At 39.2% G+C, this 576,716-nt stretch overlaps 3 protein-coding genes and 1 long non-coding RNA gene across 17 annotated transcripts; 2 read left to right on the top strand and 2 right to left on the bottom strand.

Moving 5' to 3' along the window:
* Positions 1–4,927: 4,927 nt before the first annotated feature.
* SRBD1 (S1 RNA binding domain 1) lies at positions 4,928–133,321 on the bottom strand. Of its 4 annotated transcripts, none has more exons than XM_055816359.1 (23): positions 133,219–133,321; positions 131,817–131,955; positions 127,383–127,576; positions 125,985–126,067; positions 125,389–125,554; positions 124,063–124,422; positions 122,415–122,581; positions 120,959–121,076; positions 120,682–120,820; positions 117,754–117,850; positions 116,211–116,346; positions 111,977–112,080; positions 107,036–107,143; positions 101,186–101,343; positions 99,947–100,037; positions 98,778–98,885; positions 70,631–70,722; positions 56,539–56,621; positions 24,778–24,884; positions 22,031–22,207; positions 19,209–19,361; positions 7,352–7,536; positions 4,928–5,914 (listed from the first exon to the last, which is right to left on the bottom strand). In XM_055816359.1, exons 4-23 carry the CDS (start codon positions 126,065–126,067, stop codon positions 5,625–5,627), a joined length of 2,922 nt encoding a protein of 973 aa, XP_055672334.1. In that variant the 5' UTR covers positions 127,383–127,576; positions 131,817–131,955; positions 133,219–133,321; the 3' UTR covers positions 4,928–5,624. The 4 variants fall into 4 exon arrangements, with proteins under 4 accessions (XP_055672334.1, XP_055672336.1, XP_055672335.1 ...); XM_055816361.1 differs by having other exon boundaries at positions 120,682–120,730; XM_055816360.1 differs by having other exon boundaries at positions 133,172–133,311.
* Positions 133,322–153,948: 20,627 nt separating this feature from the next.
* Positions 153,949–447,691, top strand: PRKCE (protein kinase C epsilon). 3 transcript variants are annotated; one of them, XM_005238684.3, is made up of 15 exons: positions 153,949–155,121; positions 257,273–257,336; positions 335,650–335,809; positions 336,948–336,982; positions 338,392–338,477; positions 340,618–340,750; positions 343,428–343,570; positions 344,740–344,836; positions 346,483–346,697; positions 347,949–348,122; positions 393,436–393,590; positions 417,327–417,465; positions 419,850–420,038; positions 425,068–425,214; positions 444,435–447,691. In XM_005238684.3, exons 1-15 carry the CDS (start codon positions 154,774–154,776, stop codon positions 444,579–444,581), a joined length of 2,232 nt encoding a protein of 743 aa, XP_005238741.1. In that variant the 5' UTR covers positions 153,949–154,773; the 3' UTR covers positions 444,582–447,691. The 3 variants fall into 3 exon arrangements, with proteins under 3 accessions (XP_005238741.1, XP_027644419.1, XP_027644418.1); XM_027788618.2 differs by lacking the exons at positions 153,949–155,121; positions 257,273–257,336 and adding an exon at positions 285,228–285,303; XM_027788617.2 differs by lacking the exons at positions 153,949–155,121; positions 257,273–257,336 and adding an exon at positions 302,836–303,061.
* A 12,688-nt stretch (positions 447,692–460,379) lies between these two features.
* On the top strand, positions 460,380–576,382 carry EPAS1 (endothelial PAS domain protein 1). Of its 9 annotated transcripts, none has more exons than XM_027788490.2 (18): positions 460,380–460,533; positions 540,447–540,637; positions 547,640–547,736; positions 551,111–551,262; positions 551,868–551,952; positions 552,272–552,334; positions 552,441–552,559; positions 552,667–552,869; positions 561,698–561,804; positions 566,578–566,725; positions 567,490–567,698; positions 568,021–568,208; positions 569,082–569,192; positions 570,761–571,245; positions 572,369–572,492; positions 572,582–572,699; positions 573,205–573,378; positions 574,082–576,382. In XM_027788490.2, the coding sequence occupies exons 1-18, from the start codon at positions 460,395–460,397 to the stop codon at positions 574,231–574,233; spliced, it is 2,865 nt and encodes a 954-aa protein (XP_027644291.2). In that variant the 5' UTR covers positions 460,380–460,394; the 3' UTR covers positions 574,234–576,382. The 9 variants fall into 9 exon arrangements, with proteins under 9 accessions (XP_027644291.2, XP_027644292.2, XP_027644294.1 ...); XM_055816682.1 differs by lacking the exon at positions 460,380–460,533 and adding an exon at positions 497,274–497,565; XM_055816683.1 differs by lacking the exon at positions 460,380–460,533 and adding an exon at positions 515,299–515,950.
* On the bottom strand, positions 469,933–479,737 carry LOC114012531 (uncharacterized). Its single transcript, XR_003555036.2, has 3 exons — positions 479,580–479,737; positions 475,339–475,417; positions 469,933–470,196 (listed from the first exon to the last, which is right to left on the bottom strand). It is a non-coding gene; the product is annotated as an uncharacterized LOC114012531 (long non-coding RNA).
* Positions 576,383–576,716: the final 334 nt, after the last annotated feature.

Raw genomic sequence — 576,716 nt, 5'->3', positions numbered from 1 at the left:
TAGCAAATTTTTACACTTTTTTTTACCTTCATGTGAGGCGCAGGGAGTCAGAGATAACTAGGCTCAGATTCCATTACCACTACATTACTACCATTTGCATTTCATCATCTTAACTTCATTCCCACAAGACCATTTACATGTCCAGGATGTTCTTCCCCAAATCCCTCCATTTCCTTCCATTGCCCCCTTCCTGCCCCACCCTCTCCTCATCACCCAAAAAAAAGCAGTCACAGTGCCAACAAACAGCCTCTGGTATGTAGCAGTTTCTGCTCTCTGCCAAGCTATTCCACACATTTAATTCTGAGGTGAAAATACTTTCCTAAGATTTCAGTTCTATTCAGTCTTTGTAAATGACCCAAGCATAATAGTGCTTCCCATGACATTATTTCCACATACCTCACTGTGAGTCACACACAAAAAAATTCACTGCTTGACCACAAATAAGGGCATAGTCTTTACTAGGAACATGACTGATGAAGAGATAGAAGAATGCAAAACTCCAGCTTAGCTGATTGCATACTGAGAACACTTCTCATTTAGCAACATACAAGGGTGGTAGGAAAAATAGATCTGTAAGATAAGGAGAAAATAATACTTTGATTAACTTTTCTATGGTGGTGGTCTCTTGATTACTTGTTGAAGACAAACAACCTCTCCACAAGTAAAAGCCTGAACTCAACCAGATTTAATAAACCTAAAGAAATCATGTGGCTCCTCAGTTTACTAAGTGTTCCTGTTACATTGCTCCTTGTGGGGAAGAACAAGGGAGGGAGACAAACCAAACAGAAGTTTCTAATAATATTAATTGGACTGCTGTGTTGAGCATGCCTTATTCCTCTTCTGTTCTAGAAGCCACCGAATAAGGTAAAAGCTCTAACCAGTGAAACATGGAGTAAGCAGGCCAATTTCAAAAGCTTGTTAGTTGCTACTCAGGGACAGAGAACATGTGAGATGAGATTTGAGTTCTTTAGCCTGAGCTTTTGGGGAGGTCTAACATTCTCAGTGGCATGAGGGTCATCCTCCTCTGGGCATGGCTACCAGTCCTTTTGCACTTCCAAAGAGCGGAGAATCTTTTAGGATTTTTGATGCAGCTAGAACATGCCCAGGGGAGACCTAACAGCTATAGGAACAGCACGAAAACCAGCAGACTGATTAACAGCAGCAAGCCCTGTTGTACAAGCTCACATAGAAGCAATACTCCAGAATTGGTCCCTCCCAGACTGAAGAATTTTGACTTGATCTCCAAGTTGCAGAAGCTGTATTAAAATCTGTGATGCAATATATGATTTGCTATTCAATTCTAGGTCTCTACAAATTGCCAAAAAGCTTTGAGAGAACAGGTTGATCTGTCACTCATGTCCATCTGGAAAAATAGCCAACCAAAGTTCCAACATGGATTAGATGGAAGCAACCGGTTGGCTCCTAGAGACACCTCTGAATAAGCAGCACTCTTCAATAGCCTCCTGGCAGGAGGTACCCGTAGCCAGCATACAGTTGTAATATCCACTGATGGGACCATTTTAGAGGTTCAACTGATGTCCTGGTCACAGGCCACAGTTCTCCAAAAACTAGTCACTGAGGTTTGCTGTAAGAAATGCAGACATATCAGTTACTTCTGAAGATTTATGGAATACCGATTCACAAGCATTTCTCAAGATGAAACACTTCTAAACACTTCCAGCTTCTACAAACCTGTGAGGAAGGTGAAGAACAGTTGGGACCAGTAAACCACAGTGCTCTCAAACCTTTAGAAGGTCTCTAATGGGCAGGCAGGGAATTACTGACTTGCCTAGCTTTTACGTATGCCCAGAGACACCAACTCCTTCACAGCTCCTTAGGAAACCTTGAACAACAGGGACAGAGTAACACGGACCAGCATAACCAGCTGACTTCCCCCACTTTCTAAAAGTATTGATAGTCTTGAATTTGGATGTCCTTAAGCAAAGCCAAGTAGCTACATAAATCACCCTCAGGAAGGCTAGAAAAGCAAAGGTGCTATCCAGGCTGAACCAAGAACTCGGCACTCACTTCAGAGCAGGTGAGGCTCCTTATGTAAAGCTCTGAAATCAGGCAAATATGATTCATGTTTGGTTTGTAGCTTCCAGGCATAGAGTTTCTAAGTGTATTTGTTGTTAAATAAATACAGACACCAAGTTCAAGAGGAACTACCACAAAGCTGTTAGATTATTTGTTCTCCTGAATTATGCATTACCTCTGCTCGGTATGCAATTTTTTCTAACACAAGTACCCCACAAAGCCCCAAATTCCAGCATGTCTATATGCCATATGGACAAGCTTCTCCAACCGTCTGCTCCTCATGGAAATTCTATTTGTTTTCCTATTGATTTTATTATGTTTAACAGCATACTAAATCATTCCTGAGGTTGACAAGTTTCTGGAAAATTGATATATGCTGTCTAGAGCTGCCTGAGGCAGGAATAAACCCAAAACAAATGGTTTCTTTTAAACTCTTGATTTGCATTACTACAGCCAGGCATACAAGTGCCATCTTGTTTGGTAGAAGAATTCTTCTCCTTTGTGTAACACCTAAAGCACAGGAAATCTTTAGAAGCTCTTCTTATGGGTCTGCATATTGGAGGAAGGCGATTGCAAAATACCAGACTATTTGAATGAGGGTGGGACTAAAAAAGCAGATTGTCAACCAAGATCAATGGGCTGGATTCTCTTGTGGGGAGGTGGAATGATGAGTAGATGCCTTGGAATCTACAGCTTAAGGCAAAAGTAAAATTTTCAGTGAGACTTAAAGACTTGTATTTAATTCTTCCCCTGAGAAACTGTACTTTGAAGCATTTAAGTAAGATCAGGATGAAGCAGGGTTTTCTTGTTTTGTTTGTTTATTTCAAATCTTGGAAGCATCACCATTAAGCACTAGAGAATTTGTTCCAAAGATTAGACTGCATCGTGAAGAGCATCTCAAATGGGAAAAAGCACCCAGCCAGTAATTGTTTCTTGGTTCAGAAACTAAATGGGCAGATGAATTAGAGAAAACTGTCTTGATGTTTTGAAGTAGAAATCTGAAAGCCGCAAGAGTTCAAAAGGAAAACTGATTAAGAAGAAAATATTTTAAAATCTCCAAAGATCTGACAAAAACTGAGAAGCTCATACCAACACATATTTTGCCTTGTTAGACTCTCATCAGGTTGTTATAATGGCTGTGTTCTGGCAAAGAAAAAACCCCCCAAAAACCCCAAGAACTTTCAAAGTAAAAATATTTTTGTGGGAAGTAGTTAAGACACTGAATTAGCTGACAAATAATGCAATTATATTTGCAGAGCTGCAGACATTTAAGACATTAATAGTTGTAAACTTGCCATTTTGGTGTGATTAAAAAAATCCAGAGGCAGAGATGACATTTCCCAATAGTCCCTGTGATGCCACAGAATAAGCTTCTGAGTTTCGCTAAGGAGAAACCAAACTAGCTCATAAGTACTAGGTCAGTCCACTGAGTAAGCAAGAAACCGCCTGTGAATTAACAGTGAGAAAAACAGTCTCAAAGAGATGTGTTTCATTTAGAGACTTTTATGATCATCCAAGGGATATACACAAATATGCAGAAGATGCTACAGCCCTCATGATCTTAAAGATTAAAAAAAAAGGAATTTCCATAACAAAACAGTACAAAAAGAGAAAATACTCATCTTAGCCATTGTAATGAGCTTCAGCAGAAGATCAAGTTTACCTCCTTAGAGAAAGCCAAGAAAATTCAGTTCATTTGCTAAGTGCTTATATACTGTAGAGATCACCTATAAAGCTCAGCAGAACTTAGATAATTATATTTATCAAGACAGTAGAAAATACATCAGCATTATCAATGAATGCATCACAAAAGAAAAAAAAAATCTCAGCTTGTTTGCTTTGCATTGTGTGTTTTCAAAGACAGTAGCATGATATCACAGTTTCTATTTTCATACCAACAAAACCTACAAAATCTACTGCAGAAATATTACAGGAAAATTTCAAAAGGCCTGAGAAACATGATTGTATGCTGTGCTGACCTTCACACCATAGCAAATGGTCTTTTTTTCTCCAGTATACAAATGCAGTGAAGCTAGTAAGATCTGTCTCCTTTTTTCCATCCATTGAATTATTCCATAGTCTCCAAAATACACTGTCTACAGCTGGCTTTTAATTTTTATAATTAAAGCACAGAGCTGGGAGATTAAATGATGCCAGCCTTTTCCTAACTAATATATAGTCCCTGTGTCAACAGTTATTTGGACATTTGTAGTTAGAAACCTTGTCAAAGATGTTTGACTTTTGCTATAGGTGCTGTCTGTGCTCATCTGTTAAAAGACTGGAGTTTCTGCCAAGTTTTCAGGCAAGTTTGATGATTTCAAAGGAATAAATGTCTAATACACCAAAAATTCCCTGGAAAGGCCACATACACCTGCTGTGGCTGAAGGCTCTTCTGCCACTATACCATTGCCTTTGCAAACTTGACCAAATTGGTAAACCCTTTGAAACACCAGAAAAAACACCACCGAAACAATGAGCATTCTTATTAAAACAGAAGTCTAGAAAACTTCTGCAAGCATCTACGAACAGCAAAATTTTTATGGAGAATCATGCCTTCACAAGCACAGTGAGTGAAGACAAGTGTGGTATAATTGTTCTCCACTCAAAATAGGTAGAAAAATATATTATATCAAAGATGGAAAAAAAAAAAATTAATGTCAAGTTAAAGGAGTCCAAGACAGACTAGAATTATTTTATTAAATCAGGAACAACATCAGGCCGTGGGCTGTAGTTCAGTATTAAAGCCCAGGAAAGCGCATACCATCCAGAAGGTCAGACAAGTGCATCCTCACAAGCTGCATCCTTAAGGTGAAGTGTTACTCATGGAACACGCGTTGGAAAGAAAGAGAGCTAGGACTGTTAAATCAACTGTAGAACCAGTACACTGAGAAAAGATGGCCAGAAATGTTTTTATTTTGCACAGGTATAGAACAACATAAATGTCTTTTGACACCCTTGAGAAAAGTTCCTTAAACCCCAAGGTACATTCAGGTGTGTTAGTTGATAACTGAACAAGCCATAATAAGACAGGTAAGCAGATCTAATAATGTTCCTCAAATAAACTAAAGGCGAACATTTCCAGACCATCAATAGTATTAGCAGATGCTCTTTTTCAGTCTACTTTCAAAGCAACGTGAGCATTGACTAACTTAGCAATCACTTTTTTTCTACAACTACATACCCTCTTTTAGACTTCCAAGCATAAAACAGGCAAACTGAATGGCTGTTTTTTGAAGGGGACCAGTAGATATATCTGCTTGTGCAGTACTGACTAAAGATTGAGACAGCAAGTCTTGCCCAGACAGAACAGATAAGAGATCTGTCTGAAAGTCCACTGGAATTTCATTTGCTCTGCAGACAAAACAAGGTTGCTTGGAGGTAATCCAATAAGTTGTTTCAACCATTATTAACAGAAAGGATTCAAGAAATGTGGCAAAACTGTTAGATTAAAAAAAAAAAAAAAAGAAGCAAGGCTGAAGGTTTCAAGATTTGTTCATTTTCAGCACTCATTAAATGCCTGAATCTCCAGAACCTTGCTGACATTACTTAACCTTTAAAACAAAGGCTCAATCATAAAAAAAACATTCTCATAAAACACGAATAAGATCCAATGTTATCCTCAGTCGAGGAATATCAACATTAAGCACTTTAACTTCCACTCTTTCTCCAGGACCTAACCCCAGGCTTCTTCTCTGCTTCACTTTAGAAAGTTTTGCTTCTGTTATGTTTCGCACTGGAATCAAACCTGCTTTTCCCACACCAATATCAACAAAAACTCCAAACGGTGTTGCGTTTTCAACTTTTCCAGTCAGAACAGCACCAACACATAAGTCTTCAAAGCAGACTATGCTTCTCTTGAAGTCAGGTTTATCAAAATCTGTAACAAGAAACAAGAAACAAAAATAAGACACTGGAGAGAAACCTTGTATTTTTTTCTAAGGGCTGTTTCCAGCTGATTGTTTCTAATTAAGAAGTCATCCCAAGGTAGCTGTAAGGTCCCAAATACTGCTTCATTACATTTTTTGAATAAAGACCCGTCTGTGATAAACAACTGATTTCTTGTATTTTATGAATCACTTTAAAAGACTATGATTAATGGAGTATTAAGTGTAGTGAACTCTGAAACTATCACAGGGGATCAGAGGTGTGTAGTATATTAGCTAGTGACTGAAAGATTCCTTAATTTTTCTTGGAGCTAGAGAGAAGGGACTTGAGGTGACTGACTTGAGCTAACCAAATTATACCTAAAACTTTATTCTGGTAGCAATTTATATACAAGAAGGTGAATACTCAGTCTCATCGCATTCTAAAGAGAAAAGTCAACAATGCACTGTTCTTAGGCTTGCTTGTTCATCTGCACTATGACATCACACAATCAACTGCTTCCTATGACATCGTATGATCAACAACTGCTTTGCATTGACAACTTAAAAATCACAAAGGCATGATTATAAGCAGGCAATACTGTCTTTCCACTGAAGATTCTCTTTTGCTTTTATATCTTCATATGTTAATAGCCCATCCTAGTGTAATTTAGATGTGAAACCACCAAAACAAATGGAGATCTAGAAAATACACATTTTCAAGATCATTAGTGGGAAATACTTATAAAATCTGCAAGGAAACCACTAATGAATCCAAAAAAGGGGGACAGAAAAGTTACTTTATTTTAAAGCATAAGTGTATTATTTGTTATTACAAGCCTACATCCTTGCTGCCTACCTTTATCTCTTGCTGTTGTAAGAGTATCCAGCTGTAAGTTTCATTAAACAGCAGCATCTCCAGATGTTTTACTCCACTGCTTACCTCTTCTTTCTTCCCCTCCACCTCAAACTGTTCAGCACTACTGCAAAGTTTTAACCAAAGTAGCACATGAGCCATGTGCTCCAGTTACACTTGTCTCCAGGAACTGGTGCAATAACAGAACAGAACTACGCACTACTGCACTATTGTTCCACAGACATTTATTACTACTGTTTCAGCTTGGTCTCAGCATTTCCCTCCATGGTGGAGGGCCAGCACAGATTTAATCAGTACAGAGTCAACATATTGAAACTATTTCATTTGTTAACAGCCATACAACTCCCCTTCCTATGGCTGAACATGCCATGACTTAAGACAGGATTCACACTCCTTACCTACTGAGCTGGAAAGAAACATCTGACAATGATATAGCTTTTACCTTTCCTGAGAAAAGAAATGGAGTTCCATGTCCATGAAATCCTGCTACTGACTTTAGAAGAGAATGCGCTCCTTCAGAACTGCTATGTAGAACAACCAAACTGAGATTACAGCCTTCAAAACAAAGGTTTACCTGTTCGGATGTCAAAGCCTTCAGGCTGAGTCAGACCATCAATGATCAGCTGCAGTGTGTGCACCGTTGTATTTAGCCTCTTGGCTGTACCTTCCAGCCCTTCCTTTTGAATGACTGCATTTACTTTTTGCTGCATATCTGCTTTTCCTATCTCATTTGTGTTTCCACCAATGAAAGATAAAAACCTGGGAAGTTCAAACAAAGGTAGATTTGTAACACCCTTTAGCGGGAACTGAGCGTTTGACATATTTATGATTTTTAATTACTTTTGCATTGATGAGTGAACAAAACTTCTGATAAAAAAAATCAACAGCTAACAGTTTCTCAAGTGAGTACCTTCTCAACTCGTCACCAATCAGACACATACACATAAACCTAGAGTCTATCTGTATAAATGCATCTCCCGGAACAGACTGCAAAACTAGAAGGAAAATTTCAAAATGTAAATTACTTCTCAGACCGATGATCTCATCTCATGCTCAAATCCAATCTGACTATGAATGAAAGATGTTTTTTACCATGAAAGTTCCCTAGAAATAAGTGAGAGTGCTGTAATACTGCCATTTTTATTGCCATTTTCATTCAAATTAAAATGAATGGCACTTTAGTAAAACAACAATGAGCATTTTAAATACTAGATCAATATGAATATTCTTTAATCAAATCTAAAATAAACTTTACATACTCTTGTCTATGAACTTCATGATTAAGAATAATTAGTTTTTTCCAGAAATTAGGAAATTATCAAGTCCAAGTAGTTACACAACACAAACACCCTTATCCTTCCCTTTCATCACATACACACACACACATTGCAGATTGAGACACATTTGGCCTGGCATTTAAAAAGGCTGAAAAATACTTTAAAATAAATACATCTTGATCTGTAATGTCTTTTCTTAAAATAAAACAACAAAACCACATTTACTGAGGTTTTTAGTTAAACAGTGTTGGGACATACACTGAGAAGCGCAGAGAAGAGATGACAAAAATTCACGTGCAGACCCTACTCTTTACTATCGGTAGTGATGCCTTACACGATGGTCTTTGAACACTGAATAAGCGCCCTTATTTTTACTGAAAGACTTAAAAATGCAAAGCAAGTCTTTAATGGATATAAACCAAGGAAATGATGATGTAGCTCATAGAAGCTGAGTCACATTGTACTAAGTAATTTGTCCTTTTCTCAGTAGATACTTCAGTTTTCTGTCCTGCTGCTCTGCTCCACACCTCACCATGAATAAGACTCTTCTACCCTGCTTTATCAGCTCCCTTCTTGCTGGAGGGAGGCAGATTGTTTTTTTGTGTGCTCTCCACCACAGCAGACAGATAGAATTATTGTCTCTGTCTTCCAGAGTCCAAATAAACGTTCATTCCAAATTCCCAAGAGATATCCCTCCCTCCTGTCCTTATCCTACTGCACAACAGGTGTGAACTACAAGCCACAGAAGAAGTGTGGACCAGCAGGTTTATGCCCTAGGTGGGGGGAGACATTCCACTCAGTAAGAAAGCTAAAGCCCCTGGTACTCAACCTCATTTCCCCCATCAAAAAGACATGCTGTGCTTTTATCAAAACCTAAGGCTAGTATTATTTTTGGAAGGCGACACAGTGGTGGTGTGGTTTTCTTGTTTTGTTGCTTGTTTGTTTGTTTGTTGGTTTTTCTGTTTGTTTGTTTGTTTTTTTACCTGAGGAAACTAACTGGCATGATTTCAGTTGGCGAGGGATAAAAAGCTATGCCCTGAAATACAAATTTAGATTTATTTTTGAGAAAGTCTAAATTGAAGGAACATAATTAAAGCAATAGCCAACTTTCAGTAAATCACAGATTCATCTTTGAGTGCAAGGGCAAAGCTTCAGTCCAAAATGACCACTAATTTCACCAAAAGGACATCCGTTAGAACTTGCCGTCAGAACTTCCACTTTTTTACTGAATTCGAGTGCAAGCATGGTGATATAAGTGTACTCTTAGTTCAAACACATAGATTTGCACTTAATAGTAATAGATACAGTTTTCACATTACTTTTCTTAGTGCATACAGATCTTTCATGTGGCAACATATGAAGAAAATAATTAAAAATTAGCAAGGATTTAGTGGATGATGATGTTCTCAGGATTTACTGAATTTTGCTTTGATTGACTGCATTTCAACTTTTAACATCACTTTTTGAAGTAGTTTAAGGTGGTCTGAAACAAAGTAAATACCAGAACAGACACAAAATTGTCTATAATATTAAATATAAATTTTTCTTTTCCAGAAACGAACAAAACACTACTCCTCCTCAAATATTTTGTCTAATAAGAGCCTATATTAAAAAAAATACCAGACCTTCTATGAAACCATCTTCTGTTGGTCTCAAAAAAAAGCACCAAAAGTGGTTGCGATGATAATACTGAAAATGCGCATACACCCAGGTAAAGCGCTCTTCATAAAACTCCTGGGGGCTGCTGGCTGCTGCCGCTGAGGGATGGACAATGTCCCACCAGAGCTCTAGTGACAGGCGGCAGCTGCCCCAGCTTTGACTGACATGCCAGATGTAACACAACAAACCCGACCCGACCAGCCTCATGACTCAACCTTCTAAATAATGTATGCTTTACCGCCCGCCTCTATAAACAAGTTTGCTGACATTCACGTACTTGACTTCATTTCACTTCACATGGAAATTCAGCTCTAGTACCTCCAAGTAACATTTTCTCACCATTAGGATTTTGCAGAAGAGCATTCACTTTGTAAATTGATAACGGGGTGGGTTTTGCTGCTAATAAGTGCAACCACATGGAGCAGCCATTGATGTATAGGAAAACCCCCTCTTCCATATAAAACTATCAAATGTGTGGATAATGCAATCAGAATGCACAGGACTATGTGTAGGCTGCTGGAAAGAAAACCAGCCCAAAAGAGAACACAACCTAGGTGCCTGAGCCCTCAATTACTATTCATAAAAGTTATGTGCCCCGCCCCCCCCTCTGGAAATCCCAAGGAAAGTACTTATCTAATATTAAAATAGATTCCTCATCTAGGAGAGGGTGATAGGCTTGGGCCCTATGTTATCAATTACAGTTAAATAACTTAAGACAGTTACTGTTCAGAATAAAATTTTGGCTCCACCTGAAGATCATGCTTAAACAAACACTCTGGTTTAAGTATATGAGAAGTCCACTGACCTCAGCAGAATTATTAACATTCTAGAAATCAGGCAATTGGTTAAGAATATTTCAGAATTAGGAAGTATATTATAAGCAGAACAGAGCACTGTAAAAAGGCCCAGCATGCAAATAAACACAAAAGAAAGAATCTTAACAGAAACAATATATTTATATTTTGGAAATTCTCACCTTTTTAGGTTAGGTTTTGGTAAAACCTATGTATTAAAATATTTCCAAGAACCAGTTTCTTAGTGATTACAGATGTAGTTTTTAAAAATACTGTTGAATCTATTTATATATGACTAACTAACTATATATATAGTTAACGTATCATTTTCACTCAAATGAACATAGCCTGAGGGCACTAAGAATAAAAAAAAATAAAAATCAATATAAAGCACAAATCTCTAACTGAACAGTGATGCATAATATTGATCATTTCTACTTCTAAACGTCATTGCTAACAACAAAGTTAAATCTTTCCTTATTAAAAAAGCAACCCAACAACTTCTTTTGAGAGCTATTTCAAGATCAGAAAAAAAGGACATAGTCAGTAGTAAGACTGGGATATGGCTACGGAAGGGGAAAAGGAGATTTCCCTTAATTTACATATTTTTATCTTCATAATGTTAAACTATCTCACTATGATCTTTGAAATATCTCACCCAATTTGTAAATGACAGTTCCAGCTGCACAACATGAGAACACAAATGATCTGCGCAAAAAATGAAAGCCCTTCAAGTATTTTCCTGGCTACATATAACATGCTATATAACACGTTGCAGTAGTTCAAGTGTTATGTTTATCTACTAGAATGATAAAACCTAAAGAGAAGTTAACAGAAATGGAAATGGGAAAGATGTTTTTTCTGAAGTGAGGTCATTCTCAGAAGATATACTATCCTTACTTTCTCCAACGCTGAGTGACTGACAAACCTTCTGTTCAAGGCACAACAACTCAGATAAAAGCTGCCAGAGTCTTCGGAGAGTCAGAACAGAGTGAAATTTAGCTGGTTTAGAGACTTTCAGTTTTACGGTTTTGAGATTTAGAGGCTGCTCAGAAACCTCAGCAACCACTTCAGTTCTAAAAGCAATCTTTGCAGTCTTACAGGACCTGCAGAGAATGGTCATGGCTAAATCACTGATGTTTTTATTTAATACATAATTTCATCCATCTTACTCAGATAAAGAAAGAAAAGTAGCATAAATGTAACAAATAAGCACATCATGTTCACTTAACATACACATCTGCACAAAATTATAGCACAGCCCTTGCAATGTTTAAGAGATAATGCAAATTTCAGTGGAATGCAAAAAAACATTAAGAAAAGAGTAAATATATTACCAAAGGAAGCCTTCAGTAAATTTTTAAGAAGTTACATTAAACCTCCCAAAAAGCTTCTTATAACGTGCAGGAGTTCTAAAGATTTGCAAGGGTTTTAGTCACAGTCATTTCTGTTTTATGTAATCATTTCCAGCAACACGACTTAAGAGCTGGGAGTACTGGATTCATTGCATTAAAGCAACATGATACGCCATTACATCTTGTCACAGTGCACACATGAATTAATGGTAATGCAACATAATCACTCTGAAAACAAAACAACTTCGCATTAGCACGCGCTTTGTTAGGTAAAATGTAAATTCATGACAGTAGCAAACTTAAATTATGTAGACATTTATATTTTAGTAATGTTTTGAAAATGCAAAAGCATTATTTGTATAATGCAGGTTTTGACTGTTCTTGTTCCCACCAGTGATAGAGATCCTCAATTTTCAACTGCTGATGCAGATTACACAGCAAACATTTGTGCATTACTCTCTGTAATTAGTTGCTGGAGACAGAAAGTTAAAGTTTCAAATATATTTAAAACTACTTACGTGGTTTAGCCAGATAAGGATATTTTCCCAGTATGTTTTTCCTCTAATGGATAAATTATTAATATTATAGATTATGTGACTACATGCAGAAGACCAGAAAGCACTCAGATAGGTTTATATGTTCAAAATGTCATAAACTAAGAATCAATGAGTTTCTAAATGCAAAAAGAAATTCAGACATGGTTACACTGCATCATAGCCACTTTGCTACCATACCATTAGGCATGCTGTTGTTAGCTGTTCTCTTGACTACTGATATATCACATAACTGAAGCGTAACCCAAGATACAAAATAGTGAAACATGATTAATTATCCACAATGAATCAGTACTACAGTTAAAGGAGATCATTCTATAAAGAAAGTTCATTTTTTTAAATTCCTTTTTTTTTTTTTTAAATGCAACCAGTAGGAAGTTATGTAAGTTTCAAAAATTTCAACAAATTAAACAATACCACTTGAACTACGGGTCTAGTATTTCTAGTGTAACTGGAGGATAATTCTTTGTTATTTCTAAGTTCTTCTAATCATTCATGTTAATATATATTTTGCCTCACATAAAAGTTTAAAAATGTCTTTATTGGATAGCAATTAGCAGTGAAAGCCTTTCCTGCTCTTCTACTTAGTGACAAGATAACTTTCAAAAACGTGTCCTTGAAAATCCAGCTACTAATAGTCAGACCTGTGAAAGAACCATTCTTCTAAAGCGATGAATATAAACTATTAAGTATTAGGCTTAACAACCCTGATTCTGCAAGTGTTCTCCTTAATTAGGGCTACCCATTGCCTATGGAAATTATCATAAAGATTCATTAATTTACTGAGATGCACTGGTTTTAGGCTTTTTAAAAAGAAATGGAAGAATTTAGTAAGTAGTCTTACTTTGCCCAATAAATAGCTTGAACACATATACACACACACGTGTGTGTGCATGCGAGCACAGTCTTACTGAAGTGGACAAGAGATGCCTCTGATGATTTTGTAGTGAATTTAAGGAAGGGTATCCTACCACAATAAGAACTGTCCTCTGTAAAACACTCACATGTAGACTGCATTATTAAATAGAACAACAATCTTTTAATGGTTCAAACACCGTATCAAGTAACCATTTCCTTCCTGATTACTATTCCCCTTAAGCATTGCCTCAGTTGCTCAGTGACAACTAAAAGACCTGAACAGAAGCAAGGCAGCCCAGCAGAGAGCTGGAAAGGCTATCAAAGGACAAGCATGAAATTGCATAAAGGGCAGGAGAGAAAGACCACTTGCTTTCGGCGGCGTCTCCCTAATTAACAGTTTTCCTTCTGCATTTTCTTATGTGTCAGTACTTGCCTTCAAAGCTAGCAAGTGCAGCTTTTCAGCATAGCAACTAAGATACTATGGATCAGCTGCTACATCCCCCCACGTACAGAGCAGCAGAAACACCAGAGATATTTGAAAAATGATTGACCCAGCTATGATGGAATATAAAATGTTATCAACATAAATGCTTTGCTGAAATGTGCATCAAATCTAAATGTTTTACTTTGGTGAAGACTAAGCGCATGAACAAATGCTTTGCTGATTCCTCTTGGGGTTTGGAAGTCTTCCTGGGCTTATCAAGCAGCGTTATCAATACACAGCAAAGGGCAAGAAATGGATCTTCACTGCAGGTCAGTCTGCTCGTACGTCAAAAACTTCTCTTAAAGGCCTAACCAACCGCAGTGAGTAGTACTATCCTCTACCAGGCAAGGTCATAAACCTGAGCAATTAGCCAAGGAAGATCGTCACCTGCCATTTGCTAAATCACAACTTAAGATCTGTTATAAATATCAGTAAAATATTTCTAAACCAGACCGAAATGCAACCTGTCTGCCAGATGCTACAATCTGTGAGCAGCAAACACACATTCTGAGTACCAACCTTTTGCAAAAAGCATTTTTATGATTTATTTAAATAAAAGTCAGTAAATGTTAAGATTCAGTCATACGAAACCAACTGCATCCAGCAGACTGATACAACAAAGCAAAAATATTGTTCTCTTTCCAGCATTTTGATTTATAAGCATAACCTGGTTTAACTTCTTGGGGCTTCCTAAATGTTTCCTTGGTTTTCTTACCAGTTCTTTTACATTATGTACCAAGAAACTGGATATGCTCTACATGTTGTATTAATTGTACGTAGAAGATTCTGCCACTATAAACTGGTTTTCACATATAGACTTTTCAGAAACTTAAAACACAGCTCTGCTTTGCAGTAAAATACACTGCCTACAAAGTTGTCTTTTTTTTTTTTTTTAAATTTATTTAACTTTTAGGAAATTCTGATTCATATATTCAGAGGTGTTCACAAGCTTGGTCACTGCACATGACAAAGCCAAGTTTTGACAGTATGGAAACCATGAACAGAAATGTTCTGGTCATCTGCAAAGTGTGTTAAATCACCAGTAGGATGTTTACCAATACTTTTACAGAAATCGTACAGATTTTAAGTTAAGATGTTTAAATGCCATAAATCAATCATAGCAGCACCACTTGTGCCACTGTAGTAAAGATTACATCAGTGTTTCCATTATAAAACCCCTATTTTTCAGGGGTTTCTAATTCAGCCATAAAAATTGGCTCCAGCCTAAAGCTTGGCAACCAAAGTCACCACTTGGGAGCAATTCTTTTAACCATTTTTTAAATTTTTTTAAAATGGATTGGCCTTTCAAGCTACAAAATAGTTCAGAAAATTAGTGGTTTCAAATTTTGGTGAACTTCTATCCCTCAAAAACATTGTTTTCAAAACTGATAATTTTGTATGTCATAAATCTGTAATGTGGACTGCTGCTTTGCGGTAATTTGGATAGAAGCAGTGGATGAAATTCACCAGCTTATTTTGTTTAAAAATAAATGTAATTTCCCATGAAAACTTTTAATCCAATAAAATTTTCAGAAATTACTTTCTCATGGCAAGATGTGGTAGACATTGCATGAGGAAGCCTTTATGACTCATTTATGCAGCATCTATTCCATTCATTTTAATTTCTGTGGTAAGAGGTATGTAATACAGTATTTTGATGCTTTGAATTAAATCTATCCATCTTCTTTAAGACAACAGTTTTGCCCTTTGGTAACACAGATCCACCCGTGTGCTTGACATGGTCCCTGACAAAGTTCTGTGTAAGCACAGAAAAAGAAGAAAGAAAAACTTTGATAGCAGCAAAGCAACAGAACTCCTTTAAAATGTGTTTTGTTTAAAAATCTATTATTAAATACTAATTCTAACCCACTTAGTCTCAATTTTTCTCATGCACATTATTTAAATTATAAGAACTATCAGTTAGGTTTTAAACCTAGCTTAGTTCTAACATATTAACAAGTCCTTTGGATGTTGGTTGATTTCAGTAAGACAGCTCAAATTAACAACATGAGCATGATTTGATCTTCAGGCTCTCACAAGCTTTCTCATGAACATAGGCTTAGCAAAAGAGAATGACAAGCCCAGTCCCCTGCCTGCCTATCAAAGTCAGCAAAAGTCTTCAACAGGCCTGATATACTTTGGACTGAATCCTTGACGCAGCCTGAATTCCGAGTAGAATTTTTTCTTGATTCATATTTAGGCAGCAAATTGGTTTGGAAAGCTGTTTCCATAAGTTCCAGGAAGCTTAACAGCTCATGCGCTTGTTTTTTGAAAAGTCATTTTAAATATATAATCATTGCTAAATTATAGCATTAGTTGCTTGAGGGGAAGATGTCTGGTTTATATTTAGCCCTTATGTCACCAGTGTCAATTTTTAACACTACACTTCTTGGCTTTTGTCAGTCTGCTGCAGACCTGTATTTTCTTTTCTTCAAACAGCTATTTACCATGAAAACACATGAGACTTATTTGCCCCCCCCCCCCCCCCCCTTCCCTGCACCATTTGGTGATATCAAGCTAGTGTATGTCAATACAATCTATATCATAAAAGTTATCACCTTTGTATTTAACAAGCTTTCAAGGAAACTATCTTTTGATTGCAAGAAAAAGAAAAATATTGTTGAACAAAGTACCTTCACAGAAAGCACAGAAAGCACTTTGAGACTTTTTTTTTCCCCTCCACATCAAACTATGTGTACAGTTACTCAAAAATATAAGAATACAACAGAGAAAAAGCCCAAAGAAAATAGAAAAGTGATTCAGTTAATTGCAGAGGCAGACTACACTTACTAGTTTTGGTGTTCCATTAGCAGATACTGCTGAATTTTTATATTTGTATTGATATAAACTGATATTCTTTTGCACAAAACCCCCTGTAAGGTACAGTACCTACAACACACACTTGGATCCAAATACTTCACCTGAAAATTCAATCTAGACAGGCAAAGTGGTGAGAAACAGAACAGACAATGCCACAGCTGAAAACTTAAAAGCAACTGCATTAGCTAAAGAGAAACGACATGATCGGTAGCACTGGCCTGCAGCCATGCCATACTTCTGCAAGGGCTTTGCAGCTCTGGAAGTCCAGCAAGTCTGACCCTGAGAACATTTTAAGAAACAGCAAGGTACCTTCCAAGCAGTACTGACTGTGCAATAGGTGGCACCCTCCTCTCTGAATCATGCATAAACCTGTAACTCAAATCACTATCTTTTGATTGTAATGTAAAACTTGTGCTCATTAATTATTTTTTTTTTTTAAAAAAGGGTTCCCAGCCAAATTCCAAATCACAATTCTATGATTTGTGATACCTACTAAAATTGTCTCCAGAACTTCAACTGTATGTGAATAGCTGAGCTACCCTATACAGTAATAATCCCACTCACAACTTCAGATACAAAAGTAATCTGCACTGCTCTGGGGAAAAAAAAAAAAAGAAAAAAAAAAAGACACAATTCTTTATTTTCTAACTAACCTGTGTGATGGTACTGTATGTAGATTAATTCCTGTAGTATTCCACTATTAACTGGCTACACTTTGCTCCCTGAAGCAACCTTTCCACGTCAGCCTTTAAGTGAAGCTGGTAACACTGTGAATACTTTTACTGATTATTTTTTAGTGTACAAGGGCTGGAAAGCTAAATGTACTATTAACCGAATCCTGAATACTTCATATTTAAATTGAATGAAATACAATATTGAAAAATCAACATAAATTTTAAATAACCAATTCTTATTTTTTTTTCTTTTACACTGACTCATTCTGAATAATCTCCAGTAGGGGTGACCAAGCTTCCTTACCCTCTAAGCCACCTACCTAAATAAGGTCATTAAGATCAGGACCTGATTTTTTTCCACAGCTGTGAGCAGGGCAAAGAACTAGAAACAAAGGAAGATGCATAAGGAAAAAAAGAGAAATAGTCATAGAAGATGAGAAACTGAAGTTACCCACACACTGCACGAAGAGCATGGGCTCTAGCAGGCAACTGCACAGTGGCCCTGGAATCAGACACACAGAAGAGCAAACTGTGGCAGGCAGGGAATGAGAACAAAAGTGCACTGCACACCTAGCAGAAGGAAAGCACACAGACCTACACACAGAAAGTTGTATATACAATTGTATCCACTGGAGACAGAATAGCACACACACTGTAGGGAAGGTGTCCTAAAAATGCAAGGTTCTGTAAGACTTTGTTAGATAAGAAACTCAAGCTTCATGAATGCAAGAAATTTAGCGTATCTATCTGAGGCTTAAAGATGGTTTTGTTTATAAAGCAGGAAGCACAACCCTGCTTCTCCAGGAGTAATATTCTCAGAGATCATAAGAATCCTAAAGCATGTAGCTACTACTGAAATTAGCTCTAGCACCTTTTAAGAAAAGAACCTGTTCACCGCAACTCATTTCCAAAAATAAATATGTGCTGGTTTATGGTGGGAGATAACGTTTTTTCAAGAGGACAAACAGAGCCCAATTTCAAACAGGGCTGATGATAGCAAAGATCACAGCTTATACTAGCATTTACCGGCTGCAGTATCCCTTAACCAGGGGCACACATGGATTCCTAATTACTTTTTTCTGACCTACACAAAACCCATTCTCTTCTTTTAGCCAGAGATCACTTGGTAAAACCACCATGGTGTTCGTGTATTTGGGAACTTTATATATACATCGTAATTAGATCTCATAATATCAGAATTTAATTTAAAGGCTCATAATAATGACATATGCTCACATATGCCCATGTACTTATGTGCACACTCAAACACACAAACAAATTATGGTGGTCAAAATTCACTAAGCAGAAAGTCTGTTTGGCACATGCTGAACGTAAGCAACAATGTAAAAGCAGTTCTTAATGATGCAGAGGTATTAAACAACCACTGACTGAAAATGTGCATGGCATTTCGATTATTTTATTAAAAACAACAAATAAAATCATGTTTTAGTTATGGCCTTTTACATAATATATGGGGGCAAGGTAGAAGAAAAAAATAAATCAGTTTTTAGACATTTTTAGAATGAGTTATTTGTCTCCATACTTTGTGATCCTAAAGTCCAAACTGAAAATGATGTGTGGCAAACAGAAGGAAATTGAGAAAAGGGACTTCAATGAGATGCAAAGTGGTGAAATGAAGATGACATTGTCATGAGAGGAAAGTCTGGCAAAGTTTTGAGAATTCACTGATTTCCTCACTGAAAAACAATGTGAAAACCAAACAAAGAATAAACTTAAAAACTTGCATGGAAATAAGAAGCAAAACACACCAATTGAAAACCTTCACTTGTAAAGAGCTTCTGAAGCACATCTTTTTCTTGAAGAAAGGGGAGAAAGCATCAAATTAATGTAAGTATTCCTGTCTCAAAAGGCTGAGCAGGCTGCTGTCTGAAAAATCAGTACTTTCATTTAAAAAATTTACAACATCAATTGTTCAAAAGCTTTTCCACCGCTTACCTCATTGCAATGCTGTAAGACTCTGGATGAATACAAGTTTGGTCCAAAGGATTGGGCTGATGGGACATACACGCTGTTGGTTTACTCTTCTTTTTACCCTGTGCACCTGCTTTAGTCAAAACTGTGTGACTTCCAGATTCAGTTTTCTTATTACTGTCAGAAATCAAAAATGGACATGTCATTCTTAACAAACAAAATCCTAGCCCAGTGCCCACATGTGAAAAATGCAATCAGACTCATATATAATGTTCATTCTTAAAAAAAAAAAAAAAAAGTACAAAACCCTTAAAAACCCATTCTGGGTGAATCTTAACCATACAATTACTGCACACATTGATATGTTATACTTTTATGCCATAATTTATTTAAAACAAACAAACATTGGGAAGGGATTCTGTGGTTCATAACAATTTCTTCACGATGACAAGATTATAAAGAAAACGCTACACAACCTGTTGTATTGTTTGCAATCTGGATAGCAACTTCTGTTTGTAAAATGGGGACAACCACACCTACTTGATAAAAATCTTGAGGATACTTTCACACTTAACTGTCAATTAATAGTCTGCATAATTTTAAATCTGAAAAATTTATAAACAAAATATCCTGTTCATACCATCTTTAGGTAAGCAAATGGCATCTCAACTATATGTATAAACCACGGAAAATATGTGAATGCTTAAACCTCAGAAACTCCTTAAACCACATGTATTGACTTCCTATACTTAAATTTCTGAAGAATTCTCCTCAAACATGGGCTAGGTAAAAATCTGAAAAATTTCAAATCAAAGTAACTCAGACCAAGACTTGCTTAGAACAGGAAAAAGCTAAAGGTTGGATATACCACCACAAATATTCAGAATTTATAAGAAACTTTTGCAAAAATTGTTTAATACAGCTTGCCTTAAAACTTACTGAATATATTACTGACTCCTAATCAGCTTCAGTTAGCATTTGGATTGGGCTCTGTTTTTGGTTTTGCTTTCTTTAATTGGCTGGATGATGAAAAGGCTGAAGTCTCAGAGACATCCATGGACATATTGCCCACATTGGTAGGAGGTCTTTACAGAAGACAGCAGAAAAAGAGATCCGTCCTCATGTGTGTAGCATATTTACAACTGGCACACTTCTTCCCTTAAAGTTTCCCTTAAGTAAAAAAGTATCCAGGATACAGTAAAGGCATCAAACGACTCCTACTGACAAAGGTTCCTTTAATGCCTCTTTTTGTTTGTTTTTGTTTCCTAAATCACAAAGTGTTCCTGCTTTTGCAGGACAAAAGAGACACATTGAAGGACCTGGACCTAGCACTCACACTTTGGGCTCTACTTATGCAGACCATCAGCAGAAATGCAGACATAACTTTCCATTATCAATTTTTAAAATAACCACTAGTTATTAACTTTCAAGAACGAAGCACAAAACCTAATTCACACAGCACTCTATAGCCATCAAGATGATTAGAGAGGACAAAAATGAAACCTTCTCAAAGTCTATTTCAAAAACGTTTGGTTTTGCCACCTGGGCCCACAAGAAATGTTGTGGAAGGCGATGGTGTTAGAGCTTTATTTTGGCCTCAAACTCCAAAGTTATAGCAGATTTCTCAGGTTCTACAGTGTTCTCAAGTTTTATAGAATCTGACTAACATCAGAAGCATGCTCCAGCAAGGAAAAAAAAAAAAAAAAGCTATGTTCTTAAACATTTCACCAGTGAACTTATTGCAGCATTCACTAGAACAGATCTGTACAATATAAGACCTATCGATCATCTACAGCCTTGAAAGCAGTATCTTTGGTCTTCTGGTGCTTACAGCGCACACCAGTTGGCCTGCAGCATGTGCCGCCCTGCCAGATGGGCAACCAAGCTGTATACCTTCCAGCCGGGCAGGACGCCAGTCCTAATGGGCCTGCCTCCTGCCTGGAAGTTACGCGTGTGCTGTTTGGCCAGCAGCAACTGGGAATACATTATTGCTTCTGAGCATCGGGTTGGCTAAAAAATTGCATGTGCTTCCCAGGAAAATATTTTTTGAGAAGAGTCAGTGGCAAAAGGGTGGGGATGGTGCTACCACTGTGCCCTTTCTCTGTTCTTTATGTTAGAAGGAGAAATGGGAAAGGCAGGAGAAGAGACACTGCCCTAGAAAGGGCACTTTCAGTTGTGGAGAGGAAGGATTTCAGGTCAAGAGGAGCACAATGAATAGCTGCAAGAGGAAAAGGTTTGGTAGAGAAAGAGGGAATGAGATGGCAGGGGAAAAGATGACGCACTGTTGACAAACTGGACTTTGGAATGGGATTCACATATCTGAGACAGAGGGCAGTCACATCACGCTTGCTCGGCACAGGAGTATAACACAGAGAGTTTGATCCAGGCAGCTATTCAGCTTTCTCTCTCTCCAGGTAATGGATTTGAAACTTTCTGAAAATTCACTCTAGTTTACTACTGTTATCACCTGCAGAGTAATCTTTACCACATTAAAATGAATTTTAAAATTGCTAAATAATACCTGAAACAAGACTAAGGTTTTAATATCTCAGATCATGACACTACCGCATGCCAACTTTCTTCTACCGATTCAGTGGCAGAATTTATAATTAAACTTACATACTTATCAAACCCCTGAGTTAAAGGATTAGGCTTACTAGCCAGTATTATTCAGAGAAAGATCTATCTTCAACCAATGACTTCAAGAAGTTTCTTAAGATGTTGTCTTTCAAAGCACAATGGCCTGGGACTCAAGTCTCAAGCCTGAATAACAAACAGAAGAGGAGAAAAATATCTTCTGACACTATTTTGGATAGCTTAATCAAGATAGCTAACATCTCTGTTACCTGCAGAAGGTCTTTATATATTCTTGATTGAACCTGATGAAGCCAGCACACTGTTGGAAGGATTTGGGACCCAGACCTTTAACTTCCTTCAGCTGTTCTCGGTTTATAAATGGTCCATTCTTCTCTCGCCATTCAATTATATTTTTAGCTCTGTTAGCATTCAGTCCTGCAATGTGTCTAAGAGAAAAGTTTATCGAATACATTACCATTGAAAAGTTATTAATACAAATGCTATCCATTATAAGGATACACATTATTGTAGAAAATCTGGTTTACAAAACTTAAAAACAGCTAAGAAATTTGCAAATAGACTCCCAGACCAAAGGCATCATCTGAAAAAGGATCCTTTCTCTTAGTTCTATGGAAGGAATCCACTCAAGTCAACACAACTTGGTAGAGCAATACAGTTCTGCACATACCTAACTAGTAAGCCAGGGACATTTAATTTATGATCTGTTCGCTCTTTCTGTAATGCCAATTCAATTTGTCATGTCTTATGGCTTGCCCCCAGCTGCCCTCTTCAGGAAATGATGTGGGAGAAGGGTTCGGGACAGATAAATTGTTCCTGTGAGAACAGCCGCCTTTCAGCTATTCTCTTCCAATGGTACTGCAACACCTTGCCCCAACATGAAGGGCTGACGTCTGCTATCCAGAAGGAGGGTGGCTGGGAGCAGCTTGCCTTCCTCACACAATCTGACAGATCCACAAAGCTTGTTCCTTTTCTTTCAGCTGCTCTTGACATAAAAGAGCAGCTGGGAACAGGCTGCATGACTTGTTCTGAGGGCAACTCAGATCTGGCAAAGAACTTACCTGTGAAGTGCAGCGGCAGTTAGCCAGGATCCTTCAGGAAGCAGCGGGTTTGCTGCACATTTTCTGTGTGTACATGAGTACAGCTTTCTGTGCATGGAGTATGTTAATCACAGAGGAAAAAGAGCTGTGGTGGGCAGTTACTCCTGGCACTAGAGAAGGAAATGTCACCCATCTGGCTCTATATATCAGATGCCATTACTTTAAGTCAATGGCAGCAGAGACCTGTTTGTGGAATGGCACAAACTGTTTCTAGAAAAACACCACCAGCAAACCTGGCAAGAATAGTCAAAAATCAGGGGGAAAACATATATTGAAAAAGTGTCTTTCCATTATTCTCATCCTCATGCAAAAGTTAAAAAAATAATCCAAAGTTGGTGAAACCTCAGACTTAAATTGGAGAGACACACCTTTAACCACAGACAAAATATTAATCATTAGGAATGGAATTTTCTCCAAAAATTTCTTAGAAACATTATGAAATCCAGCTTATTTACACTGACAGAGGAACATGACACAGAATTCACAGAATTTTCCACTGATGATCTCAAGTTTTTCAGGTGCAATACTCAGCAGTAATGCAACTACTGTAGCACTGTCACCACTTCCACTTGTAATACACGTCAAGAAGTATATTTGATGCATCAGAAAGCACAAGCAGAAAGCCCTGCTCATGGTATATTCCAGCTAGGCTGACAGTTTCATACACTGTACATCTGAGGGAAACTTAGACTGCATCTACACAGCAGAACTGAACTGCTGAGGATCAAGTCAGATCCAGAACTTGATGCAACACATGCATATGATCATAGGCCAGATTAATTAGACCAAAGTACTCAGCCAACATGGTTATCACCTGTAACCATGACAGGACAGTGTTACTCCATGTTCACAGTTTTGTGGCGGCACTGCAGCACCTCAGCTTGGTACCCCCTGCTGAACTGCACAATATAGTGTAACCTGCAGAAGGCTGATAGCATTCGCCCACTGCGCTTGCTCAAGTGGGCTTTTATTTGTGCAATGAAAACTGGTCAGCCTCATTTACCAACAGGTACTGCTTGCTTTCTTACTAATAGCTGATCTAAATCTGAAAGAAGGCAAGTAAATCAGGAGTCAGACCAAGGACTGGATACACAGAAAAGGAACATGGAAGAGAAAGTGGAAAACCAAAAAGAACTGAAAGAGAGCCTCTTCCAAAATATGGAAAAGCATTTTCAAGAATTATTATAAGGGGTTAAAAAAAATAAAGACAGAGCTACCAAGAACACATTTTTCCTTTGATATCTACTATAATTGTCACTATCAAGCTTATGGACATTCTTTTTCTTCTCCTCCCACTGCAGATGAGGACAGCAACACTTTTGCTCTTCTGAGAGGCTGTTCAGCTAAACTCTTCTAATTCTCTCAGGAAACAGAATGACCTTTTAATTTCTAACCAAGAGAAATAAAACCCAGAACATTTTCCAAGTAAATAATTACTTAAAAAAAAAAAATCAGTAAAAAGGGATAAATTTTTAAGCAGTTCCTTTTAAATCTTTCCTTTTCTCCTTTCCTCACCCAACTTTTACAACGTGTTCCACTTAGCAGTACCTATAAAAATACCTTCTAAGAGACAGAAAGTACATTTGAAAATCCCTTTCTCAGTGTAAAAATACAAATTAATTATATGAAGTCCTACTAAAATTGCAGTGTTGGCTCAAAATTTTTAAATATCTGGTTTTCTCCAAAGAATAGTTTTACCCTGGAGAATCACACATACCCTTAAAAACTGACTCTTAATGATCCAGTGAAATACTGTCTTAACATGTCATTTTCATGTAATTGGAAGTTTAACACAAGAGCCATTTGCTCCAGCTGAGCTTGAGTCAGATGGCAGACTAAACAGAGACTCTGTGATCCAGAGCCATGTAATTACTGGAATAGGAAAATGTTTGACTCACCTTAATAGTATTTCTGAGCAGATGTTAATATCAACTCCTACAAAGCTGACACACTCTTCAACCACACTGTCCAGAGTTGCTTTGAGCAAAGTCTGTGATACATCATGCTGAGAAACAAAAATGGAGATATCTAGTTACTGAAATATCAAAGCATAGATAAATAAGAACTTTAAACAACACTAACATTAATAAAATAGTTGCTGGAACTCATCAGTACCTTATGTGAGGGTACCAGTTAAAAAGATAAATTGTAGAATGTATTTTTGAAAGGTTTCCATTATCTCTTTGCAACATGTTTGTTATCATGTTCATCCCTAAAATAAGGCATTCTTCATGTGAATTTTTAATAACTATTTTTTTGCATCATGTAAGAACAAAACTATATTAAACACATAATGATTACTCAAAAGGAGTATGCTTGTGTTCATACACTATGTTTTGTCTGTAATCTGATGCTTATTTACCTCTCAGTTTATTAAAAAAAAGTCAATATTTAAAAAATAAGGTATTTAGAGGAAAGATCACAAATGCTGTATTTTTTGCACCTGCACACAAAATGTTTGCAAAATTGTCCTATTTATGAGCATCACGCTACAGTACAGTTATTATTTACTAAAAGAACAAGTCAGGTATTGTATGAGGGTGGGCAATACATAAGGTACATATCAGCCCTGCAGCAACAAAATGTTTCAGATTTTGAACAGATATTTCTGGGAAGATTGGCAGGTCCTTGACCAAAGCACCACTAATGGAAATTCTTCGATTTTTTCCATTATTGTTCATGGTGTTTCTCCTTTTTCCCTGCCCAAAAGAAAATCAGTCACACTTGTCAAAGATAAAAGTTCTGAAGCTCTAAGATTTCTTTTTTTCCACAATGTAGGCATACTTCAATCTGTAACTGCACGTTCCCCACAGAAGCCCATCAGTGCTTAGAAGTCTGACCTGGAGGGAGAAGCCTCTCTAAATGCAGGAGCTAATTCAATCACTATGTTGGCTTCGCTTCAGGGCTCTTATACGTCACTCATGTAAATCTGGGTTGATCTGTTGTGGTTTTGTGATGCATTCATTTAGGACATCAAGCTGGATCCAAGCCAAGACACCCAAACACTTCATCAACTACTTTGTTTTACCTTCTAAGCTATTCAGATCTTTTAAAGATTTAACAGTTAAAGTAAACATGCCAACAGCATCAATCCCAGCTTACTAATATTGGTAGTTCATCAAGCAGTGCTTAATAACTGAAACAATCTTAAAAATTATGGCAGTGTATTTTCATAGCCCTCTCATTTCGGGTAATGGTAATGTGATGTATTTTCATGATGCGATACAAAATGAAGTTACAAACAGAAAGCACAAATTTCACCAGTATTATTCCTCCTATAAAAAGTCTGTATGCAAAAAGCCATGTACATGCATAAGTATGGGCATTTGCACACAGCCTTGGCCTCACAACCACAAAGCTTACTTTACACTTAACAGATGAAATGACGGTTTCTACTTACTAACGTGTTGCTACTGCAACACAATGGCTTCTTTTCTGAATAAGGAGATGTAAATCATGCCCCCCCCCCCCCCCAAACCACCAAAACCACACCTTAAACCACACCTTAAAAAGAAGTCTTATGGTTTTGATTTTTCTGACTAACTTAAGATACAGTTTCTCTTAGTGAGGATGTTCTATATATTCCCTCCTCCTCCTGTTATCAGCCAGGTAATGTACTAGAGATAGAGGCTTCCAGCCCACAAGCACGCTCATGCAAGGATGCATTTATGTAACAGTACAAGAACCAGAATAAAACTGTTCAGAAACATCACTCACATTTATTTTCTCTTCTTCGCCAAGTACAGCTGCCAAATACTGGGCTAGATTTTCTATAACGAGCCACAAATTAAAAATTTAGTAAGATAAAGATACTAATTTAACAATTGTTCTCATTATGATGAAGGCAGGCAAAAGAAGAAAAGAAATATGCAGAGTATTCAAAATTTTCTTCCGCTTTTAGGAAAAGCTACTGACTCCAAGGTACTGGGAAGCTGTTTATTATATAGTTTCAGAAGTTATATTAACAAGTTCCATCAACTGTCGCAAGTTTTGGCCACCTCTAAAAAACTTTCTCTAAACCAACTACTTGGAATATAAAGTCTGTGGCAGAGAGTACGGGTAGACTGCTGTTTCCTTAGGTTTCAGTCTCATTCCTTAAGATGATGATCATTCTTCAGAAGGAATAACATGCAGTTACGTGATTTCGAATAGAGACATTAGCAATTATCTCCACAGTGTCTTATAGCATAGGGTGTAGCAAAGAAGGTAATCCATAGATCAGGCCTAATCTTTCTAAGCAGTTCGTTGGCAGCCACTTGATTCAGCAGAAGCTTTATTTCCAGTCTGCTGAAAGTGAACCTAGATAGCAATTCAGCCAGTTGTACTCTGCCCAAAACAAGGGAACGATATATCACAATCACAAGCTAAGCATCCTGAAATACTTCTGCTAGTGGAAGAAAGACCAGTGCTCTCAGATCCTCAGTTTCAAATACAAAATTGGCATTTATTTGAAGATTTAAGTTTGTGTAAAATTCATGTGACAGAATACACACAATCTGGAAAAACTGTAATACTCAACTGTGTATTTTTTTGCCAAGACAACAATAAGTTCTCAGGTCTCTCAAAGATTATTTGCATTTTTTAACTGCATTCCTGCTTGACTGTCATCATTTAAAAAAAAGCAAAAGAAGACATGGCCCAAGTTGTTCTTTATTACTGCAACACCTAACAGTCATACCACTTGGAATGGACATCACAGCATGAACATGAACACATAGATAAAGAAAAGGTGAATGGGCAGATGTGACAGAACAGGATAAGCATAAGACAGCATGGCTAAAACAATCCCCAACCTACCAATACCTCACAGAAGTAAGACACACTCAGTTAGTGAATGACGTTCAGTGGCAAACTTAAGGAAAACTTTCCAGACTGCAGATCTGCCTCCCAAGATGTAGCTACTGACCATTACAGCTTCCTTTTGCAGTAACAAAGGAATTTCCACATCCCTCTTTACATTGATACAAAGCACAGAGAAGGATTACGAATTTAGTTTCTAAAAGTAGTTTATTAAAAACCTTATTATCCCAATATCATTGTCTAGGCTTCCTACTGCTAACAGGTTACACTTCAGATAGGTTTAAAGTGAAGTGCCTTTTCCAGTCTTCCAGCAATTTCACTCATCTTCTCAAATATCAGAGGTTAGATGGTATTATATACTTCTATGTACTATTTATATGCACTGGGGTGGTATCAGATTATTCGCACTAGAAGCACCCATACTCCATGCTACTCACTCGCTACAACAGATCTGTAAAGACAGGAATCCCTCTTAACTGTTGCATTAAGCACATCAGAATAAACCCTGCACAAATAGTGCTCAAGTCCAATATGCAAGGCTACTTTCAAAGCGTGCTTATGCAGAATTCTATGCTGCACAGCCCCAGCCCCTAACGATCCCTCCACACGCCAACATGGCAGATTGCTGCGTCAGCTGATCCCCTGCAAATCCTGCGAAATAAAACATTTTCATATTAACATTAACTCTGAATATACACCCCTATGCATGAGTGTGTACCTGCTAAAACTGTTCAGTATTGTCTTCTCTGTTTAATCAGAGTAACTTATTTATTAACAGTCTTTATTCGTGGAACAAATACCACAACTGCCTCCACCACTCCCCTTACAAAACCAGGAGAAACTAGCTCCGTCAGCCAGCTGAACCATTTGAATCAGGAGCTTACTCGAAATCAAGCAGAATTGCCCCAACAGCTATGCTTAACAGATAGGAGCATGTCCTTTGGTTCAATTTTCAAACATGATCTTGAATTTACCACCCAAATAAATTACCAAGGTTTTATTACAAGGATACTCAGAAATGACTACCATTGAAATATTCTCTGCTGGAACAGTATATTTGGAGCAGAAGACTTCATTTTGTATTATGATCTCTGAGCAATAAAAAGGATCGATACCCCCAGCTTATGGAAACTGAGGCCAGCAGAGATAAGGGACAAACTGCAGGATGTCCAGTGCAAATCTGCAAAGTTTCTTTTATCATCACTCTACAGAAAACAAAGCCACCTTGCTTCACAGATAGCATTAGGAAGTACTTAGACATCTGTTTGGTTTGAGTTTTTCGTGGGGTGGACTAGAAAATTAACCTGCCTGTAGAAATAACAGGCACTGTAACTGTGTTTTAGTATTTGTTTTCTAAGGAATTCTCAAGTGAGCCAGGCAACAAGACACATAAAGTTAAGTTACTTTATTGAAACTGCTGTAGTAAATCATTGTAGTTGATCAGTAAATGAAATTCAACGATTACATTTTTCTAATATTTTTATAAAGAGTATCCCAAATGCAACTTACGTTCATGAACCTGGAGAAAAATCAGAGGCCGCTATATTTTGATTTCTGATCATGACTACCATTCAAATTAGACTGTGGCAATTTTGTTAAAATCACCAAAAAAAGATTATATTGCATATTTCAAAACCACCATTCTGCAAACCCATACTAAAAAGCCAAAATAACTTAAGTTCATATACTTGCATTAAACTCAGCATAGAATGTTTAACACTATAGTGTTTAAGAACACTTGTCTATTATGCACATTATAGTTTTGTCCTATTATTATATCCCAATACTTCAGATATTTTTTTTTTAATATGGTATGAAGCAGAGAGCAGGACTGCTGTGTCACCCAGTTTCAAGAGCTACAAACACTCACAGAAAATAATTAACATTACTAAGAATGTATTTGTTCCTTGAAAGGGTGCGACTACAACTGTAACAACTCCATTTTCCAGTTTCAAAAACCTGCTGATGTACACAAAAGGAAAGCAGTATTCTAAATAGCCTCTCTTATTATTTCTAGCAGTATACAAGTACAGACACTGTAAAAATAAATTTGTCATCAGCATGACTAATTTATCAAGTCAGAGAACCACTGTTCACATGAAGCCTGGAGGCTGTACTTAGTCTGTATGAGCATAGATGGTGGACCAGTACACTGACTTTGCCTGATCAAACACACTATACTAGTGCTAGACCCTAATTGGAAGCTTTTACACAGAAGTAAATTACAACTCTAAGCTCTTTACCTTCGACAGCTTGAAAAAAACCCCACACATACTAAAACAATACACATAACTATAATGCATTTGGTAACCTTTTCCTGGTCCCCTATAAAATCTTAATTTCAGAAAATACGGTATTATTGCATGCCTCTGAAAGAGAAATTCAGACAGCTTAAAATTCTACTGCAACACACAGCAATTTTTAAATACTATTTTACATTTACAAATAGTAGACATCGACCCAACTTGCCTGTGCATTGTTATTACTTCACCAAACCCAAGAGCCAAGCAAGGCACCTTTCAATGCAGTTGAACAAGAATTATTTGTACCCTGCAGAGCCTATGAACATGGTGCAGACATGACCTAATGATGCTGGTCACAACACAGTGGGGAGGGGAGAAGTTCTCAATTCTGGGCAGCAACGTGCAGGTTCTTGACCCAGGCTCAGCATTACGGTATTATAACAAGATCAATATTCATCCTAAATAAGACCTGAGCTGCACATCAGACAATCTATTTTGATTTTTGATCAAATTATACCTCACTTGTTCTTTGAATCCAAAATTCAACCTTCAATGAAGTAAAAGCAATTTATTTTTTTCTGTCTTTAAGTAAGTCCTGAGACACTTCTAACACCTCATAAACCATTATTTTGTTGGTACCTGCCATTAGCTTCTGTATCCATGAATTTTAATATTAGCATGTGAGACTAGAGAACATGCCTCCTGAAAAACTACTTTTCTTTAAACAGTGGTATAACTGTGCAAACTGAATGACATTTACTGAGTGAGAAATTAGGTGAGACAACACATCCCAAGCAAAGCTTTATTTTACACAGATTCAATCCATGGAAATGTCTTTTAAAATTTGAAAAAGGAAAAAACCTTCCTCTACTATTGCTGTGGCCTACATACAATGAGCTGCATTTCAAATGCTTATGAAACCACAAAAGAGAAATGCACTCAGGACGAGCCCTTAAGTATGGCAGGATTGATATAACACAAACAGTGTAACGAGAAGTACCTTTTCATGTGTAGAATTAGAAAAAAAATATAAAAAATGCACCTTACTTTTCAGGTGGAAAAGTTGGAAAGTTCAGGTGGGGGGGGTCAATCTCTAGTGTCCTCTGGAAAATCCCTTTCAGTTAGATTCTAAGAAAACAAGCTTATGCCTCTGATGTTTGATAAAAGGACCTAACTTCAAGAACTTCTTTTGAAGATTGTTTGTGGTTTCTCCAAATGTTATATTGTTATAGAATATATTGTTATCCTATGTACTTAGCTCTGACTCATTTCTTGTTTTCAAAATTCCAAATTCTGTTTATTTTAACAGCATACTACTATTACTGAAATAGCCCAAGAGAGGCAAATGGATTTATATTTTCCAAGAAAATGATAAAACAAAAACAAAGTCTGTCAGCTCTGACATTAAAAAAAAACCAAAACAAAAATGCATACTTTATCATGTAAAAGCTTCAAGCTACTTGCAAGTTGCTGGAATTCATGTTATATTTACTTGTTCTTGTGTCGTAACAGAAGGAATAGTACTGCTAAACTTGTTAAACAAATTCAATCCCATTACTAATATGTCTGATTTCTAAACCTAACTTCTTGGCGTGAGCAAGCTAGCAGCAAGTGACATATATCAAAAATCACCCTCCCCTTTCCAGAGCAGGTAGCAGCAATCTCCGAAACATATTGTTATGTGGCTAAGGGGGAACAATGTGAACTGCAATTATAAACAACCACATAATTCCTCGAGATTTCAGTGGGACATTTTCTTTTGCCAATAACTAGCAAAAGTGATTGTCCAAACTTCTATAGAAAGCCTTACATTTCAATTTCAGACCCAACCTGCATTCTGGGGCTGTTAAAGCTCCACAAATATAGGGGATACCCTGCAATACTACAGAAAGATAAAGAGGGGACCTTATCAGGAGTGGAGTTTCCTAAATCACATGGCTGAAAGGCAACAACTTCAGTTGGGGATTTTCCTGAAAAGTGCTAAAGGATAAGAGGGGGAAAAATAACAACAACAACAGATTACACTGACAGAGGGAGAAAGAATAGTACATCTTTTAGAGGGACAAGGCAGAAGTCACAAAGCCCAGGTGAGCCTGGTTATCTGTGGGAATTCTGTTTAGTCTGAAGTCAGTGACCATCTATCACCCTGCAGCTGATGGGTGAAGAACAGCAGCTCCTGGGTGTAGAGTTCCCACTGGCCTCACCTGGAGCAAAGGGAGCCCCCCAGAGATGTGAGTAGCTTGGTAAAAATCTATATAAATACATGCATGTCTTCCAGCTCCACTAAAGACATGTTGGAGTTCCTCTCACCCTAATAAAGAATGCGGTACTTGCAATATGATTAAAAACTACAACAAAAATGCAAATTCATTTAAGGGTATTTTCTAGAAAGGAAAAATGTATCAGTTGCTATGCATTTGATTGTATCCTAGATGTTTAATATAAGCAACTTCTCATGCTCCCTAGCTTTCTCAATTAGTATCCAAACACACTTAGCGACTGCTGTACCAGGTGACTCATGCTAGCTCTGCACTGAGAATGTATTTAATACAATGACACACCCATTCCCTCATTAGAAAAAAACATGTATGCCAAACAAGGACATTCAGCAGTTTTTTAATCCCACACCAACAAAATTAGACATGATACAATTAAGAAGGGAAAAAATATTAATGTAACACCACCTCTTGAAACATTTGCTGGGAAAAACTTTTAGGTAATTTGACTTACCTCAACCCCTCCATTCACACATTCCCCTCACCGCTCCCCCCCCCCCCCCCTTTTTTTTTTTAAATAGATAACTTCAAACTGAAGATGCTTAAAGAACACTTTCAAATCCTGCTGTTTCATTTTCTCCCTCTCTTCTGGCTCCTCCTTTGCTTTCAGGGGGCACTCCTTCCCACTTGATCCCCAAGCTCTTCCACTGCACAACTAAAGGCAAAAATAAGCTAGGAATGGAACAGAAAACAAGGCAGTGCCCTGCAGAAGACACAGCCAAAATCAAATAAAGGAAGCTTATTTTCTCTGCTTACTAAAAAGCATGCACTTCAGTTTGATTGACATATGACAACTCAAAAAGTTATCCAGGGTAGTGTTTATTGAATGACCCATGGAAGACTGCAAGCTAACAGAAAACCAGGGAACATTAAAAAACAGAATGTTCAGTATCAGCGTTTAGGGATTCAAGAGGCAGAGCACAGAAGCATCCATTGTGTCATTCACATCTTTGATAATTGAAACCATTTTCAGCACCACTCATTACATATAACAGCAAGTTATGTTTAAAGCAGAAGCATAAATAATTGACAAAAAAATCTCTATGATGCAGTAAGTTTGTGCCTTCTAAAAATCTGTTCTGCACTAAGCTTAACAAAATTTGGATTATAATGTATATTTAGTACTTCCCTTATTACATATATAGCACAAGCAAAATAGTTGCACATTGGAGTTTGAAAAATTGACAGGACCGAATAACAAATCAGCTGCACTAACTTGTCAGCACTAAAAAAATTAAGTTCTTCAATGACAATTTTTACAAGTGAAAGAGAACACCAACATTTCTTTCATTCTCAAAACCAAGGAACATTTCAGAACCACCATCACTATTGACAGCATATGACTTACTACTAAAGCGATTAGCATAATATAAAAAGTGAGAAATGAACTAGTAGAATGGCATAAACAAGTATAATGCATGCACTACCTTGTACATGGAAATAGCAATTGAGTACTCTTGCAATATACATATTTTTAAAAATAAATAAGATCTCAGCAGGTAGGAGGGGAAAAAGCACAAATCAAAGAGCACTTATTTCCCCGGTATCCCTGACACGACACTGTGATTTGTGGCCTCATAACATAACCCTTACTTTTAGTCAAGGTCTGGAAATTCCTTCAAAAGGCCTCTTCAAAACATTAGAAAAAAAATACAATGTTTAAATTATTTGTAAACTTATAAAATAATATAAAATTTTGTAGTGCAACAAAATAATAATAAATGCTTGGAACAAAGCTTTCTTAGGTATTCCCTAGTGGAAGACTTGTAAATAATCACTGCATCACTATTATCAACTCGCAAAGTTTACAAACTACTTACAAAGTCAGAGCTTCTAACGATTGCATATATGAATATATTAATTGCAAATGTGTAATCTGATTACAGATTATGGCATCATTCATTTTAAAGATTGACCTCTATTTCCCTTGCAAAATCTGATTTTTTTATAAAGGATCAAAAGCTTAACCAAAACAACTTTTAGGCAAGCTTGGGAAATCATAAAAAAAATAACATTAGAAAAAGTATTTGGAAATTCAGCATCCAATAGTTTAGAAACTCCTAAAGTATCTTTACGAATTCTGATTATAAAAGCATTTAGTCCAAAAAGCAACAGTACTGCCTCAGGTTTGGTTTTGCTAAAGTTTCTAAGGGAGGGGCAATAGAGTTCTGTATTTGTACAAACATTTACAGCTGCAAGCTGACATACCATCAAGCAAAAAGAGAATTAAAACCACCTCTGATTTTGCAGCACTTATGTCTGCCCGCCGCTGTTTGCAGAAGCATACCCTTACTTTCCAACCTGAAGAGCAACACGGAATCATCAAGGCCTGCTCCACTGAAATCCCTGGCTGATGTCCCACTATGGTAATTATGGACAGAAGTTCAATAGAAGTTTTATTTATGTTTGAGGTACTAGATGGATCAATCAAATGATTAGATAAGCCTATTCAATTTGTGCCTGCTTTGGAAAATTATTACTTATACTACGACCCCCCAGAATTATTAAATAAATAAAAAAAATTATTGGATGTTCCTTTCTATATAAATTTGTATTTTAAGAGCACCAAAAGACAATAGTTGTTCTAAATCACTTAGATTAAGGCATCAAGCATTCAACATTTCCTCACACAAGGCAGAAGTTGCTCTGATCAGAAATCAGACAACTGAGACACCTTAGATCAGCTATGGCCAAGCTTCACCTTCTGGAACACACAAAGCTTGGTAAGAAAGCTCAGGTACAAGTGTTGTAGAGGTCTACAGCACATGGCTGGCTAGGCTGATGCAAGGAGCAGAGGTAGTCCAAATAACAGTGAGATGAGGAAGACAGCTATGCCTGGCAAGTCATCATCACTAACTCTGTCCCAAGAAGGACAGATGTTCTACAGAAGAAGGACACATGGACAGGTAATGCCATTCCCAGCCTGCACCCTCATCTCAGTGAGATATAACTGAGGATGCAGGTCTCAGCCACACAGCGATTTGGTGTGTACCACCTGAGCTTCAGATAAAATTCCTACATCCAAAGGCAAGCCTGCAAATACACACTTCTAAGTTTATTCAGCTGGAGTAAAGACCTATCACAATTTACTGATTAGCCACTTCAATATCGAGCATATGCTCATCTCACCTAAAAAGAGAATCTAGTAGGAGATGGGAACTTTTCATTAACTACGGTAGATAGTTCAGTAGACTTCAAATCATAATTAGCTTGTCATATGATGATTGTAAAAACTAAGAAAAGTTCAAGGAAGACAACATGAAGCTCCATTAGAGGAAAAGTTTCAGAAAACCACTCTCTTTTTTACTCTTTACAAAACACAGGCAGTCAAGAATGTGAAGAGGAAAATGCAGCCTTAAAAAGTAATAGCATTGGTGATTCTGTGCTGCATGGAATGCTCTCCCATCACAAAGCCAGAACAATTTCCTCTTAAAATTGTTAGCTTAGCTTATTTAAAACAAAAACAAAAACCCTAAACTGCCCACATGATAAGCTTTTTTTTTTTTTTTCTTCCCTAAAAAGCTTGTGATGTGCAGGTTAAAGAAGTTATACAAAGATGTTTTAATTGCAACATTCTGCTCTGTCTTCAGGAACATTTCAGTGCCAGGCAGAAGACTCTTGCTTTCTGACTTACACAAAGATATAACACTTTCAACAGATCAGGACTAGCTGCAGTTCCAAAAGGGGGTTAGCAGCATGGCACAACAGTAAGAGATCAAAGTCTAGAAAATCCACACATTCCAGAAGTACATCCTCCAAAACTATGGAGTCTCTTAATAAAACATTAAAGTACTCTTAACTTCTTCCAAACTTTCAGAAACATATAGCTGGTAGTACAGAGATACACAGTGGTGACCCTTTGGTTTTGGTGTACTTAATCTGTATATGTTGACCTGTAGGTGACAGAACTTCTGGTAGGTACAGTAACAGTGCTGGTTTTGCTAGGACATTGTGAAGTGAGAATAGCAATGACCTCCCCTGCCACAACCATACATGCACAAACATTGCAGAACCTTTAAGCTTCATGCTACTGAGATACAGGTACCTGAAAACAGTCCCAGTTTTACAAATGACATATCAAAACCACAAGAACTTAGTAATTTCTCTTAAGCCAAAGCAGTAGTAAGTGAAAAAGAAAGGACCACAATTCTTCATTTCCTGCCTGCAACCTTAGCATCACTACTCAGAAGCAAAAAGCACACATTTTGCTTCTCCAGTATTTTATGATGTTTGTGCACTGATCACTATTCTCTGATTGCAAGGTCTAGGGTCAGCTTACAAATGTTTTTATATCTTTGTTTTGAGTTGTCCCATGCCTCAATGGCAAACAATTAAAACATATCTCTAAATGTCCTTCACTTTAGAAGCTAATAACCACTTCTCATTAAGCAATTGTCTTGATTATCACAGCTTGAGAAAAACCCACACATTAAGCTGCCCTCTTTTATAAATTATTTTCAAGTAGCAATCAAGATTTAAATGCAAGTAGGCTACCCCCTCAGACTAACAGATTTAAAGTCTGGACAAGAAGTTGGAAAATAAAACTATTTAATAGCACAGATGTCATCAAATCATAGCAGTGGGAAAAATGTCTGCAAAAGCTGATCCCAAGCTCTCCTGCTGCTACTTAACTGCAAGCAACATCAACTAGACCACTTTACATGCACAACCAAATAGGATGAATGGCTCAAATTGTTTCAGTAACTTTTAAGTACTTTCAGTCTTCTCCATCATTTGATTCTAGTGCCTCAGAAAAAGACATTGATACCTCAATGATTCAGATTTTTCAGGAGAGCTTAATTTCTTCCCCCTCTCTTCCCACCTGCACACACTGCACCACATCACACTAAAATATGCATGTCTCAATCTGAAATTCTGTCTGCAAGTCTTAGCTACTGAACGAGTTTCCTTGGAGAGCTGCAGCACTAGAACATTTCCAATAGCTACTAATGCAGAAGCAGCACAAATTCTGCGAACAGATTGCAATGCAATAATTACATTACACAACAGCTTGAAATTTTAGCATCAAAATTCCTTTGTCACATACAAGAGCATTCTAATACAGTCCAGTTCCAGCTTGCTGTCTCTTCAGGTATCAGGAATGTAAATACACACGAGCATTTTCAGAAGATGATTGCATTTGCCCAGAATTCACTCTCATTTCCATCAGATTCAAAGGTTTCATAAAGCATTCACATCTTTAAATCATTTATATATTAATCTATTTTCTGTTTGTCTTAGTTATGTACCTCTCATTTTGTGACTGGAAGGAAAAAAGGCACAAACCCTACCCACAGAAAAAAAGCCATTGTGAAAGGCATCTCTAAAATTTAGGATGCAGACACTCAAAGACACAGAAGCCTTAGCACGCTTGTTCCCAAAGCTCTGAAAAACAAATCCCCACAAAACATTTAAGATACTCCATTTAGTCCAGACACTGGCATTTCAGAAAAGATTATGGAAGAAGCATAGCAGCTTACTAAATAGAACTGGGAAATTATATGGCACCTAGTAACAGGAACATGTTCAGATCTCAGGATGTGATAAAACAGAAAGACAGTCTAATGATGTGTACACAGAAGGAGGGAATGCTATGAAAACAGAGCATGGACATACTATTTTGCACACTCTTCAGGACAAAATCTGTACCATAACCCTTCTTACCTACACTTACAAGTGTTTTCAGCAAAATAGCTGGGTTCTTTACAGTGCTACTCAGAGTGAAGTACTTCTAACAATGGCCCTCATATAAGTAAGGAAAAGCTATGGCAAAAACAAATTTACCCAAGATATCTCTAGCATTAATTCATCATAACATACATACATAACATTCAGCAACGTGGATTTACTACACCACCGTAGAGAGAAGCAGCTGCAGAGACAGAAGGACAGCAGGCAACCCTGCCAACTTGCGCCTTCTGAGAAGGCAAGATTGAGAGCACGTTCGGGAATGCTATTTTAGAATAGCCTTAATTAAGATTATAAGCAGTGTTTTGTTATAATTTAGGAATAAATGGGACCTATCACTGATATAAACCTCTTCCACTGAAGAGACAGAAATTTAGGAGGACATAAGGGAAACATTTCCTTAACTCCCCTCTTCCAGTTCATTAATATATAGTTACATCCATCAGCCAAATTAAAATAAAATGAAGGATGAGTACACAGCAGGAATGAAGGGTGGGGGAAAAACCACCAAAGGGATGGGGAAGGTTTTAGTATTTACAAAGAACATCCAGATTATCAGACCACTTACTCTTAAGTTTTGCGATGTCTAAATTTTTGCTAATCTTAAGGGAGCAAACAGGTAGGAGAATCTTTGTTCACAGCGGCATTTCTATACAAGTTGAAAAGTCACATTGAAATATGGTATCATAACTTAAAACTTAAAAGTGAATTGGGGGGGAGGGGCAGGCAGGAGGGAAGTGTTACAAGGCTGCTTAATTATTCTGCCCACATAAATGAGCAGAGAAAGTCCAGGCTCACCAAAGAATTTTCATTTTGCTCTGTAATAATAATATACAATACTTACACCATTGCAAATAAGCGTAACACTTGCTCTTGTAAAACCAGTGAGTTTGAAGACCCTAAAGGTACACTTACTTGGTTGAAATGAATATTTTTCTTTAAAGTTTTATCTTGCAATCCAAGATTTCTGTGATGGCAAATCATTATAGCGTTTCAGTCCCCAATTTATTGGTAAACATTGTCTTAACAGATCCTTAAAACAAAAAGACTATACCATATGACATGACCATATACATTATTGAAAATTTGCCACAGAATGCTAAAGAAAGAATAAAGTTACCATTAAATATGCAATAAAAGAAAAAGTTACCAATTTTAATGTTTAGTCCTATTTCTGGGACAATTAGAAGAAAAATCCAACCTATTTTACTTGGAATGGGGACAGTGTGAAGCTGCAGCACAATGGCAAGTCTCTCCTGCTCTCTGTATTCTGCTACCTACTTTTAAACGAGGAATGTTCATTTGCAATCAGTAACACATGAAAAGAATACTTTCCTATAGAAAATGACACGGAAGACAGCATTTCAAAACGGTAACCATGTTCCACTGCATCGGAGGACAGTAGCCATTTACCTGTAGCCCTCAGACTTCCAAGTGCAGTTTAAGGTCCCTGTACTGCCCTCTGCATTTTGCACAGTTTGGGTCAAACTTCACAACAGCTCAACTTTCCTTTGAAACACTGCTGTGTTTGGTCTGTTGAAGAATGAAATCTGCTTGCCCTTAGGGCTTGATAGAGCGAAAGGGCAAAATCCTGGCTCCATTTAAAGTCAGCGGGCAGTTTGCCATTTAATTCAATTGGTCTAGTATTTCACAGTGACCTTAAGGCTATACCAAAAAGCTTGTACCTGTGTATCCTGACCGCTTGGAGGAATAGTGGTGGCGTGTATTAGTTTTTAACAGTAGCATCTGGGTGGCAATTTTTACTTCGAAAGCTCACTTGAAGCTTGTAAGCGTTCATTCAAAATTACAGGACAGAAGTGTAAACTGGTTCATCAGCATAAAATTTATCTTCTGGTTGGTACTCAAAAATTCACGTTAAAATTTAGAAACTACAGAACAAGCATCTGACAAAACATTCACTTTCACTTAGTCTAGATAATTTTAAAGAAAAGGATCAAGGAAATCATATTTTCTTTCACAGCAAGAACACACATGGTTTTTAACACTAACCAAAAGAGGCTGTACCAGTGCCCTATCGCAAGTGACTTAGAAGACATTTCAGAGGCAGAATAAGCAGGACATATTTTACATTAACATCTCAGCACCCTAAACAAACTACAGTGGCATGGGGTTGGATGATTAAATCAATTTGTGTATCACCATGGGTAGGTGCAAACTACAGAGAAGGTTTTATAAAAGCAATTAGCTAGCTAAGAGAACAGTAGATCAGATACCCTATGTTATGCAGAAAATAAGGTTTTCTAATCTATCATCACCTCAATGTACAAAGACTTGACAACAACAGTATTATCCATTTCCTTATAAAACAACATTCAAACGCTCCCTCATACAAATCACATGAATTTACTCTTATGGGACTGTACAGTTAACTTGTGGAAAACCCCAGATATTTCTTGTGTTTTACTTCTCACACTCAAGTAAAACAACAGTAGACATCAGTGATGGATGCCAGGATGCTTGGATCTCTACTTTTTTCAGTTCCTTATGTAAACAGTAATCTGTTTCAAAGCTAAAAATACTCCCCTTCCTTCTCAACTAATGTATATGGGTACTTTTGTATCCTTATTTAGAAGCTTGGCAAGAAATACAGTGGGTAACTGATTTTGTATAATGTCTCTTTCCCACTTTCAACATTCCGGTGTAACACTAAAGACCAATTTGATAAAGACAAGGGCTGAAAAATGGTGTTATGCACTGCTTGCTTTTTTTAATAGAAATTAACCTGGTAATCATTGCTTAGAAAATTTGTTAAAATCATAAACTTGCCCTTAACGTCCATAACATCAAAAATAAATAGTAATAAAGGCAGATAATCACTTTTATCTGAACTTGTACAGTTATTAAAAAACATTTTCCACTTATTTTCATCATGTTAAATGAAAATATATTCCATCACTCAAATTATGGAAGTGCAACCTAGCACAACCTGCTAGCTAGGGGAGGGAGAAAAGAGGAGAATGTGAATTAACCCAATTACTGGCAGAGAAGATATCAGGATGAGTACCCACTAGGTCAGGTTTAAAAACACATCAGAAGCACCAGTGTTAAAAAAACAGAAAAGAAAAATTAAAAAAAAAGAAAAAAGCTTGCGCTCCCTGTGCTGAGTAGCACTATTAAATTCAGATGCAGGGTTGTGTTTAGGTTGGACAGGCCCCAACAGTAGAACAAAGTCAGTCTGTCTTAGTACCATAACCAAATTCTACAAGTTAACAGCTTTTCATGAAAAGCTGCCATTTCAAAATGTCAATCAAACCTGAATATAAGTGGGAACTCCTGCAGAAATAACCAGCTGCAGGTTTGAAAAACATTTTTCACTGGAAGTGGAAACACAAAAGATGTTTGAATGAGATCTCTTTTCATTCCTGTAACAGTAGACGGTCATTTTCACAACATCAAGGACAAAAACACAAGACAAAATTGCAAATAACGTCTTGAAAGAACCATTTGCAGGGGTGATGAATGATTCAAGTTACAAATGACAGAATTATTGGCAAATGGAAACTCATTAATATGAAAAAGCTTCTCTTATAAGATTGCAGTTTGTCTCCACTTTTTCTTATTGCATCTGAATGATTAGGTTGTACGTATTAATTTCAATCCATGTTTAATATTCGCTTTCTCACCTTCAAGCAGCAGCTTGCACCAAGATTATCTGACTTGCAATAAAAGTACTATGTCTTTATGGGGGTTTAGGTGTTTATTAAACAGAAGAAATAGTCTCAGTTAATCAAAAAACAGATTCTAACAAAACAAAGTTAAAATTTATAAACTGCTCACTGAAAGAACTCAAGTTTTCTCATTCAGTTCTGTACATCCAAACATATGTCACATTTACTCAATAAACCAAGGGAAAAATATTATTTCTGCAAGTGTAGACTATAATGGAAAAGCTTACCAATATCGCTTTGGCCACGTTTTCCTTTCTAAAGGATACAGCAGGAACAAAGCTATTTTTTCTATTCTTTGAAAAATGTGTACTATCTCTGAAAATGGGTTTGCTATTCAAATACCAGCTTCATCAACTTCTATTCAATAACTGGACTGATGTAGCAGTGATTTATTTCACAAATCTCTATATTCAGGGCTGTGAAACAAATCTAGCCAATACAGATGCTTACTGAAGAGTTATACCAGTACCGAAAAAATTGCTGCCCCAAAAGGTAACAACTGTACTGTAGCATCAACATTCACTATGCAGTTTTCTCATAATAAACAAGTAATAAAAAAAGAATAGATTGCATAGTAAATGAACACCTCAACATGTCTCTAAGTTTACAGTATTAATGTAGACATACTGCCTTATACTTATTTATCTCCTTTCCAGCATGACTATTGCTAAGATGATCGTGCGAATGGGATACCATTAACTCTTTTGAACGACACCATCTTTTTCTTGTTACACTTTTCACCAAAGTGAAAATATGTTTATGACTTACATAAAATTCATAAATTAGAATGAGATAAAATAGCAGAGTTATATTTAATATAACTGAACATATTCAAGACTTAAAAGTTTGAAGTTATCAAAATACAGATATGATTCTTCAGCAGCCTTCGTTGAAAACTAAGATGATACCCAACATAAAACTCAAACAACTCATCACTACAGCCTCACTGTAGTGAGATATCAGTTACATCATCCAGTTTCACACCATAGCGCTGTTTTCTATAGCATACATTTCTGACATCCAAAATCTTAATATTTTATCAAGCTGCATTTCTCTACCTGCAGGCTGCAGCACACTACCAAAGTTACCTGAGATTTTTTTTACATCTAAACTTCTCTTCAGCAGAATCACAGCACAAATTGATCACTAATGATTCCAACAAGAAGACAAAAATATAGTGAGATTTTTCATCACTAGTCCTTGTTCTTATAACTTTGTATCACCAACATTTGTTTTTAGTAAACTGGGATATATACAGCCTACTCTGAGGTTTTGGGGATGAATAATTAGCTGTATGAAGCAACAGTTGAAGTAAGATTAACTTAACCATAAAATGTTGCTACCAAACTATTTAAAAACTGAGACAGAAGACAGAAAAGAAGGAAAGAAACAAACCGTGCCAAACCTAGTGCCTTAGCAAAGTGTTTTCTGAACATTCTCAAAAGCATAAGGTTTCCTATTTACTTCAGGAAACAGCTTACAAGTCAAAATGTGCTGGAGATTTTTTCATTTTGTTTTGTTTCGAGCTGCCAATTGTTAGTCAAAATTACTATTCATTTTACAGGAGTGTTAAGAATGCAAATGGTTAACAGTAGTATAAACTATATAGTTGGTTTAAGTTTGAATGTCTAAAACTATTACACACTGCATTCATCTGCATTCCCTGTTTATGGGAATGAAATATGTAGTCATTTGAAGTCCACAATATGTATACTGTGTTTGTAATAACTGCAGATTTTACAAGCACATTATTCTTTCCATTAGGATTAAAACCTCACCGAATAGCAATTTGTGAAAGAATTCTAGCAGGGCCCTGAGCCCAGAACTCTGACCTCTGATGAGATGCTTGGCAGCAACAAACTCTAGGTCTAAGCATAACATCTGGTTTGAGTTAGACTTCCTGAAAAAATAGCCCCTGTACTGGGGAAACTGGTATTCACTCAGCTTTGTCTATACACTTTGACTGACTTCAACACTGTTGCAGGGGATAAAAAAAAAAAAAAAAAGAAAAAAAAGAAAAAAAGGAAAAAAAAAAAGAAAAAAAGAAAAAAAGCTTTGCCAGAATGCACGTCAATCACTGTAGACTTCTTGGTGGCCTCCAAAGAGCCAGGCACTTACATTAGGAGACACTGTACACATTCACTCATGCTTCTTGGGCTTTTTGCTATTGTACTTCATAGCTCAATGTTTTTTTTCAGAATTAGTGCCAACTCTGAATTATCTAATCCAAAACTACAGTGGAACACAAAAATATAAATTTTGCCTGAAGAAAGAATTTTTGTAGATTTTTTTTTTAAACAGTAATTATTTTAACTTCATTTTTCTTGCAAATTTAGACAGTGTCACTATAAAATAAATGGGAATATTCCCAAAAGAAACACAAACTCCCACTGCCAAGAAATCTGTATGAACAGCAACAGCTTTTGGTTGGCTCCCAAAATTTTTATACATTTACATACATTACATAGATAATAGTACCACAGAAGGTTAACTGTAAGGAGAATGCTGATACACTAGGGCAGGGTGTCCGGAGCCTGCTGCTTGTATGCATAATCGGCACAAGCTCCCCTAAGAAAGAATAACACAGGGATAGACCTGGTGCCTCCTCATTTTCCTGAGACAGAAGGTATGTTGTATCACAGAGTAGATGAAAATGAGGAAATTAACAACTTCTGCAGGCTCAGTACCAGTTGCACTTTGCCAAGTCTGACAGCCCAGGTAAGGAAGACAGGTGGTAGGTAGGCTGCACCTTCAGTAACGTACGTGGCTGCCAGGAAGTACGTGGCCAAACTCAGATCACCAGACTGATTTTCTTTGCAGAAGATTTTGTATTTTTAAATATCATGGTGAAGTCTTTTGAAAGTAATTGAGCCATAATAATGAAACAGCTAGCAACACCCAATGAGACCTGTTAACATTAACAGATACACACAGTGGCATTAAGCATCTTACACAGAATCAGGAAACTCAAAATATTTGAATTTGAAAGTAACAGATACAGAATTTAATGGAGATCTCTCAACACATTCACGGATGTTGCATATACATGCAGGTATCTGTAAGAGATTGTATAAGAGATATGTGATAATATTTATACACAATTTTGCTATGTACAGGTGAATTTTACCTTTGCTGGCACTATTAGTGGGACCTAATTCTGTTAGTAGAATACTCTTCTGCACCCTCTCTACTTGATAAAAATGTGTTGTGGTGAAAAAAGCATCTGAAAAAGTATTTTCTTACATCTGCTCTATTTTACACAAGTCTGCCATGTGACTGTATATTGTCAATGCACTCAGTTTATTTTCTTCCTGTGATTGCTAATGCAATAATATTTTTATGCCTGATCTAGCAGTAACTTTACACTGGAATTAAATGTCAATTTCTATTTTCCATCCCCAAAATTCTAAATTAAACGTCACTGATACCGACCCCCTGCATTCAGGCAAAAATGCAGCCACCAACCCACAAAGGGACATTTATAAAATAAGCCTTGCTTGTTTGAACTGCAACACTGCCATCACTGGCATTTCAGCTGGGAGACTTAAATAAATAAAAATAAACCAAAGTAATAAACACCATGTTTTATGGAGCTGCGCAGAGGGGAAAGAAAAAAAAAAAAAAAAAAAAGGGTCCTCCAGGCTTAACTTGAATGAAAGATTAGACTTAAAAGCTGCCTCTCTGCCTCCGGAAGGCTGAAGGCCCACACTGCTCATGCCATCTCCGAAGGACAGTCAGCTGTGGCCAGCAGGGCCACCCACACCAGGGTCCGCGCTGCCCCTCGGTGCTGCAACGCGCTGCCCTTCTGCACACAACAGTGCAGGAAACAAAACAATGCTCCAGATTAAGTCAACTTAGAAATTTCTGAGTGCAAAAGGAATAATGAATCACCTACCGGTGTCTCAAGCAACATAAGGTGTGTTGAAAAAAACTTGCCTCTATCCCAAGGCTTTGTAATATATAGTTCTGTTCTCCAAGGACTTTTCAACTACTGATGGTGTTCCAGTGGGCATGTTGTCCAAATGTCTGATGCGAAGATGTGAAACAATTTTTTATTTTTTTTTTTTAAAAGACATAAGTCACATCTGTCCATAGACTTTAGTTTTCTGGAAGACTGAATATAATTTTAGAACTATCATCGTCAGCTGGTTGACAGCAATAAAGACAACATTCACTTTAAATAACCCTAAATTATATACAGTTGAGTAAATTTGAATTTGTTTTGCTTTAAGGTCTTCCAAAGTTGAGGCCAACATGCTGAACAAAAATATTAAACTATCTATAACCCTGTGTCAACATATGATGCTACTGGGAATGGTAAGCGAATTAATTTTCCAAGGAAAATTAATTACTTATGACTTACAGTTGTAAAAGCAAACAACGTAACTCTGGATTAGGGCACATTTAATTTCTGTTTGGAGTAGCGATTAAATTAATTTCATATAATTCATGGTATGTAATGGAAAGCAGAACAAAGATGAAATCTTAGACAATGACTGACACAGAAAAAAGTGTATATTTATGTTCCTGATACAAAAATAAAGGTCACAGATATTAAGCACTGTCTAGTGAGACATGATTTTAGTTTCTAAAATGATTTTTTCAAAACTGTTTGTTAGGAAAAGTGTTATTAGCAAGATAAAAATCTAAAAAGCAACAAATTACAAAACATCAGAGAAATCTTGCATGTTATATTGTCTTTTAGTGAAAAGAGACTACAATTTTCAGTGATATCTATTAAATGACATAACTGCCACAGAAGTAGTATGAGGAACACCACCACTAACTTAAATTCATCCTATGTTAATTAAAGTTCATCTCACTTTAAGGAATACAGGAAAAATTTGAATACAGATCCAATATTTAAACAAATACGTGCACTAACAGTGCATCACAACTTTACCATAAAATGTCTGATTTTTATCAGTTACTTACACTTTATAGTAAACAGCTACTGAGAAAAATAAAATCATAGCTCAAGTGAACCTATGAATGAGTTCTTGGAGCATTCCATAATTTGATATTGGTTCAAAGTAAAAACAATTATTTTATGTATTTCAGTGTAAAACATACCAAAAGTTCTTATTTTTAGATAATATCTACCACTAGAACCATACCTACTAAGAAACCATTTATGGGTTTAAAATATCGTAAGAATTTAAATTGCCAGTTATGGTCTCCTACTGAAGGGGAATACAAATTTATTGCTGATTCCAGATTTTTGGGTATCAAGTCAACAGCTGCTGTGCTATGAACTCACATGGAATCACTCAAAAGTACGATAATACTAGTATTTTTCCTTATGAGTCAAATGAATATACTGTTAATTCATGAAACCAAAACAACAGATGCAACAGATGACTGCTGCACAGCAAGCAGTGACTACGGAATTCCACTAACTAATGTAAATAATGAATATTTACATTCATGATGTTTAAATTGACCCCACACACACATTCAAAGCAAGTGATTCACATCCCCACTGTCACTTTTACCTGACTTTGCACACTAAAAAGATGCTTTTACTATGGTCATAGTTTAATCAATTTTATCATTATAATGTTTACATTAAGATCTGACTAGAATTCATAACATAGCATCTTAAAGATTAAATTACCTCACATAAAAGATGAATGTTTGAGCCTGAAATGCAAGTTCTGTGAATACAAATATCACATCATGGATATAGGTAAAGCCAAGAGTAATCATCAGTGGTCTGGCTGTTGGTTTTTTTTTACTGTAGTATTTTTATGAATGTTTAAAAAAATGTAAAGAACTTAGGTTATGAAAATTTAATTGAAACCTCAATGAAAGGAACTGAATGTTTTTTTCAATGCTAAAATTATGTATTTTCCCTTCAGGTTATTAAACACCTGAAATGTAAACAGGAAACCCAACAGCATCTCACCCATTTCTGAAGCTGTTCAATCAAAATACTTTTGCAAAGACAGACTTTTATCATCCTCTTTTCTGTTCCACCTTTTAGTCAACCAAGTGTTTCCAAACCAATGCACCAAGAAGTCTCATCCAGCCTGTTTGCAGGATCTCAGCCTCTCACAACTCCTGTTTTGCTCCTCTTGCCACTTGGCTCCCACATCAGAACAGTCTCTCAAAAGAGTTTAAATCTGCCTGACTGGATCATAACTCAGCTTGCCCGTGTTTGAACTAGCTCTGCCCAAGTACGTTTACGGAACGAGGAAAAAATAAAACTGAAATATTAAACAGGCTACCCTGTACCTGGGCAGTTCTGCTCAGGGGTTCCTGTCTACCTTTTTTGCAGTAGTCTGGAAGTCAACAACCTTTATACCTATTTTTTGTGAACAATAACATGTGCAATTTTAATCCGATTAGAGCACAAATCACATGAGACTTTGCACCAAGGCTGTTGTCATATGGCAACAAAAAACTTCCCAACAAACTTCTGCCAAGACAGCTGGTAATTAAGCAATCAGAAACAAACTGAGAGGGAGGGCAAACCTGTCCAGCAGCTGTTTCCTATCAACACCTTCTTGATTATCCCACCTGAGTATACCAACATTTCTGATTCTTCCCTACTTTTGCTAAAACCTCAGCAGCTCTACGAAACCCCACATATGCAGATACAAACTCCCTAACAATTAACAGCTGCAATGCAAAAGGGGGATTATTAGCAGTAATATCTAAAATTTACGTGCAGTTCAGGTTGCTTACAAAGGCACACCTCTGACAAGTTTTCAAATGTTGCCTACAGTGCATTTTTGGTGACAGCAGTGAAAAGAGATGCAGTCCATGGGCAGCTCTGTGAGTGACATGTGCAGATGGGGTGACACCACTGTGTTCTTGCACTCTTTGTAAATACACACGCACATATTTTCCTTCATTTCCTTAAAGTGGCAGCATCTCACCTCGCTGAGCTGGCATGTTTTCTCGGAGATGCCAGTAAATATATACAGATTACTAGCTAAAATAATTAAGAACATAACTTTTCTTCTTTCTGTATCCCTTTGTTTTGTTATAACTGGGCATAATAGACTAGCAAGAGTTTATTGTGCTTTGCTGGTGGGACAGCAGATTTTTGTTTGCCAGCTAGGGAATACGTAGACACAATCGGAGAGACTGCCAAGTTACAGGATACCATCCCTGGCAGCCAGTAAAACTGCTGCTGAAGATTAAATTACACAAACTTGCCAGAGGTGTAACTTACTTGGAAAGGAATCTTAAGTTTTACACACCTTTTTCATTTTCATTGGGGTGGGGAAGCATCCAAAAACATTATGGGATGATCACCTCTCTCTGACAAAGCTGTCTGCAAAGATTTTACTCTCATGGACGTCAGATGGCTTGGTTCACAAGGCTTTACTTTTCAAAATGAAAAGCACATAATTTACCCTAAAAATGACGTTGGGCAAAAAACATACATGAATTTTGCTTGCTTTCCTCACAAAGCTAATCCTTCACCACTACTACAAGACAATTTAGGATTCTGTAAGTTGCTGAGTGTTTAAAATCCTGCATTAATCACAAACACATTCACCAGCCTACTCAGCTGCTTAAAAAAAAAAAAAAAAAGAAAAAATTCTCCCTACTGACAAGACATTGATTTTTTTTTGCCTGCCCTTCACAATATTTTATAGGTAAAGCCACCACACCCCATCCCTCAAAAAGTTTGTGTACACCTGAAAACTGAGTACTCCTCTCCTCCACAAATTTCAAAGCACGCAATCCCTTGCAGTATGCTGCAGAAACATTCTGTGACAATAGTGTATTTGCAGGAGACTACAGGTTCACAGGAGGGGTTGAAGTTTCCTTTATTGAGATACATTCCAGTCTTTCAAGTCCCAGTGAATTTGTTCAGAGACAAGATGCAATACAGAAGCAGCCCAGAATTTGTCCAGTTACTATTGTAAAATTTTATTTACAGTAATGGCAACATATCCTTTAGTCCATGTTGTTTAGGAATTTCTTTAGTATCAGAACAGCCAGCTTTCCCTCATGATATCCTAACAGTTTCACTCAGATTCTAGTCCACCAGCATATTTCCTACTAGATTTTTCAACTTAAGGTACACCCATAATTAACTAGCTGCCATATACTGCCCAAAAGGAGTGATATACATTCATTAATAAGTGGTCTGATTACTGTGAAATATATAGAACTGAGCATTGGTATCCTCAGACACCTAGTGTTTAAGCAAAGGTTCTCTTTATGCAATCATTTCAATTATAGTACAGAAAACCATAAGCAAACTCACAAACCTGCAATTTTATCACCGGAGGTTCACTTCTCTGTCTAACTGTATGCATAAACTCAGTGTAGCAATACAGAAGGAATGCTGAAGCATTTTGTAGACAGGCTGTTCAACTGGGTGCTGAAACCAGCAACCTACAATTCTGACCAGCAAACGTTCCGGCTGAACGGAGTTTCCACAGGAGCTATGTGAATCATGCAATATAAAGCACTGCTCACCTAATAAGACGTCCCATTTTCTTAATCAGAAAAATGTAAGTTGTAAACCCCCATACATTTGTTTTAATAAGCTTAATAAAGCAAGCTCAAGTTTGAGGTGGTTTTGACAATCACACCTCAGAGATTTAAAAGAAGACGCTCTTGCACATCGTATGTCATCATATTCTCACATCCTACATGAGCGATTCTCCTATGCTATCCAAGTAACACACCTAACTACTCATATACCCTATGGGTCAATTAAAAAAAAAAAAAAAAGTTCTTAAGTACTTGGTGAAAAATGCGTATTTTTGACTGAAAAGTCAGCCAGCTCCAGTACTTTGCTCCATGATATTAAACAACAGCATGCTTTGTGAAGGATATATAAGCAAAATCAGACACCAAGAAGGATAAAAAGTCTCCTATTTCACCATTAAAAAACTGTGTATCTACTTTAAGAAAAAATGAAGACAAAGACTTTCTTAAACCAGACACTGATTCTTTGTGATGGCAAATGGTCAGATTATGACAACTCTTGTTTGCAACAACTACTTCACAACTCTTTTCATTATAATCTTTCTATTTAAACACTAATGTTCAAGTTTCCACTATTAGAGAAATAATACAACGTTTAGTTTACCCAAAATATTGGTTCAGATAGTAAAGAAATGTATCTAAAGTTTATTAAGCCTCAGAACAGCTTAACAAATAAAGCTACCAAGTTATCTTTGCTAGGATTTTGTAAGAACAAGCTGACAAGCACCCACAGCGCAGAGGACAACCCAGCTTTTCTTGCAGGAAAGACAACAAGCAGAAATAATGCATAGGCTTGTTCAGCCCACACCGCTATCAAGCTGACCCAACGGTATCTGATCTGAGTCTTGTACTTAAAGATACCCTTCAGGTCCCTTTGATCCCTGTGTTTCTAAGATGTTGCTGTAGTTCACCTCCCAAGTATCTCCAAATTTAGTAACTATTAAGCATTAAATATACAGTCAGTTTCCTCAAGTAAATCATTTCCATGATGGGTGTCCAGAAGAGTAATAAAATCTTAAATGGTTTTACTGTCAAAAATTGGCTTAACGCCACTCCTTTCTAATACCAATCCTGTCACACAGGTACCTGCTGGAGGTATAGAAACGCTTGATGGGGTGTGATGCTACACACATCTTTTGAGAAAAAAGTGATTAAAGAATGCAACAAACTAAAAGGGCTACATGCACTTTCAGTCACGTGCAGGAGAGGCCAGGAACACTGTTCCACCATCGCCCACCAGATCTCCCCCGCATCAGCATGAGCATGGTGTGGCACTGAGGCAGGGAAGGACGGACCCACACGGGGATGGCCTGCAACAACAGAAAGCGTTCTACACAGCCCTCTGTGAGAAAGGGAAAAACCTCCTTCCTCCCCAACACGAACTGAGACACGACTTCAGTGAGATGCCTCGCTATTAACTAGCTGGCTGTAGATTTTAAAGTGGTTTATAGCTGCAATGCCATAATTATGACAGACCTGGTCCAATTAAGGAGGAAGCATATCTGATTAGAAGCATTCCCTAAAGTTGCATTGTCATTTAATAAAACATACCCAATCTTTTCAGGGAAAAAATCCTAGCCTAAAAGGCATATCAAATTGCAGCTGAAGTAATAAAACATCCTACAGGTAATAATCACATGCAAACCTGGTGCATTTCAATAACGAGAGGAAAATGAGGAGGAAAAAGGACAAGAGGGACATAAAATGCATTCCAAATTTAATTATTATTAGGCATGCTGATGAGGCTTTACAAAATGCTCCACTGACCAGGACCTTCCAGCATTATCTAGAAAATAAACTAAGAATTAGCTCAACCGTATTTTTTTTCCTGAAGGAATTGCTACTTAAGAATACTGTTTACAAATTTTATTTGGCACAAAATTTTCCAGCTACATCTGGGACCAAGTATCTTACCACTTCAGAGGCTACAAAACTACATATATTATCTCTTACATCCTTTGGGGATGTCAATTTTCGAATGTGTTAAACAGTGAAGATGGTACCATGTACAAAAATACATGATTAAGAGATTTTTGCACTCTAGAACTTATAAAAACCAAACAGGATATTGCTTTTTCAAGATCAGACATGGCGCATTTTTTCTAATATTATACATAACTTAGCAAAAATTCTGACCCTTCAACACACACCACATTTTATTCTTAGGCTACAAGTGAGTTTGTGCTTCAAGTAGCTCTCTCCCTAGAGGTTACTGGGGTTTTAGTATCCAGCAATTTTGCATATTAAATGAACAGTAAAAGACCAACCAAACTTAGCATAGTCCCTCAGCATTATTTCACCTTTCTGTGCCTTACAATACAAATTCAGATTTTGAATTTTTAAGAACTTTATTAATTTAATTCCCCCTTTACTTGAGGCTATTTGTCTTTGATGGGGACTGATAGACAAGGTTTACGCTAGTGCTGTTCTATTCTCCTATGAAAAATCGGGTTTCTATTCGAGAGGAAGGAATTTTTTTCTTCTTTAGGCATCTTTTTTTAAACTTTTTATTCATCTTCTTTGCTCTGGAATTCAATTCCCTAAACACAATCTTTGTGAAGCAGCTTTGTTCTCAACTCTTATCTACATCTTCCAAGATCATTACAACTGTTGTGGTAATTCATCAGCCAAAATTTAGTTTGCAGCGAAATAATGTCTTAAGCCACTAACTGCTTCTTCCCCGATAGGAATTTAGCTTTGAACTGGCAAGGAGAGGTGGCAAGGCAAGCGTATTCTGTATCAGGCAGAGTCTGGGCATCATCTTCATGTTCAACTACAGAAGAAATCATAGTAATATGGCCTGAAGGTGATAAATTAATTTTGGCTAGGTTCCTGTCTGGGAGGAAAGAACAATTTTCCTAATGAGATAAAGATGAAGGAAGACAAGGACCTTTAGGCAACTGGAATTTAGTCTGAGAGAGGCCCTAATAAATCAGGTTGTGCTTCTCTTTGTTTAAGGAAATACCTGTTAGGAGATCCAGGACCTGTTTATTTTTCTCTGACAAACTTGATTTTCTTGGTAGTGCACAAACTCAGAATCATAACTTGTAATGAGAAAAAAAGCAGGTAGTCAAGTACAAGTTTCAATTTTTTTTGTCATCTAAAATAAGTAAACACAAATCCCAGCTGATGGGACTCAATTTACAGAGATCTGCTACCTGGAAACTCCTATTTCCATACCCCAAGTATCTATATCCAAAAGAGCAGATTTGCCTGGGTAACTTGCACTAGAAGAACTAGAAAACAACAATACTCTCAGAAGCGTGCACGTGAAGTACCAAGAGACCAGGTGGGAGGGATCCAAAGTCCCTTGGAAGCAGTGACCGCAGAAGACGCAGCCCCTTCCGGCACAGACGCTGAGAAAGCTCGTGTTGTGAGCAGCAGATCTAACACATGGCCACTTCACTCTCCTGCAGCGCCACTGTCACTGCTGATAGCAGCACAGGGGTCACTCAGCTGAACATACAGCACTCCTGTGCCACAGTCCCGTTACAAAAGCTACAGCCTTCTTCAGGCAGGTTCTGCTTCACCAGCCTCTCACTTCAACCTCTGAGAAAATTTTCCCAGAAAAGGCAAAGAAATCAATGTCTCTGCCATTGCCTTTCAAGTAGAGTAGTCTGGGACCTCTGGCTATCTTAAACTGGTGTGTCCCAAGTCAGTCAGAACTCAGGGCTAGCCCCACTCCTCCCACAGGCTACGCATTGCTGCCCCATTATGCCAACCAGCACACCACACAGCCAGTACCAGCACCAGAAGAGGACTGGGGCGCTTGGGCAGGAATAGCAGAAAAGGCAGGAGCACGCCTTCGGGAGCCCGCACCTTGATCCACACACAGCCAGCATGGAACCATCCCTAGGGAAACCTCCACCCTCCCTGTGCTGCATGGCCTCTGTACGGCCCCCACCGCCCCCGGCAGCCTCCCGCAGCTCCAGCCTAAAGCAGCAGAGGCTGAGTGCAGTGCTAAGCGCTATGGCTGTCCTTCAGGACAAGAACGCCAAAACCTGGATTTGTCAGATTCTTAAATATCCCTTTCAGGGTGTTTAAGAAAGGAGAGGTCATATTTAAATGCTAGGTTTATAGTTACAGTGGGCTAAGGAAGTAACCACTTCTGTGAAAAGCCTGTTACATTTCTGATCGTTGTGTATTTCATCCTAGAAATAAATATAAAAGCTACAGCCAGATGTTAGATTATAAATTAAACATAGTCAAACCTTTAAAATTGTCTTGGACAATATAAAAGTAGGTGCCTGATATACTCTTTTATCTGAGGGATTATATCAGCTATTACTCTGGGACTCCCTGTACAGCACAACAGCTTTTTCCATGCCTGCCCTCTGAGGTGCCAACAAATGCCTGTTCTCTCTGAAGAAAGACCAGTTATAACAGCTTAATTCCCCTTCTCACCCTTTCCCTGCCACGAGAGAGCTCTCACGCCCAAAGGGCAGCAGAGCTTCTGACTTTCCTTTCAAAAGTGCAGGTTTGCTTACCATAGTGTCGCAAAGCTCTAGTACCTCAGTATTTTCTGTATCTTTGAATGAGCATCTTACAGCTTCTGTGGTGATACTTAGGAATTCTGACAGGAGGTGTATCTATCTCAGAGGATTTATTCAAACCATGATGAGACTTAAAAGTATAGACAGCTGGGAATGAACAATTTTTTGCCTACTTCTACCAGGCTTTTAGGAATTATTTCTCTGAAACTTTTCATGTAACCAGTTTGTACATGAAGAAATAACGTGGTTGGGCCTTTATTGTAACACACCTGTAGTGGACCAAGAAGCTTCTCTGAAAGGGCCAGGAACACAGTACTTACCCTGCTCTGTTTCAGCACAAAGTAAATGATGCTGGCTTCAGCCATTGAGGCAGTAGCAAACTGCTGCAATACCCTCATTGCAAAAGTAATCTGGTAATAGGTCATGCTCAAAAAAATCACACAACCACCACCAGCTCCATGCCTTTTCACTTTATATGTATGCTTGTACAATGTGCACATGAGACATAGTAAATAGTGTGCATCTATACCAATACCTTCTAGCCACAGCACTACAAATTCCTGATACTTACAGTATTCACAGTACACTTCAAATAGTAAAATACTCCATTTTGGAACTGATTTTTTAAAACTTTTCTTACCAAAAAATGACCAACTTCTTCTCAAAGTGCTGAAATACCTTTTTTTTTTTTAATACTTTTTTTCCTTGAAGCATGGACCAACAACAACAATGAAACTGTATCACTTTTCATTATTGTTGCTATTGTTATAGATAAAACCAGTGGGCCTCCACAAGCAAGAACACAAACTATGCTTCAGACTGAAGCTCCTCTTTTTGCTAGATGAGCACCTCCTGATGTATAGCTGCCATCATTAAAGCACATTTTAAGTGAAATCTCGATATATGTGTTACAGAAATCTACAGTATTTCAGCCATTCAATCTCATTTTCCTCCAAAACTGTGGTATAGTACATACTGAAAGATTAATCATATAAAGTTACCTTTTCCAATAAGCTTCGCAGTGAGCAAGCAACATGAGTAAATTTTATAGTCTGTGGCAATACAAGTAGGGCTTGCAAAAGCAGTACTGAGCAGCACCTTAACCAACAAAAATGTTGACCTCAGTTCTTTAAAAGCAAAACAGGATATATATTTCTTGGACATTTTTCACAGCACCTTTCTTTGTCATGCTACTTTTAGCAGTAGCACTAAAGCTGATTGCATTCTATCCCATTAACTGTCATGCACTAACCTGAAAGCACAGATCCAGACTGTTCTGTGCTTTCTGTTCTGAATTCTTTCCAGACTTTCAAATTTATTCACATGCTAAAGTTTCAAAAATAGAGAAAAGCACATGCTTAATTATCTTCTTTTTTTTTTTACCTCTCTATTTGGTGGGACTTAAGCACATGCATAAATGCTTTCCTTAATTGATGCCAATATGCTATAAAATGACAATAACTTATGTACCACTTCTCAATATCATTCACTTCGTTTTGAAGGTTAAACTTACTTCTCAGAAATAACCTACAAAACTGCATAAAAATAAGAATTGTCAAACATTTTCCAATTCAGCTTTAGTAAATGAAAAACTTCAAAACAAATACTTTTATTACAAACTTCTAAGAAGGAATGCACCTACGAGTACAAATTAATGGCTTCTAAATGGAGGATCAATATCTCATTGTATTTTACACAAAGAGCTAAAACCCCATTGCTGTAACAATACAAAAAAAGAGAAAGCTTTACAGATCAGGTTACCTGTCTAATTTGCTGTTTTTAATAGACTATACATCTGGCTACAGCCATTACAGAGTCTCAATCACAATCATTAAAAGTAGAGATTAGAAAAAGAGGTAGTTTATGACTTCTAAGCATTTACTACCATTCTATCAACCCTACAAATGTCTTTGAAAGGACATGTAAAGAGTTGACAATTAAAAACCTGCATTTCGGTGTTGCTCTATATCATGATAGATCACCTAGATTAAATGATGCGTATTATCTTACCTGATACATTCCAACTCCTATGTGCTTGGGCTCAATTTTCACTAGCTCAGCTAATGGGTCTTGGACACGTCTAGCTATGGAAACTGAAAAACAGAATTAGAGAATAACTATGGGTTTTATCTGAAAAAGCAGAATAATTTAATGGCTTTTTCTTTTTTTTTCCTAAAAATCTTCTACACATTAAATATACTTTTTTTAGCTGGAAATAATCAATAATATAGCAAAATCCTTTTTCGCTGTTAAGACACAGGAATGAAATGTACATGAATCAAACTCTTTAATTGAATAATTCAAGCAAAGACCTAAGGAGATTTTAAACTGTAATCATTACATTAAAAAAGCTTCTTCAGGCCACAGAATTAACAACAGAACTGTGTAAGCTAAATTTTCCCCTCATATCCATACTAAATGCATATGTAATATTTCAAATTAAACTCTGAAATAGCCTTTAAATTTACACCATAGATATGTAGAAACAAACAAACATTTTAAAAAAAATGGAGCAACACTTCACAGACTTATTTATCTAATATAGCATTTCCTAAGATATATATATTAGATACTCATGTATTATACATTTACATAATTCAACCATAAAATTCAGTGTTCGCTTCGAAAATGGTTCCTGGACTTCACTAATATAAACTGCATACCAAACCACATCAATTTGAAATCTGTCATCATTATAACCATGTTTAGAAAAAAACCCCAACAATTTCCAACATTTCTGGTGCCAGTAAGAGCATATGGGAAGTACCTTTGGTTTTCGAAATCCAAATGTTGAATCAAGACTGTGTTTTTGAAGCCTGTATTTATTAATAAATCCTTTACTTACTGAAATCTCAGAAAAAGCCTTATTTGCAAATGTCAGTTTTCAACTTTGGTCTAATTCTGCAGACACAGAGCTGCATCAAGTATTTGCAACTGTGCTCCCTTCCACATACACTGTACATTTACAAACCTTTTTTCTTCTGAGTAAAGACAAAACAGGTTAGTTAGTTTAGCAGCTCTTAGAACATACATTCTTCTTAGTGAAGTAAACACTGAGGAAGAACAGGAGTGTCTGAAGGTACTGCAAAAGTCTTTCCAAAAAAAAGACGAAATGTCATTCCAAAAAAAAAGCCAAACCAAAAAAACACCAAACCAACAAAACGCCAAAAAACCCACACCAAAATCCAAATCCACCCACCCACCAACAACAAAAACCACCCACAAAAACAAAATCTAAACCCAAAATACACCAAACAAATAGAAGCAACCCCCATCCCAAAACCAATGAAAACCAAGAAAACCTAAAAAACCAAGGCCAGGACTTATGGCTAAGGCTGCTTTTCCTACCACGTGCACTTGTGCAAAAATGAGGGAAATGGGGTGGGACAGAAGAAAGCTACGATCCTTTTATAAGTGTCTTCAGAATCACCCACACAGCTGGTATTAGTCATTTAAAAAGACATTTCCTAAGAATTACTTCACATTTAAATACATTTTGAAGCAAATCAAGAGAGTGTTAGAGGAAGAACAGACAGGAGTCAGGAGTAAATACGTATATGCATAGTGGCTTGGTCAACAATACGTACATGACTTTTAAATACGAAAACTGGAAGTATCTCTAGTGGTTAACAGCTGATTTTATACATACACACATATAAAATCATGAGCATGATTATCATACACATATGGTATATATAAAACTATATAAGCACCTTCACCGAATCACAGAATCGTTTAGTATGGGTACACTACCTCGTCTAACACCCCTGCTGAAACAGGGTCAGCTAGAGCAGGTTGCCCGGGATCACATCCAGTTAGGTTTTGAATACCTCCATGGATGGAGATTTCACAACCTGTCTGGGCAAGTCATCCCAGGGTTTGACCGCCCTGACAGTAAACAACTGTTTTCTTGCATTCAGATGAAGTTTGCCATGTTTCAGTCTGTGCCTATTGCCTCTTGCCCTGAGTGAGTACTACAGAGAAGAGTCTGCCCCTCCTCCCATTGGGTATTTGTACACATTTGTAAGATTCCTTGAGCCTCCTCTTCTCCAGGATGAACACTCCTAGTTCTCTCTGTTTCTCCTTGTACAAAAGGTGCGCCACTCCCTTAATCATCTCTGCAGCCTTAATTTAAATTGCAGCTACCATACTGAAGGGTGCTAAAGAGTTTCCAGCATTTCAGAAAAGGTCTTGACTAAACATTGACACTTGAAGCCAAAACAGTAAACAGACCTAACATTTAATGGCTATACAGGCTCTTCAAACCACAACTGCAAAGTTTATCGATTAAATGAAAGCACTGGAGATTTCACTTTTAAAGATTTGCACTACTAAATGCACAGTTAACATGAAGTTCACCACTTGGTCATGCAAGACTTTTCATATCCTTTATTACCCATTTGAACATACGCTGGCAATGGCAGCTCACTAGCCTGGCTCAGAAAGCACCGTGCTGGCGACACCTGATATGCCGATGTCTCTGATAGAGAAGTTCTGAATTCAAAGGCAATCACACACGCCTTCTTGTCAAGAAAAATTACAAAAGGTTAACCAGTGTAAGTACACTGGTTATCGTTTACACAAGTATAGTTTACTGCAGAAATGCTTTCCTGTAACAATAATTCATATTAATTACATTGAAATACTAGTGGTACCTATCAATCACCACCTAACAAACAAAAATGGAACAAAACACCAATTAAAGTAGTACTGACGCAAACCAGGAAACATTTAAAACTGTATTTCTTCTGAATGCATTTATGTCTATGTATAGGTACTAGTCTTTCAGCCAGCTTTCTTAAACTCAACTTGATTAATAGCTGTACAACGTTTCAGAGAATTTTCTTCTTGTTCCATGTAATGGTAAAGCACATCTCAAAAGTTACATTTTAGATAAGCCAAAAGCAAATATCTCTTGCTGTCCACATCCCCTTTCATTAGATCTTCTAAAAATAGACAGCTACATGGATAGGTTGATCCAGGCATTTTCCAACCATAACCTTCTCTTGCAAACCTTCAATTAAAAAGTAAAAATTAGACTCTTCTTGTCATAATAGCTAGGTTACAATGCCGCCATATCCCTAGGAGGCTTCCAGCGAAGGCGTAGGACCTGATCCAGGAAAACTCTTCAGCACAGATGCATGCTGGTGTTCCCACCGGAATCAGCAACACTATCCACCCACATAGCGTTACACAGGCATTTAAGTGCTTTCCTAGATCAGGCCTAATAGTTACAATATTGAAGCGCAAAGATCAACTTAGTTGTTTATACAATTTAAGGGATGCAGCTCCTACGACCGATACCAGCAAGATAGCTAACCTGCAGAATTCCCACTAAAGCTGCAATTTTACTCCAGAACTTTTCAAATTTAAAATAAAAGAGCACAATAGGGAAAAGGCAAGACTTGACCACATTCTCTCTAGGTGCAAATTCAGTCAAGATTAGCATCTCCTGTCTCTTGTACAGGCAAAGAACACTTTTTCTTTGTTATAGTACTAGCACATTGCAATAGAAAGATCTTTTTAGGGGGCAGTGAGGCTCCACTCAGCGATTTTATCCACAAGGCTGAACTCTCACAAGTCAAGCAGAGCATTACTGAAATCATGAGGGCTCTGCAGAAGTGCAAGGTCTGCGCCCATGAACCAGTCAGAGACAGTAAAACCTGATGGTTTCACATTTTTCCCTTAAAAATAAAATCGAGATATTTCAGAATTTGTTTATATTGAATTATTTTACACTAATACAGGTATTCCCAGAAACTGTTTATATGCTTAAAGTTTTAGGAATGGCTAGAAAACATGGATTTTTAGAAGACTAACAATGAAACAGGTAATGCATTGTTACTTCTACAGTTAAGTTATTCTTCACTTTTGCCCAAACAAATACAAAATAAATTATATGATGGCATGCAGGGCAAAACCCAGAAAATCAGATTTCTCAAAAGTAATCAGGTGCCAAACATAAAATGTTTGGGATGCCATTCTTAAAATATGCTAGTCTATGTGAAAAAAAACCTATTCAATATTAAGTAGGTTATTAAGATCAGCATGACATGTCCCTTTATTAGAAAATCGTCACAAGAATTGCACACCCAATAAATGAAAAGATTCAAGTTATCAATTCAAAAGAAAACATTACTGCAATACTTGCATTGGCAGTAACATTGTGATGCCATGCAGTAAATCCACGTAAAATATTAAAGCTTGGGAGGACAAGATGCCCTAGGTGGTCCTCTGAATTTAATGTAGATTAACTTCACTTCTAAATGCAATAAGAAATAAAGACGGTTACAGAAAGTATATTTACTGGAATCCCATCTTGTCATGAGGACATATTCTGTCATTTTGTAAGAAAGGCATTTCAGCTGTTTGGTGGTCTCTATTCACTCCATACTTTATTTAACAAGATAAACCCATCAGACAGCTAAGTACTTTTGCCTGTCAGCGATGACGTGCAATGACAGTGTGGTGGGCGAAAAGCCTCCGTAAGAGTTGCTTGCACAACTTGTGTCAGTCTCAGTGTCTGATCTTCATAGAAAATACAGAATTATGTAAAAATGTTTTGTTTCCTAATGACTAATGAACAGATGTGGCCTCATGAACTTGCAAACATACTTAATTATCTGGTTACTTCTGTCTTAAAAAAAGATCATATCTCTCTTAATTCCAAACTGACAAATTTAAAATTATTTCCCTCACACATACACATCACACAATTCTGTTTTTACTAGTACTTTCTACAGGAAGTGATATCATTTTTCACAGGGATTAAAAAGGAGTTTCCACTCCAGAATACTGGTAATAGTTGTGAGGCTAAATCTTTTAGACTAAAGATGGAAAAACCTGCCCAGTCTTAACAGTAAGGGGCAAAACCAATATAGCAGGTTTTCAACTATTTCACTAGATGGTATCTGTACAAGAGCCATGTCAGCTGCCAGCCTTAAAAAAACCCAGAAATAGTGCTAACTTCTTAATTAGGCTACCTGCCTCCCTTCAGTAATGGAACATATCTGGAGCAATCGTTATGGCCCAAGTCAGACATGCACACTATTTAGGGTGCAAGGGAAACTAGAAATTTTCTCAACTACATAACAAAATTTATTATAAATGGTTTCAAGTATTGTGGCTGCTTGGGGCACAGCCTGCCAACTTCTGTGTTCAGACAAATCACAGATTAAAATGTTCTCCTTTTGCATTGCTGTATGCAAAAGCCATACCATAAAGCAAAACCTTAACAGCTATAGATAGGGAAAGAGTAAAAATACAAAGTTCTGCCAAATGCAGTGTGATAGATTGCCAGGAATGATTATGGGTGGAAGAAGAAAAAAAAAATTTTTTTTTCAATTTATTTCAGTTACAGTGGTGCTCAAATGTTGCTTGCACTGCAAGCAGAAAAATATCTTTGGCCAGAATTCCAAGATTATGGCATTCCTTCCTTTAAACACACATGTCTTTATATAAGGACAAAAAGATGTCTCTGTCAACAGCAGTGACAGTTTCGCTACCTCACAAGAGTGGGAGCATTTGTTTGTGTTTTGAAACAATGTGAAGCTTCCAGCTGTGAAGGCAGTGGATGGTTTTACAAATGTTTTACAAGTATATGGCAAACACAAGCTATTAGGCTATGATTGATTCAACCTCAATTTTGTCATAAATGAGACCATTCTGTATTTTTATTATAAACCCTCAGTTTTTCGCTCTTGCTGAGACATGCTACTATAACATCCAAGTAACTCATCTCCCCTCCTATTCTAAAATCACCTTTGCACTTAAAAGTCTGGGTTGAAACTTCTATGTCAATGAAATAAAAAAATAATATATTAAGGTAACCAGAGACTAACTCACAAATGCGTATGTAATTACTATCAATATATCATACCAGGGTAGATATGGAAACATTACAACTTACTTAAATCCTTTTATAAAGCCTATTATTGTGTTCAAGATCAATTACTCTCCATAATATCTGCAATAATGTTTACTCAGTGATCGATTGTTCAGGTTTCCTGAGTCCTGGAAGCTTTCTATCCTGTTGACCTGAATTTCACCCTCCTTGCAAAGGATACAGTGAAACGTACAGTAGTCTTTTCATTAAGCATTCTTTCTCAGTAGGTCAGGATTTGTGACACAGTTTTGAATCCTCATATATCTTCTTGGTGGGTTTAAAGTATGCAATTTATTTTAAACAACTGCTCAACAGCTGCAGTTCATCCAAAATTCTTCTGTGGCAAGCGAGCAGGTTTTTGTTTTAAAAAGGTTACATTTTAGTTTACTTTTAACTCCATAAAACTGATAATCTGTTATTTGCCTAAGATTAATGAAATAATGAATGACAATGTTATATTTGTTTACTACAAAAATCTTTAAAAGAGATGGCTTGAATACAAAAAGGAAGTAAGAAACACATTTGAAGAGAAAGCCTTGACAAGTGAATATTACAATGCAGCTTTTTAAATTCAGTATTTTTACTTAGAAACACACTCTCAAAACCACTTTTCCCAAATATTAGTAATTTCTGTGTCACAGGATGGTAGCAGGTTTTTTTTATCTAAGGTGAGATGGGAGACATATAATCATTTAATTGAAGCCTGATGTGATTTTTTTTTCTGTTACAGAAATGAGTTAGTCTTACAGGATGGTATAAATTCAGAAAAAAAAAAAATCTTTCCCCATCTGTTCAGCTTAAAAGGTAGACATCGTCAGTATGCTTTTCACATTCTGACCACTGGTACTAATTTTAGCTGCATCACTGTGCCATTTAACTGCATCACCATGCCAGTTATTACTACAAGTGAAAAATTACTTGAAGTTCTGTACTTACAAGAGTTATTCATTTACATCAGCAACAAGAATTAACCTTTCATAAGCGACCAGAATGTTCTTTCCTATGCCTATAGTAAGAAAAGCAGATGTAGTGGGTAATGCATCATACTGCTATATTAAATGCAAACCAAAACTCCTCTAGTTGAAGAGCATCCTTGTACTCATTGTTCCTCTGGCTCCACGCTTCAAAGAAGCAACAAAGCCTTTTAAGGAAAATACACAGACACGCACGTGCACAGAGTTACATCCAGAGGGACAGAAGTAAATCATTTTCATAACTCTTATGTTAAGGGAAACTAGCTTTACCAGAGCCTGCAGTAGTGCTCTGCTTCTGGAGACTGCTGTTAAACAGAACTGTTGGGGTATTTTTAGTTCAGAAGCACAGAAAATGATGCTCTGTAAATAGAAGGCCAAGTCCATCTGCTGAACTCAGATTCATCTGGGATATAAGAAATAGGTAAATGAGAGGAAGGCAAGGTGAACATCACATCTTTCCACAAAGCATGCAAAGATCAAACATCAGCTGCAAACATTAACATGTGCACAGAAAATGATGCTCAGTTAACAGCTACACATACACACATCTTAGCATAGTGAAAATACCGATACAAAACAGGCAGACAGAAGAGCTTTTGCCTGGCTCAAAATAATACCCTGTTTTAATTCTGTAACAAAGCAGAATCCTAGGGGAACCTAAGCAGGTCTTGATGTTGCAGATTACAGAAGATCAAACTCCTCTACTGCAGCCCACTACTACGCTCTACAGCTTCAGGGGAAATAGAGTGCTGATGAGCAGCATGCCATGAAGTTTGCATGGATTGGAAAACATTAGATCCTTGTCTAGAACAAGAACTTAAAGACTACAAACACCTCTAACACCTGTGTAAGAGCCCATTCAGCACTGTGCCGCTGGTCTGGGGTCAATTCAAGCCCATTTTTCTCTCTCTCTCAAAATCCTGATGCAGGCCCATATGTCCATGCACAACTGCAAGAGGCCCAGTCATTTCCAGACTATCTGCAGTTAGGGACTATTTTCTAAAGTTATCCACAGATTCCTATAACTTCTGTTTAAACTGTAGAGCCTAGCTCACACCTTGAGGTGAGCTTTTGCTCATTAGTAGGAACTGGGTCCTAGGGGGAGAAAAAGAGCATGCCCCTCTTTACATATTACTGCTGTTTGCCACAGTATAATCAAACTCATTCTCAAATGCTACAGAATACGGCAGGTAAAAGATGGAATACAATTTTACTTTGTACAACTGTAATTGCACACCACCCAACTGAACGGGCTGGCAAAATGTTTTAATGCCCAAGAATTCAGTGCTTGCTTTGTCCTTTTTGAAGACTTGTGGAACTTGCACCAATCCTCTACAATTAGCTGTAGAAATAAGCTTCCACTCAGAAAGCAGTGCAAATGGTTTAACCATAAGACTTCTGTCCAATCAAGTTTTTGAAAAATGACCTTCTCTCCTGAGTAGCCAAGGGGGAATACTGCTCTTTTAAGAAGAAAAAGAAATTAGCTTGAGTAGACATCAAGGCACTATGTCCCACACATCTAATCATCAAATTGTTTTACTTTCCTTAAGATAAAGTCAAAAGAAATTACATTTTTTCCGATCTCTACCTTCTACTTGCTGGCTAGTATGACAGCTCTGAACTGTATGTCTCTATCTTTAACAGCACCCCAGGGAACAAAACCCTGTAGCATGACAGTCTCAAAGTCCTAACAAGTCCCCAAAGCCTACAAGGCTTTCTTTTGCATGGAAAAGTGCAAGTGGTGTGCTGAACTTTGAGTGTACAATAATCCAATGCGTTCTGCCCTGTGGAGAGGAGACAAGCAGATGGGATTTGACAATGCTAAGGCAAGTTGTGTGACCTTTTGCTCTCTTGGATTCTTCTTTATCCTCAGAAATCATCCTTTAGTAGCAACACAGTTTCTATACTGGATCATACCTGTGCATGCAGCACGACATACATGCTTGCCCTGTTAGTATTCCAAATCTGCAAAAAAGTAACTTCAAGGAATATTTTATCCATGTTCATCACCTTCCTAACCGGGTGACACAACTATGTGGTCTTGACAGAGGACCCCAGGCCCTTCATGTCTGAGAGGAAAACGAGCATTTCTTGGAGTTGCTGCATTAGACAAGCTCACATATGTTGCTCTTTTTTCAGCATCTGAACACAGAAGTGCAAATATAAAACCAAATATATATGATTGCACCAAGGTATGGAAACAAATTGGACAGGCTTAGCATGAGATCTCTAACAAGTGGTTACACAAACATAATATCTGAAAAGACATAATCCCCTTTCCCAGCTCATCCTGTGTTTAAAGAATTCTATGTATTCAGGTTTGTCTACATTTTTATAAATCAATGCAATGAAGCACATTAGATTTTATTTTGCTTTTTAAATAGTGAAAGAAGGAAGAGATTGCTTATTTGTCAGAGCAGTCATCCCAAAAGGAAAGGTAATTCATCAATTCAATGAAATGAAGGCATTTTTCATTTAATGTAACTGAGCATGTATCAAAAACAGGGTAAAATCCCAGTATGACTACGGCCTTGTATCAATTCTTCACCGTCAGGCCACTGTCTCATCAGAATTCAGCAGTTTCCTCTGGTTCTTAGAGTCATTAATAGACATTTATTTCATCATCGTATCCACTTCAAGAGGTGGAGAGGGAGCAAAAGAAAAAAATTTCTGATGTGAGCACATGCAAAACAACTGGTGCATCCTTTATCCTCCTTGGACTAAGGACAACAAAAAAGCCATCAGTAGCTGACCATACCTTAAAAAGTTTCCAGGCATCCAGGAGGTATATAAATTCCCTATTTCTGTGCATCAATCCTTCAACACAAGTCATACATGCTTACACGTTCTATATATACTTCACCCGTCCCTCCACAGTCTTCCCATTTTTTCTAGCCAAACTTGTTCAAGCCAACAGGCATTTGCAATGGAAATGCACTGAGAAATGGAGAAGCACTGAGAAAAACCAGAAAGTGTGGCAGTGTCTATGCACTGACATCTGCACAGACTTACTTTATTTCTCATCCCAGAAGCCTCATTTTTATTAGGAATACAGGTTTTGCACAACAAAATCAACTATTGGGCAAAACTCTATAGGACAGGATGGAGGTAGAACAAAGAAGATATCAACCTTTGGAAAACCATTTAATCCCAGAGGTCACAAGGCCAGTGATAGCAACTGAAAACAAGTCAGCACTGATTGTCACAGAGTCCATCCATTTGAAGGAGAAACGCTCGTCACCACTGAATTTTGCTTTTTTTTCTTTCACTCATGCAAAGAATATCACATCAAGACAGTCTTCTCAACCACTCAGATAACGGAAGACAACTAATGGCGAGTACTTTGCAAGGCTCAGTGAGCTGTTACTTACAACTGCTTCCAAGGGAAACGTGCATCCAGGCCTTTCATAAAAAAAAATATAAAAAATACAAGCAAATCTGAACCACAGAGACCTAGAGTAATCCAGAAGATCTTAAGATCTTATGGACAAGTTACACTGAAAAACTCCTACTTGAAGTTGCCATGAATAAAAGCTAACCAAAGGTTAAATATGAAGTGTTACACTGATGGTAGGTCAGGAGAAAAAAAAAAAAAAAAAAAGAAAAAACAACAAAAGAACAGCCAAGTAAACATGAATTTGACAGCTTTACGAAAATTCCACCAAATTATACATTTAACAGCTTCTCTAAGAGGGTGGCCAGAGGACAGATGCTGGGGCAGAAACAGAGCTGCAGCCAGCCAGCCAGCCTTGCAGCTCCCTCACTACCGTTCCGCTGACTCTAGAGCGGGCAGCCACAAAGCCTTGAGGCGACACACATTAATAAGCTTTATAAAGGTGATCAACATTTCCAGCTTGCTAAGTACTTTTTTTATGATGTCCATTCTCCCTTGCAAAAATCCCCATCCCAAATCTTCAGCTTGTCCTTGGGCACAGCTGTTGGGAAGGAGAATTCAGGGAAGCCTTACATTCTCCTCTCCGTCAGGCTGTAACCCTATTGCAAGTCCCCATTACTGAACTCCAGTAGCTTGTTCTCTAGGCAGAACCCTCCTAATCTGCTGCAGCTGAACTTCCTCAGCCTTCAAGTAGGAAATCCTTTTATTGCTCTGGTCTATAAGCCTCTTATCTCCTAATTCTGTGAGGCTGCGAAATAGCTGTTCTACTCATTAATCCCACAGTGACTGTCAGAAGGGGATATATACCTTCTCACTACTGAAACACAAGTAACTAGGTTTCATCAGGTTCTTTACTATCTACTTAGTTGAGTCTCACTCCACAAAATCTTAGAGGACTTGAAGTAGCAGTACAGCATACTTCTGCACTTCCGTGAAATATTCAGATTTGGTGCTATAAAAATTTTGAAAGAACCTGGTTCAATGTAAAAAGATGATATCAGGAGCTGATACTGCCTAGGACAGAAAGAAGGTAGACATCTCTGGAGGACAATTCTACAGTTGGAGAGACCCTATTCCATTCTCTGCAATGTAGATACTAGCAAGTTGTTTAAGAAGTGAGCGTTTACTTTCTTTTCAAGCAAGTGCCATTTTGGCTAAAAGTGCTGTATGGATGACTGTAAAGACTCTCCACTACAGTTTATACATACACCAGTAGTTTATAATGAGATCTTTCGCAATCATTTATTACAAACCCACATCATCTATGACCTTCAAAGACAGCTCAAACTGGAAAAAAACCAAAACCAGTTGAGTTCTTGGCTTAACTAATATATTTTACTAGCATCCCCAAGAAACGCTGAAGGTTTCTGGGTTTCCCTCCATAAACAACACTTGGCTAAGGAGAAAATAACGAGGTAATATTTGTATCAGGACTGATGTCTTCTATTTCTCTGTACGAAGTGAAAACCTACTACAAAGAGTTGTAAACAGTGCTTCAAATATGACAGAGATCATACAAGAAGATTGGAAACTAATATCTTATATAATATGCATTATTTAATATTTTATATTTATGCACCTGATGGACAAACATAGGCCTACCTGTGTATTTCAAAAAACCCCAAAACCCTTCAATAAGTTTGTGTTGAGAAAAATGTTAAAAGTGGCAAAATGTGTTAAGATCACAGATACCTCACGTCAGTTGTACCTTTTATTTTAACTATAAATGTCACACTTCATCATGCAGCTGTCAGCTTCCTTTAATGTACTAAATGCTATCATGTAAGCACAGATTCTGACATGATGTAACACAGCAATTAAAATAAAAAGCAAGTCAGCTTTGACACCAAGTCACTTTTCTGTTTGCTGCAAATTAAAGGAAAATCAAAAGTGCAAAAGTAAAAGCTAGTCAAGAAAAGTTTGCAAAAAAATCCAAACATCAATTAATGTTTCCCTCTAATGTCACATTTTTATGTTACGTTTTAAAAAAATGTCCACAGTTTTAATGCAGCTAATTACAAACTGACACCAAAAGAGACTAAGAAGAAAGTCTAAAACTTCTAGAAAGACTCTACTGTAATAAATATATTTCTACCTGTCAGTTCCACAACAGCCAACATCCATGGAACTATTTTTCACTTTCCATCCTACACTTATTCAATTTCTATCCATTCTGTGGCACTATACTGCAGCACATTAAAATCGCTGATGCTTTTCAAACCAGATGCAACAGCACTTAAGTTATGCCTGAAGCAATTCCTAGTAATAATGAAGAAATTATGAACTCTACATAATTAATACTGAAATTGGTCATGTATTACAAATCTGATTTTCACTTACTGTATTTGATGCACAAGACTAAATAAAAGTGTCTCAAATGTTCAAAAATTAATTTCTAAAAAAAAGAAAATCATATACATCTGGAAAAGTATATTGTTAATAATTAGATTTCCTCCTTTTCAGTGTTTTTCTGTTCATTTACATCAACTCTAAACCCACATTTAATATATCAGCAACATAAAAAACTTTGCCCCAAGGGAAAGTTAGTGGCATCTGTCACAAATACAGAAATGTCACATGCATAGTATTCACTCTGGCCATACCATGACACATTCAAAACTTCTGTGGCCCAGGGAAGAAATAATCACAATGGAGTCCATTTGCAGGAAGGGAGGAAAGAGTCAAGCAAAAAGAGGCTAAAGGCCTGTCCTGCAAATGGAAAGGCTGATATAGACATTTAAAGAATATTCCTGTAAAAACGCTCACTTGAAACATCAAGTTAACACAAATCTCTTTTCCCTCTTCGTGGAAATAGGGATGAAGGGAACATGGGGCATTCTAGACAGTTTTACCCCCAGATACCATATAAATTCAGAACTGGTTTTTGCTGATCGACTACTATAACTTCCCAAGGATTTCCAGACCAGTAACCTGCCAGAATAACTTTAAAATTAAGAACAGTAAAATTCTGGCTGAAAAAGATTTATACGCGAATGTTACTGCATTTTCAAATATGATATACTGAGTATGACAGTAAATAGCAGGAAAACCAAGAAAATAAAAAAATGAGGTAGATAAACCAAAAAGGCACACAAATAAAAATACACAAATGAAGTAATAAAAAATAATCTCAGACTGTACAGCTGTCTCCCAAGAAACACAGTCCATTATTAGAATTTGGACACCAAAGAACCTGCTAGGAATTTGATCTTTAAAAATTACTTTTAACCAAACACTGAAAATAGTAACAGTCGTGGCACTTTTACATTTTTAAGAACTTGGGATGTATTATACCCCAGTGACATTTATGCTGAAGACGACAATTTTTTAAAAACTAAACCTAAATATTTCTTGAGGACTACATTCAGCTCCATGAACACTTCAAAGGGATCACAATGAATGCACACCTTTAAATTATCTGTTCCATTCTTATACTTTTTCCTAGTCTTTGAAGCATTCAATTGTTAGAGATACTGTGTACATACAAGGGACAAGAGAAGAGAAGGAAGGTCTAGCTCTTGTGTCCATGGACATGTCCATCTGCGAAAGTTTATGCAATTCATTGGTTATGTTAATCCCCATAAATTCTCCTGTACCAGCCTATTGAAGGAATACATGCACAAGGACTTTTACATTACAGGCCTCAGTAGAAGATGATGTCATAATTTGTATACCTACAACTTCAAATGTGAAATGATAGAATAATTCAAGTTTAGAAACAAAACATCCAAAATGTTCACTTTTTATGCTTTTGGCTATTATTATACTTAATATTATAAACAATACAATCTGAGAACTGAGACTGGAGCTCCATGTTGAAATGGTGATAAAATGAAATCCACCTCATACCTGCGCTTCTCAGGTTTGGGTCTAGGTCTGGCATTTCCTTGGACGCTTCTGGACTGACACTGTAGATAGATGCTCCTGCTTCACTGACAATGCTGAAAAATAAAATGGCAAATAATCAAAACACCACACAGACAAACAACACAACTGAAAGACTTAGTAAGTGACTTAAATATTTGGATTTTTTTTCAAGCCTCATGTTTTAAAAATATTTTGAATCAACTTAATACTTTAAAAAGTAAAACAGTACAGACAAAGGAAAGGATCTCCATTTAAGCCAAAACACCCCTCCTTGACCTGCAACATCCACTCTTTCTCAATTCTGGCACTGTTACAAATAAACACTGTGTGTGATATGAGCCCATGTAATCTTACAATGGAGAAAATGAACATGAGAAACAAATGTTACCAGAAGTAAATAGGCAAAGCAGCTTCCATAAACAAAACAAAAACCTACCTGACAGTATCATTAAAAACACCTACATTCTAAAGTCTAATATCAGTTAAACTATTACATGAATCCAAGTCACGAGCGTGCAGACATTGTCCGAAGTTAGCTGCCTAAAATACTCGGAAAATCCCATCTTGATACAGACTGAGCCAGAGCTGCAGTTCGCTTCTCAGTGGCATTTAATACTGGCTTCTCCCTGCTCTCACTGCCATCCCCAAAGAAAAACACAGACTGCATGGCTTCAGTAAGTTAAGCTACAGTTCATCTACCACACACCTCAAACTTATTCAGTAATAATGATAAACTCACCAATTCAAATCACAACACATAATTAAAAAAAATCCTCGAGTGCACTAGTTCCACTCAAGAGAAAACGGCAATCAAGTGTTCACGGTGTAAGTTTATTTTCAGCTGTGAAATTTTGTCACCACTGAATCAACAGTGTATTTCTTCAAATAACTTCAACAGAACTTGAATTTCAGGTTGCTAATTAAGGCATCATAGAGCTACTGCACTGGAGAGAAATACTATCGGATTCAGAACTATTCTTACTTTTACTATTCCACTCTTAGAAGAAACTTATCTTTGCCATAAGGAGGGAAACCACAATCCTTAAGAACCAGACCTTTCAATAAAAATCATAACTTTGCTTTATATTGTTTTAAAATTAGACGATAAGTTTTCCTTTTAAGAACACTTAGTAGGTCAAATTTTTAAATAAAGAAACTGATACCTAGAAGCCCCTCCCTTTAGGAAAAGCTGGAGAATAGCTCAGAGATAAAACACATTCACTTTCAGCGGTCTAAGCATGTTAGCAGTAAATAATGTAAGATGCAGATATAAAAGGCAACAATTTCTTATTGTTGTTGTTAAGTTCCCTCCCCACCCCAGTCAAAACTGGAATTTGGCAGAGTGCTTACACACAAGTCAGATTTTAGCTACTCAGAAGTCAAAAGACCATTTCAATATTACAGATAGACTGGATCTTTCAATAAATACAGAGAAAAAAAATCCTGTCCTCTTTTGTATTAGCCTAACTCCAGAAGCATTCAAACAAGCAGTTTAACAGAGCAAAAAACTGCTCAGACCCACTGAACGGAGCAAGTGAAAATGAAACTATTTACATGATCTTTTAAAAAGTTTTAGTATTACGGCCATTCCTTCACTATAAATGACATTCAGAAAACAGTCCCATAACCGAGTTCAGAAATACAGTCATATCACAAAAACTTAACTGCTGAAAAAAAAAAAAAGATGTTGACAGAAGCCTCATCAAACTGATTTTTCTGATGAACGGGTAGTTTAAAGAACAATGCAGCAGAAAGTATTTCTTAACCTGTTCACACCTTATAAAGGCAGCATCTGGCAAGTGCTCCCTTTTTGGATATTGCTTCCAAAAAACCACACATGTTAGCACATACTTCTAACAGCTTTTCACTAATCACTCTTCAATCTTTGTGTTCAAACAGATCCCAAAGTTACTTCTCATGCTATTTCTAAATTTAATACATTGATATTACACTTAGATTAAAAAAAAAACAAACAACAAACCAACCAGTATTTTGCACACATTTTTACAGTGCTGTACTATAAACTGTATTACTGCACACAGCTTATTGCTTCATCCCTCCCAGTATTTTGTGCAGTGAAAAAACAATGTGACCTGGATGGCAAGTTTAACACACTTGACATTTTATTGATTCTCTTTAATGCTACACTGACAGTTTTCAGAAGTGAGAGGATTGCAATACTATTATTCTATGGTACTAAGAGAATTGTGCCAGATGTTAAGTACTACAAAACCTCCTTGCTAAAATAAGTACATAAAATTAAACTCAGGATGGGAGAAAGAAACATCTGAATAGATCACATTTCCTTTCCTCAAGTGCAAGAACATTTATACACCAGGGGGAGGGGGGTGTAAATAAAAAAAAATATCTCAAGCAAGAAAACAAGATATAAAAAGCACTTTCAGAAGCAGCATACACTGGCTATTTGACATCCACTCTGAGATGGTTTTGTACATGCATGCAGTTATGCTATGAAGTATTTGGTGTAGCAGACTTGGAAAAGGGGGGTGGGGTGGGGAGAGTTTCCGCTCACAGAGAACCCCATACTGCTGCACCTGAGACGGTAAAAGCTAGACGTTAAATAAATATGTTACCCAGAATAAAAGCATAGGGCTACAAACCCCAAAGAAACCATCCTCTGGTTCGTTCAACCATAGTCAACCAAACTTTTACAGACCTATTAGTGGCTTTCATGTGGTTTTATTTAGTTTGTTTTCAGCTATACTGAGGCAGTTACTAATGTGATACTGGCACATGCAACACTAAAACATTTAGCTTGATCACAACACTAAGATCATAAGCAAAATAGGTTTGGGAATATTTGTTTGCAGTTGTTCTGAATTTTGCTTTTTGACTAGACAGGAAACAGTCACTTTGGTTCACAGACATTTTGTTTGTTTCCAAATTCTAATAATTCTTTTTAAAAGGGGGGTGCTGTATAGGACAATTTAAGCTAATTTAATGTAAAATGCTGTACATCACGCTTTCAAAGGATACACACATTTTATGTCAGGGGACATCAAGTAAAGCCAAACCTGTTCAAATTGGTAGGTGGTAAAAATTTACTCCAAAACTACTGTGGTCCACACTGTTCTTTAACATCCCACCTCCCCTTTTTTAAAGGATAACATTTTCAAGACAGTCAAAAGAAAGCCCTCAGAGTTGGCAAAAAATGTTATCTAAAAATCTGTATATCTTCAGAACTACAATTCATTTCCACTTTGACTTTTTAAGCCACATAATGCATTAAACCAGAAAACTAGATTTCCCCACCCCCTCACAGAATGAGATCCTTATTTCGGTGCATTCCTTAAGAGGAAAGATTCTTGCACTGACAAAAGTCTTGACAGTTACAACATTACTAAAAAGTTATTTTGCTATTTAAAGCCAAAATGTAGTAGGTAAATAAGGAAGTGGTCATATGATATGCTTATAGTGCATGAATGGATAGGTTTCATAAACTGCTCTCTAAATTAACAAAAAAGCAGGTAAAGAATCTGGGACTATGCCTCCATACCGTCTGCTTCCCACATCAGCCATCCTACAGATAAGGATTTTTCCTCAGTATCTCTATCCTACTTTTAAAAAATTCGAAGTGCCCTAAACCACAAAGCCACTACACAATACTTCTATTAACTTCTTAATTGTACAAGCAGGCTTGCTGCACAGCAAGAAAGCTTTCGTGTGCTGCACCCTCTCATTCCCATTTGTTAAGACACATTTTAAGCACTGTTAACCCAACATTAAATCTATTCCACGAGCACCACCTGGTGGACCCTCAGCTTCATGCTAGAAACCATGCCAGCGGTATTTTTAAAGAGCCTTTTAACATTTACTAGAACAAGTTATTTTCTTATTCAGCTTACATAAGCATATTTTTGGTATGAAAAAATAATTTGAAGATCCGTTAAAAACATTCAGATCTTCAATGTCTTCATTTTTACATGAAAAAAACCCTTTCTTGTTATAAGTGAAGAGAATCTAAGAATACTTCCAACTTACAGTTGGTTTTTGGTTTTTTTTTTAATTCAAAGCTATTACATACCTACAGAAGTACATAATGGTAAAGATTACATGCTAAAGTAACAAACTGGAGTTACCAGCAGTTGTTTAACTATATTACAATTTCACGTACATGCATGTAATGGCACATTTTTTAGAACTTACAAGGTTCTTGGGTAGTAAGTTTTGACTGAAAACCTTTTCAAACCTATATGAAAAAATCTAACGTATGTATAACAAAAAAGATATATCGAGCTAGAGGGTTCTAGACTAAAAGCTGCATGCAGCTTCCTGACAACTATTTTTACATTGAAAAAATTTCCCCACAATCAAATGCAACAGTGGATTAATAATCTACAGAGAAAGAAAAAGTAACTTCATCCAACTTTACGTAACTTAGGGTTCCTACAATCTCCAAACCCCCGATTTACAGCTTGAAGCCTGTAAAACAACATTTTAAGAAACAATACCAGTACAAAGACGAGAACAGTGTTAATACTTGGAAGAAAACCATGGTCACTCTAAAAGCAAAGGGTATGTCAACCTCAAAATCAACCCAGATTTTCATATTTGGTCATAAAATGATGGTCTTCCAAAGTATAACTCCTTTCCCAATCAAAATACAGTAATTGTGGTTTACTCCTTGTCCTGGTTTCAGCTGCAATGAGTTAATTTTCTTCCTAGTAGCTAGTATAGTGTGGTGTTTTGGATTTAGGATGAGAATAATGTTGATAACACACTGGTATTTTTAGTTGTTGCTAAGTAGTGTTCACACTAAGTCAAAGACTTTTGAGCTTCTCAGTCTCTGCCAGCAAGGAGGCTGGAGGGGCACAAGAAGTTGGGAGGGGACACAGCCAGGACAGCTGACCCGAACTGGCCAAAGGGATATTCCATACCACAGAACATCGTGCCCGGCATATAAACCGGGGGAAGTTGGACAGCAGTGGGAAAAAAAAAAAAATCACTGCCCAGGGACTGGCTGGGCATCAGTCAGTAGGTGGTGAGCCATTGTATGGTGTGTTACTTGGGATTTTGGGGTTTTCCCCCCTTGAATTTAATTTCCTTTCTCTTTTTTTTTTTTCTTTCTTTCTCCCTTTTCATTACAATTATTATTATCATTGGTAGTAGTAGTATATTTTACTTAATTTAAATGATTAAACTTCCTTATATCAACCCTTTTTTCCCCAGTTCTCCTCACCATCCTACCAGGGGGCAGTGAGTAAGCAGCTGCATGGTACTTTGTTGCTGGCTGGGATTAAACCACGACACACCTCTAACCCAGCTTCTTACATATTAACTGATAAATATGTTCTTCATACTTCTGGCAACAAAAGCTAGAGGTTTCCACAAAGGACAGAAGTACAGAAGGATTTAAGGATTATTCAGTATAACTTAGTAAAATAATTGGTTTAAGAATTATCCAGGAAAATAAAATGACATAAAAATGACATAATATTTGCTATAAAAGAGCACTACATTTAGAAGCTCAATTGGAACACTAAAAGCTTTAGTTATGTTGATAGATTTGGTGATCAAAAAACAACTGAGGAGGGGTAGGGAACACTTGCTCAAGCACAGGCTCAAAAGATGACTGAGCTGTTTCACGAATGAGAAATCCATTGGGCCTTACTGAAAAGACAGAAGTCACAACTAGCCCCTGAGAGCCTTAAAAAAAACCAGAAAACAACAAATGGTTGAAAGCTACAGGAGTACTAGAGAAATAGGATGTCTGCATCTGTTCTTACCGGCCTCCCTACATACCGATTTCTGGCAGCTAATGAAAACCACCCAGGGGTGGTCAAAGAAGCTCTTCACAGGAAACAGCAGTAGTCCCTTTATTTGCATTTTGACTTGTGTCTCGCTCTTTCCTCTCCTGTCAGGCAGGACACTGCCCAGGGCAGAAGCAACTTTGACAGCCCGTCCAGCTCCTCCTCATTACCACAGGCAAGCTGCACGTTTATTGCTGTCACAGGCAGAGTTACCTGCCATTCCCAGGACCTCGCCTTTGGGTACGTGAGTGCTCCAGCTCCTGTGCACCATGCACAGCACCATTCCTTCTGCTGGGGAGGTGAATAAATGCAGCCGGTTGGCGACGGCAGCCCAGCGCAGGCTGAGCAGAACAGTGTGATTTATTCAGCCACATGCACTCGGCCACGGGAACAATGGGACACCAGGCGTGACAGACCCTGGCTCTGACACAGCTAAGCCATTACTTTTTTTCCTTATGAGGAACATATGTCATGGAAGCGCAAGATAAAAAGGTTCTGGTATATACTCAATGTAGTCAAAGAATAAAAAGCCTGAAAAGATTATTAAAAGCCAGTTCATTCTGACAGGTGAGATTAAATTAAAAATCTGCTCTTTCCCCTGCCTCCAATACGTTAACGGTACGGTAAAGAAAGATGTTAGGATCACGAAAAAAGATTTTACTAGAAAGCAATCATTAGTCAACAGAATCAAGCCAAAACCCATACAATTCACCTGTGGTTTTAAATAATTTAAAGATTTAGCTTTAAATTTTAACAATATATTGAACTCAGGAGATATTCCAGTATTAAGTATATTTTTACAATGGTAAAATATACTGTTAGATAGGAATTTCATCAAATTTCCATTGCTTCATTCAAAACTTTTAGTCACTATGTACCACGTGAGTTTTGCTTATACAGAAGTCAATATCAGCCATATTAGACAAGAGGTGTTATAGTCTTTTTCTGCAAAAAATACTACAGAACAGCTCATAGTGAAGCCATTCAATAAGATTGGGGAGGGGAGGGGGGAGCAGGCACAAGTACAGCTCCTGCTCAGGAGCTCCCAAGCATGCAAGAAGTTAAGCCCACAGAGTGTCTTAAGACAGCACATCAAATGACAAGCAATGATACAGATCCAGCGTTGTTGCTTAGCCATATTCCGTAAGTTTCCACAGAAAATATTAAGTGAAATTCTGCCTACAACTACTGTTTCGAATTCACAACAAGAAAGTCTGTAAAGGTTTCTACCCATGTATAAATGAGCATGCTTGATATTTCACAAAGTTTACCAGAAATTACACCATGCAAAGAAGAAAGTACTTTTGTCTTGACCAACTCAATCTACTTTTTAAAGTAAAAACTATTAAACTATTTCAAACCAGGAACTCAGTCACGCAGCAAATTACAACAGAGAACAACAGTAGGTCTTTCAGTCACAAACCCCTACTTTTAAAACAGCTTGCTGACCCTACATCAGAACAATAAATAAATACCTTAGAGCAGCTTCTGAAATGACAGAATTTCAAGGCAACCATCCTTGCATTAGAGATTATTTCTCTCCTAAACACAAGTGACATTTAGCACCAGTTAACGTGATGGCTTTCCTGGTAGACAGTGTAGATCTTTAGAACCTAGTGAAGGGAAAAGTATTAGGACTGTTTCTAACAGTGTTTATCAAGATAAGCTAATCACAGTTTGTATCATTGTTTCAAATCATTAAGTGCCTTATCTTAAAATAACATTGTCTTCAAATATATGATTTTCTGTTCTTCCAGTGTGTTTATGCAGAACTAAACTTCACTACAGAATTGAGTACACACTTTCAGATGAAGAACAATATGCAAAAGAAAAAAATAACTGTTTGAAAAACGAAATTATAGTTTTTCAACATCAGATAAAATGCAAGGATTCTTCAATGTCTGTTTTATAAGAAATTAAAAGGAAGAAGCCAAAGCTAGTTTAACTACAAAGACCTGCATCCAAATCTCAGCAGAAATGCATGACAAAGACCAAAAAAATAAGAATATTAAAAAATGCTATTATTGAAATAGCTGTCATCAAGTATTACCCACTTCCCTGCAAGCTGGGAAATATTAGAGCTAACACCACCCAACATTTTCGACTTTCACTGCTTGCGAGCATGAAAGAGGGCTGCATGGAGATTTTACATTCTAAGAGCATTTTGCCTGTAATCAAACATAATAAAATGATATTTCAAATGAGGAGAATTATGTTCAGGGACAAACAACCCGATTGCCTATTAGTACAAAACAGGTTTCAAGAATAGGGGGGAAGCAATTGTGGCACAGGATTTAAAAGCATCCCCTTTAAAAAAGTTACTGCTTTGGAAAATGCAGCCCAGTTCTACTAACTTCCAGATTTGGATGAATGCAGAAAACACATCCCATAAAGTATTTCACTGATTTCAGAAGAGTTCAACATTTTCTGATTTCAGCTCCTCAACTACCATCATTCCCCTGCCCAAAGAGAAGTGGTGTGAGAATTCCTGCCATTAAAACAAAAAGACAATTGCTACTTGCATTAGAGTGTCATGGGTTTGAGAGTTATTGCAAGATATAACAAGTTACCATGCTTTAATTTCTTCCGTATTAGATACAACTCTATGAACCCCTAAATAAAAAACTACTTAGCATACTAAACTAATAAAACAAACTGTATAGGTACAGCCTGGAATCCTTTATTCATCTGTGTATGAACCATGCCCTCAGCACATCCCTGCAAAGGGAAGAATGATCAGATATCTGTCTTCATCTTGTCTGAAAACGCTGACATTTTTCAGTAAGAAAAGGGTCCAAATGGCAGGTGTCAAAGAGCTTTAGCTTCACACGTGGTGCTAGGAGGCAGAAAAAACAACAGTAGCGTGTGGCCATGTCAGAGCTGCACAGAAGCTGCCGTACAAGTGCATATCTGAAAAGAGCAAACCTCATAGCCTGTTAAATCAATCTAGTGCCAGATGCTGTTATCAGAACAAAACCGGTGCTGTGGATTCATCCCCAGAAGAAATACACGTCCCATGTCTGCAGTGAAAAGTGAAAGACCAAGGGTGGCATGTTTCAAGACTGAAGGTGACAGTCACCTGTGACTGCCCCCACTGCTTTCACTGACAGTTTCAGAAAACAGGTCCTGTCATTGCTCATAAAGCAGCTAGAGTTGAAACTTCTTTCTGCTCTTGCAGAGAGCTTTAAAATATGAACTCCAGGTCCAAAAATCTACTTCCAATCTACCATCCAACTAAAAAGCAGTTAAGTAATTTATTTTTACTTTAAACACTGTAGTACAGTAGGAATTCCACAGACAAAATTTAGCTACTGCTCTTCTCCCTGTTGCAGCAATGCCATGAAGAGAAATGCAGCAATGTAGATTAACATAGAATATAATATTATCTAATGTAAGAGCACAAGTTTAAAAAGGAAAAAGCACATTTTATGTGATTACAATATGATAGCATTAAAGTAGTCCTAAGCAAAATTAATGACAATTAGATATATTCAAATACGTTAAAAAGTTACCTATCTATAACCAATTTACGTTAACAGTAGAAAAAAGGAAAGACAGTACAAAGAGGCTTCAGGATTGACAAAGAAGATGAAAACTCTAGAATTCACTTAAAAAATATAAGAGGCATGAAGATGGGTATGCTCCTTTATGAATACAGTTTATAATTTCAAGACCAATCCTGCCAGCACTCAGTTTTACACAACTAAATTATTCCAGTGACCTCAGGGGAACAAACCATATATACAACAGTAAAAAATATAGCCAAACACTGCCAAGATTTTACCTACCATCCTTTTGCTTACTGTGAGGGGGGCACAGGGAGACAAAGAAACACAACTGATTATGGGAGTCACACTTCAAAAAGAAGAGAAACACTAGGCAATGTTAAACCTCACATTCCATCTATTTATAGAGACCCTTGAGATGAAATTGCCTAGATGCATACATTAAAAACATGGCAGTCCAACAAGATGATGATGATGCTCCCCCAGAAGCCTAGCAAAACTGTTCCACACTGAAGAGCTCAAAGAGCAGCCTTAATTAGCCCCTGCCCCTCCCACTTCTCAAGAGCATGGTGAAGCCAACAAGCCAGCAGACCAAAGGAAGCTGCAAATTCCAGAGCACAAGCCTGTCACCAATGCTGTCCTGCCAGCAGCTCCTTCTCAGCTCAGCCAAGCAGAAACGCCTGCAGTGGTCAAACATGGGAAAAGCAGGTGTTTCATCCAGCCCATCTCCAGCCACACAGGATCTTGCAAGAGGTAAGACCCACCCTGGCTGCTTTTGGGAACAGCAGAAATGTGGTAAAACACTGGAACTTGGCAGTTCATGTTCATGCATCGTTGCATACTCACTCAAGTTGGAGCATTATAAAGTAGAAAGAACTAAGGTTCTGGGAACAAATAAGACTTTTTATAGGCAGGATTATTATTTTTTTTAAGACTTACCTAGATGTTGCTGTTACCTCCTACATTTGGCCTTGTCACCAACAGTTTATAATTCGTGAAACTGGTGTTTGTCTAATTTTCAAACCAAAACATTTCCCTGTTGCATGCACACACCACCCTTCTCCTGTGGGACACAGGACATTTAAGACACAGATGATCTATTTAAGGATCGTCCATCACATGCTCCACTGAATACAGGCTTCTCAACCAATTTATCTGTCAGTGAACTTCATAAAGCATTCAGATTTAGCCAAATAAAAATTGTATCAATAAGTGTCACATGCGAACAGGCAGTTTGAAATTACCTGGAAAGGCCACAAAACATGCTATTCAGTTGCTATTATTGCTCTCAGGAATCATTTTGGTCTGGTAGAACGCGCAACACAGATGCAGCAACTGTTGCAGCTAAAACACAGTTAGAAGGAGCTTAGAGTCACATTAACTCTCATGGAGACTTTGTCCCCAGAGTGGAATATAACTGGACCAGACCACAACATATGGAGCAAAACGCCTCTTGGAGAACGGCACCTCCAGCAACTGTCATTTTCTTTAATGCTCACTCTGGGCAGTTGGGAGGCAGCATGGCCAGTGCTGCCGTGCAGCCTCCACAGCCCTGATTCATGCAAAATTTTGACCTGTAACTTTGACTCCAGTCAGGCTTAATTAGGCTTTTCCCCTCACTTCCTACAATATCACTGATCTCCATACTCAGTCTCTCCTTAGCAAGCGACCCTCTCCCCAGCACAGGTCCACGAGGGAAGGCTGGAGTCAACTATATCCCTTCTACCAGGGCTAAGCAAGGCAATGCAGAGGCCCTCTGCATGGTCTGAGGGAATCACAGAACCCTCTGCTGCTGTTCCTCTGATCCCTCCCCATCCCTCTTAATACCTAGGCTGTATCTGAAAACATCATATTAAATATTATTAATGTACAGACACTTCTTGGCACAGTTTACTGAACTCTGAAGTACCCAGGTCTTCCACATAGAGAAACTCAAAATAAATTAAGAATTCTGGTATCAGAATGAATGTTGGCAGGAAAACTTCTTTGAGGTATCAAATACTAAGGAAAAGTGTGAGTTAGCTGTGTTTTTTCTTCTTAATTTACTTTGATTTGGAATTACTCTAAAAAACAAAAACAAAAAAAGGCTGTCTGCTTTAGTTCACAGAGGATACATTCACCTCCTGTGTTTGTTCTCCAGCTCAACATACTCAAGACAGACGTTACATCAATAAATGGTACTTCATGCAGACCTGATCAAAATTATATGCTGCTATCTCACAAAATAATTTCTGCCAACTTAATCATGACAGTGCTCTACATTTTTTAATTCCTCATTTTTGGGTTTGTTTTTTTTTTTGTGCTTCATTTTTGTAATACAGGAAAAACAGGTTGCTTTGACATTTTCTTATATTCTAGTTTATGACTATTTAAAGCTGATGCTAATAAAGAAGTGCTCCATTCTGTCCATCGGGAAAATATTTTTCTTCACTGGGAAAAAGGCTGTAGAACTGAGGTACTAGTTTAGTGCTTCCAGCAAAATCTATTAACCCTCTATGAAGGGGATGTAGCATTACAGTATAAAAAAAGATTATAGCAACAGACAGGAAAAAATCCAGGAAAGTTAAGAAAGAGTAGATTAATCATTCTTCAGGAAAAGGTAACATTTTTTCATGCAAAACTGAAAAAAAATAAAAACAAACAAAGCTTGCTTTACACCTTAACAAGCATATTTTAATAGCTCATTTACTTTTCTCAGGCACAGATTTAAAGGTAAGAAGACATACTCAAATGTCTGTAGACCAACATAAGTAGATGGAGTGCTTTGCTATTAAATGATACGTTTTTCTCTTTTTAGGCCTCTAGGGTTCTTTCATGTCTTCTGTGGTGTTCCTCATTGTCAGTTTTAAATATTATTTTACTGATATCATATGCTACTGCTGGGCATCTACAGTAAGAGATGCTAATCTGAATCAAATATGTCTCCAAATGAAAGTGAGCTAAACATTAGGTGTATTTATAATTAACCATTTAAAACAGTGGATACTGCCTCATTTTATATTACAAACAGAAGTGTGTATCAACCTAAGTGAAAAAACCAAGTAAAAATAGCCACCAAATCCCCATAAACTTGAAATTGATTTATGAATTGCGTGTTTTTACAGAAAACAAATTCCTTTAGTAAGACTGTAACCAAAAGGGGGGGAAAGCCTGACATAAATAAATATCTGGAGTTAGTGAAATAAAGATTTAGTTAGGTAGTGCTATATTTGTTTTCCCCCTTCTCTTAAAAGGGAATAATTTGTTCCCTCAGATTGTGACAGATCCACACTGGAGACTTCCCATGAGTAATATCACTAGAACTGGCATAAACATATGCTGAAAGACCACTTCATTTAAAATATGTTTTTCATCCAGTTACAAACACTTCAAAAGAGTTATTCTTCTGTACTGGAGAAACTAAAAAAAAAAAAACCCCAAAAACCCAAACCAAAAAACTTAACTATGAAATAGTCGTCTTTTTTTTTTAAGTTATCAAAATACAAAAGCACATAAGGGTAAGATGGCTTTCTAGTTTTTGAAGAGATATCCTTACATCTAAATCATAAAAACACAGCTAAACTATTTTAGGTCCTACTTTTTACACTGCAATTTTCAAAGTGATATTCCAGTCACAGGTGTGTTACACAATACTTAGATACTCAATCACCTGCAATTCTAACAATAAAATATCTTACAGTAAAGGTTGACACATTTATACATCTAGTTACTTGTGAGTCCAATGACAAATATTTTGCAGGAAAAAATATCTTGGAACATGCATCTTTTTAATCATGTTAGTCTTCTTGACTCCCCTTTTATAATGGGAAAGTCTCTTAAAAACATTTGAGGAGTTGCAGGTCACAGTTACGTGACTTCAAACAAAGGCACTGATGAAACTAACAAAACTGTTAGCTTATCCTTTTCAAATACAACTATGTAGCTTTCTCTAACAGATGGCAAAGTTTGCACCAGGAAGTTCATACTCAGTTTTTTCTTGGAAGGGAAAATAAATAAATAAATGAAAATCCACTAACAGCCCAACTTCCACCCAAAACCAAAGCCCTAGAATGAACTAGATTTCTTCCTTCCCCTATTCAAAGCTCTGTTCTCTCCTCAGTGCACACATTAATTCAAAATGAGAGCAAGTTATTTCAAAGCTTTCCTGCCGATTCATATTTGGGCAGCAAGAAAGGTAGACTGGAACTCAATTGAAGAGTCTTCTGGAAAGCATTGTAGAGAAAACACAAACGATCAGAAACTATGCTGAGTGCCTGCAGAGTCTGCAGTTGCCCCATCATGTGGGCCATGGGCATCTACCTCACACCTGCTTCTCTGGACCGGTCATTAGATCCTTACGTCTGGATCCTGCAAGACAAGCCCACAATGAAGAGTGAGGGTCTCGGAATGACATTTTCAGCTTTTGGAAACTGCTGAGTGACAGGGAATGACTGTGGTTGAAAGGCACCTGTGGAGATCAGCTGATCTAACACCCTCACTCAAAGCAGCATCAGCAAAGCAAGTTCCTCAGGGCAGTAACCAGTCAGGTATCAAATATTTCCATGAACGGAGACTCCAAAAACTACTACGTATTATCAGGAAAACTTGGATCCTCTGTAGCTGAGAACTGATGGTTTGATAATACTAAACCTCAGATATATATATTTTTTTTTAATGTCAGTTTAAAAACTTAGCACCATGTATACATTTCAGAAAAGTACATATCCACCCTGGAACTGTCTCAGGAACAAATGGAGATTTTTTAAAAGTTAATGCACTATTGTATTCAAAGAGTGCTGCACTGAAAAGTCCCTAAATCCTAGCTTCCTCAAACGCTGTAAGTGAAACAAAACCCTGAAATTGTTTGGGAAATGAAAAGAAAGGAAATGTGTCCTTCTGATTCCTGCAGTAACAGAGTAAGCCCACTTAGTTTTAACTATCTGATGTTAAACTGTTAAGACTGTTCTTCTGTTGATAACTAAGAGCTGTTACTTAAAAAAAAAAAAATAAAAATCACAAAAACACCAAAACCTCAATAATTTGGGGATCAGGGCTATAGAAGAAGACACAACACAACATTAAAACAATAATTGTCTGGATGAGAGCAGGAGTTTATCTGCTAGAGATGCCACGGCAGTGCAGCAGCGAAGGGCTCGGAGGCACACTGGCTGATGCAGACAACTCCTACAGGGGGTTATGGAGAACATATGCCAGGGTGGGATACACAGCACCCTTTAATACGGCAGAGCATCTCCTGCCCTCAGGCACCTGCTCAGCTCTGCTGGCTAGCGAGGAAGGTGGCGGAGCCAAGCCTCATCCTCAGCCTGCCCCTGGTAGACAGGCCAGTACTATTGCTGCCATCAGCATCTCTGCAGCCCTGAGCTAGAGCAGCACGAAGCTTACATTCACACACCAATGCTGTCACATGCAACAACACGACCGAGATCTGTACTGGACCATCCCGGGGCTTTTACTGGTCAGGCTGTTATGAGGCTGACAGCATTTCTTACATCTGCTGCAGAGATAGGGTAACAAGCTCCTTGCCCACCAAAAGAACAAGGCACAAACATTAAATATTTACCCCCAGAGAAGGGATAGGCTTCCAAGTGTAAGCATAAATAAAAGTTCAGCTAATTCAGATCCAAATTATATTAAGGAAGTATTGATGTAGATTTTAATATTAAGGGTCTAATTGCTACTTTCCTTCCCCCCACCAATTCATGAAATTGCATATAGAAGCATCTAATCATAAAAAAACATGTAAATCGTTCTAAAATGCATATTTGAAAATTATTTTCTGAAGTCAGCTAAAGACTGTTCAGAATTCTGTTCAAGATGTTGAAACATTTTCTTAGAAAATATAAATTAAAATTACTAAAAACACAGACTGGCATGCCCTAGATTTGGGTTTAATCAAACCCTGAGAACCAGAACAAACACATTTCACAGGCTCCAAGTTTTAACTTCCTCTGAAGTTCATAAAGGCTCACATCACCACCACCATCACATGCACCATGTGATTTATGTGATATAATTATATCAACTGTGGGACAGTAAAGAAGAAACCCCAAACTTATGTTTTGTCATTAAATCCAATGGAAATTAACTTACAAATGCTTTATAAACAAGGAGTAGACACGAACGTTCCTTTAAAATTTTTACATGAGACCTGTTTTAATCATTAAAAGCTTCAACTTGTACTGAGTACAAAAGCTGGTATTTTAGATGACCCAAAGATGATTTACATAAAGAAAGCATCTCCCCCGAAGTTCACTGTACCAATTACAAATTTCACTTTATCACAATCTAATATTAATCACAAATTAGTTGGGTTCATAATGTTGGTGAAGTTGACCAAAAAATAATGAACTTTGCATTTTGTGCATTGTATACTAAAATATACATACACATACACACACACACACACACCCCTATTTACACAAATCATTATTATCAACATTTACTCTGTATCTTCACTTATAAAAACCTGGAAGGAATTTCCTACAGACCATAAAACTGAAAACAATCTCCTCTGAATTAGATGTCACCATTTTTTCCTTCTCGCTTAGCACCAAACAACCCCTTTATTCAAAATCCTGTCTCAATCAGAAAACATCACTCCCGCAAAAAGCAGCCAGTGAAAGGAAAAATCATTTCCCCTAACTTGCTCTGCTAATAACGACCAGAAACACGGTCTTTCCAGTGAGTGGTCTTCTCCAGAAATGCCAAGAGGTCATTAGGCAGTTTCCCTAAGGAGAAAGCTACAACTGAGGAGGGACCAGGCGGCTGTGGACATGCAGGTAAAAGAGACAGCAGGACGTCAGCAGAGCCAGACAGGGACAACAGGAGCAGGGAAAAACAAGAGGAACAGAGGACAGCCTTAAGCATTCCTTTGAAGGGAATTAAACATTCCTCTAAAAGTCCTTTTTGGTTGTTATTAGCTAAAGAAACAGGATATATTAAAAGGATGCTATATCATGATTTCAAAATTATTTTATTTTAAAACATTCAAATTGACAATGTCTCTTTCTATTTACTCTTATAGCTGAAGATTAGAGTTAACATTTCCTTCAGCTGAAGGATAATCACTGAGAAGTAACACAAGAATATCCAGTTTGATTTACTTAAAAATGACAAACTAACTTCTAAAAAATAACTTTAATAAAAGAATGACAAAGTAACTTTGTGCTGTGATTTTATACTACCAGGAAAAATAAACCAGGAACAAGTAATAAATGCATCACTGATCTTACTGAAAGCCCTCTTCCAAAGTACAACATCGTAACACTGACAAGAGAATCACCCATGGAGGATGCATGTCTAAACTGTTTCCCTGAAATATTTATGTCAAATTCAAATGTCAAAATGTATTTTATCCAAATGTTAGTTCTAGTTCAACCCAATAAAAGAACTGAACAGGCAGTAGGCATGTTGCCTTAGCTGCCAAAGCTATTTAACAAAATATAAAAATTAATTAGGTTTGAGAGAGAGGTTTTACGTGGAAAGCCAATTTAACATTACCAATAACTGTAATTTCATATAGACGGACAACTTCCCCCTGCCCTCCACCTCCAGAATTTTTATTTAGAAAGCTCCAGACAACTGAGCTGTATGATATTACTGGCAGTTGCAAACAGGATGAAAGTGAAAACATTTCTCTGAGCAACAAATCTGTTTTCAGGAATGCTGGGTATTTGAAGAAAAGGAAAAAACACTAATGTACAGAACTCCTAGAAGGACATGATAACATCTACAACCATACTCTAAGCCAAAGCAACACAGATCTCCCAAAACTGAAAAGGAACAGGAAAACCAGTACCACCCTTCTCTGCCCTTTCGCTTCCATTTGCCTGCTCCCAGTTGCTGCTCAGAGGGCCTGGTACAGAGGAAGCTGCTTCATGTAGCTTGTTTTTTGATGTCTCCTTTCAGACATACTTTTTCTTGCCTCCATGTCACCCACCACGAGAAATGGAACATTTCTCCTTCCCTCCACTTACTCATCATTGACAAAACTGCTGGGATCCAGTTATAGAAAAGAATTACTCTCAATAAGCACCTTTAGTTACAACTGCCTGACACTGCAGACATCTAAATTAATCCCTTTTCAAGATGAAATAACCTACTCAAAGTCCCTTTGAATCACACAGCACATCTATGCTCTCTGTCTCTCATGCCCTGAAAACATCATGTTTGCTGCAGTATCTATCACTGCTGCGGCTCCTTTCAATGCATTCACAAAGCCTTCAAAACTGCCATATACTTTGTTGATAAGAAAAGTAAGCATAGCCTGCAGTTTCACACAAAATTACCCCAAGTGAAGGTGCAAGATGTGTACCACTCACCCCTACACTGCCAACAGCCTCTAAGAGTCAACAGCCTGAAATCAGAAAGAGGAATAACAATTTTATGTAACTGCAGAAGGAAAGAGTCCTTGCTTTACTGACAGATATGCTGTATTTGCTCTCCAGTCCTGAAGATTCTTAGGCTATCAGCCACGTATTTGTCATTAATGTTTAATTTTCAAGTCTCCCTAAAATCCAAGCCATTTTGGTTTTTTTCATAAAATTGAGGTTTGTAACAAGTTACTCTCCTGGTACTGGAGGAATCTGTTAGCAGCTGCACAGGTGGCAATTTCCTGAGGTTTACTTCTCAAAACAATCCTGAAAGTATTTTCAGAGGGATCCAAACTTTGGATTTGCCCACCAACTTTCATTTTTACTGATTCTCAACAGTACTGATAATTTGAAGAATAAAGAAACTTTTCCCCACTAATGACAGCATTTGTGCATATGCTTACTCCTTTATTTTCTTAAACATTTCTAATTATTATTTAGAAATACATGCAACCCACACACACTCTCTAACAGAGATCTAGATCGAAGAATTTCATTCCAAAGTATCTAACATAGTGTTAGACAGCCTAATGTAATCTAACCACCTAACCTAAGCTTCTGCTATCAGCATCAATAATAATAGCACAGTATATAAAAATAAATAAATAAATCTGTATATCACATCACACAACAATAAAGGAAGCCCAGTAAGAGCTGAAATGCAGAGCACCAAGTGTTTCACAAATGAATAGGTATGAAGTTTGGCAGAATCTCAACTTAAGTAAAAACATATTACTGGCAACCTCACACAAATGGAAAAATGCTTACTTCTCCGTTAGGTTCCTACAGCATGTCTATTTGAAGACAAAACACCACCCAAATATACAACCAGGTCAGACTGTGCAATAATACTCAGTCTTAGTACCTCACAAATCAGAGGATACATCTTGTATTTATATAATTTTAATCTGGATGCTCTCAGCATTAATCACGATATTTGGATGCTTCCATTTAAATTAACTCCTGACAGTATTCCGCAAGTAATTCCTGCTGGACCTTTTTTTACATAGTGAGGAGGCTAAATAAATGTTTCCTCTCTACTAGTGAAAATTTACCAATTGCCACAGCTATTTCATGTCAATGTCACTTAAAACACACAAACATATGTTTCTGATGTCTCTTAAGTATGAAGAGGAGACAGTAATATCCCAAACACCACAGGCATCACTTATTTTAGAAAGGCAATATTGACACAAATCACAAGTTAGCATTTTAATGGGTTTAATCTACATTCACTTCTCAGTATCAAAGATTTTGTTAGCATGGAGATACCATGCTACTGTGGAGCCATGCTGTATAATCTCAGGCAATGGGTAAACGCTAGCAGTGTAAAATGGACAGACAGGGGTAATAAGCATCACACTGCGCGTTTCTGTAATCAGAGTTCTGCAAATGCAAATGAGGGGAGGATTGCCTATGCACAATTTCATGTATTTTAAATATGAAGTTTCTGGGTCCTTAGTTCTTTCTGTAGTTCACAGGCTTCTTCCAATGGGTTCACAAAGGACATGGAAGAAACCAGCCCACTGTCAGAAGGTTTACGGTCTCTGGAATGAATTCTACACTGCCACTAGTGAATTTTTTGATGCTCTGCAAGTCAAAAGTACGTCAAAGATCCATTATGATTCAGCTTGGTCACCATCTAACCTCTTTTGGCTTCTGTTTGAGCAGGTAACATCCAAATCTGATTACATTCCATCTCTACTACAATGGAAATGGAGGTAATCACACATGCTGTTTAACTTTAAAGCAAAAAAAAAAAAAAAAAAAAAAAAAAGCCACCTAAAAATACAGAGACACTGAACCAAACATGCTAGTTTTGGAAGCACTTAAAACAGTGCTGCAGTGTAAGCTTTTCTGGTTTGTTTGAGATCAGGATCAATACCAAGCCTGGAACATTTAAGGCTCATATCATTAAACTTTCACATTCCTAGCTGTGTACAGAGTATGACTCATTTTCTTCACGTGATGTCTCACAGTAACTGACCAAACCCTAACTTTCTAAGCCTTATAAGGAATAGACAGCAATTTAAAACACTCTCTGGCGGAACACGGAACAAGCATACTTCAGCTCACTCCAGCTAGAGAAAAAAAATAATAAAACCCTGTAATATTGGGAAAAGTTTCATAGATGCAGTTGCTGAGAGTCTGGCTCCAACGCTTGTTGTGAGAAGCCATAACATGTCATTAGGTCACATTTTTCAGCTGAAGTCCAAACCTCAGTTTTAAGCTTGGGCTGTACACCATTCACACTCACAAACGATTAGGGGAGGGAACTGTTCTCTTGACGTAGCCTGCATTGAAACGACAAAGAGCTGAAAGCCGTGTGAAGTTCCCATAGACTGTACTTCAGTGCTTCTGCCTAGAGGAAGTACCTTGAAAGTGCCCTGCCTGTTATTCCCTGACTGCACCCTCATTCTTTCTGCACCGCTTCCTCCACCAGCTACCCAGTCTCTCAGGCTTCTTGCATTCCTTAAGCCACCCCGTGACCTTGGCCACCACTCAGACACCTCTGAACAAAAGGCTCCCCACCTTCTCCTGCCAAGTACAAGGCAGCACACGCAGTGCAGACCTGCACGTAACCTGTCAGACAGATGATGACTTGGAAGTTTTGTCCTTCAGTATCTCTACTAATACTCCAAACGTCATGTAAGTGATGCAACAGCCACCGTGAAAAAGGGTGGTTTGGGGACCCTTCAGCAAAAGAAGGTCAGACCGAATAAGAACACCAATTCTGGCCAAGTGGGCATGTTATAATATTGCCTTATGTTACGTTCATTCTGCTAAAGGTATTCCTGGAAATCTTTCCTTGAAATTAAACAGATAAGAACCTTGTGGTGTCAACCAAATGGCACAGAAAAACTTTCAAGGTTGTAACCACGTTAAACAGTGACCTGAATCCTTTCAGTCTGAAATAAAAAGCTTATTTTTAACCTGTACAGTACCCCATCCCCTCAAAAATATCAGACACTCACATGAACTACTTCTGTTTCACTGTAGCAATCTAGCAAATTTAATATCTGGTCATCTCTTTTTCTTTAAATCTATTAAATCCTTCCTTATTTCTGAGCTCTGAAAGTAGCCTTAACAAGGGACTTTAGGCCAGAATAATTTTCATTGTCATCATAGAAAGTTCTTAAGAAGGGAGATTGCATTTGAAAGACTGACCAGCACACAATGTTAAGTGATAAAAATAGTGTTTTAAAGACTTCTACTACTGAGCCAAACACAGCCCACAACTATAATTCCCTAACTGGAAGCATAGTAGTATAGCAGTTCTATGCTGAACATTAAAATCGCTGCTACAAATATTTGGTAAAAATCTGACTTTGTTTTAAGTGAGCTTTAGGAACAAAACACCCAGTTGTTGCTCTATGAATACACCCCATGAAATACACATTCCAAAACTGCTTCCAGGGGACCTGATGGGCACAGACTGTGCAGAAACAGTAGCACTTGCTCATTGCTCATCCTTTGTCTGTCTCCACCTTTTACCTATCCAACATGTCCTTCTTTTGTGTTTGTAAATATTTTTGGATGGCTCCCTTTCTTCACCTGACTTCTGTTGTACTGCAATACCACATCTCTTCTAGCTGATTATCTTAAATAAAAAAAAAAAAGTGGGCTTTTTTTTATCTGAAAATAACAAAGTTCTAAAAGAAAACAGCCTGTGTACAAATTACTGCTCAGCAGGGAACATAAAATACAACTGAAAATAGAGAAGTAATACTCAATCCTAAATATAAAAAAATTACTTTTCTGTTAAAAAACAAAAGGGAAATGGTACAGGAATTATTGTGATCAATTTCTCAAATTTATTATCTGATTGACGGAAGTGTATTTGAGATCAGTATATTTCCAATTGAAGAGCGTGCAAAGTTGCCCTTAAACAACTTACCACATGCTTAACGGCTTTGCATCCTAAACTCTTCCCTAATTATACAGAAGTGATTTTTTTTTTTTTTTTTTTTGCTTGTCTGTTTAGTATCCTTTAAAGGTCTGGAAAGATTTACATACTGAGAATACATAACTTTTAAAATCAGTGCTTGACATTACTGCTACTATGATTTTCTTTTAGAAAGAGAAAACATAGAAAGGAAGTTACATGAATAGCTTTCCTCTCTCCCCCAAGACTGTTTTCCCATAGATTGCTCTGGATGCAAGTCAAACTACATGTCCTAGTGTTCTGGAAAAATGAACTTTTTTCTCAAGATTCAGCTTTCTTTCGCTAGTTAAATTTACTTCCTGACCCCCTGACTTCATATTGCTGAAGTCTAGACTCCACATACATTTTACTTTTTCTGAACTTAAAGGAATTAATCTCTAACTACAGTGACATACTCAAATAGTTCCTGTTCTTATCTTAAAAACCTGTGAGTTATTTCTCTGAAATAGAATTCAAAGATGGCTCCATAATCATGTCAAGTGTATCGCTTATAAATTTTGTTTTAAAAAGTTTCAAATTCATGCTACACAAGTCAGAAATTATCACCTATTTCACTTGTCCCACTGTAACTTCACTTACCCATTTCTCCTCTTCTGCTCAGAAAAACACACCTAGAGATGATACCGGTGTCTACACTAAACTTTTAAAACAAGCAACAGTGCAGGGGCAGAGGGGAATCTTTACTTTCTTGGACTGCTTCAAAATCTAAGATTTTCTGAATCTTCTGAATTTCGTCTTTTGAATCAGCTCAATGTAGGATACCAGTCTGTGGATGCACAAGGAACAAACATTTGATGCCATTTTAAATGCGACACTTTTAACAGCCCATGTTGTGCTTATCAATAGACTATCTAAACTTAAGAATAATCAAGAATAGCAGGAAGAAGTCTCTATGCAGAGCGAGGTTCCAATTTACAGGACTGACTCCTGTAAATATAAATATACAGAAAGTGATTTTTCACTTGAAGTGTGCATGATCACGAGTTCTTACTCAGCTATGGCAAATAATCACAACAGAAAACAAATTCTAAGTGACAGAAGACATTTTGGCTGTAAATCACTACATAATTCAAAATGTTTTTAATTGACTATGACCTCTTCATGCACATTGTAAACCTGTTTGCTCCTCAGATTATTTCTTCATTGTTTAGGACTTCTCATGACTCCACTAGAGATTGAAAGAGATGAAAGCAGAACAAAGGTTCTTCAGTGCACATATTGGACGTGTGCATTGTTTCTGCCCTGTATGTATTCCTTTTTGCCAGAACTTTCCAAATTCCTTTATACCTTCTGTGTCAGACATCTAATGACCTAAGGTGTGTAGGTGTGCATACATAAATGTGTCGTCAATGGAGTTATATAGCTTAAACAGACAAAAATAACAGCTTAAAGAAAATATAATAAAAAAGAAATAGGAATAAAGTTTCCCATAACCCTACCCCCTTTGTACTCTCAAGAGACTTGAAACAACTGCATTAATGCAGCAAGCAATAGCTTGTAAAAGGATGCAAACCAGCTGAAACATTTGACAGACAGTGTTAAATACCAGAGGATTCATATCAACCACTTTATTTGAAAAGGTGCTTTGATGTTGGCTATCTTTCATGTACCTCTTTCATGGCACATTAATAAGGAAAACTGAGATGGGGTAAATTAAGTCCCAAGGTCATATCTAGAGTTACAGCACTGTGGGTACCTGATGAAATACGGATTAATGCTGCATGAGCACTGAATAAATAAAACCACTTCTGTTAACCACTCAAACAAGTTTTACAAGTAGTTCTGAACTTTATTCAGCAACTAGACTTCAGACATCTTAATCCCCCCACACTGCTTTGAAACCTAATTATCATAATGTGAACCCGAATGTTAGGTCCCTTTCAAACTGCGAGTGCTATGAAGCAGAAAAGTAATGGGAATTAAGCTAGTGTAACATTAGAAATGTAGAGGCATGGAACTTGAAAGTGGTATTTGTTAAAGCTGAGCGAGTATAATGTAGATATTCAACAACATAAAACACACATTTAAATTGAAAAGGATATTTAAAGCATGTGCAGACACCTATAAAATACAAGCGGACCTAAATTCCTGTAGAACAAATATTTCCAAATCAATTTCTTGCCACCAAGGTCCAACTTCAAAAGGTATTAAACAGTCCTATTCTACCTTAGCAGAACATTTCCAAGTATTCTAAAGCAGACAATTTAAACATTAAAAGAAAACTCAAAGAAAAATTTAAGACATTACGTTACAGACTTTCCCTATTTGTCACAGTACAGAAGTGCTTGAACTTAAGCAGCAGTAAATTATTAATTATGTTGCTTATAAAGTCTCAAGAGCAAGAAAAGGTTTTGCTGAAAGTGGCAGAAAAGGATTTTGTATCAAGTTTTTAAGCAAGTATAAGAGATATTAAACACCGAGACACCTAAAAAACAGCAACAAAAAAAATACGCTTGCCTGTCTGCATTCTTTACTGGTTGTTAAAAACAATTAACAATTCATGACACCTATTAAACTTTTTTTTAAATATGAGCTGGAATACTTTATTCTGAGTGTGCATTAATGTAACAATCAGACCAGTAAGAATGTCTGTATTGTGACAATGAAACCACTGAGGCTGAAAGAAAAATTAAAATTGTGACTTTATCTTTCCAAATATGAGGATTGAGCTGTCCTGCTCTAGCACAGTTCACCTGTCATTCAGATAGGTTTCATTTCCAAGATGCCTACAACTGACAGCAATCAAAGAAAAACAATTGCAGTGATCGAAATATGGAATGAGACTCCTGAAATATTTTTTCAAGGTTTTCATTTGATCCAAAAAGGCCAATGAAATCCTACAAGTTCATCTTCTGTCATGTTAATGTTGAACACACTGTTGTTTCATTTACATTTCTGGTCTTGTTAAAACAAATACACTTATCTAAAACAGAACATCTGTTTTGGTTATAATACAATGTATCTTTGGCAAGAACTCACAATGGAACTAACATAAATAATCAAGAATATTTATTGAACCTTGTAACAAAAACTGATTTGTAACAAAAAACCTGAAGACTAGATACGACTGTCTCTGGGCTCTAGTCCAGTCCTAATCTAAGTCAATAAACACGGCTCTAAAAGGGAAACTATATTCAAAAAGAGAGGAAAAGAAAAAAAAAAAAAAAAGTCAGTCCTGCAGTTATTTAGGTTGGATGTAGGTATCTGAAAGCACATTTGTTACAAAAACAGTGAAAAATATTTGCCTCAAACAAAAAACTGTCAAACTGAGCCCAGACACATTTCAAGCCACACGAAAAAATCATGCCACATGCCTCCTCTGCTACTACTGTCTTCACCGATATGTCTTATCTTTGGAAAACTTTAGTAAAACTGTATGTTGTTTGCACTTGCTATTGGTGAGGATTGTTCCTTTAATTGCTTGATTTTCATATATTTATCAGCATTGAAAAAGACAACGCAGTCATCAAAATATTGTAATGTTTTTGAGGGAAAATGAAATGAAGAAAATAAAGAATATTATTTTGGAAGTCTCTTTTCATACTGATTTTACTTATTTTAAAGTGAGAATCCGTTAATTTGATTCTTGCCACACAACTAAAAAAAAAAAAAAATGGTGAAATGGTGGTCCTATTTAAGTCTGTAGATCAGTGCTGTGTAGTCCAGTGCTGACTAGAGTCATATACTAAAGCCCAGGAATACCTTCATGCACAATTCTGAAATTATTGTACAGGACTTCAGTAACAGAGAGACTATTTCAGCACACTTCAGCATGTACTGCACATACATGCAACCAATTAAGTGTTCAGCTGGTTATTATAATTAACCTTCATTAGAGTGCATACCTGTCCAGATTATTTCTGCATGTATCAACCTTCTTTCCCAAAGTACAGACTATTAATGTCTCAATTCCCTGGAAATGCATGATCCAAGTTCCATATGATGAACCGGACAAGAAAGTATGAACAGATTTTTTTTTTTTTTATAAAGATTTCTGTTTCTGTTCTCCACTTTTAAGAAAAAAAAATAAGTAGTGTCATGTTACAAGCTTTATTTGCCAAGGAAGCTGAAGTCTGTAGTACTTCTCTATCAGCCACCTTGCTGAATGACCACTTAAGTTGATTGGGATTTTGGTTTTACAGCACTATAAAACAATCCATCCTCATCTGCCAAGCCACTTGACATTTGGACTCCTTTAAGGAAAAAGATTGTAAATGCAAATACTACTGGTGATTTTCTGAAACTTGCACACAGCAACGAACTGAGCACTGTTTTGCTGGGCAAGGTTTTCCACCTTCGTGCAGCTCAGTGCATCACTGCAAGAAGCTGAATGCTTAGAAAATGGTACCATGTTAGATGCAACTGACTCATTCTGTTACAGTTTAAGTACTGGAGAGTTTTTCTTTTGTTCTGAGTTTTTTTGTTTGGTTTGGGTTTTATTTGGGGGTTTTGTTTTGTTTTGTTTTTTCCCCCTGCATTTCAAACACTAGATTGATTTTTAAACCCATTTTTTATACAGTAAATCCATTAAATGCAACCTGCTGAAGCAAATCTTTAAAAATTAACTGTTCCAACATTACTTAAATTGTTTCTTAGATATTTCAACAGAAAATCTATTTAAAGATCACTTAATTCAAAAGCATACAGTGGGTTTCCACAGAACTGATTATAGATCTGTATTCAGTCTATATATAAACAAAGCTCTCATTTTCCTCTATCAAGAGAAAAGAACATAATCAAGGGAAGACTCTACATGGAAACAGAAGTTTTTTGTGATCTGAGAGCGCATGCTCTGGGGGATGTTTTTTTAATTAAAAAAATTTAAAACATAAAAAAGAGGATGAGCAGAGCACACGCTTCCAAATCACCTTTCATAGTTCCCCTCAAAAGGTATAGCAGTTCTCACAATGTATGCCTACTGTCACCTATTACTCAAACAGTAATTCTGTACTAATTGCTCCTCATTTACCATGTATCACTTACATTTTTGAACTCAGACTGACATAAATACCAGGCATCTCATTGGATTATCGGAAGTGAGGGGTGGATGACTGGACTCGTCATTCCCTTCTGTTACTAAGAAATACCAAGTAGATTAAGAAAAAAAGCTTTCTGGAGCTAGAAAGCAAACAGAATAGCTACCCTGCAGGATTTAGCAGCATAGCTGGGAAACCCCAGCACTGGATAATGCACTTAGGTGCACGTAAAACCAGTTTAGCAGAAAGAGCAACATGGGAACCCCAATCTTTAAGAAACTCTTGTTAGGACTGTCAAAATGTGAAGAGACACACAAGAACGGCAAGCCCAGCTTCATACATAAACGCACAAACATACAGCAGTCTACAAAGTTCACCACCATCAAATGTCACCTATAGCATGCAGTACAAAAAAATATCATTTTTATAATTTTTATTTTAATATGCAGTACCTCAGTATTCCGCATACCAATTCTGAAGTAGGGACTAGCTCTTTACCATATATGAGCACAGCACAATAAAAATATTAACAATTACATATACCGAAAGTAAAAATGCTTTTGATAATGTTAATTTTCACTTCCAGGAATTAATCTGGCAGGCTAGACAAATGCATTTATATATTCAACCTACAAATACCACAACAAGTTTCAGAAAAAGTGAAAGGTTAAAAAAATTATCTGTCACTGCTAGAAAAAACAACCAAGTTGATAAGCTGACTTCTGCCTTAGAGTATTTATAGTAAATCCTATTTCACAAGAGCTTTTGTCTGTTTCAAGAACTTGGTAGCTCTACTGGCCCCCAAAAAATCAATACTGATAATTATGTTGCAAATTCTATAATACTGAACTATAAATATGGAGAAAATATTAAAGCAAAAGAGGAAAATGCAGTGAGAAAACCATCCTGCACAGTATTATAGAAATACATTTTTCTGGGTAAACTAACCAGTTATTTACATTTTATAGCATATAATCAATAAATGAACTCACTATTACTCTTTCAGACAAAAGTGCTTATGTCAACATAACAGATTTTTAAACTATATGAAGTGAACGACAGTGAAATTAAACATTTGCCAAAAAACACAAAGAAGATAAATACCTTCACTAGTTCTGCTAGGTATTAACAAGATACTTATTTCCAGACCATTTAATACCCATAGGATAAGCAAGGATTCCATACTGTAGTTGGAAAACACAAGCTTTACCATTTGCATTTAAATCTCATTTATCAAGAAATAAACACACAACGTCAAACAGGTTCTTGGCTGTTTGAGCTGCTATTCTCGCATACTTGGTTACAATGATAATAGCAACAGATTGAACCTCAGGAAGAGAAAATAAAATGCATCAGTGAGCCTCTCTTACTGACTCAGGAGAGCTACTCTCATGCTCCAAAGAGCTACAGCCACTTTCCTTTGGCTAGAAGGATGGGTCAAGCTTGACTCAAAGACAAGGCAACAAAAAGAAATACTTCAAAAAATTACATTTAAAACTACCTGTTGAGTTAAAATATGATGAACCAATGAATATCCCAGCAAGCAAAGTGGTCTTACCAGTAAACAACATCCAGTGGTGCAAAATATTTCTTCATAATTAAGTCAGCAAAGTAAGCTTCTGTTTCCCTGCAGGCCGTGCCATTGCCAATCACAACAGTGCTACAGCTTCGCACAGGATAAAAAATAATGAACAATTATGCTCTTTTAGACTTTTTCATGTATTGCATTCAATCCACAACAACGATGAAATATATCTTATTTTACATAACACAAGGCTTGGATTTAAAGAGAACATACTCCTAGTAATATCACATTGTGTTTAACAGGTTTTCAATGTGACAGTTCAAGAGATGAGTCAACGTTTTCACTCATTTGTAATGGAACCGAACAGTGGTAATATCTGCAGAAAACCCAAAAATGATGCTTTGTAAAATAAATGTAATGTTATTTACAGTTCTCAAACCCTTTCATCTCCTATTTCCCTCATCTGTTATGGGTCATGAAAAAGGGCAGAAGCCCAAGCAATCAGAATCTTAATTCCTTAATGGGAACATCAGTTTGCAACAGCTTGCAAGGTCATTGCCTCTGACTGCCCCCACCACAGTCAGCCAGCCATCAAATCACCTTGTTTAAAGCCAGTCTAATGCTTGAAGACAAACTGGACTGTATGCTGTGGCAGTTCAGTGGCTGACTCAGTAGACCAGATGTCTGTCCACAGGGGATCCCAAAATAGTGGGGTACAATAACCTTTTAATCATGCTGCCCCTATTTGCGGGTCTGTCTGGAGATCTACCTGAGCAGGATTTCCTTTGCTTAATAGAACTCTTCCAAAAACTAAACGCGACTTTTGGAACAGGGAAAGATCGATGAGTGGTTTGGGGGTTGTGGCAGGGGGAGGTAGGAAGCGTAAGGCTAAACTTATTCCTTAGCTAAATGTTAATTTCTATTCCTAAAAATAAATGGATTGACAGAGCTTTATAGGGATACATTCATAGCATGCAGCCTTAGTCATAGCCATGGCTTGATTTCACATTTCTAACATACACATAGTGTAAAAGCATGAACATAAGACTAAAAGAAAAATAAGCTCCAAACTACATAAAAAAAGAATATTTTCAGTTAAATCAGTAGAATTCTTGTTCTACGCAAAAGAAAGTATTTGTATAGTGAAGATTTTCATTATGTTTGGTACAAAAGGGTAATAAATGGCAGTTTTTTTAGCATACTTGAACTGTAGCAGAAGCCTCTTTATCTTCTCAGCTTCACAAAATCCTTGACCAGAATGCAAGTAAACTACATCGGTATGGAGTATCTGACCTAGAATAATGAGAAGCAAACCCATCTGATAAAAAACACAAAGATCAGAAAACTATATCCCGCAAAATTACTAAAGTTAATTTTATGATTCACAAAGAAAGTTTCTTAATAAGACATATTTCCCTTTATCAAATTAGAAGAAATTTCTGGTGGGCAGAGGACAAAAATGCTTTGACTGCTGAAGTAAAATGTGTTGATATATTTTCTAATTTCCTGGGTACATATCTACAGGACAAATAATGAGCATCTAGTCATATTAGGCAAATAAACTCTATTACATTATGAAAAACAGCAATCCACTGCAAAAGATTTATTGCTCTAGTCTAGTAGATTTTACAGATCCAGTAAAGAGAGATGAAAATTAGGAATGCAGTCTCAGGACTTCCAGTCCAGGAGCAATAAAACTCCAATGCCATCATCTCATCTATGACATTTGGAAACCACTGTATTAACTGGCAGCGATAGCTCATGGTGCAATGCAAGCTAATAACCATTTACCTTACCTTTATTGCCATTTTAATATGCGTCAAGAACACACCTTTCCTTATGCCCACCCTGGGTGGACATATTCTCAGACAAAAGAGCAATAAAATAAAAGGAAAACAAACTATTGTTGCATGGGCCTAAACAGGTAGGTATCCCCAGATCAGACTAAGATGTTCTTTATCTAAAATCTTAATTTAAAAGTTCTGCAAATACAATGTTTCTGACTTCTCACATTAACACACACCATACTAAACCAAAAAAACTGATAGTGTCCAGAAGTTCAAGATATTACACATTAAAAAAAAAAAAAAAGCCAAGTTATTAAAAGTATTTCAATTCAAATTCTTTGTTAAACAATAAAAACACCAGGTGTTCTCTTTGGTGACTACTGAGAGGCACAATTATTTGAGCCTCTATTCAAGAAGGCAGAAGGGATTTTAAATTCTATTTTACAGAGGAGTAATAACACCAAAGGAGACAGTGGAATCCAGGTGCCAGAAACTTAACCTTAAGCCTGAAGAAAGGAATTTGCACGACAATGTGTGGAAAACACTAGAAGCTTAACAAAAGAAATCCATTTTATAAAAAAGCAGGTTTTGAAACTATCCTTTCCTCTAAATTTTTTATCAGTCCTTTCAAAAATATTTGGAATCGAAACTTACTGGTTGGTGAAATAATTGCCAACTTGCAGCCATGTTTGTAGCCAGGATCTACTCCCATCAAAGTACGGCCCCTCACAGGGCTGGTCAGAAGCAACTGCCGCAGATTTCTGCCAAACATCATCACAGACTCTTTCTCTGCATCAGATGTCAACTTTGATCTTAGAAGGATGAAAGCAAATAACATTTTCCCCTCAGTTTTCAAACGCACTTTTTAATTGTTCCAAAGTTGTACGGCTTTTTCCAGTCATGTTTTCATTATCTTTAATTAGTATTACACTCCCAATCATGTTTTTGACCCTTTTTAAAAAAGGATCATCTAAATGATCATCTCATTCTGGCTCTAAGAAAGTAAATCAACATAAAGAGTATAATAGAAACATCTACAAGAATGTACACATACTAACATACAAACATCATTATTTTGAGCAAAGAACACCTTCCCATCAAAGCAGATACTTAATTGCAAAGAAAAGTGGATTTGAAGAAGGCACGGACTGAATTCATCACAACTTCCCACTTATGAAGAATCACTGTCAGCTGGGAGGTACTTGAGAGAAACTGGAAGGGCCGATCCAATTCATTGCCAACACACCATGATTCATGAAGCATTTCATTTCATCTATGAATTACATTATTTAACAGTCGTCACTGTCAACTTGAGGTCTTTCTAGGAGGGTATTCTGCTTCCTTAGAACCAAACTAGTAAGCTGATGGGGCCATGACGTTCTCTACCTTTCTTTTCAATGTTCTTCAATAGAAAGAAGTGAGTTAGTGCAACAAGGATTGACTTCGATGACTTTAAGCAAGAACACTTACTGTAGAGTGTTATGAGAAACACATCGGCCTTGTAGAATGAAGGTGTACAAGACGCATGATGTCTTACTTGTCAGATGTAGCAAGACATCGACTGATAAGGACAAGTATTTTTGTCATGGTATGGCATCTTATATGAAAAACACAAAATTGAAAAGGTAACGGGGACACAAATATTCATCACCTACCTGATTTTTCTTTTGCAGGTACTCATTGCCATTTTCAGCTGCATTACATTGTCAATAATGATAATAATTAGGCTAGCAAAAGCAATCCAGTAAAGCCTTCATGTAACTTAAAGGTTATTCTCCTTTTCCTTTTACCCATCATGGAAAAAAGTAAGATCTGGATTTATTTTTACAGAAGAAAAAACCCCTGTATTCCAGTTAACTAACCCTATATAAGAACAGGGTGGGGGAAATTACTCCAGTTGTTTAGGTCAATCAGTGTGTGACACAAGCAGGCTACACACAGTTCAAGGACAACCCTCATGAGGGCTACTTGACATGACGAGATACGAAGCTGTTCTGAGCAATTTTCAGATGTGGAGGAACTTAAGAGTCTGATTTGAATTTGCCCAGGATCCAAACAAAACAACCAGTTCAGCCCTGTCTCATCCCAGCGTGGTACAGAAAGAGCTGTTAAGACCTCATAATCTCTCATTTGTAAAGCAACCTAGACAAGAGATCTAGATTCTCTTTCAAACGTCACTGATTTAACATTTTCTAAGGAAGTCTTCAATAGCAAAAGGCTCCCTTAATATCCCTGTGCTTTTTGATTGTGTATCACATGTGCCAAATTAACACAGACATAATTTAAAGTGAGATGGTGAAGGGTATATGTGCATTCCAAGACTCCTTAGCAATTCAAATGTGCCCTCACCGCCAAAGGGCAGCCACTGTGTATGGCCATCACTAAAAAGAATAACATGGGAATGGCTGCCCTAGTTCAGGTAAGTGGTCCCTTTATCCCAGTATCCTGTCTCCAAGGTGGCTATAAGCAGCTGATACAGCAGCACTAGTATACCTGTCCCATAATCATATCTTAGCCTCCAACTATTGCCAGCTCAGAGTATTTCCTGAGCTTGACAAGATTTGTCTCTTCGGTAGCCTGTAACAGATCTCTTGTCTACACTACCCAGCCTCCTACTGAACCCATGCACATTTCTTGTATCCACAGAGTCTGTTGGCAGCGAGTTCTGCAGGTCCATCACAAACTGTACAAAGTTGCCACCTTTTCATTGGAAGCTGAGTCTTTTTAATTGCTATGCTCCTCTAGGTCTTACACTGGAAGAGAGTAAAAATTTATCTCTAGAAACACTGTGCAACGCTTGATATGCCATTCACCTCTAAGCCCTCTCTTTTCCAAGCTGAAGAGTCATAGCATAGTCAATCCTTGTTCATGCAAATTATGTCATACCTTGTTCCCCTTCACTGGACCTTTTCCAGTTCTAATGAGCCCTTTTACTAACTCACTACCACCACGAGGTGAGGGGACCAAAATGGCCAATAATATTCCAAATATGGGCCAACTAAATCAATGATTCTGTTTTGTCTTTATTCCTTAAACAAACAATCTTATCTTTTGAGCACTTAACATTTATGTGGAGCTACCTTCTACTGTACCAAAGCATCTTTCTTGTGTCAGGATAGGTCAGAGCTCAAAATTTTCTTTATGAAAAGATAATTACTCCCCCTCGCAAGCATCATTTTATGCTCGTCTCCACTGAATTTCAGTTGCAATTTCATTTCCTGATCATCCTTCTGCCATTCGTAAGAAATTAAACAAAAATAGCCTAAACCACAGAATTAACTTCCAGGGAGAGTCCAGGGACAGAACAATTTGATGCCGCTTCTGAGAAAGTGGAGAAAACAAAGGATATACCTAAGCCTCACTGCCATATGAATCTTCTACATACACACACAACAGAGATTCAACCAATCATATGTGCATGCAAATGAAGTTCAGAAGTGGACTGTAAACAAAGGAAGATGAATTCTCTTAGACTGGAGGCTTTGCACAGATACAAGCCGAATCCCATCTTTCCTTCTACCCCAGAGATACGGGGTCCCTATTGCCCACAAATCCGAGAGTCCTCCCACACTGCAAATTCACATTGGTCCACCTGTGAAGGGAGACTTGCACAGAAATTAAAATTTCCCCTAAACACATGCTATTAGTTATGTGCACCTTATGGAAATCATGTTTAAAATTGGCATGGATATACAGAAACTTTTATAGTAACAGGAAATGTTACTGAAAGTGCCAGGTGCGTAGGGGGAACATAACGTATGTCCTTTCTATTACATAATATCCTGTATTTTTTAATTTCAAATATAGACCTCTCTTCTCTCTCTAACTGTCTCTCACTCAACACTTGTATCAATGACATGATCTACTGTCCCAAGTACTGGCCCTTAATTTCAAGTTTAGGATAGTAACACGATCCTTGAAAAAATATCATGCTACCTCAAACAATCCAGCATCTTTCTCTTTTTCAGTGCACTACTGGCTTCATCCAAATGGCAAGATGCCCAGCTTCATGTTTTTCCAATCTGTGACAATTCTCATTAATAAGGCAGAGATATAAGGCAGAGGCAGATAGCAGTCCTCCTCTCCGAACAAAAAGAATGGTTATTTTGTAAAAAAAACAAACCAACAACAATAAAAAAAGTTGCTACTTTATGAAAAAGTATCTGTTAATTCAGAATTTCAAGCCACTCCCCTTGAAGTATACGAAGCACTCAGACTGTGTATCACTAACAGGTATGTTGTGATAAAAGCAAATAACCTAACCATGACCTACAAACTTCTATATTCAATGTTGTAAGAGTCATTTTTTAAATTGAGATTTATAACTCCCCACTACCATACACAGTCTGAGAGGCAATCCTTTCTGTGGAAAAATATCTGCAAACTAACTTCAGGTGCGAAACAAGACATACAGAGGAATGTTTGTGTCCCTGAAGACAGAGGAGAGAAAGCACTCACTTCAAGAAAGCATGGAAAATTAGGAAAGGATTATCCATTAAAAAATATGTCCATGCCACATCACTTGCATCAAATCCTGATGGAATCATTCCATGAGTACTGCAACAAAATAAAATGTATTTCAAAGAGCCAAAACCAACACTGGACATTATTATACCAGATACAAGAAATGATGGTCCCTGACAGAGTGGAAGAAAGGAAATTAAACAATAAATAAGGTAACTGTCTTGCTGGCAAGTTTCATTCTTCTGATCACTAGGAGCACCAGATTTTTTAATACACTCTTGGAAACTTTCTGTTCCAACATTTAATGATAATAAAAAGAAAAGAAAAAAGAACAGTAGGGGCTGGGTTGGAAATATTAATACTAAAAGGAGGTATTGAATACTTTAGCAGCCCTTTGCAAGAGTCCTAAAATCAGCTTCTGGTGTGGGCAGAAAGAGAATAAAAGAAGGATAAGGGTTAAGTGGTCATGGATCAGGAATAACCCTGGCAGGTGCTTTGCATTCCGCTGTATAGGAGATGTTTCAGCTTTTCCTAACCAGACACCACCAAGCATGCAAAATTATCACAGAGTAAAGCATAAGAAAATAGCCACTCAGGAATAAGCAGCAAGCTTTGTTATCCTTTGTATTTATGACTCGTGAGCTACATCTAGGAAGTAGTAGGGAAGGAAGCTTTATTTTTTTGTAAATTAAGAGAACAGAAAACCTTCAGCAACCTACTGCTGCCACAGCCCTCAGTGTTATATACAACACACTGGCCACAATGGTCCTGGGGTAGGAGCCATGAAGCAAAAACACAATAAAAGAGCCTTGAAGGACCCTTACATCAGTTTTCTTTTTTATGATAAAACCAAACCCCACTCCAAAGTAAGTCTTTTTTCTTTATTTTAAAAGAGTTTGATTGTAGAGAAGGCTATGAATGACAACTGCTTTCACAATCACATAACAGAACCCAACAGTTGGACTCACCATCACAAGATGTTCATCATTTTGGCCAAACAGTAAACAGTACCTCCCCTAAAGTAGCTACATGTACTAGGGTCACAAAAAAAATAAGTGAACTCAGCAGTTTCAAAAATCGATGAAATTCACAGTAGCAAAAAACAGGCTTATAATCAAGAGAGGTGAAGCAACTCCATTTGGACTACCTCAAAACAGGTATTAAAATTTAGGTCACATATCAGAAAGCCTTGCCAGAATCAAACAAGTTATGCTTTGAGGAGCTTCTCTTGAATACAAGAGAAGAATCACACCATCAGTACTGTTAACCATTAGAAGATAACACTTTTAGAATTTTTAACTTACTAATTCATAGACTTTTTAACATATTAATTCATTTAAATTATGTGGTACACTCCCATGAAAATACTCCATTTAATTCATGTTAGTTTGACACTAAGTGTTAAGTTTCCTTCACATTTAGAACAATATTATAGATCTTACAAATGACACTTTGTCTGATGACATCAATACTACAGTATCACCAGAAATAAGTTCACTGACTTCTCTAGAGCCATCACAATACCCACAAAATGGTATCAGACTAATGCTATGACTGATCTGTTCACCACAAAGTACAGATGACAAACATGAGGGACTTCCAATCACAAGTCTTACTTTGCTAGTTTCTTTGAGACAGGTAGAAGAGAAGGAGTCAGAACAATGTCACTGACAGTACTATTCCTGTGACTTGAAGAGATGCTGGGAAAATTTAGTGAACTAGTGGCTTACGTTAATTCAAAGAAAAAGATACAATTGTTATGGTAATGTAGATCTAAACTTACTTTATTAGATAAATGTACAAGCAACAGATATGAAAACATGTAAAATGTGTTCACACAAAGGCCATTTTTCTACTGTAGCCTAAACTAGAGAGGGTCACAAATTAACCAAGACTACATAGTTCATTTCTTCTGTAACCACAAAGGATTAAAAACATGCTGATATTTTCAAATGGATAAAAGACATTCTAATAAAAAAAATGGGGAAGGAATTGTTAAGAAATTGGTAGTACGAAAATACACGTTCATTCTGGGCTTACCTGAATTCTCTACAGAGTAGAGGATATATAAGGCGTTTATATGCATCCTCTACCGAATTTCGTAGTATCCTCATCAATTCTGCTTTTAAAAATTGTTTTGGTCTCCATCTGCAAAAGAATAGAAAAATATTTTAACAACATACACCAAAACTCAGATAAAAAGGGAATTTTCAAAAAAAAGACTTCTACATTGAGTGTAGTGTCCTATAAATTGCAGAATTACTACAATAATGCGGCAATGAAATCATAGCCTCAAATACGAATGAAATGAGAAGTTGCTCATGGCTCTACTATCAGACAAGGCCTATCTTTTTTTTTTTTTTGTAGGTATTAGAATGCAATCATATCTTATGTTTTAAAGAAAATATATAAAAAAGTTACTCTTCATTTTGAGAAGTCAAAGCTTACCACAACTGAATGAAGAACTTGGCTCCATATTACCATTAGACTTACATTATTTGTTATTTCTCGACACACTACAAAAATGACTACATCCTCTATGAGTGTCACTGCAGAGCTACTGACGCAAGGCAACCGTGCCAAGAGCTAAACTAACATTAAACAAACCCAATTCAAATTTCATTTGGAATGCTTTGAGTATCTATATTCAAACTCAAAATGACACCATCAATTTTGCAGCAGTCCTTAAACAACAAAACCCAAACAGTTTGCAAACGATTTTTGTCTTTTACTTCTTGCTAATATATTTGAAGTATAAATAATATTCTGGGAAAAGGGAAAATTAAATAAACAATACCAAACACAAGACTATGTCCCAACTTTCTCCAAGGCAAACTCTTTGGAGCATTCTGTTTTTTTAAGGAGACTGCACAGTGGTCATAGCTGTAACAACGATTACTTAAATTCTGTCCTAAAATACACCTCAGTTTCAAAGCTCCCCAAAACAGAGATCCCAGATATTTATTCCATTGATCTTTTCGGTTTGGGCAACATTACTTGGGGGTGTGTGTGATGTACTTGAACAAGCACAACTGACTCACTGAGATTGTCCACCCAATGAGAAAGGAGAAAGACGGAGCAAACACAGCCAACTGTATCATAATCAAACAGAAGTAAAGACAGTGAACATTTTCTGTTACAGTCCACCTGTTTTTTATTTCTTTTAAAAATATTGATAACATTCAGATTCTTGTTAGTGTATTTTTTTTACATGCCTGACTCCCTAACTGCAAAGTGAGATATATACATATTTTTTAGTAAGTTTTATAAGTTTTTGTGGTTGCTTGGTTTTTTTTTTAATGCAACATGATAGAATTATGCCACTTGATAATGTGTCCAGGTGCAAGCCTAGGCCAAAAATAGGACTGAATTTTACTTTTGACTTTGTTTACTTGCACTCACTCAAATACTGGGAATCCTAAAGTGCTTGTACCCAGACAGCTTTTCAGTTGTTTCAGGGGATCTACAATTTCCTGAAACAGCTTTTCTAAGTGTCTGTGCATATAATAGTTGAGAAATGTGTGATCGAGTCAACATTGCATTAATACAGACAGACATGGAAGCAGAATTAAGCTTACCATTTAGTTTTACAACATTCAGAGTTGTGAGTCCTTAGCCACATGACCTCATCACTTTGCTAACAGTTTTTGCAAATAGTTCTATTATACTTATTTGTAACTAGAGACTCTTTCCATACCTATATAAAACTGGTAAAGGCTTTAAAGCCTCTTATTGCCATCCAGTTCTATAAACATGAAGTTTTTACAGGTGGCAAGTATGACTACACTCCCCCAGAGAGTATCCTCAGCATAAATATGAATGAATTTGGAAACCTGGCAGCTGTTTCTCCCTCTCTTTATCCATTCAAGCCAGTTCGCAAACCTTTCCCCTGTAAATAGGTTATCACAGCAGATGTTTTTATTACCTGCCTATATAAGTAAAAATTATTTAGACAACATTCTATTAGAAATTGCAACAAATGCAAAAATATCCAAACAATAAGTTCAATCATAGAAAATACTGCATTTTAATCATTCCAGTATTTCATGAGAAATGAGAAAAATCCACTTCGCTGCAAAAAACAAAGCAAAAGCATGTGTGTATATTTTTAAAGATCATTGCTGCCTAGTTAAACTTCCCTCTAAGAACAGATTTTTCTTGATTATTTAATCAAGAGCTGACTTTTGAAGCCCTTTAAATAAAGCCCTATTTAGAAAAGCCCTGTATAAATATTATCATCTTACTCTACTCTTCAGCTCTCCACGTGTGCATGCTCACAACCAGGACCATACCATAAGCATACGTGGCTTACACTAATGATACACCTTAGAGGGTGAAACTATACATCAACATAATTAACATAGCCCACGTTAAGAACCACTAGTAGTAATTAACAACTATTCCAGGAAAAGCACAGCTAGGCTTTGTTTTCCTTCAAGACATTATATGAAACGTACCAAATTGGTGACCACAGATAAAACATGCCTTTAAGGCCTGTACCATGGCCTTTATACAGAATCAGAGTATTTTGTCTGGAAAAATGGGAAGAAAAATTATCAAACACCAAACTTAATTTTCAAGGTTGCAATTCCACTTTGGAACAAACTCTTGCCCCTTCCCAAGGAGCAACTCTATGTTGTCTTTACACTCAAAGCCAGCTAAGCAGCCCCTCTCCGGTTGTTTCTCATTGATTCTTTTCCTGTGTCCCACTTCACAACCAAGTTTTTGGGACCAGTGCAGCTCTAGGGTTAATGGAGCTAGGTTCACTGTCAAACCACACAGATGCCATGTTCTGGGGGAAAATACAATACACAGGGTGAGGCAGAAGGGTTTTCCTTAGTTCTCAGCACAAACCCAAATTTGAAGAAAATATGGATGCTTCTACAGGATAATAGATATTCTGAACTCGCAAAGAAAATACAGTAAACTTATTCGAGAGCATCTATATAGAGCTCAATGCAAAAATGAAGAACTCTAGTCTTCCAAATCCACTTTGCTTCTCAGACACTTTTAATGCTAAAAGATTTGCCACAGCACACAAAGGTCAGCATATTCGCTACTAATTCAGTAGGCAGTAGATGATATTGTTTTGTTGCTAGAATACTGGGCAAACTCCGTAGCAAGGTGGCATTTTTGGTTCTGCAACTGATTTTAGGTGTGACCTTTAGCAGATTAGTTAATACCTTTGCAAAGCTTTGCAATCCTTGCCTCAAACAAAAGTTCTTAACCTTCTGCTCTCACCAGTAAATCAATACAGTGAAAATAATGCAACTCCCACCCTTGGACAGTGATTTTCAAGCTTGCAGGGCAGAATGCACATTTACTATTTATCAGTTTGGTCACACCGTTGTCAACCTAATGAGGAAGATCAGAATCTGTTCTAGATGTCAATGCACAAATATCCACTAAAATAATTCCTTTGGAAGTTTTCTGATGGTGCAGAAGTTGTCCTTAAACAGTAAAAAGCCATAATCACATATAGCTTCATGAATGCTAAGCATTAATAAGTAGTTCCATTTCCAAGGTCAATATTCTTATCAACTCAGGATGACTCAGAAAAGTGTAATCAACCAAAAATATCTCAATTTACATCCCACTTTCATTTGTGTAGCAGTGACAAGCTGTTCCATTATCTGTGGCTCACAGTGCTTCCAAGTTCTGTCATAGATGCAGTAAAAGCAAGACTGACAGATATGTTCTGCCTACAGAATATACATCTTGCAGGGAGTTCAGAAATTCCATTGCAGGTATTAAAAATAGAATGATACTTAGGTGTGTTTATGAATCCTGATACTTCCCCCCCCCCCAAAAAAAAAAAAAAAGTTACTATTAGTCCTAGATCATATTATGTTATGTTATCTGGCCAAGCAAGTATTTTAATTCTTTCAGAGGCTTCCATGTTGGAAGCAGAACTATTAGATTTCTACAGTGAAAAGGAACATTTTTACCAGATCCCTTTCTCGGACTTGATGTCAAAGAAAAATACAAGTTAAAGCAGTATCACAGTATACAACTTTGTACACTAAGAAAAGTGCATCTTTTCCTATCTTTTTTCCTCCTTTTGGTTATTCAATTTTAATGCAAAGGTAGGAGTTTCTAAGACATCTCAGCACAATGCACCATGTCTCAAACTACTGAGAAAGACAAACCTATCTTTAATACATACAAGGAAGAAGCACAGTTTGAATCACAGTATTCTCCAACACAGGACATCAAGATACAGTTTCCAAGAAAGACTGACAGAGATATTGCACAAAACATATATTTAACCTAAACCTTTGCAAAAAGACCCTCAAAATTATGCAACACTGAACATCTCACTACAGGCTTAAAGAAAGCAACTTGTAAGAGCCAATCAGTAAGAAATAAAAGAATCACCCAAAATTTAGAGCCCAGTTTTATAACTAACTTACTCAGAGATCAAAATCCAAGAGTCAAGATACACTATCACAGATTGAAGACAGCTACATTTAAATTTGTCTATTAAACCCAATACTTTTTAAAACATGCAGTTCCTTGCATTTGTGAAACCCAAAGTTACGTACTGCACTGATCTAAAATCTGAGGTAGTCCTCTTTAATTGTTGTAATCAGGCATGTGAAGTTATTTTTAGAAGTTAGAAGTATATTCTATTGGATTCTACAAATTCCTTTCAGTAAAGACTACTGGATGTGATGCATATTGCAATTTGAAAATGCATTCATACTTCATCAGCCATCACATTTAAAAAAAAAAATTGATTGCTTTAAAAATGATGCCAGAACTCCCCAAATACAGCCAAAGGCACAACCTTTTTAGCATAATACTACAACAATTGGAAATACAGAATAAGAATTATCCACTTGCTAATTCCATTTAATCTAATAAGTATTCATTTAAATTGTTCTCTTAATGCAACAAGACATGTGAGGTACATTTTGGTATGCAGCTGTCTATAGAAAAAAAAAAGATATTTCTGAAAGAATATGTATCCATGCAGACCTTTCATTGACACACCACCAACAGAATTCATTCTTCACCCCGTCAGGAATGTTGACCTTCACTGTCAGGATCTTCAGATTTTCCCCTCGGTTAATGGCCAGAATCTGAGTGCAAACATAAATGGCAGAGACAGATGACACACAGAATATCCAAAAGATAAACTTATCAACATTTGTGTACGCACTTGCTTGACATTCTGTAGAAAATCATGATGGTGGTACAGTAAATCAGTTCACAAAGTACTAGCACATACAGATAAAATCCACAATTTAAACACAGATTAAATCATGCCATGGCATAACAAATCATACATTTTTTCCTGGAGTCTGCAATCTGAAGATCCAGTTTATTTTAAACACACATAATACAAGTCAGCATAAAATTATTTGATGGAATAATCTTGTTTAATAACCCAAATTCAAACTCAAGAAATTAATTGAAAAGTGATTCCAAGCAGAATCAGAGATCAGAAAGGGAAAAAATTAGTCCTATGCTTTAGGCTTCATTTTTCTTCCCGAGATCAAGCCATATTTAAAATTAATTAGGAATCAGAACTTGTGACAAAAAGGTGATCAGTTAGTTTGAAAGAGAATGAATTTAGGGTTATTCATGCCTAACTCATAAATAGCTGAAAATATTGTATACACTCTTTACATTAATATTAACAATCCAGTCTTAAAACATATGCATATATTTCTGGCAAAGTCTTGTGTACACAACTGCATATTCACGATCTAAAGCTAAATCTGGCTGCACACATGCTATATGCGTACAGACTTCGATTTTCAATGGAAGTCTGCGGCTCTATATTCACAACCAGAATCACAGTGCAAGTGGTGGATTCTGGAGGATACCGGTGGGTATCTACTAGTCTAATCTCATTATGAAGATGTTGAATGCTCACCTGAAGTAGGCCTTAGAAGATTAGAGAAAACTCACTGGCCAATGGATTTTAGAAACAGAGTAACAGTTAGAAGCAGCTACAGATAAAAGCCATATTTTCAGATTTCATTTTCCCCTCCAAAATACTTCGAAGTAGAAAAAAAAAAAAAACCAAACCAAAAAAAACCTGCTAGAAGTTGACATTCCTGTATGACTACACATGTTGCTGTATGTAGCAGGCCCTGAGCACTGTCACAACAGAGCATTCTGTGTCAATCATGAACTTTAATTCAATCACTAGCTAACTCAGACATGTCACATATGTTAAATACAATGGTTTAAAATGACTCCAGGACATAGTACCAATTTATATTCCTCAGCCTTACTGCTCCTGTGACATACCAGGCCTGACATATCATTGAACAACAAAGCTAATAATAAAGATTGCATGTGAAATATTATAGTATCTGGTACCTTGACTGCCAAAGCAAATGTTTTCATGTAGAGATTAGAAAGACACATTTTAACAAATCAAGTGCTTTCACATTTATTCTGATATTATTTTTTTAAAAAAGAGAGAAAGTTAAAATGTCAAGCTAAAATGAAATCAAGATTATGCTCACGACAGAGAATGTATCTGATAGAATTATAATGTCATCATTCAGCATGCTGTTAGCGGGGTCAATATTTGCATCATGTTTTGTTTCCTGGCACTCTTGTCTGCAGTATGTGTCAGTCACCTGAACTTAAACCAGCTGTACTGCAGTCGCTAATATTATTTACATTTTTATTCTTAAACAATCTGCCTATTCTGAGTGACGTGCATTCAGAGAAGAATTATCATCCAAGAAATGCTGAATTAAGAAAGTAATTAGCCCATTTCTCCCTCTAAAATAATAAAGGTAATTTTTTTTGTTGGTTGGTTTTTGTATTTTGGGGTTTTTTTTGTTTGTTTGGGTATTTTAAAGTGACAGGTTAAAATCTGGCTGTTCTAGAGAAAGAAATCTTTCAGTTCTGGAAAAAACGCTCAACTGTTTCTATGTACAACTGGAACAGATCCAGGGGAAGCATTAATAAAAACAACATACATTTTTCAGAAAAAGCAAGAATAATTGATCTAGTCACAAGATTCATCAAACCTTAGTCTGTTTATCAGATAAATACAACATTCTTCATTTTGCACAACCCTCTTCTATGTTGCAGACAGACTCACAGAGTAAGTTCCATATATTTTGCCAAGGACTTTAATTTCCAGTTCCTTTTTAAGTATGAGATTCAAAATAGAGCACTTGCCTCAAACTTTATACTTTATTCATGGATTCTTTTCCTCCCACCAGTTTAGTCATCTCCAAATAGAGAAAAGCAACCCCAAGGAGTACACAAACACGGAACCATTTACAATTAGTCAAAAATTCAAATAAACTCTTGAAAGATTTTTTCCCTTGATTACAACAGTGCTGGTATAGCTACCCAACTACATCCTAAGAGAGTCCAGTCAGGTTCTCCTTGTTGCCAAAAGGAAGGAACTGTGTCTGAACCTCCCAACAGCAAAATGTTCCAGCTGGAAACACCCACAGGTATCTGACCGTGTCAAAACCTGGAGTCAGGCTTTTTAAACAAGGTTTCTTTCTCATTTCAGGTTCAGTATTTTAACTTTTTCAGTCATACAACCTGACTCCACGCCAGTCCCGATTATTTCATGGCATGTCTAAACACCCAAAGTAACAATGGCACAGAAAGTAAACCCCAGAACTACAGCATGTGCAACACCAGCTGCAGAACCAAGCTGCAGCTTAGTGCACACCATTTTAACTCATTGCAACACAGGCTGCAAGATATGCTCATAGCTACAAATGTTTTGGTCATAAAGATACAGTTTATTGTCTTACAGGTAACAGGGTAGTCTACTGCCCGTCCCCTTCACCTACATGTAATCTAGACCAGAGTTAGGGTTTTACACAGACCTTTAAGAATACTAGCACTTCCATAGTCAGACAATGACCCCTTTCAGTGCAGAATTTTAGGGAATCCTTTATTTGCAACTCTGCAGAGATTATTTAAAGCTGATCTCTATTTCTGCCTCTAGCTAAACACATTGAGAACACTTGTCTGTGTACAGTCACACAAGGAGTAGAGAAGGTGTTCAAAACAGTGAATTCTGCAAGTGTTCTTCAAACACAGCTATTTAACCTGCAGTCCTGAGGGATTAGTAAATGTTATAAACACCTCTGAGCTTCAGGCTTCCCTGTATCTTTTTTAGGTATAACCTGCTTCTAAAAATCCTGAGCCAAACCATAGAATTTCTTCACTTGAAGACACCCATACCTCTCCCAAAACACGTTCAAGAACACATTTTTAACCAGATTTTTGAATGCAGAAAATAAGTATTTCTCCAAAGTCTTAGGTGAAGGAGAAACTAAAGACTTTTAGGTATTAAAAAGGGTGGTTATAACCCAAGAAAACAAGAGAGAAAAAAATGGTAAATTGCATCAGTGGGCTAGTAAGGTCAGGTAATAAGGGAAATTAGAGGTTATGAGAAAGCCTTTTGGAAGTACAATACTAGGGTTTAAGCTTAAGAAAGAAATAGCAGGTAAAGAAAACTTTCTTTCCTTATTTAATCATCAAAACACAGAGGGGAGACAAAAATGCCATAGAGGTCTAGGCTTAGGATAACCAAAGACACTTCACAGCAGGTAATATTAATTACTTGCAAGACAACCCCCTTTTTGGGGTAGTGCATGGGATGTTCCCCTGAGCTGCTTTTGTAGGTCACCTTCAATTTCATTTTTCTGGATCCTTCCCTGATACTTCTCACCAGTTTCACCTGACAGGTTTGGTGTCAAATGGCTCAGTGCACTCTCAGTGCTGCAGCAAATATCCAAAAGAAACAAACAGTAAGTTTATCCAAGTTTGCTTCAAATACACTCCAACCAAATAGCTTCCACTAGTATGCAACCACTATCCCAGTCTCACCTCTAGAGACCATAAATTATCACTTAGCCTTTATCCCCCTCCCAGTAACACTTGCTATGCGCTTGTCACTAGGGGCAGGAAGGGAAGACATGACACATGCTGAAAATAAATCACACCAGTATTGAAATCTCAGATACATAAATCATATATATTTGTTTAATGAGAATTAAATAGACAATGGGCATACAAAATAAGCAGGCCTTTGCTCAGTTTCTTAATATGGAGATTAACAGTTTAGTCCTGCTTTTCAAGAATTTGAAAGCCTCTATTACCTTTAACTGAAAAGCAAAATCAAGTATCTTTAGAATCAGTTTTAAGCAACAAAATCCAAAAGCTATATTTAAAATCCTAAGAAAAAAATACAAATTTGTAGCTGTACCTGATGATGCTGAATGTTCTTTATATTACAAGAAAATTCATGGTACAGTTGGAATTTATCAATATCTTTTTCATTTCCACCTTTGGATGACATTTTTGCCAAGGCTGACTGGATACAAATGTACCTTTGCTGACATCTGGATAAAAGAAACAAATGTTAATAAGTATTTTAGCATAAAACTTCTACCAAGTCATTAGTGCTTTTATTAAATAAAAACGAAGTTTGGAGTCTGCTCAGTTACAACTTACACTAATTGCCTGCAAAACTGTATTACATATCTTAATGCTGAGACTGACATAACATATATTGATTGGAACATACCAAGAGAAGAAATTCAATCAGACCTCAGTAAAAGCTGCAGATGGCCCTTCTCCTGAAGGGAATGGATACTCAAAAGCCAGCATCTGCACTTGCTTGGTCAGTTATTTGTTCAACTTCACACAAAAAAAATTGGGAAGTTGCAAAAAAGTTATAGTAGTTATCCATTTTCAACAAATACAACATCTCTCTTGAATCTACCCAGCCTCAGAATTAATTTCTTGCTTTGCACACTTAACACCCATAAAAGTTTTCATTATTTTTAGGAGTCACAGGGTTCCCAAACAGAAAGCTTCCTGAACGCTCCTCATGATTATTATACATATAACATACCTTAGCACTGTGTATCCAATTAAGGAGCTTCTAGTGGTCAAAGGAATGAACGTGATAGTACATCCTTTACAAAACTACCCCTCCATTGAAATTATCACACCGCTGTGCTCTAGCCTTTTGATGAAGTTAGCCATTACTCATGATAAACAGCAAACAAGGGTCAATGAAACAGAACTGAGAAGATTCAAACTAACACCGCATGCTCCTAAGGCAGCACCTGTTCTTTGATAACCCTGTTCTCTGTCACAGATGGTACACAGCAGAGGAAAAAAACCCCCAAACTAACAAGCAACTATCACCCTGTCACACCAAGCCCCCAGACATGACAACCTTGAAGTCATGTAATATAAGAAAACTTAGATTCAGCTAATACAAAGGATCAGTAACTCCTTCTTTAAAAAGTCGTGTTTGTTTGCCTTATTGACTACCAATGCTAAAATTAACCATTACTGCACGCTAACGAATTCGACTGGTGTCGTCATAAATATTGGAGCAATAGCTTAAGCAGATGCACCTCTGAAAACTTATAGCTTGAAGGAAGTGCAAGGAGAGAAAGCTTTCCCTTACACGTCACTAACTGCAAGGGCGATCAAGTCTATATGGAGCAGAGCCCCAGCGAATTTTTCAGTCTTTGGGAGTCAGTGTCATGCCATGGTCACAGCAGATCTCTCCTCCACTGACAACCAGAAAGGCAGAAAGACTAATGAGTGTACCTCCAACACAAGTGAAGGAATGGACCTAAATCAATTTCACAGTAACACTATTTTCATATCACTAAAAAGACAAAAAAAAAAAAAAAAAAAAAAAAAAAAGGCAGTTACGTATCTGCACACTGGGAGACTGAATCTTACCATGCAACCAGGAAAGTTTAGGCAGTAAGAGTCAAACTTACAATTGCCTGATAAAATCCAGTGTAACTTTATCTTTAGCAAACATGTCAGCTAAAATATGCTGTACTCCGGCCTCTACTTCCTGGATAGTTGAAAGTCCTTAGAAGAAAAAACAGTTAATAATCGTAAAAAAACTAGCATGAAAAGTTACTTTACACACCTGCACATGCACTAAGAAAAGATATACAAGCTGAAAGAAAATTGATGTAAGATATCCAACTGATTTGTAGAAGTTTCAGTGAAGAACTCTAAATCATTCTAATTTTATTAACTAAGTTTCCTTTCTAAAACACCTGAAACAATTATATTTTTAATGAGCCTAAAGTGACCAAAGCAGTATTGTAAGTCAAAATGACATTAAAATAAGAGAAACAATTTTTTTTTTTTACTTTGATGCTAACAGATCCTGACATTTAGGATGCAAACAAACTATTTACAATTGTAAAACTGACTATTCAAATATCATTTTTTGAGGTTGTAATAAAATGAGTAATTGCAGCAGAAGTCTACACATTTTGCTACCAATATGGAAACTGCCTAAAATCTTTGCAGGCAATCCTCTTTTCTCTGTGTAACAGGTTTTGTATTTCCACTGGTTTGTATCAGGAGTTTGCACAGTGACACTTCTGAGATCACAGTACCTTCATTCTCTCCCACGAAACACTGTTCAAACAATGAAATTATAAAATGTCTCCATAGACAAAGTATTCTAGACATCTGGTAACAGAATCATCCAGCTTTACAACACACAGAACCATCCTCACTTCAAAAGACTGGAAGAAATGGCACAGCATTCTCCTTAGAACAGTGGTTGAATTGGACCAGAATCATGGTAATGAAATTAAACGGACATCATGTATTTTACATCAATATATCTAACCCTGTTTCTAGCAATGGTCAGTAACAAATGTTTCAGAGCACAAAGCAAGAATCCAAGAGTTGGCAGATGCAGCATTAACTGTGTCCTTCAACACAGATTATTTTTCACTCCGTTGTCTGATGAACTACCAACTCAAAAGAGCTTTATTAACACCATTTTAAAAGAAATGCATAGCCCTAATAATAATAATATTTGTAATGAATCCAGAATCCTGCTTCTGGTTGGGCTATAGAGTTACACATCATATAAAAAAAAAATAATAACTTAGCCCATTTTTAAGAAGGGGAAGCTAAACTTTCCTGCCAGAAAGAAAAACAATGTGACGATAAAAAAAGTGTTATTACATGCCTGAATTGATCAGAAATGGAATTTGGATCCTTACACCTATGAGTTTGTGTTTCTCGTGGTAAAAGTAATATTCATGCCAGAATACAAAGCTAAGGGACTTACAAGACATGTGTTATGCTGAATACGAATTAGGACACTCAAGTACCAGAAGTGTACATGGCAACACTATTTTAATTCTAGCAGAGAATTTCAATGAGACAAAATAGGCCAAAACCAGTCAGGATTAAAGAAATAATCCAACAGTTCCCATTCAATTAAGCATCACTCACATGGACATTTTACTGTGTCCATTACAAAAACACCATATGCTTGTTTAATTCGAGAATTATTTGACCATGCATACCTTCAAAAGGAAGAACAAAGTTTTATTTGCCTGCTTCCTTAACTTTGAAACATGAACTTCTGGTTTTATTTCAGTTCATTTTTAGTATAAGTTTAAAAACATTGAAAATTTAGAAGAATTGAATATTAAGATTTCATGAAAACATTCTGCACAGAAAATGCCTCATCCCTCTAAAAAAAATTCACTCTGATCTCAGGCTGTATATAGGTTGTCAAACGGGGTCCCAAGTTGATAAAAGTGACCCAGTTCATAATTTCTGATGAGCCTTTCAAATACAAACCATTATATAAACTTAAGCAACATTATTTTTAGCACAAAATTGAAAATAGGTGTACTGATTTTCAAAACCTATGTTTATGCTGCAACAAGCAGCACTTCCTTCTGAATGCACCCAAAATAGTTTATTTGAACTTTCACTGTGAAGATTTTCTTTTGGCTCTTTAGACTCTGCCAGAATAGTCAGATATGTGGTTGCAATATACTCCTGTATGAAGTAATGGCATATGCTAACACACAGTAATTAAACAATCAGAATAGTTTGTAACTGATTATCAATGCCAAGTTAGGATCAATTTATAAACAATATTTAAATGAAATAAAAGAACAACTGAAGTGGGAAGAGTAAGAGTGAGCCTCACTAAGGAGGTTTGATACCTTTATGTTAGAATTCAAAAAGTAAATGTTGGGGCAGGGAAGAATAAAAGTATGTCTCTATTTTAACATCATACAGAAGGTTGCAGCAATCTTCATATTTTATTGTCAGAGGTTGCCCCCTACAGATTCACCCATAACTGCACTCACTAAGAAACACAGTTCTGTAGTCTCTATGTGACAATCATATTGTTAAAGTTCTGCTCAAGTTTCAGAGATTACATCTCCAATCCCTACTGTCATTCAGCAAGAAAAACTCAGCCAATCGCCAAGGTCAGGTTTTAGCAAGATATGCTTTGATGGGTGACATATACTTGAGTACAGAGTATGAGCATAATGAGCCTCATTATCAAAAACCAGCACTGAATCTTCAATAAACAGTTTAAGGAAGAGTAGAACCATGGAGAGGTCTCAAGTGCGCTGAGCAGTTCCCTCTCTCTTACCAGCAAATCCAGATGTCAACTATAACGACTCCAGATTTCTGTCCCTTGTATACCAGAATTATTACTATTTACAATACAAAAAGACAGGAAAGGTTGGAGAACCATGGCATTAAATGTAAACTCTTAACACATGTTGCTAAAAGAACTGCTGAATTTAAAACAGTTGCATAACTTTCAGCAACATCAGAACAAATAAGAGTAATTCCCCTTTCAAAATATTTTCAGACATTTAGGACATTACTGCTCATAGAAGCAAAGCACTTACCTTTGGTATTGGGTCTAATGTAAGAAAAGAGATTGAGTTCCATTGGATTCTGCAAGAGGGAGAGAGCAGCAGGTTCTAATCCCAGCTGCTTGGCCCTCTGGGCTTTGGTGCCTTTACTCCCAGTTTTATAAGGTGCAGACTTAAAACAAACAAAAACACCATTATTAAAAGGCAAGGAAGTACTTCAGTCATGCTATGTACTTTCCATTATGCACCATTTAGTTACTCAAGATTATGTTTAAGCTAAGGATGAGCTGAAAAAGACTAATGAACTGACCACATGATCCAATTCTTCCAAAGTTCTGCAATTTAATAGTGCTGTTAAAAGGCATCCGGATAACTTCCCTTCTTTCTTCAGCTTCTGTATCATTGTATGTGTCTTCTTCGCAACAGTACTAAAATGCAAGAGATTGGTATTAACAGTCACATTTCACAGTAGATTAAAAAGGCTATTGATTTTGAACTTGTTTATTAGACTGCTGAAGCTCTCTGAAACACCTGAAGATTGTATCTCCTGCTAATCCCCAACAAACCAAGTCTGATAATCCAAAAGAGTTTCTAACTATTACTCTCTTTCTCCCATTAGTTCAAAACTGCATCAAAATATCCTGTGGTAGCTTCAACAAAAATCTTCAAATACTGATACTCATTACTGCTATATACATTTTTACATTTGACCTGGAAGCCAAATAAAAAGACCTTAAATTAAATCCATGCTTATGAGCACTTACAGCTGTAATTCTTATCAAGATAGTTCTGCAGCACCGGGTCTAGAGTACTAGATTTTAAACTCTTAAACCTACAATATGATACCTGGGCAATGCAAGCAGCAGAGGTGTTTTGTTATGATTTAAATTCCTTGTTCAGACAAGAACTCTCTCAGGCCACTTCCCCTCTTTGGAAAGAATCTCTTGCTAGGGTATAGTGGGGAGTACAAGGAGGAAGACACCTTGTTGACAGAACAGCTAGCAAGTCTGCTCCCTTGCCATCTCAAGAACACAGCCATCCAAAAGAGGGGAGGAATGAGAGCAGTCTCATCTACTGCTGCAGTAGGCTTTACTGATCATTTCTTTGCTGCAGTGGCCTGGGATAGTTTAGCCTGCCCTCCTGGTACATTACAGCCTCAGGTAGTGCTCTTCGCTAGAGACTTTGCTGCTCTCCAAGTAAGAAGCCAAGGGATTCTTAGTGATCTTTTTTCTAAGGGTACATCTTACATTTAACCAGGCTATGTACCTCCAGAACCTATAAACTACTCTTTTGGTAAGAGTTAGTTTCTCTGCAGTTTTAGTAAACTAAAAGATGGGTCATTGTCACAGAAGACTCCCTTCTGAAAGGAACAGAAGGGTCAATATGGAAATGGCCTCAAGCTGCACCAGAGGAGGTTTAGATTGGATATTAGGAAAGATTTCTTCACTTAAAGCATTGGAACAGGCTGCCCAGGGATGCGGTTGAGTCACCATTCCTAGAAGTATTTAAAAGATGTGTAGATGTGGTGCTTAGGGACATGGTTTAGTGGTGGACTCGGCAGTGCTAGATGAACGTTTGGACTCTATGACCTCTAAGGTCCCTTCCAACCTAAATGTTTCTATGACAATTACCTCAGTTTTAAACTTTTTTTCTTTTGAAGTTCCTTTATAATTGTAGTGTGTACAAAGTACCAAAATAAGGGACACAAAAGCAGCAGCCAGTTGTTACTTATCTCCCCAGACACCTCCCTGTATTAACTTACTTACCGCAGCTCTTCCAGTGTTTGCTGCACTTCTCGCAAGGCATCGGCCTCCAGATTATTGATGAGCTCCTTCCGATACCGAGCAATAAAAGGAATTGTATTTTCTTCTTGAAAAAGGCGAATTAAGTTTGCACATACCCATGGTTCAACATTTGTTATTTCTGACAAGACCTGTCAAAAGAAGAAACAAACAACAAAACTAAAGCAATAAAACCCACCATTTAAGACATTTAAGAAACATGATAGATTGCTTTAAACAGCCCCTCATTCAACATTCAAAACCACTCCTAGAATATTATGCTGGCCAGCAGGGACTACTGTCCTCCCTAAAACATGATGCCAGGTTTCCCATGCATCCAGCCACCACACTCAGTACTTCAGAAAGACATATAGCAACCAATGTTTCCAGAAACTTGAAACTACAGAAAAACAATGCAGAAAGAAGTGCCTCTTGGGAACAGAAAAAACAATAAAAAATATACCAGAAAGAAACAAAATACACAACAACTCAGAATTATTTTTTTTTTTAACAAACAGTGACATATCTCATGGTTAAACAAAACCAAAAAACACAAATCCAGAGGTGATCCAAATCCAACTCAACCAGTTTTTGGAAACTAGCATGATACTACTAAAGGTTTCAAGATGAACCAAGCCTCACAAAGTTAAACATGATTTTGTACAAATTGGGCTTTAGTTATAGTGTATCAATATGGAATGGAGAACAAACTACAAGTACCTTAGCTTAGTAACACTGCAACTATCACTGTTTGTTTGTACGTTGCTACAGTTACTTGCATAGATGGCTGATATAAAAGCCTTTCAAAAGTTTTATTCTGAAGCCTAAAAATATAACAACTCCTGCACAATCATATTCACTGCTTTTACAGCAGCAATATATAAAGATCAAATTCTCCATCCCCATTTCCAGGAATATTTTTGAAGACTCAAAAACAAAATATTACACCTTTCAATATAAGTACCAGGCAGTACTAAGGATAATGACTAGAATGTGTCCAATCTATTCTCATTCTGCTCATACTAGTCTTCCACAATCACACCCAGTCTCCAGAACAGGAGCTGTCCCAAAACTGTCTTCTTCACTGGAACAGCTTCAAAGTTAACATCCTACAACAACAAAGATGATACTTCCCTTGATGTCACTGTTATTCAATAAGCAATCTCCTCCTTGATAAAACTGTAAATTGATATACACTCTCAAATGAGTCTCTACAATGAAATGATCCACACTAACTATCTCTTAAATTCTGAAACTGTGCACAGGCATCCCAAATCTTTCAGCATCCCTTCCTGCAGAAGTTTCAGTTGAGCCTATCCACGGAAAAACCACGCGTGCTGGTAGAGGAGAAGTGTGTAAACTGTTACATGCAAGATTTATATACTAAGGACTATCAAAATCACAGATATTAGAATAATGTTCAAATTTTAAGTTTTAACAGTTACTAACCAATAATAATATTTATGCATGCATTATGACAATTTAAGCAGAGTTTAAATGACTACTAACAAGACAATGCCTTTGACACTCCAACTGATGCCAAGAGGACTGAAATTGTATGTTAAGATTCTAAGTGCTAATTATGCAGGAAATTGTTTTGTTGATACCTCAAGAAAAGGAAAAGGTCTCATACCTGTACAATATCCCAGTTCATTTCAAATTCTTCTTTTACTTTGTTGCCTCCTAGATTTTTAACTGGCCTTCCTTCAGGACATGTAGTTGACTTAATCTTTTTAAAAGGTGGTTCATCAAATGCCAAATCCTCAGATTTCTCGTGTTTCACTTGATTTCCCACTATAGGAACACTTGTTGAGGGTTTTTCATCACTTTCTAAACTCTTTACATTCTTCCCTTGGAATGAATTTATTTCTGTTTTTTTAGGCACTACTGGCTTTTGATGTAAAGTTTCTGGTTTAGTGCCTACATCTTCTTCCTTCGGTTTTAAAAGCTGTATTCTATTATCTTCTGCAGGAGCAACAGGCAAAGATACATCCTGCCAAAAAAGGCATTGAAAGAGTATTAAGCGTTGACTGTTACAAACTGGTTCAACATTTCAATTAACACCTAGGAAGACTTGATACCAGACATCATTTTCCCAAGTGACATCTCTGTCTGGCAGCAAAATGCCAAGCCAGACATTGAGTAATGTGAAGTGTATTTTGCATGGAAGAAAAGATACAAACATACGCAGCAGAACTGCTATTTAAAAGAGCAAATAAAATTAGCCTGGAAAGACTTTATTTGGGCTCTCCTTCAGAAGAGACTGACCTACAGCCCTTGCCTCCACTCATCTCAACAAATCGGGGAACAGCAGAGCAGGAAAGCACTCTTCTAATCAGGTGTTAGGTGCAGCACAGGAACTGGAACTGAGATTTGGTCTGCCAAGATCTAGTTTAATCTTGGACAAGCCACACCATCTTTCCTGAATTTCGCCAGAGAACATCATCTTCACAAGCCAGAAGGACTGGCTTCTGTCATGACCTGACCATCTTTGACAGAAGTGTGCCTGACAGAAGTGCATCTTATATCCATCATAATAAAACTACAATCCTTACTGAGTCAAACAGCCATGCAAGGAAACATAAGTGCAGGCCTTCTTTTTGTTGTGGTTCCCAGCTGGTGAAAAGGTAGAAGACATCAAAGGTACAACACAGAAACCAGAGATATTAGTGTTTAGTTTTCATTATACAAAGAAGAACAGATGTATTTATTTTCATTTTAAAAGAGATCTCCAGGGAAAACCATGTCCCATTATCATTGGTCAAAATTTTAAAGGAAGGCACTTAGATCTGGGACACTTAAATATATAAGAAAGCCACATTTATCAAACATACTGAATATTCACAGTAACAGTAGAATCATATGAGCTGATCAGACTCAGGCAACCAAGTGAACCGGAATTGGGAAAACTCTGCTCATGTTACTTGCCAACCACAGTCTCCTGCTTACAGGTACTCACCATTTCCTCTTTTATTGCTACCTTCTTGACTTTCTTCCTGGCTACAGCTGACCGTGGAGCAGCAGCTTTTTTAGGTTTTGCCTCATTTTTCTTTGGCAATCTAGGTCTCTTGGCAATTTTGCTTTTTGGCTCCCATGCCTCCTCTTCCTCCTCTGATTCAGAGCTCCTGAAAAACAAAGGAGAGAACAATATTGATTATGAGAATAATAATAAAAAAAAATACATAAGCAAGCCAGTCTGAGTGTTTTCTGACATGAAAGGAAGTGAACAGGAAAAATTAGCAGAAAGGTAGGCAGTCTCAAATACAGGTCTTTCACGCTATTGCAGAGTGAATGGCTGGAACAATTTACCAAGCCTTCCTGAACCTGGTCACGGGGATGTGTACACACCTGATTCTGTTTCAACACAAGGCAATTCAGTTTCACCCTATCTTCACTGTGATCATGAAACAGCACAAGTAATTTGTGTTTTATTTTGAAGTTTTGTGCATTTAAGCTTTTTAATCAACCTCTCAGAAACTGAGTGCTGCTCTTACGCAATCTCTCATGCTTATCATAAACCTTAAAAAAATCCTAAGGAAACAAAAAAAACCTTACGAATCAAGAAATGAAGGTAGTTCATTGTCTTCTGATGTAAGGACTTTGGCTTCAGATTTCACCCTCCTCGGCAGAGAAGACATCTGAAACAGAGGCAAGAAGAGAGAAATAGAACATTTGGTTGAAGTTGTATTCTTTTATTCAGCCCTTTAACTTACTGCCAAGTATGTCCTCAAAATGTCTTCACCCATCACAAAATCCTCCTCTAGAGCACGTTTGGATTTCTTAGTATCCAGAGAATTTAGGCCACAGCAGCACACATTCAACGATCTTTTCAACTGAGCAAACAGACCATCCAGCGCTACAGCCTCTGAAATTATTTTCCTCTTCAAATGGAGGTAATTATTTGGCCTGCATGTAAAGCTATCCTAGCAAAAGGAGTTCTGGTTCTCAGCCATATTATTGGGTGTCACTTATATACTATGCCAGTCTTTCCTCCATCTATCTAAGAAGCACAGAAAATAAAAATAAAATGTAGTAAAGTGAGCTCATATATGGTTTGATACAAACAGGACTCTAAGAAGATTGTCCATTTTGATCTGGAATTTCACCTTTAAAGACTCTCTGTTGTTCGTATGTGTAATAAATGATTTTGAAAGAGCTGCTCATTAGCATATAGAAAGTATATAAAACAATTACCAAGAGTAAAAAGGGAAGGCATAGACTTTCTCTTGACCCAAGATTCACACCTACAATAGCCGTATTTCAGTTAACCAAGTATAGACTTTTTGGTAATAGCTGAGCCCATGAATTTCAATAATCACATTTGACAGTTTTAGAGAATTTTCAGTACCCTCGAAATTCTACCTGCCAGAAAATTAAAATTAAAAAAAAACCAAAAAACCAAAAACACCATAAAGCATTTCTGTAACTATAATACTCTTAAACACATTTTACCTTTATCTGGTAGAATTTCATCATTCTTCACATTATATTCTCTAACTTTTTGCACTTTGACCTTTGACCCACGCTTACTACTGCAATGCAAGCCTTATAGTCCCATGTTTGCACATACAGACTGGATAAGCATTTTGCAGAGTCCTATTCAACTCAAGGGTGAAATACTCTTTAATCCAGCTTCATTCTGGCCTCTGTTCAGGCACTAGAAGCATAACTATTGTTATAAATGGCTTTCAGCAAGTTTTCCTTGTAAAGCAGCACCAGAATTTCAGCGACAATTTTCAGCACCGCAGCAGGAGGACTGTTGAGGCCCACATTACATAGCACTAGCTGTTAGCTAGCTTGCCAAACACCACCTTGTAGCGACCATCACAGTCAGTAACAGGTCAGCATTTCTGTGCTGTTCCACTAGCCGAAATCCCATTCTGTGACTGGTTAGAATACGCATCTACCACAGGAAAACAGAAATCTCCACACAAACAAAAAAAAATTACTCACCTTATTAGCTTCCCAGGTGACTTTTTACTGTCAGTTCTGAGACACCTGCAACTTCACCCAGCCACTCTGCTTCTCTGTTTTCCTTCGCTTTTTACACCTGAACAGTCATTATCGTAGTCCTGAATTAATTATTTATTTCTTCCTATTACCTCAGAGGCAGAAAATAATGTTTCCATTTTATATTGTGCTTCAACCTGTGAATGGGAGAAACAAGAAACATTATTAACGTTTCCAAAACCAAGAGTTCCAGAGCTGGGTAACATCTGAGCCAGATGGATCTCTGATCCCTTTTTTTCAGGCAATGGGACACTTTTCACATGGTTGGGTCCCACAGTTCTCTGTCTTCAAACAAGGTTTTCATCTCACAATATCATTATCTGCCACACTTCTCCAGCTAGTTCAGCTAGCTGAGTATTTTTCAGTATTCCAGGCAATTTTGGAAACCGATGATCAGTTTTTTAAACACTAACCAGCTTCTTCATAGTTACCCACTGAATCATAGCAAGGAAGAAGGAAAAAGCCAACATGCATGTTCTCTCACCAGAGGTCTGTATTGCCTCTATGTAACACCACCCTGTAAACTTCCCTGCCAGTTCTGAACACTCAGTATATCACCACAATAGTTTTGGGGCTTACTCAAAAGCCCAGGTAAAAAGAAAGCCTCACCTGGAAGGTCTTTTTTCTGCTAACTTTTCCCTCTCACCTCAAGCAGTCAAGGTCAGGGTCCCAAAATATCTCAACATTTGTATTGTTAGATTAAGTAAGATTACAGCAACAGTAAAGTTAATTGTACTTCCTGCCATCCAACATTGGTGGCTGATTTAACTCTTTATATCAGCATAAGAACAGGAAACGAGCTCCTTGGTTTATGACACCAGGCGTTTTCCATATTCTTCATGAACAGATTGGTTTTCGCTCCTACATCCTTAAATCGGAGTCTAGTTTTCTTCATACAGTGCACTGAGTGAAGCAGAACTACCATACCAGCAGAAGAAAGCAGCAAATAGACTAGTAAGTGACATGCTATAATACTAAGTCTTTCTGGGACACTTCAATGTTTGTTTGTTTTTTTCTTTTGATTGCTCGGATTTTCGACTTCAAAAAATCATTAGATCATCTTTTGAGTGTTTGTTGTCCTTCAGAAAGCTCAAAAAACATCAAACATGTTTGATCCAAAAGATCAAAGTAGTTAAGACCAGCACAGAATCTGTCCTTTGTCCCACTCATCAATATTGTGTCAGTTCTGACAAGCACATAGTAAGTCGGGACTGTCCTCAGATATATAAACTCCAGCTTTAATTATTTTATTAACCTAAATTTTCTTGAGAAGAGTGGTAACTTAGTTCCTAAAGGCTTTTGTACCTGCACTTAAATTTAATTTGAACTAAGATGAGATGTGAATTTAAAGCATAAAACTTATCTGAGAATAACTCTGCATGAACAGACAAGCCATGGTCAGAAGCCAAAATGGAGTTCTACAGCTCAAAATGAAAGCCCAATACCAAAAAGCATCTGTGAGACTGACATCAAACATGGGGTATTGCAAAGGGGAAAAAAAAAAAAAAAAAAAAAGTCATGATATTTGACTGTAAGGTGGGGCGAAGTTATAACCACCTCCCCTTCTAATAATGCATACAACAAACCGTATTTCATATTTGTAGAACAAGAACCTTACACTTGCCATGTATATTCTTTTTGTTTACAAGGAATCATTTTTTTATTTGAATTCACAAAAGTACTTCTGATTTGAATCCAAATTACTAGACAGCTGTCTGTGAAATTTTCCTCCTGAGCTGCCTGCGCTAGGGTGTGCTAACACCTACAGTTAATGACTAAGAAAAACAGTTCTGTGATTCACTGCAGAGGGGGAGGCAGGGAAGAGGAGGAAAAAGCAACAAGTCTAAATGCCACTGATGATGATGAATAACTATTACAGTTTTTTTAAAAAAAAAAATAAAAAATAAAAAAAAAAATCTTAGAGATAGTCCCCAAAGGCAGGCAGGAAGACCCAAGAAACAGGCTGTAGAAAAAGCCAACTACAAAGGTGAAAAATTAAGAGTAACCAGTTTATACCGGAGTCAGGTCAGAGCAAACATTTCTCCTTTCCTGCATCTGTATTCACTATTGCTGTATGTTATTGCAGGCATTCACACTGCTCAGCATCTCCTGTACTTAGCACCTGAAGGAAGTAAACGTGCAGTATCCAGTGACGTGCACAAGTTACCCAGGCACCCTGTGCAGGATTTCACTGGACTATCGACTGGCATACTGAACTCCTGCAAGCTCTGTTCTATCAGCTCTCCTCAAATCCAAGGCTAGCAAACTTCCATGTAACATATGCTAACACATTTTTTCCTTATTTTATGTACATTGCCGGAAATTTTGCCTTAATTTTTAAAAATGTTGTTCTTTGAGAAAAAGAATTCTTAACAATCGTCTCACCAACAGTATTTTACTTCCATGCCAGGCAACACTAGCTAGGCCCTGGAAACTTTGGCCTTGCCCACATACTTAAGCTCCCAACTCCTGTTTCATTTCAGATCTGTCCACATACGATCTTTTGCTCCTGTGTGAAAGGCTGAAACCTGAATACTGAATCTTCACACTAGACCCTTGATCTTCTATTCAAGGGAATCAAAACTCTTCTGCTTGTCCATCTCCCAAATGACAGCAGGCAGCATGAAACATCATTGCTTGGAACACCCAAATTCTCTTTGCTTCACACACTCAATAATCACTAAATTTGCTTCTCCACAAAACCCAAAACAGTTATAGCGTATTCTTCAAAAGTACTTCTCACTTAAAAATGAAGGAGGACTTTGCAGAGCTATTATACAGTCCAGTGAAGAAGAGCTGAAACCATTTAAATTACTGCTATTGCATAAAAATGTATCTCCCAGGTCTACTCTTCAAACAGTTTGGCATCAGTTTTGTTGCCAGTTCTTTTGTTCCCACCACTTCTATTCTCTGCATTCAGTGCAGAGCTCCGCAACACGCTAGACCTATCCTGATGGCTGTCTTCTCCCTGCCTCTCAGCAACTCATTAAAATAAGGCTACTGTAGTTTGGTGTTGGGCCACACCAAGAACAAAGAAGAGTGACAGGGTAGCTCTTGTTATACTTCACTGTACAGAATCCTGATATGGGTATGCATAAACCAGACATTGCTCTGGTCTCTCTCCCCAAATAGGAGTTCTAGGCTGCATGTAGAACAGAAGTAGGTTGAGGCTTTAAAGGCCTTATTACGTTAAGGAGCAATCCAAGTCTCATTTAGAGACTGAAACCATCTTCAACCTCCCTATTCGTGCAAAGGTACCACCCATTAAAGGTAAATTTTGTATGTGAATCCAGGTGGCATAAGCAACTGTTTGCAGAAATAAAAGTAACTAGATGAAAAAACACTATTCCCTCCCCTTTCTCCCAAAACATCAAAAAATCCCTGCACTAGCGCAAGACTATGTTTTGTAGCTCCATGATTTGAGCAACAATTTTCTAAGTCAGAAATTGCTCCAGTAATCTTAATAGACTTTGACATCTTCTACAGGGCACTTAAGAAAAAAATTGCATTGAACATTTGAAAGTTACAGAAAAGATCATACTTCCACAGTATAATCAAAGGAATATCATTATGGCAAATTTAAAACTCATAACCTTACTACACTAGGTCACATAAATCCCTCATGACTACAGAAATACAAAACTGAGTATCAACAAAGTCTACTGCACCTTACAACTCAATCAAATAGATTTCTTTTACCTGAAGGTACAGGATTTGAAAAAAACCCAAACATCAAAACACCACAACACAGAACCAATGAAACACACCACTACCACACATATACTTGGAAATTAATTTCATTTCAGTAACTGCAAAAAATCCCTTCCCAGCAGAAAAGGACACAGAAACTTCTAAAGCTCTTTTGCAATTGAAGTAATGTGTTCCTTCCAAGAAGGAAATTGTCTATCCAGGAAGATATTCAAACTTTGCTCTGCAGCCTTTGCTTCACTAGCATGAATAAAATAGCAAGGATAATAGAATTTTGCATTTTAGTTTCTTCTTAAATCAAATAGTACTAGCCAAACGACAGTTTGTAACACCATCAAGCATCTGGGGCATGACATAGAAAGCACTACGAATCCCACATGACAAGTAAATTTCAGACCATTATCAGTAGCAGCAGAATGGCCCACTTCAGTATTTACACATAGGCTCTAAACAGTTGATTTTGCTTGTCATTTTAAGACACCTCCATCGTATGCCAGAGTAACATCCTAAGAAGAAATCAAAGTGTGAGCGTATTGTCAACAGCAAAGGTGAAACAAAATGCCAGACAGATCAACGGTGGAGACTTGTATGGAAATTGTTCTATCACTCCAGAAGCTTTTTATCACCTATAACAACCAAGCTGTACTTCAAAATCTAAATCCAACTTACTGTAATCCTCTCGAGGTTAAAACCTTGTAGAACTCAGAGCAGCTGGTGCAGTAGATTCCCAAGGACTTTTCCTGCACAAAGCCAGTCAGGCCTGCCTGGACAAAGGAGTTGCAAACACAGCAGAAGACTCCAGTGCTAACTGGAAAATTACAGCCAGAAAGAAAGGGAGAGACACACAGGGTACACACATACAGCAAAACAGCCCCCAGTGTTAATTGAAAAGGTGTAAGTCTGGTAGGAGTACCACTTACTGCTACTACTTACAGAAGTACCACCAAAACTGCAAACCACAAAGCCTGTACCCTTACAAAGCACACTCTCCTCCAAGCCTGTTCCTGTAACTTATAGTGGTCCCACTGGGGAAAAGGAACAGCCTGCATTATGCAGCAGCCTGTTGCATATGAACCAGAATGAGGTTTGTGCAGGAAGGGGGATGGGACAAACACTTCCCATGCATTTTTTTTAATCCATTTACCTCAAACCACCTATGAAAATAGACAACTTTATCTGAAGTCAGAGGGATCTGCTTCACATTCAGTAACAGGCTGCTGCACCATGTGCAGCTACTCCAACCCACCAACCTAGTCATACAGTTAACACTCCCGTGCAGCTTAATTCAATGGGATATATTCGCCCCTGAAGGATGCGGAAGGTGCACATCTGTTCCACATGGCGACATGGGGGTTATCACACCTTTAACACACGTTTTGGAATCTTGCAGTCACAAGGGGAGTTGAGAGTAAAGTGCTGCTTGTGTTTCGGTGACTCACTACCCTCCAAATCGTTGCTTTTTGGCCCAGCAACGTGACTGAGCTTAAGATACACTTTACTATTCTCCCGCAGGCGACACCCTGCTCTCCTCAGACCCGCTGGCAGCGCTCGGGAGGAAGGACCAACAGGTAAATTTCACCCTCCTCGCCTGGAAGGGCGTCAGTTTCCAGGCAGAGCCACGGGGCAGGTCACCTCACCGCGCCCCGCTGCCCCCACGGCAGGCGGCGGGCAGGGAGCATCCCGGCGGAGGCCGGCAGCCCCGCACCCCCCGCCCCAGCGCCAGCCCCGGGGCCCCCCCCGGTCCCCACGGCGCTGCCGCCCGCGTCCCCGGTCCCGCTGACCCGCCCCCGCCGCTCCCGCACAGCGGGGCCCCGGGCACCGTGCCAGGGGAGACCCGAGCAACCCTTCGCCCCCGGGCCGGGGGCGGGCAGGGCGCAGACACGGTGGCCCGGGAACAAGATGGGTCGTTTCTACCCGAGCAACCGAGACAACAGGAGACCCCCTCGCTGCCGGCGCGGCGCGGCCCGGCACAGAGGACGCCGGGGCGAGCGCAGCCCCGCAGGTCGCTGCTCACCCTGCCTCACCCTCGGCCCGGGCCCGGCGAGGGGCGGGAGGCTCCCCCAGACGTTACCCCCTGCTGCCGGCTGCCGCGTTTGAAAGGGCCGCCAGGGCAACCATGGCGGAGTCGCCCTCCCGACGCGCCGCGGGGAGGAGCAGGAAGCGGCAGCCCCGCCGCGCCGCAGGAAGCGGGCACCGACAGGGGGCGGGGGCGGCCGCGCCCGCTCCCACGGACCCGGCCGGACCCGCCCCGTCCCCACCGCCCCGCGGCGCCCGCCAGAAGCGGAGGGGCTGCCGGGCGGCGGGGTCGGGGGGTTCCTGGGCTGGCCGTGCTTACCGTGCAGCCCCGCTGCCCTCCCGCTGCCGGCGGGATACGGCCGGGCGGCGCCGCCAGGTGGCGCTGGAGCGGCGGCCGCGGCGTGAGTGTGGCGCGGGCCCGGGCGCGGAGGGCCGCGGTGGCAGGGCCGGTGCCGGCGGCGGGCAGGGCGGGAGCCCAGAGCCCGTGCGGCTGTGGGAGTCTCTCGCCCCGCCAGAGCAGACCTGGGCCACGGGGCCGGGCCAGGCCGGATCCCCCCGCCTGCTCAGGCGGGCCTGGGCTGCAGGGCTCCCCGGGGAGGGCCGCACGCAGCCCGTGGTGACGGTCGGCTCCCTTCTGCCCCTCGTGTTGGTGCCCCCCCTCGCCGTGAGGGGTGAGGGGCCCGCGCCTGCCGCCCTGCGAGCCGTCAGCCGCCGTCACTTAAACCGGGGACAAAGAGTGGGGCTGCAGTGTCTAGGTTCAGTTCTGGGTTGGTGGGAGTTTGAAAGGTGTTGGAAACATTTCCAGTGCTTTTTTTCTAGCCAACCCCCCCCACACACACACACTGTAATGTGGGGCTCGTTATTTTTCACAGGGGGGCTGGGAAATGGAAATCACATTTGTGTAAAGCTGAGGTACCGGGCCAAGGCTGGCCACAGAAGACACAGAAATAAAAACGTGTCCTTTAAGCCCACTGGGTAGGTCAGAGTATGTACATCTACATACACATAGGATGTTTGTATTCCCCTACCCACACAGACTAGAACTTGCATTGTTTGTCCTTATAGCTATAAATATTTGTGCTCCAGTGCTGGAAATGATGTCCAAGTGTCAGCTGCCCATCTTAAGGCTTAACGTAAAGTTACATCTCCCTGCAATCTCCACGTGTTCCTTTTTCATCTCTATCCACCAAGTTAACATTCAGAAGGATGCTGTGAAGCCCATCTCATGCATGAAGTGTAATGGCTGCTGGTTTCTGGGGCCATCACTAGAAGAGTGAAACAAGTGGGCTGTAATGCTAAAGCTGCCTTTCGAGCTTCCATTACCCTAAAAGGTCTTCTGCTTTGTATCATAAATATTTGTAACTTGTGGTCATAACTACCAGCCAGCTCCTCCAGCCTTGGAACGGCAACGTCTTAAATGTAACTAAGGTGTAATAAACTTAAATAATTCATAATTTTTCATCTTGACTGTATAATAAATGCATGTTTAACGGTCTGGAATTACTTCAAACACAGTAATGTTCAATGCAGTCTCTCTCTTCCCGTGAAGTTTACCTGACCTCTGTAGCTTTCAGGGGCCCAGAGAGAGACTTATGCACATACTTGTCTTTATGCATGGGGTTGTATCTCTGGTGCCAAATCTTCAGCTGATATAAACTGTCATAGCTCTGTTGATTTAAATAGGCCTGTGATTTACACAAGTTGAGGATCTGACTCACAGACCTCAATAAGACTGTTCACGTCTTTAAAGGTAATCGAGTGTGTAAGTGTTTGCAGGCTCGGAGCTGGTTCACTTGGAATTTTGTCCTAGTAAGAGCTAAGCAAAGGGTAGTTTAGTCTAATACTAGGGAAATATCCATTGCTAAGGCTGAGCTGTTGCAATTTAACCAGCTAATGTCATACGTATGAAATCGTGTTAGAACGTCAGACAGTTTTTCAGCTAAACCCCTGTCATTTATAATAGGTAGGGTTCTGATTTTTTTGTATTTTGGACCAGATGCTGCTCTTATGCCAATGTGAAAACAAACTTTAAATATAGGAACTCAGTGGACTATATAACTAAGGACAAAAGGTTGTGACTATAAATAGCTTTAAAATCATATTTAAATACTTGGTCTGATTATATTTTGTAATACAGCGAAACTTTGTGCAGAATATAAAAATACTGCCTGTGTCATCTGATTCCTTTGATGCACTGCATTAAAATTCCTACGTCTAAGTACATATCATGGAGTCAACTTTATTTCTCTTCTATTAATAGTTTGAAATTAGGTCACTGTTCTTCTAAGGATGGGCTAAGCCTGTACAACTCATTTTAAGGAAATTAACTATATAAAATTGTTTGGAGATTTTTTTCATGCTCACCTACAGTGATACCATTCCTTATCTATAGTCAGTAATTTTACTGTCTGTTCTGATATATATGCATTCTATGCTAGCAGGGTTATTTTAGATTTGTTTATAGAGACCCCTGCTGCAAAAGATTAAGACTGACATGTCTCTAAACTTTTAAAAAGGCATTTACCCAATTATTTCAGAGTTCAGTTCAAAAGAACTAACCAGTTGTAAATCCAATTAGATATATAAAATGTGAAACTACCTAATTTGGATATTTTTCAATAAAGTTAGTCTAATCATACAAGGCTTTTTTCCTCTCTTACATGTGTAGGATTTACTTTCTAGTACAATGCAATGTAGTTACAAAATGAAATAGCTTTTCATTTCCCAAATGGAATTCTTGTTCTTTGTGCCACTGTTTTTTCAGAAGGGCTAGATTTGACACTAATAAATCATTTTCTGAACTGCTGCACATTAATGTTTTCAGAGCTCAGCTCAGGAAAGCACATGCTTACATTTATCTCTCTCCAGGATAGCGAAATAGTAAAAAAGGAGATTAAAGCATAGGACTAAGTTTAAACACAGATTACCCCTCTGGTTTCAGAAGGACTTAAGTCTCAGACTTATTCCAGTATTGCCCTGAATAGAATGCTTTCCCAAGCTTGGGCTTAAAAATTCCTCAGCACAAGGTATGTGCATGTGCTCTTTTACAAGCAAAAGGTCCACCTATGCTCTGTGCTGGCAAAAAAAGCTGTGTAGCCATAGCTAGTGCAGCATTAACCTGAACTAATGGGCCCTGCTAATGGAGAGCACATGAGCTCCAGCTTTATGCTGTTACAGCTTCCTAGCACTCTGCAGCCCGGACAAATGAGCATATACTTGCTTGCAAAAGATACGCCAGCTATAACTGTGGTAAAATCTCTCATCTGTGTATTAGTACAAGTGTTATCACACAAATACATATGCCTAATATGTTTTTTTAAAGCTGTGTTTAAAAGTATTATTTAGGCTGCAAAGCCAAGCAGAAAGCCATGCTTAGACGTCGTTGTGTAATTTTTGTACTGCCCTTTGTACAAATATTTACTGATGAATGGAAGCATCCCATGGATAATTGTGAGACTAGCACAGTGAAATAACCACAAGGAGGCAGAATGAAAATCTGACAAGCAACCTGAATTGTCCCTTTCCCCTGCACTGAGTCCCTCCATGTTGCATTCTCAGCAGCATACTCCTATGGCTGAGTGCAATTTCCTAAGTCTGATAGAAAGGTGAAAGCCAAACTGGTTGCAGCTGTCCCATATCCTATATTATCAGTGGGGATTGAAAACCATATCTTTTCTATGGTAGCCATAGTTCAATATAACACCAGTCAATTTTTTCATTTTAGTGTAAGGTTATGGGTCCTAACAGTGGTCAGTGGGAAGAAACTCAGCATAGCTGCATTTCTTTCTCTTTTTCTGGGAGCCAGAAAACTGATGCCACCTGAAATGTCAGGAAGTGAGGTGAGCCATTGGGGCAATCTGCTGGGTCTTCCTCTCTCCTCCTTGAGAGCTGGAGGAAATCCAGTCCCTCGCAGTGTTCCCAAAAATTTGCCATTGGAGGCAGATGTGGCATTACTTACGGTATGAGAGTGCAACCTGGTTCTTGGCCATGTTGCGGGAACATGCTGAGGGTCATATGGTCTGTACTCAGGCTTCATAAAGAATGTAATCCATACTCCTCTGTTTCCTACATCAGCAGTTTGGCAGCTTGGGAGTTAGCTTCTTCTGCAGCCATTACTGCTGTTTTGGTGATGGTGTGAGCTGAATCATGAGATGCTCATGTGTTTTGCTATCAGCTTGGCAGACTGACAAGAGTTTTCATGGGAGTACAACTGGGAGATTTTTAACAGTCCATTTCTCAGCAAAAGGTGACAACATGTAACGACATAAAGATATATGTACATAGAGGAGGCCAGAAAGACAGGAAAATTCTGCTGGTGCCCTTTGCTTGTCAGACACTGGAAGGCCCCAGTCCAGAAGTAAGATAACTGCATGAACCTAAGCTAGTGAGCACTACTGAGAGGCAGAATATGTTAATTTGGGCATGGTGCCACATTAACATGACTCTACATCTTCCAGATGGAGGCTAGCTTATGTCTGGGCAGCTCAGAGCATGAGCAGAGTTTGCTTGTATCTGTTCGCACCTGTCTGCGTGGCCCTGCAAAAGAAAAAGCAGTAATTTTCCAATTAATTAGCAAAGGCCTTTTGCAAACAAAGCAGACAAAAGAGCATCTGCAAAAAAAAAAAAAAAAATGCCCTGCTTTAAAACCTCAATTTATTTCTGTCTACAAGGCCTAGAAGAACATGGCCAGTGTTAAGTCTACTATCCATCTTGCCAATATATTCCTAAAGTGCTTTTATAATACCCATCTGGTTCTGTTTTCTTCTGTTTCTTCCTGCCTTGTATTTATATAGAAAGGTCTCTGAGAAAGAGACCATCTCACTGCCTGTGTTTGTACAAAAATACAGAGTGATGGCACCGTCCTCTGTGCCTCTGACTCCTAAACACTGCTGTGTGTCCAGCAGTGGTGTGGGTAATCTCTATTAAGTAACCATTTTATTTAGGCTGATAGAAACGTCAATCAGCAGAAGCAGAGATCTGTCAGGAAATAGTCTGCACTGTATTCATGTTTTCTACTTGTCAGCTGGACAAAACACTATTATTTTTATTTTGTTTGGTAGTGAGTACTTGTAAATGGAAGTTCCATGTCGCTGTTACTTTTGCCACTACTGCAAGCTTATTGCTTTGGTCAGATAGTTAGACCCTACTTTAGCTTAAGCCCTGCCTGTCCAGGGTACTAACGTGACCTCCACCGTCACAGACTTTGAGTGCCCCACAGTCTTCACAGTATTTATCATGATACCTCATAAAAATGAGGGTCCTCTATGCTCAGATCCAAAGTTTCACTTTGAAGAAGACACTGCAACCAACTTTCCTAGTTGAGCCAGCTACTGAGTCTACCGGCCATTGCTGTGTAATTGCTCAGTATGTGTTTACGGTAGCTCTTCTTTGGGTGTGGATGACACAGGGAGCATGGTCCATATAATGTAGAGTCCCTACGCACATATAGGATGAAACACCTATTGTCAGAATGTGTTCAAAGATCTTCTGAATTGCTCCAAGAAAGCACTGGTATTTGTCCCTGCAGCCTTGTTGTTTCCCTGTTGTGAAGGCCAAAAGCACAGACAAATTACGTGTCTTGTGCAAAGGCAGAGAACCATATTCTTTGATGTGTATCTTCAAAATCCATTGATATTCCATACATGTTCCGTTACCTGTACGGCTGCAGAGAGGAAGATAGTGTGGCTCGTCTCTCACTTAATCTAGCAACTGTTTTGCAGAATTACTCCTGAAGCTCCGTTACGTGCTAATATGCCTAATCTATATACATAGGGGAATGGAAAAAGAACTAAGTCTTGGAAGAAAGGTAAGGGATACCAAAGGATGTTTAGATGAAGTGTAGACCATTGCTCCTGGGTTACTGCATGCATCTATTTTAAAAGAGAAGGTCTCTTCAGAATCAGAAGCAAACAGAGGAGAATCAGAGCTGAAGAACTCCACACAGTTAGTCCATTGAACTAGCAAAACCTGTACTATTATCAATAAAAAAGTATTTATCCTCTTTATTTTACTGCATATATACATACATATATATACACATACATATATATATATATATGTATATATGTATATATGTATATATGTATACACACTTGCTTGTCAGTTCTCTGCATGTGGGATTAAGATGCCTCAAAGACAAGTAAGTCTCCGGTTTCCTCTGCTGGCTCTGCAGAAGCACCCAGGTCAGGACCTTCACAGACACGAGGCCACATGTCTTGTTACAGAGGGACCGAATCCATCACTTCTGAGAACAGGAGATGGTGTTGGCAAGTGGAGGGGCCTCAGAATGTGTCCATTACTTTGTTCTGTTCTAACAGCAGCTTGAGTGCTTACAAATTGATCAGATGCTTTCAGCAAGTTATGAGAAGAGCTTTGGTCTAGGGAGCATTAACCTGAATCTCAGGCTCAATTTTCTTCTCTGCTACAGATGTCCTGTGTGACCTTCAATGAGTGACTCTTTCTGTGCCTCAGTTCTTCATTGTTAAAATGGACTACTAATAACTTTTCCTAAAATGATGACTGAGAAATAAAGAAGTTATCTAAATGCTAATTTGTATCAGGATATCTAGTACTATGACTACATTTTAGCTACATACAAACTTTCTTTTTTCAAATTATCCAGATTGCTTGGTTAGAACTGTTAAAATATACCTGTATAAACTGTCATGCCAGTAACAGGCAGGGAACATGGCAAACATCAGATATTGTTGCTGTCCATGCAATGACTGGAACTGGTCAAAATTTTTCTGCAGGAATCTTCCTCTAAAATATAAGATTCTTATGCAGCCCCTTTATGTGCTAATACCTGATCATATCATAGTCATTATTTATCCTCACACACCATTTTGGATAAAATTCAAAAGAGGGTTTTTATGTGTGTGGCCAAATCCACACAACTGTAAAGGTGAAAATAAGTCATGTAAGGCCATTATCACCTGCCTGAAATTCCTAGCCTGATCCCAGATAAGATCCAAGAAAGACGAAGCTCTTGGCTACAGGGATGTGTTTTCCCTTTAGATCAACCCCTTCTGGAGCCAATGACTGCTGCCAACAGCTACTGCTGGAAGATCCTGATAGATGGTGCTGTGGCCATCCCCTGGTGAAGTCAAGGCTTGCTTTCTGGTTGTGGTTGTAATGTGTGTCAGTATTTTTACTAGCATGGCAGCCTGCAGTTTTGTTAAAAATACTTTGAAAATGGCTCTGTTAGCAGTCCTAGTGACCATTCTTTTAAGTAACTGCTATCAGCCTTGTGGACTCAGTCACAGTGTCTGTTCAGTTCAAAGTGTGCACAGCTTTCTGTAACCAGGCCAACATTTTAGAGTCACATAAACATACGCAATGCCTCATCTTTGCTAAATTTAAAGCAATGTTGTTAGGTTCAAGAAACAGTGATCCAGCAACCTTGGCTTTAATAGTAATAGCAGGCCGGCCACTTCGGTTGCTTGTATTTATTCTAGTTATCCTGCAGCATTGCAGGTCATTTGTTCTCTGACAAGAAGTTCCAAAAATTCCAGTGAATGGAGAATGTTGACACATAAAACTTTGTTGCTATTTCTGTAAAATAACTATTACAGTAACTAACTATATATAGCCAGAAGTAATTGCCTCTGTAAATAAAATACCAGTGAACACATTACAAGATTAAAAAGACTCTGAACTTCCATCACAGCTATTTGCTGACTGCCACCCATATACACACGATGACTTTGCAGTCATAGCTCTGCAATGCCACGAGACTTAATTTAGGATATGCATGGCATATTACACTTCCTCACATTCCTCAATGAAATGTTCTTCCACTAGCTGCTTAATTCTCATTTTAGCTGGTCATGTCACCTTTCATTGGTAAAGAACAGTCATTTCGTCAAATATACTGCAATGCAATTATTTATTAGTCTTACTTTACAGTCAGGATTTATAAATGCAAGCTAAATTCTTTAGGTGACCATGGGGATTTGGATGTATTAGTTAGACAATATTATTTTGAAACTCCCATGCTTTAAAAGTCTTTTTGAAATGTCAGTTATAGGTTGTAAGAGCGAGATACATTGCTGGAAGATCAGGTCAGAAGTAATAAACATGTGGTCAATCTTTAAGAAGGAAGGTGGTATTAAACAGCTTGATACCATGCTGCTATAGGAAAAGACACTGGTAAAATACCTTTGAAGGTCGGTTTACAGTCATCTCCACCATTCAGTGAAGGAGAAGAGTTATTGTGCATAAACTGTGGGGGGGTTCTTACTAATGCTGAAAAAACTACAAAACCTGCTCATCCTTTATACCTTTTGTTGGTAGGAATTTAACAAGTTCACAGGTGAGAAGTTTAAACGGCACCTACATGAGGGTTTTAAAGTCCCTTATTTTTTCTTTCCTAATCTGTCATTATTTAGATGAAGCTGGTTTTGCATGTGGACCTGTCAGAAAGTATAGAAGTCTATTCCTATAAAATATCTTTTGCTGATTTGGTCCTTATTGTTGTTTCTGTTGATATTGTAATAAGATCTGGGAGTTGCTGTGGTGGAGCAGAATCCTACCAAGCTGTAGGCAGAAGAAAAGCAGATCGGTATCGTGTGTATTTGTAGGCATCACAGTAAAGGAGAGTTTTGAGTCTGAAGCCCAATGGGCATATGGGCAGGTGTCTCCAGGGAACTCCTAGGCATAAGGGCAGCATAGGAAAAATACTTCTGTACTTGAATTAAAATGTAAGAAAGGAGTTTTGCCGGCTTCTAAGAGTCAGTGATCAGAGAAGGGTGTTGACACTTTATTAGGAAGGAGCCATTGTAGGCAGAGTGGGGATGGGCTGCATAGAAACCTGAAAGTGAAAATCAGCAGCATGAGTTTATGTGAAGAGGAATAAAGGAGAGCAACCAGTATGTTGTTTTAGGTAAAAATCTACACAAATCCTTACAATACTCTGAATGAACAGGAATGGTGCGGGAATACATCTGTCATAACCAAAAAAGCAGGCTGGTGCTCCATTGTATCTTGGACAAGCTATGATTGAAGATTACACTACCGAAAAAATCAGCAAGACAGACTCTGAAGATAATTCTGATTAGAAGATGACACCTATGTTATTAGACCTGACAGTAGTGTGACAAGAAAGCGGATAGCAAGAAAGATTCACTATTGGAAACAAAATCATATTAACTTATTTGTTTTGTCTCTTTGTGTTTGAATACATTTGCAGCAGTTCAATCAGCTCCCTCAAAAACGCAGGTATTTGTGTTCTCAATTTGTTGTCAAACAAAATGACAACAAGCCACAAGCCATACGTCAGCAGTGCTGCTTCTGTAGCAGTAATAAATGCTGTTGATGGGCAATAACCCAGTGTCACAACAGTACCCCAGTCATGAATACACACGATGCCAAAGAGTACTCCCATTACTCCCCCTTTGTGTACCTGGATAGACCTCTTCTTCCCGGTTTGAGAAACACTTCTCCATAAAGTGTCTTTCTGGAAAAAAGTGAACTGGAAGGTTGAAAGAGAAACAAAGAGGTGCAAGCCCCAGTGCCCAGCCCATTAAAGGAGGTACTGAGTGAGTTTCCTGTGGACTTTGGAAGGGCCCTCCATAGTATTAAATGAATTTTGGTTTGCCCTCCTAGGAAAGCTTTGGGAAGCTGTCTTGTAAAGCAGAAGAATGTGGGCAGGTAAGTTGAACAGCTGTTTGAAGGACAAATCTAGAAAACGTTCCTATCCAGGACAATTCCCAGGAACATGATTAATCATGCCGTGTAAATCAATCCTGTATTTCCCATCTATTGAGGATGGAGTGTTTGTGCCTTTCCATTGCACTAATTGCACCTTCCTGGTGCAATAACTCACTGCTTCTTAGTTTCCCCTATCTTCAGCTGAAGATCCCTGAACTTATGACAGAAGGAGAACCAGTTCAGAAAACCATATATGCACAGCATGGCCTTTTCTATTCTGAAGCACTTTGCTGAAGTTACAGATGCCTTTTTAACCTGAACATATGCTTCACTACATAGCTTCATGGCTTTAGAACATCTGTGATATGACTACAGGTTGTCTCCTGAGGTAAATAAGCACTCACCTGCTGAGCTGGGAAAAAAATCCCTATAAAGGGTCTTTCAGACAGCTTGCAATAAATACATTGTCAACCACTTCTTGCAATCCACTAATAATCAAGAAAGAGAAGAAAACCATCCACATCTTATATTCCACATGGTGATGCGCTCTCCTTGTGGGAAAAGGTGAGTGGTAACATGTCACAGCTTGCCAACTTCAAATACCTTTCTGAACACTGTCTCTCGTCAGTAGATTTGTATTCCCAAGGTAAGGAGTGTTGAGTTTCAGTGAAAGACTTGAAGGACAGTTCTATTAATGACCTAATGGATGAAGTAGGATTCAGTGGTTTTTACTCAATCCCAAACTTGAAAGGTTTGAACTCCCTCTCATATCTGCTTGTCTGTTTTCCTGATAGATATTCGTGTAGATCCAATCATCAGACAAATTTTTGAATCAACAGAAGAGATCTGAACTCTTTCCAAAAATACAAAATAAAGGTCGTTAAAATTAGGTATTTAAATCCATTATATCTCAGTACAGTGCCATATTTTTAAAAGGTGCCAAGTACAATGGGAGCTTTGCCTCACGATCTTGTCATCATCCCTGGACACCTGAACTTTCATATTTAGATATCTCAGTGTGTTTGAAATTGTTAGTTTCTGTCCTTTCAGAGTGAGAAGAAAAAGAAACCTTGACAATTTTCTTGAGGAAAATGTCTCACTTAAAACTCATAACTTTGAAACAAAATAATAAGAAAAACCCACCTCAAAACAAACTAGGTTTCTGTCCTCTGCCATTATTAAGGCATAAAATATGCTACCAAAACATAAGAAAAATGTTATATTATTAATCCAAAAATAATTATTTTATGAAGTTACGAATTTATCAGCACAGACTTGGAAAAATGTATTAGAATTATAGATTAAATTCTACTTTGATTATACTGGATAATAGCTGTTTCTGTGATAATAAGCACTTGCTAATAACAACACCATATTACAGTTTTTAACCTGATTGGTATCCCCCCTTTCCTTCCTCTCTCCCTTATGACTTCTTAGTACAGATCACAGCTTTCTGTATTTTGGAGCAAGTGTAAGCTACTTCCATATGTTGGAGGAAGAGATACATAAAGGAACTGCTCCTTTAATTTATAAATATGTGTCTATTGTATAAAAATCCAACATTTCTCACCAGGGCTATATCTAGTGTAAAAATTTCAAATACAAACTGGAGCATGGGAGCACAAACCAGAAATCTCATTATTTTGAAGGGGATACAAAGGTATGTTAATGTCAGCGTAAACAAGCAGATTAAAACAAATAAATAGGGGAAAGCAAAACTGAAGCAATGATGTGCTACAATATTTTAATGAATATATACTTCTGTTTATTTATTTTCTGAAAAATGAAGTGGTGTGGGGACTGAGATACCTACAATAATAGTACAGTAATTCAAAAGAAGAAACATTAATATTTTCTCCATGCTGCTTTTTTAAGCATCACATCTAGACCTCTAGATGCAGTGAATTTCCTCCACTTCCCCTAAGAATGGGTGAAGGATACTGGACTCCCCAGGCTCAGAATGTTAAAACTGATACTGAGAATCTCCTAAGGGACTTCTTCAGTTATATTAATATTAGAAATGGGAAACATTTTTCATGAATAGCACTTCAGAAAAATAACATGCACTTACACTTAGGAAATACATTTCCATCGAATTATTTTGACAGTTATGGTCAACACAAAAAAATAAATACACAATTGTTTTATTAGCTTTTTTCCCCCAAAACCCACTCTAACTAGTCTAATTTAAATATTTTAATTAACATGCAGATTACCTGGAAAAAATAATTCATATAACTTGCCCTATCTTGGATTTGTTAAGAGTCGGCAGCCCTACACTTGATTCTGTTGGATCAGTTACCTATTTGACTTTACAAAAGCAACGTTAGGGCAAGTGTACCCCTGGTAGTTCATTTCAATTCAGATAACAAGAAGTAACTGATGTAATTGTATGAGATTTAGATGAAGGCAGTCAACTCTAACACATTTCTTTTGGAGTGTCAGCTTTCCTTAAAAAAAAGGAAAGCAAAACCCAACAAACAAACAATCATTTTTTCATATGAAAACTTTAAATTCCATAATGGATTATTTGCAGTTGAGAGCTAGATTGGTTTCAGATACTAAACATTTGTTGTCTATGGTATTCTTTTTTGGTTTTTTGGCCCAAAATGCTTGGTATGTCCAAAAGTAGAAATATTTATGGTAGAGAGAAAAAGGATGTAATTTAGAAGTCATCTGCTAAACATAGATAAACTTAAGACTTATTTTTTGAATGTATTTAGATAAAATAAACAAAACAAAACAAACCCCCATTGGTTTTTTTGATTTTCGTACAGAAGAAAACCTGTTTTCTACTTAGAACAAATATAATTTTTCCTTGCCTTTATGGAATACCTATCATATCCTAAAATGAAAGTATGAAAGTCAAGAGGGTGCTGTAAGGATAAACATGTGAAAGTTTTGAAGATAGCAATGAGGTGACAGAGGTATATTTACTAATTAAGTAGCGCTAACTCGGACTTGTAGTGTTTTGCTTGGGCTCAGAAGTTCCCTGTTACCTGTATGTAATAGGAGTGGATCGCGCCCTGTCTTGCTGCAAGTGTTGTGCTTTGCAGGATCACATCTTTTGCTTACTGCCCCTCTTAGTGCTGTTAGAATAAACTGGGATTACACTGGAGGAAGACATTTTTTACATTATTGACAGCTTATACAATCCAGTACAAAAAAAGACTAAGAAAAAGAGGAGCAGCTTTTGTCTGGACAGATAGTGAGGTGGGTATGTTTTGGGTGTGTAAATGCAGAAGAAAAATGGGGTATGACAAACTTAAAACCACACCCACAAAAGTAAAAAGGAGAAAGAAAAGTATAATAAAATGTGGAGGAGTAATTGTGACATGCTAATCCTTTGTGTCTTTATCCTGTTTGTGAACTCAGGCCCATTAAGGCATCCGCATGTGGGAAAAGACGTCTCTGTCAGTCCATACCTCAAAGTTTTCTCCCAGCATTGACTCTCTCCCTTCCCTTAGGAGAAGTATGTTAGAGGAAAACCCATTGCTGGACTGTCTGTGTCTTGAAAAACTTGAAACTGCCACATATACTGGGAAATGAACCTTGGCTTTAGCGACTTCAATGACGTAAATATTATATACTTGTATAGCTAGGTACTACAGTTCTGTTCTCCAAAGACATGCAGAAATAAGTTTACTGAAGAGTCCTGAATCCTGACGTTTCAAATTGTATAGTGTTATGCACATGCATACTGGCCTTTTTAGGCTCCGACCATCATCATAACCAGTTAATGAAGCCAGGTAGAAAGCACAGCTCAGCATATCCTACATGTCCTGAGTGGCAATACTGCAAATACTGTAAATGATGACATCACTTCTTTGTTCTGCCTTAGGTTCTCAATTTTAAAACTTTTGAGTTCTTGATACTACAGTGGGAAAAGGCTGGAGGAAGGCTGTGGGAATCATGAGATACAGGTTTTATTAATGACTCTGTTCATGAGTTCATGTGATTTTAAGCAGGTGATTAGGACTAAATTCTCAAAATCGACCACTTGAGGTACCTAAAATATCTCTAGTCAAATGTTATACAATTAAAGCACTCAAAATTCAGAAGCACTTCCAAAATGTAGCCCTTTAATCATTTTCTTTCTCACTCCTCTGCTCTGTAAAGTGGTGATGATACCTACTTTGGAAAAGCCTGTTCTTTTTACATTTAATTGGTACTACTGAACTGATGCATAATTTAAAATCATCAAAAAAAATTATCACAAACTGGTAATGATAGTTACGCCTCAGGCACACTTATTACTCCGCTGCAACTTATCAGCTGTGAAATGAGTTTACTTTGGAGTGTCACACATAATAGCAACAGATGCTTCAAACCCTGTACAGGGTTCTGGGTGAGGTGGTAGGATGAATCCTAGCAATGCTTCAGTACAGCGCATACACCCTGCCGCTATTCTCAGGAGGCTTACTACATCCAGCAATACCTGGGCACACAAGTAGCAAGTTGCTCTGACTCAGAGCTTCCCTTATTTTTATTTTTTTTCCAATGTACCCACACTAAATAGTTCAGCAGGACAGTAGGCCATTCTAGCCTGTTCTTCTGGTATGCTGTACCCTGCCGTGTGCAGTATGGCTTGCACTCCTGGAGTGTATGAGGAAGTGGAGAATCATTTCCGTTGTCTGGAGGCAAACACACTCAGATTCCCTCAGAGAGTTTCTTTTGGGTAAGTCTACCTCAAATGAGGAACAGTTTCCAGCGTGTTTTTTCCACACTGTGGTACTCTATGGAGAGAAATAACAAGAGCAAAAGCCAACAGGAGTATGGGTAAATGATAACTGATCCCAAAATGCATTGGGTGTCCAGCCTCAGGGGGCTGTGGCAACCTGAGGACCAGTTTTCCTATGATGAATGGAATTGCATTTAGCACTAGACTGCATTTGCTCCTTGCCCAAAATTGCTTAGCTGGTAGAGAAGCAAGGAATGAAAAAGACCTGTCCTTTTCCCTACTTACTCTGCATGGTTGGTTTGCATTTGTTTGGTTGGGTTTGGGCGTTTCTTTTCATTCCATACAAAAACATTAATTCAAGAAGCATATATACTGGTTGGTTTTTTTTTTTGTTTTTGTTTTTGGTTTTGGAGTTTTTTTCGCAGTGTGCTGCTCATGAAAGCAACAGCTTGGAAAGGCAAGGCTGAAGTTCATGTTCCTGTCCTTTTCTGGTGCTGATGCAGAGTGAGCTGCACCTTTAGAAAACAACTTCTTCGAAGGCTCACCCCATGTACATGGAGAGGCTGGTGTAGGGCAGAGGGTTCTCTCTTGCAGCCTGATCCATTCCAGAATTCTTTCCTTGTCACTCTGTCCCAAAATTACTCGCAGAAAGGACAATATAATCATTGAGTCTGCATATCTGCAGACTCCTGTTATAGTCCTGAGAAATACCAGTTAACTGCAAGTTTCCCTGCCCAAGAAACCTGATGTAAATTCTCCATATGAGGGCTGATAAACCAAGAACAGGTCAGGTTTAGGTTTTACCCTTCACAAGTTTCTCCAGCAGCTCCATGTCTAGAACAGCAACAATCCCACAAATGTCAAACCCAGAGTGAATGTTGCCAGCAAGCAGAACTGCATATGTGAAGCCTGAGAGAATACGTGTACTAGACCAAGTGGAAGGCTGTTTATACATTTGGGGTACATTTCCAGTATAGAAATACCACTGTATTTGACCAGAGATGTACAGGGCTAAAGCTTTTTATATCAGTATAATAAGATCACCATTCACAAGCAAGAAAATAATAATAATAATAATGATAATAATAAAAAGCACACAATGGTGAGGGTCCCTGGCCCAGCTGTGTTTGTCTGGGATCATACTGCTCTACAGCCCTGCCTGAGCCAGACATTTCCAGCCTAGATGTGACCTAAGCATATGTTCTGCAAGTGGCGGTATGTTTTTGTAGCACATGCAGATATGCTTAAGTTGGCTGCAATCTATCTAGCTCAGATAAGAACTGCTCGGAGGGTATGACATCATGAGTTTCAGTCTTGGCTAGCAAACCAGGTGCATACCTGAAATCAGGCTGGCTGGTAGATGCTGCACTGAGGTCACCACATCACTGTGTCTGCCAGAACCAGGTACCTTAAAGCTGCAAATCCTGCAGTCCCACGTCAGTTGCAATGCAGATGTATTCTGAGAGATTTATTACCAATGAAAGCTACAAATCAGGTAGTGTTTAGTATGTTCTTTTAAAAGAGGTTGGGAAGAGTACCAAAAATATAATTACATTAGAGAGAGTTGGAAAGCTAATTCATCACACATTGACAAGATCTCTTTTTGCTGAGACATTTCACAGAGGACTTCAGGAGTGCCTTAAGTAACTTCCTCAGGTGCATGCTTTGCAAGTGAAGAATAAATCAGTAGGAAATGGGCTGGACACAAGGGAAACCCTGGAATGGAGTTGGAGGTTGGACCAAGCTTTTTCTTCATCTTTAGAAAAGATGAATTACCTGTTGGTACACCCTAAAGTTAGTTTGCAGCATGACAGGGGTGCAAATACTCTGGAGGATGCTTTCTTCATAACCATGTGTCCAAAATTAGATATCCAAATAATAATTTGACTTTCAAAGATAGCCCGCCTTAGCCAGTTGAAAATTTGATTTCTTGCCAGGGAGGGACTGATCCCACTAACACTCAACTATTGCCCTTGTATAAGTATATCCATTAAGTTCAAAGGAATTCAGTGAATGTATTCATACTAGCGAACATCTTCACATACATGATGCTTGAAATATCTTCATGTCCAGTGTGGATGCAGAGCCAAATTTCCTCGAATTTCACAAGGTTTACACCTTGGGTTCTGACTTTTATTTCATTTTTGACATGAAGATGTTTCTGAAAATCTCTCCTGCAAAATCAAGCCTGATTTTATTCCTTGTGTATCAGTTTAGTATAACTTCAGGAAATGATGGTCCTTTAAAAAATAAAACAACACAAGATATCCTCTTGTCCTTTCATATTGCTGTACTTGGAAAATCCTGAAAATTCCTGAAATTTCTTCAAGGTTTAAGCAGCTCTTCAGGAAAGCACTAGAAACTGATATAACTGATTAGTTTTGTAAAGACTCAGCCAGATGTATTCCCCTGCCACTGGGACTGTAAAAAAAACCAAACCCATAATCCAGTCAAACTACCAGCCTTGGGCAAGAACACCTCAAAAGCAGTTGCAATTGTGGCTGCAATAACTGAACGAAGCCCATTGCGAGTCCTGGAAGGACTTTACAAACTCTCTCCACCAGATAGTGCTGTTTCTCCACAGAGCTATTGGAAATCCCCGGGCCAGGGAAAGGTCAGGGGCTGACTCGAGGTAACAGGCTGCCTGCAGCTTGCTCATCCCTACCTGCCACTCTACCTGCCGCTGCCACTGCCACTCTGCGTGAAAATACGCGCAACTTAGGAGAGATTTGCAGGGGCAAACCCGCATTGTCTGCGCCTGCCTGCATGCTGATGTTGCCATCCATTACCAGTTCAATGTAGTCTCTTTTCTAAAGTAAGAATGCAAATAGAAGCTGAAGCAAACAGGCTGCACTTTTGTGATCTCTTGGGGGTCTTTTCCTTAGAGCTTTACAGGACACTCCAACCATGCAGCAGTCTGTTAAGTCATCGGCTGGACTGAGGCAACACTAATGAAAAAGCAAACCACAACCTGCAGGCCCTCCCGCAGGTGAGCAGCGCATGCCCGAAGCAGTCCTGGCACAAAGTCAGGCGCACTTTTGTCTCAGAGCGCTCAGCAGAGGGACCTCTACCAGCAAAAGTTACTTCTGGGGAATAGATAGGTCTCCTTAACCAGTCCTGAGTCTATAGGTATACTGTAGGCCCTCTGTGTCCTTTTAAAAAAAAGCACAGCTGGGAAGAATACCTAAAACATAAACTACAGGGCATGGCTTACTGCTGTGCTGTAGCCTTTGTAACAGAGTACAGAAATGCAGCTAGAGTGATTCTTGTTGCCTTTCTGCAGGAGAAATGTCGCGTGTGCTGCATCTTCCTCTGCTGACCTCCCAGTGAGAAACAGAAGGAATAGCATTTACCCTTCAACTCTTACAGAACCAAATCCTTCTGAATGCACAGCAAGAGAACAGAAAAAAAATAATTCAATAAACAAATATTAAAAAGCCTTTTAAGTGGAAAATGGTCTTACAGTTGGAATGTTCTTTGCAGTCTCTCTGCTCTTTGCTCTCTCTGTGACTCTCAAAACTCTTCGCTTAAAGTTTTTGAAACCATTGAGCCAGTTTTTCAGATGAACTTTTCAGGAAGCATTGTAACGTTGCTGAATGTACCCAAGTTGCTGGATTTTAAGAGTATTGTTCCAGGGTCATTTGGTAAGTTAATACCTGCTTAGTGTTAAAAGTTCAGTCTTGACATAAACATGCTTTCTTGAACTGCAAAAAAAACCAAAAAACCAACAAGAAAACCCAAACAACATGGAAGGTATGTGTATTTTCCTAAGCAGTGTAAGGCTGGAGCTCTCTGATCCTAAGTGAACTTGTAAATCCTTATTAATGCAGGCAGTCTTCTTAGAAAAAAATGAGTTGTGAAACCAAACCTTAGCTTGCTTCAGCACATGGAAAAGTCCAGATGGCTCAAATCTCAAATTAGATATCAGGGCTTACCTATGCATGCAGTAGATTGTATATGTAATTAGCCAAATATAAGGTTTAATCATATTATTTTGTATGCTGTGTTAGTATTTTCTGTATTTGTTCAGAGTTTCCTAACTCACGTTCACGATCTCACAGAGAAGTCAAGTCATGAAACTCACCAGGAGATTGTTTACTTAAGGGCATTCAGAAGATACATTGTTGCAGGTCTCGTTAAAACAAACAAAAACATTGAAACAGTGTATCAGTTTGGCTTTATGTTTTCCAATACCTAAAGAAACAGAGTACATTGTTTACATTGCTGTTATGAGAGACCACACAAACACATCCAGAGGACAGATTTAATTACAGCATTCTTTCTGACACAATAAATGTAAGACCATATAGCTTAATATATAGTACTATATATGCTAGGTTGTGAACGGGGGTGGAAGGAGCAGGTGGTTCTTGCATTTCTGGTGGGGCCCATGAGTACGGACCTTTGCAGAAGTACCACGGTAGATGTGTCACGGCTGCTGCGAGCCTGGGAGAGGCTGAATTGCGAAGGAAGACATGTCCCATAATTGGCTCCATCTCACAGCTTTGTATCAAACGATTCTGCTTGGGGACTGTCAAGATGATAATTGAACATGGAGATTTTACTGTACTTCTATTTTGACTAGTAGATTATGTGGCAACAGTCACCAAAAAGTCTTCCTTCCATTAACGTGAACGCTCTCGTGACCCTTAGGGTTCATTAGTACCATATCTTCTGTCTGGGAACTACTCGGGAAGCACAGATACTGGAGCTATTTCATCAGCTCCAAATATAACACCTGCCTCCTGAGCCATTACCTGTAGAAATCCATAATTATCTGTTCTGTGCCCTCCAGTCAGGAATATCAGGTCCAGATCAAGGACTGGGTGCTCATGCTTTATGCCCTTACTTGACTGGATGCAGGCAATGGAGTTTCTCCCCTTTACGCCGCCTGACTCCCCCAAGCAGCCCGGCTGCCCAGCGCTGTCCCTTGCAATATGACACGAATTCAAATCCCGCCACAGGGCAAAGTCCAGCCCTTTTCCAATGACTTTCTCACAGAAGACTGGCAAAACCAGTAACCAAAAATAAATAAGGTGGTAGTGATTTTCATCAAAAGATTTCATCTAGATCCTGAGTACGTTCATTCTGAGGAGGGGAAAGCCAGGCTGTGTGTAGTTTCCCGGTTATTTAATACTGTAGTTGGTGCCACGGTGATGGAAAGGACTGAAACCTTACATGATGTGTAGATAACGCTCAATTACGTATTAAGTACACCCTTTCAGAAGATTTTTTTTCCCCTCCTTGCGGGGCAGCGGCGACTGGCTCCCCGCGGTGCCCCCCCCAGCGCCAGCTCGGGGCCGAGGGCAGCGGGGAGGCGCCGGGGCTGAAGTGGGGCAGCCCCGGGCCGGCTTCGCCGGGCCAGGTGACCCGCAGGGAACAAAGGGGCTGGCGGTGACCCACCGCCACGGGGGGACAGGCGCCCGACACCCACCGCCACGGGGGGACAGGCGCCCGGGACGCGTTCTCTGCCCGCGCCGAGCCGCTACCCCTGGCAGCGCCTCCCGGCCGGGGGAAGGGCGGCCGCGGGCCGGGCCGGGCGGGGCGGGCCCCGGGAGGCCGCTTCCCCTGGCGGCGGCCGGCACTTCCCGGCGCTCGCACACCGCGGGGAAACTCTTCCTCCGGCCCGGCCCCCGCTGACGTAGCGGTGTCTCTGCCGCCGCGGCGGCGGCCGGCGGGCGGGGCCGCGGGGGGGCGGCTGTTGGCCGCGGCTGCTGGCGGCGCGGGCCGGGGCTCGGCGCTGTCAGGCGGCGGTGGCGGGGCAGGGAAGCGGCGGGACCCGCCGCCCGTCAGGCGTGGGCCGGGGCGCGGTAGGGCCGTCCCGGGGGCGGCGCCGTTGCGGGGCGCGGAGCGGAAAGCCCTGCGGGAAGGGGCGGCCGCCGGCCCCGCCGCGCCAGAAGCGCCCGGCGTGGTGGAAGCGGCCGCGGCGGTGGCGCCGCCCGGCGGCCAGGGGCAGCAGCGCCGCGACCGACCACGTTAATAAAAGCGGGGGGCGCTTCGCGGCCGGGGAGGGGGTGCCCGGGGGGCGTTTTCAGCGCGCTCCGTTCCCCGCTTTACCCTGGGAGGAGGTAGGCGGCGGGGAAGGGGGGTGCGAGGCCCAGGCCCCCGCGGCGAGGAGGGCCGCCCGGCGGGTGCGGAGGGGCAGCGACCCCCGGCGCCGTGTCCCGGCCGGCCGCGGCTCCGTGCTCCCCCCCCCCTCCCCCCCAGCCGGCACAAAACTTTCTGCGGGCGCGCGCGCGCTCGCCGGCTCACACGCGCCCAGAGGCGCGCAGGGGCGCGCGCAGCCGGGGCTGCCGCCGCACACTCGCCCCACACACACTCGCACACGCACGCACACACACACACTGACGTCTTTTGCGCATTTCCTGCGCTGGAGCGAGCGGCGGAGCGGCACCGGCAGGCGGGCTGGGCTGGGGCTGCGCGGCGCGGCGCGGCGCGGAGGGAGGCGGCCGGCGGGCGGGAGGCGGGCGGGGGGCGGCCGGCGGGAGGCGGGAGGCGGCGGCGGCTCTGCCCATCGCCAGGGCGGCGGCCGCCCAGCCGGAGCCCGCCGAGACCCGCGCGGCCCGCTCCGCTGCCGGCGCCCCCCATGCGCGGGGGTCGCGCCGCTGGGTCCTCGGCCTCGGCGGCGGAGCAGGAGGCGGCGGCGCAGGACGGGCGGCTGCGGGCGGCGGCGCGGATGGACGGCGCCCGGGTGGATGTTTGCTGAGCGCAGGCTGTGCGGTCGGCAGGGCCGGTGGGTCGGCCGGCGTTGCTGATCGGTGCCGCGGGCTGTGCGTGTGTGTGTACGCGTGTGCGCGTATTGTTGTGCGGCGCACGGGCGGGACTGGCGTGTGCGGGAGCCTGGGACCGCGGCTCTGCCGCCGCTGCCAAGCCTGATCCAGGATTATGGTCTGGGCGAAGGGAGAGGGCTCTTGCTCGCCCCGGGGGCTGGTTATGCTCGGGTGTTGATCGCATTCGGGGGTTTCTGCAGCCGCGGCCGCCTCCCCCTCCCCGGCGGCCCCCCTCCCTTGCTTTCCGTTAGAAACACGGGCAAGAAAATAAATGTATTCACTGGGTGTCGCAAGAGCAAAGGCTAAATAATCCAAGGTAACAGCAGCAGCAAGGCGAAGAGCCCCGCACCGTATCCTGCTCCCCCACTCCCAGACCTGCCCTCCTATTTATTGGCGAGACCTCCCTCCCTCCGGCCCTCCCTCCCTCCTTCCCTCCCTCCTTCCCTCCCTCTCGGTGCGAGTGCGACGGGCGAGTGTTTAATCCCGGGAAAAGTGCAGCCATCCAGCCATGGTGGTTTTCAATGGCTTGCTGAAAATCAAGATCTGCGAGGCAGTGAATCTGAAACCCACGGCGTGGTCTCTGAGGCATGCGGTGGGTCCCAGGCCGCAGACCTTTTTGCTGGACCCTTACATAGCCCTCAATGTGGACGACTCCAGGATTGGGCAGACCTCAACCAAGCAGAAGACCAACAGTCCTGCTTGGAATGATGAATTTGTCACCGACGTCTGTAACGGCAGGAAGATAGAGATGGCTGTTTTCCACGATGCCCCCATCGGGTACGACGATTTTGTAGCTAACTGCACTATACAGTTTGAGGACTTGCTGCAGAACGGGAGCCGCCACTTCGAGGACTGGGTGAGTGTTCGCGCTGTAGGTGCATACACGTAACATATGATTTTCCGTGGCATGGGTCCGGGTGCAACATCTGTCTTGCAGAGCTAGGTTGCCAAGGGCATGTAATGGCCCTGAAGGCTTTTCATTATTTCCACACTTTGTTACACTGAGATAGTCATGGTTACTCTACATGTAATGCATGTGGTCTACGGGCAAGGGAGGAAAGAAAAATATGCTGAATCTAAGTCAGAGATGTATAATTACCACTTCAGTTTCTGAAATTATGTTACATAAATACAAGTCTGGTTATCTTGCTGTGTTTGAAAACCCCCAACCAAATGCATCTGTACAGACCGTTACTGCAGAACTCGGATCTGGCACATAGACCGAATTTATCATTTCAGTGTGAACGCTCTTGGTCAGCCTGGCAATGACGAGCCTCAAAAATCCAGACCTGACCTCTGATAATGAGACGCTTCGGTGTCTTCGTGTCACTTGAAAGCTCACTGCATCAACACTGATGCTCCTCCTTCCTTCCCCCAGCTGATCTACACCTTTATGCATAGAGCTAACAAAATGCTTCTTCAGATGCTCGAAACTGATAAAAGGGTCCTGGTGGATTTTGGCCCTAACCAGACAAATTCTGTCACCCATATACACAACATGTCTAACAGCTTCTGCAGTGTCTTAAAGACCCAGAGGCTAATGTGCCTCAGTGGGAAAAAAAAACAAAAAACCAACAAAAAACCCTGGAAAAGCCTTGGTCTGACAACCTTGGGTACTATGATTTAACACAGTAACATCAAACAAACAAAAAAAAGCCCTGCAGGAAACGTGAATACGCACATTTTGCATTTCTGCAGTTAAGCAGTTAAATGGTATATCCTCTAAATAAGATGTATAATATGACAATAGTAGCTGTCTTCTGATTTTAAATGCGCCCTGCTCGACCACCCATTTGAAATGTGTATGCTCATCTTTTTGAGTATTTACCTGTTCTGGTCAAGGATACTAGTCAGGGCAATATTTCTTTGGCAAACAGACAAAGAAACCAGGACCAACGTAAAAATAGCAAGAGTTAATAGCTCTGAGTTTCATGTATTCTGTGGGGCTTCTTTACTTAATGCAGTGGTATAAAGACATGTCAGAATGATGGAGAGGTGTGAAAGAATTAGGCTCTATTTATGCTGATTAGGAGCTGAATAACTTTACTGTTAAAACTTTTATGTTTACAACTTTAAAATATTTTTCACTTCTGCTACATATGTCACATTGTGATAATTAGGATCTAGATTATTCTGATGCTCTATAAAAGCTGCACATCAGTAAGCTGGGATGGTAAAGCTGGGTGATAGGCAGAGGAAAAATAGCCAAATCTGGAAAAGACAAATGCAGCGGTATTGCAGATGTCTTTTACCTGGATTGAATGATAATCAAGTTGTGGCTCTCCCAATATCAAGGGGTGTGTGCATGTGTTTCATCTTTGAGACCGATGGGAGGAGGACATAATCACAAATATCTAGTGAAAGAATAATAATTTTGTATGTTCTTTTTGTGTGTGGTACGTATTGTGAGTTTGTCACCAAATCTGGAAGGTTGCAGATGCCAAGTTTGAATTTTGGTGGTGCTGGTTGTGCTGGGATACATCCTGGCTCTGATTTTTAAGGTGAACTCAAAACGTCTGGTCCCTAGGTAAATAGTGGAATTTAACAGATTGAGGCCTATTGTAAACAAGATCTGGGAGGATCTACATAACTGAATCAGATAAATGCTGTGTTTTATTGCACCAGGATTCATTGCTGTCCAGCATTCACTGGGTGGGAAGAGATGAGGGACTGATTACGCATGTTGTCTGTGGATGTGACAGAATTGGGGACATGGCAGCAGATCATAACTGGTCATCTCAATATAATGCAGCTTCTGAAGCATTGCTTACCTCGTTTTGTGCTGTTAAATACTCATAGTTTGGATTGTGTTTGTGCAGTGCATATAATACACAGTGAACACCACCCTCCCTGGGTTGCAGTTAGAATTGATGGGGAAGCAAGTATTTATAGGATTACGCTCTAACCTTTCCAAAATCTTCCCATTTACTGACCGTGTCACTGTAATTGTAAAATCGAGTGTCTTTATTGCATTGTTAATAGGTGGGAACCTTTGGAGAACTGGCTCCTAGAAAATTGCAGGTTTTTTGTCTGATTTCACCGAGTTAAAATAAGGCCTGTGGCCATGATATCTCTGTAGAGTCCATAGTGAAGTAAATAGATTTATTGGTATCTTCATCAGTGTCTGGAGTCTATATTAAAACCTGAAAAAGAGAAGTCATCTGTGAAATGAATGGGTTTCACAGTGCAAGGAAAATGCACGTGGCCTAAACCAGTGTTAGACTAAGATCTGCTGGTATGATACAGTCAGTTTCTTCTGTTTAATAAAAGGACTAACTCCTTCATTTCACTCTTGGCATTTAAAGCAGATAGTTTTGTAGTACTCCTTCCTAACTTTATAACAAGCAAATTAAAAGCAGCAATCACAGGAACCCATTTCTCCTTACTGCCTGAAATACCCAGTAAGTGCAACCTAAGAAACACTCCTGGAGACCATAAAGTCTTTTTTTGTGCCATTCTGAGGGTTTCTCTGTAGGCAGTCAAAAGTTTGAACTGGGTACCACATACTTGTTGAGTGTGTTCCGTGTAATTGTGCTGCTGCCCCTCTTCACCTCCAGGATGATGCAACAGTTCTTGCAGGACCGGACTGTCACTATTTAAATAGGTTTGAGAAAATGCTTGTGTGCTGAGAATGCCTCTTGTCAATATATTAATTACTTTAATGCTTTCCATCTCGTATAATTCTGCACATATTTTTATAAGGAAATTTCAATATTTGTTTTATAATTTCTGCACTAGGGTCAAGGTTACATTACTTATACTGTAATGTATTTCTAGGTTGTTGTCAGCAGTCCAAAATGCAAAAGAGACTTGCAAAGAAATAATGTTTTGGTTTTTTCCCCTAAAAAGAAAAGGTTTCTTTCTTTAGCCAGCTCACCTACTTTGATTGATTTTTGCCATTGTGCAAATCCTTCTATTTCTTCTAAGAGATGAGTTTTTAAGGAAAATATTGGGTATTTTTCTCACTGTTAAGCCTGTGCTATATACTGATGCCATGGTTACAGTGGAAACACTAATGATAAACAAGTACCAAGCTTGAAATCATGATAGCGTCTATTGTATTAGGACAAGTCAGACAAATATGCAAAATCCTGGTTCCTTTTATCTACAGAGTATTCAGCAATTGCAAAAATGATTTCTAACCTTATGATATGTGTAGTCCTTGAATATATATATTTAAAAAAAAATCAAAGTTGAGGCCTAAAACAGTGGTTCAGATTTTACTGAAGGAAGCTTTTAAATAAAACGTATACTTTTTTCTTTATTTTTGAAGATCAACAAAAAAATATTTGTTTGGGTTTCTAAAAAAGGTATAGTGACAATTAAAAAGATGGCTGCTTTTCCAGTGGTGCATCAATACAGACATAGCACAGTGAAAGTGTCAGTTTTGCAGATTCTTTTTAGTCATGGCTACACTGCAGTTTTAAAGAGAGCTTTGGATTTATGACATTAGAGGCTTTTCTGTAAGCACATAAAATGTTACACAGAACGGCACAGAGTATTCCTGAGGATGTTGGTGAACTTACACATTGAAAAATATGAAATACAGAACAATGAACAACCTGCGAGTTCTGAGTGAAAAATAAACTAATAATATGAAAGCTGTCGCTATATTTTTGAGTTAGGTAATTCAGGGAATAATGAAGTATGTCTTTAGCTTTCTGACATGTGGCGTACATAAATGTTGCACTTGAGCTGGTAATGCAGCTACATTTTAGAATAGAGTAGAATTGAGATCTGAAAGGAAAATTCCACTGATATTTAGCCTTGTGGTTTCACCCCTGTGAATTAGCACGATCAATGTTTATGTGTTTGGATGATTGGTAGTGTGGGTTCTGAGTTCAAGTCCACTTTCCAGAGTTGAGGAAAGATGAAATCAGTGTGATTGGACCTATGCCAAACCTTCCATCTGAGGGTCTTAGCCATTAGCCTGGCTGTATACGAGAAAACCTATTGAGTCGTCCTGAGAATCCTGCAGGCTGAGTAGTGGAACTCACTAAATCAGTCAGGACATCACAACGTTTAGCAAGGAAAGCCTCTATTTCCACTGAAAATATTTTACAGCTGTAATTAGGTTAATGAAACAAGTTTAATTTTCTGCTGTCTTGAAAAAGTCCCTAATGCTGTCAGGGAAAAAATAAAACGCAGATTTCAGTGAGCTTTTCTTTGTTGGTCCCAAATATCTTCTGTACCAATTTTTTTCTCTTCAGTGCTGCTTCTCCAGATCCAAATTTAAAACATTATACCTTTTTAAAAGCATCCTTTCATATTTCCATTTTATCAATATGAAATTAGTCATGCAACTGTGCCACCATTGCATGAAGCAGGTTTGTTACAAGTTAATGTAATATCTCAAGATCAAGTTGATGATGAGTTAGGGGAAATGGCGTGGGGAAGAAGTACACTCTTTTACATCCTTGTTAACTGCCGAGTTATGCATTTTTATGTCATGCTTATAATGTAATATTGAAGAATTTTTCCTATTGGAAAGACTAGGTCTTTGAGTTGCAGTCCATACAGTTAGACACATAGGTTAATGGAGCTCTGAATGTCACCCCAAAGGCAACAGCAGGGGAGGGATTACAACATTTTTGCGTCCTTGGTCCCATAAGCTGTCCATGGATGTGAGAAATAAAACTGTCTCCTTCCAGCACCTCTAGTCAGAATTAACTGGAAAGACTTCTTAGGTGCTTATCGGAGTTTTTCTGTTTTGGTTTGGTTTTTTGTTTGTTTGGTTGGTTTTTTTAAAGTGCCATTTCTGTTGCTGAAATGGGAACTCCTTTCAGTCAGCAGTTGATCTGTTGTAGCTGGTAGACAGTGGAATTGTCATCATTTTAGTGCAGGTCACTGCATGTTGACCTCTGCTTGTGCCATACACTGCAGAAGGTTGGCGTTAGGCTAGCAGAGTGTCACTGTGGGGTATTTCTATTTTTGCCTTCTGGCTGAACTTGTCAATGCTGATGGCATTGAAAGGCCTAGGATTTTGCTTGTGAAGGCTTTATGTCTCAACTAAACTGTAGTTCATGGGCTGCTGAAAAGCGTTATCAGAAGAATATTTGTTGAAATGAGAAGAAAGTTGCTGTCCTGTTTGACAGGTTTCTGCATGGCAAAGCTGTCACTGAGCAGCGCCTGTCGGGTTTGGGGGGCAGGGGTGAGGGAGCTACAGGGGATCAGCAGGGTTTCACAGGGACTAAGCCTGATTGTGAGGTTGAGCAGTTGTCAAGAGATCGCAGGTTTTGGAGAGTGATTTGTGCAGGTGGGGGTCTTCCTTGTCTTCTCCCCCAGCCTGTCTCCCTCCTGTGCCTTCTCTTTTTCCCTCTCTGCTGGGGATGTGGTGCAGTCACCACGCAGCTCACCCACTATCTCGTACCAATCCCTTTCTACAGCTGCGTAAATCTACTCCTACTCCCTGCTAGAAATGTTCTTTCCTAACAGCTCCTGCTTACCTGCAGTTCTACCCAGCCTGCTGAGAAGCAATAGAGGGGGGAAAAAGCTGCTTCTGTGGTTGCAGCTGCAGGGAGAGAGAAGGGGCAAAGTGGGGACAGGAAGAGATGAGGCATGGCGAGAATCCTGGAGGAGGGTAACGAATAGTTGCTGCTGCCCCACATGCTCCAGCTGCCCTTTTGGGAACAGCAGAAGGCTGCACATGTAGGAGATATGGATGAGCTGGCATAGGCAAATTGACTAGTTGAAGGCCGTATGTTGCTCACTGACCTGTTTTCCTTTGTTTGGTGTTTTTTGTGTTGTTTTTTTTTCCCTACTTTGCTTACTGTATAGCTTTTGAAGTCTCAGTTCAGATGTGAAAAAAAAAAATTGCTCAGGGCATGAAAAGCATGTAGTAGAGCAGGCATTTCACTTGGCACTGAATTATCATACACGTAGGTCAGGATTTGATCCCATGACTGATCAGAACCTGGTCCTGTTGTTGCTAATACCAATACTGATAAAAAGTTCCACATGGTGAAAGTAATTCTAATGAACTCTGTAGAAAGTTATTTGTTAGAACAAAGTTACCAGTTACAGACATCAGTTTATAGGTGTTAATTCAAAGCTGGACTTTAAGAAATGTCCAAGTGTGGTGAAAATGATTCCTACGTGTCCTTCTTGTGTTAGTTTTCAGGCAGTGCATATAATTATTCCAGCTCAGGTGGTTCCACAGACACTGCAGAACTTCACAGTTGTGAGTAAACCGCTGGGTTCACTGGATTTCACGCAGATGTGCTTCAATTCTTTCCTCAACAGAGTCCTGTGTTCCAGGTTTTCCAAGGGAAAACTGAGAATAAATAACATTTAAGAACATCCTTTACTTTTATTTTACTCTTACTGATTTATTATTCTTCTGCAAATCTTACACATGCAGACCTGCTTTCTACTGTCCTCAGCCATCAAAACTAAATCTGCCCTCCCCATCCAGAATTCTTTAAATACTGCCCAAATGAGGATTTGATTTAAGTTGGAATTGTAGGACTTGGCATCTAAGTGTGATTAGTTTTCACTCCCTAACTACACTTCTATTTAAATGAACATTTTGGGGGTTTGAAGGGAGGCTGTGAATGCAATTTGTAAAAAAAAAAAAAAAAATAGGGGTGAGAGCCTTTCTGCTTGGAATTGGCTGGTAGAATTCAGTTCTGCTTTACCCTGTATTGTCTTAATCTCCTTTCCCTCACCCCAGTTATCAGACTGTAAGAGGAAGGCATCTACAGTTCATGGTAAGAGAGGTTTTGGAAACAATAGGGTATGCAAGTAATGGGAAGTCTGTGGTCAGGGAGTAGTGAGAAGAGACTTTCCCTCCATCCACATGGAAAGGTAGGGCTGGAACTATCTGGATATGGAATAAGATCAGAAGTCCAAAGACAGCTTGGAAAACTGCCGGTTCTGGGGAGAGGAAAGCAAACAAACTCTTTTGTCAAGCTAGACAGGGCACGGTCTGAACGGGCATATTTTAAATGCCCTTTTGAGTCATTGACATTGTAGCAGTTATAGGCGTTGCTACCATTTGGGGGCAAAGTGGTCATTACAGAACGCTGACAGAGTTTTAATTTTGCATTTTTAAGCAACTGCTTTCCTATTTGGCAGGCAGTAATTAGAAGATTTAAAAAGTATATTCGGCAATATTAACATGAAACTGCAACTGTAAAGCTAATAAATAATTCTAGAGATTGGGTAACTTTCATGGCAGTTATGTACTTTGCCCTATATTTTAGTAAGGTGAAATGCAAATGAAGATGATGTAAGAACATCTGCAGAATTATTTTCTGCTCTGATCATTATTCACAGTCAGTAGCTTGAATTACTAGTAAAGTTGATTTCTGAGTGTCTTCTTGCTTACATTCCTCTTAAGAGTTAAAAAATCTTGAATTATCATTGCTGTGATTTAACAGAAGTTACAGAAGCCAAGATTTCATTTATTTCTGAATAGCACAGCTAAAAAACCTAGCGATATTGGCATGCACCCATTAAATATAACAGGAGTTTTAACATTTATTTTATTGGAAGCAGAGTTAGAGAAACACTACAAAGTTCTAAGAGATTTTCCCCCACTGAACTCTGTAGGGCTTGAGTTGTTCAAGAACAGAAGTAAAGACAGACCATTGCTTTTAGAATTAAAAAAGGTGAAGTTTGATTCCATTGGAGGCTTGCAGGCAGCCATGTCTGCCTTATATCAGCTAACTTAAGCTGATTTAATTGTTCCAGACGATAGAATCATTTTGGTTGCTTCTGGTGTCCCGCTGGGCAATTTCATCACAGACGGGAGCAAAAAAGCGTGAATAATGGCTAGATGTTACCAAATAAATTTCACGTCTGCGTTGTTTAAACAGCGAGCCCCCATTGTATCTCTGTATCTTAAATGAAGAGTAGGTAAACTTAATACTTAGGGTTTCCAACTTAGTATCTTTCAGTACTTTACAGTATAAATATGTAACAAGCCATTTATCGTGGGGGACCAGGGTCTCATGCATTTTAGAACTCTTCATTCTTCAGTAGGTTGGCTGTTTTAATGTAATTGAAAAATACATGGCTCTGTCAATGGTAATGTTTATAAGTATCTTTACATTGTGACGTGGTAGCAATGAAGCAGATGTAATGGTGGTGGAGACAAGAAGGGAAGGCTGATGTTTACTCTGCAGAGGTGATGAGGAGATGGTTGGAATTGCTTTGCTTTGTTTCACAGAGTAAGAGCCAGCAAGGCAGTAGTGTGTTCTCCTTCCTTGTTTTCTTTCACTTTCCTCTTTATCATCTGCTCTGTCTTCATGCTGCCAATTCTCAATCTTTCTTTATCTGTGCTGGCTTCAAGATGCTCAAGAAATGATAGGGTGACCTTTACAGGATTGCATAAGATTTTGATTTTGGCAATGCTAGCAGGCTACATGAATGAAATGCCCTGCAATAGGTCTCTGTACAGAGACCTATTGCAGGTACAAATTTCTTGCTGGGACCAGTTTACTCTTTGCATAAATAAGTCTTTGTGGTGTCTGTTAACTTCCCTTTATTTCAAGGTGAGATTGGTCCATGGTCTTTGAAAATGATGTCTGAGAATGCGTTGGAAAAGGAAGTGCTAAAGGTCACTTGTGCTGTGTCCGCTTTGTTCTCACGTGGTTCTAGTTGGATTTATTGAGAAATCTTTTTTTTTGTTTGTTTGAGTTTCCTTGCTTTTTCCTTCCTTGTAACACCATAGTTCCTTGGCACCTCTTGAACATCTGACCTCATCATGGCTCATTTCTCCTTAGTCCCACTGCTATCACCTTGTCCTTAAGTCCTGGCTCTGTGTTTTAACTTTCCCTTTATTGTTCTTGTTTTTACTTCCAATATATTCATATTGCTGTCATTCTCATCACTCCAGCTCCTTCCTTCTTCTTGTCACTGTGGTGGACCAGTGAGCTCCTTGTGTCAGTAGGACTCAGAAGCATCTTCGGTATCTGAAGCTGTATGGGATTTGCCCAGTCACTGTCATCCAGTCCGTGTCCCCACCGTGCTTCTCAGCAAGCAGCAGGGAGCTGACTGATCAGACAGGGGCAATTGACTGCAGTCAGAAGATGCACTGAGTTTGCAGTTAGTTGTGCTGTAGAAGTGGTTGAAGGAAGAGGTGTGATATGGTAGCTTTGAACTTCAAGCAAAATGCTCTGGTTTTAGCAGTCAGTGGGATGTTGAAGGAATGTGATCTGTCCCTGAAAACTGGACTCTCCCAAGCGATGTAAAATTTTAGTTTGTACTGACTGTTGGGATTTTCAGGGACTCCTAATCACAGAAAAGACCTAGTATTGTTTGGTATTTTTATTTTATATAAAGTGAAATTATGGTTATGGTCTTCAAAAATTACAGGCCAAGCACAAGTCAAAAAATGCAGATGAGGAAGCCAAAAGAAGTAGTAGGAAAATGCTTACCAGTGTGAAAGGTTGTAGCAGTAGCTTAGCAGCAGCCTATCAGTTCAGCTTTGCTTGGTGCCCCTAACTTGAAGTCTGAACGGAAGAGGCAATAGTGGAGATTTTGCTGGAGGTATTTGGAGATCCTGATGCTTTCCATGATGTGGTGTTCCTGTTCAAGGAATTGACAGGGTTAGAAGGATAGCCCTCTAGTCCATGGTTCCCAAATTTCTAGTTATTTCTAAGTATCCCATATAGCTTTAAGAATGTTTGGGATCACCCACTTTTAGGGAACTGTACAGGATTGTTCTGTATAATTTCATTAAAGCTGGCATTAACTGTATTGTTGCATTTGAGCTTTTTTCTTTATCATTAGCTGGGTTAGAGCACTACCAGTACAATAATCAGATGCAGACACAATATATAGGGTTAATCTTATGCCCTAATGTCATTGAGCTGAGATAAGCTTTGTTAAGTTTTATTCCACACCTTTACTCTTTGTGCCAGCAAGTTCTCAGAGCCATGTCTAGGCTCTGAGGGGAGCAAAGAAGGATTTTATTAACCTCTTGTACTGATTTTGTAAAAGTGTTACCCATTGTATCAGAAGCAGGTGAGAGTGCTTTTCACCTAAAGAGCAAAACCTTGTAGCTCTTTCTGATGACCTTTATGCAATACTTTCTTAATATATATTATATATATAATATATATATAGTGAAATCCATTACTTTAGAAATAATATTGGTTTAGTGGTCATATTTAGGAGGTAGCTTTGCATGTGCATTTTTATAAGGCCATGTAAAAGGTTTTAAAATACAAATTCAGCTAAACTGATTTGTAACAGTTCTGTGATGCATTAGCAGCCCAGCACTGTGACCTACACGGGTTCCTGTGTTCTCTTTAGGTGCTCTTGCTTTGCCATTTCACACGTGTTCTTTGTGTCCGCTTTGCCCATATGTTGCAAGATGCCTTGTGTAGGGGGTCTCACATTACCTTCTTGTATATATAATTTAATAGGACTGTGAGATCCTGATCCTTTTTCTGAAGGCATTTACTGTAGGACAGGAGTATGGTATAAAAAAATAGATCAGGCACAGTTTACCTCTGTTTGTCATAGCCCAGTGTAGTGCAAAAAGCAGAAACTTTTCTGTGTTGGTTTTGTTGTTAAGTAGATGTGTGAGTAAGCAAGACCCAATATACCCTAAACAAACAGGAAAGAAGTTTAACTCTGTAGCATGTGCTGTATGCTAATGACTGGAGAGCAGACAGGGCATAAATTGTCTCGCACACCAATTCAAAGCTGATGTTCCTATATTGATTTTAATGGGAAATTCTTTGAGTGGTGTTCTTTGTTGCTGAAACTGTTGAGAGTACATGTATCATGGAGTTGCATGCATAGTGATTCTCTGCTGCCGGCTGAGTTAGGGAGATGGATAGTGACATTGCCATCAGTTGAATTCCTTCTATGTTTAATATTGCACTTTATCTATTTCTCAGAATTGAAGCCTATTGTAAATTTTTCAGATGTATGGAAGTCACACAAAGAGTTTAGGCTCCCGGTTCAGCAGTCTTTCAAAAGTGTTACCCAGCTGTCTTTTCATCAGTGGTTATTTCAGTGTTGTATCTGTAGTAAGCTCAGCTTCTGAACTGTGTATGAATGAGTTTGTGAGTGCACTGTGAACTGCTTGTTGAACGTGTTGGTCAGAACTGTGATTTCTCACCAACTAGCCTTGTCTTCAGTTTGGTACGCACATGTTTTCTTGCAAGTACTATTGTTCAGAGTGTTTTTAAAGGAAAAAAAAACCCAAACAACCAAATACCACAACCCAAAACCTTAGCGTTTTGCTTTTTCTGGCTGATACATTGGATATTTGAACAAAAAAAATGAAACTGATCTCTAGCCTTGTTTGACAGTGCTCTGGACATCAAACTGACAGGCTCTGACATGTTTCAACTGTTATATTTGGTTTAAAATGTGTACGTTCTCCAGCTAAGCACTGTTTACTGTATCAGTGTTATTAATGCCATAAAGCTTTCAAAATCCTTAGTATAATCCAAACTTTACAGGTTTTTAAATCAGATTTAAAATCAGATGCGAAGTGTGAGATTGTAATTTTGTCTTTTATGCTGTTCCTGGAAGACCAAGGTCAAAAAAAGTGCATCTGAGTAAAATGGGAGGCAGGCAGTGAGAAATGGGGGCATCTCTGGTGAAGCCTTTTCTCCCTAGAGCAATCTCCCACTCGACTGTATGAGCTGCTTCTCTTTGGGACTTGGGTGTAATTGTGGCAATGATCAGTAAGACAAATTACAGGCCAAATGTTTTGTAGAACTGCCAGAAAGTTTGCAGTTCTTCCAGCAACTGTGAATCAGCCCTGCACCCTATGTGCAGACTAGCAAGTAAAATCTGCTTCCCAGTAGCAGCGTGCTGGTCTGCATAACCCCTGCGTATAAGCTTTATGCACAGTTAATCAACTTACGATGCAAATTATGTGAAGTCTCGGAGACATTTTATGCGCCTATGAAAATGTACTTGATGCTTGTGATATCTTCAGTAAGACAGGAGTGAAGTGCTGAAACCTTCTTGGAGCATGGATGCGTACATTCTGGCAGGGTGACAGTCTTGAATGTGGGAGTTATTTCTCTTTGATAACACTCACAGTGTGTTAGGTTTTGCAGAAACAGAAAATTCATAGTTTCTTCCTGGAGGAGCTCATGCTGTAAAGTAAGAAAACTTACTATCTTTTGGATAATGAGGTCATAAACTACAATGTAAGATCTATAGAGGTTTTGGATGTGTGTATCAAGACAGAAGTACTGTGCAAAAGCCATAGAAAATGCATAATAATGTACAAATCCATACTTTTCAGAACAGAAATATGCAAAAGAAAGAAATGGTGTGCTATTCCAACTTTTGAAAATGTATTTGAGCCCCTTGGGGAAGCAGTAGTTGAGTAGTTAAGGGAGAGAGGTTTTGTTCATGTGAGTCAGCAGAGAGAGAGGCTGAAGCTTGTGTGCCAAACCAAGGAACATGTAAGACGGACAGTCAACAAAGTGAAGTCACTTTGTGATAGGCCAGATTACAAATAATGAAGATCATTATTTGCAGCAGGCTTTATTTAAATAAAAGTTTCAAAATGTCATAACAGGTCGCAGCATAAAAAAGGGCTGTCATCAGTATTGCCTGCTTTGCCTTAGTGTCTGTGGCAACAGGTGAGGTTGGTGAATTAATTTTCACAGTGCACAAAGTGTTCCTGATCCTGATTATTTTATGATCTGAAGTTTTAGTGAGCCATGAGATAATGTGTAATAACTCCATCAGAATCTTGCAGGCTGTGAACTAGTTGGACAAGTTTTTGCGTACTTAGTTGTCCTGCATCTACTTGTGATATCACGTTATCTCCTTTCTCCTGTCATTTTTGCCTTTATTTCCATCCACGTAATTCCTTCAAACAAATGAGGATGTCAGTAAAGGGAAATGATGGGATGGGCATTCACTCATAATTCAGGTAAAAGATCTCACGAAATGTAAGCCCAGCCTTTTGTATCAGTGGTTCCAGAAGAGGCCTTTGTCTGCTTTAGATGTACATGTAGTGATACATAGATCTTATCTGTCTCAGGTAGTAATGAAATTCATTTGCAAAATATCTGAGTCTGGAGAATCTTGAGCATAGTCATCTTCACAGCATTCCTAAGAGGAAGTGTAATGGATGGAGAAACTGTATTCCTCCATGTCACCCAGAAGTATGGCACAAGCGTTATGGTTTTAGTCTGAGTTTTGCAGGTGGTATCAGTATCCTCATTTGTACAGAGGTAAGACTGGGGCTGAGACCTACGCTACTGAAATAATGCTTCTGCCTGATACTTTTTAGGTAGCTCTCTTTCTGTTTTGCAGCTTCTTCCTCACCTGTCCATCACTCTTCTTACTCTCCTTTTCTAAAACAAGGATTCTTACCATCACATTTCTGTTTTTGTGTAGCATAGCTTTTGCAGGCTATTGGGTTTATGTTTTTTTTTTGTTGTTGTTTCCCCCCCCCCCCCCCCCCCCCCGTTTTAATTATGCAACCACTTTGTTGTGGGGATGCTTTCCTTCAGTTGTGAACAAACAGAAGTGCAGGGCTTCTGTATTGCTGCATCCTTGACGCTGGAACTTTCCCTTTAGAGGTATGGATCTATAAAATGAAGCTTCCAGGCTGTCAAAGCAGTGTCAATAGTGCAAAGTGGTGCTGCCTCTCTGGATGACTAGTTGGAGGCAGCACCGGCTTTATGGTTTCAGTGAAAAAATTACCACCTAGAGGTATCCTACATGCATGTACTTGGAATGCCTCTGGTATTGAGCTTACCTGTGTATGAATATACATAGGCTGGCAAAGGGGCTGAAGAGTTGGATGTGCAAATCCCTTTGAAATGTAGAATGAATTGTTTTGAGCACCTTTGACAGTTGTCATCTTAACTCATAATTTTGTATATCATTTGTAATCCCATAGCTGTAGTTAATACGGTAGAAGACAACAGGAGACAAAATGTAAAATTGAAGTATTTGTTTTTTGATAGTTCATAGACTAAATTCACAGGAAAGGGGACCTCCATTTGGGTCACTCAATTGAAGAAACAGAAAGTTTAATTTTCCATTTTTAGGGCCTCATCATTGCTAATAGCAGGAGAGAGGCTTAGGATCCTTCAGCTGGAGTTGTGTGAAGAGGGAGTAAGTGCAGCTGGTGTGTGCTGTGGAACAGCTGTGCAGTGCAGCAGAGCCTGATAGCCCAACACCTGAGCGTGTTTATAAAACAGATACAGTGAGATTACATTGGTGTTGCCTGCCTGGGAGACTACTAGCCTGTGGTTTACACAAGGCTGTCCCTGGTTTTGAAAAAGCCACAGAGTAACTACACCGGATATGCTAACATGGCTTGGGGTTAACATATTATGCTTCAGGATTGATCCTGAGTGGGATAAATTTGGTGCGGATTATAGCAACTGAGATTTTGTGAATTTGGGGAAGGGAGGTTTTGAGGAAATTGATGAAGGAGGTGTCAGTTTAGCTGCGCAGAGTTGTTTTGCAAAATTATTCATTATTTACTGTGTTTGGGCCTCAATGGAAGTGGGGGAAGGACACAATATACCTGCTGTGAAGAAGTGGCATTCTGTTGGGTCTTTTGATACTATGTATATTGTAGGGCTTACTGATCAGTATAAATTTAAGAGATGGATTTATAAGTGTAGTAAAGCTTTTCACTTACAGTTCTTTCATCCAAAAGGTATTGTGCAGACACTACAGAAAAAAAAGTCAAAATGTGGATTGTTAAGGTCCTTCATACTAAAAGTAGTCAATGACTGGAATATCGGTTTTGTAGTGTTATGCGAAGCTGAAGGCATTGGAGTGCAAAGGTGATGAGCTTAGGGCTTCAGTTACGTAGGTTTTTCATCTGTTTATTAGAATTGACTTTAAACTTACAACTTGCACATTTATGTATGGCCATCCAAAACTTAATAATAACTTTGCAATACACTGGTCAGCGATCTACAACAAGAAACCAGTGCCCTTAGAATATAGTCTTACGGATTTCCTTGATTTCAAACATATGTGGCTCATGAAATTAAATTAGAATAGTGGCTTAAGAGAGTATGTCAACAGTTTGATTTCTTACTGTAGGTTTATAGTAGAGTGACACCTTTGACTGCAGAGAAACTGCGATTTTCTTGCATTAGACAAACGTGGGAAGATGTGGTGCCCAAATATAACCAGTTCTCTTCAGATTCTCCTGGTGCCCCAGGTTTACGTTCCTGGAACAGTAACACTTATGAAGGATGAGCTTTATTAAGACAGAATGCTTTGAATGTATACTAGAATTGAATTAATACAGATATGTTTATTAATATTGTTGGCAGGTCCACTGTACAATGTGAGACCATATCAGTCATCGGTGCTTCAGTGTGAAGTAAACATCTGTGTCCTCACTTAAAATACAAATGTAGTATGTTTGGTGTTCTTGTCAAGGCTGACATATTTTAACAGCAAAAAAGAGAGTGCATGGGAGGGGTACCCAGCAGTCCTGGCAGTATCTGTGCTCACAGTTCCCAGTAAGAGCAGTAATGGAAGACCCTGGGCAGATAACTGCTTTGTGCCTCAAAATGCCACCTGCCCTGAAGCTCGGATCCTGCATCCCAGGGCTTACATCTTCAAACCAGGGCTCAATGCTACTTCAACCCTGCTATCCTAAGGGATACTACTTTTGCAGTACCACTTCCCTCTTGTACCTTACTCTCCCAGTGGTACTTGTAATCACGGTTTCATTGGCTGCTGTTTGCATCCCCTCAGTTGAAAAGTACCTCACTTCTGCTTCTGGCAGAACTTAAAATCATGTTGACAGGCTGCCTTTATCAAAACTACTGTGAAGGATCCTGGTTCAGAAACAGAGTATATAGGCACAGAAGACCATGCAGACCATACTAGCCTGATTTAATAAAAAAAAAAATAAAATTGGTTTGGCTCAGAATAATTGGAGTACATCAGTGTGAGAAGGGATGAAATAAGCTATCTTCATTTATTTGGGTATTTATGTCCCAAGTCATCCTGCATTTTCTTTCCTGTTAGGAATCTAGGAAAGGAGATGCCATTCTCCACCACCTGTGTGTTCTTTTTTTCCCCTGGAGAAAGAGATACTGGTAGCAGCTTTAGTTACAGTTAACGTATTTAATCATTAGAAAGCTTAATTTGAAGACCTACTTTGTTAAACTGTGTTTCCCAGTGGCTCCATCCAAATGTGAGATAGGTATAAGGGATAAAACACATCAAGGCTGCGAATATGTGTGGCGGGAGGAGGTAATGTTGTACTGACTGGAAGGGACATGGGCAGCCTCCCTTTTAGGGTTTGTCTGAATGATAACTTGGCGAAAGCAGATACAGAAGGAAAATATGTTACTGAGGGAGAACAAGAGCAAGTTTGGTCAGGTATTTCAAGGCCAAGGCAACTCGGTTGTTACTGGCTCTTATTAGCATGCCTGAAAAAAGTAATGTTCTTTGCTTCAGCTGGGTGGCCCTCGGAAAGGAGAGGGATTCTTTCCTGCCTTTTGAAATCATCAAAGAATATGAGAGTAATCGTTTCCAAAGTTATCTCTATGTCGGAAAGCCTCGCTGTTCAGGATAAGCCAGGGTAAACAAAGGACAAATAGGAAGTGACTTTTAAAAAGTATGGATTTGAACCTGTGAGGTGCTGAGTGTCTCCAGTGAAATGCTGAGCTTGCTTGATTTTCAGTAAGTTTATGGCGCTCAGTTCCCGACAGGATCAAGTCCTAAGATTAGATCTACTCTCTGAAGTAAAATGAAGTTACTGCTCTCAGCTTTTTTAACTGCCAATATTTCTTGCAGTGCACATCATCACTGCTCTGTATGTACACAGACATGTGCAGCACTTGAGTAAAGACAAGCTGATCTACAGGGACTGTATCACTTTCCCATTTTCATTGTTTGTCTGTTGTACTAATAAGAACTCTGATATGAAAGTGAGACATCAAGAGGATAAAGCAAAATACCAGATGCTTATTGGCAAAAGGAAAAATCCCTCTTCAGTTTTTCTGTCATGTTTAGGAGCATTTGTACGTGGTTTTCTTTATGTAGAGTAAAATAATGCCAAATGTGTGTAGTACTTCTCATCAGTAGATTCCTAAGTGGATATCACTTTGATGAATGTATTCAATATGCAATCAAGACCTTTGGGTAGAGAAGCATGTAGTGGTGTAGTGCTTCGCTTTCAGATGAATTGCAGAGCCCTTCACATTTAGCTTTGCTGACTTCATTGGAGCCTTTCATGCTGTATGGGTATCTCAGTACACCATGGCCTGCATGGAGATTCAGAGCTTGCGAAGGATGTTTGAATTAGACAGCTCCTCTCCCACTAATGCATACTTTACTGTCCCTGTGAGGTTAATTTGCTACCAATATTCTGACTGCAGTCATTGTTGGTGTTATTTGAACTAAGGGTGGGTATAATGAGACCTGACTGCTAGTCATGCTGAAGGGGAAAACTACCTGTTTCTTCACAGGAGTTTCTAGAAGTTACACAAGGAAATCATATGCTCGAAGCATGAACTGAGAAATGTACATAGAATGGTCAGACTGATTCAGTCCCCTCATAATTTATTGCTTTTATGATGAACAAGTGGCTAAAATTTTTGCATCGGGTTATTGCAGCATGTAGAAATGAAACTGACTTGAAATGGTATTGCAGTATTTAATGGCATGACAGAGAGGCATGGTCCCCAGTCCCCCTGTTAGAGCCGCGCCCCCCCCCCCCCCCTTAAATTTATGCTAATGTTGTACAAAAGGCTTGGACAATCTTGAGTCAAAGGGAATTTGATTAAGTTATACCTTTCCCTGGGCTTGTGTGTTGCCCTGTTTTCCGTGGCTTGAATAGAACTTGTGTGTTCATTGACCCTGCCAATATATGGGTTACAACCAAATTGGAGACAAAGGGAAAGAAAAATTAGACAGACTTTTAAAAGAAACAGTGCTTAATTCTACCAAAGCTCCTGCCTCAGGCTTCAGTGCTCAGAGTCTCATCAGACAGGTTCTTCTACTTCTGTTTCCTCATTCCTCCTGAGGAGAGTGAAGCTGACCATGCGCGATTAACCACCAGGCTGCAGAGCCTTCCTAGTGCTCCAGAGAAAGAGTGCCTCCATGCCTGTGGACCAGCAGCACCCAGGAAATATCTGAAGTACAGGTCCTGAGCTATAATCACTTAGGGCGGGGGATTGTTTTCTAGGGCGTTTTTTCACTTGGTGTGTGGTGACACCTTCTGGGAGGCCACAGGGAGGCTAAGCCAAATTTAGCAAGCAAGAAAGTTACTCCTTTGTGGTGGGAGGCAGTCTCCTGTCAAGCCTGGAGAGCCTTGTTTCCCTTTGTGCAATGATGCAAATCGCCCAGAAAATAATGCAAGGGACAAGCCTGGGAAATATGGCATATTCCTTAATATACAGTAATCTTTAGAGGACAATATTTGTAATCATGACATCAACATGTGGGAGAAGTCAGTATCTTGAAGTTGGTCTTTCTCACCTTACCTAAAGGATGATCTTAATACTGAAAAACAAGGTGGTAGAAAGGGCAGCAAATGCTGGTAGTTGCAATTCTGACCTCCTTTAGGATATAGACTTCCCGTTACATCTTCTTGATCTCAAGTATTTGGTGTACAGGACTTCCCTGAAAAATACTGATAAGAATAACTTCCTCTGAAACGTTTGCAGACCGTCCCTTGAATCTCTGGGTTCTCAGTGTGAAAATAAATGTGCTTCAGACAGTACTTACTCTGGGAAAAGACTGGACCATATCTTACTCTTCACTGTACAGATAGGGTCAAAATTAGTTGAATATTAGCAAATAATTTTGGAATAGAAGATATGACTCCGTTTCCTGCAGCCAGGCCTGCAGTGATCAATAGTTGGGAAAGAACTGTAGCCAGTTTGTTTACCAATACAAGGAATAAGTAACTGTGTGATTATTTTTTTTTTTTTTTTTTTTTTGGCTTGCAGACTGTCTGCTTCAAAGGGGGAGTCCAGAAGCCTATAGAGCTTTAAAAATACCTTGTGCTGGTTTAGAAGGTTAGGGCTAAATATTCCTGTTGTTTCCCTGAGTGTCAAGGAACAAGGAGAGCCACATTTATCCCCTCCTTCTCCACAGAATCTGCAGAATAAAGGATAGGAGTAGAGGTAGACCCTCTGTAACTCTTACTTCTCTTTTAGCTCATGAAGATGATCAGTAAATAGTGATACCTAGGTTAGTTTGAATCTGGTCACGCCGGGGGCTGTGAAGCCCTTCTCTGTTAAGGCAGTTGGGGACCTTGTGAGAAGGTCTCACACAGGAGGACACCTCTGGTAAGGTACTGTGAAGCACAAGGATGGACTGTTGCTTGGAAAGTTCTTGAAATCTGTGTGCTTATCTGGAGATCTGACTGGGAACTGAGCAGTCCTTCTCTTAAATGAAGGGGGTAATGCTCAGTCTTCCTTTGCCCTGTTGTGTTCTACTGGAGAGTGTGAATCAAAGCTAGCAGGGCTGTTGGTCCCGCTAGGAAGCATTGCCTGAGTGGGGAGAGGAGGGAAGAGGAGAACTGGGATCATAATTGCAACATTAAAAAAAAAAAAAAGCTAATGTCTGAAATACTTCAGTATTATCCCAGAGAAATATGTGTCCCTGATAAATGAGCCTTGATATTGTTACTAAAATGCTTAGGAGAAGGTTATCATCACAGGTCATATGCAATCCTCTGTGGTGTTAACGCATCGATCTGTGTGTGTAGCGTGATCCTGTAACCTGGCTAGAGCAATGTGGCTCACAAGATGTACTGCAGGTTTATTGGATAAAGGTTATGAATCATTCCATACTGGATGATAAATAAAATTTGTTTATATTTGTGGAACTCTCTGCTCCCTATACATCTCTGACACCAATGCCTTAGGATGCTAACTACAAAATTGCATAGGCTCTTCTGGTACCTACAGTCCCAGTGGGCACCTCATCCTCAGGTGATCGTGCGCCTGAATCATGGGCCAAATACAGACTGAGGGGGCTCGGGCAGCTGCTCTGCCCTTGCTGGTCTGGTTATTCAGGAATTGCCCACTAGGAGGTTTCTTGTACCTTTGCTCGGTGTGTTTTGTTGGGGGCTACTGAAAGGCTTCCTCGCTCTGCAGGCCTGACAGGCATGCCCGTTCCTCTAGCCCATCTGAGGCCGCCAGAGGTACCGGTTACAACTACAATATCAACAAAAACCTGCTATTTTCCCGGCTGGTGTGCGTGATCATCAACTCCTTTGATTAACCAGTTCTGGGTCTAGAAGTGAGGCGTTGTTTTTTCCATTCTTTGTAGTGTTTTTGGCAAGGGGTGGAGAAAATGTAGTTATTGCTGCTTTTTCTCTGAGTTTGTTTTGTTTTCTGCTGTTTGTACTAGAGCACAAAATGAAATGCTTTGCAAATAAACTAAATCTTAAAACTAAAAGGTACTTTATATTCCATCCTCACAGAGCTTGCGTGAAGATAAATAGGAACAGATCGTATTGGGAAAATATTTCTTTCCTCCTGGTCCTGAAAATAAAGCAAACTCCCCGTTACTGAAAGTTGCTGCAAGTAAAGCACAAGCAGACAGGCTGAGTGCAGCCGGCTACGGGCTGATAGCCTTGTTTTTGTTGTTGCTGGGGGTTTTTAACTGCAGATTTAGCCATTACAAATTGAACCACTAAAAACACATCAGTGTTATTTTGAAAATTCGTAGCAGATTCAGCTCAGACCAGGAAGTGAGGTGTTGTCCTTTTAAAGCCTGATATACAGAAAAGGGTATTTCTGACGCATGACCTTCAGTGAACAGGAATTCCTCTACTCAAGATCTCATCCTTACCATGAACTTCACTGCTGCAATTCATCCTCTCACAGCTGTGTGAAAAGTGACATACTGTGGAAAAAAAACCCAACCAAACCAACAACCAACCATTCTGAGAGATTTTGATCATAGTTTCTTAAATAAATAACAAGGGCTTGCAGAATACAGAGCGTGATTTTTTTCTGAAATGTTTTATATGTAAATAAATGTAATTTTAAGTTACAACAGTTTGGTTTTCAGTAGGGTTCATTAGCTGTTAACTAAATAACTAATCAGATTGTTAAAATCTGTTCATCTAATTGTAAACAACACAATAGAAACTACTGGGGCTTAGTTGTTTGTTTTTTTTTTAAATCTGGTTTGAATTTTGACTGGTGATTATTTGAAACTCCACACTGAAAAAAAATCTGGTTCTGTGTGCATTTTTTTGTGTATGTTTGTTTTCACTTCCCTTCCCTCCCCCCCCCCCCCCCCCCCCCCCCCCCTTTTCTTTTGCTCTCTTTCTCTCTCGGCCTAAGTTTACAGGCAGTGGAACAGCACCTCGTAACTGGCAGGTTTGAGAGCTAGGGAAAAATGTTTTTATGACTATAGCAGGTAACATGCCATACTTAGGCTGTGGTGGAGCAAATTAGCAGTAAAACTGTGCAGATACTAAGTATGACTACAGTTAAATGCACGTGAAACTACAGTCTTTCTGCCAGAGATACAGACCCTGGAAAGCATTGAATTGAAGCCTCTTTGGAGCGGGAGAGGGAGGTATCTGGCAGGCATCGTTTTTAGGACTCTGCATTTCTAGAATTTGCCAGTTCCTGCTGTTTAACAACCCAGATCTGCTAACCTCTGGGACATATGGCAAGGCCTGCTTTTTTCTTCTGGTTCTTTGTGGAAGTGGGTGCGGGCTAGAGCTAGATAAGGATGAAGAAAGGGTATGTTGCTGGGATTCCTCCGTTTTTACTTTTGCTTTTGTTTTGTTTGCTGTATTTGGTTTATCCTGAGGCAATTTATTTCTAGTGTTTCATTTTAAAAGCTTGCCAGTGACAGAGAGATCACTGAGCAACATTCCATTGTTTGAGCAAGAAAATGAATAAATAATAGTTTTGTAACTCTAATTCCCTGTAGAAGTATTGCAGCTGCTGATTATATGGAGGCTGTATTGTTTTTATCTATAGGATGTGGTAAATATAGATAAGAATTTTTTCCCTGTGGGAGGTGAATTCTCAAAACCAAGTGGGTGCAGTGCATCCAAATAAATGTAAGTGATAATCCCTAATGAAGTGAAACTAAAGATGTTGTGGGACTTTGAGGCGCATTAGAAGGCAGTATGGCATAGGTGTCCCAGTGGATGCTGATACTTCCGTGGAGTGGGAGTGCAGATCAATCAGTAGAGAGCTTTAATCATAGGAGTTTCTACATTCATTCATAGGCTGAGGATGAAGTAGAAATTAAAGAGCTTGTGCAGTCATACCTGGAGAGGTGCTACTATGCCCTACCTGAGACACAGGTAAGCATTGTGCCAGGTAGTACTTATCTTTAGTTGCTAAAAAGTTTCTCGTATTTGAGTTCAGTATAATAAACTTCTGACAGTTTTACCAAAACTATTTTCAGAAGTAATTAAAAATTAATCAGTTGAGGAACAGAGCTGAATGGTATTTTACAATGTTGGCAAAATAGTTTATGATGTCTCAGTACCAAAATTTATGAACGGTTACAAGCCTCGCTTCAAAAAATCTGCATAATATGACTTTGCAGAAAATGTTCTAGCTTAATTATAGTAATGTGCTTCGGATTTTCCGCTGGGGTCATTTATTTTGAGTATGTGTCTTGTCTCTTATAACTGTAACTACGAATAAGTCTGTTGTTGCGCATGTGTTGCCTAAACGTTGCACGTAACTTTCCTGGAATTTGTAAAGCTATTCTGTTTGACATTAGTTGGCATACCTTGTTTGCAACCCTTGTAATCCAAAAATAAAATATTTACGTGTCTCTAGTAGCAAAGTACAAAGTGCCATATTAAGAACAACCATATACGGGCCTAGCTGTGTAAGATGCTGACTGTTGTTGATTCCCCCTAGCTCAGCAATTGGTTTTACATGTCTCTCAAAACCTTCTGCAACTGCTCTGAAGTTGCAACTCTGAAACCACTGTCATCATCTGGCTTGGCTGTGTGAGGGAGACTGAGACTAAGCTCTCTCGGTTTAGGGTGCCATCGAGCTGAGGTGCTGCAGTTGCAAGCAGACATGGGCAGAGATGTTGGCTGCTGTGGTTCAGCTCCTGGGAAGGGCAGCTGCCGCTGGATCATCAAAGCGAATGGAGCTATTGGAAGGAAGCAGGAACTTTTTGAGGAGTGTATACATGGGAAAGGTGTTTCTTTTTTTCAGAAAGGGGACTACCTTCTGGCCATCCTCAGGAGCTTGGGGGAATTGCCGGGCAGGCTGGAGGAGGATGCACTGGTCTGGCACCTAGAGATTTACTCAGAGCAGGAGTGTGTGATCCTCCAGGTTTCTGGCTGTAGGAGAGCTGTGTTGGCTGATAGGCACCCAAGCTACAAATAATGCACTTTTTCTGTGTTTGCTTTATTTGGATGTCCAATTAAATATTTGTTTGGATTCTGTCCCTAGCTGAGGATATTTTTCCTATGGGCTCTTTGTGTGTGAGAAGGGAAGGAGGCATGGGGCAGGCTGGTGGGCTTTCAGAGGTATGTTGAGGACTTTGTTCAGGAAGAATAATACTGTGCCAGCCCTATGGTCTGCCAAGTAGCATTTTACTCTTCACTGCAGAAAGACTTGTTTACGTACATCTTTACCCATCCTATCTCCCTTTTTTTTTTTAAAAAAAACCACCAATAAAAAAATCCAGTGTAGGGTAACAGTAATGACAAATCCTCTAAAAATTCATGCCTCAGTGTTAATAAATCAGATGTGCAGAGGTAGCAGTGGAATCTAAAACACATCTCAATGCTGCTGAACCATAGCCAGAGGTTTAGAAGGAATAAAGCATAGCTGGATTTGAGTTAGTCATGCCCTTTGACTTTTGCCTTGCATTATAATTTTTAGCTTGGAGAGGCTGAATACAGATGCAAAAGGAATATGATGAGCACTGCTTGCGTTATTTTTGTGTCATGGTGAATTTACCACCTGATTTTCTGTAATAGCATAAAAATACGTAAATTTCTTAGTGAACATTGAGCTATGCTGTGACATGGTGCTTTACTTAGAGACAGGTAGCCATTTTTCTTTGGCTTAGTATCTTTACATGACAACTAGTTGTCAGTTGGTGGAAAACAAAGAGTCATATTAACCCCATATGAAAATGGTGTTAATAGTTACAGTGACTCAAAACAAAGCTAGTTTAGGCTATGAAGGTGCAACCAGAGTGCTGCCAAACAGACTTTTCCTCTGACTGCACCAGGATTTCTGCCTTTATAAGGGTTTGCAGGAACTCTGAGAGGAAGTCTTGCTGTGGTAGGGGCTGCTGAGTCCGTCCCATAGGAAACCAGTGAGAGGAAACACAGGGGTGGCTGCAATCAGGAATAGGCTTGCTGCAGATCACAAGTGGAAACAAATGCAGTAAGGAAGCAACCAGCATCTCTTGTGGTCACTGGGAAGACACAATGAAATTTTTTGGCAGTGGGGCATGATAGTAAACCTGCATCATGAAAAGCCTTGGTCCATTTGTGATTGTGGGGAAAGATAGGAAAGGGAGAGGCCATTTCAGGACATACAGCCTGCAGAGTTGTCTGAGGCCTTTTGTGGTAAGGAACTTTTTAGTATTATGCGCCAGCTTCATGCTACTCGCCTTCCACTAGACCGGGTTGCTCAAAGCCCCATCCACCCTGGCCTTGAGCACTTCCAGGGATGTTTTAAGTATCACTTGTGCTTTTGTTCAAAGCACTCCTGGAACAACTCTTTGCAGTGGCTACTTGGGTTATTTTATACCTTGATTTAAAAAAAAGTGAAGACATTTGAAAATAAGCGTTGTAAAGTTGTATCTATCAGTTCTTTGGCAAATATGAACATTATTTTCATAAAAAAACTACCAACAGATCTTGACCAACAAATTGGCAAATACATTTATTTATATTTTTCATTATAAAGCTTACTGCATCTATGTTAACTTAAGATTTTCAAAAAGTTTCAGGCACCTAGGAGAAGATACTGAACAGTACACTTTCTAAAAAAATAAAATGTTTGATCTGTAAATAAGCAAAAATATGTATTTTCTGTACAGCAAGTCTCAAAGCCAAGTAGCATGCTATAGAATTTTACGTATTGTGTGGCTTTGACTGATTCATATGAATGCTAATGCTCTGGTTCTTTCCACTGCTTCGTTTCTGCCAAGAACTGTTTTAGCATTTCAAACCTTCCAGCAGTATAAAACTGGAAGGAAGAGATTCTGTGATTTGCAAGGCCCAAATAGCAAAGTGTTGATGTATTTTATGCTTTTCGTAATACATGTATGTATATATGATTAATTCACATTAGTTTGTGCGGAGAAATATTAGTAGTATAGCATTAACACTGTTCTGGAAGGGTAACAATTTTAGTTCATTGCTGTCTTTGTTCCCTTTAATGTAGCCATCCTGAAATTGTGCCTAGAAAGCCTTATACCACATTGCAGCACAGTATTGTCAATGTAACCACTGCTCAGTGAGCCTGACCAATGTGATGTAGGGGTGTTTCAAGCTGCATGGCAAATCTATATGTTATATGGGTTCAGTTGCCCATAAAATATGAGATTATGTATAGTGTTTGCTATTTAAATTAAAATATACAAGCAGCATCTAATAAAACTGTATATTTCTTGGCATGATTTTGTAATTCTCTTACATTTTTACTTTAGTTGGAGGGTGGAGAGACATAAAGCTTTTCTAGGTTAGGTGCTTCAGCAGTTGTGGTTAGATGCGAGTGTGTAGGATACCTCCCCTGTCAACAGCCTAGAGGGATGCAGGAATCCTTGTCAGTTTTTACTGACACACTTTGATTCACATATAAAATGCCATACATGTGTCATCATGTATAGCCGGTCAAACGCTTGTGGGCGTTGGCGCATCTGCCAAAGATGAATTTTGCCTGGATGATAGCTTGATAAATCATTAGTGTAGTTTCCATTGTCCGTGGAATGAAGCTATAAATTCCTTGGCAGTCAGGGTTACCTGGAGACTAATAATAAAGGTTGCTAGTATAAAGGTAGCTTGCTTTGTTACTTCAGATGTGCAAGTGTGCCAAAAAGCAAGGCTAATGGTCTGCATTCCCAAGTTCAGGAGAAAGCCAGATCAGCAAACTGGAGACCTCTAGCCTGTCCTGTTTATTCCAGCTGGTCAGGACTTTTTTGTTAATCCAATTCTTATTTTGGAAATACTGATCTGTTGCAGTTTTGTCAGCAGAGCCTAGCTGTTTTCATGTAATTTACACAGGAGAAGTATTTATGAGGTCCTGTGTGGAATTACCACTCCTAGCCAGCAGCTCGTGATGGGAGCGGTTTGATGGCATGCAGGAGAGCGTTTCCAAGGCTGTGTTTCTTTGCAGTCTGTGGGTTTCTATGTCACATCTGAGTAGCCTAACCACGGTGCTATCTGGGGGTAAATCTCTCTTCTCCGACCCCATTTCATTTGAAGACCTCCAAAGATAATTGGTTTCATTCTAGTACACAATGGAATATGTTTGAAATTCAATGGGATGGAGGAGGGAAACCATCTTCTGACCAGTGTTGCACCATAGTTAGTGCCCTGGGCATGCGCAAATGCTCTGTGCAGATACTTTGCCTGTCTCTGAATCTCACCTATGGTGGTCTCTGTGCTTGGAGAGTGTGAGAATTAGAAATTCCCTGATCTGTGGTGTTCTTGACAATTTTATCTAGGCACAGAAGAAATTCTGTGCTGTGGCACATTGTCAGCTGGTGTTTATTCACTGCTCTCTTTACATCATTAATCTTGGTTTTTGCCAATTTAAACCTCCCCGAAACTGCGGGTGCAACTGGTCCCTTTATTTATGATGGTAGTAAGGATTAAACTTCTTTATACAACCAGGAAGCTAAAACAATAGCAGCCTCCGCCCTGCTATGGATCCTGGGGGTTGCTGAGTGGGAGGCAGAAGAGGCAATCTGAACCGCTAGGAAGAGGTCAGGTTGATTGCCAGCAGTAATGGCATTCATCAGGGCTAGTTTTCAGATGCTTGGAAAAATGTGTGTTCAGTTGACTCCTTAGTTTATAAAACATAGTTTGATAGCAAATTCCAAAAAATGTGAGACCAGTTGGTTATGTAGATTTTTAAAGGGAGGCTGGATTACTTTATTCATTGGTAACAATAAGCTGTTTTCTAAAGAATGAGCAGTCAAATGACAATGCAACGTTGGGTATGACAGAAGCAGAGTCTCCGTTATCCTTCACATCCTGCTTTCTATTTCTGTTTTTAATTTTGTTGGTAATGCTAGCATTCTTAATAAATAAGAAACTATATACCTGATTCGATAAACTTTTTCCCAGCAGCCTTCGGTTCACAAATTATGTTTCAGAGTACTAATTAAATGGGGAAGCTAGCAAATTGTTGCTAGTTAGTTTAGTTAGCATTAGTCACACAGCTCTGCAAGAGCTTTTTGAGTGGATAGCATTGTTCTAAATACAGATGTAAATGTCATATTATTTCTATTTTTGATTGTAGTTCCTGAGGCTCTAATTTTGGTTAGACTGTAAGCAAAAAAGTAAGTCTTGTTTTAATAGGCATTTCAGAAAAAAGAAAGTTGCTGCCTCAGAGTGAATGATGTGTTAGCCATTTTTTTTGGTGGTAGTTCATTTAGCTTGAAAGGGAGTAGAGAGGGGAATTAATTTGTAGTAGTAGAGCACTACGCAGACTCCTATCTGTTGGAAGCATATATTAGCAAAGAAAAAAATCTGATCTATTGCATCACATCAGATCATGTCCTTGCATTCTTGCTTTGTCTGTGATGTGAGATAGTTCAACTCCTTTGACACAGGGGTATGCAGTAGCCAAGAGGTGGAGAATGAAATCATGAGGGGGGTGTGTGTGTGATTATAAAGAAGGAGGGAAATGTCTTGTTTCCCTTCAGAACAAAGTCTCATCAAAGTATCAAAAATTCTTCTGAGGTTGTGGAAGTAACTGATGCTGTGCTTTTAGTCTTATGAACTGGAATGTCTGTTTGGCTCCTACCTGTGGTTCACTTATTCCTAGAGATTTAAGGAAGGGAGATACAACTTGATTTCCAAGATGTCTAGTATTGCAATTTTTACTGTTATTTTTACGTGTTATGTTACTATCTGGGGGCCAAAGTTCCATTATTGAAGTGTTATGTGGAAGTAACAAATTACAATTATTGTGTAAATGATTCTGCTGTGTAGTGGATGCAGCAGATGCCTAGGACAGCAGGTTCAGCTGAGTTTTGAGATGGTTTTGTTTTTTTTTTACAGAAGTCAGATGTCTGCATAAGAAGTAGAGGTCAGAGCCATACAGAGACATCCAGATATTACTGTCATTGGCAAGTTTCTGATTGAGTGCTGGAGGCAAACCTCTATTCTCCTCGATTACATAGTGATACAAGCATTTGTTCTATTTGATACTGCCTGTTCATTTACTGTTGCTGGTCAGATGATAGAACATTGATAGCAGGTTAAGTCTTGAAGACTTACATAGACCCGCACAATGCCAGTTTTGATTAATGTTTACGCAGCTCCTTTAATTTAGTCTGTTTGGATTTAGTCATTGCAAGTGTGTGGTCATGATTACTGAGCATAACCTTACACACTATAATGTGCGTAGTCTGTGATTTTAGGCACTTGAAACTCTAGGTGTGCTCTTGGAAGGACCCATTTCCAAGTGCTGCACAGTTTTTCCCGATAGGTTGTAAAACATACATGGAAGACGGAAGCGGATTCACTTCCTTGACACATACAGCGGGAACTGAGGTACTTGTATGGCAGGTGCACTAAAGCCAAACTGGGGAAAGTTGTAAGAAATTTCCAACAGCACAGTCAGATATCTGAAACTTTATTTTTCTCATAAATATCATAACATACACATTTCTAACCTAGTCAGGGCAGTTTCTTAGATGTTCTAGTTGAGGCTTTGGGTTTTGGATATTCTTGATAAAAGAAGTTTCTACAGAAGAGTAACACTGGTCATAGCAGAAATGCCTGCAGAAAAGGGGTGCCTTTGTAAATAATCCTTTGCATTTATGTTCTAGTAAGCTCATCAGATCTTCCTTGAAAATAGTACAGAAAGCAGAGATGAGTCCCTGTAGTGAAATGCAGGAAAAAGCTATTTGTCCTCTGATTTAAGCTTCTATATGTAACTCTTGAATAACCTAGAGGTAATTATTTTTACATTGAAGGGGCTTTTAATTTTGCTGGAGTTCTATACTTTTGTGTTAAAAGTAGATACTTTTAGAAAATAATGACCTCTGTAGTAGTTTGAATGCTTAAATATTTAAACTCTGAACAATTTTGAGGCTGCCAGTATAGTACCTTTTATAATTGTGACTCAGCTTCTTGATACACTTCTCTTTTCTTTTTTTTGGAAGCTAATTGCCATCTTTTAAGATAGTGATGTTCACACTAGAGCTTGGATTAATTTCCTTCTCAATTTGCATCTTTTAGCAATTAAGGGAGTCTCCAACACTGTCACTGACATGTGAAAGGATAATACCATCTGTTGACCTTGAGAACCTGAATTGTATTGCTTGATGTCCAGCCTGTGATTGTGAATTTTTTCCTGGTTTTGTAAAATGATGTCCATGCATACTGTGGATGTTGTTTCTAAGCAGCAGTGTGTAATGACAATAACAACCATGAATGCAGGATAATAACTTTCAGAAGATATACTGATTCAATAATTTTACTGATGTTAATGAGTAATATGCTTAAACTTCCTCACTGTACATGCATAGCAGATTATGAGTTCTATTGAATCATACAATAATTTGTCCGTCAAAGGCAACTGCTAAGAACACAGCAACCAGATATCATAGTGTTCCCTTAAAGGGAATTTAGTTATTTGTTAGGAGTGCTGCATGAATTGTGTGTTATGTGCTTCTGGTCCAGCATTCACTTTTGTCTCCTGTCCTGCTTCATTCTATGCTCAGACCAAGCGTACTGCTTGTAAGCTCTTTGTTTATTTTGGTTTGTATTCATCTCTTCTTCCCCATTTCACCATGTTCCAGCAAAACTTCTGTCATCGTGTTTACAAACTATCCAAAAACATTTTTTCTTTCTTCAAGGTCTTTTGTGAAGCAGCCTGTGAGGAACAGAGCTTGTGAAAGTGTGTACGCTGCTAGAGATAGTCCCTAGAGCATGTGATGTGGGATGAAGGCATAAAGAATTATGTTACCTCTTTAGGATGGTAAAACTGTAAGTGCAAGCTCTAAATTTCTGGTGAGGTAAAAATTGAGATTTTGTGTCCTGAACTGTTTGGCAGAAACTTCCTAGAAAAATACAGTTTCACAGACACTTCATTAATTTGAAATTTACTTTTTTTTTTACAGAAAATATTGAATGAAATTCTGTTTTCAGTGAAATGAGTGGCAGCATTTCAAGGAGTTCTTTAGTGGCAGCTTTGCCTGAATTTTAGTGGAACCAAACTTTCAGTCTTCATTTTTACCACTTTTCATATTGAAGGATTCAACAATGGTTCATTTTTAGTAGATATGCTGAGATATTGGTGAGATACAACATTTTTATTTTTTGTGCTTGAAGGTAAAACCTAGTAGGTCACATCAATATATAGAATAATTTTTGAAATACTCTTCCTGTCTTGAAACTTACGTGAGATTCTTTAAGCAGAGTTCCTCAGGTGTTTCCCCTTTATATCAAAGAACAGCATCCAAGTCCTGCCAACACAAATAAATGAGAACTTTAATTATGATGAATATCAGACTTCTTATTCTTCTGAAAAGTAACATCTGCAGTAGCACAGTAGTCCATGTATTAGGTGTGTAACTACCACTGAGTTGTTAGGAATTGCAGGGTTTCATAGAAGGTGCAAGAGGTATAAACATGAAATAATGTATCCTGAAGCTGGAAAAAAAATAATAATGCTGTTACAAGTTACTCCTGCTGTTCAGGTGCTTTTACTACGCAGAGCAGAAACAAAAAGATTTTGGGGGCTGTGCTGTTGGTGAGGCGTTGCTGGATTCCCATTATCAGTCTGAATGGTGGATCTTTGCGAAGCAGACACAGCAGCCACGCAGCCGCTGAAAGCTGCTGTTACAGCAATCCTTTTGTGCTGCTCTTTCAGGGCTGGTTCTGTCGATTTCTTCAACTCTGTGACCAAGTCTGGATTTGGCTGGGGTGACTTTGCATTCTCACTGTCTCACATGTCGCTTTTTCTTATTAAAAATGTACCTGGGTTTAGATGGTTTTGACTTAGAATTAGGAATGCTTCACACCTGTGGCTAAAAATGGTCTAATTTGCAGAAATGTGGGGAGAACCATGCACTCAGCATCACTGAGCTGTTAAATCAGCTTCATAGGCTCTTTCCCTTGAGCAGGTAGCGTGTTGTTTTGGTCCCAGATTGCTTCTCTGGCATAAGGGCCATGCCAATAATTCATGAAATAAATCTTTGTGAATAAATGAAATTGATTTAATGTTTTCCATGTTGAATTATGTTGAGTAGAACAAACCTGTGGAAATACTCCTACTGGCTTCAGTGGAGATACAGGATGCACCCTTCAAGAAATTAACCATGACAGTTAAAATTAATGCTGAGATTTGTGTAACTTTACTTGGTTGGAAAAAAGCTGTACTGCATATCTTAAGAGAAAGGTGTCAACAGCAGTGAGGAAGAATCAGAGTAGGAATCCACAAACTGGTGCCAAAGAATAGCAGAGTGTTTACACTGATTTGCTTGCAGTGGAGACCTTGGGTTTATACCAACACAGCAGATTAGTCAGTTCCAGTTATAACTTCACTAAAATAGTCCTCTAAATTGAAAGTTTTATTGAATTTGTTTCCCTGAAATAGACTCTGCACATAGAGCCTTGTGTTTTCTGACTGTGGGAGGTTAAAACCACTGTCTGTCTCATGGGGTGGTTAGCACAAAGTAGAGACTGAAGGTGTTCTGTTTTTCCGCTGATAGCGAAAAGACAGCAAGGCAACTGCATTTCATTCAGTTGTAATCCTGTAGCAACTGCAGAGTTGTTACAGGAGGTGCACAATTTGCACCTTCTTTACTATTACAGGTTATGTGTATTCCAGTTCCCTTGGCTAAGATTATACTTACCCACTTAACAACTGCACATTTTTAAACCGTTTTAAACTAACGTATCAAGCAAGCTAATGTGTACAAATTCCTGCTTGAAATTCCTTTTTGAATATGTGAGATAGGTAGGTAGCAAAAGAGATATCTTAGTATACTAATTTTTACATCTATTTTCTAGCACTTTGGAACCTTTTTGGTGTCATCTGGGAAACTTTGGGTAGATAAGAAAATAGATTCATAGAACCATGAAGTGTGTTCACATTTCTCCTGTTTCTTCTTAATACCTTAATAGAATAAACTTGTACAGTACGCAGGTATTTGCATAAACAAAAATGTTAAGAAATATTGTTGAGCTCTATGAATTGTTGGATTCTTTTGGAGTCCAGATACATAGTTCATGTAATTTGGCTTAATAAATTGTAACAGTTACTCTACAGAAAGGAAATCTGTTGTGGAACCTCTTTATGCTACAGTACAGATCCTGGAACACTCTTCTGAGTTTATCTCGGTGTCACAGATACAATCTGTAACTTGATTAAATTTTTCATTTTCTTTGAAAGTTTTCATGCACTTCAATCCAAAGTATGTACATGCAGCATGGTATATCAAACACATTTGGTACCACTGGCTTGTAGTCTAAGAAAATATTGGTTAACACCTTTATTTTCTGATGAATGCCAGTGTGGGTCATAATACTAGTTCATTTGGAGTCCATCTGTATTTTTGTTGCTTGCTGACTTAGGATGACTTGTTGAATTAAGGTATGAGAGTAATGTATGTAATGTGAAAATGTGTGGGATTTAATTACTTACTGCAGTAACATCTAACTGTAATGGTCTGTTAACACAATGGTGAAAAACTACTTAGAGTAGAAATTACATGTTTGTTGGTGTGTTATATTATGACATTTATACCTTATTATGGACTTGTTATATTGTACGTATTTGTGTGCAAAATCAAATGTTTGTAAGTCCGGTAACAAAATCCTTATTGGCTTCAGCAGTGCAGATCTGGTGCAGTGGTGCAGAACTCAAAAGCTAATATGGACTGGAATGTAAGAAGAGGTACTATTACATGAGCAGTAGTGATACAGTAACTCTTTTCATGGCAGATTTTACTAATGTGAAATTATTTCACTAAAAGCTTAGATTTTAATAGAAGATTTGTAAAAATAAAATGGCTTTTGGAAGGTTATACAACAATACGTAGGATGCTGCTTTGCCGTATAAATTTAGTTGCTGTTGCAGCTTACAATGTTTTCAATAACAGCTCAATGGATTCTATACATACCATTTTTTAGAGGGGTTTTCATGATGATTATGAGAGACAACTTTACCGCGCAAAAAGCATATTTCTGAGGGATCTTCAGTATGGGAAGCTAAGCTGAATAGTAAATTTTAAACAAATTGATGATGGCCATCTCCTTCTAGGTGGGTGATTCTGCATGCTTTAAAGAACTTGATTTGGGCACAGTATATCTTAACACATTAAGGAAAAGGGTTTCAACCTCTTGGCACATTTGGTGCCAGTTAGCTAGACAATGACCTCTTTTTTGGATATTTTCCATATTGCACACATCTGTGTGCATGAAACTCCAAACTGTGTCTTCTAGCTGGAAGGAAAATATTCAAGGCTCTTGGGCTGAGCAGCAAAAGTGCTTTGTTGATTAAAGAGAGCACAGATTAAAGACAATTTACCCTCATTTTTTTTGTATATTTATAGATTTTAATATATAACCTTGAAAATAAAAAAAGTACAAATAAAAATAATATTCATTTTTTTCTTGAAATTTAAATTCAGCATCTTTTTATTTTAGCTCAGAGCATTGTTTTAACACAAGTTATTTAAATACTTCTTGCAGAAAACTTTCATAAATTATTATATGTTTTGGAAAATACAGCTCCAACCAAAATAATATGAATATGGTCCATATTCATAAATAGCCTGATACTATGAGTCTGTCCTTTGAGAAAGTTGCCAGTTTGAAATCTTTTACAGGATTCTTCTACTGTAAAACTTAGCAGTCCTGAAGGAGTTGCCTTTGGCTTCCACTTCTTAAGACATTTGCTAATCAAGTCTCTTCAAATGAAGGAAGCTGAATGACTGTCCTGAACTGTAGTCTTTGAATGTCAAGCATCCATAAAATGAAGTTTTTCCTCAAATCTTGATGAATTAGAGTACTTCATGAATTAGCTGAAATAGCTTTAAGCATTAGAATACAGTAAGAAGCTCTTTACATATAATTAATCGTATAAGATGGTATTAAACATGTTTGGAAGAAATGAAAGGCCTTTAATAGAACTTCATCTCAAGTCATGCTGGAACAAACATAGAAATGTTTGCAAATTTTAGGTCCTTGTCATTGTCATCTGACAACTTTTGCAGGAGAGGCAAATTTATATCACTTGAATAAATATGGGAGTTTGAATACACATGTAGTAGTTAAGTAGCAGATATGCAAGCAAAATCCTTCTGAAGCTGGAAGGTTGCTACTGTACAAAGAGCAGGACTTCAGCCTGTTGTTATGGCCCAAGAAGTATATTGTTGCAAATCCGAAGTAATGAGTTCAAGCTCTCTTTGAATCTGCACCAAAGCTTGCTGCTAGCCAAACCAGTTCCATACTGGTCACTGGAACCTGAGTGGTGCTGATGTGGGGTTAATTTCTTGGATTCACCATGCCTTAAATCGTGCTAGCTCTTAGGCCACCTTGATTACCAAAGAGTGTAGTGTTAGCACGTGCAGGTTTTGTAGTAGTTTTATAGTAGTCATGAGTAAACTTAATACTGGAAATTAGAAAGAAGCTTCTGGTCACATAAGGAGAAAAGTTCAAGAGCAGTATTCTTGGTTGATGATGGTGGCAAGATAGAAAGGTCGTTTTGGAGATGGGACATGATAATTTTGTCCATGACAAGATAGGAAAATTCCAGGAGATAGAAAATTGAGTCATGATATCCTTGGCAGTATTATGTATTGGTATCTCTCAGTGTGATTGAAAGAGGGTGGACTGGTTTTTGTTTCTGCCCTTGCCTAATTATAATAGCCTCATGTTGTTGTTTGGCTTCTGGTGGTCACCTCCAAAAGCTGGAAAAAATATTTTTTATCTTTGAAACCTATTTTTCCTTCTGATTATTCCCCCCCCCCCCCAAAGATCTGACAGATGTCACAGTTAGAAACACAACGTACCCAGACGATGGCTGCGCTGTTTAAGCCATTCAGGCTGTTTAGGGGTACCATATGTACATGCTGGCTGTTAAACTGATTGATGTTTCTGGGGTTGGGGAGTCTTTTTAGCCTTGATTGTACTGGCACATATATGATCTAGGACAGGATCATCCAGGGTGGGAGAGGTGAGGTTCGTCTTGTGTTTGGGGGATGGCTTTTTTGTTCCTTTTTTTAAAAAAAAAAAAAAAACACCCCACCTGTCTAGGCTGTCACAGACACTTAGGCTATCTCTGATTCCCTCCATCTCTCTGGTGAGATGTTTTGCAAAATTTCAGTCTTTTTTTTTTATCACCTTCCTGAAAATACTTTATCCTAGAAAATTCTATTAAATGAAAGAGCGGTTCTTCAAACAGGCAAAGGACTACCATGTGTTTTATCTGAAAAGGATCACAGTAAAGCTGGTTTAAAGGTATACCATCGCATCTCTGCTGTTACCTGGGTGTCAGTGTGTCTCTGCACAGTTCTTGAATTCACCTAGACTGTAGAGCAAACTGCTGCGATCGTGGCCTTCACTAGAAGGCAGTCCAAAGTCCTTTCTTTTGCATTTTCATCTGTGGGGAATTGTAACATGGTTTTCAAAGTTGCTTCATACTTGCAGCTCCCATGGATGGGTGTTAATAAAGTTATGCATCTTGTGGTGTAGCCCATTAGCAGAAGGACCCACTACTTCTCCTAGGTGTGATTAACCAGCCAGCCAGCAACCCGTTCTGTGAGATGATGGTCCCAGAGGTAGTGGGTTCTGGAAGGACTTGTCTTGAAAAGAGGTTTGAGTAGGCAGTGCTGATGTGAGAGATGCAGCTGTGAGATTTGGTAGAGAATGGTGAGGTACAGCACGGTTTGGTAGGAAGGTGGTGTGCAGTAAGACAGACAAGAGGGAGAGCCAGACTTGCATCGGTGGACAGAAGGCTTTTCTGCCAGACCTGGCTGTGGTTGGCCATGAGGGGTTTCACTTGGGCACCTAAAAATAGTCCAAACCTGATGGAAATATGGTGTATCATTTGTGTTAACAGTAACTTAAAAGTTAAAAAAAACTGATGAGACAGTTGTGATAAGTTGTATTTTTAATTATGGATGCACAGATACTTGCTCTTACAATAGGACTTATGTTTTGCTAAAAAATGAAAAATATATTTTATGTTGTTATGAATGTTTAGTCACAGGTGGGTTTTTTCTGTTTTTTGTTTTTAATTTGACAAACATATTGCATTAAATTCAGTTGGTGCTTTAGTCAGTCCTTTGTGTGGAGATATGAGTAGATATGAAGTTTGGTTCAAAACTACATGAGACTGTAGCCAAAAAATTGTTTCATCTGCAGAATGCCATTTAAGATGAGTGATTTCACAGGATGCCACACAGATGCTGTTGTTCTGTGTCTCTGACAAGACCTATGAATATCATGTAGAAGAGACATGTTTTTCTTCTGTTTGCTGTTAAGCTTCTTACATGAAGCATGTCCTTAATATTTAACAGATTTTACTAGTGGTTTTTTTTTTTTCCTTCCCCTCACTGTGGTACAGAATTCAGACACTGCTATGCCATGATCTTTGGTTCCGACCAGAACTTACCTTGGCTTGCTTAGCCAGTCTGTACTGTCAACCACCACGTGCATTTGCATATGGTATTCCTTACACTGGGCATTTCAGATTGCTGCTGCCTCTAGCTTGGGTCAGCTAACATAATGTGAAGACCATGGTCTTGTTTCCATTTCGCTTTGCTAAGAATTTCCCATATTCTCCTAAGTTGGAAATTTGTCTGGAAAAGCAATCCCTCGGAAGTGTGTGTGTGTGTTTTCCCCATGTACCGTGTTTGTTAACGGATGACAAGAAGCAATACCAGACATAAAAGGTTCTATGAAATGCACTTCTTTTGAATACTGATTCCTTGGAGCTAGTGCTTTGGTGTGTGCCCTGTCAGCTCCCTTTTCCCATAAGAGCTAGCGAGCCGTTCGTCTCTGCATGCACGTTGTCTCTCCCTCAGTCCTCCTTGCAGAGCAAGGAGGACAGCGACTGGTATTTTGTATTGTGTAATGTTTTCGTTATAGCTGCAGCAGCACAGTCTAATTGGCAGCCAGAAACTCCGTGAAGTTAGCCTGTGTCCCCTTTCACTCATTTTTGAAAATTTTCCTGTCTTTTGAAGAAGTGTGGTTGCGCTTCTCTAATGACAGTGCTTCCACATAACTGAGAAGGAGAAAGGGTCTTTCTGCAACGGCAATGATCTCCACAGCATTGCTTGAGGATTATGTCTAACTTCTTGGCATCTGTGTCCTGGGGACCAGGTTCAGCTGACTCCAAAGCAGGCACCACGCCATCTGAACAGATGGGTATTAATGTAAGCATTGGCTATAGATGTTATGGACATGATTCCCAGTTCCAAATGTTACAAAATGTTGTCTGTCCTGAGTGTGTATCTTGGGGTGTAAAGGATTTGCTGTAAATCCAGCTCAGTGAAATGTTAGCTTTATTAAAAATGTAAGTCTTGGATCAACAGTGTCATTTGCAGTGTTGGATAAGGGTGTGAAGTTGCTCAGAGGAACTTGATTGTATTTTTGGAGAAGTTCCCATGAGCAACAGATGAAAAAAAAATCTGTGGTGTTTACCATTTTCATATGAATAAGTTACATTGTGAAGCTACCATGGAACAAAAGAATTATTTTTTTTCTGCACCTACAGGTAGAGATGGCAATTCATTGGGAATCTGATGAACTTCCCTCAGCTCGCCAGGCTTGTCTGCTCCCTTATGTAACCTGATGATTGTTTAAGGTGAAAGGCTCTTTCCCCCATTTGCTCTTTTTGTCCTGTATTTTTCCTGTGATGTCTGTATGGTACAATTGACAGATGTTCTTTCAGTCCTTGCTGACAACAAGGTGGTGTTTTTCTTGTCGTGGTCTAAGCAGTCCCTTGATTCTTCCCAGGCTTCTTCTAGGTCCCACCAAAGTCACTTTCAGCTCTCCTGCTGGAGTTTTTATAAGCCCTACTGTGTCCTGAAAGTTTCTTCAGGAGCTACCTGCTTCTTCCACTCTGCATCCTAACTTTAGGTGTAACGAGACATTTCCTGAGCGATCTAAGTAGAGGTGCCCAGCGATTAACATCGAGCTGAATTCTGAAATGAAGAAGCGTCCCTGGGAGAATAAACGGCGGCATCACCAGCCTTAGACCGTGACTCGTGGAAAAACGGGATGTGACGTGACTGGGCCCACTTACATCACGTGGAGAGAGACTGTGTTGAAGTCAGATGTAGAGCCTACCTCTCAAGGTTCTCTGCAGTGTGGAGGATATGACCTAAATCCTATTCGTTTTCTCTTTTTATAACACAAAGAGATTAGAATATGTATTTATACTGGAAGTCAGCTCCTTTTCCACATGATCAGATTATTTATCTTTTACATCCTGCCAAAAGTGAACAGAATGCCATTTGTTTGTTTATTTGGCATTTCCAAACTATCTTTTAAAATAATTTCTTTTGGGAAGAAACATCCCCCAAATTGTTAGTTTTCTTACAGCATGTCTAGTCCAGATAATTTTAACAAAACGTTGATGTTAGTGGGATCATCCACTGAGGTCTTGGCTCTCATTCAGTCTGTACAGATGTTCCTTTAGACTCTTATCCTGTCTAGATAATAGGAAGCATGCCTAGTAAGCAACTGTGGAGCATGTTAGCATAACTCACGTAATTCACAGTGCCTCAGCATCCAGCCTGGGGCTGCGGACTCTAAAAATAGAACAACAGATTCTGCACAGCTTAATCCTACCTGCTTGTTAGTCATTATCTTCTTAATAAGCAACTAGCAGCTGTCTTTTGTAGAGAATCTTTCGTTCAAATGGTTTTACTTTTCACTTGGGAGTGAGTGTGGGGCTTTGGCCATCTTTAGTAAAGCATTGTGGATGTGTGTGCTGATACTAAAACAGTCATAGATACATGCAGGTTTTAGGATTACTTTTTTAGTTTATGTAAACTGAGAACAAAGAGGAACAGACGTTGCTTAGTAAGAGAGAAATAACTGAAGTAGCTGTGATGCTGTGATTTTTTTTAAAAAAGTTTCAGTTTGTTTTTTCCTTGGGCAAGTGTATTCAATAAGGGCGAGATTATCTTCTCTCTTTAAGGATGTGCAGGTTGCAGGGGAAGGTGCAGAGAGTTTGCTCTCCTGGCAGACATCCTTTCACCCATACCTCTGCTCTCAGAGGCAACGTGCCGCTGTCATTATTATGCTGAGGGCTTTTGCCCAGACAAGAGATTTACGCATGTTGAAGCGAAAGTAGTACATGAGAACGGCAATCAAAAATATTTATGGCAACAGATTGGGAAACCATCAATTTGAGTTTAATTTCTGCAGCTTCTGGAGATGACTTTTATTAACGTCTGTAATTTTAGGAAGTAACTTAAACCCGTGTTCTCGAATGCCCCTTGCCTGTTTAATTTTGTAGGTCTTGGTCCTAGTTTCTGTGTGCCTTGATATTTAACAAGGAGAAGGTATAGCTTCCTTTGTCTCTTTCTAAGCTCTGTACAAACACATACACAATCTAATGAAGCTTGGTTTGAGCCTCTAGGTCAAGCAGTAATACAAATACCCTACTCTAATGAAAGGATAAGAAATGGGAGAAAAATATTACGTAGTGTTTATGGAAACAGCAACAAGGCTGAGAGAACCACAAAAACGTTTTAAAATAATTGTCAGATCTGCAAGAGCAGTTCATCATCTAGGGATACATATGTCCTGTTCATTCCAGTTATTTCTTTTTGAAAATAGGACTTAGACATCTAAATAATTTAAACATTCTTGAAAATTTAATTGGTTTATAAATATGGATCAATATACTGGTAGCATAGCTGCTGGAGTTAAGAAATGCGACAGAAGAAAATGAAATTAGTGAAATTAGTACTTTTAAATTCCAAGGTAAGTTTATTACATGTGCTAATGATTTTATACATATATATAAAAATAAAACCTTTCTATTTTTAGAGATTTTATTTACGAAAATATACTTGGCTCTTGGTGAGTTTAAATAAATTGACTTTGCTTTCCCTTGTTTATGCATCTTTCTGTCAGTGATGTATGCCTTGAAAGAAGGATGAAGTTCACCAGCGGATGAAAAGTTTACGTGATTTCTGATGTCTATGTGGCTTAAATTCTGGATTTGGGAAATTTTATGGTTTAATTTGAGAGATAAATGAAAGCTGCACTGAAATGTATCCGTTACTGGTGGTGTTTCTGGACTGTGAGTCCCAATGTAGCTAACGTTAGTTCATCTGCTTTTAAAAATTCACACAAGAATCTTACTAGGGGCTTTTGAGTCCTCTGAAATCACTGGGAGGGGGGAACAACATATCTTGTTTGGTGTTGAACACTCTTCTGGATATGCATATATAAGACATGTGATTTACAAGGCTGAGAGTGGTAGTGATTACCTAACTGCTCTGTTGCTGAGCTGGCAGGAATTTGTGCTTGGTAGACCAAATTTTGACTGGAAAATTGGGACATCTTTCAGGACACTGTAAGTGTTCATATTCTGAAAATTAAACCCATTTCAGTTCCTCCTGTAGCCTCCCAATATAGGACCCAAACAAAACCATTAGCTGCTTTTGAAAAGCTTTCCCTACTTGCCTGGGGATAATATGGTTTTACATGGCACATAAAGCTCCGGACTTGCTGTTACTTGCTTCTAATACCCTGAGTTACAAGTTAGAATTTGACTGTTAGGTCCTTGTTCTGTTTTTCTCTGTTTGTACGTTCTACTGTCAGTGCCAGAGCACCACAGCTTTGACCTACGTCCAGTTGAAGGTTAGGAAATGTCTGGTTATTTATAACCAGCAAGCACAAATCTTGTCTTTTCATGTAGCAGTAGCTACACGCAAACATACTGTAATATAACTTTGTTGGTTTTGAATATAGTTATGTGATCTCTGCATCAGTCATCAAAACTGGAGATGTCAGGTCTAGTTTAAAGCAATTCAGCAGCAAAGACTTGGTATTTTAAGGCAAAACGTCTGTGAGATTGATGGATTGCATTTAATTTCATAGAACTATTACACATAAGTGAAGTTAGGTTGAAATTTGTACAATGAGCTATGGTGCAACCACTCAGATGTCAAAAGGATTTAATGCATAGACAAGTTATATTTAATACATATTTTGTAATGCAATTAGTTCCTAAATATGCGAGTTTATCACCTGATAAACTTTAGACACTGGCATCTTCTTGTACTTGACACATTTTTCTTTTAAAGGCTGGTTCACATCCCTGTGAAAATTGGTTTCTTTTATTGCACTGTTTTGGGTTCATGGGAAGTTACCAGCTCCTGGAATCCTTTCTTGCTGAAAGTTCTTACACAAATTATGTTCTAAAGCTTTTTAAATCTTGAACACACCCATAGTTCGTAATAAGCTATCCTCATATGCAGAAAGTATTGCTGCTGCTATTCCAAGTCAGAAAAAAAGAATAACACCCTTGAAAGGTTGGTTTTAATATTGCACCAGTTGTTTTGTTGTCTGGATGCATATGATTAAAACTGTCGGAAAAAGGAGAAATTGTCACCAAGCTGTGCAAGTCCGGAGAGCTGCAATCTTCTACATACTTCTTGAGTCCCCACGTGAAGAAAAAAAAAAAAAAAGTCCAAATTGCACAGTATTGATGGCACACTGACCAGCATGAAAGAGCAGCCTCTGGAGCAGAGGCTGCCTCCACTGCAGGTGCTCACCCGGCACAGTGGGGTGGCTTGGCTGCCGTGACAAATGCAAGCCTGATTACAGGCTGCAGGATGTTCTGTCAGAAATGAACTGTTGTGGCAGAGCATGCGGGAAAGGAGCTGTGAGAGTTCTGTGCTGTGGGACATTGAAGGCTTGTCTTGAGGGGTGTCCGCGCTGATCCCTGTGCTGGTGAGCAGCATAGTGAGTGTCTGAACTCGGCTGCCTGCTGCCCCTGGGCTGCCGCGCAGAAGCTACCCTGGTACTCGGTAGCTTTGATGGCATGGATGAAGTTACTGAAAAGGCAGTAGGCTATTCTCGTTTGATATTCCTTTTGCTGCCTTCTCGGCTCTGATGGGTTTTGTTGTTTGGTCCCTGGGAGCGTGCATCAGAGCAGCCAGCTTCTGTGCTTCACTTAGGGATCTTGAGACCTGGCAGGCATGGACGTGCTATGCTATGCAAAATATAATATTTGTGTTTTCTGGATGCTTTGAGTGGTTTGAATACCTGAAGCTATAGCATTAATAACAATTACAAAGTAACTTGAAGGGTAATTTTTATTTCTTTGGAGCTTTGGAAAGCTTAACTTAGCACAGTTGTCTTGTAAATGCATTAACTCGGGATCTCTGAAAACGTGTGCCAGAATCAGTTTGCCACGCTCCACTGGAAGGCCAGTGTTCCTGCAGGGCAGGTAGAAGATAAGACAGATGGCCACCTTAGGGTGAGGAAAGGTTGAGAAAGTCCTATTTCTGTGTTGGTAGAAGAGGACATCTTGGAAGTGCTCTGACCTTTGAGAACCTTCAGAAAATGGCTTGCAAATACTAGCTAGCAACGTGCTCCAGGAAATGAGAACTATTGAAGCAATCCTGTTGTCTTCATTCAACCTGCATTCCCAGTGGAGTCATTAGTGAGTCTGAGCTGAAGAAAAACCTCCGGTATTTTGCCCATCAAACACTTAGTCATTGTAGTGGTTTTGAAGTATTTATCATGCTGCATACTAATTTGAAAAAATCTTGAAACGTTGTTTGAATGATCCTGGGACAAACCTGGAATAATCTGCTCCTTCATGAAAGCAATGGTATCCTTATTATGGTAGAATGTGCTTTTTGGTTCTGTTGTCCAACACTGAAGCCTTGAACAGTCGCCTCCACCAAATAACAGATCTCCCAAGAGGTGATGGGCAGCCTAGTCAGTTGGTGACAGGACTCCAGTGACCTGATAGCTCTCAAACTCTGATCTAAACTGTAGTGAGAGGTTCTGTCCGATGCCTGGCTAGGTGTGAACTGGGCAAGTGGTCTGGCATTTAAAAGAGAAAAATCATTCCAGTGGGTTATAACAGATAATCTTATTTTCTTGACAGCAAGCAGTTGGCTTGTGCTGAGAGCGACAGCGCCCTGCAACTGTATGAACCACGGGCTCTGTAGCAGTAGTAAACCAGGAGGTTTGAACTACTTCTCTTTCCCTCTAAGTGACCCTGGTTGGCCAGAGTGGGGACGTATTGGTGAGGGAACACACGTATCTCAGCTGTTCTTTGTGCGAGTGGAAAATGTGAACCTGATTTGCACAAGCACGAAACTCACATCTGTAGAGTTTTAAAGCAGTGACTGAAGTGGAGCTGCCGTTCCTGACAGCCTGCCCAGCCCTGCACCCTGTTCTGACTGGATGCACAAGTTCTAGTGCTCAGCTCCTCTGTTTTCGGCTTGAAACAAAATCTTCGTTGCTAGTTGAGCATTTCTCTCTGTGCTAATATTTCCAATGCGTCTTTAGTTCTGTAATTGTTCCACTAAGAAAACTGACACATAGATAATTAAGTAAAATTTTTTTTCATATCTGTAAGTTCTGCTGCCAAAAACCAGCAAATCCCTTTTTTTATCTTAGTGCGCAAATTGTTTCTAATATGCAACACATTTTTAATTTAGCCCTCACATCCGCATTATTACTATTTAAATGCCATAGCATATCTGTGGCACTGTTTGATGTATTCTGGATAGGAAGGGAGTTCTGCTCGAGCAGTATCAGATGTAACTCCATATGGCATTGTTGTGTGAGGCTAAGATGCTTGCCAGTTCCAATTTGGAACATGACATTCAATGCAAATATATCATGATACAACTGCATTGCAAGGATTTGAGCTGATTACTGTGCTCTGCTGGTTAAAGGACAGTGTTGAGGTTATGGAGTATGCTTTTGCATTCAATACTTAACGAGATAAAGGTGCTCTGTATACTCAACTGTAACTTTTTTATTTCCCTGTCTCATGGGCATGCAATGCAGTAACCATTGTATGAGTAGGCTAAGGGGGGCATTGTTTGTAGGGTACAACCAAAACAGAACATTTTGGTATGTGTTCTGGTGATGTAATATTGTACACATCTTCTCTGGGGCAAAGAAAAAGGAACATGTTATGTTTCTGACTTACCTGAGTCCTTGCTACCAGAGTTAGGTCCTAAAGATCCGAACAAAGACAGAGGTAGTTCCGAAAGGGCGGATGAGAGTAAGCAGGCAATCTGTCTGTGTGTTTGGGGGTTTGAATTTCAGGTGCTCTTTTACAATATTGGCACCAGATGCTTCAGAGGGGACAGGTGGTTGGTGGGTTGTTATCTTCCTCTTCCTCCTCTTCGATACCAGCTAGTGGGCCACAGTGACGCAGGGGAGATCAGGCTGTACTTTGGAAAGGCTAGCCGTGCCTACGGCCATGTGCAGTGCAGTACCTTTTCCTGCCCCTTCTTTGATGTGGTCTGTGTCTTCTGCTGTACGTTTGCAGTGATAGTTGCTTCCAACAGACCCTTGTGAACACTGTGTAAGATTTGCCTTTCATGCATCTCTTGGCATACCATCATCTATATTCCTTCAGCGTGTTTTTCTGAGATTGTTCCTCCTACATCTTGCATGTCAGCATCTTCGTGGCTTCTTGGAAACATTGTCGATGTCTTTTGCTTTCTATCTTCAGCATGCACAGTTCATCCTGGAAACAAAATCCTTATCAAAGGTTATCTTAAGCTTTATGGAAAGAAAAATAAATCCCATAAATTCCAAGTAATGTGCCATTCATTTTGACCCAGTATACAGCTGAGCTAGAGTTGTGAATATGTCCAGAATTGCTCGTAATAGGATGGGAAAACCACACGAAATAACATGCTATATATACACCTTCGCCTTCGCACTTTGCCTAAAAAAGAAGTGATAAAAATAAAGGATCAGAAGTAAAACAAGCACTTACTCTGTTGTTCGTAGTGACAAGTGAAGTATATCAATAACTTTGAAGTCACTGAAACAATTTTAGGATATTGCTTCTAAAAAAAACCATTACATTTTTGCTTGCTATATTAGAACTTCTTAATGTTATTTCACATGTGAAAAAAAAATCATGGTAAAAAGAAATAAATGTCATGGCAGCACATGGGCATAGCAAGAACAGATGCTGATTAGGTCATCTTGTTAGTGACTTAAAAACGTCACTGCAGATGGGTACAGAACTGACAGCCCATGCTGAGGAATGTATCATTAGTAAGTTACACAAGCTGCTAGGGAACAAGAAGTGGGGAGATGGAGAGATGAATCTGGGATCCTGGAAACCCTTATAGCATGCTGAAAAACTGTTCTGTTGTCAATAAGAGTCCAGAATGCCTGAAACAAAATCCATTTTTCATAACTTGTTGGCAAGAGATTTTGAAATAAATGTCTGACATGTTTTCAAGCTGTGTGCAAATCAAAAAGATGATTACTCTGAAATCCGCGTGATAAAATGTTCAATTCATGTGATACAATATTTTAAATCCTTCTTAAGGGGACTAAACTTGTTAGCAGATGTTGCTTGACACACTTATCATTGCAGAAACAGAGGTACGAACTTGGTGGTTTGTGTGCTGACAGCTGCGTAGCTAAGTTAGGAGTAAACCAATATTGGACATGACTTGCAGTAAGTTCCTAATCATTTGTCACCTACAGGGTATGAGATGGCTCAGTTATTTTGTGTACAGGGCTATTTGCAGAGATCCTGAGCTGGCATGCAAAACATTGTGTGAGAGACTTTGTTAGAGGGTGGCAATGACAGATTTGAATGATTTGAAAAAAAAGTTTTCCATACAAAGGAGGATAATGGTACCAGAGCCTCCTGCAGCTCTGAGCTTTCAGTAACCTGCAGTGACAATTCTTTTCCGTCACGGCATGTTTGCCTAATTTTGCCAGCTGTCCGTTTGCTCAGGTGATATGTAAAGAATGAGGTTTGGCTTTTGTGTCTATTGAAGGCCATATGTATGGTTGCTGGTTGAATGGTGTGTTATGAAGGTTGGTACACTGTTTTGCATTGTGTTAATTATTGCTGATATTACTACTAATGGTGATATTACTTCTAGTCTCTGCTCTCAAATTTTAAGTCAGGAGCACAAAGAACATGTGATAAGCCTTAAAGATTGTAAGTTTTACATAATTTACATAATATGTCTTCTAGTTCTTGTCTTCTGTTTTTTGTATTTTGGGGCTTTGGTTTTCCTGGCAGGGGCTTGAAGGGTAGAAACTTTAAAAAAGAATATACAACTGAAAGCTGAAATTGCTGTGTAACTGTCTCAAGCCCAAGCGTTTTAAAAAACCTACAAATGAAGCAACACTGAATTGATCTTCAAACTTTCTCCCAAGTAACTACACTTGATTTGTCTGCATGGTGCTTCTCATGCTTGGGTTACAGCTGTGTTGCTTTAAAGGCAGATGTTTAAAGATCTGCTTGTTGCTTGCTTTGCAAGTTCTATTAACATACTCGTCAAAGTTACTGATACGCCTGGCCTCCAAAACTGGAGAAAGAAATGATTCACTGAATACAATCCATGATGGTGCTGCAGCCATAGTTTTCTGAACACTTTGTGTGTCTGTTTCATTATTAATTTGTGTAGATTAATATGACCTGATCCCAATTTGTTTTATTTTTACATAGAATTTTCTTTTTTTTTTTACTGCCTCTTTCTTTCTTTGTTTTGACTTTGTGTCTGTGGGGACAAAGCTAGTCTTTACATCAACTGTTCATTCACAAAGCTCACCTCTGGGAAGATTTGCATCTATGCAGTTGTTCTGACTAAAATTTCCTGTGCGAAACAAGGAATTTGCATTTCAGTTAAAGAGAACAGAATCTGTCTGTTACAGTGTCTTCTGTTTTTCCCATCACCATGGTGTCTTAGCACTTGGTAATTTTGCAGGCTGAAAAAGAGCAATCCAATTTTATTAAGGGAATAGAGAGGTATCGAACATTTATTTAATGATACAATACAGTCGAAGAATCACCACATGGTAGACCTCTTGGTAAACATGTGTAAATGCATTAACCCTGAACACGGAGCTAATGTAGGTGTAACATTCTCTGGATGAAGTTCCCCTGACAGATGTGGTGTGTAGCACCCTGCATGCCCAGCAAGCAGTGGGGAATCAGTGTAGCTTGGAGTTGTGCTGTTACACGGGATCATCCTGAAAATCACTACATATATAAGCCACTGCAGTATTCCCTGCTGAAACTCCTCTCCTACATTTTCATCAAAGCGCAGCCATGGGTTCGGCAAGAATTAGGTATGCCAGCAAAGTTGCCGCTGTGTGAGCTGAACCACTTGCATCAGGGTTTCCTGACGCTGCTACCCAGCTCCCCCATCCCCTTCTTTCCAGGAAGAGACGGCAGCTATGAAGAGCGGGTATTATATAAAAAGGTGATAAAATCTTTCTGATGTCAGAGCGTTTTGAGAGCTATGCAAAAGACATTGCTGAATGCAAAAGACAAGGAGTTTAGTTTCTTTGTTGAAAAGAAATTTGGCAGGTTGAAAAGGACATGCTTTAAATTCAAATCTCTATATAAACTGTTGGCCCACTCTTTTTCTTTTGCCCTGGTGCAAATATGTGCAATTACTCTGCCTCCATGGGCTGTTCATAGAGACTTTTAGTGTTTTTTAAGTGTCAACTTACAAATGAAATCATGTGAACACCAAAATGCACAAAACTTAAAAAAACAAATTTCTACTCTGAATTTGTCTGAGACTAATTTTTTTTCCTGCTTTGAACTGGGAAAGTTGTAGCATTAAGACGAGTGGATTAGCCAGTTGTATAAAAATTTTACTGCAGTGGTTTATGAAAAAGTGAGGTATGGTAGGAAAGACAGAAGACAAATTAGAGATTGAAGAAGATGGGTCACAATAAAATGCATTTCCAACAGCTGACCTGATTTTAAAAAGGATTGGGTATGGGTAACAGAGACTAGTGATCACAAAATGAGGAAAAGCATCGGCTAACTTGAACACTTAAAGCTGAGTGAAGCTTTTAACATCTAGATTAATTAAGACTATACAGTGCTTGGGAACATACAGAAGTATAGATACATTGAATGGAAAACCCCAAATCCTCATTGTTGCATTTACTAGCATATCAAATTCAGGACTGGTTGGCAGACTACTTTTTTTAGTTTATGCCTTTGTATTTCAGACCAGTAAAAGGCCTCGCTTCAGGACTTTCTTCAGTATCTGTAACCACCGTCCCTTCACAGATTCCCCAGTCTTTTAGATAACCCAGATCATTAGGTAAACAGGGACTTTCTTCTGCGGGGACTGTTAGATCTATTTCACAGAATCACAGAATTGTCAGGGTTGGAAGGGACCTCTGAAGATCACCTAGTCCAACCCTCTGTCTGCTAAAGCACATTTCACAGTTTATATATTGGGACTATATTTTTCTACCATAGAAAACACATAGTTTGACTGTCAACATTATTGCAGGTAAATTTAGATGATACAGGTAGAAAAATTTTCTTTAAAACAAGTTCTGGCAAGCAGGTCTTACTATCCTCTAGGGACATTTGCAAATTTGTGACATGTATAACACCGTTTATGCAAGTCTTATCCCTAGAGTAAAGAGGATTGATATTGTAGTTATGACTTCCTACAAGATTTGTAGTATCAACAGTCTTGGTGAAACGGGATCAGTTTGGATGGCTTACAGAGGAAGCTCACTTTCTGCACGGTGATTTCCTTCTGTGGTGAGTCTTTGACTATTCTGAGAAAAACTGCTGTGGGTAAGTGAAAAAATGACGGCTTTTCCTCTGGTATTATCTGGGCTTTGGCACTGCAGTAGAAGGCAGAGGAAGGGAAGCTGATACTCTACAGCGTGAAAGTAGAGAGAGGTAGGTGAGAGATTGCCTACTTAGCATGTGCATTGCTCCTAATCCTCCTTCTGTCTAGGAGCCACACTTAACGAGAGATACCCAGACTGAGATGTAGGGTGTTTGTAGCATCCTGATATTTATATATATTTATAAATATAAAGCACCTATTTTGATAAATGTTCTTCGGAACCACTGTTGATGACATCTTGATGTTTGTAGCATCCTGCTACAAACTGATGTGAAAATGAGAACTTCTTGAAGTGAGGTGGGACCTACAAGTTGACGTACAATGTGAGGTTGCATGACACTAAGTAAGTTATACTGCCTGCTGTAGTACAGGCAGTAAAATAATAAGCACAGCTGAGCAAACCAGCTCATAGAAGTAAGCAGAATATAGCTGTAATACAGTGGCTTTCCCCATCAACTCAAGCATGGGTTAGCTATGCCACAGGAAGCAGCACTATTTATGTCTCTGATTTAATGCAATGTTCAGGTACCATGATGATGAGCACGCATAAAAGCATATATAGATTAGCAAGGAGCATTAAACTTTGTGAGAGGGAAACAGAAGAGGATTGTCTAAGCACTGAGAATTCTTTTAAAAATGTACAAGCCTCGTTCTGCATGACCTTTTTTATTGCTAGCCTCATATAAAAGAATGAAGCTTATACTTTTTCCTGTGGCCTCATGGAGCTGAAGTGCAGATAACAAAAAAATATTCAATTATCCTATCAAAGGAACTTTGGCCTTGACTAAATGAAGAGATAAGGCCTTTCATATGAGCCTTATCTGTAGTTTTCTGTATCTTCTTCATCAGTTGCAATACCTTCTGAATAAAATGAATAGAAGACATTTTTACTGATGCTAGGCAAGTAATGCATCTCTTGACTCTTAAAAGAAGTGGCGCTATACTAGTTAAATGTGAATGACAAAATGGGTTTTGTCAAGTGTGTTCACCATCTACAGCACGAGTGTCTCTTTTCCAAGGAGGAAGATTCAAACGAAAATTTTAGGACTGCAGGAGGAGGCATGTTCAGGAGGGTACTGTAATTCTGAGTGTTATATTCTTCCAGTTTCAGCTGTTAAAAGTTCCATCCCTTGTAAACTGCAATGACTTCAGGAGGATCAGCTTCAGTATTAGAGGTGGGAATGCAGGTATTCCCTGGCCTTGTAGCCAGTAGGTAGGAGCAATAATTGGGATAAAGAAGCTTCCTTCTTAATAGCAGTTGCGCTCTGCTTGTCTTTGCCTTGATGGTGGCTAAAGGCAAGCCAGGGATGGGTGTAGGAAGGGGCATCCCCCGCAGGCCAGGGGCACTGCTGTAGTGCTAGATGTCAGAGTGTGCTGGGGATTGGTGGCAGATGGAAGTGTTCCAGATCTCAGCAAAGTCATTCTAGGGATCTCATTCCTTCTTAAAAGTCAGTTCATAGTTATGCATTTGAGGCTTCTTACACTAGGCTTCTGACAAAGAAGTCAGTCAAATAGACCAGGATTATTAGCAAAGGGAAGAGGGATAACCACCATCAGGTGTGTCTACAGCAAGTAGCTACATCATGTCCTCAGCAATTCTGCTTGCCATGGAATTGGTTTCAGTGGGAGTCTGGGGCACTCACGGTATTGTTGGATGGGCTGTCAAAGTGAGGAGGGAGTAACTGATGTGCATGGTATCATGAATATGGATAAAAATGTTGAAATTACCAGAATGGATCTTCCTAAAACTTTAAAGCCTTGTGTTTCTGCTGTGTGTGGCTCGATAATCAGTTACAGGCTATAAAATAAAATAGTTCCTTCAAATCAGAATGCCAGGCAAGGCAAAAGTCAGGCAGGAAAGGGTATTCAGGCTTCCTTCATTACGGAGCTGACTTCAGGAGCTAAACTGAGATAGTAAGTTTCCTGTGGAGCCAGTTAGTTAAAGGGTGCTTTTGCAGAACAACTCAGAGCAGAAGTCTCTCTCTCTAAACCAGTTCCATAGAGAAAGTAGGTGCATGGCACAGGCACCCAAATTTAGATGTCTAAAGAAGACTGTGTGAACACTATCCTAGAGAATATGTTGCCATAGTCACAAGGAGGACAGTCTGCATCCCATGAAGTATTTCTGCCTCATAATGATTTCATCGAATAGCTGTTGTAGTGTTTGGTCTTCTGAAAAACAAGATTATCAGTCCAGTTGGACCGTTATTTTTATGTTCAGGGTGGTGATTGGATTTTTCTGTAACAGAGTGAATGAACCAATGCATGTACTAAAGCCTCTCTGCTTCCAGCAAAACATGTCATATTTCACCTGCCTTGAGACTCAAAACTGGGAGTCAACGAGAAGAGCATGTAGACTTCTAATGTGCCTTTTCCATGAAATGACTTTTCCACCACCTTTGTTTTTACTGCAGACGCGTTGCATTTCTTTTCCTGTACGGTGCCAGATGTTTGATATTCAGCCTCCCTCTGCATATTTTTTATTTAATGGGAAAAGGAAAACTCCCCCCCCCACTCCATTCCTCTGTACAGAGCAAACATGAAATAGGAATGCTAATTGACTTAAATCCATTGCAAAGAGCCTAATGTTAAGAGGAAATTAGCCCTCTTCCAGAAAGATTATATTGTGCTTCTTCCTAAAAAAGATGCCTTACTTCTTTAGAAAAGCAGTTGTTCCTAGCAGCAGATTGGGTATGTTACGAAATAGACCACCGGTCTGCTTAATGCGTGATGTTAAGTAACTGGCTGTGTGAATTTTACAGCCACATCTTGTGTATTACATGGAAGCAGGTCTTTTGTCGGAAATTTTAGGGCCTGTTCATTATCGATACCACTATGTTGTCTTCAATAGAATGAATTTTGGCACCTGGTGTACACAGAGAGGCCAGCATATCGCTGAACCTGCTGTCTGGTCAGATGGGACTCACACCCCCTCTGTCAGAGCTCAGTGCCGCCGGAGCCCTCGGTGGTCCCCGAACAGAGCAGCCTTTCTAATGACTTCTTCGAGGCGGTAAATCTTCCTGTCTAAAACTATCGCAAGTGGTGTTTGCAGAACTAAATCAACCTAAAATTTATGTCGCTTAGTGAGGTCACTGACCAACCAGCTTGCGAGATTTGGTTACGTTGTACTTTCTAAAAGCTTATTAAAAGATGTGATTTGTGTTTAGTCTGCTTTAAATGATTTTGAATCTCAGAATTAAATCTTCAGGCCAAGCTGGGAGGTCTCATCACAGCTGTATATATTGCATAACCCTGCAGAGTACAGGCTGTGGAGTTTATGCAGAGATCCTTGGGGAATAGGACATAAACATCACTGACTGACAGTTGTCTTACAGTAACAACACAACTCACATCTTTGCAACAGATCTGACTAATTTCCTTGTCAGCAGGTTTTTTAGTTTCCACTTAAGTCAGTTACCAATAAGGTGGCTTAGATAGAGATGATACCAAAGCTTTTTTTTTTCCTTCTTTTTTTTTTTTTTTTTTTTTCAATGTACTAAGTGGTCCCTTGTGGCCCTGTTCAAATATGTGTTGCACTTGGTTGCGGGCAGCTAGTGGCCTTCGTTTCCCAGGAGGGCTGCATGCCTTTATTTTCAGGACATATAAATAGTGATTAAGTATTGGAGAAGAAGTGGCATAGAAACAGGTAGCTGATAATGCAGGTACAAGCTATTTATCTGCCTGACTTTTCTGAATTATGGATTAGAAGAGGGCTTATTAAATCCTTTCCTGGTGCTGATCTGTACTGCTGAGTATGGACAAAACTTAGTAAGTGTCTTTTTCCTCATACCATATCAAACCAGTGGTATGTTACAGGGCTGACTGGAGGTAGAAGGCACGGTACTCTGCTTTTGTAATTCAGTTTTGCTTGAGCCTCACAGTATCAGCGTTGTGTATAGAGCAGCAAGTTGCACAAGATAAAGAGATGTTGCATTTCTGAAGTTTCACAAGCTTTATAATAAAACATTTTTTGAAATACGAGAAGATGAGAATCTTACAGCTTGACTGTTATTTCAATTTAATGTCAGACTTCTTTTAAAAGAACATAAACTGTCATGTAGCTGCTACAAAGCACCAGTAATTTCATGTTCGGTCCCCATGTGAAAACTCCTGTCGTTGGTTGTGTTTTGTTTTTGACCACTAGAAACCTCAGACATTGTTTTGTTTGCTGTGGCTACACGTGCAGCAACCACAGCAAGTTGTTTCAAACCACTGATCAAAGTTCTGTCTCTACTGGTCATAGCTGTAATATTATTTTTTGTTTGTGCTCTCACGTTCACTTTGGCTTTCAGAATGCAGTAGGATAAAAGTTATATTTTTAAGAGGTGATTTTTTCCCATTTCAAACACTAATAGAAATGGCTGACTGACTGTGCCCTTGGCTCTAAGTTTGGACAGGGGGGCTAGAGCAACAGGTATTGTTCATAATTGCAGGGTTTGATGTTCTGTATGAATCTAGTTACTGCAGTAGCCTGAAAATGTGATTAATTTGGCCCGAGGTTCTTAGTGACAACTGGGAAAATTTCCAAACTGAAATTTGCAACAGAAGGTATTAACACAGTAAAAGTGACTAAAGAAAATTTCATTTGGAGGCCAAGGATTACCCTCTGTTAAGCCAGATATGTCTTACCCTGTCTGTATGTCCCTTGAAATCTTCTTTAATGGTAGGAATTCCTGTTGTGCTTGCTTTGGGGGAAGTATTACTTAACCTGTATCTGCTCTTGCTACCATCTTCAGTCTCTTTCCTTTTCCCCTATCAAAAATTTAAAGAATCTGTCAGATAATGGATTCTCTTGAAAACCTGCTATTAGCAAGTAAAAGATTATACCGCAAGGTGAGGCAGAGCAATCAGCATGAAGACACTTAACAGTACTCTGTGCAGTTGTCTTATGAGGCTGGGACTTATGTCTTGCTCAGCATAATGAAGAAGCACCTGTGCAGCCTGAGTCATGATCTCTGCTTCTTGCTGCTGGGACCGTGACTACTCTTGAGAGGCTGCAATCGTAAATCTGCCCTCTTTAAAAAACACTTCCTTGCATATGGGTTGTCTTTATGGGAGATCTCAATCAGTGCTGGAAAAGGCAGCATCCACTGATGAGAGAAGGTGTTGAATTGGACTTTAGAAAAATGGCCAAAAAAAATTGCTAACCTTTTGAGATCCAGAGGAAATATCTCCTAAATTGCTGTGGTCTTGGCTTCACTGTACCTTTGCTTTCTTAACATTGAACTGTGTTTTATAGTCTTTCTGATGGGACACATACAGGGTTTCTTTGCCATAGTAGGAATTGCAGACATGAGACTTCAGGTATAATCTCCCTGGGTTTAACAGAGTTTTTCATTCACTATTAGAAGGTGATAATGGTGAAAAATCATCACTGTTGTTTAATACCTATGAACTGTGTTTGTTTGGTTCTTGAATGTAGAATTTACCTGTGTTTAATGGCTAAATACTTGGTAGCTCTTAACACCTGCCAGCTAATGAGGTGGTTAATACTGTATGGTGTCAGACCATCGCTGTGCCCTGACATGGGAATGTCAATGGGAATGTCCGCCTGTGCAATGGGAAGCTTGCTCTTCATCCATTCCAGGGATAGCCCTACTAGGCTACTGCTGGCTTCTTCTGGGACCTCTCAATCGTGCTGGCTGTGCCTTATGCGTGGAGCAGGTGCAAAGTGATTGCCTGTGGATGTGGGATAATCCTGGAGCAAATCCTTGACTCGCCTTGGTCCCAGCTCTGGGACTCCATCCTCGCGCTGGGACCAAGGTGAACAAAGCAGCAAGCTTGGCCAAAAAGGCTGAGCAACGCAGGTGCAGTGTGACCACTGGATGGCAAGTTAAAAACATTTGAGGTACATGTTCTCATAAAAGATTTTTGAGAAAACAGTGGTCCTCCAGGTTGGAAGAGGGCTGGAGAATTGGCAGGGTGTTTTTCCTATAGGTGGGCACTTGGTTTGGAAAAGAAATTGCATGAATGGAGTTGTTTGGCGGGGGGAGCAGCAGAAGTGAGGGCTCGTTTTTGCTTTAAGAAGAGGCACGCAAGATGGAGGTGTTGATAGAGATGTACACTCTGAATTTATTTATTACTAAATGGATGCCATTGTTCTTGTTTCCTTCTTTGTTTGGAGTAGGAAAGTGGTAACGCGATGGGGACTGTTTCACACAGACCCAAAATGAAGCAAACTAGGCCCAAGTGCTGGGCCTGCAAGCAGAGGATAGCTGATATCCGCAACCCCATTTTGCTCCACAACTGAACAGCAAGTGTCTTGGCCCCTTTTCTCCTAAAGGTGCTTTCTGATTATTTTTTCCCCTGTTTCTTTCTCAGTTTTGTGGCCTAACTAATTCTCCAGATAGAAGAAAAATAGCCTCCATTTATTTTAATGGTCTATATTTCTGTCTGTAAAGGTTACATCTGTTTTTGTCCAAACTGTTCCAGTTCACAGGGGAACATTTCTGAAAGTGATTGGTCTTTGCTTCTGGATGCTGATGTTTTGTCTGCTGAAAAAACTGACTTTTCTGGTCACTGGTAGAATGCATTTGGAAAGATACGGAGCATCTGTTCATAACTTGTCAAACAGATGGAGCCAACTAAGTGAAAAAACATTTTTGTGCCCATAGCCCCTTTAAAGCATTGCCTTCCAGCTGCTTCGTTCTTTAGAAAGGGTATCTTGCAGAAGACATACTGAGTGTCTGGAGTTGCTAATGCTAAGTCCAAATGCTTGCACTCAGATGCTGAATTAATTACAATACTAAGTCTGGATGGAGTCATCTGAATAGTTTTCTGTAATGCCTAAGCAGACATAACTGTAAGCCAAATCTCCGTTTTGTTCAGAGGAAAACTGAATTCTCCAGTTATGTGAAAGCTTTTGGATATGGTGCTAAAGTAGTGAATGAACAGGATGATACAATTTAGACATTTAGAAAATTTTTTACAGAGTTTCTCACAAAAGGCATTCAAGTCATAGGATAAATACTTACAGGGCAAAAGGCAGTGGTGTATCATTATTTGGAAATTGGCCGAAAGATGGGAGTAGGAATTTCTGCAGTGAATTTTCACAGTGGTTCAATTATTAGAGCATATCTGTCCCTGAAGATTTGTTTGAACTCTTTGCCTTTGTTGCTGAAATGAAGGTTAACTCTAACCATAAAGGTCAAAACTATGGACCTTATTGTCAGTGAATGGGATTGTTTTGTAGAGGAGTGGTAAAGTAGTTATTTAGCATATAGAAATATTTCTCCTCCTGAAGCTGGAGATGGCCAACCAGACTAAAAGGCAATACGTTTTACAAAATAAGTAACAAAGAGCCTTCTACGTAAACTGTAACTACCTGTAATTAGCAGAGCCAGTGAAAGAAGATGAACGTTCAGCACACAGGCGTACTTGCCTTCACTTACTTTGGTAAAGGAGCACCCTTAACTCTGTTAAGCTGTTGCCGGTGATGATCCCGCAGCCTTCAGAGTGGACTTACCCACTGACTCTGAGTGCCCTGCAAGGGACGGAGTGGAAGTCCATGTGGTCTGACACCTACTTCAGCTTCAGTGACAGGTTCTTCTCTCTGCAGCTATCTTTCCAGCTCTTCCCCTTCTGCAGCTGGGCAGCATATCTTACAGCACTGCTAGCCTGGAGGAGGATCAAAGATACAGAGTTTTAACTAGAAGACTTGGGCTGTTCGTTTGAGAGCATGCCTTTGAAGGGGGGGTGTCATTCAGATGGTGTTTGTGGCTGGATCAATTCCATGCTAATGCTCGCTTGCCTGGTTTGGGGAGAGAAGATACCCAACAGCAGTCTGTATAAAGCAGAGGCACTGCCCATACAAAGCTGGGAGAAACTTTTTTGTGATTTCAGATTCCTGTAATAAACTGAACCTGCATACTGACAAAAGCAGAAGTCCCTTCTTTCTTATTTTTCTCTGCCACTGCTGTGTACAGCGAACACTTTTTCAGCCTTGCTAAGTTTGTGGTTGCACACTTCCTCCCTCTGTCCCCCTGCCAGCAACCTCAGCCTTACACCCAATCTGCAGAGTCTGCATGTACAAAGGAGAATTTCGTTTTTTCTTCTTCTGGAAATCCAACTCTCATCTCCGTTTACCTACCTCTGAAAAGTAATATATGTAAAATGATTGTGGAAGGGCAACCAGCTATTCTTCTGAACCAGGATAACAAGGGAATTAAAAGCCTCATGTAAAATTTGGGCTAGGTCTCAAAAATTTCTCTCTACCATTCTTGTTTTTCTTCCTAAGTCCTCAGCTTTGCCATCTGCACTCTCACTAGGGGCTGGGATTTTGGCTATGTGTGAAGTAGGGTAAGGCAGCTGAAAAATCGTAGGAAAAATGGCTGGTAAAGGTGCTCTGAATTCAAACGGTAACTGCTGAAAAGGAAGCACTTCCCTGCTTCTGTTAGTGACTTTACCATGATTGTTGCTGCTCTTTTCCTGTGCTTTAGGTTTACTTTCAGCTAGATTCTGTTGGTATTAGAGAAATATTTCCACTTCTAACATTTACAATTACAAATCAAATGTCTCTCCTTTTCACAATTTGAGAAGCTCCTTAGACACTGCTGAGTAAACTGGGCTCAGCCTTTTAAATGTTCTCTGTCCTGCCTTTTTAGCCTGGGTTTGAAGAAGAATGTACATGGACTTTTTCTTTCCCATGAGGACAGCGGGAGCCAAACCATTCTGTAGCCCAATTCCTCTCTTGTCTGGCAGCTGTGCAGTATGGCTTATGGCATTTGGTGCATTTCCATTGGAATTTGCTAGAGTTGCACTGATTTATACCTGGTGTGAATCTTGTCTTTCCAAAATACTACTGTTGCAACAGAAAAGTGGATCTGAAAATTCCTTAACTAAGAAGCAATGTGGTCTTTTGTTTGTTTTGCAGTAACTTAATGGATCATTGTTGTCACGGAATCATTGTTATCGTGAACTTCAGTTTTCATTATCAGCTGGAAAAACTTGAATGCTTTCAAGAGTATCAAAAGAAAAACACCAGTAAAAATACCTTATTCGGTAGTTTCTGGTAGAGTGGAATCCCTGAAACTTTGCTATGACGGCTTTCCAAGCTGCCAGAGCATCTGCCTCAAATTGACATGCTGCAAACCTGACCTTCCCTGTTTTACTGGAACAGATGCTGGTATTCCTGTGGGCAGCACTTCCCTGTGTTCGTTCAAGTGCCAGTTTTTCAGCAGTGGTTTAGGAGGGGTGGTAGTTGGAAATACTCTCTTGTGATTGGAACAGAAATGGGAAGAGCTTCAGTTGTAGTAGTGACACCTGTGTTGGTTTTTGTAGCCATGGCACCCAGGCCTTGTTTTATGTGATAGAAACAGGAATTTTATGTTGTTTTTGGAGTATGAATCTCCCTGTTTGGAGACAGTGCATCTCATTTTCCAGCGGGTCTGTAGCACTAGAAGGACAGTCGTGCCCAAGAAGGAAGTCAGTCACTGAGTAACAAACTTTTCATTTCAGTTGTATGTGACATGATTCGCTTCCTGCTTCAAACCCAGGTTCTGCGCTGGTAGGCAGCTGGCGTTTCGCACCCAAAGGCTGTTTCTCTGCAGCAGTTGAACCGATTCCTGTAGATGTAAGGCCCTGCAGTCAAAGGGCTGCAACAGAGAGTATACCATGTGCGGGTAGGTATAGGTTTGCAGTTGCCTACAGGATGAACAGACTACGTCATTATAAGGATACTGTTGGCCTTTACGAGACCCCCAGCCTCATAAACAGCCTGTATTTTTTTGTCTACGCTGGGGAGAGAAAGCCAAGTGAGGGGCTCTGAAGATAGTGGGGGAATCACTTGAAGAGATGTATCTGTAAAAGTGCAAATACTGTTTATGGTAACGGCTTCAGGTCCTGAAGGTTAATGGAATACTTTCAGAGTTTTGTAACTAGTCTGTTGTATGAGTATGTGCTGTGTAGTTTGAAAAGCAAGGATCTGCTTTGTTATCGTGCAGCTGTTTTAGTGTCAGCAGCTAAATAAATTGGATCCAATTGTGTGGCTTCTAGGATTCTGTGTGTTGTGAGTTAAATTTGCTGCTACAGCCAGTGCAGTTCATTGTAAGTTCAGTATGTTACTGAATATTTATGAATGAATATTTTTTGTGTTTTACAATGACATTTAGCAATACATTACAGCTAGAGCCAAATAAAATAAAACCTTTTTACAGAAAGAACAGAACTTGGGGGAAAATATCTCATCAGATACTTGCTTTTCCTTGACAGATAGTTTGGGGACCTGTTCTGGAATTTTATAAATGACTTGTTTGTGAATCCAAAATAAAATCTTGGCCTTGCTGAAGTTAATGAGTGTTTTACCACTGAGTCCAGCAGTGATAAAACTGGAGTTCTTGCTTCTACCCTTCTGTCGGCTTCTCTGTTCCTGAAGTGTGGTGAGGTGCAGGGATGCAGACAGGGAGAGGACTGGTCTCTTTCCAGCTCAAGAAGTGACTGCATGGAAGGACTTTCAGAGCTGGCCTGTCTGTAGAGAATACTTTTTTCCCCTACCCTCTGCTCTCCCCTCTGCTTCCTTAATCCTGCTGCCCACCTCCCACGCACTCTGTCTCTCTCTCTCTAGGATTTTCTATAGAGAGCAAGGAAGGAAGACCTGGGTGAAGAGGTTGCTGGCTATTAGCTGAAGCAGGTTCTGCCTTAAATGTTTACTTTTGCTGAAGGAAGGAAGGAAGACTGTTTGGATTTGCCTGATCTTTTAAGGGTCTGGACAATATTTGCATTTACTTTTATGTACCAATACAATAAAGCCCAACATAGAGGTGTTTTAAACTTGACCCTCATGTGCAGTGTTCCATCCCAGCGCTGACCAATCTGTCTTAGCTCTGAGCGATAAGATTGTTTTGTTTGTAACCAAGTTGATCCAAGTGACTTACTCACCTACATTCCTTCTGATGTGCTTGGAAGCTCTTTTCTTGTTTTGAGCTTGGAATATTTTCAATACTTTTTTTTTTTTCCTGATGAATTCTCTGAAGCCAAGTTTAATGACTCCCTTTGACCTCACAGGTTCTGTCCTGCCTCTCTCTGTTGGTGCAATAAATTGTTTTAATTTGCTGCAAAATGTTTTTACTGAGATTTTTATATTTATAATGGCTGTTTCCAGGCTAAGGTAGAAATGAATAGCATATGGCTATTGTGAGAATAAAATATTAATTTTGGCAAATTCAGTCAATTCACAGTGGGTGTTCTTAGCCTTTAAAACAAAATTATCACATATTTGGCACAACTATCAAGTGCCTGCGTTTTGACTCTAAGCCTTAATCACCAAATGAAGAGAGCAATGTATTATTAACATATTATGAAGACACAGTAGCTATGACTGTGTGAGCTGAGGGCGGGTGTTCTACATGGCTGCCACATGGTAGGAAAGAGGACAGGTTGCAAAGTTAGGGCAGTATGCAACAATTAATACACTCAAAATGGAGTGCACTGAGCGATGTGTTTGGATCAAGCATTCCAGAATGAATTTGGATTCAATACCTAAAAAATTCTGCAAGTGTCTAGCTGTGTCTAATGTTTGATATCATCCAGAATATTCAAGTGTGTCTTGGTCTGTTGTTACCGTTGAGTCTCAAGGAAGAAGGAGACAGATTTATGCATTGAAAAGGAGCAGAAGAATTTCTGTTGGTTAATTGGAGACTCACTGATTATAAATACCTGCATAGCACAGCATCTGATGGGCAGTGCTGTGTGACAGCAACATAAACCGTATCACTTACAACTTTACTGTGCAGAGTCCTGGCAGCTTCTGCAGAATCCTCTCCTTGGGAAATGTGAAAAGTCAGTGTTGCATAGGAGGTCATTTGAGATTTTTTTTTTTATCTGCACAGGTACATTCAAGTCACCTTCATTTATTTCTGAATATTTCACCCCTTGTCTGACTGCAGTCCAGAATGATATTCATATTTCATATTATATGTAGTGGCCCAGTGATGTTATTGATGGTGATTCTTATTTTCACAAGCACTAACAAAGCATGGTTTCATAAAGTATGTCATTGTGTCTGTGCTCCACTGGAGCATGATCTTCTGTAGTACCACCAGCTGATGGAAAATACAGGCTTGGACACAAGGCCATTTTCCTTTTGTTGTTGCATATAATATGGCCTTCAAGTTATGTCTGTTGTAAGATACTACATATCCTTATGAAGGGCCTGATGTTGATGCTATTGAAGGAGATCCCTAAACTGGGACAGATCTGTAAGACACTGGCGCTGTTAGCGAGCTGACTGGTGCTGTTGGTTATGGATTCATGAACGATCTTTGGCATTTAAAAACCGTGGAGCCAACCTTGTAGGCTTTGGGTATCTTTTGAGGATGATGAGGGATTTGGGAGGGAGCACTAAATGAAAATTTCCTAAGGTATGAACATTTTTCATTCAGGTAAAACCTAGTTTCAGGAAAACTTGAATACTTTCTAAGAGTAGTTGGGAACATGCTGGTAGATGTACAATATTTTTAACTTGTGTGTATGTGCATGTAAGTTTGTGTGGACAGGCGTTGGGTCAGAGGCAGATTGCCCAAGGGGAGAGCAAGTTTCAGTTACCCTGCATATAATTTCTGCTCCCTGTCTGGATTGCTGTTTGGAAGTAATGTGACAGTATTACCGGCTCCTAGAGGAGAATGCTTTTTCTATGCATCTCATATACTAAGCAAATACAAACCAGAGGAGAGAAGAGGAGAGGAAAAAGGATGGGAAAGGGAAGGGGAAAAGTCCATGTATTAAAAAAGATTTTGATAATGACTTTCTGTGGAAGCCAGTGTCCCACCACAAGAGCATACGTTAAGTTGTAATTTGGAGATATTTTGATAATGTGCAAAATGCTTTCCAATGTCTTTAAGTAAGCTGTTCTGAGACCGAACCAGTTAACTGCTACTAAACATTTCTCATTGTTTTCTGGCACTGTTTAAAAGATCCATGAGGTTCTCACTTATTTCAAGGCCTTGTTCAAGACCTGAAATACTGGGAGGTAGATGGGCAGTAAGTATACTTGGAGCAATGGTTTTGTATCATGCTTTGCTCAATTGTGTCAGAGTTGTTTAATGGGATTACTGGAAAAGGGCAATAATAAATTATGAACAGAACTTAAATGACTGTCTGTCTCATGTTCTGAAATAGCTTGAGTTCAGGAGTCAGGAGTGATCTGAGATGGCAAGCTGGTGCTTTTATTTTAAAATGAGTTATGAAATAGGTGATTAAACTGTAGAATGTGTCAGCATTCTAGCTTACCGGAAGTGGGTCTCTTGAACAAAATGCTCTGTAACTGGGATTAGTATTAAGTTGCGTCCCCTGTTGTTGTGTCTGATCATGTCACAGAGCATTTGTCTTCCACATTTAGTCCCCATTCTTCCTTGGCTTCCAGTTTGTAAATAAGAGCCATTGATCAGCACAGGAATTCAAGTCAAATTAACCTTGAACTGGATGCTTGAAAGTCCTAGGTTCCTAATCCCTAGATATCATCCTTCATCCAGTGTGCTGTGTGTGTCTGGATCACTGTGCCTTTCTGTCATCCTTTCCACATTGCTGTCTGTGTTCTAGACGTGTCTATACCCTGCTCCTTCAGAGAATTTGAGAGGGCTGAATTAAACATAGGGATTAATATGATGACTGGCATCTGGTTATTTCTTTTTAACTGTTCACAATGGAAAATTCATTTTTATTTTTTAGGCTGTAGCATTTTTTGAAAGAGCGTGTTTGGGGCGGGTTTTTTTGAGTGAGTGATGATTTCGGTGCGTTTCTATGTTAGCTTTATTCTTACTTGAATATTTTTAAGGCTGCCATAGAAACCTCCTAAAATGTTGTTTGTAGAATGATTTGAAGAATTTAGAAATATGTCTTCATGCATTTCAGTTCATATGTATGCATACAAGCCATTTGGTCTCTTTCAAAAACTGGAAGGTTTTACTTTATTTTTATTTTTTTTTAAGTGATCAGGATGCTCTTTCTAGGCCTACTGTCATAGTGACCCTTCCTCTGTCCATGAGAGCTGGAATTGAAGCCCTCTTTAATCTGGAGCTTCTTTAATACTGCTCTAAGCTCCTGCTTAATGTCACAGGAGGTTGTTTGAGAGTAAATTGAGATGCTCTCTCCTGCAGGATTTAAATGTGCTGTTTCCACTGCCACATCCTGCTGATACAGTGGTAAAGGATTAAAGTGAAGATCTAATTTGATATGGGCCTAATTATAAGGCTAGCAACTTTAAAAGTGTATATTGCATTTCTTACTCATGTAGTGTATTTTTGAGGTACTGTGGGCTCTATTTATGGTTCAGTGCATATGTTGGCTAACTTATACATATTATAAACTATTTTTTCCCCACTCCTGTGATCAGTAAAGCCTGGCTTGAATTTTTCGGGTTTTTTTAAATTGAAAATGTAACTTTGGAAAACATGAAAAATACTGCAGTTTCCATTCGATGAGAGCATATTCTGCACTTGCAAAAAAACCAATATTGCCATCTAGTGGGAGTGAAGATTTTGACCTGTCATGCTCCTCCTAGGTTACTGTTGTCTAGCTGTTCTCTTGGGGTCATAATACATGTTTCAACTGAATGTACAGCAGTTCTTTTTCCCCAGAGTAGGGGGAAAATACCGTGATTTTATTGCTGAAGTTACTCTTGCATGTACTGATGGATAATCAGAAATATTTTGCAGGTGTGGAGAGCCACGTGTGGCTCGTACAGCAGCTTTCTAAAGCATACCGCTGAAGGACCGGGTAGTGTTTCTGTGCTACAGTCTGTTTGGTTAATGTTACTGTGTTGGTGCCTCTCCAACATGCAGATGAATTCAAGCCTTTGAACATGCTAATTTTCTGGCACCTGTAAAGAATATTAGATAAATCCATCTTTTCTGTCTTTCAAGCCTTTGTGCAAAAATATATTGAAAGTCTTCTAGGATATATGTATAAAAGATGTATTGAAAATGTTCAGTGGAACAAACCAGGAGGTAGGATTTTGCTGAAGCTTTGGGATAGTGATTTCCAGAAAGTTTTTTCTGCTTTATTTTCCCCCCTCTGTTTCAGATCAGGGTCCGCTGGGGTTCGTAGAAATGGAGGCAGGATGACACCTGATTAAATTAATTTTTTTCATTGCCTTGTAACACTTCATACAACTTTTGTTGCCTTGTAACGCTTTTTCTTCTGGAATTGCCACTGGCTAGAATTGACTAAGTAACAATTTTTTTCTTTCATTTAATCATAGCATTTAATTAACCTCCCTGCTTTAGTCATCGGTCTGCAGCTTAGAAATGGAAGGTCCTGAGAATCTAAGCATTACTTGAAAATACATTACTAATGGTTTTAGTTAATTCTCATGCCCAGTCTTCGAGTTTTTGAATCAAAGTGCTAAAAGAGAAATCAGTAACGCACATTTTACCTCAGTCTGCTTCTAAAGAACAGAACAACAGCAGAGTGGTAGTTATGACAGTGGCACTGTTATTGCTCTGTCTTCTCTTTCATTTTTCCCCTCAATCCTTCAGTAATGAACTGAGTTTGATCTAGAATATTTTACACATCTCCTGGCAAGCAAATTGCTACCTGTCTTTCTGAAAACCTATATGATCCATAAAAGAGACAAATTATGTGTTTTCATCATATTCAATACTGTTGACCCTTAATAATCTTTCTTTGCTTGAGGATATTTATCTGTTTTTCATCAATTGCAATTGGTACTGCTAAGTTTGTTTGTTGGTTGTTGGTTTTTTTTTTTTTTTTGTGCTGAGTGCTGCATCACTGCTGATATCTTACCGTTTGTGTTTGGGTGAGGCATGTATGGCATGCTTTGGGAAGGTCAAGTTTGTGGCTGGAGAAGGTTTTTAAGTTCAGAGTTTGAGTTGGCTTGGGATGAATATCTGGGAGCCAGCCTCCTCATGAGAAGCACTGCATGATGTTCACTTCCTTAATTTGGAACAGGACTTCAAAGCAATGAGAGGATACTTATTACAGGTCTATATTTCTTATAGTGATAGCACTGCTCACATTTTAGTCTTAGCAAAGGTAAAAGAAAAAAAACTGCATTAGGAGCTGGTATCCATAATAGTGGCAAGAAAGGAGGAATAAAGGGGAGGCTGGCACACAGTAAGTGCTGAAGCATACAGGAGATGTAAATGACTGTGTCAGTATTGGATACTGGTGGAGACTCTGTACTTATCGCCTTTCAGCCTAATCTGTTTCGGTGGCATTCAGGGCTCAGGTGTCTGCCATTTTCCATTTGTTTCTCTAGCCCCGCAGAATCAGAATTTAAATGTGCTGTCCTGTAGTTGGGAATGAAACTCTGGGTTCATCCACGCTCTTCCTTACTCCACATAAAGTCACTCTTGCACCTTCAAAGCCTCTATTAAAACTTTGCAACCTCAAGCCTTGTCATAGGCTGTGTCCCTTTTCATAATAATCCTAGAACTTTCATATTATTTCTTTCGGTGACTTTCCCACTGTTTCCTGTCATTTTATTTATTGCAGGCTGTACCTTCTGCTGGACAAAGGCTGTGAAGGCTGTATCTTGTTTACTGTCAGTTGTTGTTCAGGCTTAAATGATGATGATGTGCTCTAGTTTGGGTGATGGCAGCGGTTTATATTTCAGAAGTAATACCACTGCCTCTGTTATAACTAATCAGGACTTTAGAAGACAGTTACACAGTATGTTCAGGATTTCTCAATAGTAGTTATCATTACCTTTTGAGTTTCAATTACCAGGGAGTATTTTAGTTTTTAGAGAGGCAAGTATATCCCATTTGTGGCCAAGTAGTGTTTGAAAAAAGATAATAATAACCTGTGAATGTGATTGATCAAAACTGTACCGAAGTACTAGAACTCATGCTGTTTGTCAAGGTAGAAAATCTGTTCATGCATGTGATCTGTATGTGATCCACTGCTTTTTGTGGATCCTCAGGTGTTAGTCATTCAGATGTGAAAACAACTTTTCTAAGCAAAAAAGGGTATTAAAATTCCTACTGTAGACAAGATTTGTGAAAACAGAGTTTTTCTTCTCAGAACAATGTTTTGAAATATTGTCATGGATTCTAAACCATCTTCTCGTCATCTCTCTTTGTCTCTCCTAGTACAATTTTTTTGCATGCTAAAGTAGTGTATTTAGTAGTAATTCTGTGACAGTATATGACACCAAGAGAAGAAGGACAAAGCTGGTAAGGGGTGTGAAAATAAATTAGTCAGTAGCTAATGGTCTTTGTTAAAAAGTAAATATTTTTTTAAAGGACTTAAAAGGTAATTAGAATTAATCAGCAAGTGCTGTTACATTATTATGATACAGAACTGACAGAAATACTTCAGTTTTCATATTTTACATAATTTGGAAAAAAGGATCAAAGTATTTTGAGTTTTTCAAAGTTTCTTTTATTAATATTATTGGATTTCTGTTACTATGTGAAAAGTATTTTGAGTGAAGAATAGTCTGTGATTACATTTCCCTAAGTCTCTTTTTATTTGCTTTCCCATATTTTTCTTTGTTAGTTTATTTTAAAAAGACTTTTTTTTTAATATTAAAACTTTATGAAAGAGAATTGGCTTGATAAAAGGAGGAATGGTTCTTCAATCCCTATTTTAAAATCCCTCTGCATTTCTGAGGAGCTATTCCCCCAAAACGTGGCAAATATTTATGGGTATGCTACAGCAAGGATGATTTCTATCTGCTTACTTTCCTCTTCTTTCTCGAAGAGGACATGGGTATCCTGAAGTTACTGCCTTGGTTATTGTGTAGCCTGCAAAAAACATTACTTAGAGAGAACAAAGTTTAATTCAGGCCAGCTGCCTAACTTTTCCTGCTAATTTTTCTGCAGGTTTTCCAATCCATCCTACACCCTATGCTTGTAGAGCTACATTGCTAACCTTACTTGAGCTTGATTTTTTTTTTTTTTTTTTTGAGAGAGTTTGTATGTGCAAAGAAATATGGTTCAAGTTATTATGAGGGATATATAATATCTCTTATTATTGCTATTCTCAATAAGCCTGAGAACCTATTCATAACCTCCTTCCCAGGGTGAATATTGTGTCGCCAAGAATGTGGCGACATCTGCAACCTCCTTTCCTCTTATCTACTCCTGAAAATTGAGATAAGGAACATATATTCCTTCTGTTGGTTGTTGTGGTTTTTTACCTCAAAGTACCATTTTTTGATTTTAGGGGAAAATAAGATTGTGTATGTAACTTTAATTGCCTTATTTTATGGCTTGAGAAACAAAGACCTTGATTTCTTGAGCAGGTATTTTCCAGGTATACAAGCTGTTCAGAGATCCTCCCTCCCTCTCTCCCTCTTTCTTTTTGAAATTTGTCTTTCCTGATCATTGCTCGATAGCTCATTACTATTCATATAGGGTTATTCTCTTGCTGCTTGTTGTATGTGTGCAAGGACACACAGTGGGTAGTTGAGACAGCAACTGAATGATCTGAATAATGAAGTTTAATAAAAGATCTAGAAATAAACCATATAAACAGGAAAAATTACTGCAGCTTTGAAATGGCTAATTATATTGTACTTAATGTATTCTGTGATGCATCCTATTTGATATCTAATTATAAGTACGTTTCCTATGCAATCATTTTAAATTCTCAAGACCTCATTCTCTCACCTGTACTCTCGCTGAGCGGTTCCTTTAAATTGTACCTATATGCCATTGTCTGTTGCAGGAGAGAGCACTAATCGTCTGTGTTGGAAATTATCAGCTGTGTTAGGTATTACAGAATGTGATGATACGCACAGCCTTTAAAAATAGCTATCACCTTTCTTGATTTTGTGTGCTGACACTGGCATGTTTGATTTCAGAAGGAAATATGGAAAGCTCTGAATTAACACCCACTGAACTCCTCTGGCTTTCACTGTAGTTTCTGTACAAGTTCAGCAAGACGTTGGTACTCCTACTTCTGCATATGATGCGTAGCCCATATATTTTCTTTTAACGAGGTCCATCAGTTGAACACTTAAGGCTATCACTGCGGCTACCTCCCACTTGTCGTGTAAGTGGATTTTCACTGATAGACCTGAAAGTGAGAGATAAAAATCTAAATTAAAACATGTCCTGGCCTGTTGTGATCTTTGCTGTAAAGGAGTTAGAGCACCATGCCCTGTGCCAAGGAACAACTTCAGTAAAACAGCTGGGATGCAGAAGCAGTGCGACAGAGAACATTTCTCTTTGATTACAGGAGAGGAGCTTTTAAGCTGGGCTGAATTTTATGTCTTGGAGGTAATTAGTAAACCATAGTGGAGGCTGTTCTTAGATTCCTGCCTGGAGATGGAATTGTGCTACAACTAAAAGGAAAATCTGCAATACTGGTTTTTGATGTAGCCAGTCTTACAAACTGGAGGTTTGGTGTTGTAACTGGGACAATAGAGTGAAAAATTACCTCAGGTCACTGCTGAATTGATTTTTTTTTTTTTTTAAAAACACAAAACTGAAACAGTAAAAGTGCTAAGTGTCTTTAAATCTGTTACTCTATTTACTATGTATTTCAATTTTTGTGCTGTTTAGTAGAATATGACGAATTTGAAGCTTCATCTTCAGTATTTCTTCAAATGTACATTGCCAAGTTTGCCTGCTGTCTACGAAATATATGTTGCACTGATACACAGTGAAAGGAAATTGGATAAAGGGAACAGCTGGTATATTAAAGGTTTCACTGTGAGTAGATTCTGCTATGACATTAAATTCTGGAAATACAAAGATCTGTATGCTAAAGGTAAGCATATATATATATAAATACACTATTAAGAATTAATTTCAGAGAGCGTATATTTTATGTATCTTTTGTATGTCATTGTCTTCTGAAACGGTAATGGTAATCCCTTTCCTCTTCCATGTCCTCGTCATGAAAATTCACGATCTCTCACTCCTTTTATTTGTGAGCCATACTGAGGCAAAAGGGCTTCTTTGCTTCCCCTCTCCCCCATTTTCCCTCCTAAGGACTCTTCACTTCGTAATTTCCAGAAACTTCCAATGTTTGTCTTGTTGCCTAAATGTAATTAAGCAAAAAAACTATCTCCACCACTTCATCTGTGTTTTGTAATCAGTTAAGATTTCTATTCCAATCTCAGAAACTTCCCTCAGTGGGAAATCGGGGAACATATTTTCCAAGAATATGAGAGTAATGATTTCTGAGATAGACAAATTGAAGACTGTGTGTGTCCATCAGAGGAGAGAACTTCCAAAAGCCAGAGCTAGCAGGATCCTCAAGATCCAAGTGCTGTGACCAGGGAAGTTTTGGGGGGGGAGTCAGCCTGAAGCTTTTCTCACTTCTGTTAAGTCTAAAATCTGTACAGATCCCAGGGTCTTAAGGAGTATGTGTTGTTCACTATATATAGTATTGTGAATGACATTCATTTTCATAGGTGCATTGAAGTGTCCTTTGCAAGTCAAGACTGCCTTTCTTAATGTAGTTTGTGCGTGTGTTTATTGGCTCCCATGCTATTTTGGACTAGGCTTCTGAAGTTTGTACTAACTGCAATGTCTGTCAGTAAATATTCTGAAACAATCTGCCTTTACATAGTTGAATTGAATTCATTTTAATTCAACTTCAAGATAAGGAGAGTGTTTGTCTTTTCCCCCTTGTTCTGGGTTTTATGTTGTGTTTTGAAGGCTGCAGAGTTGTTGTAGAGCTGTAAAGTGTTCCTGAATTATAATAGCTTTATCAAAGGTCACTAACTTTATCCATTTTCAGGGCTTCATACTAGGTGAGTTAACAAGCTGTCCTTTTCATCCTGATCTCTTCTATAATTTGCAGTTGAATTTAAGACACTTGAACTACAATCCTAGTGGTAAACTGGAATTTTTAGAATGTTGCTTTTGTTCTTGGGAAGTGAAGTTTACATCATGCTTATGAATGTTTGATAAAAAGAACCAAAACTCTCAAAATGTGTCTGTCTGGTATTTCTCACTGTGTGGAAATGCTGTCCGTATAAAGCTAAAAAATGAACACTAGCAAAACTTTATTTATAAAAGATTATTCTTCAGGTACTTTCAAGATTACTTTCAAGTGCACATAATGATACTGCATCGATAATTGCATGCACATTTTAATGAACTTGTTCTTACTCTTGTGCTGAAAGTGCTGGTTGATACAGTGCTGTGTCCTGTGGCATTTCATCTCAGATGTGATGCGGTTCAGAATCAGACCACAGAATCCCCAACAGCTATCCACCAGACCTCATATAGTGTTGCCTATGGTCATTTTGGAGAAAATCTTCCAAACGCTCCCTGTCTGACTTGTTTCTTCTGTTCTTCGTTGCAAAGCTGAAAACGCCTGCCAGCTGTTTTTCCCTTCCATCCACTCCGACGCATTGCGAAGGTTGTTTCTGGAACTATTTCAGGGAGCTTGTACATATGGCTTTCTATTAGATGGGATCTATAATTCCTATAGCAATAGCTGCATCCTTTTACCATCTCAAATGATTCTGGGAAGTTGTTACATTATCAAAAAGCCTCATTTTGCAGAAGTTGCAAATGTAATTCTCCTTGGTATTAGTGGTATGTTTATCACAGTGTCGTGAATAGCATATCCACAGATTCTTATTTCCAGAAAACATTTATAATGTTTTCTATTACAGGGAGTATAACATCATTTGTACATACATATAGATAAAATGAAAAATAGGCAGAAAATTATGGAAGTCTCAAATTCAGTGAATTCCTTGTTTCATTGTTTTTTTTCAGATTCAGTGCAAGAGTTGAATTTTATGGAAAAGAAATGTTAAGATCCCATAGGTTACAAGCTTACAAAGCACCTTTTCAAAAGGTTTTGCCAGGAAATTTCAGCTGTGTGGTACAGGTAGACTTTGGCCACTGAGTAGACAAAATTGAGACATTGGCTGTGTCCTCTCTCCTTAGCTACCACCCCCCCGGCTTTCTGTGCGTGATGCTGACCTGCACCAGCACCCGCCTGCAAACCCTCCCAGACGGTGCAGCTGCTGCAGCTCCACCACTGCAAATGTGATTACCTCAGTCTAGAACGCCTTTTAGGGAGCAGTGTTATTGATTTCAGAATAATGGCCCTTTTATCTTTCACTTATTTTTCAGCTTTCAGCGATTGGCTTTTTCTTATTATTGCTCCCATGGACCTATTTTGAAACCAGCACAATATTTGTAGTTCAGCAGAAATAAATGGCAAGCAGCGTCCTCTGTCCTTTCCATGAATAATGAAGCAGCAAGGGAAGGATTTGATCTTCAAAATCAGTAAATGTATTGATGGGAAGGACAGGAAGGAATTAAACACTTGTAACTCTATGTAAGCTTTCTTAATTCTAATGAAGAAAGAGTTGGGATTTTGAAAGTATTTGAAGGCAGATATTTGAGTACCTATTGGAAAACAGTGTAGGGATTGTAAATTAAGTATTACTTCAGTTCCAGGAGTTAACTAACAGAGAAAAAACTTGCATCTACCTGTCTTCTCATGGCTTTTCTTCACTTCCCAGAACTACTGTGGGAGAGCTGTTCCTGCTGCTGGCCCCAGAAGTGCTCAAGCTCAGAAGTTCTGAGCACAAGAGCCCAGAAGCTCTGTGCTTTCATGTGTACAGTCCTTTCTTATTGACAACTAGCTTACTTAAATACTTTGCCTCAATTAAAAGGACTTCTCCCTGCCCACCAGCAATCGTCTTGCCTCCTCATCTCACCAGCAATAATTTTTATCCTTGCTTAACTGGTTGTATACCAAAAACCCTTCAGCCTTTCCATCACACAACAGCTTTCTGACCTGAAGACCAGCTACTCTTCCTATTCTCAGTAGTCTGCCTTTCACTGGTATTGTTTATCCTAGAGCTGTTAGGTTTAGTGAAGCTACACTACGTGGACCCCAATAACTTTAAGGCTAACCTTCGCAACCTATGGTATCTTATCTTTCCTGTGAGATTTCTGGTAAAGTGATAATAGTATGTTGTAAGGATGACTTACGATACAGACATTTACTAAGTAGGATCTGAATTAGGACTGTCAATATTCCCCATGGGTACTCACCACCAGGATAGTGAGAACCATGCTTTCCTAACAGTTGGGTATGTTTGATCTTTTTGAGTGGAATCCCGTCCCCCTGCCAAACATCTGTCAGCTGTAAACTTGAGTTGGGCATGCTGTGAAAGAAGCCTAGCAAAGTAAGGAACTTAATGTAAGTTGCCACTCATGTGTATAAAAGTACTAGACTGAATAGCTTTTCCCTTCCAGCTAAATAAAAGTACATCACTGGCAATCAGAGGGGTAGTGCTGCGGGTGGAGAGTGGAAGAGGAATATCTCTTCTATGCTAGTGCTAAAAGCAGAGATACGAACCTCATGAACACTGCTGATCAAGGTGGGGTTAACCCTGGCCAACAGCCTGCCTGGTGGTTTGCAGAATTCATGTTCTCTTTCTGGTAAACTGGGAGAACAGTTTGCGAACCCCGCTGGAGTAGGTGCTGCTGCAAAAATTCGCACAAGCTTTTGCTTATATTCAACAGCAGATGAAATCATATGAATATCGTTGATGTTTCGTGAGGTTAAAGCTGGGTCAGAATTTAACCTTGTAAACTAAATACTGTGTAATGCTTTCTCCAAATTAGGTCATTACAACGTATGTATTCGATGGAGATACAATATGGACTTGTACGGGGTGGATGAGATTATGAATAATTTCTCTTCTGATGCTCTTAAGCAGCCCTGTCACCCTGAGAATGCCCAGCTGGGATATTTTTTTCTTTTTGGTGAATTGCAAGAAATAGGATATCATTACGTGATTTCTAAGAGTAACAAAAGTGCTTGGGAAAGACGGTACATTGCATTTTTTTTTTTTTTTTTTTAATTTGACCTTCCTGTGCCATGTGGTGGATCACAGTGGAGCGCTGGAACTCTGGTGATGGTACAGTTATGTGGCAAAAATATTCTATTAAAGATTTAGAGATGCATACAGCACTAAAGTAAGAAACGTTCAGGGATTTTATTTTCACAGGATACTTTGATCTTTTATAACAATTTTCCAAAGAATAACATACTTCTATGGAATTCTCTGTGCCGTAGCAATCCATCCTACTTTTATCACAAGGTTCTGAGTGATTAATTAATAATGTAATTGTTATGTCCTCTAAAAAGTATGTATTGACATGAACTAGCAAACCTTTCTAAAATTGGAGGTTGAAAATTCTTCTGCAGATTGAAAATTCTTCAGGAACTTCTGATTCTTGCATAATGGGACGGCAGTTTTAAAAAGGCAATGAAGAACTCTTATCAAAAATGAGATGACTGCGATTTCAAGTCCTGAATGAAATGCAAAGCAGTTGGAGCTTGCATGATAATTCTGAGCTGGTTACTTCCCACTGCAGCAGGTTTTATTTATATTTTCATATTGGTATTTCTGTAAATGATACTGAATTTAATTTGACTAATCTGAGAATTATCCATTTAGTGTTAGTGCAATACTGAAAATTCAATTTTATATCAGAAGCACAAAAGCATCCTATCATCCTTCTTGTCTTTTGAGAAGTTCCTCAAGTGAGTCAGTTGTTAATATGAAAATTAAAGCTCATAGTAACAAAGGGATTGAAGAATAACTTAGTTCCATATATGAAAAAAACAACAGGGTATCTTAATTCCTGAGATGGATTAGCACTGTAATAAATGAAGTTGAGAACTCACTGGTGCACACACTGCTGCTAACAGAATATGTAGCAGTTTGGATTGGGTTTGTTGCCACATTTTTCGGGGATTTCTGTGATCTCACATGAGTTTTAGCTGCGCAGGAATCAGTGGGCAGTATTGAAATAGCCAGGCTTGTAGGAGTTAAGATGCAGTTTTAAGAGCCGTTTGTCCTTCTCTAGGCAGATCTTCACTGAAATGAAAATTGGGTTGAAAAAAGTTATTGCTACATAGTAAGCCAGAGAATGTTTTATTGGAACAGCAGAACTCAGAAATATTGCAGGGGCTGTAAAGCATCAAATGTATATAAATACGTCAGTGGCTGCGGATAAAAGGAAGTATAGATATTTGTGTTTGTCATGATTGATTTATCCCATGAAATTTTGAAAGAGTGCAGAAAAGAGTACAGAGCATCAGATTATATTATAGAAGTGTTAGCCAGTTTTAATTAGGGAGTGTTCTTCATCTGTTCCAGCCTTGCTTGTGTGGCTGCTGAAGCTTTCAAGATTTTCCAGGCTTTTTTGTGGGGATTCTAATTTTGGTTTTTTGTTCAAGTTTCCTACATCACCATTTCTTACTGGTGGTAGGGCGGGTTAGCCCCATACGGCACTAGGAGGCACGGAGTGAAGTCCTGTCCCCAAGCTGCCAGACACCCTGCAGCTGCTGCCAGCAATCCACCAATACAGCCTAACAGAGCCGGGGGAGCTTCTTGGGGAGGGGGGGAGTGTTAACAAGGCTAATTGGCAACGTGCACTCCATTCCCCGCAGCTGGAGGACATAAACCATGAGCGGACAGGGATTTGGTGTGGAGTTGGTGGTGGGGAGTACAAGCAGAGAGAGGTGCACAAGCTGGCTTGAAGTAGTTGGAGTCTAATTTGCAGTGCTACCTCTGTGCAGCGTGGCAATGACCTTTGTTGGCCAAAGAAGGATTTCTGAAGGAAGACAGCAGTACCTGGGAGATGCAGGTCCCCGCCTGCCAGCTGCCTCGGCTGCCTGAAAGGCAGGCTATCCCAGAGTCAGTGCAAGTGGGCCCTTGAGTAATTAATGGGATCCATCAATGAAATCCCATGCTTTGATCCTCTGTGGTGTAAGGCCAGCTCCTTGGTGTCCCATCCCACCCTGGATCTCATCCCTTGTAGCAGGCTTAGGCTGTGCAACGCTGTGTCTGTCCCTTGCAGCCACAGTTACCTGGGCAGCAGTGGGCTTCCAGCCTCAGGTGCAGCCCTCGCTGTCCTTGCCCTGAGTTACTGCTGGGACCCCTGCTCTGTAAGCGAGGGGAAGGGGTGGTGGTGGCAGGGAAGGAGAGGTGCCTGTCTCCCTGCGCTGGCGGGGCTCATGCCATGGCGGCAGGCACCGAGTGCCGGGGCGCTGCCACAGCTGGGCTGGGGTCCCGTGGTTAGGCGGTGCAGCTACCTAAAGCCACCCGCTGCTGCTGCAAAAGCCAAAAGCTGTTAGCAGCAGCACTTGCCTTGCAAAATTGCAAAGTAGCACCTGCAGGTGCTGTGGGAAGTCAAAGCCTCAAGACTTGGGGCAAAGCACAAGTCCCGGAGAGCTCCCTCTCCTGAGGCAGAAGGTGAGAAAGGAAAGCTGTTGGCCAGTATGATGCAGAGGAAAAGGGTTCACAGATAACTTCAGTCTCCCCTCCTGTGTCTTTTGTGTCTGAGGTCTTCTGTCTTTCATCAGCCTACTAAAAAATTCAGCACTGTGCAGCAGTTGGGTATGCCGGGCGTTTCAAGGTCTGATTTGTTAGTATAAAACCAAAATGTTTGTTGTTTTACAGTGGTGTGTGGAAGTGGTTGTATATTCAGACCAGTGATTTTGAACCTTTCTATTCTGTGTGTTTTCTTCTTAAATCTTGATTTCTTCTGTAGATGTTCCTAACGAGAAGGATTAACAAAGTAACGGAAGAAAAATGAAGATTTTAAAATAAAACTAATTTTATTAAAGATGTTAAGCAGTTAGTAATTAATTTATAGATTTCTTTTAAACTATTCTTTGTTTTTAGATTAGAGCTCTTCATGTAAGCTTATAATTATTGTTGTAGGGCTTTTTTATTTGCTTTGTGTGGGACAACGTGTATGAAATTAAAACTAAATTCTTTCAGTCATTTTATTTCAGAGGAGGGTGTCTTCTTGGATGTGTTAGTCTCATGTTGACCTTTGACAGGACCAACAGTTTTTGGATAGGAGCTGTAGTTGTTCTGTTTGAGCTAATAGCACAAATGTTTAATAAATTGTTTCCAAGCTGTGGTGGTAACACACTTGATTTTCTTTTCAAACATATATCTACTTTAAATTCTAAATTTTAAATCAGATATTGAGCGATATTGAATTATTGAAAAGCTATCCATTTCTAAGCTTTTAGAAAATGACAGGCATGCAATTTTAAACTTAACCAGAAATGTTGTAAATAATTAATTTTCACAGGAAATGGCAATGGATACTGAGGAGATTTAGAAGCTAAAGCTACTGATGGTCAAGTCCCAATGAATTGCTTGCATTTTTTAGAGTCATCTGCTGCTTTTTGTTCCATTTTGTCTTTCCGTAGCTTTGCTTGTTCTTTGGGGAAGAAAGGAAATTAAATTCTAACTCTTTTTCATTGAAGACCAATATGGTTGTAAAAAGTCTGACTACTTGGAGTCAACAACCTTGTGTGTATTGAGGTCTTATTTGCTGCAAATGAGGTCATTTTTGACAGCAGAATTACAAATGTTCTTTCAAATGCATGAATTGCTGCCTTTCCCTTTAGCTTCCTCTCTACTTATGTATTTATTTATTTGAAATCTGGGGGGAGAATTTCCTTTTTAATCCTTAGAACTGGTTTGGTAAGGTTATGTAAAGAAACAAGATGTATACGGACCGGTAAATCATGAAGAATTTTTCTTCTCTTTGAAGAGCAATGGATTTAATGGAATAGAAAGTGCTTGTATGAAAGGCAAGACAATTATCAATGGCTGTCAATAACCCTCCCAGAAAAAGCACTACCCTAGAAACAGGGCAGCTAGAACAGAGGTAACATTCGTGGCACTAGTCCAAACACCTATGGGTTTTGTTTAATGCCTGTACTCTTTTCTCCAAAGTCGTCATATTTTATGAATGGCTGCTTTCTTCTGTGTAGGTTTTGGGTGGGTTTTTGTTTTGCTTTAAGTCTTGTGTGGTTTAAAAAAACTAACTAAATAATTGTGATTCTGCCAGTATTCGTGACCTTAACAATACAGAAAGCCTTTCCACTGTGTTTGATGGCAGGGAAGGTCCACGCCTTTCCAGCTTGGACCTGAAAATCCTTTCCTTCTTGTGTAATTGCCTTACAAAATGGCCTGCTGCAAAACTGCTTCCTCGCGGTCTAGGATGAACAGCTATGCAAATTCTGTCCAGGAGAGAAGTACAGACAGTCATGTTTGGAAAAAACTTGGGTGAAAACTTCAGAAACACCAAGCTGATTTAAAACGTATGCTTCTCTGAAAAGCCAAAGGATGCGAGTGCCCACATGGCTTTGGGAGGGTGTTTGAGCACACCAGCCCCCTAGGTTGTGCTTACTTTTGGAGGGGGTCGGGCTCCCAGATCCACTGGGTATTTCTGAATGTCTCATTGTATAAATTAAGAAAAGAGATGGGGAAAGCAGGTGGAAATCTCTCTGGGGGATTTTGTTTTTAACTTGCTGTAATGGTTTAATAGTTAGCAGTTAGAGCAAAGCAGGTGTTTTAAGAGCTCTTATTTAACAATTATCACTCATTTCCGGGCTTCCTGTTTGTTCCGGCTGCTGGAGAACATCACGAAATCAGCCAACTGCTCTCAAAACCTCTTTTAACCCTTTGTCATCCACTGAAGCTGGGAAAACCCTCCATCAAAACTCCATGTGGCTGAGAGGCTGAAGTACATAGCACAAATCTGCTGTGGTGCAGAGACTGGCAAATGGAAACCAGGCTCTTGAAAATTGTTTGCCATAGGAGCGTTGCATTATTGGGAAAAGATTGTATCATTGTTTCATCTCTTTGTTTGATTAGTATTTTGGACCAATTGTAGGGAAGGAACTTGGGGAAGCTTATGGAGCTCATACAAGTTGGAAGATTTTTGTGGGTGTTTTTGTTGGTTTTGTTTTTTTTTTTCTTCTCCCTTAACACTGTTCATTAATTAGTGGCCTGGGACGTGACAGATACAAGAGTCTTTATAAAAATGATGGATTTATAATTCAATTTAATTTAACCATTATTGAAAAGCTCATATATGCTCTGAATATTGTTTGTCCTAAATCATCGAGATAGATTCGGACTTAGAAAAAATATTAGAAAACCATGAAAGATTTCCTTTTGTCTTCAGCAATTATTGTTCTGATAATATGCAAATGAGTTTTTCAATTACTTTATAAATGTTGCTCTATGGATTAGTACTACACTATGGTGAAAGCATAACTTTAATCAAGATTTTAAAATTAATCAGCTGACAGCACTCTGGAGTCTGATATTTTGACACAGAGCAAACTGTAAGACTGTGAGGGCTTTTTCGGTTAGTACTATAAAAAAGCTAACTGTCAAGTGGCTCATGTTAATATTTAATCATAAAATTAAATAAATGTGGGCAGTTATTTTCTGGGGCACATGCACAGTTTGCGTACTCAAAATGTCTTTTCTCTTTCTTTTTTTCCCCAAAGCAGGGAGCCTTTAAGAAACTGTTTCAGTAGGTTGAAAAATACTGCTGTACTTACTTGAGAGATAAAAATGGAAAAATGCTTTTTAATTCTGCTAGAAATTGGAATGCATCTGGAGGTTGCAGAGATGGATAAGAAAGGACAGCCTACTTACTAGTAATGGCCCTTGAGTGATGAGTCCTGGTGAGAGTGAGAAATCTGGGATTATATGTCTGTTCCTACATTTGTGTGCTGCTAATGGTATTTGTGCCAACCTCGGCTCAGTTTGTAATGGTTTAAATATACTTTTTCTAGTTTGCCTGAAATTATACTTCTGTCCTCAGTGTAACGGAGACTAGAATCAGGCCAGGTGTAAGCTCTGCCCTTGGTGAAGAAGCTGTTCCTACCATCAGAAAAGCAGTTGTTCTGCATGGGGGAGTGGGGAGGAGAGACTTGCGTGCGCTCTGCGTGTGCAAGTGTGTATGTGCACATGCACACCACAGATGCTGTGCAGGGTCAGTGGAGTTCCAGGGAAGTGCTTCATTATGCACCCTCTCATGAACATATGTCTATTCCCAGTGTTTCTGCTGTCATGTGTACTGGTACTAGGTGTTCAGGAACGGATAGTGAGTTTAAAAGTGTTACTGAATATAACGTAAGCTTTCTTCAGCTGAAACAACAGAGCGTTTTAGTTTTACAGTGTTAACAGGCTTGGGTTAGTTTGCATGATGATGAAGCAGTATAAATGGATAAAACCAATTTAATTTAAGCATGTAAGTAGTTAAATTGATTTTCAGTTTAATATGCTACAAATTCAGTCTTCAAAAGAGAACAGGGAAAAGAACTTGTATTGTGTATGCTAGTTCAGGTACCTTTCAGTTTTCTGGTTAAAAGTGTATCATAGTATCTCTTGTTTCCTTTCAAGATAAAGTACATTTTTCTACAGTTTATCTCTCTCCCAGATTTCCTGTATATTTTCTAATACTGTGTCTAAAATCAAATTCCACTAATTCATTAGTGGGAATTAATAAATCCTTATACTGAAAACCTAAGGAGACAAAGCATCAGTGCAACCTGTGAATGGTGTCCAGGGAAAGGAGCAAAGTGTTTACCTTGAAATGCCAAACCAGGTTGTTATTCCTTGAAGTTCCCCAGAATAGGAGGTAGGTGTTCTATCCTGGAGCTGCTACGTGGGCTAAAATGTCTCACAGGCACACTTCAACATTACTGCTACAGAAGTAGTAATTCATTACTCCTGTTGAGAGCCTACATTGTCTTGTAACATTTTGCTGGAGCTACTCAACTGAGCTGAAATCACTATTGGCAGCAGAGTTGGACTTGATAGTGCGGGCATCTGATTCAGCTTATGATAAGGTCAATATTCTGGTCCACATAGTCCAATATTCTGTGCTGTTTTGGGTTGATTTTTTTTTTTTTTTTTTTTTTCCAAGGGGGTGTTGAGGATTTGGAGGCACAACAGAGGAGATTTTGAGTACTTGAATCCTCAAGGTGCATTTTGAAAACCTAGCCTCAGTTAACTTCCAGTGAAAGTTGTCCATATGTAGATAAATCAGCTGGTAGGTAGATGCTTATGAACTACAGTATTTCTATTTTTCTCTGTCCAAGCATGCTAGTAGTTGAAGGATGCATGTAGTTGAAGGGTTGCATGAGTAGCATGCTAGATGTTGTCTTCTAGTATCCTGGTCTTAAATGAAGTTTGAGTCTTTTCTGGTGGGTGATAGATCATGTGTGTCTTTCAGCTTTTGTTGCTTGAAACTATCTTCCTCGCTTGTTGTGCCTTACTGAGTCTTTGGCTATGGTTAGATCTCACAGGAGGATCTGTGTTTTAGGAGGAGAAATGGTAGTAGGAAGGAGGGTTTTGTTGCTTGAGCTGTGCAATGTGTCTTTCATTATTTCTACTTAGCTTTTTTTTTTTTACTGTAAACAATGTGAATTTCTGTCAACAATTTGAGATATTTTTAGGATCACTGTATTGTATAGGTAGTAAAGATATAATTTACTGTTGTACTATGGGCAAAAAAAATAATCACAGTTCAGTCACTTTTTTACTTTTAAAATATCATTACGAGGGTTTAGTCAGTGAGTCTGTGACAAAGGAGCATGTCAAATCCTTAAAAAACTGGGGTGCCTAGATGACTCAAGTTGATTATTTATAAAGAAATCTTTTCTTTATAAAGTCTGCGTCATGCTTTTTTTTTTTTTTTATTAAATTCATGCTTGACCTTGAACTGTAACATTGAAACACAGAATAGCTCAGTCAGTGTGGAAGCAGCAGGAACTAATTCAGCAGTTGAATTTGTGCTCAGGTTCAGATTAATCAGTAAGTGAAGTAAGACCCTATGAGGTCACTGTTGCCAAATTAGTGCTGTTTCTCTTTCATATATGTATTGCTTTCAGATTACTTTTATTCCCCATTGTAGTTTCAGAAGTAGTTTTGTTCTTTCTCTCTGTTGTAGACAGCTTATAACAATATCAAAGAAAAAGCTTGATTATAAAATTTGCAAGATTTCCTCTTCTTCTTTTCTTCCTATCACATGCTGTGAATGGAGAAGAAGTTTCAAAACTTTTCATGTATGTGGCAACTAAAAATGGATGTGTTTGCAGTTCTGAGAGACGGAACATTAACAAATGTTCTCCAAAGCCAACAGGTAATTCCTTGGCAATTCGTCAAGAAAGAACATGCAACCTAGGGGAAACCAGGCTTCTTGTAAAGGGAGCATTCTCAGCTCCAGGTGTATAAATCAAAGATTTCATGTTATGTACCGGGCTCTATTTTGGTGGGCTGGGAAATATAACCAGTTTTGTGTAGAAAGGATCAAATCATGCCATTCCTATAAAAGTTGTTGGAGTGTTCTTTTAGTGTAATAGGAGACTCCTCGACAGCTTTCCTCTGAGGGAAGGCAAGCATTTCTTCATGTTAGTTATTTCTTTTTCAGCTGCCTTAGTCTTCTCTCTCTTCAATAATAACATCAGAGAAAATCTTGAAATCTTCCGTGAATCTTATGTCTTGTAACACAGCAGTGCACAATTCTTTGCTTATCTGAAACTTTAGAAAAACAGGAATGTAGTGGGCACAGACTGCAGTGCCAACTTACTAGCCCTACTTCTGCCAAGTGAGGGTCAAGCAGATTTGCATCTTAATTCTTTCCTAATGTGTTTTTGGTAGGTACATCAAGACTGAACTCTTAAGAGAGGCTTAATGGATGTAATGTTTTCACGTTCTTAGAGTCCAAAATCTTGAACTACTTTTATAATAGTACTTAGAGATCACAACAACTTATAAATATATCAGGTAGGTTGCATGGAAATTATGTGACTGCAAAATAGCAAAAATATGGCACAGCTGAAGTTGTAAAGAAGGGAAGAAAAATCTCTGTAGGGCCTTCAGATTAAAGGAACTGTGTGTTTTTGGAATAGGAGCTTGGCTTGTGTTTTGGAATAGGAGCATGGTGTTCCATATTCCTCTGTCCTTCAAAGTTGTAAGGGTTAGTATTGTTTTCCATTTGTGTTACTTACTTTCATTTGCTTATCTTCTGTCATCCATGAATTTGCACTTGTGCTATGAAAATAATACAACCTCATGAGCTGCCCTTGCTGTCCTGCTTGCAGGCTGCAAAGACAGCCGATGACAGCGCTGAATGCCATTTATTCAGTAGGAGCCACAGTGCTGGGTGTTCCCTGCAGTCACTGAACAGCTTCAGGCACACCCAGGGTCCCAGATAATGCTGATTTAGTAACACTCTGCTAGAGGTTCGGATTTAATGTGCAAAGATGTTTCTTGTGCATATGAAAGTTCTCACCCTGTGCAGAAGCATTTCCAAGAAGAGAGCAAAAATAAAAATAACAGGGAAGGCTTTTGAATGGTTGCTTACCCCTTTTTCAGTCCTTAGCCTCCCACAGAGCAGTAGTGTTTTTCTACATTGGAAATTATTTCTGAAGATTATTCTACGTGGGAATTTTATTTATATTTGTCAAAGTTTGAGGAGTTAAAAAAAATCCACAGTGTTTGTGTACACTGTTTTTAAAGTATGAAACGTAAGCTAAATCTGGACTAATCTCTGTAAACTAAAACTGGATCAATTTTTCAGATAGAGATTTGTGGACTAGTGGGTTTGTTTAATACAGTATGTAGAAACCACAGCTTATATCTCTGCTCAGTGTCTTGATTTCTTCAAGTAGCAGGTATTAATCCCCACTTCTAATCTACAAAATTTGTCTTAGTATGCAGTTTCATTTTTAGTTTCAGGGTATTTTATTATTGGTATTTGTATGATGCATACAGCTATAAAATGAGTAAGAGAATTAATTAAACCTTAGGTTTGGAATGCTGCACTCAAATACAAGTCCACTGAGACATTCCTTTTTTGAGTTTGCTAAAATTAATGAAATTTAAAGAGAGAAGTTTTTTTTTTTCCTGACAGATTTGAGCCTAGCAGCATTGGAATGGTATTAAAGGTTCTGTGGTAGAGCTTCAAATGGGACTTCATTCAGCATTCTTGTTGAAGTTTTCCTCATTTGAAACCTACTCTGTATTCTTCTGATGGTGCTTTCCAGGGATAGCTACATGTGGTTTCTAATAAACCTGACTCATAAAAGTATCCCTGACTGTCATTGCATGGGCATCTTTATTTTTGTCATTCAATTAGTGACACGGTAAAATCAATGCATCACAAATAACGGAATGAGACAGAGGAAAAGCATGGACATCCTGATAACCATTACTGCAGTACCAGACATTTTCAAGGAGAGTAACCTTGAGACAGGTAATTGGATGGTTTTTCTGTTACGTGTATTCAGGTTCTTAAAGGGACCAAATATCCTTTTCTGGAGTATGTCAGCCTTGTATTCTGTTTTTACTGGCTTCATCTCTTTGTGGAGCTTTTGTGGAGCTGTTCTCTAGCAGTAGAGGTAGTCATGAGAGGGAGGTGATTTAGGGTAGAGAAACAAAATACTGTGCCAGTAAGGGCATAATTTCTTTCTGTCTTTCCCCAGATATGTTTGCAGTAAACATGGAGCCTTTAGGTCTGGCAGATATTTTTTTTCCCCTCTTTTAAAACCTTTGGATGACCAAGCCCAAAGAAGCCATCTGTGCAAAAGACTCGGAGTCACTGGCAGTGGTCTAATACGAACTGCAGTGGGTAGGAGGTTTGGCAGTTTGGTTGGTTTTGTGCAGCTCATTATCTTCGGGATATCTTTGGAGTTCAGCTGTTTTATTTCTAAAGGGTGATTCAGTCGTTGCTTCTAGGATGCAGCTGAGTAAGCCCAATGCGCTGCTGCCATGTTCTCCAAAAGCTGCTTTCAGTTTTGCCTTCAGCATCTCAAAGCTTTCTGGAAGGACCTGCTGTTTGCAGAGTTGAGCACTGCAGTAGCTTTTAGTTTCTGTTCATTGATGGTGGCTCACAGTCCTCTAAAGCTGGGGTGGAGGGCAAAGCTGCCGTAAACTAGCAGCGTTGCAATGCGTGATCCTTCACAACAGCTCTTACACTGCCATTAAACTTGATTTTTTTATAGGATTTTTTTGCAGTATGAACTCAGGAATTATCCTGATTTATGTACAGAGTAAGGGGAGGTAAAAGGAGGATAAGTAGTTGAACCTAAAGCATACAGTGTCGTTTGATGTGTGCTCTGCTTGCTTAGCCATCTGAGAAGGAAGTAATTTTTTTATATATATTGTATTACCATTTTAATGCCTTTATAAAGGAAACACTACTAAATATTGACATGGTGCAGAAATAACAGTGATTTACATGTCTCAAATCTTGATACTCAGTAATATTTTTAGAAAATGACAAATATGTAGTAATAATTAAATGTAAATAATAGATTTTATCCTTAGCTACTGAAATCTTGTTGTATAAAAGTATCTTCTCAAATAACTGCTTAAATTCCTAGGAAAAGCTACAATAAAATAGGAATTCAAGAGCCAGTGTAGGAGGGATTTGAATTAGTTGTTGCTGTAATAAGTTAATTGGACTGTGGTTCCCAGAATAAGCTGCTGTTTCTTGAACACTCAGGATTAACTAAAATTTCCAGCATATAACAGATAGCTCTTCACGTTATAAAAATGTGCCCTGGTCCACGGTTATAAAATCAAAGCCATGTGTGGTGCAAATAACTCTGAGTGAAATACTGATTCATTGATTGTTAGTTAATTCTGTACCTGAAAAAAAATCCTTGAAGTGTTGGTTGTGCAGACAGAATGTCAGGTCTCAAAATGATGCTGACTTTTGTGTGTATTCTCTTTTATTCCAGTATTGCTTTTTCTTGCCAGAAGGTGTGTTAGAGCTTGTGAGATCTGTGCAACATGCCTGTGCACTAGGAGAGCTAGTCTTCCTCTGTTGTTTTTAATGTTAGCATGTCTGCTGCTGCATGTATTTTTCACCGTGCATTTTTTATAACAAATGTTTAAGGGAGGATGGGAACCTCATGTCATTGAAATGATGATAAAATAAGTTCAAGTGCACTAATCAGGACTCAAGTTCATGCATTGCTGAGTTGGAGTGACAGCGAAGTGAAATAAAAAGCTCCCTTACTTTGTGGTAAATCTCTGGTAGCAGTCAGAAAAACTGTCACTGTCTAAATTGAATAAAACACTACAATTTTCAGAGGAGTGAAGGGTGCAGTGGGTGAGGAGTTTCAGAAGAGCCCAGTGTGGCTGCCAGGTTGTGCCTTCTGCTCGCTTGTAGGGTGTTTTGCAGAAGCACAGAACAGTTGGGGTTGGAAGGGACCTCTGGAGGTCATCTAGTCCAACCCACTGCTAGAGCAGGTTCTCCTAGGGCAGGCTGCACTGAGTTGTGTCCAGGTGGGTTTTGAATGTCTCCAGAGGAGGCTCCACAGCCTCTCTGGATAGCCTGTTCCAGTGCTCTGTCACTCTCAAGGTGAAGAAGTTTTTCCTCATATTCAGAAGGGATTTCTTTTGTTGCAGTTTATGCCCATTGCCCCTTGTCCTACCACTTGGCACTACTGAAGAGAGTCTGGTCTCGTCCTCTTGACGCTTGCCCTTAAGATATTTGTAGATATTGATAAGATCCCCTCTCAGTCTTCTCTCCTCCAGGCTAAACAGGCCCAGCTCTCCCAGCCTTCCCTCATCAGGGAGATGCTCTGCTGGACCCTCTCCAGTACTTCCCTGTCTCTTGAACTGGGGACCCCAGAACTGGACACAGCACTGCAGATGTGGCCTCACCGGGGCAGAGTAGAGGTTCCTCCGAATGCACCCCAGGGTCCCATTGGCCACCTTGGCCACACGGGCACACTGCTGGCCCATGGGCAACTTGCTGCCCACCGGCACTCCCAGGTCCTTGTCCACAGAGCTGCCTTCCAGCAGGTCAGCCCCAGCCTGTGCTGGTGCCTGGGGTTGTCCCTCCCCAGGTGCAGGAGTCACCTAACCCACACTGCCTGACCCTACCGATGGGGACGTTATGGGGACAGGGTCAGAAGTCTTGCTGAGGTCAAAGGAGACAACATTCACCACTCTCCCCTCATCTACCCAGCCAGTTGTTCCATCACAGAAGGCTGTCAGGTTGGTCAGGCATGATTTCCCCTTGGTGAATCGATGTTGACTGTTCCTGATGACCTTCTTTGTCCTCACATGCTTCAAGATGACCTCCAGGATGAGCTGTTCCATCACCTTTCCAGGGATGGAGGTGAGGCTGACCAGCCTGTAATTGCCTGGGTCCTCCTTCTTGCCCTTTTTGAAGACTGGAGTGACATTGGCTTTTCTCCAGTCCTCAGGCACCTCTCCTGTTCTCCATGGCCTTTCAAAGATGATGAAGAGTGGCCTGGATATAACATCTGCCAGCTTGCTCATCACTCATGGGTGCATCCCATCGGGGCCCATGGATCTGTGGGTGTCAAGTTTGCTTAAGTGATGTCTAACCTGATCCTCCTTGACCAAGGCGAGTATCTTCCTTTCTCCAAACTTCCTCTCTTGCCTCCAGGGTCTGGGAAACCGAAGGGCTGGCCTTTGGCAGTGACGACTGAAGCAAAGAAGGCATTCAGTACCTCTGCCTTCTCTCTGGCCTTCATCACCAGGGCACCCACCTCATCAGCAGTTTCAGTTTCAGGGTGTACCTGTTTTATAGATGTTACTTGGATGCCTGTAGGATCCTGACTGTTCGAGAAGTAACAGCTCTCCTTGTTGCTGGATTAGGCAGACAGTGTTCAGCTTTGTCATTAAGTGGAAGAAACTTCATTAAAATATTTCTAAAATACCATGGTAATGTTTCAGGCTTATTGTTGGGACTGTTCATGGTGTTAAAACCTGTTGATTTTCTTTTACAATGATCCAGGATGATTATGCGAACAAATTGCAGGTCAGGGTTCAGATTTAACCTGTTTCTTATCAGGTTTGAAAAAATAAAAATAATAATAAAAAATAACCAATGTTCTTTAAGATGTTTTAAAAGTAAATCAGGAATTGTAAGGTTTTTTTCCTCAGCCTTTTCTAAGGTATATGGAAAATGCTGCTAAATTGCATTACTTCAATTCTGAACACACAGTTCTAAAGTTGCATATCTGTTTTTTCTTATTTTCTTCTGGACAGTATGAAAAAAAGACCAAATTACCCAAAATTAGTCACTTCTCCACGGCTGAATACCAACTACTATTTGAGCCAGATCCTGAGAATGCTAATTTATCCTTTTATCTTTACTGGATCCCACTGCATCTTTATCTTCAATAGTTAACAACTTTATTAGCATGCATGCATGTATGTATGTATGTTGAATTTTTAGAAAGGGAACCTTTTTTCCTTGATGGAGGAAATGATTTTGTAATGGGATAAATTGAAAGCACTTTTAAAGGCAGCTGCTTTGCAGAGAATGAAATCTGAAACAACCCAAAAGAGAAATTGTGTAGGCTCCTGGGAAAAGTTAAAATGCAGTGTATTTGACTGAGCCACAAGGAACAGATTGGATAGGGTCAGAGAATCAGAAATGGAAACAGTCCAAAACTCTCACTCTGCAGTATAACACAGACATCATGGAGATCTACAGGATTCCCCAGAGAGGTTTACTTAAAGGAGGGTTGCCGGGATGGTTAACGAGGTCATACTTGTGTGTGAATCATTTTCATCTTTGTTACTAGTAAGAAAAAAACCACTGTGTTAAAGGGGTGAGAGGAGGGAGGAGGGACACAACAACAAGAAAATCCCAAACCCACACACTCAAAACCTTTCTTCCCCAATACAAGGGTAACTTTCCTTCCTCTTTTGTCTTTGAAGTCTCTGCAGTAAAGGGACTGTTGCTGTTGCTCTGGATATTTGGGAACTCTTTCTGCACCTCTAAGCAAAAAAAATATATATGTGGCTCCTATTTCAGATCACCTTCAAGATAAATCTTTTCATGTAAGACTGGAGAGAGAGTTTTGAAACAAACTTTGATAGGGCTAGGTTTTGGTTATAGGGCTAGCCAAGGCAGAGATTTCTGCAGGCTCTGCGGGATAGTGCTTATGCAAATTGTAGGCCAACCAGAGATGGAGGAATGAGAAACAAGGGTATCCAAAACTTAGATGCATTCTTGAAGATGCCTATCCTGTCTGCCTCCACGCTCCTTACAGATGACAGATTTTTCATGACACTTCCCCCAAGTGTGAAATGATTCCTCCTCCTTCTGTAGGCTGCACATAGGAGGATTTATGGGTGGTCAGTGTTTTAAAAACTGGTTGGAAATTGAGGCAAAAAGTGTACCAAAGGCTGGATAGACTTGCTGCAAGGCTTATCTCTGCCCTCTCTGTGTGGAATTAGAATTACAAAACCTCATGCTGTAAGCCTCAAATGGACATGTTTTTGTAAATCCAAATGGTAAGGTTTGGGGAAAGTGATAGATGCACCATAGCAGAAGTATGTGCAGGTTTATCGATAGGCTACAATAATGACTGATTAATTGTAGTCCATTTAGCAGTTCAAATAAAGCTGTTAATATGGCAGGATGCCTAGAACCTGCAAACTCCAATGTAGGTAATGGTAAAGAGATCAGAGTCTAATTGCATAAAGGTGCTAAGGAGAGCCTGAACTCTTTAGAATTTGAACGCTAAATAAGAGTAATTATAGGAGGTGAAATAAGCACGTGAAGGGTGAATTAAGTTCATTGCGCAGGGTAACCCAGCAGGTCCGTAGCAGAGCTCCCAGTAGGATTTCTGAAAGCATTCATATTTTGAAGAAAATTCTTTATAGGGAGAAACTCTGAGCTCACTGGTTTTCCTTAAATAAAAGGAACAATGGGAGGTTACTTAATTTGGGTATGTAAAGTACCATTTAAAAGTTAAGGGCTTTTTAATCCTAGAAGGGTAAAACAAGAACTGAGGGCTAACCTGATGGATTAATATGAGCAGCAAAGCACATCTTTCTTTTCACATTAAGTGACAAACTAGTGAAATGAGTTAGCAAGGGATGTAGCAGATCCTTCATCCCTAGACATTTCCAGAAAAGATGCAAAGTTAGCTTGGCTTGATAGAAGACTAAGTAGGCAGCGTGCTGTGCTCTCCATTACCAGAACTGGATCGTTCTTACACATTCAGAACTAAATTTTAAGATCTAAATGAACAAAAATTCTTCAGTTATCCTGAGTTTGGTTCCAGGAGACCTGACTAGTTGGCTGTATAAAGTCTAACTGAAGCTCTTTCAAAGAAATTACCTAAACCTGAATACTCTTGTATTTAAAAAACCAAACAAACAAAACAAAAAAACAGTTGATTTATAAGCAGTTTTTTCAAAGAACAAAATCCAAAATGTAAATTAGTGCACTTCCTATTTCATCATGAACTAAAGGAGGAACAACCACATTGCTGCAATACAAAGCAGGTCAAGTGTCGGGGCGTGGGTGTGTGTGCGTGCACGCGGAATTTTTGTTGACACCCCACCCCCCCCATATCCAGGAAATACCGGAAAACTTGCATGCATGTCTGAAGAGTGAGATTTTTAAATGGGTTAAGCCAGCATCTTTCATGCCAAACTCATATCTAACATGTGAGAACTCCACATGCGATTCAGTTTAAAACACTGCAGTAAATGAAAATAAATGCTAAAGAATAATACCAGTAAATGCACACACACTAGGATGTGTTTGTTCTTAGGGAGTTTTGAAGATGTGTCTGTTCCTGGTGTGCCATTTCTGGCTGGCGTACTCTACTCTGCTGTCTAACTTTTCAGGAACAGTAATAATAGCAGTGGTTATTTTTGCCATTTCCTTTTCTGTAACTTCTGTATTCAAGATGTTACATTCAGGTCTATCCATTTTATGGAATATAGGTTGCCTGGCAGCACGTGTCAAGCTAATAAATTTTATTTTACTTGGGTTTCCCTTTCGCGTTTAAACATGGGTAGCATGGTCTATAGGCAGTTCCCTGTTCAGTTTTTCTTTCAACAAAGTGTTTTGTAGCTGACATCCAAGGAATCTTGGAGTTGCTCGGCATTTGTTATGGCTAAACCTGCAGAGGAAGTCCAAGTGAATTACAGATAATTGTAGTCCTCAGGATAACCATTTTGTTAACAGAATGAGCTTCATTAATCTTTCTAATCTGATAATTAAACGGAGGTTAAAACATCATCAGAACAAGGCAAAAACTATGTTAAAAAATAAACCACTGTTCAAGGGTATCTAAAGTTCTTATTGTAGTAAAGGGAAAAAAAAACCCAAAAACAAAAGAGAGAATGTTCCAATGATATTTTCTACTGTAAATAAAAATTCTGGTTCTTCTGGCATTTTTTTTGAAAGGCATATGGGATAGCACTGGGGGCTATGTTTTCTGTCAAATTTTTGAGGTATTTCTTGCCAATTCTGAATCTTTGTTCAAGAAACAAACAAAAAGTTGTGTTCAAGAAACAAAGTTGTGGTGCTATTATTGAATTCACTTTTTTCAGAGATTGAATAATTGAACATACATAAAATATGAATAATTTTATGTGATTGAAGCTGCCACATTTACTAGTGAAGTGTTTGTCTAATAACAAAGTTTTAGAAATGAACTTTTTCTTTAGGAAACAAGAATGACTTTGCTATTTAGATATTGGACTGAGGCTTGAGAGGTGCAACCAGTTCCCGGTCTGTTATAGGCATCCCTACTTAAAACCCTAGTGTGGAAAGGGTGATGGACAGGGAAGTTGGGGGTCTCTGGGGGGTTGATGCAGGTAGGGTGTCATTGCTCTGTGCGTGTGTTCAGTATGGCAAAGGACTAAGGTATCTGCGTGGCAGCCAATTTCTGCAAGTACTGCTTGCAGTTGTGTGTGTCACATAGTGTGAAGGCAGAATGAAGTCTTTCATTCTAAACTGAACAAACATTTAAAAATATTTTAATTTAAAAAAAAAGCAAAGATACTTTTGCAAGTAACTGGTACTTTATTTTCTTGATTCTGTTTTCTTCTTCCTTCTTTCAAATTTCTTTAAAATTTAACTTTTAGTATAACTTGAACAAAGTCTCTCATTTGATGGAATTCTTGGCATGCTGTAAGTAGGAGAGCTATTTCCAGGAAGGATACTTCTGTTTAAATACTTGATGCCAATTCTGTTTTACTATTGTGGTTTGTATATCATGCAATGTTTGTTTATTGTAATGTCAGTGTTTATTGTAAAGGCAGCTCAGGTTACAGATACATATGTGAAAGGACATAGAGAATATTTGTGTAGAAAGTACTTTTTCCTTCCATCTTCACAAGCCAACAGAAGAATGTTTATTTGTAATTCTTGAAGATTGTGTATTCATGTTTTCATCTTGGAACTTTCTGAAGAATATTCTTTTTTAAACTGGGAAATAAATATTTCTGTGGTATTTTTGCAATCTCCTTCCCTTTCTTTAGCCAAATTTAAGTAATTCTATAAGGTGACTATTCCTTTTTTGCTTGTATTTCCAGTTTCTTTCCTCAAAAATAGAAGGTATCTGTGGTGAACCTGAATAGGAAAATAGGAAACACATTTTAAAAAATTGCTTTAAATTTACTAAAACAAATCAATTACAAAGATATCTAAGCAGAGACATCTTATTTTAAAAAATTACAAGCTTGCAATTTCCTGGATGAATAATAAACCATCTTAAGTTATAATGTTTTTGGTCTCTAGATTTAAAATCTGTTTTAGACTCAGAGTGAAGTTAAAAGAAGTAGAATATGGCTGTGTTTCCAGAATAAAATTTGGCATTTTTGGAGTAATTCTAGCATAACTTTGTTCTTGAAATATAATTTGACTTCTTTTTGTTTGCTTGTGACAACTTCATGCCAATTCTAAGCTGTGTATGTAATTTTTGTCTCCATATGTTCCCAAGATTGTGTCTCTTCCCTAGGTCCTTTGTTCTTCTCATTCGTGTTTTTTTATTTAAGATATTTTGCTCCCTGTGTTATGTTATGTCATGAGCTTGCCTAAGTTCTGCCTACCTGAAGTACCGTTCTCTGAGTGGTGTTCAGCAGTGCTGACAGGTTGATTATAATCCAGAATTTCATGAAGGGTACGCTAAGGTAAATTACTAAGTAAAACAGTGATTTTTGTCACGTTAAAAGACCAGTTTTGCAAAGAAAGAAGAGCAGCTTGGATGCTGGAGAATTTTCAGGCAAGCCTTGATAGCCTTTAGAGATGCTTCCTACAATAAGATATTGTTTGTTTTCTGGAAACTTGGGGGGAAGAGCTTAGTAATTTGTAGCTAATTAATGAGATAAAAGATGCCTTTGAGCACACCTCTAGGGCTATCTTAATTGCATATTCTGTAGTTTCAGCCACCAGTTGGGGGCTGGGGGGGGAGGGAGTCTTATATCTAAATCAATTTGACAAAATAGAAGATTAAGAATTTACTAGTCAGTTTTCTCTGCTGATAAACCCTGGCTTGCAGCTGATGTTGGCGTCACACATCAACAAGCTACTTGAAAGTTCCAGTGAGTGTCATTAAAGTACAGTTTGTCCATTTGCAGCAATATTGAGTCAAGCCATTTCCTTCCTAATGGAGGATTAATTTCTATTGTGAATACAAATAGAGAGTACAATTAATGTGGTTGCCTTTCAGATAAGAAAGGCCTCTAGTCCTTTCTTCCCAGGGAGCTGAACTGAACTCAAACTCATAAACAGTTGTTGTTGTATTTTTTTTTTTTAATTGGAACAAATCCTAGATGTGAGTTTTGTTGCTAACTGGAACAAAGCCAGCACAGCTTTACTTACAACTGAACCTGAACTAGAACTGAACCAAAGTGGTTTCAGTTCCCTGCTGCTGGCTTCTAACTGGATAACTGACAATTGTAAATCCAGTAGGACCTCTCTTGAAAGTTACTGAAAGGTGTTGTGCAGTAGTGTTTGAATGACTGAAAACATGAACCTCTTGTGGGAAGGATCTGAGGTCAATGCTGAAGTGTTTGCCTCGTCTGTGTTGAGGTTTCATGTAAGGCATACTTATTTTTGAATAGTTTGTTTGGGAAGATCTTCCACATCAATGACACCCTGGTTTGAGTAAAGCTGTCAGCTGCCTCAGAGTTGGTGTCATCAATGTTCCTAACTTTTGTTTTAAAATACAGTAGGTTTATAGGCAAGTTCCAGAGTCTGTCTTTTCTACAGTGGGCTAGAATAAGATTCACAGGTTAAAAACTGCAGTGCAATTTCACATGATCTAAATATCACTATTTCCTAGCACTTATCTTGCCTTTGGAAATGTTGTCCTTCATTTAAAAGAAGATTTGAAGTTATGCCACATTAGTTTTGGATCTTCCAACTTTTGACCTCCTTGATTTTTGAGGTCTAAAAATGAGCACAGCTTTTTCCTTTATTCTTTGTACGGTAATGCTGTGTGGATATTCCCGACTATATACTGTCTTTCCCAGACTGTACCTGGCATGAGGAGAGCACAAGAAAGCAATTTTTCACTGTAAAGAAAAGAAAAATACCATACGCTTTACAGGAAACAGGTAGCATTGCTTTGATGTCTTAATCTGTAAAACTTAACAGAAGTTAAGTCTTACTTAAGGGAAGTAAGGAAACACGGAAGTTACTTCAAGAAGTAAGGAAAAATGTATGCAGTGCACCAAAACTGTTGTATGTGACCAGGAAAAGTACCAGTGAATCCTAAGGTTTATCCTCTGTTTATCCAATATGCAAATACCTATCTCATAAAGATTGTCCAGTGTTGCAAAGGTGTCTACTCAGAGGAAATACTACTGCAATTTAGGAGAAACTCCAAATATCTGTGTGAATAAATCATCACATGTGATTGATTCCTGTGACTGAACAAATGTGCCAGCTAGGACTTTGGCTTGGCGTATGGGCAGTTGGGTTATCTGAAATTGTACTGTAGTAAAATAATTTGACAGCATTTATCACTTTGTGCTTGCAGTCCTGATTCTTTCTTCAGCATTTTATTCCTAGAAGGGAGGGGGTTACCTATACACCTGTTTGTAGTTCTGTAGGATGACATTAAAAAATGTCCATAAGCAAGACGATAAATGTGTTTTAAATAATTTATGTCAGCTAGTTATTTCCTTATGGTTTGGACAGTGCCACTGTACCTAATGAATCAAAAAAAAAATGCTCTTGAAAAGCCTTGTGATGAAATTACAGGTCAAATTTTACCACATTATGCAGCTCCTTTATTCTTAAATCCAATAACAATCTAAATGCATTTAGCAGATGTTTCAAGCGAATGGCTTTATGCAGGCTTCTGTTTTGTAGGTGGTTTTACTGTCCTTTTACTCAGGTCTAGTTGAATATTGTTCAGCCAAACCCAGCTCTTATCCATCATCCTTCATGTTACCTCTGGGCTTGCATAGGTTCTTTGTACTTTACCTTCATTACTATTACTAAAGTAATGCAACCTCTGTTTCTAGTGTGGAGACGGTTATCGTACAGTGAAAATGTACTGTGTAACTCTGGCTTGTTCCTCTGCCTTTATAAGACTTACTAACAGAAGACATTTTACATCATCAGATAACCGTACTGGGTTAAATAAACCAACAAAACAGCACGCACATGTGCCTGGAACACTCATACTGGTATGAGTCTCCATGGAACTGTTATGTTCAGAGTGCCCTGAAAGGTTAGTCTAGGAAGTCTTGTCTTTTAAGATTATTGATTTCTTTTTCCACTCGTGAAGAAATTTCTCTGTCTGAGTTATTTCCCTCGCTCACGAATTCTGATTGTAGGTATTTAGAAGCCCTAACCAGTTTGGGTATATAACTGTTGCAGACCTTAATAATAGTTAATACCTTGTGCCATACATACTCTAACCAACTGAAGCTTTTAAGAAAGTGACGACAATCTCTTCCTTCTGATCAGGGAGTCAGAAACCTGGTTTTGTACAGTGACCCTCACGTGGTCATGCTGCTTCATGCCTTTGCAGCTGTTTGTACTGCTCTGCTGTCTTGTTGCATGTAAATATAGCCATCTGTCCAAGTCCACCTTCTGGACTCTACCAGAAAATGAGCCATGAACACCGTAGTTCCAGTACGGTGGTTCACAGAAGGTATTCTTCCTTGTGGGGCTCAAACTGAGCATGTGAGTTCTGGGTGTACAGATGTGCATGCTTGTGCCCAAGCACACGTGCATTCGTGTGTCACCATGCATTCAAAAATGTTCCTTCGTCAGTGCCTCAGAGGTCTTAGGTACAGCGGATTGTGGAAGATCAAAGTTGTATCCCGTGTGATTCAGGGCACTCAATTGAATATCGGTATATGCTATATTAAGTAATAGAAGGATTCTTGTTTCAGAATTGCTTTGTGAATACTGTGGTTGTTTCAGCTGAATCTTGTTTTTCCCTGGCTGCTTCTGTTCTGTATTATGTCTGTGCATGTGTCTGGCACTGGAAAGTGTTTGATCTTTTCTGTAGGTCATGCAAGATGTTTGATGTCTTTTTGTTGACTTTTGGGTATGAGTAAATAAATGATAGAATCCCCCGTGGCCAAAATTTCTTAACTTTTATGTATATCATTGTGGTCAATTACAATGCGGCAAGCTGTGTTAAGTTTCTCTGTAATTGTAATAATCAAATATGTAACATTCATAATGAAACACAGATTTCCAAACTTTGTGGTGGTGCACTGGCTCTGAAAGAGACCTGCTTTCTTTGGCCAGAAGACCAAGAGGCTGCGGGGGGAAAAAAATCATGGAGGTAAACAGAGATTCTAGGGAAGCTTTCTTAACATGTTTTCTGGACAATTTCTATAAAAGTCAGGTTCACTTCATGTCATGAATGATCTAACATGTGAAATTTGTTAATTTTCAGATGTTATTAAATAAAATTTTCTCAGCTCTTTTGCTGACCTTACGGAGCCTATTACAAAGCTATCCATTTTAGGTTGAGCTTGCTAGGGATTCAGGTGTAAATGCTGGCGGAAGTTTGCAAGTTTGGTCTTACCTCTAGCTGTTGTTTTGGTCAAGAATTTGCTTCTGTTCTAGTAATCATATCATGCAAACATAGAATCATTTACATTGGAAAAGACCTTTAAGATCATCAAGTCCAACTGTTAACCCAGGACTGCCAAGCCCACCACTAAACCATGTCCCTGAGCACCACATCTATGTGTTTTTTGAACACCTCCAGGGATGGTGATTCCAGCACCTCCCTGGGAAGCCTGTTGCAATGCTTCAGGGAAGAGATCTAATACCCAACCTAAACCTCCCCTCACGTTTCTGTCCCTGAGGCTGTTTCCTTTTGTCCTGTCACTTTTTACATGGGAGAAGAGACTGACCGCCCTGCTGCCTGCAGCCTCCTTTCAGGGAGCTGTAGAGAGCAGTCGCATCCCCTGTGAGCCCCTTTGTCTCCAGGCTGAACACCCCCAGTTCCCTCAGCTGCTCCTCACAGGACTTGTTCTCCAGCCCCGTCCCCAGCCCCTGCCCGGCTCTGGACACGCTCCAGCCCCTCAGCGTCCCCCCTGCAGTGAGGGGCCCAAACCCAGCCCAGGGTGCGAGGTGCGGCCTCACCAGGGCCGAGCACGGGGACGGTCACTGCCCTGGCCCTGCTGGCCACGCTGTTTCTAACACAAGCCAGGAGCTGTTGGCTGCCTTGGCCACCTGGGCACACGGCTGGCTCATGTTCAACCAATGATGGTGGCTTTGAAAGTTTTTAAATTACTTGGTCTGCAGCCATTTTGACTATATTGAAAAGTGTCACTATTAATGTTTTCTTTTATATTCAATAAGTTAAAACAGGTATTCTATTAGCTATTAATTGAAGCAGAAAAATCTTGCAGTTAAAGAACAATACACAGCACAGACTGTTTCCAGTCATTTTCTATTAGATTACAACTCTTCCGATTTACTTATAAGTTTTCATGGAAATAGCATTTTATCAAAATTGGAGAAGTAAATGCCCTTAAAAACACCAGATGTAACCCCCTCAGCCTTTGCAGATATCAGCTCTTTAAACAACATCCCTTCCCTCCTCTTTTCAGAGAAATTGTTCAAAGAGAAACTTTCTGTTATGCTGTGCTCAGTAAGGGTTAATACATACTGACTTCTCAAGTCCTGCGTGACTCAAATAGCCATCTGCAGTGACAGATCATGTGCTTTGGGGTTTATGCTTTAAGCTATCCAGATATCAGATAATCCTAGAACATCACAACAAGAGGTGCAAAGCAGGTTTTATGATTTAATTCTTATTGTTTGTGCAGTTGCTTGTTGCTTATGCAGTCCATTTAGGTTTACACTGTTGCCAAAATCCTAAACAGCTTCATGGTTGAAGGGGTTTTACTGGGTTTCATATACTGTCTAGCTAAGGAACAGCAAGAGTAAAACTTACTCAGCCTTTATGCTATTCATTTATGCAAAATGCATTTTTCTATTGATTGTTTGTTTCAGATCTGAGATTTATGCCAATGACTGTCCTTAAATTTCTCTTGAGACAAGCTGGCATTTAAATGCATATAGTGCACCTAATCTTAGGTGATGTTCTGGTGTTGGAACATGAATGGCTGATGAACTCATGATCAAAAGAAAACATATGGTACTGGGGCAATGAGCCACTGAAGATAGCAGTTTATCACTTCTTTGGAACAGGTCTCTGTTTGCTCCACAGGGCATGCAAAATCTCTGTGCTGGTGCTATCAGCTAGAATGAAAAAAACACCCTCAAATGTTAATGGAATGATTCAGGCTGTACAGTGGTCAAGAACATAATCTTGTTCATATTCAAATATGAAGTATCGGTGCAACCGGAATAACTGCATAGCATATTCTGATCTTCCTCATCCCTGTAAGATTAGAGAGAGTGTGTGGTTTCCTTAGCAAAATCTTAGTCTAAGACGATTCTGTCTTGATTTTCATTTTTTTGGGGGTGGGAATTACATCTTGCATCTGAGAGGAGGAAAATGGTGAGCTTCTAAACAAGCTTAGAACTCATTTTTTTCAGAACACTTTGGAGTTAAAAGCTTGCAAAAAGAAAACCTTGAGGAAAAGCTGAACTATTTTCACAGTCTTTTGTGTAGTTTGATTAAATTTTGCAGTACTTCAGAGTTACCCAAGAATTGTGATGCTCTGGAAACGCTGCAGAGAAATGTTTAAGCAGTTTTTTGTTTGATATTGTTTTCACTGATGAGTATTCACTGAATGGAAAAGAGAGGAAATTGCATCTTAGATATGTACCCATTAAAGTTCTTTAAACAAACAAAAAAACCCCAGCTTGGGCATCTCTGGTAGTGTAGGAAGACTGGATGCGTATCGCTTGACAAAGGGAAGCTTAACTGAGGAACAGAAGAAACGGTCCAGTGGGCAGTCTGGGCCTCCAGAGACCAGAGTTCAGTTCTTGTTTAACTGTAGACTTCTTGTATGGTGTTCTGGCAAGTCATTTAGTCTAGCTGGTGCCTTTGGGAGTATCTCATTTTACAGATGGGGAACTGTCTCAGAAGGGTGTTGAAAATAAAATCCATTAATGACTGTGAAACTGTATAAATGCCTTCAATATGCTGAAACTTGGCCATGGCTTCAACGCGGGATTTTTCCTCTAAGTATGTCTGGTTTTATGGATGGTTGCCTTTTGTTCCCTGAAACAGGCTACTAATATGCTTTATTCATGCCTGGAGCTTTTCAAGATCTGTTCTGCTTTCCAGCAATCATTGTACTCATCTCAATACACTGCCACATCAGGATCCTTTTAGCAGCATAGAAGTTGTTTAAAGTACCTCCACAATTAATCTTATTTGCACCTACTAAAACTGTATTTTACCAAAAGTCACAGCAATAGTGTGGGCCAAGATAAACTGCTTTGGTAATCAAACATTTTGCTCAGTGATAGTTGTTATATCTTTTGTTAGATGTGAAGTATGTGACATGTATGTGCAAGGCATATATTTTTCAGTGTATCTTGCTTACAGCAAAGCTGCTGTTATATCATCTCCTCAGTCCCATCTCTGGCTTGCATCTTGCCTTGTTCCCTGTTGTCCTTCTGAACAGTCATGTCTGTTTAGTTATCTTCTCATGGTGTCTCTCTGCGTGTATAAATGCTTGGCTGCTTTCAGAGAGAAGTATTTTTAGTCAAAGAGAAGGGTCAGAATAAGAACTGCCATAATCAGACTATTTCTGTTGCATTCAGGGTGTCTGTTACATTCAGCTGAATTTGGCCAGTCATTCTGTTTCTGGTTACATACGTCTAAGGGCGTTTCACATGTAGTAATTTTCAGGGCATTTGGTGAAAAATTCCTGGAAACTTTAGATTGTGCTGTATGCATCCTTTGTTACTTATTTATAAAATGACATTGCATAGTCTCTAACTTCTTCAAAGTGTTGTTTAATGTGCAGATTCAAGGAAAAGGCATGTAGTTTATATTCTAATAATCTGACTGTTTTGAGGGTATTTATACACTATGTTTCTAGGCATTAAATTAGAAATGTTTTATGCAAAATTAGAATTGAATCAGTCCTTCTCATTCCACACTTGATTTGATACGGGAAAGACCTGAGAACAAAAGAAAGATTCCTGTTAATTTAGGGGATTCTGCTTTTTTTGGGGTGTTCTTTTTAGATGTAAGGTCAGCTGAGGGAACTGAGCTACCAGTTTCTGCAAAATTACTAGTTCCTGTGACTGATGGGACTGTCAGTGTAGGTACTCACTGAAATGAAATGTGGGTATTTTATACATGTAAAATCAGAACATGTCTATTTCATTCTTACTGGTATTAGAATGTTTTCAGACTGAAACATACTTTCTTTGTGAAAGAGACTCCCTTTTATAAACAGTTTGTTCTGCTTAGAGCATCAGCAAAAGTTCTGAATCAAAATCAGTAAGCAGCATTTCTAATAAATGGTATGTGAGAACAGTCCACTTGATGGGTAATGGAAATGTGGGTTCAGTGCTGCAGTCTGGTTCCCGAGTTGCTTCCAAAGCCATTTGTACTTCAGTGGGCAGAACAGAGATTTTGTGATGGTGATCACCAGCTTCTCCAGATGCCTGATTCTTCTGCAGGGATGGTGTTGCATTTTTGTTCGTGCATGTGCACACTGGGATTTTAACTGCATAAAGTATTCTGCTGAAAGCCTAACCATGCAGTACATAGTGCTGATACGAACAGAGTATTACAGACATCTGTTGAGTGCTATAGCAGTTTTTCAAAAGCCTCTCTCTGCATAGACATCAAAATTTATTCATGCACCTGTGCCTCTGATCTATTTTTTCTCGTTAAAAAAACTGCAAAGGGAGAGGAAGAGTATTTCAAAATCAGTAGCTTTATTGAAAAACAAAAAACATCCTCCACAAAATGTCCCCCACAAAACCCATGCTACCAGTTCAGAAACTGTTTTATTTATGGAAAAACACTCCACCATGATTTCATTTTCCTCTCCTCTGAGTAGCCACTGGCCTTGCTAACACCTACGTCCTGCCTGGTCTGTTCACAACACAGCTGCTGAGGTCATTTTCTTGATCTGTTGGTCCGATGACACCAGCTGGAGCCGTGCGCTCCTCTGCCGGCTTGCTCCCGAGTTGCACAGAAGCATTTTTATGAGAAACTGCTTGGTGGCCGGAGGAGCTTGTGCATCTCACATCGCCCCGATGTGTGCGGCAGCCGTGGCCCAAAGGAGGAGGGGAAAAAGCAGGACCCCCCCTTGTAACGGCCCTCTCAGGTGCGGAGAGAACCTGGAGGCAGAAAAGGTGACCCCATGAAGCCGCACGCTGAACATAGGTGGGCAAGCCCTGGCATAGCCTGGACATTTTGGCGTCTGCTTCCTTTCCTCATTTACTGGCTGGTTTGTGAAGACCAACAGATTGCTCTCCCAGGTTATTAGTGTGGTGACCCCTGATTATTGTCTTATTCTGGTCGAGTGCCCTCCCCTGAGGTGGCTGGTGACGCAGGAGGCAGCTCTGTGCCATGGCGGCGAGGCAAGGCCCACCTTCCCCTGCTGCGTGGGGAAGCCACAGGCTCTGTGTGTGGTTGCCTTGCTGTAGTACAAGTGTCAGGAAAGTGAAGTTCTGGGGTTTCTGGAGAGCCCAGCTTGGCCAGGCTGGGCGATGAGGCACGTGAGGTGTCTGTTTGGTCTGGCACCAATGACACATAATCCTACTGCTTTTTCACTTGGGGGAAGAATGGGGCTTTTGGGGGCACGTCTCCTTTTCTCATTTTCTCACCTGCCCTGTGTACCCCAGTTTGGTATGTGGCAGGCATGAACTCAAGTCCCTTGTGAGTGCCAGGGCCCTGGGGGCACCAGCAGGCCCCAGTGTCACTGCCAGGCCCCCCTACCCTGCCCATGGCCCAGGACCCCATGTCAGCACCTGGGCTTTCAGCCCCTGCCCCAGCAACACCGTGTCCCAGCCTGGGCCTGGCACTGTCCTGCTCCCATCCCCGGGGAGGTGTCTGATGCCGGGGGCTGGGGCTGCCCTGGTGCCTCCCTGTCTGCCCACTCCTGGCTGGAGCACTGGGGCATAGGACAGGCCCTGGCAGGCATGGCCCCCCCGAGGCACCCTGGCAGCGCACATGAAATTTTATCTGTGTGCTTTGCTTACTAAAATGGACTGAAAATACAGTATTCATGTATACCATGTTGCTTTACTCACTCTCTGAAATTGTGTGAGAGCTGTCATGTGACAGTAAGAGCTATTGATTACATAGTGTTTTAGTTACCGTTTAATTTTTGAGAGATGGGTGGCAGCAAAAATTGTCTTTTATGTGTGGGGCACCATTAAGATACTCAAATCCAGCAGTATTTAGAGTTGCTGATGAAATGTATGGTAAAATACAGCAGGATTTGTAATGAGCTTTTTATTGCAGTGTCTAAACGTACAGGAGCTTATTCTCACAGTCTGTGAGAGTATAGTGGCTTGATACTGAGCACCTGTATTTCATGCTGAGAGAAAGTGATCTCCCTAAGACCAAAGACTCCTTTAAAATCTACCGGAAGGGTGCAGAAATAAATAAATTTTGTATTTCAAAATAAGAGGATAAAGCATGTATTTCTTTCTCCCAGTGGGAATACAAAGGGGGTATTATAAACACGTGTTAACCAGCCGTCCGAGCCCTGTGTGTTCGTTTCCCCTGTTCTGTGACCAGAGCTGATCTGTCCCCCTGGGATCTGAATAGGTCACAGTGTTGTTTTTCACATTTGCATAGCTGGGCTCAGTATGAATTACAGTAAAAAAATTATTCAATACTAGCACTTTTTAACTTATTGCCTTGTTTCCTTGGAAACAGTGGTGCAAACGTATGGCAGAACAGTGTTTTGAATATTTGATTTGTAAAATTTACTGGGCTAAAGCTTTCCAAGTGTTGAGGGCACACACTTCTTAACTTCAGTGAAGGTGCAGGGTCCTCAGGGCCTCTTTGTGAAAGGAGGCTCTGTTGGTAGTGAACTGTAGACCTGCCCATGTGTCCTGCCTACAGCTTAGCTTCATGAGTTTTGGAAACTGTTTCCTGCATGTGCAGTCACTTGCTTTGGGAGCCATTCTAAGTTTTACTTCTAATTCTCTTCTTGATTGCAGATTGACTTGGAGCCAGAAGGGAGAGTGTATGTCATCATAGACCTTTCAGGATCATCAGGTGAAGGTAGGGACTTTCAATCTTTTATCTTACTCTTTCATGAATGGCATCTTCCAAGGGCCTCAGCAGTAGAAGTATTGGAGGAGGTGCTGTGCCAATATCCTCTTAAATCTGTATGAGCTCAAGTTAAAGTGAACACATTTTGATGTATCTGCCTGTGAATCAATAAGCAGTCGCAGTTTATCTTACCCTGTTAATCACTAATGGTAACAATACCAGCTAAAAGAACGATGATGAAATGAGAATAGCTTGACAGTATTAATTATCAAAAGAAACTTCCAAATTCTTATTTTTGGACGAATGTACCAATGATAAGATATCAAAGGAGTGTGTGTGTGTGTGAGCTTATTTGCTTTTCAAGTTATTCTCATATTTGATATTTTTCTACTAAATGCTTTTATTTGCAAGTAAAGTAATGACCAAACTATTGTAATGATACATGGTGTTTTCATTTTTATGATATAGCAGTTACATGTTGGAAAAAAACCCAAAGAAAGATGGAAGAGAAATATTTATTAAATGATTAAGATATTTTTCTGCTGTTAACTGGGAAGAGTGTCAGGTGGTATATGGTGGGAATAAAAGAATTTATGAAGAAGCAAATTGGTTTATCTTAGTCATGGTTTTGATGACAACCTGACCTGTTGAAATGGCCTAGGTGGCTGGTTTAGGTTTGCGTATTTTAAAATTATGTCCACTGATCAGCTTTCCCCAGTAGCTTATAGAGCTCAGCTAAGTGACATTTTCATTGGTTCACAGTATGTAAAGAAGATTTATGTAAACCCTGACAGGAGCTGAAACAGAAAATGTTATGAAATGAAATGAAATGATTTTGGCTGGCACAGTTGAGAAACAGCGGAAGAATGCATTTATATTTCTGTTCTTCATAATGAATTGTTGTGCTCTGACCAATTAGTAACAGTTGCTTGCAAACCCACATATTGCTATAAATGCTGAATTTTAAAATCAAAGCAAGCTATTATTTAAACTTCACCTTATAGCCACATTTTGTACCCACATAAAATATGCTCTGCCTTTTTTTCTTCCTGCATATTGAAGAAAATATCAGTTGAATAGTAGTTTCCACGTGACTTGCTAATGACATGCCAATAATGGAACTAAAATGTGGTTAAAGATGGTGTAGTTCTGTCTTAGAGCAGGTAGATGTTCCTCCAGCCTTCCATTGGTAGTTCTTGATACCCAAACGAGCATTGTGTTACTGTTCCATCACAAGATGCATTCAGGTGTGTCGGACTGTCAAAGAGCAGGAAGAACGGTGTTATGCTGTTCTTCAAAAGTTCTTTAAAACTCTATAACCTTTTATACAGGAAAATAAAAAATGGCTATGGTAATGTCTCCTATATTATGTAGTGCATTACCCTGTGACACTTGAAAGGGCTTAGAAGGAAATTTGCAGAACTAGAATTTGTGTTGCTATGTTAGCATTGAAGTGGAGCACTTGAATGGAGACAGGCCACTGAGGGGAAAAAAGCTTACGAAATACTGTCTTATGGGAAGCCCTTGGAAAAACCAAGAGGCTTTAGTGAGGGTGAATTTGATAGAATCCTTCAGAAGCTGGTGTGCTTACAAAATGAAGTAGAACTTGTGTTTTAGAGCTTTCCCAGCCAATTTAATAACCATGGAGAAATGTTGTGTAGAAGTATTGCAGAATTCTCTAGGAAAGTTAGTTTTCCTCACAAGGGAAATTGGATCACGTTTGTACAACTGTTCATAAACTATTTTAGTGGGGTTTTTTAGCGATGTAATGAAATCCTGTTTTTAGACTGCTTTAGTAGGGCTGAAGTCTAGCTAATTTTGGATGAGTCCCCTCTCACTTCAGCTGTCTTGGTGAAGAACCCTGTTTAACTTAACAACTGTATGCATCGTTCTGTAGTGAATAGAAACACTTAACCCACATGTAAAGTAACTTATTCTACATATTTAAAAAATGCCTATTTAATTTGGTTTATGTAGATATACTTATATAAATATGTATGTAAATAGAATACATCTGATATGTATTTTATGCGTTTCAGTGCGGCAGTTCACTGTAGTTGATCTGTATGCATTGCCTATAAAATGAACATAAGATTCAAGTTAGACTAAATGCATGACTTCTGAGTGGCTAGGGCTGGTGATTGCTATTTTTGACTTAATTTGTTAACTAGGATCTTGTTTTTGAACTCTCATCTTCATTGTGAATAGCAACAGGGTACGTAGCATTCTTTTCATGGTCTGAAAATGAGTATAATTTTTCATTTCAAATTCTGGAGGGGAAAAAAAATAGCAATTTATGAAAATAAAAATACCTATAGCAACAATGTTACCTGGAGGAAGCAATCATGTTGCATGTAACTCTGTTAGCAGTATTAAAAAAAAAAAAGGCAATAAAACATTTTTTTTTGATCCACTGAGATGTAGTATATACATGCCAACCAGTATTGTCCTGTAATTCTGTGTACTGGAAATCAGACTTGTTTCTTCTATGCAGGTTTCTGATTATCAGCAATCAATAACATAATTCAGTTATCTGGCACATCTCAAAGATTTTTAAGATAGATATCCAAATTCTGTTTTGGTATAATTGACTTAAGGTTAGTTGAATCCATTAATATGGGCAGAGAACTTTGTCCTCTATTATACTGCCTCTGAGAGGCAGAAGTCCTAATTTTGCAAGTGAACCCTTATGTGAATAAATTGCTATGTAAGTCAAAAGTTTACATATAAAATCCTAAATAGTAGGAAAAAAAGAAACACTTTCTTTAGTAGTATGTTCTCAATATTTTTAGTATGCTTTTACAGAATATTGACATAAGATGTTGTTGCCATATACCTGTTAATATTCAATTGTCCCTTACTCGCAGCTGCCAGATTGCTTACCCCTCTGCTCCATTTGACTTGCATGGCAAAACAATGAGAACAGTTCATTGTTATAAGCAGACTTCCTGAACAGAAGTACACAATTACTCTTCCTCTTCCCCCCTCCTCTAAACTGAATCATTCATGGAGTTTCATCATTTGAGTGGCTTAGGAGTACAGAACAGATGGAAATACGGCAGCTTACAAAAGGAGGTAAAGAGCACTTCTGCTTCTCCCTGTCACGTTGAGACAGACTAGTTAAGAGACACCCATAGATAGCAAAGCCGCCTTTACTGCCAGATGCTGATATTGCTACTTGCAATTTTTTTCCCATTCTAAAGACAAGCTATAAATCCATGGGAGGTCACAGTGCTGTGCCAGCTTCCTATATTGTGAAATTTCTTTCAGAAGCTGCCTGAAGGAGAAGCTCTACTCCTCCAGCACTAACAGTGCACTTGTTAGGGGACAGCCTGGAAAGCCCAAGGCTTTAGACTGCTCTCCACTGGGTGGCTTTCAGCATTGCCAACTCTTCCACTGGATTGCTCAAATCTCAGGGAATTTGGATTTTTTTCTGAAAACATAATTTTCTAGAACTTGCTTCCATTCAATTCTAGTCTTTGAAGCAGAAAAAGGTTGGAAAATACAAATGCTAAAGTCTGAGAAGTGAAAAGCAAACTGCATAAAAAGCCCTTACAAGAGCAACAAACCTGACAGGACCATTTTTATCATCACCTTTTTTTACACTAATCCTGTTCTGGACCCTGCTTGTAGCTGTTGAATGCTTGTTCTGTGTTGAGAGGGAGGGTGAGTAACTAGTCATTTTAGCAATCTTTTGTAAATTTTGTAGTAGGAACTGTGTGGCCCACATACTGAAAAGAAAATGCTAATTGAACTGTTTATCACACAGAAGGTGACGTTCTCGAAAGCAGGATTTAGTTTTTTCTACTAGAATTTGAACATTGCCATGTTTTGCTTTCAAAACCAGTTCTGCAAAATACTTAAGCGTGCTTTGCTGATGTGGGCATTGGAAGAGGGAGAGAAAACAGCTCTTAAAATACAATTTAAAAATTCTCCATTTTAAACTGTGTAATGAGTATTTCTGTAACAGTTGTGGTCTTTACACTCTCTATGTCAAAACTGATCTGCAGGGTTTTTTACCTTCTGTAGATTTACTTTAAAATTCCTCTTTGCATTCAGTGTAAATACCTATTTATGTTTCCCATGAATGGAAACAGCTGTGCCAGTGGAAACTTCCCAAATGTAGGTACACACTGAGGTGTTCATTCACAGGCTAAAATAACTGCAACAGTTAATCAGTAAAGTTACATTCCTAAAAATATTTGTTTACAGTTTTAATACATTTATTGGATTTTTAAAGTTTTGACAAATAGTAACTACCCACTTAGCACTTTAAGGGATATTTTTAAAAAAATCCATTTGGTCAAACAAACAAATGGAGCTCCTGTGGACTTGTCAAATCATCTGGTAGTATTAGCTGGAATATTTTTATTAACTTCTTTGAGCCATGTTCTGTCCCATTTGCAATCATGTAGGATCTTTAAGAATAAGCATTTCTAATAACTTACTTTTGGGAGACAAGATCAAGGTGGTGGTGGTTGTTACTCTGCCAGAATATTTTATCAGACTTGCAAAGCATGTAATCAGTCAATTCTGCTATTAACCAAACATTGGGTCACTTCACTTTATATATGCAGTATGTAAGAAAAATGAAGTTTATAGGAGGCTGGTGTTTGTAAGAAGTAATTAGCTTGGGAAAGATCTGTCATATTTATTTGCTGTTACTTTGCAGACTGCATCTAATGATTGCACAGGTTTTTAGTCTTGTATCTTCATCTGGAGAAGGGTGTTTATAAGTCTTTCAATGAACAGGAGACCCTATAAACATGCTGTGTTATTAATTTCTTCAGTGCTGCTTGTTGTCCAAGGTCATATTGATTTTTCTGTATTAATTCAGTGTTGCTGTGGTGTATGTGTTGTTTCTAGACTGAAGTACACTTATTGACAGTTGAATTGACATGCTTTGTCAGTGGTTTTTCATCTGTTTTAGTGCTTATAGAGTTTTGTGAGTGAAGTTGTTTGAATGATTTCAGAAATACTTAAGAGTTCTGGTGTAGCTGATAGAGATACAAATGCAGGCTGAAAGTTTAAAACTTAACTAATATGATGACACAATGATTAGATTTAAAAACTAGAATAACAGATGGCCATTAAGTGGGTAAGAGAGTTAAATCGCCTGAGGAATGATCAAAAACATTTTCAACTAAGTTAGTTTTACATAGACTGAGAGACAGATGCTGGTGTATGTAAAAGCTTGTGACCTCCCCGCTGCATTTATTATTGTAGATTTCTTCTTTCTTTGGAATTATTGGTTTATGTGTGACACGAATGTATACAGTTACTTATGGTAGCTTTCTACCAACTTATTAAGTTACCATTTGCAATATGTCAGTATTGAATCAACTGTAGCGTGACTTAAAAATGACCTTGGCACATTAGGTTTTTTTCTTAACTGTATTTATTGTAGGCAATATGTAATTAAGAATTAAGAACTATTCTAAACTCTTTCTGTATGTACTATGTCTAATCAGTTGTAATGATTATTTTTCATTGTTATATGTCCCGATTTACATTATGCAATTGTATTTCTATACAATTACAGATTCCCTATTTTAGAGTGGGGAGTTGAACTGCAATAAAACACCATAACTCATGCTGGAGGTGGTAGGTACTGCAGAAAGCAGCCTGTTGGAAGTTCTTGGTTACGTCTACAAGTTATGTAATTACAAGAGATTACGTTTTTCTAATACATTCATCTTCAAACTCATATGCTCATAAGATAACTTGTTTCACAGGATGAAGAACTTCAGGTGATATTTAATGATAAAGACTGTTAGCTGAAGTCATGGCAGTATTTTGTGAATGCATAACATTTTGTTTAGGTTGATTATTAGACCTTTTGCATCGAAATATCCAACAAAGTCTTTAGAATTGTGACTACATTAGGTTATATATTTAAATTAAAATATATGAGCTTAGAAGAGATTTCCTGGTTCTTCTCAGTTCATTTACTTGAAGGCCTTAAGTTTTGCAAATACAATTATTGCTGATTGTCATGTGTTATGGCAGAAATTCTGCTGGAAAAATGAAAATAGTACCAGTATAAGCAGGGTCATAGTTGATAAATCTTTAACACACATATAGCTTGTTAAGCACGTTATCCACAGGATTTTTTCCAGGCATTCAACTTTGATAGAATCAATACAACAAGAAAAATAGTATTTATGTTCTGTGTTGCAGCATCCTTTTGCAAAGATATGTTACTAGAAAATATCTCATGGGTTCCAAACCATCTCTACAATTCTCCGTGTGTCCATTTATCAGAGCTTTTGTTCCTTAGTTGTTCCTTGTAGTTGTTGTTGTTGTTATCATAATTAATTGTGCTTCTTATTCTTTAAGGGCTCAGAAAATGAGTTCTGGTAGTGCTAGGAACTGTCTGAACATAGAACAGAAGAAGGTGCTTACACAGAAATCTGTCTAAATGACATGCATCCAGGAGCTAGTCTTTTTGCTTGGCTGTTTCAGGAATTTGTGTTAGTGAAAAGTGGTGTTTTCTTTCACTGATGTCTTCTATTGCAAATACAACTTTGGATTGGGTGGCTGTTTTTGTATTTTTTAAATTATCTCTGATTGTTGCAATTTTGGGAGATATGTGGTGCTGTTGGAAAACTGATGAGCCAGGATGTGAAACCGTTTCTGGTAACTGATGTTGGGGTAGTAAACTGGCTGTGAAAGAATGCTTGAGTTTGCTCAGAATTTCTAATATATGACTAGGTAGACAGACCTCAGCCGAATATTCTTCTGGTAGGTGAGGAGCAGTTCACCTCTTTTTCTAGAAGCATTTCTCAGGTTTTTAGAAGCTACAAATTATTCTTTATTCCCACTGATACATCTCTTCCATCAGGATGTATCTCTAGCCCACCTTTGCTCTTCCTCCTGGCATTAGCATTTTTCTCTAAAAGAAACTTCCAAGTTAATCACCAGCTTTTTATTGCAAATAATTGCATTTTAAGATTTTAACACGGGAGTCAGCCTTCTTTATTGTATTAGTTTTGTCTGCTGGTTTAACCACTTGTTTACAAAGGTTACCGCTTTTCTAGACTTTTTTTTTTAATTTGCTTTTTAAATGAGAATGAATGGAGAACCTATTGTATAATAAGCCATGTTCCTTGTGGTAAACACATGGAAAAGAAGACTCACAGAGCCCCTAACTAGCTTCACTGCAGAGACCGTCTTATCTCTTATTTTGAAATGCAGAATTTGATTGAGCATTCAACACACACATATCCTTAACTTCCTCTGCGTTTTCATGTCTGAGAGAAGCTGATGTGTTGGAATTGGCTTAGGAAGAGTCTGAGGAGAGGCAAAGGTGGAGTTGGACTGTGCTGTTCCCAGTGGGGCCCCAACAAGCCTTTGTAGCTCCTCCAGAGCTGTAGGTGAAGCAGAAAGGATCTACACCACTGGATTATTTGTGGCGTTCGGGCAGGCAGTCTTCCAGGTATAAAATGTAAATTATCTGTGAAGTAAGGATGCTGCTTGGTGCCTGGGAAGCTGCCAAGGCTTAGCAAGCCACATGAATATTAAGTTTTTAGACTCGAGGCTGGGGCTTTTTCTGGGAGTTAAAATAATCTGAAACTATCTGAACAGGACAGTGCTGAACTGGCAGTGCTAACTGAATGGTGTCTGTCTTAAGTCACATTACTCAGGTAGGTTCATGAGTTAGAGCTCTTTCATAAATGCAACTCCCCCTGTAAGTTCTTAGGAATACTGCGTGCTGGGGGATACAGGGTTTGAAGTGTTCATACTGTATAGCTTTTCTCCCTTCCTGATGTAAAGAAAAATATCCAGTCAGAGAAACCAGGCACACATTTGTTATGCTCTGTTCAGTCTCGGTAAGTTGCTTCTTCTAAAAACCTAATCTCATCTTCTTATGCATAGCTTGAGTAAAGGTAGGATATTACACTGACTGTTTGGTTTTCCTACTGTAGGCTTCCTTGCTTAATAGAACACCAGAAAGCAGTAGCATGTGAGCCAACTTCAAATGTAACTAGAATCTTTGCTTTCAATGAGAACCTACTTCCTTTGAAGCTTTGGTTTTATGTAGGTAGGGTTTGGGGGATTATTTCATCCCTGTTCAACTCAGTACCAAAAGATCAGCATTCAGACCACAAGGGAAAAAGGGTAAAATCAAAGAGATAAAAGAAGCTTAAGCTGATTTACAAAGTTTTCTCCTTCTGCTATTGACTTCATTTTCTCCTCTTAGGAGGCATAATTCAAAACTATTATTAGCATGTCTTTTCTCTTGTGTGTTATTTGGTTTAATCTTAAAATATATCTGTGCTGAAGTGTGGATGCTTGTTGCAAAAATGAACATTCTTTTTTTTCTTTCTTTTTCTTCTTGGAACTAGTCATCTATTTATGACTGTGTTTACAACTGGAAGAAATCTTTGCCTAGACAAATCTTGAGTTTCTAGATTGTTTCTTTAAAACAAACAAACAAACCAAGAAACCCAGGAAAAAAAAAAAAAAAACCAAAACAAAACCAAAACCAAAAACAACCCGCAAGCCTTGCATTTATATTAATGTGGAAACTTGAAGGTTATGATGCTCAGCCAGACAACTTTGTCATATCCTAAATAAACAACTTTAAATAAATCTTTTGTCCCAAATCTGTTAGAATAAGTTCAGGTCAGTGGTTATCTGTAATTCAACTGACTCTGGTCTGTATTTACTTGTTGGTGTGGTAGGGGATGCGTTTTTTTCCAAGACAAAACTTCACCTGTTGATAGCATGGCTTCTGAAAGCAGACATTTGTGCATTGTTACCTGAATGACAATAACTGGAAGGTCTAAGAAGAGGAGCTGTGAAATAATAGTGTGAGAGTCCATATTAAGTTCTTTGTCCTTGCAAGTTAATACTGACTTCAGTAATGGCACAGGCATTTGGTTGGGAAAATGAACTTTGCAGGCTAACTGTTCAAACCCCAAATTTTTTTTAAAGGTATCAGTGCAAACACAAATCAGCACTTGGTGACAGTTCAGTCTGTCGGTACATGATTCTTTTAAACTGCACTGTTCAGTGAAGAGGTTCTCCAAAGGCTGCCTATGTAATTTTGACTTTGTGTGGCAAATGCCTTCATAACGAACATCTCTCCATGGATTTACAGCTGTCCCTTGGACTGTATCCAGTTAGCTGATTGAACATCTGGTAAGCATTGTGTGTTTGTAATAAGTCCTTACTGTATAAAGCTGGCTCAAGCTTTTCAGGCAAAGATGGATGACCTTGTCTTGGCAGGCTTCTAGCTGTTTGCCAAAACAACAGCCTCACAGGAAGCAAGACACTGGTAGAGGATTTGGTTTAAAGGCACCTTTGTATTATACTGTAAGAGTTTGTAATTGTTTAAGCAAAATTGCATTAGGCTGAAATAGAAAAGTAATGAAACTCTCATACATACCATGTTCCAAACTGCTGTCCCTCTTCTCCATTTATGTAGTAGAAGCTGTAATTTCCATATGTTATTTTTTGCCTAACAACATTGTGCAAGACCTTTGGAATAGGCATGTTTAGTTTTACTACTGCATATGCCTAGTGTGTTTTTGTAAGAAAACTGGAGAAAAGAATAAAATTAAAATCAATAGGGGTGTTTTCAAATGTAAGAAAGACATGAACTAATAATAATATTTGAAATAGAAATATATCTTTGGAAATCTCTGTATGGGTAGCTATTTCATAATATAAGACACAATAATCTAACGCTTTTTGTGTAGCATGATGTGATGTGAAAAATATAGTATCATAGTTTATATATATTGGTTTTGTTATACTTCATAACATACATAAGCTATGCTATGTTATGATTTGTTTGTATTTTGCTCTACACTGTTGTTGTAGTAGTGTGCTGTGAATCGATCTGTTCCTTCACCCTTTTGCTGCCCAGCAAGTCTATTTATTGTTAGCATCACTGAGCAAAAAAGACTTGATATACTCTGTTTTGATGAATTGATGGAGGGATGAATAGATGAGGTAATACATACATTAAAGACGGGTCTAGCCGTGTTCCTGGCTATTCCATGTACTGGTGAGGTTGTGAAAACTTTGGCGTGTTGATGTCTTTTGTGAACATCAATAACCAGATGTTTACTGCCTTCAACGTAGTCTAAAAATGTACTTCTACTTTTAAAACATGAGTTATACACTAGCATAAGTAACTGGAGTAAAAAACTTGGTTTTTTTGCTTGTAGTCTTGCAAGGTTAAAATATTTGAGTACAGCTGGAAACAGGAATCAGTTTAGGAAGTTCTTACTTAGTGGAGGCTCAAAATCTGCATACGATCACATATTTATTCCATGAATCCATTGAAAATAAGCATTAAAAATGTTGTAATATATTAAGTAAATGTTAATAATTGTTTTTGTTTTAAAAGCTATTTGAAAGAATCAGTAACTTAACTGAAAATTACCATTGCTATTTCTTAAGTAAAAGCCTGAATTTCAAACTTTTGGATGTTTTTAAAAAAGCGAATGTTCTAAAAACACAGTCCCATTACCTGTGCTCGTTTTCTACAGGATCTTAAATCATTTCAGTCTTTTGCACTTAGCATTCCAGAAGAGTGAACAATATTAAAAACCTGTGGTGCATAATATGGAGTTTCAGTAAAGATAAACCAAAGCATTTGAGAAAAGTTAATACATTATGTATTTTGCAAATCAGAAAAACTTCTACTTGCTGTTACTTTTTGTTTTGATCATGCAGTACAGCAAATGTCCCAATAATTAGACATTAGTTACAGTAATAAATAAAAATACTATATATAAAATAAATATAAATAAAAATATAAAATAAAAAGGGAAGCCCTTGTCTTTAGTGAAGATAGAACAGGTAGAAAATTTCATTTATATTACAGTGTTATAAAGGAACACTGAGAAATACACTGTTTCTACTTCTCTGTTTATTATTCTTGGATCAGTACCAGGAAACTGGATCTTTCCAGTTAATTGTTAAGCATATACTTTTCTTCTTTGTTAGACTCTTATATTATAAAAAAATATAACATTTTTAAGCTTCATCTCATCATCTTGCAAGTCTGCTCTGCTGTGAGTGGTGTTATTTAAAGGAAACATCTTCCATTGAAATTCGTGAATTTTCCATCACAGATAAATGACCCAGGGTATCAGTTCACCTCTGTCTAAAATACTAGAAGCAGCCGTATTTCTCTCTTTTCAAAGCAATATAATTGTTTACATTTGCATAGCAATACCATAAGGCAAGAAAGAACTAGGAAGGAAGAATGTACTTCTTTCCCCATTTAGACTTCAAAAAAATGCATCTGTGAATGTATAATTGCATTCATACTTTGGTCAGGGTGCTTGAAAATCTAGTCCATCCTTAATTAAAAATATGATGCTGTATTTAACTATTGTACAACACAGAACTGAAGCCATCTGGTTTTATTTTTTGAAAGAGTGTCCATTTAACAGGACCAGTCTCCCCATAATCTTGTGCAAGGACTTTATTTGTGGCTTGGTAAAAGTCAGATGACTACTGTGGAATTGGCTTCGCACCTGAAGAAAGTTTCAGGTGCAGAGGTCAGAATATTAAAATCGTCCTTGAGGCTTTGCCTCACCGGGTGAGTTGTTAGTTTAACAAAAACAGTCTTCTGCATGTCAGTTGTTTAATTAAATAAGCAATGCGCCCCCTCGTGTTCAATTAACATTATACTTAATACTATATTCAGAAGCAGAGTTCACAAGTATTTCAATGTTTTGTAAATGTCAGTGTAAGAATCACATAGAACACATGCTGAACAGAGGAAAAAGGAGAAGGAAAAGGTCTCATTAGCTGCAAAAGCAGTAAGTAAAATTTAAATAGTGGGGGTTTTGTTTTTTAGACTACAGCAATTTAAGTTTCAGTATCTGGTTTACTTTGGTGTTAGAACAGCTTGTGCACTAAATATGTTTTTATTTACTTTCAAAGACTTTAAAGTGTTTCTGGAAAAAACCCAGAGTTAAAGTTTATAAAAAAACCCTAAGGTTTTTTTAATAATTAATTTGTATGCATTCCTTAAGTACAGCAGATTTTGCTAATATCCATGATGTTTGTTTTAGTGCACACAGTTTTCATGCATTCATAGTTTTTAGAGTGAATAGAAATATATAGTGGTTATACTGAATACACTTCAAGACTGGTTCAAATACAGTACTTCATCCAAGATTAATATTATAGCTCTTGATGTATGCAATGGAATCACTGCTGAACCCATTTTATAAGAATGTTGTTGACAATAGAATTGTCTGATTAAACCCCATAACTGGAGCAATTTGTACATCTGTCATCTTGACTTTGGGCAAGATTCTTCTGTGAATCAACAGAGTCCTCTGGAAAATAGGAGTACATCTGCCTATTGTCCTGCAAGGCTGATAGTAAGTGGAAGTTCTCCTTGAGAGAAGGAGCTTGATGAAGACTGGAAAAGGACTTAAGATTTAGATTTATATCTTGTTTTCAGTCAACTATGTACTTTTCACTGAAAGAGTAGAAAGTGCACTCAATGTGATCTAATGTTCTTGCAGTTATTTAAAATACAATTTATCCCTGTTTCAGAATCTTAAATGAACTTTTAGTTTTGGGGTGGTTTTGATGTTTTGGTTTTTTTAAGGATTCATTATTGTTAAAACTGGTTTTACTGGCTGTATTTACTAAACTACAGTTGAGGATCCTTTTTCAAAATCCTTCCTCTGGACATTTTACTGAATATATTATCTTTGTGTACAAATGCAGGAGTTATTAGTTCTTAGTTATATTTTAAATTTGAAAGTGGAAAGTTGACCATAATAGATTTTTCTCTCAGTGTGCAGTAATGTAGTCAATTTAAGAACTGATCTTAAACCAGCAAAACCAAAACAAAACAAAAGCTGAAGACTGCAAATTAATTTCAGAATTTCAAGATTTAAAAACTTTTAATAATAGTTTGTTTGGGGTTTGGGGTTTTTTTGTGTGTGTTTTTTTGGTTTTGGGTGGGTTTTTTTAAGGCTGTCTTCCCTGGTCTTTATTAAAGAGATAAATTATACATGCTCAGGGAAGGTCAGACATCTAGTCTTCATGGGGTATAATCAATATCAGAATCAACATTTCTTGTTTTGTTGAGATACTGCTTTGGAGGGTTAGATTGTGTTCATTTCAGAAGGTATACATCACTAGAGGTTGTTTAGCTTCTGTTAGGTACATTAAGCATTTCCCTTATTTGTGCTTGAGCATTTGACTAAGTTATATAAGGAAACCATATCTTGTTCTTCAAGTATTTTTTCTAATTTTTTTGAGCGGGAGAAGGGGAGAGAGACTTCATGTACTCAGTAGTGTCTTGTTTGATGTCTTCTCTGAAGGACTGTGTGCTCACAGACTTTCTACCTCAGGTAGCCAAGCCTTTTGGCATATTAGGATGTGTCCAGCTTTTCATGTTTCTGTTTCTTAGCAGCACCACAGACAGTCCTCATTATTTACAAATCTCTAACTCTGTATTGCTCCAGAAAGGCTAACTTGGGATATGAGCAATTAAATAGCATGAGCCTATATTTCTGTATTCTTTTCAGGCTTATCACCCATTTCCTGGGCCTCAACATGAGTCGGTGGAACTCTTGCCACCAGCTGGACAGCTTACCTGAGTTGTTGGGTACACTCTTTCCTTTAAAAACTGAGAATGACAACTCAATGAAAGGAAATACAAACATCTTTCTTCTGTGCCAGTTGAGCTACACGTAACAAACTATGAAAACTATTGGAAAATATTTCATTTCATTGCTTCTGCCTTTGGAGAAGAAAGCCTTTAAGAATCCTGAAATCATTTGCAAATAACCTTGTGAAAAGCTGATGCAACTAATACTGACCAATACATTCTATGCCAGTTTCTGTGCAGTATTAATATTTTTTTCTAGGGAACAAGATTCCTGATTCCTAATGTTATATATAGTAAAAGTAGTAAAAGCAGTTACCCTTTGCTGTGTGTATGGCAGATGTACAGGCTATAAAAGTTGTATTTGAGAGCTTGCATCTTTATTATTTCTTGTACAAACTCTTTTAACCATATAAAATACCAAAATGGAATTACTTTGTTACCAGATTCTTTTTTTTTTTTTTTTTATTATAAATACCATATGCTGCTGAAGTCACAACTATCATCTCTTATGGTTGTATTTACCTAATATTTTGATTCCGTCTAGCATTACTGCTATAGTTAACATTACCAGCATTGAAGGACCGTATATAAGACTTTAAAGGTGGATTGGATTTGCAGTAGCACAGGTGAAACTGGAATTGTTGCCACTTTTTTTGGATAACATGAGGTATGCAGTATTTCTTCTGTGATTGTAATGAGGCCAACCCAGTTCCACTGGAACAATTTTACATCAGTAACAGGTTTGGAAGACAACATGAAAAAAATCCATCTTGTCTTCCAGTTTCATACCTACACAAGAAAGACTTAAGTAAAGAATCTGCCTTTAAACATCTGGAATCTATTTCTTCAGCCTGCTGGTATCAATGTTGGGTTTTCTTTTTATTCGTTCTTCTCTTTATTCCCTGGAGACATATGGTTGGGGTTTTTAATTAGCTAGAAAATGGAAGTTTCTGTTAAGGGTTACTCAGAATAAAGTTGAATAATGGCACTGTTAAATTTAGTGGGATCTAAATTTTATTACTAGTTTCCTATTTTTATAGTATCCAACTTTTCCTTTTCACTTCAGTCCTTCTTCCTCAGATAACAGTTGAATACTGACTTCATAAATTGATATACATTAATCACAGGTGAGCTGAACATGAAGTGTGCTCTTAAAGATTAGGTAATTCCAGTTTGAAATTTGTTTAGTGTTCTTAATACTGACATCCTTTTTGGAAATTTACTGCTACTTTTTTGTAGCAACGTAATCAATAGCATTTCGGAAGGTTGTTTTCTAAGAAATGGGGGAAACCTCAGCAATTGTGAAAAAAGAGTTTTTATATTATTTTTTAAAGATATATATATATTATTATTATTATTTTCACTTGATTAGTACCTATTTGTAGTAGCTCCCTCTAGAGAACCCAACGGAAAAGTTGCAGCAATCACACAGTCTCTTGAGGCAAATACCTCTCCACAGAAAGAAACGTGGAACAAGCCTTTTTCTCCCTTTGTTCCTTAACTTCTGTGGGATGTAGCCACCTATCTCATTTAGGTTCTTGTGAAAATCCCACCTGATATCTGTCTCTGTAGGCACGAAAGCATTAATCTGTCCCATGGTTCTTTGTACAGGGTTTGATTATGCACAGCTCTCGGCACCGGTGCATACAAGTAGTGTTTGCTCTTGCTCTGAATGCTAAACCAAACAAAGCTCGTTTTATGCCTTGTTACAATGGGAGGAAGAGAGCAGATGACCATTAATCGTATTGTTTGAATTTGGAGCTAAAAATCAAAGTCAAACTTCTTTTTCTCCTCGTTACTGTAAGGTTGGCTTGTATTCATTATCTTGCTGACTGGCCTGTAGCTGCCTTCCCTCGCTTCCTGCCGAGCTGTTATCCTGGCCTCAAGTGCGTTGCTTCCCCTTCCACTTCCTGCCAGCTTCATCTCCAGAAGCGCAGGCAGGCCAAAGCCTGAAGTCCCTGCTCTGGCAAAACTGATTCTTACTCGGATATCGATATTTGGAGCTGTAATTTCCTGTAAATCCTTCCTTGCCGAGATCCTTAAAGCTTGCTATAGTTAGGATAAGTAAAAGCAGTTACATAGATGATGAAATCAGTTGAACAGCAGAGTGGATTTTCCACTTGGAGTTATTTTGGAAAGGCTATTGAAACATGTAATTGCTCTGGGGTGAAGTCACTATTTTGGTGTGGCAGAGAAACTGTAGCTGTCTATTGTTTAGAGTTCATTCTTAGCAGGGAAAAAAAATCATTGCAAATTGTAATATTTGCATTTTATTACAAGTTTGGGGGATAAATTACACTGCCTTTATATAGCAATAATGAGGTATGGAGCTGCCAATCCAGCAGGAAAAAAAATAATTGCAAATTGTAATATTTGTGTTTTATTATAAGTTTGGGGGGATAAATTAGCTTGCCTTTATATAGCAATAATGAGGCATGGAGCTGCCAATCCAAAACACCACTTCTTATACGTTTTTCACTTGAGAAGATAAATAGAATCCATTGGAAAAATGGAATAAATAGGAGATACTGTTGTTAAAAGACCGTTCAGATTATAAAACCAAAATTAATCTTACCATTGAAAAGATGAAAAAAAATTAGACTAAACTGTTTCTATCCATCAAAAGGACATACGTTTGTGTATGTGTACACACACATATATATGTATTTTTGTAGTTTAAAGAAATATTTTATAACTTCTTGTGATAAACTTTTATTATTAATACTTCTGTTTACTGTTATAAACTTTATTATTAAACTTCTTGTGCCTGGAAAATATTAGCGCTTGATATATTGCATCAGAAAAACAAGGAATTCCATTATGATTTTATCAAACACATTAATAATCAATAATGGTCATAATAGTATTGGTGTATTTATTTATATTGATTTAGTGTGTATCCTTTTTATGTTCAAATGACCAGGTTATTTAGAGTTTTAATTCAAGATTATCATTGTGCCTATCTGGAATAGGGATAATAGATGTTATCACTGAACTGGAAGATGCTAGTGTACACAAAAGAGCTTGTTACTTATTTGGTTGACTTTAAGTTCTCTCGGCAGTGCTACGTGTTCCTGTTGCACTGCATTGTGGTCTCACCTAAATACCAGTGCTCATCTCAGATCTTTATTTCGCACCTGGTTTCCCCCACCACATTCATCTTCATTTAAATAAAGAAAACCAAAGCAACTTATGTCATGTGTCTCCATCACAGTTGGTGATGACCTCCAAAATAAGTACTTCCTTTATTTAATATTGTTAAGTTTGAGATTGCTGCATCTCAATATTTAAATCCCATGCCAGAGAACAGCACTGTTTTGTGAGACTGTTATTTGCTTTTACTTCCTTTTTCTGCTTATGGCCTAGTTGTAATTTTTATATTCCTTCTGGCAAAAGCACAGAAATAGCTATTTGAAAATTAAATAAAAAGCCAAAAGGGAAAACAGAAGACATTTAAGAGTTTCTGCAAATAAGGAGTATGAAAAACTTGCTAAAATTTAAGCAGCAACTGACTATGCAGCAAAACATTATGTAAGGTATTTTCAGTGCTTTATCAACATCTGAGATAGGAAAAGAGTGTGTTTACAAACAAGTTGCAGGACAGAATGTAATGTAATTTGGAATTAATATTTAGAACATACAAACCATAGTTTTGATACCATGGTCTTACTCCTTCTGCTGGTATTGTTCATGTCCTTTATATGATAAACAGCTGAGATCTCCCATGTATGGCAGTAATTGCATTTATATGTTATTTTGTATCATCATAGAACACTTTATATATTGCGTAAGTTTTACAATGTCTTTAGAAGATGGGGTTTTGTGTGGAGAAACAGAGATATTGCCAGACTGGGAGGTTTATAGGCTAATGGGTTGGTCAGTGAATGCAGGATTCAGGAGGCTACCTCAGGAAAATGTATTTGTGGCTTTGGACAAGTCATGAATTTACCCCATGTCTCAATTCTCTTTGTGCGTGAACATTGTTATTAAATAGGACTGCCAAGGATAAAATACATGGAAAAATGAATCAATCAGATAAGGCTGCAAAGAAGAGACAGAAGTGTGTTGGAGCTGAGATTAAATCTCACGATGCCCATGCTACCACCCTGAACTCAGTCAGGCACTGTAAAGAAAAGGCTATGTAAAGCTAATGGATACTTCTTCATCAGATGCTAAATGACGGTAGCCTTCTAAATCCTTTTCGTTAAGAAAAAAAAAGCGCAAGAAAGCGCTTTTCTGATTCTGGAGGAAAATATCATTAAAATGTTGATATTTCTTGTTTTATTTATTTCTATCTCCCCCCACCCCACCCCCCAATGCAGTACTTTAGAGCCTCCAGCTAGTAGCAAGTGCTTTATATTTTGCCTTAGGCCATTTTATTATAGCAGATTACAAGGCGGAGTTGCTTGCTTATTGGGAGCTGGATATGGAGTTTCAGTTCAGCTCCCTAAAGGAGGGCTATCGCCTATGTGCTGCCTATTATAGTCTCAAATCAAAACTTCTGAATACTCTGAAAATGGAATAACTTTAAAATATGAATTTCTGAATTGCATACATAGATGAAGGAAATACAGGAAGTCATTCTGTCAGTTTAGAGGAGAAGTGATTGGTGTAGTTTCTGGTTTGCTTTACTTCCATGACCTGTCAGCTGATGAAGGCTGAGACAAAGATTTGGCATGCAAGTTTTTCCCCCCAGGATTCGTGCTAGGCAGTCTTAAGTATTTCCATTCACACTCTGTCACTTCAGAGATACATTAGAACCCACACTACGCTTCACCTGTAACCCCTTTGAAAAGAAAATCAAGTTTGGGATATAAAGACGTGCAGTAATACTGACATGAAAGTGATTAATTTAAAGCTATTAAATTATGACTGAATCCCTTTTCAGGATTCAGAGCTGTGATCCTTATTCACGGAGGGCAGGTGGGGATTGCTGATGTACAGGCTGCAAATCAGGTTCTTTATCCTGCCTCATCTGTGTGACAAAAATCGGGGGAAAAAAGCAGCAGTTTATTGAATGGGTGCTAATTAGTTTGGGGTTTTTATTAAATGGTTCTGCATTACAGATTTAGTGTAGAGTACCAAACTAGCTCCCTCTTGCCAAGTCTTTTATCCTTACGCTAGTCACCGTAATGTAAGATATGGGCATTGCAATTTCCACACTGCATTATTTGAAAACTCTTGGAAAAAAGAGCAGTTGATTATGAAAATAGCTAAAACATCCTTTCAAGCTGCAGAAAGCCATGTTTGAAATAGGCAGCATGTGTGCTTTTAAAGAGGTAGAAGGGTGATTCTGCAGGTCATTCCTGGACTACTGCTTAGCTCATTTTGTGAGAGAACTTCAAACTATTTAAACAATCCATGACATTGTTAGAATATATTGTTAGAACACAATACATGTTTATAAAAGAAAACAAGAAGTTGCTTTAGATGATGGAAGAATTACTTTTAAAAGGGAAAATCCTTGGAGGAGTTTGTTTTGCTCTTGTTATTCAGAATTCATACACCATTAATGTTTAGTTCAAAGTATTTCAGTGCAGTGCTTTTACCTGAACAAAGTTGTGTTCATTAATAGTACAGAGAATGGATTTTGATTTGTAATTGATTAACTGCCTTAATGTGTTTGCATCAATTGAAAAATGCACTAGCACAAGTAAAAGTGCAATATTGCTCCAAGTAATTTTCCAGCCCTTTGTTTCAGTGGCTGGATGGCATTTAAGGTAACCGTGCAATGTAACGGATGCTGATTTCATCCTATATTGCTGTCATGGTAATGACTAATAGTGCTGATAAAAGGCAGTTGAGCGTTTGCCTAGGGCATGGAAAACAGACTCTAGGGTGAACTGTACCATGATGTCAACATTGTTTGCAATGCATGGATTCCATCATGGCTCTGTGTTTGTCCCATCTTTAAATAGTCCTTGCTTTTATGCAGAGTTCCTTTGTTTTGATTTACAGTAAAAAATCTTGCATCCGTGTTGGTGTTCTGCTGGATTAAAATGCTATTGGTACCATAGAGAAAAGCAAAATCTTAAAGTTTTAAAAAGGAATCTTTCTGCTTTTGATATTGAGGGAATACTTGGGTGGTCTGTATGAAATCGGTTGGTGGTCTAGCTCTAATTCCTTATGGATACATCAAAAACCTGTTTGTTATAAACAACACCCTTGCTGATACATGTGCAACATGGAGCAAGAACTAAGCTGTGGACAAATGAAATCTTCTGTAACTTTTAGATACAGCTTCTCCTCGAATACTGTCCATATTGGCAGAGAAAATTGCATACTCTTCACTGTGTTGTTTTATTACTGGATTTCAGAATCAGTGTGCAGATACAGTTTAAGAAGGGAACTCCATCCACTGTTCACTTATTTCTGAGCAAGTAGAGGAAATTAGGAAAGTTGTATTTGCATACCTTGAAAAGCAATTTTGCTGTGTCTTAACCTTTACGCACGCAATGTACTTAAATCTTACAAGTTTTTATTGCCTTAGCCCTTACTGGTTAAACTAACAATTGGTAAATCGTATGTAATTTTTGATTCTGCTTATGGGGTTGTATTTTTGCAGCTCAGAATGGTCCTCACCGTCAGTCAAAAGAAGGAAGAGAAGCAACTGTAGCATGGGACTCCACTTGCTAACACTGTCTCCTGTTGGGTGGGGCTGAGGAAGTGCACGTACTGGTTGATGGGAGCCAAATAAATACATTTGTTTATTGGTGAGATACTTGAAAACTGTCATACACAGCACCATTAGATTTTATCTAATTACATATAAATATAAACAGAGAAGGTAGAATTACTTGTGATAGTTTATTACTGATATTTGGAGAGAAGCCTGTTACTTTCTTCCAATATAGAATAGGTTTTTTAAGCAATGATGTCACGTGCAACTGTGGTAATTTTTATTTTGCTTATAATCTGTCCATAATGATTTTTTTAAAAACTTATGTAAGAAAAGTACATCCTATATTTAAAAAACCATGGCTTTTATTATTACTGTGAAGATATTGCTTAAATTAACAGGGATGTGAATAAGTATAGGACAGGGTAGAATTTATAAACCTTGAGCCCCTAGGTGCTATGTGAAACTTAATAATTTGCCTAGTACTCAGAAGGGGTATATTAGGGTTGCATCAATGTTGTTATAGCCACCTATTTTATGACTTGTTAAATAGATTTGGTGTGCATAGGAAGGTGTTAATAAAGTCTACAAATGGCTGTCTTACACCAATGTTTCTTAGAAGGATTCTTTGAGGGTGAGGGTCTTTAGAAGTTATAGCTCTTTTTTTCTAATTCCAAATAGAAAACCAATAATTTTAACTGCTTGTGGAATTTTAAAGTAGTATCTGTTACTTGGTTTGTGTGTAGATCTCTGCCTAGATGTGTTTATATTAAGCTTTCTTCAGTGTGATCCTGTTTATTGAGAAATGTTATTACATAAGTAAACAATGTATTGAATAAGTATACTTAGATGTTGGTATACTTTTCCAGAAAAAGCAGAAATGATAGATAGTAGAATTGGTAGATCATATAAAATAGACTGAAGACAAAAAGGTTATAAAAAGTGTGACTTTTCTGATGTGGAATAGTCTAGTTCTTGTGTGTGTGAAGTTTCAGAAACTGCGGAATAATATGAGTTTTGCACCTACATCCAGAGGCTCTGTTTATCTGTGGTCCCCATCTACACCTGTTGTGACTGGGAATGCCGCAGATGGTCTGATTTCAATGTCTGCAACATTGATACTATTGATGATGTTGCTTTTAGAGGCATCTCTCTGGGCAGCTGTACACACAGCTGTGCAGCATGAGAACAGAACACAAACTATTCACCTAAACTTCTGTATCTGTCATCATTATAGGAATGTTTTGCAGTTTGTGTTTGTGGAAGGTGAGGATTCTCTGTAGTGCAATAGTTTTCCTGGTGCTATACGCCCCTCTTGTGTTTGACTGAGAGCCTTGTTGCCTCATCCTTTCATATGCGATAACGCTAATGCTCAGCTCCTTGCTGAGCCTAATAACCCAATGGAGTTTCTTGTTGGAGGATGTTTTACTTTAAACAAACCATTCATGTTTCTGCTTATGTTGTTTCCCAGTATTCTGCAAACCAGGAATCAGGAATGGGAGGTGCCCTAGCCGAACAGTCGTGCAGCTGAAAGGCTGCACACTTCCTCTTTACTCTCTCCAAAACCACTTTTGTAAGACCAGTGCAAGAAGTTTTAGTGTAGCTTAACTGACACCTTTCCCTGTGCATCTTTGGCAAGGATCACTATGATGAAACTTCATAAAATTAATTCATCAGCATGTTGCAGTGTTTTCTGTGTTGCTCAACAACATTTTTAGTGTTGGTTGAGAAAATTCTCAATGACAGTGAACTCTAGCAGTAGTAGAAGTGGAAACATAACAGTGTATTTCTGTTGTGTGCTTAATAGCAAATGCAGATCCTTTAAATGTTTAGTCTAAGCTGGCTTTCTTATTTGTGGCCCTGTTTTCATTTCAGTTTCAGAAATGTGTAATTTTGTTATGCTTACCTTAAATTTCATACACAAGTTGTGGACAAAACAATACTTTCTTGTTTTCAGTTATATCCAGAATGCTTCTCCTTATGGGAATAACCTATAGAGGGGAAAAGAAATGCTGAGAATATCAGATCCTGTTGATGGAACTCAGTGTATTTATTTCAAATTATCATTCTCCAAAGATGAGATTCAGGAGAGACAGTACTCTTTCTTATACAAGGCAAAGGGACATCTGCAGGTGCATCTGGAGGAAACACTTGGATCCTGTGTGATGCGCTCTGTTTTTACGGGGCTATTATTATTAGTCACTGAAAGGCAAGATGCCAGAACTGGACAGGAAACTTTTTTTTTTGTTTGTTTCTGTGAGAGTTTTTGACAAAAATATATCTTGCATGGAAGCTTCTGAAAATATACAGAGTTTTTTCAAAAATGTGATTTCCCATCCTCTCCCTGATATTTTTCCAAAAGGTGCTTTGTCAATCAAAATAGAATAAATAAATAAATAAGTCATCTTAATTAAATCTCCTTAAGTAGTGTGGGGTGCTTTTAGCTGAATTTCTGGTAAGTAGTGTTTCTACTCAGCTTTGCATTTCAACAAAATAGAACAGAAACTTCCTGATTTTTTTAGAAGGTGCTAGAAACTCATAAAGGAGATATGAAACTCTTCATGCTCAGGTACATACTATTCAAAAGCACTGTGATGACACTATGGTAAATCTTGAAGGATGTACTGACAAAGAAATATTCTATGTAAGTCCAAATTGTTGAGACCTATTCTCTCTCATGGTGTTTAGCATGTTTTTCCTCCATGCCCCAGCATATGCTCCCCCTGGAAAGAACTTCAAAGCTATTCCATCTTTCTGTGTCTGTGTCCCATAATTCCTAGCAAAGGAGATACTGTTTCTTTTGGGAACCTGTTGGCTTCTTTCAAATGTGATGGAGCAAGAGAAGTGCTAAAGGTAATTATGCTCCTATATGCACAGTGAAAAAGAAGTGGCTTGGTAGAGAAGGGAGAGTCTTCATGGAGGGTTCAGAAGTGCTTCCAGAGAGTTCATCTCAAACTGGTATGAAAACAGACTTTGGTAATTCCAGGGTTTATGGAAGCACTTTTCTCTGTTGTGGGCATCTCCATTTATTTCACCTGTTGTTTTTCTAGCCTTTTTTTTTTTTTTTTTTTCTTAGGGGGGCTGTTGAAAAAATGCTTATTTCTTTGACCTCAAGTCTGTCAAAACACATGTAATTTAAATATGCAGGCTGTTTGTAACAGTCCTTTTCTCTGCACAATGTAGCTGCTAATTCCTCACTTCGCTGTCAGGGATGGACCTGATGGTTACAATTTGCCTTCTTGCCTGTGGCTTGAAATCAAGCTTGTGCCCCTTTTGAGCACTCTTGTGATCTGAGGGGCTTAATAGTCTGAGAGTTTGCCATACTTCACTGAAATGAGAACCTATATTTCGGTGTATTAGTCCAGTCTTTGACATTGAATGATCCATCCACCCCCATCTTGAAGACCTCACATAAACTCTAAAAATAATTGTCTCATAAGATACAAGTATTGGATCTACAATTGTGATTTCTAGCAGATGATGTTTGAGAGCTTTAGGAAGCAGGTCTGTTGCTAGGGTTTTGACCTGTCCATTTCGTAGAAAAAACATCTGCAGGGAACAAAAACAGTCTGTTTTTCTATGAAGCATCTATCTAGCAAGACCACCAATTCTATTCTTGAGGGAGTTTTGGATCATTCCCTATTGAAGTTCAGCTGATTTCTGGTAGGGTTTTTTTGGGTGTGGTTTTGGGTTTTTTTTGGTAACAGTATTTGTTATTTCGGTACATGCATATTGTGATAGCAAAAGAAAAAAATATCTTTGAAATAGGATGAAGTTTCTGTGGTACCCCTACAGATTAGGATTAATGGGATTATCACAATATAAATTTAATCATTTGGTTGAATGCATACCAAAAGCATCTGTGCAAAATTAATTTATTCAATCAAATTTATTGTGATGACTGTACCATCTAACCTCATTTGAATTTTTGACTCATTAATATTTTGATTAGGTTTTAATTTTTTATGAACAGCTCATTTATTCAAAGGACCAAGTGATCTTGATGTCTAGAACCTATTATACTAAAGGCAACAGGATGAATTTGTGTTGTCATCAGTTATAAGTTCTACTTTTTGATTGTTACATTCAGACTGTAGGTGGTACTTTGCAGTAACAGTATCTGGTTTTAGGTGGATGAAAGATCTTGGCCACATAGGTAACTTTTCAAAGGCCATTGTTGCCATTGGAAAAGTTTTGGTAGATCCTGTTTGGTTTTATGCTGATCCTCAGAGCTCAGTTTTGACCTTGGCAGCTCATTGCTGTGGTGCTGTTGTGGGCAGGGCTTTACAACTGAACCTGTGTAACTTGATTTTACAGGTGTTCACTACCTTTACAAGGGACTAAACACAGAACTAAGTTGCAGACTGCTCAGGTTCTGTGGAACAGGACTTCAATTTGTAATTGGTCGCCTTTGTTACTTTTGCCTGATACATTGCTTCCCAGAGGGATGGGGGAGGGAAAATAAGTTACAGGTGAATCAGTGATTGCCTAATTGTTGAGCAGAACTACCACAACGGAGGTCATCATGGATGAGCAAAATGGAGTAACGGTTTTTACTGTAACTTGAAGTACACTGTTATTTCTCTTGATTCCTATTGTTACCGTTCATAGAATGTATATATGTCTTGGTTTTATTCTATTGGTGTTCATGGAGCAGCTGAAAGAAATGTCAGAGACTGAAATCCTTTTAGCAGGTGCAAAATCAAGTCAGGCAACTTCATTCATACAGCTGCCAGTTTTTAGAGCATTTAACATCACAGCTTCCAAACATTTGGAGCCTTTCTGCCCAGGGGCATGGTAGCATCAGAGGCAGATGCAGAGTGGGTTTACATTTAGAATTAAATATGGCAGCTATTTAGATTTTTAGCACACACTTATGATGAGAATAAAGTGCCTTGAATTAAAATTTTAGAAAGTATTGGTAGGAAGGACAATCAATAAATAGGCCTGTCTAAATCCTAGAGAAAAAATGACTAATACTTAGGACTTAGAAAAAATAACTTAAGAAACTTCATTTCAAAACAAATTAATAAACTGTACTTGCCTTTTTGTGTGCAATGAAATTTAACTTTTGAGGGTAAGATCTGAGTCCCTTAAGAGTGAGTAGCACCTTTACCCTTGGCTGACCGCAGTCTTCCGAGGCTGCCCTATTTAGGAGGCAGCACATAGTTATGCTACGTAGTCATGGTCTGCTGTTTCCTCCTTTGGACTGGCTTCAAGAACAAGGTCCCACCCTCTCCCTGTCTATAGCTGCTAATTTGTTCAGCCGTCTGTGATCCCTGCTCAAGCACGTGCTGAAGATTTCCCTACAAACCCTCCACATGCTCTCAGGAATTTCTTTATAACTGCTTGGGATGCCAGGGACTAAGCTGTGATAAGGATATTGGAATTCAATCATTTATATAAGTTAGTGTTTTTGTATCGAAGTGTGAAGAGTGACTACAGTGTGATAAATAGCAAACACATCTGTATCAGTTACATTTGGGCAATGAATTTTTGCAGTTCTGTAAATCAAAGGTGCTGGTTCATACATGTAAATGTTCTTACTTCAAAAATGCACCTAAATACTAACTGAAAGTTTGGAGTTTTGAAGTCATATCTTTTGGGCTCATTATGCTTCCTTCCTAATTAGTTTTACCTTTGAAATTGTTACACTGTTGAGTTTTTGCTGACAGAGTTGCTAATTGGCAGGTATTTCAGCTGTGAAACAGAGTGAGAACAGTGTGAAAGTGCTTTGAATTTTTAATTTTGGTTCTGTCTCTGGAGAAAAATGTTGTCCTTTTAGATCATATTGCTCCAAAAATAGAAATTTCTGAATGAAGATAATATTTGGGCTTTTATGCCATGCCCAAATATGAATGGTGTACCTACGAATAACTCCAATTAGGCAATCACTTTCTGAACCATGTTTTAAGGTTATCCTGCAGCATAATGTAGATTTGCTTTCAATGTGAGGAATGAAAATGCAGACGTTATAGCAAACTGTATTTTGGTTTGTATCACTTTTAGGTGAATTTCAGGTGATTCTGGAGGTATAGTACTGCATAAAATATGCCAAATATGACTCTAATCTCGCTCTGTCTTTACTTAGGAAAAGTCTCAGATGCAACAAAAGTCAAGCCTCAATAAAAGATGCCTACATTCTGCTGTATTTCCTTCTAACGATGAGAATGCTACATGAGTCATGTTTTTAACCAAGGAGATTAGCTATAGATGCACTTGCTAAGGTAGAATAATTTACTGCTTTTACTTTCTGACTACGGCTGACAGTTTTTCTTCAGTCTTACCATTTGAATGGATTTCAGATTGATAAAAATGTTTCACCTTTTCCAGATACTAAAATTTTCAGTTTGAAATACATGAAGCTTGGGTTAGATTAATTTTCAGTAAAGAAGATTAAAGCAATGTAATCAAAAGCTTTTCTGCTTGAACACACTCGTAGTGGACCAGTCTAAAACCAGTGTGCCCTTATAGTCTAAAAGTCTTTAACCATATGTTCACATTAAAGAAGAGATTAATCTGCTAATCTTCTGTGTAAATATGCATATATATATGTAAAATTTATAATATGTTTAAATTACTTTAGGAGCCTTCAAATTACATTTCAATACTAAATCCAAATTTGAATGAAAACTTTACTTTTTGACAGAGAAACATTCCAGAGTACAGAAGAGAGCCAGCCTGGCAATCATTGAAACTTTGACACATACAGTGACTGATCCATAAAAAAATATTTGAAGGGGGACACAGACACAACCCCGCAAAAGTATGTGTACTAATATTTTTCCATCTTGATTTAGTCATATGTAGTTAGTAGCAAACATGCCAATAACAATGTTATAGTTAACTATAATGGAGCAGCTGCAGTTGTATCAATAACGTTTTACTAAATGACTTTTGAATCCAGATGATAGGTTCTGAGTTAAAGATACTATTTTTTTTTTCAGAATCCAACTGATTATGTACTTGCCACCCTTCAAGGACATTCATTCTTGTCAGTTATTTCTGTAGTTTAACAAATTATTTCTAATTTCTACTTTAGATTTTTTCGAACTGTCTTGTTCTCACTCTTTCAATTTCTTAAGATATGAAAAGGAGAGTTCTTACTTGTGGTTTTGTGTTTCTTGTTTTGTTTCTTTTTTTTTTAAGTGAGTTCTTATTGAATATAATTCTTCCAGGAAAGTTAAATTTGAGACTAAAAGATTAATTCACACTCTAGCTGTACTGTTCTGTTCTTATCTTTCCAAAGAAGAATGCTTGCCACTATTAATGTTGGACTTACGAAGCAGTAAAAGATTGGCCGTTAGAAACTGTTTGCAAAATGTGTTTATTTTGTACCTTGATGCTGATAAACGGAATAGATTTTGTTTGCAGAATCACCATGACATTGAAAGATGTTATATAACTGCCATAATTTTGGTTAGTGGGAAGTCAATATTATGTAAATATCAGAATAACCCAGCTGACTGCAGCAGGAGGTTATAGCACAATCAGATTGATTTTCCGTAATGAATGTTAATAATGATCTGTTAATATTAACTACTTCTTTCTGCTGTGTGATAACAAGGGCTCCTATTCAGTTGGGGATAATGTGACAAAGCTTTTAGTGTTGTGTGACATCTCATACAGGTGTGGAGAAAGTCCATCCTATCGGACTACGGTCAGTTAAAGATGCTGTGGTGGGTTTTGTCCTGTGCTGCTTGTTTCTGCGTTAGTACCAATGTCTCAAAATATTTTGAGCAAGCATCTAGGTAAGTCACAAAAGTAGAATTGCTTTGGAGGTCACGATGACTTTGCGTAATGAGTCCATTAGATGCGGTAATCAATATAAAGCTCTTGGATCTTATGAATATTAATGAAGCAATTGTAGCAAGGAGGTAGATGGGGAATTGAGATGCATTTTGATATAATCAGAGAAACAGTTAATGGCCTGGGTAGAATATGGGTCCAGTAACCACCTTACAACATTTTGGAACATTCTAAGTTATCATTAATAATGGAAAAGCCATTACGGCATTTGTGGCGGAAAAAAACTGTACAAGGCTTACATTGCATTCTGCCCACACAATGCTTCTAAAGACGCTGGTGTTGCTGCATTGTTTGAAATATTGTAAAACCAGTGGATCACAAGGTGAGGAATTATGTCATCTTTTCAATAGAAAGTAATATCAAATGTCGAACAAGAAAATGAGAAGCTAGCTAATAGGTCACTTCTCGCCTACTGCAGCAGCACTCTGAACTTGAGAAAGCTGGGATAGCTGTCTGGCATCCTGCATACTCAGTGATTTTAACTGCTGATATCTGAATCGTTTTTTCTGGGAGTTTTTGTCCTTATGATTCCCTCTTTTCTGTAGAGGAAAAATAATTGGGAAGGTTTTGTGAGGAGTTAGAACGTTAAGCCAATTTGTGCGTGTGCCCACAGTTGTGTGCCTTTTCAGGCCTGTTTTCAGTGCAATGGCTACATCCCTCTGAGCCCTGTAAGCAGCATAGAAACTTGTGAAAAGTCTCTGCTGACAGCTGAAATGTAAGAGCTGACTGAAATACATTGTGCTGGTACTATGGACTTTAAAAGCACAAGTGCTTGTAATATATAATCATCTAATCTCTGGCTCAGTTATTGGTCTGCAGAATAGGGTAAACAAAAATTTCTTACCTTACAGAGGTTGACTTGAACATATGTCAATAAATAACTGGCAAACATAGGGAGTCTGAGGTCAGTTCAGGCCTTGTCCTGAGTGTGGGACAAATCAGTCAGATGAAAGAGGGCAAGGGGAAAGACGCAGAAAATGTAAAGAGAAAAAGGTCCTGCGTTATAAAGCAAGAAAAAAATCCTTGACAGAAGCATGAAATTTTAAGTGTGAATTCAGTAAAAAAGCTCTGGCCTCTGAAAAAAGGATGCACAGTTTTCATTTCATGCAACAAACACAGTATTAAAGCCACAGCCTTTCTCATTAGGCCATGGAAACAAATGGCTCTGAATTGAAAGTCTAGGTCAAGGTTACTGTGCAGAGAGTTTGTAAGAAACTTGGTTCTACGAGCAATGACCACCTCACTCAAGTCATAGTACAAAATCCTGAGACTTGATTCGTATTCTGGCGTTTACTTAAGAAAACCAGTGTGCAATGCAATTAAGTTGTTGGGGTTGTTTTAACATAAAACCTAAGGGAGAGATTTCAGTATCATGTCTTTTACTTTGGAAAATCACACAGCTTCCAGATGCCATGGAAATGTGATTAATAAACTCAAAATGCACATAAAGGGCAAAATATGGTTAGAGAGAGCGACAAAAAATTTACATTGACAGAGGATATTTCAAAAAATAGATTTCCAGATAGTAATAAGTACATTTAGCTGCAATTGTTCTCCAGTGACTAAAATAAATATCTAAAAATAAATGTTGTCTATAAATAAATATTTGGCTTAATGCCAACTTTCTCTGCTGTTTATGGAAAAGCAGACGGAAAAAAAAAAAAAAAAAAAAGCAGTTGCTGCGACTACTTTTCCAGTATATGACCTATTTTGACCCTTACTCCAGCACTGCTGAAATGAGACTAGTGTGGCTGAAAATTGTCAGCCACAAGTCCCATGCCAGCAGAGAACTGCACTAGGGACATTCAGAGGAAACTAGACATACCAGTTTTAGATAGAAGTTTGAAATTACAAAGGAATGATGTTACATAACTCTGTGTGTGTGTTTTGTTAAATATCTTCGCTAGGTGTGACCTTGACTAGATCTGGTTAAGTCTTTAGTAAATACTCTTTTGTGTTTATTTTGAAGATGTTAGACATTTTTATTATTATTAGGGGGGTGTATTATGGCTCTTTTCTGTTCTAGAAGAATTTTGAAGGGCCCTTTTGCTTCTTCCGAATACTGCTAAGATGCTACAAATGTCACCAAATATACAAGCTTACAGCACTGATAACTTCCTCCATCTCGTAACATCCTCTTACTGAAGCTGGTGTCTCACACTTGGCATAGAGTTGTGGTCTGATGGTGGTCTAACGTTATTACCTGCTGTTTCACTACATGTCTTCCTGGGAGTATTTTTTTGTTTCTGCTTGGTATCAGTCAGAAATCCTTACATCAAATTTCAGTACCACTTATGACTGTATCATTAGTGATACCAAAACTTGAAGGCATGAGATATTTGCAACTGTATCTACTCTTAAAAAAAATACTGTACACCTTTATCTGGAATTACTGTACTCCCCTGTAACATCTGGTAATACTATTCAGATATTTTACTGTCTGTCATTGCCTTGGTAATTTTCATTCATAATCGTATTTGTATAGTTTGAGGCTAGACCTTGTAAGTTCATAAGTTCATTCATGACTTGAATTTTCCTTTTTTGATTGCCAGGTTTGTGGGGATATAAACATACAGGTGCTAGAGTATTTTTCAACCTTTTTTTTTCCCCACACTCTGCAGTTGATGGACCACTAAATTAACATCACTGCACTGTATCACAGTTTATACTCCTTAGTTCTTACATGCACGTATATTTTAATTTTCTCCTTAATAATGAGGTAGAAATTGCTTCTATGTCTTGTAAGTAGTTTAACAAAATATGTTTTTATTTTTCTATATTTCTATGAAATTCTGCATCTAAATTTTAGGAAGTGGCTTCTCCACCTTACAAACTGCTTCCATTCTGCCTTTGTTTTTGATAAAGAACTTTTTCATGCAAAGCTGGGAATGCAACCTGAGTTAAAAATGCCTTTATGAGCAAGTCATTCTGCTTTCTCACAATCTTATTATGGTTTTATTAAAAATTGTTTTAAATTGTAGAGGATCCATTTTAATGTTGAATTATAGCCTTCATTAGTCCCAAACAGTGAACCATAAATATATGGCTGTAAAGGTATTTATTCCTTCAGCTATTTTTTCTGCTAGTAGTCCTAACTTGTTCCAGAATGTTACTGCTTTCTGTGCTCTGCAACAAATGGCATGGTTGCTGTTGGGCAAATAATTTCCGTGCTGCATCTCTGATGGCTGTGCCTACAACTTAAATATTAAGTGAAAGCTTCCGTGAGTGCTACTGTAGGCTCAACCCTCTTAATCCCAGTTCCTTGAATTGTTTCACCTGAAAGTGCTGCAGAGATTCCCTATCGCCCCTCCCGCAGCACCCTACACCTGGAGTTCGGGGAGTGCAGCTTTGTCATTCAGACCTTTCACGTGGATTTCTGTATTTACAGTCACCAAACAGCTCCCTTCAGTTTGTGAACTGGAAAACAATTAATTGTATTTACTTTAATGCCATATCTGAGTATACACGTGTGATTTCTCAGCTTTGCTCAGACTTGTACTGGTTTTGGTTTGTACTTTTTTTTTTTTTTTTTTTAACCTTATTCTATGGAAAGACAAATTTCCTTCTGCAGGTGGAAGCACTGGTTCTCAGAGGATAAAATTTAGACCCTTGTTGGCTTCTCTGTGAAGTTTGCATTATTGTGGTGGGGTTTTGTTGTCTGTTTTTCCCCCCAGTTTTTAGGTGTTCTCTAGAGAGACAGGGTGCCAGGTGACATAGTAATCAGGCGTTTCATTTCACTGAAATGTCTACAGGTTGCACACAATTTCTGACCCATTCTGTTTAGTGCTACATGGGCTTTAAAACAGCCTTTAAAATCTGGGGATTTTTATCTTTTCTCAAATAACCTCTGCAGCTACCAAGTATCTTAAGATCATTGTAATGGTCTGTTATTTTCCATCTTTCAGTTCTGCTTTCTAAACTTTTAAGGCAAAATCTGTTAAAAAATGTGGGAGCCCTCTGGTGGCTGCTCCGACATCTACAGATGTCCCTGTAAATAACAACATAAAAGATGAAGATGGTTACTAACCTGCTGCCAAAGTGAGAAAACCCCGAAGTACATGCTTATTCTTACATGCAGTTGGTTTAAGTCCGATCAGTCACAGTTCTGGTAATAATTTCCATTACTTCTTGAATTACTACCAGTTTTCTGAAATAAATGCAATTTAAATAAAAGTTCTGAAACCCTTCCACCCATACGCATCACTTGTTTGCAATGTTATTTGCCTGAATCACTGGTTTGTATGTGCATATGGCAAGGTCTTGGGGAAGAGGTACCCATTCATGTGAATTATGAACCCACCCCACCTAAGGTCATTCCAGCTTATTAGGGGGACATAACCACAACCACAGCCCAAGCCCTGGCCTTTGCTGGCAGTGAGGAGTACATAATACAACCCTCCGTTGTTACATTTAATATTTTGTTTTCCTGTATGGTCCCAGCCCATGCTCTGAGGGCTCTTCTGTTTGAGGATTTCATAAAAATCAAGGCAGAGAAAAAACACTTGTATGTAACAAAAATAAAGGGATTCAGTTTGGTTATTGTTTCAGGTGCTTAGAAGGGCTAACCATTTTGAGAAATAAGAATGTTAGTTAAGATATAGACAGGACTATTGTGCTGCCTTTCTCCCTTGGATGCTCTTGCATTCAAAATGTATATACGTGATTTCACTACCTGAAGAAAAAGAAATCAAATACTTATGGAAGTTACTGTATAAAAGCAAATGAGCTCTTCCCATCTTAAGGGCGGTCGGTTTTGGGGAAAAAAATGAAGTTAATTTTTTTGACAAAGGCTTAAATAATTTAAATTCTTTCCTCTTTACCCTCTATTTCAGTCTACTTCAGTGGCAAATGGGGGGAAGGAAAGAGACAAAATGGCAATATAAACATTGAATGAAATAAACTGAAATGTCTTTGTTTAGATTGCAGAGCAAAAATCAATCTACTTCGATTTTTGAAAAACAGTCATCTTTATTTTTTACCTATTTTAGACTCATTTTGTATGAGCACTTAAATTCTTGTTTGACACCCAGGTTTATTTTTATTGTCTTTAAATAGTGGAATTCTGTTTCTGTTTAAAACAGAAATCTTTTGGCCTTCCTACACAGTATCTTAAAACCTAAAGATTTCCCCCATTAGAAGATTCCCTCTACAGATGAACTACTTCACTGCAGCAATATTGTATGGGATGTCCGAAATCATGCTGGAATCATCTCCTGGATCACATGGTTGAGTAATCTTCCGTTCAACTCCTGGTGCCTCTCTTACCTACAATATTTTTCAACCTGATCAATCCCTAGAAATCGCTTAAGAGTTGTCTACTGTCTGAAAGGAAAGGGAGGGGGGATTAAACCCATATGAAATACTCCAGTGTATGTACTGAAAAACAGTGACTCTTTCACGTTGACTCTTTATGAGTGTTGTATTACTCCACACAGCCGAAGCCTCAGGGTGCCTTGGCTTGTACTCTTTCTTAATGTGTAAAAAAGCACTTTTTCTGAAATAAGAGCATCTGCTGTGGGAGCTGCTGTGGAACAGCTGTTCCAGCTTGCTTCTCCACATAGACAACAACTTACATTGTACTTGCCGTCCTTTTTGGACCACTACAAAGCTCTCTTTCTTATAAAGTTGGCAACAAACATTTGGGAAAATTTAGACTAATTTTGCCAATTCAAAATATTTCTGCTGACTGTACTATTCATAACAGTAGCGTAAAGGGGTCAGACTTTATTTTTTAGTGCTATAGTAAGGTAAAGCACCTCACAAAATCTAGGAGTTTGTATACCAATACAATAGAAACAGGCTATTTAATTTCTCCTTACTGTTTGATGATGCTGTCCCAGCTCCAACTAAATATAACAAGAGTATTTAGACAAAAAAGATATTTGCAATTGAATAATATAGCTATTATTCAAATTGAAAACACAATAAGCAGAGAAATCCAATTGTACTACTTATGACTTATGTGTGGTGGCTAGCAGTGTTATTACATTAGTCTAATAGAGCTGACTGCTGAAGAATATAATGAATTTCTGGAAATATAAGATGTGTACTTCCTATGCATGATTTAAATTGCCATAGTAATGATATACAATTCCATGCAAAAAAAAATTCCAAATGTTTCTTCATATCATTTAAATTATGCTTGATTGTACTGTTGGAAATGAGTATTCTTCTCTGCTCTTCCTGAATGTGTGTGGTGGCAAATAATGTGTTGGGAAAGACCAAAAAACAAGGAACATGTGTCGTAAGATAACTAGAAAGACTCATGGTAAAACTCGAAACATGAAGTGAAATTCTGTTCTGTGTTTAGCAGTAAAAGAAGTTAAGAGCAACATTCTAGATACTGAAGGGGAAAAAAAGTAGGTGATGGAAAATTAGGTAGTTGGGGTTGGTTTTGTTTTGTCTTTTGATTTACACAGAAGTAATATAGGAGGTGTTTTTCCTTAGAATGGTAAGAAGTTTGAGGACCTCGAGTAAAAAATAGCAAGAAGTTTGTGGAAACATAGTGTTTATTTGTATGATAGTCACATTTACAGAGGTCAAATATGCAGAACACTTGAATGTCTAGATAAAGCACAATTCATATTCACATTTGTATTACAGGTTTTTGAGGCCTTTCAAATAGTTGCAAAGAAAACATTCCAAACATGGAAAGAGCTTCAGAAGTGTTGAAATTGTTTCCTGAGTTTACAAGAGGGCCTGAAACAATAGCTATGAGGTGTGAATTGCTTCCTTCATTTCAGTTAAATGTAATTTGAATTAACTTGCTTGTAGGTCCTACTTTGAGAAATCATAGTTCAGGTAACTAGGGTTTAGGAGAGATGATTTATGGACCATATCTGCTTAGTCATGTTTGCAAATCCACAGGACTTTCATTTCCACCCTTAAAGTTCTATCTGACCTCGAAATCTTAAAACTTCATCAACTGGTGTTCCTGGTAAGTGGAAGTTTGTTTCATGGAAGTGTGAGGTTTGGCTTTTCTCTAGCTTTAGGAAGTCCTTATGTATTTTAAGCATAATGAATATTTTTAGTAGTCTTTCCACGAAAGATGAAATGACTGGGGGAAGATCTTCCCTTACCTGTTCCTTATTCCTCTGCCTTGGATTTGGGGAGGGAAAGGAGCAAAATAGCCCTACTTCAGCTATCAAATACAAGCAGGCTGTCGGCCTGGATTAGCACGCCAGGCTTTCACCCACGTGAGGTGGTGCTCCATGACCAACTATGTTGCAGTGCATAATGAGCAAATATGAAATTATGTGAAGAAAGGGATAGAGCAGCAGTGTTAGAAGTATTAAAATATTGTTAGACAAGTTAGTTTTTAATATGTTTTATTTCTGTTGATAGATGTGTTACTATAACTATTTCACATGCAGAATAGTCCTGGAATGAGGACAGCGAAGTCTTTGATAGACTTCTATACATCAGAAAATTATCATTAGTTATCATAGAAATATAATGATTGAAGAGTATAGCAGAAGCATATGTAATGGCCATTAGGGAATATATTTCTGTAAACTTTTCCTGAGAAAAGTTTGAGAGCACTCCAGTAAAACTAAGAAGCAACCACTTTTGATAGTCACCAGAAATCATAGCCAATATGGCTGATAATCAGCAGAGTATTTGGTCACAGGAAAAATATTGTCATATCTAGAAATTGCATACAGACCCATAGATTTCAGTGTAAAAACCAGCATTTTATAAAGTCCAAGCCTGAGAACTTGGAGGAGTTATGCCAAATGCGTACGAGGCTTGCCCTCTTACCGTGTTCACTAGCACATAATGCACTAGGAAAACAAAAAGTAAATGCAAAAAGGATCAGGGAGCTTTCTTCTTCCATGCCTGTAGGAATTGTGTTCGTCGGCTAGCACAAGATATCCTCTCAAAGATACCATTAAAGCTGTGGTGGTTCTGAAGAGCTGCTAATTTCTGTCGTTCAGTTGCAAATACATTTTGAGGAGACAGCCCAGGAAACAGTGAATTATTTATCTTAGTACACAATACTACTTGCATTAAATTACATATTCAGCATTTATATTTACAGCTAATAGATCTTTTCAAATCTGTTTTACTATAGGCAGCTTTTATAGCAAACTTCTTCTGTGCCCTGTTATTTAAGTACTTTATCATTTCTAAATGAGTACTGCAGGGAACAGGGATTGATTTGAGATTCAGTTGAACCCATGACCAAAATTGTTATTGAAGATGAATGAGGTTCTTCTTTATTGTTTTCAACAGTTCTTAGAATCAGTCTAACTGGTTTTTATATGGTTGCTCTGGAGCAAAAATTAAAAGTATCTTATTTTTAATTTTATGGGTTTTGAATTCCAGATTCATTAAAATTGCAGGAAACTTTATCGATGCGTACCAGCTTGCATGCATATATTTTAGGTTTAATTCTCCAAAAGCATATTTTTTGCTTTTGTTTTAACCTCACTAAACCAGCATTAATTTCTGCACTGCTGTTAAAAAAGCCATAAGGGAGAAGACTTGGCTTCAAAATTACTGAAAGTTATGAATTTATTTCTTTCTGCTCTCTCAGATAGAGCTCAATAAATCTTTTTCTGAGAATCAAAACAACTCTGTGCTTGACGAGAAAAGCTGTCTGTTTAAACAAAGGTCCTATATTCTTTACATTCTATGAATTAAAGAAAACGGATTAAAAAAACGTACATTAAAATAGACGGTGAGGTTATGCTACTCTTATTCTTGCTCTTCCTGCTGGTAAAATTTGTGGAGTTGTAATTTACTTCATCAACATTCTCACTGGATTTGAATTAATTTTAACTGTTGGTATTTGGATTGCTCTCAAAAGTCTTGTAAGTAATTCATTGACTGTTAATGCCCTTCTGCATAGGATTTTGATTTCTTGCCATAAAAAATTATTATCTAGCAGTACCTTTTCTATTGGCATTTATTATTTTTCCAGCTTGCTGATGTGTAGCTTTCAAGATGAATGCAGTATTAATATTACCTATTCTACAGCTTCTTTGCTAGACTTAATCATTTTTAGTGTAGCAGCACAGGAAACTACTGGAAAGATGATTCTTAGCAAATGACATTAATATTGATGGCACATAATTAAGTCCAAAAATGTGTAAAAGTGGTAGCAGCACTGGGTGTCTTTACTGCACTTATGAAAAGGCAGGTTAAGTTTTAAGTATTAATACTTTCTATATTCAATAAAACTTTAAAAATAAAACATCCATCTTTCCCATCAGCAAATTCTGGGTCTTACCAAAGAAGAGGTAGAGAAAGTCAGTGCCACTCATAGTACAATATGCAGTTTGTTAATAAAGTTTATTTCTCTTTTCAGTGTAATTATGGGTGCTTCAGGCAAGTGGAAGTTGTAGTGTGTTTTCTGAGATTAAGGTTATTAGGAACAGAAAGTCAAGTTAATAACCTTTAGAGATTTAGTATTACTTCCACAGTATAAGAGTACCAGTGGTAGTTTTGGGGGATGTAAAGAAAAACTTCATGTGCTTTGGCCTTTTTATTCTTTTGTTTTTACTTTGTAGGTTAGTTGTGGGTTTTTTATTTGTTTAGGTACTGCTTTTTCTCAAAGGTTCCACAGGACTAAAGTAACCTTAATTAAGTAGTGATACTGTTTATTTTTATGTTTGAAACCACCATACAAAAATCAAAACTTCAGCTTCATTATCTGTAATTGTTTTAAGATTTGGAAAACTTATCAAGCTATTTGCCACTTTTTGTTCAATAAGCAAGTGGCCTATTTTTGGAAATCCTACAGGAGGAATGGTAACAGTGCTGATATTTACAGATCTTGACTTTACTCAAGTTGCCAGCATTTTATCCAAGAATATGCCTGCTGTTTGTATCAGTGATCATAGATTAGAAAGTATTTGAAATCATAATGAAGTTGTCACTGCTGGGACTTGACGCTTAAAGCAGTAAGACAAGTGAGGACAGGGGAGAGGGGGTGATGTTTGGTTCACTTTGTTGTGTGGTGTTTTTTATTTTTACAACAATCTGTTGTTTTTTCTTTCTATCTGAAGAGACCTTTGGGCTTCATATCTAATCAGTTGGGGAGGGTTATCTATTTTACAAGGAGTAGAAACTATTTTTTTTTTAATGGAACCTTGTATTATTGAAGAACCAATGAGGCAATCACATGCCTATATGGTTTTCTACTGAGTAACAGCTACTCTTTCTCCTGTCTTATTCACTAGACTGAAGAAACAATTTTTTGTAAAATGAGTAAGGTTACATCAAAAGTAGTATCACTTAAGTGCTCCGCCTTGTCCTACCCAGCTTGACTGGTGCACATGCCTAAGTGACAGGAGTGTATCCGTCGCAGTGACCCACTCTGTTCTTGTACAGAAAGCTGTTTGGACCACAAGCACTTAGGTTTTTGATGTGCTGCTGATGAATATTTCTCGTTCGATGTCAGTCTTGTTCACCAAAGGATACCTTGCTGTCTTTGTTTTCAAAAGGCTGAAATTTGCATTTGGGTTATTGAAATTAGAAGCTAACCCTACTCTGTATTTAGTACTTGAAAGATGAATTTTTTGGAAAATGCTCATAATCCACACTTCCATCCAGATATGGGTGACTGACAGCATTTCCTAATACCATGAAAAGTGATTCAAATGTGAATGCTGGAAGTTCTTTGTCCTTCACATGCACTGACTAGATATCCTGGGCTCATCATGGAGTGAGTTATCCCAGAAGATGGCTTTCAGCCTAAAAGAAAACCACTTTTGTTATGCTCTGTACTTACATACCTACACGTAAGCTGTTCTACTGAAATCTATTCAGGATAGGTAAACTCATAAAAGGCATTTTGGTGTGAATGCATATTATATACTACTCTATATTGTGATTGCTATTCCTGTGAGGACTAAGGAAAAATACACATTTGTGGTCATCACAACAGGTTCAGAGCATGGATCATTTCTACATATTTGTTCTTGCAGATTATCAGATCCTTCACTGAGGGAACTGTATTTCAAATTTATATGCTTTCAAAAATTTTTGGTAGACCAGGCCTCTATTTTTGTGAACATTACTAGGGCAGTAGGATTATTTTTGACTAGAGCAAATACTTGATGGATTAGTCCTTTTGATGTTCAGGAGCAACACACAGTAAGATGATGGAAACTTTACAATGGAATTTGGTTCTTGCAAGAAAACTAATGCATCAGATTTTTAATAAGTAAAGTATATATTTGAAATCTGGTTTCTGTTCCTAAACTTTTGGATTGTTATGCTTTGAAGAACTTTTTTGCAATAGGGTGTAGATGAAGATTTTAGTGCTATGGCAGTTCAGTGTCCCACAAAGATGTCTGGCATATCTTCTAATAAGGTGTCCCTTTAGTGCAGCGCTACATCATCTGGTTTGAAGTGGGAATAACGTTGTGACAGAAGCATGAACGGTCTGCCCTTGTTGCCTTCTTGTTCATTCAAATCGGAGAAGAAAGCAGGTGCTGAAAGACAGTAATGGTTTGTCTCTGTATAGTAATGAGGATTCATCTGCTTTGATATGTAACCTGACCAGCACAAGAGACCGTGCCTGGCAATTACTTGTGTAATGCAAACCTAAACATGGCTACTGTTGCTAATTTTAGACTTTCTGGCCTTGACAGTGTCCTTTATTTCAGTTAATTTTATTTATTTATTTATGCTTTTGTTAGGTCTTCAGGCCATGTGAGTTATGGCAGAATGCCTGGATTTCAGTCCTTGAATTTGGCTAGTTGTGTGTCCCCTGCAGACAAATATTCTGAGTGCTGGTCTCTCCCCAGGATATCCATTTACTCCTCTGCTGCATTGTCACTATTTATTATGGCTGTGTAAAAAAGCATTATGAATGATGATTAAAATCTCCTGAAGAGACTTTGCCCGCAAAAATCTTACTATCTAGCTTAAGCTTCAGATATTTTTTTTCTCTAGGAAACCAGTTTACATCCTTCAAATGTTGAAAATTTGATGTCTTAGGTATCTGAAACAAAGCGCTCCACTGGGCTATGATAGAGTCAGGTTTTGAATTTTTCCTTTTTTGCCATCCTCATGTACTAGTGGCCTGTAGATAGGTATGTAATTGTCCTGGTTTCAGCTGGAATAGAATTATCTTCTTAGGAGCTAGTGCGATGCTGTGTTTCGGCTTTGATGTGAGACCTTTCATTTCCTCAGGCCTTGTTAGTGGAAAGGCTGGAGGGGCACAAGGAATTGGGAGGGGATACAGCCAGGTCAGCTGACCCGAACTGGCCAAAGGGGTGTTCCATACCATGGGATGTCATACCTGGTATATATCCCAGGGGGGGGTTAGCTGAGGCAGGCCAACCATTGCTCAGGGACTGGCTGGGCATCGGTCAACAGGTGTTTCTTCCTTTTCCTCTGGATTTTATTCTTTTCCTCCCCCTTTTCATTATAACTGTTATTGTCATCATTTTTACTGTTGTTCATTCATTTTTATTCTATTTCAATTATTAAATTGTTTTTATCTCAACCATCAAGTTTTGCGTTCCATTCCAATTGTCCTTCCCATCCCTCTGGGTGAGGGAGTAAGCAGGCAGCTGCGTGGTAGTCAGTTACCAGCTGGGGTTAAACCACTACAGTCATGCAGGGTGTTGCTTCCTGTATTAAAAGTTGTATGTGCTTTGTATCAGAAGCAAATCAGTGGTTCTGAAGAATGATGCCTTTTATTGAGATTAGGCACCTCCATCATTCTTTTCTCCATTCCTCTGAGTCAGAGGAACGCTGTACAGCTGCTTGCCATTGGAAGTTGAAGGATGGGGGAGAAGAGGAAGAAGTAGCATATCTAGGGTTGTGACTGTCTTATGAGTTTGTAGCAATATTTTATTAAATTCCATTAAAATTGTTAGATGTGCTTTTATCTGTCATCATCGAACAGTTACAAAACCAGGCTCTAGTGAGGAAAGAAGTCTCTTCCCTTAACTACTAGTTTGGAACAGACTTTACACCTGGCTATATTGTGTGTAGGGCAATGGTGTTACAGGTCACTGCGAGGTTAAAATTATTTGAATTAGAGCAGCAACAGAGTTTAGCACTGGAGTTCATTAGGTGCTGTGTTAACACCAAGTTCCTTTGAGAACAGGTCAGTCATGGACTCATTTCACTGCTTTTAGTTTTGTTTTACAAAATCAAAGCAGCGTCTGAAAGAAATTAGTTGTATATAGTCTTCAGCTATAGACAACTATAAAAGTTTAAAGACTTCAGTTGTGTGTATTAATCTGGAACAGAAAGGAAGGACTGTAGGAGTCCTTAAGAGTTAGGAAGAAACTTTCCAACTGACAAGCTATTGTCTGACAATCTACCCCATGGTGCGGTTACTCTTTTTTTGCTGAAGCAGCTATTTGGGCAACTCTGGGATAAAACACTGAGTTAAATGTGTCCATCTGTACAGCCTCTGTGGCAAACAGAAATTTTTCTTACCTAGTGGGTATAGGCTAAGGCAATTTTTCCCTGATTCCCTTCATGAGATATTAACCTCTTGTACCGCTATTATTAGGTACCCACATTGCCAGCTTTGCAGATTTGGTTTTTCATTCACTGTATGAGTCTCTAAGAGACACATTAGCAGGCTGTAACTTAATTTTCTCAGAATCTTATTGGGATCTAATTTCATGTACTGCTGTTTGTTGTTATGGAAACAGTATAATGAGTTCAGTTGTATAAGGGTGGAAATATCACATACAGTTTCTGTTCAGGGTAAAAATGACAAAATGGCATTTCTATAAATGGTGTTCCAGAATAAACTGCTTCAGTGGGACTCATGAAGTTTTCCTTCTAGCTAATTCTTCATCATTCTACAGTTTTTAAAGTAAGTGGCATAAAAAAAAAATTAAAAATAAAAATCATAGAAGACTTTTTTTAGAAAAATAGCAGGAAGCTTCCTCTTCTCATTTAAAGTGTAAGAAATAATCAGAAAAGCCAAAGTGTATCTTTCTTTGAGATTATTTTAACTGTCAACTATTTTGACTAAGAGAACAATGCTTTTATAGTGTCACATAATTGTCTCAAAAATAAACTCACTGGAAGTCCTGTGTCCATGTCACTGAATACTCAAGCAGATTTACCATTGACTCTTACTTGTTTATCAGTACAGAGATGGATAAATGTTTGAATGCTTTGGGATCACCTCATACTTGGTGTAGTACTAAATTTACACCAGTTGTTACTCTGGCTTATTCCGTATATCGTGGAGCGTTTCTAAGAAGCACGGACTCCATTGCATCAGAATGATGAAAAGAGAAAACCAGAAAGCCAAAAAGATAGCATTTGCACTGAAGAGGTTATAAAGCAAAGAAATACTATCACTTTTTGAGCAGGAAAAATCCATTTCTGCATTGATATCCTTAAATAACAGTTGCAAAGGTGTTAGGTCAGAGAATTGCTTTACTGCTTAATTAAGGGATGTGAGAGGCAGAACAGAATTTAATGTCCCCAGAGTTGGGGCAAAACAGTAGGTCTGTGGCTGTGGTTGAAGCTTAACTTTCATAGAAGAGCTGGTAAATTTTTCCTGTGTTCCTTGGGGTATTTGCTTTGTCATCATCTGCCGTTTCCAGTCTGTCAGCATGGCAATGCTTCTTATCTTTTCACTCATCTGAAACATTCAATGTGTTATTAACATCAGTTTAAAAATAAAATGAAATATTTCCAGCAATAATATTAGTTAAAACAAGGCACAACTATTTCTCTTCTATCAACCTTTACTTAAAGCTTTTATTTCAAAGAGAGATGTTAGTAAGTGTGCCAATCTATGAAAGAAATTGAAATGCCTGGTTAGCAATAAGCTGACACAGTGCATCAGTTGTGTTACCTTAGTGTGTTCTGGGTAATGTTCGCAGCTGGCTTTGTCTGTGTAACATCAAGGAGCACGCAGGTAGCTGTGGTGGGGCTGTTACTGCCTGTAAGGTTTGTGTGAAGGCAGGGTGATGATTAGAAGGGGGTGTGTGCTCAATGGTTGTAGCTTGGGTTACTGTCTATGCAGGTTTTATGATTTGCAATACAATAAACAAAAAGACCAGGTTAAAATATATTCAGAGAGAAACATCTGAAAGTCTTTATTCTTTCTTGGAGTATTCTAGAAATTTAAATGTGGGTTTATGATGAATTTAAGTAGGCTAGGTAAGTAGTTTTGGGGGAAAAAGAGAATGGGGTAGGAAGCTTTGTCTGGTATTTTTTTATGTTTAATAAACCCTGGTTTGTCTGTAATGACATCTTTAACCTCCTCTAGCTATGATCTGCTTATTAATATGCAAATAAAGCAAGCAATTTACCACATAGTCATAAACTAGGTTTTGCATGACTATTCAAGCTTAATGAAATCAGACCCTGGCAGTCTGGCCAAATCCCAGAGTCCAAGGCAAAATTACTGTGATGGAAAAGACTGCAAGTTTGGGTCAATTTTCTTGTCTACCTGAAAATATTAAAAGAATACCATCATGCATTGTGAAATCCTTTTGTATAATCTTAGGTCCTGGTGCTGATAAAAAGCTGATAAAAGAGGAGGTGGAGATAGCTGAAGCTAGATGGACTGAGCATCTGCCCTAGCACAGGGACAGGATCACTCATATATATATTTCTGGCTGGAATGGAGAGAAGGGGAAATGTTATCTAACTATGGGAAAACCCCATGCAGACAGTTCTGATTATTTGCCACTGCCACTAGTAGTAAAATTTCCCTCTCTGTAATTTGCAAACATAAGAAATACAGCTTACCTGTTTTAATTATGCATCTTTTCTCCATGTATGTTCTTAAGGCAGTTTTTTCCAGATTTGGTCAAATAGACCAGATGGTCAGAACATAAATAACAAGAATTAAGCCCAAATATGGGTAGAGATACTCATCTCCAAAAGTCACCTGCCCTTTAAAAAGAAAAAAAAAAAGTTTTAAACTGGTAGTACTGCTAACTTCTGCGTGTTTGTGTAATTTACCTCCCCTCCTCCTATAAAGAGAGATGTGTTTCATTGCATTAAGAACTGGCAGGGATTTTTAGGTGTTCAGGCCACAATTGTTTAAATACCTTCCTTTAAAATCACTCTTAGGCACTGTTTGGAACATACTAGCTTCTGAACACTTCCAGATTATCTAGAGCTACCCTTATCCAATCCAGTCTGCATTTCAAATTCTTCTCATACTTGTACAAACAACATTGTGGTTCTTCCTTTAATACGGACTTTTACTTGCTAATGTTCTGCTGAAGAAGAAGAAAAGGGTAGAATTAAAAAACTGTCAAATAGTGTAACTGTTTCTCTGTGGGTAATCTTATTTTGTATATTTTTCTCATGATATTTGCTCTTTAAATGGCATTAATTGGCGGCATAATTATAAAACACAGAGGAATTAACATGCTGGGCATGCAGTCCTTATAGACATTGGAGAAAACCTTATACTCTGAAAAATAAGCAGTATCAAGAATGCCTTGTTGTTTTGTGAGCGTCTTGAAGGTCACTGCATGAGATTTTTTGTATTGCATATGCTAAATGTAATCATTATGCAATGAGTATGCAGATAATTGGTTTAGGCTTACATAGTTATGTTTGGGGTTTTGCATTTGTGGAACCTTGCTAATACTTCTTTCGTATTGTTCTAGCAGACTTGGGATGGAGGAGGAAAGACAGAGGAATAAAACCCTATGTATTTCTGGCGTGCTGGTGCTGTGTATGTGAGCATGTATATACGTACACGCACACATGTGCTCTATTACCTGTGATACATCCAATTGTTAGCTCTAGCTCTATATCCAATTGCATCATGTTTGTGTACTAAATAGATTGGTTAATAGATTTAACCCTGGAAGTTCTCTTATGTTTTTTTCTCTGGAAGAGGCAAAACTTTTTGTTTTTCAGAAGGCCCGAGTAGTTTATCAGATCTTTGTTCAATATCAAGGTGAAATCTTCATGTTTCTGCTTTTGCCAGAAGTGAGTATCTTCTGTTCTATGAAACGTATTTTGTAATACCTTTTATAATACCTTTAAAGATATTAAAAAAAGACATTCTAAAAGCTGGTGAAAGTAAAATTACTATTTATGTCAAATTGAGTATCCAAGAGAGTATTTACCTAAAGAATTTTTTAATAAAGTATCGATGTGTATGTTTCATATAGGGGACCCAGCACCTCTTTTGCAACACTGTGGTATCAAAAGCACAACATGTAGAGACCGGTAGCAGAGATTGTAAAACTTCAACAGTAGATGGTAATGTACCAACGTACAGGTCTTGCTGGAAATAATATATAATTTCACATCATGGTATATGGCATCTTTGACCAAAATGTAGGTGTTGCTGATATTCTCAAATGTGCTTGACAGAGTTGTCAGGTCTTCTGAGTTTGAGAGAAAGGGAGGGAAAGGATGGATGCCCCTGCCGTACAGGACAACCCAGGGCAGAGCAGACTGTTGGCTTTGTCTGACCTGTCTGACCAGGCAGTTCTCTGTGGGCACCATGTTTTGTTTGAGGGGACCTGGGGAGCAGCTGCCTCAGCAGCTCACCCCACCAGCATTCTTTGATGCGGGGCACTGCAGGCAGGGGGGAAGACAAGCCAGGTTTTTCAGTTTCTTGTCTCTGCTGGCTCCTGTCTGCCAGAGAAATCACAAGCAATTTCCTTTCCCACCCAAGGAAGCAGGAGAGAGCAGAGGATCTCCCCCATCGCTCCTCTGCATTCGTAGTGAGCTGTGGATCTCCCTTTTTTGACCGGCAAGGTTGTTTTCCGCTGAGGGGTAAGAAAAAGCTTAAAGTTATCTGTTGCGTGGATGAGTTTTCAGAGTGTGGGATGTGAGGAAATTTTAAAAAGATGACGCCTTAAAGAAAGCTCCCGTTACTTTTCTGTGTTAGTGCTCCGTATTCTGTTTAAAAAACAGCCCTCCATGAAAGATTACAGCTGAGTGAGGGAACAGTTGGTTGCAAATTAATAATGAAAGCTAGACTGAGGATGGTTTGACAGTATTTTAAAATTAATGACCTGCCATAGAGTATTTCACTTTGTTTGTCTGGACCTCTGACTGCCTTGGCAGTATAAATGAGTTTAGTAAATTAAGTTTATGTGAACTAGGTTTTGGTGCTTTTAGTAGAATTATTAATGACACAATAATACCATAGATGCTTCTGATTAAACCCAAGATATTGGTGAACTATGAATTGGGAAGCCGAAAGTGGAATATTGAATGATTATCATAACAAAAAATATAGTTCTGGCAGTTAAGCAAATAATACCATTTATTTTAAAATGCTTTTGCTCACAGTCATACAAACTAATTTGGCACATCTATTTTTCTTGAGATAAGTGTCTGGTTTTAGGAGAATTGTGCAGTGGTTTATGTGAGAGAGTGTTCAAAGAGAGCAGCCCACACATGAAGAACTTCACTTTTTGTATGTGTAATACAATTTAAGGGATTTATTTTTTTAAGACAAAGCTTAATTTCTGTACAAGACTCGAAACTGGTGGAAGTATAACATAAACATGTGCCTTGGTGCAGACATTTTCACAGCTATGTTATTTAGAAGCATTTGTCCAAAGTTTTAGTGATTGTGTCTGCAGCAACAAGGATTTGCTTGGTAGTATAATTACATGCAGGATCTGGCAAGAGATCTGATGTGTAATTAAAGCTTTGTATTGGGTTTGCATGGCAAGACTTGGTAGCAGGGGGGCTACAGGGGTGTTTTCTGTGAGAGGCTGCTAGAAGCTTCCCCCATGTCCAACAGAGCCAATGCCAGCCAAGACCACTGCTGGTCAAGGCCAAGCCAGTCAGATGGTGGTTGCAACTCTGAGATAACATTTTTAAAAAGGGGGAAACAGAGACTGTTTTTTTCATTATTTGTCTAATCTATGGTCACCGTGCTTGCTATTGAGAGCGTAGTTTGGAGCAAATTAAGTAGCTGGTGACAGCATAGCTTTTAAATAGATGAACAGCAGTCATTATATGCAAACTTAATAAATGTATGTTTATATATAAGATTGTGTAGACTAGCAGATAGTCATCTTTATGGAAAACCAAGAACAAAGCAACTAAATATCACTTAGTGGCAATCCCTGTGCCTATTAGTAATCTGAAATCTACTTGAAAGGCTAGTGCCTGAGAGTCTGATTCTCTTACTGTCTGGCTGTGTTTCCAGCTACAGTTAGCCTTAAGTTATCCACTAGCAAAAAGAGCCTAATACTTACTACTTTCATAGACTGTAAATGCTACAGAAGTGCAAATTATTATTACCAATAACTTAATTGGAAGATAGTGACAAATGTAGATCCTTATAAATTGTTAAGAAAAATCCTTGTTTCTACTATGTCCTCCTTTTCCAGTTAGGTTGATAACCATTAGGCCATCCTTCCTTTTTATTTTGCTGCTTTAATTCTGCTCCTACATTGTGGGAAGGATCTCAGAACAATTCCTTTCCTACCTAAAGAAAGAATTAGACTTTGTTTGTTCTGACTATAAGATGCTAGTTTGCTTGTCAGCTTATTTTGTGGTACTGTTGTGGCAGGGCTGGGCAGCAGTGGTAGGTCCATGTCACCATGGGAGCACAGTGATTCATGGTGACTCTGGCATGAGCAGTGCGGCACAGCTCCTGTGACTGCCTGCTGCCACACACAGAGCAGCTGCTCACCTGAACCACTTTGATTTAATATCGGAGGGCATTCTGGAACCCAAAGACCATTGAAAACAAAATGGTTTAAGCATGTAAAAGCCTTGGCAAATCTCGGGCCTTCCTTAGATTGTGTGCCTGGTACATGGGTGTGCAGAGTGCGATGAGGTCCTCCTGGAGGTGCTGCAGGTATGTCCCGTGGTTCCTGGAGGTGCTGCAGGTATGTCCCGTGGCTGAGTTGGAATCTGCCTGAAGTGAGCATAATTTTCTTGCCAGGTGTGAGCAGGTGAAGTTGGTTTGATAGCTCTTCTGGGAGTCCTCATGAAACCTGAGCCCATAAGCTCTCTTAAAATACAGATAAGTAAGGAATACCAATACTGATAATAAACAGGTTTTGGCAGTGATACCTCTGTGTGTGAGTGTAATGTGGCTCTCAAATAAAGTAGGACGTAGAACAGACTGAGAAACACTGGAAGAGGAAGTTGGGGTTTTGTGAATATGAGCTATGGGAAGAGGAGGAGGAATGGTACTTGTAATGGATCTTTGCTTCTTGGAATTAATAATTCATCTAACCATAATAGTCCTCACCCTCCTCATATCTTTGAAAGATTTCTGAATGAGCTTTCAATGAACTCTTAAGAACAAGATTGTCTAGTTACAGTAGTACAGAGCTCTGTGCGTGTTAATCAGTCTAAGACACAAGACATAAAAGATCCAATAATACCTTGCAGAGTCAATACATCTTTTTTCTTTTTTTTAGAAATTAATTCCAATTCCTGTCCTTTACTGGTTAAAAACGAGAGTGAGCACATGCAAACATTTAGCCTGTGTTTGCTTTGCAGAACTATTCCATTAGATCAGCAGGCTGTGGATGAATAATTGAAATGTATAATGTAGGCTGTTCTGTATGTGTGTTTGTTGAATGGAGTTGACCTCTATTCTTTGTCATGATACAAAGTGAGTTCATGAACTGTTATTTAGTGTATTGATAGTGATTTGAAAGCTATTTCAAGGTATTATATGAGCATGTACGAATAACAGAGTACCTCATCCAACTCATAGACAAGACAAGGAGCAGCTGCAATTGCTGTAACTGCTTCTGGAACCTAAGCAAATTCATATTGGAAAAAATCTGTATTTTCTATTATCTCTGTTAACAGTTAGTCTGGGCATAAGCAAAAAAAATAATAATAATAAAAAAAAATCCCTGGCAGAGCAGTTAGGCACAAGGGGATTTGGGACCAACCGTTCTCATTAGTCTCTCTGTGGTTTTGTCACTTTTTATCCATTATAGGCTTCTTTGGGCCAAAGGGACAGGCGTCACTGTGCACAACTGTTTAGGACTTTGATTATTCAGGAGTTGCTTTCACCCCTCACAAAGTACCCATGAAAATAATACTCATTTCCTTAAAACAGAAGTGAAAAAATTAGGCTACTTCTGTTGAAGGCCTTGTGGCGCTATTTTCACTAACCTTCTCAGAGAACTATGTTGGTGTTAGATGTAATTCTGATATAAGGAGAGATGCTTTTGCATCATCAGGGTAATTTAAATTGAAACAACATTAAAACAGTTGTAAACTTCAGTTTAATTGCAATCACAGAAATATCAAGCAGAAAAGGACAATCTTGAGATACAGAGTGGGAGTGGAACTGCCAAATTCAAACAGGTGAACATAGACCAAGGAGAGGGAAAACACTGAGATATTTGGATAGCTCTTCTTTAAGGATTTAATTCAGAAATTAATATATTCATTTGGGTAAATGTGTGATTTATTTTTTCTCTCTCTCTCCTTACTGTATACCATAGCATGGCAAGCAATTTAATGTCATCTTGCTACCTTGTTTCAAAAGAATTTTATGGCAGCACCTCTCCTGTCTGCCTTGATCCAAAACTTGAATCTGGGAGTGTTTAGAATGCAAAGGCATAATTCCTGCTCTGGCAGTACACTGGGCATTTGCTTCTCCACAAACTACTTCAGATATAGCATATAAAAAAATAATAATCTGTGACAGAGTGACAGTGTTCACAGCTTACTCTTCCTATCTAGGTGATCCCTTCTATTCAGGAAGAATGCTTTAAAGTATCATCAGAATGTGTCACTCAGGATGGGGGGGGGGGGTGTTAAAAAGGCAACTACATCAACAAAGTGATCATTTTTGGTTCCTGATAATTCTGCCCCTGTTGCTTGTGAGCAAGAGAAGTGGGGTAGCCTGGTTCCAACCATGCCTCTCCCTCTGGAGTCTCCTGTCATACTTAGTATTTCTGCTTTGGCATAGGGTATGTCATATGGCAGAAAAGGTGGAAATTGCCAAATGAAATGTCTCTTCACTTTAAAACAAAGAAAATTACTGTCCTTCAGTAGCAGCCTGCAATAGCAAGTGTGGCAAGTAAACAATGATAATGTTCGCCGAGATGTTCTGTGAGATGTCTGCAGGATATTGTAATAAACTTTTCCATGATTGGTTTCCCCAAACAATTGGCAGTCTAACAGCACTAGGGGACTGCAGTAAACAGAGCAGTTCAGTTCTGCTTTGTAAATGTTTCCTGGAATAAATAGGAAATACAACATTTTTCTGAACAAGGGAGGGGGAGAACATCCAAGTCAAGCAGCCTTATTTCATTCATGTCCTTTTGTCTAGTTTTTCCTATTGTCTGGATTTCTACCTTCAGAGGTGCCCCAGCTCTGGGAGCCAAGTAACCTAGGGGTTTAAACAGCATTTAAGTCCTCAGAATCTGGGCCATGCTTGGGATGCTGTTCTGTGCACCAGAAGTGGTGTGAAAAAATGGTATGAAGTTGGGAACCAAAGAAAGAACAAAAAGAGCTGTGGCACATCAGTGGCTCAAAAGGGGAGGAATTCGGGCATGAATGTTCAGAGAGGCAGAAGCCCCATTTGTAGAAGAAGCTAGCAGAGCACAACAGTTTTATCTAAGCTTTTAGTGTTGGCACTCTGTCTTCTGGTTTTGGCTGGTGTCTTGGGATAGATGTGTGGAATGTGATGCAGCAGGGGGGTGGGAACTTTAAAAGGGGATGGAAGATGGAAAACAGAAGGAGCTGGCCCAAATGAGCAAGCTGTGCTAGTTCCCTAGTACAGGGTGCAGAAGTTGTTTCTAACACTTTGACAAGGAGGCTTAAGTTTGTGAATGGCAATTATCAGTGCAGTCTATAGGTAGAAATTGTTTGACAAACTAGAATGTTTCTTCCTCTCTGTCCCTTTAAGCAAGCACAGATCATTCAACAATGCACAGCAAATCCAGCTTTCTTTTTGTCTTGTTCGAATCCACTGAAATAATAAAGGATTTTTGGGAACTGCTGCTTTGCATCTTTTTTTTTCCAAATTGGTGCCAAGATTTGGATCTATCCCTGAGAGTCAGAATGCCATAAGGAATGCATTGGAGCAAAATTATTTTATATGACTGTCATTTCTTTGTTAAAATTAATTGATTGTAAATTTATAGGATAGATTGTCTCTAAATTTCATCAGTGAGTTTCAGAAATTACCTGTGGCAGGAAGGCTACAGTTGTGGCTTTCAGGACTGCTGAAATAACACTTTTAGAAGAATCATCAAAAGCAGATTGAAGCAATTCTCCATTACTGCTATTAAAGAGCAGTTTGACAACCTGGGCACTGATGCCAGGAAGGGGCTGTTTCATAAGGCTGGTTATTAGATGAAGTTTCTAGTTTGATACTTTCCTTTTATTTATATAAGTAATTTCAAAACCTGTACTCTGATGCTAGTCCAGCCAGATCTCACCAGATACAAATGACGTGATCACATACAGCAAGGGCCCTGGTTTTGTTTAGGATTTAGGTTGCAGTGCTTCAGCTGTCACTGCATGCCTCAAGGGCAACATCAGGTTTTCTTGGCTTTGGAGCTGAATGCTGGCAGATAGGGTTTCATAAGATCTAGCTCTCAGTTTAGCTCAGACCTTCTCAAAAGCATGGGTGAAAATACATTTTGCCATCCTGAGGGTGACAAGCCAGGGTTTTCCTACTTTAGGGAGGATAAATGAAAGCAAAAAATACATAAAGCATTCCTGCTCTCCCTGCAGGGTAGGAAAAGCAAAGCTGGGAACTGCTGCTGTTTAGCAAGGGCCACCCAACCGTTAGCTCAAACATCACAACATTTTAGTCTTAAGTAGAAATCTTGCTTTTCCAGGGCTTTGTTGGAGGGAAAGGGAACAGTGGGACATCATAGTTACAGATGTTAAATCAGCTGGTGATAGTCCAATATGAAAGCGGCTATGCAAATGTAAGAGCATTTCATTGTGTAAAACTAATGTACCTGTAATTACATCTCTAATTAATAGATGGATATGACAGTCCTTGATGTTGGGGGTTGAAGCCCAACATCAATATGCCTTTTTGTAGGGGCATATTGGCAGTGTCTTTTGGAGAATCTTGCAAATGTACAGCCTTATGTTTCCTGTTTGAAGGCACAAATTTGAAGAAGTTGTTATGGGAAATTGAAATGAGACTGTGTTTAAACTTGTGCTGTAATCTGGCACAAGTTTGTGCTTTCCTCGGACCTTCTTGTGATGATTCTCAGCATGTCAGTGCCCTGACCGAACCTGTCACGCAGCAGCACGAGAACAAGAGGTGATGCTCTAGGAGAGTTGACAGGGAGAGGATAATTTCTTCCACTGGCAGCATGGATTTATGACAGCCTAAAATGACTTTGTAACAAGAACCTCAGTGATTTATTTTTTTTTCTTCCCCTCATAATTTGAATAGGAAATAGCTCTCTGTGACCAGTGTTAGCATTGCTTGGATCGCTGCTCTTCAGCAGCCAGCTTTCTAGCCATGTGATTTCATAGAATTTGGATCTAAGATAACTTTTCTTTTTCCCTAACTTTTTCAGTTAGAGAATACACCTGAATATCTATGTGCTTCTTCATGTACCTTTTTCAAATTAAAGTTTTGTTTTCCTCGGTTCATATACTTTATGTTTTTATCTTAGTTTCAAAGGGGTGTATACACATTAGTAAAATATTTCACAAGTTACAAACGATGTACTATTGTTATTCTAGTACTGTGGCTAGAGAAATCGGAGACCTTATGAATTATTCAGATGTATGTCATAAGGCTGCAAGCAAGAAATGGAGAGAGCCTTCACAGCTGAGTGCTGTGGGCTCTGACTGACATTGGTGTTAGAGCCATGCTTTGAATGGGCTCCCAGCCAGATGACCCTGTTAGGTCTTTTCCAGGCTAAATTATGAATGCACGTGCAGGGTTGGGGTGCAATGCTACCTCAGTCCTGGATGCAATGTAGACATATAAGCAAATAGCAATGTGTGAGTTAATAAAGCTAAAAAGAAGCTAAGTGTTACATTTCTTTGTATAAGGGAAGAAATTTTCCATAAGGGTAACTATAATTTAAACTTTTTGCTGCAACTGCAACAAAAATCAATTTAAAAAAAAAAAACCTTCTGCAAATTCAAACTTTTGTCCTTCTTATAAGTGACAACAAACAAACAGAAATTAATTATGTACAGTGGGAAGTTGATAACAAATACGTTCCACTATGACTATGTCTGCTGAGCTGAGCTGAAAAACTATTTAATACCAATGTTTTCCTTTAGTCATGTTTATTTTATGTTTTAGGTGTTGCATATTTCTCTTTTCAAATTTCATTTCTCTTGAAAGAAAATCACAGGAAGAAAAACGTTAACATTCTGCTTAACTGCACATCTCTGAACCTAGCTTAATTGCCACTTGCCAATACGAGAATTTTTCAGATGCTGATGATGCAAATATCCTCTGATGTATTTACTACAGGTTCCCATTGTAGTTTCTTGGTCCTGAGTATGGTGTAGTGACTGTGATTTGGGGAAAGAAAGGAAAATTTTATTGCTTGGATGATTTTCAGTGATTTTTTTTTTTTCCCTGTGGTTTTATTTTTACTTTTTTCACTAATCTTGCTGAAACCAGTAACCAACCTGGTGCCGATATTCCAATAACTGTATGTGGTATTATTTTAAAAAGCATTTAGTAATATTTTGAACAAGTTTTTTCTGGTTTTAATACACTTTAAGGTACTACAAGTAATGAGATGTGCCATGATAGACACATGGAAATATATGGAGAGAAAGCATTAAAATAATTTTAGATAGCAACAACCGTGGCTTCTATTTCCAGTTCCTGAAAGGTGTGCCAAAACCTGGGGGTCTGCAGTAGCACAGCATCCAGCGCCATGGCGTTAGACCTGTGAGACAAAGCCTCGGTGCTGACAATCCAGTGTCCGCACTATGTGTGGTTTGAAAGTTTTACTTTGGGCTAGCTCTTGCCTGGCTTAGCTGTCCTGAGAAGAGCATTCAGTAATGCAAAGAAAAGCATGGTAGATAAGGATGATCAGGAGACTTGCTTCAAAAAGGCACACTTGATCTGGGATAAAATGCCAGTGTAAATGCACTTTATTTGCTGTAAAGAGGGGAGCCTCGTGCTGTCATTTTTGCCTCCATACAGAAACACTCAAGCAAACTGAAAAATCTTTCAATGATTATCATTTTGCTGCAGACTTGACTAATATCTATGAATACTGCAGGAAATCATAAACATAATTCTGTATCTGTCATCATTCATTCTTTTATTTTGCTGCAATCTAGCTGAGGACATTTTCAGTTTTGTCAGTAAACACTGAGAAGCAGAAAATAAATTGCTGTGGAGAGGGAAATTTAGTGAGCTGTGTAAAAAGGCTGCAAGATCCCTTCAGTTTGTTCCTTGGTTTTCATTGCAAAACAGAAAAAATTAATTTTATACATATATATAAATGTACACACCAAAAATCTTTGCAGCAGGTGTTCTCTGGAGCTTTCCTTCAGTACAATTTCTGCCTGGTTTCACTTGAGCTTGGTGAGCTGTAAAGCTTTCAGGCTCATTCAGGAATCATTGGTTTGGGTTATCAGGTTAACCATTTTTGAGCTTTTGTGCCAGGATTTTGCACAAGTCGAGGAGGGGGAATGGTTTATTTTGCGGCTCAGGTGCAAGTGTCAGCTGGCATGATGCTGACCTATGCTTGAGCAGCCATGCGGGGACCACTCTTGCAGGCTGGGGCCGCGCTAATTCTGGCTGGGTCTTGTTCAGCCCCTGCTCTGCTCTGGCTGGCGACTGTAAGGAGCCCAAGCTTTTCCTGGCTTGTACACGGCAAAATAAGTTCAGTTCTGGGAGGGTCTTGCTATCGTATGAAACACAGAAAAGTAAAAATAGACTGGTAGCAGGAGCGCCTGTTTATTAATGTAACCAGCGATATGGTTTGAAAGTCATAAAAAAACCTCTTAGAAATTACAGGTAATTGGATATGGATAAATTTTTTGGTTGTGCTTTCAAATGGGAGTACTTACACATTTTTTAGGCTGAATGTGGCATTACAATGATAGTTTGTTTGGGTTTTTTTCCTGAAACTTTATTAACAATTAGATATAAAATAATCGGATCTTGGTTTGAAGTTTCGAATGATACAAAACTTTCAGTCTCTAAAGTAACAATTCAGTCTGCAGTAGCTGGAATGCTCTGGGGAAATACATACCTTTAGCAGCCCTGGGGGGGTGAGTTACACGGAACTAATGCGTTTTTCATCAGTTATTAGCAGCAAATCATGTACTGTGCCCTGCACACCCGTTCGGTTCCAGGGTTTCCCGAGAGCCATACCGTGTCTGAGCAAGACATTGATTCTTCTGCCACCGTGTGGTTCTGTTGTTTAGAATCAACGACCATTTTAAGAAAGATGCACTACTGTGGTTTATATAAAAACTGAACATAAACTATCACAGTTGTTTTATTTTTGATCGCCTGAGTTTGTTAACTCATGTTGTGCTGTTTGCGAAGATTAAACTTTGAAATGCACGTTTAGAAGAAAACACCTCATTCAGGAAAATTGTGTCTTTTCATCTGCTGGCATTTACAGTAAATTACGTATCCTTGCTTCAATCTTTTTTTCCTGTTGAACAGAAATAATAAAGCTCTTTCTCTGATATTTTAGAAAAGGATTGGTTCCTACATTTTGAAATCAAAAGTGAAATTAGAGATTCCAGCACCACAATTGAACTGTACTGATTAAATCTTTTTTTCTCTTTTCCCCATTTTGCTACAATGTATTAAAAAGTTAGGCTTTACTTTAAAAAAGTGAGAAAATGCCCACTCCATATTTAACAGTTTTTATTTCAGTGGGAAAGAGACTTTCATAAACTTGTTTGCAGATGGATTCCTTAATACTTTTTTCTGTAAAATCCTTTTTTATCTATTAATAGGATTCAAAATTGGACCTTCAATATGAAAACCAGCTAAAGTAACAAAGGACAGACTTGGTATGCTTTGTAAAAGGGTATCTACATGTCAGACCTATTTCTTTTCTTTCCTCCTTTCCATGCTATTTTCATACAGCTCTTTCACATTTCTTGTCAAAATAACCAGCTGCCATAAACCCCATGATTATTACGTAAGCCATGCTGTTACTGAAATACTCATTAACATAGGAAGGTACATGTCATTTCACACCATGCATTGTCTGAAATTATAATTTTTGTTCTGAATAAGCTTTTTGCTTTTACTCCTCTATAATAGAAGATATTTTTAGTAGTAGGGATGAAACTAAGTTTGAATGTTGAAGTATGGGGTATATGTGTGCAGGCAGATTTGAAAGGTGTAATTAAATTGCTTAGCTTTTTTTTTATATATTTAATTAACTCTATTGAGCATTAACTCTGAGGCTCAGTCATCTCCCTTATACTGTTAATGTAGTTAGAGTACATTCAATAATAAAACCTGATTATTTTAATTGGTTTTGCAGATTTTGAAACCTTCAGTAAGTCAGCCTCTCTAGACAACAGCCTTAGTAGTTGATTCTCAGTGCTCATTCCTTTGTGCTTGACCCACTAGGTCTTACATTAATGTATTAATCAACAGGGCTCTGTCATGCGGTGTTTTTTAGGTCATGTTTTGATAGACCCACGCACCTCTCTGGAGGTTTTCTTGGATGCATTTGAGTACATTTCTACTGAGCTGATGGGCATTGTGTAGATGTATTGAAAAGGCTTTAAAATTGTTTTGTAAAATACAATGAAAGATGTTTCACTAAAGAAATAATGGGTTTTGCAAAGTGCTAGCACTTTCAGTGTGCACTGGAAGCAAATTCCATACTGCTGAGTATTGCTTGGGCAGATAAGGAAAGGCACCACAGCCAAAACGATTCAGCAAAGTTTGTAAATGCCAAAAAACCTTGATTTAAAGAGCCAAAAATATAATCCTTTTACATTTTCTTAAAACTAGGTCATAGAGCTGTTCAGGAGCAAATCTTTGGAGAATCCTTAAGTGAGTTCTGCTAAGCAAAAAAGGTAGTTCAGCCACCTGAAACAAATAATATTCTCATTAATGTTTTGTGGGTGTGAGCTTTATCAGCAGGGTAATGTAATTTTTCATTCTGGAGTTCCTGTTTGAGAATCAGACTCAGTATTCAATTCACTTAGCAAAGGAGACCCATTAAAGCAAGTGACAGCACAACGCTGCATCTAATAACAGCTTATATTGTCATGTGTCTATGTCACAATTTCTTAAATGTAAACTAAGCTTCTTCTATTAATTTTAAATTTATTTGACATTTTTACATATAGTGGTTCTCTATTTAATTTTTGTCAGGTGGTCTCTCCATGCAAGTTATAGCATTTTTTCAAGGTAGTTTATTTATGACTAGGTGAAACTTATTTATGACTAGGTGAAAAAAACCACAAAACATTGAAATCACATTGTTGTGCCTATTAAATGGTTAAGAAAAAAACTATGGTAATTGACATGAGATAATTGAAAGTTAGCTTGAATAGTTTTTCTGGAAAAACACTCCTGATAGTTTTCCGTACCGACCATAACTGAGTGTATGAGGATAAAATTTTTTAGGTAATTAGAACAAGTAGCAGAAGTTAAAAAAAAAACACATTGTGCAATTTACGGGTATGATAAAATACGTCATGGTTGCTGCCTACTGTCATAAGGCAAAGTTAGGTGCTGAAATTTCTGATTATATGTTGGATCATAGATTAAAGCTTTCGGGGATCCTTTATAATTTATGGGGTATATATGGGCTTTATGCTTATGACTGAAATGTTTGTTCAGATTGGAGCCTGGAAGGATGGGGTGTTTGAACTGTCGTGTTCAAAGGTTTGCTTGCATTGATTATGAGTCCTCTTATTTTTAAATGCTCAGGATTTTTATAGCTCCTGTAGTCTTCCTACTTTAACAGCTGACTTGTTTCTTTATCTTTAATGATTTTAAACATTAACATACTGTTTTAGTTTTTAGAGAGGCTATGCTTCCTAGGAATTCCCCTTTCTCAGAAGTTTCTCACTTAAAATTTCTAAATGTTACTTCCAGTTACTTAGTAATTCAGCAGCAATTGGAAGCAGAGTTCATGGACCGTCACTGAACAGAAGTAGTCTTGAAAAACCTCAACCTCTAAGAGGAATAGATTTTCTGCAACAGGGAAACCAGAACACTTTTACTTGTTGCTGCCTCATAGGATATTTGGTCATGGTTTTGTATGAGAGGCCCAAAATTTATGCCTGTATTTGACAGAATAGGTAAAAGATGGTAATGAAAGGGCTATCACAGTGGCAAAATAGAATTTACATTAGTAAATTTGAGAGCCTCTGTGCTGATAAATTAGCTTTCTTCTGCAGTGCTCCAAATTCCACAAATCAGGTGTGGTTATAAATTTCACGGGGAAAGGAGGGCACAGCAGAACTGTGTATGTCTCTTCAGACATCAGATTTGACAGTGTACATACCTATATGTGCCCATAAAAATGTGCCACATAATATGTACATTAAATAAAATATTTAGCCTGTCTTTCTAAAATTTTGCTTCAGTGCATCAAACATCCACATCCCTGTGCTGAAAACTCTATTTAGGAACACAAGTTCAGTCTGTTCTGGAGAAGTCCCCATACTGTGTGCTGCTTTAACTGCTTGGTTTCTGCAGAGCTTGAGTCCAGCTTGAACTATAGGGCTCTCTGCAGATCCTTGTATGTATTACATGGGCAGAAGTGCTGAGCCTTCATTAGAGATCTAATCTTAACTGTAGCAAATGAGTGTTAAATTGTGCAGGCACTGTGATTAAAAATATTCATGTGCACTGATCTTTCTTGAAGACTAGTGAATGAATCACGATCTGTTGGAAAGATATGATAACCAAAAATAAAACAGAAAATCCTGAACTCCTGTCTCTCACGAAAAATATCTCCTTTCACAGTAAACCATACATACTAAATTTAAAAAGTTGATTGATTTATCTGCCTGCTTGCCTACCTACCTACTACATTGTAAATTATACATTAAAATCTTGCCAGCTTTTGTATGTGCTATTTTCATAGCTCTAGATATGGAAAAAAATGCGGGGGGGAAGGGGGCAGCCATGGCTAAGTCAGTGTTATGAGTAGGTTTTATAAATAGGTTTCCAACTTTTATTTAGACTCCGTAGTAATATACCCCTTGAAAGACCATGTATAATATTTTATTAAATATGACTCAATTTTTAGAATGCTGATGTGATAAGTAAACAGGTATTTAGATGATCATAGTGGTCATCCTCAAGTTAAGTGATACCAAAAGACTTTGGGTATCAGTCCTAGCGTTAAGCCGTAGTGAGTTTTCATCTGTTTCCTGCATTAACTCGTTTTGTGTTAAGTACTTTAATTATTATGTAATATCCCCTGTATTTTTTTTTATTGGTTGTGCTCTACCTTCTGCTTTTTAATTTGTATTTCTCTAAAAGATCTTTGCATCATATAAAAAGAAGATATTAACTAAGAAACTTTATCTTGCACATAGACATTTGTGCCACAGATCACATGACAGTAAATTAATTCCTGTAGTTAAATTAAGGAGAAAATATAGTCTGATCATATTGGATCAAGGGGTCTAAACTTGGATTTTTGGGGATATCATCCTGGTGTTGTCATTGATAGTTTCTGTAACTAAAATTAGGCAAGGCAACAGAGGCTACTTGGAGAATAATTGTTGGAGAATGGATGTGAACCTTGGATACACTTGAATTTTGGACTGGCTGGCCAAGGCCCAGAGTAGCCTGCTTTAGCTGGGGCTGCTTGGGGCAGGGTTTGGGCCACAGACTGGACTCCAGTAATGCCTTCCAGCCAGAATTACCCTGTGGTTCATGAAAATGGTGTGTGAGAAAGAGTCAATAGTTTTCACTTGACATTTAATTATGTTTTGGGTTGATGATGATCTTAAAATAAAACAACATTTTATAGAAAAAAGTGTTGTTGTGCCTTTAAAATACATTAGACAGGTTTGTTATAAGTATTATATCATTTTGCATTCAAACACAAAGGACAGCTAGATGGTCATGAGCAGTCAGTCAGAATCACAAAGGACAGGTAAAGAGGGTACAGGATTAAGTGACCAGAGAAATAGTGATTACAGACTTGTTAAGAAGCCTAATTTTGTAGTATATGTACTACATGTATAACTGTTATGAACAAAGTGATGTATGTGGATCCTGCTGTCTTTTTATTTAGCTAAACACATTGTGATACTGGTTTCCCTTTGAAAAACACATCTATGGGGTGTGTGTTTATATATGTGTGTATACATTTAGTATATGTTAAAACCACTTGATAGGTATTCTTTAAGGTGTCAGAGATGTTTCTAAGATTTCCATTGGCTTTTATCTGCAACTGATTTTTGATTACCAGTTTCTGCTGAGCTGGGAGATGGTGGAATCTGTAAAAATAGTTGTAATGTGCTACAGAGTTAAATATAGTTCAGAATCAGAGATATAGACTTAAAGCTACTGACTATGGGCTAATGCCCTTTGTATGTTTCATGCTATGGGGAAAAGAATCACAGGAAAACAAAATATCCTTATTTAGTGATCAAGCAGTAGGATTCAAGGAAGCGATTATTTGATATTAGTTCTAAGCACTGTATCAGTCTCTAAGTGCTTAGAAATAATGGAAAGAAAATCCTGGGTGAATTCTTTGAAGGCACCATGCACAGGTCATCTGCCACAGGTTTTCTAGGTGACCTTGGGCATGTCGTGCATCTCTGTGCCTCCTGGGTAAAGCCCTTTGTAATGTAGCAGTTAAAAAACAGGGTATTTCAGAGGAATTGTGACTACTACTGACAGTCGCATACGCTCACCACTGCTGTTGTACTAACCAAGTTAGGCTGGCTATGGGGGCAAGGCTGTATACTCAAAATATGGTTTTTTTTTCATGTATTTGTGATATATGAATAATATATGCATGGGATAACATCAAAGTAAACAATTACTAAGGAAGAATAACACAATGATTTCTCTTAAATCCATATATAGAAGCCAATTGACTCATCCAGAAGTTATCAGCCTTACTTGTATGTTATTCTGAAATTAAAAATAATATTATTCTAGTATAAACCATTTTATTTATGTAGTTTTTCCATATTTTTACGTATCACAGATTCATTTCATTATTGGACTATATTTCTAGAATTTGAACTGGCATAATCACTGTGATTAGTGCATAGAAGATGAATACAAAATTCCTTGAAAGATGTCGTAGAGCAGAAGAAACCAGCCATGTCATTTCCAGCTGTTGTTCCACTGAGACCCGGGGGTGGAGGGAAAGGGAGAGTGGTGTTTGACAGTGTAGGAGAAAAAAATTGATTGTAGAGAAATGGCATTTTTCAGCAGTTAGACTTAAATGAAAGGATTAACACCATTACATGTAAATAAATGGATAAATTTTTAAAAATTAGCAGGTGAGTCATTATTAACTAGTTCAATACAACCTGTTTTTTAATTTTACATAGGAGAAAATTTCTATTTTAATTTCTTAAAGCCTCACTTACTGAGACTCTTGCCTTCATTTTGTTATGAGTAAGGTATAAACCACCTTAAAAACCTGTTCCAAAGAACTGTTCTTCTGAGAACTATTAATTTCTTTATTTTATATGTACAGAAACAGATTACTTTTGTGTGAGTTTATAGCAATATAATTCAAAACTCCTGGCAGTTTATCAGACTCGATCCCTGACAGTGACTATTATATTTTACCATGTACCCAATTTCTATCTGAAGGGGAATACGGTTTAGAGGTAGCACTTCTTAAAGACTTGAGTGATAGGCTGAAAGAATTCCTGTCTTAGGACCAGTGGTATAACACCATGTGAAAAAAGGTAACTTAACAGTTGTATTTCAGTAGCTATTAGTAGGAATTCACCCTCATGTTGCATGTATGACCAGGTGATGTTCTGAAATGTCAGATTTACGCATTTGTGGGAATGAAAGGAAGGTAAAAATGTGATACAACTAAAACAAGATTTTCACTGGTCTGAAGCCGAGTGCTTCCTGCATCTCATGATTGCCCTATTGGTTTAAAAACTTGTAAATGCCCAGGTCAGTTTATTTTGATGGTTCCATGTTCTGGAAAGCGGCATTCAGAGACTTTTCATCTTTATTGCTATTTCTCAAAATGCATTACATATTTTTATTTCATTACAGGTATGCTAATGGAAAAGTTAGTGTTTTATTAAAGAAAAGACATTTAGAGAAAAAATTTTAACATGTAAAAATTTATTTGATTTTTTTACAGGTATTTACTTAAAGGAAGAGGTTTTATAGGAGACATTAGCTCTTACATATGCAATTTCTGGTAGTAAAATCTGTTTCTAGTCTGGGAGATGATCTCTTTCTTAAGGTGTTTTTGTCTCCTTATTAATGAGGAAGCAGCTTTTTTTTTTTTTGGTGAATTGAAGTGGTTGTAAACATCTAATTCATGAGTGCTGTGATGTGTCATATGGGTAGTTAAGTCAGAGGCTCCAGCTATAGAGCTGTCAAAATCTTTTTAAAAAGAGGGAAGAAAAAAAAAAAAAAAAAAAGTGGGACCTTCTCTCTAGTTCATTTTCCAAAGACAACAAGTGTTAAAAGGATTTTTTCGAGGAACTTCTGACACCTTCTTAGGTAATTCACACTTAGAGAGAGTAAGTGGGAAATCAAAATCTCTTTGAAACTAACTTGGAAATGTTGCCATATGTCTTATTCTTGAGATTATACAAGTGGGGTTTTTTTGAGGGAAAAAAAAAAAAAAGAGGGGGAGGGGAAAAAGAAAGAAATCCAGCCTCCAGCTTTCAACTGCCACATCCTTCAACCAGACAGTTCTGGGAACTGTTAAATCAAATCTCCATGCACCACACATCCCAACTTGTGAATTAGGTGATACAGCTTCCTGTGGTGGTATTTGACTTTACCATGGGAACAGCTAAATCAGTGACAGCAGCAATAAGGAGGCACTGAATATATTTTTTTCAACTTAAAGCCAGCTGACTTTCACATTCTTATTCAGCAGCCTGATAAAGCTAAGTTAAAATGAATTATGTAGTGTTTGAATATGAGCAGAGGTGCTTGGGAAACCAAAGAAGACAGAAGGCATTTGAGATCATGAGCTCTGACTTAAATTTTTTTTAAGGAAAGCTTTTTTTAAAATGTCTGCTATCTCTTGACCTGTTAATAAACAATAAACGGAATTAAGTTTTATAGGTTAGTATTTTACAATGGCTAGAACATTTTGTATCCTTACAGTCTGGACATAGGCAATCAAGATTTCTTTTTTTATCTCTACTGTAAGTAAACTGAGCCAAATTCCACTTGTTTTTTGTATCTGTTCTCTGGCATAACTGTAGAGCTGTAGCCAAGGATAGATCTTATCCTCGTGTGACTATGTATGTAGAGCATTAAGATGTACAAACAGTCCTCCATTGTGCTGCAGGCAGTCTCCTTGTCATTCCCTTGGCTCTCCACAGATTTTGCTTGGACCCCATCCTCCTTGTGCTGTGCACAGGTTTCCAGACGAGTTTGTGCTGTCAGTGGCAGGAGAACTTACCTGATACATTAGAATACCCAAAGGTAGTAACGCTGGTGTGAAGATAGGGTCAGTGCTGAATGGAAAATGGTTAGTACACTGGAATAACAACAGAAAAATTAAATCAGCAATCATGCCAGGAATTGTTTTGTCTCTGTTTTCATATTCTGATTTAGTCTCTGGACTAAACAGGGAGAAAGCTGGTTGGATCTTGAAGTAGCTTTTGGTTTGATCTTTGTGCTGAAGTGAAGAAGAAAAATCAGTATTTTTTTTTCTAAGTTCCATTTTCTCTTAGCTACAGTATACAGATGCACAGTCCAGAGTTTAACAAATATTTTTCTTGGAGACTTACAGGTTTAAGAAATGTTAGAAGCAGGTTTTCTCCCACACACATTGATTAATTCTTGTATAGTCTTCATGTGGATTTTGAAAGTCAGCCTTCAGTGAGTGCTGTGGGAATTTCTTACTACTGAACTGCGTTTAGTCTTAAGAAGTAACAAAAGGTGATTTGCTGCAGGAGGAAAAAAAAAATCAGTTAGAGTAATAGAATACTATACGTAACTGCCTTGATTTATTAAGCTGGCTTTCTGTACCTGTTCTTCTGTGTAAACATAGCTTGATTTAGCTTTAAGTATCACATATCTAAAGAAAACAATAGCAGGTCTAAAGCAGCATCTATTTTTTAGAAGTTAGTTGATTCAGTGAACTTGGGTGGCTCAGTATCTTTGGGAAACATCAAGTCTAACATATTTTCTGTAAGCATGAGGATATCCATTCCCTTAGAGCGCTTCAAGATGGGTATCTAGATCCCTGTGGAAAAAATATGGATCTTGAGTGCTTTTCAGTAGCTAGCTCCTTGTACATATATACCTGCTAGTTCTTATGTATGAGTTTTCTGTAATAAGAAGAGTTAACTTTACAGCGAATGGGTAGAAAGGAAATTAATTTACTGATGACAATAATCCTAAACTGAGATTAGACTTGGAGTTTGGGCCACTGAGTGATGTGAAGCCGCATTGCTCACAGTTTGTCCTACGGGGAGGAAAAGTAGTGTTCCCTGATGTGTTCTCTTTCATCAGCTCTAGGTTCACTTTCATTCCTCTCTCCCTTTTCTTTCACGTACTATTTTTCTCTGAGTTCCTTTCTCTAAAGTGACATGATTAAAACTCTGATTCTATTTTGGTCTTTTCCTTTTTTTTCCTCAATTCCCACAGTAAGGCACCTCATCATCCAACATCCCACCCTTCCCACTTGCCAACTGCTGCCATCAGTAAGTTCTTAAGCATTCTTGAATATTACGTCAATTTTAGAAAAATAAAATAAATCTTAATCAACACATCTGTTGCCTCTTCAGAGGCTGTTTGCCAATTCTTTTCCTTTGTGAGTATACTTTTTATTAGAGACTTAATCTGCCATAGGTTTGGAAAAATGGCTTAGGTCTGATTAGGTTACTTCAAGTAGTTGATTGTTAAAAACTTTACTGAAATTCTGACTCAATTGGAAATTACATGTCCAGTTAAGCACCTTTTCATAAGTCAGAAACATTTTTCATTTTATGTGAAAGATTGAGCCACACGGTCACCAAATCACTGAAAATGTGAAAGACACTGATAACATCTGTCTTAAGAAAGGTTGGAGAATTGGGATTAGATATATACGTGAACACTGGAGGTAGGAAGTTTGGAGTGTCAGTAAGGTAGAAAAAGTTAAGAACAAGTAAGTTTTTGTAACCCATTTCAAACACAGAGTCTTGTCTTCTACCCATGTCTATATGTTATACAGTAAGACACAAAGTTTGACCAGTTGTAGTGGATTGATCTTGGGTGGATGCCAGGTGGCCACCAAGCCTCTCTATCACTCCCTCTCCTCAGCTGGACAGGGAGAGAAAATATGAGAAAAGGCCCACGGGTCAACATAAGGACAGGGAGAAGACTCGCCAGTTACTGCTACAGGCAAACCAGACTCAACTTAGGGAAATCAAATTAATCTATTACCAATCAAATCAGAGTAGGGTAATGAGAAATAAAACCAGATCTTAAAACAACTTCCTCCCAGGCTCAACTTTACTCCCAAATTCTCTACCTCATCTCTGCAGCCACACAGGGTGACAGGGAATGGGGGTTTTGGTCAGTTCAGCACATGATGTATCTGCTGCGCCTTCCTCCTCACACTCTGCTCCTGCTCCAGCATGGGGTCCCTCCCACAGGATACAGTCCTCCACGAACTTCTCTGATGTGGCTCCCTCCCATGGGCTACAGTTCTTCATAAACTGCTCCAGCGTGGGTCCCTCCCGTAGGGTATAGTCCTTCAGGAACAGACTGCTCCAGCTTGGGTCCCGCCCTGGGCCACAGGTCCTGCCAGCAACCTGCTCCTTCCCATGGCATCACAGCCTCCTTCAGGCATCCCCTTGCTCTGGCATGGGGTCCTCCCCGGGCTGTAGGTGGGGATCTGCTCCGCCATGGACCTCCATGGGCTGAGGGGCGCAGCCTGCCTCACCATGCGCTTCACCGTGGGCTGCTGGGGAATCTGCTCTGGCACCTGAAGCCCCTCCTGCCCTGACCTGGGGGGCTGCAGGGTTGTTGCTGTCGCATTATCACTCTTTTCTTCTGGCTGCTGTTGTGCAGCAGGTTTTTCCCCCCTTCTTCTACACATTATCCCAGAGATACTACTACCATCACTGACTGGCTCAGCTTTGACCTGCAGCAGGTCTGTCTTGGAGCCGGCTGGCATTGGCTCCATCAGACATAGGGGAGGCTTCTAGCAGCTTCTTACAGAAGCCAGCCCTGTAGCCCCACTCCCTGCTACCAAAACCTTGGCATGCAAACCCAGTACTAATTTGAAGTCATGTGTACAGTGTACAGAGATATGTAAGATTTTCCATAAGAAAGTTTTGGGGTTGTCCTCCACTAGGACTCTTTTGTGCTTTTCAGTCTTTAGATGTGTTCATGTCACAGTTTTCAAGCTTTTCTCCATAACCTGAGTGCTAGATATATGTTGCTTTTTTAACAAGAGCCAGGGTTTTCATGTAATTATGTATTTCAGCTAGCATACTATACAGAACCTCAAATGCTGCAGAACTTTGCTGGGAGTCATAAGAAGCAGGAGAGAGATCCCTTTACTGTTCTTTTGCTTAATGACCTGCAAAAGGAAAAATCAGCAGTACGTTTATAAGTAGCAATCTAATATTACAAATTGGAGTGTATAATGGAGCTAGCGGCAAATGCATGGTAGGTCCTAAATTGCTTCTACAAAGTAAGATGAGTTAACACTGTGGTCTCACCTTACAACTCTGTTTTTTTTATTGTTTTGCAGAATTTGAACAGTAAAATAACCTGTATATTGAAATCCCAAAGCAAATAAGAAGTGTTAAAACTTATCATACTTAATCTTGTCAGTAAGAAATACTACTTCTGCCAGTGAGAGGTCATGAGGGTGATCATATCCCCCCCCCCCCATCCCTGTCATGTGTCAATCCCCCTCAGTAAAAATCTATATAACATATTCAGGCTCTGGTGACAACATGCAAACTCACCATTTGCAATTACCTCATGATGCTGTGCCCATAAGCCTGGCAGGGAGAAAGAACATGCTGTTTAGCACGTTTCCATTTTTACCATGCAGTAGATGCATAGAATGAACATCTAGCAGAGCAGGTAAGTAGTGCCTTAAATATTGGAAGACTTCCATTGACATCCGTGGCACAGTGAATACTTTTTCACATAGACATATCCAGAAATGCTTCGCTAAATTGGGATTTTAAAGTAATACACTGATAATAAATCATATGAGTCCTTCAGGATTTACATAATGTATCTATTACTGTTCTCTGAATGGAAATTAGTAATAATATATTTCATGTTGAAAGACAGATGGAAGAGTTGCTTTAATAGCGCTGCTTGTGAGTCAGAGACATTCTTAATTAAGCTTTTTTTGTGTGCGTGGGGTGGGGGGGTTATTGGGATAAGAAAAAATCCTCCTACATTTGCAAGAAAGACAATGGAAAGGAGGAGTGAGTTCTTTTGCTGCTGATTTTTGTCTCTTACAAATGATGGCAAGAACTGCCCACTTAGGAAATGGGCAAGATGAGGAAGGATATTGGTAGAGGGTGACAGTATTGTCATAATAGGGCCCTTAGAAAAAGACACAAACCAGAAAGATCAGTGACATGTTGGAACACTGGTGAAAGTGTGTTACGAGTTATACATTGGGGCAAAAAGGGAAAAATAGTGGCAGGTGTTATTTATTGGTGGCAGCTGCCTTAGAGAACAGTCCTTTCTAAGGTGATGCTAACACTACTGTCTTTCACTTGCTTAATTCATTTCAACATTAGAGTAGTAAGAAATGAAAAGTGCAATGGTTGTTTACTTATAGGCGCCTACACCCTCCAGCCAAGAAAGGAACACGTTATCTGTGCTGTTCAGATGAGGACCCACTCTTTTACCTGTTGGGTGCCCTACAGGCTCCACTACAGAGCAAAGGTGTATCATGATTTTAGCATACAGAACCAACTTATAAAGTTGTAAGTGATGAAAGAAAAGGAGAAACATGATTAAAATTGCTTGCAATTACATTGGAAAGCTTGATCTTTCTGTCAGGCTGCCTGGCTGCTATCCTTGAGGTGGCTCTCAGGGTTTCCTTGGTGCAGACCCAGGGCCTCAGGTTGCCATGGCGGGTCTCTCTCAGAGCGCGTTTCAATGACACCCCGTTCCCCAGCTGTTCCTGCAGACTGGTCCAAAGTTTTACCAGATTTGGCTTCCTGGCTGGCTGAAGAGCTGGCATTGAGGAGTTCAGATACCACTGGCAACCAGGTGCTTGTTTCTAACATGTATAAAGATACTGTGGTGCATTCTCTAACTCTAAAAATTACCATGAATATGTCAGAAGAATAAGAAATAATTTATGAGTGGCCAGGTATTGTTTCTATGGACAACCCTAAGTATCAACTTACTTCAGAAGACAAAACCTTTTAAGTCATTTTGAAATCATAACAGTTTGCTTTCTTGTTTCACTGTTGAAAGATTTCTTTCCCAACACTTATTGATTTGAGTTTTCAATAGTATTGTAAATTATTTGCCTAAACAGACAAAGCTACTGTAGTTACAGTGAGAAAACAGGTATAAGGCATCCTGAAACTATTTGGCAGACAGTGGCTGTGAAGATGATTTTCTCAGTTGTTACTTCTAATAACACATCCTGTTGCTTGGGGACAAATCCACTTGTGTTTATCAGAACTATTACAGTCTCCTCAGTAGGTTTCTCTACATGAAGGTACAGATATTTTGTGTCTTACTACTTTAATACTGTTGGGGGGAGATAGCTTCCAAATTTTTACAACCTCTATTTTAATTTGTTGAGAAAGATCATTGCCATTATTTGAGAGTATAAGAAAAAAGTCTAAATAAAATATTAATATATCACTGCCATTCTGCCTGCCCTTGAAACTCTCTTTGGCTTTCCTGAGCATTTTCTGAGCAAAGTATTGAGAATGCAGTGCTGCTTAATTTATACCAAAATCAGTCAGACTAATGGAAAGGATTATTCCTGCTTGGGATAAAGGAGCTGCTTTGCAGTCTTCTCTGGTTTTCTCATCTATTACAAGTGTTGTGTGAGGCTCTTTTGAATCACAAGCAGTTCTGCAGTGGGTTCCCTCCGCCTTGTGGTGTACGAAAGCAAGTAGTTAGTACTTTATTAAGATAATAATATTGATAAAATAAATAGCAAAAAGAATCACTTTTCTAAAGTAAACTTACTGTAGTTTGTGTACACTTTTCATGTCTGAAATGGTGACACCTCAGAATGGCCTTTTTTCCAATTGTAGGTAAGGAGATTTCACTGCCACTGCGATGCACTCTGAAACCTGAATATGTGTATTCTATGTCACAGGCTTGAGCTTCGGGAGGAGTATAACCATTATACAAATATGTTTTGAAAGCCATCTTCTCTGGCCTGTGTAGGTTATACACCATAGGTCCTTAACACGATTACATGGAGTCGTAAGGTTTAATATGGAGAATGTAGTGCAAGCAAGCTTTTTTACATGCATTTCTAAGCTTGGGTGGAAACAAGTTGTCGCTATCAGGAGGGGTGTCTGGAAACGGCATCAACAAGACGACTGTGAGATTTAGTGGCTTAAAGGCAGGAAGTGGTTTTCATTCCCCTTTTTACCTTCAGGTATCACAGCTTTTCTGCAGCTAGCATGTGACTGGGATGTCCATGGGGACCTGTTCAGTTCAAAGCAGCTTCTGTCCATCTTTGGCCTGAGAAGCATGTAAAATTTTTGCAATCGTCTTTTCTCATATCTTTCCATGTCTCTGGCTATCCCCAGCCCCTGGTCTTTTGCATGGTATACAACGGCGTAATGCTTGCCTTGCTACAGATACTTCAGTAGTTTCTGTGCTGGCAAACATTTGTTTTTTCAGGTTGCTATTCACCCATCCAGCATTAACTTATTGCAAAAGGATTTAGGCAGGCTATTAGCAAAACAGCCTGCCTGCCAGAGTAGTGAAACAAGATACATGTGAAAGTTGTGGAATTTCCCTCACTGGAGATTTTCAAGAACCGTCAGAAAAGTGGAAGCTGAGGATGCCTGAAGTACATGAGAACCTTCCCCACTGCAGGAGGCTGGGCTCGGCCATCTCTTAGGTGCCTGCCACTTATGCTTCTGTTATTCCGTGGCAAAGGAACAAAGCTGGGCTTGAAAAAATATTTAAGAAATAACTCTACTGAAAGATGAGAAACCGCCGTCATACGAGGTTGTGTTTCATCAAGCTCTATATAATGGATTTCACAACTGTTAGATCAGAGAAGTTCAGCAGTCTTTCTATCACAAACACGTGCTTAAAATACTGTCATTCAGGATCTGTCTGGTTTAATAGTTACCTCTGAGAAAATAGCTTTGTCCTGAAATTTTCACAATGCTTGCTTTCCTTCTTAGCATCACAACACCATTTCCTTTCCAGGAACTGACAAATGCCAGCAGCTCAGATGTTGACCCTGCAGAGAGGTCACTTGACCCTGCAGATACTTCCGTAGCCTGGGGCTCTGTTAAAATATACATGCATGTGTACACCACTTTGAATGTTCATCTTCAACAGCAGCCCTGACTGGGATGTTTTGTCACATTTTCCTTCTTTCCTTGAAGATGGCCAAAGGACAGTCAATATAAGCATGTGTCATCAGAGAACTGACCACCAGCACTACCACCACAAGTGGTTGGGCATGCTCCAAGGAGCACACTGCAGTCACATTGCAGGACAAGTCTCCATCTAGTCCCAAGGGTGGCTTTTGGTCTGATTGGAGTTATAATACTCTTATAATAACAATGTAATGTATTATATTATATATGTAGTTTCTTAATTCCAGAGATAAGCTACTATGTTATCTTTAGTAAGTAGTTGATTTAATAAGACATACTGCACCTTGTTAGCCTTTCAGGACTTAACACAATCAATACTAACACCAAGCTACTAATACTGTTTATTACTAACACTGTTATCAACATGAATCGAATGTCAGTGACACAAACTATCTTAATTTTCTTCCTGTAAGTTTATCATGTCAAGTTATGGCACAAAAACTGTTCTACAATTCACAAATTTGTTATTTTACGTTACTAATTAGGACATGAGTAGACCCATTACATTCTGTGGAGTAAGATTTTTCTCCTGAATAATGGCTTCAGTATTTACCATATGTAGAATGCATTTCCACCTCTCTGATTTCAATTGCAGATTTATTGACATAAGGGCATTGTGTTTAGAGTGAGGCTGTTTGTTCCTTCTGAAAGATAACACTGGAAGACCAAAATAACCATAGTTAGCATGGGGGGGGGGGGGGTGGGGGGGTGTTGGTTGGTTTTGTTTTTTATTTTTGTCCTGTTGTCTGTGACATCTCCTTTTCAACTGAACAAACTCTAAATTCTGTCTTGTGGAAAAAATCCTGGAAGTTGAAATTTTATTTTAAAGACCTTAAGAGGTGAAACTGAATTTTCAGAAAACCTGTCATATAGCAATAACTTCCCTGTGGTATTTTTAGCAATATAACTTCTTTTGTCAAAGAAAATATAATATGAAAATTGTAGTTACAAATTCTTTATTTCAGGAATACCATATTTCTTAAAATCATTAATGTTAAAGACCACCCAATGAAGACATTGAGAGGGAGTAGGAAAAATCTGCCTGATTTGCTTACTTTGTGGATCTGACAGTTCTTTATCTATAGGAATTGCTAGATTCACCCTCCAAGATGAGGTCAGTACCCCATTATCTGTGTGAGTCCCCAGGGGTCTAAAATATAGATGTAGCACCCTATGTTTGTATCCATCCCCTACTTGTCCAATCAACAGTTTCTATAGAACAGAAGTATGTTCATTAAATACTAGATTTATTAAAACATGCTGTATAATCATCTGAGGACAACCACATGTAATTCCATGGTGTTAATATCTTAGGCTTGTGTAAGTTGTCACTAATTCAGCAGGCAGTGTATAGATGGAGAGTAGAAACTTGTGAGGGCTTATCTTGAAGGCTTTCTTAAGGCAAATCTCCAAGTCATTTGAAGGAGAGTTTTGCTTGAGCGCGTATGGGAACAAGTTCTCCCTTGCCCCAGCCTCTGCTACAGCAAAGCAGATGGACCACACAGCTGGGGCAGCAGTGGTACTTCACCTGGTTGCTTCAGGTACCATGCTTCATGCTTCTGGTTTTGAACACTTGGTCAAAATTATTGCTAGCCAGCACAGTTGGGACATTTTTGAAAATTAAATCAGACTTCGTGTACTGAAATTACAAGCAGACCTTCAGTATCTCTGGGCTTGGTAGTCCTCTTTATTTAGCAAATTCAATGTGAAAATACTTCCATTTGAAAGGATGTGGGGTGTTACTGTTGTCACTTCAGGTTTGAGTGAGCTAATGAATGTGTTCATGGTAATAATTAAGGGTGCAGAGAAGGTTTGAACCATTAATCATTTGGATTGCTTTATAGGCTTGGTTGGTTGTTTTGTTTGTTTTTTAAAAAAAGGAAAGGAAAAACAAACCCTGAAACAAAAATGTGTGCCTGTCACAACCCCCAATCAGTTTTATCTGTTTGTATGTCAAGGGAAGTCTTTAAATATATACAGGCAGAATCTCTCTTTTAGACAAGAATTTAAACATATAAAGATAAACATGTTTGAAGGTAAAGAAGTTGAGCCTCAGCCCATGCTACAAAGCCACCCACCATATTTAGGCTTGATTTACTTTAAAATGCAATTTATTCTTCAATGCATTCAGTAAATAGCTCATGTTAACAGACAGGACTTGTCAGACACCTATCTCTTCTAAAACCCATCCTGTGTGCATTTTTTCATTTCTTTAGTAATACTCATCATCGTTTTTTTCTTTAACAATATAGTATTATCTAAGGATCTGATTCTTCTATTAAACAAAGAATTGCCTGTCAGCTTTCCTAAAGAAAGCAGATTTGAGATACAGTAAGCAGGACCTGTATGTTATTCCTTGTTAAAGAAATAGTCTGGATATATTATACTTCTAGAAAAGACATAGAAAAATTGCAAGCTTTTTCCATGACTGTAGTAAACTATCCAATTGATTCCTGTGTTCATCAGTAGCAGCTTTATGAAATTATGTGGCATATACTTTGCTATTTTTTTTATCTCTAATGTACAAAATTAGTTGCATGTGTTACTACTAAGCAAGGAGCTTTTTTATTTTTAGGTTGTTTGGTTTTTCCCTTAAAGCATTAAAGGCAAAATCCTGTTAACAGTTTCTACCTAGAGAAATCTTGGTAACAATATATGCGCTTCTAGTGCAGAGGCTCAAAATAGTTTGGGAGTAATCCTTTGAGACCTAATTTTGATGCATAATGATCTGGTTACACTCCATCTTGAATCTGAGGAGTCCTGGACATTGTTCCTGCCTTTCCCACTTTCCAACATAACTTTAGGCAAATTACCTCTCCTGCCTCAACATCCTTCTTCCATTTAGACATTGTGTCGTGGCAAAACAAAAGCTTTATTTCAGTACATACACACTGGTTTAAATGGTCACGTTTAAATACAACACAAAGCTCTGAATTTTAATCTTCAGCAATAAAACATCAGTACAATTGTTCATCTGCATTTGTTGTTCAGTTAGGCTCAGTTGTAATTATTAAGGGTTGATGTGAAGCCAGCTGGTTTTTCTGGGTGGTGGTTGTAGTTACAGGTGACAGCAATGTGAAGACACCCAAGAGATCCCTGGGGTGAAAAGCCCTTTGTGACAGAAGTGCTGTGGAGGTGTCAGTGTTCTGTTGGACGCGGTTACCTGGCAGCTACGCTGGTTGCTGCGAGTGTTACTGTTGTACATGGCCTACAGTTTGTCTTTGATGGGGCAATAACCATTTAACTAAAGCATCTGATTTTGTTGTTGTTCTTCTTCCCCAAACACTGTCACTGTTAGATGCCAGTCTCCTCCAGATTAAGAGAAATGCCCAGCGTGTTCCCTTTTAGAAGTCGGGATTCTGAACAACAACAAATGCTGAAATACCTCTGTGCATGTAATCTCTCTCTCTTTTCTGCCATATTTTTTCCATTTTTTTGGTTTATTGTCAGAATTCTGTAAGTACTCAAAACATAAAGGATAAGAAATGGAAATGGCACATTTTGCCGTGAAGGATAATTCTGTCTGTTGTGGTTAGTGCTCCACACTGAACCCTTCTCATCTGTGTTCGAACTGTTTTAGTACAAAACAAGACCTGTCATAGTTGAGCCTTTGTTATTTGGTGTACAGGGTCTTTTTCCTCCAACTTTGGCCCCTTTGAGGGTTGCTGAGCGTTATGTGTCGCTTTCTTATGTCATGACTTATATTTCACGCATAACAGATACCACACAATTAACAGTGTTAAATGTAGTTCCAGACAGTTCATTTAAACATCCATTTTGCAAATATTTATAAATTCTGTGCAGTTTTGTATGCTAGATACTTCTGACTTTTATAACACTTCTTCAAGAGCTTGGAGTCAAGCCTGCAAGTCTTTTCAGTCTTTGAAATTGTAGACAATATGTTTATACGTACGTATGAGTCTATAAAAGCAATTACATGCTATTGCTTTCCAAATAATTCAGAGTTACTCTTGGCTGCAATGGAAAGTAGTGGCATTACTGGGTATAGTTTTGAGACAAAATCAGTTCTAAATTTGCCCATTCTCAAGTACTATCATATAAAGCCTCGACTCAGTGTGCCGCATTGACAGTATTCTCCACGAACACTTGGAAATTATCATGAACCTTTCTTACTGCTTCTTTTGAAAATGAAAGTTAAAGAAATGCATTTTAAAAGGATAAACATAATAATATAATGGGCCGAAGGACTCAAAATCAAACAGGGAACAGAATGTACGTTACGGAAAGAAACAGCTTTTACTGAGGGAACAATAACCCTCTGTGACTATTTAGTAGAAATCCTGGGAGAAGAAATTGTTTATATTGGAAATTGCTTATAGACTGACTGCATAAAATCCACTTAATTTTAACTCCTCTGCTAAGAATAGAAATGTCACGCACAATATGCAGTATCCTAATGATATTTTCTAGAATCTATTACGTACCACTGTAATACCTTTTCTTGTTAGAATATATTTTAAAGGCCAATTTTTTTTATGTTTATATTTTCTAAAGTAGTCTTGAAAATGCTAGTTGGCTGTATCACACAAATGTCAGGGAATTTCCCAAATACTCCCTGTGTTCTGATAACATTTACTAATCTTTCTTTTCTTTCCTGCTTGCAAACAATCAGAAAAGTTTGGGGAGAGCAGTGTATCTCCCTTTCTAAGTAGATGTCTTCAGACAGTTAAATGGATGTCTCTAATATGGCTGTTCAGTATGAGATAAATGGATTTTAATTTAAATATATGACTATTGTTAGTGCTACTAGGAATGAATGGTTTACAGCCCTGGGTATGAGCCAGCACAGATGTGATCATTGGCTTCTGAGTCACCTGGGAAAGTTACTGCCTGGTTTTGTGCCTGTGGTCCACAACAGTGGTGTGAATCGTGCAATACGTGGCAGTGTTTTGCTTGAGGAATGTGGAAAAGCATTGTTTATGTGTTTTTGTTGGGTAACAGTGAACAAGCTAGCTGAACTTTATGTAAACTGAGTGTAAAGCTCATGGGTGAATTAATTCTCTTGTGACTTGGTCTGCTTTGATGAAAGGCTGGTGTCCAGTCATACAGTGTCCAGCCATGCACTGTAATGCCAGATGCTACCCCATCCCCCTCAAACAAGTTCTGCTGCTGACTGACGAGGTGGGGACTCTACATGGGCTGTGCTGAGAGGTGAGGTGGAGGCAGAGTCACCACTGGGGCGTCATTGCTCTTGAACATGCCGTTCAACGCTAAAGCAGGTTGCGGTGCACAGATGTGGCCATGTGCTAGTCTTAAGTGATAAATGTGGAACAGCAGACTGACAGGAGAGACAGTTTTGGGAGAACTCCTAATGGATCTCCAACGTCATCCAAGACAGGCCAAGAAAACTACCTTTCCCTGAGCTGGTTGAGCATTGAGGCCTGGCATTTAATCTGATAGTTTCAGGTGTATTGCTTGTATCTGTTCTCAAGTCAGTGCATTTCTGAAAATGACACTGTTTGGTTGTTTTATTGTAACTGTAAGTATTGTAAGTGGAAAATGGAATTTTATAAAAGCATTAACTATAGAACTGGAACTAATACAGTAAAATTTGTTTTAAGATTTTATTGATAAAAGAAAAAATAAGTAGTGTCATGATAATGTGTTTACCTAGCTAAAACACAAAGAGGATTTTTATCTGCTCTGTAAAATTACAGATGTTTTATCTGTGAAGAATTACACTTAAGATGAAAAAAATGAGAAAGGCAGTATTATAGAGTGATTATCATACCAAGTGTGAACTGTGCACTGTCAGAACATCCCATTTGTTTCTTATAAGCAGATAACTTTCGGGGAACCCTTTTCAGGAGAGTGGGATTTTTAACTTTCTTACATCCAGGCTGCAGACTTCAGCAAATTCTACAATCTGGATGATAACAAAATAACAGTTGTGTGCTAATATAGACTTACTTCCTATAATATTAACTTAAAAGATTTTTCAGCGGCTTTATAAAGTCAGTAAATCCTTCAGAATCTGGGAATAGGAGTCTTTGAATTTCCAACTACTTGTTACGTATTCTCTGCGGAAGGCAGTCTTTCTCTCAAGGAGCTGTGGTATTTATTAGACATCAGAGTTTTGCTTAGCGCATAAAAATAAACATAATTGATAACTATTTGGTGGTACTTAATCTCTTTCTTGAAGGAAGACCTAGAGCCATTCCTTTTTGATTGTTCTTTGGCATAAATAAAAGGGGTAGCTTTGCATCTAAGTCAATGTTTATTTAGTGAAAGCTTACTTAAAGTGGAAAAGAGTTGCCATTCTGGTCATCCCATAGATGTGTCTTAGGGTAAAAACCCACTCTGGGTGTGAAAGTTTTGTATGATGTTAACGTGTAAGGAGCTTTTTAATGCAAAAATGAATTTGCTAGTGTCATGGGTTTTAGCCCTTGCTGTGCCGTGAAAGAAACTGATCTCAGTTCATGGGTCTGTGCTCTGTATTTTCCCAGGATACCCCTCTATTAGCTCTATTTAAGACCGTTTTCTAGGAATTCCTAAATCAATAACTTTTAATTTTACAACCATCAAAACCAGAAGTTTTTTTTCATGTTTGTAAAAGAATTTGAAACTATTACAGATCTGAGTTATTCTCAGACTTCTAATCTTCTTTGTGTTATTGTTAAGTACTGTACTGTTGCATAGAAAACTCATTCGTGTACATAAAAGCTTGCAGCAAACCAAGGTTGGCATCTTTGGGCCATCATAATGATTCGGGGTAGCTGAAATTTAGAGAATAACAAGTGTTAAATACATTTCAAAGTGTTATATGCACTGAAGTAGTGAGTGCATAGATTCAGTTGGCAATAGATTACTGAATGTAGTCCCCTCCGAATCTGATACTGTGTTTTTTCAGAGACACAAGTGGCTCAAAGAATGCTTGAAAAATATGTCTTTCATTAACAACTGTGTACTAAATATCCTTCATTGCCAATTAATCCTCAACTTTTGTTTAATGCATACAGAATACTATGGAGGCATTAGTGACGCTTTTCAAAATAAAGCTTTGGGGAAAAAAGACCCGATGCACTCTGGAGTATTTTTTTCCAAACTTTTTATTCTGAGATGTATCAGCTTCAGTTTTTACTTCCTCTACCATTAAATCTCTTATGCAATTGAACAGGAATTGGTTAAAGGGAACAACTTCCTTCTCTTGAACGTTTTGCTGAAAGTATGTTAGGATCAAAGTGGATTATTGGAGGCTGAAGCTCAGATCCTAATCAGGAATTCTACAAAGTAATCAGTTCTGGATGGAATTTTTGTTCTACTTTGGAATATGTATTTGGACTCGGGTTTCTTGCACTTGTGTCAGCACTTTCTGAGTGTATGGGGACCAGGGGTTGCTGGGATTTTTTGTTGGATTTTTTTTCCTCCTCTGAAGATCAAATGAGATAAGTCTGAGCTGTTAACTGTGTAATTACTGTTAGAGAGGTTGTCAGTGTGCTTGACAGTGATAAAGCATGGAAGACTTATTCCCAGATTAGCATGAATTTACAGGTAAAGATTTAGAACAAGTAGAAGTTCCTCTTTTTGGTAATGAAAATGCTTGCCCTTTAGTAATTGGTGCTAAAAAAGAAAAAAAACCCGACCCATAATTTAGGGAGGTTATCTTGCACTGCTAGGTAGAGAGGGTTATTTTTAGTTTTGGAGAATATCTACTTATGTATTGCATTTGAGTTTTCCCATATTTGTGTTTGATATAGCCAGTGCTTATTTTTCTTCCTCTGTTTCAGCACCCAAAGACAATGAAGAACGTGTGTTCCGGGAACGCATGCGCCCCAGAAAGCGGCAGGGTGCTGTGCGACGCAGAGTACATCAGGTTAATGGACACAAGTTTATGGCCACCTATCTTAGACAGCCAACATACTGTTCGCACTGCAGAGATTTTATATGGTATGAAGCAACCCTGACTTTGCTTTCTTTGCAACTTTGAATTTAGGGGTTACCCTTCTGTTTTGCTGAGGTGTAAATGACATAGAGTAGCGTTCTTTTCATTTTAATATTAAACTGTCATCAGTTTTGCAGATGATGATAGAAGACACTTAAATTTCCATCACAAACCGTAGAATTTGTTGTATTTTAGTTTTTTCTCCTCTGATCCACAAAGTTCAATCTTTTCCTGCCTAGTACATGCTATAAATTCTAGGTAGATGGCCAGTCTAGTGTTCTGTAGGTGCATAAGTATAGATTCAGATGGAATATTAGACCTTTACATTTTGCCAAGCTGATTGAATTCTTCCTTAGGTACTTAAGTATCACCATCCTCCTCCTAGGAAATGCCAAGCTCCTATACATCCTACTGAAGTTAATGGAATATGGGAATATTAGACTTCTAATGATCCAGGGGTTAGGGTGCTCAGTGTATGGGGTCTTTATTATTATAATGTATGTCAAGAACTCCCTTTTAGAAATTATTTACATTGATTTTGAGTACTCACAGTTTTCAAATAGGGAAAAGTTGCGGAGACATTCAGTTTTCTGTTATTTTTCAGCAACTCTGTTGATGTTTTCCAAAGTTATCTAGAGATACTGATTTACAGATAAGATCTGATGTGATCCATAATTGCTATTTCTTAAGAGTGTAATGAATCAGTCTTTCTTAATGTGAAACAATGTGAATTGTGCATGAAATCAACTGCATTCCTCTGAGAAGCGTCCGCAGGTTAGGCTTTACATTAGCTGAGATGATTTTAGGCAACAATATTGGCATATGCAATCTTCTGTCTATTTACAGGCCTGCTTGATGACTGTTTTACCAGGTTGTGGCTTCCCTGTCTGTGTACCCTTTGGCTTTATAGTAAATGTGTCTTCTAACTCCCTTCATGGCCTATTGTCCTACCTGTTACCTCTCAGCTGCTGAAATGTGGTTCCTAATTGGAACTGATCTCAGTGTAGGCATGCAGTTATCATATTGTTGGTTATAGGAAGCTATTCTTTTAAACTTGTGCATGTCCAGTAAAGAGAGGAAAAGGTGTTTATCATTCTTAATAATCTATATTCTTTATTTTCTAAAACACTGTTTTATTTTCAGGGGTGTAATAGGAAAACAGGGATACCAATGTCAAGGTAAGAGAAAATCTACTGGGTAGCAGTTTGAATATATGTATTATGTTGTAATATATAAATAATAAGGTATTTTCATTAGGCATTGTATATGTACAGTGCCGAGAATTTAGCACAAGATGATCAGATAAAGTTTATCTCCCCAAAGATACAATCTTTACAGCAAGTCATGGTAAGATTTTTTGAAACTTTTGGTCTTAGGCATCATATGTGAAGTAGGGGCACAGTTAACATCACTGAACAGCAGATCCTGGGTATCTCTTTATGTGCATCCAGCTAGGGGGACATATCTGTGGATGTTGGCTTCTTCATTTTTCACTTCTTGCATTTCAAAATTGTGAATCCTTTATTCTGCTTAAGATCCTTTGTTTAAAAATGCCAGGTAGTTGCAAAGACTGTAATTAAATAGATGAGATAATTATAGAGGTCGTAATTAGAGAAAGTTATAGCAAAGACTGCACAAGTACTTCATTTTCAACTCCATTTTTCAACTCAGTTTCTTAGACTCTTTAATTTTTTATGTAGTTAGCTCTTGGGATGATGTTTTTCTATTTAATTCTCATCTGTAAGATATGAAATAGAAGTAATGAACTCAGTGATGACTTTTCAGTTACAAAAGACTTGACTAAATATAATTTCAAACAAATAAATGCAAATAATGGTTTTACATGTTATAGTAAGAATAGAGTGTTAACATACAGCAGAGGTTCCTTGCGTTCTGATTATTTTTTTTTCTTACAATGACCAAAGCTAGAAGAAAATGAAATTCATTATTTCTCTTGAACTCAAAAAACTCTTGAGGGTTTTTTCTTCACTTAATGACCTTGAATCCCACAGTACGATAGACCTTATAATTGTTAACCTTATCTTTCATATCTGCAAATGTTATTTATTGATTAAGTAATCAGTATGAATATTGACAAAATAGTTTTGCCTCCTGAAACCTTTTGCTGTTATCAACTTACAATAATGTGTTCTAGAAAGAATATTCAACTTTGTTTTTTCTGTTTGATGACTTTTACAATGAGTTATCCTTATGTCTCGTTTTGATGGGAAGCTCTTCAGACAGGAGTTGTTGCCATTGTGTCTCATGTGATGTGGAGATCATGGACTTGATCAGATAAATCAAATATGTAAAAATTGAGAAAAATAGTGGTTAATATTTCAGATGGTAATTTATAGTTTTAGATACTGAGATTTTAACAGATATGCTTAAGTTCTCTTAAAATTATTTGATCTCTTGAAAGTCTATTATCTTCTGGTTTTATAAGCCAGATTTACTTCATATGACTCAGCAAATCAGTCACTTGCAGCCTTTCAAGTCCCAGCATTTCTAGTCTTCCAAGATCAGTCTTATGCCTTCAAATAAATCTTTATGAAAACTTATTCTTTTATCTATTTTTTGTTTATAGTTTGCACTTGTGTAGTCCACAAGAGATGCCATGAACTTATAATAACGAAGTGTGCTGGCTTAAAAAAACAGGAAACTCACGATGAGGTAAATGTTTATAAAATAAATGTTCTAGATAAAAGTCTTTCATCTGTTCAAAGTAGTGTCATCTCCTGTGTTTAATCAATAAATGTTAGACGGTTTTGTGCCCTTCTGGTCATCTTGTGGTGTAGCATTTACTTTGGAATAACAGATTACCCTAACAGTTTAATTTACATGGGAATTATTATACAGCAATTTATTTCTGACCAGTAAACTTTTTGTAACATCTGAATGTTTAAAGTCTTAGTGAGCTCTTTGCACTCATTTTTATTTTAAAAATTCTCCATTTCTGAGTTTTGTCATTTTAAGTCAAAAGAAGCAGGCTGTGACCCTTTGTCCCTTAAATGCATTTTGTGTGGCTGAGTCGTTAGCAGCTGATAGGATAGGCAGTATGCTTGCATATCTTGCATCAACATAAAAGACTGCCCAGAATTTGCTTGCAAAGTCTCACCTCAACAAATACTGCATCCAAACTGTCAAAATGCACAACAAAAGCCGTCTGTGTGTTGAAGGTGGCCCATGGATATTGTTGTATAAGGCGGTAGTGATAACACAAAGTACTGCAAAGTTAATAGCTTGTCCAGCATAATTACTCCCTACCTGCAGCAAGCTTTTGTATATTAATGGAATTAACACAATATCTGCTTTATGTTATCATGCATTTAAATAAATCAGACATTACCTGAAAATGAAATTAGCTGCCTTCAGAGCCATACAGTCAGGGAGTTAAATACATCTGCCAACAGCACATTCAGCTCTGGATCAGAAGAGAAAACAAAGCAATCCTTTCACTTGGGTTAAAAGTGTCTCTCAGCTAAGGTGGCCCTTTCAGGCTTGGTTAGGGAGCGATGTGACCGTAGTGTTCAGCTCCCTTAGACTCCTCAGCTTTGGGTACCCTTTTATGGCTGGCTCAATAGGGGACAGTTGGGAAGGGCAGTGGAGTTTTTTGTTTTTTTAAATAGTTGTAGCCCATAACTGTAATCAGTGAATGCCTTACCTTTTACAGAAGGTTTTTCTGTGTGTTTTAACAGAAAAGCTAATGAATACTCACTGTCTTGTTCTGTTTTGTGCAACAGCAAGGGCCCACTGTCTTTCACCGTAGGATTAGGTGAAGTAGTCTGTGGGTGATCCCAGTTTCTTGGCCACAAAGAAAAAGTACATTTCTTAATTTTATTTTTTATTAAAAATCTCCATTGAAATGCTTGGAAAAGCCTAGTCTTAAATTACAAATCAGAATTGTATGTAATGACAGTTTTAAGCCACTCTTTCAACTTTGATACGACTTTGGCTGAGACATTAACTGATCTCATTCTTCTGCACAATTCACTACAATTTCCCATACTGGAAGCATTCTTTAATACCTGCTTCACAACCAGTATTTTACATTTGAAACTTGATCACATGCATAGGATTGTGATAAAGGACTGTTTGGCTGGTGCTGGTTTTGTGTAGTACTTACAGGAAGATACAAAATCTTGCATAGATTTATATTCCCAGGCTCCAGACTGGTGGAGACTTGTATGCTTTGCTGATATAATGCTCTCATTGTTTAGAAGGGGTACTAGATCACTGGAGAGAAGCCAGCAGTAATAGGAAAGAGAAGGAAAAACATTAAAATAAATCTTATTCTATGCAGTGGCCACTAGAAAAACTTATTGGTTACATCCTTTAATTAGTAAGTAATCATACCTTGGAATCCCTGAACACAACAATTTATCGTTGTCATTATCATAACCTAAAGAAGAGTGGGATATGAAAAGGCAAAGGGGTTGTGGTATATTTCTCTTTCTTAGTCCTGTATTAGTTTGGCCTCCTGCTCCTAAAACAGTTGGGAGTGACTTCCTCGACTTCCACATTAAGAGATCCTTCCTGATAGCTGTGTATTTGTTGTTCCCAGAGGTACCCAGAAGTACATTTTAACCTTTATCTCTTGGACAACAGCAGCCCTTCCCCCTCTTTTCCCCAAATAAAGTAGTGAGAAGAGCTCTGGAGCTGGAGTGTATCTAATGCAAAAATCATCACCTGAGCACAGGCCTATTTCATCTTGTTTGAATTCTGTGTGGTTTCAAAGCATAACAGGGCCTCAGCGTACACTGATTATAAAGAAATCAATTAGAATGTAATATACTGTGCTCTCCTTTTTCAGCAAGTAGGATCCCAGCGTTTCAGTGTCAACATGCCTCACAAGTTCAGCATTCACAATTACAAAGTGCCCACCTTCTGTGACCACTGTGGTTCATTGCTCTGGGGTCTTTTGAGACAAGGTTTACAATGCAAAGGTAAGGATTACCACTTCAGAGCTTTTCTTTGTATGACTTGTAGACTTGGAAAGACTTCAAGTTCTTCTTTTGCAGCATGTACAGAAATTAATAAAAAGTAAACAGCAGACCGCGGTAAGGATTGCTGTCATGGTTAGAAAATAGCCCTTTACCCTGTCTGCAACACCAGCCAGTAAGACATACAGAGGACAGACGTGCAGAAGCACATTTTGCACTCACTGCTGCACCGGTTTATTGCCACATAAGAAATTAGAAGTTGACAGAAAATTGGGAGCATGAGAATTACAACCCTTCAGCTTATATGCCTTCTGTGTTTTCACGTTTTTGGTCTTGGTTGTTGAACTTTCTAAGCATCATTACTCAAGCTACTTTTCCCTTTACTACCATCTTCAAAAGTTACTATTATGTATTGGCTGGGCGAGGCAGAATCTGTCCTGTATGCCTATATCCAGTAGATGAGGTGTTCTCATGTTTAGGAAATCGTCCTTTGTGACAGTCTGCCCCTCTATTCCAGAAAAGGAAGGATTCATCATGTTCTTCAGCTTAAGGACTATGTACTCTGTACAGTACCTGTATATGAAGGTACTGCTGGAAGGTGCATTCATGCCGTTCTGTCTAACAGAAATGGCTGGTTCCGTCTCTCCTCGTTCCAAGCACAGCTATATATTCTGGATGGGGGAGAAAACAGTACAAACACTTGCAAAGCATAGTAATACTTTAGAAATAGTGAATAAAATACTTCAATTAGTGAGTTGATGGGAATGATGTCATGAAGATTTTCAGATTCTTAGGAAGTAGTACCTAGTGGGATTCTAAGCATTTTCATTTTGTTACGCCTATATGAATGAGTAAGTCCATTTTCATAAATACAAAAATTATGTTATGTGCACATCTCAAGTACAGAAACGTGGAGTCACATGTGTATATATAAACACGTGATCTATGAAATATATCCTTTGCAGTATTTAGTATGAGACATTAGTATAGGTGAAGGTAAAACCTAATGTTTCGTGTCACAAAATGCTGAGCAGCAAGGGAAAGAAGAAATTTCTTTCATGGCAAAGTCATACACAGTGAGAGCATTCTGAAGTTCAAGCCTTCCCCTGTGGTTTGAGCTAGTGGGCAGACTAGACTATTTAGTAGACTAAATACTGTTACTTTACTACTAATGAAGATTTTGTTGAAATGCTCTTAATTATGGTACAGATGTGTTCAGACAAGATTTTTCATTTAAACCTGATTTTTTCCCCTCTTTGATTTGTAATCAGAGATATAGTATCTCTCCACTTAATCTGTGAATATAGTAGTTCATTTTCATATTCTGTCTCAAGTACCGTAGTGGTTCATTTGCTCTTAACTGTAGAAAATAATGTTATTTCTCATATGTATGCATTTAACCATGTAGCAGATGCATAGAAACAACAGTTCAGGGAGCCTACGTTGCTTTCTCCATGTCCATAAAAATACGGTGTGATCTGCATAAAATCTAGAACTCAGCTGAGCTGGAAACGTCATTTTCTCTGTTCTTTGTTTTCTCTCTTAAGTGCCAAGCAATGCTCGCTTCTTCAGAGATGTACTTGCATGCCCAGTGTGGTTATTAACACCACGAAAAATGTATTCCAGAGGTTTATTCCTCTAAAGGTTTTCTCTGCTTATTCCTGTGTTTCTTTTTATGAAATATGTTAATGAAGTTGGACTGTAGCAAATTTTCCTGGTTACTTTATTTCAAGCAATTCCATTCCTCAGTGTCCACTGTTAAGGATCCTAGGTCAAATATTTTACTTACCACTGAGCTTTTGTCACTGAATGTACATACATGCCATGCACTGAAAGTGCCATGTGTAGCAATTTCTTTTTGCTCTTCTTGTGAGCTGAAACATATTTGAAAAGGAAAGGCGCCTGCTTTCTGAAGCATATGATTAGTCCTGCAGATATAGTACCTGTGTGTAGTCTCAGAGGCAAACGTGGTTTGTTTCTTTAGGGCTTATACTGTGAAAGCATCGTTGATGAACAGTATAATGAAATGCAGCTTTATAAATACGTACTTTTTTTTTCCTTTAAAAAATAATGGAGGAATTGAGCAATTGAATGTTAGTCTAGTATTTAATTACACTTGCAGTTTCACTTTCTTTATGTCTTGCTCCACAAGAGGGCACTGAAGTCTAAGCTAAAACATGTCATCTGCTCCTAACAAACCCACACTACTATATTTTTACTGGAGCTATGTTCTCCCCCCTGTCCCATAACCTGGAAGAAATGCAACCTTTTTCCTTCTTACTAGTACACAATAGAGTAAGAAGCAATAATACACGAGGAACTAATGCTGTGCTTTCCATATGAGAGTAGAAGTGGACTGCTAAAATGCAAGCTTTGAAGGACTTTTCTTCTAATTCAATTTCTTTGTAATATATATAGGATCATTACCTATTTTCATTGTTCTGTGTCTGTTCTGGGTACTGTGTAAAAACATTGTTCTGCGTTACCATAGCAGAAGAATGATAACCAGGCTAATAATTTTATATTAGCATTGAAGTGTCACTGCAAATCCAGCTAAGTATTTTTCTACTGACATTACTTCTATTTGAAAAAGTTATTCATAGGTCCAATAAGGTCTGATTTAGTAAGGCAAATGCATGCCGAGGTAGTATTTAATTTACTCTGTTACTTTATCTTTCAGTTTGCAAGATGAATGTACATCGACGCTGTGAAACAAATGTGGCACCAAACTGTGGAGTGGATGCTAGAGGCATAGCTAAAGTTCTTGCAGATCTTGGAGTCACTCCAGATAAGATCACTAATAGTGGGCAGAGGAGGAAAAAGGTAATTTTACTATGTAGTATCACATTAAAAAATGAGATAAGTATGGCTGTATTGTAACTTCACTAGTTGGGGTTCAATCCCACTTTTTTTTTTTTACGTCAGTACAGAATTTTTTTAAGTCAGTACAGAGCTAAGACTTTGGCTTTTATTTATAAGTGCAAACGATCTATTCTGAATTTTGATCTGAAATTTATTTTAAACTGGTACAATTTTGCAAACCTGGAGTCTGTATAGATTCTGGAAGGATTTCCCCTTCTTAATTTTGAGGAAGGAGATTTGACAGACAGACAGTGTCTGACACAAGAGTTCATGAAAACATAAATGGCTCAGAATTGGCATCTGATAATTGATTGATTGAGACACAGCACTGTTCCGTAACATTATAAATGCTGATAAATGAGCAATGTGCTGATTCTTATGAAGAGGAGCTATTTGCCAGGTGATGGCTCCAGTTATTACAGGAAGAATTAGGCTGTTCTAGAAATAAAAAGCATAGGTCACCCCAAGTATATCCAAAGTTGATGGAGTTATTCTGGATTGATAATACGTATCCTGGATCAGAATTTGGACACACTTTCTATCGCTATTTTTGTGGCTGGAATAACAGACCCGGTGCTCTCACTTATAGAAATAGGCAATTTTTCCCATCATTTCTTGGAACATTGACACTTGGGTCTGTTCATTTTCCTGATTATTACACACTTGGATCCCATGTACACTGTTTTAAAATGTTACAGAAACATGGAAAAAATCTATGACTTCTGGGAAAAGATGTTGCTGTGTTGTTACTGCAACAACAGTTACTGTAACTGTTGTTACTTTAGTTTGCAGTGCTTGCTGATACTTGTAGTTGAATGTATTTATTGGATAGATTTCTACACAGACTTGTGATGGCTATGCAAAACTTTCCCACTCTCTGAGTATGCTTATTACATTTATTTAAATTTAGGAACCTATTTTTCTTTAAATTGCTGGTTCTGTCTCTGTTTATATTGTGCTCTCCATTTGATGTGATGCCATCTACTGTATGGTTGAGGTCCTGCCAGTGAGAATCAGTAGAACATTTTTCCTTTCCTTTGTACTTCTATGAGTGAACTACTGTTAAATTAAATTTCCTCTTGGCACCGGGGGATCTCATAGCTAAGTACCCCTTTTGGAATTGTTCTTAGCTAATTGCAGGTGCAGAGACTCAACAACCAGTTCCTGGAAGTGCATCATCAGAAGAAGATAGGTCAAAGTCAGCACCAACTTCTCCATGTGATCAAGGTCAGACATCTCTTTTTATTTCCTAATTGATATATATTGCCATATATTTGCCTTCTGTATGAGGAGTAAAAAAGCTATGAGCTCCAGCTCATCGTAGAACCAAATTAATCAAGTAGTTAACACCAGAAAACGAAGCATTTTAAATTACAAACTGCAAAAAATTTTTTCAAAGGCCACCTTCTTATTTAAATATGTAAAATTAAGTGACTTTTAAAGGGAAAATTTTAGAACACTCATCTCGAAATACTAAGTTTACTAGTTGAGTCCTTGCCTAACCAAATACTTTTATGTAAGAAGGTTATGTATTCTAAGAGTGAGAACATTTTAAATAGTACACAGAACTTGAGAGAGCCTTTAGTTACCTGAAAATCCACTCTGATAATAAGTTTTTTAGATAAAATTGCCTCCTTGCAATTCCACAATGAACATTTGTGGTAATAAAAACTTACATCCAGTTAGGTGTGCTGTGTGGTCTCTAGAGGCTTGTAAAACCACGTTTCCTTTCAGTGATATTTTTATTTAGTTTTTTTTGGTGCATAGATTTGGAGACAAATATTTCAGTCTTCACTGATATAACATAATTTCATTGAGCTAAACAGCCTGATTGACAGAACGTCAATGTCAGCAGCACTTCTTGAATCTGATCTGATTGTTCTTAAAAATCAAAAGTATTTGAGGTATCTTATGTACCATCACGTGTGTAAACTGATGATGAAAAGTCTTTACACCAGGGCACAGGAAGACACTTTTTTGTCAAATTATTTGAAAATTATTTACAGTTGAGAAATTTCTCAGCCTTATTTTTAGGGAAGACACGTCCAAAGCTCCATGGTAGTAAGTACTGTAAAACTCTTGAGTTGAGAACTTTTTAAAATTTGTCAACCTTTTTGTTTCACAGACAGTATTTTGGTTAATGATTCTTAAAGTATCTGATGTTTTACTTAGAATAAGAACAAAGAATTTGTCTAAATTTTCTCTTAAATTTCACTTTCATAGCTGTCAGGTAAAGTTGCTTCCAAGGCCAGCAGGCAGAAGTATTATGCAAGAGCTTGAGGCAGACCCCAGTACCGTTAGTCACCAAGACTCCCTGTATTTAACACTGAGAAACTTTCAAAACCATTTAGCAGATCTACACAGTTGCTGCTTGAAGCAGCTAGGAAGTAGCCAAATACGTTATTGGTAGGCGTCTGATAATAGCTGGAGCCGAGTAGGATGCTCCATCCATGTTGACTTCAATGAGTGGGACACCCAACTATACTTTGAACTTTTGAAGTCACAACTCTAAAATACTTAAGCAGGAAGATGACTAAGGGCTGCAGGAAGATAGGGATATTCAGAACAAAGCACTTTTCTGTGGCAGAGGAACACCCAAAATCACTAAACCAACTATTTGGCTACTATTCTGACTTACCTTTCAAGTTTTGGATATGTCATTCTCTTAGGTTCATTTTAAAAGGCTTGTTAGAGGAGGGTTTGGGTTGATTACTGTAAGGTGGAGAAGCAGTTTGCTAAATATGTATTCTTAACCACAGAATGCTCTACACTGTATTCGAGGATGATGAAATGTCCCTTTCCAAACCGATACAGACTAACACGGGCTATTTTTCTGATGCTTGGCTAAACACTTTTTTCTCACATTTCCACAGAAATCAAAGAGCTGGAAAACAACATTAGGAAAGCATTATCATTTGACAATCGGGGAGAAGAACACCGAGCAACCGCTACAACATCAACAGACAACCAGCTTAACAAAACTGGGGAGAATGGTGAAAATGGGGAGCTCAAACAAGCTGAGACCAAGCGAATAGGCCTTGAAGAATTCAACTTCATCAAAGTATTAGGGAAAGGCAGCTTTGGCAAGGTGGGTAGCTTGCTTCTCTCCCCCCCGGCTTCACTGTGCAGGCTTTTTTTGACTGTATTGCTTTGAAAGTATTCATAGTGACATTCAGAAAGTGCATCCACCCTAGGGTTTCCTTTTACCCATTGGGTAAAAGCAGCTTTTGTCCTACAGATCAGGAATATCAGCCTCCTGATCAGCTGGCATTTTCTTTGGCTTAGCTCACTTCGTTAACTAGGGTCAAGCCTTTTGAAACAAAATGTTAATGTTTCACTGTTTTAGGATATTGGTAATGAAGACGTACAGTTACATACATATTGTTCAACAATTAGTTGTGGTCAAGCAGGAGAAAATATCCCGGGAATAATGCTGTGGAGTCCTGAGTACATTCCGGTTTTAGATAATACCCAGTTCAAGTTTACTTACTTCACAGAACAGTTTGTGTGCTTGTTTTGCCTCGGTGGGTGTGTTCAGTGCTGAAGGAAGCATTTCCACTCAGATACTATGACTGCAAGAGGCTTGGACAGCTGACTGAAATACGGTGTATGTGGCAAAGGTGTAACTCGCCAGGTATCTTCCCACAGTAGGGAATTGATGAGAGTGGAAGGGACATTGCTTTATTTACAGGGCTTACAGTGCTGTGCAGTCAAAGAGCAGGACTGAAATGTGAGTGTTTCACAAGTACACTCTTCCTTCCTTGGTATACGGGAACTGCAGATGCAGGGGAACAGGCCTGAAGCACTTCTTTTGTCTCCCTGTTTTCTAATCCTTTCTCTGAAGATTACCTTGGCTCCAAGCCAGAACTGACCTTAAACAGAGTATAGGGCTTGAACCTTAAACAATAGTAGTAGTTAAAATCAACAACATTAAACCAGTTCAAATGGTACGTGGGATTGTATACTAAGTTCATCACACGCTAATCTCACTACCAAAAGTGGGAGATAAAAGTGGGATAAATTTCTGTTCTATGTCAACTTCCTTCCTTAGTGTTTGACATCTCATTCATTAGTAGGTACTCATTAGGATATTTGAATGACAGGATAAAAACTTTTTATCTTCTGCATTCTTAACTAACAAACAAAGTAGATACCATCTGTTTCAAATTTAAAGAATACTAGAGGTATATATTTTTTAAATTACATTGGTTTTAATTTTATAAACGTGCAGCTTAATTCAGGCATGTATGTAACTGTCTTATTCTGTGCAAATTCACATGCAACCACGCATTGATGGTATTTGTTGTTTGTGTGTAAACAGAGTTTTTGTTTGTTTTAGGTAATGTTAGCTGAGCTGAAAGGAAAAGATGAAGTATATGCAGTGAAAGTCTTGAAGAAAGATGTCATACTTCAAGATGATGATGTAGACTGTACAATGACAGAAAAAAGAATTCTGGCATTAGCACGGAAACATCCATACCTAACACAACTTTACTGCTGCTTCCAGACAAAGGTAAGCTACGTGAACCTTTTACCAGTTTCTGCCCAAGGAACAATATTCACCATTTCCAGAATAAAACAGTCATGTGAAAAGTACAGCAATATTTTGAAAATATTTCTGAGACATTTTTGGCGTTTCAGCAGGACTGAACAGGAGCACTGGCTACTGTTAAATAGTATAAATGCTATTACCTTGTAAGTACCAGGAGATGGCAGTAAATGAGTTAAAAAAATAAAAAAACCCAACACATACATAAACCACAAAAAAAACCCTACTAAGGTGCCATTTTCTGGGCTTCTTTGGTACATTAATAGGTGTATCATTTGTTGAATTAAGTACAAATATTTTTAACATGCAGTATTCAGTGCAAAAAATCTAAAATTATCTGGTCAGAAATAAGATTCTGGTAGAACACTCACCTTTTCAGTTTTCTTGTGTTGCATAATATACAACATATTCAAAAAATAAAGGAAATAGGTATACTGCTTATCAAATAAGTTCCTACAGTGCTAATGCCACCCATGTACTTGAGGACCTGGGAGAAGGAAAGGCTGAGAAAGCTGATAATGAGAGCCTGTTCCCATGGCATGTTACTTGTTTGTAATTTATTGTATAGAATTACACTTCATAGCATGTTTTGGATTTGCTGCTTAAATGTAAGTGAATATTTGGGTGGTGTAGCTGACTCCATAGGATTTCTGAATCCCGTCAAAGTGCTTGAAACCTGCTGTGTTCACAGAATATTTCTGGGTTTTATTTTAGTCTCTTTATTTCTCTTGACATTTAGCTGAGTGGACTGTTTCTTACCTGATTGTCCAAAAAGCTTTATGGACAAAAAAAAACCCAAAACACAAGGTGAATCTGCCTTGCAGATAGAATACCAAACATATAATTTCATTTACAGTAGCATCCTTTATTTTTGAAGTGCCTGATAAAATGTTTTCGAAGCACTAAGGTTTGAATTTTTGACTGTTGAACTAAGTATTCCATTCATTTCAACAGGATGAGGTTTTGACCTGTAGGAAATAAGTTTAGACGTTAATATATATGTATGAAAGCAATGTATATAGATTGAAAAGCAATCAGCCTTTTTCAAATTTCTGTGTTTTGTGGTGGTTTCTTTCAGTAAGACACTACGTTTGAGTATGTGAGTCAATTTAAGGGAAAGGTTTCAAGATTAAATGAATAAATTAGCATTTTGAGTAAAATTAAAAGTTACTAATGGTGTGTATGAGTGTATGTAAGTGTAAATACCTACGTATTCATGTATTATTACCAAAACTATAAATGGCCGAAATGAGCTATTGCAATAATTATGTGTGTAGAATTAGAGAAAAGCTCTGACTAAAACATCTTCCAGCAAAGTTGACAAGAAAGATAGATAGGGTAGCGGGAAAACTATAGGAAAATGGCTAGTAGGATCAAGATTATAGTGTGTTGAAATATGCAAATAATGAATGTTTAATATGTTTATACATTTCTTAAAATAGTGACAATGCATTAATATTTTATATGCTTTGAAGACGACCAGGAAGCTGTGTATAGAATTTGTGTCTACAGGATGTTTCATGTGTTCAGACTTTCATTTCATTTGAATGTGTGTGAACATAGTGTTTTAAGGTTTTAATGTATTATTTTAAAGTCTATAACTAGAATTGAGCATATTATTTCAGATGAAGAAAGTGATAAAAAAGATTGTACTGGAGTGAGGGACGAACTCTGTGAAGAGAAGGGAGACATTTAGGATTAAGGCAGACCGCACTCCCTGAGGTGTAAAATGTATATGCAGCCTGATGCGAGTCATGTGGCAGAACATCAGTAAAGATCAGTTTTACATTAAGTGAATTATGACAGAAGGTTCTCCTGCTATTCCTCTAGTTTCCTGAAGATTTCTTTCCTTTTATATTTCTCATCTGTTCTCTTTTGTGTCATGCTTTCTGCCTTCCTCCTTGCTCTCCAAAGCCATTCCTCAGAGTAATTCATCAGAATTCAGAAATTCTTCTTACCATCTTCTCTTTTCCCATATTTCTTGGCCAGAGAGAAACTATATGGCTTTGCTTGAACACAGAGGATCTGATAGTTAAGTGATGTATAGTTACAAGTCATAGGCTAGTGACTTATGAAACAACCAAAATACACCTAGTGAAACCCAATCACATTAAAAGTCCACAGCTGAAAAATTGAAGAGATTTTTTGAGTGTGGCCTATGAACAATTTGCAAAGAATTCTTTGTAAAAAGAAAAAACAAAAAAAGAAAAATCCCAAAAAACCCTCAGCTGCTAAAGCTACAAATTATTTATGAATGATAAATGAAAATGTACCAAATAAATTAGTCACTGAATGATTTGCTCAGGTTGAGAGGAAAAACACATAGAAAAACTTGCTCAAACAAACATGGACTGTGGTTAAAATAGCTTTACTGAGACAAAGGCTATTGTACGATAAAAATGTGTTTAACAGGAGTGTGTAGTTACTTAGGCTGTGATTGGATGCTGTGCCATGGCTGCAGTGCTTTGCAGAACTGGTCCCTGAAGTGATCATGCTGGAATTAAATTTTACATTTCAAGTAGAGCATATTTGTTGTATACACCCTGACTTAATGGGAAGATTGACTCAGTATGCATTGTCAAAGCATTCAGAGGTTGACTTTATGTAATGACATTACGTGCTTTGTTCCTTTTCCACAAAAATGCTAACATATGAGTTTGACTGTATATATTGCAGTGTTTTCCTTCAGTAATAGGGTGAAGACACTGAAGAAAAGTTGCCTAATATGTTTTTTTACTGTAAGTATGCTTCTGTATTATGTTTTTTACATGGAGCAGACCATTTAGTAAATGATTCTGTTATTATCACAAGTTAAGGGATCATATTTAAAATTATCTTGGAATTCAGAAAGCATGCCAAATAATGGCTAATAACAGCATACCTTATACACTAATGTGTTTTTAGCCCTACAGATCTGAATTTAGCAGTCCCATGTAGCTTCTTCATTTTAAAGGATTATTCTTGGACTGGTATTTGTCATATACCTAGTTAATCCAAAAGCTAACTTTGATCAAACCAGTTTGTTTTAAGCCCATCAAAAAATGACTCACACCCCCAAAAATCAGCATTCTATATTGAAATTATATATATTCAAATATTGTACTTCAGGGGTTTGTTTGCAGTTTTCTGCAGTGACCTGGAAGTTAAGAGAGCTGGGTTCTGTTCCAAAGCTTGGGGTAAAGTGTGCAAAACTGATATATGATGGTTTATTAGCAATATTTGAGGTATGAACTCAGCAACCCAGTCCTACACATTAGAAGGAACAAAAAATTTACAGACAGGACCTCAGCTGATGCATGTTTTTACATGGAAGGAGCTCAGATATTTCAGTATAGCATATCTTATGTCACAGTTGGATAGTATTTTTCAACACCCTATACTATGGCAGCATTTCCCTTCTCGTTTTGCCAGAATATATGGTCAGTGCATCTATCGGTGTATTCAGAGGTTTGAGTTCTGTTTTGCATGTGTCTGTCAGCTGTTATATAAATGAAGAATACTGCGTTCCGTATTTGGTACTCCTATAGCTAAAGTTGCCCAAGGCATAGCACACAACGTACAGCATTTTTGTAATAACTGACCTTTGCTTATCATCCTCTTTGATTTATTTGGGACTTTGTTGTGTCCTTTGTTGAGAAATTGTCAGGTGTTTTTTCAGGACTACTACCGTTTACATCCTTTTTTTTTACTCTTCCTCATATCTTCTCTTTCTCCCCTTCTATGTACTGGTTCCTTACCTGATAGTAATGCTGATGCTGCCCAATTCCACTACCCAGTGTCCTCCTCACTCCAACCTTATACCATGTCTCAGTGATCAACTATGGAACGGTATCAGCATTAAGTTTTATTGATAATGCTTCAGTCAGGTGGCTGGCAAAGAGGATTTAAGTATTTATCTGAATTTAAGTATTAAGTATTTAAGTATTTTCTCTGAAGACCTTCTTGTATTTATGATACTTTTTTCACAGTTGGAAGTTCAGAACTGTGAAAATGAAAGTATTTTTTAATGGCAAGTTGAGATTCTACAAAATAAATTTATTACTAGCTTCACTTTATTCTTCCTGCGCCCCTGTCAACCTTCTTCATAGTACTTAAAATTTTCTAGACCTCTGCCCTGTGAGATGCATATATGTGCACACCTTAAAATTTATAATGAATTATTATAAAAATACTTAAGAAGTAAAATGTTTTAGAAATTATTTAAGACAGTGAAAGCTTTATTACAATAATTAATTATAAATTTAGAAGACTGGGGAGCTCCTGCTTTTAACATCTAGTGTTTGCTTTTTAATCCAATTTACAAAATTAGGTAAATTTGAAAATAATGCTCTCCTGCTCTTTGCAGAGTACTGTTTTTAACACATTTGCTTTATACACAGACATAGTAGAGAGTACTATTAGTACAGAGTGATGTTCCTATTGAATGATAGAGTTACGTAACTTGTAAAGGACCCTTAGCATTATAACTATTTCTCTTAGAGAAAACAATTAATTAGAAAAGGATAGAGTAAGTCAGAAAGTCATTTACTACAGGTAAATAGTTAAACTTATCCCACCCATAAAACCATTATTTTTTTTCCTTATAATTGTCCGCATGTTAAAAGCAGTGTATCTGTTCATAGCGTAGCTCCTGTGCTAACTTGCAAAAGGCCATTCACATCTGTCCTGTGTTCTGGTGGCGTAAGGCAGGGTTTAGCCACATGACAGTGGCAGAACTGAAGGGGCATGTAGGAATGGGCTGTAGTGACACTATTACAACTATGTCGATGCCTTAACTTATGTTCTACCTAGTGGCTTACTACTGGTTTATCCTAGATTGTGAGTATTGTGGTTCAGATACTATTCCTTTCTCTGTGTTGGCACCGTGTATAGCACACATATAATGCTAGAAGGCTGGCATTTATAAAGCTAAGATTTAGGAGATTTTATTTCCGTTTCAAGCTGTCATGATGTTCCTTTGTGATTTCGGCAAATCTCTGAACCTCTTTCTGCATCAGACCCCGCTGTGAAAACCAAGAGTAGTCAGTCCTTCTGCTTACGACTTGTATTTAAATGTTTCCAAGGAGGGTTTCAAAGTCCAGCAGTACGACAGTATTGTGTACAAGTGTCAGTGGGGAAAATTAGAACGTTGCAAAAGGTGTAAAATGGAGTTACATTCTTAAAGTGACTTGTTTTATTTGTGTAAGAACATACTCAACAGCAAAGGGAAAAAGAATTGTATGCTGATGATAGTCATGTTTTCTAAGTTAATTTAAGAAGAATCATTGTAGTATATGACCAAAACTGTCTTTGGTAATGTAAAAGCAAGTCTTATTTTTCTCATGTGTGTTTGTAAAAAAGTAAATGTCTTCTGCAATAATAGCTCAGAGGAGCGTCATTTATGATATACGGTGCAAATTAACCTAACTGACTGGCCACTGTTGCATTCATCTGGGACTAATCAGAGCCTATAATCCATTTTATCTGGTATTCTTGTACTTTCGTTGCTAAGCAGCTAAAGCCATTATGCAGATATTGCTATATGGGTGTAATCAGTTTAACACAAGTTTGCATTGCCTTTTGTTACTGATTAGTGTCAAATTAGAACTTTTTAGAGCCCAATTCTGATCGTTATTGTCCCTGCTTCAGTGGATTTGTACGTGTGAGACAAAAGACTAAATTAGCCCCTGTATTTTTAGCTACTTTAGTGCTAAAATATTTTAATACAATTTAAATATAAAATTATTGACAAAAGTTTCTTAATGGTACATGTTAACTATGGTAAAAAATAGAATAAAATGGTAGGTAAGCATAGAGCATTGTTATTTCTACTGCTTTATTATGGTACTTTTTAATATACAATTATGCACAGCTATGTTCAAACTTAATTTTAATCTTTGTAAACTGTATTATTATATATACATATACACAGAATTTGTGCACTACTAGCTATTTTTTAATTCCCACCAAGTTTGTACAGGCAGTTCATATCATAAGAAATTAAAGTGAACTGATACTGACTCATTCTTTGGAATATTTCCTGAAACACTAGAAGTTAGAGTGGTATATGATCATGCTTCGAATATCATACAGTCAAGAAATCATGTAAATAAATGAAATGTTGGCAGAATAGGGTTTTTCAGACATTTAAGTACTGCGTGTGTTAAATTTAGATTTCCTGTTGACTGCTACACAGTATGAATGTATTGACCGCCATCACTGTATTGTCTAAAAGTAGACACAGTGGTCAAGAATAGTTGGAACGGTGAAGCTGATGATTAAATACTATAATCATTGTCTCACACACACACAAGCCCCTGTTTCCAGCACGATGACCCGGTTTTGGGAAACTTGCTATTATGCTGCTCAGTTATTGCTAGCTGCTCTTGAAGGATTATTAAAGCCTGGTTAGCTCACTGAAGATTCATTGTTCACATTAGTCCTTTTAGTGTTAAACTTCAAGTCAGGCTATCAGTGCAGCCAGGCTCATCAAGGGCCTGTAGGAGAAATTACTCCTCCAGCATCAATCAGAAGCATCTAAATGCTTCTCTTTCAGACAGGAAAGACTTTTATTTTGTGATGTTGCACCCAAACTGAACGGGACTCTTTCACACCCTCTCAAAGCTAGGGCTTGTTTCTCGTTTGCATGTATACAAGTGAGTGCTGCAGCTGCAGCTCCTTGGATTGCTTTGCTGTAACCAACTGAGGCCTCAACAACCCCTGGAATAGTCCCGGGTCTGCATCTGTGGCCAGAATTCACTGCAACTGCCGTCATGAAATAGGTGAGGGCAAGCTGGAGTTTGTACTGATTTTATTTACCTTGGTCCTCATGTCTGCATGTTAGGGTTTTAGCATTAACTATGCCAGTAGTTCACTGTGTTAGAAACATCTTAGTGTAGCCAAGCGTGAAGTTCAAGATTTTAATCCTGATGTGATCCTGTGCAGACAGGAGGTTTTTAGGACAACGGGTAGAGCTAAGGGCCTTTTAGGCACAGTTTTCATATCTCTTGGACAGTGTAGCTGGAACTATATATTGCACACTTTTCCCCTCGGGAAAAATGTGTTTCTCCAGTTGAGGCATGTTTGAGGGGAGGAGTTTTCAGACTATCTACCAGATGCTTTGCCAGTAACTTTCCTGGCAAGTCTGTCTGGCTTGAACACTGTGCTTTAGCAGAGATCAGAGACAGGAATATTGTCATCCAAACAGGGCAAAGGGGGTAGCAGATTTTGAACAGTAGACCCATTGCTTACTGGGTCCACAGAATCTCTGTATAAACTTTCCACCATGGCTGTGTTAACATCGTGCTGGTTGGTTCCTCATTTGCCATTCTTAATGTTACAGCTCCTGTGAGAAGGGCATACTGTTCCTCCTCCAGCAGGATAATTGAACAGTACTGCTTTAAATGAAATCCTACACATTGAGGCTGGATTGTGGCTTGTAGTTTAATTTAGTTTTGGGAGAGAGGAGTGGGAAGGATAAGGGTAACCCGCCTTGTGGCAGCAGCTGCTTGGAAGAAATGTGCCTGAATCATTTGTAGCAGGATCTGCCACCCTGCAGCCATGTGCTGTGACCCTTCTTTCTGTCCTTCCTCTGCACCTAGGTCTCAAGACCATCCTCAGACCTGCTGTAGGACAGAAGACACTTGAGTACGTGACCTATGTGAATCCAATGGTCCTTTTTCCTAGCATCCTTTATGCTTTTTCTTGTATTTTACAGCTACAAAGCTTTATTCACAATTTGCCTCTAATGGGTTTATAAAAATGAATTTGTAAAAATAAAATATATATTTTAAATAAGTGGAAATGTAACGCTCACATGGATAGCTATAAGGATGCCTCATTTATGCTAGATAACAGTTTTAAAAGCTATTTAAAGGAAGCCTGTTCTGCCCAAGTGATTGTGGGAAAACATTTAATACTGTTTGTTAGGTGTTGCACTTTCTTAGAGTAAACAACCAATGCACCCGAAAGGAAGAGTCAGGAAAAAGGAAACTGCATGTAAAATTTGATTCTTCTGCAACTTCTTTTCTAAATGCAGGAAATTATTCTCTTTGGAATTCATTTGGGCACTTTAATACAACTTTTTTTTTTGGGGGGGGGGGCAATAGGTAACAACTGTAAGCTTAGTAAATGATAATTGTACATGAGAGAACTTGACTATGGGAAAGAAGTGGAATTTACAAAACATTTGGTTTTGCATCTGTAGTAAAATCTTCATTGCCTTTTTTAACACATGCGCAGAGTAATTTTAGTTTTGGCAAAACATGTCTTCTGTACCATACAACATGTGAGAGATGGGCGAAACTTGAGTAGGGTATAACTTAAATTACACTTTATCTCTTCTCAAAACCATGCCATCAGATTGTTTTTACAGTGTTGAGGTGTGTGTGAGAAGGTTTAAGGGAATCCAGTTTATGCCATTTTATCTCACTTGTAGGTGAGTACTTTTAGCAGAAATACACACACCTTTTTTGAGGGCAGCAGAGTTTACTCTTGCTTAATCACTGTGGGCTAAGAGTAGTGATGCCCAGCCTATAGTCTCATGCCTGTGTGTGGGGAAGCATGTAGAGAGCTTCTTTGTGTTCCCACGTAAGGTGAGCCCAAGGCCATTCGGTAAGCTGAGAAATATTCAGTGCATTGTTTTATCCCCTTTAAAAAGATGACGAGGCAGGTGATCTATAATGTCAACTTAGCAGTTAGGAAAAGTGACTCCTTGGAGGAGGGTGAGTGGTGTATCACTTGTGAGCCTGTGAGTCCGCAGTGTCTCTACACTAGGGCTGAAATGCTGTGTAAAGTGTGTATACAGCTTCCACTAATAGTGAGAAACAGTAAATGTAGATCCATAAAACATACACAGGTAAACTGTATCTAATCATTAATGCTTTCTCTTCTCTTCTAGTAAACTGATCAGTCATTAAAAAGTAATTGTTCAGAACTAAGGAAACCTGAATAATGAAGACTCCTTCCAAGTCCTGGCTGTGCTTATTAATACAGTAGCTCATAGGACTGCAGAGAGTGTTTAGCAATTGGGAGATCATGACAGTGGATGTTAGATTTTGGACTTTTCTATTTCATCTTACAGCAAATAGCAATGAACTACCGTGAAACCCTTTCCTTTTCCGTTCTGCACTTTCCATGTCTAAAAATGTGTGTAGTGACCTTAAATGAGACGGAAGAGAGGGAAAGGGCTGTGAGTTTTAGTTAATATTCCTTTTCATAGTAAGTAGCTTCTGATTATTACTGAAGCATTAATTGTTTATAATCTGGTCTCAAAATCTATTCACTAGCATGTCTATTATATTATAAAACTAGTATAAACCAGTGTTTTAATTTATTTCCCAGAAGGGAAATCCTTCACTTAATTTGCTCAGTCTTTCTCTTCCTACACAGTGCAGCATAAAGATTTCACTTTTCCTGCATTGGGTGTACTAATCCATCTTTTCCTGCATCACAGTGTATTTAACGAGACTGTAAGTCTCTTTCCCATGCACAGGGACTCTGTGTGTGTAAGGTTAGCTTTGTTGTGATCAGATCACTAAGTCTGCTAAGGATTAAAGAGGTTTTATCAGAATGGTATGACTTTTAAAAATAATAGTCATCCAATGACACTACATTAAATAATTTAGATAATAGCAGTAGTGATGCTGGAAAAAAATCTGTCCACTTTTAAAGGTATTACATTATAAGGGAACTGAGCGCTCATGGAAGACACTCTGAAGGTTAACTTGCAGACTTAACTACTTCAGCTTGTATTGTTCCATACACAATTAGTAGTAAGTCTGCGTATTTCCATAGACTAATTTTTAAGTTACGACCTAGAGAAGCCACCCCATTTTATCCTTAATACATCTGAGAAGGACTCAGTTATAATTCTTCCTTTCAGAGTACGTATACCTTGCCAAGTACAAAGGAAGGAAAATTGTTCTTTAGGTACTTAACTTTCCATTCAGCCAACAGAAAGATGAAAAGGATCCATTTCATAAGTTTCTATAAATAAGTTTTTCCAAGAAGCTTTGCAGAATCACACAAGATGAGTAAATTCAAATACTCTAATTGGCAAATGGTTTCTTGAAAAGTCTGTGGTGATACTTATTTTCTCTTTTTTATCTTCAGAAACCCAATATTAAAATAATCATGCAAAATTCTGCTCCTTAAAACTGCTTCCTGAGTTGTAGAAAAAACTACCCTGAAGATGAAACACACTATTTTCTTCTGTGCTGCTTTACTCATTTCAGAGGGTTTGGATGGCTTAAATGATGGCAGAATTTTGGACAGTGTTTCCTGTTGTCTGACTAATTTATATTTGTGAATTGCCAGGGTTTTCAGCTGCGTGAAGCATACGCTTTGCCAAAAATTAATCATGTTCTGGAAACAGGGAAGTATGGAAAATAAAGTAGATACAATTAATGCTTTTAAAGGTCAGTGTTGCATTTATAGAACTACAGAAATCCAGACAGTGAAGAGAGGTGTATGAATAATGACTTTCAATAGGTACTGAAAAAGCCTGGCTCAGGTAACTCATGTTTATCATATAGCACAAAAAAGTCAGTGTATGGTGCTTACACAGGTCAATGGATATTTATGAAGAACTTCATTTTCAGGAAGGGTTATGAAAACATCTTGAACAGAGAATGTTATATGTAGACTAAGGATTTTACATAGGTTTATCAGGTTTCATTCATTCTGTGTGCTCATGTAATTTTTCTCTTGAGATGTGAATTTTTAACCTCTTGCTAGATTCCTTTCATGCTGTTTTGGGAAGCTGATTTGTATAAAGGGACAAAGAAAAGGCAAAACGAGGCTCTGGTCTCATGAAGGACTGCAGAAGACATACTAATGTAAGAACAGCCAGTGGTTTGTTTGGCCCAGTATCCTGTCTAGCAGTGCGAAAGCAGAGCCCAGGAATAATGTAGGTACAGGGTAAAGCTTATCATGACATTTTTCCAGAGTACTATCACAGTATCAGGAGATTGAAGAGTTGGGCATTTCCTGAGCCAAAGATGGTTTTGCATGTAATGAGGTGGCATCTTTGCACATAATATTGTTTGTGGGAAGTGTTAAAAGTGAGAAACTATTTAGAAATATAAATGTTGGAGAACATTGTGCTTTGTTCTACAGCCTGGAGTGCAGAAATCCTTTTAATACCACATCTGCAAACAGACAACCCTATAATGCAGCATAAATATTTATACTGTTTCTTTTTAACAATATTTCTGAAAGTGTCTATGCCATTAAAGATCTCCAAACTGATGTAGCTGCTGTATTTCTCTTATCTTCTACAGTTGTAGAATAAGATATCTGATCATCTGAAAATAGCAACTAAACATACTGAGGTTTCTCAGATAGAAAAAAAAAACCAGGATTCCCTACAGGTGTTTTGATATGCATTTCCATAATGTATTGTCATGCATACAGGAGAGATAAAAAACAAAATTGCATGCTGTAATATAGGCATATTTGATAAGAACAGTTCTCAAGTTACGTGCTCCATCACTGAGAGCTAAGGTACTGAAAGAAAGAGATAAGTGTTACAGTATCTTGTGCTTTCCCATCAGGAATGTAAGCAATGAACCACAGCTGGCAATGTCATGCCAGAGCCAAAAGGGCATCATGCATAATGCATTAGACTGAATTAAGAAGCCTGCCAAAGAGTGATGCCATCCTTTTTCTGATTTTCGGTCTGCAGTGTTCTTTTGTTGAATTTCTGAAGCAGAAATGAGATAAATGTTATGTTAAACTTAATTCAGCCACTTCTTAACACATTTATTTGAGCATTTCTTAAAGAAAAGATAAGGTATAAACAACTCTTTCAGAAAGGAGAATAGCTGTGTTGGATATATTGATGAGTATAACCCATGGATTCATTTATGGACCCGTACAGGAGAGTAAGTTCTAAAGGAGAAGTTAATTAGCTTCTTTGGACATCCAAGAAATCTACTTGTATTTTTATACAATCAAAGAGCCAAAATGGAATAAGGTTTGGGCAGGAAAAGGGGCTGTCTTCAGGAGTTTAAAATTCGCTGTAGCCCTGCGATGTATTTAACCCCTGGGAAGTCCTCTGTGGTTGCATTCAGATGTGAGAAACTTGGTGGTTGTGCTGCTGCGGTCTCACTCATACAAGCTTGTGCCACATGTTCGCTTTGTGCGTTGCACGTATAAACATCCCCTTCATGCTTGCAGTATTCAAGAACAAGTCCCTTAATGGCAACTGCTGTATTGCAGCAGCATAGGAAAGGAGGCTTGCAGGGCTTTTCTAGCATAATGAGAAATGGGAAGATCATATCTAATGAGATTTCTGGATCAGAAATGTGGGAGTTTTAGATAGGAATCTGAATGTAAAGAGGCTTAAACTCACCAAACCTCTGAACTTTTGGAAATTTGCCATGAATCTGTGGGAAAAGTTAGGGAAGAATTGTTGCTGGGTGATATGCCCGAGGAGATTAACTGCTTTCCACAGTCAGTTCAATGTGGTATTATTATATAAAACACTCAAAGTGGTTCAGATATCCCTTAGGCTAACATGTAATCTCAGCCACATGTGTAACCCAATATCTGAGTATTGTTTCACTCTGCTTTTTAACTGGATTTAGACTGACGATTTGGGTCTAAGAAGCCACAGGCAGCTCCCTAGAACCTAAAATATCACCAAGTTCAGGATTTGGTATGCAATACAGATTTCATTACAATTTGTTAACCATTATCTGATTGCACACTTAACATCGTTCTGCAAGTAGCATTGACAGAAAGGAGTCTTGTTTACTGGCCTTGTCCAGAGAAAAGCAATGTTTTATCCATTAGTAGTATGTTGTTTTTAAAGTTGTTTACATTCTTTGAGGAACTGCGGAAGCTACTGCTTGAAGAGGTTAGAGGACGTTCGAGTTTATGGGTTCTTTTTGGAAATATTCTTGAAGCAAATGCTAAATTACATTATTCAAGTAACAGACAGTGGAGAGAACATTGTGTCTTGGCAAACTGAATTTACTGTGTTATATTTGAATAAAGAAATCTAAACTATGAAAAAAGAGTTCCCAGATCTTATCATGATACAGTGAAGAATTATATATTTCTTTTTGATCCTACCCTGAAGTTTTCCTTGCAAGTTACTACCTTTGTCAAATTACTGCCTTTGTCAAATTACCGATGGTCTCGTAATGATAAACAGACTACAAATAAAATTATTTGAGGGTTACAGTAGAATCCTTAGAAGGTTAAAACCATAATAATCTGTTAATGAAGAATTCTGAGGTTTTTAATTCTTCTTCTTTTTTCTTTTTCTCTGCAAGGGTAGATGTCTGTTAATTTAACAAGTTACAATGTATGATCATTCCTTAAAGCTCTCCTTTGAATTATGTAAATTGTTGTCCCCTAGAAACCTTAGGCTATAAACTTCAAAGGCATCTCATGAAGCCTTGAGGTGAAAGTAGAGGAAAATTTCAAAAAGACCTCTCTCTTGTGGAACTAAGGACATGGGAAATTGTGTCAGTACAACTGAAGTTTGCTTTGAAATACTGGGTTAGCTCGACCACAAAGTGCCGAATGGGAAGCTTCAAATCACTGGTGGTGTACTTATTGAATCACAAAGGCTAGGTCTGTGCAAATTGGTACTGCTGCTCTTTTGTTCCTAATTCCAGAGAACATTTTTAAATGTTTAATATATTTTTTTCTTAGAATGAAATATTGCACTGAGCCAAGGTTACAGCATGTTATATTCCCTGAAAATGTTATAGTCCAGGGATAGTTGTAGAAATGCAACGTGAAACCGCTGCAGCAAATATAAACTCTTGAGTTCAACATTTTGTAGTCTTACAAGGCCAGAAATTTATCCCACTGAAGTTCTTTCTCTCCTAAAATATGAGATTTCTTGGTTAGATACCAGACACTGATTGCATCGTTCTGCTTCACCGGCTTGCCACGTTGGTAAATCAGTTCAGTTCTTGTGGCTTGAACTACGAAAGGTAAAAACTTTGCCCTCTCCTTACCTTGTTTCACATAACACCAGAACTGCTATATAAGTAAAATAAACACTGGAAGTTACTACCCTTTTTTATTATTTACTTTTAAAATCGTTATATGAAACTTGGATATAATTTCTGAAATATGCAATTCACCAGATGTTGTTTTTAAGACACTGATGACTGTGAACAAGAAGTTGTTCATATATTATGTTCTTCAGTGTGCTGAAAAGCTTTGCTACTTCAGGGACAGAACACTCCACGGCCTGGAGTTTGAAGCCTAAAATAATTGAAATAAGAAAAATAAATACAGTTGTGTTTCTCTAATACACAGTGTAAAATCAGTTAATTTATAATGAAAAGAAAAATAGCTTCTTTTTTGTTTATTTTTTTTTTTAATAAGAGCTCAAACTTAAATACATCTACCAGAAGGGAGAGAGGGATAGTATGTGTCAGCAATCAGATACAGGTACTCATTTTTTTTTAGTAATTCAGCAAATACCTATTATGAGTGGTGTTTTAAATTTTTTAGTTGCAATCCTGTGTGCATTGTCTAAAGAGAATTCATTATTCATGCATTATTTAAGGAAAGGCATTTTGCCTTAACTTTGCGTATGTAGTAGTAAAAAAAAATATCCTGAAAGGAGTTTTCTGTATCTTCTCAAACCATAATGAGGCTTCCATCACTCCACTGACATTTTCATAGCTGATGCCTGTAATCTCACCAAGACACTGACCGTATCTGCTTATTTTCTTAATATAAAAACCTGTTGAATCTACTTTAAAACTTACTGGTATTAAACAGCAACACAACACAGTATATGGATATTCTTCTTTTTTAGTTACTGCTTATCAAAACCTGTACTTATTTATGTTTTAAATCTCTCTGTGTTCTTTGTAGTCAGCTTTGTTACTGAGAAAAGGGTACTGAGAACTCTGTTTTTAAAGGCATGTCTTAAAAAACAAAGTTCATGTTCTTACATAATCACTGTTTGCATGGAACAATTATATGAAGCTACAAAAGTTGTACCTGGAGTTGTAATTTGATCTAGAACTCATAAAAGTTATTTTGGTTTTGATTAGGCTCATAATAATGTAAGCAAGATACTGTGTGATGGTACTGTATAGATTTTGGGAATGTTTTATAGCATTTTACTGCTGCAGTCTGTCATCTGATAAGAAAGTTTATGGAACAAATACAGAAAATCAACGCAGTCCATACCTGCCAGCCAGGTATAAGTAATTGAAAACTTCTTCCAGGATAATGCAGAATTTGAGTGGGGTGGGGGCATTGGGTTTTGTTTGTTTGTTATAATAGTGACTACATTAAATTTCATTAAGCTGAAAAAGTGAAATTAACTATTGAGGGGTGAAAAATGCAAAATAAACAGTTTGGATCTGTTTGTACAAAACAAAAACAGTGGTGTTTTGTTCCAGGCCTTTTGAAATTGACCAGTTGTGGTTTCACGATGTGTGCAGTCTGATTTGAGACCATGTTGCTGCTGATGGTGGATGAGGACACCTCGTCCTCTGCTCCCTCTTGCCAGCGCTACTCAGTCTTTCCTTTGCATCTGTTCCAGTGAGCCCTTGAGTGGATGACTTGGATCAGTTTGCTGGTAGGGCTGAAAACTGAAGCAGCAAAAAATAATATGTGTGTCAACAAGCAGCTATAACCTGCCTGACACTCACTGATGCCTGTGAGGCAGCAAGTGAGAAAGAGACCGTTGCTGTCCTCAGTAGCAGTTCGCTGCTGGGACAGGAAACCAGCTGTGAAATCCCATGTAGCCCTGCCTATCCAGAGAGCAATGGATTTTCTTCAGAAGAGTAATAATAATAAAAAAAATTGAACGGCATTTTTTTCACATTTGTGCTTTGTGACTGTAATCACCTTAAATGTGATCCTGAACTCTTTATTCTCATGATTGCTATTAAGTCGCTCATGAGAATGGAAAACAAGATTTGTGGGTCAGTTTTGATCCTTTTGAAGATAATGGTTATATTCCCACTGACTTCAGAAGGGTCAGAAATATTAGCCTTTTTTTTTTTTTTTTTCTGTGACCAGAAAGAAGTAAAGAAGTATGTATTGCAGATGAGATGTGTCATTTTGTCTTCTGTTAGAAATTCAACTTTTGGCACTGCAACTATGTGAGCAGCACGTGCAATTGCTATTTTGTTTCTGTTTATTTATTTATTTATTTATTTATTTTTGTTTGTTGTTCTAGTGTTTATAGTCAATGAAGCCTCAGTAGTAGTTGTTATACATAATTTAATTACACTCTTAAGGTGACATGCCCTAATTTTCTGTGTCCATCTTTGAAAGTAATTATTTCACTTCTGCACAATATTAGATTATGTGGATTAGACAGTATGTTACCTATGCAGTAGCGGACTTAGAATGCTTGATCCCAAATGGAATGTAAAATATCTGAATGTGGATTTTTACCACAGGAAGGAATTGGCTGGTAGATTTCTGTGTATCAAATGCAGCACTTGATTTGCAGAACAGCTAGAAATTGCAGAGCGTTTGTCTAATAACGTACACTTGTGCTGGCACTCTCCAGACACAGCAATCTTTCAGGAACTTGCTTGTCCTTGTGTATTCTCCTTTCTTCAGGCAATTTTGTCTGAACTTTCTCAAATATCCCCTGTGACTGCCTGGCGCAGGACCGCGAGCTCTCTAGGCAGGACCAGCCCCACTCCTTGACCGCTGCTCTGCTTAGCATCACTGCCAAGTGTATGGCTGCTGGTTTGAAGTCTGCAATCTTGACATCCTGTGTTTGAACAAGACCTGGCTCAGTTAGATAGATACAAGTCTTAACCTGCTGGCTACACTTAGCTTGTGCCTTACCAACTGTTACAGGAGTTTGTGGGATGAAATGGATAAAATAGGGAAGTTGAATAGACAAAATGACGAGAAAGGTATGCACAAGTGAGTTTTGATTGTGTGTTGTGAGGTGTTTTCTCCTATGTCTTGAAACCAGTTGACTGAGTATTTCTGCACACTTTTGGCTGCTTTTTGAAACTGTTTCTCTTTCCTGTTCTAAATCGGAAAAGAGGATGCAGGAACAGTATGTTTCAGGAGACAGAAACAGGTTAGTCTGTCACTGTTTTTCTGGCCAAACCACGTCTATAAAGCATTCGCAGGAATATGTTTGTATACTCATGCACTCAAAGCACATACGCTTTTTCTAGAATGTATTACTATCCTGGTTGTTCAGTGTTCATGTGCAGGTTAGTTATTTTCATAACCATTTCTTTATTGTGTCTGCTATGATTCTAAAACTTCTAGAGATGCTTAAAGAAGTTCGCCTTTTAATTTTTTTCTTACTGTCCAAAAGATCTTGGCTTTATTCTTGAGTTGACCTGAATTTTTTGTATACATCTTTATGATGAAAATGACATTCACGTTACAGATGAAAGCTAGATCTGCTTCAGTGATTTTAAACATGGGTTCTACTTAAATTCATTGATGTGTACTAACAGAAGATTTGTAAAATATTTTTTTACATTGTTATGTGACTCAATACTAGAGAAACAGTTCAAATCTCACATAAAAATGCTTTGGACTGCAAAAAAATACATTGAAACTCATTGGCACTAGGAAGAAAAAAGCTCAGTATTGGAGGCTTGTGACTGATGATGCATGGAAATACCTGGTGGTTATTGTCTAGCAAGAGGAGGGTCACAACAGATGCCCATATGATTAATTTTCTGTGTTACAGCACAGTCACATTTTTAATGCAGAGGGAAATTTTCTGTGTGAAGAGTAATACATAGGAGTATATTATATTGGTAAGCTGTTCATATCTGTCTTTCAACAGAAAGACTCTTTTTGCTGTAAATAAACACTGTACGTGCTGGAGGCTAGGTGATTTCATTTTTCTTCCAGTTTTCAAACCACAGTGTCTTTCAGCTTTCTATTTCCAACTCTTCAGTATGCTGAATATGCTGAAGTAAATACTAAGCTCTGTCCTAAGGCAACTTTCAAGATCTATGAAACTATGGATTTACCTGGATTCAGAGGTAGATTAGCTCCTGTGTATATCCAAGTTATCTCTGTTAGGAGTTCTTGAAATTTTTTTTCTCTAAGGATTCCTGTAAATTTCTACAATCTACAACTAGGTATGTCTTTTCGTGTAATTACTTTCAATCTGGATACAGCACAGACATTTTAAGTCAAGCTTGGTACTAGCAAATTTTTGGGTTGGATTTTTTGTCTTCCTCCCCTTAACGTATGCACCAGGACTCTCGTTGACCTCCATTAAAGGTGTTTGTTAAGTGCAAAATTTTATGTCCGGGATGTTAAACTGTGTGTGGTTTAAAGAAAAAAAAAATCTAGGTTTGCACTTTTAATGACCCAAACTTTCATTCATCATAGATTTCTGCACTTAATCTGTTCTAGGATCTCTGCCATAATCTTATCGCTTTAATTATAATCCCAAAAAATGCAAAAAATGTTATATAACTCTTTCTGAACTTGTTTGGGCTTCTTATAGACATGCTTCTGTTGCAGAAAAAAACATTATGCAGTCCAACAGTGGCACAGGGAAAAGTCATGCAAGCAACAATTAGGGTCTGACTTCCTAAAAAGAAACTTCTAGATATATAGCGTTGAAAAGAAATACACCTTGAAACATTAGACATTAAATCCCAAAGAAAAGTTTCATTATAGTTCTCTGAGAAATGTAGACTTCCGAAGACTGGAGTTGAGTAAATTTGAATTTGTCAAATTGAAGTTACTGCAAACTTCCAGGGTTTTCTTATGAAATCAGGTTCTAAAAGATTAAAAATGTGTGCCATAAAATTACTAGAATCATCTTGTGTCTGTAAATTAGAAAACTGCTGTTTTCTTGGTTTCATATAGAACTAAAACCCACTTGGGATTTACGGATGTTGTAAAACTCTATGCCTGTAGGTGTTACCCAGCTAGAATCAGAATGGCTTTCTGCCTTTCACCATGGTGAAGGGTCTCTGCATTTCCTTTCAGGGGTTCCTGAAAGAAGGACTTTTAAAAAAGAATATTCCTGCATATTCTTGCCTGTGCGAGGAAGCCATTTACAAGTTCATCATTAATGTTGTCATAATTATAATGCTAAAGGCAAGGAAAAAAAGGAGGATTTTTTTTCTTTTCACAAAATCCTTTTTTGTGTGTGTATGTGTAGATTAAAGGTTTTTAAGGGCATTTTTATAAGCGCTACAGACATCTTGAATTATTCATTAACTCTATTTCTGAGTTCCCCTGTTTATTTGCACATGCTTTTTCTGTGTCTTCAGACTCATTAAATCTGTTATATTTTAATACTTCTTTTTTTAAAGTGTCAAATAACAGGTCATATAATCACAGTAAAATTTCGGTTTAGAAGGGACCATTTCACCCGTTGTGCCTGTGTGTGTGCCCAGACATACACAGAGACACTGAAAGCAGGGTCAGCTTGATCCGTTTGCCCAGAGCCATCTCTCTTGCCTCAACAGTGCAAGCAAATGTTAATGTGACAGTAGTCAGGCCATTTGCAGAGAACTCAAACTCATTTGGTGGGAGCATAATAAAAAACGTTTCTGCAGGATTAACCTTGTGAATAGTCTACTGTGTGTTAAAGCGTTAAAAGAAATTCCATCAGGTATCAGAAACATGTTGGCTGTTGAATAATTTCACAGAAGTGATATGTAGCTGTACATATTTGTGGGTACCAAGAAGAGAATGGCAAAATGAGAGTGCTGTATAAGCATTTTTACTGGTGTTTAGGCCATCAGAATTATTGGAAAATATGACATACATGCTGGACCAGAGCACTCATTCTTGGTGAATAACTCATATGTTTTACAACCTGAGAAATTGTCCACACTCGAATAATATGAACATCATAGCTGCCATTAAGCTGCCACCATTATCTATGTCACATTAATTCATAACTCTTGTGGCATTCATATAATAGATTTTACAACTATAATGTACAGGACACAGAAGTTGTTGATATTTAGGAACAGCCCACTTGAATGGGTATATTGTTATTTTTAGTAGATATCCAGACTTCCAGTTCTTGTCTGATTTGTCTTTGAAGTTTCTGGATTACAGTCAAGAATAATCTGGGCATTTTGAGGGGTATGTCACGTTTTCATTTTGATAATGGGGAATTGCTTGTGTAATTTTTTGGCTTTGATGGTTGCCACGTCAGAGTTTTGCTTGAAGATCACAGTAGCACAGAAAGTCATTGTTTTATTTCCCCTTTGTTAGAACTTTAAAAGTCACCCGTGTATGATTGGTGATAGTGAGTGTCTACAGTACCAGTCACATCCCTGTATCACTAACAGAGGCTGTCAAAGGAACCCTGGGGGCTTCCACAGTTGTTCTGCCTGGAGCAGGGGACTTTCCTGGCCAGTTCTCCAACTGCGCTTCGATTTGTAATCCTTTTTCCATTAGTGGTTGTTGTCCGTCCTAGAAGAGGCTCCATTCGAAGTTAAAACCCTGTGTGTATAGTTGGCAATTTCCTCTACAATGGATTTTTAAGAACTTTGTTTGGACCAAGGACTGTCAGGGGTTTGGCTGCTGCTTTCAGACTATAAAGATCACCTTCATTTATTTTTAGAATGTATGTACACTTTATCTTCTTGTATCAGGGCTATTTCTTACCAGACAATCTCAGTATTTTTTACTTTATTTTAGTATTTTTAATGTAGTTTTGCTTGGAATACGTAAGAGTAAAGTGTAGCAGCAGTATTTGGGGAGATCACTCAGGAGTTTCCATTTCTAGCCAGCATCCACATCTGAATTACTGCCTCTGAGTGGAGAGAGTGACTTCTGAACCCTCAAAAGCTGTTGGAGCATTCATTTTGGTTCCCTCCACCCCTGCTTTTTTTTTTTCCTTCTATTTTTGATAGGGCTAAAATAAATATTGCTGAGGTATCCAAGAATCCACGGAGTGGGGGTGGAGGTGGGGTAGTTTCTCCAAGTGTATCTCCTTACATGGCACTTATCACAATAGTGCTTGTGTTATACATTCCTCTTCTATGAGGCAGCATCATGATATGTAGCTGCTTTTTTATTTCCTAGAAACAATTTTTTGCAACACTTTGAAATTGCTCAAACCCTCGGTTTTTCTGCAGCAACAAGTTTAGAGAAGGGAGAATTCCAGCAATGAATAGCTCCAAGAAACTATGTTGGCATACAAAGTATCTTATATAAGAAGTCAGTTTTCTTTTTTTTTTTTTTTTTTTTTTTCTTTCTTCCTCCCTTTTCTGCCCACCCCTTTCTGTGCTAGTCAAGGCCTTTGTTATAGCAATAGGCCAGCTGGATGCTACTTCCTCTGCTTAAGTGAAGTTCAAGAAACCAGCTGCTGCTTAAAAGAAAACTGCTTATTGTTAAGTTCCTCTTCTTCCCCCTGCCAAGGTTAAACGTGTCCCTTCTCCGTCAGCACCTCCAATGTAATGTGTCCCTAGATATTGTGGGACACGCCTTCAAGGATATAAACCTCGTCTTTACCAAGCTACCTGCTGACGAGGCAAAAAGATAGACAACAGCTTCTAAAGTTGACTTAATGTTAGCCAGTCACGCCAAGATCAGTTTCCCTTCCTTTAGAGGATTTTTCTTATCCCCAAAGTAGTGCAAGGTGAAATTTTGGCTCTGTGGAAGTCATTGAAGACTTCTTTTAGGAAGATGTTCATTTTATTTTTCTTACTCTTGCATGACTGTCTTCATCACTCTAATAAGGAGCAGTATTTTTCCCTCCTCCTTATAAGCCTCTTAAGATCCTGTATAAAAACTTGTACTTTGCAATTTTTAATACAAGAATTTGCATGATAGCTGCCCAGAACTTTTTAGTCCAGTGATTCACTCACACTTACATCTAGTTGGAAGTGATTGGCAAAGAATACAGTAATATCTTCCTCCTATATGCAAACAGCTACTTTTAAAGAAATGAGTCAGCAAAGTCTTTAAATGTTTAGCTTAAAAACAAGAACTCTATAGCCTCTCCTCAAAAGTGTATCATGGAACACCAAGGTCAAGTCATACAGGCAAACACAAGTTTAGAAGAATTCATGGCTGTATACTGAGACTCCCTGTGAAATTCAGCCTTCTGAGTGTCCAGTATGATGCAGTCCTTAATTCCGTGATTGTGTACATTTTTATCCCAGACCATTGCTGCAGTAAAGGAGCAGGTATCTTTTCCTCTAACTGTGATAATATAATCAGTTTGATGCCTTGTTCAGGTGCCAGGTACGAACCTTTATTTCCCAGTCTGTGTGTTTGTGGTTCTCTCACCGTGCTGCCTGAATGCTTCACAAAACAATAAGCAGGGTACCCCTGGGAGCAGCTCAAACTGCTATGGCTGTTTTACAGCTGGAGACCTTAGGCATTGCAGCCATAATCTTCAACACTTTTATTTTTGTAAAACATCACCTGTACCTAGATTTATTCTGCCTAATGGTAGCACTGAAATTGGAGATAAACTTTGTCTTCATGTAGGGAGCTGAGGTTGACAAGGCTCCAAAACTAGGCATCTTTACTAGTTATCTTAAATTTAGATGGAATAAAATTGTGCCCAGAGCATATGAAGACATTTTCAGTGTGTTTTATACTCTGTGAACAATGTTCGTTTTACTTCACATGTCACTGTTAATGTCCTAAGCTTGTGCAGAGAGGGTGAAGGAGAAGAGAAATAGGTTGCAACCAATTCCTAAACACTTTTGGATAAGAGGTCTCACTAGCAGAGTTGATGCTGTAACCAAGACAAGGACAGATTCCCTCAGTTTAAAGTGACAATTAATTCTGAAACCATCTTTTCTCAAAATCAGCTTCATTTAGGGCATTTCTTTAAGCTTTCCTGTAGTAATAAAGTGGCGTTTCAAAAGAAAATATAGTCATCCTTTAAGTGAATAACATCAAACTGCAGGCTAAAGAAGCAAAGAGGGAATAGATGAAGATGTACAAGCATTCTTAATTCTGGTATTTCTTAGGTTTCGGGGTTTTGACTGCTTCTGTAATGCTTTTACATATTCTTGTGTGTGGTTTTGTACGTTTATTTACAAAACACATATGCACTTTTGTGTGTGTGTATATATATTCACAGTGATGGGAAATCAGGCTTAGTCCTTTAGCACCAAATCCAGCTTTTACTGTTTAGGAGCAATTTCACTTAGTTCAGGGATGTACATTATTTGGCCCTGCTTCTTGTCTTTAAGGAGTTTCAGATACACTGTTTATTTTCTTCGGGGAGATCTATTCTTTGCCGTACTTTGCCTGCGTTTACTAAATTTGTGGTAAGTCTCCAGTAAAGCGAAGTCTACAGTGATGTCTGAAGCCTATCATAAATGCATTTATCAGAGTTATTTCAGTAACATACATGTTGTTGTGTGATTAATGATACATGATTTGATGTCAGAAGAGTTTAAGTGTTATTGTCACCTCCTAGTTTGTACATCATCACATCTATTCAGAGTCAAAGGAACTGAAAGGTAAAATTAAAGGCTTTTCCCAGGTCTTTCAATAGGTCATTTCCTATGTAGACATACCACATAAACATTCCATGTAACATATCCATTTCACTATATCCAGCATTCTGTGTGGTTTTGTCATGATTTAGCCCCAGCTGGCAACTAAGCACCACACGGCTGCTCACTCAGTCCCCCACAGTGGGATGGGGAGAGGATCAGAAGTGTAAAAGTGAGAAAACCACGGGTTGAGATAAAGACAGTTTAATAGGTAAAGCAAAAGCCATGCACGCAAACAAAGCAAAACAAGGAATTCATTCACTACTTTTCATCGGCAGGCAGATGTTCAGCCATCCCCAGGAAATCAGGGCTCCATCATTTATAACTGTTACTTGGGAAGACAAACTGTAATGCCAAACATCCTCCCCACCTCTTCCTTCTTCTTCCCCCAGCTTATATACGCTCAGCATGATGTCACATGGTATGGAATATCCCTTTGGCCAGTTCGGGTCAGCTGTCCTGGCTGTGTCCCCTCCCAGTTTCCCGTGCCCCTCCAGCCCTCTCACTGGCAGGGCTCAAGGAACTGAAAAGTCCTTAAGTGTAAAACATTATATAGTAACAACCAAAACCCATCAGTGTGCTAATAACTTCATTCTTACACCAAATCCAAAGCACGCCACTGCACCAGCTACTAAGAAGAAAAGTAACTCTGTCCCAGCTGTAACCAGGACTGTTTAAGAGTGCATCATTAATAGCGTGTAACATGGCAGCTTGTGTTGAGCAGAGATTGTTGTAAATCTGTAGCACGTCTTTCACAGTATTATTTACAACCCTGGCATCTGTCCTGGCTTTGTATCTTCTCCTGATGACATTGTTTCTGAATTCACATCTCTTCTAGAGACACAACAAGAACTCCTTTGTCTCTCCAGTGGGATCCTGAGAATGCTATCTGAAGTGTTAGCATAAGTTTATTTGTAGTAAACCAAAAAAAATAGTTGTTGGCTTTTTCTAAGCTTCTGCCTGGTCTTTGCACCTGGCCAGTGGGGGACAGTGTGCTGGGCTACTGTTTAATATGCATCTCTGTTGCACTTTCATTGAAGTGAGAGGGGGTTGAAGCTATGTTTATTGAGTCTTTGTGATAGTCCTCAAAGGCTAAAAAAAACCACAACTGTGTCCAACAATGTTAAATTAATTTTGAAAGCACTGTGTTTAATTGTAGCTGCTCTGTTTATCTTAAAGTATTTCTGGAACTGTGTATAAACCGTAGTTGGATTTCTAAAACTTGGTTACCTAAAGCCAAGTTCCTAAAAGATAGCTAAACAAACAGGCAAGTTGTTGAAAAGTTGTTTATGAAAAACCTAGAATCTGAATCCAGCATGAGACAGAAACATATGCATAATTTTCAAATAACTGACAGTCCTTTTCTACAGAAGGATTCGACAGATTTATATTGCATCATAATGTTGTTTATTTCAAGTCAGTTGTCCAAACAAAGCAATGCTAGATGTTGCAAATCCATCAATACTTACTACATTGCTGCTGTGCTCAGTGATAAAATACATGGATGATAGAAGTGTTGTTATTTTTTTAGCCGTTCCCCAGAATATTCCATGAATGGGAAAAACAGAATAAATCTAGGAAGGCCAGAACTGTGAAACTCACTAATAAAGGAATAGTTTAAAAGAAACAAAAAAAAACCCCAAAAAAACCAAAAACCCCACATGCTTGCTGTGATGTCTTATCTCAGAGATAAATAATTCACAAAAATTATCTGCTGAACTCTCCAGAAGAGAGCCAGCACAGCAAGTGATGTAGTCCCCCAAAGGCTGTGTAATGAACACCTCCCAGGAATGAAAGAAGATGGCTTTACAAGCAAAATTCAAAGAAAAAGGAAACACATCCCTGTCCTCCATTTTACACCCAAGATCCCACTTGAAATATAATCATTGCAGTTGAGTGATGAATGCCTGCTCATAAGTAGAAGCCACTAATTTAATGTTTTCCAATTGCCAGAACGCTATGTATAGCATAAGGTAGCAATATTGAAATATAGCCCACATAATTATTAATTTCCTGGCTGCAGGACAACTAAGCCCAGTGGAAATCAAATAGTGAACTCCTGTCTCTCACCTGTAAGATAGTCCGCAGGTAGGAATGAACGGCATAACTTGTTAAAAAAAAAATGTATTAATGATTTTCCCTGGAAGAGGTGCTGATCCACCTCACCAGAATGGTGCACAGCAGCTGAAGCCTTAATGAAAATGGCTTAGGAGTATATGACACTTGGGGCTTGAATCCCCAGATACATGATTCATGGAACCAGTTGGAAAAAGAAGAAACAAACAGGATAACATTACACTTAGATTTATGTGCATTTCTTATTTTTGCAGTTTAAGCTGATGGTAATGGGACATGTAGTCTTTCCACTATCTGTAGTATCTGTTTAACCTCATATATTACTTTTCCTCTGCCACACAGAAGCAAGTTGCTTTCTGTTCACAGAGAAATCAATAGTGCAGAGTCTGACTGTATAATTAGTGAAATTTCTTGGGTCTGGAAAATATTGTTCAGTAAATTTATTCCCTGGCTACTTTTTTCCTTCACACACACACCCACCCTCATTCCAGGGGATTCCAGGGAGTCTGCCTCAAAATGTAACTGCTTAGAGAGTAAACTCTTTATTGCCTGCTACTCTCCACAAATTAATAACATCACAAGTCTAGCAATACTGTTATCATTCCTTCAGCAAGTGAATTCTACTTTTGTACCAGGGGAGAAAATTAATATGGCTATGAGTAAAAGAATCATCTGGAGTTCTGCTAGCTGAGCAAATATTTATTAGATATTTAAAAAAAACCCAAACAACTACTTCATAATTATCATATAAATCTCAATAAAGTGTCGTGAAATTAGATGGAATTGAATAATGTGCTACCAGAAAAAATTGAAAACAACCATTGTGTTACCAGAATGCTTATCTCCAGGTTAGTGTTTCTGATCTTACTAGGTTTTACGTAATTCACTTTTTTTTTTTTTTTTTTGTGATTTTATTTAATGTGTTTTGAACAAAGGTTGTCTTTCTCCTTTGGATTCAGTGAGAGTGAAAGGCTTTAGAGCTTTGTAAAGTTTTAAACAGGTTATAAACAAGAGTGATTTTTTAATTTGGTATAGACTAGAAACTTCTTCTGCATCCGAAGTAGGAGTCATGTCCAAATATTTCCTCTGTCTAGTTGGGGTAGAAAAAAAAGTTGTTTATCCTTGCTAACATAGTTTTGCTTCCAGCCCTCACCAGCCTATATAACATTGCAACCAGCAGTGAAAACAGAATTTTCATGAACTTCAAAAGTAGTTCTGATTTGTGTATACTATAAAGGTTTGAGTCAGTATTCTGCCCTACTCAGCTTAATGTTTGTACATAGATGGTAGTATCTAGTACCAGTACTAGAGCATTTTACTTGGTCAGTGTCCAGTACTGTTAAACACAGTACATCAGCTTTATGGCTGGTCTAAACAATCACAGATCCATTGATTCAAGTGAGTTTTAACTTGCGCATACCTGTCAATAGGTTATTTTTTCATATGAGATCAGATTACCAAAAGCTTGCCAAGAACTTAATACCATGCTGGAGTTAGATTTCTAGAAGCTTACTACATCTTGTGGCCTCAATTTACTTAAACTTACATGTTTTCTACTCTGGTAAGACATAAATAAACTGGCATTGGAACGCTCCGCAAGCTGCAGAGTGCACAGTGCAACTCAGGACACTTCCATGGCCACCCCTTTCTGAAGGATAAGTGCCTTGCCCCTCCATAAGCCAAGATCACTCTGGCAAAGGTCCAACAACTCGTTGTGTTGTGATGGAAATAAACACTTGGAAGCAACCAGTTCACTATCCAGGATGTTAAATATTTTTTTCAATAAAACAAGACTGCATTTAAATCAGGTGGAAGGGCTCACTTTTAAGCTTCACCGGGAGAAAAAGTGGTAAGGCTTGCTGCACTGGCTAACACAGAATTTAGTGAATATGAACGCCAGATACTTAAATCAGGTCCAACCTGACTCACTGTATTTTAACCATCATGTCGTCTAGTTTCTGTGTAATTGAATTAAGTGGATTTTTTTTTTTCCCATCGTTTAATAATAGTAAGCCTGAACGGCATCTTCCTGGATTTGGTTTTGTTTACATGGTAGAATAGAAGCTCATGTAACAGACCCAAGGAGGTCTGAGATCCCTGTTTTGCTCCCTGTGAAGGGGTTGCCTTGAGGCCTTAGAAGGAGTAGGATGCAGTCTAACACACTCCTGCCATCAGCAGGTGGTGAATGGACCCTTAGTGATTGTTGCCAGACTACCTTTAGGGCTCATGTGGGAACCTTTGATATTACACTTAGACTCTTTTTCTGGTGGGATGGATTTAACTGAAGTTTGACAGCTGGAGGAAAAGGGCATCTGCTTTCAGTTGGCTGTGGAGCATTATATTGTTGACATTGGGGCAGAATTCATTACTTTGCATTTTTTATGGTTTATTGATGTGGAGTCTGCGGAATTTAAAATTTAAGATGCTTACTAAAAGCAATTGTTTTGTCATGACTGTCTTGGGAGGAATGACTGCTGTCTCACTTATAAATAAGGATAATATGAGAAGTGCAAAAGAAGCTGATGATTATGCTGGCTCTGATGCCTTGGTAACTTGCACAAAAGTGGAAATTCACCTCAATAATGCGCTGATTTCAAAACCTAAAAGGACTTCTAAGATGAAAAGGCTAAAAATCTTCCACAATAGTAATAAACTGCTTGTGGTGCTAAAATGCTAGCTAGACAGTAGATAAAAATGGTATTTTAAATGGTACTCAAGTAAAGGAATTATTTTCTGCCTTGAGCAGAGGGACCTTACTCATTCTTATGGCAGTTTACTGCAAAACTTGTCTTACGACTGAACTTGTCAGACTGAAGATCTTCCCTTCAGCTGTGCTCTTGAGGGACTTTAAAAATGTCTTCATATTCTCTAGAATTTCAATACTAATGCAACATGTGAACCACTGCACATACCCTCAGAAAATGCACATCACTGAGTGCTGTCTGTGCACTTACTCACAGGGCAACTTCACACTTGTAAGAACTTGATCTAAACGATTTGACCAGAAAACACTTTGAAGCTAACAATGCAATATCATCCTAAAAAATAACCTATTAAATACTGACTAAGGTCTATTTCTAGCAAAGTCATTAATTTAGCAGCAGGGTAATAACTGTAGAAAGGGGAAAAAAAAGAGAAAGCTAGGAATTTTCTTTCTTGCTCTGGCATAGTGTTTTTGTTTTACTTCCTGAACTACAGCAGCTGAAATAATTTTATTGTTTTGTTCCTGCTCACTGCAGACATAGAAACATGTTTTGGTTGGCTTCAAAGTTAGAATGAAAAAAAAAAAAAAAAAGCCTACCTGATGGGGCAATGGAAACATTACTTTTTTTCTAAAAGGCATTTGAGGTTCTATGAGTCAGCGTCGTTTATATTTTTTCCAATGCACAATAAGTGAAACTAAAGGTGATTCCATGTCACAAAAGCAAAATGCATATTTTGAAAATACTTTAGAAACAAAGGTGGTTATGCATTTTTGTGGAATTACTTTAGAGTATTCCTCTATCATTTTCAGTTTTAAGTATTCTTGTAGGAGGATAATGTACATCCATAATGTTCCAATACCTTATATGAATCTGCATAAAACTCCAGTTGACATAAATACCTGTACTTTGAAACACTAAGGTGTTTTGTTTGAGGGGTTTTTTTGTGTAGTGGTGGTGGGATTTCTTTTAATCTGCAGCTTGAAATCAATCTGTTTCTGTAGGAGTACGTCCTGACTTTGTTTCTGGTATTTCAGTGAGATCAGAAAATATGTATGGGCAAAAAACCCAGTAAAAAAAAAATAAGATCCCATTCTACAGTCGAATCTATTCAAATTGATCTTTCAATCGATGTAGAGTCTGTAGATCCATCTGACTGGAGGCTTGGAACAATAATGAGCTTTATTCATAACATGATATTCTAAAGGAGATTATTATTTTTTAATACCCCACTACATTCTTGAAAGCACAGGGTTTTAGTGAAAGCTTGTAGTTGGTCAATGGAATTTTTTTACTGCACTTTTCCATTTGATCTGCACTGTTGCACATTAGCAGATGTCACAATTCATTGATAGAGGCAGACCAAAAGGCTCTGAAAGTCTTCCTGTACCTGTAATTCCTGGGGATCACATTGTATCAACCATTAATTGTTTGAGATATGGTTTCAGTTATTTTTCGCCTAAAAAGAAAGTATTTTTGCATTACAGTTATGTGTTATGCAGCTCATCCCCACCTTCTTGCCCACCCAGTTTGAGTGATTGTTTTTGGAGTTCCCTAACCATTAGCACAGCATCTGACTATTTGAAAGAGCTTAGTATTATCCACAGATTTGCACATGTCACTGTTCATTCCCTTCTCCAAGCCACTGATAAAGATGTTGAATAAAACTGGGCTCAGAAGTGATCCTTGGTGGGACCCCACCAATAAAGTGACATTTTTCTGCCAGTAGTAAAATATGGGTTTGTTAAGGATATTCTTGCCTTATTTTCTCAAGATGTGATGCCACACTGACTTGTATGCTGTTCTCTCTTCACCTGCATTTCCTCAGCTGCTACTTGCGGATATTACTAATATTTCTTTTGCTACCCATAGTCACCTAGTTCAAATGAAAAGTGCCCCGTGAGGCATATTTTTAAAAATAGTCTTTTCTGCAATGGTGTTTACTACCCTGTCTCTCATGCTTCTCGGTGTAGATTGGGCTACCTCACAAGTATTCCCAAGTTTTTTTGATTTGGACTAGAAATTATGCTGTCGCTATTATTTTACAGATGCAGAAATGGAGCATAAACAAGACAAAAAGTTGTTGAAGTTATTTTTTCTGTTTCCACTGTGGGATGACATACATAGACTCACTCACTCTGGGAGTCAGGGGACAGTTGTCCTCTCAGGTGGTCTGGGTGAGGTATATCTTTGCATTGCCGTTGGCATGTGGCACAGCATAGTGGGTAGTGGCAGTACAGGATTTGGGCTGAACCATTTAGACTGCAGCACTGTCCTGGATGGTAATGCCCCGTTTTCTGTCATTTGTCTTGAGGCCTTTATTCTGGGTGAAGAGAGAAGCTGCAGTCCTTTGTGCAGTGGACTTTCCACTCTAGAAGTCCTGCATACATGTTCTTGCCAGTTGAAGTTGGTGTGAACTTGAGTTTACATTAGCCCCTTGTTTCTTTAAGATAAATAAGTAAAACATAGTTTTGAGGGATTTTAATTCAAAGGTTTACTGAAATTGTTGAGCAAATTTGCAAACTTCATGAACCATGGCCAGGTTTTAGTTTCTGAGGCTAATTCATTCCATGTGTTTGGTAGCATTATCTGCTTGTAATGGCTCCAGATGGCTAAAAATTTTGTGGTGGTAAAAATACCAAGAATCTAGTGTAAATTGAATGTTTCCACCTTGTAATTTCCCTCTCTTATGCTTTGAAGCATGTTACATTTTCTACTTAATCTGGAACTAAACTTTTCTGACCTGGATCCATTCTGTTATCTCTTCGAGCGTTTTTTAGAAGCATCTTTCCTTCTAGACTTAAAAAAAATGGTAACCCTGAAGTTTTTTCAGTAACTGTCAAAATAGGAACTTTACTGCATTCATGCACATACACATTCCTTTTTCAGTTTATCTTATAGTGCAACACATTCTGCAAATTCCTGATGCACACATCTTTCTTTTTTATGGGCATTCTGCAGAGAAGTAAACTGCCAGGCTGTTCTGTAATCATCTTTGATGTTGCAATAAATGCTGTGTTCTTTAAAGTTTTTTAACCTTTATCCAGCTAAAGAAGAAATCAAAGAGACAGATTTCTAGATAATTTAAAAAGACTATAGACAGTAGATAAGTTGAAGTCTGTGTTTGCTGTGTATCAAAACACTTTTCCTCCATGGAAAGGTAGAGATTCATTGAGCAGCTAGCAGAAGTTTAGAGACCTCATCAATAAAATAAATGTATATTCAAAATGTGCAATTATTTCCACATACAATCATGTATTTACAAGACTAACATTTTAAGTTAGCCATGCTTCAGTACGCATTGACGATGTCCAGTGAATATATGCAACCTGAAGCCCCCATATGTGCGCTGCTCCAAGCAGCAGGTGCAAATCTGATCTCACAAAAGCTTCGCCCAAGTCAGAGGTCAGTGACTGTTGGTGATGTCCTCGTGGCATCACTTGATGTGTGTGTCCCTGCTCGTTGCTTCAGAGGGAACTTGCTGGTCCTGTTTTAAACATTCAACATTTTACTGAGGCTTAGAGGGAGTTCAGCCTTACTCAATCCAGAGCAAAGTCCTGGTCTGTAACTGGTAAGGCACTTGCCATCTCCATAGTAAGCCAAGACACCTCTTCCTCCGCTTTCTTTCCCAGAAGCAGCTTGGCTACTGATTAAGTTATGCGAGGGACAACCTGTGCTTCAGACAGAAAATCTTCCTGTACCTGAAATATCACTAGCGTTTCAGTACGTGCCAAGGGTTAAATGCTACATTTGAGGCTACAGGGGACAAGAGTGCTCAGCTCAGCAGAAAGTCCTGTTCTGAGATAGTCTGTCGCTGTCCTCATCTCCCTCTGTCTCCGTATGTATGCTGGCCTTTTACCTTTTGCGGAATAGGAGAATCTGTGCATATATTAGTTATTTTGAAGCAGACATATTCATTTGAATTTGTATTAAACATGTTAAATGTTAACATTTTTAGTCTTTATATGTAGCTATAATTTCATTCTCCCTTTTTGTTGTGGGTTTTTTGGCGGGGGGAGGGGGGGAGTTCTGCATGACAGCAAATCAAAGCATGGAACATTTGAATTTGTGGGTGGAATAGTGGTGTGTGCAAGAGACACAAAAGAGAGCATATGAAGGTGAAGTTTGTCTCTCTGGCAGCTGCTTTCTAGCAGAGCAGGTTATCTGGTTTCTGCTTAACAACAGAGGCTGCACAGGGATTTGCTCGGAACATTTACCCAGGGTGGAAGCTCTGCCTGTAAGCTGCTATTCATACTGACCTCCATCTCCGCTTGACAAGGCAATTTTGATGTTGTCATGTTTCCACAGACATGTTTCAGGGGAAGCACTGAACATCTTGAGAAGCTATTATATATTATCACTATCTAATGAAACTGTTAGTGTTAACTATTACCTAGGGCAGCCTAGGAGTAAGAAAGTTAGTGTAAGAGGACACGAAAAGAGAATGCAATTTTGTGTTTGACCTCGTACCAAGTGTGAAGTTAACACCGGGTCTTTTAGTCTCCCTTTTCCCAAACAGCCTGAATCAGTGATAATTTTGGATTGTCCCCTCTGAACAAGGGATACACTTCCCAAAGTGTAGATGAGCATCTCTTCTTTCATTGTTGCACTCAATGCGATGAAGCTTGCTCAATGGGAAATAGGCTGGGCACCTGTAAAAAGTGAGGTATAATGTGTAATCCCTGGAACTTAGCAAAGTGAGGCAGTTGCTGAGGCTCCAGCACTTGGCAAAGGCTGCAGCTTGCTCAGGTTAGGCAGAAGATGCCCTGCAAGTACTTTTCCTAGTGTTGCTTTGACTAGTCTCGCTGTTTCGTCCCGTACATCCTAACTCTACACCTTCCTGGCATATGCAGAGTCCCTGTGCAGAGGAACTTTCATTCTGTATTACGAAGTACAATATCAGTGGAAAACTGGTCTGTCATTGGGTCTTGTTATGGTATTTTATTACAACTAATAATAGTATCTGGTTTAGCTCAACATATGTTTTTGTATATGTACAGTCTGAAGGACTGAGCTTGAATTTGAGGAAATGAGCATCAGCAGGTTAATGTGCCAGCCACTGTTGGATTACTATGCATTAATACCTGTAAGAAAAGAGATGTCCTGAAGAAAAAGCTGGAATTAGATATTTCTGAATGGAAACATTTCTTAACTTCCTTTAGAGCAGCAGCACATCTATTTTTGCTGTCATAATTATTTTGTTCTGGCTCAGCCAAGTTCCCAAAAAGTCTCTTTGGTAAAGACTGCAAAATAATACTATGCTGTTTTTCTTTCATGTGAGTGGAGACACAGTTACTCATGCTAATGTGTCATTTTAAGGAACTTGAAATCCTCAGCAAGGTTTTGTTAGGACAAATGCAACTATTTTTTACTATTCAGAACATCATGTTCAACTAAACTGTAGACTTTTAAGTTATTTCTGGCATCTGGGGCATAGTTTGTGAACTGATATGACAGTATCTCATATAAATTTTCCATCTGGGTGATCACAGTGCAGAAGTTTCTTGCTGTGTCGTCAAGCTAGAACCAACTGTTGTCACTGGCTGACCTTTGTTTTTAAGTACGTGGGAACATTACTGAAACGCCTCACATAATACAGAAGAGCCGTTTCTCTGGTAGTGAGTACCTTTATGTTGCCAAAGACTTCATTCATGTCCTTCTTTTGAATGGAGAACAGGATTCCCTGTCCTCCCCCACCACTTTCTAACTTTCAAACAGTATAAATGAGCCAATTTCTTACCACTTAATCTCACAAAATATCCTGTAGGAGTCAGTGGCCTGGTCTAATAACAAGTTTGAAAATCGAGTCCTAAAACAAGGCCAGAGAATAATTTCTTCTGCTCTGACTTGAGTAAAATTGCTGGATGCAAAATACTGTGTGCTTCCAGGTCCATTAGTGAATAGATTATTATTTTTATTTTTTGATGTATGTAAGGGAGATGCTAGCCAGCTAGAGACTAGAAAATTATTAGCTCCAAAGAACGAGAAACTTGTACCGACAGACTGGTAAAAGCCCTCTTTTTAATGCTCACACTTTGTTTCCTGAGTTTCATTTGGTGATTCCTCTTCAGAAAAAAAAATAACTGGGGGGGATGTACCAGTCTTTTCACCCACCTCCCTTTTTTCCTTAGGCAAAAATCATTTAGAAGCGGTAAAGCGTATTTGGTAGCAGATGTTTCTGTAACAGACAGAGCAGCATAAATGGAATGTCTAGGCAGCACGTATAGACACTGGCCCTGCTGCAGCACGGTTTTCCAAAGATCATTCCCACATTACAGGGAAAGAGGTTTGAAAGCTTTGGAGAGTTCTGGTTTACTTCTTTAATAAATGCACTAATGTTCACATCAAGGTCCTACTAGCCAAGAGAACTTACAATACAACATACTGAATGTTTGAATAACTTTTTGTACCTGTCTGCATTGCCTCCTTTCCTTCTATAGTGTCTACTATTCTGTTCGTGGGCAAGTACAATTTTGAGCCGAAAGAAGGGGCAGGTTTCCCAATGCTGAATTCTGTAATGGAAGACAACTCTCACAGGCTGGTGCAATGGCAAAAATGTTGCATGGAGAGAGAGGAAAGCTCTATACATCTGTGGTTTCTTTTCTTACAAATGCTGAAGATGTAAACAGTTACTGCAATTGAAATATAAAATATGCTCATGTAATTCTGCTGTAGTGCCTGTTTTGGTTTAGTGTGCCTGGTCTTGATATATGTGACTGGAAATCATAACAGATTTCTTTTGCTGGGCAGCTTTTATACAAGTAACTCATTGGTAAAAACATTGCAGTTCCTCCTGGATCATGACCGATGGTTTCTTAATCTGACAACTTCTGCCTTTCACTCAGCTGATTGCATCCCTAGAAACAAAAAGCACTATATATCATGGCTGTGATATAAAGACTTGCCCACTCAGCTAATTATTTATGGTTGTTTTTTCCAGCAATAATGGGCAATTTCTCAGAAAATGGTTGCCGGATGAGTATTATGTCCCATCATTTTCATTATCTTCCTTAACTGGGTTCCTTTTCCTTCTGATATGCTGCTGCTGGATCAACTGGCTGCATTCCCCAGAGTGTTTTCTATTAGTTAGTGTAGCATCTGATACATTTCCCTGTGTGCTCAGATGTTAACTAGATCCCCAGACAGCATAAGAAAACAGGAATTATAAAGACAAGAAAGGTTCCAGAACCAGGCTGGGGGCTGAAGAGACACCTAGGACATGAGCCATCTCTGTCTAATCTCCTTGGTAGAATATAAACAGGTTAAAAGTTGTTCTTAGAAGTCTTGAAGTGCCTTCAAAAACTATATAGTTAGTTGTAACTGGAAGACATTGTTTATATTTTTCCTGTAAGAATCAGAACAAAGGAATATTATTAGCTGCATGCACATTGTAACGTTTTCTGCATAATGACATTTTGCAGGCTTGATACAATTTTCTGCCATGTGCATCAGGCCATTAAATAAGAGATCTTTAAAATTATCTCACCAGAACAGTTCTTTTTTCCAAACAACACCAAAAGAAGATGAGATCAAAGAATTTCATAAAAGGCGCTTTTCACAGCTTATCTGTCATCAAATGAAGGTATTAGGGAAACGGCCTGAGAAGCTTTTCCTACTTGATACCCCTTTTGAAGTGACTAGAACTACAAAACACACCATTTCTGCAGAGGATTCCAGTTGTGTTTCTCCCTTGTGTGAGAGGAAGGGCACCAAGAGTGTATTACACCAGCTGGCATGCTTCTGGAGTCCCTGCTCTCAGGGCTTGCTTGGACTTTCAGGGAGCAGGCAGGAACTGGGGTTGCTGCCCCAGGGAGCAGTAAACTTCCCTGAGTTCACTGTGGAGATCATGGCTACCAACACTGCAGCCTGGGGCAAACTGAAAGATTTGCACTAACTCCCAGAAGAATCCAGCGAGAACAGAACATGTATCTCTCCAGGATAATTTGAGGTTAAAGATTTTCCCAGAGTTAAAAGGCTTTTTGCTTTGGTTCATTTCTAGGTTATCGAGCTGATGAAATGGCAATGCATATAGTTTGTTCTGCATCTTAATTGCATGCACTCAGCTAACAACTTCTACATATTACAGCATTACAAATTTAATCCTAATCTAAACCCCATTGGAGCTAGAAAGAATCTCACCACTAAGCCCTGTAGATACTGTGTCAGAACATTAGATATCATATTACAGGTGTCATAGAAAACATTCATGTAGGCAGAAGGAATAATATCCATTAGTGACTGAGAATAGCAAAAAACAAAATTCTAATTCTTTCTTAAAGTGGGAAGAAACTAAAAAAAATGAAAATGTTTGCACTCACATTATAATATTTTAGGGTCTTAATTTGAAATTTTTGTTTAATCAAGAAACTCCAGTAGAGCTAGTATTTTATGTCATATTCTCAGTGAGTAAAATGACAGCTCTACGGAAAGCAGGCTGACAACTCTCCACCTGCTGTTTCTGTGCTGCATTGAATTAGTCTAAACTTTATCTTGTTTTAAAAAGAGGATTAATGAAATTTTGAACCATATTTTCTTTTTACTTGCCCTAGTGTGAGCCTGATACACCAGCTAATCCAATGCATAGTAAATCTGGCCCAGATAGTAATCTGACAGAATTCATTATCTAAAAAGACAGTAGGAAGACTGTATTCAAACATCAGATACTCATAAATTACACAGGAAAAAAGCTCTAAGGGATGTAACCTTCATCCATTATTCTGATGTGTATAATTGTTAGTTGCAGATTCTAGGGTATAGTTTTTATTCATATCCATACTTCATCATCTTCCAAAATTTATGGTACAGATTAAGACCTCCACATTTCAGTAGTGATGTTGAAGTCAGTGGATTTTGCTGACCACAGTAATGGGGGATTAGTTCCTTTGAATAATTGCAACAGTCAACTAAACTTTCTAGAAGTATCAGTGTTAAGGGGATAACAAAATGGCCCATTTTTCACTCTCTACGAGTCTGGGACAGGCTGACTTCTCTTTATTTTGAACAGTTTTAGAGCATTGTTGCTCTAAATAAAATGATAAAATCTGTCTTTGGAAAAATCATTAAACAAGACTTCCTTCTTGAATGCCAACCTAGGTAAAACCTAATCATGCCTTGACATTTTTTGAAAAGAAAAGGTGATGTCCACAAGGCCCTGGCTAATGTTTCCTGCTGTGAATCAGAAGCTGTAATTTCCATAGTTCTGTGACCTACTGCTGGTACATAGTAAGTCTCCCACCCCCAGACGGTTTATCTCAATGCACGTACACTAGCCATATTTTGCTGGTTGAACAGTACTATGGGGTGTGTTAGGGGCGTGAAAAACATAGTGAAAACGCCATTCTGTTCCAGTATTAATTGGTGTTCCACAGAGAGGCAACATAAATCTCCTGTGTCAAAAGCAACGTACCAGGTCTGCTTTATGAAGATCAGACACATATGTTGCTTAAAAATCATCTTCCAGTTACTCACATTATAGATGAGTAAATGCTACAATGCAAGTGTAAAGGTCTTGAGAACCTCTGTACTGATTCTGAAAGCACTGTTTGGAAATGAATTGTATTTGATCTGTAGCTTTTTCCGGCCCTCCACATGGTGTGGTATGGTAGGGTAGAGAGGGTTTTTTTGAGAATTATTCCAATGTCTTAAGGAGGACCAGCTATTCTCAAAACTATTTTCAAGACTTTAAAAGTGTGTTTTATCCCACAGACTCTCAATTGACATAATGTCAAGGGTCTCCATGAATGGAACAGAAATATTTTGTGATCACTTTTGTAAAATCAAGAAAAATCAATAACCAGTTCTTTGCATAAGAGACAAAGGTGAAAAGCACAGAAGTGTTTCTGTGAAGTCAGTATATAGCTTGCAGCACAACTAGGAACTGATATTTTGAGTAAGGTAAGCAGAAGAGGTAATGCAAATGATTTGCAGCAGTGAACAGAGTTCCCAGGGGTATTTTCTAAAAGTGCTGAAATAGACTGCCAGTCAAGGCATACTTATCAGTGGTGATTTTTAAGAGCTGATGAGATTAATTTCAGGAACTGATGCAATTTTTTGACCTGCAAAGCAGAATGTTCAAGGAACACTGTTCACTACTGGCTTCTGCTGCTGGCAACGGGACAGAGAAGGGAACTGAGCATTTTGGGCACAGCAGGAGACCCTGCTGCAATGGAGTGCAGACAAACCCCCTTGCCCTCCAGCAGACCAGACTAGCAGAGACTTCTGTTTCTAGGTCTTTGTGGGCCAAGCGGAGTCCTCTCAGCAGGGCTGTTCAGGTTCATGGTTAGATCATTTGTTCACAGTGCCCAGAGACTGCCTTGCAGCATTGAAAAAGTTAGTTCCCCTTGGCTTAGGTACAGCTGATCCTGCCTGTCAGCTGTGGGATAAGCTAGATGACCTTGCAAGACTTCTTTATCCAATTTTGTGCGGTTCTCTGACTGTCTCCACTCTATGTTTTAACTTTGAGGTCATTCTTTCTTTCGAGGGAAAAAAAACCCTGGGTTTGAAATTGAATGCTGGGCAAATCTGAGCAGTAAGTCCCTAGCTATAGTAGTGTTCACCAGCTTGAGAGAAATTTGAAGTGTCTGGTTGACAAAAAAATCCTTTAATACAGAATCTGAATGTGTGCCTGTTTTGTGAAGTGGAAGATGCCGATATCCTGTGTGAAATTTAAGATATCAGTTCCTATGGACAGGGCATTTATTCCAAGAAATAGGAGATTAATAGAAATTGTTCCCTTCTTATTTGGAACTCTGTGAAAGCCCTGGTACAAAACAGGAAAAACAACACAGTTATCCCTGAGTATAAACACTGAAATCAGAGAGAGATAACGTGTTGTAGTGTCCTGTTGAAGATTGTTACTGTAAACTTCGAAAAGGGATCACATGAACAGGAGAGAGCTTTTTGTTGTTTTCTTTAGTGTTGTACCTGGATTTTCTCTTGTTTTTATATGTGTCCCTCCTAACGCTGGGATTGTGGAAGATGAATCTGCCATTGTGGTTAGTCTTCGGCTCAGGGTGTTAAAGATTTGTGTATAGTTTTGTGTACAGTGTGCCTGTGCAATTTCCATCAGAAGCAGGAAATGTTTATTCAAGTTGTGAGGGGTGGGACAGTTGCTGTAGTTTTAGGTAATTTTAAACAAACTAAGCATCCTGTTTAAATAGAGTTAAGTAATCACAGTTTTGTACTAGTTGGGAAAGAATTCCATACGTGCATGATATGAATAAAATATCATCTTCCAGAGCATACCAAGGTGATACATTTATATGACTTCTTGTGCAATAAAAGCTTTATCTTTGACTTTTGTTTTGCAACAAGTTTAGTGGCTGAACATATTCCATCATGTAACAGTACTCTGCTAGAATATGAACTAACTTGCATTTAAATGTATCTGTATTTATTACACATATTAGTTTCCTTGATATTTGCAGCAACCTGTGGACGAAACTAATTCAAATACAACTTTTGAAACTGGATGGAAAAAAAGTGTATTCACATAAAGAACTTAGTTTAGGGAACTAGTGAGAATCAGGAAGAATTTATTCACAGCCAATTGTATGAAAATATAAATTAAGGAAAAAAATGGCAGCTGGTAAGATTTATCTACTGTGAATTTTACCTGAGTCCCTGTTTGATGCCTTTCCTTAATTCTCTGGTTTGAAGTGTTGGAAGGGTTGAACCAGGAGATTAAAACCAGTAGTGAAAAGACTTGTTCTCAGGCTTGTAGCATGGATGCACTTTTCAGATTTGAAACTGGGAGACAGATTGCATGATTTACTTTTGGTTTCTAATATTTCAGTAGCGAGGCTGTGCTGAACTGCATATTGAGTCCCCCAGCTGGTAGGACTCGTTTGAAAGGAAGAAAAAAAACTTTGTACTCTTCAGATTGCAGTGATAATTGTACTTGGCCTTATGTCTATCAATGGATTGTCTTTAAGCTGCAATCTAATGTTAATGAGATTTTAATTGGAAAACAAGCAAAGGACAGACAGGTTAATGACTGATAATTTAAAAATTAAGGGCTACACAGTAATTAATGTAAACAGAACATCAAAGTCTTTCCATGTCTAAGCATTCATACAGTGTTTACGTAGAAGCTTGTTCCTCAACAATGGTATTCAACATCTAAACAACTAATAGACTGTACAGTGTCATCTGTTAAATCAACACTGATTGGCAAGATTGTCTGGTCTTACTAGTAAGAAGGACTTGGTCATTACTCACACCTCCACAAATAGGAGCTGGATTGAGTCTGTTATGACCCGAGAGTTTATTGCTATTGACGTTCCTGGAAATCACCTCCCCCCTTTTCCCAATTAAAACCATGTGCATTATTTGAAAAGAAACAAAAGGTTGATGCTCTATAGAGTGGAACTCATAACATCTGAAAATAAGCAAATATAAACCAGCAGGGAGTGCACATAATATATATATAGGCTGATATTAACAAAAAGTATATAAATAAAACTGAAAATTAGAGAATGGTTTTGAAGAGGGAAAGTTATGCTAATAATCGGAATAAAGAGTAAAAGATTATTTAGAAGGATTTACTGTAGAGCTAAAGGAAAGATATTTTGAATGTCAAGGAGGATGAAAAATTAAATTGGGGCACAATTAAAGCAGTGGAATGAGAGAGAAGATGAAACAAGATATCTAGTTTAAGTGACAAGTGTACTTCTCAAGATAGTGATAGGGACAGAGACTAGAAGAGTGGTTGCTTTTGGACTCCAGTTTTGATGACACAAAGCATGCAGGAGATTATCTCAGTTAAGAAAGTCAAGAGGTGAGACTGGAATAATAGAGATGTTAAGACAGGCAGTTATGCATTGCAATATAGTAGTCATTTATGGTCATACAATACTATGATAATACGGAATGAAGTTGAACTTCTTTTTATCTTTTAGCCTGTTTCATGTCCACTTTACTTTTAAAATCTCTTATCCATGCTCTCTGCTCTCTGTTTTTCTTTCTATTTATTATTTTAACTGTTCTCATTCAACCGTACCTTTTGAGAAACTCAAGAAAAAGCAGGTATGGTTAAGGGCTAAAATAAACCCTGTAAAGGAATCTAATTACATCAGAAAACATATTAGCTTACTTGGCAGTACTTTTTTTTTGCTTTATAGATGCTAAGAGAGGATTATGTAAATAACATAATCATGTAAATTTGAGTCCCAACTGATCATGTCATTTTTCTGCCAAAAAAAGACCAGAGAGTGGTTTCAAGGAAGTAGTTTTCATAGGGACTGAATATATTTAATTAAAAAAAAATGGTACCTTCTAATGTTGGTCTGGCTTACTGTGCATGTTGTGCATCTTCTTGTTTAGCCCACTCTACTCAGTGAGAATTAGTATTTTTCTTCTCTCCAACTCTTTTTCAGACACACTGTAAAAAGAGAACAGAACTTTCAAACTGTTGGGGTTTTTTTCTGTGAATTCTCATTGGGAAGCTGAAATGTGCACACAGGAAAGCTGGAAAAGTAACTTAAAATATCAGCATATAGCAGAAAAATGCAACAGCAGAGCAATTTCAATCAGTCAGCTGTTAACTCTGGGTTTAGTAGGTATACTTTTGAAGAGGTGGTGAAGTAAGCTGCAGAATCTGCCAGAAATACCCCTTCAAATTGAGAATGAGACGTGCATAATAAGGAAGATGTGAAAGAGGATAGAAGAGTTAGCACTCTCCAGCTCTGGGAATGGAGCTGCTGCTAAAACTGTTAGGACTGTCTTAGGGCAAGATACTCTGCTTGCTAAACAATCCAGTTTAATTTTCAGTTGGCTAATGTCCTACAAAAGACTGAACCAAAGTAAATGAACTTGAAGTTTTACCTAAACATAATTTCTGATGTTTAGAATCAGTAATTAGGCATTTGGTGAATTTCATAAAATCATTCATTCTGTTTGGATCAAACATAGAGTATTTAATATAAAAATGATACAATGTGTATCCTGATATATTAGGAAATGGCCCTGATCTATAAAATTGTGTAAACCAGGGGTTTTTTTGTTTGTTAGGTTGGGGGGGTTGGGTTGTGTGGGGTTTTTTTTGTTTGGGGTTTTTTTTTGTGCACCATCCCTAGCAGTTGGAAGAGTGGTGCTATCACTGTTGGGAGCAGGAGCTCGCAGCTCAGCGCCAAGTTGAAGATCACCATTTGGGAGTCACAGCTGTAAGACACAGCACAATCATTTTGCATCAGCATCCTTTGTTTTATGCTTGTGATACAGGTGCAGCAAAAAGGTAGCAAAGTTGGGAATGAGTAGGGCTGCTCAGGAGAATGTGAATGGCAGCTTCCTTTTCCTGGTTGTGCCCACTCACATCCAGACTGTTGACTTTGGAAAGGTTAAAATAGCAACGTAAGAAGGTTCAGTTTCAGCAAGTGTTAGGACAAGTTACTTTAGCCAGGTATTAGTCAGACACTCCCCAGCCTGCAGTCCAAATGGGTTTTGTACTTGAAACACAACTTTATCCATGTGAAATAATCTGAGGCAACATGTTGCAAAGGGACACTTGTACCAAAACTGCTCTTCAGAAATACTCGGCCTGTAGAGCAGCGATGAGGAGCCTAAGGAAGAGCAATACCTGCATCTCCTTCTTAGGGACGTTGCATTCTCTTATGTTACATTACAGTACCAATATAACTATGCTTGTGACTGACTTTATCAGAAAACTGACTGCATCGGTGTTATCCTTAAGCTCTAGCTTCTGAAGTTGTTAGACCATCTGAGAGGTCTCAGTTTTTCGTTTAAAAGCAAGGCTGTAATTCTCATCAGTTCCAAAGAGTAATCAGAGAGACAGCACAAGGACCCATATTTTTGCTTAAAACAAACAAAGAAGGTGATATTTAAAGCCGACACTAATGTGAAGAGATCTGCATTATGTTATGATTGTTAACTTTTCTTATCAGCAGTACTGAGCATTGCAAAAAGAGTAGAGGCATGGCTCTGAAGCCATGTTCTTTTGAGTGTATGATACAGCCAGAAGCTTTGATGCTCTTCTTTAGTAGGTTTTCCTTACTAGGGAATGGTAAGAAAAATGTTGGGAAATGTACCGAAGTCATTAGCAACATTTTACAAAGAATGCCGGTCCACCTGGATCCTGAAGTTGATCCAGTCTGGCAGTTTGTGTTTTCCCAAGATACAGGGGAAAGGCACAAAGTTTTATTTCTCCATCCTCTTTCTGTAATCAGCATAAAGTCAGCCAAACATTTCTAGCCTCCTCCAGGAAACTTCCCTGATAAGTATAGTATTTAGGCACTTAATGAGCAGCATTAATGCACATGCTTAAGTTTAAGGCTTTTTTTAAGTGCTATGCTTTGACTCTGAGCCATAGAGTAGTAGATGATTAAAGACAAATGGCAAACAGTTATGAATTTCTGGACTCACATATATATAAACCTCGTAATCTACAGGCTTGGATTCACATGTGGAGGTTAATTAACTTCCATCTTCTGCTGGGTTTGCTTGTCTTAAGCAATGTTGCATCTTGTCTCCTTTTCTTCAACCCAGCACACCAGCCACCATGAGCTAGAGCCAAACTGCAATGTGACGTGAGAGTTGTAGAGGGGCTCCCTTTGGTGAAGCCATGCTTACACACCTGTGCATCGTATGACCAGAGAGCAAAACATTTGTGTCACGTGAGCTAATGCAGAGCAAGGGGTATATGCTCAGATCCATTCTCCATGTCCCAGAATTACCTCCACCTCTGTGTAAACTCACGTGCATGTAGATGTAGATATTTTACAGTAACAAAGAATGTAAAGTAGGCTTCAAAACAAGGGTAGACGGGCACATAGGTGATTATTTAGGGCTGTTAGTACAGATTAGGGAAAACTATGACAATTTATTAGAAATATTTATGAAAAATAGGATCTAGATTATGTAAAGTGGATGTGTGTCATTTCTCTGCTTATACCTTCATCTGCATTGCCAGTTTATGTAGAGGAATGCAGGCAGTGGGTTGATGAGCATTGATAACATGCAGCTGTGGCCTTGCCTCGAAGGCAGTGGGTTGATTGACATGGATGATGTGCAGCTGTAAATCGTTCCTGCTAAGTGGTTAAATAGCCCTGAGGAGCGTGGGAGAGGGGGTTGGTTGGAGGAGGAGTAGTGTGGTCTGATCTCTGGAGGAAGGAGAAACAGCATGGAGAGTAGATTCTGACAGAGGTAAAAGCCTTGTTGCAGCCTGCTAGCTGGCTTGTGCTACAACAACTGGTGCCCTGTGTGAGGCCGAGTTGGACTCTTGACTACAACAAGTTTAGATCGTAAATGGTCCAAGATGCCAAGCACACCTTTAGTTTACGGGTGTTCTCAATTCTGACTGTTTTGCTGACTAAACTTTTGTGGGTTTTTTCTGAAATGCACTAGAACGGGGTGATTGCCTGAAAATTTTAGTTGTTGTTCTTAGATAAAGTTCATTCCTAGTTCTCCATCATGGAAACAGGCTTGAAAACTTGAACTTTGAAGTGAAAAGCATCAGAAGAAAATAAAAAGCATCTGATATGTATTTTAATAATGTAATTATATTTCATTGTCTTATGAGAGTTTGAGGCAGTTCAATAAGTTGTATGTAAGTGTTCGCGATTAGCAGCACTGGTTTCTCTAGTTTAGGAATTCTAATTTTTTTTTATATAATTTGGGAAAGACACTTTGCAGACAGAGTAACCAGTAGGAGATAAGAGAAGAAATAAGGAGCCTGAAATTTGCTCAGCAGCCTGTTAGTAGTTGACAGAATTGACTTCATCTTGTCATTGTTATGACTATATTTTAAAAGAAATGGCATATTATAAGTACTTCTGTTATTATATAAAATAGGTTATTATTCCATATGTATTTGCTTGGAGATTTGTGTATGTGTTGCTTATTACCACATTCCGATTCTATTCCCTTTTTCTCATTTCTCACTTTGAGACTCGGGTCTTTTCTTTAGATTTGGGGGATTTTTGTTGTCAGCTTTTCCTTTTTTAGACTCGTAACGTTTGTTTCTTTCATTTCTTGACGTAAATGTTCCAGTTGCCTGAATTGTAGCTTCAATCAGTCTTTTGTGTGACTAAATACATTACCTAAATAGCACTGTTTAATTAATTTCAGGACCGCCTCTTTTTCGTCATGGAATATGTAAATGGAGGAGACCTAATGTTTCAAATCCAACGCTCACGCAAATTTGACGAACCTCGATCCCGCTTTTATGCAGCAGAGGTCACATCAGCACTCATGTTTCTTCACCAACATGGTGTCATCTACAGGTACTTTTTTTGATCCCAAAGAAAGTATTCTTGAGGCTTTGGGCTGGTTTTGGCTGAAATTCTCTGTCTCTTAGCAACCAGATTTAGATTAGTTGTTTGTTCCAGTTTGCTTACATAGAACTTTTTTTGGCTGTTTATCATTGAGAATGTTAACATTTGAATAGCTTCTGCAGTAATCGCCAGCTGTGTGTGCCAGTTTAGTATTATAGTCCAAATAAAGCGGTTTTGAAAAAGCTTGGCACAGTGAGACCCAGAGGTGACCTTTCTGCGGATCGGCGCGCTCTCTTCACTTTCCTCTCTGTGCCATGGATTTCCTCTTGGTTTCTAACTCCCTGCCACTTCCTGAGTTTGTTTGTCCTAGTTGTCTCCACACTGATACAATCAGGATGGTCCTTTGCAATGCTTTGCTTATGCCCCTTCCTCTTGCCTGTTTGGGTGAAGGCTTAGTCACCAGCAGGAAGTGGCTCTTTACAGACAATTTTGATTTGCTTGCAAGTGCCCCGCGTCTCTTTGAACCTCTGCCCCCTGCAATCTCTGATCTTCAGCACCCGTGCGCGCACATGAAAAAAGTGCATATTGTTACGCTGTGGCAAAGCATGCATTTAGGGATAGGCTTTTATTACTAAAAGTAAGGAATCACTTGGAAAATTTTCACCCTGATGTTAGTGTGTTTATTAAGTCCTTTATCTTGTCATTTCACCAGTCCTCTCTCTTTTTGTTTCTAGCAGTCTGTCATTGCTTGTGATAAATTCAGGCTTTCACAAGCAGCATGCTTTACAGGTTTTGTGATACCGGTCTGTCTACCAAACATCCGAGTTCCATGGAATCTGGGTTTTGATATCCTCTTGATATTCTCACCCTCTTTCAAGTTACAATTTTGATTTGGAGCAGTCATTTCAGGGGCAGGCAGCCTCACGTTTCTTGAGCAGAAACACAAAGATGAGGATATGGAAATTGTCATATCTCTGGATTCATATTAAGGCTGATGTTAAGAGGACTAGAAATTAAAAGAAGTTAATTTTAGATCTTTAGTAACTGGGACTGAGTGGTAACTTCCATCAGAGGCCATTGGCTTTCCCACCAAGTGGGATTCAAAGGGGAACTTCTCAGAGAAGGAGTCTCCTTTGCAGAGACATAGCAAATGGCAGGACATTGCATCTTCTGAGGAAAATAAATCTCTGTGAAAGTGGTCTTTCAGTCAAAAATCCAGTTTCCTTTAGAAAACTTTTTTGCTAGCTGCAGCCATTAGTCTCCATCTTTTATTAATGCTGGTATGGTGTTTGCATACTGGGTTGGACTTTCAGCCCTACCACTTTGCATAAGTTTGTTTTCAAGTGCTGAAGATTCAACACATTTCTAACTTTTGCTGCCTGTATCACATTACCTATTTGTTGTCTTCATTTATTTCCAAAGCTGTGTGTTTGTACATTTGGATAGTAGAGTGTGGCAACTTCAGAATTTGTAAGTATTCATCATAAGGGAAATGGATAAAATTGGTATTTAAGTGAAAGATTTTGAGGATTTGTTTCCATAAAAAGTCTTGAGCTAATTTCCTCTTCCTGAAAACTGGAGTTTAGACACTTTGTAATTAACAGTCAGTTTCATGATTTCTGTGAACCAGCAGGAAAGAATTGGTAAAATTACCTTCCCCTTTCTTTATATGAGTGCATTCATTCTTCCTTTTCCCTTTCTGCTCCCATCCTTCAGTACACATCCTTTTCTCTCTTTCTCCCTCTTTTCCCTTGTCTTGTATGTAGCTTCTGCTGTGTTTTGTTTCCTGGCTGCATTGAATTGCTTAGTGTGCCTGTATTCTCTGACTTTTTACCATCAAAATGCTTTGATCTTGAAAGAAGTGTCATTCTGATGAGACAATGCTTTGTAATTTACACTTTGCAACATACTCTCAACTTCTGATTCAGAGACTATGATGACATGTCTCTGGCATGTTACAGTAAAACAATAAAATTGTAAATGGTGTGTTATATTGGGTGTATTATCAGAAGAGGAGAAATAACATGAGCTGTAGGATGAAAACAGAAACCAAAAACAACAGGTACAACATTAGGAACAGATTTAGTTGTAGTCTGCTTTGACACAGACTCTTGGATCTGGACATAGTTATATCCATAAGAATAACTCATTTTCTCAGCCAGGGGATAATAGGAGCCTCAACTATTCACAAACAGGCTATCCCAGTTACTCTATAAAACACAAGTAGAAGGAAGAAGTTAGAGATTATCTTAAAAGAATTAATTGTAAGGAAATGTCACAATCCATTCATAGTGTCCCAGGCCCTGGGAGAGTGCATTTGCTGATGTCAAGCATATGTTAGAATAGTTGTCTTGCACAGAACAGTTTCAGCCTGATTATTTATTAACCTCACTTGCATCATTTATTACAATGTTAAAAATGCATTGGGATCAAGTCACTCCTTTACATCTCCAAAGCTCTTAGTAGCTGGCAAACAAGGAAAAGTGTGTGTGTGTGTGTGAGAAAAAAAGAAAAGAATACCTATGCTCCTGAATAACTACCAGTCATAACTACCTAACATGCCTTCAGATATTTTAATAAAGAATACTTGTCTTCTGTGTAATTATATCTCCAGAAAAAAGTTGTGGTGTGAAATTAATGGTTATTCTCCAAAGTGGGAAATGCTGCTTGTGTGGGCAATACTTCAAGGAAAGTAGAGAGTATATAAATAAACCAAGACGTTTGATGGAAATGCATGTTTCAAAATAGCTGCTATACCTTCTGATCTTTTTTCAGCCATGTATGTGGAAGTATTTGTTTAGAGCTAAACACAGTTATATTTTTGGAAGTAAATAACTAGCTTTAGCTCATGCTTTGGCTTGTTGGTTAGATTTTTAGAAACTGCTATGATGATACTAAATGATAATCTATTATAATAACTAGTTTATCCTCATTTCCCCTGAGGTTCAAAGAGAAAGCTAGCTCCCTGTTTGGCAATAGAAATGATTCTGTAAGTTCACACCTTTTCAACTGGCCCAACAGTTGTTCCCAGACTTGTCCAATTAGGTGTGCTCACTGGAATTACGTACCTTCCTTTTGTTTATTAAGTTGGAAATAAAGACGAGCCTCACAAATTTTATATATAAAGATGGTGCTGTTACTAAATGTATTTTGTATGATAGCTAACCTTTAGGATAATTTTCAATGTGGCATTTTTGAGGGTATGATGTTACTGTTGTGTCAAAAACACTTCAACAGCTTAATAATATTTGCATTATCCCTGCCACCTTCCCTCTCATCTGGCATTCAGCTGTGCAGGCGCATGTCAAGCTGGGGCCTGATAATACAAGTAGAGTCAATCAGACACCAGAGAAGTTTCAGTCGCAGTTTTTGGCAGTCCTTGTTGTTTGTGTTATGCAATTGCACCACTTTGAAAAAATGGATCCAAGCTTCAGAAACCTAGGGCTAGACTCTGAATCTCATTTTGCCTGTGAGCTGAACTGGACTTTGAACTTGGTGATGAAAGGTTGTGGACTATATTCACTGTCACCTATCCCTGGAGTCTGGTGTATTTAAAGTCATTCATTGTCAGCTTCATATATATACTCTTACAGGGAAGATGCAACCAACTGTGTGTTAAGAAACCACCAGTTCCATACTCCCCTCTTGTACTGACTTCCAAAGTTCCTGTGCACTTTCTGCAGATACATGTGGATGTTACGTGTTCTTGTTTCACCTGCAGTTGTTGGGCTGAGGACAGGAGTACCCGGGTAGGTGTCTCTGGCTCTTGTTGTAGGAGTTCAAGTGAGATGACACAAGCGGCCCACTCAAACATACAAAAACCTGTTGTCTCCCCAGGCAGGGACATCAGTGCTAGAATGGGGTGGGTACCGCTGTCCCTAGTTCATATGACGAAGGGAATAACTGTGTGAGTTAAACCTTGTTTCAGCGAAGAGCTAAAAGGCCAGTGGTTGCATGTTGCATGATCTCTGGCACGCTCCAAGACCATTTGAGTGATTAAATGGGGTACTCTTGCTGAAATACAGGGTGAAACTGAATGTACACAATTTCAGTTCACCTGAGAGCATGAAAAACACCTTAACTGGCAAATTAGTGTCACCTGCTCTATGTTAACCCATTCTTCTTGTTTCCAGTGTAAGTTCTGTGAGATGGTGCCTTCAAATCATACAGCACCTGGTCACAGGGGTGCCCTCATTCATAACTATGGGTTATCATGTTTCTCAGCAGTATGAAGTAATAATCCAGCCTGTACCTTGTTGCAGCTTTCTGAGGCTCTGTGCACTCTGTAATTAATATGTTGGTCGTGATGAAGGATATATTAACAGTGAATTGAGGAGAATGCGACTATAAGTATGCTGATGCCAGTCCTTGAATGCCTCCGGGCTTTTTCCGTATGCAAATACCCTAAGAACTTGTTTGAACACTAACTGAATTTTTCCTTAGATGATCAGTTTTCCCAGCATTCCCATTTATCAGGGCAGCACACACCAGTGTTTCAGAAAGAACTACTACCTAAAATTAAAAGCACTTTTATTAGTGTGTTTTTATGTGAAATAAGAATATTTAGAAGTCTGACTTCACTGGCGGTTGTATGATTCAGAGCAACCTTGGCAGAGGAACTTGTAGTTATATTTACACTGATGAAAATGTTGCATGGTCAGTGGTTAACCTGTTAAAAGTCATCATTCTCCCAAGTTGCCTTACTGTGTTATTTCTGAATAGCAGCAGCCAAATAAAATTCCCCTCCCCAGCTTTTTTTTTTTCTTTTTAAAATGCAAAACTAGACATGGAACATTTTGGTTTAAGTGTGGTTTTAGGTATGTAAAGAACATCTTACTGCAACTCAAAACAGTTAAAGGTTAAAGTGGTGTTGGAGCTATGGTCCGCAAAGGAGGGCAAGAAAGACCTTGTACCCTCATATAACATATTCAGACCTAAGCCCGGGAATCTCCTGAACTGAAGCCCTTCCCCGCATAAACTGCCCCTTGCAGGTGTCTGCTACAGAGTTTTGTTGCTCACGTGCACCAGAAGCAAACTATAACTTCTATTTCCATCACCTTCAGCAAAAGCAGGAAGCAAGGAGTGAGTTGTGCTGCAGCATATGTGTCTGAGTCCCAGTGTCTCCAGGGACTGGTGCCCAAGCCGTGCCACCTGACCAGTGCTCCTGGCTGGGTTTGTGCCCCAGGCTACATGCAGGCTCTGTTCTGCCTGGTCTAGTTTCCAGAACTGAACATGAGCTCCAGCAGGATTTTAGTCGTCGGCCTCCTGCCCTTTTTGCACTTTTTCTTGCTGGATCTAGGCAGGCCCGCAGTCATGAAATGCATAAATAAGCAGGATGTCTTCCCCGCAGGAAAAGGCAGTGGGCCGGGGTGGAGAGGAGCGGGGCTGAGGGAGATGAGAAGCAGGAAGGAGGGTTGGTTCCCAGGCTTCTGGCATTTGGATCGAGGGAGTCCACCCTGCCATCTGCCCAGCTTATGTATTGTGCTAAAGGCTGCTGTCGTATAGGAGAGCCTTTGACAAGGTTTCCAGCTGTGGAAGGATGAGTAAAGGCTGTGGGAATAGGATATGAACCACAAGGTCTTGCCAACAGTAGAATGCTTTTTCAATTTCTCCTGGGTTTGGAACATAAGAAAGTCCTTAGTTGGCTCTTGCGTGGGAGTGGGGTATGCAGAGGAGCCATGCCGGGCAGTTAATATTTAGAAGGACAGACCAGCACCATTGACCTCACTTGGGGAATGACAAGGTACTTCCAGGGGGTGTTCCCGGTAGCGAGGTCAGCATTGTTTTTTTGCTTCGTGTTTATTTGGTGCAAGATTTTCTTGTTTAATGACCATTTGTATAGTGCTGTATTGTGTAAATAAAGCTATGACCTTTACCTTCTGATAACAGTATAGGAGTGAGTTAATGTTAAATGAGAGAGGGCAGGGAGTGGGAATCTGCCAGGGTTAATGCCAAGTTTACATTCCTGTGAGGGCAGCCATGTTCCGGTACGCTCAGTAGAAAGGGCAACGGCGCTTCTCGACAGATAATAGCAGTGACAAGTTACAGAGCATATTTGTATTTATTTCTGGGTGAATATCAGTGGTTTTAGATGATTGATGTTTGTGCTTTATTTTATAACAGGAAGAAATGTGTGTTATCTTTCTGCACTTGATAAGATTTTAACTGAGAGAAACATACACAAAATAAAAAGCCACTAGAGCTGCAGTACATGTCAAACTCAAATGTACTGACAGAAGACAATCCCTGTAGTTTTCTTAAAATGCTGAGACACAGCTTTGTTTCTAGAGAAACATGTACACAAGTTCCAAACAAAATCATATTTTCCAAACAATTTTATAATAGAAGAAAGAGAATGTTTTTTGTTTCACGGTGCATTAAAAATCTGAAGGTGCTTCCTAAATGTAAATCTGCTGCTAACAGGCAAAAGTTAGGACTGACTTTTGCTGTGCCCTTCAGTAATGTTTGTCTTGAAACAAAGGAAAATATTTCTATAACCCAGTTGCAGTGATGTTGAAACTGTGATGTTAAGAGTAAGGCTTTGCCTTTTTGCATGCTATTGAGTGCATCTGCCAAAGTTTCATAGTAATGCAGAGAAGAGCACAGCAAATGTGGTTCTGCGGTGCTAGGCACTTCACAAACATTTTGTTGTGCTTTTCAGACGAACGGAGAAGTTGGAGGGTAATGCAAAACGTTAGATGAAAGCATGTAAGGAACTGTATTTATTGGTTTTTAAATAATGATATTAAAAATACTAAACAACCATAAAAGAAAATTCAGATGATACACTTCAGTAAAGACATTTGCATACAACTCCTTCCATCTTTTGGTCAGAACCTTGTCACTTTTGGCTCAAAGTCTGCGTTTATTCTCCTTGCCCCCTCTTCCCCTCACCCTTTATCCACCTCCTTATTATAAAAGAGCTTATCACTTAGATGCTCCAGCAAACATTTCTGCGTGCAGATCACTGTATTCGTAGGCTGATTTTGATTCAGTGAGACTATTCAGATGCATGATGTTTGGGACCTGGATAATTTGGGACCTTGGTTTGACTTTTCAGTTTGAAAGTGTGTTTATTTTAAAATAGAAAATCATCACATTTGAGAATGCACTGTTAGTAAAAAATGTTATTTTGCCTACCATTGCAAAAGGTTGTGGAAAATGAGATTTTTAGCTAATCTGAAAGCTAACGTAACTGAGTTATCACTGAATCTTTTGAAAACTTTACATAAGTCTGTTTAGCTGACAACTTGTATTCAAATGTAAGATAACAGAAATAATATTGCTCCCCAGGAGGTTAACTAAAATGGCCTAATGAACTAAGCCAGAGAAAATGCAGCCAGTAAGAACCCCAGCATTTTGGGGAGCGCACCAAAGTCTCTACTGCTACCAAACTAAACAGTGCTAGGATTACATCAGAAGGACCTTGGGCAGACTAGGTGCCGTCTAACCAGGGAAATTGGAAAGTAGAAAAAAATGGATCAGATGGCCATGGCTGTGCTGAAAATGAGTGGAAAGGTGAGGGGGAATAAGGCCAGAGTGGTAATGAGTCACTTCACTTACCTTCTTGTGTCAGAAGTAATGCCTGCCCCTCTCCTCTGCTGCCAGTGTTTCACAGAGTCCGAACAAGCAGCTGCCCTGAGCAGCAGACAAGAAGTACAATGCTTTCATCAGCTCAGCACCATCGAGTACATGTGGAGGCGGCATATGTGGAGCAAGACTAAGCAGGAATGGCAGAGAGACCACGGCCAGCTTTTACTGAGATGGGAGCTTGTGTGGTTTCTGCACTGTGGTACGCCCAGGGATAGATGGCACCAGGGAAAACACTCTCCTGCCACCACCAAATTGAATGTTGAGCCCCAGGACCGCTTATGTTGGGGGTATAATGTTTCAGATTTAAAAAAAAATAAATTCTACATTAACAGGTCTTCGCTTCTTGCCTCCTGCTTCTCGAATTTGTTTCCAGTAGTCAGTCTTGCAAAACAGCAGAGAGAGAGAAAAAATGAAGGGGAGAGGCCAGAAATAGTGCCAACACTTATATAGGTATGCTTTTTCCTCCAGACTTTGATTTCCTTCTACTGATATACTGAAGTCACAGAAAATACTGTTCTTCAGAACATGTCAAATGCAAATAGTACATACAGTTGTGTACATTTTTTTAAATGTAGATTTGACAGTGGGAGTTGTGAAAGTATTCTTTGCAAGGTGTTCCAGTCTCAGGGCATGTGATTGCCCCTTCAAGGGGAGAGAAGGGTGGGATGGCTTCAACAGTAGGCAGCCAGTATCGCAGCTGGTAGGGGTACACTGTGGTATGAAACTGAATAATGCAGAAGTAGTACACACCACCCCCCCCCCAAAAAAAAAAAAAAAAAAAAAAAAAACCCAAAAAAATAAACCCAAAGAAAGCTTGGTCACTAATAACTTGAACGGAGGAACTCCATATGTTCAAAACGTGGAATATTAAGGATAAAATTAAGTAGTAACAAATAAACATTATAGCACTTTACCAGGTATTTATTGTAGGGTTTCCAAGGGAGATCCTATGGTCTAGTAACACTCATTTTAAAAAAATGCCTAAATATGTTCTAACACACACAAATAATGAGTCAGATGGAATTGCCATGGTCAATTAACTGGCTAATGGATATTTAAAAGCTTCCAAGCATCAATAAATCTGAAGCAGCTCTAAAGGAGTACTTGTAGAACAAAAATAATGTGCACTTAAGAAACTGCCTGAGTACATATTTACCAAACTTAACCGCTAATAAGAGGACAGCAAGTGTTTATGATACTGTATACTGAGGACATAAAAAGGTATACCCAATGTGTGCCAGTTCATTTGCTGATAATCTGTAATAGGTCTAAAGACGACATAATTATTATAATGAAGCCCTGATTCTCGTTTATATGAAAGTCTTTAAATACCTGAGAGCACAAAAGGATCCCCAGATTGTGAACGAGGACAGCCGGGAGCAGCCCGGCAGCATACCCCTTGCACATGGCGGAGGGCAGTCCATTGCGAGCTGCCTGACCTGCCTCTGCCAAAACTCCATAAGCTGGTTTCCACAGACACTGAGGGAGAAATGCCCCAAGCGGAGATGAGAGAAACCTTATGGGCAACACTTGCTTTTAGGCAGTTTCTCTTTTAGGCAGGTTTTTGAAAATTCACAAAAGAAAAAGATGGGGATTTTTTGTCAGCTGCTACAAGATCAGAGCCAGTGGTATGCTTGCACGTGCAGTATGACAAAAGTTCTGGTTTTCTGTGGGTGACCCAAGAGGAAAAGGATTTGGTTATGATTTTTAAAACATCAGCTGATGGGGTGGAAGTTGTTCTGCCCATGAGCAGAAAGGTCTGAAGAAATTTTGAAACAGCATCCTGGCAATTCTCTGTGTAGTAATAACAAGGAAACGTTAACTGATATCAGTGAGCTATAGTTTCTAAAGCAAGACATAATTCAGTGACATACCTGGTACAAGTCATTACCTCTACAGTCTTTTTTCCCCTGGCTCAGCTATGGGTGCTCTTCATTAGACCAAGATAATTGTCTGTATAAACCAAATCCAAGAGACAATTAGGCTAAAATCCCAAAATCCTGCCATAGAACATGGGGTTTATTTTTTACACACCTTATTTAATAGGATCCATCTAAAAAGTGGTCAAACGGTTGTTTGTGTAATTGCAGCAATGGTAGCGTGGTGGTATGAAAGAAAGTGGAAGGGATGATGCCTGGGGCAGAGTGGGCAGTAAAGGGTTGAGTTCTGTCATTGCTGATGGAGTACTTCATGTCATCATTTAAAGTCTCAGTCTGGGTTGAGAGTCATACTACAGTGCCCCTTAATATTTCGTTTGCCATACTATCATGTCTTAACAAATGCTACAAATTGGCTACAGAGACTCTAATATCCAAATTTGTTTCAGGGTTGGGCAACGTTGAGTTTAATACATTGTATGTATGTCTTTTGGGATATAGCATAACTTCTGCAGTTTCTCTCTCATTTTGTTTTAAAAGTGTTTTGATAATTTTATCAGAGATTAATGAGTTCATTTTTAATTGGAATTCAGAATGTGATAGTACACAATAAAAATGTTATAAATGTGATTATGACATGACATGGGTGTATAGAGGCTGCTGTCTGGTGTATAAGAGACTGTTTCTTTAAAAATCAGGTTTCTCATTTACAGTAAAAGCTCTTTCTGACACCAGAAGAGCAAACCGATTTTACAATAGAATTAAATTGTACTTGGTGTGCTCAGTTTAAATCTGTCAGAAAGATGCAAAGAGACTTTATTGAACATATAATGTAATGAAACTTTATGTAAAATAGTTCTTCTGTAAGCTGTATAATTAGGTTGCTTGCTAGTCTTTGCCCCCATAACTGTCTGGAAGTTTTATAGGATAATTTCAGATTGTATCAGAGCATAGAGTCTGGTTAGCAGGTCTCTGAAGAGAGACCTAGTGGCTGAGCACATAGAAGTTACAAAAATAATTCTTCACACTCAAAATATTTTTTTTTTTAGTGTTGACAGCATTGTTCAAGAACAGCCCACTTTGGTCAATAGTTTTTACATTATAAACCTATGGAAACTAGTATTTACGTGCAGTGACTACCCAGTAAGTACCAAATGTTACAGATAAAAATCATATTTTATCCTCTCAAATCTTGTATTCAGAATTGTCTTTCTCTTGTCATTTGGGCTGGACCATTAGGCTCTTCTCAGTAGCCTCTCTGTCTTCACAGCTGAAGGTAAATTGGTATAGCAGTGTGCTAACCTTAATGTTGGCAGAAGTGAATGCACTCTAAATTGCCTAAGTCATGCCATGTTTTATTTCTTGTGAGTAACCCATGACTCATCTTTCCATTGCATTCATATTAATTAAAAATAGTGGGGTGCCTTGTGTAAGTATTTTTTGAGTGATTATATTATATGTTAGCATTACAGCTAAAGTAGTGTTCCTGAGCACGTGCTTTCTGGAGATGGGGGAAGTCTGCAGAAGCTGCATATGAAACAATGCTGGAGCTGAAACTTTCTCCACAAGAAAAGGTTCTCGAGGAATGTTTGTGCAGCTTTCTGGCACAGGCGGGAGGGGGGCGAAAGTAATTTGATTTTGCTGCACAATCATAATTTGAAAAGAGTATCTTGTAAAAATATATCTCTCTGAATTATCATATATACCCTTTTTAATTACATATCGAGGCAAGGTTTGAAGTTGGAACCATCAGTCCAAAGCACAAGCTTCTGTGACTTCTGTCTGGAAGCAACATTAGGAGTTTATTTTATGCATAGATCAATATAGAAGGGCAAGCAACTCACATTTTTTCAGGCATTTTCTTCATACTTTACAGAAAATAATAAATATTATTCTTATTTTTGCCAGAATCCCTCTGCTGCAGTAACCTTCCTTCAAACGTAACAGAAAATTGTTAACTCTACAGAATTTTGAAACAGCCAAATATGGATAACAGAATGCTTTTAGAAGGTTAAAAAACAAAATACATTGAACTCACTGTTTTTACAAGAATTTCTGCAGAAATATGTTAAACTGCTGTTGACTGCTGCTGTTTTGAGCCCTTGATAAATGCAGCAGGGTTAGAAAAGGTTTTAAATGAAAATCCTACATATCTTTCCCAAGCATAGACCACGTGATTGTGTAAAAAGATGTTTAGGCATGTGAACTATGCCACTGAAATCAGAATAGAAGCAGAAATTATTAACATCTTTCTTCTAGTGATTCCATATAAGTAAACATTTTGTTGGAAGCAACATTTTTGCTGAGTTACATAATTTCATTTATGCTATATAAGTTATTTAGTTCATGCTGCGTAATATTACATGCTCCACTCAGTGGAAAGGCTTTCCATAAAAAGACCCAAGAGGCTGAACTGAGACTAAAGTGAGGTTGGAAAAAATCAGTGTCTGTACAAAAGTTCACTGCAGAGTTTCTTTTTTTCTTCTGACTAAGAAAGCATTTTTCTCCATGGAGACATGATACGGAGCTTTAACAAGAGCCTACTTACTGCTAGGAGCTGTGTTTGTTCCCTGCTAAGGACACCCTTGGGAACATAGGGAAGAGAATTCTGAGTAATTTGTTTCTTTTATAAAAAGAAACACTGTATGCAAAAATCTTCAGCAGCCTTTCTCCTTTCCACTTTCTGGGCATCATAAAGCTGCAGAGGGCATTGACTAGTACAGAAAAGGCACTGGAATGTCAGCTCATCAGGGCGCGTTAGTGACCTGCTCAGGATTTACTCCATCACCTGTGTTTGGACATCTTATTGTATGTCCCATATTGTGGTTGCCAGCCTAAAATCTCCCCCCCCCTTTTTTTTTTTTTTAACGTATCTTCTTTAGAGGTATACAGAGTGTATAGAGTTTACTCAAAGGAATGAAAGAAAGAGTAATTCAATTTGTAAAGTAGGTTCCCAGCATTGCTACGTTTCAGTTTTTCCCTAAATCTAACGGTGGTTCTGTCTGTTCCTGAAGAGAAGCACGAAATAAACATTACTGAGGATGTAAAAGATTTGTGCTACCTTTAAAAGCAGATTGTAACATTTTAAGAGCTTTTCATATTCACTGTGTGTTCTTGGAGTATGTTGAAGGTCCGCTCCCTTGGCTGAATAATGGGTATTTATGTGAGTGTCGTTAGTTTTTGATCAACAACCTTAGCTGAATTAAAAAGTGAATGTTTACTAAAGTTTTGAAGCTTGAAAAGTGGTGGAGGGCAAGGGGGAACAGGACTCTAAGGTGAGCGCTGGAGGCCATCTGCTAGCACTGAGCAGCCTCCACGCTGTGCATCTCTGTTCAGGTAGATAACAAGGCTACTTGATGTGTTGGCTTTCAGTCTTACCACAGTGTTCTGGGCAGGCCGGTCTTCTCCTTTACGTAACGGAACTGAACCAAAGCACGTGGTTTTCTTAGTCGCTGCTAGGAAAACATGGCATAGCATGCTTTTCCCTTCTTCAGTGTGTCAACAGTATGCTTGGAACTGGTCATTTCCGAGGGAGGTGTCAACATTGGTGTTACATTAGCAAGTAAAAGAATGTTATCTGGCATTCATGGAAGGAAAAAAGACTTTTTCTCCAGGAAAGGAAAAGGGTCAGAGCACGGAACAGGGATGCTATATACCTTTAAACAGTCTGCATTTCATGTAGCAGCAGGATGACAATGTACAGGATTGGATCAAATTAAACTATGCTATTGTAGCTTTGACTTTTGTTTAATAGTAATGTCAAAACTTACACTTGATCTTAATAGGCAGCAGGATGGAAACAATAGGCTTCCATCTGAGGGAAGTTTTTGGCCCAGTATTGTGCTTGTGAATGAAAATCCATCTCCTCTGTTGGACTTATATCATACTAAAATAATATTGGTATTGTTACGCAGTGTGAGGTTGATTGACCTTTAGGCTAGAGGAAGTGTAAGGCTAACAAGTTAAATGCCATTGAAAACAACTATCTAAATCATAAATTCAGACTGACCTGATTGATGCATCTGTGATTTAAGGAAGAAATTTGGAGATGTGGGATGAGATCCAGGACTAAACATCTGAAAGAGAGTGACTGAAGTACTCGACTTTAGTTGATTAAAGATACTCTGATCCTGTTTTTCTCTGCTGTCTTGACCTTACTAAAGTTCAGTTAGTATGTAATGGAAAAAACAACCGGTTTGATAGCAAAATACAGGAAATGCCTTCAATCATGGCTGATTACAGTAGCAGCTTTTCTTCTGTTGGGTTTGTTGGGGTTTTTTTTAGAATGCTCTTTCTATGTACCTAAAACAATGTAGAATAATAACGTTTTGTAGCCCTTTATTTGGGGTGTCCAAGCAGAGCAATTAAACATCTGGCTTTTGATGGAAATGCATGTTGGGAGGTTTTGCACAGGAGAGTGCCACATGACCTAAGTGAGAAAAATTAAGAATTATTACAGGTCATAACTTCAAAGCCTAGCAAATTGTGTGTGTGTGTGGCAATTCCACCATGAGTAACAAGACAAATGAATGCAGGTCTCTCTTAAAAAAATCTGCCTTTGTTTGGCTTTCTCCTACAAAAAAATAGAAGTTTTACAACTGATTTGAATGAAATCTCTATCTGGAAGACAGGAAGCTGGGAAGCAGCTTATGCTAAATATACACAAAGGCTCATATTCATCTCACCTAACTTTAGGAATGCAACTGAAGCTTCCAAGTCAGGATCCTGCTTGTCCTGGAGTGCATTTACAGTCAGTGGAGAAGGTAGGCTTCTTTATGGAACTGTGCAGCCCACATGTTCCATGAATCATCCACTCAGAGATATCTATGGAGATGACCATGGAGGGAGCCTGTCACAGACTGTGGTACCTCAATTAAACTAATGTCTCATGGGATATATCTTTGTCAGAATCCTGGAAAATACAGGAAAGAAAATTACCATAAAACCAGAGCAAAATATTTCAAAGCTCTAGATACTTTCATGTTTAAGGTAAATTTTTTAAATGAATGGAATTGTGGTTGATTACATTATATACTTTTGTTCTATCTTTCCCATTATCGGTATAAGGCAGTAATATATCCTTACTGTGGGTTATTAAGAATTACAAGGCTTCATTGCTGAGGCAAATGAGTGAGAACTGCTAGAGAAATGTAAGATGCTACCTGGATAGACAGCATTTGTTGGCTGTGTGTTTTTCTGTTCTGCTTACGAAAGCTTCACACAAAAATAGAAGAGAAGAAAGAATTTCAATAGTTTTGGTTAGGCACAGAAACTGCATGCCTGAAACCCAAGTACTCTTCTCTTTGTGTTTGCATAATTTGTATTCCATTGTTCAAATGACAGCGATTTTCTCATCCTGCCTACTAATGTCACTGCAGAAAAAACCCCATTGCTTCTGGTTTCCAAAGAAAAACTTTTGAACAGATCTGAACTTAATGTGTCAACGGATACATTTTCTTTCTAAGGTTCTGGCTGGATTTTTTCAGGACTGAGTTTTTGAGACTTGATCTGACAAGCTTTTCTAGCTTCATGCCATCCTTTCACTGCCTTTCATCAAGTGGTTTTATCAAATAACGATTTAGTATTGTTTTGTTTAAAAGGATTATAGACTTACATAGTAGGCACTTTTTGTTTGCGCTCCACCTAACCTATTGTTATAATATGCAATCTTATTTTTACGTTATTTGAGATATAAAAATAAGAGCTCAAAGCATTGAACCCCACAGAGCAGAATACCGCAGCTTGAGTCAGTCCTCGGATAAGCCTGGGGACTCTATTGTCTCAGTGGGATCACAGAGGTGTCAGTGAGGATGGGGGTTTATCACATTACATATTTAGTAATGACTTCACACGTGGGCTTTGTAGCAGAGGGTGAAAAAGTAAATATCATCAGTGGTAGCACAGCTTTCACCCCGTCATTCCCAGCCTGAATATGTAGAGCCAGTTAGAATTTTTTCAGCTAAATTATTCAAGAAAAAAGGGTTTAAAATGGTGGTTTTAACCAAAGTGGAGGCAACGAGAAAGGAAGGAAGGAAATAACCTGAGAGAACTGCTCACAGCCTTAACGTCAGGGCGCTGCTGGGGGTGGTGGGGACCGGGGTGGCCAGGCAGCTCCGCTCAGTTCCGAGCCAGGCGCTGGCCCAAGCAGCTGGCCATCGGCTGTTCGCACGCTACTTTCACAAACAGCTTTGGACAGTCTGTGTTTTCACCCAGCGTGAAACACAAATGGTTTGTAAAGTCTCAAGAAGCCTTACAAAATGAGAAAATCATTTGCTGTCTAGTTTAGCTGCAAGTTTCTGAGGCAGATTGTTTGTCCTGGACAATAGGCCTAATATGAAGGCAGCTCCATTTGTGATGGCTGGGGCAAAAGCTGCAGGCGGTGGGAAGGCAGAGCTGCCACTGGGATCCAGCACAAAGCACATAAGCAGGGTAAGTCAGGAGGCACAGCTGTAGTGCTACATCCCATGCCTGCCTCAGGACATGGAAAAATCATTGCATTCCCAGGTAGGGGTCATGGAAGGATGAGGTTTATAAAGCAGTGTGATGCGAATGTAAAGAGCAAACCTCTCTTGAAAAATAAATACAAAACGCTTCCCTCTGTGCTTACCCAGTTTTTGAGAATGTTTTACATAACGCATATTTGAACTTGTACGCGTTTCACTTATGTTCACAAATAAAAACGTGGAAATAATAAGAAAGGAAAAGCCACACAAAGGAGAGCTGTTAAGTGTGATATATTTATTTGTCTGCACATTATTTTAAGGAAACTTCGCATAGCGAGATAAGCAGATCAGGCACTGTAATGTCCTACACTGCTACCGACAATTGTAATAAAGTTCTGGTCAAAGCCATTAAAAAGCCATAAATGGAAATTATTTTATAGAAAATGTTTTTATGCTACCAGAAAACTCATTGGTTTCCTTAAGCTACTGGAAATGAATATTAAACCTTTGTTCAATACATCATTAAGACTTCAGTAAATAGTTAGGGCCACATAATGAACACGCAGCCACCTTTTCCGTCTCAGGACCTTGCTGACCTGAAAGTTCTCTCAGTGGTAGACATTGCTGGAGCAGGTGATGTTATACATTGTGCAAGCCATACTTTTGCCTTGTAACAGCTAGGGTTTGCAAAGCCACAGATAGTAATTGTGTGTTCATCTCCTTCTGATGTCCTTGGTGGGTAGAGAGCAAACTGCCTTTTGCTACATCCCTCCTCCCATCTCTGCCACCCCCCTAGTCCACAAGATATTTGTGCAACAGGCATGGTGATGGATGTTGTGTTATCGAAGGAAAGTAAACGTGTGTGTTTTTAAAAATAAACATGCCTGACAGTGTCACTATGGTCACATTAAAAGTCAGCGCTTCCCATTAAAGTTTACCCTGCTGTCTGAACTATCACTGTTTTCTTCAATTAAAAGTAGCTATAGTAGCTCTGGCTTTATTTGAAACCAAGTCTGTGCTCTTAATTCATGAGCCTCTAGCCATTATACATACTGATACACACCAGTATGAGGTGGATTCGCTTTATTCCAAACATAGCACTGCTGAAAACCAGCGGTTTTCAAATCTGTGCAGCAGGTTTTTCTGTCTGTTGCTGAGTATGGCTCTGCTATAGTTTTTGTGATAGACAATGTCTTCATTCTTTGATGATATCAAGTCCTGTAACAGTGACAAAGAAAATGTGTATCATAAGTCAAACAATTATTTAATGGGCCAACATAAAAGTAAAGCAGAGAAATTCCAAGATTTACACATAAACACAGGCAAAACTTCCTGAGATCTTCTACAAAAACAAAAGCAGCAGAACCATCTTTTTCTCGCCATTGGTCTCACTCAGGTTTCCCCCTGCTCCTCCCTGATAACAAGAACTGCCCTACTGTCATGAATCCACTTATAAGCATGAACAGTCCAGTGCATGTCCTTACTCCATGGGCAAGGGAGGTCACATCAACTGGTAGAAACATTGAATTACACTGCTGTTACAGCATATTTATGCACAGTAACATCAGAAAGTATGGGCTCCTTCTTTTCCGTACATTTTTTCAAATGGGAAAAAATTATTAGTTTATGTTTTCTTAGAAGTTACATTTTTGATTTTCCCATTTATCTCTGATCTGTTGCAGGGGGGTGGGCAAAAAGCCTTGCTAATGTGTTGTGTCTAAAATAAAGCAACAAAATAATCCACTAGTGGAGTACAGTCCTAATGTACCTGTCCTGTAGTTTAGGTATTGAAACAGATTAAGTTGGTGAAAGCTAATCACTAAAGAAGCTAACATCAGGATATTAAAATTGTTGACATTTCTTTTTGTTTTCTGACCAGTTCCATATATGACTATCTTGTTTAGACTGTAACCTAGTACATTCATTATTGATAAATTGAGGACACCAATGGTTTTGAAGAAACAAAAAGATTTTGGTGAATTTATCAGTCTTCCAGAAAATGCAATTTCAGAGTGTGCTGCAAATGATCCAAGTTCTGTGATATTTACTGCTTGTGATTGCAACTCATGTTGAAAATGCAACTTTAACTAAAAATATAGTAAAGAATAAATCTGCTGGGTACAGGAGAGACTTGTTGTTTCAGGTGAGCGTCTTTATCTCAAAAGCAATTTGGATGTCACTGAGTAAGTTAGAAAGTGATTCTAGGAATATGGAAGTCTTACCTTAATTAAATCAGGGAGAAAATTAATCTTGTTGAAATTGCTAATTGATATAATAAACATATTACCTTCAGTTATGAATTTCAATAACTGGAGTAACTAGGGAATGATTCTGATGGTTTTCTATGTTGTTGGGGAAAGTTTCCTTTTTATCTTCTGTGGTTTCTTCTGTGAACAGCTTGTCTATTTAAAGCCTGCAGAGAGGATGTGATTTTCCCAGGCAGGGGAACAATGGTAATGGTTTCAAATACACTATTGAAAGGGTTTATTGCAGTGGAAAGCCACCAAAATAAAGTGGTTGTTCCATAGCTACGTACTTTAGACTTGTGTTGCTTGTGAATCTTTCCTCTTTGATGTTCTATAGATGTTTAGTAAGGTACAGTCCTTCACTGAACTTTCATCCTATAAAGAAATATTCTTGCTTCCAGTGTTGTTATTTGTAGATAATTATTATGCCTCATTCTAACCCACACTGTGAAATGTGATTGCTTTGTAGTTTTGTTGCTCATTCAACAGTTAGAGTGGAAGCAGATGCTGTGGATATATTTCATTGTAAAGTGATTGCTTAAACCAGCTTGTGATCATGTTTCTCAGCTACTTGATCTTGTTCTTCAAATATAAATTTATTTAGTCACTAATGTTTACCATGTTCAAAGGCTACTGTTAGTAATGTTTGGCAGACTTTCTGATTTTACTGGTCAAAACCCATTTTGACTGTTTAATTGCCTTACTTTCAACACAAAAATAATCTGTTATCGAAATGACATGTGTGACACACAGGGCCACGCATACAAGGTGGTTATCTCACTGTTATCATGGCTGTTGGGAGTCAGGCTGTAAGAACCCAGTCCTGCGACGTCCTCATCCACTGAGCATTTGTAGGAAGCCAGGGCAGTCAGGGTCTCATGGCACTGGTGGGTGGAGGAAGGAATGAGCGTAGAGGAAGTTTTCTCACAGGTTACCTGCTGTTCTGACTTGCACAAACCTTTCTGTTATAATCCTGATCCTTTCTTGAGATCCTGCCAATCATTCCAGCTTCTGAGGTGATTGTGGTGCTGGCAGGTATCCAGAAATAGAAACCAAGGCTTAAATTTCTGTTCCAAGCTCTCTGAGAAAGAGGAAAAAAAATATTTTAAAAAACCAAACAAAAAAACAAAACATTTTTATGCAATTGACTGCTCAAGTCAACTGAACTGACTTTACAAAGTGCCTTGGCAAACAAACAAAGGAGAGAAATAGCTTAATGTAGCATTACTGCATTCAAGTGATCTGGGCACTTTCCTGGCTTAACTGGTTGGGTTGTTCGCAGTTGCATGTAATTACTCAGGTTGTAGGAACTCATTTTGTCAGACACAGATGACTTTCTTAGTTCCTACAAAAGGAATGCAAAATGAGAAAAAGAAGGATTTAATAGACCTTTGTCATTGAGCTATTGGACACTTATTATTTGGTGTGCTCTGATTTAGAGGTAGACAACTGGCGCTAATACCAGGAACCAAATAAAACACGAAATGGATCAGAATGGATCGTTATGTACAGACAATTAATTTACATTCCAGATAGTGATAGCTTTTTGAGATGTAGGAGAACTGGCTGTTTCTTAGAACAGTTCTGGGGAGATAATGGGTCTTAAACTAAAATTTATAGGGTTTTTCCAGTGACACTGTTGCTCTGAAAAGACAACCTTCCTTGACAACTCTCTTTCTGTTACTTTTTCATTTGTTTCCTCATCACTGTCTGTTTTGGTTTAGGTTTGGGGTTGTTTTGTTTTGTTTTTTTCCTGTGAGGTGCTAAATAGCACATGACCTATTCTCTTGCATTTATTTAGCTAACTAAGGTTTCTTTGTCCAAACTTGCATAATTAGGGGGTTTTTTTTTGTGGGGTTTCTTGTTCAGATTTTTGTTGTTCTTTTATTTTTTTAAATCTGGCAACTTTAAATTGAAATAATGGTTTTGAATGGCTTTCAATGCAAGTACTTTTCTGGACTATGATAATCTTGTGGGCTAGCTATGAATTTGGAACTTTGGCAGACTCCCAGCTTACCTCTTAACCTCCCATCTGTATGTTAATGGGAGCCATGCTGCTGTTGTTTTAGCCTCTTCCAAATTTCTTTTTGAAACTATGATGCGCTTTGTGATAATAAAAATCTACTGGTATTAAACTTCTCAAGAAGTTCAACAAGGCCAAGTGCAAGGTCCTGCATGTGCGTGAGGGCAATCCCAAGCAATACATGCTGGGTGGAGAATGGATTGAGAGCAGCCCTGAGGAGAAGGACTTGGGAGTGCTGGTGTACAAAAAGCTCAATGTGGCCTGGCAATGTGCTCCTGCAGCCCAGAAAGCCAACCATGTCTGGGCTGCATCAAAAGAAGTGTGGCCAGCAGGACAAGGGAGGTGACTCCCCCTCTCTAGTCTGCTCTCATGAGACTCCACCTGCAGTACTGCGTTCAGCTCTGGGGCCTCCAACATAAGGACATGGAACTTGTTGGAGTGAGTCCAGAAGAGGACCATGAAGATGGTCAGAGGGCCAAAGCACCTCTCCTCTGAAGACAGGCTGAAAGAGTTGGGGTTGCTTAGCCTGGAGAAGAGAAGGCTCCGGGGACACCTTACTGCAGCCTTCCAGTGCCTAAAGGGGCCTGCAGCAAAGTGGGGAGGGACTTTGTACAAGGGCATGTGGCGACAGGACAAGGGGTGACGGCTTTGAACTGGAAGAGGGTAGATTTAGATTTGATATAATAAGGAGGAAATTCTTTACTGTGAGGGTGGTGAGGCACAGGAACAGGTTGTACAGAGAATCTGTGGATGCCCCATCCCTGGAAGTGTTCAAGGCCAAGTTGGATGGGGCTTGGAACAACCTGGTCTAGTGGAATGTGTCTCTGCCCACGGCAGGGGTGTTGGAACTAGATGATCTTTAAGGTCCCTTCCAGCCCAAACCACTCCATAATTCTGAGCAGCCTCTTCAATTTCATCTGTTCCTGTCATAATGATTTGTATTATGATCTTCTTAACAGTCTGTTGAGATGGTGGCTGAAAGTGGTTCCAAGATTACATCAAATATAATTATACTTTGATTTCTTTATCTGAACATCTTGACTTTTTGAAATATAGCTTGTATTCTTCTTTAGCTTAGGCACATTCAAGATAACAGTGCATTTGGAAGGTTAAAAGCAACAGCTACAAGCTTATTTCCTTCTTCCATCTGCAAGAGCTTTGTCCTATTGTTCTCCTTGATCACATTGTACTTTATATTACAGTCTTGTCTTAATGGAGGTCTTTTGATTGTAACACTTGTAATTCATGGGAACAGCAGTTTTGGGAGTGCACATGATGTTTGGAGCAGGAATCTTTATTTTGTTTATTTGACTTTCTTGGGGGAATAAAGCTGCTGATATCTGCCCTTGCATTGGTGTTGGACAATTCTTGCAAATCACTTTCCAGAGATGGGAAAAGGTGGTTATTTGAGGGGTTAAATGGTTAGATGTAGGGGATTATTTTGTAGCCAGCTGGATCTTGGGTTATTTAGGAACTCATTAAAAGGATGACCTTAAGAAATGATAAAACATGTAGTCTGCTTCAAGGGACCTTACATGGGTGACCAGCTGAGGACCTACAAGAGCAGCATAACTGATCTGGAGATAGCCAAGTCTGGTGTAGGTCATATTGCTTGCAACAAGCATTTCTACAGCCAGTATATGCTTCAGCTACATAAAGCATATCTGGTAAAGCTAGTTTGTGTGGGAGACAGTGGATTTACTGTTAGTCAGGTAAATCTGACTTTGTTTTGCCATGTCAGACTTCTTGTACATGCACAAACCTCTTTGTAAGAAGTGTCTGATTTACTGCACAAATGTCCAATGATTATGCAGACCTTGAGTACTAAGTCCACTGTGTGCCAGAGATACCTGATTTTTATGTTGTCCTGTGTGCATGCCTAAGAAATATGTTAAATGTGGGCCAGCATATTTGAAAATTTTGAAAAAGTGTCAAAAGAAAAAAATAATAAAATCTAGCTACTGAAATTTGGCTGATAGGGAGAAAAGAGCATTTCTGGGAAAATCCCAGCTTACTGTAGCCTTGGACATGTCCACAAAACCCCTTAACATAATGCAGCCTTGGAAGGGTTGTTTAATCATTTAATGTGTGTGAAAGCTTCCACCATGTTGCAGCACCTGCAATTCCAAAGTCTGGTGTCTGATAGGGAGACGTTTCTCCAAAAGAAATCTTCAGACTAAGGTGAAGGCTTCTCATTCCTCACTCAGGTGGAATTTGGTGGCATAAAGGACTTTTGCAAAAAAACCTGTATCTTTTTGTAAGCTTTTGGGGTGCAATTTGTTTTACAGAGGCCAGCATAGGATTTTGTTCCTCTATCTCATTTAGAACTTGCCTACACACTTTTTTTTCAGTTCTACCTATTGGATTTTTTTCTAATTATTCTAGGAAAAAAGTTCTGATCAGAAAGTTACTACAAATTCACCCAAAGACATGTGTTCTGCTTTTGATTCTCACCTTTGTATGCATTCATACATACAATGCCTTCATTTATTACTGTGTATTTTTAATACATGACAGAGGTACCTAAAGCCTAGACAGGAGTATAAACATAAAATGATCCATGCAATAAAAGTGTGTGTGTGTGGGGGGGGGGGGGGGTTCCTTTGTTTTATGCTTGGTTTATTAATTATACATGATAAAATGTTTTTAATTGGGGTGTCTTTTCATGCAAGTGAGGGTTCTTTTATGCACTGACTTTCTAGAGGCTTTTGTAGTTTAGTCTAAAGCAAGTGGCAGGTAACTTAAACAGTACCTAGCATCCATTGTGTTGGAACATGCAATGACCATAATGGTATATTTAGAAAATGTACAGAGGGCAAGACAGGAAAGGTGGATATCCCTTTCTCAACCTGTTTTTAACCTCACCCAGTTTAATAACCAAAGAATTGTGTGGTTTTGACACAAAGACATTTGTACAATGGAGAGACAGAGACAGCTGCTAAGATGTGTTGTTTAACAATGAATGCAAAATATTCCTGTGAGATTATTTTTGAGCAGGCTTAAACTGCAGAAAAGAATGCTCCCAAAGATGAGAACTGTTGGTTTTCATCCCTCTCATTGCAATCTGAACTTTGAATTGCTGGTATGCATTAAGAATCCAATTCAAAATAATCCAAGTCTGAAAATGCCTATTAATTCAACCCATATGACAGAGTATAGATTAATTGGTACGCCTTACTTTGTGCTAATGCAGAAATTGAGAAGGGTTTCATAAGACGTTGTTGACCTATTTCACATAGAAAGTTAGATTCGTAGCAAACAAGACTGAGCTCTTTTCCAAACATTTTCCATGCTGTCTTGAATACAACTGTGTTTTCATGCAGCTAAACAGGGAGTAAAGGTCTGGTCTTGCAAAATGCTTGTCATTGCCTGCTTCCTTATTGCCTTTAACTAGGTGACCTGTTTAGTGACTGCTTCCAACTTTTCATGCACACGTGAAGAATGGTTTCTCAGTGGTGTTTGTGAAACCATCTATTTGTCATATTCCGTGTTTTTATGATTAAATTCAAGAGTACGTGATCAAAATTTGAGAGTTGATTTAATTTTCGGCCTTTCTATTTCAGGGACCTGAAACTGGACAATATTCTTCTGGATGCAGAAGGCCACTGTAAACTGGCTGACTTTGGGATGTGCAAAGAAGGGATTCTGAATGGAGTGACCACCACAACCTTTTGTGGCACACCTGACTATATAGCTCCGGAGGTATTTTTTTGCACTGTACTAAGAATACGGATATTATCGTTCACCAGACTGTTACATGTGTAATTTTAGATACTTTGTGCATGTAGATGAAAACAGTAGAAGATGCAAACTAGGCTGTGGTGTAGTTTTGCCTAGGTAATCTTGCAGAAATTGATTACTGCTCACAAGCAGTATTTCACATTGATAGAAGTGACAAAGCATGTTTTTTTCTATTATTTGTTTCCTGAATTAACAGTATTCTTCTCCATACACTCATCTCTGACTTGGCATTATTGTGAAAGCACTTACTAGCCTTTAAGGTGTTAGACGCAACTGAGTACTGCCAGCACTGGTCTTTAGTAGTTAAAATTTATTTTTTTTTAATTTTTCATGAGACTTAGAAGGGCACATTCATATGGAAGAGACCATATGTTTGGTGTCATTTTGCCTAGTGTCCCTGTGGGAATATAATTTTTTTCCATTCTTTAAAGTATCTGTGAGTGAAAGATACTGTGTTTGTGGTATTTCTCATCATATGGATGAACAGCAAATATAGACTTGCATAGAAAGGTAGAAAATTTCCATATGTATGCTGCATATCCATTGGCAACACCCAAAGTAATTTCAAGCCATTCATTGAGTAAAAGAAATGGCTGAGAATCACGCAGGTTTTACATAGCCTAAGTTGTAATATTATGAGATGGATTTCCAAGTGCCTAAAATGAATTGGTATTGTACAGTTAGTCTTCTAGGCAGACTTTGCTCAGTTTAGTTAGTAACCTGTGCATCTTCTGGCTGAAGATTCAGTGTGCTGATTTAATGTAAAAGTGTCATTGCTTTGTCTTTCATCAACCATAAATTTGCAGCAGGGAAAAATGTTAGTTTATTATTTGTTAGAGAAGATAAATTAGAAAACTTTATTGTTAGTGTTCATGGCTGTCAAGCTTTGGTAGCGCAAGTGATAAGGTGTGAATCATATTCAAACCATCATGATATAAATGTGTGTCTTACAGAGTTTGAAAAGTATTACAGTGTTTAAAAGAAAATAAATACCAGTGTGATGGTTTTGGTTTCATATGAATTCTGTTCTGATTCAGGGTATTAATTGAGTCCTTTGACAAATGCTTTGGAAATTTTTAGTGAAAAAAAAGCAATAATAAGATCCGGGGAACTCTTACGTGGAATCCTGTTCTCACTGAAGTCAGTAACTCAGGCTTCCGTTTTGTCATCTTAATTGCAGAAGTTTATCTCCTGTTTCTATTTCTCTTGCATCGTGGTGGTATGTTTCAATTTTCTGTTCTTTAGCAATACCTGAGTTGCAAGAGTGCCCAGAACACTTGAAAAGTGCATTTTTGAAGAGTATAAATTTCTGTAATTAAAGTCTATAAAATGTAATATCCATTCAACTAAGAATCTGGCTGGGATCCAGACCTCTGTATTCAATGTTAACTCATTTTTGGTTTTATGTTAAGACTGAATTTGGTTTTATGTTGGTCATGATCCCCAAATACAGCACTGAGCTCACATGTCTTCTGACTGTAGCGCTAGTGTTGTTTAAGGGGGTGGTGGAGTTGTTGCCATTCTAACTCATTTTAAGGCAGACAGCTTAGACAGTTGCCCACTCTACTTTTCCCAGTCCCCTGTCATGCTGAAACTTTGCAGCCAAACTACAAGCTTCTCAGTGAAAAGTAGCCAGGAATTAAACTTGTACGACACTAGTTCTGTAACACCAGGTAGTACAATAAAACTCCATCATGCTAACCTTCCACTCCCCACTTAAATTTACTTGCTACAATGTTGAATTTGTGCCACATGAAAAGTTGTGGAGTGGTAGCCAGTTTTTCTGAAAGCGAGGGAAATTAAAGTGAGTACTACAGCCATGCATTATACAGCGTTTTAATGCTGTAAAAAGAACTTGAACAAAAATGCTTTTGGCTTCCTTCAGCCCTACCTAAAGGACTAGAATAAATCTCTCTGATGAGCGCCATGCAGCATTACAAGCTGGTTCAGTTTGTTTTGTTCAAGATAGAGACAAGGAAATGTTTCACATTTTCCACCAATCTGTTTTGTATATGTGATCTTTTTTCCCCCCTATAGCGTGACCTGCTTTAAACAGTTTGGAAGGATATACAGCTCTCTTGCTCATGGGCATACTCTTTTACTCAGGGGACTGATAAATTCAGTCAGTACTTCTGAGAACAACTATGCATTGACACTTAGCTGTGTTTAGTGCAAATTGCCTGGGTAAGAAACCATGCCTTCCTGCTGTTGCTGAAATCAGTGTGGGATTTAGTCCTGCTTAGGCGCTGTTGGAAAGAAGGGGTGTATTATGTTGAAACAGCAAGTGTGCAGCCAAGAGTTTTATCTAACTTGTCTATTCAATCCAATCTCTTTTTCTGTACCAGATCCTCCAGGAGTTAGAATACGGCCCATCAGTAGACTGGTGGGCTCTGGGTGTTCTCATGTACGAAATGATGGCTGGGCAACCCCCCTTTGAAGCTGACAATGAAGACGATCTCTTTGAATCCATCCTCCACGATGATGTCTTGTATCCAGTCTGGCTCAGTAAAGAAGCCGTCAGCATTTTAAAAGCAGTGAGTCTTCCATTACTCGATTTCCTCGTCCTCTTCATGGGTTGTTTTTTTTTTTTTTTTTTTTTTTTTGGGGGGGGGGGGGGTTTACTTGATTAAAATTGAATTTGCTGAAAGTTGTTGAGAGCAGTCACCGCTGGGAGTTCAAGCACAGTTCAGAGTGCCACTGTTAGGATAATGGGGCCTGGGATAAATTACACCGCTTGTGGGAAAGGAACAGAATGTTTGTATTCCACGCAGTTGTACACTGTATAAATCTGTGTACTGCAGATTCATGTTTCAGGGAAAACCCAACCAACTAGAACTGTGCTATCACTTTGGCACTTTATATGCTGCATGTTCACTAGTGGGGGAAGCACTACATAATTAAAGAAACAATGTTTTTATTTAACCCACTTAAAAAATTTCTTGTTTCTCTGCCTTTCTTTCCCTATCATCAAGATAGGTTGAAAGCCCTTTATTTGCAGTTGCATATTCTATTTTATAGTTCACATAGACAAGACTGAAAAGCAGTCTTACTCTGGTGTAATTGTTTCTGCCCTGATTGGTGGTTTTCAGTGACTTGACAGAAATGTGAGTCACTAAATGCCACAATTTTTTTGATCAGTCAAAATGTGTTACTGGGCAACTTCAGTTTTCAGACTGCCTTTCCGAAATCAGGTTTACTTCATTAATATGACACTGACATAAATTCTTTTTTCTGTACTAGTATCATCCGAACATAAAAAGTAAAACAAAACAGAAGCAGTATGCCAATCCCCATAGGTTTTTATTCCACTTTTCCATCTTCTTTGAAAGTGGAAAATTTCTACCTTTCCATATCTATTTTTCTTTCAGCATCTGCAGTAAAGTAAGGGAGACTTTCAATTAAGAGGGCAGCTGGTAAAGTCCTGCAGAGATCTTCATACAGGGTTACATTTTGAAATTTTATATAAAACTTGAAAAATTCTGCTTTTAACACCAGTGGACAGGTAACACTTTCGGCAGAAATGTTCATCTTGATCTCTTAATGAAAATATCTTCAGGCTCATTCTAGCTGAGAGAGGGAGGTGCTCTAGCAGATGATTAAAAGCAGAAGTCGAAGTCAAACCTCTCAGAAATGTTTGCTGGAGTATCTCTTTTGTTCCATTCAGTGTAGTGAGAACATGGAGGATTTAATGCTGACCTTTGCACACATTCTCCTGTCTCCCCCCAGATAGGTCTCTGATGACTTTTTATTAGCTGACATCATACTTTCATGCATCAATTTTTGTTTCCAGACCTTTCAACTATTTTCAGTTCAGCAATTAAAATGTATGGACTTGAGCTGTAGAATTCAGGCTGATATCTAGGATTCAGGGTATTTTTTTTGGCATGTCGTAGAGAAAGGGTTGTTGTCAATGTTCATGTCTGCATCTGAATTTCACTGAAGTCCAAGAGATTTTCGGTAATGTTTTGGTTTCAGTCTGTAAGATCTGTGTTCCTTTGTCATCCACAGGCTTCTTCAGTGAATCTATATTAACTGATCTTTCTGTTATTCTCAATCACAGAAACATTTGTTGGAGGGGAAGAGTTTAACTCTTGGCTAAGTGTGTAGTGTAAGAGCCATTGTAACTATTAGGAGAAGGTATTTATTTCACAGAGAAAAGGGAGAAACAGATTTGACAGTCAGAGCCTATGTTATCTCATTGGTCGTGCAAGAAGTGAGATATCTGTTTGTGTTATACATGTCATTCATTAGCCACACAAATGCAGACACAGAACTGGGCTGCAGATGTGAGCTGTGTACTTTTGTGACTGTAAGTGCAAGGGTGTTAAATCCTCTAATTACTTCTAAAGCTGACTTCGCTATAAATTTTCATGAGGCTGTTTTCCTGGGTCTACATTTTGATAGTAGGCGTGGTGGTTTGTATTTTGCTGTAGTTGTAGTACTTCTTTTACATCTTTCTGTCTAAAGTTAATCCTTAATGCCATTATAAACCTTAAAAAGAGAATTGCATCCATTAAATAGGATTGCACGATAATAGTAGAGCATTCCTTATTGGGCAAGATTTTAGTTGGCACAGATTGATATAATTTAATGGAGCTGTGCCAGTTTACACCATAAAAAGAAAACGATTCCTTATACTTAGCAACCTGCTGCCTGTGCAGCTATGGTGTAAAACATACTTGAAACTTGTGTTCTTCATCTGATTCTTGTCCACATTCTGTTAAGTGAAGAACAGGAAAAACAGAGGAAAGAAAGAGGCGTCTATGTATTTTACTGCTGACTGGTAGCAAGGGATTAACTTTGGAACACTTCGTTTCCTCACATTGTGCTTTGAGACATGGGTTTTATTCTTTAGAAACTGTGTATTTTTACACTCCTCCAAACAGCATATAAGGAAAGTTTAATAAGAAGACATTCTCTTGTATTAAGCAACAATGTTTTTGTATTTTCTGAAGAAACGGTTTTCCTGTTATTTCCAACAAAACACTAAGGCGGATAATTTTACAGCTCAGCACTACAAGGCAGCACATTGCTTATCCCATGAAATCCCACAGATCTTATTAGTCCTCTTTCTGTGAGTTGACAGGAATTGCTATTTAAAATTCTTTCCTGTCTGGTAAGGAAAACAATTCTTCATTGAAATTAGCTCTGTGCTTCTCTGCAAGCAATGGAGAGAGGTTGTGTCTACAGTGTGTGTTCACTGTGTACCCAGGTGACTGATCTCTAGGTACAGAAGCAAAACACTGCTTTTAAGTTGTGCCATTTATTTCAAGAAGCAAAATTTTGGGAGCCTGATGATTCTTGATTTGGGCCCCAAGTTGCATGGCTATGTCAGCAACCTTTTGTCTCCTGTTGTCATTTAAGTCAGTAGGAGCTCTGATCTCAAAAAGCTTCTCTTTTCATAAAAGAAGGTTCCTGCCTTAATATGGGAAAACAAAAAGGCAACATTTAATGGCTGTGGCTGTCAGCTCCGTTGGCAACCATCTCTTCAACACTGTACAGTTAACAGCTGTCTCTGCCCTCACAGTTGCATCATTGTTGATGCTGTTGATAAACAGGGAATACATTTCAGCTTGTGCTTCAGAAATAGAAGCTGAAAAAAGTCAATATTTATTCCAGAGGATGAAATTTATAGAACTAAAAGTCCACTTAAGAAGTTTGAGATTATTTCATTGTATCTGCCTATGTTAATTCTGTTTGTTGAAGTATTCATTCTTAAAATTTGTTCTCCCCGATCATCCATTTCCAAGTTCCATGAAGTCTGTGAAGTACAGTACTAAACTGTACTATCTAGTCATATATTCATGTCCTGGGCTTCTTAAAAATTACATGTTCGGATGTTTTCCCTGCCTCTGGCTTAAAACAAAGATAAACCATTGCAGATACTAGGATCAGATTTTACTTCTTTGATACCTGGATTATATGGTACAAAAAGCGTATCCTGTAGTTTCAGTGTTCTGTTTCTACAAAATGTGTGGCTGCTGGTTCCTGGCCTGCTTGCTCCAGTCCTGGAGGTGAAATAAAGCAGAGGAATGTAGGAATGTGTTTTGTGGTTTTCCAAGAGACCTCACCAAAGTACAGTAATCCTTTCAAAACCTTTGCTTCTCCTGCCCATAGAAAATATGGCCTGTAGTTTAGATACGACTTGTCCACTTGCAAAAGAACTTGTGGAGCAGCTGAACACAAGACCAAAGAGGATTGTCTTTGGAGTTGTGCATGTATGTCAGAAACCAGAGAGAATTTCCTCGCTGATCTATGTTATATCATTAAAATCATAGCAATGGTATTCTCCTGGGGATGGTTGATCTAGCTATCTAAAACCATCTTAAGGGCTTCAGTATCTACTTATCTAATAACTGGAGTACTAAGGCAAGGGTATGTATTGTAGTGATTTATTTTTTTGGTAAGGGTGTCTTTTTTCTACAGATATATAGTATAATGTGGTACCTAGGTTAAATAGGCACTGGACAATTATCACATTTTGTTTCATGTGTACACTTTTTAAAAAAATTTAAATGTTATAGTAATGGCTCCATATAAATGTACGGCTAAGTTTGGCGTAATTCTATAATATGAGTGTGTGATGTGTACAAGAACTGCATTTGTTGGTATTTGAATTACAAGGTCTCTATGTCGACATGCATTGGGGAATAAGTAGAGCAATTGCTAATAAAAGGAAGAAATAACAGCGCAAAATTAGGATAAATATTATCAGCTACCATCGTTTGATATCAATGTCTTACACCGGTTGTGCAGCTTTTTGCTGAAAGGAATAGTAAGAGTTTGAAAGTGAGAAGTCTAGAAATTGCCACACCAGAGAAGACCAGTTAGTTCCAGGTGCTTCCAGTTGCTGCCACTAACAGTGTGCTAAAAATGAAAGGCAAGGTACAAGTTATGTCATGAGGGAAGCTTTCTGCTGGTACTGATCACTCCATGTATTTCCTGAAACAGGACATGGGCAATTGACATAGCTCCAGGTGCTCTTCTGGCTTGTATTAGAATAAAATTCTAGAAATTAGTAGGAAGGTTATGGCTTTTCATGTGTCTGCTTGAATGAACTGTATGATTCTGCAACCTACATATCCAAAGGAAATAAACAACAGTAAGCATAATATGTAAGCCCTATCCCCCAAAATAATAGTTAATATAGAGCAAATAAGAGCTATCCTGACTATCTATTTGGAAATGTCTGTGGAGGGTTGAATATTTTCTTTCTTTCCTAGAGTATTTTTGGCCAAAGCTGGAACTAGAAGTGCTGAAAGAGAATCTGTTCCTGTAGCACTCCCAGCCAGATGAAATTAGGAGGTCTCAGCAATCAGTTGAAAGAGCTTCCTGCAGGAAACGTACACTTCAGAGTCTCTGAATCTCCTAGTTTGCCTGGAACCTCTGAAATTTAGAGGGTCATCCTTGTTGTTCGTACAGAAAAAATAACTTTCTGAAAGGAGGCTGTCTCTAAAATCTAGGTTTTAGGAATTGTAAATGTGTAATTGGACTGCAAATGGTTTCCAGCCACTGCCATCCATGTTGTAACTTTTTCCTCCTCTCCCTCCTCCCACCCTGTAGTTCATGACAAAAAACCCCAATAAGCGACTTGGCTGTGTGGCATCACAAAACGGGGAAGACGCGATTAAGCAGCATCCGTTTTTCAAGGAAATTGACTGGGTTCTTCTAGAACAAAGGAAAATCAAGCCACCCTTCAAACCTCGGATTGTAAGTAGCAGTTTGCGTAACATTCAGAGAAAACTTGGTTTGATAGATCTAGTTGTTGGCTTTTCTGAGGTGTGAGATTATCTGATGCAACATTTGGGGATTGAAACAGTAACATAAAAAGTGCACTGAAAAGATTGCCTCGACATTTTTTCTGTGAAGGTAAGTGTCAGGAGTAGATTTAATGCACAGGAAGATGTCCGTGTTCAGTCACATAAACCATGAGAGGGTTCAAGGCCCTGTTTTAATTATTTTCCTGTGTTCCTAAAGATACCTTGATCGGAAGAGTTTATTTCAGTTGAGTATATACTGTATTTTCTGTGTGAAATCTGCTACAGTCCTGCATTGCCAATGGCCACTAGATTTTGCAGTGAAAGACAGAGGAAAGAATTTCTGGTTAATATTTTAACTGAAGATACTTGAAAAAATAGCTTCCTGGGCCATTGTGGTTAAATAATTTGGTGTACTTATATTTTCCTGGGTAATAATCAAGTATTTCTATTTTAAAGTAGCAATAACATGTAAAGAGCAGCTCCACATGCAGAAACTACAAAAGCCAAACAAAAATACTTTACTTATTCTTGTCTTCCTCTGGATGAAAATACTTAGTTCACCAAATGTCAGCTTTTCAGCTGGGAATGTGTGCAGTTAATTTTGTGCTTGAACAGTATAAGAGAATAATTTTATGATAAATCCTTTGATTTTTGTCTTTTGACTCTGCACATTTCTAATCACAATGTTTGATTTGCCTGTAAATACGATGAAGATACTTATTTGTTTCTTTATTTAGGTAGTTTACAAAGGTATTTAAAAACAAACCAAACCCAAACCAAAAAAACCAAACAACTTTGGGCTCAACACTGAATTCTAACTTAAATTTAGAGGTGAAAAAGTCCCCTCTGTTATTGCAGAATTGATGTCTGTTGCATTTAATGCATTTACTTTTAGTCCAGTGAGATGCATGTCCCCAAGTTGCCTGCGTAGGTGGTGGCAGTGAGGCTGCCTGTCCAGAACTGGAGCCTGACGTAGCTTCTCAGAGTCCACTCTTGGACAAGTCTCACCCTCTGTAGCTATGCAGAAAGAGCCCAAAGAGATTGACAGCTGTAAGTGAAATTTTGCCTTTATGAGTGTCTTTCTAGGAGTAATAGTAACATACAGTGTTATCATATGAGGAAGTTTTTAATGTATTTCTTTGAGAATGGAAATGTAATGTGGTAGCTACAGGCAGAGGGATGCCTGAGCCAGCCCCTGCCCTGGAAAGGGTCCAGCCAGCGGGTCATGCTGGCTCCCTTACCCTGTTGCCCCGCTCTGCTCTGGAGGTGTGACCAGGCTGCACCGAGTGCCTGAGCTGATCTACAAGTCTCTGCACTGCTGCAGGAAGTGTAAACCCCAAGTTAACCACATTTAGTATCTGTCAGAAGCCTATTTAATACTGCAACTAACTGCTTTCCAGTTAGGTTCCACAGCGCTCCAGTGGTCACAGCCAGCCCCAGTTGGTGTTCAGCTGAGTCGCGTGTGTGTAGCTCTTTGCCTGTTTTCAACAAATTTGGCCTTTCATCTCACAGTAATTTTTGTTGCTTTGCTTTGTATTCATCAGTAAGACAGTTACCAAATCAGGATGCACAATTCCAAAGTAATTTTTACTTAATGCCTGCATCTAGTAAGACCCAGATTCCTCAGGTCTAGTCTGTTTATTGGCTGTTCTCCTTTCGTGGTCAAGATGCACAGTCCCTTTGACAATACGTATTTTTATGAGGCCTTTATTATTTTTCGAAGTATTCCTGCTGTGGTGGTACTTCTTAAAAGTCAGGAGGCATTTAGTATGTGAGATGTTTTTATTCACTGCTGATATAAATACTTTCTCAGTGCAGCTTCTTTCTCATTCTGGTAATTATTTCACTTCTGTTACATTGTAAAGTCATTCCTATTTTATTAATTTCTGTTGTTTTGTTCCTTTTGTCCTTTTCTGCTTTCTTTAATGGTATTTTAGTTGGCTATTTCAGCTTTAGTAGTGGTTTCAGATTATTTTGGCGTAGTCCTTTTTATAATTTTCAAGACAGCTGCTTGCTCTTTAAAAATTGTTAGGATGATTTTATCTCTATTTACACCTTTTCTCATTTTTCTTCAGGCTGCTTCTGTAACATCAGATTTTCATACTACTTCTTTCCATATTATATATGCCAACTTTCTTTATTCTACCAAATTTGATTCCTGCAGTTTAGTAGCTCTGTATGCTTGGGTTTTTTCTGAACTCTTGTTTTTTATGGTGGTGAATTCAGGTAATGTGTAGTCTGTTACAGGCATCCCTATTACTTTCATGTTCGCAGTCTGCTAAACTGTATTCCCCAGTAACCTGGTCCTATCAACTTTTACTGATAACTTTGCTACACTTAGAAAGGATATACCTTACATATTTACACTATGTTTATGATCTACCAGCTGTATAACTTTTGCAGTTGTTTGGATTTTGTTGTTTTGTAATTTTTGGGCAGGATCATACTGAAATTTTTACTTGTCCTGTTAAAACTGAACAATTTATTAGTTGGAAAGTAAAGTGTGATATATCTGTAGGCTGGAGAGGAAGATCACCTGAATAAAATTTAATTATTAATTATGCACCTTCAGAAATGGTAAAGGAATCTAGGGCAAAAAATTTCAAATACTGAAAAGATGGGTTTGTATACTTGCCAAGCTAGAGATTGCACTCAGTTTGAAAAATACAGGAAAGAGGGAAGAAAGTGAACACTAGTGAAATAAAGTCTGCTTTAAAATCTGGATAGGGAGTTTCTCTCTAAATTCAGTTGTGGGTGTAGCATTGAGATTCATTGATTCAGATTAACAAGCTTAACTGTTCCATAGCTATGGAATAACTACGGAAAAAACATAACTAATGCCTGCATTTGGGATGTTTTCTGGTTTTTAACACCTTTCAGTATTGATAAAGGACTGTTGATTATTTAAGAGTTACTTGTAATATTAAAAAGGGATTAAAAATATATATTTTTAATCTTATGTTCGGGGAGCCTAGCTCTGTGAAAATACCTGAGAAGAGAGGCCAGATTATTAGTCAGAAAATAGACATTCTTGCATGTTATGTGAGTGTACATGTAAGTAGGAAAAAAAGCATAAAATGCATATATAGTCATTTGTGCATTCAAATTGGGTTTTGCATGCACATACAAAATTTTGCTCATGCAAGAATGCATATATTTACACAAATATTCATCTATTTTCTGACCAACTGTTAAGGTGACTAAGGGGGGAAATTTTATAATTACTATATGATACAGACTTTAAAAAAAAAAATCCATAGGATCTATTCGAATGAGCTCTGGGCAATGTGAAATGCTGATGCTAAACAGGTAAAGTCATTAGAGAAAATCGTCAAACACTGAGGTCCCATCAGACAATGGAATAATCTGCCAAGGGAGGTCACAGAGGTGCTAGTGTGGAAACACCTTGCTTCAGTTCCTCCTCACTACTCCACTGCTCCCAAAAACATGCAAGTTCCTTGCTTAGCACAGCCATCTTCCTCTTCTGTCACCTTTTATTATTACTCTGCCATAATAGATTTTCTGAGGAGCTATATTACATGGTGCTGTAAGGCTTGTGCTTCTCAGTTGTTCAAGTATGTAGTCTTAGCTCTGCCAGCCTTAAGACTGAATTTTTCAGCTGGACTTGGAAGAAACACGGCATGGCTGTTTATTAGCCAGACTTTTGAGGTCTGTGTTTTTTTAAAATCTCATTCGCACTGTGGATGGATGCAAATATATTCCTTATTATACCAGAACTATACCATCAGTGTCCTAGTTTGTACATGATTTGATTATCTAGTGATGTTTTAGAAGCTGAAATTTCTTTCCTAACTGTTTTCAGCCTTGGAATGAAAATTACTGAAGTCTAAAAGGTCCTTGAAAAACAGACTATACTTTCTGAAGGCTTGCAAGAGTGCCCTGGGCAGAGCACTCATACAAGTGGCTGAGGTTTAGATTGCTAAGCAGTGACAGGAGTGCCACACCAGGTTGTGCTAAGTACAGACAATGGAAGCAGATTGGATGGCCCTGAAACCTGCTGTGAAGGATCTTTGGCTGCTCCTCCAGCTTAATGTCTTGGAATAGAGAATACAAAGGGTGAAAATGCACTGCGGACACCTCCTATGATGCATATTTTCTACCAGCCCTTCCTTTCATAAATCCAGAATTACGAGGCTTCTCAGTGGCAAAATTATTTACACATATATATTATGGTTTACCATACTGAGGGCTTGTATACTGAGGGCTTGTTCCATGTAGAGCTATTATAAATGTTAGGCTACTATAGAAAGAGTAGTCGTTCTGGGGTGCGTCCAAGCAAACTTTTGGACAGCTATGAAGAGGATATTTGTTACACCTGAGCTCCAGTGACCTTGACACTGTCTCTTGAAGATCATTTCTGCTGTTCTTCAAACCCAATTCTTAATTTCACAGACTGTCTTGAAGTTTTCTGAATATTTTTCTTGCCTGCTGCTTTTAATGCAGACTGAATATGTAATTGAATATGCAAGAAATAAGTACAGTTTTAGTGCAGACAGATATCTTTTCTCCACAGCCACTGTTGTGAGACACAAATCCCTTTGAGGCATTTTGTTCCTACGTTGAGATATTTTGTCTCATGTGTCCTTCCTGGAATTTGATTCTGTTTGGAGAATGAAATTTCCCTAATCGGTAACCATAAGATCAGGCTGTGGTTTGCAACATAATTTATTGCCCAAGGACCACAAAGGCCTTGATAGTATTCCATGATTCTCTGCTCTCTGTCTTTCTTTGTTTCCATGTTTATGCTCCTGGCTTAGCTGAATTGCTTATTTCAGTTTTCAAAATGCATTTGCCACGTTACAAGTGAAAACAAGGGTGCAGTAAATTAATTTATTACCAAAGTCATTGGTATGATTGTAGGTGTGGTAGATCTTGTTTAGTGACATGATGGGATGATTCTGTCTGTCCTATACCAAATAATAAAATAGGCATTAAAAACAGCAATTGAAACAGGTTGCTGCTTCACCTTTAATGTGTATTGATGAAATTTATATTGTGCCAAGTTGTTATTTACTGGCAAAGCTTATATTTGAAACAGTGAAGCTTATTTACTGGCAAAACTTATATTTGAAACAGTGAAGCAAAGGTATATTTTGTTGTATTTTGCTTTTTCCTCAGTCTTCTCCGTATCTTATTAGATTCCCTGCAAGAAATTGTGTGCCATTTCTGAAAGCACAGCTGGCCAGCTGCAGGCTTTCCAGACTGAACATGCCACTCGCATCAGTCAGTGAAGCTCAGAGAGGTGTGCATAAGTGGCATAAAGATACATGATAACCCAGTCATACTTGCCAGGCATGGAAGAACATCACTGTCCAAAATTTGTTGCTTATTTGACTATCGGTGGTAGCCTCATGTGAGCATCAATTTAATTGAATCATAGAATCATAGCATAGTTTGGGTTGGAAGGGACCTTTTAAGGTCATTTAATCCAACCCCGCTGCAATGAGCAGGGACACCTTCAGCTAGATAAGGTTGCTTAGAGTCCTGTCCAGCCTGATCTTGAATGTTTCCAGGCACGGGGCATCTTCCACTCTCTGAGCAACCTGTGTCAGTGTTTCACTACCCTACCCTCATCAAGAAAAATTTCTTCCTTACATCTAGTCTGAGTCTGCCCTCTTTTAGTTTAAAACCTTTACCCCTTGTCCTATCACAACAGGTCCTACTAAACAGTTTGTCCCCGTCTTATAAGCCCTCTTAAAGTATTGAAAGACCACGGTAAGGTCTCCTTTTCTTCTTCAGGCAGAACAACCCCAACTTTCTCAGCTTTTCCTCAAAGGAGAAATGTTCCATCCCTCTAAGTGATTTCTTCTTAGTTATTGTAGACTTAGACCAGCACAATAAAATCATGCTCCTGTTTCTTATGCTGTTGGTCACAACGTGCTGCGAAGAGCTGTGAGCTGAAGGAAGCTGTTAGGTGCTGTGCACCAAGGGCAGTCCCACCACAGCACAGTCCTGTCCTTTCAGGCTGGGTTTTTACTGTCAACCCTTGAAACGTGCATGCAAACAGACTTGTCATTTTCATCCAGCCTGTTGTAAATGTCAAGGTTGGGGAAATTTGAGACTTTGACTAAAATGTCCTCAACATGAAAAAACTGAAGAACTCTGAGCCAGAGGGTAATACAAAGCCTGGTAAAACAGATGTTTGCCATATGTATTTCTTTTTAGCAATTAAGCCAAAGTTTCATCCCTAATGGCTTTATCAGTGCCTGTGGCAATCCATTCATAGTGTAGCTTTATGGAGATGAAGTTAACAAAATAATCACATTACGATGATGTACTGTGAACGTGCAGCTTTCACAGAACAATACATTATTTTAATTTCCTCTATGCATTCATAATTTCTTGGTCTTCCATTTTAAAAGCTCGCTTTCTTCAAGAGCATTAGAAACAAAATGAACAAGACAGTCTATTGCAGAATTGTAACTTGCGGTATGGAGCAGCAGCAGCTGCTGCTGGCCCATTTATTTAATCTACTGTGACTCCCTTCGTTTTGTAGTCTCTTCCATTCCTACTGTTACATCACTGAGAATGTTTTCTGAATATTTGTATGTTCCTTCTTCAGTTCTGACTTCTCAGGGGTAGAGAGTTGGTCTAGCAGTTAAATCAGAAACCGGAGAATTGCAAGGTACATAAGTTCCTCTACCAGATTTTCTGGAAACTTGTGGTGTGGTCCAGGGTTTATCACCTAATCTTTTCATGCCTCAGTTTCCACTTTGTGGTGATCTCAGGGGATGCTTAATGCAAAGTTCTGTGACAGTGAAGAAATATCCCTGAGAAGTGTTAAAAACCCAGTGCTCAAGATCAGCCTGGCTTTTAAATTGACTGAATGCATAGCACTTCCCTTGGAAGAGTGTTCTATGGTATACCAGACCTCAGTGTTAGCAGATTTCATCTTGATCCTCAGTCTCAAATTTCCTACGGTAATTTGCACCTCTCTCTCAGCTCTAGCAACTCTTAAGATAATAATAAACCATTATTAAAGTCCCTCCCCCCTTAGTTATCACGATCTGAGCCACATTGTCTGTATGCAGTTTCCTTGTGAACCTAAACTCCCTTGTTAGGTCTTGACTTAAGGATGCCAGCAATGTGTCCTCTTTCAGTTTTGTGCTGCAGCAAAGGTTTGAAATAAAATAATTCCCAAATATGAAAATCTAGACCTAGCCAATGATTGTGGGTTACAGCTGGAGTAAGCAAGCACTGGAAATTTTCCCCGCCCTCCCCCCCTCCCCTAAATGAATGAAAAACTGGCAAAATTTTGGCAACACTTTGTCGATGGCTTATGACAAGCTGGATGCCCACAGTGTTTGGAAACTGGGATAGCAAATACAATTCAGCACCTACAGAGTGTGCCGCTGGCTTGTTTGCACAGGCAAATGGGCAGAGGCCGCACCTGCCTCATGGGTGGGTGCCTCACTGAACAGCTCCCAAAAATGTGTTCAGTTAGAGAGGTGTGCGTTTAAATTGCTGCAGCAGTCGTCTGCTTACTGTGAAATATGGCTGGAATCCTTAAAGAGGGACCACGTTTCTGGAGAAAACTTTCAACTATATTAGCCTGACACATAAGTTCTGTAATCTCAGATTTGTTTTCATACATGACTGCTAACAGGCGAAGATTTTTTTTTTTTTTTTTTTTTTTTTTTTTTTTTTACTTTTTAAGAAGGGATTTTTAACCTGGTGTTGGGAAGTCATGACACACTTTTGGTGGGGGTTTTTGGCACACCTCTATCTTTTTGTGACAGTGGATTGTATCATCATACGTGCAGAATTATGACTTTGCCTTTACACTGTGGGGAAGAAGCCCTGTAAAATGCAGTATCATTCAGTAGCACCAAAAGGAACATAAGAAATTACAGGCCAAGTAAATTTCTTTTTGTATAAATGTTCTCTCTTTTCAAGTTTGCTTCAGTGTGAATGTCCCTCTTTAAGGTAAGGCCTTCAATATGGGGAAAATGTCAAGGTAGGTCCATTTTTAGGCCTAATAACCTTGAGGTGTCCCTTCAGTTTCATAATATATTTCCATTCAGTCATCAGTGCATGGCAATGAGCATTTAGCAGATGGGCACGCAAGGGGCTATACTGCATGCTTTTGCATGAAGTGTTACTGCTTAGACAAAACACTGGAGAGTGATCTTGAGACCTCAGACCCTCATGTACCATTGTTAAACATTGCACATTATGTATTCCCCACTTGCTTCAGGCATTTCAGGCATAGGAAAACAGTGGGCTTTCTTCTGAGAGTGACGCCATGGTGATTAATACTGGTTTACAAAAAAAAAAAAATTTAGAAACAGGGAAGAATATTTTTCAGAATGGCTAACATATATCCTTTAGAAAAACTAAAGAAAAATGAATGTGGACTTTCAGGACAGCATTTTTGTTACAAACAGCCATAATAGTTAAAGTCAAACACTTTTCTTTGCATGCTGCCCCGCCACAAGGTATCATGAATTAGAGTATTTCATGTCAGCTGGTTCCTAAAAGTTACACTTTTCTGCTGCTGGTTCAAGTGTTAGCCAGGTCACGGCTGATTGAGAAGCATTGGCTATTGGCAAACGATGAAGTTCAAGATCTCAGCTGAGCTTGCAGTACCCAGTTGTGAACAACACTACCATAACTACCTGCAACGTAGCCCTTGCCCATCGGTCCAGCATGTGGCTGGGCAGGGCAAAAAAGTCTGTAAAACTTCTGCCTCTTCCCTCAGCTAAGTAAAGGATCTTGATTTCAAAAGTTTCAGCTAGCTTGGCACTTTGTACAACCACTAAATTTGCTGAGTGTCAGTATATAGTTTTCGAGGAACATATGTGCAGTTTGCATCACAACTTAAGAGGAATCAAGAGTAACTGAGCTGGTACTTTTAAGGGATTTCGATGTTGTTTGTTTGAATCAACAAGATTCTGTTTTCCCAGAATTTGCTTATTCAGTTAGTCTTGTTTTTTTGGTTTTTTTTCTCTTCAGAACCAGTGCTTGCAGCAGCTGGTTTTAGCTGTGATTGCCACAACACTAGAATTACAGAAGTTTTAAAGCTACTTCCCAGCACTGCAGATTTCCAAATATTTATAAATTAAACAACTTTTATTATGCTGCTTTTGATTCTGTACTGGAGATCCAGCAGTATTTGTTTAGTTTTGTGGAGTTCTGGTCTTACAGCACTAAAATCTTTTCATACTGAATTATATAGGTTCATTTAACCATCTGTTAAACATACATTGTTAAGTGGTGCCCATTGGAATGGACTGATAAGCAGCCCAAATGTTCCTGCTTTCCTTTAGCACTTCCTCAGAATAAGACAAATTCTATTTCGCTTTTTGGCTGCTTTAATCTCCAGTGCAATTTTCAGAAAATAAACCATTAAGTGAAATCATCTTATTACTTACAGTGCATTCTTAAGCATTCAAACAGAAATACTTTAATTTTATATTAATATAAATAATATTCCTGGGTTGGGCCTGTTTCTGATGTCATTAGAAGCCATTGGCAAAACACCAGGTGATTTAAGAAGCAGTAACACCTAGCTCATTATCAGACAGTGGAGAGGAATTTATCAGAAGAAAGTGAAGATTCATCAAAGGCTGGCAGTCCGTCACTAGTCCCATTCACAGCTGGAGTCCAGTGAACATAGAATGTAAGAGCAGATTTGTCTTTGGGTTTATTTCTTGTGCAGAACTTTTTGTATTAGCTGTACACCATGGTAATGCAAGCGTAAAGTTAACACCAGTGTCTTACTAGGATGTTAATGCAAAATGGGCAGCAAAGATTTGTCAATGTATGTGTTCACAGCTCGGCATACTAGTGCAAAACAATTCCATTGACATATGCACTAATATCAGATGGCGGGCTGAAGCAGATGATATGTAGGCACTTATCTTCAGTAGGAGAACAGGGAAGGTGTCTTTAAATGGTAAGAAATCCTAGCACTTCATTAACTGCTGCTTTCCTGTTATGCTGCTGTGCTGTTACAAGGGATTTTGTTACTGTGGAGGCACAGACCTTGTACTGGTCCTCTCAACAGCATGCTCCAGGAGTCATATGCTGAAATTATGCGGGATGACAACAACATTCAGTCTAGATATTTATGAAAAACCTTAAGTGCAGATCTTGTTCCTTGATTTGCATGCCATATTTCTGTTTGCAAAGGACCTGCAGAACAATGATTCCCTTTGCTTAATTGTGGCATATGGAACAGAAGGAGTTGAAGATCATGATTGCCTATGACCCTCTGAAGGATTGTGTTTATATTTGACAAGAACAAGAAGAAAAAGAAATTCAATTTGTGTCCCCAGATCTGCAATAACAGCTTGAGTTCCTGGCAAGACTAGGTTCCCACTGTATAAAAAGCCATATAAGTGAAAGACAGTCAAGAGATCATAGGTAATGATAGACAGAACACAATCCATGTATAGGAAAACAAAAATAGGAAGAAAATTAAATACATAGTGAAGGGAAAATTGCTCAAGCTTAAAGCAGATCAGTAGCAGAACCAAGAATGAAAGCTGTGTCACTACAAACTCTGCTATGTCTTATTGCATTCTTTTAATATATCTGTGTTCTGAAAAAGCAGTTTTAGTGTCTGGAGGAAAGGTGGAAAGGAGATACGCTGAGATGCAGAACTAGTAGGCATTCATGTATAATTGCGCAATGCCCTTTTTTTTTTACAGTCTACAATTTGTATGACTGTGCATTAGTTTAAAAAAAAGCTTCAGCTGCTTTCTAAAAAGTCACGTATCTTTATTTTAATCTGTCTTGGCAAAGGCTTAAAAATAATCATCAGACTTCAAAACATGATCTCTAACAATTCAGTAGCCTTGGAATTAAGCCGTCAGTGTGTAGCTTTCTGTGTATAAGGTGAGACCTGCTATACCATTTTTCTGTATGAAAGCCTGTCATGCACATCATCCATGTCAAACTCTAAAAGCTTTATTCTTAATGAGCTAGAGATCATCATCAAAGAGCATGAGTTTCCCAAAATGTTTTGAAGGCAGTCTTTCCAAAAACTCTGTAGCATTCCTGCTCTACAGCCTATAGTGCAAACCATTCTAGTGTGTAGCTGAGTCTTGGAACAATGCTCCCACTGTACGAGCTTGCTGTTACCTTTCATGCTGTGGCGTTTCTTTGCATCCAGTGTCACAATGCACATGTCCATGCCTCCTCAACAGAGGAGGGGCTCAGAATCACAAGATATTGCTATATATTTATAATGTCGTAACATATTCAGGAAGGTTTCCATAATGTGTTATTTTTCTGTAATTAAGTGGAGTAAGTGACCATAGGCAGAATAAAATTTTGGAAAGTCAGTCGGTCAGTATTTATTCAGGATACATGGCAGAGATCTTGCAATATTTCATTACATCATTCACCTATTCACTAGCATCAGAGTCTCCATAATTTATTCCTTTTTTGTATGTGTGTGATTGCTTAAAGAATGTAAAGCAAAATAAACCTATGCATCTTTTACAGTATAAATGTGGACAAGTATCTCAGTGCACTGCTAGACTATCTGTATTTCTGTAATTTTTTTAGTAATTTATGGGACGTCTCCTGGAAGCCACTGGAATTTTAGGGACATGTGCCCCTCGACTTACCAACTCTTTTGCATCACTTCTTTCTCTTCTTTGCAAGTCAGCTCTGCTTTCTGGGTGTAGCCAGTCCTCTGCACTGAAGCGCTAGTGATCAGGAAGACAAAAAGGCTTCTACACACGTATTGTAGGATTCACCAGCAGCTCATTTTGCATGTCACAGCTGCACCAATCCTGACCACTGTTACTCTGCTGTAACAACAATGGTTACAATGCAATATCAGGAGAACAAAACTGAAGATGGACTAATCTTGGATGTGTGCCAGGATGTAAGCGGGGAGGTGACGCTGGTGATCATGACCTTAGAGCAGCTGAGGATGTTAGTGGAGGCTTGCCAATATAATGTAAATTAGAGAGGCACACATATAAAATCTGCACAGCAGTGTGGATCATAAAACTTGCAGTAGAAATTGCATTGTGCAGATGAAGTGTATCTTTTCATGTGATTGTTCCGTTGCTTTCTCTCCTTGTATTTCTTCCCCACCCCAAGAAGAAATATAAAATTGTTTCCCGTGTAGTTAAACTCTCAAAGAAACCTACCATACGGGAATAGCATAGTGTAGAAATTCAGAAGTTAGCACTCTTCCCCTCCAATTTTTTTCACTCTAGAAAATGCACATATTCTACCATAGCATAGCTTATGTGCAGTGGCTATGTTATGATTAAGTTCTAATGGAAGCAAGCCCTGATAAGGCGGACAAGATGGATCTTGGGAGTAAAGACTAACCACAGGTGGGAAGCTGTAGTGCTGACCTCCCCTGAAGTTCCTGTGAAATCTGTCTCCATTGATGTTATGCACAGAGATGACTTGTGCTTTAGCAATCGGGTGATGAACAAAGCAGGTCTGGTTATATATAACTTTAGTGCTGGGTACTTACTCATGCTAAAACCACACCCAAGTAGGGCCATAGGGCACAATGCTTTTACAGTGACTTCTTCTAGGTGAGGTTCGTTGCCCAGACTGCAAACATGGGGTGGTTGTCAGTGAACCTGCAGAGCTTTGGTTTTGTTTGCCTTGCTGTTTGTTTTGTTGTGGTGGGTTTGGAGTGTAGGATAGGAAAAAAGTTGTGCAAAAGTGAAACACTGAGGCTGCCGTCCTGGCCATGTAGTCACATAATTGTTTGTACCCCCTAATTGTTTAGGTTATTCCTCTTTCCTACTTGACCCATTTCATATTTGTAGGAAAGGTACATGCTGTTTCAGTATACGGGTGATTTCAGTTTACTGGATCACGAGTGATCCCTTTTAAAATTCATAGTCCTCTGAATTAGCTTGTTGTTTGTTAACCATCTATGTATTTCCATAACAGATTAAATGGTGGACTGCATAGGTTGGCATGCTTTTCAACTATTGTTCCACTACTAACATCTGTATTGGGTGGTTTGGGTTGGGTTTTTTTTCCCACTTCTTCCTCTTAAATAGGTGTCCTTTACATTTAATTAAAGCATAACGTAGGAGCACAAAATCTCACCCTCTGCTTGGAAGTAATGAATGTTGGTATACTTGTAAAAACTACTTGGAGTCAAAACCCTTTTTATTATCATAACCTTCAGCTGAATATACTGCAGCTCATGGTGGATCTGTTGTAACTCTTCCATGCGTGAATAGAACAATTAACATTATGAAAAAAAAAAAAACTTGTGAAGTTATTCTGATAACATATATTTCATATCTTCTGAAATAAGACAATCTAGAAAATACTTCTAATACTGATACAGATTCTCAGGGCATGAAGTGCTGTGAGGAAGCATCACCAGGATACACAGAAAGACAGGCCTGAAGTGTTGTGCTTCTCAGCCTGTTTCTTTCACAGTGTTCATACTGAATTTCTCTCTATATAGAATGAGTGCAAAAGTGAGTGCTCATTACAAATGGTCTCAACTTCTTAGAAACTACTACACCAGGGGTCCTCAAACTTTGTAACCAGGGGGCCGGTGCGCGGATGAAGTGGCAGGCAGTCATCTGCGGCTGCTTGGTCTCCCCCCCCAACCCCCAGCGGGATGTGTGTGTGTGTCTGTAAATACCGGGGCTGGATTGAGGACCCTGGGGGGCTGTATCCAGCCTGCAGGCTGCAGTTTGAGGACCCCTGTACTACACCTTTATAAAAAGAGATCCAATCATTGGTCAAAGTGATCGCGGCCTGTGCTGTGGTTTTGCTATCAGAATAGAGAGGTGAATGAGAGCACAGTGAAATGTGAGGTTAGCCACATAACTGCGATTCAAACCAGTTTGTTTGATGCCTTGAGTTTCCATTTGTCTTGAAAAAAATGCTCTTAAAAATCTTATCAGTGATGAGTAAATACAAAATATTTAAACTCTGATCATCCTGATCGAAGAACAACTTCTTGGTGATACTGTGTCAAATGCAGGAATCATTTATTACTGAAGCAAAGTTCTGGATAAAAGTTATACTGTGTAACACATATGAGAAGGTGTGACTCTTGCTGTGTCCCCCCGTTCCTGCTGCACTGCTGTCACGTGCCCCCGTAGCTGCACATCAGAAGCTGCAGCAGCTTCCTGCCCAGTTTTAGTGTGCCTGTTGCATGTTTGATTTGCTGCTGATACAGCTGGGTGCTGCACTGGAAGGGTTCTCTAGTGAAGCTCCCCAAATGAATGACAAACTAGGATTTCACTGTGGGCTTGAAAATATATGAAGAGGCATCAAGCATTGCTATTGACAGAAAATTGCAGTGGGGTAAAGTTAAAGATGCTCCATTCAGTGATGCGGAAAGGCCAATCTGCATTTCTGTGCTGACAGTATCTTAGACTGTGAAAATAATGGATGAGCTTTGTATCTATTTTGTGTCAAAAGGTTCACTTACTGGAAAATGTCATAGCACAATATTTTTTTCTTCCAGTACATTGGTTCATTGTCATAATGATAATTTCTGGCCTCAGTTACTTATATTGGCTGGCTGTTCTGCATTAGTTTCTTATTCTCTAGTGAACTAAACAGACATCTATTCATTGATTTAAAGAGGATTCCTATAGTTATATTTAAACCACTTATTGTGAATTTGTAGGAAAATCAGACTAAAATACAAAACCTAGGCTTTTGTGGCAGTGTCATTTTCTAGCCACCACCTCCATCTTTCACTTTCTCTGAGCAACCTTTGAACCTGCTGAAGAAATCCAGCCTGGTATAGTGGACCTATTGAGCTTGCAAAAGATTTGAAAGAGTTTTGGTTATTTTCTGGAGATTAAATGAAAAAAAATGATGGAGTAGAGAGAGATGCCTCTTAAGGCCTCCAAGCTGGAGAATTAATTTAATCCTCATTAGGCAGAAGAGTCCACTGAGCCTCTTGGCCTCATGACCCAGGTGATGGATGAGGTCCCTGGTTTGGAACACCCTTTGTCAGGTCCCTTCTTGCAAGTATTTCTGTGCTGTTTCAATACTGAAGGCTCCTGTTGTTCACATTTGGTTCATGTAATTAATGGAAGGACTGGCAAGTTCTAACTTTCTTACTGTATTTTCAGTGATAAAAACATCAGCTTAGATATCTTTTTTCACTGTTGCAATTCATATAGTCTCATCTATTAATCATTAACAGTCAAGGTTGGTGGTGATCCCTGACACACTGGAAACCTTATTAAGCATGTTTTTGAGAGGTTTTTTAAGCATGCATCTGTGACTGCAGGTAGAAAATTAATTTTTTTATTGAAATGGTAGTGAAAATAAAACCAGTTCAGAAAACCACTGTTTAGCGTGTGCTTATTAATAGCATACAAAGCTTCTTTTAATCTTTTAGTAACTATATGAAGATATTCAAGAAGAAAAGCATTTTGACTCATGAAATAACATCCCCATGTCCAAAGTTGAACAGGCCAATTAGGAAAGCTGATTAAGTGGTGTTTTATGAAGAGAGAGTCTTTTAAAAAATTTCCAATATCTTTAGCTTTTCAAACAGAAGCGGTAATCTTTAAATAGAACAAAATGAACAAAACATGACCTTGATTTAAGAATTGTAATCCTTGATGGGTAATAGGTCATATTGATATTTATTAATTCAAGGAGTTCTACTTCTGTAACATAAGTGTTACATCAAATCGGATCGTATCACCCACATGAAGCAAGTCCACATCTCCCAGGATAAGCAGGGCACGCTAGGGTAATGCCCAGATGGGGCGCCTGTGGAGCATTCACAGTGCTAGAAAAAAAGATCAACTAGCCAGAACATTTCCTGCACAAGAGGTACTGAGTCACTATTTCTTGTCACTATCAGAGATACTGTGCTGGTGGAGAAGCCATTTTTCAGCTGAGGTTTAGAACTGGAGTCATGTACTTCTTAGTCATTCCAAGTGCCATGGCACTGCTGCTGCTCTGGCAGATGGAGCCGGACTGCCTGCGTGCTGCCTGCAGTAGAGCAGTCTGCGTGGTGTGGAATTTAGCACTTAATGTTGGAAGCTCTTGGGTAACTGCTGTGACCCTGATCTTGTGTAGCATTAATGCATGGTGAACACAACGTGTTTGGGAGTCTAGGGAGAAAAAAGAAGTAGCATCTGAAACCTAATCAAATTTCTGTGTGTTTGAGTGGACAGCTGTGGTTTTGGAGTTCTGTTTTTTTCCTAATAATCCTAGTTTCTTCAGTCATCTGAAATTGAAAAGCCTTACTTGGAAAAAAGTTCAAAAAGTTAAAAATAGTGTCCCAAAGTCTCAGGAGCTGCAGGCTAAATAAACAGAATCCCACCCATTTTTTAATTACTACATTTTTTATAATGCATTTTCCAGCCAATCAAAATATTTTTCTTGTTTTCTTCGATTTTTTTTAATGTTCAAAGTCGGGTAATAGCTGCACACTGTTTCCTTCATATACTATCCTTACCTTGCAGATCTTCCTTCTTTTCTCAGCTTCTGTGCTAGGAAACAGCCACAACCCTTCATTCCTTCATCCTGAACCCTCATGCTACAACTATATATTGATTTGTGCTGTTGGCCTGCAGAGTATTCACAGTGCATGTACATTAAAATAGCAATAGTAGCAGAAATGTGACCAGACCTGTTTTGTCTTAGCAGATGAGTCCTTGCAAAATAGTCATAGCTTCTGGAAGAAAATGCCTAAGTTCCAAAGGAGAGTTTCTCAAATAAATCTTCCTGTTGGAAAGAAGCACTTGTTATGAACTCTACCTTTTGTGTTGTATGCCTTCATCCACTTGCTTTTGTTCCCTGTGATTTATTTAATCTCACTCAGTTGAGTGAGGCTTGCGAGTATATAGTTGCAATCTTAGATTGCTCCATACTTGTCATGTTAATAAATTTGGTGATTTACATCTATGCTGCCAAAAAGACATGGAATTGCTTACAAATGTGAGAAAGTAAAAACTTCTATTTCCTTTTTCGGTCTTGAAGGCATATTTTAAGAAGTGCTAGGCTTTTAAATCTAAGCAAATACCTTTGGTTGTTGTTCCAGTAGTGTTGGGGACTCAAAGTTGTGCTGGAAGTACAATTATTTTTAATCGATAGGATTTAGGTACACCAATGTTGGGACAGTTTTTCAGATGTACTCATCTGCACTCTTTTTCTCCTAACACCTTCACAAATCCTAGTGATGGTTTTCTGGAAAAAGTAGCTATTGGTAATTAATTGCGCCTGATAAGCTTTGTCATCTTATTCTTTTAGCTTCAGCAAGGAAGTAACACTTTTCACAAATACATTCAGTATGAAAACCTGAAAATAATATATAATGTACTTGTTATCAGCTAGTCCAGAGCTTATTTGTCCTGCATAGCTAGTGATTAAAGTGTAAGTGTAGTCACGTTTCTCTTGCACATAACTACAGTTTGAATTCTACTTTCTACAAATATTCACTTACCTCCTTCTACTTTAGTGACTATTCCTGTAGCAAATTCGTTGTACAAGTATGTGAAAATACTACAGTAGGACATGGGGGAACCAGAATAACATAGATGTAGTTGCAATGTAATGCATTTAAAAATTCACATGGAATTTCATTCTTATTTTGCAGTATTTGCCCAAATGACTGGGAAAAAACATAAAGCCCAAAGCCTACGTCCTTCATGCTTAGTGTAGTTCGCAGTATATGGGTCACATACACTTTATGTCCAGTCTTTATGTACGAAATCACACATGTAAACAATATATATATATATGTATGTGTGTTTAAGTCCATATTCCTTTCCTTTTAATGGAATCTTGTAGACAGAAGATGTGGATTTTTGGTTGTGTGCACTTAGAAAGTACTTGATTTACAAGTCACAGTCTCTTGCATTTATATAGAACTTTCTTTCCCTATATCTATAAAATTCTTCCAAACAATGTAGGTGAATGTTGATGACCTTTTTACAGTTCTGAGAAAGAAAACTATTTGGTTTAGTGCCTCAGTAGAGCTGATAAAGAAATATATTTATATATATATATTTTATAGGAAAATTTACCTACATTGACAGAAGATATATATTCCATTTGAAATACTTTAGTGTACTTTATGATGTATCATTTTATGAGTTTATAGTTTTACTTTGTAAGTCAAATAGCTGTTCTATTTCTGGTATCATCTTAGTTTCAGACACATGCAGGATGGACACAAAGCTAGTTTTCAATGTGTCAGTGTTGCCTCCATTAAGTATCACTCAGGTAACTATTAGATTTAATGAAACAGAGAAGAGAGACAGTGTAAAGGAAAATGGCTGTTCCAGTTCCCTGAACCTGTACATGCCTGAAATGTGCTGCTATAACATGGGAAACAAACAGTGCAGGTCTCAAGGAAATGACCATGGGGAATGTTTTTCCCTGTAGCCTTATTTTTTTTTTTTTCATGTAAGTGGTCACAGGTAGTCACCATCATGAGCACCACGAGGACAACAAGCCAGCCTCCCCAAGGTTGTCTCTAGTTAATAGGTTTTATCCCAACCAGCACATGTACAGTTGCACTCTGTTGGCCCAACTTCACTAAAGTAGTGAAGTGCTTTAGACTTCAATGGGGAAATCCTGATGCCATTGAAATAAAGAAGAGTTCTGAGGTGGATTGCCCTGGAGCCAGAATTTCACACTTGGCCGTGGTGCTCCGAATGACATTCAGTTGCTGAGTTGCCAATGTGGAACTCAAGGGGTATGGTCTGAGAGCTGTTGTGAGGTCTACATCTGATTTTAAAGTTGTGTGTAGCCAGATATAAACAGTTAACTTAGAGTTGAAACAGTAGGCTATATTGTGGGGAAATCAATTAAATCCGTTCACTCTGTGCCTCTGAAATGAGATATCATTATGTTCAAATCTAAGAGGATACAGCCGTACCACCTACTATGCCAAAGCCTTCTTTAAACTAGTCCTGATCTCAGCTTCCTGCTTTATCATCATACTGCTATTCCTTCGCCTGTCAGAGACCCGTGAGTCTCTGGGAACTCATTTATAGTACTGCTTCTGTGGCCTCTCCTGAACTCATTTATAGTAGTTGCTCCTGTAGCTTCTCTCATATGTGTTATTCTTTGTGTGAAGTAGCTCCTCTTTTATTTTGATCATTCCAGAAAATTCTGCTCTTTGGGGGGATGGAGAGGAGGGAGAGCACCTTGTATTTTACTGTGCTGTTTTGCCATTCACCTTATTTGTATTTTTCTTCTCAGAAAACCAAAAGGGATGTAAATAACTTTGATCAAGACTTTACACGAGAAGAACCAGTACTAACACTAGTGGATGAGACAATTATAAAACAAATCAATCAAGAAGAATTTAAAGGGTTCTCTTATTTTGGAGAAGAGCTACTGCCATAGACAACATTAGGCTGACAGATGACTGATTCTGCAAGAAGTGATCCTGAAGAGGTGAAATTACTGAGACTCATAGATAAAAAACTACTTCTCTTACCCCGAGCCCATATCCCCAGTTAAAGTATATATTTATTGTTTTTTCCTTTAATCTTCTGATCTGAAAGCACTCTTAATTTCTGTCTCACAAAGCAATGCAAAACAATTTTGTATCAGAAATTGTAGATGTAACACACTGCCGTATATTTGCAACTTTTCTTTAATTCCTAAGATCTCCCTAGAGGACAAAATCGCATCTTTTCCATGGAAAATTAAGCCGTGCTGTTAAAAGCAATGTAGCAGATCACATTCTGTAATTGTCATACGTATTTAAACTAAGAAGGTGAGGACTGTTTCTTCTGCACTGGTGGTTATGGTGAGATCTGTACTCAGATGCGGAACAAAAAAAGTCATGTGTTGCCCTGTGGCAAAAGCAAAGAGATCTGCCTGTGTGGAGGTGTAATTTGCAATTACCAGTTTATTGTGGTGAGATACAAACTTAAAATAAAGCTGGCCAGAAAAAGCAGCACATCAGTTAAGGCTTTTGATGAAGTTCCTCATACAATTTATGGAAAACTCTTAGGAATAAGAAGAGTCACAAAGATAACTGTTTGATTTAAAGCAAGAAATAGATATTACATGGATAGTTATTAAAGGGCTAAAGAATAAAAAGCCTGTAGTACTTTAACACAGCTATATATAGGCATTTCACAATTTTTCAGGCAATTGGGTGTACTATCCATGTTACCAAATTGACTATCTATTTAAAGGAACGATTAATGTGATGGCAAGCTTGCAAATGTTTACAGTTAATTTTACATTAAAAATTAATTATAAACATTATAAATTTGCCTTTTCTATTGTAGCTAAGTTGATAAATGATTTCTTATTTATATTTATTTTCTCAGCAGTGTGTTACTTTTGCACACTTTTACAAAACCATAATACTACTGTGTTTATTGTTTTTTATGTTTAAAATCTAAAAAGAAATCTGCTTTTAGAAAACACAAAATAAGGCTACACATGCATTATGTGGAAGTGTGTTAAAAAACTGAAGATCAAGTATTCACAAACTGACATTGTTGGAAGTTGTAAATTGAATTTTTTTGTGTATGAATTGAAATGGTAACTCATGTGGACAATATTACTAATGTGAAGTTACCTCCTGTAGATACGCTAACAGTGTTATGTACTTATATTTCCAGGAGTACCCTGTGGTTTGTTTTTTGGGGTTGTTTTTTGGTTGGGGTTTTTTTGGGGGGGGGGTTTGTGTACATGTATCGCTGAGGTCATTTTATTATATATTTTACTGGACTGAGTGAGCGGTCATTGGAATCCATTTTAATTGTTGCACATGGATTTCCAGCTGCACAAAAATATATATACTTGTGATTGGCAAAGTGGCACTAAAGAAGCTTTTTTGCCTTTTGTACAGGTGAGATTTTGTATATAGTGTTTGCTGCAAGGCCTGTGGAATTCATTGAATATAGAGGTATCAACTGCTGCATGTTCAGGCATACTATTAAAATGTTAGTCTATGAAAGAATAATTATAATAATGTCCATGTGCAATACTCTTGTATGTGTATTGGTTCAAGTTACTGTCAGAGAGATGAGGTTTTTGTTATAAAAGATGTAGACATATATTAAGCTATACTAAATCTCTTGTATAGTTCTCTTCAACTCTATTATGACATGATAGAGCTCACAAAGAGAAAGGAATGTTACAAATCGTGGCGGACAAAGTGTGAATCATTGGCTTTAAGAGATAATCTCGGTCTCAAGCAAATGAGTTAGTCTGTGTCGGTTTTGCGTCTGGCTGCTCATAGCCTGTTACTGATGACAACATTCAGTTCCATTTTGTTTTGTTTTTAAAACTCAGGTGTAATTATTATATATATTCTTATGATGATTTCAAAATATTAAATCTTATGATATATCAATTAATGTGTTGTCTGGCCTACAGGTGTAATAATGGATCAAGCCTTTAGTTTAATTTAATTTATCTTCAGTAAACTTTTGTACTGGGAAAAGACTAGTTTCTGGAGCTGAGTACCAGCACAGAATGATCTTAATGATTGCATCATCTCAATGTTTAAATTTCTTTCTCTTTTAGAAATATATTGTAGAACTGCCCATCAATTTGTGTCTCACCACTGGCTCTGTTTATTTCTCATCACAGTTAGCTTTTGACATCCAGGCAAGAACTGATCACAATGCTAAAGCGTTCTTTTCCATAGGTGAGTAGACGGGGTAGGAAGACGTGTTGCCGGATAGTGCACTACTGTTTATACAACAAGAGGCCTTTACACAAAACTCTTTAGCATTTCTTTTGAAGGAATAAAAGCATCCCATAAAGCTTTTGTAAGCAAGCCATGTAGTCTGTATTCCCATTTCTAACATGAAGATAATTAGCAAACATTGGTATTTCAAGAGGCCTCAGCACCTGCAATGTTTGGTAGGATGCTAAGAGAAAAGTGAAGGAGATAAAAAATTTTGCATGGGCAGATATTTCTTCAGTATAAATAGCTAGATCCTCTGCATTGGGTTTACATCAGAAGGTTTGTCTGTTACCTTGAACATTTTTTAAAGATAAGTCTTAAAAATGGACATTCTGTTACATTTCTGCCTGTTCTGTAAAATCTTTCTTGTTCCTTCTTTGTAAAATGAGTGCAAAATGCCAAAAAGATTATTAATAATAATAATAATTATAAAGAATCCATTGTTTCTTGTTTTTCCTCCCAAATAGACTTTATTAAAAAATGGAAACACATTTTTCTCCATAGGGTGAAAAATAATTGTCTCAAAAAAAAAGGCTTACAAATTACCTCTTTTTAAATTATGTGCAGAATAGTTCTGGCTAAATATAACATGTATTCAGTTGGGGGGGTAGATTTTTTTTATTGTGAGGATTTATTTGTACAGAACTTTTTTTCTTATGGATGTAATTTGAATCTCTTGCCATTCATTAGTGTTATTTCATCGTAAACATTATTACTGTGCCAAATGTACTGTATTCAAAAGGATGTGAATGTGTATTGTTTTGGAACCTAATAAATACAATGATGTTAAATCTTATTTTTTTCCCCAAAGTTTTCCTGAGTATTTCCTAATGAGGAAGAAAGAAAGATGAAGGATGAATATTTTTCCTGTTACATTGTACGAAATACTGTGAGCTTGTCTTTTAGGAGTGGGCTTTTTGCAAAGGAAGGATTTGCTAACAAGCACCTCATCTGTGAAGCACTAAACACTGCAAGAGAAACACAGGTAACAGTGCATGAACAGTGTTTATCTTTGGCAATGTAACATTTACCTCAAAAATACCAAGCAGGTGAGTTTACAGACTTTTTCTGCTTACCAGCTACATAATGGTCACTGAGTTCTGCCTGATCCCAGCGTTCTGCTTAGCTGCATTGTTAAAACTCACTTCAGTAGGGTGCTTTGTGTACAAACACATGAGGCTACTTTAGTCTTTAATTGGATTGATTAGAGGGATTAATAGGATGTATAAGTTTAATTACTTAGCATCATAGAGCTTATTAAGTTATTTATTTAACTTAAATCTGTCAGTGTGACATTGTCTGAAATATTCCAATATTTCATTGTGTTTCAATTTCCACCTTAAATACTTCCCATTTTCATGGTCTAAAAGTCTTAATTTCTGTTTCAGTAGATCAGCTATCAGCACACTCTGGCAGTAATTCCAGTTAACAACCTCCAGTCAGTATACCTAGCTAGTAGATCTACTAACTAGCTTAAAAAAACAAACAAAACCAAAACAAACAAAAAAAAAAGAGACATTAAAATTTATTTGAAGAGTGTCTTCTGTTCAAATTGCAGCTTTTGCATAAACCTCCATTTTTCTTCCTTCGCGCTGAGTCTTCTCAAAGTCACTGAGTGTATTCGGTGCCTATGAGCATATTCCAAATCTTGTGTGTTCACAATGTTAGCATGAGCTTTGTCACAAAGATTTTACCAGTTAAACAGCTACATAACATCTTGATTTTCTAGGTATATTTTGCAACCTTAAAAGCATTTGAAGAACTTAACTATCATCTTACAAACAGTAAGCATCACTGGTCTCCAAATACATCAATCTATATCATGTTTTCTCCTAATGGTGTAACTGATGTCTGTTAAGGAGAGTTTTTATCCTTGCTGAAGGACTGCGAAACTTGGAAAGAGACCAGTCTTTTGAAGAGGTATGAGTCTGATGCATTGTCCATCCATGCTATAAATGTGGTACTTAAGGTTCAGGGAGGGAGTCTTAGCTCTGTCTGCTTCTGTGGCCTTCCAGATAGGGAATGTTGAATTACTTTACATTCAAAGATGTTTTTAGCCTCCTAATAGTCTGGTCAGGTACATGAGTAAATCAATGTGATAGGCACCTAAACAAACTGATCAAAATCAGAATAATTAGCCAGTCAATTGAAGTGTTGAATTGGTTGGCATATCCTAACTCTAAGAAGCTACAGAAATTTAATTTGGATCTTCCACTATACAGACTGTTTGAGCAAACCAGTTTTTTATTTAAAAACACATGAGGTGAACATGCCGCAGGCATGAGGAAAAAATGAGAATGAGTTAGAGTGGACCTCTTTCAGGAACAAGAAATTTCATCTGAGTAACATAAATAAGGTAGGTATTCATATAATCGAAAGGGGGGTCTGAGTAGCCGTATTGGGTCAAAGCAGCCATCGCTTAGGTCAGGTATCCTGTTCTTGGCAATGGTCAGTAGCTTCAGCAGTAATGTGCACTGATAAGAAATCAAGAAGTCAGCTTTGACTGTAGCTATAGCAATATAAAAGTATAACAAATAGAAAATACCTGTGGAAAAATCTGAGAACAAGAAAGCATGAGATGGTATTCTGCTTGCAGCAGTTTGACTCCGTGATGCTATGAAGTAGGTGGTTTTGTCTTTATTGTATTTAATATCTCTGAATTAATTTCTTTTTGACTAGTCAGTTTTTGAACAATGTCAACTTCTGATATGCAAAACGTTCTGTGGGAAAGAGTTACACAGCTCAACTAACCATTATGTTAAAAATTATCTTCTGTTTATGCTGACCCAGTCATAATTCTGCTTTATGCTGCCTGGGTCTTTCTTTGAAAGAGGATAAATAATCATTTGCTATTTACCTTTTTCATGCCACTCAGAATTTTATAGGTCACTGATCCATCCTTCCTCAGCAACTGCATAAAGATAATCTTATTCTAGTTCTACTGTATCCCTTTTGAAGACGGGGAGTAGGATTACGTGTAATACTCATTATATGGATGCAGCACATATTATTATGATGACTCTTGTGTTCTGTTTTGTTTTCTGTTACATTTTTACATCTTTTCTTCTTAATCCAAGTTTGTTCTCAGTTATTTCACAGGCCTTCCCAGATTAGTGTCAGTTGTAAATCTAATATGCATGCTTTCTATTAGATTCTCCAGTCATAATGAAAATAGGTGCTGTCCAGGACATAATGGAAATAGGTTAAATGGGAATTTAACCAGTGCAAAATGCTGCCTCAGTGCAGGCTTCCAGTTTAGCAGCAAACTTTTGATGGTTACCTTCTCAGTATGGTTTTCCTACTGCTTTTGTACCCCCCTATATAGCTATGTTTAGACTGTCTTTCCCTAGCTCCCTTAGTAGAACGTTGTGTGCAACAAATATTTTTCCAAAGTCAAGGTGTAGGACATGCTCTACTCCCCTCCTATCAATACAGTCCCTCACTGTGTTCTTGAATATCCCTTCTTTTGACACATTAGCTACAATGAAGGAGACAAAGATAAACGTTTCCTTAGCATGTTGGGAAAATGTATGTATGTGCCAAAATAGTTTCCACTCCATCTTTCCTTTTACCTCATCATTGCTGTGGAAGCAGGAGATAAGAGCAGCAGCTTAAGTTGGAACACAAGCTGCCACTATAAATATTGTGAAATGATTATGCAAGACTGTCCAAAATTTGGAAAAGCATTAAAGAACTTTCACATTTGTACACAGATGTTTAATCCTTGGAAAAAAAAAACAGTTAGGAAGAAAGTCAATGACCTGGAGTCTATTGCTGATTTGAGCACTGGATTGAGAACTGAATTGAGCGTTGTGTACACTTGTCATCACCATCTAATACTACAAGTTTGATCTAGTGTCTTATGTACTGCAGGGAAGTAGCACAAAGATAAAGCAGCTAGTAACAGCAGGAGTCAGTGCCAGGCTGATGCTCGTCTGTGCCAATGTACATTCTTATTTCTCTAAGTGTGTCAGGCCAAAATGATACCCAAAGATGCCATGCATCCAGGATTGGTGCAGCAAGGGGGAAAGTAAAGAATAGGAGTCCTGCTTTTGGCCTGCACGAGCTGTTAGGTTAGCTTGGTCACCTTACGTAGCTGTACCCTCCACAGCCTTTTAGGAATAGGCCAGATATTCCTTGACTGACAGTAAATACATCCTTGTTCAAATATGTCTATCGGAAAGTGACAGTTACAGAGAGGGAGAGACTGGAGTATCAGCATGAGGAAGTGTGTCTAAATGTCAGAAAAGCCCTTGTTACTTGTGCTCTCACGTGGAAAAAAATGAGTACCCTTGTCTAAGCAGCCTCCAGTTTTCTTTGACATGAATGGCAGTGGAGCTTAGAAATTGTGCAAAGGGAGAGACTGTAACATTATGGCCATTTTACAAATCAGCAAACTGAAATTAGGTACTGCGATGATCATTTGCTCTTATTATGTCAGTATAAAGTCAGCAGAAGTGCTAGGAAAACAGGATGGGTGAAGCTAGTAAATGCTCTCCCTGTGCTGGCGTTTCTGAGCACAAGGTGTTTTCAAACCATGCTTCGCTAAATACCTACTGGTGGTCCCCTGTGAATTGGCTTTGTGGCTGCTTGGAGTCCCCTTCATTCCTCTTTTCAGTTGCTAAGCCAAAAGACAGCCAAAAGTTCTGTGCAATCAGATGCAGTAGTTGATGCATAAGGGAGGCGGATTTTTTGCTTTTACAATGGGATAAGCTTTTTATTGAAACATGGGCACACCCAGGCAAAGTTTGAGAACCTCTGTGTTCTAGGAAAGCTATTTACTCAGTCTTTGGTACATCAAAAAAGAACATTTTCTGTTGATTTTTGGTTAATGAGCAGTGAGAAGTAGGCAAAGACACCAGGCACATGGAGGCACATTTTTTTCTAAATAATGCTGTGGTTGATTAAGGTGAGTAGATTGAGGGTCAAAGAGATTATGCAAATCTCAGTTATGTAAATGTTTATGTTAGGGTGGGGATCACTGGCCTGTTTAGAAGCAAACTTAAGACCTTTAAACTTTACTTGGTGGAATAATGTGGAGACATTTTTTCTTTGATTAAATGATACCCTAATCCCTTACATGCTGGTGCATTGCAGCTGCACTGTTGTTATTCTTCTGTAAGGGACAGGAGCTGAACTTCCTAGACCCTGGATTCTGCTGTTACGCAGCCTGTTTGCAGTTTATGATGCTGTTCTACTGAAGTACAGGGGGGTGTGAAATCCCTCGAAGCCCACCTCCTAGCTGCTGAACTGAGGCCCTGGGTAACCCCAAGATCAGTCCTCACAAAGTGCAGGAATCTTGATGGAAAACTGAAGTTCTAGGGCAGATTTTTTCCCCACTCTTTTCCAATCCCAAATATAGGGCCAACCGTCACTACAAAATTCTATGTCTGGGCACTCTGAAATACAGTCTATGACATGTACTCCCATGTAAAGCATCTCTGGCCATAGAGACAGCCTGCTAAAATTATCGGGGTGTTTAGTCTACCAAATATGGACCATAAAGTGCTGATCCAAAGTCCATGTTACAGTGAGTCCCTCATATTGTTAATTGCATAGCCATCTTGGACTGTGCATACAAGCTTACTGTGACCCTGCCTCCCACTGCACATCACCTGTGCTGGCTTGGGTGGGCAGCGGCTGGACACATGTTGACTTCAGTGGGAGAAGAAATGGAAAACTGTGCAGAACACCGTTATTCTGACAAGCTGAAGGGCTACAAAAGCAACATTAAACCATCAGTCTTCAATACCACCAGAGAAGTCTCCTTCCTCCAGAAAGAGTCAGCTTACAACATGCTCTCAGTCCATCCCTGCCGAAGGCCTATGTGCTATCAGCCATCAGCCTTCTGAGAGGCCCATACCAAGTGACGAACCGTCAAGATGCTTATTTCAGTCACATTATCATTTTTCTCATTTGCTTGCTCAGGGGCAAAAGTAACACAGTGCAGGAATATTTTGTAGTAGATGATAATGCTGCCACCATGTATTTTGTTGACACGCTGAGAGAGGATCTCCAGCTGCAATCTTAAAATATGAGAGCTTTACTGATGTTTTTGTTCTCATTAATATTCCTGTGTTGGGAAAAGAGTCTGGGTGATGAAGAGGAGTGGAGAGTATTAATTTTCATTTACTGAGCTATCTAGCAATAATTTGAACCACCCACACAGCTGAGCAAGTTGATTTCAGAGCCAAGGAGGTTAGCAAAATCAATAAAAAAAGCATTTGTCATATAGTTTAGGCACTATGTGTCGGCAAAAAAACTGGTATATCACTCATAGGCAAATTGAAACTATTTCTGTAACCTCTGACCCTGCTTGTAAACAGCAGATTCCAGGAATTCTGCTGGAAACCATACATTACTGTGAAAGAATCTGGAAGTGGAAGAATGCAAGACCTTGAGATGCACTGCTGATTGTGGAGAAACTGCTGAGGCCACCTCCTACCTAACGGCTGGAAAAACACCCGCCCTTGCGGAGCTCCCGGTGGAAATATGTAAAGCGCAGACATGGCTGTCGTGCGTGAGCACCTCGTTAACACACTGTCAGGCATTCACAGGCAGCAGCTGCACAGCGCCAGGAGTGTGCGGACATGCAATATAAGCTTGCTCTGGCATGAAACGGGAAGTCATTGGAGGAATTCAAAGAACTGGGTGGAAGGGCAGGATGGTTATTTTGATGGCAGCAGGAGGACTGAGAAGCAAGTAGGTGAGAATAGGAAAGACAGAAAACACAGTAGCAGACCCAAATGAAGAATCCCCTCGGAACAGGAGAGGTTTCTAGTGATGAAAGAGAACGGTGAGATTGCCGAAAGGTGATCGAGGGAGGAAATGTGAACCTTGGATAGAAGCTAAGCATAGGAGGGAACAAGAGGAATTCAAGGTGGATGCCTGTGCTTCAAAGAAGCCCAGGCTACTTTTAAAATAGCTAGCGTGGGTCCTGTTACCTCAGTAGTACAGCCTCATGTTCAAGTATTTGCTTAGTGCCGGAGGGAGGGGAGTTTACTGTCAGCTGAGAACTCGATGTGGCTGCTGGTTACATTGCTAAAAGTAAAAAGTGATTTGGTTTAAAACTAAGCCAGGGTGTTTATACACAATTTGACCTGTACTGGAGGCACATTTAAATAAAACCTCAAAGATTGTCATGGCCATGGAAAATACACCACAAGATCTTTTTCATCAGGATTACCACTCGGCCACCATCTCCTTCCCAAAAGTATGTTCATAAGGTTCTCACGTTCAGCTCTTTCAAAGAAGGGCATAATTTTTAAATCCTGTAGTACAATGTTTTTCAAAACACTGCAGAAAATTCCAGGTTTCACAGCCAATGTGTTAAAAATGTAGGGCTGATACTGTGCTAAGGTTTTCTCCAAAAACAGCAGAGGTGGATTGTTCTAATATAAAATAGGATGGATATCTGTTACTGGTGCTGTATATTGGTGGTTTATATGTCCTTACAGAAGGAAGGTATGATGGAAACATCAACAAAAGGTAGGGAGATCATCAGGTAAAGAACCAGTGTCTGGCTATTAGCTCGCTGCAGTTGTGATGCTGCACCAAATGGACACGCTGGGGTTTTTCAGTGTTGCCCTTCCTCTTCATTTAGCAATGCAAGAAAAACTTTTCATACATCAAAGGCAATAAAGCAAAACAATGCAACAAAAAAAAAGATGAGATTATTTAATATTTCATTAACTTCCACACAGAAGATAGAAAATTATGCTAAAGCAAGTATTTTCTGTATTCATAGTGTATTTTAATTTCTCAACAATCCCACTTCTACTCCGAGTGCTGAATTTTTCAGGATAGAAAACTAGCATAATGTTACTTCTAGACCAAGCTGACAAAGGGGGTACTTTGCAAAATCTTGTTGTTTTATTCTGGGGTTTTTTAAGCCCAGAAATTCTTTGTAGTTGCAGCGTGCTGTGATAGTTAAGCCAGCCTGTCAGCCTATGGTGGCTTAAAGGGGTGATGCTGTCCGTCTCTCCCTGCTCTCAGCCATGTAATCCCAACTCTGGGCACTGTGAACCAGAATTCAAGTGTTCTAGGTGCTGCAGTCCATTCCTTCTGTCCACTTACCAGTTCCCTCAAACGCTTTTACGGGAAATGGCGTAGGTAAGCACCCACTCTCTTATTCACAACACATGGAGGCTATTTAGCACACTCCACTGCACAAAGAGGGCAGCGTCCCTTCCTGCCTCTGGGAGTTTCCTCTTCACACTACTGACGTTGTGCTGGCTCCGGCAATTGCCTGACCTCTTCTGAGACAATCCAGCTTGCTAACCTGATAGGAAACAACTCAGGTTTTTTTCATGAGTCAGTTCTCTTCAGTTTTAGAAGGCTGAATTAGTTTATAAAAGGGCCAGGCGCATGCTGGGCAATTGAAGGCAAGTGGTGTGGTTGCCAACCTGGAAATGGAAGGGTGGGAGAAAGAGGAAAAGACTGTTCTTTGGGGTGACAGGGGTGGGCAGTTCATCGCAGATCACCTTATCACTTAACACACTCAGGAGACACCATTGCAAAGGTGAGAAATAACTAAAGCACAATCCTGTGCTGCAGGAGACCATGCTGGTGAACCTGTGGGGTGTTGCCCTGTCTTGGAATCACTGCTGGTCCAATGCTGGCATGATGAATTAGAGGATGCAGAAAAAGTAGCAGTTCAAATGTAGCGATTCAAATGAGATATAAAACTAAGTTCTTGAAAGGTGGATTTTAAAAAAAGCACTAACAAGAAAGCCTGCAGTTTTCAGGAGAAATTCAATAGGGAATTAAGATAAAATGACCCATCCAAAAAAGTGAGGGAAGAATTGCCAGTTATCCCAGTCAAGAATGTCTTGTCTTCAGGCAAGCAGCCTACATTACCTCCAGGGCTGAACAGCAACCACTCTTTCCACTCAGAAGTGAACAACATCACACAACTGGGTATGACCTGCTAGCATACTCCCTGTAGCCTTCATGTTTGGACCAGAATCTGTACCTGTGCTAGGGACTGTGCAATCACAGGCACTTGTCAGTCTCCTGAAGAGATCCTATGGGCTTACAGAAATCGTACAGATCAGCACCCACTCTCCTACTTGCTGGATGTGGAAAGTAATAAATTATGGGGCTGACAGAACTATAGCATTTTAGTAAAGGGATTTTGCAGTTGGTTTTTGTTACAAGCAGACATTCTTGGGTCTATGTCGTGGAAAGTAAATCCCAGAGACTCCAGGCAGATATCGTAGATCATCAGTTTGTACCTCTGTGGCAATATTCAAAGAACCAAATTTACCAATATAGCAGATGAACTAGCAGTTGCCTTGCTGAAACTTATCTTTGTTTCTGTGATTTCCGTGGACTGGGATGGGGATTTACCAGCCCTTTTCAAGCCATCAGTGCACAGCTTAGCTACAGCCTCGGCTAGTGCAGTGATGGGAGGTTGGGTCCAATTGTTTAAAGCAAGAGAACTGAGAGCCTGGTCTGTGAGTTGCACAGCATCCTCAGGTCTCGGGAGGAAATACAGTACTCAAATTCACTGGAGCGGAGGCATGCAAGATATGAAATTCAGTACTTCAACAAGTCCTGCAAAAATACTGAGCTATTTGCAGCATGTTCTCCTCAATAATGTGGAAATTCAAAAGTTACTTATTAGAAGCACTCTCTCTGTTTTGTGTGTGCCTTTGCTTTGGTTTTAGTCCATTTTTGGCTGTTTTCCCACTAATATTATTAATTTCTGTTCCCTTCAACCTATTTTTTTCTATTCCCCATCTTTCTTTTTTTTTTTTTTTTTTTTCCAGTTCATGTCAACAGCTGGAGCTGTTGGGTGAGATTTCTCCTTACATTGGACAGTTTTACCCGTTGACCCAGGGCCTGCTGTGACTTTGGCTAAGATAATACAATTCATTCAGTGTCATTCACAGCAGGAGCAGAGGAGAAATTGTTTCATTACAGGAGCACAGAACAATGATGATACTACCAACTATATATAAACACAGAGCAGTAATTACCCACCAGCCAACATATAATGGAGGTGGAAGGCTGGGTGAATTTCCATAGCTACTGCCATCTGCCAAAACACATCCTGAAAGAACAGATGACCAATGTTGTGTTTTGAAAGTTCCAAAAGTTGTGATCCAACTGTTGAATTCGTATCCCTGAGACTGTAAATCACAGCTCTCCTAGCCTGCAAAATGATACCAGCTGACTGCAGACTCAGAGCGAGCAAAGGGTTGCATCAGACTCCAGAAACAGTGTGGTAATTCATCGCTTTGATTTGGCAAAATGTTTTAACAGGTATGAACACTGACTGAAAGAAAATGCTGGCATTCTGCCTTGTTTTTCTACCTCCCACCCTTTTTCTTCTTCACAACCCCTTTTCCTCCTTGCTGCAAAAAGAAAGTATGTTAAAGGAAACAGATTTACCGAAATTACAATCCTGCATGTGAGCCGGACAGTTTTGATGGTATTGCAGTCCATAGCACGTGCTCTTGGAACACACCACGTTGGGTATCAGAGAGATTTGATCAGAAGGCTAATGGGTGTTCTGAGCAGCAACATTTGTCCCTCGGTTTGCTTTGAAAACTTGTTTCCATGGACAATAAAAGCAGCTCTACGCTTTTGTGCAACTGCTACCCAGTACCCACAGTGAGTGATTATAACTGAAAGGAACTACTGATTCACTTGGTCATCTTCTGTCACAGATGCCCAATGACCAAACTCTTTCAGATCTTTTCCAAAGTAGATCTAGGGGGGAAGGTGTGTGTGGAAATTACTCCAGATACTTGTGGTTTTGTTGGTAGCTGCTGTGACTACCGATCAGTCCTCTGCTGTTCTTTGGAGATGAGAAATGTTTTGAGGTTCACAGTGGAGAGAGATGAATTGGCCTTGCAAACTTAAGGCTAAACTAAGAAATCCATATTGATACTGCAACTACTAGTGAAAAACTACATTGAGGTAATTTTGTTCTCTGATGGTACTATATATCATGTAAAGAACAGACCAGATTAAGCGTCCTTCTAAGGTGATTCCTCAAATTTATGACTCTTAGACCCGAAAGTCTCAAATATCATTGCCCTGGGTCCTAATACACTTGTGCTGTAAGTGCTCCAGAACCTTCAGAGAAGCTACTGAGCTTGTCCGAGAAGGGACAGTTTCATCCCCTTTTACCCACAAATTCTGGAATAAGGTCAGCACTCTGCTACTTCTCCTTTCCTCTTGAGACTGTGAGAAGAGGAAAATACTGATCTTTTACCCCAGCTTGGGAGAGGATGAGAAGAGCCCTAGCACTTGGTTTCCTATTGTTTTTAGATAACTGGTGACTGTTTTCCTGAGGGGTTGTGCATGCTATTCCTTCTGCCAGTTTGTGCTGCTGGTGAGAGCCCAGCAGCTGCTTCCTCTGACCTCTGCACTGTTGTCTTGTTGTTCGTCTTGTTGTTCGGCCTGCCTTGCCTTGCCCCCCTGGAGCGTATCAACCATTCTCTCCTGGAGTGAGGCGGAGGGAGCCTGGGGCAGGGTGAGAACGAGTACGCGTTTGCCTCACAGGTGCAGGTCACTAGCAGAGTTGGACATGGCCAGTATTTGGAGTATTGGTGATATTCCTTTGCTGGGAAGAGTGAAGGAGTGGTGTGTTTGCTAGAGACCCTTGAGTGAGGCCCTTAACGATGTTACTTGAACTGCAGTACTTGGAGGCATCTAGCCAAGATATAATTGTGTGTCTTCTCCAATGTGCTGCTGTCAATGTCCCTTTTTATTTTTTCCCTTTCCTGTGCTTTTCTTTGGGCATTTGAAATCTGAAAGCTGTAAAAAGAAGGATTTTTTTTTTTTTACAAGGATCTAGAAGTGCACAATTTTTCCTTTTATTGTAAATTTTAATATTGCTGATATACATCAAATTTACTTGTTGCTTGACATGTCACTGTGAATATATACAACTTTCTTTCCTGAGGATAGTTGAAGTGACAGATGATTTCATTGTTGGGTGTACAATAGGGATAAGTACAATGGAAAAACAGGGCTGACATCTGCTATGGTGATATGTTTTCAAAAACATGTATTGTCATCTCTTTCTTTTGTGTGTTATGCAATGATGATTAGGAGTGGCAAAGTGAGCATCAGTTTGGCTGCTTTGCGGTGATTCAGTTTCTGCTCAGCTCTCTGTATTAGCGCCTTCCAGTGTCTGACAGTGCTGTAAGTACATTCAGATACCACATATTTCTGTTTCTGAAGTAGTGTGCTAACTGTGCAGAGACAGCAAAGGAACTGCTGTTTAATGAACCAGAATCTAGCAGTCCTTACTGAGGTCAGCTCCAGTTGCCTCCATTCTGTCTGTGGAATGCCCACAGCATCACCCATCCTGGAAATACCTCAGATTAATTTTCTGTGCCCTGTGTTTTCTCTCTACCCTGATCATGAACTTTCCATGACATTTCACACCCACATTATACCATAGCAGTGAAAACTATAATACTGTAATGACCATTCAATGATTAACCTGTAACTGAAGAATAATCTTTACGTCTCTGCTGAATTTGACTTATGTTCCTCATTTGAAAAAGTGCTGCAAGTCCAAATATGATTGATGGGTAATAAAGTCACAACTCACTTGAAATAGTAACCTGTATTCTCTGCTGACAGCTGTATTTCCAAGCAGCTCAGGATCCCACCATGTGGGGAATCCACATTTTTAGGTCACATGGTGGTTCTTGTGCTAAAGTCCATTTCTAATTTAAAGAGAAGAACAACCAGGTAGAAGAGAAAAACAGAGGAAGGCACAGAGGGGCTGTAATTGCAAATGCAGATTCAAAAAACAATAGCTGCAGGCATTGCTGTCAGCACACTGTAGCTCTCAATGTGCATTACACAGGGCTGAGAGAGACACTGAAGATGGCGCTTACAAAAGAGGGGTTGATTCTTCATGTAAAAGGTCATATGGGAAGAAGTTAAAGCATTGACAAGAGAATCGGATGTTGGCAGAGCAAAGAGTAGGGCTGGTCTTTTAAAGGGAATAATCACAACAGGAGGGAGGAGCAGAGTCATGAAGAGCTTTCAGAGAAAAAAACAAAAAAAAAGGTTGCATTTTTTTTTCCCTCAGTAAGTGTTTAATTTTCTCCCAAAACACCCTGTTTACCACATCACCTGAACATATTGTGCTCTCCAGCCTATTTCACCACCACCCAACACCCTACATGCTCAGGAAAAGTTGTGTTCCTTGTTTTACGTGCAGTGACTTAATGGTTTACTCATTCAACATTTACATATATAAAGCTATTTTCCCTGCCCAGAGATGGCTGCGGTATTCATAGTATTTTTTTCTACTAGAAGCAATTCACCATGTGGAGGTGACCCACCTCCTGCTGCACTTGGGCTTGGGAGGTTTTTACCTCCCAACAGGTCTGAAGAGGCACATTAGGAAGGGGTGAAACCTTGCTCCTGTGGCAGGTGCAGGCTGTTAAGCAGCAGTGTGGAGTTATCAGGGCCATAACAAGCCCCAGCTGCTGGTGTCAGCTTTGGCACAGCTGGGGCTAATGATAGTTGTGGTGGCCATGATGGGCCCTGAGCAAGTCCTGTGGTTGAGATCTTTGTGCAGGGAGAGATTTGGTCTGAAGATATGTTTTTATCCTCTCCTGAGCTGGGTCTACAGGACTGTCTGCAGAGGAAGTACAGGTAAGGCAGCAACCAGTACAGTTGGTCTTTGTGGTGGTGGTGTCAGGGATGAATTTAAGGTGGGAGGAAACATTGCTTGCACACGTGAATACCTTGTGAAGAGGCTGGTAAAATTGGTCCTTTGATGAGAAAGTTCATTTGGTTTTGGAACCTGTCAGGAGAATTTGCTGTTCCCCTGTAATAGTTCTGGTATGTGAGGCTTGTATTTCCTTGCTACTGCATAGACCCTACATAAGCGTTCAGGATTTTCAATGCTCTTCTAATATAATAAATATGAAGGTTCAGGGTCGTTTGTAACTGAACTACTTCTTGTAGAAACATATAGATGTTTCAGTTGGGCTTCTGTTGTGTCAGATCTTGTTCAAGTGCAAACTCCATGCTTGTTTCCAGAAAAAAAAAAAGTTTTCTAGTCATCACTGCTAAATACAAGGTGCCTTGTGTTTTGTGAGCTCTGTGGTAGGATAAAATATAGTAAAAATAGGGCATGTTACTTTATTGTTACATTATGAAATTAATTTGCTGATATATAATGAGGAATCTTATGTGATACTACAAATCCTAGTGTGTGAAGGCTCTGTTATACTTAGTAATAAACTGAATATAGCCCTCAGTCTCTCATCTAGTTGTGGAAGTAACTAGCCTCCCGTTACACTTAACTACGTGTTGACATGTAGGGTTATTTTTAACTTATTTTAACCAGAAAAGTAAAATTAAGAGGAGCTAGTGAAGACAAAATGCAACTCAAAGTATAAATGTTGTAGGAAAATCTGAAAATCTGTTCTTTGACCTCTGCTTCTGATTTGCTATATGACTTGGGTAAATTCCTATGCGTGTTCTGGATCAGAGGCTGAGCCCTGTTGTCAGCTTGTTTTGTACAATTTCAGTAGTAAAAGGACAAAAGCTATAAGATAGAATCCTCTGGCATTAGGATCAGCCTGTTGTTGCCCCTTTCTCACCATGGGGTTGATGAGAGAGCTGAGGAAGGAGCTTTAGCAGTAACACAGTGGCAGAGGGAGGCTGGTGGGGTTAGAAGCAGAGACAAGTGGGATGTGCAGGACTGTTTCATCTTTAACTGTTGCCAAAAACACTACTAATATTTCCCTGTCTCTTTGAAGGACTGAAGTATAATTAATGACTTCATGCTAGTTTCATTTGTATTCAATTTATCTTTAGTTTAACTGCAAATACTTCCCTCTTGTAAAAGAAGGTGACATGTTTGATTGTGCCTCTGTGGTTATCCTCGCAGCAGGAGTAGCACCTGTGGTAGATCTGCTCTGAAGCACCTGGAGTGGAAAAAAAGACTAAATTACTAAAACTTGGGCTTGATGTTGGTAAAGGAGGGCATTTGTGGTAAGGCACTAACTTGAATAATAGGGGCTTCGCTCCTTCTCTGAAAGCCTGTGAAAAGGATTAGGAAACTAGTAGGATTGTCTGTGATAGTGCTTGGGGTGAGAAAGACTGCAATTAAGACACCTAAGTGAAACAGTTCTTATAATGAACCTGTCTTGGGTTGTTCATTGTCTGCCAGTGGGGTTGCTATTAATGTGGTGTGGCGGACTGTGTCCTGAGCAGCCATCAGCTGGAGAACAGAAGAGAGCTAGTACGTTGACTTCAGTCCACTCTCTTTGCTTGTACATTTTTCTTTTTATTGCTTGAGTTTCTTCTAGAGCAATTTTCCCTATATTGGCATTTGAAAAGAGGTGAATGTCTCTGTGTGAGTAAACCACACGTTGTAGTGACCCGGGGAACTTGTCATGTATTTTCTGACACAAAGGCTGGCTGAACTACTTTCAAGCCAGGCTGAGGCCAGCCCTTCTGTTACATTAGGAAGCTGTGAAAGACAGGGGTGGGAGGACTTCTATAACTAGCATTGCTGACTTATTCCAGCTGCAAAAGCGACTGTGAAACTGGAGCCTGTGAGGGAGGATTTACACTCATGTGGCTTGATCTCAGAGAGCTTTACAGATGCAGGGTCTTGCAGACCAATTACTCTCTTAAACTTGGAGGAGACGGTGCAACTGTAAGTCCCTACAAAAATGCAACAGGAAAGTGAGAATAGAAAAAGCTAAAAGGCAAAGTGATTTAGATTTCTTTTTCTTGGTCTATGCCTGTGTAAACGTTCACCTTCTTGCAGTGCTTTATATGTCAATTCTCCATGTGTTTTCTTGTGCTTATAAACCAGAATTAACTTGAACAAAGGAAGATATAGCTGAGTAGTAGTGTTTGCTAAATGTCAAAAAAATCTTTGCTGCATGTCTCTGTCATTGTGGCATTCTTTGAGATTGAACTTTTGAAGAATGATATAATAAGCTCTTATTCCTTGAAGGAGCCTTTTTTTTTTTTTTTTAAATCATCCTCTCAAACTCACTATTAATATAAGATTTCAAGTATTCGAGTCACCTGAGGTGAGGCTTCTCAAATTTCTTAGTGGCAAAAAAGCTGCAGACAATCTTATTTCAAATGCAAACTAAATGTTAAACAACAATTTGAATATTGACTGTATTCGCTCAACTTTATGGTTTTTGCTTGCATGTGTAAAAAGGCTTCTGAGTTGTCATTTTCTCTTTGTCATTTGGACAATCCACTGAAATCTTTCAATCCATAGATTGAGAAACACCTCCTTGGTTCATCTTTTATTTAATCCTTTGCTTTCAATTCTATATCTTTCCATTTTCTTTCTCCTTTAGGCTGCCTATCATAGAATCACTTAGTTTGGAAAAGACCTTTAAGATCATCAAGTCCAACCTTTAACCCAGGACTGCCAAGTCCACCACTAACCTGTATCCCTGAGCACAGCATCTAGGCATTTTTTAAACACCTCCAGGGATGGTGATTCCACCACCTCCCTGGGCAGCCTGTTCCAATGCTTCACCATCCTTCCAGTGAAGAGATTTTTCCTAATATCCCATCTAAACCTCCCCTGGTGCAACTGGAGGCTGTTTCCTCTTGTCCTGTCACTTGTCACCTGCGAGAAGAGACAGACCCCCACCTGCCTACAGCCGCCTTTCAGGTAGTTAGTTGTAGGGAGCAATTAAGTCCCTCTGAGCCCCCTTTTCTCCAGACTAAACACCCCCAGTTCCCTCAGCCGCCCCCCGTGAGCCTGGTGCTCCAGCCCCAGCCCCAGCCCCTGCCCGGCTCTGGACACGCTCCAGCCCCTCAGCGTCCCCCCTGCAGTGAGGGGCCCAAACCCAGCCCAGGGTGCGAGGTGCGGCCTCACCAGGGCCGAGCACGGGGACGGTCACGGCCCTGGCCCTGCTGGCCACACAGTCTGTGACACCAGCCCGGAGCTGGTGGCTCCCTCGGCCCCCTGGGCACACGGGGGGCTCATGCCCAGCCGGCTCTGACCAGCCCCCGGGGCCCTTCCCCGCCGGCAGTTCCCAGCCCCCTGCCCCAGCCTGCAGCTGCGTGGGGCTGGTGTGACCCAGGGGCAGGACCCGGCACTGAGCCGCGCTGAGCCTCATACGACCGGCCTGGGCCCATCGCCCGGCCTGCCCAGACCCTCTGCAGAGCCTCCTGCCCTCAGGCAGATCAACGCTCCCCACTGCTTGGTGTCACCTGCACACTGACCGAGGGTGCGCTCGATCCCCTCGTCCAGATCACCGATACAGACATTAACAGGGCTGGCCCCAGTGCTGAGCCCGGGGGAGCACCACTTGTGCCCGGCCGCCAGCTGGATGTGACCCCATTCACCGCCGCGCTTTGGGCTCGGCCCAGCCAGCCTTTTACCCAGCGCAGAGTGTAACTGTCCCAGCCGTGAGCAGCCAGTGTCTCCAGGAGAAGCTGTGGGAGATGGTGTCAGAGGCTTTACTAAGGTCCAGGTAGACACCATCCACAGCCTTTCCCTCAGCCACGGGGCAGGTCATCTTGTCATAGCAGATCAGGCTCATCAAGCAGGACCTGCCTTTCATAACTCCGTGCTGGCTGGGCCTGCGTGGGTTTGCCTGGTTTGTCTCTTGCTTTTTTTCCCACTTTTGAAAAATCTCATTTTTTTATAAAGCTAAGTTAAAACTGAAAACTGCGCTCTCAATGATTCTTGTGCCATTTTGTGGTAGGCTTTTTTAAAAAAAAAAAATCTTAGTTTCAAGTCACATGGTTGTATCTCTGTGACTAAGAGCAAGGGTGGTTTTGTTTGTAGTGTGAAACACTCCTAAAAAGAATGAAGCTCATACTTGATGATTAGAGCTATAAGGAGAGCATTCTTTAATCACATATTTGAACTCCTGGTTTGCCACTTGCAGTCTTTATTTTGGTATGTGCATGCATTTCTGAACCGGGGCTTCTTCATCCCCCTCCCTCTGCTTTTTCATTAGTCAAGCAATGGACAAAAAATATAATTGAGAAGTAAAGTGGAGAGCATATTTGGACATAGAGAGTTCTTACATGTTTGTCTTTAACAGAACCACCCAAAGGGGCAATATTCTGCAGGACTGGACTGGCATCAGAGGGCACAGCAGGGGTTGGTGGGGCTGCCATGCTCTGATGGGTGACAGAGAGGTTCTCTGTTCATGGTTTTGGCCTGTCTTTGCACCTTCTGTATGGGAAGCAAGAAGGCTTCTAATGTGCATAACTGACACTTTAATAACGCAGAACTTATCATCTGTGTCTCTTCTTTGCCTTCCTGTTTGGCTTTTGACAAAGCCATTCAGGGCTGGGTGGCACCAAGATAGAGAAAGGGCAAGGTGCAAGCTGTGGGAGGAGACTGGGCATACCTTTCCCAGACATAGCTCACTTATCCTCCCATTTACTTCCTATTCCCCTTTTACTGGCACAGAGTTGAGTTGTCCTGGTTGGACAAAACTATGAATACCCCCATGTTAAATCTAAGCCTTTTTGATAGGCTGTTTTTAACCTGTGTCGGTTCTCACCTGGCTGAATGCACAACTGCATGGCAAATGTACCAGCATAATAGGAATGACAGCTATTAAAGAGCAAATGATAAAGACTGAGGAAAAGGGACAAGGGGCCGCTAAAGTTGGTACTGCTGATGTGAGATGTGCCTGTCAAATCACAACGCAGGTCTGTTATTACAGCAGCAGAGCAGTGTGTGTTGTACTAGAGATTCACCAAATGTCTCTTGAATAAGCTGGAGAGGCATCGGTCCTCCCCTGCCAAAGCTTATTAGCATGCATAGTCAGGAACATAAGAGTTTGGTTCTCCTTATCTGACTAGATGAAGGCAAAAGTGCTTTTTACAGTCACAAAATAGCATTGCCTTCTTAGAAATGTAGCCCTACTGAGTATGAGAGTGTTTTCTTTTAATGACTGGTAGTTTTAGGATGTCAAGCTAAGAGGAAGACCAGGAAAATGAAAATGATTCACCTGCTGTGTACTCAGTAACACTAGTACTCTGCCACTGCATGCTCTAAAGTCCACTTTCAGTAATTTTCATGTGCAATCTGAATACCTGTGCCAGCTATGTTGGTAGCCAAAACAGAGCACAGAGGGAGTTCAGCTCAGAATGGCCAAACACTTCCTAAACATGATCTCCTTAGGGAATCAGTTGCTAAGAAACACTAAGTGTTGGGGTGTATCCATAATCCTACCAATAACAAGGTATGGTCAACTAAAGCTAGAGCTGCAAAGAAATTTGGTCATCCATTGGGGGTCCAGAAAATGAGATCCCTCTTTTATGATATGGTCTGTGATGGAAAAATTAGTGAAAATTATTCCAATCCATTTTACAGCAATCTAGAGGTAGGAATGCTCTCAGATGAAGCGGTGAGAACCAGTTTCTTCACATTCCCAAGTTGCAGGGCCTAAACAGGCATCTCCTGCCACTGAGGAGGAAGCCCTGGGTGTCTTCTGCCAGGTGTTGCCTGTTGGAATCCTGCCACTGCGAAGATAAGTGGGAACAGGACTCTAGTTAAATCACTTGAATGGGACGCTGAAGGGTCCACACCCTTACTCAACGTCCCTGCATTTCTTCTGTTGAATTACTGTAGTGAGCATGATGCAAAACTAGGACGCTTATTCAAGTGCCCTAAACGCTATATGACAGATCAGGCTGTATTTTGACCCTTGCATTCCTGACTGTGTGATGCCACAATTTCTAAAGGAGGGATCAGCCCTGTGACTGTGCTGTCTTGGGAAGAAGTCTAACTGCTAGGCTGTTATACAGAAGCTGGATGGTGCTACTTGGTACCCTAACTTTCATCTCTAAGACCAAGAGGATGCATTTTTATTTTGCCCTGCTGAAGTGTGTTAAGTACATTCAGGACATGCCTGAATGTTTGGATGCAGAAGACATATCTATCACTTGTTAGTGTGTGGGTTACACTGTCATTTCAGTTGGGGCTAGCCAGGATTAGGTCAGACTGGACATCTGAGTGGATGCAAAAGCAGAACCAGGGAAGTCTGGGCCAGACAAGAAGATGTTTGGCCTCTTCTGGCCCCAGATAGCTGCAGAACAGTATCTCTCGGATGCCTAAGAAGAGGGGCGGGGGGAAAATCTGCATCCTAAATTTTCCTCTCTTTTAACACTTGATTATCACCAACAGACCCAGAACATCTGTTCCAGGTGAAGTATGCTTCACTTTTAAGGAACCACATTTATTTTCCTGTGGAGCCCTGATTACATCAGATGTGTTGCACAGGGAATGTGAACAATGCAGAACTTGGTCCGTACATTTCTACGCTTACAACACACATGAATGTGCTCCCCAAAATGAGGAAAGCCCTTTTCCTTTGATGGTAGAAATACAAATACTGTGTACTTGAGAGATTCACAAGTGGGGAGTAATTTGTATCCTAATAACCAGCAGGTATCCAGCTTCCACTGAAGCCGATGTGAAGTGCCTCCTAGGAACCGTGTTCTACTGATTTCTGTGAAATATTTGGAAAGAGAGAGGATTTTTGACAAGAGGTCTGGGATCGTAACTGTCGTCTGAAGTAGTTCCCAGAACTTTTTAATGGGACTCAGCATGCTGCAAGGACATTCACACCCCTCACCAGTTTTCCATCCAACCTCTTCATTGAGCGGTGTTACAATTGCAATATGTAAAAAGGTTGAATTAATTGCTTTTAGAGCTAAAGAGTAGATTGAACATTTAAATGGGTCAGACACACAGTATTGCTCAAAGATGTTCTTATTTACTGTTGGCCTAGCAACATAAATTTATGTGACTTTAGAAACCTGAAGTTTTGTACAAATTAAAAAACAAAACAAAACTAAAACCAGATTCCTTGCCATTTGGGTATGGATCTTTGTTGGCAAATGACAGAAAGTAAATAATGTTGTGTTTGTGGTTTTGTCTCTGTTATCTCTGCAGCCGACTAACTTTGAATCAGGAGATAAGAGTACATGTAGTTCATAGATGTTTACAGTAAATAATGTGACATTTTGGAATGTGATACTACAGACAGTGGATCATTTAAGCATAACCTCCAGAGTACTTTTAGGATTCAGTAGCCTGTTGAACCTCCAGGAGGTAGAAGACATAGGCTCACATCTAAGTTTGAAATCACACAGAAGAGGAGGGATTGAACCCAAGTCCTCTGTATCCAAACAGCACTCCTGTGCTTAACCTCATTAATTTGGAGCCTGAACGCCTTTCCTTGAAAAACTTGAGACAATCTGTTCAGAGATCTAACTCCAAAGGGAAGAGTTTCCAGGGAATTGGGCACTACTTTCTAGGATTTTCCTTTAGTTTTTTAAAAATATATTTGTATGAAGAAGGGGGCATGCATCTAGAATATGGCTTTTAGCTGCAGCTCTGGAATGTGTGAAGGAATAATGGGCTAGATGAGACCATCCAAATTCATCCCTGCTCACAGCTGTAGTTTTAACTTCCCTTAGCAGTTTGAGTTGCCTGCATTACTGAGTGGTGTTGCCTGTAGACGCTGGAGTCTTCTTAATCATGATGGGGATGGGCAAGAGCAGCCTAACAGTGCAGGGCTTTGATTTCCTAGGCTTGATAAACTTTGTTTGAAAGAACCTGTGGGTCCAAAAAGACTGTCTTTGTCTATTACCATTTACCTCATGCAGTTATTTCCAGCTGGATTAGTTGTTCAAAAGACTGTGCTGTTCAAATTTGGTGAGTACTGATTACCCGCCTTTACCCAAAATGAGAGGACAAGGGGAAAACAAATAGGCTCTTGTGAGTTCCCACACAAAGGTTTCAAATCAGGAAAGAAGACGGGCTGCTTACAGGTGAAAGAACCAGGGTATTCCCAGCAGTGAGATAGCTGACATGAAACCTTTGCTCTTGTTCCTGAGGGTTTTGACACACAATAACTTCCTTCTGCATGTCCCTCCTTCCCTCCCCCATAGCATGTGGAGCACTGTAGGGCTGCTCTCAGCTGTCTGCCTTCCTTGCCATCCCTTTCTGGCAAAAATTGCCATCCTGTTTTCCCCACACACCCTCAAGAGACCCATTTTTGAACCCTCCTGAGCGGATGTTAAAGCTATCAACTTCAGTGGTCGTTACAGAAACTTTAATAACATTCTAGCCAACGTTAGTGCTTCAGTCTTAGTTTTTCCTGAGTTATTACCAGCCCTTGGATAAGATACCCTCTTAGATCTTTAATTCAATTTATGCTGTTTAAAACATAATTTTCTAGATGGAAGCTGGAAGAATGCATTAAGATAGTCTAATCTTACCCCTCTGCAAAGAATGCATGTGTGATCTTGGCCAGCAATGCCTGAAGGTAACCCAGTGACCTAGCGTGTATCTCAGAAATTTATGCTCTTCTGCCTTGATCTGAAGATTGTTACTGCTGGCTTGTTCACTGCAGCCTTGGATAATTTGAATTTCTAGTAGCTGTTTTGCCTTTGTCTAAGAGAAGGAGCCCTCTAGTTATAGCTACTCTCTTTGTGTAAGTACCTGTAGATTGTGATCAAGTTAACTTTTGACCTTCTCTTTGATAAGTTAAATCCCCAAATCATCCTCACTATGAGGCCTTGTGTCAGTTTTGTGTCATTCTTCTAGCCTTTTTTTTTTTTTTTTTTGAGGGTTGGAATGGCAAAGGGTCAAATTCTTGGTAAAACTTGCTCCCATGTACTTACTTGTATTTCTAATGTGGAAGACCGTGGCCTTTTTGGTATCATGTATGTATGTTTGTATATTGTAAATGTACATTTATTGAGGTAGTTAAACATTAATATTCCCATTTCACAAACTGAGAAACTGGAGCTGAGCAGTCAAATAACTTATTCAGGGTCATGCTGTGATCCAGTGATACCTGCTCCTTTTCTCTGCTGGACATCTGTTGCAGTGCTACTGCTCACATCTGAACCTCCACAATTACTTTGAGATGCTAGCTGTTACCGTGGTGTGTACACATGTGCATGCCTTTGTTTAAAAAAAAAATAATATCAAAATCTTATTAGAACATTGTTAGTTATGAAGTCTAACGCTTCAAAGAAAAAAATCGCTATTAAGACTGTTAATTTTAATCACCTTTCTCATACATTATGGAAGTATCTCATGTCAGTGCATATGCTTTAATTTTATCTTTCTACAAATACTCCTTGCCTCACTAAGTATACAGAACAGCAAAGGTACAAGTAGCCAAAAATAGAGATGCGGTCAAAAATGTTAAAGCAAATTCAGCTTGTAATTGAAAAGTGAGTGTTACATCCTTCTTCCGAAGTTATTCTGAGAAGTGCCTTTGCTTTTGAAGTATTCTCTGTAATTAACATCTGAGTTGGACTTCAGCCATCAACCTGAGGAAAAACAGATGATCTGATATAAGCAAATGTATGTTTTGTTTTGTTTTTAACAAACAAATCTAAATAACTTACATTAGTTACAGGCACTATTGATGCACCGATATGTATATTATTGAGAGACCAAAATCTGAAGCAATGTGTAACTTTGAACAGGCTTTAGAGAAGCTGGCAAATCCAGTTGGCAGTGTCTAGAAGGAATATGAATATTCTTACCAGGTTGCAACCTTGCAAATTCCTGTATAGGGCATGTTCTTTGTTAATATCTCTGAGGCTGAGACTGTTGCATTTCAACCCATTTAAATTCCTTTTCTTTGTTTGCCCCAGAATGTGTGTTCTTAGCCACCTAGCTATTGAAGGCTCAGATGCCTTTTTGTCTCTAACCTGTCCTAGAACATTACTGTCTCCATGGCAGAAGAGGATAGCTATGGCTGATAATAGTATCTATTTAACACTTTCCTCAAATAATGTCTCCTGTATAGGAGGAACAGGCAGGCTAGAGCCTGTTCTCAGGTAGCTTTGTAAACTCCTACAACAGTATTTCAGACCCTTGTTACAATCACTAAGGGGTGGGAGGCAAGACTAATATTTTCTTAGTTCAAAGGGCTCCAAAATGGATCATCCAGTTTATCAGAAATTCGGTTTATTCTCTGACCAAGCAGGTTGGTTTTTGGCAGAAGCAAACATAGTATATAAAGGGCAGCTTGTCTAATCAAGAAGCATGAGGATAGCCAGGACAGACTTTAAAAGGACCCAGTTTATCCAGTGGAAGTAATGTTACCTTTTATGTGTGTATATATATAAGGTTTTACCATTGATTTTAGAGGGAGGTAAACAAAAAAATAGTGGAGAATCCTATTGGGTATGCATTTGCATCTTTTGGGTCCTAGTAAAGCATAACTCATAAATCTGAGCTGTAACACTTGCAGTCTTAAATTAGATGTTTGATTCAAGCTACCAGAACAATCCCAAGCCGGGGCGGGAGGGGGACACAACTCGCCCAGATATTTCCTTTCCTTATTAATATTTTACAAACTGCAGGAAAGATATTCTCATCAAATCACAGTAAATAGTTCAATATGTTCTCATAGTTGTCTCCTATTTTGTCACTACTAGGACTAGAGTCACTAGAATTTGAGTAAAGTTGGGTTTATTATTAACCTAAACTTATGTAAGATGTTATTGCATCTGATTCTATTTTTGCAGTTACTTGGACTCTGCTGATCTTTTAGGCACAAAACGCTGCCTGTGTAAGAGTGCTCATATGAAGCAATTTTAATTAGCACTGGCTTGGCAACGAAGTGGGACTCACAAGGAGGGTGGTGTGGCCAGCCTGTGCTTCCTGCAAACTAAAATGTGATGCCTTTCCTTTTCCAAGAGATTTTGAGGCAGGGCCGGAGAGGTCGGGTGAGGCGTAGGGGAGGACACCACCATGCATACAGTGCAGCAGGCTTGAGCCCTGCTGTCAGGATGCCGCTGCCACGGCTGGCAGCAAGACCCTTTGAGGTGGGTGCTGGCAAGTGCTGCAGCACCCAAGCTCAGGAGAACTGAAGTCTGTGCAGGATCCTCATCCTGTGCATTTAGGGTGCCAGGGCAGGGCTCCTCACAGACCAGCAGCAGAGAGCCTCAAAAATTTGCACATGCAGAGGGAACAGGGCAGTGCATGCAGGCTTTCCAGGCGGCTTGCTGGCTTCTTGTAGAAGGCTAGCTGTGTGTCAAAACGAGCACCTCCTGGTTGGGCTCCTATCTCTGAACCTTTCCAAGGGATTGTGGGAATTCTCCAGAACAGTTCAAGCCTGTGGGAGCCTGACGGTTCTGCCCTCCATTACAGGCAGAAGTACACCCTTGTGCAATGTGTGGTCAGTGCGGGATCGATGAATTACTACTCTATGCAATGAATATCAGTTTGGCTTTTTGGATTTTCTCAGTACCATCACTACTCTGCTGTTTGTTTGGGCTCTTCCCACCGCCACCTTTTTTTTTTTTTTTTTTTTTTTTTTTTTTTCCTGGGAGGCATAAATGGAAACAGGAGAGAACAGGATGAACCGAGGGCACCAAAAATCCCAGGATGGGCACAAATGGGATTTTTCTCAGGAACAAGCATAGTCCTGCCATGAATGATGGAGCATGGATAATAACTCCTGCCTTTTTTCCTTGCCCACCCCCAAACTGCGCAATAGCTCTGGACTCCACCTGCTCCAGGCAGGCATGCAGCTCCCCGGTCCTGCTCCCCTGCACCCCCCAGCCTTCCCTGCCTCCCCAGGCATGCCGGTGCACTGGGCAGGCTGGTCAGCTCTGGCACGCAAGGTTGAGGAGCTGTGGAAAAAAATCTATGAAATTGCTTTGGGGTGGCAGGGAGATGATACATGCAACAACATGGTACCCCACACATACATGTCCAAGGTAGCAAGGGGTCAGGATATGGAGATTTAAGAAAATAGCCAAAGTCTCCTGCCTGCTGTGAGTTAAGTACATGTCACACTTAAACGTGCCATGCTCATGTGCAGTCTGTCAGAGGAAGGAAGACCTTTATTACTGTTTTGGATTTGCCCGCATCATAAATATATACGTAAATAAATGTGGGACTTCCTTAAACCCTTGAGTCTCTGCTGCATTGTATCCCGCATGAGGGGAGGGAGGGATAGCCGAAGAGGTACAAACTGGGACGTGACTTCTGTGTGGAAATGCACGTCTGTTTATGGGGAGGGACCCCACTATCTCTGATCCCCTTACCTGCAGGCAGCCGGCACTGACGCCGTAGGTAGGGCCCTGGCCAGGCTCCCTCGCCATCAGGCAGCAGCTGGGGCTTCTTGTCTGTCACCCCGAGGGCAGCTCCTGCTGCCTTTCTCCAACTGTCCACATAAGCCAGCGCAGGGTGAGATAGTGCCCTTGGAAACTGGGATGTTTTGCTGACTGAGGGCCCAATCTCACATTCAGATCTGCCCCGTACCTCTCCTCAGGGTTGAAAACCTCTTGAGGTGTGAGAGCACCTCGAAGTTCCTATGAAGTCTGAAGCTGTGTGCCTGCTCTAAAGAGGAAAATTGCCAGAGCACGTAACAGCCATCTCTGGCAGGCAACTGCAGTGAAAAATGCAGCTTATCTGTGCCACTGACACACAAAGTGTGTGGTAGCTCCCCCAGGTTTTGTGTAAGCCACTTCTGGGGCTTTTTCTGTGGTTCTGTGGGAGACTGTGGTGTATCTCTGGTTGCGCCCAGAGCCCGGCGCTGCCCCTGTGGGCCACCATGACTTCTACTTGCTACCTGCCTGGGTCGGGGTGTGAGCACCTCTGGAGAGGCTGGTGGCTCGAAGGGGGGTGGGAGGGGAATGGGGCTGTTGCGTGAGAGTTGGTGTCTTTGACTTATCTGAGTCACAGACATAAACAGCTGAAGGAAATAGGCTGGTTGAGGTATGTGCTGTTGCTAAATAGCATTCAAAATGTGTAATCTGTCTGCTTTTGGGAAAGGGAGGGGGGGAAGGAATCTGCTTTTCATCTTTCTTCTCTATCCTGCCATAATTTAAAAAAAAAAAAAAGCACACAAACAAAACCAAAACAAACAAAAAAAACCCCTCCAAAATAAAATTAAAACAAAAAAAAAAACAACCTTCCAGGACCTTAATTATCTGTCAATACCCCTTTGCCAGGCTGGATAGAAATCAGTCAAGTCCAGAAGCTATTTGAGGTAGGGGCATGGACTGAGAGTTTAATTGCATTTTAGGGTCATAGGACAACAATTCAGTTTGGAAGGGGCTTTGGTGGATCATCTACTGCAACCTACTAGTGGAAGCAGGGTCAGCTATTTTAGCTTATGAAACTAAGCTGTAAAAAAAAATGCAAAGCCAGAAAACCCTATTGACTCCAGGTTTGTAGGAATGGCTGAAGACTAGAGTGTAGCTATATATATAGGGGTGTGTGTGCGCTCTGCACAAGCTGTGGTTTCCACAGAGCAACAGGCCTGTTCCTGGGCTTTTGTTATCAGTTGTGCTCGTATCTCCCGACCTCTCTCTCTTTGGAGCAGACAGGGTTGGATGGATTTGGATGGATTGCATCTGAAAAGGGATGTGAATGGCCTTGAGTCCCTGGCCCAGCTCTCAATCTGAGGAAGCTGGTGAAGCCGTGGCGGGATCATGCAGGCTGGCATTTCAAGCGGTGGTGACGCACTTTCCCGAAACACCAGTTGCAATGGGCAAAATCCTTGTGAGCCTCTCCTGGCAAAGCAGCACCATCCTTGGTGCAGCAAGTTGCTGCAGAAAGCCAAGCCCTGGCCCTTCAGTAACACTCAAAATCTCAGTAAGATGAAGGGGTTTCCTGGAATAAATGCAAAGAGGACAATAGGGAAAAAGATGGAAAAATTAACTTCTTTTTTTAAAATGCTCAGAAACCAAGGTGGCTTTCTGTTAGAATTTGTCTTGCTTTTTCATGAAAAGAAAGCAAGCCTTTTAGCATTTTCCTGCGGCGCAGTGAACCCAAACACAACAGCAACAAGCTGATTCATGGGAACCGGAAACCCAGACAGGCTGGAAAACAACATCCTCGGGGCGGGGGAGAATGCTGCTTTCAGGGCTGCTGCTTTTTTATTTTTATTTTTATTGCTGTCGGAAACAAGTGACCTACTGCAGCCAAGTAGGCCTGAGACTAAAATAAAAGGACCTTCAGAAGGCAACCAAAATACACAGACCAAGTGATGTACTCAACAGAAGTGTAATTGCTACTGTGCGGTCCGTTTCCCCTACCAATGTCTATCATTTTAATTTCTGAGGGAAAACCAAATGTAACTGGAAATTTTCTGTGCCTCAGTTATTGTTCCCAAAGCGGGGGGTGGGGTGGGGGGTGGGGGAGGGAAATACTAAAAGGGAAAATAGACAAGATCATGGAGTTAGTGTGCAGATAAGGCAGGGGTGGGGGTGGATGTGGATGAACTGGAGGAAGATTTGATGTAAAGTGGTTCCCACTGACATGAATGGAAGGACATAATACATAGAAAACAAATGTTACTGTATTTGTGTATCTGCGTGCCACAAAGTTGACAGATGCAAGCTTTGGACTAGACCACAACTAGGGCTTATTTTAAGCTGGAATAAGAAACAGGAAAGATTGCCAGTTTTCAGTAAGACATAGTCTAAGAATTCGAAAATACTTACTAGATCGCTTGTAGTCTGTTGTTCCTGCCAATACACAGCTCCCCTGTGAGACATCAATCCAGTAATGTGCCCATGTATGCTGATGTAAAAAAAAAAACCAACAAAAAAACCACACAATTAACAGTGGACGTTTGCATCAGTTAGTATTACAGACATGGGATAACAAAAAGCAGAATTACAGGCTCTCTTCCCCCCTGCATTTGTCTGCTCTTTCTGTGAATCTAAAAAGCCTCAGATGATCGATACACTCTGATGACAGCTCTGTTCCAACAAATTCTATTTACTTAAAACAGCCTGTATGAAATAAATTTGCAACTAATGCATGCAAAACTTGGTTCTCCCTTATCAGTCCTAACAAACTTTTTTTTTTTTTCTTATGAGGAAGACCTTTCTGCATAAAATAGTGGGCCAAAATTTTAGAGAAGCATTTAGATGTTCAAAATAATAAAGGTGTTGCCAATTCAAAAACCTAAGAAGGGAGATACTTCGGACTTTGTATTTGGAGAACACCGAGAAGTCTGCCTTCAGGTCCAAAGAATCTTAGTTTCTCTTATCTCGGTTATAGTGTGCTACTCCTGAGGGCTCTGTATGATTACAGTAAATAACTCCCCTCAGATTTGGTTGTTAGTACCTGCTAATCTGGACCCATATGCACCTCCTTTCCTCTGCTACTTATTGAACAGCAGAATCACTTTTCTATGGGGTACACTTTTCCCTACCAGTTTACTTCCTAGTGTCTAATTTTATCCCACAAGGCTCATTTGCTTTGTGTTTCTGTAGGTACCTTCAGGTTTTGGACTTTAGATGAAGACTTAAAAATTCCCAGGCCTCTCTCCAGCTTCTGCTGGAGACTGCTCAGCCAGACTAGACATGTTTAGCTCTTGTGAAGAAACCTTAGTCAGTTCCTCCAACCACGTAATTGTTTTGAAGCGATTCTCCAAAATCCCTCACTGTTGTTTACATCTTTCAGAAGTTCAGATAAAAATCCTCCTCTATTGTCACTGGCCTTGCAAAGATGCATTTGGCCCTTGCTGATTGAAGCCTTCTGAAGACTAAACTTGTTGGTTGCAGTGCTGGTTGCAGGTTGTGTTGCCTGCTCTCACTGCAAAGGCCAAACAGGATCTTGCTGGAATTTTATTTAGATGATGCAGCTTTGCAGCAGGGATGAAACGGGTCCAGCTCTGATTTTCACACTTCTATGTTACCATGTTTTAACCAACATTTGTCAATTATTTTCCTTCCAAACCTTGTGTGTAGCTTATGTTTTCCCAGGGTTTATTCCTTTTAACTTTGTCCTTACTCCTAACCCTTTTTTTGGCTCTCTTTTGTTTGTCATGTAACCTGTGGGTGATGACTACGATACCATTCAAACCTGCTTCCAAAATTTAAAAAGTGCTGAGGGAAATTCAGTCTTTCTTAATTTCGTCCTTTTCTTGGAAGTACGTTACGATGTTGCCATTGATCCCAAAGAAAGCATTCGACCAAAAAGATCAGAAAAGTTGAAGCAGTACTTCTTGTCCATATAGTCTATAGCTTGACTAAACCCACTGGTTTTGTTAAAGACAAATCCTCGGACCGTATTGCTTGGCCTATGTGTCCATTAAAGGTCTCAATCTCCATCAATTTATGCTGGCACAAAGTTCATAATGCCTATACATGTTCTTATAGGAGTCCTGTTGTTTTGTTTGTTTCTTCCACTCAAACTGAACTCCACAAAGTCTTACTGTTCATGTTAAGCTGGAATAATTATACCACTATTGACAAACTGCTCTGTGATCTTCAGTTTCAGCAGTCTAGTTGAATACCTCCCTAGTCTCATGCATGTGACGCTAGTGTTTAAAGCAAAGTATGTGATCGCTGCAATGTTAAAGGGGGATTAAAGTGAATTTAGCTGTTAAATAGCATACAGTAAATGGCTAAAAATGAACTTGTTTACTGTAGTTTCAATAAAATTTTACACCTGATTTGCTGTGATAGAGTACCTTAAGTTTTTCACTTACACTGCTCTCAGTTCACTCATTCAGCCGCTTTTCTGCTGTGTAGAAGCACATAGATGTTTGCTTTTTATGAAAATCAATTTTATAAAGAGCGTATCCAAGGTGGAAAATGCTTTGGGACCAGGAAAGAATACAGTACAAAGGAACGAAGACAGCTAATAAACTTGCAGGTGATTGTGAAAGACCCCATTCTGTGTCTTCCTGCAGTGCTTCCTGACACGCTGTGTTACTGCCTGTCAGCTGGCATAGCGTGCTGAGGCACCGGGAACCACCGCTAGCTTTCTCAAGTCTTTTTATAGTCTTAGGGGCAGCCCATCTATACCAGCCATTAGCAGATCATGCAGATAATTACATTAGGAAACTCCCAAAACTTTTATTGTACTACATAGAGGCAGATTTCCTGCGATAAGATCACTTTCTTTATCCTATTTTGAATTTCAAAAGCTTCTTGTCAACCTTCTACCTTTTCAGTCCCAGGGTATGTACCAGAAAATTCCTTTTCTGTATCAGCATGTCAGGTAGGGTAGTGCTGTGTGCTTTGACATGGCTGTTTCTCTTGCACTGTTCCTGTGGTTTAAAGTGTGCTCAAACAGGTGTTGCATCTCCAGAGCTGCCTGGCAAGGCAAAGGGCATCTCTTGCTCCTCTGCCCCTTTTGGGAAAGGCAGGAGACAGAGCTGGTGGCCCCATGTGTCAGCAATTCCAGGCAACTGGTGGAAAAGCAGCTAGCTAGTATGGGACTGGCTTGTAGCTGATGTAAGGTAATTTAGATTGAGGTCAGGGATGGTACAGTTTTCCCCTTGGAGACAAGGGAATTCAGTGCAGTACCTGTGACTGTTCCTATGCCCTAACACTGATCGCGTTGCTAGAGAGTCTCTGCATTTTTTCTCCAGTGGTTTCATGAGCTAACCACACCCGCTGCTGGTTTCTACAGTACCAATTTACAAGATTGGCTGGTTTGGATGAGGAAACCCACATTTCCTGAGGTATCCCAGGGAGCTCAAAAGCCAAGATCTTAAGAAAATTAACAGAAGTGGTGATTTATTTTTTTTTCAGCATTCCACTTTAAAGAAGGCTGTTTGTGTTCCTTCTTCTGTGGAGGAGGCAGCTGCAGATGTATACTTTCAAACATCAGGAACTTCTGATATTGCTTTTGTCGCACAGCTGGAATCCATAGCTGGCTGCTTGGTTTTAGTCTTGGTCCCAAAATAACTTTCTGCCCGCAGAGTAATCAAGCCAGAGTCCCCAAGTGCCCTTACTCGGGTAGGCAAGAGGACAGGTAGAATAAGTAGATGCATCAGTTTTTCTACCACAACGGGGAAGAGGTCTGTGCTCCGCTGCACCAGCTGCATGCTGCCTGGACTCCTACAGAAGGTTCAGTTTTAATACCAGTACAAAGTTATGTACTACTTTATATTTTTTTTTCTGTGTTAGTTTCCTCCAATGAGCTAAAGTGGCTGATAAGAATAGTCTACTGAGCATCAGGCTGTCACAATGTAAGACAGGAATGGGTGTGGGAAGCCAGGTAGTGGAAATACTTTTATATCTGTGATAAACAATTAGATCAGCTCATCGGGTCTCCTGGAGCTGCAGTATTTTTGCCGCAACAAGGCCTTAATGCTTTGGACAACTCTTCTAAGTGGGGTGAGAGGCCAGGAGGGGGAGGGCTTCTGGTCCACACCAGCTTGAGCCCCTCTGGGCCTCCAGTCACCTGTGGGACCTTCCCTGTGCTGGCGGTGCAGTTCTCCTGAAGCTCTAGGAAGTGTTACAAAAACTCTTCTTGGGAAGACATATAGAGGCTTTTTTTAAGGTTTAACTCAAAAGCTCTTATGCATTCAGCTGCTTCTTCTAAAATTACCAGTAGCTGTCCTGAAAAAGTCAGTTTATCAGATACGTTTTATAGTAATGCATTTTAAAACAAAAAAGGCAGCTTGTAAGGAATTGCTGACATAATTCTAAAAAACAAAAATCAATACTAATATTAGGGGGAAACTTTTTTTTTTAAAAAAAAGGGACTTTGTACAGTAATAAGTACTTGGGGAATTCAAAATATAATTTACAGTCCCACTTCTGCCCTTTGAAATATTAAAGTAATATTCTTGGAAATGGGTTATACACAAGATCCAGCCTAGGGTAGTGCCAGGCTATGGTTACAGCTGGAAATTGCAGAGTCAACCCATACAAAATACACAGCTGGAAAACAGTGTTAATATAGCAGCATATCCATTTGATTTTACGGCACATACCTGGCAAATGCTGAAGCTTGTGAGTCTGCTGCATAATGACTGCACCCCACTTAGCCGCTGTCCTTGGGAGTTCTCTTCATGTCTCTAGGAAGTGCCTTGGGTGTCTTGCACAAAAAAAATATGGAAAGATACGATCCATCCTTGAAGACACCACAGCCTGACACTGGTGGTGCACTAATAGAGGGTGGAAAGGGAAAGATACAGTGAAAGATACAGGTCACTGTTAAATGATGGTGTGATTACACAGCCTGGGCATGTTTGCAATTTGATGGTTAATTCTCATCCTGCAACTCACAGCAATCCACCCACCTGCAGCAAATCCAAAGCCCCAGAGGCTCTGGGGGATTCCAATTCCACAGTAGGCTGTTAGTATGATTCGTTTTTCAGGAAAAGTTTTGTGAAAATAATACCAGTGATGACAATTGTTGTTGGAACCTCAGCTCCTGCATTTCTTACCTTTTAGTGAAGTGGTTTGGGTTTGGGTTTTTGTTTGGGTTTTTTCTTTTCATTTTTTTTTTTTTTTTTAGTGCTGGTTTCCTTTAAAAATAACAATCTCCTAATCCTTACCAATGGTTCATTCTCTCAGCTAGCTTCCATGTTCATCTTAAGTGTTCAGGGTATACACTTCTTAAAATTTGAAATGCTCTTGTTAAATGCAAATATCTTTATGTCCCACCTCTTAGCAAATACACTCTCTCACACAGCAATAGCAAGGAAAGCTTTGAATTAAGACTCATTCTAGAGGGAGTGAAGACACTCAGTCCAGATGAGTCTTCAGTGTGTTTTTCTGGAAGAAAGGGAAACTGTTGGCCCATGAAACGATTTGTCATGTGGTCATGAAACATTCAGAGCACTGGTAGTTTCATCTGTATGTGTTATCTGATAAAGAAATCAGGTTCTAGAAGTGCTATTTCTGTTACACGTGGTTAAATACTGTAAGTACCTCCACACCCACAGCTCTAAGTTAGGTCCTGTTTGAAAGAGAGTTGAATATGCCATTTTGTCTTCTGCTCTCTTTAAAACAAATATTATTTTCTCTTTGCCTGAAAATGTTTCCTTTTAAATAAACGTCATGTATCAGTGTGGGATAAGAGGGATAAAAGAATAGGAAATGACACTTGCTTTTTCATCTTTGGGAAGAGTAAGCAGGTATTTTCTTACAATTTCATTTTGCTTAAGAAAGGTCCAAAATCTTTACATAAATGAGTTGGAAACTGAGGATCCAGCCAAGTGCAAGCACTGAAGTGCACATTTGTGTTCAAGCAGGAGTCGTTACGGGATTTGCTCATGTACTTAAAAAGGAACACGTGCTTTGCGTTACAGAGCTAAGTGAACTAGCCTTCCTAAATTCAAGATATCTCTCTTCTTCCCCTACCCCCCACCCCTGCTGTTATAACATAAATAATTACCTATGAACCTGACTTAACTAGCACAACTATATATGCTGATGCAGGCATAAACACTAGCTCCTGGTTGCAGATGTACCTGAATCTTCATGTGAAAATGAGGAGTATGTCTACCCAATGTAATTTTTACCCCAGGTGCCCCTAATATTTCTTCTTACTTGCTCTGCTCATAAAGGGATAAAGAAGGCATTATCTCCTCATGTCTTTGGCTAATGATCTGGCCAAAAGTAAATACAGGCTGCATCACAGGAATGTGAAGGGCTCAGCTCCTGCTGGTATGTTGGTCAGGGACGATCCTCCACTGCGGCTGCCCCACCACAGCCTTGGCAACCCAAGGGCGACTCATGCCAGTGTGGCTCTGCTGATGGAGTACACAGGTGCTTCTCAGGGAGCAGCAAAGCCAGCATCCTGGATTAAAGTTTGGGGCCTCCCGTAAAACACACAACCTGATGGCAGCTCTTCAGTCTTAAAAGTACTATGAAGAAAGTATGCTGTTTTGCCTTGCTACCAGTGTAAAAGGCCCTATGGAAGGACCTATTTTGCTGAGAAATGTGGGTGGTGATTGGATGAGTAGAGCTCTGACCTTCTTTATTCCTTGCATTTTTGTACATGTGTATTCGTAGTTCTTTTTTTTTTTTTTTTTTTCCCTGTGTGCAGTGATATGCACTTCCAAAGAGGAAAAAAGGCTTCTTACCAATGAGAGACACCCCTACATGAAAGAAAGCCCCCCATGTGGTGACATACAGCAAATGATTAACAGCAGCCATATACTCTTATCTGGCCATAAGCACATCAGTAGTTCTATGTTAGGACTATCAAACCTATTCTTCTGACAGCCTCCCACAAGGCTTCTCTCTTTGCTGCCTGATAATCCATCTCTTTAACTGTTGATGAATAACTGAATGTTATAAATGCATTAGCTAGCATTTAAAATAGATTTCTTGGATCTTTTTGATCTGCTGTGGGCAAGTGCCCTTAAAGGACATTCCTTTGGCCAACATGGTTATGAATATCAACATTTTTTGTGAGGGAAGTTGTGAGGGAAGAGGATGCATGTTTGTACTGCAGTCTTACTGAGCTACGAGTATCCATACAGAATTTTTCCTGAGCTGGTGTAAATTGATCAAGTCGGTTTATCATGATGTTGCTGACTTTAAAGGAGGCACCTGATCTACAGCAACTGAGTATCTGCATGCATTCAGTCTTCCTCTGCCAGGAACTGGTCAATGAGACCTATGTGAATAAATAAAGAAGAAAATGCTTTCTTATACTGTAACCACATCCAGGGGGCAACTAACCCTATTTCTGCCTTCATGTTAATGCTTTACATGCACAGAAGTTTAGTCTGTATTGCTATTGAAAACCATGGCTTTCAGATGGAGTCTCTGTATTCATAGTATTGATGGTAAAGTTGGGAATAAAGCATTATGATAGAATTAATCCAAATCTCTGTCAGAATTTGTCATGATAATAATCTTGTGTAAAAAGCTTATCTGCTGAAGGAGCATACAGGCTGGCAGTGCTTCCTGCCTGTGGAATTTGTGTTCCTGCAGTGTAGTACTTGGGTTTGATCTAATTTCTGCTGTGGTCAATGAGAATTTCTGACCTATGATTTTCATTTGAGAAGTGGTTAATGCCTGCAATCCCTTGTTCCCATACTAACTGGGTGTTAGCTGTAAGGAAACAAACTTGAAGATAATCCTAAATTAGACAATTCAAAATAACAAAGGATTATTGTGATCGTGCATCAGTTTAAATGATTTTTTTTTTTCTGGTTTTGTTTTTTTAATTTCTAAATGAAGATATTTTTTTTAAAAAGTGATAGGCTGATGAACTTGTTTAAGAAGATGAGGACTGTAAGACACATTGCATAGAATGAGGGCCAATTCCTCAGGCAGAGTAACTGGTACAATTTCTTTGATTTGACCTGTTGTATCTTAATGTCAGCTATATTGACCACATATAAGCATGAATAACTTTATTTAAATATTTTTTTCCTGCATGTTGGATGGGAGGGGGTGTGTGACAGATGTGCAAGATAAAGAAAATTAACATAATGTAAAAGATGACAGAAAATAGTTAATAATTCATCACTTCTGCAAACTGTGGTAACAGGTATTTAGATGCCTGTTTGTTTCTGTTTCAGTGCTTAAAAGATAGTATCAAAATGTACTGTAAACAAGAGATAACCTTCTGAGAGACAGCTGTGTTAAACTACTAAGAATTTTTCTTACTACTGAAAGAACATTAAAAATTGTAATATCTTAAGACACAATCAGTCCTTCTAGGAAAATGCCAATTAAGAGATAGAAACAGGGCGACTTGTCATATAACCATGCTCCCTCCCTCTCTCTCTCTTTTTTTTTTTTTTTTTTTTTCCGCCCCTGATTAAAAAGTACTTCCTAGTGCAGTGCAGTTGGAGAATTTGGCAGGCAGTCTGCATTTCAAAGGAGCACAACTGTTGCCTTTTCTTCCCTTGGACTCTCTAAACCCAGCTGTAGTGGCTTCCTCCCTCGCTGGCTCTGCTTCTTGTGCATCCAGGACCAGGTGGAGTCTGGGTCTGCAGTTCTTTACATCAAAGATTTAATGCTTTTCTTCCGGAAAAATGTTATGGAATTTTTGCCTCCCAGATTTCAAGTTATTTCTATTTGAGAATTAAGAAATATTTATTGCAGAGACAGTAATAATACCAAGCCCAAAATTACATTGAATTGTAAAGAAAAGAAATAATATAAAGCCTGGCTGGAAACCAGAACATGGCACATCGTAGTAATAGAGAGGGATGTGTGTCATCTTGGCTGCTACCCACTGCAGTGTCTGGTAATGGGGTTAGTCATAGCTGGAACTTAATAATCAGGAATTTTGTGGCAAAGGCACTCTGAAACCAGGTCTGAAGTCTCAAAGGCTGAAATTCTTTCATCAAGAAGCAAGGTCTTTTCAGTGGTACTGTCATTATGCCCAGATATAGCAGTCCATTGATATGGGGTTTTCTTTGGAAACCAGTTTTTCATTATTGCATTCTAAGGAAAAGTAAGCAATAAAGTAGGCAAGCATCTGACTGGCACCCCTGACAAAGCAAACCAGGCAATATCATAAAATCATTTGGGTTGGAAGGGACCTCAAGGGTCATCTGGTCCAACCCCCAGCCATGGGCAGGGACACCTTCCACTAGACCAGGTTGTTCCAAGCCCCATCCAACCTGGCCTTAAACACTTCCAGGGATGGGGCATCCACAGCTTCTCTGCATAACCCATTCCTGTGCCTCACCACCCTCACAGTAAAGAGTTTATTCCTAATATCTAACGTAAATCTGCCCTCTTCCAGTTCAAAGCCATCACCCCTTGTCCTGTCACCACATGCCCTTGTACAAAGTCCCTCCCCACTTTCCTGCAGGCCCCTTTAGGCACTGGAAGGCTGCAGTAAGGTGTCCCCGGAGCCTTCTCTTCTCCAGGCTGAACCACCCCAACTCTCTCAGCCTGTCTTCAGAGGAGAGGTGCTCCAGCCCTCTGGTCACCTTCATGGTAGCCCTCCTCTGCACTCACATCAAAAGTTCCATGTCCTTTTTATGGGATATGGCACCAGTTTGTGTCTGCTGCATACATCAGGTCACTGGTGTTTAAGGGTCTGGAAAACCTGGTATCTGGTCTGCGCAGCACAATAAAAACAATACCAAGTTACTATGGGAGACCAACCCATGACTGTTAATGTGTTGCAAGCTCTGAAACAAGATATCAATTTATAAATAGTAAAGGAAAAGGTTTCAAACCCAGAAAACAGGTACCTACCACCAGGGAGGAGAGAATAGAGTGATGCATCTTTAAAAATATTGCCTCTAATTCCTCTTTCATCATAAGATTAACCAAGTGGGGGGAATAGTTTTGTTTGATTATGTTTTAACTCTTCCATCTGCATAATTTTCTGAGCAGTGCCCTATACACCTTTTGCCAATTTCATACTGCTGAATCCTGGCCTTCCCATGCCAGCTGCAGGGAGGGACACCCAAGGTGGCATCTCAAGAGATGATCTTTCAGTTGTATGTCTGTCCTCATCATCTATTTGCACATCTTTTCTGAGAAATGTTAAGACATTGTCCAGTCACAGCTCACTCGCCCTATCAGCGAAGCTAGTTTTCAGAAAAATCTAAGTCTGTGTAATTTAAGTCTCGTAGAATCATTGAACCATTTGTGTTGGAAAAGACCTTCAAGATCGAGTCCAACTGTTAACCCAGCACTGCCAAGTTCATCACTAAACCATGTCCCTAAGTGCCACATCTACACTTTTAAATACCTCCAGGGATGGTGACTCAACCACTTCACTGGGCAGCCTGTTCCAGTGCTTGACCACCGTTTCAGTGGAGGAATTTTTCCTAATATCCAGCCTAAACTTCCCCTGGTGTAACTTGAGGCTGTTTCCTCTTGTCCTGTTGCTTGGGGTCTACAACCTCCTTTCAGGGAGCTGTAGAGTGATAAGGTCCCCCTGAGCCTTATTTTCCCCAGGCTAAGTAACCCCAGTTCCCTCATCTGCTCCTCATAAGACTTGTGCTCTAGAAGTCTCAGTCTCAGTTCTGTCCTCCTTACCACAGCTGATGGTTACCTTCTTTTTTGCAGAGCTTTTATGTATTCAAAGTTTGTTATTGGTCAGAATTTCTTTACTGGTCACACTGGAGACTTCTGACCACTCTTGCTGATCTCTCCTGGTCTTTTTCTGGCTTTACCTAATTCTGAGCACTGCACTTCAGGGGAGATAGGGTTCAGCCTTACAGCTGAGCAGGGTGGCAGAAGATTTCCATGTGGCTTGTAAGATGCACTCTCACATGGATGCCTGAGTGCAAGGATTATCATGCTGTTACAGAGTAGGAAATGCTGAATTATGCTCACTTTGTGATCCACCCTGTAATCTCCAAATTATTTCTTGAAGGATTTTTGCCTGGCTTCTTGTTTTCCACACTGTATCAGTGCCGTCAGCTATCCTAGTAACTTGCATTTTTCTTTCTGAATTCCCTTTTCCCCCTGCTTCTCCAGGTTTATCAAAACTGTCCTTCCTCTCTAATGCTATCATTCAATATATACCTACAAACTCCTCTGCCACTAGTGGATTGCTGCCAAAAATAAAAGGATGCTTCAATGTCTTCTGTGGCTTGTTTACAGCACTAATGAATTTGAGAGATATGACAGTCATTCCTTCCTATATAGAAGGTCTGCAGTTGTGTTCCAGATGAAAATTAATTTGGTTTGGGCTAGATTTGTTGTTGATAGATCCAAACTAACTGCTGTTACTTTCTTTGGTTTGTTCCACAACAGATAAGTTTAGTAATTTACCATAGAGTTTTTTCTAGGGATTTAAGTTGTCTGGAAATTTTGACATCTTTTTGACATCTGCTCTTTTTTTTTGTTACACTGCACACCCCACTGCACCCCCCATGTCTTTTAGAAGTAGCCACTAAGCTTGCCTCTTCCAGTTCTCTGGTACAGCAACCATTCCCAGTTAGCTCTCACAGACAACCATTAGAGGTTCTGAGTTTGCTTTAGGCCAATCTTTAGGTATTCTATGACGAACTTAGAGTGCATTTAACTTAAATATTACTTTTACTGATTCTGTCTTTAATCTACATGTATCTAACAGGATACATAACCCCTGTCACTGGTGGCACTGTGCTAGTAGCCTACTCACATCTTACTTTTGGCAAATGCTGGTGCAAAGATGGTGTTAAACACTTTGGCCTCCTTGGCATCAGATCAGTTGGCTGATTCATAACTTGAAATCATCATTCATGTTTTCCTTAATTCCAGCGAGACTTTTCTTAAGAAAGTGTTGCTAGGTGCTCGAAAAGCTACTGCAGTAAGGAAGCTGCCTGTGCGGGCAAAACTTGTGACTGATGCAGATCAGGCTATGAATGACAGACAACTTGCAAGAAAAGGAATAAAACCTGCCTAAAGAGTCTAGCAGAAGTTATGGAAGCTGACTAGAATGCAGATCATAAATATCTCCAGGCAAAAGGGAATGAAATAATTTATTGATTTTGAAAAACATATAACATGTTATGCGTGGTAGAAGTCAGGTCATTTCACATTTAGCATAGGTTTTCACTGGGACAACAAAACATGAGAGCATTTAATGAGAGTTGTGATGGATTCTTACAAAGAATTATCTAACAGATACTAGAAAACTTCACTGTGATATGCTGTTTTATTGGCTTATATCCATGGATTTATGATAACTGTATTTAAAGAGTCTTTTTAAATGGAGCATTTTGAGTGAAAGTGAACTGTCAGTTTGAGGAAAGGATGAACGGTGACATGGGGAAAGCTGCCAAGGGGGAGTCTGGGATGGGTCTGTGGGAGAACATGGAAGGAAGGAGGAGAGAGGGTGGTGATTTAAAGAACAGTAAGGAGCTGGCATTTCATCAGCAGACTTCTGTAGGACAAAAAATAGTTAGGAAACAAACTGTCAGATAGCAGACAAAACCATAGGAGTCTTCCTTTCATTGAAATGGGGGAGTACTGGGCAATTCTTAAAGAGCTTAGGTACAGCCTCAAACTGCTGAAAATTCCACTTCCTTCTCTGTTACTCTGGAAGAGACACATTGGAGACTCCCCAGAATGGCAGAACTAACTCTTCTGAGGGATACTTTCATGGACATCTTCTAAAACATGAAGATTAACATTAACACAGCTTTCATAGGGCAAGAAAGAGAAATTCCAAGAGAAATATAAACCAAAACGCATTTACAAGGCGTGGAACATTTTGGTCAGTCAGAACAGTACTTCATGGTGCTCTTTCTTTTTCCTTTTTCCCCATCTTCCTCCTCTTTGTGGCTGAAGTTTCCACATCACAAGCCTGCTTTATGTTTGAAGCTAATAGGAACTAACAATCTGTGTTGTTTATGAACCAAAAATCTCAGCTAGAAAATGGAAGTTATCCCACGTAAGTGCGGGAGGAGAAGTGTGCGAACCTCTGAGCTCGGTACTTTCTAGCTCTGTTTTGATGCTGATACTTTCCAGTAACACTACACACTTTATGCCAGGAGCTGAGCAGCACAACCTCCAGCCTCAGTACTTTCATCTCAATACTTCACAATCTGGCTCTGTTATTTATTAAATAAACGTAAGAGTTGCAACATAAATTACTTATTCATCTCTTGGGAGATGAATTCCCTCATTTGTTTGCCAGGTTTTACTGGAAAAGAATTGAAACTTGCCTTACAGAATAGATAGTTCAGGCTTGTCTTTCTGTTTTTAATATTTTAGGTTGCTTGGTAGGGTTATTGGGTATTTTCTGGTAAAAATCACTTCTAAAAATCTTCAGTATCTTTAATGTGAACTAGCTGTTCATTTGAATAGAATCTTCTGTTGAAGTTGCATGCACTCAAACTGCAAAAATTGCTATTTCCATCAGAAGGCATCTGTTCACAAGCATCTTTTCTTCTGGATGTTTTTAGGAGACAGAACTACAGGATTTAAACAGAAAAATGAAAACTAAATAAAATATGTAAACAAAAATATTTAGGTACAAAGTAAAAGCAATGTTAATAATGTGAACACTGAATTAATCCAGCTTGTTAGAGAACTCCACTGAAGTCATCTATGTGCCTGTAACTATGGGAATATGCCAGCACCCTGCATTAAGCCAAATCATGAGTATCCAGTCAATGAAGGACTGAAAAAATTCTTTACTGTGTTCAGGGAAAAAAAATGGTTTAAGTAGGACGCTGATTCCTGGTTGTTACCTTGCCTTTGGACACTGCTACAGATTATGAATGTCCTTTCATTTTTCTGACAACCTGATATGTACAGATTTTCTAATGCTTTGCTGGCTCAGATACGTTATATGACACAGCTCAGAGGGCTTTTAATAAAGCATACATCTGGATAACCAGATGAAGCTCTGTGTAATCAGTGTTTGGAGATGTGTAGGTTTTGGAAAGAGCTTTGAAATCCAAGCTGGTTTTGAGGTGAACTGTTGTGATAACAAGAGTGTGTGCTGTGATTTCAGAATCCTGCTGGTTTTACTGAAAACTGGTGTCAGTGGGGACTAGGAAAATCCCACCAGTGATCATTTACTGTGATGAAAACAACTTGTGCTGATGGTGGGAAATGTCTCAAACCAACTGATTTAAATGCCTGTAATGTTAATTGGGAGGGGTCAGGAGGGTCCTGGGTTTAGTTTCACAATGTGTGTGAATGTTCTGTAGGACTCTTGCAGCAAAACTTCTACCTGTACCTTTGAAAACTTGAGTGCAGTGTTCACATATCACTTGTTTGGTTCTGATGCAAGGCACGTCTGGGGTTCTGCTGTACTTGTCTCAGGGTTGGTGACACAATTCAGGGAGAAAACCTGCTGAGCCTGTCAGGCTGGCCGAGATTTGGGGCTGTACTGGCCTAACATGCTCCGCTATTTGAAAAATGTAATTGGAGGTTTTAGCTGCGTTCCCGAAGCCTCACTGTCTGAAGAGAAAAACAGTTCTAAATATTGTTCTTTCCTTTGGCTGTTGCACTTGCCTTGTCTATAGGACATAGCATGTAAAGTCAATAAATCAACAACTCCCATAGCTTGAGCAAATACTTTTGTTGCAACTGCTCCGAAGCAAAGGGTAGATGTAGAGCTCTAATAAACTTGCTGGAGATATTCAGAGGTTTTAGTAGGTTTTTTTTTAAATTAAGGAGTTTTGAAAGACTGTTGGACTAGTTCTTTTGTCATTGGTGAAGAAAGAACATGTATAATAGTGCCTCAGATTCCATGTTACTGAATGGGATTTTTCAGATGTTTTAAATCTGACTGTAGCTATCTATAGCAGTGTAAATGAAGAGTAACTTGGCATCAGTGGCTGCATAGAGGTATTTATGTAGTTCCTAGCTTTCACTTTGTGTAAATATAAGTGCCTACCCTTGTTAGTAGTGCTGCTGCTTTGTATTAATTTGCTTATGCAAAAATGAACATCTTATTTTAATGTATGTGTTGTGACCAAACTCACTACTAGATTAAATTATCTTGGGTTTATCGTTAATGCTAATTTCCTGGAAGACGTAATGGTCCTTCTGGTTTTAATTCTTATGACTACTGAAACCCAAGGGTTAAGAGTTTGGAGTTTGTTAAAGCATTCTCTTACCAAAGCAACTTGCAATGAGATTAAATCTATTTGTCCACAGAAATAGATGACTTTGGATACAATATTTGCAGTTTTCTCCTACTTTTTTTTTTTCTTTCTCAGTGAAATGGCACACATTATCATAAATGATATATTACAGTATAATGAAGTGTAACATCCCTTAGTATGCACAGCCAGGGTCATTACTGATAACAGGTGCCTCCCTCAAAGCTTGCAGCACATAGATGTGGAAGAAAAACAGAGATGGCTTTGGGGAAAAGGGGGGACGACTATCCAACTCCTTGTCTGTATGTGAATCACTTGTACTGTACCCAATATCTCGTGTTGTCACTACTTAAGAGCCTGTAAATATTTCCAGGAGCAGATCTGCTTAAGAAACAAATGTTAGACCCTGTGCCAAATGGATCTTGGAGTGGTTCCCCAAAATAGTACAAGTTCCAGGGCAAAAGGGAAAAAGGTGAACTTTACCAGTACTTCAAACAGTCAGCTTGCTGTAACCTTGTGGCTGTTGAGAAGGCAGCTCCTGAGCACCCGAGTTGTCTGGGCAGAGGGGTGTGCTGGGTGAGAGGAGGCTGTCCCAGATGTCTTCGAGACCAGGGTTAGGATCCTGCTCCAGGTCACACTCTCATGGAAATTGTGTTTTCAACATTGACTTAGAGGGAGCTCAGGGCGAGTTGGTTGCAGTTATCCACTGTGAGTATCTATGACTGCCTCAGGCCAGTTAAGGTTTTAGAGTCCCCAGGATACATCTGAGAGTTATACAGCAGTACCTTTGGGCTGGGATTTCAATTACCGAGAACATCACCTGCTAAAAGCTAGCTTTTCTTGGGGATAAAAGGATTTAGAAGACCAAAGAATTCAGCAATATTGTGTGATTCTTTCAAAAGATGTAGTGATAAGAAATTTATCTTTTTATGGCAGCTTTCTGCTCCCAGAAAAGGTAATTTCTGGCCAGGGATTTTGCCTTGAGTATCGCAGCACTTGAAGAATTTAGGATATTTTTTTCAGTTTTACAATAATTTGTTGCCTTCTTTAGGTGACAAGCACCCACAGGGTTAATGGGTTCAGTGGCTTTGTTAAACATCAGTCATTTAAGAATGACTGCTTTAAAACAAACACTTTTCAAGATCTTCATTAAAGTAGATTAGTCTTGGTGAATAAAAAAAGAAGCCCAAATCTATTTGCCTGGATTAGGGTTAAATCAGCATTTAGTGCTGGGATTAAGAAGAGAGTTTATTGCTTCATTTTCATTCTAACCTGAGTTTTCATTGGGATTATGTTAGAGGGAAATTCACTGCTATACAGAAAGTCAGTATAGGCTTGATTGTCACCCATGTGCCGTGCAAACCCTCTAGAAGTAACCACCAGAGATTGAAAGGTTTAAGAGCTGCATTACCTGTGGCAATCAGGTTTCTAAAACAAATAAATAAATATCTTTTGGTTCTTTTTAAAACTCAAAGTTCTGCAGTGGGCATGTTACACTGTCTCTAAATAAATATTTGTTGAGTGACTGAATGTTAACTACTAGGCATCGGTATCAGCTTCAGTATTGCAAAAATCTTCAATTGTAGCTTCCCGTTTCTCTGGACGTTAATCTGCCACACAGGGCTTTTGCTCTTGTTCATATTGCTCCTCTTCCTCATCTGTGGTGATAACTGTTTCTTGGGAACAGCAGGTAATGAGCATTAAAAGCATTGCTACAAAATTTGCCTTTTAAATCCACCCAGAGGAACAGTTTCCCTTCCCATCGCCTAAGTGTTACTGTTGTTTTTGCTGGCTTTGTTTTGGTGATCTTGAGCCCAAGTTTCCTTCCCAGAGCTACTGTCAGGGAGCAGGAAGAGCCTGCAGACCTCTTCTGCCTGATGCTAGCACCGACAGCTGCTGCGGGTAATATGGAGGGTGAAGTAAATAGGTTAAAATAGAATAGGAGGTAATAATTAATACTATATCCGTATGGTGCCTACCTGTCAGAACCATTGCAAAAGAATTTCTGAAAATTGAGGGCCACATCTGCTTCATACTTCTTTTCCGTTAAATTGTACTATTATTGCATTATGTACCAAAAAGCGTACTGTAACAGACTATATTCCTAGGTTAAGCTCACTCCTTTTCAGCAGTTGGTTTTTAAAAAAAAAAATAAATAAATGCTGGTGTCTCACATGTGCTCTATGTCTTTAAGCTTCTGAGTGGGTCACCCTGGCTGCTCGGCAGTTGTGTGCACTCTAGATGATGCATCAGAGCTCTGCTTAGCAAATTGTATTCAGCCTTTACTCCCTGCAGGCCAATTTAACAACAACAACAAAAAAAAGTAACTGTGAAACATAGTATTTCTAAATAATAAGTTATCAAAGGTCAGGAGGAAAACTTGAAACAAAAGCCTTCTCCATTTAACAAATTGGATTGCATCTGTTTTCTCCTTGGTTTCTTCATTGAGATTTCCCAAAATTTCAAAATTATACTTTCCAATATCGTGATGGGAGTGTTTCTGTGTACTTAATCATCATGGGTTTTCTTTCTGAACTGATTCTATTGCAACACATTGCTATGTTGATTAGACTTCCTTTGTTTTACCAGCTTTCCTTGGGATAGGCCTAAGACATCCTCAGTGTGTCACTTTGAAAAAGGCTAAAAGATAAGCTGAGTAATTTTAACCCTTTTAATATTTACAGGTACATTCCCAACTTTTTGGCCATTATGTCTTCTTTTCATGGGAGTGTAATGGCTGAAATGTCTGGAATGTGTCTGTAAGTAATCAATGCCTAAAAACGTTGAAGCTTATCTGTGAGCCTTGCTTGAAGGTGTGCACTCAGTATTTGGAAAATCTTAAAGGCATCTTAATGTATTCCTGCAAAATTACATTTTAAACTGGCTGTTCAGTATTGCCTATAGACTGTGTATTGCTTTCTGCCTAGGGTAACAGGGGGAGTGCTGTTTTAAGTTGTTCTTAATATCTATTATTGTGTAAGAGCAATATATGTGTCTTAATGTACGCTCTTGTATGAGAATTCTCCCTCTAGCATGAAACTGTAGCAAGAGGCAAAGGAATCCTGAAGACCCCACAGCTGTGCTAGCCGAGGTGCTATTTCCTACCCTGGCAAGCAGTTGGTGCCTCTATGGAGAAAGGGCACAGCTACTGATTTTGCAGAAAGTACATCTATAGTAAGGTGCAGGCACACACCTGTAGTTATAAAAGAAGGCATGAGTGAGTGTGACTGGTTGCACAAGGAACAGTACTCCACCGCACCCCCCACCCCTAGTTCAGGCATCTTTTCATACCTCCATCTCAGTAGTCCCCACTTTCTCCCATGGACCTTTTGTGTTTTATCTAGCTTATAAATATATCTCTTTCCCTGCTAATAAATTAACCTGAAGTTTGATATTTTTCTGTCTCATTTGCTGTCACGTGTAATAAATGTGCTGTGGCTGTAGCTTATTCTGGTATGAGTAAGTGAAGAATCCTGTCCCTTTCCTTCAAAGGATCAGCTCTGTTTCAGTAACAGGGCTCTCCTTTCTCCCCTTCCCTTTCCCATAATGTCATTATTTGTTATTACAAGTATCAACCTTTTGCTGTCATCCTTTCTTGCAGTATTGAGGAGCCAGAAAAAGAAAGAAGCCAAACAGGGATCATTAATGAATCTGAAACACTTAGCCCTCACAATAATTTGTTTTCAATAGCTGCTTTTAATTTTAATAATAATGCCTCCCCTGCAAGGGATTGAGTATCTGTGTTTTCTTCTGACTATGCTGGAGCATTAATTGCTGAACGGTGTTGAAGTTCTGTATGTTTTACCAATACTCTTCAGCCAATACAGGTGCCAGTAGCATGCATACATAAAACAGTGTACTAGAACTGATTTCACCTCAGTCATGATAGCTATGCGCATTCAAACTGGTGCAAGTGCTGATTTGGATGGTTGATTACATACATATGCATATCCTGAGAAAAACAACAATGTAGCATAATGACTGGTGCTAAATCAGGGGTGTGTTTCAGAATAAATGGCAGTAATCAGGAGCTTGCCTGCATCTTGTTTGGGTGATGGGGTGTTCCTGCCTGGGAGCACCAGAAGGGTGAGCTGAGCGCTGGGGCCCAGTCACTACAGTCTGCAGATTTCCTAGTTTGTCAGTGTATTTTAAACTTGAGGGGGGGTTGTGAAAATTGCACATATGCCACCGTTTGATTTTTGTAAGTCTTTTGTTTGTTTTTTCCCTAGAGCCTAGTCCAAATGCAGTTAACCCAAACACAGTCAACCTAAACCCTTCAAGAACCCACCTGCTATTCCGACAGATATCAATGACTCTTTCTGAATACCTCACCTGAAGTTTGCTTTCTAGGAAACCAAAAACCTTCTAACCTTCTGTTCCTATAGCATCTCTAGAATAATTCACATAGGAACATTGTGGGTCGTCTCCTGTAATTTCCAGAGCAGAGTGGATGACATAACCACCTCTATTTTCTCTGACCACTGAGGGTAAGGAAGCTCCATCTGCTATGCTGATTCTGCTGGAAACCTCTTAGCAGGGGGAAAAAAACAGAAGCTAACCTCTGCTAAGGTCAGCTCAGGCAGTTTCCTGGATACTTTTTCCCTTTCCGTGAGCTTTTCTCTGTGTTACACCTACTAAGCTAAGTGTAAAATGTAGCAAGCACAAGATAAAATGGAAGGAGTAACATGGGAATATGAAAGGGAAAGAGCCCTTCCAATGGTGGTAGTAATTGAGAGGACAAACTGTGCCGGCCGTCAGTTTGAGGGCTTTCTCGGCTTTCCTGGTAGTTGTAATCTCCTGCAGATTAAATAATGCACGTTTGTAGAGTGAATGCATGCACGGTGTGGCTCCTATCGAAGCTTCTGATAGTCCAAGATTAGAGAAAGTCCACCTTAGGGTGGATACTGCTCTTAATAAATATTGACTGACTGTAAAGGAGATCAAAACAGGAATGCGGTGCATTTGAGAATAAAATTATGTGATTCTCTCTACTGTTCTCCAACAAGGAGAAAACTTTCTCTGTCCCTGTAGGTGCCATGGGGTCTCTTACTGTCACAGAATACATCAAGTAGAATGACAGTGCTATTAAAGATATACTTGATCTTTCCTTCCCTGAATATTCCCTGAAAAGAGAGGGAATTAACTGAAGTAAGCTCTAGAAGACAGGCCATTTGTTTTCCTCACGGTCAAGATGGGGAGCTCAGTTGCCAGAAATAATAGTATAACCAACTTTAGGAACTGAAGTTGCAAGGGAGCTTGTAAGAATTACTCAGTCTAGCTTGCTTCACCTTCCTGACGAAGCAGCAAGACTGTGGTTTTGCTGGGTATTGACCTGTGCTGATGCTGAAGCCCACCAGTCTGTGTCCACAGAGCAGGAGAGGTGGTGGCTCTTGAGTGGCACTGAGATGTGAATTCTCCGGTTGTCAAAACACCTTCAGGCCCCACTGGTCAAGAGAGCAAGAGATTCAGACTGTTGATTAGCTGAACTATATCCATGTAGGCAGAGCCAACAAGAGCCAACGGGCTAGATGTGAAATACTTGAAAATTTTGGATTAGATTTAGTCAATATGAATGATTTTCCTGTCTGATTTTTGAAGGCAAGTTGTTTATCCAAGTGAAGTGCTTTAAGATACAGCAAGGAGTATTGACATCAGCAGAGATCAATGAAGGACGAAGAAGTCTATTTAATCTAGGAAATGAGTGACTTGGCTCTTTGATCCTATTGCATTCTCCTATTCCCAGAAGGTTAAATTTAGTCCTGCATACACAAATTCTGTTTGACTAAGTTTACTTAGGTTTTAAATATTTGTGGGTTTCTTTTGTTTAGGTTCTCTTGTATAACGAGAAAAAAACCCACAACTGTTACCACATAATTAGGCTGTTGCTGTGTAAGCATGTATAGCTCTTTTCAGACTTGAAGCAGAATATGCATTTCTTTAAACATTCGTATTGTATAAAAGGAAAAAACCCACACCCTCTGACCCATTGTACACAAACCAGCCTATGAAATAGCATAGGGAAATTGCTCAGCTTTGAATAGCAAGAAATAAATCTAGTTTAGCTCATTTTTGCCTGCAGTACTTCTATTTGCCAGGAGTGCTGGAAAGCAGATGCAGTTTAATGTAAAGGTGTGTGTCTTGGTTTGAGATGTAAAAATCTAAGTTAAGCCTTAGAAAACCTGAGTATAAAACAACGTCTGAAAAATTCCTGCAATCCCTTGTTTAGCAAGGTTAGTTGCTTTAGCGTAAATTAAATAAAAATCAAAGTGAGGGTTGGTTGGTTGTTGGTTTTTTTTATATTGATCTTAACTGCAGCAAACCGTAGCAGGTGCCAGCAAGGATGAGCTTTGGCACTCCTCACCACAGACGTACTTCCCTGTGTGTCACCAGCCGGGAGTTTTAAAAGTGCGTGAGCTGAAATAACGCGGTGTGACACAGAAAATAAAATAGGAAGAGCAGGGCGAGGCGGGGAGCCAGAGGAGCGGTGCCCCGAGCTTCGAACATCCCTCTAATCCCGGCCCCCACCGCCCTCCCGCCCCTCTGTGCGGGACCGGTGCTGGAACAGCGGCGCCGGTGGCCCCGCACACCGGGAGTAGCCCAGTGCGTCCTCCCAGCGCTAGCAGCGTCGTTACTAGTTTTTAATTTTGATGTAGTTGTGTAAATGCCCCCCTGCCTCGGGCCGGCCGGGGCGCCCCGGGGCGCAGGCCGGGCCGCTGCCCTGTTCCCCAGGATGGGAGCGATGCCGGGGGCGCGCCGGGGCCCGAGCGGCACCGCGGTGGCTCCGCGGCCGCGGGGCAGGTGCCGCCGCATTCCCCACCCCTAAGACGGCACAGCGATGCGCTAGGAGCCACCGGGGCAAAAACACCGGGGGGGGGGGGGGGAGTTAAACAACTGACACCCCCTCCCCCTCAAAACAACCGGCGGCGGACGGAAAGGCTTCCCGGTGCCCGCGGGCGGGTGCCCCCACCGCAGCCGGAGCGGTGCCGGTGGGGCCAACGCAGCCGGAGCGGTGCCGGTGGGGCGGGGGCGGCCCCGCTGACCCCCCGCGGCGCCGCCGGGCAGGCCGGTGCCGGGGGCGGGGAGGCCGGGGCGCGGCGGCGGCGCCCTGCCGGCCCCCATTGGCGGTGGCAGCGGGGCCGGGCCGGGCCGGGGCCGGGGCGGAGGGGGCCGGCCCTGCCCCCGCGGCCGGCGGCGGCCCAAGGTTTAAAGTGAGAACTTCTGCGGGCGGCGCCGAGCCGCACAGCCCGCTGCCGCGCCGCTCCTGCCCCGCCGCCTTTCTCCCCCGGGCGGGCCGTACAATCCTCGGCAGTGTCCTGAGACTGTACGCCCGCCTCGGGGGCGACCCGGCCGAACCGGACCCCCGCCCCGTCCCGTCCGTCCGCCCGCGGAGCCCCCGCGTCCCGCGGGCAGGTGCTGAGCCCGCCCCGGCCCGAGAGACGGTGCAGGAGCCGGCCGCCGCCGCGATGACAGCTGACAAGGAGAAGAAAAGGTGAGCGGGCAGCGGGCGAGGCTCCGGGCTGCTTGGGCCGCTTCGTCCTCCTCCTCCGCCGGCTGCCCCCGCGGCCGGGCTGTGCCGTGCCGCCCCTCGTGGGGCCGCGGCCGAGCTCCGCGCGGGCGGCGCTGCTCGCCTCCCACCGCCGCGGCTGCTTTGAGAGGGCTCCGGAGCCTTTGCGGGGCCAGCAGCTGCGGCGGGCGCTCGCTTGCCCGGGGCCGGCGGGAGAGAGGGGCCGCGGAGCCGCGCCGGGCTCCATCGGGGCAAGCCCGCGCCCTTCTGCTGGGGGAAGCGCGGCGCCGCTCCCGGTTGCCCAGCCGAGCCGAGCCGGGGCGCGCCTGCCCGGGCGAGCTGCCCCCGCCGGGCGGCACCGCAGCGAGCAGCGCCCTGGCGGCCGCCGCGGAGGCGGCCCCGGTCCCCGCGTCCCGAGCGGGAGCCGCCAGCCGCAGCGCAGCGGAGCCGTCCGGCCCCGGTGGGGGCTGCGGCCGGGCAGGTGCACCTGTCGGTGCGGGGCTGCCGCGCTGCGGGGTGGCCGCGGCTCACGGGAAGGCAGGGCTCAGCGCCAGCTGGGACCTAGTCACTGGGGGATGATTTTCCAGCTGAGGACAGGGGTTTTGCAGGTAGCGCGCTCCGTGGCTGAGACCGCGGGGCTGGCACCGTCCGTCCGTGTGAGCGCTGCCCGCTGCGGTCCCTGCGGCCGGTGCGGCCCCGGGCGGGCAGCGGCTGTCCCGGCGGGCGGGGGGCTCGGGGGGCGCTGCGTCCCGCCGCTTGCTGTCCTCCGAGCATGGTTCAAAGCTGGATGTCCCTACTGCCTTAATGGACCTTCCAAAGGGAATAAACCTAACTGGCTAGTTTTTTTGTAGTTGCTTGAAGGAGCGTGTTTTTCTCTTGGCTCTAGGGATAGAGCGTCAAAATAAAACTCGCAAACCCGAACACAGCCGGTACAGGTGGAGATTAAGTAAAGACTTATCTAGTGGTGGCTCCAAGCCTATAAACAGCTCCTGTGGAGGAGGGAGGGCGCTGACACGGTGAAGGCTGCGCAAGTGAAGGAAGGTCCACGAAGTCTCGTAAGAGGGTATTTACCCCGTTTGTTTTGCGTGGCAGCCAGTCACAAGGCTGAGCCTGTTATTGGCTCAGGTCGCCGTTTTGGCTATAGATTGCCTTCATAAACCGTGTGATTTACAGGTTAAGAATTTTATCTTGTTATTTGTCACGTGTACCTTCCAGTCAATGATGCACTAAACTTTAAACACTGGTTTTTGGTTTGTATAGTAGTTCATTTTTTATTGAGTCACCTTATGACGATGTAATAGGGGAAGTACTGTAGTATAAACCATACGTTTTCCCATGTATCTAGCCTCAGTTTATCAAACGCTAATGTACTGAGGTTAAACGATTGCCTCAAGTGTGTTTTGCTGTAGGTATCGATCTTCTGTGCAGAGTATAAAAGGTGTACGTTTTGTGTCCTTGTGCATTCAACGAGAGTAAAAAGTTACAGTACAGTATGATGTATTTATAAAAATGTGTTATGGTAGTTTATAGGAATGGGAAGAATGAAATAGCAAACGTATTGAAAATACACCGCATTCATTGTATCACCTCTGTCTAACAAGGCAGTCCTAATTTCTCCAGGTTTAACCGCTTGTTTCCAAACACGGTGAGAGACTGAGCGCTGTCTGGTCTTGCAGGACAGCACGCTGAAGCGCTTTGTAGAAATACTCTTCAGGTACAAACGTAGAAACTTCACAGGACTAAAGTTTGAACACTAATCCTGACTCTGTCACTGATTTTACGTAAATCTTGTGATATTCCAGTGACACTTTTCTGTCTGTCTCAGAAGTAGGCTAATTGTTATCTGGCTCATGGGATTGTTGTGTAAATTAATGTTTATGAAAGAACTGGGAGAGTATCAGGTGAGGGATTTAAGACAGCTGGCTTGTGCCTCCCTGCCTGCTTGAGTATGTACGGCCCTGCTGGTGATGCAGCCTAGATCGCCTATTGAAATAAGGTTATGTTTTTTCTTTAACTTTCCAATAATGTTATACAATAGATTTATTACCTTGAGTTTAACAGTTGCATTATTTGCTTGATCTCTAACCAGATATGCAGCTAGGAACTCTAACCTGACTCGCTAATAGCATTTATAAATCACTTTCAGCAAGAATAGGTGGTGGGGGTAATCTGGTTTACTAGATTTCCAGGCAGCTCTGGAACATATGTTTAGAGGAGCAGTTCTCTGACTGTCAAACAGATGCTTTATGGGAAGATAATCTTTGATTCTTTTAATGGTCCATTTAAGTTGAAGAGCATCCTCAGGTTCTTCTTTGAAGCTCTGTCTGTCAATAGAAAAGAGTAGTTGCTTTCTTTGGAACAAAATGTTACAGCACTTTCAATAGGCTGCTTTCCCACATTTAAAGTTAGTCCAAGATACTGAGCTGAGACTAATATCATTATTTTAACTCAACTGAAAAAACCCCAATACATTATCTATGCAGTCTGAAATACAAAATCTGATGTTTCTTAGAATACCAGTAATTAGAAACTGGGGAAAGGAGGAGTAAAAGGGTAAAACATATTTTAGAAAAATCATAAAAGCTAGGGGAAAAAAATACCTGTGATCACTGTGCAGTACAAATAGTAGATATGTCCCGGATTAATTAGGGCAGTCTTGCAGAATATCTTGGTGTGTTTTTTGATTATTTAGTCTTCATGTATTTCTGAATTATTTGAGGGACATAGTCGTTTGTTAGGAATGGATGGTGTGTTAAATGGACTGCTCTGGATGGACAACAAGGTATGCTTGAGAAAAGTTTGAAACCAGGTTCAGGGCAAATCAGGTACCACTGAGCAGGAGGCATCAATTGGCTTCACCTTTTCAACTGTGTTCTTTGGGGATTTTTGTGTTTGTTTTCCAGTTGTATGAAAAATAAACCCATTCTGCAGCTCAGGGAGATTCTGTGCTAGCAGTCCCCATATAATTATACAGTACTGTTTTGTCACCCTCATGATGTAATGTTATATAAATCTGTTTAACTTCTTCTGGTCCAGATAGTAAACAAACTGGATTCCTCCCAGTTGTTGACTAGGTAACTGACTGTTCTCAATGGCTCTTTCACTTTGGCCTTTACTGGATATTGAGCCCCTCTAACAAGACACTTTGTGACTCAATTTTTGCTGACCTGTACTTCAGGAGAGCGATTCTGCCAAGCTGAGGTCACTTTTGGCCTCTCCTGCTCAGGATGAGGAAACGGTCCTGACGGCACCGTTCTCCAGAGCTCAGGTAGTCGCTGGCTCCTGGTGGGTGTAATTTGGAGGCTGGGAAATGTGAGTGTTAAACTGCAGGTTTCAGGAAACGTATGGTCTCAGTTTTGTTCTACCCAGTATGCTTTCTGTTTTAATGTATGTCAGTATTGCCAGGTACGCTACCTCTGGACTGTTCCTCTGTGACGGTGGTGAATTAGATGATCTTGTCTAGCCACTTGCCAATGCAGGTTGTTCCTTATATTCTTGTAAACCTCACTTCGTGTACTTCAGCTGATGAAGCTTTGAACGCTTTCCTGTGCAGACTGTTGGTAGATTACTTGCCTATGTAAAACAAACGAACATTTTTGTTATTGCTCAACATCTCCCCACACATAGCCCGGGTATTTAATTTACTCCTGCTTGCGTCTGTTAATATCTGCCCTTACAATTTTTCTTATTTGGAATTATCAAAGGAAACTTAATCTCCTGAATTCATGACAAACAACCTGTTGAAACTGGCTGTGTAGCACATATTTATGGTATGTTAACATAAAGCAGCTTGGACTTACGTTTCAGCACCAAAAATGCAGGCACTTCATAGCTTGCAGGTCTTCTAGAGTTGACTCTGGCCACTTGTACTCATTGTACTGTGGTTTTGCCCCTTCTGGTTTCTGCATTCGCTGCCCTTTCTATATTTCTGTGGATGTGGAAAGGGCTTTTCTACCAGAGGGTGGCCCAAGGGCACATGAATGAGGAACGATGAGGCTGCCTGTGTGCCTCCCTGTCTCCCTTTGCCTGCAACAGTGCGAAGCAGAAGTGGGTTGAGCTCTGGCTTGGCGTCCTTGTCTATGGGAAAGCTTGACTTCTGCTGCGCAACTGCTGTGGCTTCACCTCTATAGAGCCAAAGCATTTGAGCTTAATGAGGGCTGAGTGGCTTTCACTGTGGGAGCAGGGTGCAATGCAGGTGCTTCCTGGTGTGTACTGTCCTCCCGAGGTTACCAGGGCTTCTAAGGATTTGTGCTTTGCAGGAGTGCTGCAAGGGCTGGCTCTGCTGTGTTTAGCACTTAGCCCAAGAGCAAGTTAAAAATCTAATACCCCTTAGTATGCAGCTCCTTTCTGCGTCATCTCTTTTTCACTTTGTCTTCTGATACCCATCATCTTCTGTCATGTATATCTTGTGTGGGTCATTGGGAATATCTTGCATACAGGAGGTGCTCTGATAATAGGAGTTTTGGGGTTATGCTGCTAATTTAGGTCACCCATCATGAGTATCAAAAATGAGTATCTCTGCCTTTCTGTAGTGTCTTTTTATTATGGTGCATTCACAAGCATTAAGTATTTTTGTTTTCAGGTTCTATTTAGGAGCTGCTGTTAGGTATGGTGGGGGCAGAACTTGTCAACTATGGAACTTTTTGCTCTTATTTTCAAATGGATAACCTTTTTAAAACTGAGAGGATAAACATTAGAGTAAGGAAATGAGCAATATAAGGACAGGTTGTATTTTAAAACAATTTTGGATATCTGGAATGGTTTTATTCCTCTAAAGCTATTTGTGAAATGCTGTTCTGTTAATTACTCCAATAGTCATAGTCTTATGTATAACTTAGTAGTTATAAATACTTTTACTTCTAGTAGCTGGCACAAGGTTGACAGGGCCCTTCTCTCAAATTAAGAGAAAATGCAGGTACGGTTATTATGCAGCTGGCATTTTTTTTCTCATTTATCATTCTTCTGTTCATTTTCTTAAAAGGCAATACAATAAAGTAGTTATCTGCTAAGGATAAATCTTGACTGCTTATATAAGAAAAAATAACTGCTTTCTTAGATTTACAAGGCTACTTTTCATGGAGGGTCTTTCTGAAGTACATAAAATGGGAAACTGTATTTTACTGTGCATTTGGAAAGTAGATTAATGAAGTACATTAGGCCAATTGGCTGATAAATAGCTAATGTTCCAAAGTAACTCTCATTTAATTGTGCTCTTTACTTCTTGAGCTCAGATCTAATTAGGATTTTGGTTTTTTCCTCTGTGACTTTATTTATATCTAGAAAATGTAGTTGAAACAAAATCTACCATAATAAATTCGATTAAATGGATGTATTTAGGTCTTTAAACAGTTAGACTTGTAATTTAATTTATTTGACTGTTATTACAAAGAGTTTGGAGTTGAGTAGCGTATCCATTCTGCTTCTCTGTCCATTGCATTACATGACGCAGCAAATATTCACTATTCCATTCTATAGAAACTCATGAAATGTTTTGCCAGACAAGAAGCAAAGTCGTTGAATTTTTATGTTTGATCTTCAGTCAAAGAGTTGCCCTAGTCTTGACCCTTCCTCTGTGTGCGAATATGTGGAATCAGCAGGTTTCTTGGATTAGGGGAATGTTTAGGGTGTTGCCTCCAAAAAGATTGTCTGAAAAAATTCAGAAACTTTAGAAATGTTTTATGTTAGCCTGTGGGTGTGCGATTAATACTGGCTTATTGCAGCTTTATGAACAAGTTTTGTGCATCTGGGCAGGAGGAAAAAATACTTCCTTATTTTGATTCTGCTCTCAAGTGGGACAAAACCAGGATACTACAGTTCCGTAACGTTTTTCATTCCTAATGCAAATATGTTGAACCACCCCCAAGTTACAAATACTTCTTCCTTCTGCTGTGTATGTATTCATATAGTGCTCTGCTTTCAAACAAACATTAAGTAGCATACGTTTTAATCTCAAGTATTTGTGCAGTATCTGTAGAACCAAACTGACTGTTTTCCAAAAAGGTCTCAACAACTTATGGGTGTTTCCAACAAGATACAGGAGAAGTATCCCTAATGCGTCCCTAAAAATGTGTCTTGCCTGTGCCTGGCTACGCCTCCAGCCCCTACTTCTTGAGGTCTGTCCCTAAATCCCAGCTGTGACCTACATGAATGAAAACCCCAGGCCAGAATGCGGACAGGCTGTAAAGCAGGATTGTGATGGAGAGAACAGCCGGGCTCTGGCCATTTATGGGATTTGGCTGGGATTTGTTTGTTTGGTATTTTACTATATCATCCATAAACTCAAGAGTTATTGCCCCACCGTGATCTTAAGATAACTTACAGCAAGTAATACGTCTCCCCAGCTATTTTTTCCAAACTCAGCATAGTGGTGATTAAGTCACCATCGCTCTATAAACACAGTGCTCATTTTATGGTGTACCAACATGAAGGTAAAGTTAAAAGAACGATGATTCCCCCATGGGTATCTGCTTCAGTCCTTCAGACCTACAGAAAGAAGGATGCATTTATGAAACAGCATCATCTGCTATTTCTTACCGATCAGGGCTGGTGTCAAAACTACCTTAAATTTCTTTGAATTGGAGGAAAAAAAAAAAAAAGAAAGAAAGAGAGATGAGTTTCTGCTGGGTCCCGTCATGCTGGTGTGGCTGTTAGCTCTTTCCTGCTGCAGGGAGGGTTGCGCTGATGACCAATATATCCCATGAGATGCTGTTTCTCACCTTCCATGCTGATGTGCCCATGACCAGTTTTAACACCTTAGCTGTCTTGTTGCTTTTGGCATGGGCACTATTCCTGGAAGCTTGAGCCATAGCAGAGGGAGAGGTGATGGTACACCCCCAGCCTTGGGTCCCATGCTCTACTGGGTTGTCCTACTGTGGTTTTTTTTCCTTTTTTTTTTTTCTTTCCTTTCTTTCCTTTTTTTCTTTCTACCCCCACCCCCCATCCCCTTCTACCACCCCACCCCCCCTACAGAAAAGCTGTAAGTGCCGACTTACAGTGCAGTCTGTTGTCTGTCTCAATTTTTTTCCAAAAATCACTCATTCCCTGTTGCTTTGACTTCCTTCTCCACAGCCCTGACAGATTAGAAGGCTGGAGCACTGCAGCATCCCTTTATATTTGAAGTACTGTGTACGTTCAACTACTTTGACAAATAACATTTTGAAGCTAGAGGAGTGTGAGCAGTCTGACCGTTTCTTTTTGTTTCAAGAAATTGTGTTATCTAAGGAGAGGCTAAAATTAGAAGTGATGTGGGGAGGTTTGTGTGTGTGTGTTATGTTTTGTTTTGGTTTTTTTTTAACTGAGCAACTCTTTTAATGGATGAATCATATGGGTGTAACTTATGGCACTTGATAGCATGCAGTCTGTCTGAAGGTATATGTATAATAAGTCCACCAGGATCATTTAGAAACTACCTCAAACTACTGAAATGTGAACTTAATCTACTGTAAATATTTGTTACTCATTATCTAATATATCAAAATACATTTGGTTTGAGTTACGCAAATGAAGGTAAGATATAAGGTGTGAGTTTCGAACAATGGGTTACTGACCATTAGAAGGAGCTGCAGATGCAGTTGGTGGAGCAAATATTTTCTGTAAAAGTAAGTATTTTCTTGGAAAATAATTTTCCAGAGCACAAGGGAAACAAGAGCTTATATTGGAATAAAGTGTGGGCATAGTACTGAAAAAATGGTCGACACATTTGGAGGCTGCTGAAACTTTTTAGATTTGCCTTCATTTTAATAAACTTTCTGAATTCCTGAATCTAAAACTGGATGTATTAAATTTTATTTGGATGACACTTAAGTAATTTTTAGCCTCTTTTTAATTTAAAGATATTCCGCCCCGCCCCCCCCCCCCCCCCCTTTCTTTTCTGGTGTTTGACTCAATTGTTTTTTTTCCCCCCAATGATCTTTGTTTTACCAAAAGCCATGAGACACACACGTTAATCTGGTTTGGTGGCTTGACCTCAATCAAGTGCCTGTCTTTCAGAAAGCATCTTTTATCTGCTAAACTAAAATATTAAGTATTCCTTTTACACTAGTCATGAAGTCCTCATCACCCGAGTCCTTGAACTCAAAGCAGTCCCAGTCTTTCAAAAACTGCAATTGGTTAAACAAGTTACCAGTTCTGATGAAAAAGTTTAGTCATCTTTGGATTGGGTTAGGCAGGAAGGGTGACTTGGTGATGACAAAGGTCTTCTCCAGCTTTGGTTATGTGAACAGCTTTTTAAAGACTGTTGTATAATTGAAAACATGGCAATAAAGGCCTTCCCTGCCCCACATAACTGGCTCCTGATATGACAAACAAGAAAGTCAAAATGCAGGAGAGATGAAAACAGCATGTTGCAGAATTTCTACCTTTGTTGTTCAGAGTCACATTCTTGAAAACCTGTCTACATGTCGTGAGAGAGAATTCTTTGCCTTTCCCAGGAAAACTGTTGTTTTAAGTAACAGGTATTGTTATGTCTTGAAATATAGTAATCCCAGGTGATATACACCTTTGGCCTACTACATGCATTTTCAGTAGGTAGTCATCATCTGAGTCCCTTGGTATATATTATTTATACACAGAAGGTGATTTGCTGAGCAATGAAGCCAATGCGATGGCCTGAATAAGTTCCATGAAATCTAAAAATGTGCCCTATTGCTTTTCTTAAAAGGGAAGGTTGCTGCTAATTTGTAGTGTCAGAGGCCTTATGAACTTCTTAAAATCTTTGCATGGGAAAAATCCATTAAGAGCTCTGAATTTTGGTGCAAGTCATCTCACAGTGTTCAAAAGTCACTGCATAGTATTTTTCCATTAAGATACATTCATGTGCTTGTAAGATAAGTATTTGCTTAGGTAATAAACTGAAGGAGTATGGAGTGGGATGGTTATTGGGCAGTTTTTATAAAGGTGGTGGAAGTATGCTTTAAAGAACATTCCTTGTATTTTGTTTCCGCCATTAGCATATCTAAGGTCTTTACTGCCATAAAAAGGTACTTAAACTCTTGGTATCACAGTTGTGGTTCGCACTTGCATTTGTATGATAAACTACAAAGCAGTCCCATTCAGCCATTGTGTTTCCGACATTCTCGTGGCTGGTGTTGGTCTTCCAAGCCCTGTCCTTTCATTCACAATGGTATCACCCTCTCTGCCAGTAAATTCTTGGTGTCATTGGGTACTCCTCACAATACTTCAAAGATCTTTGTGACATTAACAAATGTTAAACCCTCCAACCCCCACCCCTCTCTGTATTTCTATATTTGCAAATGGGGAATGTTGCTAGGAATGCGTCAGACTATTAGCTGTAGTTTGTGTCCAAAACTTGTTGCAAATACCAGAATATCTTCTGCAATTGTATGCGTTGTTGCACCTGGTTAATTTTTGTATGGTATTATGATGAAATTACATACTCATCACCTGATGGCAATGACACTATCTTCATACTTAGGTGGTTGTGGAGAGTATTGACTTAAGGCTGATATGAAGCTTTCTTAGAACAAAAGTGGTTTTTGAATGATCAATGGAATTGCAGCATCATACATACATGTGTGAGAAGAAATTAAACATTAAGTGGCTTTATCATGCCACAACTCCTTAGGCAGTATTTCTCTGGTAAACCCAGTGACCAATTATAGCTATACTCCAGGATTTTTTCTAAGGACTCAGTTGCCTCCAGTGTGTTTCATAATCTATGAGAAGATCGGAAATTGGTGGAAACTTTTCTGGTATTTTTCCTGTAGATCATTCACCAGGTGATTCTTCTGGGAAGGCTGCATTTGCTCAGTTCTCTGAAGGGGTGAGCCTTTGGGAATGGCCTCTGCATATTACCCTCGCTGGGAGGGAAGAGCTGTCTTTGAAGGAGTGGGCGTGATGGCTTTGGCTGTCCCTGGTCTTTCTGTCCATCCTTAAAGGGAACCTCTGTCACAAAGGAAATCCATGATGAATGTAGCTTTTTGTTTACTACTTCCAGTGCATCCCCATCTTGGCCAGGGCAACTGTTTCCCATCGTCCTTTAAGCTGACTCGTGTTCATCAGGGAATGCAGAGAGTTGAGATTTGCCAACACTCACACTTGAGACAGGTGACCTTCGCTTGCAGAGGAGGAAATCAATACAGTATCTAGCTAAGATGATGCCTGGTCTTAACAAAAGAGCATTACATACATTTTTAAGAAAAGGTAGACATTTGGGGAGATTGACCGCCTTTACTGCTTAACAAAGCACTTTTACATGTGTGATTTAGAGGAAGATTTCTTGTTTTACTGATGGAACGTAGCTTGGTTCAGCTGTGGGTGGGCTGTTCATGTGCTGCAGCTGTAAGATTATCAGTTACTGTTAATAACTCCAGATCTTTTTTTCCCCTGAAAATTATTTGAAGGATATGCATATTGCCATTACTAATCAGAGGTGTTTTTATGGGAACATCCTTTACATGCTCAAATTGTCTTAGTGCTGCTACTGGCTTTTGCATAGCAGTAAAGCCATATTTATGTTCGCAATGATTCACAAAAGGGGACTATCCCATCCACTTAGGCATGTGCTGGCTTGAAAAATGAAATAGAAGCAAATGCAGGTACCTTGAAGGAAACTTAATGCTGGTGTTTCGAAACACCCATTATTTCCCATTTAAGAAAAACAAACCCCCCACCCCTACTTTTGTTTGTCAACCATGTGGCTGGCCCAAACAAAGCCTCTTTGGCATGGGGACTTGGGCCAAAGTGCAGTGAAGCTGAATAAAATAATGTTTTGGACTCTGTCTCTTGAGCTTGTTCGCCGCTCTCAGCAGAGCTGGCTGTGAAAGCCATGCCTGGTTGCTGACCTGGCCACTAAACAGCAGCTTCAGCAAGTGGTTCTGGCCTTTTGCTGCTTATCCTGTCGCCTTCCCCCTCCACACCCTCTCTGAAAGTCCTTCTTGCTCGGCTCCATCTCTTTGTCCAGCTGGGGACTGGGGGTGCTGGGCTAGTAATGTAGCCTGGACCGAGTGGCTGATCTCCGTCATTATGCTCACTCTCCAGTCTGGAAAACTGGGATGGTAGCATATCCTTCCTTCCACCCTTTGTGTGTCTTATTTATTTGACTGTAAACTTTTTAAAGTAGGGACTTTTTATTTCTGTGCCTAACACAATGCTGTGGCAATGCTGGCAAGAAGTTTGTGTGATAAACCTAACCTGAAAGTGCTTAAACAGGGTGGTCAGATGGAAGGAGTTTGGTCACCTCTTGCTCTTCTTATGTCGCCTGGTTAATTGCTTTCTTTACCGCTGAATATTATCCCCCAATATGTAGGTTACAGAGATATCCACCCACATTTGGGTGACCTACGTTTTCATTTGCTTCACCTTTGAATTTGGCCCTCCTGTCATCCAAGATCCATGTGCAATTTAGATGACCCAAGCAACTGAGGAGATGGGGTGGTGTGGCAGGGGATTGCAATGCCTGAGTGTCTGGGAGATTATAAAGCCCCTTATTCTTTCAGATTTCATCATAAAGCAGGCAGGTGAGCAACCCACAGGGCAATAAGAACAAAAAGGAGGGTTTGACCATCACACCAAACCGGTCTTTTCTGGAGATAGGGAGTTCAGTAGGATTTCAGCCGGCAATCATTTGCTCTCAGTTTCTTTGAACTGAGAGCTGTAAGAAAGGACAGCAGTGCTGAATGACAGGGTTAATCTGACGGGGGTTTAGAGGTTCGTACACACAAGCTCCTTCACACAGACCACTTTGAAGCCTGTGGATCTTCATTCATTTTAAGGCTTCTCCTGCATACGGGTGGCAGGGCAAGCCTGAAAAGGGAGCAGCCACATTTTCCCGTATAAAGAAAAGACACTGAGGAAAGCCTAACATTTCATACAGGCTTTTGCTGCCAGCTTTGCATACTGTATATGCAGGCCCTGAAGAAGATAATGCAAGAAGCAGTGTTATCTGTACAGCACCGCTCCTTTCTCTTTGCATGCTAAATCTTGGGAAAACATCCCCCATCCCCCAAACCTAAAAGCCACATAGTGTAACTAAATTGCAGCTTCTCTACAGGCAAGTGTGAAGCAATCAACCACAGTGAACAGCACTATTGCTTTCTGACTATATATATATATATATATATTGTTTATTTTAGGGGAAGTAGATGACAACAGATGGTGCTTATTCAGAAAGTAGTGACTTTTCCGTGCTCTTCCAACCTGGGGAATAAAAAGAGCAAGGAGCAAAGTCTGCTTTGCAGGTCACAGTAGGGATTTCAGGTGCAGGAGCAGAGGTCCACCCAAAGATATAGCTCAAAGAGGAAGGCTGTCTGCAGCCTGACCTGTTAAAACCTTGAAGAAGAAATCATGCCAACATGCAGTCATTATAGAACGTTCCTTCAGAGGGAGCTGATGTGGCGAATACAGTGTGAGCGCAAAATGATTTCATGTTGTATTGCATTTTGAGTAGGTTTCAGCCATGGAATGAATGAGTCTACAGAGTCATTTGCACATTTGAGCTGTGTGCTCCTGTTGGTTGAGTTTTAGTTTCTATTTGTACCTTACTTAACAGATTGAGCACTCTGGCTTTTGTACCAAATAACTGCAGCTCCAAAATCTTTCAGGCCTGATCATATGTCTAGAATTTTTATCAAAATGGGCTTCAGTTCCTGCCTGAGACCTCTGGGGTACTCCTCTGTGGAAAATATGATATAAACTGTTTAAAAAGGAATTTCATGATCATTCCACTTGGGTTCTACTTCTGTTAGCTGGTGGATTAAGCAAATGAAATGCTCAAACACTTGGTAAGGTATGAGGAAAGCAGAGCAAAGGATCTGTTCTTACACTGTTACTTGTGTAGGAAGTCAGTTCTGATTTACCAAGTTCTAAGAAGGAAATGTTTAGTGGGCAACTCTGTATCAGTACACTCTGTTTTGAAAGTATTTAGTTTGCTCACATACCAGGAATCATTGTGGGACAGTCAGTGAAGCTGTGAAATATGAAATTACTGTACTGAAGGAAAATAAAGAGAATGCCTTAACCTAGACAGATACTAGCTATTGAGAGTCAAAAAACCACCACCACTGCCACCCTCCACTCCACAGAAAGTAAACACTTTATTGCTTGTGGTAGGTATATTATAGTTTGTTGTAGCTGAATATGAATGGCATATGGGAGGTCTGGAGGAGGATTTTGGCTGGGCGAACTACTGGGAAATGCAATCATCACAAGAAATTTTAATAGAAGATTTATAGAAGATAAGACTGTGATTAGAAGAACTATCCTCTTTAGCCTGTTATTTTGAAGAATCAAGACTTACACTGTTACAGTGTGTCTCTTGTCTCCATTCCTGAGAGCGCTGTGAAGATCTCAAGGATGTTAAATTCCTGGGAATAGGTATTCAGAAACAGTGTTGTAATCGCTTCAGGGCAAGGCTGCAGTACGAGCACATTCCCCTGCAGAGACCAGAGGCTTCCTATGACTGAAGGAGTCGGAGTGCCCCCTTAGGGGCTGTAACTCCAGCCAGCTCCATGCTCGTTGCTCACTGTGCCTCAGGTACCAGGGTCCAACAGGAGTCTGCAGAGCCTGGAGAAATGTAGTTTGCTAGTGACCTCACTTGCACAACAGCCCGTTACTTTTGTAGCATGGTTCACTACTTAACACTTGTGAATTTGCAAAGCATTTGCTTTGCTATTTGGTAGAAATAGATACAGATAAAGTGTTTTTCCTTACTCGGAGTATTTCTGAGTGTTTGAGTTTGCTTAGACCTGACTGGGTTTGGATGAAGAAATGGGCATGCAGCTATGATTAATACCAACACTTGATACTGTTAGATGCTTTAGACTGGCCACATTAAAACTACCATAGTAGGCTCGACTCGGACCATGAGAAGTGCAGCTGGACTACTTTCTGCTGGACAGCAAATGTTTTCTTCAACCGGAGAAACAACTGCACTTCTGAACAGCTGTAACTCTGGATCCAGCTGTAGAAAGGCCTTTTCTGGTCAGAGAGGTCCAACTGTGCATGCGTTTGGTGTTGGTTGTCAGGGTCATGATTAATTTTGGGCATTGTTATGCCAGTAATAACAATGAAGACATTGTCACCATCAACATTTTCACTTGTTGCTGCAGTGCTTGTTTAATTACTTTTGCAAAAGCGGTGGGTTATGGGAACCTTTTCATGTGCAAACCGTGGACAAGACGGGAATCTCTTGTTAAAAGTTGCATGTGTTTGTCGTTCCCGTAAGTGATACCAACGATGAAAACTTAAAATCAGTTCATTGGCATTGGCAATTGGTATCTACTAGAGATCTGTTACGCTTCTCAGAATTGCTTCCCCCAGTCAAGGCAGTGCCACTGGTTTTTGTTTGTATTATGTATTCACTGGAAGGAGAGTGCTATTGTGTGTTTTTTTGGGGGCGTATGCAAACATAAAATAGATTCTCTTGAGAATGCTTTGTCTACACTCATCACAATTGGTAATTGTTTTGTGTTGTGTAAGACTTCGCAAGCTCTGCTTCTTATTTTTGGCCGTGTGTGTGAACCTCAAAATGGACTCCCACCTCCAACCTTTTCTCATTGATATTTTAAAGGTGAATCCTACAACAAAGCATAACATGAAGTCATGTATTGCTAGGTGATGACGTTTGCCAAATTAAGGCCAATTTTTTCAGGCATTTTGGAAATAGTTTGCTGCATTTTAATGGATATCTTCTCCAAGTAGGACCTGGATGAGGTAGTTCTCACAAATGCAAAAAAACCCCAATTACTTTCTGCATGGAAGCAGATTAAAATAGCGTAATCGTGTGTGAGGTGGGTGTCTGTTTTTTGTGCCAAGTCCGCTTGCAGAGGTCATTCCAAAATGCCAAGGAAAAAGGAGTCCATAACCCTCATGTATCCTATCAACAGAGTGCCTTGAGGTAGAGATGGGCAAGATGTGTGGAAAAAATGAGGCTTCTGCCAAACGTTTCCTTTGTAGGTCACTTATTGTAGTTGAAATTACAGGGAGCGTAGAGAGTGTAAGAACAAGCGGTCTATTAGCAAAGCCATGAAAACAAACTATTTGCCACTTCTAACAAACGTAGGACCAAAATATGCCTCAAATTTTAAAAATAAGTGAAGACTTGGCGAAAAATAACACCCGGGTTTATCTGCATTTCATCAGGTACATGGTGTCCTGGAATGCAGCCCACTGGCAAAAACATGGGGAGTGTTATCCTTTGCAGTACTGGGAATGTTCTCTGCTGAATTTGGCGCCAATGACCGAGCTTTGCTTGTTAGCTGAAGTTCACACAGACTCCTTGCCAGGCCTGCCCAGAATGCTGTCTCCTCTGACTTCCTGTGGTCTTGCATAATATTTCCTTGCTTCTTGTATAACTGTGGCTGGATCTGGTCACTGCCCAGTTTGTATGGTTGACTTTTTAAAAGGCCAGTCCTGCAAACGTGCAGCTGAACCATGTCAGTGGCAGGAGGCGTCCCGGTGGTGACGTCGATGGAAGTGCCCTTCCACAGGGAAGCCGCCGGTGGCGGGGGCGTATGGTGATGCCGACATGTCTGAAGGCCATAAAGTTGACTGCCGCAGCCTCGTGACAAGATAAGCATGAGGCACGACTTCAGACTGACTGTGCCTTTGAAATATGCACTGCTGTTGCTCTAATTCCTGCAACAAATATAGGTGTTAATTAAGGAGAGGGGAGGTAGCACTGTGGGTGGTGTATCAATGGATGAGCAGGTTTTCAGAGCACTGTAAAATTGTCATTATTGCTAGTAGCCACCCAAAAGTCATTACATCTGCCTTGAAAATGTGCTCCAGGTATCAGGGTGTTAAAGACAAGGATAGCAAATCAAAGCATTTAAGAAGAGTCTTCTCATTCTGTGGGTTTTTAATGCTTCTACCCAAATTGTTTCTACAATTGTCTGCTGTTAAAATATGCACTAATTTTGCATTGCTGTTGAAGCAAGTCAGGTGTATTTACTAACCTTTACCTTAGCCTGGATTTTTTTGTATTTATGTTTTGAAAGTGAATTTCATAGCAATTTGTGCCATGTATCTGCATTTGTACTGATTATTTTTCAAATATTTGTGTTTATAAATGGATTTATAAATGGAGCACTGTATAATTACAGAGCTTTGTCAGTAACTAAATTTCAGAAAGACGCTTGTCTAACATGACACTTTCTAGGACCCCCTTTTAAAGGCAGTTTTTGAACTGTCACTCATGTTCTTTGGCAACCCTGTTCCTGGCATGGTTTTGAAAAGCTGAACAGTAGAGATTACAAAATAGTCAATTCAGTATGTTTGTAAATTTACTCAATAAACTGTACTGATTTGTGTGTTATAGTTCCCAGATCTTGTATCATCTTCCAGTAAATGCTATCTGTTGTGAAGAAACAGAAGAATCATTTTAAGGGAAAGCATTAGAATTGACTTGGTCATCGCAGTTATGTGAGATTTTGTTTAAATAATCTCATACGTCATCTCTTCCATGAATCCAAGTTATGCAGTTGTCGTAGTAACTTTGACATCAAAAAGTTCGTGCTGCCTACACATGACTTCTTGCAACACTGTCTATTAATCTGAGTAGTTTAATGGTAAATACACTTCTACTGGTTCATGAGTGTTATGAGGCAGCTTTTCTGGTAATTTAAAAGTGGTTTATTACCTTGTATTCTTAAGATCAACATTTTAATGACTACAGGCTAGCTAATATAATTCCTGTCAAAGTAACATAGTGGTGACACTACTGACATCCAGCAGACCATTTTATAGTATTGTGAATGCCAGCGCTTCTGGGGGTTATGTATTAAATATGCTGCGTTTTTGGCAGATGGATGCAAAGCCAAATTTCTTAGTATGGCTTGACCTTACAGCTCTAGCAGCATGGATGCCAAATAAACCAGGTTCACCCCAACATGTTTTTGCCAGTGATGGAGAAGACACTTTGTGCCAGTACTGCACTTGCTTCTTATTGATGGGTTTGGAGTCCTGGATGAGCCATACAAATGAGAATTGCATGTCAATTCAATTACATGGAAGTAGGCTGATGCTGGGTTGGACCTAAGATTAAGGAAGAAGTGTAAGAATTACAAAAGGTGCTGGGATGAGTATCACTTAGCCAGCTGGAGAGCAGAGTTCATGGTCAATAAAGAAGGATTTCCCTTCTGAATGGAAGCAGTTACAGAGAAATTTTAGGACCCAGCAGCCTGTTTCTTTTAAAAAGGTATTTGTCCCTCCTGTGTAAATCATCGGACCAGTTTTAAAAGATTTCAGAAAAAAATGTTTTGGCTTATAAAGTCTCAGAGCTGGAAATTTACTCAACATATAAAATAACAAGGTTTAGAAACCCTTGTTCAAAGTAGATGGGCTGAGCCTTAGTACGTGTATTGGCAACATTAGAGAGGCACATGTGCCCTCTGAATCCAAATGCAGCAGTGTCTGAGAGGTCCACAGTCACTCGAGCATGTTCTTCCTGCTTTCTTTTTTCTTTGATTATTTAGAAACATGCACATGGGTGCTGTGGAAGACGTAAGGGTTTAACCCTCAGCTGCACAGGCAGACACATAACCGCTGCATTCAGTGGGAGTTTTGTCTGAAAAACCAGCTTGGGATTGTACAGTTGTATACATTTCTAAATATGGATCTCGTCAAGTAAACAAGCGTGTAACTGTACGCAGTAATCTACTTTTGAAGCTGGGGAACACCCTGCGTTGCTTCTGTGGCTGAGTACGTGGCCGCATCTCGAGCTTCATGTGAGCCGCTGTTCGGGACGCTGATCGCCAATCCACATGTGTCTCACCACAGGAGGGGAACGATGGATATCTCTGAAGGGTATAGCAGCCTCCGTCACTCGGCTTTTGGTGCGGTGAGATACCGCTCTCCTTTGAAGGATGTGTTAGGGCAGATACGCGCTTTCAAAATGCCTGTACTCACAGATAAAGGCAGAAGGGAGCAGCTGCCTGACACTGGGTGTTTTCAGCCCTACATGCCTGCCCCTTCCTGAAGCTGAAGATTTTACTCAGTGTTTCTCAGGCTGAACTTTTACAGGAGCAAGAATAAACTTATCTAAGGAAGAGACTGTGTAAAGACTAACTGGAAACACCAGAAATGGGGTTACACCTACAGCTTCAAGGAGCATGAGAGCGTTTTTCATGAACCTCTTCATCACTGGTGTGCAGAGGGGGAACGGAACGTAGTCCTGATTTTGTTTAGATACTCCTCATATGGGTATCACAGTTGAGAAAGAGTTGCTGATATTGATTTTATTTTATTTTCTTCTTATAATTTTATTTTTTGTAATGAAACTTGCCCTGAGGCTGTAGTCTGTCAGCAGGGAAAGCCAAACCTGTGACATCACCACAAAACGTGCCACGTCTCATGCAATATTGTGACTTGTATGCTGTAACTGGGGACCTGTGCACATGATGGAATGCTGTAGGTGTGTAATAACAATTTTATTATATGCTATACATCTGGTGTCTCTAAGTACTGAGGACCTTGGGAGTTTTGGAACAGCTTCTCCTACCGTCTGAAGTAGTAATTCAGTATACTTAGCCTCTTGGAGGATAGGTCTAATAACAACAATTAGTACCTTTGTATGTTTAAGTATGCTTAAAAAATTTAAATGGATGTGGTTTGAAAAAGTGAAATGAAAGAACTGTAAAATTAACATTAAAACCTAGCATATGCTATGATGAGGAAGTGTAGTCTAAGCTATACTACAAAAATTAGAGATCTGAAAAGCTCTCTGGTTGTCAAATCTGCCAGATCAAGCAGAAGTGAATAGAGAAACGTTACCGTCCCTTAGGGTGCATTGGTTTTCGTTTGCATTTTTCAAAGGGCTAGGGAATGACTGGGGAGGAGGGGGAGGCGGGTGGAATAAAAACTTATTAAAACACACCTTTCTGAAATGTCAACACAAAAGTCCCCAAAAGAACGATTACAGCTTTCACACTTACCTTTCTCTAAACAGAAGAAAGAAAAAAAAAAAAAGCTGTTTCTTTTAATGAGTAAGGATGGGGACATTTTTGAAGCAAAGGCAAAGAAAAGCTGAGTGCAATGAGAGTTGTAACAGGGGACAAGAGGTACACTTCACTTTTGCTGGTGCTAGTGCTCCTGCAGGCTGAGTGAGGTCCTCTTTTGGGTGGTGGTGGTGTATGCAACACGGGCGCTGAGAAGGGACAAGGGGGCACTGACCCTTCTGTGGAGTCCTGTTCAGCAGCATGAATTTCTCCTGAGGGCACCGCTGTAGATTACCTGCTACATGGGAGGGCTGGCAGGACTGGACCATGAGCTGTGAAGAAAGCTGATGAGCGGTTTCAGCTCTGAATGGCATGCTGGCCTACCACAGCATTTAGTTTCCAAAGGCTTTTGCCGAGGCTTGGGTATATGCTACACTTCAGTCATTGAAAGCATCTGTAGCCACTAGGGCTTTGACTGAACTGACTTTCTTGGGGGTGGTGCACAGGTGAAGGTCTGTAGACAAATGGATGGAGGCTGGGAGAAAGTTTTGGGGGAAGCATCACCCTGCTTTCTGTGTCCTTCTCTTCATGCCTGCTGATCAAAATGGGCTGATAGGAAGATGCTGGGCTACATCAGCCTCTCACGTGGCCCACAAGGGCTATTCCTGTGTATTCCTTTGCAGATGAGGATACTCCAAGAGGGTATAAAGTGTTAAAGAAGGGGCAAACCACCTTTACTTTCACTCTATCCCAGGGGTCCTCAAACTACGGCCCCCCAGGGTCCTCAATCCGGCCCCGGTATTTACAGACACACATCCCTTCACACACACACACACCCCCCGCCGGGGGTTGGGGGGGGAGACCAAGCAGCCGCAGATGACTGCCTGCCGCTTCATCCGCGCGCCGGCCCCCTGGTTACAAAGTTTAAGGACCCCTGCTCTATCCAAATCACCAGCAAAAAACCCTCCTGCTGATTTCAGTGGCCATACATGCTTTTTGAGCAGTCTGTCTCATCATTGTATATCTATTGTTAATATGTGTATGAATCAGCTTTTAATCTGATGGTTAATAAGGACTCTTAGGAAATAAGTATTTTGTTGCTTCTGCTTTGCTTGTTTTGCAGGAAAATAAACTTTTGCTACTAGCAACCATAATTATTCCGCACCAGTTATTCCGCCTTTTCTCTAAATGACATGTGCTTTGCTGTGGAAAAAAATACATTTTAGGTACCCTTAGCACCACTTTAGCCTTGGCCTAACACTGGGGGATTACAGAGATAAGATACTAGCCATGGCTAGCATCATCTCCTGATAAACTGGAGCGTTAGTAGGGTGCAGAGTTATAGCCTTGGAAGGCAGAGAAAACAGCATTTAGGGCTCTTTGAAAGTCTTGTTTTAGGGATTGAGTAGGAATCCTGAACAAACAGATTTTTGCAAAGATTATGGGGGCCCTGTTGTTAACTTTTGCAGTAATTACTGAACTGCTTTCTTGTTGCTTAAAACTTGGTACTCTCATTTGTTTGTCGCTGTTCAATCAGTGGTGTGAAACACTTGGCAACAAATTGGGACATGGGGAAATAGTAATATAGTCTATTTCGAGCAACATTTGAATACTGGAAACATCGGTAAAATGAAAGGTGAAGGTTAATGATTTAATAACAAGGTCCCCAGGATCATGCCTTGTGTATGGAAGGCAGTAATTTACATTTGCTTCCTGTAGGGTGACTTTACTGGGGAACTGAGGGCATTTAGCGTATGCTGATGCTGCAACTCTTCTATACATCTGTTGTTATTTGGAAAGTGTAAAGTCTGTGGTGGAGACTTGTAAGATGTTGCAGTAAGACTGAGGCACTGACAGACAGGGGAGTGCTAGTATAGATGGAGTGATGAGGAGAGAAGGTGGTTATGTGCGCTCCAAAAAGCTGGGGGGGGGGGGGGGAGGGCACCAGGGTGGTTAATGTGGGCAAATAGACTCTGCTTAGGAGAGGGATGTTTATGTGCTAGATAGAATTGCATATACAGCAAATAGACTTAAATATATTTTGTGGCTACCACTACTTATATACAAAGCAAAACCATAATTACAATGCTGTTCTTGTTTTTGAAACATCATCACATGCCAAACAAGTTGTGGATATTTGTAGGGCACAGTAACGTCAGAGATGGCCTGAGTGTGAAAAGGATGGGTTTACAGGTACCAGCTGCATTCACAAAACCAGCTGAAGCTAGATTCTCATTCGCACGCTGCTGTGAAGACTTTACCTTCAAGTGTTTGACGACGGATTCTGCAGCACCTGCCTACCTACAGTGAATGTTGGGGTGGTGGGCGGCTGGTGGAGCAGGAGACCGGCTTCCTCAGGCCCTTTGACCTGGTCCTGGTCAGGCTGTGCAGTATGTGCAAAGGCATCATTAATGTTCCTCTGTTCTTCCCCAGTGCTGTATGAACAGCTTGGGGCAGAAACATCTCCTTGAACTGAGTTTGCTGATGAGACGACAATGTCTCGTGAAACTCAATAGTTTCTTTTTGCCTTTTTGATCATTCTGTTAGCTCCTGCTGGAATAATCTCCAGTATATCAATTCTTATTTTTTTTAAGTATTTCTTTTTGTTGTTTGTTTTATTTTATTGGTTGATCAGGGTCAGTTTTAGAAGAGCAAGTCCCAACTGCGGTTGGAATGATGATTTCCTAGACAGTTCAGCACACTTATTCAACAGCCTTCCCTTTTCTACCAATGTCCCTGCTGTTGTTTCAAGATAATTTATAGGCATGAAATAGCATACAGGTCAGACGCCTAGTGTAAGAGCCAGAGTTTTCAGCTTTGGCAGAGCGGCCAAGCTCCCACCGACTGTATGTCCCCGGGATTGCCCTGGGTTAGCTGTAGGGTATTGAACTTGCTCCTCGGTCCAACTTGCAGAGCCCATGATCTCAGGTTACTCAAATTCTTCATTAGACCTCTGCTCAAAACAAAACAAAAAACCAAAACCAACCAAACAAACAAACCACAACCCCCCCCCAAGTCCCTTTGTAATGCTTAGTGATAGATGACTATATATGTAAATACACACTATTTATGACAAAGTATCTCTATGTTAGCAGTAAAGGATTTGTTTTGTCATCTTTTCATAGCACATTTTAAAGAGTTTTAAGAAGCACTAACTTTTGCAGGCATGAATAAAGAAATTAATTGAAAATGCTGAGATTTCATGCTTTTGCCTGCCCTGTTTATGCCCTGCTCAATCCTAATGGGACTGTATGGGCCGTAAATGACCACAGCACACTTGCTGTTATATATAAACTAAATTTGGGGAACTTTTAGTGTTTGTTATGCACAGTGAACCTCTGGGAAAGCTTCAACCTTTGACCTCTGTAGTGGGTTATGACAAGGAAGAATCGCAAGAGCTTGATTTAGACTCATCTGTGGAAAGCTGGTTAAAAATATTCAACTACCATGTTCTGCCTCCTCCCCCATCTCAGTAAAGGTCCTCTTAAAATACATTCTCTGTGACTTCATTTTTATCATTACTTTGGGAGCCCTGTAGCCAAGCTTGCTTGTAAGGAAATGATTAAATTATATTCATGTTTGTGCTTTGAAATTGCCTTGGTGGTAGTCCAAGAAGTATTTTCTTGCTCTTCCAAATTTCCATGTGCTTTAATATTAATCTATTTTCATCAATGTGACCTGCCCCAGCAGTAAAATTTGTTTGTAATTGGTCATGCAATGATTGCTGAAGGGACATAAAAACTAAACTAAATTTATCTCAGGCTTTTAAAAAACTTATTCTAAGAAAAATAAAGTTTTTATTAGAAAATGAAGTGGCATTTGACAGTATCAGTGGGTAATTTGTAACAAAACTGAATAGTCATTAAAGAATTTATGGTAGCAGAACTCTTCAATTTTGCTTTACAAAGTAGAATATTCTTTCTTTGAAATATGTCATCACTAGCTTTTAATTTTGCATTATATGTTAATAAATGTTTATGCTTGGGTTGTGGTGGCAATTTCAGACTGAACAACCAGTAATTACATTATTTGTTGCCTTTGACATAGAATTCTTTTATGTGGTTTGTATATCACAAACTAAAACTATCCCAAATATCTAGAATTAGAGAATTTTGAATATTTTTTTTTTTAATGATAGCACAGGCAGCCTTTGAAGCAAGCCAGAACATCTGGCTGTCACTTCAGACTGAAATTCTGGTTTACTAATGCAGCTTTCTTGTTAAGTAAAGGTGAAAGGGTATTTCATGCAAGAACAGAAATTACTTTATTACTTAGGAGAATGGCCATTACTAATGGCTATTAGTTGCACTTTTAGAGCAGTCGGTAATATTTTGTTGGTTTTCTTGCAAAATTGTTTGTAATCAATGCCATTATACTATCGCTTAAATGGAAAGGCCACCATTTGCCCAGAACAGCTGTGTTACATTAGCTTCTATAAATAAGTTTATTATTTTAGATGAAAGTTATAAAGCAATCAGTTTACCTGTACTGAAGTAAGTAGAATAGCTGAAAACATGCCTAAAAAATGGATGATGATGAGCATTGGAACAACGTAACATTCTCTAAGAGCTCTTTATGCATATTTAATATTTTAATCAAATACAACTTCTCTGTGGTTTTGTGGTCTTAAGAAAACTAGAAGGAAGGAAAATGTTATTTCACTCTTTAGATGACTGAACTGTAGTAATTTCCTTGTTTAAAATATTGATTCTTCCCTAAGAACTCTCCCCTGATTGCCCTGAGATGGTTTTGGAGGCAGATAGAACTGAGTGGGGAAAAAATATGAAATATGAAAACTTCCATTAACTGTGTGGGGACCATAAAAGCATTAACATGCGCTCTGTTCTCCTTTAGAAACACGTATCGGTTAGATACAGAGGTTTCAGTACCGCATATGCTGAAAATGTGGTCTAAGAGCTTTAATTTACCTTTGTCTGTCAATGTTAATGGACAGAGCAAGTGCTGGAGCTGCTATAAAACAAACCTGTTTTCCTTTTGTCTGCTGTGCCAGATAATGAAATAAAAGCTAAATTATCACTGATAACAAGTAATTTACAGAAAGGCAATGATAAAAATATAACAGCAGAGCTTGCCATTAGCAGTTTAAATGGATAATGTTTGCTAGCACTTGTAACCTACTTCTGTCCTCTGGTTTTTATTGTCTTCTCCCCCTTGCCATGCTAGCAAGGGCCTTTTCAGTGGAGGCTTAGAGCAATAAAATTATGGGTATGCTAAATCTCGGCAGGAGTAACTTCCTGAAGGATAACTACTATTATTTTTTTTCCCCTTATTTTTCTGTACTACATTATTGCCAAGGCGAAGCATGTACACAGCTTGAAGTGTGGTTATTGGTATAATTTTATCCATCCCAACTTGAGGAATGTATCTATTAATGATGAAAACTGAGGAAATGGTTTATCTCATTTGCACCACTGGTAACTCCTAGCATGAGTTACATGGTATTTACCATGAAAGCCTTAGTCCTTGCAGTCATGTGTTTAGGTGAGACTCATACTTTCCTTTCTGTCTCTCTGTCTGTCTGCAGCTTTTTCTTTTCTTTTTAACTCTAAAATAGAGAAGTTTGAAGTCATGTCCCAGTTGCTGACAAAAACTCAGGGGAACAATAATGTACAGACTTCTCAGTCCCATGTGTCTATGTGTGCGTATGATATTTCTAATGTGTGCATATATAAATGTAAATATACATGCACAAACATTTAAGACTTGTAATTTCCTCGTAAGCCAGTCTTATCTGTCTTGAAATTGAGTCATCATTTTTCAAATGCTTGGAATTCAGGTTGCTTTTATGATGGGAAGCCAGCGTCCAGGGTAAAACATTAGCCATAGGGTACTTGAAGGATGATTGGTTTCTTGTAAGACAGCTGGACATGCTTGTTGGTACATTTGTGGTTCATAAAAGTGTTCATTTAAAGGCATTCAGTTGTGAATGACTAAACAGGGAACAACTAAACTCTAGCTGCAGTATTCTATGTTTGCAGCCTGGACGCTGGTGTACAGCGCTTGCCAGTTTGCAAATGTCAAGGACAGTTACCCTCTGTAATCACATTCCTAAATGGTTTGCCTCTGACCGTCCTTTCAAAAAACTGCCCTTTCTCCAGTGCTCATTCTCCAGCTATTGCTGCCAATTGGTGTTTTGCTGTGTGGCTGCAATGGCTGTAATCCTTGGGAAGCCTGGGCTTTTTTGGTCTGGACAATGTGGGAAGGCACACGAAGTCCTTCTCCTTGCCCCCAAAATAAGACAAAGGGCACCCTGAGAGCTGGGGAAACTCTTTCTGTGTGCGTGGCTGTACAGAGTATTGGCTAGAGTACCCAGTCTTGCTGCTCCTGGTTGGGCAACTCCTTATTTTATTTTATTTATATATTTATATATATTATCAGCTAATATTTTATTGTGCATTAATATCTTGAATTTTTTCATGTGTAGCGTAGGAGAAAATATCACATGTGAACTTTCTAAAGTACTTGTATCTGACAAAAACCTTTTTGTTAATCTTGTAAGTGATATGGGTCTGTATTGTTCTGAAATGCTTTACTATTTACTGTGGCTGAACGCTGTTGTTTTACATTTAAAATGTTACAATACTTCGAGCTTTGCTTCTGTGTTACATCCATTCTGTGTCATGCCTTATTCACTCCACAGCTTCAAAGTGTTTAGGAAAAAAAGTGTGCTGTGTTATTAAGAACGTTCTTATAGCAGAACAGATAGTAAGTTCTTTAGCAATACTGTTCGAATGGGTGAAAGTTGCCTTCAAAGATGCGTTTAGTGGCATAATAATTAGATATCAATACAGTGGGGTAATAGTAATGCTGTATTGGAAGAAAGCCTAAATTTTAGTTTACTGACATCAACCCAAATTTATGGCACTCACCTGAAAGCATGGTGGCAGACGTCTGCTTGCCAGTGTAGAGTAGCAGTGGCACTCCAGAATTGACAGGCAGGATGAGATGCACAACCTGATACTCTTCATGGTGTGTTTAACAAAGTTTCAATGAAGTAAAACTTCAATGGGTAACATCAAAGCTGTATCTCCACAGCTGGATAGCAAAGCAATGTAATGCGTTGGCACCATGTTCACTCATGTACTGGTTAACAAAAACGTTGGCGAACAAAATGAAGCAGCAAAATTGCTGCTTGTTTAGAAACAAAGGCCACAGTGTGAACGCCCATGTAAAAGTAGATATAGGGGTAGCTCTGCTGTTTGCCATATTTACATACATATTTGTGATTATGTAGGTACAAATGGATGTTGGACAAAACAATTTCACTGCAGAAAATGGTCCTCTATTCCCTGATGAGAGTGAATTAGAGAGGTAGACCGCAAACCTCATGAAAACAGCAGCATGAAACATTGAGAGCTTTAGGAAAATGGTTTTTGCTGAAAACTCCCATGTAAGATACACATGGACATGCACACTACTGCAGAATAAAATCCTGAGAATGGCTGGTCTTAGACTAAGCTCTTGTTTGAACTCTCCATCCATCTTCAGGGAGGAGGTTGCAAATGCTCAAGACCGCCTGGCCTGCCATGTGTCAGAAGCACACTAGAAAATGACCCATTTTAGGTAGTTTAGGCGAGCAGTCAGACCAGAGGTAACGCATCTAAGACCTGAGATGTTTGGACAGACAGCTGTGAAAAAGTTTATTCAGGCCCAAATTGGAAAAGACAGTGAAAAAGGCTTTTTGGTAAATGGAATTGTCCCTGCTTCGCGGGAGGGTTGTCCTCGTTAGGAGAGCATGTACCTTTCTGAGAAGAGCTGGGAGTGGTCTCAAACGTGCAAGGGCTAACATGGGGCTTGCTGAGCCCAGAGTCATGGCAGCCTCGCGTGGGTGAGGGCAGTGCAAGCTGGTGGGGCAGCAGCATAGGGGAAAATATTTGAGTGAACAGAAAATAGATCCTGATGTAAGGTTTATTCTAGGTATTATTTTTTTTGACTGGTTTGTGTCTGCACAGTTGTAATCGTGTATGTTTATATGAAGGTGCTGCTTAATAGAAGGTTTATTTTTATCCTTTCTATAAAGTTCTTACGCAGTAACTTCTTCTTTGCAGCATCATTGTGGGGGTGAGAAGTGGCTCCTTCTTCAGGACCACTTCTGATCTATTAAGTCGTGATATATCAGACTGATGAAGCTATTGGGCTGGCTGGTCCCTTTTGTTCTTAAAATTGTTATTCATGGAGTTAAACAGAATTAGTCTTTGTCCTTCTGACTGTTTTCAAAGCTTGGTTAATTAAGATGATCAGTGCTCGCATAACTGGGACTTTGAACAGAGTCCAGATGTTCCTGTATTTCAGCCACACTTGCACCTTTTACCCTGTGTGGAACAAGACGCTTAGGGTGAAAAGTTCTCCGCTTCTCTCTTTATCGAATTCTAGGTCTACACTTGGAAATAATTTCCACGCTCTTGAAGTCTTTCTATACCCATGGGATTTTTTTTTTTTTCGTCGTCTGCTTTCCCTTTCCTCTCCCTAAATCTGCTGACGGCACTCCCAAATCTTTCTCCCATTTTTTTAATTGTGTTATCTACTTCCTCCAGAGATGGTCTGATAAAAATCTGATTTCCAGTTCTAGCCATGCTTTGGGCCTCTGTGTGGTAAAGAACATCATTTAATGAAGCTCGGTTAGTGGCCCTTCTGGCTTTCCTTAAAGTGTTATCCACTTCGAAGGCTCTTCAATAATTTTTTTAATTTATCTGTAATGAAATATAATTCTTTTGAGACATTGAAACATCTATATCATAGACTAGCTAGACATTCATTCTTTCTTGGCCTATGGAATTATCTGAAACTTGCATTGTTTTTTTGTAGTAGACTTGTAGAAAGAGTTACTTTTTCCATGCAAACCCCTTGCTTGGTTTAAACTTCCCCCAAAACCGTTGTTTCTACCTACTTTCTTTTTTTAAATCTTTATCCTTCACTCTTGGTAGCCATGTAATAGAGCTGATGCAGAAATTTGGATGTACTTTCTCATGCCAGTCACTGCCTAGTAGTAGCTGGTCTGGTGTAAAGAGTGTGACACGTCCCAGGAGGATCCGAGAGCAAAGCTTTTCCTGTTTATTGGCTTTGATGCAAGACAAGAAAACATAAAATAAAACTTATTTTGAAGAGCTGTATTCTGATCCATGCAAGTCACGATAACTCTGTTTAAGTTAATCTAGTGAGGTGAGAATGTGTCCCTGGGGCAGATGTGATGTCATCCCCCCCAAAGAGGACTTGGGAAGGGGAGACTGCCTTTGTAGTGCTGCAGGCTAATCCTTCATCCTGGAATCCGTTGTGTCCCCACTTGTGTCCTCTTCCTCTGTACCGCAAGTACCATTGTTTGGATGGAGTTTCAGATGTTTTTTGCTGTCCTTCATGTGCTTGGGTTCCCTGTCTGTGTGTAGGGATGAGTATCAGTACTGGATCCCTGTTCTGAGTTAGTCTGGTGGGTCAGGCATGGGACATCCCACTCCCCGTGTCAAGGATGTTTTTCCCAGTCATTTTGTTGCTGTTTTGGTTTTACTGCTAAAACGAGGAAGTGAGGAGTTTAACATTTCAAGATGATAATTTAAATAGCTGCAGCTCCCAAAACCATGGGAAACACATGCCTTGAGACTTGCTTTATAAATCTGTTTGGAGTCAACCCTAAATGGCAGGGTATGCTCCCTGGCACCCAGTTCTTCCCATATAAACACTGGGGGGAGGTCACACAGTGACAGCCTTCGCGGCGCTGACCATAGCCAGCCTGCAATGTTTACTGTCCAGAGCAACACGCCTATAGAAATGTTCCTGCCCCGCAAATTTGTGTGACGGTGAGAACTAGTGAACAGTGTAATTCCAAAAGCACTTAAGTAATGACTTGCTGTAGCTGCTACATATGTAAGACGTAAGGAGAAACAACATTCACTAGAGTAGACACAAACACTGTATTTTCTGGGAAGCAGGGCACGGGGGAGGGGATGGTGGTGGTGTTGCGGGGCGGGGGGGTGTCTCCCCAAGCCCCATAGCTTATCTTGCTTGTTTCTCTGTCTGTCCTGTCCCCTCTGGCCAGACTCCAGTTTGTAATTCTGTATTTTTTCCTGCTCAGCCTAACATCTTACGTTAAATGTTTGGTTTGAAGTTGCACCTTGTTTCTGCACAGAACATGTTAGTGATGCAAGACCTGCTGGGTAGGAGAATTTTCAGAATATAAAACACAGGCTGGGAGTCAAATGGTATTGGCTTGGCCCACCTACGTGCCCAAAATAAATTCAGACCTATAAATATCAGCAGTAAGAAAGTAATTCTTAAGGGTGGAAAATGAAATCTGTGCAAATATTTTGACAGTGCATGTGACTGACCAGTAGAGCAGCGTTCTCTGTCCCTTAAAGTTGCTTAAATTAACCAGATTGTTCTTTTAAAGAAATGCTGAGATTCAAATTGTATTAATTCAAGTGAATCCTGCAACCTCTGATCTACAGGTTAGACAAGTTGTTAGCATTCTTCCTTTCTGGGCTGACGAGGTCTGATGCTGTCCTTCATCCTTCTCCCAGAGCTGTTAGTAAGACACAGCTTCAGGGAAACATGTCTTCTTTCAGGATTTTAATAAAACATGCTATAATCATAGCAAATACAACCCCTGTGTCTGCAGAGGCACAGGCCTGCACCCTTCCTCCACTCTGATTCAAACCTTAGTTGAAAATACAGCAGATCAGTGGACTTTCCTATGTCTTGTCACACTGTGGGTCTGTTTTGCTCACTGTGCTTTCAGAAAGGTTTTATCCAGTTTTTGTTTGTTAAAGCTATAAACAACCTCTTTTCAGCTGTGGTAAACATTTCTTGGTACATAATAAAGCTTCATTTAGTATCATTTATGAAAATTGCCTGTTAGATTCTTTATGATCTGAGATATGAGACCTCTTTAAGTGGAGAAACTGTGGTTGCAATGTTCACCCGTGTGGGTTGGTTCTGCTAGTGACTGTTATTCTTTTAGAGTCCTTAGAGATTTTTTTCAATTTTTTTTCAAGTTTTCTTCAAAAGACTAGTGGGAGGGTCAACAGAAATAGGTGGAAGTCCATTGAGGAAATGATAATAAGGGTGGGTGGGGGGAGTGGAAGTTGGTTTTGGTGATTGTTATGCACAGTTGTGAATAAGATTGAATAAGATTATTTTTAAAAAAAATCAGGGATAAAATTAATAGGATGTAAATAAAGTGTATTCCTCTGAGGCTTGTTACTTTATAAATGGACCATTGACTAAAAACTCTGTTACACCAAGTTAAACCATATTTGTACAGTTTAGATTGACTCCATTAGCTGTGCTGTGCCTTGCTCTTTAACTATTACTGTCGTTTTCCCTATGCATTACATTATAATAGTTCTTAGTCTTAAATGTATTTCACAGTAGCATATGGATGTCCCAGTAAAAGTTAAATATTTATTAACGTTCTGTGTTCTGTATGAAAGGACTTTCTCTCCCCCCCACCCCATGAAGGGATAAAAATCTTTTTGTAACTACTTTTGGCCATAGCAGCATGTTTTGTACAAATATAGCTAACTATACTGGTGTACAAATAAAATTTGAAAGAATATGTTAATGCAAGAGGCAGTGTTACCTTTTGGATTCAGCTTGTATCAACACACGTACATAGTACTCTCTTGTGGCTGCATCGTCCCTCTTCTGCACTAGCGTTTGGGGTAGGGTCATGGTACGATTGTTTCTCAGCATACCTCATCTTTGTCCTGTGTACCCATCCCAGTTGTGTTTTCTAATACCAAAATAATCAGTTTGGGCAGTGAGTGTAGCTGCTTTTCTTTTTTTCCTTTTCTGCTTCTCCCAACAAAGAAGCAATTTTTGGAACAATTGTGAAGTTCAGTTGATTGTTACATAATTTAGGAAAGAACAAGGAGAATAAAAATTGCATTTTCCAGGAACCACCATAAGAAGGCACAAGGTATATTTTACAAAACCACGCTGGTAGTTATTGAGGCTCTCAGTTCCAAACAGATGAGAGCACCCTCACCCCTGCCTTGGGAAGTACCATCTTTTTTGTGTAACTCGTGACCCCTTATGCAGGTACTGATACATCTGCTGCATTTCAGCTTGCGTATCTTGGGCTTTCTTGCCAGAAATTGGACTGCTATACAGTTAGAATCAAAACAGTGAAATATTGAGGTACCACACCCTGACAGATGCAAAGTTCTGATAGGTGTCCAAGACCTGCCTGCTTGTAATGTGTTTCTTGTTAAGTTAGCTGACCATTGTGAATTGTTTCAAATTGAACAAAACCATCTAACTTCTTTTCTCGAAGAACTGAGCTTTGTCATAAACAGAATTCATTCCAGTTATTAGACTCCCACCTCTTCCCCTCTTGGGGTGATGTGACCATGATGGAGATGAGAATCAGGCCCAATATATGAATGTGTGCCTTGTTTGCTTAACTTAAAGGAGAATAAAAGCTCCAGCAGGAATAATGGCAAAATACTGGTATGTTAATTCATAGTTCTGAAGTACACACCAGAAAATATGATAAAATGTGGCCATGTGAATTTAACTTTGTATACATACTGAATGCTTTCTTTGCTGCTTCCCATTTATCATCATCTTTTACTTTTGTCTAGAGTAACTATCCTTTGATGTAGATACATAGAAGTTTAAGGAGTTAGTAGGCAGTAGTAGGAAAGGAAACAATAAAGCAAGAAACACCAGAGAAGAAAAACTGCATCCAGTTACTTTGTATTACAATGCAGACTGCCCTTATACCTGTTCCCTTTGGAAGCTTGTGTTTAGCGAGTAATTATTGAGGACGATGCATTAGAAGAGCTAGCGGCCATTTCCTGACAGAACCAAGCCTTAATTTTTAAAATATTTGAAATACTGCAGTTGAGTGTAGAGAGGCCACGAATGTTTCCTCCTTGAGTACTGGGGTTTCAGTGTCCCTCTGGCTTCTGCTGCAGCAGCACAGCAGTGGGTGCCGAGAGGCAGGTCAGAAGTGAAAAAGCTCCTCAGGTCTTTGCCAGGAGCCGAAGCTGGGTGTGGGTGGGTAGAGAAGGCACTGATTGCCCCAGATTACATCACTCCAGACGGATTTTAGCTGTAAATTTAAAGGAATTGCCTAACTTTGCTGCAGTGACTGCTGGTTTTCTGGCCAGGTAGCTGAAGTAGCCTGACCCTTTGGTTTAATCCGTTTCCCTCGTAGTAACCAAATACAATTTATCACAGCTCAAGCTACTAATCTTTGGTATTTATCAACTTAAACTAGCGATAGACTTGAATGCTAATGAGAAATCAAAATCACAGCATGCAAAGTTATCACTATTCCAGTTTAGCCAATAGCTTAATTAAGAGGAGATGGACAATTAAAGAGCTACTGCATACAATAACAGCTCCCTGAAAAGAAAGCAGGAACTAAGAACGAGCCGTGTCCCAGGATGTTTGTACAGGCAAAACTCACACCCCAGAGGGTGAAAAACGTAGCTGGCTCTCAGGATCTGCACTTCATCGTTGTTGCAGGAAATGGAGGAAACTGTGTTACATGCAATGATCAAAATTTAGAGCGTCTGTATTGTTATTCTCAAGAATTATTATTCCTTGCTTGCCAAAGAAATGGTTGTTCAATCTGTCTTCCGGGACATCCATCTTCTTACTGTGAACGGCTACAAATCGCCACCAGATAGAGCGGGAGAAACCATTAACTTCCATCATAACTGAGCACACATTAAAATGATTAAGGTCCAGAAAGTAAAGAAGGGTTGGCATTATTTCACAAAGATTTTATTGCAAAAGCTGCTTTCTTAACTGTATTGTAAGGTGTGACACTTTGGAAGGACAAGGCATGACTGACTTACAGCCAATGGCGCAAAGTAACTTTAATGATCGTTTTGCATGTTCTCTAAAGGAGACAAAATGTTTTCATTTAGAGTTGGTGTGTGCTACCACTGCAGTCTTCAGAGCATCCAACACAGAGATCCTGCGCTTGACACGAAGTGACGCAAAGTGGCCAAATTTCCTTTGTAGATGCTCAGCTGTCTTTATATACTGACCTTGGGAGTAAGGGTGCTGTAGAGGCATCATCACAGAGCAGCCCCGAGCCTCTGGAGAAGGAGGAGCTCTTTTCATGTTTCCAAGGGTAGGTGTGTGTGTGGGGGTGTCACCTGCTCAGTCTTTGCTCTGTTGGTAAACCTTGCTGACTGCGATGGAGACAAACCTGTGTAAGAGCATGGCCTCCACACCTTCAAAGGCTGGCCTCCATTCTTTGACTATCTGCTGATTTCATAGACTCCTTTCATTATGGATTTGCTTTATTGTTCCTTTTCAGTCTTGCAGCTGTTTTTTATCTTAAGTATTAGTTCTAGCTAATGTTTTCATTGGCAGAATTAGCCAGAGATAGAGAGATTGTAGCTGAAATGTATTGTGGAGGGCCGTTCACTTATATAGCAATTTTTAAAATTGTAGCAATATATTTACTTGGTGATCCCTATAAATTCTCGCTGTTGTTTATTTACTAGCCAATACAATTTTAAATTTTGATTACTTTACTCTGGAAATCAAGATGTCTAATTGAGTCAGCTTACATAGAGGGCCTGGAAGTGTGTGAGGGAACAAGGGTGGTGGTGGAGGTTTCAGTGGATGCTTGCAGACCTCTTACATGGCTCCATTTGGTGAAGATTTCTGCGTCTTTATGGCTTGCTGATCTCTTTTCAGAGGTTGGAGAACCTGCAACATAATAAAGGGTGGGCTGTTTATTTTCCCTGTGTTGTTTTTATGTACTGAAATATTGTAGTGAAAATTGCTGGGTGGGGTGTAACGAATGTTTTCAAAGACCTTCCTTTGAAAGAGGCTTTTTTCCAGCCCTTGGTGGTCACCACCCATTTTCCTGTGCTGTGCCCACCTCCCTCATTGTTCCTACCCACAAAGGCCCCTGGTGTGAACCTGTCAGCAAATGCGCCAGCGACAAGATAAAATGTTGTGGGATATTGGTCCCAGCCTGCCGAAGCATGGGGCAGGTTTCACCCGCGAATGTCAGGTGGAGGTGCAGGAGAAGTAACACATTGTAAAACGCAGGTTTTGTCAACAGTGTCTGGTGTGAGTCTCTCAACTCTTTACGGTTGAGTGAGCTTGAGGCTGAAGCGTAGGTACGCACGCCACTGACAGTAAAGTCATGTGATGCCAGCGTTTGTCCCTTGGGCTTGAAATAAAGCTTAATTGAAATATTGGCCTCGTTTACCTGCAGTTGCGCCATCTTGATAAATAATGCTGGTTCTGGTGTGGTGTGGGCTGGGAAGTGGTCAGTTCCCCAGCTGAAAAATGAGGCTGGTTTCGAGTTTAACTTCTACCCTACCCGTGTCCCCCCCCCCCCCCCCCCCCATCACCACCACCGCCTGCAAATTGTACTTTGTTCGCCTTTAGCTTTAACCCGCTGGCAAAGAGATAAAGCACATCCTTTGGTATGTGTTTTTTAGAGTAGGTAAATAGTTGGGTTATCTGAAAACAGATCTTAGCAATACCTGCTGAGCTTCTGAGCAGCAATGTGTATGGACCTCTAGACTGGCTGTCAAAATAGACTGATTGCTACAAGTAATGCCACAAGATAAGGATCTGCAATCTCTTAAACACAAATCATTGATAGAGATGTCAGGTTGTGCATTGCCATAGCCTTATCCCCGCTGCTGCAGTGTGATTCCAGCTCTACCTGTGCTGCAGGGACTCTTAAATGTGTAAGTGGAAACTGTGGAAAAAAGTGAAGTGGTACATTTACCATGCCCCCACAACCCCCCCAAAAAAATTTGCTGATTTGAAAGGAAGTTCAGTTTTGGCGGATGTTGAAACAGTCCTTTCTGTTGTATTGTTTAGTGGGTTTGGTGGTGGGCTTTTTTAGTTTGCAGGTTATCTCTGAAGCTTGCCCTATCTTGGCGGTTATCAGAGACGATTGCCGCAGGGAAGGAATCCATGATCCTTTAGGTTGATGGAGCAGAGCAGTGCAAAACTGGTCAGGGGAGGGAAGGCTGAGTTTAGATGACTTTGTGCCTCTCAGTTTGAAATTTGGCCATATCCTGGGCTGCTTGTTTCTCTCCAGATTTCCCTATTATTTGAGGAGACAGAGGAGGTGTTTCACTGCTGTGTTTTAAGCGTGGGCTGCAGCAGCTTTACAGGGGCGGTACAGAGCTGTCCTGACGCTGACTGGCTCTGAGGCTTGCTGAGCACACAGTGAACCAGGAGCAAGAAACCACTCTGCTCGAGAACTAAGCCATGAGAAAATCTCTCTGCCATCTAGCCCCAGTGCAGGGAATGGGACGAAAAGGCAAAAAGGCAATGAATGCCTCTCTCTGCTCAAACTGCTGATGAAAGAGCAGCCTGGCATCTTCTCTGCACGCCATGGGCCTTGCGTGGTTCCACGGGGCTGTGCCTTGCCCTGGGAGCAGCGTGTTCAGCACGTCCACCAAGGTACCAGGCTCGTGCTGGCGTGGCGACCGCGGGACGGGCTGCACTCACAGCATCGTAAAATAATCCAGGACCAGATTAATGGCTGCTGAAATCCTAATACTTATCTTTCTGGTTCAAGGTACTCATAAAACTACAGAAAAAATGGTGAAACATAAATCCTGTAGACGTTGTTTTGCTTACTGTGATTAAATTTATCAGGCTCTGGTGACATATTGTGAACCTAAATGCTTTTAAAAAAATGTAAGTGCTCCAACAGCCTCAGTAAGGTTTTCAGCAGTGAACTCCCAAGATACTATTTAGTTGCTGTGACAACTTCAATATTCACAATGACACTTTCTTTAAATTGCAGGTGCAATTTAGTAGCTGCATTAAATGCAGGTAGTGGTATAAGCAATTTAAAACTGTGTATTATATTAAAACTGTGTAATAGTTTTTGTCACGGCACCACCTTTTTTTCAGCAATAACTGCCAGGCATGTTCATGAAAATAAATAAAATACAAATGCAGTACAGTTTAATTATTAAGACTAAAGGTACCATCAGAGCTTCAGACACCGGAGAAGTTAGTCCTACATGTGGTTTTACAGTTTGTATGGAATTTATACTATCTGAAGAGCTGTGTTTCCCATTCAAGAAAACATATTCCTGGCTGTCTTACTGTCAGCTGTGGTGGTCCTAGGGTGACGTGGGCTTAGTGAATTGTAAAGATGCTCAAAGACACCAGAAGTTTGGTATTCACTTAGGCCTCACCTTTTGATACTCTAATAGTACTAGCCAAGTCCTTTGAAAAGGCCTGATGAGAATGGAAACAAGTTCCTCACCCTTAACAAGAACTCTTCCCTCGACTGTCCCTGAGACACTCCTATTTCTCATTTTCCGGACTTTCATTTAGCTTTTGGTTTTAAACTTAGAGGGAGGAACTGCAGGGCATATTGGTATGTCGGTAGGTGCCAAGATTTACTGAAGTAGCAGTGATTTGTTATTTAGTGGGTATGTGCAGAAACACAAGAAAAACTCCCGTCAAACCAAGGAGTCAGCGATGAATTACTCTAAGTTAGGGCAGCTTTAGAGGAAGGGTGGAAAGTATTTCATTTCCTTATTTTTGTAATAGCCCTTTCTGTTAGTAGCTTTTCTTGTTACCTTTGAAATCTTATTTCCGCTATTAACGAATTCCCCGTTTTGGCATTGTTTGTGTTAGTTTTGTCTGTGTACTGGGTACCGTATCCCAATGTGCAGCAATGCTGCTTTAGCACTTGCCTGCCATAAGCACTCCACAGGTTTTCAAGCCATTTTTTTTTTCCCTCTGTCCAAGAATAACCCTGCATCCTTCCCTTTTCTGTGGCTCTTGTTGGTGTGCCGAACCTGGGCACCTGGCGTCTTCTCAGATTTTATAAATTATTATTTTCACTGGAAAGATGTGTAAGGAGGGATTTGTATGCATGGTTTCATTCGCAGCTTTCATAGTTTGGCTCAAGTTCCTGGTGAGCAAGTAAATTGCTGCTTCTAGCACTTTTTATTTACTGACGGTCATGTTTATTACTTTAACAGAGGGGGCTTTCAAAAGCACACCATACCATCCAGAATAAACTACTTGACAGGTAGAATGGTTACAAATACTTTTTAAAGGAATTTTAAGGCAAGTAAGCATGACCGCTGGCTGCTTGGTGTCTGTGTAAGCACATCTCTGGGGCTGTCAGGCAGTGTGGTTCTGAGATAGCTATTGAGTGCCTCACAGTCAGCAGAACTCCTTTTTAGATATTACTCTGGTTCAAATCACCTAGGGATTCACCGAGCAGAAGGTAAAGCAAAATTATGAATACGCAGCAGAAAATGGATTTTCTAGTTTGAAATAAATCTTTGTTGTTATCTAAGATAGTACTGTCAAAATATTTTTATTGGGTTTTCCCAGGTTTGAATTGGAAAATCTTTTTTATGCTAAGCATCTGATCTTTTTTTCATTTATCTGTACTGTAAAATATCTTCTTATCTCTGCATCCCTAGAATGTATTTTTCTTGTTCTGCAAGTTAGCATTTGAAGCTTTAACTCTAAACCATTTCAAATGAGCATTTACTACAGAAATTTTGTGTGACAGCTTAATTAACTGTGGATTTTTGACCTTTAAAGTGCTGGAGCTAGAAACATTTAATAACCGGCCATTGGATATAAAGTAATATGCTTGTTGTTTTACTAGCTTGCATACATGGCAGTTTGTAGCAAAGTCCAAGGGTCATGAAGTAAACTCAAGCGAGTCAATCTGAACTATGTATTTCAAAGCATTGCACGAATGTGTCACACAGTATGTGAGCACCAGTGAAGGCTACCGGGTTACATGTGAGGTATTTTTATGCGAGGTGTGGATTACAATTTCTCTAAAACCTTTTGTGATCTGGAGCCTACAAGGTGGGAGTGTAATTCAGTGTGATTACTGTGCTGCCTGGTCTCGAACAAGCAAGCGTGTGTGTACACAACCAATATCAACCCACATGGACTCGTTGAGAGCAGCGAAACCCTGAGCAGAAGATTGCTATTTGGGCAAGTCCCCTCCATCAGCTTAAAGGAGGCCACCGATGTCCTTGACAGAAGGGAGGATCGCTGAAGCTGAGCACCAGGCACCATTGTTAGCTGAGTGGGTACCAAGGGCTTTGAGGGGGTAACTGCGTGCGGGAAGGACCAGGGAGTGTTTGGGTGGAGCTGGTGGGCAGGGATTGCTGGTGGAGATCAAGTACCAGTAGGATTGGGACTGCAGAGAGTGAGTATAGTCACAGTAAGTGGAATCGGGACCGAACCCTCAGGTCAGCCCCGGTCTGCTGTGCTGAGGAGGGTTGTGTCGGTGCCTAACCCTGCTTCAGACCCCTGACTGACACCATATGCCTGCATATAAGCTCCCATATGGGGGTGGTCTGTGCACCCCAGGGGTTGCAAGGGTGATGCCCACTGTGTCTGGGTGGCAGGGACCTCAGGTGGGTGCCCAGGCAGGGCAGTGGCGGCAGCACAGCCCCCGGGCCAGGCTGGCTGCCCCAGCATTTCTCCTGGCTGCTGGGGTCCAGGGCCATCACGGCAGTGAGCAGCGGGAAGACAATCCTAAGCTAACATGATAGTCTTGCAAGGTTATTTAAGCCAGATCAGTTACGTGGGGCTTCAGGTTTTGCCAATAAGTTGCTGTGCCTGGACTTTCCAGTCCTGCAGTAAGAGAGACTTGGGAAAGCCAGATTATGATCTTCACCCTGGGTGTGCAAGACATCATCCGCAGGCATTCCTGTGATTCAGCGAAGCTGTGTCGCAAGGGGCTGTCAGAGATGAGCAAGGGGATAGGAATCTGGCTCCTGGGACCCCAGCACGGCATTCCTACACCCCTTTGGATGCACACACTCTGTTCCCGTGCATGAGTGTACCCTTGGACCAGCTTGTTTGGGTTCTTGGGGAGAAGCATGGAAAGCTTCCGCTCCTGAAAATTCGGGAGCTTCACCTGAGAGGGCAAATACGTGCCAGTTGTTTGTCATCTTTGCTCACATGTGTCAGCCCGTGAATTCTATTTCCAGAGTGCAAGCTAAACATGCCAGGAAGGAGTGGGAAATCATGTAAACATGGGGGTACAGTGCCACACTTGTGTTCCGTGGCAGGGAACTGCCTGCACCAACTTAACTCTTCCATTCCCTATGGCTTGCCCATGTGTAAGCGCTGCAGCCCTGGAGCATCGTCTGGCAGCCCTGGGAGAGTCCTTGCCAGGAAGCGGTGCCTTCCTTTTCCTTCTCCTCGAGCCTCCTGACCACCTTCTGTGCAGCCTAGTCCTGGATGGAGTCCCCAGGCCCATTCCTCCGCTCCACCTCCCTGTTTCCAATGGAGATTTGAGCTAGAACTTTCCTTTCTTGCCATTTTATTGGGAATGGTCATGCTGGGCTTGCAATGGGAGGGTGCGTGTGGCCGAGTGGGGTCTTATCCTGCCGGGTCCTGGGACTCCTAAGAGAATGAGTGTCGGGGAGCCCCCAGGAGGGTTCCCCTGCAGCACCCCCACGCCTCACACCCACGTACGGGCGGCTTCATTTGGGGTGGCTTTCTCCTGTCTCTCTCCCTTCTGCATTTTAAAGAGCCTGACACAGGTTGGGTGAGCAAGGTTGCTGCTGCCACTTGCGTCACTTTCTCCGGGCAGTGACGCACACGTGTGCTCTTTTTTGGCCACGTAAGTGGGTGGCTTATGTGCTGGGAGGGAATGATTCATAAATTAGCTACAGCCCGAGCCTTTTCTCTGTTGCCCTGATGATGTGTGAAGAGGGTTTGGTGTCAGCCTTTCTTCCTGGCCTTCCAAGGGGCAGGCTGCTGGGTAGTTATGTTTTTGCTCCCTGGCTGTGGGTAGTTCAGCCTCGCCCGGGGTAAAACGCTGATCCCGTGCGTAAAGTGGGGGTAACTGCAGGGAGAGCGAATGGCCGGCTCTCTGCGCAGGGAAACCATGAAAATGCTGCTTTTTGCAGAATTCTGTCATTCATCTGCAATTCTTGGAGGCTTTTGCAACCAGGAGGAGCAAGCACAGAAGGACTATCTTTGGCAGGGGAGCCTGGCTGAGGCGGGGGCTGCGGGGGGCTGCGGAGGCTGCCTGGCTCGGCGTGCCAGCGCGACTTCAGGGTGCCCTGGGTGAGGGAAGGTGGGGAGGAGAATTACTGAGGTTCAGGAAGCCACAGGGGGAAATGCTTAACAAGCGAATTGTTTGTTTATTTAAAATGATAATGGTGAGCAAGAAAGTCTTTTGAGAGCAACCAGGCAGGCGGATTCCTCCCTTGTTTTCTGATGTGAGAAAGCTCTTGTGTGGCGTGTAATGAGCAACGATTGAAGAGAAACTGAGCACAACGATCAGCAGCAGTGTTGAGGGGCGGGAAAAAAAATAATTCTCTGCTCATAGCATTGGTTATTAGAAACCTTGAGCAAGCCATGGTTAATGAAACCAACTTGTCCCATTAGCCACATTTCAAAATTATATTTACAGAGGTTAGCTAAACTAAATATTTTTCTCTGCGGCTGACATGGCGTCATGAGAGACCCTGTCTTATACAACCCTTTTTTACTGCATGAATTGCAACACAGTTTTGGCCTTAGTTCCCAGCATTTCTTATTTAAATGAGGAGGGATTGGACCTTGTTTTGCCCAAGTTGGTTCTAATGTGAAAATTGTGGGGTATAGATTTAGATCGGAGCTCGAACGTTTATGGCTCAAGTTAAATTTTCCAAGCTGCAATTGGAAATTCTCACAAATATTGCTGCGTGGGTTTTGTGCTGTTAGGTTTTATTTTGTTTCTACTCTTTGTTTTGTTAGTAGAATTAGAAACTCAGGAGATTTGTTCCCAGTCTAGCATCTTTACAGACACAGTGTAGACACGTTTTTCTTTAGAGAGCAAGACATAACTCTGAAAGAAGCATTGGTGTAAGCTTCTCACGTGGCTCTCCCATTCTCAGAACCTGCCGCAGGAGGACACAGGGCATTTTCTGTTTTACCTTCTTGGACATCTGTATGAAGGGGCTTTTTTTTTACGTGGATGGGGTATGAGCCTTGCTTGGCAAGGAGAAAAGTAAGGAGTTAGTGTCACAATATGAATATCTCATCCTTTAGATTCAGACTTGCGTGGGTCAGTGTTTACTCTGGCGATGCCCCTGAAGTAATTATCAAAGTTGGATCTTGCCGTTATGTACTGAAATGTGTGTAGGTCTCCTTCTGTGCACGCATCCTGTGACAGATGCCATATTAGAAAATATTCACCTCAGGCAATATAATTGTGAAAGAGCTTTGCCGAGGGCTGATCATGGATCTTGAGAAGATACTGTAAGAGTTTATGAGGCCTCTTGCCCTGTTAGCACACCCACTGGTGAGCACCTGCGGTCATCATATCTGATCCCGATGCATATGCCTAGCTTCACGTGTTTTGCAGCACGAGGGCCCTGCTGATATGCTGTGAGCATGTTCCTGCTTTGGACGAAGATGCCGAATGCCCAGCCTTACCTTACTGTAACTCTACCCTTAGCATTTAATGCGCACACAGGCTATTTTTCCTTCTTCCTAACTTACAAAGCCACCTGTGGTTTCAATGCTAGAAGCTTTTGTAGGCAGTTTAGCTCTTTAGAAATGGCTGTTGCCTTTAGAATACATTTTATGCAGTTTTACATTACACAGTCATGACAGGAACAGTTTCTAGGATTAAGTGCTGTGATTAACATTTGTTTTCCTCATCATCTTCACACAACAGAATATATTTATTGGAAACACTCTGTTTTGGTAGGATTTCTTCTTTTTCTTTTTGGTTGATCCATATTTAATTTATGGGCTCATTATTTTACAGTGATGTTGGAAAAAGCAGGTTATAAGCTGCTTCATTTATAGGCACCCTTGCAAATGGAGAGCTGCTGGTGATGATTCTAGAAATGAATGCACAGCCACAACGGCAAAAATGGTGGGGCTGATCTACTCCGCTCCTGTCCTGTGCTCATTCAAGCTGCATTGTTTGCATTGGTACAGTATTGCAGGAATCTGCCTCAAAAGAAATATATTCTGTGTTGGTGTGAATAAGATGCAAAACCTCAACTTGTGCAAGTGAAGGAAACTTGTAGTATCAGCAGAGCTACATGGGGTTGAAATAGCTGGTGGCTTTTTTAATGCATTCAGGTTCTTCATGTTCTGAAATAAGAATTGTACTTTATAGAAGAACCTTAGAGTCAGTGGAGTTTCCTCTTAAACAGTCTTATCCCAGATCCGTTATAAATGTATCCCTTGTGTTTCTTCCATGTTAAATTTAGCTTTATGTCCCTCGGTGACTTAATTTTGCATACTTGCTTCATGAAATGTCTTCCTCTTCATTATTTCCTGCTCTTCTGTTCTCTGCAGAGTTGAAGGAGGTTGGCTGTATCAGTCATGTTACTTTGCTCAAAAAGGAATCTGTTTTCATAGACAATGGAGAGATGGTGATTTAATCAGAATAGTTTCTATGAAGGAGGGATTTCTTCCAAGCAAGAGTATTTTCTTTCCCATTTTGTGCCCTTCATGGTCAGGAAAAGGTGGTTTTCCAGAATAGCATTGGATTAAGAGCTGAGACAGTTGCATATACACATGCAGTTGGATACCCTTTTGCTACTTTTATTTTTATGCAGGGTACAGGCATTGAGGCTCTATGATGTTGAAATATCTATGACACAGCCATATTTTTCCAGCTTTAAAATGGAATCCCAGAGTATTTTTTAAGTAAATGAATTGAGATTGAGCTTTATTTTTAGCATTTCCTGAATCCCAGGTTTGCTATTTCATTTCAATTCTCTCACCTAAGACAGATCTTGATCCTGTTGCATGCAGCCAGGATTCAGAGGGTCTAAAGATGGACTTGTATAGAAATGAGCCCTTTCCAGCTGTGGTAGTCCTCTCATAATTCCCTTTATAAAAGAAGCAAAGAGATATTAAAGTCTGGTCAATTGATTTAAACCAGTTGACAGAATGGATTCATTACCGAGAAGAATTACTCTTGTAAATGCCTCTCAAGTTGTGAATTGCATTTGAATTTGCTTTTTCCTTTCTCTTCTCTATCAGGAGCAGTTCTGAACGGAGGAAGGAAAAATCAAGAGATGCAGCAAGATGCAGAAGAAGCAAAGAGACTGAAGTTTTCTATGAACTGGCACATGAGCTGCCTCTGCCCCACAACATCAGTTCCCACCTGGACAAGGCATCCATCATGCGCCTGGCAATCAGTTTCCTACGCACTCACAAGCTTCTGTCTTCAGGTAAGATCTGGCTAAAATAATTTGCCAGTGCTAGCTGACGGCAGCTTGGTAAGATTGTACATGTTCTCTGAATGCAGCCTCCTAAAGTGAGAACGGGACACAACTGCTTGTGTTATGAGAATACAATTAAATTTAAAGATAGGTTGGTGTGGGTTTTTTTCATCAGAATTATGTATATTTTGATTGGGTTAGAAAATCGGAGTGGTATTAGTCATATAAGGTCTTCATTACCAAAATCACAACTGGTGCAGTTTTGTCTCTCTAAAAAAACCCCAACACTCAAAACCTTTGAATGTAGTTTATTGAGCTCTGTGTTACAAGATTTTAAGCTTTTAAGAGTTTAATCAGAATTCAAACATATGCCTTAAGCTTCCATGCTGAAACAAGTGAATTTTGATTTGGTGTGGCAAGTACGTTTGTGCCAGCACATTCAAAAGAGAGCTGGAAGTTCTGAAGGCCCACTGCTTCGTTTGAAAGGCTTAATCGTGCTACAAGGTGGCAATGAGCAGTAGGTGGATTGTGTATGATGAGGTAGACTAAGACAGCTAAAGCAAACAACTCTTAAATACTTGACACGAATGGATTCTATGTAATCAGAACCTTGCTCATGTTGGACTCGTATGAAATGTGAACCAGTACCGTTTTCATAGCCTGTGAAAACTGGTAAAATTCACAGCATTCTTATTTTGCACCTGTATTTGAATAATCACCTCTGTGGAAATCTGTGGTTTGAGTAGCGTGTAAGATCAATGAAAACAACTGATGTTTCTGGGGGAACTTTCACATGGTGACCTATAAGTGTCAAGAATACGTTAACAAAACAATGCCTGCATTGTTTGTGAAAGGTAAACCCGAAATTTCATCTTGTCCTTCATTAATGGCAAAACTCCCAATAAGGTCACGATTGCACTTCCTTGCTTCAGAATACTGAGTCATACCATAACAATTACTTTAATAAATGTTATTAGGAAGTATCTCATTTTGTGGATGAGTACGCTGTTAGTTGGTTGATGGTCAGTCTCAAAGATATGACGAATTCAACTCTGCTTCTGTGTGCTCTGGAATTTTTGTAGCTTTTTCAGCTTCTGCTAAGACTACTGTATAAAACGTGGGTATTTTCATCTTAGCATATAGAATGTGGTTTTAATGTCCGTGAAAAGTAAAGTTTATTTGCTGAAGAGTGTTTGGAAATAATCTCTGATTTTGTAATTAATACTCGAAGAAGTTTCAGAAGTAGATAAATGTTCTTAGATGTGCCATACACCAGGCCAATTGTTAGACACAGCTTCAGCTTTTCAAATATTTATAAGGCATGAACTAAAGACTGGCACAGCGTAGGAGAAGCAAACTCCTGAAGGGCTGTAACAGATAACATAAATAATGTGTCTGTGAAACTTGACATGAAATAGTTTGATGCTGTCATTGGAAAAAATACTTTTGCTCACCTGGAAACTGCTAAGATTAAAGCAAACTCTTCAAATACATCTACGTTTCCTGATAAGGGAAAAAAATCTACAGATAAAACATTTGTCTTAGTGCTTCTGTGGTGTTAAGGCTTAAGCTCATAACATCTGATAGTGATGGCCACTCGATATATGTGTATAATATTCATACATACATGATTTTGCTGTGAGTGTGTTGGAAAAACAATGTGATTGTGTAGCTGATTTACATTTTCTTGAAGTACTGCCAGTACTCAGCAGTTAGAAAGGAATCTGGAAATGAAATGTTACAGTAGGAAGAGGCTGTGATTTAATATTTCAGGGTTTCTCTATGTTAGTTATTTGCTTAGCCTTAAATCTGATGTACTTCCCCAGTCTAAATATTACCTTAGAGTAAGTCCTCTCATTAAAATTTGTGTTGATAGTCAAATGCAGAATCGTCCATGGCTGCATCTTTAAACACTGGAGATGTAGATAAGGGTTTCAAAATCTTCAACACTTCTATTCTGAGGAACTGAACTTACAGTACTTTAAAGGGACTGATTTTCTGGAAGAGTTGGGCGTTATTTTCTGATAATGAGAATACATTGAAATGAGAGAACTCAAGCCAAAAAAACCTATTCTGCTACTTCTGTTCTTCTGACTATAGCTAACATTTAATTTAAATTTTATATCTTTGATTGTCAGTCTTTATAAGGACAACAGCTTTCACTAGAAGGCCATCCAATTTGATTCAAAGCAATAGGGTTTTGGTACAGCTTTAGGTCCACAGATGAAGCGGTTTGCTGCTCGTCACGTTTTGATGAGAGTGTGGAGCAAAATGGAACCCAGGCTTGTGTGATGCCTGTCCACACTCATTCTCACTTTTGCTCTGGACCCTTTCAGAGCTCCAAGCAAAACTGCCCCCATTTCACGTGCATGTTTAGCAGACTGGAATTTGGTCCTTAATTCAGTGTTGCATTTGAGGAGCCTGATTTGACTGACAGGGAGCACAGGGGTTACTGTGCCGTTGACAGGTGAACGGGGAAATGGGGAGGTGGGGGACTGCAATGTGGATGAGAAGCAAATGCCAGCCCCACCCCACAGACCCTCTCTTTGCTTTGTTGTCTTCACGGAAATAGTTTTGATTATTTGGGCTAGATATAAATATTGCCACTTAACTCCAGTTTACACTATTTAGGCTAGACACACTTAGTGTAAACTGGAGTTAAGTGGGAGTATTTGTTCTGTCATTAATTAGGACATTAAAATAACTTACTGCATTTATAGAGATATATACGCACACAGTGTCACTAAAGTAAGCTTGCAGTGCACTTTGGAAAATGCATCAAAAGATAGCACAGGAAAAGCTGCTGCTTGATTAGCGTTTTTCTTGTTTATTATTGATTCTATCAAAACCTACTGGTACACCATATTTTAGTTCATATTACTGTTTGTGGCCACAATTCTCAAACATGAAAACATCTCTTCGTTTCACGGCAATTTTGCCTGGAGCAGACAGAGCAAGGCCCTTCCCAGGACTGCATCCTCATCTTTCTGTAAACTGATGCTCCAGATGGGATTTCAGAGACTGCCACAGGCAAACTGCCAGCCTCAGTCCACTGGCAGAGTGTCTCATGCCCCTTCCTATTATTCCCTGACTCGGAATAGGGCTTCTCACTTGTGTAACGTGGGCTGTTTTACTAGCTGTGTCTGCATAATGATTATTTATCTGTCGGGAAGCCAAGACCTAGGGAAATCTATGCCCACATTCTTCCAGCAGGTGAATGGCAATGCCCATGAATCTGAGCCCTCATTGAGAGCTCTCCTGCTACGTGCCTCCGAAAATCCTGGCTTCTGGATCGCAGGGTGCACGTCTCCTGCAGGCACTGCAGGGCCCAAGCTTGGCCCTTGTATCCTATCATAATAGGAAATAGCTGGTTGTATATCTCAGAGTTCAAAAGGGTAAAAAATACCAGGTTTTGCTTTTTAAAAGTTGCTGCTTTACTTAGTAACACATTTCCCTTTGATTTTCACAGTAGGCAATTCTGTGTGGGAATGTTGGAGAGGAAGCCTTTAACATTTAGAAATGCAGGCTGTTCGTCTGACGGCCTGATTGAGATTAGTATCACAGGAAGCAACCTGAAACAATAGCTTTATAATACTGTTTCCATGTTGTGCACAGAACAGTACCTGGTATAATTGGAATGCGAAGTAGAAATATCATTTAATTATGATCATCTTAAATATTTTTCAAGATGTCTCCTAATTCTGTTGGCATAATACATTTTTGCCCTCATCACATTCAAATGTTTGGGATAAATTTAGAACTGATCTTTGTTTATTTCAAGTAATGGTTTTGATCCCATAAAGCTGCTGCTGAAAATAGCATGATGCTTATCGGTAGTGGAGCTTTTGGATTTGGGATCTCATGTCCTCTAGTATAGTCAGAAAAATTGATAGTGGTACTTTTCTCTTATTATTCTCTAGTTTAGCTGGTAAATCAGCCGAATGCTTTGGGGGGGTTAGTAGACTGCAAAAGAGAAATAACTGTGTTTTGCTAAACAATGGCTGTCTTGGTTAACAGCTGACATCGTGATAGTTGCTAAGGCTGCCTCAGATAGTCTCTTTTAGTCTGAATATGAGGAAAAGAATCCATTTTAGGAAGCCTGTGTAGGCATTCGCATGTGGCGCAAATAATTTTAAGTGTTTATTTGGACCACACTGGTGCTAAAGGCCTTACAGAACTCTTTAGTACCTGTGAGTTTCTGGGTGCCAGGACTACAGACTCTTTAGTCAGGCTAATCAGGCAAACACAATTTTATGAGCTTTCTTTAATTCCATCCCAATCGTGTGGCCACCCGGGTGTCTTTTCTGTGCAGAGATCCAGCAAAGGAAACTGGATGGGAGTTGCTCCTGTGCAGGCAGACAGCAGCAGAGATGGGGAGGGAACAGGGAAGCAGACGGGAAGTTGTTTGGGAGAAGGGAGGCCACAAGGAAGCCAGTGTGAAGTTGTTTCAAGGGAGGGAGACAAGAAAGCCGGAAAGCCAGCAGGGAGCAGAAGGGAAAAAATAGCTTTTCTCTAGGCTTTTAAGGGAGAGGACAAACTGCAGGGAGAAGTGATATGGGCATTGTTTTTGAATGTCTGGACAAGCTGCATCTAATCTCAGACCATTGTGGCATAAAACAGTGCCTTAAAAATAGCATGTCTGCTTGTTTGCTTTTATTTAATTGGGAAAATAGTTTTGTGCCAACCATGCTGCTAGAAATGAGAGTGGAGCTGGGTGCCGAGTGCTGCAGCCGCTTGAAGTGATGTCCCTGTTCTGGGAAGGTGAGCCACAAGGTCCCACAGGACGCCGGCTCTGATGGGGTGCTGTGTCCTGCCATTCAACACCAATGACTGCAGGACCCGAGCAGCATCTGAATGATTCAGCTAGATACAAACTCTGCAACCAAGACAACACTAACATGAGCGTTTTCTTTATCAAAGTTGCTTGTGCGCTTGGAGATAAGAGTCCTTCAGGAAGCTTCAGATTTAAGAGTGGCTTTTTCTTGATGTATCTAAATTGAAAGCTTTTATTGAGCACATTGAAAATATCCCCTTGAACAGGATGTACTGCTCTGTCAAGACAGAAGAAAAGAAAGAGGTGGGGGGAGGGAATCAGTCACTTTCCTTTGATGGAAAACAAGAAACCAGGAAGAGACGTCTGTCTCAAAGCTGCTCTCTCTGATGCAGGATGGAACTGATGTTAGATCTTCCCTAACTTGCGTACCAGAGTCAGGCAGTTTTTACAACCCTCTTCTGAAGTGGCAGCTATAGCCTGGTGTCTCTTATGCACAATATCCAAGGAACTTTCTGCTACTTGTAGGACCAAGGATGAGTGACAAAGCCGTGAAAATTCTGTGGAGGTGACAATGTGGCCTCCAGTAGAAACCCTTTTTAGCACACTCTACCTCTGAACTGACCAAAAAGGCGCCTCTGAGTCAGATCAAAGGTGTTGAGAGGAGTACAGGCTGTTTGCTAGGAGGTTGTTTATACCTGAGCAGTTATTTCTTGTAAGGAGAGCCTGATTTTTGAGCCTTCAGACTCGTTCCAAGAGGTTGGACTGAAGGAAATGAGCAAGCATTTACGGAAAAAGTGTTCTTAAACTTGGGAACAGAGCACATCCTGACAGTGGGAATTAATCAAAGCTTGTTTACAAGACCTATTTTTAGCATAAAAGGTTATCATAAACACTGCAATAAGCATTTGCCATTATAGTTCAAAGTTTCTCATTGATGAATAAATTCTACTTTGGTGGTTAAAATTTTTTTTCAAAGTAGAGCTGATTAAAAAATACCTACCAATACTGTATCAAAATTTGATGCAGACTAAGAAATACTGCCTTGGGCCAATATGAACAGTGGATGCCCCATCAAATGGGGACATGGGACACGGTTGCTGTGTTCCTGGTTCTGCTATAGCTCTGACAGGGAGGACACTCACTTTTCCGAGGCTCTCTGACGTGTTTCAGCATCTCCTGATTTCACCTAGGCAGGGATTCTCCCTCCTTTATAGCCTTGCCAGTGCTACATGAGCACAATCTTGGCTAGGATCCATAAATCTAACTCTAGTATGAACAGTAATATTATAGCACTTCATTCTGCTGAATGTGTTATTAATTTATAGTTAAACTGTCATATTTGCAGTCCACTCTGCTATACTGTCGTGGTGCCTGAACTGAGATACTCTCATTAGTGGAGGAAAGACTGAAAAAGTTGTTGGAAAAAAACCAGGAAATGCATCCTTTTTTCAAAATTTAGTTAGCAGCTATTTTGAAAAGCAATGCTGACACACACACACACAAAAAAAAAAAACACCAACAAAAAAAACCCACCAAAAAACCAACCAACCAAACAAAAATAACCACCAAAAAACAAAACACAAAAAACCCACCATACCCCTAAAAATCAGGGTAAGATCTGGAACATTCTGGCAAGTCTACATGGGGTGCTGCTACCCAGATAAAGTGACCTCAGACCTACTAGAAACCAAACCCCCACCTCCTTGTGCTAACATCCCATGTCCATTTAGTCCCAGCTTTCCCAAATGTTTTCCATCTGAAGCTGAATTTTCCTAGGCTAATGCTCCACTCCAGCCCCAAGGTAAACTAATGAAGCAAATTTAAAGCAAAATGGAAGACAATAGGGATTTCTGGGAGCAGCTTGCAGTAACCATGCCTTTATTTTTTTTTCTTCTGCAAAATAGACTCTTTCTAAAGCAAACCAGATTTTTGCTACTGGCAGTAACTGAATTGTTTCTGATGTATCAGTCTCCTAATGTGTGTGTATATCCTCTGTGTAGCTAGTGATTTTCACAGGAGAGAGGGAACAAGCTACAATGCTGTAACTGCAGCCATATGAGGGACTGCTATTTATTATTTATATTGCTATAATTATACTGTTACCTGATACAAGGCATACTCAGGCCACCACAGAGATGCCCAGAGTATTTCTTTGCTGCAGACTAAGGATCTTCAGGTAGCTAATAAGCTTCAGGGGTTTAACACAGATGACACCTTCTGGGACTGTGTTTTTGCAGAGACCTGGACCCAGCAGGAGACCTGAGTGCCTTTGGTGCATCATGCTGCCGGTGGATGCTCATGGGGACAGGCAAATAGATGGGCAACAGCAGCACAGTGAGTGGCCCATGGAGGTACTTGTTACTTGCCTTCACGTGCCTGATAGTGCCTACAGTTCCCTTGATAGAGCTGCTGGGTCTTTGAAATGTGAGCATGCCTATTAAGTACCACAGGTATCTGCCTGCTCCCCTTGCTGCTGCGGCCGGGCTGCACAGGGGGAAGGAGGGGATGCAGCGGGGTTTATCACTTTACCGGGGAAGCTGGAGGGTGTCTGCAAAACACCTTGGTCATGCCTTTGGGTTGTGTGAGCGGGGGTGTACAGCAGCACAAACCCTCTTCCCTCCAGCTGGACAAAGGTAATTTTAACAAAAAAAAGCTGAACTGTGATCCCACAAACCCCTGTAACCACGTGCTTTAAAGCAGACTATATCTTTAAGTGCTGTGCTCAGCTAGGACGTTAATGGTTTGAGCCTGCAGCCCTGATGTGAGTGATCCTATGTCCTCTCTAGTGCTTGTATAAGTAATATAATTTATATACATGGAAAAGCAAACTTAATCATCTGATAATACAAGTAAAGTGTTTGTCTTTCGCTGTTGGAGGCATTTAAGAATACAAATGCTTTGAATAGCCTTCCTGCCTTTGAATGGTCATGTTTTGTTAATGCAAACTTAATGAGCTGGGAAAAAAAAATGGAAAGGAGGGTCTGGGGTTAGAGCTGAAAAGTCATTTTTTTTCTCTGAACCCACACTTGGCTGATTGTCTTGGGCTATAGCCATGATCCCTGCTGAATAAACCATTTGTTTGCTTCCGGAAAAGTAAAAAAAGACCCTTGACATTCTTTACACAGCAGAAACAAGCTTGGGAGCAGATGGTCACTTACCTCTTTTTTTTCTTTTTTCTTTTTTTTCCCCTTCCCTAAATGTCATTATGGTCAAAGTGCGTACTATTCAAATATATTATTGTGTATTTTCTGTATTTTAAATGCTAGCTGTGATGTAATTTCCTGAATTCAGTTGCTTTGTGTCGAGGAGGAACTGGCCCCTGTCTGTGTAGTTAGAACTGTAGTGCAGGGACACCAAATGATAAATCCCCAGCCTGTGCTGGTCATCAGAAGGTGTCTTCTCTTCCCTGCTACCAAACGTTCGCCTTGATAGGCAAAGGATGATAAACAAAGAGCTCCCAGTGGCTCTGGAGCCCAGTCTGTTCCACTGTTGGCAGGGTAGGTAATGGGCTGCTGCCAGGGAGGGATGTTGAGCAGGGGGAGGATGCAGCAGCCAGCATCGTTTTGGTAACCACTCATCTGTTCCAAACAGTGGCTCGGTGGGCTCTGCATTGCAAATGCTCATCCCTCTGCATTTGCTCGCTGACCATCCTTAGGCACTACCAGATGCACTTGCAGGAGGTATATAGATCAAACCCATGCTTTAATCATAACTCATTAATACTTCAAAGTAACAACTGGATTAGTTTGGCTCAGCCTCTTCCCTATCCAAAAAAATACCAAACCCAAACCACTTCCAATAATGTTTTACAAAGCAATACCCCATTCCTGCTTCTAGACTTCCAAAATGAGTATTACGACAAGAAACGTGAAGGGAAATGACGAATGGGCTGTTTCAGGGAGGAAAAGAACAAAAAAAATAAATACTTTTCTCAACTGCTAACAGTATGTGTACTAGAGAACAAAAACTGTATGCTGAAATTGCAACATTAAACCAACAAAGAGCAGCAGCTGAGTCCCACTATTTTTGTGAATAAAGCTGATGCAATTGCAGCCAGAGCCTCTGGCCAGCAAAATCAGTGGTGGGTCCAGCCTGGAGCCCTCTTGTGCTGCCAGGGAGGGGCACAGAGAGCATCGCTGCAGCTCCTCTCACATCATCCTTGCTGCTTCAGGCTATGAAGCACCTTTGATCTACATGGGACTTAACCACAGCTTGGTATCTTCAGCAGTGCACAGCTGCAGTTGGTTATTCTTTATGCTGAGACAATAATGGGGTTTTACGTTTGTTCTTTTGCTTTCGGCCCCCGAATTCAGAGCCTTACCACTATGTGTATTTGCAGTGACCGATCACAAATGTGCAGGCTAACTGACAAAACTGTAAAGATAAGCTCTCCACAGCATGTCTGAGGTACACAGAACAGATGCAATATCTGCAAATAGTTTTGTAAAAAAGTAATCCCAGAAGTTTCACATAAAACACGTCAAGAAATTAATGGGCCAGCTCCTACACAGAAATTTTTTGATACTAGACATCTACAAATCCTCTCCTGCAGGCGGCTTATTCGTGGAGCTGAAACATACTTCGAAGTGTAGAAGGGAAGGCAGGAGTGCTGAGTGGGCACGTGGGTGACTGGCATCAGGAGGAGCAGCATCTCCCCCTTCCTCCCTGCTTGTGACTTTGCTTACTTACTGCTTCCCGTCGCAGGAGATGAGCAACACAGAGCACACACAACAAGAGGGCACAGCAATGCCATCAATTGTCTCCAGAGCACAGGCAGAAAGCAACAGGAAACCTTGTAACCAAAAAAAAAAAAAAAAAAAAAAAAAAAAAAGCTTTAATAAATATTCTAGCACAATCTTTAAGATTACAGGACAACAGTGACACATCTTTCCTGAAAATGGATAGGTGCACTGGGTTCATGAATCTCCGTAGGCAAACACACGAGGTGTAGGTGTAAGTGGGGCCTGAGGCTCTCCTCCTTGGGGACAGGAGGAATGTCGCTGGGTGGTGAAGTGTGACAGTCGGGTGGCGTGGTGCATAGGGAGTTCTGATGGCTGCAGATGGAAAAGCGGGTATCGGTGGGATGGATCTGGTTTTCCCAGGAATATTGAGTTTTATGGGGTGAGAGATTCTCCGAAAGGACTTCAAGGGAGTGGTTTTCTCCTTTTTCTACTAAAGGCGGTGTTAACAGACGTTTCCATACGGAGTGCAGGGGTCCACACAGGAGGCACACTCCGTAGGAGCAGTACTTGAACTTCGTAGAGAACCTGACCTGATGGGAGAGTCTTTTGTTAGATGTTTGTTAGGAATGCCCAGATTTACTCACCTTCTGTAAGTTTTGCCCTATACCTTGTGCCTGCTAGGAGGTACAAAGGTTGTGTGTGGCCAAAAGAATAGGCACAAAGAAGATGTGCTTCAGTTTCTAGGTATTATATAGGTGTTATGTACTAAAAACATGTCTGGCAGACACAGGCTAGGGGTGAATAGAGGGCCCGTTGCATTTGCCAAAAAGTTTAGAAAATGCCTTTCTAGTGACAAGCACATCTCTTTCATACACTGTTTAGAAGGCCCCAGCAGAAGGGGTTTGTGGAAAGCAAATTCTAACAGCAGAGAAATACTTTGTTGCCTTGTAACTGGATGCGCTTGTGTTGAAAAAGGCTGGGTAGGGTGCTGGAGACTTCATAGGCTTTTTTTTCTTTTTTTCTCAGTATGTGCTGACACTGAGAATGAACTAGAGGCAGACCAGCAGATGGACAACTTGTACCTGAAAGCTTTGGAGGGATTTATTGCCGTGGTGACACAGGATGGAGACATGATCTTTTTGTCAGAGAATGTCAACAAATACATGGGTCTTACCCAGGTAACTTGTTCCCTAACACTTTCCCGTCTCTGTAACACAATTCCTAGAAACGAATCCTATGCCCAAATGCAGAAAAACAGCTGCCTGTCACTGCGAAAAAGACTGGAAATAAAATGTCTTATTTCTCAGGCAGGCACCCTGCACACCAGACCACAGTGGGGGCTTTTCCCTCTGCCTTTTTATCAAAGTCGTAGTGTCTTCGGGGACTGCAAACTTGCCTTCCTAGGTATTACTGTAGAGAGGAGAAAAGGCTTTTATTCAGCTTGTGCCTTAGACTGTGGGACAGAGGTGACAGAGCTTTTCTTTTAGGTCCACCCTTTTCAGCTTTGTGGATTTTTATTTTTTTTCCTTCTGTGTTGAAAATAACCATTGGTGTTGACTGTTAACTGCACTGTGCAAATCCAAAACTAGGGAATTGTTCTTGGGAGAAAATAGTAAGTTATGCATAGGCTAGACAAAGAGAGGGTCACGGGACTTGTGTCTGTGGGCATCCTGTCAATGCACTTTGAACGTGACCAGTTTCATCTGAATAGGTGGTATTTAAAAACAAATAACTGCTATCAGTTGCTTTTATTTGGCTAAGTGTAGTTCTTACTTCTGCACAGGTGGAATTAACTGGACACAGCATTTTTGACTTCACTCATCCATGTGACCATGAAGAAATTCGAGAGAATCTGAGTCTGAAAAATGGTAATAATGACAATAAAAGAGTCACTGTTTGCTTTTTAAATAACCACATGAAGTAATTAGCTAGCAGTAGAGATCTGTTAGTCAGGGTAAAGGGAATTTTCATTCTTAGAGTAATCATTAACTGTTATTCAATGCTTTGCAGATTTGTTTTCCCAAATAATCGCTTAAATATAATAAGACTAAGAACTGTTCGTTTAATGTTTTCCTTTCATCAAGACAGACATAACGTTTTCACTTGTAGCACTTTGCAAAGATTTATGTGCTGCAAGCTAAAACATAGGTTTGAATGCACAAAGTCCTATTTAAGTTCCACTTAAAGTTTTAGGTCTGAGCTCTACAAACTGCTCTTCAATGGTCCATGCATCTTTGATGGTCTCTGCAGGTAAATTACTGGATGATTATTATTTCTGTTGAATCCTTCATGCTTGTAAGTAGAAGAAACCAAGAATCAAAACTGAGAAAACTCATTTGCCACTGTCCTTTTACAGGTCCAGGCTTTGGAAAGAAAAGCAAAGACATGTCAACTGAGCGTGACTTCTTCATGAGGATGAAATGCACTGTTACCAACAGAGGCAGAACTGTTAACCTCAAGTCTGCCACGTGGAAGGTACCATATTTGAGCCATAACAAGCGGGTTTGGTTTCACAAGACATTTTGGCATGTACAGAAATTACATTTTAAGTTTGTTTCTCATTCAAAAAATCATTATTTCAGGTTTTGCACTGCACTGGACAAGTTAAAGTGTACAACACCTGTCCTCCTCACACTCTGTGTGGGTATAAAGAGCCTCTTCTCACCTGCCTTATAATAATGTGCGAGCCCATTCAGCATCCTTCAAACATCGATATCCCCCTGGACAGCAAGACCTTCCTGAGTCGCCATAGCATGGACATGAAATTTACCTACTGTGACGACAGGTAAACTCCACTGATTTTTCCTTTTCATAGGTGTTTCTATCTTCTTGAATGAAACAAGCAGTCCCTCCAAATGTCCTCCTGCGTGGGACCTGGTAAGCAAGGACTAGAAGGAAGTACAGTCTGTTACCAAGGCTGCTGTTCAGTGGCTCACCTAATCCACATCAAATCTCAATTCAGGCAAAATGGTACTCCTGCTGTGTTTCCTCCTCCTGCCGTGTGAGGAATTAAAGTTCAGTGGCAGAAGATGAGGCCACTTAGAGCCATAAGCATTGTCTTCTTGGGTTTTAACAATCTGAATCGGAGTACGCAGGGTTTCTGCTCTCATTTTTTAGAAAATATCTCAAATGCCATGCCTTATGGACCTTAGTCAAGGACTGTTTTACAGTTGGTTTGCCCAGGATGGTATTATCAGTTAGTTGGGAATTACTTTATGCTCTAGATTAACTAAGAATTGCTAAGGCATCCAGAGCATCTGCAGCTCTGAAACGGGGTTCTAGGCTCTTGCTCAGTGAAAAGTAAACACCTTTGCTGGTTATCTATCTGCCACTTTTAGTGGTGAAATGAATGGGAGGGGAAGATACTGAGTCAGGCAAGGAGCTGTGTCCTCCACTCCCCACACTTCCCTCTTGAGTGGAAAAAGTGGAGATCCCCCTAGTCTCCACCTGTCTGATTTCCCCTGGGTCTCCATGGCATTTCATACCACCTGCCTCTTTTCCCTGTCTACATTTTGTGATAGCCATTTTCCCTGCTTGCAAGTAAGCCAGAGATCCCTTCCCATGAAGTGTCTTCCTGTTCCTCATCTCCCCAGAAAGCTCTGTCTGTACTACTGTGCATTTGGTGTTTGGTGTTGCGTTTTGGGTTGGTTTTTTTTTTCATTTATGAGGTCACCCCTGAATTTAATATGAAGTTTTCTGTCTAATGAAACTGGTCTCCTGAAATTCAGAGGAGCTCGTAATTGCTGAGGGGCTGTCAGTGGTATATAGGTATGCTCACATTTTATGCAAAAAGTCACAGGATTGAGATGTTGGGTGGGTTTTTTTTCATCCTTCAGTGTTTTTTTTTTAAACTTGTATTATGCAAGATTATTATTTTAAACAATGTGATGAAGCAACCGTATAAACTAGCAGTGTTAGCAGCTGTGGATGAAAGTGAGATTACAAGTGTGAAACTTGTGACTGACCTTCTTCTGACCTCTCTGAGAATTTTGCAGCAAGTGTGCTGTAACTGGAAATGTCCTCTGATGTAACCACAGTAAAACAGACTTCTTTTTTTTTCCATGTTAAGACTTTCAGGATAAAAATATTAAGATACCAATAGGATTTTGCTGCTGAGGAGGGAAGCAACAATATGGTAGTGACTCATTATTAAAAGCAATGTGCCTTGGAATTAGTGGGGCCATTCAGTGGCCAGGTGGAGGAGAATAACAGAGGATTTTGCTGTATTGCAGCATTCACGTGTCTCTGCCAGACTTAATGCATAAGAAATTATAAATGAGAATTAAAGGAACTGTTACTATCCCATCAAAGACACACATGCGTATTTTAAAAAGAATGACATATTATGCCCTGTCTTAAATAGTGGGAATTGATTTACAGGGAAACTTTTCACGTGGCAGTGAAATACAGCAGCTTCCTCTGGAGGATTTAACTTGTAGGGAATTTCATGGTTGTTTTGTTTTGGCATTCGGTTTTGGTGGTTTTTTGAACCAGGCAACAAAACGGCACATCTTTCACTAGATAGTTTTGGTTGGATACTCCATTCATGTTTTACTGAGACTATGATAAAGCCTTAAAAAGCCAGCCAGGCCAGAGAAGGAAGAGATGTCACAAACCTTTCAGGTTCTTCCCAGCAGATCCTCCTGGCTCTCACTTTCCACCCAGAGGGATGCTGATTTCACTCCAACAGGCGACACATCACTAGACACATAAAAATGCAAAACACTCGGCTGTTCTTATCAAATTTGGTGCTGCTAGACAAATTGCATTGAAGGAGCAGCTTGTGCCAAGAATGTAAATCCAGGCTGAGGAGCAGAGGAGGAAAAGCAGCATGTGCCAGTCAGATGCCTAAACCCTTTTCAATGTGCTCTGGCCTGTCTGCAGCGACACAGCAGGGCTGACACAGCTCATTTCTCTGTAAGAGACTGTGTCTTTCCAGTTCAGGGCTGATATCACTGAGAGCAGCGTGCCTCCTCTACCAGGCTTCTGCAGCAATCTGAGTATCCCCTTTGGAGTTCATCTGGTGGGGATAAGTCTTCTTCCAGGGAGCATAAAGTTTTTGGTTTTGAAGCATTTGGTTAAAGAAACTAGGATTTCTGAGGAAGTACCTTAATGAATGGCAGCCATCCTAGACCTTACTAATGGAAGCATCTACCTTCCGCATGAAGCTTAACTGGGTACAAAAGAGAGCTGTATGTGAAGCTGAAATTCAACCTTGCGGAAAATCAGGATCACATCTGTCATCTCCTTAGGAAAGCTCATGGTCTCCATCTATCCCAAAGTAACATGGAAAATATAGGCTGGGTACCTTTCAGCACTTTGTGACAAAAGCTAGTTGGCTGACATGAAGTGCCTAGATTCTTTTGGCTTTTCCTCAGGAAGGGTGCAGGACAGATGCGAAATGAAGCAGGCAAGACTGGCCATCCCTCATTTAAAATGTGTGAGACACTAGCCCGTATATTTTGCTTTCTAAAAATAATTTATATATGTGGACCTATGACTTGCCAGTGGTGAGGTGGAACACGTTTGTATTCTTGAAACAGCTTTTGCAAGGTAATCAGCCTGCAAAGAAACGTTTGTGAGATATATATAATAAAAATAGGTTGTTCTGTTCAATGCCTTCTTCAGCCATGCCTGGAGAGTGATTTAAAAACGTTCCCTTGTTCCACTTATCTTGGCTAAGTGGTTTACAGGAAGGATTATTTTAGCTGTAATACGGAAATGCTGATCAGTGGTACAATTCAGTAATCCAAGTAAGGATTTAGTTCAGCTGCACAATGCTTTTGTGTTGGGGAAGATTGCCAGTGAGGGTGTTTTAGTCAGAAAAAAAAGGCAAGTCTTTGTATGGAGGCATAGTGGTGGTATAGCTGATGCTTGGCATTACCTTCCTGTGCAGGGCCATGGGGGTGACGGGTAGATAGAAATAGTGGCAATAAGTTTCTGCGATGGAAAAATCCACAAAACGAAAGTGAAAGTTGTATCTGAATTTGACAGAAAACCCCAAAACTACTTCAGGCGCCCCAGCACATGCAGTCTCAGCCTTTACGTTCATGCCTACCAAAGGAAAAACCATATGCAGGGTTTTGGTGGGGAACAGGGTTTTGAAAACAGGGAGGGTGATGTGGCATTGTAGGTGGTGCTGGCTTTTCACTTGCACCCCTGTGACCACCCTGGGGTGCTGGGGAGGGGAGAGGGAAGCGCTCTTTGCCCATAATTGCTGTGGGTAGCATGCATGAGGGAAGAGGATAGGGAAACAAATCTGTTCTGCACAGCGTGAGATGTGCAGGCAGCAGCTCCAGAGGCTGCATCACAAACCAGTTCCCTGGCGCTGGCACACTGAAAAGCATATGTTCTCCATTACTTTGAAGGCATGGCTTGCTTTGGGGTATTGTATGCTCCTGGTTACAGGAAACCCAATTAGTTATACTCTTTTCTGCTTTTTCTTGATTGGAACATTTTAATGGAAGAGCTGAAGAAGAAAAAGGAGCAATGGAGGATGTACGATGCTTCAGAACAGGACGGTGTTGGCTCCAGTTAGGTTTCTCCTGATAGAAGTGTACGTGTGAGATCCAGGCTGTGCCCAGCTGAGAGGAAAGAGAGTTGTATTGTGCCTCTAGTTATGTCCCTGTGAAACAGAAATATGCAGGCACAGGACCTTAGAAGAGGATTTAAGTCATTTTACCATCTGACCTATATCTGGGGAATATTTTCAAATTAGGTGAGAATGCAAATAAGCATTTGAAGGGACCTCCTGTCCCTCTGTTCCCTGTTCAGGGGGAAAATGCAGTATGGCAACAACAGTGAAGTGATGATAGCTGAAGCAAAGATCCACATTTGGCAAAACTGGCTTTTGGTATATCTCACATTTCAGAAAAAAGCATGACCAATTACTTTTGTTAATAACAAAACTTTGATTTAGATAGACCAATTGAGTTGGAAAGACAGGATCCTGGTCAAGTTTTTCATGTACCCATCTAGCTTTTTTGCCTAGCAGGGCAATTACACCTGACCAGGCCAGCCGTCCCTCTGAGGAGTGGGCAGGGGTCCCAGGATATTGCATTTTATTCTTTTCATGGCCCTGGGTTAGAGTAGAAGAAGACATAATTATTTTTGAGAGGAAATGTGGGTTCTTGGCAGGATGGCCACACTGCCCTGTTGCCTGCTCCAGCAGCCTGGCAGTGCATTACCCCAGGCATAATGGCTGTGTTGGGCTTCCCCCCCCTCTTCGTTCTGCTTAAAGTATAATTTTGTTTGTTTGTTCCCGTCAGGACCAATTTAACTTCAATAACTTGGTAACAGTTTGAATACAGAAAGACTTTGTTAAGAGATCCACACCCTCACACACGCAGTCCACACACAGCCCGATGAATACACACCCAGCTATTTTTCTGTGAGCAGTAAACATTACAGCCCTCCTTCACAAAGAGCCTGACTTCTCAGTCCTGATGGTTCTCATGATACAATTTTAACTCAAGAAATGGTATACAATAAAAAGCTTTGTGCTCCTATAAAGAGACAGAAAAGCCCAATTTTAAGAAAAACCAAAACACTCGAAATAGCTCATCTCGTAGGAGATGTAGCCTTTGAAGCAGTGAGCTTTGCTGCTTTGCCATGTCTCCAAGAGAGAAAGCAGAGTGAAGTTGTACAAATAGAGAAACAGGATTCAGATCACTTGTTTCTCCATTGTGTACCCTAAGCATAACACTTTGCCTTTACTCCACATCCCAAGAAATGGGTATATTAAGAGAAACTGCTCAAAAAGCAGTTAAGTAGTGGTAGTTGGGAGATCTGCTATTGCAGAGGACTACTGCCCGCTCTTGACTGCGTTCTCTGAGAACCTCAGCACATCATGGTGACAAGTTTAGCTCACAATACTGAAGTGTCAGTCTGGCAAAATTAAGAATCCCCAAAAGGTATTTTATGTTTTCAGAAATGAGTGCTTAATGGGAGAATAAACAGCCTGTCAGCTCACCTGTTGTCTTCAACAAAAATTGTTATTATCATTCTAATTAGTACCAATTTAGGTTTTACAAATGCAAAGGAAACACAAAGCCTACCATGGCAGGAATGCCATCCAAACCACCACACAGTTTGTTTTCCAATTTTGTCATTCCACAGCTTGCACAAAGGAATTTTCTGTCCGGTGTCTAAGCAGAAGTAGAAGTCCAGTGTTCTGGACTCAGTTGCGGGTTTTTTTGTAAATGACCCTTTGGTCCCATGGGGTATATGGATTTCTGTGACTCTTTTTAGTTATGTACTCCTCTTCCTCCTCATAGCTCCTTAGGATGCTTTTTCCTTGGCACTTAGTCCTCTGTGTATTCACTTGGCATTTTGCATTGCTAAAAGGCTCCTGTAGAAAGCAGGCAGAATTTGGAGGATGCACCTCACTGGCAAACCTCAAAGTGACCTCAAGTGAGGTCAGTGCGGGGACCTTTGCAGAAGCACTCGCTGCCTCCTGGCCCAGGTGCTGTTCAGGCTCTCGGCTGTGGCCACTCTTCATCCACAAACATCTCGGGACGGGTGTGATGGAGATGGGGAGAGCTGCCTGCCTCAGCCATGGTGCGTGATGCAGCATGGAACTGGCTGATCTGATTTCCAGCCCTGCACTGCCTGCAGCCCCTGAGATTTTTTTTAAGCTTTTCAGAGTCAGCAGCAGCAGAGGAGGAATAAAGGAGGGTGTAATCTGCTGATTCATGCACCCAAAACCAGTACTGCTAACAATTTTTAGAGAGAGGGTGTTTGTTATAAAATAGTGGTATTTAAAAATGTATCTAGGAAACACTTTCAGCCCATTTTTAGGCTTTTTTTAGGCTGGGAGAAAGAAACAGTCTATAATTACTTTTAAAAATAATTTTACTTCCAGGAGCGTTTAAAAAGAAATGTAATGAATCTGAATAGTGGTAACAGATTAACAAATCAGTTGACAGGGACTTAGAGGCTGTTTAAATTTTTTCTTTTTTTTTAAAGTAACTTTTAAAATAATTACTCTTGACTAGTATTTCACTGTTATCAGGCACAGGTCAGAATGTGGCGAATGTTATGGGGTTTGTGGGTGATTCTTTGATATCTTATTTTTATCTTGCTGTATACTTTTTTGGCTGGTTGAAGTAAAAAGATATCAACCCGCTTGCTGACTTTCAACCAAGATTACATTAAATCTGATTAAATTCAACATTGCCACAGCAGGACTGTACCACAAGTCATTCTGTGCTGTGGAATGACAAGAAGAGTAATTTTATAGTGAGGGCGCTCATTGTGAAAGCGAGGAGCAGTTTGAAAGGGGAATTACAGGATTGGAATAGAAAATTTTGCACAGAGATTGCAGTGCCTGTACAATAAGTGTTACGAGTCCCTCAGCTTGCTGTAATGCATAGTTTTTGTTTGCTCTCTCAGTTCCACTGTTGGCACCCATGAAGGCTGTAATGTGGTTTTGGATTTGCATTGGTGCTGCTGGGTACATGATGCTTCTTTTTTTTCCATTATCTTTATTTCCTTTTCCTTCTCCCTGCTCAACCCCTACTTGGCTCACAGTCTGGATTAAGAACAAATCCTCAGCTTCCCGAATTTTAAAAGCCTTCCCCTTGTGATGAGCTCCAAAGTAACCGGGTTGGTTTTATGATACTATGCCATTGTATAACAAGAGACCATACTTTCTGTTTTTAAAGACTGTATATTTACACTGGTCTTGGCAAAAGCGTCTGGCCACTTACACCAGTATGTCCCAGCTGACTGCATAAAGGCAAGCAGCAACTGTGTTTTGGGAGCCTTACTCGTATTAGGGCTCCTTCTGTGCTTGTTGTTTTCTCCCGATGGTTCAGCTCTGACGACCAACTCATTATGAGAACTACTGCTTTTATTAAAAAAGAAAAAGCAATTGTGGTTTCAGATAAAAGTTACAGATTTGACTGGGGTGCAATTTACAATCTCAGAAGCTTGTCAGTGATAAGAGTCAAAAAAGCAACTCTTTGAAACCTGATTCAAGAATTTTCCCTTTGCCAGTCTAACTGTAAGCATAGATAAAACTGTAAACATAAACAGAAGAGTACATCTTTGAGGGGAACCAAATAAGACCAATTACACTCTTTGGTTAACTAGACCATTATATGTCTGGGTTCATTCTATGGAAATTAGGACAGTGAGCAGTTTTCAGAGTGACAACACCAAGGTGTCCCAGGGGTATGAGCTGTACAGTTCTGTGGAGGTGAGGGAAAAGCTGACTCAATGCCTTGGCGCTCAAACCATACACAAAATAGCTCCATCTTATTTGTCTTCCTTGCTGGAGGGCTATCCAGGAGATGAATGCCATGCTCTTGCTCTGTTTGCTTTACAATATTTACATGTCTGTCTTGTAAAGACATGCTTGTGTCTGGAGGGCTGGGCCAAGGCTGTCCTTCCAGGGAGTGCACAAACCTGAGGATGTGTCTCTTAAAAGTAGCAATGTCACTAATCAGATGTGGTGGTGGCAAATAAAGCCTTACCAAGGGACTGACTTAGAGGGTATAAAACTTGGGCTCTACCATTAACGGCAGGGGCATGCTGTAAGATGTGACCATACCGTTCCTTTCAAGCCTCCTGGCTTCTCAAGATTTACGACAACTTAGCAGTTGGTTTGCAGTCATTTCTGCTGCTGCTCTCTGCTACGTTACTTAGGTTGTTACTGCAGTTCAAAAGCTAGGGAAAGGCATCCAAGAGTTGTTGACTTGGAAAACAGTGATTTTTCCTTATTTTCCTGGAAGGTATGATACCTTTGCTTTTGAATTATTTTTCTACTAAGCGTGTTTCCTGTAAAGTTGTGTGTGATAGTATTTCAAATTGAAATCAGGAAAAGAAAAAAATACCTTTTTGTCGATGCCCTCATTAGAGAAAATCATCTGCACAGTTTGATGACCTATTTTCATTGACTCGGGAACTTGTCAGAAATCCTGCCTTGCCTGAGTACTCAGAAAGGCTCTGAAAAAAGTCCAGTTTTTGAGATCATAGCTTTGTGTAAAATCCTACTTAGTTTGTGGATTAGTCACCCAAGTAACCTAATCCATATGCTAAAGTTCTCATATAATTGAGAAACACTGAGTAGAAGAGCTGATTTTTTTTCTTTTAACTGCCCTTAACTTCTCACCTTGCATTTTTGTTTCATTAAATGCAATACCCAAAGTACTGATTTAACCCTTTTATGTATTTTTTACATGTACACATACTTTTCAACTTGATGGTGCCAACCACGACGCCCCTCACATGCATTTGATTTTGCACGATGGGAGTTTCTGCCCGTAACGGACAGCCTGAGAACTTCATCAGCAATGCCCCTCCAGTTGAGGCTCCCTAGAAGAGACACTGTGCAATAGGCCTGGGAAAATTTGCAACACATGTAATGACATCCCTAGGCATTTTTATTGCAGTAGTAGTACAAGACAGCTTATTCTGAACATGGGAATATCTCAGAACGTGATCAGAAGTCCTCTACAGCTCCCAATGTGTTTGAAAGTTTAGAATTTCTCATACTGTGGTTTTAATTCTGTTAATCTAAGGACTAGAGCTGATGAGAGCTGCCCTGCACATGTCAGCATAAGGCTAAGGTGACCTGAATTTTAAATGTTTGTTTTCTTTTTAACCAAGAATAACAGAGTTGATTGGTTACCATCCAGAGGAGCTGCTGGGCCGTTCAGCGTATGAGTTTTACCATGCTTTGGACTCGGAGAGTATGACCAAGAGTCACCAGAACTGTAAGTCACATTCTTACGTCTCTTCGTAGTATGCATGTAAAGCACAGCTTGCGGGTACCTCAATAAGTAGTTGAAAACACAAATGCAGGTTGTATGCAGATATTCTCTGAGAAGAGTGTTTATGCTTTGCAAGAAAACTTACAGGTTACCATGCTTGTCTAGCTGAAACGTGCTGCTGATCTTTCCAGAGGGTCTGATTTTTGCCATAATTAATACTAAACTTGGATGGTAGAGAGGAGAATCGCCGTCTCTTTACGGGATAATACAAGGATCAGCAGAAAATCTGAAGAGCTGAGTTAGGCAGTACTAGCCTGGTGAGAAGTGCTTTTACTGGTGCTGTTACCCTTCTGGTGTGCTGTTGGGCTCAGCAGTATATTTTTGAAAGTCTGTCTTCTGCTACCAAATACCAGCTATCTTCCCCCACCCAAAGCAGGTGTGTGAGGAGACTTTTAAAGGGATGATATGCATTATACAAATAATATATACTGCCAGGAACAGCTTCTTGTTATTCTTATGCCTATGAACTGCCAGTTTTAGCTGTTTTTAATGTAAAGTACCTAAATTATTCCAGGAGCAGAGAACAGATACAAGATCTGCTCCCTCTCTTCAGCAGGCCACACAGTTACGCTTCCTTTCTGTCTCACATAAAATGTCTCACATTTTTTACAAAAACAAAGGGAGGCTTCTAGACCGGAGACCACAAGCTACAAAAAAAAACCAAACCAAACCAAAACAAAACAAAACCAGCCCACACCTTGTAGTTACCATGATCAAGGTCTCTGTCCTCAGGAAAAGCACATGACTTAGGTCATGTCTATAGGGAATTGCCCACCAAATAGACTTACAGAAAGTATTTCTGATTTTTGCAGAGAAAAGTAGCAGCAAAGAATAACTGTCTGACCTCAGGGGGAAAAGGGAATATGCATTAGTTCCAGTGGCAAGGATTCAGGACAGTTTTGAGTTGAAATGTTACTTGAAAGAATGTTTGGCAGTGATTAAAGTTGTGCACTGTAAAACAGTGTTGGTATGAATCATCCTGTTTCCAGAGCTGCTTAAAAGAAAAAAAAAGAAATCAAACCATACTTAGAGAGAGTTGTCTGGGAATGTATTTGTTAAAATTGTTTCTTAGGTAATGTGCTCATGTTTTTAACAGTGAAAAGGAATTAGCGATATTCATAGATAGGATGTCCGTACCCTATGCTGGGCTATTAAGAGTCATCCTGAGAAATGAGGGGGTATGCGCACTGTTGCTTCTGAATCGTTGAGTTGCATTTCTAAGAATGGAACAACGCCAGGGACAGAATGAACTGAGAGATGGCAATCTCTTTGGTAACAGGGGAGAGAGAGCGAGCCCTTGTTGGTTATCCCTGTCTAGTTAGTTAAATGGAACCGCTGAGCCGGGACTTGTCCACGTAAAGATTTCTGTAGAGTTTCTAGTACCCATCTTGACCAGGCATTGATTGAGGTTGTTCTCGCTCTGGCAGTTAAATTCAACTCATGTAGTGCAGAGTGTATGTCTAGATGCCGTTGTGCCTACTGAAAAGAGATCTGTCCTACAAACGTCTGCTGTTGGGCATGAGGACCGATGGAGAAGCAGAAGGAAGTCAAGGAGAAGTCTGGAGGAGCGAGTTATACCAGCAGAAGTGCTCAAAGGCACTGTGCACTGCACAGGTTATAAATATTTAGGATCAAACTGTTCCATAGTGTTTATCATAGCACAGGATCAGCATGGGTGATTTTTACTGTTAAAAGCACAGGACCGAAGTCTGTGCTGTAAAAATGCTGTTGCCCACAACAGAAGCATGAGTTTACATCCCTAGCAAATTTTGTTTTTCTAAGCTAAATACTTCCCATGTCTTCTGGGACAGTCAGGCTTCTTACCAACTGAGAGAACAGGCACAAAGGCAAAGTGACAGCAAGCTGTGACTTGAGGGAACCCACATAAGCCCTCCGAACGGGAACATCCCTAGGTTTCATAATGTTACCTACTGCACAGGGTAACCTAGCAGGTATGTAACTTATACAGAGCTTACGAGTTCTTCCTGGCCATGGAAACAGCCACCACAAAATTCATGTTTAGCATGCTCATATTTATTAAACAAGATTTTTTATTAGACGTATGCTATATATACAGTCATCAATTCTAACAGTGCCAAACATTTAGTGTTGTAAAGATACATGGGAATAGAGGAAGGAGACGCACATTTGAAAAGTAAGAGGGAGAGAAAACCTCAAATGAGTCTCTTGGATAGAAGCAGAACTCCTTCCCTTTCCTTCTTTCTAATTTAGTGATAAATCATGCTTATTACAGTTTTACTGTCCTGCAGGGTTGGTTGTTCTTTTTCTTCTTGAGGTGAAATAACAGCCTCACATTCAACCAAGCCACAATAGTGTTTTTGTTCTTGGCTTCAATATAGTTGCATATAGAGTATGAAAGTCTTAATTAGTCACCATCAGATGGAAGACTAGAGTGCATTTGGCATACCCAGTTTTTCACATTATGCAAGCAAGCTGAAAATCTCTGCCTTGTTACATAAATCTACACAAAAGATTGACTGTAGAGCTGTATTTTCCAATTCAGCAATTAATAAGCTATAATCACTTCCACTTAGAGTCTGGTCTTGTCGCCCTTAAAGCCAATGGGAATTTTGCTATTGACTTCAGTGGGGAGCTGAATGTCACCATCTGGGACCCGCCGCTTGCTAGTACGTAGCAGAAGTTTGACAAGCCTTCCAAGTGAATCATATTTCTCAAGTGTGTCTCAGCAATTAAGAAAGTTTGTGTTGAGTTAAATTAATCCCTGCCCTCCCCCTTTCTCCACCCAAGCATAAGGCATATAGCTGGAGCCTATTTCATTGAGATGTTACTAGTTCTGTAAAGATACAGGTAACGTACACTTCACACACACACAAGAAAAGAAAAGAAAAAGTGAGTAGTTCACTCTGAAGGCAGAACCTTAAAGGTAGCATTGATAACAAAGTCAGCAGTTTATGAGCATATTAGTCATTTATGAGATTACCCCATGGAGGGATTCTGCTGTACTTTATTATATCAGAACATGACATGCTTTGAATAATAATAATAAAAAAGATTAAAGCAGTAAAAAGCTTCTTTGTAATGTAACAGGCGCCTACACTGTGACTCTTATTGATGAGCTGATGATTAGGAAGCAGTGTAATTATGTTTCACAAGCAGAGCAGAACAGTCCAGTCACTAAAACACTTTGAAATGAAAGCCTTTTGATTTTGTTCCACCAGAAGTATTTAATCAATAAAAGTAATGTTCTACTTTGTCTAAATAAATTAAATGAAGGATGATTAAATACTCCTAGGAAGAAAACAAATTTCAGAGATAGAAGGATAAACACAGCAACAATTATCTGCAAAACAGTTGTTAAATTTCACAGGCATGGCTTTGTACGTTTGTATGGTGGCAATGTAGGAGAGACTGACAATAAATAGCTTCTGTTAATGGCCATATACACAAGGAATATTTCTGTATAAAACCCGCTGAATCAAGTTTCCAGCCTTACTGAGTCAAAATGCATTATTTTTAGGGCATTAGTTTGATGGCATACTGTCTTCAGGCATCAAAGATGTTTAAAAGGAAAGATTGCCAGTGTGGTCAAAGGTTTAGCTGAGTCAGTTCCCAATTTTGCTACTCAATGTGACTACGTCTGCTTACAAATACAAACTCTTAATATGTATGAGTACTGTTTGCATATTCCAGCTCTAATTTTATTGCCATTGATCAACTATTTTTCCTCAGCTCACAACAGTGAATTACAACAGGCAGGACATCATAAAACTTTACATCTGAGAAGCCTAAAGCTCCACACTGAAAACTCATTCTCTTCAAATACTACAAAATATTGGGATGGGGGATGTCACCCTTCGAACATTTAGATGAAGCTTTAAACCTGAGTTGTACTTTTGTCAGTTTATTGTTTAAAAAACACAGGACAGTTCAAAAAAGCATTTAGAGTTAAACATTATTTGATTTGTCACATGGGTCTTCGTTCCTTCTAGGCTGCTAATTTCAAGCTATTGCAGAGGAACAGCACAGACCAACCAGACAGAGATATGTACTAGTTCAGCCTTTTTTTCTCTAGGCAGAACAATACCATTTACATTCTTAACTTTGATACTTTTTAGAGAGTGATATTACTTCTTCAGCCTCTTAAAACCAATGCTGTGCTAATGACACCTTCACTTTACTTGTGGTATTGATAGTTCCAGCTCCTAATTCTAAGGTATAAAAAGAGATAGGTATAGATTTAAATTATGAGGTGGTGGGTTTTTTTGTGAGTATAGTTTTTAAATCATCTGATTCTTGAGCTTATCGGTCACCTAAATAAGGAAACTATTAAATAGTTTCCTAAATAAATTCACTTTCCCACAAGTCAGCCTTAGAGCCCAAAGGGAGGTGCTTTTAGGACAGGGACTCTCAAGAAATGTGCCGTCAGCAGGCATTATTTTGGGGGCAGCATGGATCTTATTAGAAAAATCCCACACTCTTACCTGAATGCTCAGACCATCTCAAGAACTCAAATGCCAGAACTCAGATTTCCAGTCTTGAGTAGAAGCCTCAAATGAACATCCCCTTTTATATTTAAAATGGCTGAATTTTCCCAAAGATAAGCATCCTTGCTAACGACTGCCTTAGTGCAGTTTTGCATAATGAAAACTCAGAAGCGGTTTATTTAAGACAAGTGTTACATATTGTGCGTTCCTGTCCTGCCGCATTATTTATATCTCTGACCCCTTTTCTCAGTGTGTACAAAAGGTCAAGTAGTGACGGGCCAGTACCGTATGCTTGCCAAGCACGGTGGCTATGTGTGGCTGGAGACTCAAGGAACAGTGATTTACAATACGCGCAACCTACAGCCTCAGTGTATCGTCTGTGTCAACTATGTGCTGAGGTAAGTTGTGTGGGGCAGAAAAGCCACATGTGGATTCATGTGCTGGAAGAAACGCAATAATCAGAGGAACTTTTGAAGGGTCTATTTATTCAGTGTTGTTATTCTGAAATCAGTTTAGTCATGTTTGTTCAGTCTTGTTTACTGATGTTAGACATCGATGAAAAATGTGGCATGCCTGTTCCCATACACGCTGTTGAAATACACCACAGCCTTCCCCTTCTGCAGAGTGGCTGCTGTGCTGATACAACAAACTATAAAGCCTGCACTGAAGATTTTATTGTGTAACACAACTGCCAATGTGTTTTGTTTCTCTAATGCAATGACAGAGAGGTAAAATTAAGTAGTAACTATCTTATGTTGCTAGGAAAGGCTGTTTACCACCTCAAAAATCAGGACCAATCAGGAGTTTTGCCTCTGTTTGGCACAACTCAAGTATTTTTGGTCCTAGATGGGGCCAAAATAGGAAATACTTATTTGAGTGATAGTCAGGGTCATTATAGCCTCGACTACAACCCTCTTAAAAAGCAGAGCGACAAAGCCCTGAGTATTCCCACACAAGTCCTGACCACAGTCTCTGCGTCATCTGGCATGGTGGTGCTGAGCAACGCTGGAACCGTGCCTCGCCTGTCGACAGCCTGGCGTGCAACTGAGAGAGGCTGAAATGCTTGTATGGGCCCCAGCTTTTAGAGAGATTTTACTGCCTACATTAGCCACATCTTTTTTGTTTTAGAGTGCAAAATGCCTAAAACCTATTTTCTTGTTAGTGAAATTGAGAAGAATGATGTTGTATTCTCCATGGACCAAACGGAATCGCTCTTCAAGCCTCACCTGCTGACGATGAGCACCGCCTATGAGGGTGGCATCCCCGGGATGGAGAAGAGTGACTTCTTGTTTACCAAGTTAAAGGAGGAACCAGAGGAACTTGCTCAGCTGGCACCAACACCTGGCGATGCCATTATTTCCCTGGATTTTGGTTAGTTTGTATAAATAATTCTTGTGCAACAAAGAGCTGTGTGTGAGCCTACATTTAGAAATTTAATAGACAAGGTCTGTTTGCTGTGTGTACAAATTGGGAGTAATGGCTGTAAGAGCCCACGTGCTCACACCAGTGGAAAATTTCTGTGAATGAGAGCAGAATCAGGCTTTCTTGCTGACTAAACAACATGCATTAAGTCTATGCCAACTTATTGTCATGGCAACTGGGAGCGGTGTTTACTTTTAATGAATAGCTGCAATTATATCATAACACAGCACAAGCTAAAAGTCTTCATTAATATTGTTAAAACCCCATCCAGGGACACAGAAGTTTGAGGAAGCCCCTGCCTTCACCAGTGCTGTTTTGACACCAAACAAATCATGGCCAGTGGAAGCGAAAAGCCACGCTGCCCAAGGTGAAACACTGACGATACCATCCTTTACAATGCTGCAGATTGCACCTGGAAGCAGTACACCAAGTGCAAGCAGCAACAGTAGCTGCTCCACGGTAAGAGCTTTAAAAAAAATATGCATGTTATGTTTTGTATGTGAGTCCCATCGACATATGTAGATGACTTTTTCATGTTAGCAGTCCTATCTTGTTGCTTATTAACAAGGCCCAGTGTATCTGTATCCCTCCTGTACTGCGTATATCTTAAGTATCAATAGTAAGATGGGAACTATATCCTGCCTTTACATTGCAATCCTCATTTTCTCCCGGCTGTCCCTCAGTAATTACTATAACCTATAAAAGAATTGGTAGAAGAATGTGCTACCATCTTTCCTTCCTGGAGTTAGCCTTAAATATAAGGCCAATGTAGACAGTCTGGCTGCTAGCAATGTTGCACCAGACCCATCCTCCTTCCGTTTGTTAACTAGAAGCTATATAGTCTTTAGAAAGCTTACCCAGCTCGGGCTTTGAGAGCAGCTCTGCGGAGTTCCCCACTGAAAGAATGAACGTGCTTTTTTAGGGCATTGCCCCCGAGAGCAGGAGCCACTCTCAGCCAGCCTTTACTAGAGGGTGTCCAATATCTTAAGAAAGGCATTGAGGGTATTGTTGAGCATCTCCCTTCTTTTTATATTTATATAATTTAATAGTGTACATTTCATGTTCCTTGTCTGACTTGCCAAAAAACACTTAAACAACAACTGGGTTCCTCTATAGGGTGCCTATGTTTTGTAGTGACAAGTAATCTCATGTTGGAGAAAAGCATATGATAGAAGTGGACACTTTGGGGTTCTGAGGACACTATACATAGAGTCTGGCCACTTGCTTTTCATAGAAAAGATACGTTACTGAACAGTACGTTATAAATAGCATGATGCTAAGCCAATACTGTGGTTGTCTTGCCACTTATGGCAAATTCTTATTTCTGTGCAGCCAAGCAGCCCAGGAGATTATTACAATTCTGTGGATGAAGATTTTAAGGTTGAAGTGATTGAAAAACTTTTTGCTATGGACACAGAATCAAAAAGTCAGTGCACCTCCCAGGTAAGGAACTAATCTCTCTTCCAAAAGCCAGAAAACCAGTCCCCTGCTAGTAGGTAGTACAGATGCATGTCATAAGTGCAGATATCATGATCTAATATGCAAACTGCATTTGTACATATACACCGAAGTTTTGATGCACAACATTGTTAAAAGCTGGTGTGTAAATTGCTATCCCTAACTCTGAAGCGAGTACTTTACGGTGTCACTGTGGCAGCACTACTAAGAAGAAAGAAGCAGCAGAAACCTTTCAGAATTCAGCGGCTTCTGTAGACTAGATAGGAATATAAGCAGCACCAATTTTTCTTTTTTAATCTGGCCTAATGACTAGCCAGTAAACATCCTTTCTAGAACAAAATACAAAAAAGCCAAATGAAAAAGGAGTGCCCCTCATAGCACATACCTCCTTTACAAAATGAAAACTGTAATTTTTTATATATTCTTCTTGGTTTACTTATTGGAGGAGTTCAGAGATGTGACGATTACTTGCACATAAACTAACATATAGTCTCCATCTCCTGCATTCTATTCAGGGTGTAAGTGTAGAAATTCCCTCTATAAATAAATAAATCCACTATCATAACATTATGTCAAGTGAGCTAATGAATAAAAGGCGTAGGCCTGATTCAGCCCACCTAACTTTAGATACTTAATTGAAATGCCTTTACTAAAGGCTTATGCTCTTTTATAGTTAAGAGAAAGGAACAGGCATTGCTGGCTGGCAGCTCAGACCATACACTCATCTCCTCCTATTAATCCTGTGGAGAGTTTGGGGTGACTGGGGCCCAAATGAGGTGCTTCAGTCTGCCAGTGCAATTTGCAGGCTTAGGTAGGCTGTAGTCCATGTCCTGAAGAAATTTTATGTAAGTCTGGACATAGTAACATTAAGGAAAGTGATAGAAAGAGTGGACAGATAGGAGGAAATTGTGGATCAGGATCAAACTCAATGCTAAGACTTGACATGTGCAAACTTCAGTTTTGTCTGATTCAGTATCCACTTGCTCAGGTGTGTCCCACCACATCAGCAGCTTTGGTGGGAAAAATGAGTGTTAGAAAAGTGCCCCTGTCATGAGGTGATGGGTGGGCCAACATTGATTTCTCTCTCTGTTCAGCTTTGGTCAAATGCCAAGACAAATTAATTAAAGATTTAAGTGCAAGTGTCCTTCCAACTATGTTTTTTAAAACTTTTGCATGTTTATATACTTTTTTTTTCCATGTAGCTGGATTATGAGGAAGATATGTTTTCTATTTTAGCATGAAAAAGCCTGAGGTTGAACTACATGCCACATGTTATAGAGTCTTGGCAGACAAGTTATTCAAAGTGTAATGAAACACAAGATCTGCTTCAGATCACACTGTTACGGGTTACATGCAAGCTGCTTTAGCAAATACTGCTTATCTGGGAGGGTTTTTTTCTTCAGTTTCTTGTCTTACTTTGCTGATGGTGATATGATGAACATGTATGCTAGTTATAGAAATAAGACATCTTTAAATAAGAGCTGGCCAGTTTCATGTAGGTAAATTTCTTATTAACTTTTAGTTTCTTATGAACTTACTTTATTCCTGCGCAGACTGACTTCAATGAACTGGACCTTGAAACCTTGGCTCCTTACATTCCTATGGATGGAGAAGATTTTCAGCTCAGTCCAATCTGCCAAGAAGAATGTCCTCTCTCTGAAAGTGCACAAAATACCCAGCAGAGTCTAAGTAGCATGAGTACCATCTTCCAGCCCCTTCCTTCTGCTTCACAGAATCACTTTCTCCCAGAGAAATATTGCCCACAGCTATCAAATAAAAAAATGAATCCTGGTCATGGGTCCCTGTCATCAGTGTTCTTCAACGATGTGAGTAGGTCATCACTGCCACCATACCATGACCAAGCCAGCACTCCCCTGTCTTCGATGGGAGGAAGACCAAACACCCAGTGGCCACCTGATCCCCTGTTAGAGTATGTTCCTGCTAAATGGAGACTTGTGGATAAATACTCAGGATCCCTATCAAGTTCCTCCTCAGGGCCACCAGTGCATTCTCCGAGCATGCCCACATATAAAAAAAGGTAAGACCTTTTGTGGTATAACTAACTATGTATTTTACTAAGGAAAGGCTTTGGGCAATGAAGAGGGTCATATTCTTGAAAAAAATCTTTTTCTCAATTCAGCTGGAATAAGTTGTTTTGATGGGCATCAGACTGCACCTCTGGTGAAATTAGCGCAGTGCTCTCCCAGTGGCCGTCAGTCTGGTGGAAGCAGAAGTGGGCTGATTTTTCATTGCCTGTAAGGATGCAAGAATGGATTTCTTGCTGGTCAGGTAAAAAATACCCCAGTAATTTTGCAAGGCCTGCTTGACTTTATGCTGTTTAAGGAAAGTACTGAAAAGGCTTACTGGTCCAGCAGTAAGCTGGGAGCCATGCATGCTTTCTTACCTTGCATATATTTTTTGCACAACAGAAAACAGGGGAGAGCAAGGGATGACAGTACACTTATTGTTGGCATATGTAAATACTACAACTAAGATGTAAAATTAGAGGCTCTTTTTCTACAGCCTTTCCTCACCTTGTTCACTTTCTTACACACGTGAACAGTATGCGATGAGATGTAGATCAGAGGATACAGTCCTGTAAGTTTTCTGTCACAGCCAGAAGTGTCTCTGTGGGTCTTGGGTGTTGGTCACACTGAAACATTCAGGAAATCCATAGAACTGCAACGGTCATTTCAAAACGTGGAGCTGTGCGGTTTGCCTGCAGTTTGCTTTCTGGGATTTCTTGTTGGTAGAAATACCACTGTCTGAATATGAACCTGGAAACAGAGGGTTTGTCCCCAGCCAGCAACCTGTGTGTTCAGATTTATTATGCAAAACCAGGGGACAGGCGTGGCACTCAAAATCCTGTCCTTAAAAATCACATGATCTCTTTTCCACGGCATTTTTATGTCTGCCTGGAGAGCCCTAGAGGCTGTTTATGCTAGACTTTCATTAGTCTTTGATCCCAAAAGTCAAAAGTTTCCAAAGCTTGTGGGATGACTAACAAAAGGAAAGAAAAACATTTGAGGTTTGAGGTCTGTCCACTGGCATGTGTCAAAGACACCTTAAATGTCTTTAAATGAAAGAAGAATCTGTATAAATGAACAAGATGGTTTAGATCTGCCTCGTTGCTCACTTACCCAGAGATCTTTTCTCCACAGGCCCCTGGATGCTTTTGGGCAACGAGGCATAGATGTAAACCCAGCAAGAATTGCTCTGTCTAACAGTTTGAAACTGAAGCGACAACTGGATTATGAAGAACAAGCATTGCAACAGCTGAGTGGGGTAATCATAAGAAATGCATCACCTTCAGAACTTTGGACTCACCATCATCATCAGTGTAATTATGTGTTTTGCTTTTCTTCACATTGTAGGGAGATCCATCTGTCATTAACCCCTCTCACCTAATGTGGAAAAGAATGAAATTTCTCAAAGGGGAAAACTGTTCCTTGGTTACAGAAAAGAAGTCTCTCAGCACAAGTGTTCTTACTGGTAAGACAAAAGAAAATGGTTTTGCAATGTTATGTATCGAAACAATTTTGAGAGACAGGTTGAACAGAAACAAAAGCTCTTTCAAAATGAAATGCAAGCTCTGTAAATATTACACTAAGCTAAAATTAAAGATCAGGTTGTATCACTAAGAGCTGAACAATTTAAGGTACATTTGATAAATACCAGGTAGATGGTTTCATGTGTGTTCACACCCTTGCTTTGGAGGTAACAGAGATGGGTTTACCTCGTGCTGACCCAAGGTATGGCCATCTCAGAGCTAGGACTGATGCTTTCTACAACATTGTGTTGCCTTACACAAGCATATCTGGGGTGCAGTACCACTTCTAGAGCTAGTGCTGCTTCTGGACTTCATTTGTCACAAGATGTAGGTGTGCCTGCTCCATGTGACCATCACGCCGAGGATCCCTTTGCGTTGAATTAGTATTATCTACTATAATTATTACACTGTCTTAACTTAATTTTTTTTTTCTTCTGTGTAAATCAGATGAATTTGTCTGTAACTCGAGAGGTCTGAGCCAACCAATGAATCAACTGCAGCAGCAGCAGCCACCCACCTGTGGCAGTCCTGGTGAGAATGTGAAAGCAGGAGCATTTCCCCTTCCATTCTACAGTTCCCACTGTCAGGACTATAGTGTCCAGCCAGTTCATAAAGCATCAGGTAAGAGCTGTCAAATACAGAAACTGGAAAATGTTGGTATTTAGTCCCAATACTGACTCCATGAAAGAAAAACATTTAAAAAAAATATAGAGGATGATGATAAACTAAGAGCCAACTAGGTATTGCTCCATCGCATGAAAAATTAGTTGTTTAGTGTGAAACATTGATTTTTACACTTTTCATACATGCTGGAAAAAATCCCTTTGCCCTTCATCTCAATTAACACTTTTACCTTGGAGGTCCAGTCATCCTCCATCCATACTCCTGTCTTGCAATGGAGTTGATTAAATTGTACTAAAAACTTCTCTTGCAGCATTGATATGGGAGGTTTGTAGGTTGGTTTTAACATGTGCCCTCTTAAAAGTTAAAATAGGTAATTAAATGGAACATACAAATGTCCTTTCTAATATATAAGGGGAGTGGGTGCCGATTTAGAAACTCTGTTGTTTACTGCAGCTTTCCTCATCTGCATCAATATTGTTTTTCTCAGACGAATCTAAATTGGGGTAGAGGTGGAAAACTGCACGTGTCTGTGTGACACGCTTCCAACAGTTCAAGGCAGAGTGATGCATAGGTTTGCTCTGAAACCTGTAACTGTTGGTGGTTTGAGGCATATAAATGAAATTATAACTGGTATAAACAGAAGAGGGAGGAAAGAACTTCTCTCTCTGGTCTCACGACTTACTTCAGTGATCTCTTCCAGGTATGACCAGTCGCCTGCTGGGGCCCTCTTTTGAACCCTACTTGTTGCCCGAGTTGACAAGATATGACTGTGAGGTGAACGTCCCCGTTTTGGGCAGGTCTACGCTTCTGCAAGGCAGCGAACTGCTCAGAGCACTGGACCAGGCAACCTGAGCGACCCTGCGATATTCCATGGCCTATACTGTTCAAAACAGCTTCAGTTTTTAAATATATTTTTGCAAGTAGACAATTTCTAATACCAATACACTTTTACAGGATTTTACTTAGATATTGAACCTGTCCACGTTACCAAATAGTGGCCTTTTGAAGTTACTCACTTTATTATTCATACTAAAGAAATACATCTACTGTATTTTCTCTATTGCAATTAAAGTGTTGTTTAGAGAGTTTGATTACCCTCCCCTTATCTCATTACCTGTAATTTATATGCTGACATTTTCTTCAAATTTCATGCTAATAAAAAGCTGTGGTATAAATGCCTCATCATGTGATACTTTGGCTGCAGTACTGCAAAGATTTATTTTTATTGCCAAAGATGAACGAAACAAATTTGATCTCCGACCACAGTTTTTTGTTGATCTGCCAAATTGAAATCCTTTGAGTCTTTCTGTTTTCCAGCATTTATCATATTGTAACTTACATAACTTGCGGAAAACCATACTAAAAGAAAAATCCCGGCTTTCCACCCCCCTCCCCTTCCCATCATTTTTATACACTTGGTTGAAAGAAATGTGAATGGTGAACTGCAATGCTTGTGGGTATCTGTGAAAGTTGCACGTTGTAAGCTTTTTTTCCTCAGACGCAAACCACATTCTCAGCTGCCTTAACCTGGCTTAGCTCTACAGCCAAGGGAGTCCTACAGATTTACCCCAGTGGAGGACTTAGACCTGTGCTTTCAATTTGTGCAGAGGTTTCTTGGTTTGTTGCTTCCTTTTTTTCTTTTTCCCCACTAAAAATTTTTTAAATGTTTTTAATTTGTCTCTGGGTCAGTTGTTAATCATCTCTTGGTACTTTTGCTGTATCTAGGACACAACAACTTTAAGAGCTGTTTCTGCTAGAGAGAATAGTATTTGTTAGGATGTTGCTGATATTTCAGGAATCTGACCAGCGGCCAGTACTAACACCTCTGATTAATGTTACCCTTTTTTCATTTTATATGCTAGATACCAATATAACTGCAATATTGAATCGTTAAAACTAAAAGTTAAAGTAGTATTTCCCAGCATATTAGGCTAACTCAGTTATAAGTAGACAAAAAGAATTAAGGATTTTGTAGTGAGAAGAATAGCTGGCAGGCAGGTCTCTCTTGTTTTTACTTGCCTTACATTAATCAGCAGCTAAAATGTCATTAAAAGGCAACCAGACATTTTCAGAGCTCCTTTCCAACTATCATTTGTTGTCATGCACGTATTTTAAAAAATAAGGCTTTGAATGCTTTCAAAGGCAAAGGGATTCAAAGGTTTAAATTAAAACATATTTAAAGAGCAAAAATATTAAAATAATAAACGGCAGGTGAGCAGTTCTGACTTTAAAATACATACAGACCTAGATATACGTTGGGCTATATCATCTTGTTTCCTCCACTGGTATAAATCACCATAGGTTCACTAAAGAAAACAGAACAGTGGCAATGCAAAAAAAGGCAAGAAATCTGGCCCAGAAACTTAGAACAAAGATAGGTTCTTTTGAGACTTCTGATTCTGCTGAAGCTGGGTTTATAAAATTGCTTTGTATCATGCACTGACACTTGCAGAGAGGGAGCCTTGGTTTCACAGAGCACTTCAGAGTTCGCTGTGTTGAGTCTTAACCACACATACTTAGAAAAGCTGAAGATCTTTTGTTATTGGCACACAGTGTAAAAAAAAAAAAAAAATATAGCCCCTTGTAGGGGCCTATTGTAGGCAATCTTACAAGAGTTTATTACCAAAAATAATCTACTCCTAAAGTGAAGTTATTACCGTGTGGAAAAATTATATTGTAAGCATCAAAATCTGATGAAAATTGGCAAGTAAATTTGCAGTGGCAAGGAATTAAAGGCTTCAAGGATTAAAGACACTTGAATACTGCTCTTCTGTTTCTTATTTGTGTAGTTTCAGCATTAAAAATGTTATAGCCTAACAGTTTACTAAAACACTCTGAAAAAATATTCCATGTCTTAATATTAATCATACTTTTTATCATAATTATTTCACAATCTATATTGCTAAATTCTTATTGACTATATTATAACGTATGGGAACTTTAACTTGATAAGGAAATGTATTTTGACACTGATACCTTATTAAAGTATACTGATCCTAAATTCTTTGTGACTCGTTTGCTATGAATTTGTTATTTGTTGTATCATTGTAAAACAAAAGTATTTATTAAATTATTTATAGAAAATAAAGGTTTGCATTGATCTTTGAAGAATGAAAGAACAAACAAAAGTTACCCGTATTTGAGAGCTGGGAAGAGGTCTGCACCACCAACCTTTTTGTGGAGTTTACCCAGCTTTCCTCCCACAGAGAATCAATGCCGTGCAGAGTGCCTTTCTGAAACAAGGCCCTTGGTTCAGACTGGTGCTTTCATTTCAAAAGTGTATTTCTGTCTGAGGAGCTAAGGCTGCATCTTGTAATGCTACCCTTAAAAAGAAC

This window comes from Falco peregrinus, chromosome 11 (assembly GCF_023634155.1).
Source record: "Falco peregrinus isolate bFalPer1 chromosome 11, bFalPer1.pri, whole genome shotgun sequence".
Taxonomy (NCBI): Eukaryota; Metazoa; Chordata; class Aves; order Falconiformes; family Falconidae; genus Falco; species Falco peregrinus.
This window is presented reverse-complemented; position numbering and strand designations above follow the sequence as displayed.

What these genes read in the sequence shown, in the direction of transcription:
- SRBD1 (XM_055816359.1), bottom strand. Translation starts at nt 126,067, where the DNA reads ATGTCTTCTCTGCCGAGGAGGGTGAAATCTGAAGCCAAAGTCCTTACA. An exon ending in TGGAAGAATTGGATCATGTG is followed by an intron (nt 120,821 to 120,958) that starts GTCAGTTCATTA and finishes GTTTGTTTTAAG; the next exon opens with TCTGCACCTTATAAAACTGG. An exon ending in AGGCTTCTGCTACAGTTCAA is followed by an intron (nt 98,886 to 99,946) that starts GTATGCTAAAAA and finishes TCCTGTGCGAAG; the next exon opens with CTGTAGCACTGTTGTGATTG.
- PRKCE (XM_005238684.3), top strand. Translation starts at nt 154,774, where the DNA reads ATGGTGGTTTTCAATGGCTTGCTGAAAATCAAGATCTGCGAGGCAGTG. An exon ending in ACAAGGTTTACAATGCAAAG is followed by an intron (nt 340,751 to 343,427) that starts GTAAGGATTACC and finishes TTTATCTTTCAG; the next exon opens with TTTGCAAGATGAATGTACAT. An exon ending in AACTTCTCCATGTGATCAAG is followed by an intron (nt 344,837 to 346,482) that starts GTCAGACATCTC and finishes ACATTTCCACAG; the next exon opens with AAATCAAAGAGCTGGAAAAC.
- EPAS1 (XM_027788490.2), top strand. Translation starts at nt 460,395, where the DNA reads ATGATAGTTGTGGTGGCCATGATGGGCCCTGAGCAAGTCCTGTGGTTG. An exon ending in AATACATGGGTCTTACCCAG is followed by an intron (nt 551,263 to 551,867) that starts GTAACTTGTTCC and finishes ACTTCTGCACAG; the next exon opens with GTGGAATTAACTGGACACAG. An exon ending in TGTGTCAACTATGTGCTGAG is followed by an intron (nt 566,726 to 567,489) that starts GTAAGTTGTGTG and finishes TTTTCTTGTTAG; the next exon opens with TGAAATTGAGAAGAATGATG.